This window comes from Hyperolius riggenbachi, chromosome 1 (assembly GCF_040937935.1).
Source record: "Hyperolius riggenbachi isolate aHypRig1 chromosome 1, aHypRig1.pri, whole genome shotgun sequence".
NCBI classification, from domain to species: Eukaryota; Metazoa; Chordata; class Amphibia; order Anura; family Hyperoliidae; genus Hyperolius; species Hyperolius riggenbachi.
This window is the reverse complement of record NC_090646.1, coordinates 345,377,444-345,952,238: the sequence shown is the minus strand read 5'-3', so window position 1 is coordinate 345,952,238 and position 574,795 is coordinate 345,377,444. Positions and strand designations below refer to the sequence as shown.

Below are 574,795 nucleotides of genomic sequence, written 5' to 3'. Positions count from 1 at the left end.
TTGTTTAGAGATAGTTCACAGATCTGTCAGTGACACTCCACCATTGGTGTCACTCACACTCTGGTCCTTCCCACTCTCAGCCTGACTCCTCCCCTTGGGGAGCCTCAGGCCTTTGGAAGGAGCCTGTTCTTTGGGAAGTATCTCTTACTGCCTTGCACCCTCTATACGGAGGCTCTCCTCAAAGTATTACTGTTGCACCAAACACTCATATTACTCAGGTGTCCAGAGGTTAGAGATATATCTGATTCTCGGTGATACTGCAGATCACCGGTAATCAGATCCTCTCTGTGATACACCGATCGTTACATGTAGCTTTACTTTCCTGGGGCTTCTTTCAGCTTCTAGAAGTCATTTGTGTCCCTCGCTTCATCTACAGTCATCTCCTGCTGGCAGCCTCTGAAGGATTGCCAACCCATTGGTCCCGGTGAAGCAGGTGCGTTCTGGCATAGGGCGTGCACACATGCACAGAAGTTGGTGATCCTTCAGAGACTACCAGCAGGACCCAGGAGAAGACTGGAGCTGCAGCAAGAGGCACAAGTGACTTCTCTGACTGGTTTGAAGAAGCCCCAGGTAAGTAAAGCTACATTTAATTTTTTTTTACCTTGCAACTCCTTTAAGTGGAATAAAATATATATATATTAAATGCAATCTGTAGTGAAAGCAGAGGAGACACCTACCACAGTGTCTGCTCTTTGCTAATGTCTTCGGGTTCCCGGCTAATCAGCCCATTAGTTTTGCTAGTCACCGGCGAGTAGCAGTGCCTGACTGTGCTCCACAGCTACTCAGATGCACTCTCGCTACATGCGCATGCAGCATGCCTGTGTTTGCATATTCCACATCACATCAGGCATGCACTTATTGTTCAGAGCTGTGCCCTTAGGCATGAACAGCGCTTTCACTGACTCTGCTTGTGCACTGCAGCTGACCAAAATAGTGTTAGAGCTACCTGTATAAGCTATAGCTGACATCATGGCCAGTTCGGTGACTCGAAAGCAATATCGGTAAATGGCTTCATTTTGGAAGTGATTTCAGAAAAAGAAACGCAGCATTTACTGAAGAAATGGCAACACTGGAGCGGCAATAATACAGGGTAGCGGACTTACATTTAATAAGTTGAAAACATTTATATTTCAGATATCTGCTCACTTAAGATTTCCTTTAAAGGACCACTATTGCTTAATTTCATAATGGCATTATGAGAAAAGTGGTATTTCCGTATGCATGGGTGCACTTTGTTTTTCAGAGCAGCCTTTCAGTTACAGAGCTGAATTCTCTTGTCAATTTCTTATCAGCTCATTAATTCACTAGCTAGCCAGACCAGGACATACCATGTTTAGCATAGGTAAACCAAATGTAAATTCTCTCCCTGTAACAAGAAAGAAACTGGGTGTTCTTTTCATTAGACCAATAAAGGAAAGTTACACTGGCTTTGTATTAGTAATAAGCTAATTGTCGGATTACAGAAAAGCAGGCCGGGTTACAGAATAGTACAGAGAAGTGAATCCGGTATTCAGCATTTCACTTTGGATCTTGAGGGATTCCCTTCTAAGAGAGGTAAAAGAAAATAATTTGTCAGCTGAGACACACACAGGGCCAGAGGAATGGAGGTTTTTCAAGTAGGCCTACAACAAAATGGCTACTGGAGTCTACATTAAAGCGGATCCAAGATGAAAAACTAACTATAACAAGTAACTTGTCTATATATCTTATCTAAAGTTTAGATAGTTTACACAACAAATCTAGCTGCAAACAGCTTTAATAGAATATGATTCTTTCTTCTTGTGATATAATGACAGCAGCCATGTTGTTTGTAAACATTACACAGAGGCAGGTTTATCTGCATCTTGAGCAAAAAAACCTAATCCCCCCTCCTCTTCCCCTCAGCCTCTGAAATCTCTGGCTAGTAACACCTCCTCCTCCTCCTGCCCAGACTGAGCTCCCATGAGCCCTTCCTACTGTCTGAAAGTGCCTTGGCTCTCTGAAAACCTGTGGGTGTGGCTTGTTTAGTTTATAGGGAATTACAGTATTAAAACAAAAACAAAAAAGTATTTGGCTTGAGGAATGCCCTATAAACAATAGGAAAGGACCCCAATTATGCAATGTGTAAAAGTTCATCTCGGATCCACTTTAACAGACTCTGGCGGCCATTTTGTTATAGTCCTTTATACTCCTATGGGACAGAAAGTGAAAGCAAGAGCCGTGATGGGAGGAGGAGGAAAAGCAGAGGGGAAGAGAGACCTTCAGCCACACATGGTGAGTGAGAGGGAGAGAGGCAGCATTTTAATAGCAGCCACTGACAGCAGCAGTACCAGCAACCTCAACAACAACCTCACCATGCCAGCAGCAGCCTCTCCCTGCTCCGCAGCAGCCCCATTATACCAACAGCAGCTTCTCTATGCCCAGCAGCAGTCACTCTATGCCCAGAAGCAGCCCCACCATGCCAGCAGCAGTGTCATGGTCAGACAGTTACCTGTCCAGGTAAGGTGGCTGGCACATACTGATATTGGCAGGCATCCCCATACACCTGTGTGGGTCTCTAGGAATGGAGGTTTGGAAGTTTGTGCACATGCGCATATTGGGTTGTGGGGTAAGCTTTGGCACCGCAAGGCGTTGGCATGCTGTGCGGGTGTGCGCGTGAATAGGCGTCTGTTGTACATGGTCTTGTGGGTTGCGTGTGCAATTGCACATGTGCGTAATTGAGTAGCACGTGGTGCATGGTGAGCTATGCAATTCGCGTCTAAAGGCCTATTTAAGCCTGGAGAGTGGCACTCTTCAGTCCTGCTGCAGTCTGGTTAGTGTGCGTTTCCTGTGACTTGATCTCCTATCTGCCTGTTCTGCTGTATGTTGACCCCTGACCTAGAACCCACTCTGTTACCAGTTCCTGCCTGTCTACAGAAGTTTCCAGTTATCAGCTATTGCTACCATATGCATCGGTTGCTAAGTTATTGCAGTCCTGGAGCGCTCTGGTGCCATCCAGGACACGCATTTGGCCATCAAGCAGGTTGGTTTCCAAGCACTTCTGCCCCTTGTCCATCAGTTTACCCTGTGCTTACCCCAGGGTTGCTAGGTGGTAATTCACATAAGTAGCTGTCCTCTACATGCCAGTCTCCTACATCTCAGGTACGTGGTTCTCCTTGTAACAAAATAAAACAGCACTGGAGAGTGGTACTCTCCAGGCTTAATTAGGCCTTTTGGCGCAAACCACATAGCGCATCACGCACCGCGTGTTACTTAACCCCCCTGGCAGTAATCCCGAGCTGAGCTCGGGTAAGGACGCAGGGGCTGAAAGTGGTAAGCCCGAGCTCGGCTCTGGCTAGCTAAAACCTCTGCTCCTGTGGTTTGCCTGGGTCCCACGTGCAATCAGTGCTGGCCAGCAGGACTCCAGGCTTCTCTCCCTGGCCACCGATATCCCCTTTACCTCCGCTCTTGATCTCGGCGTCCAGTCAGGATGTCAGAGCGGATGTACGTCATCGGTGCAGCGCCGAATTTTTAAAGTGGACCTGATCTCTCGCACAGGACAGAGGAAAACAGAGAATGTCACCCTGCATGTATGTAGAGATTTAAGCCTGCCAAATCCCCCATCTGGATGCAATCTCTTGCAGGGCAGAAGGTAAACATAGAGAAATGCGCCCTATATGTATGTAGAGAGTTTAGCCTGTCTAATTCCTTATCATATGTCTCTAATCACAAGTTTTCATTTGATCTCTCCCCTGTGGCACATGACTGCCATGGCAGATTTGAAAGCACAGGATGTTAACAATATAGCCATTTGGTTCCCAACTGCTTCTGAGCTAAGTGCTTCTGCTGATCTGCCCTACTGTTACTGATTTTTGCCTGGATTTTGACTACTTTTTGCCTGCCGCCTGCACTGACTTCTAGCTGGATTTTGTCTACTCTCTGCCTGCCGCCTGCACCGACCTCTGCCTGGATTTTGGCTTGCGGCGGCAACGCTTATGCAGCAACACATTACTTTTTCATGTGCAGAAACTGCCCCGGCTCCACTTGTAGAGACTTGCACAGCTGCTAACTATGTGCCAGCCGCCTTACCAGGACAGGTAACTGGCCATGACAAGCAGCCCTACCAAGCTAGCCACCCACCCACCATGCCAGCAGCAGCCCCTTTATGCCCAAAATCTGACCCTGGAGCCGCCACTGCACATGCCTGTGGTTTGCAGCCGCGTGACTGTATTTAAAGTAGACCTGAGATGAAGGGAATTGAGTTTTAGCTACTGGGGGCCTCTTCCAGCCCCCCGTAGTCTTTAGGGCCCTCGGTGTCCTCTAGGCCCCCTCCGTTGATCCACTGTAACGTCTGCGACCCAGCTAGGTCATGCACTATCCAGGCCTTGCGCCTCCTTGATCATGCATCTGTGGCCAAGTGCACAGACTTTACAAACTAAACACATGCAGAATGCGATTTGAGGAAACTTTGCCATTGTCCACGACTCAGCTAGTTGCAGACTTTATTTGGGGTAAAAAAAGAACAATGGAGTGGACAGTGAGAGACTTTAACCCATTCAGGTTCCGTCGTTTTCACGTGAGAAATGTTCACCTCCCATTCATTAGCCTATAACTTTATCACTACTTATCACAATGCACTGATCTATATCTTGTTTTTTCCGCCACCAATTAGGCTTTCTTTGGGGGGTACATTTTGCTAAGAGCCACTTTACTGTAAATGCATTTTAACAGGAAGAATAAGAAAAAAATGGAAAAATTCATTATTTCTCAGTTTTCAGCCATTATAGTTTTAAAATAATACATGCCTCCATAATTAAAACTCACGTATTGTATATGCCCATATGTCCCGGTTATTACACCATTAAAATTATGTCCCTATCACAATGTATGGCGACAATATTTTATTTGGAAATAAAGGTGCATTTTTTCCATTTTGCATCTATCACTGTTTACAAGTTTAAAATAAAAAAAATATAGAAATATTTCATCTTTACATTGATATTTAAAAAGTTTAGACCCCTAGGTAAATATTTACGTTTTTTTTTTTTTATTGTAATGGTTTTTTTTTTTTATACTAAACATTTTATTAGGGTACTTTTGGGAGGGTGGGAGGTAAACAATAGATTTATAATGTAAATGTGTGTTAATTCTGTGTTTTTTTTTTCCAGGTGTAGTATTACTTTTTGGCCACAAGATGGCGGCCATGAGTTTATTTACATGACGTCACTCTAAGCGTAGCACGCGCTTAGAGTGACGCATCAGGAAGAAGACGTCCAGAAAAAGCTCAGCTTCCGAGAGAAGCTGTCGCTTTTTCAGCGGGGGAGAGGAATCAATGATCGGGCTCCGTAGCCCGATACATTGATTCCTTGGCTACCGAATCCGCGGCCGGGAGTGCGCGTGCACGCGCACGATCGGCCGCGGGGGCGCGCGGTAGCGCGCATGGTTCCTGGACGTAGAAACTACGTCCAGGAACCAAAATAGGTTAAAGACTACAGGGGCTGGAAGAAGCACCAGGTAAGTAAAACTCCACTTTTTTCCCCCTGTCTCAGATACACTTAATTTCTCTGGGTTTATCGTTCGAGCTTGGGATAACTTTCTAATGATCTGTACATATTTGTGTCAGAACTTTTCAAAAATCATATCTGTGGGGTATTTTTTTTTAACTAATTCTCCCCAAAGACAATTGGCCTCAATTCACTAAGCTTATCTCCTGTCTTTAATAACATTTCTAGAGTTGTTACCATGGTGATAAGGCATGTAGTATTCAGGAAACATTTTACCTCAGGCAAACCTAAAGTTAACTCTTCTGTCTTTAAGTTAACTCTCCAATCCTAAAATAACTCCAGAGTTAAAGACAGGCTGTTAATTAACTGCATGTGAAAATAACTACAGAGGAGATAAATTAACTACAGAGGAGGTAACTTAAGGAATGAAGAGATAAGATAACTCTCTCACTGTGTGGAGGTAAGTTTTCTCTTGCCTTATTGGCTCCAGTATGATCTTAGTGAATTGAGGCCAATAGCTGTTTAAATATCTTGTGTTAGTTTTTGTTCTAGAATATGGCTCTGCAGTTAATATAAAGTGTCCTCTATTGCCACCTAGCAATTGTATGTGGAAATGCAGTTTTCATTTTAGTCAGAGACATCCTTCTTCATCTGAAACACATTCCTCCTTATTGTGTTTAACATGTTTTAACTAAAATGTTTATTTATGAACATTAGGCAAGATAAACACATATGACATGCATGAGCAATTGTTTGTATTAATTATTTACATAAATGAATGCAAATACATGCACTTGTACAAAAATGATCATATTTGGTGTCATCAAATAATTCAGGAAAACTTTTCAGCTATGAGCAGAGTATATTTCACGCATAAGAATAGGGCTAACTTTAGACCTGCATAAGTAGGCATTAACTGATACCATGCAGCCAGTTTTTATATATGTAACGCTGGGAGCACACAATACATTTTTTCATTCGGTCGGCAGGAATCGGGCAATTATTTCTGACATGCCTGATCTGTTTCCAATTGAGAAAAGGATTCATTTTGCGAAATTATCATCAGAAAATCAATCCCTTTATTGATCAGGAGCAGTTTGGACATGTACGTGGTACCACTTCCTGTCCAATCAACCATTGATCGGACATGAAATTGTATTGTGTGTTCCCAGCATAACAATGTGGGTCTATGAATATCAGATGCTTCCCCAGGCATATAAATGGGTTCCAAGCAGGAAGAGAGGCAAAAAATGCACAGCTCCTTCTCCATTCTGTTTGCCCACACCTATGCCCTTTAGCATTAGGTGAATGCCTCACAAGTAAGGGGTGGCATCAACTCCTGTCATTCCCAACATCACCCCCAGAAAAATAATGTGTTCAGTCCCAATGAATATGGTGCTCAGTGTCAATGAACATTGCTCACTCACTGTGTAGTTGTTCAAATAGTGGAGCATAAAGGTGGATGAAGCAGTCTTAAGCCACAGACCCAAGCATCCACACCAGTTAGGAGGCATGACCAAAAGGTGAAGGAAGAGGATTTGCTGCTCCCCCCTTCAAATCCACAATATTAAAGAACATAAGGGCAGGTGAAGAGAATGGTGGGCACATGTTTGTTGCTACTCTTCCTGCTTGTTTGTGGTTCCTATGTTAGGAGGTGGGATGGGATCTAGGATGCTTCAAAAATAATAACAATATGTACAGTAAATAAAAGGTTTATTCAGCTTTAAACATGCAGTGACAGCTCTACTGCATTTTTAGTACCTTGGACAGCAGGGGTGTAACAATAGACCCTGCAAGGGATGTCTCTGCAGGGGGCCCAGAAGCCTCTGGGGGCTTCGTGGGGGAAAAAGTTTGAGAGACTGACAAGCAACTAAGGGCATGGAGAGAAAACGCATTCTACTCTCATATCATTGTTATGTTGACTGCATGTGTCTACCACACAGATAAGGAATCATACACACTTTGGAATTTGTACACTGTCCCTGCTCCCTAGGGTTCATATCGTAAAAAACATCTGTCTCACACTGCAGCAGTTCTGATGACTTCATGCACAACATTACAAACAAAGGAGTCACAGTTGTAAAAAAAAGTTGTAGACCTTCCCTCAGAATAGATTCCTAGATTCTTATCACACACACTCTAGTGAGCTTATGGTGTGTGATTACTGGACACAGTGGAATGGGGAAGATTGATGTCTGACTGTCACTGCCTCATTGAGAGCGTGTTGTCTCACATGGAGTCCAAGATCCTGTAATAACAGTATCAATCATTGACATTCTGAATGTTTTGCCAAAGTTACAGTGAATACTATATCTTATGTTCAGCATGTCATTATTGTTCCTCCATATAGCATGTGCTCTCATGTAGTAAAATAATACGGCTGTGTGTGTATGTATGTACTGGGAACAGAGCTGCGACAAGTCCTTGTCGGCTGCAAGGGGCTGGAGGAAGCCCCGGGTAAGTAGATCTGGGGGTAGCATAGAATGCCTGACATTTCCTTTAAGTCTAATTTAAATAAGTCTAAATAAATTTGGTCCTAAGTTTTCCTGTGCAAAAAGCAAGGGGGGTGGGGGGGGGGCCCCATCCAAACTTTCGCAGGGGGGCCCAGTGATGTCTAGTTACGCCCCTGTTGGACAGCTTATGTTCTGCAGTAACTGGAGCCTAAGCACGCAGGTAGCAGCATCAAATTATAAGGGATGTGAGTATTTTACTATGGCCACTTGCACTGGTACCATACCCTGCAATTATTAATAATGCACCATAGCCATTTTAAATATTATTAAGTCAACTTCAGTGTCTCAAAGATTTCCTCCTTGATGTTCATGTGCATTTCACCAAAGTAGAATAACGTGCAAAAATTTATTAATTTCAGCAATTCAACTTAAAAGGTGAAACTGATATAGGAAATAGACTCATTGGGCCATATGCAATTCACTTTTTCACCTGAGTTTTCTCCTGGGAGATAATTTTGCATCTTCGATTTAAAATAACTTTTCAGCACTTTTCAACTAAAAAAGTACCAAAAAGTAGGTGAAAAAGTACTATCAAAATTATTTTGAGTATTTGCTTGCTTTCTGGTGGCTTCAAAGGCATTTTATTTACAAGTTTAAAAATATCACCTAGGAGAAAACTCAGGTGAAAAAACGAATTGCATATGGCCCTTTATGTGCAAAGCGAGATATTTCATGCCTTTATTTGTTATAATGTTCTAAGCTGGAAGTGTCAGACTCTAATCAGCTAATTAGTCCAAAAGGCCTGCAAAGGGTTCCTGAACATTTACATGGACTCTCAGTCTGGTTCAGTAAGAATCACACTCATGGGAAAGACAATTGTGCAGAAAACCACCATTGACACATTCCATAAGTAGGGAAAGCCTCAAAAGGTAATTGCAAAAGAAGTTGGATGTTCCCAAAGTGCACATTAATAAAAAGGTATGTGGAAGGGAAAAGTGTTGAAGAAAAAGGTGCACAAGCATCAGGGATGACCGCAGTCTGGAGAGGATTGTCAGAAAAAGTAATTATCAATAATCGGGAGAAAAAATATTATATCCTTAATGGGATTCCACTACACCAATGTGAAGCACTTCAATAAATACAAGGATATGTAACTGCAAAGTGATTTTATTGTCCAGAAACCAAGCAAGAAATGAATAAACTTTTTTCTTCAATGCAAGGTATATGCAAAAAGACACAATCAGTGAAAAAAATATTTCCATGTATATAGTGAATACACTAGAGGCAACATTGACTTGTTTTGTAGTGACCCTTCTTCAGCTCTTTATTCACTAAGCAGTTTAGACTAGTCTACAAATGGTTTTTAGCCTACTGATGGTTTGGTGTAATGTTTTAGACCTGTTTTTAGACCTGGTCTAACATTCAGTAATTACACAATTCACAAAGGCAAACAAGGAGTAACCACGCCCACTTTTTCTGACAGAGATTAGACCAGCTGATTTCTGCCAGTAAAGTAATTCTGTGAGGTATTTTAGATGGGAGGATGGAACCTTTTGAATCAATTATGCAGGAATTTAATTGTATGCAGAAGAGAGCTCATCAAAGGAGAAGGATGTCAGTCATAGCTACTCATTTATGAATTGCATCTTTTGATAATTTCCCCTGCTTTACCAACCTCATTACCAAATATTTTAGACCAGGTCTAAGAACAGGTCTAAAACATTTGGTAATAGTGAATTCCCTTTTGATGCAACTGACCAAACCATCAGTAGACTAAAAACCATCATCAGTAGACTAGTCTAAACTGCTTAGTGAATTTAGGCCATATAGTGTACATTTGAACAGCAAGTAGCTGATATTATACAGTACAATCCATCTGGACAATCATAAAGCCATGAAACGCCACCCTTAGGATGTCTGAAACAGGAGCTGCATAATAACAGGACGGGCAGGGACCAGTTGGATCCCCTCCGTTGGAGATCCCCTTCACCTGTTCAGAACATTCCAGGCAGGGCCGGGCCGAGGCAGAGGCTAAAGAGGCTCCAGCCTCAGGGCGCAGTGTAGGAGGGGGCGCACAATTCATTCAGCTGTCATTCCCAATTTTATTTGAAGCACAAAGAAATAAGAAAAGGACATACATAGCAGTGAATGCAAGCCAGAGAGATTAAGGTGTTGGGGAAGTTGGGGGCCCTGGGGCGCCTCTTAGTCTAATAGCAATTAGTGTGTGATGGGTGGGAGGGATGGAGGGGCGCACTTTGGTGTCTCAGCCTTGGGTGCTGAAGGACCTTGTCCCGGCGCTTTTTCCAGGCCACGTGAGCAGCGTGGCCACGCACTTATGCAGGCGCAGAAAATGCCGCCCTGGACTGGTCGACATCTCCAATGGAGGGGATCCCGGAACACCGGAGCGACGACTAGAGACAGTTCGGCTGCCAGGGGCTAGAGGAAGCTCCAGGTAAGTAGGCCTCTTTTTAAAATTTCCTCGGACCTTCCCTTTAAGGGAGTAGTACTGGGCTGCAGTAAAGGGTTATGATGACTAAACTTATGAGGGTGGAAATTAATTGGGTGTGCAAGCATGTGGCCTGACGACTGCAGCACCCCTGAGACTCACCACTTACTTAAAACTCCCTAACTCGGTACCACTGGATTGTCTCCTAGTTTTGTTTTTCATGATCCCACTGTCAGCCTGCCAGTGGGCTACCTAATTAGAATAGTGCTGCTGCCAGATCTGTAATGGAGATCTGCTGCAGCTCTGAGCAGGCACCCAGAAATCATACCTGTGTACAGACTCTGGGTCTTAACTCATTATAATTTTATAGATTTTTCTTAAATTAGTGAATATTAGATCCAGTATGCTTATACCATATCTGCAAATATATTATACTGTAACAGCAATCACTTTATAGAAATGTAAATCCAACAAATCACAGAATAGACCTTAGATTCACTGTTATCAACAAATCGGTATTTTATTCTGTTACTATTTGTACGTAATGCAGTTTCTTGGGGGAAAAAGTAATCAAAACCAGCTGGTTGTAATCATCAAGCAGTAAATAACATTTTAATGAAATAATTGTACCATTAAGGGCTGGTTTACTGCAAATATGCTGCAGTGAGCCTTAACACAATGCACAGTTGATGCACAGCGAAGGTGAAGGACATTTCCATGCTTCCCTGTGGCTCAGTTACACTTGTGCATTTTTGCCTAGAACTTTCTCACAATATACTGCAGCAGTTCTTTGTGCATTGTGGGCCCAATACATTTAAAAGCACATTACAACTTGCATATTTAATTATGTACATTAAAGTGACTCCGAGCTTAGACTAAAAATAAAATTTGAACTTACCCGGGGCTTTCTCCATCCCAGCCCTGGTCGGGACGTCCCACGCTGGCCTCCTGGCTCTTCTCCCGGCGGCTGTCCGCATAGCGTGTACAGGCCGGTCCCCCGGGCGACACTGGCGAGTGTCGGGCCTTCTCCTTCCTTATACGTCACGAATGACATCACACGCCGGCCGCCGCGCGTCATGACGGTGGCCGGCGTGACAGCACGGCGCATGCGCGGTTTAATCGCACATGCGCCGTGCTGTCAGCCGGCCGCCGTCATGACGCGCGGCGGCCGGCGTGTGACGTCATTCGTGACGTATAAGGAAGGAGAAGGCCCGACACTCGCCAGTGTCGCCCGGGGGACCGGCCTGTACGCGCTATGCGGACAGCCGCCGGGAGAAGAGCCAGGAGGCCGGCGTGGGACGTCCCGACCAGGTCTGGGATGGAGAAAGCCCCGGGTAAGTTCAAATTTTATTTTTTTGTCTGAGCTCGGAGTCCCTTTAAAAGCAGATACATTAAAGCAGATACATTTTCAGTGAAAACTTAGCCTAAGCATTTTAGAACGTCATGCTCTTCTTATAACTTGGTTAATCCAGGGCAGAAAGGATGAAACACGTGTATATACATCAGGAGTGATAGGATTACCACAGCGGAATCCAGAGAAAGACACCAATCCTTCAACACGGTTCTCACAAACCAGTGGTCCACCAGAGTCACCCTGCAGATATTGAACATATAAGCATAAATATATTGGCTGTAGTAACTTGCAACATGCTGTTAAAATCATCCTCCCATACTTACGGAGCAGAAACCCTTGTTTCTCGTTCCTGGACTTGCAGCACATAGCATGGTGTCAGAAATGGCTTGTCTCCAGTACACATTACAAACTGCCCGTGATATCACATTTACATCTGTCTCCATCAGAGCTGGAGGTAATCGCCCAAAATCAGACACTGTTCCCCAGCCAGCCACAGAGCAGGCAGTTCCAGGAAAGACATCTGAGTTAGGCCGAGGAAGACTAATATTTCTTACAAAGGGGTTAATGGTGGCGGAGCTGTTGAGCTGAAAAATATGAAAGGGATTTGACACATTTATGCAAAAAGATTATCCTAAAATATTTTATTTAACAGTCTGCAACCTGAATTTCACTTGATCACTAAAACTAACTGGTCTGCGCTCTTAGCCCAGTCCAAGGACTGGTTATTGAAAACTCCCAAAGAAAGAGAAGGTAGTTTAATGTGTGTGTATGAGCTGAGGGAGTGGAGGCTTTGGGAGGTGGTTGAGTACTTTCATTTTGAATTGCTGACTTGTACTTGATAATGTAACGCTATGTATCCACGTCGGTTGTTTCTGCGATATCGCGACGTGGGTACAGGCGCACGACCACATGAACGTCGCTTAGCATCGCACCACAATAACCGCCATGGCCGATCAGATCGCTAAGATCCTCGATGACTCCCGCGATCACTTGAAGTCTCGTTTGCTCCTGGCGTGTAGCCCTGCGTCACGTCGTGCACACCAGCTGGCAGGAAGAGGCTTCACTGATGATCGTCATCAAGGGGACGTCGCAGGACTTGTCAGGTGGTGAGTACGTAGCTCTAGACTCAAGTACTAATGTGTACTGTCATTACAGAGGTCGTACACTGGAATTGTTCACACATATAAGTATTGTCTGCATTTCTGCAATGCTTCTATCGGTCTAGCAGTTTTCTGCAATTAATAAAATGTGACATCTTTCAAAAATATCTGCTGACCTTTCTAGAACTAGGGAGTCCTCAGCTGTTGGTGACAGTCGCTGTAATAACAGTGCAGTAATGGTGAGATGATGTGTATTTAGTATGCAAAGAGCTAGCTGACCAGATATCTGACTCACATTTTTGAAGACAAGTGAAAATAGGGAGATTCCAGTTTTGTGTCACAGAAAAGTGTGGGCTGAAACTACTGAGCTATCCTTTTTTTTTGACACCCAGTTTGCCGATATTTTATTAACAATCATTTTTACTCCATATTTCTTTGTGGGAATATGATATAAGGACTAGAAGGATTGCTCAGCTCAAAATTAGGAATCCACAGATATCCTACACTACCAGGTTACACCAAAATGTTTGCTATTTTAATTTGTTTTTTTCAGCTTTGAGACATTTTAGAGTTGAGGAAAATGCTATTTGCTCATCCATAATTATCATAACTCAGCAACTATGAGGCTGTATGCAATTTTTGTCCTGTCAGACGTTGTGCGTTTTATCTGTTAGTCACTAACAAACTGGCTCTGTGGAGATACCTCAGGTTTATGATACTTGCAGATACTAAAGGTGCCTACACATACACAAGGACTATTGCCCTTGGGCGACAATTCAGGAGCTAAGTGTTCTACAGATGCATTGCTAGACTACAGCTGACCAAGCTATGTGTTCTGTTGCTATGAAAGGACCACAGCAGGCAGAGCAAAGAAGGGAACAATGCCCTCGCCTGAGATAATTCAAAACTCCAGATTTTTCAGTGATGTTTTGGGGCCAATTTACACACACTAGATTCACAGCAGAGTTCGCAACAATCGGCAGCTTCAGCTGCGTTTAGAGGAAAAAAGCACTTTACCAATGTTTTTTGATGTTGTAGTGTGTGTATGAAGCTTAAAATAGAACTGAAATCTGAATTTCCTCTCTGTTGTAAAATATTAATCACAGGATGATAACCTTCATGTTTATAACCTTCAAGTTTATAACTTGGTTTGGCTTTGCAGGGAGCACTGAAGGGGTTAAGCCTTAGTCTTTATTGTATGGGGAGAGTGATGTACCAGTGCTCTTGCAGTCTATCCACAACTGATGATAAAAATTATGTTAGACACTTTGATCTGGGTAAACTGAACACAGAAACACAGCAGTGGATTTTTTACAACTATATGTGGAATAAAGAAAATTTTCATTATGTGCTGTCCAAGAGTTTGGTTCCACTTTAAGCCAGGGCCTTGTACATACAGAGATATATATTTTATGTTGTGAATCAATCAATCCATCTTGCAGGCCCTTCATGTCCGAAACTTGATCCACTGGAAGGAACCATCATTAGGATGTTGTTGATCAAATTACTTTTACATTTCCAGTTCAGCATCCTATTTTTACTAACCTTTTCCCATTCCCTGCTGATAGCACAAGTTTTGTGGACTGTTGTATCTCTGCTCACCAGCAGGTGGCATTTTGCAACACCTCATGAACATTATTTTGCCTGCAGTTTCTCCTCAGTTTACGTGCTGGTGGCTCTCTTCTGGACAGTAGCACTTTCAAAATTCACCAGCAGGTGATCTTTATGCAACACATTCTGGACAATTATTCATTATGACCTAACCTGCCGTAATCAGGGCTGGACAAGGTTCTCCAGCCCTAGAAGCAAAGATCTCGAGTTGATGTTTCCCCCCCCCCTCCCCTCCACCAAATTTTGTCAGACACAATATAGGTAGTAGAAGTGCACCTAGTATTAGGAAGAAGACCCCCTGCCCAGTTTAGATAGCCAGATGTACCATCAGTATTAAGCAGGTTCCCACCACTCCAATACAGGTAGCCAGAGGAGCCCCCTAGTATTGGGTAGGTTGCCTCCCAGTATAGATAGCCAAATGTACCACTAGTATTATTCAGACCCAATAGCTAAATGTATCCTGTATTAGGTAGCCCATTCCCAGTATAAATAGCTAGAAGTGGCCCCATTATTAGTTAGCCCCCCTTTACAGTATATATAGCCAGATGTGCCCCAGTATTAGGTAATAGCCAGATGTGCCTCGGGCAGCCCCCCCCCCCCCCAATAATAGCCAGATGTGCCTCAGGTAACCACCCCTTCCCAGTAATAGTGAGATGTGCCTAGTTTAGCCCTCTTCCCAATAATAGTTAGTTGTGCCTCTGGTAGCCTCCTCTCACCCATTTATAGCCAGATGTGCCCGTGGTAGCCCTTCCCCCACCTAAAGCCAGGTGTACCACAAGTAGCTCCCACCTTCCCCAGTAATAGTCAAAAGTGCCTCCCTGGTAGCCTCCCCCTTCCCCTGTAATAGCCAGATATGCCTCTAGTAGCCCCTCCCCCAATTATTGCCAGATATACCTCTGTTAGCCCTACCACCTACAGCTAGATGTGCCTCACATAGCCTCTAGTAATAGATGTGCCTCTGTTCCCCCCCCCCCACACACACACACACTTATAGCCAGATGTGCCTCAAGTACCCCCCTCCTTCCACAGAAATAGCAGGGCTGTGGAGTCGGAGTCGTGGAGTTGGAGCAATTTTGGGTGCCTGGAGTCGGAGGCGGGAAAAAATGCACCGACTCCGACTCCTAATGAAGTTAAACTGTAATTAAAATAGAAAATATGATGTTTTATTTCTCAGATAATAGTCATCATACATAATTTATTTATACAGTAATAGCTGTGCTTAGTCCACAAAAATGAAATAAACCAATCAAAATTAGTTACTTGTGCTGCTTCAATAAAGTCAGATATATTCTGATTGTGACTGTACAGTATATATGATGTGTACACAAGAATCTCTTACATATACTAAATAACATCTATGCTGTAAGAATAAAGCCTGATGTGTAGCTGTGTCGCTAATAGAGATGGTCAATGAGATGGAAATAATTCTGTGCTGATGCTGGTTTATGCAAATGTATGCACTCTCTTTGCTCATGAAATCAAATAATTTGATGTTGTTAAAATTTGGTTTGGTGACTACGAATTAAAGGGTACCTGAGACGGATGAAAAGAAAAGTGTTATACATACCTGGAGCTTCTTCCAACCCCCTTGAGGCTAATCAGTCCCTCTCTGTCCTCCTCCGCCACCTGGATCTTCTGCTATGAGTCCCGGTAATTCAGCCAGTCAGTGCTGTCCGGCCACGTGCTGCTCCTACAGCCAGGAACATTCTGCACCTGCGCAATAGTGCTGCGCAGGTGTAGTACGCTCCCGGCGGCGGAGTGTGTGCATGCAAACTAAGCAAGACTGGCTCAAGTACCTGAACTCATAGCAGAAGATCCAGGTGGCGGAAGAGGACAGCAAGGAACTGATTAGCCTGAAGGGGGCTAGAGGAAGCCCCAGGTATGTATAAAACTTTAATTTCATCTGTCTCAGGTTTACTTTGTTACACAGTAGTACTATACTCTACATATGCACTACCCACAGAGCTGCAGGGAATCCACTGAGAATGTTGTGCACATTGAACACAGAGGTGTTGTCTATCACCCATATACCTGGTTCAGATTGTGCATGAAGAATGTGTAATAGAGAAAGAATCGCCTCATTCCCCTGCAGAGTACCTGCACATCACTCTTACATGTACCCACAGTCACATTGCCTAGGGCCTGATCCATGTTCAGAATGTGTAATAGAGGAAGAATTCCCTTATTCTCCTGCAGAGTACCTGCACATCATTCTTACATGTACCCACAGTTACATTGCCTAGGGCCTGATAGATGTTCTTTTTTCCAGTCTGTACCTTTTACAAGTACTCTTACCAAGGACTAGTTTTAGTCTATGACTAAAGGGAATAAATATGGCAGTCTCCATATCCTTCTCACTTCAGTTGTCTTTTAAAATTCCAAAGTGTTGGCAGTTAAGAGATGAATTTCATGTTACATACTTTCAATCAACAAGATTGTAATATGCAAATTAGAGGAGTCGGAGTCGAGGAGTCAGTGGAATCCTAAACTGAGGAGTCGGAGTCGGTGGATTTTTGTACCAACTCCACAGCCCTGAGAAATAGTCAGATATGCCCCCGATACAGCCCCCAGCCCCCCCACCCACTAAGTATGGAACACAGCAGCCAGTGGGCAAAGATTACAAGCAATTCACTCACACCCTGATCTGTGGGCTCCAATCACCTACACTGATATAGGAAGTACGTGAGCAGCGGCGATACATTACAGACAAAAGAGACCTGGCACTTGGACCTCTAGCGCCTAGACTGGAACCTGCAGATTAGGGTGTGAGTGAAGTCAGGCCCTCCTCCCCATGCCCTCGTAGCCCTGCGCCCAGAGGCTGGAATCTGTCCAGCTTCTGCCTCATCCAGCCCTGGCTGTAATTGCCTTTAAGGACTCCACCCACCTCAGAGCCTCAGTTCAGCTTCACTGTCCTGTTGCTGTGTTGTGTGCTCCCTGCTCTAAAAATCTCTGTTATCTGACCTCCTGGCGTTTGTTCCCTGCTTGTTCTGACTTTGATTTGCCTTGCCCTTGTCTGCTGTTCTGCCTTATATGTATATATATATATTTCAATATTTATATATTTCAATATTTTGTATAGGTAGTTAGTTAGGATTGCTGATGGGAAATAGCATGGTGTGCACCAGGCATTAAAAGTTGAATTTTAGCACACAAAACATTTTACCTTGAGAAGATTAATGTCATTCTGAAAAGTGTTTGAATTGTATTCTGGATGCTGGAATGATTCTTCAATATTCAAAATTTGAACAAAATTATCTGGATTATTCAGGTTGTGAGCACCAAGTACTACTCGTATAACACCTACAGGTCTGAAAACAAAATAAAATAAAAACATTGTAAACTATGCATTTTTTTATGAACAGTATAATTTATAGTGCAAGTGGTACTATTGGTATTGGGTAAAATCTCATGGCGACTGTATTACCTATTCCGATTAGAAAAATACATTTTAATTGTGGGACTCCACCCATTCTTTACATTTTTGAGTAGAGTTTAGAAAGCTTTTATGTGTGTACAGTGTCAAGTGATTTGGAAGAATAACTCATGTATACTGGACCTTAAAGGAATACTATCGATACCCAAGTGTTCTAAAATGACAGTGTGCAAATAATGTCTAAGTAGCTGTGTAAACATTTTCCTACTTTTCATGTTAAATATCAGAGGCAAAAACTGTAATTTATTGAGGGTAGGATTTAGCTATATTGGGACAAATCAATTGCAGAAAGGGTGTCTGCTTCAATGCACAGCCAGAGTTGCATATCAGACTACAGAAAGCAAATATCAAACATATCAAACTCTGAAAGCAAAAACAGTATGAAAAGCTGTGACAATTAGTTACATTTCCTCTGCTCTCTTCAGACACCTCAGTCAGAAACACAGGACACAGGGGCTGCAGCTGTTGGGAGCTCTCTTCTCTGTCACACACAGAGCTACACAGAGTTAACTGATCAAGTGTGAGGGGAATTTCCCCTCTCCTCATGGCTCAGTCAGCCGTCAGTTTTGGCGTCAGTAAAGTTTGAAAGTATTTTGCTAACAGTAAACAAAGAAGTTGCAACTAAAATGTATACACCAGTACTTAGCAGCACTTCCCAAACAATTCCTGTGTCAATTGAAAAAAATATTTGAATCGATAGTATTCCTTTAAGGCTTTACCATAAAAACATCAAATCAAGCAAAAAAATAAAGTTAAGAATGAAGGGCAGCATGTACACTTGAGCATGCTCTGCCCCATGTGCCCTGAAAACAGGGACCCTTCATGGCCCCAAACTAATACAGCTAATACAGATGGCTGATTGAACTGATACTGTTGGATTTACAAATTGGTGTGTTCACCACTTTGCTTATTTTAAATTATTTTGGAGTGTTTCCAAAACAGGTCAAGCATTTACATTTCATCACGATGGATGGTGTGCCAAGCCAAATCTGTTTAAACCAATTCAGATGAAATTGTGGTCTCCGTGTTGCATAACACAGTGTTCATCATTTGCAGGGTCTGTATTACTGAGGCAGTCATTTAATCTATGCATATTACCAGACTCTAGTCTGAAGTTCTGATGGGGTACAGTGGGCCAGCTTGCTGTCAGCTGTTGCCTGCCTGGTGTGTCCTGAGGGCTGAAACCTTGGAGATATGCTCATAAGTTCATCTGGTGTGATCTCCTTGGACTGCTTTCTAAGCCATTCTTTAGTGTCATGTCTAAATCAAACTATGCTGATGCCATCAGGGCCGGATTTCTGGAAAGGCCACAAAGGCCTGGAAACACATGAAAAAGGAAACTGATGCTTAAAGAAAACCTGTACTGAAAATAAAAGTCAAAATAGGCATACACAAGTCATACTTACCTTCCATGTAGTCTACTCCTCAGTGTCTTTCTCATGTCCTGCGTCCTATTTGTTCACTATGATCAAGGGAATTTTCCGTCCTCCATTTTGAAAATAGCCATTACCCATAACAGCTTTCTGGTCAGCACACAGTTAAACTGTAACATCGCCCACTTGAGCCATAGGGAAACATGGACATTGCCTGGTACATCCGTTTTCCTCTCAGCTATAACTGACAGCAACTGATATTTTACTGACAGCAACTGATATATTTCAGATCTGACAAAATATTGTCAGAACTGGAAGGGATTATTGTCAGAAGAAAATGGTGAGCTTCTGAGAGGAACTGATGGCAAGGTGACTATGTAATGTTAATTTGAAGTTACCTCATGTGTTTATTTTAAATATTTTTACTCAGTACAGGTTCTCTTTAAGGCAGCTGTTTGTGAAAGAAAGGGGCTGCTGTACCTGGATGATACACATGGAAAAGAGGGCTGGACATGGAATGGGAGGGGCCCTGCGGCACAAGAAAGAGGCGTTACAACATACTTGGCCTAGGGGCACAAAAATTAATGTAACATAGAGTACATCTTTCTGTGCTAATCATGACATAGATGAAAAAAAGGAGAATCTCCACAACGGAAACCCAAGGCAATAACAAAAATAAGACAAATGTAGTAACCCTTCTCTTTCTATCTAGATCTAAAAAAAAACCAATACAAATGTTCCACTTCCATGTATATTAGGTCACTCACATCTCTTCCATGCAGTGTGCTGCAGTAAGGACCCAGTTAGGTTGGATGAGAGAACCTCCACAGAAATGTTGCCCCCTGAATTGCAGAGACACTATGTAAGGTCTGGAATGAGCCCTGGCCTCTCGACCTCCAACAATCCTCATCCTTACTGCCCCTGTTTGAATATTTATGTGGGGAAAAATACATAAATAATTATGAAATACATTGAATGGATTCATTTTGTTATAAAAAAGAAAAAGTTTTGCAGTTCACTTAGAAGAGCAAACGGATACAAAGGCCCATTTCAATTCACCTTCTCTCCTAAGTTTTCTCCTATGTGATGTTTTTACACTTTATCAATAATATGCCTTTTAAAGGCGACGTTTGACATGATGAGATAAACGTGTATGTGCAGTGCAAAAGATATAAATAACCAGGCTGTTTTACTTTTTGTATTTTGCTGCCTGAAAGAATTAATTTTTAGGTATGGAAGTGACAGCTTCTTTCTTGTCGTGCCTTGTTGGGATTATAGTAAATATCACTGATAAGCAAATTACAGCCATAAAAGTTTTCCTGGCAGAATTCAACTTCTGAAAGTAGAGGGGGATAGAAAAGGTCAATAGTTCATGTATTTGTACTCTGGGACACTTTTAGGAGTAGGAGGACAAATACAATTGTTTATCTCAACAGATAATTTCCACCTCGGGTTCACTTTAAGCCATCAGCAAATAAAAAAGATATATTTTGACACTACTTCATCACCTAGTTTGTAGTACTTTTTTAATTGCAAAGTGCTGAAATGTTTTCTTAAAAAAAAAGATGAAAAATTATCCCCTTGGAGGAAAATGGAATTGAATAAGGCCCATTATGACCAAATCTAGGTGATATGTCATCTACAAAGCTTTAAGAATGCAAGTTACGTGGATGGGTCAGTTTTGGACATTTTGCAAATTTCAATCAAGTTCATTTATATTTTACATTAATATAAATTATGAATAAAGTGGAGCTGAAGAAGAGCTGATTTGAATTAAACATTGTGCCCAAATGAAATAACTTGCATTTAAAATGTAAAAAGCTTACTTCTACTTCCTACAAAAATTGAAAGAAAAACCCTTTTTAGCTTTTCAGGAAGATGTCTGACAGGGTGACATTATCACACCCTACTCAGCTCCACAAGCTTACAAGGGGTGTGTCTCCAACCAGTTTGTGGTAAATAGGGGATGCCATATTTATTTCCTTGTAAGCAATACCAGTTGATTGGCTATCCTGCTGACCCTCTGCCTCTAATACTTTTAGCCGTAGACCCTGAACAAGCATGCAGTAGATCAGATGTTTCTGACATTTTTGTCAGATCTGACAAGATTAGCTGCATGCTTGTTTCTGGTGTGATTCACACTACTGCAGGCAAATAGCTCAACAGGACTGCTAGGCCACTGCTATTGCTTAAAGCGGTATCGTCACCATAAAAATCAAATTTCAACAGCAACTGGTCTGAGTGTATTAAGTGATAAAGATGCTAATCCTGCATTCAAAACTTTCAAAACTTTTTCTGCTGTTATGATTTGTTGTTAACATATACCTTAGGAGCACTGGCTCTTTAGTAGTCGGTGCCAAAGAATTGCATGCTGGGGGTTCTTTTTATCTGTAATATATTCCTCCTCTTCCCTTTATTTTCCTGCCTGCTGCTTATCTGAAACCTAATCCCCTAATCACTTGTGTTTACAAGCAAGGCTGAGGTGACAAGATTGGATTGGAGGAGACAAGAAAAAAAGTAAAGGGCAGAAATGACATCACGGGTTAGCCTTTACTGTGGGCAAAAGACATGGCCCCCACCAGGATCAGAATTCTCATCATTTACTATATAACATTCACTGAAATCAAAACGTGGACTGTACAATACATGTGTTAGGTAAGTAGATCAAGTATTTATCTACTTATATATGTGTTTTTCCCCTGGAATAGTATGGCTGACCCTACTGCTTTAAAAGAAAATCAATATGGCAGCTTCCATATACCTCTCACTACAGTTCTCCTTTAAAAGAAATAGCCTGACTGGAACAGACAGGGCCCATTCACACTGAGGATTGCAAACGTAAAAGTGTATCTTTACTGTACATTTTTTGCGATTTTTAACATTTAACATTATCAATCGTGATTGCTAAAAATCGCAAATCGCCAGTGCTCATGGCAGTGAGATTACTTTACATTACACACTAGTGCTTTTAAGCGGTAGTGATCACTGGTGATTCAGCAATCCACGGTAAACACCTGCAAAACGCCCCAGTGTGAATGAGCTCTAATTCCAGTGCTATGCGCTGCAAACAGTAACATAAATCACATAGATCTCATTGACAAGGTACTCATTAAATCAATACAAAGAACAATGTAAATATAGTATCCATATCTAAAGATAAAATACAGTAATATTTAACTCAGCATTAGCTCTCCAAATGCTTTTGATTAAATATTTATAGTGGTATTTTGCTTCAAAATTATTAGGTTTTTCTAGACCCTTATAAATATAAGTTACATTTATAAAGTTCTAGAACTGACTTTTGTAAATTGCTGACAAATTTTAAATCTTTTTTTTTTTAATCAGTTTGACATTTTACCTTGTTTATAAAGCTACAAAAAGTTAATTGTTCATATGAAAACAGCCAGTTTTTTAAACACTTGACCACTGAGGGGTTTTACCCCTTGAGCACCAGAGCAATTTTCACCTTTCAGCACTCCTTCCATTCATTCGTCTATAACAGTGGTACCCAACCCATGTGCCGCGACACATACATGTGTCGCGGCAGCTTCGGGTATGTACAAATCCAGGAAGGCAGAAATGCTCAGACCCCCTGCCAGTTCAACCAAAGGGTGCAGGATCTGGGAAGCCAGGCCAATCCATAAGTATGTACAGAAGGATCCGCAACCAAGCAGAGGTGGAAACGCTGGTTTTTTATTCAAAAATTCCACATGACAGATGCAATAAAATCACAAGGTTCAACTGACGCGTGTCGGGCTTACAATCTGCCCTTAGTCATAGTTCAAAGTGAACCTGCAAGAGGAGGGCTTTATGTAGGTGGGGGGAGAAAACTCCACCCTATACCTCAACAAGCCCTCGCCTTAAAGGGAACATTACAAATGTGTGCATAATAAAAAATATATCACTAAGAAAAACAGATACATTGCATATACAAAATGTGATATATAAATATTATCTACTATAGTTAATAGCAAACATTAGAGAAAATTAAAACTAAAAAGTAATGTTAAAAAATTGCCATAGAAAAGGACACTGGAACTATAGAGACATGTATGATGGCCCAATCTGCATAGGAGGGAAAAAGAAAAGGAAAATGGAAAGGAAGGCAGAGCAGTCCCATGTATGAGAAAAAAGGGGGAGAGGGGGGTGGAAAAAGGGGGGACAAAGTTGAGAAGCAAGTTCAACAATCATAGACTAAATTCAAGTCCCAACGTGTATTGAGACCCTTTGTTGTGCGGGTATCCAAAGTGTGAATCCAATAGGCTTCTCGCCTCAAAAGTAATTTATGAGTATCCCCACCACTTTTGGGACTGATACAATACGTTCCACCCCTTGAAAGGTAAAAGAAGAGAGATCACGCCCGTGGACGCTCTCAAAGTGCTTAGAAACTGCCGATTTTTTAAAAGTTTTCCAGTTGGTGCCACAATAGTGCTCCGCACTCCGCACTCCGGGTTCTCAACGTGTCACTACTGCCACTGTCACAAGAAGGGCTCCTTTATCTCCTCCTTTGCGACTGGAAACAATCTCCCTATTAAACAGTATGTCAATTGCGACACGAGGTGCGTTATCTATGTGATTTCTTGCACCTCTTGCCGCTTACAATATGTGGGGTGTACCACTCGCAATTTGAGGGCCCGCATTGCGGAGCACTATTGTGGCACTGGAAAACTTTTAAAAAATCGGCAGTTTCTAAGCACTTTGAGAGCGTCCACGGGCGTGATCTCTCTTCTTTTACCTTTCAAGGGGTGGAACGTATTGTCAGTCCCAAAAGAGGTGGGGATACTCATAAATTACTTTTGAGGCGAGAAGCCTATTGGATTCACACTTTGGATACCCGCACAACAAAGGGTCTCAATACACGTTGGGACTTGAATTTAGTCTATGATTGTTGAACTTGCTTCTCAACTTTGTCCCCCCTTTTTCCACCCCCCTCTCCCCCTTTTTTCTCATACATGGGACTGCTCTGCCTTCCTTTCCATTTTCCTTTTCTTTTTCCCTCCTATGCAGATTGGGCCATCATACATGTCTCTATAGTTCCAGTGTCCTTTTCTATGGCAATTTTTTAACATTACTTTTTAGTTTTTATTTTCTCTAATGTTTGCTATTAACTATAGTAGATAATATTTATATATCACATTTTGTATATGCAATGTATCTGTTTTTCTTAGTGATATATTTTTTATTATGCACACATTTGTAATGTTCCCTTTAAGGCGAGGGCTTGTTGAGGTATAGGGTGGAGTTTTCTTCCCCCACCTACATAAAGCCCTCCTCTTGCAGGTTCACTTTTAACTATGACTAAGGGCAGATTGTAAGCCCGACACGTGTCAGTTGAACCTTGTGATTTTATTGCATCTGTCATGTGGAATTTTTGAAAAAAAAAAAACAGCGTTTCCACCTCTGCTTGGTTGCGGATCCTTCTGTACAAGCTTCGGGTATGTGTCGCGGCTCTCTCGGAGGGGAGCAGCACAGTGGAGGGAGAGCTGTGGGCAGCGGCGGAGAAGGGGGCCATCTCCCCCCCTTCTCTCACCTTAGGGTGCTCTGCCTCCCTCGCTCTCCCCTCCGATACTAAGTGTGGCGGCGCTTGGCAGCGGGCGGGACTTACCTTCCGTGTCGCTCCAAGCGCCAGCCGGAAGTTCTGGTTCTGCAGCCGCTGCTCTGGTCTGGATCAGACCAGAGTAGTGGCAAATCATCCCGCGCCAGCGACGAGACCAGACGGAGACACGGAAGGTAAGTTCCGCCCCTCTGCCAGCCACCGCACTTCGTTCCGGATTAGAGAGCGAGTGAGGGAGAGCATCCTGAGGTGCCGCTCTCCTTACCTCGCTCTCTCCTCCTGGGGGGGGGGGGGGGGGCACCTGGCTACGTATCCTGGGCTCATATATCCCTGGCTACAGCTACATATACTGGGCACATATACCTCTGGCTACATATGCTGGGACATATACCGGGGACATATACACCTGCCTACATATACTGGGGACATATACACCTGCCTACATATACTGGGGACATATACCCCTGCCTACATATACTGGGGACATATACTCCTGACTACATATACTGGGCACATATACACCCTGGCTACATATACTGGGCACATATACCTCTGGCTACATATACTGGGGACATATACCCCTGGCTACATATACTGGGCATATATACCTCTGGTTACATATACTGGGCACATATACCCCTCGCTACATATACTGGGCACATATACCCCTGGCTACATATACTGGGCACATATACCTCTGGCTACATATACTGGGCACATATACCCCTGGCTACATATACTGGAGACATATACCCCTGGCTACATATACTGGGCACATATACCTCTGGCTACATATACTGGGCACATATACCCCTGGCTACATATACTGGGGACATATACCCCTGGCTACATATCCTGGGCACATATACCCCTGCCTACATATACTGGGCACATATACCCCTGCCTACATATACTGGGCACATATACCTCTGGCTACATATACTGGGCACATATACACCTGCCTACATATACTGGGCACATATACCCCTGGCTACATATACTGGGCACATACTCCTGGCTACATATACTGGGCACATATATCCCTGGCTACATATACTGGGCACATATATCTCTGGCTACATATACTGGGGACAACTGGCTGTTTGTCATTATGTACATTTACTGGTGAAAAGCTGTCTCTTATTATGTGCATTTACTGGTGAAAAGCTGTCTCTTATGTGCATTTACTGTTGAAAAGCTTTCTCTTATTATGTGCATTTAATGGGGAAACGCTGTCTCTCATTACGTGCATTTACTGGTGAAAGGCTGTCTGTCATTACCTGCATTTACTGGTGAAACGCTGTCTCTTATGTGCATTTAGTGGGGAAACGCTGTCTCTCATTACATGCATTTAATCTACGTGTCACGGAGATCTGAACGTTTGGTTTGATGTGTCACGACTCCAAAAAGGTTGGGAACCACTGGTCTATAACGTTATCATTACTTATCGCAATGAAATGAACTATATCTTGTTTTTTTTTGCCACCAATTAGGCTTTCTTTAGGTGGGACATTATGCCAAGAATTATTTTATTCTAAATGTGTTTTAATGGGAAAATAGGACAAAATGTGGGAAAAAATCATTATTTTTCAGTTTTCGGCCATTATAGTTTTTAAATAATGCATGCTACTGTAATTAAAATCCAAGAAATGTATTTGCCCATTTGTCCCGGTTATTACACCGTTTAAATTATGTCCCTATCACAATGTTTGGCGCCAATATTTTATTTGGAAATAAAGGTGCATTTTTTCAGTTTTGCGTCCATCCCTAATTACAAGCCCATAGTTTATAAAGTAACAGTGTTGTACCCTCCTGACATAAATATTTAAAGAGTTCAGTCCCTAAGGTATCTATTTGGATTTTTTTTTATTGTATTTTTTTTTCTTTTTATTGCAATAAATAAATAAATTGGGGAGTGTGGGAGGTAATGAGTTAATTTATAGTGTAAAAGTATGTATTTGTATATGAAAAATGTTTTGGATGTAGTTTTACTATTTGGCCACAAGATGGCCACAGTAACTTATTGTGAATGTGTCCTGTAAGTGTCGGAAGTACGCTTACAGTACGTTCAATGAGGCTGGGAAACTTTTTTATTTCTTCACAATGATCGCGCTGCTTCTCATAGAAGCAGCCGATCATTGCTGGGGGGCTGAGATCAACGAACGGGAACGTTTTTTCCCGTTCATTGAGCGGCCGGAGGTGTGCACGAGCACGGGAGCGCACGCACGAGCAGACAGTGGTGGGAGGTGCATATATCTACGCTCCTGGTGGGCAAAGGGTGCAAAGGGTGTAAAAAGGAGCGTAGATATACGCACCGGTGGTGGGGAAGTGGTTAAGCAATTCAATTGAATATATAACGTGAGTAATGCACTTTTACAGTACTTATGCAGCATTGTCAGCTTCCAGGGAGTAAACATCCATGTCACTGACTGTCCCTCACTGGAGCTCAGTCTAATCCCTACTACAGTCATTGTCTAGTGTCCCTTATCCTAGTCTAAAGCCAGCTTTGGTACGTTTTCGGAATGTGGGAAGAAGCCAGAGTGACCTGAGACAAGCCACACAGATAGTGTCCAGGCCAGGTATTGAACCCAGGATTCTAGTGCTGTAAGGCACTATACTACCATCCTGCTCATATACCTCAATATAGGGAACTAAGATACAATTTCCATGTTTATGTTAGTAATATATTTTACTACTGTGGATTTCTCTCTAGATGATCAGTTATTATATATTCTCTGAGAATAGTTTTCTAATACATAACTTAAGATAGTCATCACAATGCGTACATTTAGTATAGGCGCCCACTAAAATGGGCATCTGGTAATACCAATAGTAGAATAAAGTAAAAAATACTGTTAGTAGGATATCGGTAATTTTACTGGTATTCTACTACTATCCCCAATTACTGAATATCGGTAATCATACAGATATACTACTATTTACAACTTTATCTCTATTCTTGCACTAACCATCCTCTGACTATGCCTCAAACTAAACCCCCTTACTAATCGGTAGTAGGTAGCGTTAGGTGTTAGGTAAGGAGGTTTAGTAACATCTATCTTACTCACCTCAGCACCAACCTTCTCACCTAGACAATAGCTCTCCAATCGCTAGCCTCTGGCTGTAGCCAACATTTAAAAATCTCAGAGCCCTCAGCTGTAGTTAGAATTTGAAAATCTCCCAAAGTAAGCCTTTGGGACCCCAGCTATAGCCAGAATTTGGAAGCCTTTGGGACCCCAGCTATAGCCAGAATTTGGAAGCCTTTGGGACCCCAGCTATAGCCAGAATTTGGAAGCCTTCGGGCACCCCAGCTATAGCCAGAATTAGGAAGCCTTTGGGACCCCAGCTATAGCCAGAATTTGGAAGCCTTTGGGACCCCAGCTATAGCCAGAATTTGGAAGCCTTCGGGCACCCCAGCTTTAGCCAGAATTTGGAAGCCTTTGGGACACCAGCTATAGCCAGAATTTGGAAGCCTTTGGGATCCCAGCTATAGCCAGAATTTGGAAGCCTTTGGGACACCAGCTATAGCCAGAATTTGGAAGCCTTTGGGACCCCAGCTATAGCCAGAATTTGGAAGCCTTTGGGACCCCAGCTATAGCCAGAATTTGGAAGCCTTTAGGACCCCAGCTATAGCCAGAATTTGGAAGCCTTTGGGACCCCAGCTATAGCCAGAATTTGGAAGCCTTTGGGACCCCAGCTATAGCCAGAATTTGGAAGCCTTTGGGACCCCAGCTATAGCCAGAATTTGGAAGCCTTTGGGACCCCAGCTATAGCCAGAATTTGGAAGCCTTTGGGACCCCAGCTATAGCCAGAATTTGGAAGCCTTTGGGACCCCAGCTATAGCCAGAATTTGGAAGCCTTTGGGACCCCAGCTATAGCCAGAACTTGGAAGCCTGTGGGCACCCCAGCTGATTTGTGGCTCTTTAGGTGCAAGTCTACAGCGATCCAGCTGTAATAGGTGTTTTAAATCTTGGGATGCAAGCCTCCATTGCTTCAGCTCAGGTCACAATCGCAAACCTTCAAAGTTCCACTACAGTGGAGTGGAACTTACTTGCCACTACCATCTGGCACCATAATCAGGGCAACCCACACTAAAATTATTCCTAGAGTGCCGCCATGTAGTTAACGGCTATGGCGGTGCTCAGGAAATAAATTAATAGGAACGATCACGACAATTCTTTCCAAGCCTTCTCTGAACCCAGAAGTTGTACTTACACATTAAAATTATCCAGTTATATAAAGAACATCATTTTGTTGCTGACAACATAGGCTGGCCTGTTCAAAACCTTTATACCAATACAAGTACTGTAGTTACAGCTTGAGCATTTAGCAAATGCTTCTGACAAAACTCAAAGCGGACCTGAACTCAGAACTTCCTCTCTGCTCTAAAAGATACGCAACAGCATAATAACCTTTAAAGTAAAAAAATGTCTTTGTTACACCTGATACAAATCCTAAAATAAATCTGCACTGTTTCTACTCCCTGCTTTCATGGAAGCAGTCATATTGTTAACATCCTGTGCTTTCAGATAAGCTTATCTGCCTAATTTGCCATGGCAGTCAGGCAACACAGAGGAGAGATTAAATTACAACTTGTGATTAGACACAAATGAAGGGGAATTAAACAGGCTAAACTCTTTAAATACATACAGGGTGCATTTCTCTATGTTTGCCTTCTGTCCTGTGCAAGTCCACTTTAAATTCCATTTGTCCTTAGGGGAGGTTCACACGTGCTTCTGTGGGAATCGTGTTTTGCTGATGCTAAACGCTGTTCAGCAACCAAGCAGAAAAGCATTTGGCATTGGTTCGTGTCATTCCATTGCTTTTTGAGCCCCATGAGGGACACAAAACTGCCAAACGCAACTGCCAGAAGCAACCTCCGCTCGAGGCTAAATGAAATGTCTAAGAAATTTTGACTAAAATGTTGGCACAATCACCGGCAGTCGCCTGTGTGAACCAAGCTTTAAGATGCCCATACATCTAGTGGTATATGGGCAGATCGACCATGAGTAGATCTCTCTCTCATTGAATGTGATCAGAGAGTAATTTGTTGCCCACCCAAACACTGCAGACTAATTCCTGATACATTTCAGCATGAAATCTTATCCGGTATTGGCCTAGAGACGCCGCCTCTGCCACCTGTTTAGCCGCCTCCTAAATTTAAAAATCTCCCCTCCCCCCCACACACGCGCCTGGTGCATGGGGGACAGTGTACATTGGTAATTGCTGTATCAACCACATCGGTGTGAGATTTTCCAGCATGCTTGATCAATACATTAGAAAAATTTGAGCTCAAAATCATTTTAATCATCGGGCATGCTTGTTACAGCACCGATTTTCATCTGATTCAATAAAATTATTTTTTAAATTGTATTTTTTTATCTGTATTCTTGTGGACAGGATATCCAGTGTTCTATTTTCTTCTGCAGATAATAAAAGATCAAACGCTACATACAATCATTTGTTTAAAGAATTTGACAAGTTTAACCACTTAAGCCTATCTGGACGAACATTCTTGTCCAGACAGGCTGCGCGCACTCCTGCCGGCTGCGCGTGCTCCCGCTGCCGGCCGTTAGCCCAGCGATCAATGAATGGGATTATAGATCCCATTAATTGATCGAAGTCCCCGACAGAAAAATCGGCAGCCTCTTTTCAGAGGCTGCGGTTTTTCTGAGTCTAAAAAAGTTTCCTGTCCTCATTCATGTTTCTGGAAACGTGATTGTATGCTTCCAGGACTTTTTGACTGTGGCCATCTTGTGGCCTAATAGTAAAGCTACGCCCACATCCATTTTTTATTAAATAAATACATTATTTTACATTTAAAATTAGCTGTTTTTCTCCCACACCAAAAATTACCCAAATAAAATTTTAAATAAAAAAAAAATTAAAAAAATGACAATTAAAAAAACAAACCATAAATAGTTACCAAAGGGTCTGAACTTTTTCAATATGCATGTCAAAGGAGTTTATTAATATAATTTTTTAAATTATGGGCTTGTAAATAGTGATGGACACAAATTGAAAAAATGCACCTTTATTTCCAAATAAAATATCGGCGCCATACATTGTGATAGGGACATAATTTAAATGGTGTAATAAGTGGGACAAATGGGCAAATAAAATACATGGGTTTTAATTACGGTAGCATGTATTAATTTCAAACTATAATGGCCAAAAACTGAGACCATTTCTTTCTTAATATTCCTGTTAAAATGGATTTAGAATAAAATAATTCTTAGCAAAATGTATCACTCAAAGAAAGCCTAATTGGTGGCAGAAAAAACAAGATATAGATCAATTCATTGTAATGAGTAGTGATAAAGTTATTGGCAAATGAATGGGAGGTGAAAGTTGCTCAGATGCAAAAAATTAACAACCCTTCGGGCTGAAGTGGTTAAAATTTCTTTTACAGTAAAACCTTAGCTTGAGAGTAACTTGGTTTAAGAACGCTTTGCTATACAAGCAAACATTTTTGTGAAATTTTGACTTGATATACAAGCAACATCTTGATATACAAGCAAAAAAAAGAAAAAAAATACACATGCGTCACATCATCACAACTGAGGCGATAGTTCCTTTGACGCTGTAGGATTGTGGTGGGATGTGGGTGTCAAAAACACCCTTTAGTGAAAAGATACAGGAGACAAAAGTGGGAGCCCAATGGTGTAGTATGTCAAAAACAATGGAACGTAATAAAAGTAAGACACTACTCACAAAGGTGGGTTGCAGGGGGGCAACCGACCACAGGAAGCAGGTGGAGACAACAAACCCGACTCCACTCGGTGTGGTCCCTAGGGACCTGGATGCGGTTGCTCTCCTTGGTAAAAGAAAGGAGACAGATATCCGCCGTGGTCGAAGCCACGTGTGGTCTGTACCTCCCCCTCAGACGGGTGAGGTAAGGGGGTATGATTGCACAATAAGGGTATAAGAGGCACCCTGGTGTAATAAAAGCATCTAAAAGCAGTTTAAAAACGGAAAATAAATTTGAGGTAGCTTACCTCAGTGACGAAAAAATCTCTGTATTTTACAAAGTAGTAGTAGTAGTAGCTACTATTAAAAACCTTTGTAAAATGCAAAGATTTTTTCGTCACTGAGGTAAGCTACCTCAAATTTATTTTCCGTTTTTAAACTGCTTTTAGATGCTTTTATTACACCAGAGCGCCTCTTATACCCTTATTGTGCTGTAGGATTGTGCTTAATTGTACTCAATCTAAGTGTATAAACTATGTAAAGTCACATTTCCATGAAATAATCAAAAGTAACTGTCATTGGATAAGTTCTTTGTTAAAGCCACACAAACAAACAAACAAACAAACAAACACACACACACGAACACACGAACACACACACACACACACACACACACACACACACACACACACACACACACACACACACACACACACACACACACACACACTAACATACACACACACACACACACACACACACACACACACACACACTAACATACACACATTAACATACACACACACAAACACACACACACAAATATTCTGTTAGTTTTTGTGAAAGTCTTGTTTACATTTTTATTTTATACTATTTTACTATAACTGTTTTGGATTGTGGAGCAAATCAACTGGGTTTCCATTAATTCTTATGGTGAGATTTGCTTTGATATAAGAGTGTTTTGGATTACATGCATGTTTCCAGAACAAAATATGCTTGCAAACCAAGGTTCCACTGTAGATAGAATCTAATGAAAGATTTAATCTTGGAAGAATTATTTTAATTACTTTGCAAATGATCAAATTTTAAACAAGTGAAAGAAAAATTGATTGTTTTGATTATTAGATATTTTAAAATCTTTACATTCCCATTGGTGTATGGAGTTTGGTGTTTACAGCTTGAACTTTTATGCCCCTTCCCCTCAACTTAACATGAGTATTTCCTGTAATGTCAGTATACAAAAAGGCACAGTTATACATAACCATTAGCTGATCCTGCACCCGAAAGAAAATCACAGATAGACATTATTAAACAGTGATTCTAAACGTATCAGGTCTGTAGTTTGTTGATTTTTGTTTTTGCAGTATCCAGGTGGGTTATTCACTGATTGAACTAATTATTTAGAATTTTCTGTTCTCTTCGAGAAAACTTGCTCTGTAAGGACTAAGGATTGATTCGTGAATCTCTGCTATGAAAAGAAGTTCCAGTTTCCCATCTGTGGTACAGTTAGTGTCTGTCAGTACAGAGATATGTGATCTATATCATGCACATGTGCTACCGTATATATTCACAGACACTCAGGAAGCAGCTGGGTTGCAGCAGCAAACATGAGAACAGTAAGCCCAAATGATTATGGTTTCACTTGGTATGAAGATGACTGTGAGAACAAAAGTGAAGCAGCAAAGCTGATCTGGATTTCTCAAAAAGGCATCTGCTATTAGCTGGGAAGAATTTGTAAGCTTTGGCTATGTCATATCAGAGCACAGCTTTACAAGCCTCGCTATGATCCAATCTGACCCAGACAAAGATTCTCAATAACCCTTATGTTGTCTACTTATCTCCTGCTTAGGAGATCCTTTGTTGATCAGACTTATAGCCTCCATACACAATACAATAAAACGTTTGATTTTCCCGTTTATTCAACCAAAATGATCGAATCGAATGAAAGTCAAAAAGAATCTTTTTTTTTTTATTTATAAAGAAAAATGAACAATTATCTATTTTTTTTTTTTTTTTTTTTATAAAAATCCGATCAGACATGTTGGAAAAATATTTATGTTCGATCCAATTCAATAAATGAAAATTATCTCATCGAAAAAAAAGATACAATTGTATGTATGGGCATCCTTAGTAAGTCTACATGCTTCATTTGCAGTCAGAATATCTCTCTTACCTAATTGTGGATGAAAAATAAGGAAGGAACACCTGGTGTCAGGTGCCATTTCACTGCACTCTGTCTACAGTACAATTTTCATCCACTGTTAAAGAAAAGAATTGAGTTACCTGAGAGGGACAGAAGACTTAATGATGCAACCAGCAGCGCTAGATGTTTCATGGCTTGATGGGAAGTGCAGAACTCTCCAGAGATAGGAGTTAGCCACTTTTAAAGGCAACTGGGCAATGATCGTTAGGGAATTTCACCAGACTGTGGTGTTGTAAGGATAGTGGGTTTGTGTGTATGCTCGGAAGTGTGTTACATGGAGGAAGTGTAATTTAACTGCATCCTGAATATTCAGTAATCTCTAAAGCCTCTAGAATATTTTAAGGTGAGATGTATGAGTATGTGACATAAAATATACTGTTTATACGTTATTACATTTTGTTGGGATTTTTGTCTGATAGAAGCTATAATTAAAAAAATGCCATAATTACATTTGCAGATTTTTTCCCCTATACATGTGCTTGTTTCTTCTTACTTTATTTTAAAAAATCACGTATAGTTTCTAGATTTTTCAAATTAAGGTCTTTTGAATGGCTGCCGTGTTTACCTGTTTGAAAATGTGTTAGTTGCCGGCACTGTAGCATAGGCCTGAAAAAAAGTGGCGTGTGCCAGTATAAAACATTTTTAATTGCATTCACTGTTTGAGAGGCCTGAAATATCAGGAATTAAAAAATAATGTATGACATTTTGAAAAATGTATTGTCATGTGTAATTTGGAAATGTAAACTTTTTCACCTCAATGACATGTTAATTACAGGCACACTGTGGCATAGACCTGAAAATAGTGACATGGTGCCAGCCTAAAACATTTTTTAAATATTTTTATTGATATTATATGACAATGCAAATGACAAATGTCAACAAAATGCTCTCATAACTGAATCAATACAGTTATACAATAGTAATTTTTACCGTAGGATATTACCCTCTTCGACATAATAATCTTAACAGAAAAAAAGGGAACACATAAAAATTACTCTACAGGGTGGATCAATTATAATGCCTGGTAAACAGGATGAGATTTTCTGGCAGATTTACTGCCAGATCGATTATTTCGAACATTTCCGAGCTGATTTCTGATCTATTTTCCCATCGATTTTACATAGAAGTGAACGGAAAATCAATCGGGAAAAAAAGATTGTAAATCAGATCGGACATGTTGGAAGTAATTGATCTGGCAATAAATCTACCAGAAAATCTAATTGTGTGTACCAGGCTTAAAGGTGCTGCCATATCTCAACGGACAATAAGGGAAGAGATACCTTGCCTATCTAAATGAAGATTATCGATTCGATTGTGAGCCCCTCTAAGGGACAGTTATGTGACAAGACAATATACTCTGTACAGCACTGTGTAATATGTTGGTGCTATATAAATACTAATTTCTAATAATATATAGCACTGACATCTTCTGCAGCACATTACAGAGTACATAGTCATGTCACTGACTGTCCTCAGAGGAGCTCACACTCGAATCCTACCATAGTCATAGTGTAATGTCCTACCATATTATTATTGTGTATTTATATAGCACTGACATCTTCTGCAGCACATTACAGAGTACATAGTCATGTCACTGACTGTCCTCAGAGGTGCTCACAATCCAATCCTACCATAGTCATAGTGTAATGTCCTACCATATTATTATTATTATGTATTTATATAGCACTGACATCTCCTGCAGCACTTTACAGAGTACATTGTCATGTCACTGACTGTCCTCAGAGGAGCTCACAATCCAATCCTACCATAGTCATAGTGTCATGTCCTGCCATATTATTATTATGTATTTATATAGCACTGACATCTCCTGCAGCACTTTACAGAGTACATAGTCATGTCACTGACTGTCCTCAGAGGAGCTCACAATCCAATCCTACCATAGTCATAGTGTAATGTCCTGCCATATTATTATTATGTATTATGTATTTATACAGCATTGACACCATCCGCAGCACTTTACAGAGTGCATAGTCATGTCGTTGACTGTCCTCCTAGGAGCTCACTATCTAATTCCTGCCATAATCATAGCCAAGTCCAGTTCTAGACTTTTTGCTGCCTGATACCTAATATACACGATACGTTTTTCCGCTCGATTTTCCACCCGATCATTTTTTCCGCTTGATTCTATGCTCGATTCTCTTATCTTCCGCTCGTTTTTCTTATCGTTTTCCATTCACTTCTATGAGAAATCGAACAGTAAAGCGATCGGGAGTAATATCGGACATGACAGAATTTATCAATCGGATGAATCTATGGTACGGAAAAAGGTAACGTGTTTACCCAGCATTAGGCCATTTGGCAAACTTGTGAGAATGAGCCCCCTCCCCCTCTCTTCCTGATCTGGAATGATCGCACAGCACCCGAAAATTTGCACAGCACGCTATACAGTGGCTGTGGTGCGAGTTTTTGTTGCATAATGTTATTATGCCAAGTAATATTTCTGCTTCATTGAATGTCCTGTCAGCAAGGGAGCATGTGCAACAACCTGAGACATGACATGCTGCAGCTAAACACAATAACACACTGGCTGTGACAAACTGCTCACCCTCAGCCATTAGGCCATCCTCCATTCTTGCTCTGTCAGGACAGCAGTGCCACCTCCTCCCTTCTGCTGTGCAAGTCATATGAAACACTGGTGCTCTCCTGCCTCCCCCCTCCTCACTCACTGTCAGACTTCTCACACAGCACAACAAGCTGCTTTTCCACAATGATGACCTCTTTACCTTTCTCGCTCTCCTCTTGCTTCTCTTCCTACTCTGACTGCATGCTGTAAGTGTAAACACACAGAACAAACATGCTGCCACTGTAATCTCAGCACCTGATACAAGTGTTTCACCTTGCTTCATGAGAGAACTGGCCCTGGTCATAGCCTAATGTCTTACCATATTATTATGTATTTAAAGTATGTAACACTGACATCATGTTTCTTTTATGGGGAAACTCTGCTTTTTTATGGAGGGGAGAGGCAGAGGGAGTGAGGGGGGCCCAGTAAGTTTGCCCAGTAGTATGGGTCCCACAAATTTCAGAAGTTAGCCCTGGCCCCACTAATCATACGGTATGACTTTAGGCATGTTATTCTGAATATTACCACAGTTTAGTGAACATACACCCTAGTCTCTAAACTTCTTCAGATTTTGAAAAACAAATGTATGGATAATTCTGTTAAAAGACAACTGTAGTTTTAAAGTTTTAAAGCATTTTTAAAATGAAAAGTTCACTGATATATTTCAAATAATTTTGAATGAGGTATTTTAATTCAAAGAAACAACTTGTGGTTGTCCTACCTGCAATTTTTCTTTAATTGTCAGGTTTTTTTATGGCTGATGAGGCAGGGCTTAGGTTGGAGGCTGCTTAACTATGTTTCCTGGGAGCAGAGATTGGTGTGGTTCCTGGGCTGGAGACTGGAGCTGTATGGCTATAGAGATGTCTAGCGGCTGAGGGTCCAGGGGTCTAGTATGGCTTCAAAAAAATGGAGGCGCAGTGGAGGTGTTCCTGTAGCAAATGGATCCTGGAGCCCAGAGCCTGTGGCTGCCACAATGACTGGTGTCTGGTGGGGTGAAGCATGATGGCACTGGCAGCGTGGAGGAGCAACAACAGCGTCACTGTGTGGTCCTGGGCCTGGAGCTCGGAACAGGAGGCTTCCCCGATGTCTGGTGGCTGGCTGGCATGGAAACTCGGCAGCATGGAGGAGTGGCAGTGCCCTATATACATCCAAGCAGAAGTGGCAGGCAGACCTGAGCTGGAGCTTGGAGCTGGAGGCTGCAGCTGTGGTGAGGTCAGTGGCAGCTGGTGGGCATGATACTCGGCTGCAGGGAGATGCTGTGTCATCCGGAGAGCAGCGGCAGGCAGGCAGATCAAGGGGGTCCAGGATGAGGGTCAGCTGACCAGCTCACATGGCTCGTCTGCTGTTTTTATATATGTACGGGTAGTAGTCTCTGCCTTCTGGAAGTTTCCATAGACTAGGAATACAAAGTAAATGTTCAAATATTCTCTGTATTGTTTGTGCAACACATATAAAGACTTGTATGTGACTTATCTGAAGAACATTGCAAAAATCAAGCACCTCATCCCCCCAGAAAATCTGCCAACCTTAGTCCATGCCTTCATCACATCCCGACTGGACTACTGTAATGCTCTCTACGCTGGCCTTCCAAAAAAGGTCTTGTACCGCCTACAGCTGATACAGAATACTGCTGCCAGACTGCTAACCAACCAACCCCGTCACTGCCACATAACGCCAGTCCTGCAGTCCCTTCACTGGCTACCTATAGAATGGAGGGTCCTATTCAAGATCGGCCTACTGACATTTAAATCCCTGAATAATCTGGGCCCTGCATACATGAAAGATATGTTGCAGCTGCGTAGCAATTCCCGCATTCTCAGATCCACAGGTTCTAATAATCTAGTCATACCCAGAGTCCACTTGGAAACTTTTGGTCCCAGAGCCTTCTGTCATGCTGCCCCTACGTTTTGGAACTCCCTACCTCAACAGATCAGGACAGCTCCATCCCTGGACGTGTTTAAATCCAGACTGAAAACCCACATGTTCAGTTTGGCATTTGCAGAATTATAACTTTTGTTGTGTAAATACTTCATCCTACTACCAATTACTGAATCTGAGAGAGCCTAAGCGCTTTCAGTCCTATGGGAGAAAAGCGCTATAGAAATGTTATTGTATTGTATTGTATTGTATTGTATCTTCACAGCAGAAGCAGGTACACATTTGCATCACATTTTTGGAAATCTGTGCAATGTACAGAGTTGACCCCAAAAATGTTTTCCTTTTATTTCTCCAAAAACGTACTGTGAAATTTGGTAGCTTGAATACTAAGCTGGCTGACTCGGAAATTTAAACCTAAATTATTGATCAGATTTCTTCATAGAAACAATTACGGTATATATATTATGACTCATTTAAATAACATTGAAAATGAAAAATACTCTCTCTGAATACCCTTGAAATGAAGAAGTCTTAGTTTGAGTCCATATATGGTGTGACTACATTCAGAAGACACTTGTGTTTAGGAGGTGTTAAGTAAAACCATGAAAAGCATGTTGCAGAAGTTACACTAGTTATCCTAAAAATAGTTTCACTGAAACCCACACAGACGTTGTGCAGTTCACAAGGAGACAGTGACTTCTGTATATATCTTAAAAGTAGAAAATTATATTACCAAGTGCCCCATGCATAAAGGTTGTGCAAGCCATCTTCACAGTCATTAATGGGATGCATCATGTATCATATGAAGTGAACAAGTACCGTATTTTTTGGACTATAAGACGCACTTTTTCTCCCCCAAAAGTGGGGAGAAAAAGTCACTGCATCTTATAGTCCGAATGTACAGCCAGGTGTCCCCCACAAGCAGGTGCAGGACATAGTAGAAGCCTTCACCTATCCAGACGTGGGCTCCGTGCATCCTGCTTTCCATGTGACGTCCAGTGTGAGATTGAGGGTGTTTCGGCTTTTATCATGGCTGCAGCCTACCCAAAATGGCGCCGCAGGACTCCAGCTCTCATCTGCATCATGAGTGGCACTCCCCAGATGCCATGTGCTTGCTCTGTATTTGCTGGCGCACCACGTCTGCTGCGGCTCTGCCTCCACCGCCGCTGTGACTGCTTCTCTGCTGGAGACCATCCGATCCTGCTGGGCTAATGAGCGGCACTTCCTGGGCTAATGAGCGGCACTTCCCGGGACGCCCTGTGCTTGCCGGTGCACCACATCTTCAGCGTCTCTGAATCCACTGCCGCTGACACTGATTCTCCGCGGTGACCGCCCGATCCTCCTGGATTAATGCGTGGCACTCCCCCGATGCCATGTGCTCAGTGGCGCACCACATCTTCCACTGCCGCTCTGACTGCTTCTCCGTCGGCGACCGACCGATCCTGCAAGACTGTTGAGCCGCACTCTCTCGGATGCCCTGTGCTCTCTAGTGCACCACATGTTCAGTGGCTCTGGATCCACTGCCGCTGACACTGCTTCTCCAACTGACCGATTTTCCTCCTGGGGTGCCTCTAACCAAGGGGTGATGTCACTCAGGCTCCTATGTGTGATCAGGGGGTGCACCACATGGCCTGCTCCTGGCTCCTGCAGTCGCCGCTGATGTGAGACCGGACCAACCCTGCCAATGCAGAGGACCTGGAGACCTGCAGCAGCCCAGGATCCTGTGTCCCTGGCAGCATGCCTTTGTAAGCATTATACATGTTTGAAGAAGCATGTATTAGTATTTAGTATAGTTTGTTGTGTCAGTGTAGCTTAGTGTAGGTTGTGGTGTCAGTGTAGCTTAGTGTAGGTTGTGGTGTCAGTGTAGCTTAGTGTAGGTTGTGGTGTCAGTGTAGCTTAGTGTAGGTTGTGGTGTCAGTGTAGCTTAGTGTAGGTTGTGGTGTCAGTGTAGGTTGTGGGGTCAGTGTAGCTTATTGTAGCTTGTGGTGTCAGTGTAGCTTAGTGTAGGTTGGGGCCGTGTAGCTTATTGTAGGCTGTGGTGTCAGTGTAGCTTAGTGTAGGTTGTGGTGTCAGTGTAGCTTAGTGTAGGTTGTGGTGTCAGTGTAGGTTGTGGGGTCAGTGTAGCTTATTGTAGCTTGTGGTGTCAGTGTAGCTTAGTGTAGGTTGGGGCCGTGTAGCTTATTGTAGGCTGTGGTGTCAGTGTAGCTTAGTGTAGGTTGTGGGGGCAGTGCAGCTTAGTGTAGTTTGTGGGGTCAGTGTAGCGTAGTGTAGGATGTGGGCACAGTTGTAGTGTAGGGGTAGCAGGTGTTAGTGTAGTGTAGCTAGTGGGACATCAGTGGTTAGTTTAGTTGGGCAGTGTAGTTTAGATGTAGTTGTTTTAGTAGTTTAGTTTTAGCCAGCTTAGGGGGGGAAAGGACCATAAGATGCCCCTGCACTATAGACGCACCAGGTTTCATTTTTTTTCCCATAGTTTTTATCCTCTGAAACTAGGTGCGTCTTATAGTCCGGAGCGTCTTCTATCCGAAAAATATGGTAATCATAAGTGTGCTGATCAATTCCCCACATAAAGGCTACAGCTATTATGCCCCCCACATTTGCAGTGCATCTGTCATTTTCCACATATACCAATTGCAGACATTGTTTCCTCATAACAAGTGCAGCCATTGTTTCCCTCATATAACAAGTGCAGCCATCATTTTCCTCATATAACAAGTGCAGCCATCATTTTCTTTATATAACAAGTGCAGCCATCATTTTCCTCAAATAGCAAGTGCAGCCATTATCTTCCTCGTATAGCAAGTGCAGCCATCATCTTCCTCATTAACTGGTTCAGCCTACAGGTGTTTTCACCTAAAGGATGGAAGCAATTTTCCCTGTCAGCGCTCCTCCCATTCATTCACCAATAACTTTATCACTACTCATTACACATAAATGATCTATATCTTGTTTTTTTGCCACAAATTAAGCTTTCTGTGGGCAATACTTGTTTTTTTCAGTAATTACTTTTTTTTTCTATGCATTTCATAGGCAACCCCCCCCCCCCCCCCCCCCAAAAAAAAAGAAAAATACACTATTTCTCCAATTCCATCCCCTATAGTTTTAAAATAAGCAATGGCACTATAAATAAAAAGCACCTTTATCTGCCCATTAGTCCCAGCTATCACAACATTTAAATTATGTTCCTAGTACAAAGTATGGCACCAATATATTATTTGGAAATAAAGTTGTATTTTTTCTGTTTAGGGTTTTTTATGTGTTCCGTCAATTGTAAGCCCTTATGTACTAAAATAACAGTAATATACCCTCATGACATACATATTTAAAAAAAGTCCCTAAGGTAACTATTTATGGATTTTGTTATTTATTTATTTTTAACATTTTCTTGGTAACTGGGGTGGGGCTTTGGAAGGGATTGATTATATTATTTTTTTTTTATTAAAAATATGTGGTGTGTGTAATTTAACTTTTCGCCACTAGATGGAAATAGAAACACTCCCTGGATTACCAGGAAGTGTTTCATTTTTTTTCTCACTTTCATTCACGCTCTTTATTATGAATTGATATGGCCCTTGATCAGGGTCATGTCCAGTCATTACACGCACTGGGATTGAGTCAGGGAAAGCTTGCTTCTCTTCCACAAATGCTGATGCGGAAAACCGCTGGAGTGCTCAGGGCCACAGCCCTGAGCATGCTCTCGCACCACCACTTAAACACTAGATGCAGATACGTATCCAGATAGGCTTGAACGGCGCCTATCTGGATGAGCTTACTCGTCCAGATAGGCTGAACCGGTTAACAAGTGCAGCCATCGTCTTCCTCGTATAACAAGTGCAGCTATCATTTTTCTCATATAACAAGTGCAGCCACTATTTTCCTCTTATAACAAGTGCAGCTATCATTTTTCTCATATAGTGTAACGTTTGCGGAATCGTTTTCGTGGTCAGCGCACGAGATGCGCACTGACACAGCGAAAACCTTCCACAAGCATATAATTGGGTGAACCCAGGCTAGGTGCAAGGCACCAGCAGAGGGCAATCCCCACCGGCAGATGGCGCTGTGGAGTGCAGACGAGTACAATCGCTGCACGGCCACAGATGCCAGATAGGGATTGTACAGATCAAGACAATGCAGGGCTGAACAGCCCATAAAGAGAAAGAGCACAGGGACAGGACGAATGTGTGTTCACCAATCTAGTCGCGACCCTGCGACGGTGAACACACATCAGCAGAAACAAAAGTAGGAACGCGATCGCGAGAAAGGCGATCGCCAGAAGTGACACAAGACAGACTAGAACAGAACACAAGAGGAGCAAAAGCACAGCAAATAATACAATGAGAATGATAAAGAAAATAACAAACGCTAACTAAACGCGAACACCGCACTCATTCGCAACAGCGAACGCGTTTATGCGCGGTCTCCGCGTGTTAAGCACAACAGAGACAAGCACGCCTAACTAACCACCGACAGACAAACATGAAACAAAGAACGTGAACGCTTGCTTAACGGTTACCTCACCGAGCCTACAGCAAGCGCCCGTATCAGACAAGACAGACGAACGAGAAACAAGAACTAGGCAGAAAGGATCCACCGCTCTTCCGCCAGAGCAAGTGTGATCCAAGCAGGAACACAGATCAGAAAGATCCACAGCCGCTAACGCTAGCGGCTAGTGCGATCTAAACTCAGGAACAAGAAAACAGATCAGAAGGATCCACAGCGCTAGCGCTAGAGGCTAGTGCGATCCAGGAAGACAGAACAGAAGGATCCACAGCACTAGCGCAAGGCGAGTGCGATCCAGGCAAGACAGATCAGAAGGGGCTACCAGTAACAACTGCTGTTCCGGTTAGCACCCAGACACACAGAACGATTTCCTGTCGACCACCGCTGGGACAGGACAGTCGCAACAAACAAACAAACAGATATGCAATCCTAACTGTACTAGGGAAACTACCTAGTGCAGTCCCATGAATTACTCTAAGCTAACTTTAACAAGAAGTAGCGTGGCTGACACTCTAGGAGTGTTTACTACAAACCCTGAAGGAATGACCAGCAAAGGACTCTGGGAAACATAGCTCTTTATACTGCCAGTCATCAAAGGAGGCAGGTAGGGGTTTTGCATAACGAATGTATGCAAATTCCTCAGCAGCAGAACAGACCAGAAACTTGCAATGGAAAGACAGGTCTCTCTTCCAGAGACCTGCAGCCCACAGACTAGAGGAATGGTCAAACAGCTGTCTGCCAGTGCATCCAGCTGAGCGGATCCTCACATAAAGTAAGTGCAGCCATCATTTTCCTCTTAAAACAAGTGCAGCCATCATTTTCCTCTTATAACAAGTGCAGCCATCATTTTCCTCATATAACAAGTGCAGCCATCATTCTCCTCATATAACAAATGCAGCCACCATTATCCTCTTATAACAAGTGCAGCCATTGTTTTCCTCATATAACAAGTGCAGCCATCGTTTTCCTCGTATAACAAGTGCAGCCAGCATTTTCTCTTATAACAAGTGCAGCCATTATTTTTCTCATATAACAAGTGCAGCCATCATTTTTCTCATATAACAAGTGCAGCCATTGTTTTCCTCATATAACAAGTGCAGCTATCATTTTTCTCATATAACAAGTGCAGCCATTGTTTTCCTCATATAACAAGTGCAACCACCATTTTCCTCTTGTAACAAGTGCAGCCAGCATTTTCTCTTATAACAAGTGCAGCCATCATTTTCTCTTACAACTAGTGCAGCCATAATTTTTCTCATATAACAAGTGCAGCCAGCATTTTCTCTTACAACTAGTGCAGCCATCATTTTCTCTTACAACTAGTGCAGCCATCATTTTTCTCATATAACAAGTGCAGCCAGCATTTTCTCTTACAACTAGTGCAGCCATCATTTTCGCTTACAACTAGTGCAGCCATCATTTTTCTCATATAACAAGTGCAGCCATTGTTTTCCTCATATAACAAGTGCAGCCAGCATTTTCTCTTATAACAAGTGCAGCCATCATTTTTCTCATATAGCGCAGCCATTGTTTTCCTCATATAACAAGTGCAGCTATCATTTTTCTCATATAACAAGTGCAGCCATCATTTTCCTCATATAACAAGTGCAGCCATCGTTTTCCTCATATAACAAGTGCAGCCATCATTTTCCTCATATAACAAGTGCAGCCATTGTTTTCCTCATATAACAAGTGCAGCTATCATTTTTCTCATATAACAAGTGCAGCCATCATTTTCCTCATATAACAAGTGCAGCCACCGTTTTCCTCATATAACAAGTGCAGCCAGCACAAAATGATGGCTGCACTTGTTATAACAAGTGCAGCCATCATTTTTCTCATATAACAAGCGCAGCCATTGTTTTCCTCATATAACAAGCACAGCTTTCATTTTTCTCATATAACAAGTGCAGCCATTGTTTTCCTCATATAACAAGTGCAGCCAGCATTTTCTCTTATAACAAGTGCAGCCAGCATTTTTCTCATATAGCGCAGCCATTGCTTTCCTCATATAACAAGCGCAGGTATCATTTTTCTCATATAACAAGTGCAGCCATCATTTTCCTCTTATAACAAGTGCAGCTATCATTTTTCTCATATAACAAATGCAACCTTCCTTTGCCCTCATACAACAAGTTCACCCATCATTTTCCTCATATAACAAGTGCGGCTATCATTTTTCTCATATAACAAGTGCAGCCATCATTTTCCTCTTATAACAAGTGCAGCCATCATTTTCCTCTTACAGTATAAGAAGTGCAGCTATCTTTTTTGTCATATAACAAATGCAGCCATCGTTTTCCTTATATAACAAGCGCATCAATAATGTTCCTCATATAACAAGCGCAGCTATAATTTTTCTCATATAACAAGTGCAGCTATCAATTTTCTCATATAACAATATGCAGCCTTCCTTTGCCCTCATAACAAGTGCAGCCATTGTTTCACTTATAGCCTAGTACCGAAAATGATGCCACTGGATTCTTGCCATACTTTCAGATGTTTGGGCGGGAAGCCCGGTTGCTCAATTGACATAGTCCTTTGGACTTCTTGTGATGTTACAACAACAGTTGCCTACAATGGATATGTGGAGCAACTCCGAAAGAGCCTGAAGACTGCTTATGAAAAAACTCAAGAGGCCACAGAAAGGTGGGGCAGCAAAATAAAACGAGGTACGACCAGAGAATCCAGAACTATGATTTTACACCAGGTTTACACCTGTGTTATTAAGAAATCTGGGGATCTCTGGGAAACACAAGCTTGCTGATTGTTGGCGCTCGCAGGTGTATAAAGGTGCCCATACACTTGCCCCATTTACCACCGGTAGACAGCAGATCACTGTGATCAAATCTGCTGTAAAATCAATGCGCAAATGCTGACCGTTCAACCGATTTCCGCCTGAAAACGATTGATCCCGTCGATATGTCCACGAGGAAAATTTTGCTCGATTACTGGCAGGTTGGGAGTGCGTCGATAGCGGCTTTTGAATGTCTGAAGACCGACGCTAGTGGCAATACATTACCTTTTCCACCGGCGCGTAATCTCGCTGTCCCCGCGGCCCCTTCTCCGCACTGGACTCCAGCTGGCTTCACTTACTTCCTGTCGGGGGAAGTTTAAAGGGACTCCGAGCTCTGAAAAAAATGGAAAGTTGTACTCACCAGGGGCTTTTTCCAGCCCAGTGCTGGTCGGGAGGTCCCACGCCGGCGTACTGGCTCCTCTCCTTCTCCCCGCTCCGGAATGGCTGGCAGGCCGCAGCCCGGGCGACACTCTCCCGAGTGTCGGGCTGCTTCTTCCGCATATGACGCGGATTACGTCACACGCCGGCCGCCTCGCGTCATCACGGCGGCCGGCGTGAAAGTACTGCGCATGCGCGCTTTGTTCGCGCATGCGCAGTACTTTCACGCCGGCCGCCGTGATGACGCGAGGCGGCCGGCGTGTGACGTAATCCGCGTCATATGCGGAAGAAGCAGCCCGACACTCGGGAGAGTGTCGCCCGGGCTGCGGCCTGCCAGCCATTCCGGAGCGGGGAGAAGGAGAGGAGCCAGGACGCCGGCGTGGAACCTCCCGACCAGCACTGGGCTGGAAAAAGCCCCTGGTGAGTACAACTTTCCATTTTTTTCAGAGCTTGGAGTCCCTTTAAACAGTAGAGCGCCCTCTCCTGTTTAAACTTCCCCCGACAGGAAGTAAAGTGAAGCTGAAGCCCAGAGCAGGGAAGAGAAAGCTGAGACCGGGGACTCGCTCCGGCTGGATCAGGTAATGTATGGAGGGGAGGGCGGCGGCAGCGGATCCACAGATTGTGAATCGGTTTCATAGTGAAATTGATTCGAAATCTGTTTGCAATGTAGGCAGCCAATAGATCCCTCTTTGATCAGATTCGATCACAGAGGGATCTATCTGCTCGTTGATCTGGTGGCATAATCGACCAGTGTATGGCTGCCTTAAAGAACAACTGTTAGCCATCATATGCCCCCCACAAAAATACATACAGTATGTAAGTAGATAAATGCTTGCTTTACTTACATATCAGATGTAATGCACTGTTCACGTTTTGGTTTCTTTTAATTTTCAATTTATATTATTTTCCTGGCAGGGGCCATCTTGTGCCCTCCAGGTTTAAGAATCCCCCCTCCGCATCCCCCTCCTCCCCGCACTGATTCGGAGCACAGCGGGGAGGATAAAGGCAGCAGGCACAGACTCACCTAATAATGTGTCCAAGTGCTGGCGTTCCCATCTGTTCTCTGCACTACCACCGGAGGCAGTGCAGAGAGTATAGAAGGGAACTGCAGCGCCTGGAACCATTATTCAGGGAGTCTGTGTGCAGCTCCTTTATCCTTCCCCAATATTCAGCACGGGGAAGAGGGAGAATTCTGTGGGCGGCGGGTGGCAGATGCAGCAGAGAGGGAGCCCGCTTGCCTCTGGAGGAGGGGGGCCGAGGACAGTGACAGTAGAAAGCCTCTGGCCCCCCTCCCTGCGCACTAATATTGCTGAAACATAGAGAGTGAAGGGGACAGCAGGCGGCCAATCACAGCGCAGAGAGGTGAGTGACAGAGGCTTCAGCCAATCAGGCTGATACAGCATAGCATGTCACTTCTCTTTTGCATCTATGTTAGTCTGCGCACCATCTTAGAACCTGGGGGCATGGGGTGAAAAGGAGCACAGTAAGATTGATTTTAAATTTTGGATTTGCCTGGTTAGCATCCTCTTGACTATTCTAACAGCCTGCACTAGAAAATTAATTTTGTATTTAATGCCTAACAGTTACTCTTTAAAGAAAAACTCCGACCAAGAATTGAACTTTATCCCAATCAGTAGCTGATACCCCCTTTTACATGACAAATCTATTCCTTTTCACAAACAGACCATCAGGGGGCGCTGTATAACTGATATTGTGGTGAAACCCTTCCCACAAGAAACTCTGAGTACGTACTCCTGGCAGTTTCCTGTCTGTGAACCTTGCTGCACTGCGGGAAATAGCTGTTTACAGCTGTTTCCAACTGCCAAAAAAGCATGCAGCAGCTACATCACCTGCCAACAGTAAAAATGTCACCATGTAATAAATGTCAGAATGTAAATCAGGGATTTAAAAGATTTTACAATGGGCAAACACTGACTAAATCATTTAAACATAATTATTGTAAAAATGAAGCACTTTTTTATTACATTATTTTCACTGGAGTTCCTCTTTAAGGTGTGTTCTCAACTGCCAGGTATTCCAGTATATTGGATCCGGCCAGAAGGACAAAGTTGGCCTGAGAAGTCATGGCACCAAAATAACCTGTTACCACTGGGGCAAGCAGTGAGAATGCCTGATCCTGTGGCAGCTGAGTACGATCAAGGCCATCAGTTGAGGAGGTCACAGTAGTTAGCCATACAAAAGAGGAGCATGGCAGTGTCACCTTAGTGTGACCACAACACTGAAGAAGATGATGAAGAGTGGGGATGGGACGCACCCCCAGTAGAAATATTTGTTTGGGGGTCCTCTTAAGAGTGGCTTAGACCTGAGTCCTGAAGATTTGAGTCTGCCACAGGCTAGGCCAGATATAGTGGAGAAAAATGCTGAGGAGAGTCAACTTACAGTCGAAGCTCCAGAGTTTGTCTCACAGAGCAGTCTAGAACAGGATGTTTCATGCAATCTAGAGGACCTGGTGACTGAAAATGATACAGATGGTACTCCTCCTTCAACCAAAGTTGGAGAAGAATCACAAACAGTAGATACTCTGGAGGATAAGAATCCAGGAAGGCAGACAACAATGGAACAAGAGGTTCAGAAAGAAGAAAGTCCATTGCAGCGAAGGGAGCCCCAACAAATTAGAGTTCCTAAACAATTAACTTATCACTCTTTGGGGATTTGCAGTGAAGAGACAGTATGTGCTTCACACAGAGAGATCAACATCCATGTTCCCAATAACTTTAGTCTTTCAGGTGGCACCCTATCTCCCTGTGGAGCCAAAATACCTAGTTCTAGTTGGTGGGTTGCCTCCTTTAGCCATGGTCAGTATATCCAGACTATTTAGGTATGTTTGTGAATTAAAGAAAAGCTGTGTCACGTTTCACACTTCGGAGGACCCAAGCTTCTCCAATGGGGGATGGGGGATGTAACATCATAAACTGCTCAGTTGTTACTGTTATGTTGTATACTGCTACCTTTGGAGGGAATAGTTTAACTGGTTTGCGTTTCACAGTTTTTACCCCTTAAAGAGGAACTCCAGTGAAAATAATGTAATAAAAAAAGTGCTTCATTTTTACAATAATTATGTATAAATGATTTAGTCAGTGTTTGCCCATTGTAAAATCTTTTAAATCCCTGATTTACATTCTGACATTTGTTACATGGTGACATTTTTACTGTTGGCAGGTGATGTAGCTGCTGCATACCTTTTTGGCAGTTGGAAACAGCTGTAAACAGCTATTTCCCACAATGCAACAAGGTTCACAGACAGGAAACTGCCAGGAGTACCACGGTCCTCAGAGTTTCTTGTGGGAGGGGTTTCACCACAATATCAGTCATAGAGCGCCCCCTGATGGTCTGTTTGTGAAAAGGAATAGGTTTGTCATGTAAAAGGGAGTATCAGCTACTGATTGGGATAAAGTTAAATTCTTGGTCGGAGTTTCTCTTTAAAGTAAGCCTGAGATGGGCAAACTAAAAAGGGGCATGCATGGCAGAAGAGCCGAATGGCGCGACTGGGCACTCTGGAGGATGGTGAGGGACGCATCAGTGCTAATGAGGCTGTAGGAAGCCCCAGGTAAGTATACATTCTTTAACCTTGCCCATCTCAGGTACACTTTAAGGTTCCTGTAACGATCGGTGTCAGCACACAGAGATAATCTGATTATTGGTGATCTGCAGTATCACCAAGAATACAGATATATACCTGATTATTGATGATCTGCAGAATAACCAATAATACAGATATAGTACTAACCTCTGGACACCTGGATATAACGTGAGTGTTTGGTGCAACAGTATTTACTTTGAGTAATCCACCTGATGAGCAGGTGGTCCTTGGCAGTATGGACAATACTGCTCTTTAGAGAAGCACGAGAACCCTCCAGCAGGCTGAGATCTTCCAAGGAGTGGAGTCTCAGGCTGAAGTAGGAAGGGCCAGAGAGTGAGTGACTCCTGAAGGTGGATGTCACTAACTGATCTGGAGACTATATCCTAAAGAGGAGAGATAGCTCTCGAGGTCGGGCAAGCCGGGTCGGCAACACACGGACAAATAAAGTACAAAGACAGAAGGCTGGTCCGGTATCCAAGACAGGCAGGGTTGGCAACAGATAATCAGATATGCGAGGTACCGAATCAGCGAGCGGAGGGATAGTCGGGAAAGCAATAGGTCATAACAGATATCAAACAATGCCTAGTCTTGGGTGTGAGGTCCGTGGTCTCTACACCCTGGAACTAGTCTGATGTATAACAGAATGATAACACAAGTTCCCTAATCTTGGGTGTGAGGTCCGTGGTCTCTACACCCTGGAACTACTCTGAAGTATAACAGAATCATAACACAAGTTCCCTAGTCTTGGGTGTGAGGTCCGTGGTCTCTACACCCTGGAACTAGTCTGAAGTATAACAGAATGATAACACAAGTTCCCTAGTCTTGGGTGTGAGGTCCGTGGTCTCTACACCCTGGAACTAGTCTGAAGTATAACACAATAATAATACAGTAGTAATGTGGCTCAGTGTGAATTCCCAGGTCCTCCTGGTTCAAACACACTGTTGGATCTGACTAAGGTCGTAGTGCTTCCACGTAGTGTTCGCAACGGCAGACAACTTGTGACTGTCCAGCCGTAACTATATATAGAGTAGTGCTCTCTGGCGCCACCCCTAAGTGATAGACCAATAGCCACTAGCTCTTAGGTCAGCTGATCAGCCTGGTCAGCTGATCCTCGCTTCGCCGTCATAAAAGTTCTGCCTCTCAGCACACGCGCACGTAGCTCTCCATCCAGGTGCACTAGAGATCCTAGCCGACCCAGACATGCGTTGCTGCGCGGAAACCGCCGCACTGGACGCGGAATCAGCCGCCTTGCCGCCAGTACACGCGGCGGCTTCTCCGCGTTTTCTCACAGTACCCCCCCCTGAGGAGTGGACTCCGGACACTTCCCACCAGGCTTTCCATGATGTGGGTCTAGAATCTTTTCGGTCTCACATTCCGATTGGTTTTTTACCATCGCAGGGAGGGAGGGAGGGGAATCCACGTGCACTGCTGGCTTCAACAGAGACACATGGACTAGTCTTACACCTCTCATACTGGCTGGGAGATCGACAGCATAGGTGACAAAATTAACTTTCCTGGTCACTGGAAATGGTCCTATGAATGTAGGACCCAGTTTGGGTGATGCTCGCTTCAGGGCCCCATGCCGAGAGGATACGTACACCATGTCCCCAGGGGAAAACTCCCACTCTACAGACTTTCTCTTACTAGTCTGATTTTTCTGAGTCTGGGGTTTCCTTGACACTGGTAAATGTTGTAAAGTACCCGGTGAGGTCTGACTAGATGTTTTACCCTCTAGAATGTCTCGCTGGCAAGGGCCCAGATTAGGCATCCAGTCCTCCACCGTCTCCGCAGGTGCCCTGACCACCTTCCGAGGTAGGCCGGTCTTAGGCTCGGAACATTTAATTAAAGCTTCGGCTTTGACCTGCACTGCCACTTCTCCGACCTGTATCTTGGTAGCACCAACCCCAACTCTCCCCAAACAATGCCGATGACAATGGGCTGACCATTTCAGTAACTGTCCTGAAGCCCAGTCAATCTGTGGGGAATGGATTTGCAACCAGGGCATACCAAGAACAATGGTGGAGGTTGCCATGGGCATCACTAGGAACTGTAATCTCTCTTCATGTAATGCCCCTAAACAACATGACAACCAGGGGGTTTGGAAGAGAGTCTGACCACTCTGCAACGGAGAGTCATCCACTGCAGTGACCAGAATCTGCTGGTCTAATGGGACCAGGGGTATGCCCAATTTTTTTACGAAATCGTAATCTATGAAGTTTGCTGCAGAACCGGAGTCCACAACTGCTTCTGCGGAACTAGTCTGACCCTCCCATGTAATAGAGCAGGGAAGGAGCAGACGATCATTGTTTAGAGGTAACGACTGCTCGCCTATGGTGTTGACCCACCCCAGATGGCAGCATTCTCCTGGCCCCTTAGCACCATATAGATCGCGTTTTCTTGGCCTTCCGTGACTCTTCTTCACCTAACTCAGCCCTGAATATCTGATTTGCATCAGCTCGTCAGAGGGTGACGAAGATCGAGAAGAGTCATCTGAGATAGACCTTACAGCATTCCTACCACGAATCTGTTTCTGGTAGCGCAAACGGCGATCTATCTGCATGGCCAAAGAAATTGCCTCATCTACAGATTTGGGCTCAGGATGTCCTATCATTACGTCATGGATTGCATCTGACAATCCTGCCAAAAAACAGTCTAATAGTGCAAATGACCCCCATCTCGCAGATACTGCCCATTTCCTGAACTCAGCAGCGTAATTTTCAACCGGACCCTTGCCCTGCCGCAATGTCTTGAGCTTCCGCTCAGCGGTAGAAGCAATGTCCGGATCATCATAAATTTTAGCCATTGCGTTAAAAAATTCCTCAACCGAGGCTAGGGCCTCATGCCCTGTCGGGAGACTATACGCCCAGGTCTGGGAATCCCCTGACAACAGAGTCTTAATAAACGTAATTCTCTGTGCCTTGGTTCCAGACGAATTAGGCCTCAACTCAACGTATGATAACACTCTATTTCTAAAATTCTGAAAGTCAGATCTATGGCCAGAAAACCTTTTAGGTACGGACATACGGATGTCCGTGACTAGAGGAGATCGCACTGAGTTTATAGCTGATTGAAGTTCCTGAATAGCCCCAAATAGCTGGCTGATCTGGGTCTGTTGGTTCAAAACTACCCCGGAAAGATTGTTTACCGCGGCGGTCAGGACTTCAACATGACTATACAGTGTGTCCATTTGGTTTTGGGTCTGCCGTTCTGTAACGATCGGTGTCAGCACACAGAGATAATCTGATTATTGGTGATCTGCAGTATCACCAAGAATACAGATATATACCTGATTATTGATGATCTGCAGAATCACCAATAATACAGATATAGTACTAACCTCTGGACACCTGGATATAACGTGAGTGTTTGGTGCAACAGTATTTACTTTGAGTAATCCACATGATGAGCAGGTGGTCCTTGGCAGTATGGACAATACTGCTCTTTAGAGAAGCACAAGAACCCTCCAGCAGCCTGAGATCTTCCAAGGGGTGGAGTCTCAGGCTGAAGTAGGAAGGGCCAGAGAGTGAGTGACTCCTGAAGGTGGATGTCACTAACTGATCTGGAGACTATCTCCTAAAGAGGAGAGATAGCTCTCGAGGTCGGGCAAGCCGGGTCGGCAACACATGGACAAATAAAGTACAAAGACAGAAGGCTGGTTCGGTATCCAAGACAGGCAGGGTTGGCAACAGATAATCAGATATGCGAGGTACTGAATCAGCGAGCGGAGGGATAGTCAGGAAAGCAATAGGTCATAACAGATATCAAACAATGCCTAGTCTTGGGTGTGAGGTCTGTGGTCTCTACACCCTGGAACTAGTCTGATGTATAACAGAATGATAACACAAGTTCCCTAATCTTGGGTGTGAGGTCCGTGGTCTCTACACCCTGGAACTAGTCTGAAGTATAACAGAATGATAACACAAGTTCCCTAGTCTTGGGTGTGAGGTCCGTGGTCTCTATACCCTGGAACTAGTCTGAAGTATAACAGAATGATAACACAAGTTCCCTAGTCTTGGGTGTGAGGTCCGTGGTCTCTACACCCTGGAACTAGTCTGAAGGCTCAGTGTGAATTCCCAGGTCCTCCTGGTTCAAACACACTGTTGGATCTGACTAAGGTCTTAGTGCTTCCACGTAGTGTTCGCAATGGCAGACAACTTGTGACTGTCCAGCCGTAACTATATATAGAGTAGCGCTCTCTGGCGCCACCCCTAAGTGATAGACCAATAGCCACTAGCTCTGAGGTCAACTGACCAGCCTAGTCAGCTGATCCCCCTTGACCGTCATAAAAGTTCTGCCTCTCAGCGTGCGCGAGTAGCTCTCCATCCAAGTGCACTAGAGATCCCAGCCGACCCAGACATGCGTTGCTGCGCAGAAACCGCCGCGCTACACGCGGAATCAGCCGCCTTGCCGTCAGTACACGCAGCAGCTTCTCCGCGTTTTCTCACAGTTCCTGACTTTTTTGAAACTTCAGCTGTGTTGCTAACAAAAAGTGACTTTTTTCATGACTTATACCATCTTAGTGATATATATCTTGTTTATATCAATACAGACTAGGCTTTTTTTAGGTAATATTTTTTTTTCTATTTTTAAACTATTTTATTTTATGGTCATTTTATGGGGAAAAATTAGGTGTAAATGCAGAAAATACACATATTTTTCATTTTTCACCCTTCCTAATTTTCACATGAGATGTCCCACAGTTAAAAAACACATAAAATGAATTATTTGGTCCTTTTTGGTTAAATGATACCCCATATGCCATATTTTGTTAATAGCTGAGCATGTGGCGGACCGCTATCCCCAGCCTTAGCATCTGTAACGATCAGATGCGTTCGCTAGGGCAACAGTTTGGGGGGGCCATAGCGCTGCAGAGATGCATCACTATCAATGGCAAAGCACTGTAGAGCATTGGGGTCCCAAACTTTTTTTTTTTTACTAACTGTATTGACTGATTGTAAAGCTAGCAGCAATCATTCACTTTTTAACACGAGTGTGCCCGCGCACATGCATGAGTGTGCACAATCACATGATATTATTGAGAATAAGCTAAAAAAGGTAAAAATTGTGATTGAGCAGCATATGCAGCTAAAATACAATATAAAAGGAAACCTCCCAGAAGGAAAAACACAGGGAGCCATTCCACCTCTACCTGTACCCACAGGCACTACAGATGATGTTTTTCCAACACTAACCATCCCATCCCCCAGGCACTTCTTCCGCCACAGAAACCTAGATATCATCCACACAATCGACCACCTATTCAGCCTACTCACAAGCCCAGTTTGGCAATCCAATCCTAACTAGCCTACTTGTATCCCTGACATCCAGACCTCCCCCTTTTTGCTACCTCCATACCCTCTCTTCCCCCACCCCACCATGCTCCGGTGTCCTTCCCACCCCATTCATTCCCCCTCCTCCTACTACACCTTCCCTTCCACCCCCACCACCCCCTACCACTTCCCCACCATCCTCATCAGACCTAGGTCTTAATCTTATGGATCTCGGTATCTACAGTCCCACACTTTCGCAGGTCCCATCGAGCACTCATCTGTCAAGTCACCCCCTAGTGCAGCCCCACACTCCACCCTACCAATCAGCACATCACCTAAGCCTTACAAATCTATAACTGGTTATTATCCCAAAATACACTCCAGTACCAAAAGCTGCAGCTCCACATCGATATTCACCAGTTCACATTCTGACTCACACTAATCCCTCAAATGGTCATCATCAAACCCCGAAAAGAGGGCAGAAGGGGTGGCCAAAAAAAAAATAGTTTTCACAGAAGTGAAATAGTACATGAAAACAGTGCAATGTCTGACAATTTCAGATCAATTTTTAATTTATCATCTCACATGTTGTCTACACATAAAGCAAGAGCTCTTAATCATGGACTCGGGTTTTTGCCCTACCAAACCCTTTAATCTGTTTGACCTTTTTGTTCAAGTTCAAATTGAGTTTAATTTGTGGTCCCAATGTTTCTTTGCAAGTTGTGTTATATATTATATCATTAGCTCATTAGCTCCCCCCTGTGTTTTAACTAAGTCCACAGTGCGCTCTCTCTCTCTGCTTATACACTATAATCACTGTGCAGTATAGCTTTGAATGTCATTCCGTTGTGAATGGCTGCATGCACCATCTTGTGGCTGAAATTAATTACTACAGCACCAATAGCAATTCACTATTATCTCTTTGTTGCCCGTCCTTAACCTTCCTGTCGGTGCATTTCTGTCTGGAATTATGAGTCAAAAGCGGTACATTTTTTTTCAAGAATTTTAGGCCTCCAATTCTTAAGTCTTAACACACCAAAATATATCAGAAGAAAGGCCTCGTAGACATTCTGCATATAAATACCTCGCTGGAAGGTCCTTCACAGTCTCCTACTCAGATCAGATCTCTTCTCCTCATGCTTTGTCTGTCGGGGTTCCCCAAGGCTCTGTCCTTGGTCCCCTCCTCTTTTCCATCTACATGCATGGTCTTGGTGATTTAATCAACTCATTCGGGTTTCAATACCACCTCTGTGCAGACGATACACAACTGTACCTCTCTGCCCCAGACCTTAACTCCCTCCCTAAACGTGTTCCTGACTGCTTGTCTGCTATATCCTCCTTCATGTCCTCTCGCTTCCTAAAACTTAATATGAGTAAAACAGAACTAATAATTTTTCCACCGTCTCTGTCCACCTCCCTGCCTGAAGTTACAATAAATGTTAATAACACTCCCATAACTTCAGTTCCCAAAGCTCGGTGCTTGGGGGTGATATTTGACTCATCTCTCTCTTTTATTCCACATGTTCACTCCATAACCAGCTCCTGCCATCTCCAACTCAAAAACATATCTCGCATCCGTCCCTTTCTCACTCAAGACACAACTAAAATGTTAATACATGCTCTCATAATTTCTCGTCTGGACTACTGCAACGTACTACTTTGTGGACTACCGTCTAACAAACTGGCCCCGCTCCAGTCGGCTCTGAACTCAGCTGCTCGTCTCATTCATCTTTCTTCTCGATCTTCCTCTGCCGACCCTCTTTGTCAATCTCTTCACTGGCTGCAAATTAACCAGAGGATTCAGTTCAAACTCCTAACCCTAACCTACAAAGCTCTCCACAATCTCTCTCCCCGGTACATATCCTCACTAATCTCCAGATACAAACCCAATCGCAATCTCAGATCGGCACATGATCTTCTGTTGTCCTCCTCTAGAATCAACTCCTCACATTCACGTTTACAAGACTTCGCACGCGCTTCACCCCTCCTCTGGAATGCCCTCCCACAACACATCCGTCACTCGCCAACCTTTGTTACCTTTAAACGCTCTCTAAAAACACACTTGTTCTGACAAGCATATGCTCTACCTTAGGCCACTTCCCTTTGTACTAAGACCAAATTGCACTCCTACTAGGTATCCTAAAACACAAAGCCTCTATATATTTGCTGCATACTACCCCTCCTCCTGTCCCCCGCCCCCCCCCCCCCCGTTCCCTTTAGATTGTAAGCTCGCAAGGGCAGGGCTCTCTCCCCCTTTTGTGTCTTGGTAACCATTATACATTTTATTCATCATGTTAATTTTATCACTGTCATTACCAATTCGATAATTTGTATTTTGTATCATTCTTTGTATTTTGTCACTAATTACAGTATGTATCTTGTATATTGGTGTACACCATTGTCTGTATTATTATGTACCCCATGTTTGTTTCTTACTTTGTACAGCGCCACGGAATATGTTGGCGCTTTATAAATAAATAATAATAATAATAAAAAAGACTAGAACACAAATTTGTTGAAATACCGTAATTAAATTTATCAATAAACTGAAAAAAATAGGAAAACTGTACAAATAAGGCAGCAGATTATTATACACTATGTACGTGTATACCTAGTACACCTCCCGTGTATGATAGGTTTTAAAGCTGGGAACTGCACAGAGTCCAACATTGCAGTCAGGGCAGTAGAGATTTGCGTAACCTAGACCCAACTGCGCTAGCCAACCCCCTCCACTCCCTCACATCCACCCTCCCAAACGTTACCTGCCCAAACCAAGCCGTGGCCAAATACAACCAGGCCCTTTCAGCAGCCCTATACATTGCTGCACCCCCCACATTCCGCCCCAGCCGTCCCATCAACCCCCAGCCCTGGCACAATGCACACACTCGCAACCTCCAAAAACAGACACGCACCTATGAGCGCAAAAGGAGGAAATCCCGCCTCAACTCCTACTTCTTGGCGTACAAGGCCAACCTGCAGCTGTTCTAACCACATTAACTGATGCTAAACAAAAATACTTTGCTGCCTTGATCGGATCCCAAGCCTCCAACCCTCGGCGCCTCTTCGCTACCTTCAACTCCCTCCTTAACCCCACCACTTCTCCCCCCACCTCCGCCCTCTCAGCCACTGATCTGCCCACCCACTTTACCGACAAAATAGCCAGCATCCGACGGGAAATCTCATGCCTCCACTCCACCACTTCTTCCTCTCCCACCAATACCTATTCCCCACCCCACCCACCACTCACTGCCTTTACGCCTATCACAGAGGACGAAGTCAGCCGTCTCCTAGCCACTTCTCCTGCCACCTCCAGCCCCCTAGACCCTGTGCCATCCAAATGCCTCCGTCCTCACTTCCCTGTTCTGGCTCCTGTCCTCACCTCTCTGTTTAACCTCTCCCTCTCCACGGGTACCTTCCCCTCTGACTTAAAACAGGCCACTGTACTTCACCTACTTAAAAAACCCACACTAGACCGCTCACTTCCATCCAGCTACCGCCCTATCTCCTTACTCCCTTTTGCATCTAAACTCCTGGAGCATCTAGTCCACCAACGCATGACCCATTACCTTGACTCCATCTCCCTGTTTGACCCCCTACAATCAGGATTTCGGCCAGGCCACTCCAACGAGACTGCCCTCACCAAGGTCGTCAATGACCTCACGCTTGCCAAGACCTAAGGAAAATACACTATCCTTCTCCTCCTAGACCTCTCATCAGCATTCGACACTGTCGATCACTCCCTGCTTCTCCAGTCCCTGCAATCTGTGGGTATCCAAGACCTTGCCCTAGCATGGTTTTCATCCTACCTCTCAAATCGCTCCTTCAAGACCTCCTTTAATGGTTCCTCCTCAGCCTCCCTCCCACTTTCAGTTGGGGTCCCCCAAGGCTCTGTTCTTGGTCCCCTGCTGTTCTCCATTTACACCGCCTCCATCGGAAAACTCCTCTCCTCTCTGGGTTTCAACTATCACCTATATGCAGATGACACCCAGATTTACCTCCATACCACTGACCTCTCCACCACCACCATGGAGAAGGTGTACTCTGGCCTCTCGGCTATTTCATCTTGGATGTCTGCCAGGTTCCTAGAATTAAACCTGGATAAGACTGAACTCCTAATCTTCCCACCACGTTCTGCTTCACCCCCCACTGACCTCTACGTCACTGTCAATGGCACAATCATTCGTCCTACCACACAAGCCCGCTGCCTGGGTGTCACCCTGGACTCAGCCCTCTCCTTCACCTCCCACATCCAAACCATAGCTAGAGCCTGCTATTTCCACTTGTGCAACATCTCCAAGATCCGGCCTTTCCTGACCCCAGACACTACCAAACTCCTAGTCCATGCCCTCATCATCTCCCGCCTGGACTACTGCAACTCCCTCTTGTCAGGCCTTCCTCAAAACCACATCGCCCCCCTAAAATCCATCATGAACGCAGCAGCCAGACTCATCTACTCCTCCCACCGCTCTGTCTCCATGACTCCACTACGCAAATCCCTTCATTGGCTTCCAATTCAATTCAGAATCAGCTTCAAGATCCTATGTTTGGCATACAAATCCATACACAAGTCCTGCCCAACCTACATCTCTGACCTAGTCAGCAGATATACACCTGGCAGTCCACTTCGCTCCTCCAACGACCTCCTCTTAACCACCCCACGCATCTCGCACTCCCATGCACGACTGCAGGACTTCACTAGAGCTGCCCCCATCCTGTGGAACTCACTGCCTGTCAGGCTCGCTCCCACCTTCAACACCTTCAAAAAAGCACTAAAAACTCACTTCTTCAATGAGGCCTACATCAACTCAACACTGCCCTAATCCTTTCTGCCAATAACTTCTTGATGCACCCCCTCCTTCGTGTCACCAACCCCTCCCTCTAGATTGTAAGCCTTTGGCAGGGCCCTCTCCCCTTGTGTATCTTACTTGATTGTGTGCACTTTACCCAGAATTCGGAACTGGTAATTTTTACCACTACCACTCCAGTTTATGATCTGGTATGTACTACTATCTGCATTGTGTTGTGTATCTTATTGCTATTACCTGTATTGTTGTATCTATGATTTGTTACCTGTATTGTTCTGTCACCCCAGTTATCATTGTCTGTAATCCTATTTATTGTACAGTGCTGCGTAATATGTTGGCGCTATATAAATCTAATAAATAATAATAATAATAATAATAATAATAATAATAGATGTGTGACTCCTTACTGACTTTTTTCCCCTTCTCATCAGTCTTAGAGTAGCAAACAACACATGTCCTGCACAGTGTTTTTTTGGGGGGAGTGGGGGGTATGTATTCTGGAAAGTGACGGCCAGTGAGTCGCTCTGGGTTCACAATGTAGGAGGCACAGCGCCCCACTCTGGCATCTACTGCAGTCTGATACTTCAAGCAGATGCACTTGCACATCTTCCATACAAAGTCTGCGTGAGTAAGTGGCCTGTCACTATGCTTCTTGAAAATGATATAAGCATTCCAAAGATTTTGCTCCAGGAGATGCCGAAATATTTTCTTGTAATATTTATTTTGTTGTTTTTGGACGGCTTGATAGAAGGTCATCGCCTGGTCGGCTCTGTCCACTACACCCATCATACAATTGTAATCCACCACGACCTGCGGTTTAACAATATTTTTTCCTCCTCTCGTTTTGGTGGGGACAGTGGAGGTGTCATGGACTGTGAAGAGGAGAGACACATCTTTTTTATCACACCAGCAGAGACAGCATCTTCATTTATGCCAAGCAGCTATGTCACCATGTTTCAGCTTCTGATTTGCAAATGCTGATGGCATCTCCTGCCTGTTAGGCCAAAAGCTACATACACACGGGGTACAACTGTCCCCTGTTGCATGCAGCCGAGAGACCAGGGAGCGACAGCTCCCTGGCGGCGACAGCTATCCACACGTCTCGCCAGAAAGGCAGAGACTCGGCGGAAGCTGTCTGTGAAGGGAGCATCCCCCGGCCGTATGCTCCATTCACTTGCGTTTGTCTCCTGTCGCTAGTCCGCATACACACGCAGTACGCATGGTTGTCTAGCGACAGTTGCGGAGACAGAAGTTGCTGGTGATTGAACTTTTCAATCACACGCCAACTTCACTATCTGGTGACAGTTCGTGGCGCGCGTCATACACACGGGGCAACTGTTGCTCAGACATGCGCGTGCCACGTGTTTGTGGCGACAGTTGTGCCCCATGTGTATGGGTCTTTATAGTGCCGTAGGCATCAGTCCTATGCTTGATCAGGATCTCAAAGAGCTCAGGGGAGCTATAGAAATTGTCCATGGTGACACAGTAGCCTTTGTCCAGTAACTTCTCAACAAGGGACAGTACTGAAGATGTCGCCACTCCAAAGTCGCTGAACCGGGGGTTGAACTTGGTTCCTTTTCTGGTGTACAACACAGTGTTCCAAAGGTACCCGGTTGCTGCCTCACACAGCATGTACAATTTTACACCAAAGTGGGCCCGCTCTTTATTGGATCCAGCTCAATCTCCCCTTGTAGGCCATCAGGCTCTCGTCCACGCTTATGTCCGTCTCTGAAGCATAAGTGGTCCGGAAGTTGTCCACCACCATCTCATAGACCTCCCAGATTTACTTTAGTTTTGGAGCAGGGTGGGTGGACTCCTCAACGATGTCATTGTTGGCAAAGTGGAGGAACTTCAATATGAGGGAAAACCGGTACTCGGACATCACCGTTCCAAAGAAAGGCTTCGCAATTATTTTGTTGGTGGTCCAATACCATTTCTACAGGGACTTCCCCACCACTCCTTGCAGAATAATCAGGCCCAAGAACAACCAGATGTCCTCTCTGGTGACTGGCTCCCATGTCGTGCTCCTTGAAAAGAGCCCTCCTGGAGCAGCCAGATGTTGAGTGGCATATCGATTAGTCTCTTCCACTATCTTGTCTGTGAAGAAGAGCTGCAGGTAGGCCAGGGGGTTGTGCTCACACTCTTTCTTCAGGCCAGGCTCCCCAAAAAGGTAAACTTGGGGCAGTGGTGAAGCCGGAGAAAGGTCGATGGGGCCCCAAACCCGGACATCACTGACCTCGGTGGTGATGGAGTCGTTGTCACTACCTGGATCCCAAGGTGCGTCACTGTCACTTGAGTCCGCCTGTGACTGCAGGTCGCTGTCCTGCAACTCCAACAGCACTTCCGCAGTGAGACGCCTTCTGGAGGATGACACCATAGAAAATGACAGACAGGCAGAGGTCGGTGCAAATGGCAGGCAGAGAGTCATCAAAGCCAGGCAGAGGTCGGTACAGGCAGTAGGCAAAGAGTAGTCAAAGTCCAGGCAAAAATCGGCAACAGGTAATCAATCAAAATCCAGGCAGAAGGTAGAGAGAATAGTCAAAGTCCAGTCAAAAATGCAACAGGTAATCAATCAAAATCCAGTTAACTCACAGATCACTAGGATTACAGGACACATCACAGCACAGCTCAGTAACAGCCAGGTAGCAAATGGCAACATTGCATTGGATACAAACTCACTTCTATCCAATCCAATCCAATGCTATTATGGGCCAATCAGTGATTCTTTTTTTTTCTTTTTACTTTGCCTCCCTCCCCATGACCCCACGCTGCACCCCAACCCCCACCCCCACCCCCCAATGTCTGTGATCCCAATTGGCCGCTGGGTGCCCAGAAGATCAGAGCGGTAATGGGGACTCTGACAGCCGGGGGGAAGAAGCCTGTGCAGCGCTGATCGCATGCGGGACCCAGGATCAATGCGCAGAGGCTCTTTTTAACCAGCCCGACCTGAGCATGGGCTTACCGCTCCTAGCACACAAAGTGGTGCACATGCTCAGGTCAGGATTACCACCAGAGGGGTTAACCTCCCTGGCGGTGCATTTCTGTGTAGATTTATGGGTCTAAAAGCGGTAGATTTTTTCAAGACTTTTAGGTCTCCAATTCTTAAGTCTTAACTCACCAAAATATATCAGAATAAAGGCCTGGGAGACACCCTGCATATAAATAAAAGACCGGAACACAAAATTGTTAAAATAATTATATTTATAAATAAACTTAAAAAATAGTGAAATTATACAAATAAGGCACCAGACTATACAATGTGTACATATACATTTAATACACCTCCAGCGTGTGGTCAATTTTGAAACAGGGAATGGCACAGAGGGCGACATCACAATCGGGGCAGTAGAAGCGCGATTCCTTTTGGACTTTATTCCCTTTGCTATCAGTCTTAGGCGACAGGCAAAGAGTAGTCAAAATCCAGGCAGAGGTTGATGCAGGAGGCAGGTAGAGAGTAGTCAAAACCCAGGCAGAGGTCAGTGCAGGCGGCAGGCAGAGAGTAGTCAAAATCCAGGCAGAGGTTGGTGCAGGTGGCAGGCAGAGAGTAGTCAATCCCCGGCAGAGGTCAGTGCAGGCGGCTGGCAGAGAATAGTCAAAATCCAGGCAGAGGTCGGTGCAGGTGGCAGGTAGTGACTAATCAACACCCAGGCAGAGATTGGTGCAAGCGGCAGGCAGAGAGTAGTCAAAACCCAGGCAGAGGTTGGTGCAGGCGGCAGAGCGTAGTCAAAATCCAGGCAAAAATCAGTAACAGTAAGGCAGAAGCACTTAGCTAAGAAGTAGTTGGGAACCAAATGGCTATATTGTTAACATCCCGTGCTTTCAAATGAGCCCAGTAGCGTAGCAATAGGGGTTGCAGAGGTAGGGACCGCACCGGGGCCCTTGGGTCAGGGGGGCTCCAAGGGGCCCTCCCTCAAGCACAATATTAGCTCTCTATTGGCCCTGTGCTGTTAATCATCACTTCTATAGATGCTTTAAATAGTAGTAATCATTAACAAACTGTTTCCCATCCCCTACTTGCACCTCTGACACTGTGGAAATCCTTGGCAGGTTTTGGTGCGCCATTTCAATTGTTATGTATATAGTGCTTGGGGGCCCCATGTAAAACTTGCACCAGGGCCCATAGCTCCTTAGCTACTCCACTGAATGAGTCTATCTGCTATCTCTGCCATGGTATTCATGTAACACAGGGGAGAGATCAAATTACAACTTGTGATTAGAGACAAATGAGGAGGAATTATACAGGCTAAACACTCAATATACTGTACATGCGGGCAGCATTTCTCTCTGTTTACCTTCTGTCCTGTGCAGCAGATTGGGGACCAGGTGGAGGGATCATACAGGCTAAATGATCTCTATAATAATAATAATAATAATAATAATAATAATAATAATTCAATATGTACATGCAGGCAGCAGCATTTCTCTCTGTTTACCTTCTGTCCTGTGCAGCAGATCAGGTCCAGAAGGGGGATCAGACAGGCTAAACTCTTGACATACATGCAGGCGGCATTTTTCTTTTCTCCTTCTGTCCTGTGCAGATCAGGGTCCTGAGGGGGAATTAGACAGACTAAACTCTCCACATATATACAGGGGACATGTCTCTATGTTTTCCTTCCGCCCTGTGCAAAAGTTCAAGTTCACTTTAAAAAATTTTGATCCCCCCTATCCCCCCATCCATGACGTCATGCCGCACGCTGCTCCGCCACAATGCCAACCTGATTCTCCGCCGGGATTCCAGAACAAGAAAGGAGGTAAAGGGGATCCCAGCGGCTGGGGAGAGAAGCCTGTAGTCCCGCTGTCCAGCGCTGATCGCACATGGAACTCAGGCAACCAATAGGAGCAGCGGTATAGACAGCCAATGCTGAGCTCGGGCTTACCGCTTTCAGCTCCTGCGACCTTGCTTGAGGTCAGCTCGGGAATTCCGCCAGGGGATTAATAGTAAAGCCCCATACATGCTAGAATCCCCAAATTGGCAGGGTATGTCAATGAGAACAGTGCATACTGACCAACTGAAAACCACAGCATTAAAACTCACTGCTCTTCCTTTTGATACATTTAAATGCACACTGTCGATATCCCAACTGTGAGCAGGGAGTCCCAATAAGCTGTACCTACGCGAGCATAGCAAAGGCTGCCTGCAAATGTATGTTATACTCACATTTTCTGTTTTGCTCCTGCAAGCAGACTCAAGATTTTGGAGATTCTGCACTATAATATATGCCTTTTATTATGAGAATAGCTAGTGTTAAACACCTGAAAAAAGCGTTTAGCTGTCGCTACTTAAGTTATACACCACTAAACTTTAAGCTTGACTGTGATCACCATATACCTGAGTTGGAACAATGCTTGTTTATATGTTGCTTTGCATTTGAGCTACAGAGAGGATACAAGTTGCTCATGTTGCCTAATCAGATGGCTGATCCTACTAACCATTTATGAGAAACATCTTGTATATCTATGCTTGATATACAGTTCTTTGCAAAAGTATTCGGCCCCCTTGAAGGTTTGCACATTTTGTCACATTACTGCCACAAACATGAATCAATTTTATTGGAATTCCACCTTAAAGACCAATACAAAGTGGTGTACACTGAGAAATGGAATGAAAATCATACATGATTCCAAACATTTTTTACAAATAAATAACTGCAAAGTGGGGTGTGTGTAATTATTCAGCCCCCTTTGGTCTGAGTGCAGTCAGTTGCCTATAGACATTGCCTGATGAGTGCTAATGACTAAATAGAGTGCACCTGTGTGTAATCTAATGTCAGTACAAATACAGCGGCTCTGTGACGGCCTCAGAGGTTGTCTAAGAGAATATTGGGAGCAACAACACCATGAAGTCCAAAGAACACACCAGACAAGTCAGTGATAAAGTTATTGAGAAATTTAAAGCAGGCTTAGGATACAAAAATATTTCCAAAGCCTTGAACATCCCCCGGAGCACTGTTCAAACGATCATTCAGAAATGGGAGTATGGCACAACTGTAAACCTACCAAGACAAGGCCATCCACCTAAACTCACAGGCCGAACAAGGAGAGCGCTGATCAGAAATGCAGTCAAGAGGCCCATGGTGACTCTGGACGAGCTGCAGAGATCTACAGCTTAGGTGGTGGAATCTGTCCATAGACTACTATTACCGTATTTCGCGCTGTATAAGACGCACCCTGGTTTAGAGGGCAAAAACCAGGGGAAAAAAAAAATATATATATATACTAAACCTGAAGTGTTCCAGGAGGCAGGAGCGTCTTGTAGGTGTTCTCCCCTAATTGGTATCCTCGTGTCCCCTTCTGTCCCCAGGTGCCCCCCCAAATGTCACCTGCTGTACTCAGGTGTTCCCCCTTCTGTCCCCAGGTCCTCCTTTCTGTCCTCCAAGATGTCCCCTTCTGTCCCAAGGTGCCCCCTTCTGTTTTCCTAGGTGCCCCCTCCTGTCCTCAAATGCCCCCTCCTGTCCTCAAATGCCCCCCTCTTGTCCTCAAATGCCCCCCTCCTGTTCTCAAATGCCCCCTCCTGTCCTCCAATGCCCCCCTCCTGTCCTCCAATGCTGTACTTCAATGCCCCCCTCCTGTCCTCCAATGCCCCCCCTCTTGTCCTCAAATGCCCTCCCTTGTCCCCATGTGCCCCCCCCTCCTGTCCCCATGTTCCCCCCTCCTGTCCTCAGGTGCCTCACCTCCTCCCCCCGATACATTTCCATGACCACGTTTCCCTCCCCCGTGTCATCCGCTTCCCACCCTCGTGTCACCGCTTCCCTCCCTCATGTCCCCGCTACTAACCCGTGTCATCGCTAAAGTCCCTGGGTGTATCTGCAGCCCATGTAATTGAGTACGTGTGTAGCTGCAGGCTCTTACCTCTCCAGCAGCGCCCGCAGGGATAGCCGACCTTTTCACCGCCGCACTTCTCGCTCTAGTGTTGGCTTGTACTGATGACGCGTCAGTACAAGCTGCGGTCACTAGAGCGAGAAGTGCGGCGGTGAAGAGGTCGGCTATCCCCGCGGGCGCTGCTGGAGAGGTAAGAGCCTGCAGCTACACACGTACTCATTTACATGGGCTGCAGATACACCCAGGGACTTTAGCGATGACACGGGTTAGTAGCGGGGACATGAGGGAGGAAAGCGGTGACACCAGGGAGGGAATCGGTGACACGTGGGAGGGAAACGTGGTCACGGAAATGTATCGGGGACACTAGTAATGGAAGTGCAGGACAGAGCAGGCAAACAGGCAGGAAATCCCCGACATGGCGGCGGATTGCAGTTCATAAGTCGGGGATTCCCTGCCTTTGCCGTATAAGACGCAGGGACTTTTTCACCCTATTTTTTGGGGAGAAAAAGTGCGTCTTATACGACGGAAAATACGGTAGTTGTGAACTGCACAAAGTTGGCCTTTATGAAAGAGTGGCAAGAAGAAAGCCATTGTTAACAGAAAAGCATAAAAAGTCTCGTTTGCAGTTTGCCACAAGCCATGTGGGGGACACAGCAAACATGTGGAAGAAGGTGCTCTGGTCAGATGAGACCAAAATAGAACTTTCTGGCCAAAATGCAAAACGCTATGTGTGGCGGAAAACTAACACTACACATCACTCTGAACACACCATCCCCACTGTCAAATATGGTGGTGGCAGCATCATAATCTGGGGGTGCTTCTCTTCAGCAGGGACAGGGAAGCTGGTTAGAGTTGATGAGAAGATGGAAAGAGCCAAATACAGGGCAATATTGGAAGAAAACCTCTTGGAGTCTGCAAAAGACTTGAGACTGGGGCGTAGGTTCACCTTCCAGCAGGACAATGACCCTAAACATAAAGCCAGGGCAACAATGGAATGGTTTAAAACAAAACATATCCATGTGTTAGAATGGCCCAGTCAAAATCCAGATCTAAATCTAATCGAGAATCTGTGGCAAGATCTAAAAACTGCTGTTCACAAACGCTGTCCATCTACGGTAATCTGACTGAGCTGAAGCTATTTTGCAAAGAAGAATGGCCAAGGATTTCAGTCTATAGATGTGCAAAGCTGGTAGAGACATACCCTAAAAGACTGGCAGCTATAATTGCAGCAAAAGGTGGTTCTACAAAGTATTGACTCAGGGGGGGGGGGGGGCTGAATAATTACGCACACCCCACTTTGCAGTTATTTATTTTTTTTAAATGTTTGGAATCATGTATGATTTTCGATCCACGTCTCACATGTACACCACTTTGTATTGGTCTTTCACATGGAATTCCAATAAAATTGATTCATGTTATTGACAGTAATATGACAAAATGTGGAAAACTTCAAGGGGGCCGAATACTTTTGCAAACCACTGTACATAGGTGAAGGTAGAGGTTCATACACTCTCCCCTCTCAGTTCACTTGTTTTGTCTCATTTTAATAAAGTACAGCACTTTGCTACAAGGACAAAAACGAATAAGATAAGGGTTAAGAGGGGTATGGCCCGATTGATCACAAACAATTATTTAGCTTACCAAAATATGTACAAAACTTTATTAATCTTACAGCAGAACATTAAAATCGTTAAAAAATAGGCATATGCTGATGTTCCCTACCCCATTCATGCCAACCCTTCCCCAGAGGACCCCCCACAAACTCACACACACACCACAACCATAAAACTGGTCCAATATCAATGGCATATATATATTGATCTTGTTGCCACAGAACTATATTGATCAATTTGTAAGCTGCGCAGCCAATTCCTATAGTAAAAGTTCAAGCTGGTTTAGTAAAGCGTAAGCAAATGCTGGTTAGTGTAAAGCAAGTAAATCCAAGATGTAGACACTGAACAGCGTTGATCACCACATCCGGTAAAGTTTCACCATTCAAACATTAATAGATTGGTTCCTCATTAGTTGAATGGAGGAACTTTGCCACAAGGATGTTCATGTGCGTATGGCATGCTCCGCTCTTCACATATTTAGGAGCTAAAAAATAAGTATACTACCCCACCTCTTGTCCCTCTCCCCCAATTCCTTTAGATTGTAAGGTTGAAAGGCAGAGCTCTCTTACACTTTTGTTTCTTGCAATTTGTAACACATTTATTCATATTAATTTTGTCATTGTTACCAATTCTGTATTTTATACTGGTTCTGTATTTTGTACCAACTCTGTATTTTGTATATTGGTGTACACCATTGTCTGTATTATTTTGTACCCCATGTTTGTTTCTTACTTTGAACAGCGGCATGGAATATGTTGGCACTTCAAAAATCAATAATAATGATAATAATATATTCATGTTATGCTCCTAAAGGCAGTGATTACAATGCTATTGAAGCTATTCACCATATAAAATTCTGTCATGGTAAAGTTCATGTTTGCATTTCTGCCTTCTGCTCTTATATGTAGGGATAGGTACTCAGATTATAACTTGGTTCATACCATATACGGTAAGTTACCTCCACGTCTCTCACTGGTTTATGTATCTCAGGATGCCTCGTAACATTTTACATCTTAGAAGCTTTGTTTGAAGTTGATGAGTGGCTTGTGCTGGAGATTCTGTGTATGTGGCAATAAGTGGGGATGTCATGCTTGATTTACAGATTGGAGGCCATAGCCTTTGTTCTGGAATGCCAAGGTTGCTTGCCAATGGAGTTCCTAGACCCTCTCCACAAAACATGTGACAGTGCCACACACACTGGCCAGACCAATTAGTGGCTCCCAATCTGCTTCAGCCCACAGACCATCCAATCTAGTGGATGGAATCAATGTGCCGGAGTAGCTGGAATTGGCCAGGAGGGAACGTGTGAAAACACCAACAACTTACAACACAATTCTGACTATTCTAAGCCTGCAGCAAGAAAGGATCAACACAACCTAATGCTTACTAAAACAATATGGCTCTCTGGGTAGCTCTCTCTCCAGAAACCAAGGTTCATGTGGTACTCAAACCAGGTAAATAGCTTTTTGGTGATTGGTTAATAAAAAGAAAAAACAATACAATTATTAATAAACACAGAAAAATTGTTATGAATGACAAATATGATAACAATAGCAACAGTATTAAAAGAAAAGGGGAACATGAAGAAATTAATAGTTAAAGGAAGTCTGAAGAAAAAAAGTGTGTGTGCGTGCGTGCGTGCGTGTGTGTGTGTGTGTGTGTGTGTTTTTAGCTTCAGATTCACTTTAAAGGGAAACTGAAGCTAGAGGTACATGAAAGTTGCCACATTTATTTATTTTTAAAAAATACTACTTGCCTGGCAGTCCTAGCTGCAGTAGTGTCCTAATCACACACCAGAAACAAGCATGCAGCTAATCTTGGGGTTAATAAATATAACAGCTTCCATATCCCTCTCACTTCAGGTGCACTTTAGGAGATTGAGGATGTCTGACTCCTTTGTTTGTTTAAAGCGGATCCGAGATGAAAACGTAGCTTGTCTATATATCTTATCTAAAGTTTAGATAGTTTACACAGCAAATCTAGCTGCAAACAGCTTTAATAGAATGTGATTATTTCTTCCTGTGTTACAATGACAGCAGCCATGTTGTTTGTAAACATTACACAGAGGCAGGCTTATCTGTATCTTGAGCAAAAAAAAACGAATCCCCCTCCTCCTCCCTCCCCCCTCTGCCTCTGAAATCTCTTGCTAGTAATACCTCCCCCTCCTCCTGCCCAGACTGAGCTCCCATAAGCCCTTGCTACTGTCTGAAATTGCTTTGGCTCTCTGAAAGCCTGTGGGCGTGGCTTGTTTAGTTTATAGGGAATTAGAGCATTAAAACAAAAACAAAAAAATATTTGGCTTGAGGAATGCCCTATAAACAATAGGAAAGGAACACCATTATGCAATGAGTAAACGTTCATCTCGGATCCACTTTAAGTTCAAGCAAAAGTTCTTTGTTTAGGAGCCCCAGTTTAAGCAAGCTATCTCCATGGGCTCCTTTGGAAGATGTCTTGTGGAAATTGGGAGACTAAACATGGCTGCCAGGCCTGTCCTTTGGAAGAATCTGCCTGGGAGGCAGGAATGATAGTCCTGCTGTGCTCTGGGCTGACCCCCCACCCCCTACATTTTGAGGAGCATAGTTGGTCATGAATGTATTATTCATCCATATTTCTGGAACCTCTTATCGCCCGGATACAATAATAGCATATTCATGACCTGTGGAAGATATACAACGTTTTGATACCAAACAACATTTTCCTAGCAAGGTAAAATGACTGCACACAATTGGAAAAGGACTCACTGATTGGTTAGGCTATGATCACATTAGTCAGACAAGCTTGTTGGGCATTTAACAGGCTCCCTTTGTCTTCTCACAACTACACAGACCAAATCTTCCTCCATAGTACTGATATTATCTCCTTCACAGCATACAGTTCACATTTAAGTGCATGAGTGTTATAAACCTAAAAAAAAATAAAAAAAATCATGGAGCTCTAATTGAGCAGTGCCGTTTTAAAATGATTAAAACGTTATTTAAAGAAACACTTACATTCTTTCACAGAGCATTCTGGCTTTTGGAATGTTAGAGCGCGTTCTACCCTGCGCAGTCTCCCAGGCTGACCGTCGCGTTGTATTGCCTGCCACTCACAACACCTCTCCTCACCTGACTTCTGTGATGTCCTGGTCAGTCTCCCTCAAGTGCTAGACTCCTACCTGGTAATTTCATCACTAGGGGTGACTAAGGGCTCCATCCCTCCCTCAGGCAGGCCCATTGTATCTGCTGTGTTTTGCCCGTGTGAAGGAGTCAGTAAATTCTTAAATAAAAAGCTAAAACTGCAAGTTAGGAACTTAATGTCATATGTGAGAGATTGAATTCCTTGATTGCCTAAATAGTTTAAAAATGCATGAAGGCTGGATATTAGCCTCTATTGATGTTGAATCACTCTACACCTCCATCCCATACTCTGTAGCGTTGGAGGCTAGCTCTTTCTCAAACTTACCCCTTACAAGAGGTACACAATAGTTATTGGGTGACCTACTGGCTTATGATGTGTATAACACGTCAAAAGGAGACATGCGGCACCTTCATACTGTCCTTTACTGCTGACCCATACACGCGTGCAACTTTCTCGGGGTTCCCATTACATGGGCCCCGTATGTAAGTTTTGTTTTTATGCTATTTTTAAGCTGTATTTACTATGAAAACTCTATATCAAGCGATTTACACTTAGAGTTGCCATTTGTTTGTTTTGTATGATGTTTACTGATATCCATTCGTGAGAGAAATCATTGCTGAATTGGTGGATCCTGGACAGACTGTTGCTTCCTGATGTCCTACCAAAGCGTTGATACAACCTTATAATGTGGGTTGTCACCAGCTGGTAAGTAGTTGGTAAGCCTCTTTCCTTTTTTGGGTATCCATGATTGCAGAGCTGTGCCGTGAACCCAATATTTATTGTGGTGGAGATCTACCTGCTTTTATTCTTTGCTGAAGACTCGTCTTTTGTTTTTGAACTCTGCGCTGATCATATATAATAAAATATATTGACTGTCCTTACTACAGTCGTTGTGTGTCTACTTGGAGGAGGTAAGTCCACCACTACCTATTCTATTTACCAAGAATTTGGTTTTTAAGCTCATTTAGCTTCCTTTTATCCTCTTGGTGCCTCTGTTCTCCTGCATAATGAATAGAAAGAAGAGTAATGTTCGAATCATTACCCATTATAGTGCCCATTGATCTCAAATTAGGGACATCCTTGATAGATGTTGGCATGTTCTTCAATTAGATGGAGGTATTAGTAAAATTGTGGGACCTAGACCACTTGACTGCCATGAGGGCTAGAAACCTAAGTGATCATTTAGTCCAGAATTTAGTTCAATCTGAGCTCCTGCAAAAAGAAGACGGCAAATGGCTGAACAGAGTTCCTATCCCTAAAGGCATGTTCTGAAGTGACAATTGTAAGGCCTGTGGATATGTGTTAAGAACTGATACCTCTCCCCCCTCCATCACTATAGGTAGCTCACTATTGGTAGCCAGGTGCCTCTACCCCCTCCCTCACTAAAGGTAGCCAGGTGCCTCTACCCCCTCCATCACTATAGGTAGCCAGGTACCTCCTCCCCTCTCACTACAGGTAGCCAAGTGTCTCTGCCCCTTCCCTCCCTGATGCTGAGATTTTTTAAAGAGGCAAGCTCAAACTTTTTCCTGGAACAAGCATGAGCTGTGCAAGAAGCTGCAGCAGGGTGGTCAGAGCAGCAGCAACACTGTGACACCTTCTGCTGCAGCATCCCATCCTCCTGCACGTCCAGCAGCAGTAGCAGAAGAAGTGAGGAAACACAGCCATACCTCCACCAGTGCTCCCTCCACAGCTCCCCCGGAAACTGTGGCTGATGACGGCAGCCTCCTCAGTGTCTCCTCAGCACCATACACAGCTTCCCATTCACTTCAGTAGCAGACCTTGATCCACATTGTTCCGAGTGTGACCAAGGCTCTGCCTCCCAGCAACAGGGGTGTCCAGAAGCTGAATGGGATGCTGGCTCATGCCATGTGCTCCCAGTTGCTTATCATGGTTTGGTCTATTGTCCTCAATTAAAATGACTATGCTGCCGAGATTCTTGTATATTAGCCAAACAGTCCCTATACTCTTACCATCTGGCTTTCTTTCAACGCTCCAGACACCGATTAACAAATTCATTTGTGGTCAAAAACAACCTTGAATTTAACGTAAAATCCTGATTTTTACCTAAAACTGAAGGTGGTTCAGTTTTCCTGGTCTTACTCATTATCATTGGTCAGACATTCTAAGTAGGCTATTTGAATGGTGCTCTTCATGTTCGAAGAAACCCTGGTTATCTTTGAAACAGTCTTTCTCTTTAACTCCTCTATTGGGTCTACCATGGTGAGCTCTGCTTAAAGACTACCACACATGCATAAATCCCACCTGATTGAAGCATCAAATAAGACTTTCCACCTTCTGAGTAGAAAATTGAACCCGTATAGGGTCTTGAGTTGTTATTTGTTAACTCCTATTACGTTTAATCTGGACTTTGCTCCAGGAGTGGAGGCAACAATTTTGAGGGACTGTTACCAGAGTCCATTCCTAGAATTCAAGACTTTCTAACTCAAAGCAGTTTGAAGTCATTAACAGAACTTCTGTTAATGAAGTAATTAACAGACGCACCTCTGTTTCCTCTGGACAATTCCCAATTTCGGAATATTTACATGTGAGGCATTACATAAACAAGTTTAAATCCCTTAGGCAACTTTGAAAATAAATTAATTGAATCTGGCCCCCATAGACCAGACAGCAGCATAGTGGCATAGTGGTTAGCTCTCTCGCATGGCAGTGCTGGGTCTCCGGTTTGAATTCCAGCCAGGGCATTATCTGCAAGGAGTTTGTATGTTCTCCCCGTGTCTGTGTGGGTTTCCTCTCACATCCCAAAAACATACAGATAAGTTATCTGGCTTCCCCCTAAATTGGCCTTAGACTATGATATATACACTTCATGATACATACATAGACATATGACTATGGTAGGGATTAGATTGTGAGCCCCTCGATGGACAGATAAGTGACAATACAATATACTTTTTACAGCGTTGCGGAAGATGTTGGTGCTATATAAATACCAAATAATATTAATAATAATGGACATAATGGGCTTGATTCACAAAGCGGTGCTAACTATTTAACACGGGTGTACTAAACAGTTAGCACGTGAAGTGCCGTTCACGGACTTTTGCGTGCGCAAAGTGCCGCGATTTGCGCGATCGCGGACTTTTGCGCGTGCATTTTGCGGCAAATTGTGCGTGCAAAAGTCTGCGATCGCGCGAATTGCGGCACTTTGCGCGCGCAAAAGTCCACGAACGGCACTTCACGTGCTAACTGTTTAGCACACCCGTGCTAAACAGTTAGCACCGCTTTGTGAATCAAGCCCATTGTCTCTTGGGTGTTTATGTATCTGGTGGGTTATGGCAGCAGCAATAAATTCCACTAATGACTAAAGTTCCAATTGCTCAGTATTTGTTTATTGGTGAAGGTTATCTGTATTGGGCTGCACAAGGAAATATTGAAAAACAAACACACAAAACAAAAAAAGACAGAGAAACTTGCTGAGGTAGGTTGCCCTCTCCAGCGCCTCATCCTTGGAGTTATTCCCCTTGAATCCATAACTTGATGCTTACTTAATGAAGGCTACATATAGCCAATTTCTACTTCTTCTTCTTTTTTTTTTTTTTTTTTTTTTTTTAATCAAAAGCAAGTTTATTGAAGTGCAATAGTCATGAACATTTGAACATTTGTCAAGTACTGGCAACTTGTCAGCAGACAGTAGCATATACACACAGGTAAAAATGGGCAAGTTATACCATGGTAGGAAAAACCATAGTCCCATAGTAGCAGAGTTGAGATTAGAGTACAATTAACCAAGCTGGATCCCGTTGGCAAAGTAATTGATAACAATGTGTATCAATATAACTGTAATTGCAATGTTTAACTAAAGGTGGCCATACACTGGTCGATTTGCCATCAGATTCGACCAACAGATAGATCCCTTCCTGATCGAATCTGAACAGAGAGGGATCGTATGGCTGCCTTTACTGCAAACAGATTGTGAATAAATTTCAGCATGAAACTGATCACAATCTGTGGTGGTGCTCCCGTTGCGCCCCCCCCCCCCCCCCGCATACATTACCTGCTCCGCCGACGCGCGTCCCCGCTGTCACCGCTGTCTTCTTCTCCACTGGGCTCCGAGTCCAGCAGGCTTCTCTTCTTTCTGTCCAGGGAAGTTTCAACGGTAGAGGCCGCTCTACTGTTTAAACTTCCTACCAGGACATGAAGAAGTGAAGCCTGCTGGACTTGGAGCCCAGTGCAGACACGGAGCAGCAGTGACCAGGGGACACATGCCGGCGGAACAGGTAATGTATTGCCGCTGTATTGCGTCGGTCGTCGGGCATTCGAACGCCACTATCGACGCACTCCTGACCCGCCGGCGATCTAGCAAAATCTTCCGCACGAACGGCTCAACGGAAATCGATGGGAATGATTGATTTCGGACGGAAATCAATCGTTTGCGTTTGCGCAACGATTTCACAGCAGATTCAATGACAGTGATCGAATCTGCTGTATATTGGCGGGAAAATCATTAGGTGTATGGGCCCCTTTAAACAATTAAGGATACATAAAGGGCACTTGCCATGTAAATTATATTTGTAGTCAAGCCTTACCTATCTTTACCTATCTTTTCATGCACCCTAGATCAAATGAAATTGCTGAAGGCGACCTCTATGAGTGTAAACCAACTTTTTATATGGCAAACTCTTGTCTAATCCTTTCCCTCCAGCACACCAAAGTTGGTGGGTTAGGCGATAGCTAATTTAGGGTGATTTCCTGCATGTCTGCAAACAGGGTCTCCCTAGTGAACATTTCAATGCAGGGACGTATGTCTTCATCAGGCAGAATACCCAACACACAGCCCACACAACCCTGGACAGCCCATCCGATCATGCAAGAAATTAACAACCTAAAGCCAAAAAGCTGCAACTTGAGGGCACTCCCATATTAAGTGGTAGAACGATGGAGAGCCATAGCCACTAGAGATGGCTCAAACCTCCGATTTTCGGAATTGCGAACCTCGAACGCGAACTTCCACAAAAGTTCGGTTCGCGCAAACTTTCGCGAACCGCCATAGACTTCAATGGGGATGCGAACTTTGAAAACTAGAAACATTTATGCTGGCCACAAAAGTAATGGAAAGGATGTTTCAAGGGGTCTAACACCCGGAGGGGGGCATAGATGAGTGGGATAGATGCCAAAAGTCCCGATGAAAAATCTGGATTTGACGCAAAGCAGCGTTTTAAGGGCAGAAATCAGATTGCATGCTAAATTGGAGGCCTGAAGTGCTTTAAAACATCTTGCATGTGTATACATCAATCATGGAGTGTAATTAGAGTACTGCTTCACACTGACACACCAAAATCACTGTGTAACGCACCGCAAACAGCTGTTTGCATTGTGACGGCCGTGCTGGACTGGTGTGCACCATGGCGAGAGTGCAGGCCGGGGCGGTTTTCAAGCACATATGGTCGCTGGGCTGAGGTAGCTCAATGACAGAACAACAGTGACTGAGTGTCCAGCTGGTCGAATTTTGTCTGTCCACAATAAAGCAACAACCTTATTATCTTGGGTGTGCCCCCCCCCCCCAAGACACTCATATAGCCGGCGGTCATTTCTTCATTTTGATACGCAAGCCCCTTCACCGCAGCAAGGTAACGATCACGAAGGGGAATTGACACATGTACATGCCTTTTGTTTTGTTGTTGTAGCTGCAGTGCAGCCAGAAAAATTAGGCAGGCATGTACACGCACCAGAAAAATTATTATAGCGGCCTTAAAAATTCAGGAATCCGTCTAGTGTCCTGGACCCTGTTGGTGGTGGCGGAGAAGGCAGTCAAGCGGCCTGCAGGTAGAGATGCTGTGTGGGGAGTGACTTAGTCATGGGGCAGGCACTCACACGGCGTGCAGGCAGAGATGCTGTGTGTGGGGACTGACTTAGTCTTCAGGCAGGCCTGACCGTGCTTTGCAGACCACGTGGTCAGATGGATCCTTGACCCAATGCTGTGTGCCAGAGATGACACCACTTGCCTTTCAACATCACGGTACAGGTTGGGTATCGCCTTATTTGAGAAATAATTGCGGCCTGGTATCTTCCACTGCGGTGTGTGGCTTTGCTTTTGCGTGCTGCTTTTCCTCAGGTGGTCATCCCATTGTTTGTGCTTTGTCATCATGTGCCTTCCTAAAGAAGTTATCCCTACGCGGGTCTTGGTCTTTCCACGGCTCAATTTTTGGTGGCAGAGAGTACAGATGGCATTGCTCTCATCTGAGGCAGACACACAAAAAATTTTCCACACCGCTAGGGCCTGGGGTGATGGCACTTTGGTGGTGGCGGCCGACTGAGTGTTAAGTAGGGTGCCAGAATCAGAGCAGTAGGAGGAAGATATGTCACGCTTCCGTGCAGAAGCTGATGAAGATGAGGTGTTCTGTGTCAAATAGTCAACTACGTCCTGACAATCTTGGGGGTTGATGGCACGCGCCTTCTGCACTGTACTTTGGTCCAGGTACGCACGAAATCACGACAGCACGAGCCCGGACAGACCTGCCGGGCGGCCTGCCTGTTTTGCCCATATTGGGGGGGGGGGATGAAGTGAAAGGTATGCACTGACTTGACTAATGCAATGTGCAGTCACACAGGTGCAGTGAACAGGTATGCAGTGAGTGACTGGTATCAATACACTGTGCAGCTGTCACACACACACACACACACACACACACACACAGGTACCGTGAACAGGTGCAGTGACAGTGCGTGCGCTCACGTAGGTAGGTGGGTTCACTGTGAACAACAGGTAGGTATATGCAGTGATGGGTATTACAAATGTGCAGCTGCCTGGGTACCGTGAACAGGTACAGTGGCTGGTGGTATTAAATATCACACTGCGTGCACGCACGTAGGTAGGTGGGTGCACTGAACAGGTAGGTATATGCAGTGATGGGTATTACAAATGTGCAGCTGCCTGGGTACTGTGAACAGGTACAGTGACTGGTGGTATTAAATATCACACTGCATGTGCTCACGTAGGTAGGTTGGTGCACTGAACAGGTAGGTATATGCAGTGATGGGTATTACAAATGTGCAGCTGCCTGGGTACCGTGAACAGGTACAGTGACTGGTGGTATTACATATCACACTGCGTGCGCTCAGGTAGGTAGGTGGGTGCACTGAACAGATAGGTATATGCAGTGATGGGTATTACAAATGTGCAGCTGCCTGGGTACCGTGAACAGGTACAGTGACTGGTGGTATTACATATCACACTGCGTGCGCTCAGGTAGGTAGGTGGGTGCACTGAACAGGTAGGTATATGCAGTGATGGGTATTACAAATGTGCAGCTGTCACACACACAGGTAGTCACTGAATGTGCTTGGCCTGGTAGTGGCACGGTAGGAAACAGTAGGAATTACCAAGGGGCCAAGGTCCAGCAGCTAAGACTGACTGACAGGGCTGTATATGCAACACAAGTGTCTGTGGGACACACACACACACACACACACAAAATAGATCACAAGAACAACATTAGCTCTCAAAAGAGCTGTTGAGGATGAGGAGTGCTTTTTAGCAAGAAGATCAGCAAGAAAGAGCAACCTAACAAGCCTAACTAAGATTTCCCTATTCCCTAATGTCTCTGCAGCAAGCTCTCCCTTCTCTAATTACTGCAGCCCCACGAGTGAGTGTAATGGCCGGCGCTCCCTGCCTTTTATATGGGGGGGGGGCTCCAGGAGGGAATGTAGTCTGATTGGCTACCCTGTGCCTGCTGACTGTGATGTATAGGGTCAAAGTTGACCCTAATGATGTAGTATAGGAGGCGGGTCGAACCGCCATAACGTGAACCACCGAAGTTCGCGTGAATAAGTTCGCGGTCGAACCGTTAGGGCCATCTCAAATAGCCACACTTCGGACATGCATCAGTCACCAAGGGATTATAATCAATGATCCTACCCTTCGTAGGATATGCCTGATGCAAGATATACAATTGCGTGGCATGATCTTTAATGTTAAGGGATACTCTTCTGACCGCTTCAAGTGCTGTCAATTTCTACTTCAAAAGCTGAGATGTGTCTCCTGAAGAAGTGAAGATTTGTTCATGAAATGCATCATGTATATAGTGCTCGGCCTTAAAAATATACAGTATCAATCAAATGTATGTCAACCCTTTGGAATTATATGTATTTCTGCACAGTGGCGTACCTAGGGCATTTGACACCCGGTGCTGGGTATTAAAAGACACCCCCCCCCCCGACCCCTAAAAAAGAAAGGAGCAAGTGTGGCATACTAAGCACCACGGTGGGTAATGCCAGGTATAGGTGCCCCCAGTATAGTTAATATAGTTGCCCCAGTATATGTAATAAAGTTGCCCCCAGTATAGTTTTGCTAGTATAGTTGCCCCCAGTATAAGTAGCTAGTATAGTTGGCCCGAGTATAGTTGCCCAAGTATAGCTAGTATAGTTGCCCCAATATAGGTAGTATAGTTGACCCAGTATAGCTAGTATCGTTGCCCCTATTATAGGTAGCATAGTTGCCCCAGTAAAAGTAGTACCGTCGCCCCAGTATAGTTGCTCCCAGTATAGATAGCACAGTTGACCCAGTATAGCTAGTATAGTTGCCCCAGAATAGTTGCCCCCAGTATAGATAGTATAGTTGCCCCCAATGTAGGTAGTATAGTTGCCCCAGTATACCTAGTATAGTTACCGCCAGTGAAGGTAGTATAGTTGCCCCAGTGTAGGTAGTATAGATGCCTGAGTACAGCTAGTATAGTTGCCCACAGTGAAGGTAGCCCCAGGAGGGGAAATCAGTGCAAGAAGGATGGGCAGCAGGGACAATGGCGGAGTAGGGGGTCAGACCCCCCCCACCTGGGTGCTTTCCTTCCATGCTCTTCCCCCAGATATGCAGGTGGCAGGCAGGCATGGCAGGCGAGAGGTAAATGACTCACCTAACTCCTGCGTTCCAGGCGCTGGAGCGCAGCATCACCGTCACATGCACAGTCTCCGCCTTCAGTGCCGATCACTGTGCTTTCTGATTAGCATAAGCACAGTAAGCTGCATTGAAGGCGGAGACCTGTGGCAAGTGACATGATGATGCACTCCAGGGCTTGGAACGTGGAAGTCAGATGAGTTATTCTCCACCCGCCGCGCCTGCCTGCCACCCGCATTATCTGAAGGTGGAGAGTACAGAAGAAGGAGACCAAGGTGAGGAAGAGGGGGTCTGGCCCTCCTTCTTGTGCTGCTTCTCCTTCTGCTCATGGCCTCTGTGGGAGGCCTTGGAAACACCCCACTCCCTGTCAGTCACCCGGTGCGCCACACCACCTGTGAACTATGGTGGTGGGGGCATCATGGTTTGGGGATGCTTTGCTGCATCAGGGCCTGGACGGATTGCTATTATCAAAGGAAAAATTAATTCCCAAGTTTATCAAGACATTTTGCAGGAGAACTTAAGGCCATCTGTCCACCAGCTGAAGCTCAGCAGAAGATGGGTGTGGCCACAGGACAACGACACAAAGCATAAAAGTAAATAAACAACAGAATGGCTTAAACAGAAGAAAATATGCCTTAAAGAGGAACTGTAACGACAAAACGGCCCCTGGGGGGTACTCACCTCGGGTGGGGGAAGCCTCAGGATCCTAATGAGGCTTCCCACGCCGTCCTGCGTCCCTCGGAGGTCTCGCTGTAGCCCTCCGTACAGCCGTGACGCAATATTTACCTTCCTGGCTCCTGCGCAGGCGCTCTGATGCCTCTCGGCGCCGAAGTAGGCGGAAATACCCGATAGCCGTCGGGTCTGCTCTACTGCGCAGGCGCAAGTTTCCGGCGCCTGCGCAGTAGAGCGGACCCGACGGAGTTCGGGTATTTCCGTCTATTTCCGTGCCGAAAGTCGCCACAGCGCCCCCGCTGGAGCCAGCAAAGGTAAATATTGAACTGACAGTCGGCACAGTCGCCGGCTGTTCGGAGGGCTGCAGCGAGACCCCCGTGGGACAGAGGACGGCGTGGGAAGCCTCATTAGGATCCGGAGGCTTCCCCCACCCGAGGTGAGTACCCCCCAGGGGAGGTTTTTGTTGTTACAGAGTCTCTTTAAGGAGTGGCCCAGTCAGAGTCCTGACCTCAAACCGACTGAGATGCTGTGGCATGACTTCAAGAAAGCAAATTCACAAGACATCCCAAGAATATTTCTGAACTGAAACAGTTATGTAAAGAGGAATGGTCAAAAATAACTCCTGAGCATTGTGCATGTCTGATCTGCAACTACAGGAAACGTTTGGTTGAAGTTATTGCTGCCAAAGGAAGTTCAACCCGTTATTAAATCCAAGGGTTCACATACTGTTTCCACCTGCACTGTAAATGTTTACATGGTGTGTTCAATGAACATGGAAACATTTAATTATTTGTGTGGTATTAGTTTAAACAGACTGTGATTGTCTATAGTTGTGACTTAGATGAAGATCAGATCACATTTTATGACCAATTCGTGCAGAAATCCATATAATTCCAAAGGGTTCACATACGGTACTTTTGATTGCTACTGTATATACATGCTACTTTGTAAGATTTTATATTCCTATGTGAAGGATGTTATCTGATCTAACATTCACCAATGAAAACTATAGCGCTCAGTATTGATAATACAGGGCAAAAATGTCAAAGTCCACATATACAGTGGGATGCGAAATTTTGGGCAACCTTGTTAATCGTCATTGGCTCTATTCCAAGGACAAGCGGTTGCGCACATCAGGTAAAACATAGCCTTTATTCCAAGACGATTAAAATTCCATATACATCACCATCATGGAGAGAGGTACAGGCAGAGAGAGAAAGCTCCTTTCTCTCTCTGCCTGTACCTCTCTCCGTGATGGTGATGTATATGGAATTTTAATTGTCTTGGAATAAAGGCTATGTTTTACCTGATGTGCGCAACCGCTTGTCCTTGGAATAGAGCTACTGTGATGATTACTGGGGAGTAGCACTCAGGTTGTACCCTTCAGCCCTGTGCATATATCCATTTCTCTTCTGTATATTGGATTACCTTGTTAATCGTCATGATTTTCCTGTATACATTGTTGGTTGTTCTGATAAAAAATGTTGTTCTGATTGTTGGTTGTTCTGATAAAAAATGTCAGTTAAATATATCATTTAGGAGACACACACAGTGATATTTGAGTGAAATGAAGTTTATTGGATTTACTGAAAGTGTGCAATAATTGGGCAGGTGCATAAATTTGTCACTGTTGTCATTTTATTTATTCCAAAACCTTTCGAACTAATTATTGGAACTCAAATTGGCTTGGTAAGCTCAGTGACCCCTGACCTACATACACAGGTGAATCCAATTATGAGAAAGAGTATTTAACCTCCGTAGCAGTATTGACGGTTATACACGTCAATACAAAACATGCTGTGAACAGTATGAATGTGTATACACATTAATACTCTCCTGCACTGTAAACTAGACCCTTGCTTGACACATTTTGGCAAGTTACAGGAAAAAAAGGGTGATGAAAATTAATTGTATCGCTTTTTGCGCAGAAATCATGGGGACATTGAACGCAAGGGAGGTTAAGGGGGTCAATTGTAAGTTTCCTTCCTCTTTAAATTTTGTCTGAAGAGTAGCAACATGGGGGTCTTAAAACAACTCTCAAATGACCTGAAGACAAAGATTGTTTACCATCATGGTTTAGGGGAAGGATACAGAAAGCTGTCTCTGAGAGATTTCAGCTGTCTGTTTCCTTAGTTGGGAACATATTGAGGAAATGGAACACCACAGGCTCAGTTCAAGTTAAGGCTCGAAGTGGCAGATAGAAGCGACGAATAGTGAGAACAGTCTGAGTCAACCCACAGACCAGCACCAAAGACCTACAACATCATCTTGCTGCAGATGAAGTAACTGTGCATCATTCAACCATTCAGCGCACTTTACACAGGGAGATGCTGTACTGTATGCGAGAGTGATGCAGCACAAACAGAGCTGCTTGAGGTATGCTAAAGCACAAAATTGAGTTATTTGGGCATAACAAGGGGCATTATGCATGGAGGAAAAAGAACAAAGCATTCCAAGAAAAAAACCTGCTACCTACAGTAAAATATAGTGGTGGTTCCATCATGCTGTGGGGCTGTGTGGCCAGTGCAGGGACTGGGAATCTTGTCAAAGTTGAGGTACACATGGATTCCACTCATTATCAGCAGATTCTGGAGACCAATGTCCAGGAATCAGTGATAAAGCTGAAGCTGCACCGGGGCTGGATCTTTCAACAAGACAACGACCCTAGACACTGCTCAAAATCCGCTTAGGCATTTATGCAGAGGAACAAGTACAACATTCTGGAATGGCCATCTCAGTCCCCAGACCTGAATATAATTGAAAATCTGTGGTGTGAGTTAAAGAGAGCTGTCCATGCTCGGAAGCCATCAAACCTGAATGAACTAGAGATGTTTTGTAAAGAGGAATGGTCCGAAATACCTTCAACCAGAATCCAGACTCTCATTGGAACCTACAGGAAGCATTTAGAGGCTGTAATTTCTGCAAAACGAGGATCTACTAAACATTGTTTTCATTTATTTTTTGTGGTGCCCACATTTATGCACCTGCCTAATTTTGTTTAAACAATTATTGCACAATTTCTGTAAATCCAATAAACCTAATTTCACTTCTCAAATATCACTGTGTGTGTCTCCTATATGATATATGAATTTTTTATTTTTTTTAACAACCAACGATTTATACAGGAAAATTATGATGATTAACAAGGTTGCCCAAACGTTCGCATACCACTGTAATTGCTTTGTGCACAATGGAAATTTGCATGTTTATTCTATGTATTGTTTTTATAATATAATAAATAAATGTCAGTTTTATGTGAAAATGAATGACTTATTCTCTCTTCTAGACCAAATGTAGATTTTCTACATGGATAATATCAACTAAAAAGTCCCAGTGTCCCCAAATTATAATATACTTACTATATGGTCCAAAAAAGACAGGGTGCTCTGCTCAGTCCATAGGGACAGTGCAGGAAACAAGGCCACCAAGTCTGGATACTGGAATATTCAGAAAGAAGTTTGCACAATGCCCGGATTTGCAACATGCAAATTAGAGGATAAGGTCAGTTCCACTCTACCGCCGCTGCTGGGACAGTGCTGGAACCTGGGGACTCAAATCCAGGATAGCAGGAAAGAAAAAAGTTCCGCACAATGTCAGTAGCAAAAAATAACTTCAAGTTTATTTAATCAGGTAAAACTGAAACATGCAAATTAGATATAGCATCATGGCCAAAAACCTATAGGGTCCAAAACATGTCAACATTTGCAAGTTGTATGTGTCTTCAATTGCTGTTTGCATTTATCCAGGCATTGTGCAGATTTCCTTACGAATATTTCATATATGGAATGTAGGGAATTTGACCTCTGGAAATAAAAAAGAAAATTATTTACATTCGGTAATCCTTAGGTCACATTTTTTTTTGTTTAACAAATGCATTCCCTATGAAAATGTTTAGTATACATGGTGTTTTTATCAAAATGCATGTCTTGGAGATCATAGTAATTTGTAAGGTTAGAATATGAAAAAATAGGTATCTTTATGCTATTTAATTTGTATCACTTCACATATGTTTTATATAACTATGCTGGCACCTTTCCAGCTATAGGAGCTGATTATTTAACAATTGCAGGAAACTCTCTGGCAGACAAGAATTTGCTGTGGTTGAATGAAATAGGAAGCTGTCTTACAGCAGTTGTTACAAAAATACAACATGAGACACTCTAAACACAAAGACATTCTCTAACTGTGTTTCCCAAAATGTCTCTCTGTTATGAGCCACCATATTACTATTTTCTGTGTCTAAGTCCAACTTGTATTACTACAAAATGTTATTGTATAAAGCACACCTACATTGGAAACACCCATTCATGACACATGGCCCAATTTACTCAGGTTGTCTAATTTAGGGAATTTCAAAGAATATGAGCTATCCATTCTGAAAGGACAGGTGATGGTTCTCATCATGCTCAACCAATCGAAAGGGAGTAGATTTGAGGATCTTTTCAGAGAAAGTAATGATGGCAGAGGACATAGGTTGGTACAACGGTTATTTGGCCCAGTAAGCTGCTACATGGTATCTTCAAAGACCAGCAGAGTCCTTTTTATGACCCATTGCGGTTGTGTTGGGTAGGAAGTGGGTATCTGTGCCAAATAATTGTGACTTATGTAGAACAATATGTGTCACTGATAAAAATGGCAGTGTAGAGGAGCTCGGATGACTCAAACTCAACCAGTACCTTGTCCAGTCACGGTGTATTGGTGTGACAGCATGTGCTCAAAGCCCCAACACTCTGCTTTGCATGCGTTGATTAGTATTAACCTCTGCCACCTCTGATTGTGTTTGTGCAGAGGACACTTAATTGTCCACTTTATTTTCTGCCTCAGGACTTAGATTTGTGAATGGGCCGATTATAATTTTTCTGTTGAATTGTTATGTATGAAAGTATACCGTAGTGTCATCACTATGGGGTGCGGTATGTGCGGACCACACCAGTTGTCACCAGCAGAGGGGGTGACACCAAGCTCCAGGCTAAAGGAGAGTGAAGTAAGGCTATGTAAATATAGACCAGGCTAGTGCCTGCTGTACTTCTCCCTCTTGCTCTTCTCCCTTCTGGCTGCTCCATGCTAAGCTAATAAAGGCGTTGAGAGGCCACCAGGGCCATGTGGTGATCACCATAACATCCCCCTATTCATAAATTTGATAAACCGACACTGCGCTATGGGTCAAATACTCAACGTTTTTGAAAATACTTTTATAGTGGTACAACGTGTGTCTATAATTTCTTGCAGCTAAATCACCACAATAATTACTGCAAGTGTATATAAACACCTGAACATATGAGCTTGATGATGCTTCAAATGAAATTAGATATAGAGGTTCTATATAAAATCACACACTTACTAAATTAGAGGAGTACTTTGACATTAATGACACTCAAGAAATCTCAAGAGGGAACCCTTTGGATGCCACATAAGGCAGTGATGGGGTGAGATAAAGGCAGTGATGGGGTGTGATAAAGGACATGGAAGAACAGATAGCAATGCAGACTGGATAGAATAGAGGAATGTAGCATAAAGAGGAACTCCAGTGAAAATAATGTAATAAAAAGTGCTTCATTTTTACAATAATTATGTATAAATGATTTAGTCAGTGTTTTCCAATTGTAAAAGCTTTCTTCTCACTGATTTACTTTCTGACATTTATCACATGGTGCCATTTTTACTGCTGGCAGATGATGTCACTGGAAGTAGCTGCTGCTTGCTTTTTTTGGCCATTGGAAACAGCTGTAAACAGCTATTTCCCACAATGCAACAAGGTTCACAGACAGGAAACTGCCAGGACCATGGTCCTCACAGTTTCCTGTGGGAGGGGTTTCTCCACAATATCAGCCATACAGAGGCCCCTGATGATCCGTTTGTGAAAAGGAAAAGATTTCTTATGGGAAAGGGGGTATCAGCTACTGATTGGGATGAAGTTTAATTCTTGGTCACGGTTTCTCTTTAAAGTGGACTACCTGGCAGGCCTTCCAGAATTTAAATGTTTATAAAGAATTTTTCTCTCCCCTATCAGTCTGAGGTATCATCCAGTTATTGTGAGCTGCCCTTCTAACTGATTGTCATATACAGTATGCATTGGTATATTATAAAATATTTTTTACCTCCTCTTTTATGATTAAATACTTAATCATTGTGGACTACTCCTCTATTAAAATATCGTTTTACCTAAGCATTGGTACATTATTTGCTGCTTTTTTCCCTTGATTATAATGTTATAGAGACTGTTTTATTTTTATGATCTGTGTCATTTTTGCATTATATGGTATGTACCCAGAAATGTTTTTTTTTCTGGGAAGATATTTAATGTGTTTAAGTCCACTATGTGGCATATGTTTGAATACTTGCTAAAAATATATTGGAAAATGAAAATAAACATTGTTATAAAAAAAACATTGTTATAAAAAAGAATGCTTGGTGAATAAACTTGTGGCAAACCTGTCTAGCGAAGCAAAAGCTTCCTTTCAAACTAAAGAAGTGGGCCTATCATACCTCTTACTTTCTGCTTGCTGTTTGGCTGGGAGTAAGTCATATTGGCTTGCAAAGGATATCATAATATAAACTGTGTTCAAAGCTCCAAAAATTCAGGAAGGGTCAGCAAATTTTTAATGTGTAAAATTTAGACTGCATTTAGCTATGCCTACATTTTACAAATAACTCTACTATTTGCACAAGAATGAATATATTTTAGGCAAATCCACTCAAAACCATTTAGACTATATTGTTCTACCAACTGTAACATGCTGCTCTATAATGCTGTTTCTCAATCACTGCATTACACAGTGGCTGCTAAGCACTTTTACCTTGTAGTAGTCCCAGGTTCAGATCCTGGGAATACTACTTTCAGCATTAAGCTTGTATGTCTTTCCATGATCAAATGTGTTTTCTTCAAAACCCATAAACAACCTCCTAGGTGAACTGGCTTCTCAACAACTGGCCCTAGACTGTGGTTAGGACAATATATTGTGAGCCCCTGCAGAACATGTAATGATGCAACTTGTACTATATAGTATGAAAGCCAGTAAACCTATAACCAGTGCAGTTTCTAGGCTAAAATGCACCCAGGGCGAGGGTGTAAAAATTGCGCCCCCCCCCCCCCCCCCGCGAGCAAGGTATGGGTGCCCGCAGTATAGGTTAGCCAGGTCTAGTTGCACTTAGTATAGGTCCCCCCAGTATAGGTAGCCAAGAATAGGTACCCCAGTATAGGTAGCCAGGCATAGGTGAGCCAGTATAGTTGCCCCCGCTATAGGTTAGCCAGGTAGGTGCCTCCAGTATAGGTAGCCAGTATAGTTGCCCCCAGTATAGGTTAGATAGGCAGGCGCCCCCGGTATAAGTTAGATAGGTAGGTGCCCCAGTACAGGTTATTTAGGTAGGTGCCTGCAATATAGGTAGCCAGTATAGTGGCCACCTGTATAGGCTAGCTAGGTAGGTGCCCCTAATACAGGTTAAATAAGTGCCCCCAGTATAGTTTAGATAGGTAGCTGCCCCCCAGTGTAGGTTAGATTAGGTAGCTGCCTCCCAGTGTAGGTTAGATAGGTAGCTGCCCCCCCAGCATAGGTTAGATTAGGTAGGTGCCCCCCCAGCGTAGGTTAGATTAGGTAGGTGCCCCCCCAGTATAGATTAGATAGGTAGTTGCCCCCCAGTGTAGGTTAGATAGGTAGCTGCCCCCCAGTGTAGGTTAGATAGGTAGCTGCCCCCCAGTGTAGGTTAGATAGGTAGCTGCCCCCCAGTGTAGGTTAGATAGGTAGCTGCCCCCCAGTGAAGGTTAGATAGGTAGCTGCCCCCCAGTGTAGGTTAGATTAGGTAGGTGCCCCCCAGTGTAGGTTAGATTAGGTAGGTGCCCCCCAGTGTAGGTTAGATTAGGTAGGTGCCCCCCAGTGTAGGTTAGATTAGGTAGGTGCCCCCCAGTGTAGGTTAGATTAGGTAGGTGCCCCCCAGTGTAGGTTAGATTAGGTAGCTTCCCCCAGCGTAGGTTAGATTAGGTAGGTGCCCCCCAGTATAGGTTAGATAGGTAGCTGCCCCCCAGTATAGGTTAGATTAGGTAGGTGCCCCCCAGCGTAGGTTAGATTAGGTAGCTGCCCCCCAGTGTAGGTTAGATAGGTAGCTGCCCTCCAGTGTAGGTTAGATAGGTAGCTGCCCCCCAGTGAAGGTTAGATAGGTAGCTGCCCCCCAGTGAAGGTTAGATAGGTAGCTGCCCCCCAGTGTAGGTTAGATTAGGTAGGTGCCCCCCAGTGTATGTTAGATTAGGTAGGTGCCCCCCAGTGTATGTTAGATTAGGTAGCTGCCCCCAGCGTAGGTTAGATTAGGTAGGTGCCCCCCAGTATAGGTTAGATAGGTAGCTGCCACCCAGTATAGGTTAGATTAGGTAGGTGCCCCCCAGCGTAGGTTAGATTAGGTAGCTGCCCCCAGCGTAGTTTAGATTAGGTAGGTGCCCCCAGGATAGGTTAGATAACTAGCTGTCCCCTATAGTGGAGGGGGGAGCCGGAGCCGCGGGGAGGACAGCCCGACCTCTCCCTCCCTCTCCTGGGCGCCCTCCGTGCTCCCCCCTCCACTACACTATACACGCGGCTTCCTGTTTAGCCGGAAGCCGCGTGTATCAGCATGTATGCAGAGAGAAGAGACAGACCAGCGGCGAGAGAGCAGCGCTTGGAGCCAGGCAGGTGAGTTGCAAACAGCGCTTCCCGGCTGCTCGCTCTGCATCTGAGGGGGGAGCACGGAGGGCGCCCGGGAGAGGGAGGGAGAGGTCGGGCTGCCCTCCCCGCGGCTCCGGCTCCCCCCTCCATTATAGTGCCCCCCTCCTAACAGCGCCCCGGGCGGCGGCACGCCCCGCACGGGGGTAGAAACGGCCCTGCCTATAACAATAACAATAATATTTGTATAGCTCTTTTCTCCCTGGGGACTCAAAGCGCTGTCCCTGGGGACTCAAAGCGCTGTCCTATCCTAACCCTAAATTCTAAGATCTGCTAAAAAATGTTTAGCTACATAAGAATGGATATCTTTCACCATGAAAAGTGCTGACATACATAGTATTAGTTGCACCAAGCACCCACATAAATTGCTTTGCATATTGCACCATAGTTAGGGTTGTAGAGACGTTAGTGAATCAGCATTTGTGTAGTTTCAGTTGCACACATGTTAAGAAACATCTAGAACGACCCGCTGCCTGATTTCCTACACATGACAAATTATACTTTAATGCAGCCATGGTAACAGAACTTTGCTTGATGGATGCAACTGCTCCAAATGTTTTATTGGTTTAACCTGTTAACGTACCAGTCTGTCCAGTTTGAGCCTCACTAACACAAACTAGATGTTTGGGTACATCCTGTCAATCAATGGTGGGATTTACACGTCAGGGATTGGTGAAGAGGAACACGTGCTCCCTGAGCCAATCAAAGTGCCTGGGAATGAATGAACATGACTTCAAACAGTAGTCATGTTCATTCATAAAAATGAAAGGTAAATGTGAGAGAACGCGGAAAAGCTGCCGCCTGTGCTGACAGCAAGGCGGCTGGTTTTGCGTCCAATGCAGCGGTTTGCACGCGGAAGCGTGCGTCTGGTAACATGGCAGAACGCGGAAAGGCCACCGCATGTATTGACAGCAAGGCGGCTGGTTCCGTGTCCAGTGCGGCGGTTTGCACGCAGCAGCGTGTGTCTGGTGTGGCTGAGTCTGTTTGTTCACACAGGCTTAGGAATACGCGCGCGCGCAGAGAGACAGAACTTTTATGGTGGGCAAGGGGGGATCAGCTGACCGGCAACTATTGGTTGATCACTTAGGGGTGGCGCCAGAGAGCACTACTCCATATATGGTTACTGCTGGCCAGTCACAAGTTGTCTGTCATTGCGAACACTACGTGGAAGCACTCAGACCTTAGTCAGATCCAACAGTGTGTTTGAACCAGGAGGACCTGGGGATTCACACTGAGCCAGATTACTTGTATTATCATTCTGTTATTCTTCAGACTAGTTCCAGGGTGTAGAGACCACGGACCTCACACCCAAGACTAGGGAACTTGTGTTATCATTCTGTTATTCTTCAGACTAGTTCCAGGGTGTAGAGACCACGGACCGCACACCCAAGACTAGGGAACTTGTGTTATCATTCTGTTATTCATCAGACTAGTTCCAGGGTGTAGAGACCACGGACCTCACACCCAAGACTAGGGAACTTGTGTTATCATTCTGTTTTTCATCAGACTAGTTCCAGGGTGTAGAGACCACGGACCTCACACCCAGACTAGGGAACTTGTATTACCATTCTGTTATACATTAGACTAGTTCCAGGGTGTAGAGACCACGGACCTCACACCCAGACTAGGCATTGTTTGATATCTGTTATGACTTATTGCTTTCCTGACTACTCCTCTGATCTCTGATTTGGTACCTTGCACATCTGATATTCCGTTGACAAACCCTGCTTGCGTTGGATACCGAATCAGCCTTCTGTTTTTGTACTTTGTCTGTCCGTGTGTTGCCGACCTGGCTTGCCCGACTTCGAGAGCAATCTCTCCCCTTAAGAGATAGTCTCCGGATCAGATAGAGACATCCACCTTCAGGTGTCACTTACTCTCTGGTCCTTCCTACCACCAGCCTGACTCCACCCCTTGGAGAGTCTCAGGCTGCTGGAAGGTTCCTGTACTCTCTAAAAGCATTATTGCCTATACTGCCAAAGTTCACCTGCTCATCAGGTGTGTTTCTCAAAGTATTACTGTTACACCAAACACTCTTATATACATAGGTGTCCAGAGGTTAGTAATATATCTGTATTATCGGTGATTCTGCAAATCATCAATAATCAGGTATATATCTGTATTCTTGGTGATACTGCAGATCACCAATAATCAGATTCTCTCTGCGTGCTGACACCGATCGTTACAGTAAAAGTAGTATTAAAATATGATCAAACACTTCCTAGTAACCCAGGATATTGTACCGCTCCATCTTGTGACCAAAAAGAAACATTAAAATAAAAATCAATTATAACATCCATTTGAAAAGATCACTATAGATATTACCCCCCCCCCCCCCCAGTTACCCAATGGAAACTGTGACCAGTTAAAGAAAAAAAAATACATTAACAGTTACCTTAGGGGCTCAGATACTTAATATGTATGTCATGAGGGTATATCACTGTGAATTTAGCAAAAAAAAGGGCTTTTAATTATTGATAGGGTACAGAGAACACAAAACAGAAGAAATACACAATTATTTCTAAATAGTATATTGTTGTCATACATTGTACTAGGAACATAGTTTAAATGTTGTAATAGCAGACATAGGCAAATAAAAGGTGTGGGTAAAATAGCCTGTGCGCTGAAGTGTTTAATTCATGAGGTCACGGGGCGGTGATTACTCATGATCCTTGTGTCATTTTACTACATAAAACAGACCAATTAGGAAATATAAGAAATTGTCTGTTGGCTGACCCATACATTTTGAATGCAGGTAAAAGCCTTATACCTAGGTACTAGAAGACTGATCTTATCCCTACTACTAAAGAATGGCTTTAGCACATAAATGTTATTATGAAGAATGAAGAGATTCATTTTATACTATTTAATTATTGTGGTAAGTGCACCAGGTGTCACCAGAAGAGAGGGGTGACACCAAGCTCCAAACTAAGAGTGAAGTAAGGCTATGTAAATATAAACCAGGCTAGTGCCTGATTTACCTCTCCCTCAGAGTCGGCCTTAGAGAACGCGGGGCCTGGGGCGAGTGTCATATGCGGGTCCTAGAGGCATAAGTAAAGGCCATGTACCGTACCACCACAGTCACGGGCTTGTCCACCTCCAAAGCAGTATGCCTTATTATTGTTTAAAAACTTGTTAAAGGCCCTAAGCCAACCAATATAGGAACAATTACAATATGTAATGTAATCAAACTGTACCTATCCCTAGCTCCCCATGAAACCTAGCACCAATCCCCAGCCAGTCTGGAAGCTCCAGCCTGAGCCCCCTCTAGCTCCAGTCCATGCTTGACTGACCTAAATGCCCCTGGGGCCCTCAGGCTGAGGCTCTTGCACGTTACCTTAATCTGACATTTGGCAAGCTTCATGTCAGTGCAGAAATTCATTACAAAAATGCAAACGGCATAGTACAGTAAAGCATGCCGAAGACGAAAACCTAAGCAATAAAAGGAGGGGGAGGGCGGTGCAAAATATAAGGTGCGTGAAACAAAATAGGAAAATCTAAGTATTTGTAAATGACAAACAGCTAGACTTCTGTAGCCCTTTCCTTCACCACCACCAAAATAAGCATGGTATGGCGGGCATGACATGCGGGGCCCTCTTCATGTGCGGGGCCTAGGGCGATCGCCCCACTTGCCACCCCCAAAGGCCGCCTCTGCTCTCCCTCCTGCACTTTTCCCTCACCACGCCACAGCAAACATGGGCAGACACCCCCCTTCCTCAGTGTGTGACTGGCATAACAATCATTCATGCTACCTCTAAACACCCACAGCAAATATATCCCATATAAATCCTTCCAACCAACAATAACAAGTGTGTCATGTGGTTCCCCTCCCCCTTCCCCTACAGCAAGCATGGCCAGAACACCACCCACCCATAGCAAAGTGTGGCCAGTGTAACAATTCATATCGCCTCTCTCTTCCTATAGCAAGTGTGTCCATTGTGGTACTGCTCCCTCACCCACCATACCAAGCATGACCGGACCCCCACCCCCTATTTCAAAGTGTGGCCACCGGGGGGGGCATAACTAGAGGGGAGTGGCCTCTACGACTGTGAGGGGGCCCAGAGCTGTAAAGTGGCCCCAACTACTACTTCACTCTTTCTGTCCAATGTTTTCATCCTTCATTGTTTTGGGGGCAACACTTGTTATGGATGTGAAGCTTACGATGTTCACACTTGTTTTAGGACCCTTACAAGATGGGGCCCCATGCTGTGAGAGTCCCCAGAGGTAGGCAAGGGAAAGGGTGTCAATATTCGGGGGCCCCATCAAAGTTTTGCTGGCAGACCCCATGATTCGTAGTTATGCCCCTGGTGGCCAGTATAGCAATCTCTAATTCCTCTCTCCCCCTATAGCAAATGCATCCAGGTAAACCCCTTCCCAACCCCATTCTCAACAAACGTCAGTAATGAGTGACATTACTACAAAAAATGATTATTGGTTTTGTTTACCCTGGTGAGGTTGGAGGTTCATGGAGTAAGAGAGGGGTGACACCATTCCTGGGTGCCATCCTGGCGCCTAGGAATCCGCTATTGCTCTACTAGCACGATTATTTGACCTGAGAAAGCGAAATGCGTTGTCTAAAGTTCACAATAAATTCTCGACCCATTTATCGGATTGAGTGTTTTTCATTACAGGTAAGACGTTTTACTCTTACCTTGTCAATTTGAAATAATAAGCTATAATAGTGTAAAACCAAAGGGCGCCTCCGTTATTGTTATTATCTAAACCTTTATAACACAAGTATTGTACATATATTCATAAGTAATAATTGTTGGATTTCGTATATGACCTAAAGAAATCAAAGAAATGTTTTATCACAATAAAGATTAGGGCTATCATTCATAAAAGCAGTGCTGTAAAAAAAAAATCTGAGCTGGAAAATACTGCATTCGGTAGTTTAGACTGTTGTGTGCTCATTCATAAAAATGTTCACAGTTGCGATACAAGTTGGGTATTTTCCCTAAACTAGGCAGGCGGTAGGCTGGCGGTATGTTTGTGTAACATGAGAAGCTGCAGAGTTGATACATTTTCTCCTCCAGAGACAGCTTACTATAGAAGAGGCAGCCCCAGCATCCCTTTACACGTGCATTTTTTAAAAACTGCCTCTCCTTACCCTGAATCTGCACTGAATCTGTCTATTAGTCTTTCTAAACAATCTACTTACTTGCCACAGCTTAGAAGAACTTAAAAAAAATGTTACACATGCAGGCTTTCTGATGTGAAATATATCAGGAACCCAAGGGGTTAAAAAAACACAGCCTTGGTATTCCGGAATGTCTTGTCTGCTCTACTCTCTCTGCAGCTGCTGCTTGGGAGGTCTGTCTCATTAGCTTAGCTGTTCTCCGCATGGTTATGGCTACTTCAAAGAGAGCGGTAATCTTCGTGCTGACACCTCTTGCTCTAATCTTTATGTATTGATTTATGGTGACATTTGTTAACAAGGCGGTAATTTATCGCTCTGCTCCAGAATGTCAGCTTTTCATGCGGAAACAGCCTTTATGAATAAACACTTTGCTAAGTGCTCTGTTTTAAGCATTTCCGCATGTGGAAATGCTTTATGAATGATAGCCCAGGTGGTTGAACAGCATGTACTGGTAGTGTGTTGGTGTTTTGTACTTCATCTAAGTGAGCCTGGACTTCTAAAATGTACAATCCCCTTCTACTGTCACAGCTCACAAGTCAGGCTGTTTCTGGCCTTTTTGGAGCCATAGACATAATACAACATTCACTTTAAGCCCTTCCTGTTGCTACTAAGACATTACACAAGCAAAAGTATGTTTCTGCTATAATAAATACAGTAAACGCACTTAAATTGCCACACTGTGGTAGTGGTCCAACATTTCTGTGTGACATTAGTCAAAAGGATATTCTGCAAGTGGAAAAGAGGGTTGTGCTGCACCATGTAATCAACATGTGCAATGCTACTACTACTGTATAATTATCATAACTACAAGAAAGAATGCAAAAAGATGCATCTCCTGTTGAATATTAATTACACACACACACACACACACACACACACACACACACACACACACACACACACACACACACACACACTCATACATACATATATATATACACACACACACACACACACACACACACACACACACACACACACACACACACACACACACACATACATACATATATATACACACACACACACACACACACACACACACATATATATGTACTGTATATACAGGGAGTGCAGAATTATTAGGCAAGTTGTATTTTGGAGGAATAATTGTGTTATTGAACAACAACCATGTTCTCAATGAACCCAAAAAACTCATTAATATCAAAGCTGAATATCTTTGAAAGTAGTTTTTAGTTTGTTTTTAGTTTTAACTATTTTAGGGGGATATCTGTGTGTGCAGGTGACTATTACTGTGCATAATTATTAGGCAACTTAACAAAAAACAAATATATACCCATTTCAATTATTTATTTTTACCAGTGAACACAATATAACATCTCAACATTCACAAATATACATTTCTGACATTCAAAAACAAAACAAAAACAAATCAGTGACCAATATAGCCACCTTTCTTTGCAAGGACACTCAAAAGCCTGCCATCCATGGATTCTGTCAGTGTTTTGATCTGTTCACCATCAACATTGCATGCAGCATCAACCACAGCCTCCCAGACACTGTTCAGAGAGGTGTACTGTTTTCCCTCCTCGTAAATCTCACATTTTATGATGGACCACAGGTTCTCAATGGGGTTCAGATCAGGTGAACAAGGAGGCCATGTCATTAGTTTTTCTTCTTTTATACCCTTTCTTGCCAGCCACGCTGTGGAGTACTTGGACGCGTGTGATGGAGCATTGTCCTGCATGAAAATCATGTTTTTCTTAAAAGATGCAGACTTCTTCCTGTACCACTGCTTGAAGAAGGTGTCTTCCAGAAACTGGCAGTAGGACTGGGAGTTGAGCTTGACTCCATCCTCAACCCGAAAAGGCCCCACAAGCTCATCTTTGATGATACCAGCCCAAACCAGTACTGCACCTCCACCTTGCTGGCGTCTGAGTCGGACTGGAGCTCTCTGCCCTTTACCAATCCAGCCACGGGCCCATCCATCTGGCCCATCAAGACTCACTCTCATTTCATCAGTCCATAAAAACCTTAGAAAAATCAGTCTTGAGATATTTCTTGGCCCAGTCTTGACGTTTCAGCTTGTGTGTCTTGTTCAGTGGTGGTCGTCTTTCAGCCTTTCTTACCTTGGCCATGTCTCCGAGTATTGCACACCTTGTGCTTTTGGCCACTCCAGTGATGTTGCAGCTCTGAAATATGGCCAAACTGGTGGCAAGTGGCATCTTGGCAGCTGCACACTTGACTTTTCTCGGTTCATGGGCAGTTATTTTGCGCCTTGGTTTTTCCACACACTTCTTGAGACCCTGTTGACTATTTTGAATGAAACGCTTGATTGTTCGATGATCACGCTTCAGAAGTTTTGCAATTTTAAGAGTGCTGCATCCCTCTGCAAGATATCTCACTATTTTTGACTTTTCTGAGCCTGTCAAGTCCTTCTTTTGACCCATTTTGCCAAAGGAAAGGAATTTGCCTAATAATTATGCACACCTGATATAGGGTGTTGATGTCATTAGACCACACCCCTTCTCATTACAGAGATGCACATCACCTAATATGCTTAATTGGTAGTAGGCTTTCGAGCCTATACAGCTTGGAGTAAGACAACATGCATAAAGAGGATAAGAGTCAATAACAAAACCATTTGAAACCAGATAAGTAGGACTCCTTCCATTTGACAATTGATACACAATTAGTGATGAACGAACATCAAGAATGAATGTTCACAAACCGTTTGAGAATTTTACTGTTAATGTCGGGAACAGAACCCTTGCGGTGAACCCCATAGACTTGGCAGGTGAACTTTTAAAACCTTTAGAGCATCTCTGCAGCCACAATTTATTTAAAAAGGTGTGCAAACTGGAAACCCGGACAGTGGCATGTAGGATGGAGATTAATGGCATAATATATAATATCGTAGGTTTTCTAAAGGCCCTTTTGTGTGAGGCATCATTTAAAGGCTTCTTGGGAAAAGCAAACCCAAAACTGGTGTGTGTTTTTATAGGACAGGGCAGCTGTACCCAACACCTCCAATCTCATGTCATTGACTGGACTCCAGCTGGCTGACACCTCACTCCAATTAGCTCTTGGAGATGTCATTAATCTAGGGGTTCACATACCTTTTCCACCTGCACTGTGAATGCTTACAGGTGTGTTGAATAAAAACATGGAAACATTTAATTATTTGTGTGGTATTAGATTAAGCAGACTTGATTGTCTGTTGTTGTGATTTAGATTAGATTAGATCACATTTTATGACCAATTTGTGCAGAAATCCATATAATTCCAAAGGGTTCACATACTTTTTCTTTTGGCTACCGGTTTTGTGTTTAACCACTTCGCATCCAGACCTTGTTTTCCCCTTATTGACCAGAGCAGTTTTGACACTTTAACGGTGTCCCTTTTTAAAGAGAACCAGAGATGAAGCACCCTCTTGTATTTTACCTTATAAATCAGTGGGAACATGACAGTAAACACCTAATCTGCCCTTTGTTTCATTGTTCTCTGTGTAATCTGACTGTTATCACCTCTGATAAGAATCCCCGACTGAGCAGTCAGGCTGCTCAGTCTAGCTTTGCTACAGAAAGATTATAGCTGAGTCTGTCTTCTGTGGTGTTATTTCAAGCCCAAGCCTGCCCCCTTGTGGCTCTGCTATAATGACTCAGCCATTATCATTCCCAGCAAAGCCAGATTTAATGGCTCAGTCTGGGATTCTTGTGACAGCTGATAACAGACACTTTTAGCAGTGAGGATGAAACAGACAGCATGGTAAGTGTTTTCTCTAATGTTCTTACTGATATACATGGTAAAATACACAAGGGTGCTTCCTCTCTGGTTCCCTTTAATCAGCAATAACTTCATCTGTACTCGAGCCACTTAAATTATCTATATATCGTTTTTTAACTAAACTAAGCTTTCATTGGGGGTATTTGGTACAAAGTAAAATGTTCCTCTCTATGCATTTTAATGGGAAAAAGTGGGCAAATTTTTAAAAAATGCATTGTTTCTCAATTTTGACCAATTCCTGTTTGGAAATAAAAAGTGCGATTGACATAAAAACTGTGCCGCCAGTTAAAGTCGCCCCAGTATAGATATCCAGATGTGTCCCCAGTATCACCGCCTCCCCCAGTATAGTCAGATGTGTCCCCAATATCAGCCCCCCTAGCATAGCCACATGTGTCCCCTGCGTTTGATAGCCCCAGAATAGATTGACAGACGCACCCCCAGGAATAGTGTTCCCGGATCAGGATTAACCCCATTATGGCCAGATGTACCCCCAGGATTAGTGCTGCCCCCCATTATAACCAAATGTGCCCCCAGTATATGATTACTGCCCCCCCAGTTGCCCAGATGCACCAAATTAGTAACCCCCCCCTCCCCTTAGTCAATTAGATGCCCCCCAACAAATATGTAACCCCCCCCTTTTAATTATGCTACCCCCACCCCCCAGGATCGATAGCCAGATGCCCCCCCCCCCATGAGGCAGCCCCCTCCGTGCAGAAATCCTAAAAAAAATCCAACAGCAAGCAGCCTCACTCACTTACCTCGTTCCTGCGACTGTCCTGAAGCCCAATCCTCTGTTCTCCGCTCCGCAGTCAGCCGCATATTGCCGGTAACCCGGGTCCCGGCTTGATGACGTCATCAAGCCGGGACCCGGGTCACCGGCAATACGCGGCTGAATGCAGAGCGGTGATCGGAGGATCAGGCTTCAGGGTCGTCGCAGGAACGAGGTAGGTGAGTGAGGCTGCTTGCTGGATGATTTTTTTTAACTATTTGTGCGCCGATGGGGACAGATAATGGATCGCTGCAGTTCACTACTGCAGCGATCATTCATGGGAGGGTGGTGGACTAATTGGCCAAAAGGGAACATGTTCCCTTCCACCAATTAGTATTGCAGCTGACAGTGCCGGAGGGTGCGCTCTGAAGCGCACCCGACCGTGCACAGCAGGGCTGCAGCCAGGTCAGTATATCTACGTCGCTGTGGCTTGGAGGATGCCACAGCTGACGTAGATATACTGTAGTGGTGGGGAAAGTGGTTAATATCCTCACTCCTTTTGTGTCCTACCTGATCATGCACATCTATTACTGTGCACCCATGCTATGCATTTGAGTGAACCCAACTTGCCTAACTCCATGCTCCCATCCAGTGACTGACTAAGCATTACCTTGTACTCATACTGTGCTGTGTGATCTGGTTTTCTTGTATTCCTGTATTGTCATATTGCTGTTTGTCACCCCTAAATATTGTCTGTAACCTAAATTAATGTCCAGCGCTGCGTAATATGTTGGCGCTTTATAAATACAACAAATAAATAAATAAATAATAAATAATAGTAAAGTCCCCATACATGCTGGAATCACCAAATTTGCAATGTATTCTAAGGAGAACAGGAGGAACAAGATAAAATAATCTTTCAAAAAAGTTTTTGAGAAAATTGATTTTAAAGTTATGATAGGAAAACTTTTTTAAAAAAAAATGAGGTTAACTAGTTAAAGGATACCCGAGATGACATGTGACATGATGAGCTAGACATAAGTATGTACAGTGCCTAGCACACAAATAACTATGCTGTGTTCCTTTTTTTCTTTCTCGGCCTGAAAGAGTTAAATATCAGGTATGTAAGTGGCTGACTTAGTCCTGACTCCTGATTAGCATACTAACAGGTGGTGATGAGAACATGCACGGTAACGTGCACCAGCATGCACGGCAGGTGATCATGGCGGGAGATGAATATCTGCCTCCCTTGGGACTTCAGATGAAGTCTGTCAGGGTGTAGGTATACTGCATGAGGTGCAGTAACTAGTTAAATGACAGATAATGTAATCATCCTATCGATAGTGGAAATTTGCATGCATCAAAAGAAAGAGCGGTGGGTTTCATGCAGGGGTTTCCAGGTCGACAGTACGCAGTGTGTAATTACCACCTGGAAACTGGCAACACTTTGACCAGGGAACACTGTACAGCTGCAATATTGCTGTATAATGATACCTGGCAAATGTATCTATCTTTTAAAACCATCAAAAGTTACATTTACCAGATAATTATGTGGTGTCCCCTCCCAAGCTTCTTTAACCTCTTGTCACCCATGTAGGCTAGGATAGCCAGATTGCGATGCATGGAGTTCTGCATCCTGGGCTATACCAGCCCACATGGTCCATGGTATGCTGGGGACAATCCATAGACAAAGGGCTCTTCCTCACCATCTGTGCCTAGGAGGAGGTGGGGGTGTACGCCCTGTGGGGGATCATGGTGACATCTGGGAGTCCTCTTTAAGAAGGTGCTCCCCATTGGTCCATGAATAATGTGAATCTGGAGGAATCTGCACGGGGAGCATTATGTGTGGTGGCGGGTGTGTGGAGATCTTCAATCACAGAATCTTCGTATCCAAAGATATTGTCGTGGGAGCAATAATTAGGTTTCCAGGTGGTCATTACACTGACCATCTGGAACAGACAGAATAAAATTCACTGCTCTTTCTTTTGATGTAAATTTATACTACTGATAGTTTGATACATTATGTGTCATTTAACCGCAATTAAAGAAACTTTTTTCCTATCATGAATTTAAAATCGATTTTCTCAAAAACTACAAAGTCTTTCTGAAAAAAAAAATCCCACTTCTTCCCACTGTTCTTCTTAACATACCCTGAAAGTTTGGTGATTCTAGCATGTATTGGGGCTTTGCTATTAACAGCTAAAGTGGCGGCCATTGACTTTAATGTAAATGCAAATGTAAACTTTTGGGAATGATCGTTCACATAAATGTGAATGACGAATTAATGAAAGTTCACCATGAACTGTCTATCAGCAAACAAGTTCCTCCATCACTATACACAAACAATCACATTGGTGGTTCTGTCAGAGCCACCTTTAGGGCTGATTCACACTATGACCGTTTTGAAGTTTTGTTTTTTTTTAATTGCTAGCAAATCTAAAATGTATACCATTTTTTTACAGCCAATGTGATTGACAAATGACTAATTTAGCAATTAAACCCGTGTACAGTAAAACATAATTTTAATGGAAACTGTGTGATCACAAAGGGAAAAACATGAAATATTAGCGAATATATCATATCATACCTTTAACATAATTAAATTAATTCATTTTTTTCAATAAAAACATTTGAAATTAAAATTGATACAAAAGTGCATGTGTAATGAAATCTTATATAACTGTTCCTTTACGAGCAATGAGTTTTTTGCCAATCGCAAATGCGGTTCCTGCACCAATTTCTAGTCGATTTCTTTTCAATGTAAGGTATAGGAAAAATTGCAAATCAAATTGCAAGTCCTCTGAACAGTGCTTTTGTGAGCATTTTTCAAGCAAATTTGCTTTAAAAGACATTCAGTTCCGGGACAGAGTGTTCTTCCTGTTAGTCTGCACACACAAAATCACAAAACAAAAATGCATATAAAATCGCTTGCAAAAAATGCGAATTGCTGTAAAAATGCCAGGAATCGCTCACAAAAGCACTTAGCACTTGCAAATTATAGTGTTAACTAGGCCTCATACTGCACCTAGATCAAAACAATCCGTGCTCAATCATATGCAGTCAGAACTGTTGTATGCATAAGTTCAACCTTACTAACAATGATCCAGGAGGGAGAATTAGGACTTCAACATGTCGGATTACCAGGCCAGAGATTTTCATAGAAGCAGTAAAAAAAGGCTCCTCCAAATGTAATAAAACTGTATGTGTTCGCGACTATTGCAGATATTTGGGCATAAAAATTAACTTAAGCATCCATTCTCAAGGCTGAAAATTTCTATTTCTGAACACTTACCTTTGTACCTAGGCTGGTAATTATTTCCTTCTAATTTTATAAATACTTTGGCCAGGATAAGCCATTACAGTTTGTTTAAAGCTATATAACAGCATTATATACTGGACCATGGCAATGATTTTTAAAATTACTATAGCAATTTTCCAATTATCTTTATGTACTTTATGAAGTTTAAATATATAAAATGTATTTTTGACCACGGAGTAACATATTTGTAATTCTAAGGTTTTTATATACCATAATTATAGTGCTTTTAACATTTTTCTTCAGCTAAAAGTAATACTGTACCTTCCACTTTATTTTTAAGTGCCCACCCCCCTTACATTTAATCTCACTGCTATTAGGGAATACAGGTACAACATTTTATTATACAATATTTAAAAATAATAATAGTGTGAGCAAATAAAGTTTTATATTAATTTAGTAGCTAAATGTGCACATGAATTAACACATTTTCTCCCCCTCAGCCTATTCCATGTTTTCATAATTTCTAGGTACTTTGGTCAACATCATGTTATATTTAATGTACAGCACTGTATCATGTTGTTGTGTTAAACATATATAAAATAAATAAATATCTTTTCATCCAGTTACTTGCATTTTCAGGACCTCTTGTGGTTCAGTTGAGATACTACCGTTTCTTTTTTTTTTTTTTTTTTTTTTTAAGATGCATAGGTTTGTTATGACTACCTAGTCAAACAGATATAACATTTTGCAACATCAAAAAAATATTGAAATCATGGGTCTTTAAATAATAGAAGACTGGCTGATGTTTTCTATGCATCTCTCTGTGTAGTGGAAACAATCTAAAAATAAAACAATGGAATCCCATGGGGCTGTACAAACAAACACTGTTTCCTGTTCTGTGGTGTGCATTTGATCTAAAAATAGAAAGAAATTGGACTGGAAGATGGAACTGCGTCATAGTTGTCTTTGCATTGTCTCTGAGCTTTCCTTCACCGTTGGACTACTGTACAGCACAATTACTTGTGATTTTCCTAATCTGCAATCAGTGTGGAGATGTAAAGATTGGTGTCAGCAAAACAGATTTTCTGATTATTGGTGATCTGCAGTATCACCATTAATACAGATGCTATACCTGATTATGTGGTGATCTGCAGAATCACCAATAATGCTAGTATAGCCAGACACAGGACAACCAATGTGAGATAGTGTTTGGTGCAACAGTAATGAGTAAGAGGAGATCTCCCGAGGAGCGGGTGACTCAGACAGTACTGCAGCCAATGATCACCTGAGGAGAAGGTGATTCAGACTGTACTGCAGCCAGTGGACACCTGAGGAGCAGGGACCACTGACTGTGCTGCAAGGATGATCACCTGAGGAGCAGGCGATTAAGACTATACTGCAGCCAGTGGACACCTGAGGAGCAGGAACCACTGACTGTGCTGCAAAGGGTGATCACCTGAGGAGCAGGCGATTAAGACTATACTGCAACTAGTGGACACCTGAGGAGCAGGTGTTACAGACAGTGCTGCAAAGGCTGATCACCTGAGAAGCAGGTGATTAAGACTATACTGCAGCTAGCAGACACATGAGGAGCAGGTGTTACAGACAGTGCTGCAGCTGAGCTTCACCTGAGGAGTAGGTGAATGCTACAGAGATCCCTCACCAGTGGCTAGGCCCACCGGTGAGGACAGGAAGGTCAGACAAGCAGAGTAGGCAACGTACGGACAGATAAAATACAAAGACAGAAGGCTGATTCAGTGTCACGTTCAGGCAGAGTCGGCAACAGGAATCAGATGGGCAGAGGTACAGAGTCAACAAGCAGGAGAATAGTCAAAGGAAGCAGAAGGTCATAACAGATAATACAATGCAATTAGTACTTTAAGCTATCAACAGAATCTGGCTAAGTGTGGATCCCCAGCTCCAGCTGGTTCTAGCACACTTTGGGATCTGACTAGGGTCTGAGCGCTAACACGTTAGCATTCGCAACAGCAGACACGGGGCAACTGATAAACTAGTACTATATATACAGAGATGCCCCACAGCGCCGCCTCCATCACTCAGCCAATCCAAAGTATCGTTGGAGTCAGCTGCCTTGGCAGATCAGTTGGCTCCCCTTCTATTCGCATAAAAGGTCCTGTCGCCTGGCGTAGCCCTCAATCTATGTGCAATAGAAGGACCAGGCAGAGCAGCAGCATGTAACTGCGCGGCAGAGGCCGCCAGCTGATACGCGGAGATAGCCGCCATGCCGCTTGCCTCTGTGGTGGTATCTCCGCTATCTATTACAGTACCCCCCCCCCCTCCTGAGGAGTGGACCCCGGACACTTCCTACCCGGCTTCTCAGGGTGTAACTCATGAAACTCTTTCTTTAAATCCTCAGCATGCATGCGACAATCCGGCACCCAAGTTTTAACATAGAAACATGGAATGATCTCACACCTTTCATGCTGGCTGGGAGATCAATCGCATATGTGACATCATTAATCTTTCTGGACACAGGGTATGGGCCTACAAATCTGGGTCCTAACTTAGGTGACGGTTGTTTCAACCCCAAATGCCGAGTAGATACCCACATCATGTCCCCTGGGGAAAACTTCCACTCTACAGACCGTCTCTTATCCACCTGTTTCTTCTGAGTCTGGAAAGCCTTTCCCAAATTCCTCTTAACTAGCACCCAAATCTCCTTCAATACCCTTTGCCAATCGTCCAGTGCCGGGAACGGAGTAGATGCCACAGGCAATGGAGAAAACTTGGGAGATTTTCCCGATACCACCTGAAAAGGGGAAAATCCTGAAGAGGCACTCTTCAGGTTATTATGCGCAAATTCCGCGAATGGCAGGAACTTTACCCAATCTGACTGTGCGTTTGCCACATAACACCTGAGGAATTGTTCAAGGGACTGGTTAACTCTTTCGGTCTGACCATTGGTCTGTGGGTGGTAGCCTGATGAAAACGAAAGGTCCATACCTAACTGATGGCAAAAGGCTCTCCAGAATTTTGACACAAACTGGACTGCCCTATCTGACACCACATTCTCCGGAATGCCATGCAACCGGAAAACGTGCTGAATGAAGAGATTAGCTAACTCCTGGGCCGAGAGGAGTCCTTTCAGAGGGACGAAATGAGCCATCTTACTGAACCTATCAACTACCACCCAAATGACCACCCAAATGACCGTCTTGCCCTCAGACCTGGGGAGTTCTCCTACAAAGTACATAGACAAATGAGTCCAGGGTTCATTTGGCACTGGTAAGGGTTGTAATGTACCTACTGGTGCCTGGCGAGAGGGCTTACTTCTAGCGCAAACTGAGCACTCTCTCACAAACTCTTTACAATCAAGTGCCAGCGAGGGCCACCATACACATCTGGCCAATAGATCCTGAGTTCGGGCAGCTCCGGGATGCCCAGCATTCTTATGGGAATGGAATACTTGTAAGAGTTGTAGGCGAAAAGGAAGTGGTACGAACATAACCCCCTCAGGCTTTCCTTCTGGAATGTCCTGTTGGTAAGACCCCAGAGTAGCCGTCCAGTCCTCCCAGGTTTCAGTAGCTGCCAGCACCACTTTTTGAGGTAGGATGGTCTCAAGGGTTGAAGGCTGAACTGTCTCTGGCTCGAAACACCTAGATAGAGTGTCTGCTTTGACGTTCTTACTACCTGGTGTATACGTTATGATAAATCTGAACCTTGAAAAGAATAGGGACCAGCGGGCCTGTCGGGGACTAAGTCTTTTGTCCCCTTCTATTTACTCCAAGTTTTTATGATCTGTATAGACTGTGAAGGTATGTTCTGCCCCTTCCAGCCAATGGCGCCATTCTTCAAAGGCTAACTTAATGGCCAAGAGCTCTCGATTGCCAATATCGTAGTTCCTCTCGGCAGGAGAGAACCTACGAGAAAAGAAGGCACATGGGTGTAGTTTGCCTTGCAGACCGGAGTGCTGAGACAGTACAGCCCCAACCCCAATTTCGACCTCAACAATGAAGGGGAAGGTGACATCCACATGTCTCAGAATGGGAGCAGAACAGAACAATTTTTTCAATGTGGCAAAGGCGGACTGTGCCTCTGCCGACCAGTAGTAAGTGTCAGCCTCCTTTCTGGTAAGATTGGTGAGGGGTGACACTACAGAGGAGAACCCCTTGATGAATTTTCTGTAGTAATTGGCAAAGCCAAGAAATCTTTGGAGTGCCTTCAACCCTACAGGTTGGGGCCACTCCAAAACAGCAGAGACTTTTTCTGGATCCATGGAGAGACCAGAAGTGGAGATAATATATCCCAAAAAAGGAACTTTAGTGACCTCGAAGAGGCACTTCTCTAGCTTTGCGTACAGCGAATTCTGTCTTAATTTTCTTAGAACAAAGTTGACGTGCTTACGATGTTCTGTTAAATTAGGAGAGAAAATCAGTATGTCGTCTAGATACACTAGCACAAATTTTCCCAGCACCTCCCTGAAAACTTCATTGATTAGCTCCTGGATGACGGCAGGGGCATTACACAACCCGAAGGGCATAACCAGATACTTGTAATGCCCGCCGGGCGTGTTGAACGCCGTCTTCTATTCGTCACGTCCCTAATGCGTACCAGGTTGTATGCCCCTCGCAGGTCTAATTTGGAGAAGATACTGGCATTGGTTACCTGAGCAAACAAATCGTCAATCAGAGGCAACGGATAGCGATTTTTTACAGTGATTTTATTTAAACCTCGATAGTCAATACAAGGTCTAAGCCCACCTTCCTTTTTCTGTACAAAAAAGAACCCAGCCCCAGCTGGTGACCGGGAAGGACGGATGAAGCCCTTGGCCAGGTTTTCTTTAATGTATTCCTGCATCGTCAGTTTCTCGGGCCCTGACAGATTATAAAGATAACCTCTAGGGGGCATACAACCAGATCTTAATTCTATGGGACAATCAAAACTCCGGTGGGGCGGGAGTTTATCTGTAGACTTTGGACAGAACACGTCAGCAAATTCTGCATACTGTACTGGCACCCCTTTGACCTGTATCTTGGTGGCGCAAACAGCAACCCTCTCCAAACAATGATGATGACAATGGGTTGACAAGCTCTGCAGCTGACCTGAAGCCCAGTCAATCTGAGGGGAGTGGAGTTGCAACCAGGGCATACCAAGAATAATAGTAGAGGTTGCCATTTGCAGGACAAAGAACTGTAATTTCTCTTTATGTAACACCCCTATATTCAGGGCCGGATTTCTGGCAAGGCCACATAGACCATGGCCTAGGGCACCAGAAATTTAGGGGCGGCTCAGTGAGGGGCAGTAAAGCTGTTCTATGCAGCCATCCCTATCTACAAGGACAGATTTACCCTTTGAACCCTCTGTCCTGTACTTGTGTCGTCCCTGCAAGACCTGTAAGCTCTATCATGCAGGTACACATCAGCCTAACTCTCATGGTGATACAATGGTTCCATCATTACCAAGATGGCAAGCATAACATAAAAGTTCTTAAAGAGACACTGAAGCGAAAAAAAATATATGATATAGTGAATTGGTTGTGTACTATGAATAATTACTAGAAGATTAGCAGCAAAGAAAATATTCTCATACTTTTATTTTTAGGTATATAGTGTTTTTTCTAACATTGCATCATTCTATAATATGTGCAGATTACACAACACTCAGCATTCAAAATGAGTCTTTCAGAGCAGTCTGTGAAGTAATGACCTCTCCTCTAGCAGAGGAAAAGTAAATAGTCCAGGAACAGTTGAGATAATAAAAGTCAGATAACAGCCCTCTCCATGACTAACTTAGTCGGAGAGCTTTATGGCTTGTTTGCATAGAGATAACAACTGGAGTTTCTCAACTCTTCCTGTACTGGAGACAATTACACTGATGTATCTGATCTTAATGTTTTATTTCTTAGCTGTGCTACACATACAAATCATAATATCATCATTTTTTTTCCGCTTCAGTGTCTCTTTAAGGAAAACATAACATAGTCTATACGCATATTACTAAAATAGTTATTGTCTGTGACATCCAATGATGGAAAGTATGTAGAATTCTCATTGGGGCACACAGATATAAAAACCAAACAGACAGTATAGTTGGCCTTGGGCGGTAAAAAGTACAAATCCGGCCCTGCCTATATTACACAATAATAAGGGGGTCTGGGAAAGAGGCTGTCTACACTGTAACGGAGAGTCATCTACCGCTGTGACCAAAATCTGCCGGTCTAAAGGGAGTAAGGGAATCCCTAATTTTTTTACAAAGTCATAGTCTATAAAATTGGCTACAGAGCCGGAGTCCACAAAGGCTTCTGTGGGTGTGGTCTGACCTTCCCAGGTAATGGAACAAGGAAGGAGCAAACGAATATTGTTTAGAGGTAAAGACTGCTCGCCTAGGGTATTACCTCTGACTACACCTAGGCGGCAGCATTTCCCGACTTCTTAGGGCAATTCTGGACAATGTGACCCTCCTCAGCACAGTATAGACAGAGTCTTTCTGACCTTCTGCGATTCTTTTCCACTTGCGTCAACCTAGAGTGTCCGATTTGCATTGGCTCGTGCGGAGGTGACGAGGGTGGAGAGGAGGCGTAGGAGGCAGATCTTACAGCATTTCTGCCACGGGTTTGTTTCTGATAGCGTAAGCAGCGATCTACCCATACTGCCAAAGAAATTGCATCGTCTATGGATTTGAGCTCAGGATGTCCTAACATCAAATCAGCAACTGCATCGGACAATCCTGACAGAAAACAGTCTAGCAATGCATATGTTCCCCATCTAGCTGACACAGCCCACTTCCTAAACTCCGCAGCATAAACCTCCACCGGATTACGACCCTGCCTGAGGGTCTTTAGTTTCCTTTCAGCAGTGGTTGCAATATCCGGATCATCATATATAATGGCCATGGCCTTAAAAAATTCCTGAACTGAGGATAACGCCTCATGCTCTGAATGAAGTCTATATGCCCATGTTTGTGAATCTCCTGACAAGAGGATCTTTATAAATGTTACCCTCTGGTGCTCTGTTCCTGACAAGTTAGGCCTCAACTCAAAATAAGATAGCACACGATTCCTAAAGTTCTGAAAGTCAGATCTATGCCCCCAAAACTTCTCGAGTACGGACATGCGAAGGTCCGTGACTGGAGGGGATCGCACTGTATCAACAGCCGTTTGAAGTACCCGTACTGTCCCAGACAGTTGTGTGATCTGAGTCTGTTGGGTATTAATAACTCCGATGAGATTATTCACCAAGGTGGTCAGGACTTCAACTTGGCTGCGCAGTGCGTCCATAATGTTTGGTCTTCTGTTCTGTAACGATTGGTGTCAGCAAAACAGATTTTCTGATTATTGGTGATCTGCAGTATCACCAATAATACAGATGCTATACCTGATTATGTGGTGATCTGCAGAATCACCAATATGCTAGTATAGCCAGACACAGGACAACCAATGTGAGATAGTGTTTGGTGCAACAGTAATGAGTAAGAGGAGATCTTCCGAGGAGTGGGTGACTCAGACAGTACTGCAGCCAATGATCACCTGAGGAGCAGGTGATTCAGACAGACTGTACTGCAGCCAGTGGACACCTGAGGAGCAGGGACCACTGACTGTGCTGCAAGGATGATCACCTGAGGAGCAAGCGATTAAGACTATACTGCAGCCAGTGGACACCTGAGGAGCAGGAACCACTGACTGTGCTGCAAAGGATGATCACCTGAGGAGCAGGCAATTAAGACTATACTGCAACTAGTGGACACCTGAGGAGCAGGTGTTACAGACAGTGCTGCAAAGGCTGATCACCTGAGGAGCAGGTGATTAAGACTATACTGCAGCTAGTGGACACCTGAGGAGCAGGTGTTACAGACAGTGCTGCAAAGGCTGATCACCTGAGGAGAAGGTGATTAAGACTATACTGCAGCTAGCTGACACCTGAGGAGCAGGTGTTACAGACAGTGCTGCAGCTGAGCTTCACCTGAGGAGTAGGTGAAAGCTACTAGAGATCCCTCACCAGTGGCTAGGCCCACCGGTGAGGACAGGAAGGTCAGACAAGCAGAGTAGGCAACGTACGGACAGATAAAATACAAAGACAGAAGGCTGATTCAGTGTCACGTTCAGGCAGAGTCAGCAACAGGAATCAGATAGGCAGAGGTACAGAATCAACAAGCAGGAGAATAGTCAAAGGAAGCAGAAGGTCATAACAGATAATACAATGCAATTAGTACTTTAAGCTATCAACAGAATCTGGCTAAGTGTGGATCCCCAGCTCCAGCTGGTTCTAGCACACTTTGGGATCTGACTAGGGTCTGAGCGCTAACACGTTAGCATTCGCAACAGCAGACACGGGGCAACTGACAGACTAGTACTATATATACAGAGATACCCCGCAGCGCCGCCCCCATCACTCAGCCAATCCAAAGTACCGTTGGAGTCAGCTGACTTGGCAGATCAGCTGACTCCCCTTCTATTCGCATAAAGGTCCTGTCGCCTGGCGCGTGCGCGTAGCCCTCAATCTATGTGCAATAGAAGGACCAGGCAGAGCAGCAGCATGTAACTGCACGGCAGAGGCCTCCGGCTGATACGCGGAGATAGCCGCCATGCCGCTTGCCTCTGTGGCGATATCTCCACTATCTATTACAAGAGAGTAAACAGGTAAAACATAATTCACCAGTAAAAGCTATGACAATCTTTAACTAATAGCTACTGATTCCTTAGGTCCCTAAATGACCAATACAAATGTGAGAATGAACTGCATGTTTTTAACACATCATTTTTTTGCAAGCTAATTATAAAGTAGCAACAAAAGAAACACATGGCTAGTGCCACATATTTTTTTTCACATGTTAGTTTTGCCCTCTAATACAGTAAATGGCCTCTTCATGTATGTTAGGTAATTACATTTAGATTGCAAGTGTGAGAATCCGCTAAGCTGCCTGCGCAGGCAGGCAGCCTTTTGACCATTGTTTAGGTTTGCTTGCTGCAGGACTCTGGAAAGGAGACCTTCTGTCAGTTGTGCAGCTTGTGTTGCTGAGGGATTTGCATACATAAGTTATGCAAATCCCTTACCTGCCTTCTTTTGATGACTGGCACTATAAAAGCATTCTGCTCCCAGAATGCTTTGCTGGACATTTCCCTTTCATGGTCTGTTCCTGATGGACCCTCCTGGAGTGCCAGCCATTCCCGTTTGTTAAAGTTATCTTAATGTAATTCGTGGGAATGCACTAGGCAGGTTCCCTAGTGCAGTTAGGATTGCATTATCTGTTTTGCCTGTTCCGTCTGTCTTGTGTTTGGATCGCACAAGCCCTAGCGTTAGCGGCTGTGGATCCTTCTGATTGAGTCTGGAGTGTAGGTTGGAACAGCGGTTGTTTCTGCCTACCTCATCTGTTCTGTCTCCTGGGATCGCGCTAGCCACTTTTCGCTAGTGCTGTGGATCCTATCTCTCGCTTGTCCCTGTTTTTGTGTGTCTGTCTTGTCTGCTACGGACGCTTGCTGGAGGCTCGGTGAGGTAACCGTTAAGCAAGCGTTCGCGTCCTCTGTTTCATGTTTGTCTGTCGATGGTTAGTTAGGCGTGCTTGTCTCTATTGTGCTTATCAGGTGGAGACCGCGCATAACCGCGTGCACTGTTGCGAATGAGTGCGGTGTTCACGGTTAGCTAGCGTTTGTTATTTTCCGTATCTCCTCATTGTATGATTTGCTGTGCCTTTGCTACCCTTGTGCGCTGTCCTGCTCTGTCTTGTGTCTCTATCGGCAATCGTCAATCTTGTGATTGCGTTCCCACTTTGTTTCCCCTGTTGTGTGTTCACTGTCGCTGGGTGGCGGCTAGTTTGGTGCACACACATACATCCTGTCCCTGTGCTCTTTCTCTTTAAGGGCTCTTCAGCCCCGTTTATCGGGTTCTGTACAATTCCCATCTGGCATCTGTGGCTGTGCAGCGGCGGTGTTCGCCTGCACTCCACAGCGCCATCTGCCGGTGGGAATTGCCCTCTGCGGGTGCATAGCACCTAGCCTGGGTTTCCCAAAATCATACGCTGGTGGAGGGTTTTCGTTGTGTCAGTGCGCGTCTTGTGCGCTGACCACGAAAACGACCCCGCCACCGTTACAGCAAGCTTGCAAGGGCAGAGCTCTCTCACACTTTGTGTTTTGGATTTTGTTACACATTTATTCATATAAATCATGTCACTGTTATTACCAATTCTGAACTTTTTACCAATTCTGTATTTTGTACCAACTCTGCATTTTGTATATTAGTGTATACCATCGTCTGTAATATTTTGTACCCGATATTTGTTTCTTACTTTGTACAGCACCCAGGCCCGGCCCTAGACTTTTTGCCGCCTGAGGCAAGCTTCAAGCAACCCCCCCCCCCCCAAGCCGTGGGTGTGGGGGGCCGCCGGAGCTGGAGGGGATAGCGGGCAGAAAGGGGGTATTGGGCCTAGCGGCGGGGAGGGGGGTCGGACCCCCCCTCCCTCGCCTGGGTCCCCTGTCCTCCGCTCCCCTCCAGCTTTAAAAAGTTGCATGGCTGGCTGGCTGGCTGCAGCTGTAAGAGGCAACGCGCGGGGATCACTCAACTCTTCCTCGTTCCAACGTGCGCTCCACTGACGTCACTTCCTGCGGCTTAACAGGAAGTGACGTCAGTGGAGCGCAGGCTAGGCTAGAACGAGGAAGAGGTGAGTGATCCCCGCCCGTTGCCTCTTACAGCTGCAGCCAGCCAGCCACGCAACTTTTTAAAGCTGGAGGGGAGCGGAGGACGGGGGAAGTGCCGCCTGAGGCAAAAGTTTAACCCCGCCTCATGGGCGGGCCGGCCCTGACAGCACCACACAATATGTTGCCACTTTATAAATCAATAATAATTATATGTTATGCAAAGAATATGGGTCCTATGTCTGTTGCCTTACAGCACCCGAGTCCTATGTTTGACTCTCAGCCAGAAGACTATTTGCAAGACTATTTCTTCTCCATTGCCACAAATGTAAAGATTCTTTAAGCATGCTTATTTCCAGTGTGGAGGGGGATACTCACGTAAACAATTAGGAAAATGCAAAACACAAGAGTCTGGGTCATGCTAAGCAGACCTGCAAAAAAATCTCTCTCTCTCTATTTTTTTTTTTTTTTTATTGTCTTCAAACAGACTGTGTTTTTCTTTTATTAGCCCCGAATCCAATTCAGTTTTTCTCCTATGTTTTCTCCTTGGATATATTGTCCCATCTTGTCAATAAAATGTTAAACCACCAACAAGCAAGAAAATACTCAGAATAATTTTGACAGTACTTTTTCCCCTACTTTTTGGTACTTTTTCAATAGTGGAATGCTGAAAAGTTATTTTAAACAGAAAATGAAAAATGAAAATGAAATGAAAAATGAAAACTTAGGAGAAAAAGTGAATTGGTTTGAGCCCACTGGCCTTTATGTACAGTGGCTTGCAAAAGTATTCGGCCCCCTTGAAGTTTTCCACGTTTTGTCACATTACTGCCACAAACATGAATACATTTTATTGGAATTCCACATGAAAGACCAATACAAAGTGGTGTACATGTGAGAAGTGGATCGAGAATCATACATCATTCCAAACATTTTTTACAAATAAATAACTGCAAAGTGGGGTGTCCGTAATTATTCAGCCCCCTGAGTCAATACTTTGTAGAACCACCTTTTGCTGCAATTACTGCTGCCAGTCTTTTAGGGTATGTTTCTACCAGCTTTGCACATCTAGAGACTGAAATCCTTGCCCATTCTTCTTTGCAAAACAGCTCCAGCTCAGTCAGATTAGCTGGACAGAGTTTGTGAACAGCAGTTTTCAGATCTTGCCACAGATTCTCGATTGGATTTAAATCTGAACTTTGACTGGGCCATTCTAACACATAGATATGTTTTGTTTCAAAGCATTCCATTGTTTCCCTGGCTTTATGTTTAAGGTCATTGTCCTGCTGGAAGGTGAACCTCAGCCCCAGTCTCAAGACTTTTGCAGACTCCAAGAGGTTTTCTTCCAAGATTGCTGTAACGATTGTGGAATTCTCTCCGTAATCAGCGCACAGGGCGTGCGCTGACACTGCGGAAATCCTCCACAAGCGTATAATTTGAGGGAACCCAGCAAAAGGTGCTACGCACCCGTAGAGGGAAATTCCTGTCGGCAGGTGGAGCTGTGGAGTGCAGAGGAACATATCCTCTGCCCTGCCACAGACGCAAGACAGGAACTCTACGAAGGGAAGAAACGCAGGGCAAGATAGCCCTGAAAGAAAGAGAGCAAAGCGACAGAGGGTATGTGTGTGCACCAATCTAGTTGCCAACCCACGACAGTGCATACACAACAGCAGATATGAAGTAGGAACGCAATCGCGAGAGAGGCGATTTCCAGAGGTGACACAAGGCTACAGCAAGGCAGAGCACGAGAGTAGCAAAGGTACAGCAAATCATACAATGAGAAGATAAGGAAAATAACAAACGCTAACTAAACGCGAACACCGCACTCATTCGCAACAGTGCACGCGTTTATGCGCGGTCTCCGCGTGTTAAGCACAACAGAGACAAGCACGCCTAACTAACCACCGACAGACAAACATAAAACAGAGGACGCGAGCGCTTGCTTAACGGTTACCTCACCGAGCCTCCAGCAAGCGTTCGTAGCAGACAAGATAGATACACGAAAACAGGAATAAGTGAGAGATAGGATCCACAGCACTAGCGCAAGAGGCTAGTGCGATCCAGGAAGACAGAACAGAAGGATCCACAGCACTAGCGCAAGGCGAGTGCGATCCAAGCTAGACAGGCAGATGAGATAGCTGGTTGCAACCGCTGCTCCAGCTATACTCCAATTCCAATCACAACGGACTGTCGCCGTTTCGAACAGATAAACCGCTCTTTGTCAAAGAGCGGTTTATCCGTTCGAAACGGCGACAGTCCGTTGTGATTGGAATTGGGCTGCAATGGAGGCGTAACCTATTCTGGAGGAAGTCCTCATGCTACTGTTTGCAGCTAAGAGCTATATCTACTCTCAAGAGCTATAGTTACATTCTGGGAGTCCAGATGTCATGGCTATTTTTTGTTCACTTTTTTTGTGAATAAATACCCTGCTTTTTAAGAATTGGCAAGTGCTGGTCATCTTCACTTTTTTGCTTTTTTTATTTACTTTTTCTCCTACGTTTTCACTAAGTGAAATTTTCACACCTTATCAATAATATGCCTTTTAAGCCACCGGCAGGGAAGAAATAACTCAGAATAATTTTGACCTTACTTTTTTCAATTGCACAATTGCAGTGAGCTGAAAGTTTTTTTAAACAAAAGATGAAAAATTATCTTCCGGAGAAAACTCAGGAGGTAAAGTGTTGTGCACATATGACCCACTTGTCACAGGAGCCCTGCTGGCTGGAACGCAAAATGCCTTCCAAACGGTTCCGGCGCACAGATCGTGCAAACTGTGGTCGCAATCAATGCGCAGAAACCGTTAGGAATTGGCCGCAGACAAACCAGAAGGGAGCCTGCGGGTTACGGAAATATACTTTACACACTATTTCAGGGTATATCTGCCACCACCACTGATATTGGCCAGTGGTCCCTACCGACTGACTGACTGATCCTGCAAATAAAATGGTTAAAACACGCTGTATTCTGTCTAGATATCAATAATAGTAGCGACTCCTCAGAGACCTGAGTTCAGTTTCTGTGTATGGCTGTATAGCAGGTGTAGCGGAACAGTAAACAACTTTGATAAAGTCTTTATTTACGTGCAATATAAATAATTAATATATACAGAAAATCGTTAAAATCAACAATTATAGAGACAAATGATAACACAGTATAAACTAAAAGGAATAAAAAATACTTAGATTTGTGGAAAGATGTCCTTTTGTGGGAAAAACGTATACAGTTCCTTTTTTGTTTCAGTTCAAAGTTCAGAGTTCAGACCAGGTGGATGCCAGCATATCCTCAAGCTGGCACAGATTGATCAAGATGGTGTTTCAAGGTGGAGGACACTTGCGTTTCAGCCTGTCAATAGTTTTATCACCCATCGCTGCGGGGAGTGGCTATGACAGGCACAAGTCCAGCCTCGGGAGGATGGAGCAGGGGCTGTCCCATCCTTACAGACCCTCAGACTGGCAGAATACTAGTTCGGCTCGTCTTGGGGTGCACGTGGGGGCAGGTAAAACCTATACCACATATTCACACTCAGCATGATTTTACGAATCCTAGGACATGAAATATGACAGGTCTATCATGAGAATTTACCCCCCGTCTCTTCAAACCCATATTGCTCTGAGAGTTTAGGGGACAGAGCTCTGGGAATTTCACAGAACCAGCACCGGGACTCATGCTACACTTTCCCCACATTTGGCGAAGCTGCCATCTCAGGAACCCCAGAAATATGACAGATCTGGGAAGTTATGGATTATGCTATGAGCCTCAGGTAATTCAGGGTGTGTGCTGGCAGCTGGCTTCCCTTTGATCCTTACCAGGGAGCAAGTTGTCAAGACCTCCCGGGGATTCGTAGCCTGCCTGGCTGAATCTAGGCCTCCTTATCAGAGTGAAACAGCTGGCATATCCTCTGAGAGGGGCCATTAGCTCTCCAGGGGGCCGGGGAACCAGCTTGTTACAGCTAAGTGCTAAACGCAATTAACTACCTTTCCCAGAACTGTCTATCTTAAAACCAAAGTTTGTCATTCTGAGCCCTGTAATAGATGTGCGATCGATTGCGGTGATCAGAAACGACTGCTGGATCTGCAATTTTTATGCGTTTTGGACGGCTGGGCGTCGCCTGGCGTCACACCTCCCCCTTCTTGAGCTCTGCTCAGGGAGGTGTCACCAGGACGCCTTCCGTAGCAGCCATTGGCGCTGTTGGGTCGAGTTCCCACTGACACAGGGACAGCCCATCAGCGTTTGGTGTCGGCTGCCTGGCTGGCGGGTCTCGAGCTGCCAGTACGGCGGGAAAACCCATTGGAGCCTGCGGCTCGGTTCACCTGGACAGGTCGCTGTCCGCTAACCTCAGGTTTGACCTGACATGGACCGTTCTGGACAGGGCGTTTGCGCCGCTGTGTCGGATGTGGTGTCTGCTAGGACTGCTGACAACGGGCAGTAAGTTGGGTAGGTCAACAGCCAGCCCACGCAGGGATTCCCTGCTAAGTGGCTGTGGACCTAAGGGAACCCCGTGGGAATCCCTGGACCCTCCCAGCTCTTGACAGACGGCACATACTTTGCAGTAGTTTGCTACATCCCTGTTCATCCTGGGCCAATAAAACTGTTTCCGAATACAGGCAAGTGTCTTGCGGACACCTGAGCGCCCTGTCAGCGGATTACCATGTGCGGATTTCAGCACATGTCCCCTGAACACACTCGGGACCACAAGCCATTTGGTATTCGCCTGCGGTTTACCTGTAGAGGGCTGTACAGACTCATTGTACAGTCTCCCACCTTCCCAGTACACCTTGAAAGCGTCCCCGTCTGCGAGGGACTCAGAGGCTTGCTGCCTGAGTGCCTCCAGGCTTGGGTCACTTTGTAGTGCTGTTGTGAGTACAGCGCTGTCAGTTTCAACCAGCTGGCCCATGACATATGAAGTCAGCGGCTGAAAGGTCCCTGTGCTGGGGTCAGTACTGAAAGAGGAGTTCGGCGCTGAGCCCACAGTGCTGGCAGCACCCTAGGTGACTGCCAGTACAGGCACATCATTGTCATTACAATAATCAACATTCTTCACATCATTGACACATGCCTTAATGACAGTGACAGGTACCGACACATTTTCATTACAGACAGTTTGTACAGTAAACTCAGGTACAGTTACATCATCATCACAACAGACAGTTTGTACATCAACCTCAGGTGCCTTTGAAGCAGGCACTATTTGTAATGATCTGCTCAGCTGCCTGTGCAGGCAGGCAGCTTTTTGACCATTGTTTAGGTTTGCATGCTGCAGGACTCTGGAAAGAAGAGCTTCTGTCAGTTTTGCAGCTTGTGCTTGCTGAGGAATTTGCATATGTTGTGATGCAAATTGCCTGGCCACATTCATTGGAGGCGTGTACTATAAGTACTATGTGTTTCCCACAATGCTTCGCTGGTCATAAGGATTTAGTCCTGTGTAACACTCCTGGAGGGGTGTCAGCCTTACTCTCTGTTTGAAGATCAGCTTAGAGTAATTCCTGGAAAACTGCACTAGGCAGGTTTCCTTAGTGCAGTTAGGATTGCTTATCTGTTTGTTTGTTCTGTTGCTATTGTCCTGTCCCAGTGGTGGTCGACAGGAAATGGTTCTGATCTCTGTTCTTGGAGTATAGCTGGTGCAGCGGTTGCTACCAGCTATCTCTTCTGATCTGTCTCACTTGGATCGCACTAGCATCTTGCGCTAGCGCTGTGGATCCTTCTGTTCTGTCTCCTTGGATCGCGCTAGCCACTTTCCGCTAGTGCTGTGGATCCTTCTGTTCTGCTACTCTGTACCTGGATCGTGCTAGCCACTTTCGCTAGTGCTGTGGATCCTATCTCTCGCTTGTCCCTGTTTTCGTGTGTCTGTCTTGTCTGCTACGAACGCTTGCTGGAGGCTCGGTGAGGTAACCGTTAAGCAAGCGCTCGCGTCCTCTGTTACATGTTTGTCTTGTCTTGGTTAGTTAGGCGTGCTTGTCTCTATTGTGCTTATCACGTGGAGACCGCGCACGAACGCGTGCACTGTTGCGAATGAGTGCGGTGTTCGCGTTCAGTTAGCGTTTGTTATTTTCCTTGTTATTCTCATTGTATTATTTGCTGTGCCTTTGCTAACCTCGTATTCTGTTATGATCTGCCTTGTGTCACGTCTGGCGATCGCACCTCTCGAGATCGCGTTCCTATTTCATATCTGCTGTTGTGTGTGCACTGTCGCGGGGTGGCGACTAGGTTGGCGCATACACATACAACCTGTCCCTTTGCTCGTTCTCATTCGCAATCGCTTCTCTTGCAATTGCGTTCTGCGCTTCGTACAATTCCTGTCTGGCATTTGTGGAGGTACAGAGGATTGGTTCCTCTGCACTCCCCAGCACCATCTGCCGACAGGAATTTCCCTCTACGGGTGCGTAGCACCTTTTGCTGGGTGCCTGCAAATATACGCTTGTGGAGGATTTCCGCTGTATCAGCGCACGCGTTGTGCGCTGATCATGGAGAAAATTCCACAATCGTTACAGTATGACCAGCCCAACCCAAAACCCCAGTGTAGACGGAAATTCCGATTTGTACGATTTTGTTGCGTTTGGGTCCTGTGTCTTTAAGAGCTTTAAAAGGCTAAACTCAGAGACCAAGGCGGAATTACTTTCTGAATGTGTGAGGTTTTGTCTGGATCCCACCTTTCAGATTACTGATCCGTCTACGTCGGCTCTTCAGTTTGCCTATGTGCTCTTAAAAGACGATTTGTTCACCTGGGCATATGATGTGCTAAAAAATAATTCTTGGAATGGTAATCTGTATCAGTTGCTTGCAGTGATATTCTCTCACTGGTTTAAACTGCCTGGCTTACCACCTGCTCTGATTGAATGTGTAGCTGCTGATAAGTCAGCTGATCTTTCCCTTCCATGCAAAACTTTTCAGTATGACAATCAGTTCAATGTGTCTGTTGCCACTTCAGGTTTTAAACAGCAGACATGCAAAGTGGCTAAAAAGAGAAAAACTAAAAAACGCAAGCATCGGAATAAAACATTCCCTATTGATGTTTATAATGATGTTGTTCCGTCTCCGGCTTTTTTGCCCCAATCCAAAGCTTATGTGGATCCTGCTATAGGTAGGATCGCACACTATATTAAAGCAGTTAAAAAATCTGTTCTTGTTCCTGAACTCCACCCCTATGGAGATTATCTGGATACTGGCCTGTTTGAACCCCCATTTGCTTCCTGGGATATTGGGGCTTTGCTGGAGGAATTCAGTAGTTTCAGCAGATTCAGTAGATTCAGCAGTTTGAATCTGTGCGATCAGATGCCTGTTTCTCGGATGTTCCTGCAGATTGTGAACGGCATGAGTCTGCCGGTTTCCTCAAGGATGTGTGGGATCCTTTGTCATTTAGAAACAGATCTTTGAGATCTTCCGTCTGTGACCCTGCTATGGGAAAAAGTTCTCGACTATGCAGGGTCAAAAGTAAAATTAATATGCCTAATAAAGTTTATCCTATTGATGTCGCTATTTCTTCTACAGATGAGTCTCTGTCTCACCCTGTTCACACCTGTAAGGGCCCGTTGCCTGATGACAGTTGCTCCAGTGTTTAGGTCCTAGATGCCTTGCAGTCTGCTCCGCAGATCGCGGAGGTTTGCGCTATGGAAGCGTCAGTTTCACAACCTAAAGCGATTTTTGATTCGCAGGTTTTGTGTTCTGATTCCTCGGATTCGACATTGTTAGCCGAATCTAAGAGTGAGACAGCGCTTCGGTTTTGCGAATATGATGCTGAACCTTCTTTGCCTTGTTCAGAGATGCTTTCTCTGAAACTTCCCTGTACCATGAATGAAAACATGTTTTCCTTTCACACTGACGTTTGTGAGCCCCTTTCTTGCTCTGTGGGAAGTGCTAATTCTGCACCCTGTACTCTGGATGAGTCAATGTGGCCTTGCTTAGAATCCCCTGCAGTGTCCCTAGAGGCTCGTCTAGGTATTGCCACTATACTCACCTCTTTTTCTGCAGTTTTGGAGTTACAAGCTAGTTTGACTGCCACACAGAATTCTGGGTACAGTGAGAATGAAGTTAGGGAGTCAGTGTGTGTTCCAGTAAATATTCCTGCACATCCGCTAATTATGATGAAGTTCAGTCTCAGGTTATGGTGGAACCATTCCTGGGACATCTGCCCTGTTCACAAAATAAAGTTCCAGTTTTGCCCTGTAACATGGATAGTTCAGAATCCTTCTTAGAAAACCTGGAAAATGATGTTCCTGAAGTCTTGTTTGATGTTCTGGAGGTCTCCGAGTTCCTCCCAAAGGGTGCAGAACTTGTGGGAGATGTCTCCTGCCCCCCAAGTCCTTCTGAGGTGTTGCCCTCTTCCGTAGGCATTGCTGCCTTGCTGGCTACCTTTTCAGCTCTGGTGGAGCTTCAGTCATGTGTAGTCAATGATGAATTTCTGTCAGATACCATTACAGTCATTGAGATCTCTAAGCCTGAGACCGAGTCTTCTTTTGAAATACCAGTACCTGTGACCTCTACTCGTGATGATTTTCTGCCCGGTCCTGGTTTTGGTCTGGTCGTGCCGGACTCTGAGGTTGGCAGTTCCCTGACACGTCCTGAGGTTTCTCTTGTGCTGGTGTACCCCAGTGTGCTCTGTGACCCAGAAAGCCCAAGTGTGCCTCGGTTACCAGCGTACTCAGATGCTTCCTCGGTGGAGACATGTTCTGATTTAGCCTGCCTGCTTGCATGCCCAGAAGTGGTCCCTGAAAGTCCTGATCTTGATGGGTGTCCTGCTAATTCTAAATCTGGAACTGTCATAGGTTCCATGGGGGTGCTTGGTAGCTTTCCATGTAAGCCTGGTGAGCGTTCTGGCTTCTTGGAATCTCTGCGGAGCTTCAAGGCGTTCTCTGAGATTCCGAGAGAAGTTTTGCTTGGTACCCTGAATACGATCAACAGCGGCTTTTGTTTTGAAAGAGACACTTCAAACAGGTTTTGTGGCAGATTTGGTATTTTCGGACGCTCCATGGAAGGTGGTGGGTATTGTCTGGAGGGTGTCGGTGGCTTCTTCTCTGGTATCCACAGTCCTGATGGATGTTACGCTGAGACTTGTAGTGCTGATGGGCATGTTTTGGTGGCTTCTGTTTCCGATGAGGTCGGTTTCGGGTGGACTGACTCTGGAATTGGACCTTGTCGGGCTGTCCCGACCTTCATGAGTCTTCGCTTGGAGTCTTTTGCTAATAGCAGTTTTGAGGGTCGTCTGGAATTCGACCCTGGAGGGGGGGGGGGGGGGGTACTGTAATGATCTGCTCAGCTGCCTGTGCAGGCAGGCAGCTTTTTGACCATTGTTTAGGTTTGCATGCTGCAGGACTCTGGAAAGAAGAGCTTCTGTCAGTTTTGCAGCTTGTGCTTGCTAAGGAATTTGCATACGTTGTCATGCAAATTGCCTGGCCACATTCATTGGAGGCGTGTACTATAAGTACTATGTGTTTCCCACAATGCTTCGCTGGTCATAAGGATTTAGTCCTGTGTAACACTCCTGGAAGGGTGTCAGCCTTACTCTCTATTTGAAGATCAGCTTAGAGTAATTCCTGGAAAACTGCACTAGGCAGGTTTCCTTAGTGCAGTTAGGATTGCTTATCTGTTTGTTTGTTCTGTTGCTATTGTCCTGTCCCAGCGGTGGTCGACAGGAAATGGTTCTGATCTCTGTTCTTGGAGTATAGCTGGTGCAGCGGTTGCTACCAGCTATCTCTTCTGATCTGTCTCACTTGGATCGCACTAGCATCTTGCGCTAGCGCTGTGGATCCTTCTGTTCTGTCTCCTTGGATCGCGCTAGCCACTTTCCGCTAGCGCTGTGGTTCCTTCTGTTATGTCTCCTTGGATCGCGCTAGCCACTTTCCGCTAGTGCTGTGGATCCTTCTGTTCTGCTACTCTGTACCTGGATCGCGCTAGCCACTTTCGCTAGTGCTGTGGATCCTATCTCTCGCTTGTCCCTGTTTTCGTGTGTCTGTCTTGTCTGCTACGAACGCTTGCTGGAGGCTCGGTGAGGTAACCGTTAAGCAAGCGCTCGCGTCCTCTGTTACATGTTTGTCTTGGTTAGTTAGGCGTGCTTGTCTCTATTGTGCTTATCACGTGGAGACCGTGCACGAACGCGTGCACTGTTGCGAATGAGTGATGGTGTTCGCGTTCAGTTAGCGTTTGTTATTTTCCTTGTTATTCTCATTGTATTATTTGCTGTGCCTTTGCTAACCTCGTATTCTGTTCTGATCTGCCTTGTGTCACGTCTGGCGATCGCACCTCTCGCGATCGTGTTCCTATTTCATATCTGCTGTTGTGTGTGCACTGTCGCGGGGTGGCGACTAGGTTGGCGCACACACATACAACCTGTCCCTTTGCTCGTTCTCATTCGCAATCGCTTCTCTTGCGATTGCGTTCTGCGCTTCGTACAATTCCTGTCTGGCATTTGTGGAGGTACAGAGGATTGGTTTCTCTGCACTCCCCAGCGCCATCTGCCGACAGGAATTTCCCTCTACGGGTGCGTAGCACCTTTTGCTGGGTGCCTTCAATTATACGCTTGTGGAGGATTTCCGCCGTATCAGCGCACGGAGAAAGTTCCACAATCTTTACACTATTGAACCTGGTACCCTTGAACTGGGCACATTCAACCCACCTCCCCCTGGTGCCCCCCAAGTGTGTAAAGTACCTGGTGCTGGGCGGAGAGTCCGTCTCCTTCCGTGAGCGACAAGGCGGTTGTGGCAGGTTCGTAGTAGGACACAAGCTTGCCCAAATCAGTCCCAAGCAACACAGGGACTGGGAGATCCTTCACAACCCCAACAACCCTTTCTTGGACCCCTACCCCCCAGTCGAGCTTCACTCTCGCTTGGGCTCAGAGCCGGATTAAGGCTAAATGGGGCCCTAAGCAAAGTAACTGATTTAGGCCCCCCCATCATGTCGTAATAGAATCAGAAGATGCAGCTGCACAGCAATATGTCGCACACACCGGGCAGCCGAGCTACTGGTTGCTATGGGCAACAGCACGCTTTCCTCTGTGGGTGCACAATGCAGGGAATAGCAGCGGCAAAATGCAGAGTGAGAGATGAATGGCTGGGACATTTGCACTCAGGGGCTGGGGCACCCCTGTGAAGAGGGCACCAGATATCACAGCAGCAGCACTTTCCCCCTGCATCTCCAGCCTGGCAATAGCAGAAAGCTCTGGACACTGCCAAACCGGAAGCCGTTCCCCAGACAGAATTACATAACCACACCCACCACCGAACAACCAATTTCCTCCCAAACTAGACAGCCACCATGCAGCCTCCATCCCAGTGAATACGATAGTCCAGCAGAGAAGGCAGCCGCAGTGGGGGAGAATGACAGCACCAGATGAATCACATTCACCTATTGCGATCCAAGCAATAGAGGTCCCGTCATCCGGAGCCCATCTGTCTCCTCTAGAGTGCTGCCGCTCTGTTACTACTACTATTACTACTTCCTACTTCATGTCTGATCTGAGAATCAGGAAGTTCAGAGCGAGCAGCTGCACTGTAGAAGAGACAGATGGGTTTCAGATGACGGGATCTCTATTGCTTGGATCATGGATAGGTGAGTGAGCGTTTGCCATCTGCTGCTATCATTCTTGCTGCAGCTGTGGTTCTCTGTGGGAAGGGAGGGTGGAGTGGGCAGCGGCAGAGCGCACAGTAGCAGGAGGGGGACCTAGGAGGAGAGCCTGGCTCTGAAGACAATCAGCAGCGCATGGCATCATTTGACAAGACAAGACAAATAATATTTATATCGCGCTTTTCTCCTGGTAGACTCAAAGCGCCAGAGCTGCAGCCACTAGGACGCGCCCTATAGGCAGTAGCAGTGTTAGAGAGACTTGCCTACGGTCTCCTACTGAATAGGTGCTGGCTTACTGAACAGGCAGAGCTGAGATTCGAACCCTGGTCTCCTGTGTCAGCGGCAGAGCCCTTAAAGGGACTCCAAGCAGTGCCTGTGGATATGCCTTTAAGCATACCCACAACTAATTCATTACATCCTCACACCTACCAGCATGATGTTTGTAATTATATCCCCCTGGGTTCCTTATATTTCATTGCATTGTGCTGAATCGAGCTGCCAACTTTGGAGAAAAGTCGTCCTGTGGCCGTGATTTCGATCGTGAAAATATCAAAAACTAAAAGGCATAGAGCAGCTGTTTATATATCATTGGAAAGAGGAGAAAACGAGCTTTAAAATGATATGCATCTTTCCATAGTTACTGCACTGCTCAGAGTCCCTTTAACCATTATACCATCCAGCCACCGCTGACTTTGGAGAAAAGTCGTCCTGTGGCCGCGATTTCGATCGCGAAAATATCGAAAACTAAAAGGCATAGAGCAGCTGTTTATATATCATTGGAAAGAGGAGAAAGAGAGCTTTAAAATGATATGAATCTTTCCATAGTTACTGCACTGCTCAGAGTCCCTTTAACCATTATACCATCCAGCCACCGCTGACTTTGGAGAAAAGTCATCCTGTGGCCGCGATTTCAATCGCGAAAATATCAAAAACTAAAAGGCATAGAGCAGCCGTTTACATATCATTGGAAAGAGGAGAAAGAGAGCTTTAAAATGATATGCATATTTCCATAGTTACTGCACTGCTCAGAGTCCCTTTAACCATTATACCATCCAGCCACCTCTGACTTTGGAGATAAGTCGTCCTGTGGCCGCGATTTCGATCGCAAAAATATCGAAAACTAAAAGGCATAGAGCAGCTGTTTATATATCATTGGAAAGAGGAGAAAGAGAGCTTTAAAATGATATGAATCTTTCCATAGCTACTGCACTGCTCAGAGTCCCTTTAACCATTATACCATCCAGCCACCGCTGACTTTGGAGAAAAGTCGTCCTGTGGCCGCGATTTCAATCGCAAAAATATCGAAAACTAAAAGGCATAGAGCAGCCGTTTAGATATCATTGGAAAGAGGAGAAAGAGAGCTTTAAAATGATATGCATATTTCCATAGTTACTGCACTGCTCAGAGTCCCTTTAACCATTATACCATCCAGCCACCTCTGACTTTGGAGAAAAGTCGTCCTGTGGCCGCGATTTCGATCGCAAAAATATCGAAAACTAAAAGGCATAGAGGAGCTGTTTATATATCATTGGAAAGAGGAGAAAGAGAGCTTTAAAATGATATGAATCTTTCCATAGCTACTGCACTGCTCAGAGTCCCTTTAACCATTATACCATCCAGCCACCGCTGACTTTGGAGAAAAGTCGTCCTGTGGCCGCAATTTCAATCGCCAAAAATATCGAAAACTAAAAGGCATAGAGCAGCCGTTTAGATATCATTGGAAAGAGGAGAAAGAGAGCTTTAAAATGATATGCATATTTCCATAGTTACTGCACTGCTCAGAGCCCCTTTAACCATTATACCACCCAGCCACCTCTGACTTTGGAGAAAAGTCGTCCTGTGGCCGCGATTTCGATCGCGAAAATATCGAAAAATAAAAAGCATAGAGGAGCTGTTTATATATCATTGGAAAGAGGAGAAAGAGAGCTTTAAAATGATATGAATCTTTCCATAGCTACTGCACTGCTCAGAGTCCCTTTAACCATTATACCATCCAGTCACCGCTGACTTTGGAGAAAAGTCGTCCTGTGGCCGCAATTTCAATCGCGAAAATATCGAAAACTAAAAGGCATAGAGCAGCCGTTTAGATATCATTGGAAAGGGGCGAAAAAGAGCTTTAAAATGATATGCATCTTTCCATAGTTACTGCACTGCTCAGAGTCCCTTTAACCATTATACCATCCAGCCACCGCTGACAGGATGGCAAGGGCTGGTTTATGTGCTAATGGGGCCCCTTTGACTCTGAATGGGGCCCCAAGCGACTGCTTTTGTTGCCTGGTCGGTAATCCGGCCCTGCTTGGGCTATGTGTAAAATGGTGCCCTCTACTCCAGTAAGGGCAAGGGATCGGCTGGAGCTGATGCTCTCCTCTGACACAAGATGCGAGTGAACTAACGTGATGTCAGCTCCGGTGTCTCGAAATCATAATTGGGCAGCATTTGCTTCAAAATACACGTAATCTGGCAGTTTCCTGCCCCCCATGTCCCCAATATGCATAATCTAGCAGTGTTTATCTCAAAATACACATAATCTGGCAGCATTTTCCTCAAAACACATATAATCATGCAATGTTTCCCCCAAAATACACATAATCTGGCAGAGGCTTCCTCAAAATACATACGGAGCTGGCCGCAGCTGCGCAGTCCGCATAGCCGCGAGTGCGGCTGCGCAGCTCTAAGGCCAACCCCCCGATCCACGCTACTGTTACGTGGATCGGGGGGTTGGCCTTAGAGCTGCGCAGCCGCACTCGCGGCTATGCGGACTGCGCAGCCGCGGCCAGCTCCGGCGGCCATCTTGGTACAGGCTGGGGAGCACGACCCGGGCCGCGCGGTCGGGGACCGTTCGGGGGGCTGTTTAGCGGCGGGGACCAGGCGGAACGGCACGGAGGGCGCGGACGGCATACTCCGTGCCTTACAAGCTGATCCAGGTAGCTAACTTTTTTTTTTTTTGTATACTTGGCCTCGTAAGTCCTTTAAAGGGGCCAAACACATGAACAGTGGCATGCTGGAGGGGGATCCATGGCAAAAGTCCCATCAATATTTACATAGTTTACACAAAGTCGTGTTTTAATCTTTAAAGGGCAGAAATCACAGTACATTCCTAAATTTGTGGAATAAAGTGCTTTTAAACATCCGGCGTGTGTACCTGTCGATCAGGTAGTGTAAGGGTTAGGCCGCCTCACACTGACAGACGAAACGCTGCGTTTAATGCACCGCAGACAACCGCAAAGAGCTTTAGTGATAAGGTCAGGTGAGAAAATCATTGTTCTTACTAGTTGACACCTCCAGGACAAAATGTTAGTCCACTTGGCGTGCTTTGTGTAGTGGTGTGTAGTGGCCGCCGTGCATGTGTGCACATTTACAGGAATGCAGACGATGGTGGTTTTCCAGCCCCTATGGTCAGGCTGAGGTAGTTCAATGACAGTTAACTGACCAAAAAAACACTTATTCTGCACTGAGGCCTTATACAGGGGGCAGTAGTGGATATTAGATGCCAGTAGTGGTTCTGCACACTCAGGTGCTTTGTTTTTTAACTAAATGTTACTTCAAGCAGGTCAGGTGACAGATAGGTTTATGCTATGTGCAACAATCAACTCAAAATATAGGCCCTGCCAGTGAGGCCTTATGCAGGGCAGTAGAAGATACTAGATGCCAGTAGTGGTGGTGAAGGATTATTGGGTTATGGTTGGTGCACTGTTAGGACCAGCAGACCTGTCTTCAACAGCTAACATGTGCACTGGACATATGGAAGTACAATATAACAATAGCAAAAAAAAGAAGAACAGCCTTTACATGGGCAATTGATTTATCAAGTCGGTGCACTACTAGGACCAGCAGACCTGTCTCCAACAGCTAACGTGTGCACTGGACACACAAGACTGCAATATAGCAATAGCAAGAAAAAGGGGTTATGTAGATGGTGAATTGGTACTGTAGCAGCAAGAAACGGCACTAGGGACACATAACACAGGCCTTATCTGCAGCACAGCTCGCTCCCTAAACTGCTTCACACAGCACACAGGCAGAGTGTAAAATGGCTGCCATGCTGGGTCAAATTTTGGCTCCATGATGATATATAGGGGGCGGGTCAAACATGCCAGGTGTGTTCGCCTGCGAACGCGAACACCAATTGTTTGCTGGGAACTGTCTGCCGGCGAACATTTCGGGCCATCTCTATTCCTCTCTGTATCCAACAGCGGCACTGCACTCCCCACATCCTCTTCTGACTTCCGATTACGTTATTACATGTGATTAGGGCTCAGAGGATAGTGTCAGCGGTGCAGCACCACCCAGTGGTGGAAGAGGGGTGATGGAATAGATGCCTGAAATAGGTAAATACTGTATAAAAATGCTCCCTGCATCACTCTGCTTGACCTCAGTAGGTAGAATCCATTCTGCCAGCTGAGGTTAAAATGAGTGCAGCATCTTCAAACAAAATATTTCGTTTGACGATGCTAACACGTTAAAGGACCACTGTCACACAAAATGTAAAATTTAAAACACATTTGTGCACATGCATATAATAAGCGCATTTCTCTAAAATGAGCTGTAAATTATTGTTCTGCTATGTTGCAGTCACTTACAAAAGTCTGACAGGTTTTGAACTAGTCCATTTCCTCACGGGGGAGTGTCAATATTTTCTTCATTATTTACAAACGTACTCCCTGGAAAGGATCTATACAAATATGTCAGTCAGCCTCCCTACCCACTTGCAGACAATTTTGGCATTTGGACAGAGCAACTGGCACTTAGTAAGTGCTTTTGAAAATAAAGAAATCCCTGAGAATCCCCTCATGAGGAGATGGACTGGTCCAAAACCTTTCAGTTCTGTCAGAATCTTACTAACTACTGTAAGTTACAGAAACATAGGAGAAAAGTAATTTATAGCTCATTTTACTACGGGGCAAATGTACATATAGTACATATGCATACATACAAATTTTTAATTTTTGCGACAGTGGTCCTTTAAAAATGAAACATTTGTAAGTAACATTTTAAATATTTAATTGACTCCCTCGTTTTTATGCAGCTGTAGAGTCAATCCAGTATGTAACATGCAATACGCTCCCTTTCTTGGAAGTTATATTGTATTTCCAAAACCCCTTTTTGCAGTTTCTTACAACAGTTGTAATTCCTTGAAGGCCATTGTCCTCCACAGCTTCAGGATTTTACACAGTAGTAGCACTGTCCCTTGTTTTAGTGTTGTTTCTCTGTGCAGTAATAATTCACTTGGTAATGGAAAAATTGCAAAAATTCTGCTTTCGTCACACAAACACTGGGTGTATTTTGTCAGATGAAGAATAAAATGAAATGAGTTTACATTTTTTACATTCCTATAAACTTATCTATATGTAGAAATGTAAAATGCTTGAGTGAGCTATTAGAGGCATTTCCATGCAATGCAAGCAGAGATGAGTATAGTGGATGTATGTAAATACAAAGCGTAAATCACACTCCACGCCTCCAGTCATGTGCTTCACACTCATGTTGTGCCGCATGTGTTATATGAGGCCTGTATCTGTATCTCTTCTACTTGTATAACTACAAGTCCAAAGCAACAACTCTGCTGCATTCCGGCCCACAGATTTTGGTCAGTGCCCTGTACTATGGTTGTTGTCTTAGCAGTGTGATCTTGGTTTTAACCACTTACCGAATTGACGACAGTATATCTACATCCCTTCAGATTTCGTATTATGTCTGGGGCCGTAGATATACATACTCCGCTACGATCGCCCACTCGCTCCCATGCCTGTTCACAATGCTGCCCGGCAACTGATTGGTGAATGGGAACATGCTTCCCAAACCCAATTAGAGTTCCGGATTGCTTGAATGACTACTACCAAAGCCAATGGCAGTGGTCTTTCATAGAAAGTTGTAAATAAAGATACACACTTTCTTTACTGCTGCTACTCCACCTCAGATTAGTTATTTTGCTCATCTGAGGTGACAGCAGCATTTGATCATTCCTGGACTGTGAATTTTCTGTGGATTTCATTAGTTAGTTTTATTTATATAAGTTGAAGTTCAAAATTTTAAGCCACTCAATTTTTTTCAGTTGTTCATAACCGATTTGTTCAGCAAGAAGAGAATTCTTATTGGTCCATGGTGGACCAATGAAAATTCTCCCTGATGCTAGGGAGAATTGGTCTATTGCATCCTATGGAGAGCCCCATGCTCCAGCCAGCCTCTGGGCTGAGTACGGAGGGACTGAGTGACGGAGATTGGTGGCAAGACACGTGAATGGTGATCATGGGCGAAGTGGGCGCTACAAACAGATGTAAAATGGACAGAGCAGATGAGCTTCCTGTGCTCGTTTTGCATCTGCTCAACCGTGAACCGGCCCTAAAATGAAGGTGCTAAAGTGGGTATTGACAAATATCAAACCGAAGTATCCTATAGTAGATCCTACATCTTATTTAAGTACCTCCATCCATCTAGGTGCAGAAAGTAAAAGGAGGTTAATACGCTGATGGCTGGTAAACTTATACAAAGGCGACCAATGGAAGCTTGTGTGTTCTTGATGTGTGCTGGATTTTCCTGCTGGGTTTTCCCACTCTGGATTCTAGACCATAGGGAATTTTGTGTCTGATATGAGTAATCTTGTGGTTTCTTCTGCATCATGGTGGCTGAAAAAAGAGGCAATTGCTGCCTACTGCTCACTCCTTGCATATGCTGGATTTTATGGTCCGAGCTCCCTTTTCAAGATCTGGCATCCATCCCAGCAGAGTGGTTACAACAGTGCAGATGTCAGTGGGGATAACTTTTGGGAACAATTTCCCTGCTCCTAGACAATTCATTAGAATGTAAACGCTCCCAAAATTCTGCATGTCCTGCAATTGTCATTTCCTTAATCGCTCTAGTGGAATCAGTCCCATCCATTTACATTGGCAGAGCGTTTAAGGAAATCGCTAGCGATTGAAAGCACCCCCTAAATGCCCCCCAAAAACGCTCTAGTGGGTTTCAGGCCTAAACATGATTACCCACACGGAAATGCCTATGGGTCTCCTTTACCTTACCCTTTTATTTTATAACACAAAATACACTTAGCTAATAAATGTATCTAATAAATAATCACACCACAAGTTAAGTGGAAAAAAAGGGTTGCAGCCTTTTATTGGGGTTTAATGGTTCTTTAAATATATTCAACAATAAATAACAATAATAACTTAAAATTAAAGTTATCCCAGACTATCATTGAGGCTAAGTTCACAGTGGGCATTGAGTTCCCTGTAAAAGCAGTAATGCAAATCTACAGGAAAGTTGTGCAGCACGTTATCCGCAAAATGGAACGCATTCAGTGAAGCATACAGCCAATGAAAAGTATACTTCACTGTCACTGTTAAAGGGAATCCAAAGTGAAAATAAACTTATGATATAATGAATTGTTTGCATAATACAGCTAAGAAATAGAAAAATAGTAGCAAAGAAAATAGTCTCATATTGTTTCCAGTACATGAAGAGTTAAAAAACTTCAGTTGTTATCTATGTCGAAGAGCTTCTCTGAGCTCTCCAACCCAACTTAGGTTGGAGACAGTCCTATTTTCTGAAGCACTTACACATCAAAGAAACAGTGAAAAACAATTTAAAATAAGGTTTTACAGCAGGGGAGTTAAAATGGCCATTAGCTCAGCTCTATTTCATAGTTTAAAATACAGAGTGTTGTTAGTAATTGAAAATATGACAGAATGATGCAATGTTATAAAAAAAAAGGCTATATATAGTGGAAGCGAGCAATTAATGTTCATGGGGCCCTCAGCGTTCCCATAGGGGAACAATGCAGATACACCGGTTCCTCAAAATGGGATCCAGCAGTGGTGGACATACGGCCGTGCAACTGTACGAAGGCCCTGTAGTATTTGGGACTTACAGGGGCCCATGCTTGCCCGTTCTTATAGATCAACAGATTAGGCACCAGGATTTATAGTTTTTTTTTTTTTTTTGGGGGGGGGGGGGGGGAGGGGGTTTGAGTTATTTACTAATCTGCAGGCATGCCTTCATGCCTTAGAGAGGCAGGTGAGGGGGGATGGTTATTGCCTACTGCTATGTACACACTGCCAATTTCTCTGGGAGATTGGAACATGATTATTTGGGTGACAGTTCATGGCTGACTTTTGTGCAGACGTATCATTAGCCTACAAGCTAGTGACATATTTATTGCTATGGCGGCATAATGAGGCGCTATGTGCTGCAAAGAATGGAGCATCTTTGTGCAGGGTAAATTAGGGAACTGTGCTCGGGGGTTGATCAAGCATCAGATGTCACTAAATATCTGGCATTCCCCCGCTACATTCTCACCCAAGGAGGAGGCATTTGATGCAGGTGCACAGAGAAGGCACCAAAGTAGACTTAGGGATGGTTGCATTGAGGCAGGGGTCACACTTGGGTCGGTGCTTTCCGCGGACAGTTTTTCCTTTTTCATGTACTGCTAGCAGCTGACTGTCAGATATGGGAATCACACACGGTGTGGTATATTATGCTACATGCAGCAAGTTTTTTTTTTCTTCCATGAAGGAAACACATAAATGTGAATTAGCCAATTGACTGACATTGACCCAGGCGTGGCTACAGTATTACAGTTTGGGACACCTCATGTGTTCTTTAATGCTGGGTACACACGTTGCGATTTCCTGCTCGATCCGCGGGATCGATTGATTATTTCCAGCATGTTCGATTTGGTTTCATTCGATACAGCTGTCGATTTTGCATGATAAGTATGCAAAATCGACGGCTGTATCGAACGAAACCGAATTTAACATGTCGCAAATAATCGAATCGATCCTGATCGATCCCGCGGATCGAGCTGGAAATCGCAACGTGTGTACCCAGCATAAGGGTGGAGATAGGGGGTTTATAATGACAGACACTGCTTGTCTGAGTGTGGATTACAGGCGGTCCCCTACGTACAGGCAGGTTACAGTACAGGGCTTTTTGTTTGTAAGTTGAGGCCTCTGTTAAACATGGTGGATTGTGGATAAATGATTCACATTTGGACAACTCTAGATTTGGACATATAGTATAAACTTTTTTTGTTGTAAAGTGCTTGTAACATGTTTTACGCTACTTACAACAGTTTATACAATACTGCCAGTCGTCCTCGGGCCTCTTCCGCATTCCTCGTCGTAACTGCAGTAAAGCGCGTCCGCATGACGCCAAACGCGTCATGCGCATGACGCCAAACGCGTCATGCGGACGCGCTTTACTGCAGTTTACGACGAGGAATGCGGAAGTGGCCCGAGGACGACTGGCAGTCGTCCGAAAACAAAACTTAGCGGCGGAGGGAGACCGGAGGGCACCGAAGGACCGGCGCGGGCACAGGACGGCTGCAGGAGGCTTGGGAAAGCCCCCAGGTAAGTGAATTTATTTTTCCACGGCAGTTAAGGTTCCCTTTAATGGGGGGTATTATTTATTTTTAAAAAAAACCTCACTGATGCTGATCAGTGACTAATGGCCCCTTTCACATTACAAACGCGGACGGGCACGCATGCGGAACGCAACGAATACGAACGCACGCCATCCGCGTTTGTATGCGTTGCGTGGCTGATCGCATCACCGAAAAGTAAATGGGACAGCCACGCGTTTTGGCAAAAAATGCGTGCAGCATGCGTTCCCGGACCGCACAGGTCCGGAACGCATGCAGTGTGAACATCACACAGAGCATTCTATGCACTGTCTGATGTTGTGCGTGTCGGCCACCTGCACGCGTTTCCAAAAAGCGGCTGAAAACGCGTGCAGTGTGAACAGGGCCTAGGTTATCTGAGATCCTTTCACGAGTCATCTCAGTAAAGGTGCGCACACACGCACTACGGAAGCCAACGACGGGTCCGTCAGACCCTCCCGCTGGGCGGACTTTCATCCGACAGTAGTGTGTGTGTACGCACTGTCGGCGGACTGATAAGACTGTTCCTGAACGATCCGTTGGCTTCCGTAGTACGTGTGTACGCACCTTAACTGTATCAGCATAGTGACTGATACAATGTTTACACACATTCTGAATGAATGAGCACTGCCATTGGCTTTGGCAGTGCTCATTCAAACTTGCAAGCACTTTGATTGGCTTTGTGAACACATGTTCACATCTGCCAATCACAGATCAGCGTGTGCCCAACACGTACGCACATGCACGTGATCGCTCACAACAGGTAAATAAACACCCCATGCGACTGTGAATTTTAAAGGGGCGTAGATAAGTGTGGCAGAGGTTGCCAAGTGGTTAAAGTCATAAAACCACTGCGCTTGCGCAGCCTTGTCTTTGCTCCCGCTGATGCTCCCGCCTCCGGAGCATCGGGGCACAGGACGTCTGCAGGGAACCATTAGAAACCCCAGGTTTCTCTCTTTTTCCCCCTACAGTACTCCTTTAAGCAAAACGTTATTTGCAAGCAGAAAACGTTTTTATGCCATTTATGAGCATAGTGACAAATACATATTTTTGTTTACTACAGGCATTGACATATGTAAATGCTTATGATCTAAACTGGTATAAACGGGAATGCAAACAACAGTAGCGACAGAGCTAAGTTCCAGTGAAGGCAGGGCAGGTGAACATCGGAGGAACATACAGCAGCACGAAGAATTGGGTGTGTGCCCGCAGGACCGCATCTGGACGGTGCAAATGACGTTTCACTTGTAGACGGTACTCGGCATGCAAGATGTATACAAGCTGCTGTAAGACGGACTTGCGACAGAGGGCGCTAAACTCATACTGATAACGAGCAATGGCAAGTGCCCTGCTGGTGCCTCCCTCCCTGCCTCCTCTCCTCACACTCATACTAGCACACAGGCAGTCTCACTCAGGGCCAGACCAGGCTCTGCCGCCTGCACATCGCACCGAGCTGTAGCTGGAGCTTGCACCATGGAGTGAGTACCTGACAACTCGTAATACTAATAAATCTCTGCCGTTCTGAAATCACTGCTTCCTTCAGCATGCTGTGTGTCCTGCATACCTCCCATATCCTATACTGCCTGTATCCTCTTCCATCACTGTGCAGCATCACCCCCGCACCCTCCAGCCACCTCTGCCCTGCGTGCCCTCTCTGCCCAGCCCACATCTCACCTCCCTATGCGCTGCTAATTCCACACCTTCATCTGTGCTGCGTGCCTAGATGTCAGCAGATGAGATTTGCATTGCTGGTGCTTGCCCCTTTTTGATGTTATTCACTTACTACTCAGTACATGGATCACACACCCTCCTCCCTATAAATTCCTGCAGTCCCTGTGTATGGTGCTGGATGAACCCATGCCTGCTTCTCTGCTGGCGATACCTAGGCCTCTCTCTGCCATCCCCCCTTATCTCTGTGCACCACCCCCACCTCTTCACACAGCCGTGCAGTTCTGAGAGATGTAGTGTTTCTGAAATTCCTAATCTTCCTGTAATCACATCTACTCCCTGCATCCCTGCTGTTGTTCAGCCACTCCTAGTGTAACAGTCCTGCTGCTGTTGACTCCCCTCTGATTGCCCTACATCGCATTTATGTCATTTGTCAACAGTTACATCCATTTGCTGGTGTTGAAATTCCTCTGCCTCTGCCCTTTTCCATGTATTCTTGCTGCACTTATAGCTTGTTCTGTTTAAGCTAATTTATTCTACTTTACATTCTGCCTTGGAAAATCAGTAATACCTAATGTTTGACAAGTAGCATGCAGAGCGTTATAATAATGTGTGAGGATATAATCACACACAAACAAAAATTATACAATAACCCACATGGTGATATAATAGCGGCAATGGTACAACACGCAGCGTAATATTACAAGACCGGTGAAAAGGAGTTGCATTTTCTGCTTGAATTACTGTATATTTAACATAGCTGCTGCTTATTGTGAAAAACATGATTAGTTTTATTGAGTATACCTCTATTGAGCTTTATTGAATTTATGTCAAAGAGAACTTTATTCAATGACTTTGACTTAAAGGATAGATGGTAATCAAGCTTTGCAGTGGTGTAACTACTGGGTGAGCAACTCTGGCTGCTGGGAGGCCTAGGACCAGAAGTGCCCCATCGGGCTTCTCTTTGCTGCCCCATGAGCCACTATGCGGAGTGCACAGGGAAGCACTGGCACCAATTTTGTACTTGCCTCTCAGGACACACAGGTCCTCTCCTGTCTAACTTGCTCTTCCTCTCCTCACATGAAACAACCTTGTCCTAATGTGCTGATAAGATGTCACAGGAGAGCCAAACCAAAATAGGGACAAAGCCGCGTGGATACCAGGAAAGCGAGAGCAACACAGATTGGAGGAGAGCTGCCAGTGCTTCTTTATGAACCCTCCATATCTCACTATTCCCACTCTCAAGCTTGCACCCCCCAAGCATACACACAGTGCCAGCAGTGGTAACCAGTGGCTCTCTTTCCTCCGTCTTTGCCTGCTCAATCTCCACTGATCTGGAGTGAGTCGAGCATAGTGGTTTCCTGCACCATCTGGTCTCCATTTTCAGGGCTCCCAATCTGGGGAGCTTAAACAGTGGGCCAATAAAAAAGAAAGTAGCAGTCAGCCAACGCCATGCAATCTGACAGCATCAGCAATCAACAGCCAGGAGCCCACTGGCTGGTATGTGCTTGGGGGGAGGGGGACAGGTCTTAGAATCGAGCAGTCGCAAAGCTGCTAATTGAATTGACTTTGCACTACCCCAAGCCATTTTGCACCTGACAAATCCCCCTCCCCCCACCGCAGCCATCAACTCCCCATGGTTCCAAGACTTGGCTGAGAGGAGTAATGCAAATACCTGTTTTGGTGCCTGCTGTGCTGCCCCACACAAATTTCCACCCATGGCATAAGCCCTCAAGGGCCCTGTTGTAGATACGGGCCTGGATTGTAGAAGTATTGAGTTATATAGCACCATCGTCAGCATCATCTTCCATAATGCTGTAGAATTAAGATTGTGCATCCAATAAACACGATTTACATAGGAAAACAATGTTAATAAAGATAATCCACAGTTATATAGCATGCCTTGTAAAATGTACATACAGATGAAATGAGGTTGACATACCATTATTAAGAAACACTATGAGAGACGGCTTACATTCTAAGGAATAGAAACAAGAGGTAATGTTTATCAGGTTCTTGAGTAAATAATGTCTAAAGCTGGCCATACACTTATAGATTTCCACCCAATGTTCTAAAACGATAAATTTATTTCGGAAAGGAATTGATTCAGATACCTACCACACACAGCACATTGATTTTAAGTGATTTCAGCAGGGAATTTATTAAAAAACGATTGAACCACAGCGTTGCATGGTTTGATGCAATGCCATGGCGCATTGATTTTTCGTCAAAGTCGTTGGAATCAAGCATTAAAAGGAATTGATTCCCATCTGATTCAATCAGAATGTTCAGATCTGCAGGGAGTCTTATGGAAAAATGGATGTGTATATGTATGGGCACCTTTAGATCAACTTATAGGCTTGTTTAAAGAGGTGGGTTTTTAGGTTCTGAAAATGTGACAGAACAGATTCTGGAAAGGAGTTCCAGAGGCAAGGAGAGGCTCATGAGAAATTCTGCATACAGGAAAGAGAAGAGGGCACTAGAGCAGATGGAAGAAGAATTTCATTAGTAGAGTGGAAGTTGCTATTGGAATGTGAAAACTAGTACAATTGTATGTGGGTTGGCCAATCTGAAGAAAGCTTTATAGGTGAGAAAAGCCTGAACCAAATCATTTTGTGTTATGGGAGACAGTAAAGGGTCTGACAGCATCTGTAGTAAGTGGAGCTGCAAATTCTGAGGAGTAAGAGGAAAGATGAATGAATAGGGCAGCAAAGTTCAGGGTGGGCTGGAATGTTGCTGTTCATGGTAAATGAAGGAGGAGGTGTTGCAATAGTCAAGTCAGCATATGATGAGGACATATACCAGCATTTTAGTTGCACCTAGTATAAGGAAGGAGCAGGCATGGAAAATGTATTTTTAGTTGGGAGACAATGAGAGCCAGTAAATGTGACAATGTGAGGTTTGAATGAAAGGGCCAGATCAGATATTACACCTAAGCAATTGGCAATAACATTAATTCAGTGAGATGCAAGTACTAGAAACTAAATTTCATGGTTCCTATTATGTGTCAATGCCATAAGCTGCTGCCAATACACTCCATCTGTCCCTTATGTCACTGCTGCTGTTGTGAAGTGTGCTACTCGAGAACAGATTCTGCAACTGCTCACCACTGATGTGACTTTGCTATTACTGGTACTGTGATTGCTGATAAGAAACTGTAACCACTGACTTACATTGTAACCACATTGTGACCACCGAAAGAGACTGGCTGCTCTGTGACGACTGACTAAGACTGTGGCTGCACTGTAACCACTGACAGATTTTGTGTTTGCACTGTGACCACTGACAGATTTTGTTGCTGCACTGTAACCACTGACAGATCATGCGACTGCACTGTAACCACTGGCAGATTCAGGCTGCACTGTGAGGTCTGACATAGGCTGTGATCCCACTGTGCCTGCTGGCAGATGCTGTGACTGCTGTGTAACTTCTGGCACAGGCTGTGACTTGACTGATTACTGACCAATCCCGTGACTGCTGTGTGACTTCTGACACTAGCTGTGACGGTACTGTGACCACTGACAGAGACTGACTACATTTTAGCCACTGACAAACTGTGGTACAAAAGAAGAAGAGGATAGACAGCATATGTGAAGCTATGAACATGCTTCTGCAACAGCTGCCATTGCCAGACGCACCTGGTGGGCAAAAGTTCATATGGTCACTTAGTGTCTGAGTCGACTAAATGAAGGAAAAGCAGGGAAAACTGTGCCTGCTCTATGATGATAGATAGAGGCTGTGAATGCACTGTAAACTCTGTACTGACAGTGGTTGCAAATTTACTATGAAAACTGTTACTACTGAGAGAGGCTGTGACTGCACTGTGACCACTCGCAGGAGCTGTGGCAACACTTTTATCATGGACAGAGGCTATGACTGCACTATAACTACTGACAGAGATTATGAATGTACTGTGACTACACTGTAAGCCTAAGAGGCAGTGACCACACTTTAACCACTGTCCGAGGTTGTGACCAGTTAGGGTCGGTCCACACTTGTCAGGTTGCAGATCGGAATGCATTTTAAATGGATCAGTTTTTCTAAAAACTGATCGTTTTTCAAAATGTTGTGCTTTTGCAGCATACATTTCCAGTCCGTTTAACCACTTCCCGACCGCCGTATTGACAATTGGCGGCCGGGAAGTGGACTAAGCAAGGACCGCCGTATTGACAAATGGCGGAGGTCCTTGTAGGGGCATGGGCGGAGCGATCGCGTCATCCGTGACGCGATCCTCCGCCGGCGCCTGGCTTCGCTCACCCGCCGCAACATCCCGCCGGCCATACGGAAGCGCCGGCGGGATGTTAACCCGACGATCGCCGCATACAAAGTGTATAATACACTTTGTAATGTTTACAAAGTGTATTATACAGGCTGCCTCCTGCCCTGGTGGTCCCAGTGTCCGAGGGACCACCAGGGCAGGCTGCAGCCACCCTAGTCTGCACCAAGCACACTGATTTCCCCCCCCCCCTGCCCCAGATCGCCCACAGCACCCATCAGACCCCCCCCCCCTGCCCACCCCCAGACCCCTGTTTGCACCCAATCACCCCCCTAATCACCCATCAATCACTCCCTGTCACTATCTGTCAACGCTATTTTTTTTATCCCCCCCCCCTGCCCCCTGCTCCCTCCTGATCACCCCCCCCACCCCTCAGATTCTCCCCAGACCCCCCCCCCCATGTACTGTATGCATCTATCCCCCCTGATCACCTGTCAATCACCCATCAATCACCCCCTGTCACTGCCACCCATCAATCAGCCCCTAACCTGCCCCTTGCGGGCGATCTGATCACCCACCCACACCAATAGATCGCCCGCAGATCCGACATCAGATCACCACCCAAGCGCAGTGTTTACATCTATTCTCTCCTCTAAACACCCACTAATCCCCCATCAATCACCCCCTATCACCACCTGTCACTGTTACCCATCAGATCAGACCCTAATCTGCCCCTTGCGGGCACCCAATCACCCGCCTACACGCTCAGATTGCCCTCAGACCCCCCCCTTATCAATTCGCCAGGGCAATATTTACATCTGTCCTTCCCTGTAATAACCCACTGATCACCTGTCAATCACCTGTCAATCGCCCATCAATCACCCCCTGTCACTGCCACCCATCAATCAGCCCCTAACCTGCCCCTTGCGGGCAAACTGATCACCCACCCACACCAATAGATCGCCCGCAGATCCGACATCAGATCACCACCCAAGCGCAGTGTTTACATCTATTCTCTCCTCTAAACACCCACTAATTACCCATCAATCACCCATCAATCACCCCCTATCACCACCTGTCACTGTTACCCATCAGATCAGACCCTAATCTGCCCCTTGCGGGCACCCAATCACCCGCCTACACGCTCAGATTGCCCTCAGACCCCCCCTTATCAATTCGCCAGGGCATTATTTACATCTGTCCTTCCCTGTAAAAACCCACTGATCACCTGTCAATCACCTGTCAATCACCCATCAATCACCCCCTGTCACTGCCACCCATCAATCACCCCCTGTCACTGCCACCCATCAATCACCCGCTGTCACTGCCACCCATCAATCAGCCCCTAACCTGCCCCTTGCGGGCAATCTGATCACCCACCCACACCAATAGATCGCCCGCAGATCCGACGTCCGATCACCTACCAAGTGCAGTGTTTACATCTGTTCTCTACCCTAAACACCCACTAATTACCCATCAATCACCCCCTGTCACTGCTACCTATCAGATTAGACCCCTATCTGCCCCTAGGGCACTCAATCACCCGCCCACACCCTCAGAATGCCCTCAGACCCCAGCCCTGATCACCTCGCCAGTGCATTGCTTGCATCTATTCCCCCCTCTAATCACACCTTGAGACACCCATCAATCACCTCCTGTCACCCCCTAGCACACCTACCCATCAGATCAGGCCCTAATTTGCCCCGTGTGGGCTCCTGATCACTCGGCCAAACCCTCAGATCCCCCTCAGACCCCCTTCCAATCACCTCCCCAGTGCATTGATTGCATCTATTTTCCCCTCTAACCACCCCCTGAGACACCCATCAATCACCTCCTGTCACCCCCCTAGCACTCCTATCCATCAGATCAGGCCCAATACAAACTGTCATCTAAAAGGCCACCCTGCTTATGACCGGTTCCACAAAATTCGCCCCCTCATAGACCACCTGTCATCAAAATTTGCAGATGCTTATACCCCTGAACAGTCATTTTGAGACATTTGGTTTCCAGACTACTCAAGGTTTTGGGCCCGTAAAATGCCAGGGCGGTATAGGAACCCCACAAGTGACCCCATTAAAAAAAAAAAGACACCCCAAGGTATTCTGTTAGGTGTATGACGAGTTCATAGATTTTATTTTTGTCAAAAGTTAGCGGAAATTGTTTTTTATTGTTTTTTTTTCACAAAGTGTCATTTTTCACTAACTTGTGACAAAAAATAAAATCTTCTATGAACTCGCCATACACCTAACGGAATACCTTGGGGTGTCTTCTTTCTAAAATGGGGTCACTTGTGGGGTTCCTATACTGCCCTGGCATTTTAGGGGCCCTAAACCGCGAGGAGTAGTCTAGAAAACAAATGCCTCAAAATGACCTGTGCCCCTTAGCGCACCTAGGCTGCAAAAAAGTGTCACACATGTGGTACCGCCGTACTCAGGAAAAGTAGTATAATGTGTTTTGGGGTGTATTTTTACACATACCCATGCTGGGTGGGAGAAATTTCTATGTAAATGGACAATTGTGTGTAAAAAAAAATCAAACAATTGTCATTTACAGAGATATTTCTCCCACTTAGCATGGGTATGTGTAAAAATACACCACAAAACACATTGTACTACGTCTCCTGAGTACGGCGGTACCACATGTGTGGCACTTTTTTACACCCTAAGTACGCTAAGGGGCCCAAAGTCCAATGAGTACCTTTAGGATTTCACAGGTCATTTTGCGACATTTGGTTTCAAGACTACTCCTCACGGTTTAGGGCCCCTAAAATGCCAGGGCAGTATAGGAACCCCACAAATGACCCCATTCTAGAAAGAAGACACCCAAAGGTATTCCGTTAGGAGTATGGTGAGTTCATAGAAGATTTTATTTTTTGTCACAAGTTAGCGGAAAATGACACTTTGTGAAAAAAAACAATTAAAATCAATTTCCGCTAACTTGTGACAAAAAAATAAAAACTTCTATGAACTCACCATACTCCTAACGGAATACCTTGGGGTGTCTTCTTTCTAAAATGGGGTCATTAGTGGGGTTCCTATACTGCCCTGGCATTTTAGGGGCCCTAAACCGTGAGGAGTAGTCTTGAAACAAAAATGACCTGTGAAATCCTAAAGGTACTCATTGGACTTTGGGCCTCTTAGCGCAGTTAGGGTGCAAAAAAGTGCCACACATGTGGTATCGCCGTACTCGGGAGAAGTAGTATAATGTGTTTTGGGGTGTATTTTTACACATACCCATGCTGGGTGGGAGAAATACCTCTGTAAATGACAATCTTTTGATTTTTTTACACACAATTGTCCATTTACAGAGTTATTTCTCCCACCCAGCATGGGTATGTGTAAAAATATACCCCAAAACACATTGTACTACTTCTCCCGAGTACGGCGATACCACATGTGTGGCACTTTTTTGCACCCTAACTGCGCTAAGAGGCCCAAAGTCCAATGAGTACCTTTAGGATTTCACAGGTCATTTTGAGAAATTTTGTTTCAAGACTACTCCTCACGGTTTAGGGCCCCTAAAATGCCAGGACAGTATAGGAACCCCACAAATGACTCCATTTTAGAAAGAAGACACCCCAAGGTATTCTGTTAGTAGTACGGTGAGTTCATAGAAGATTTTATTTTTTGTCACAAGTTAGCGGAAATTGATTTTTATTGTTTTTTTTCACAAAGTGTCATTTTCCGCTAACTTGTGACAAAAAATAAAATCTTCTATGAACTCACCGTACTACTAACGGAATACCTTGGGGTGTCTTCTTTCTAAAATGGGGTCATTTGTGGGGTTCCTATACTGTCCTGGCATTTTAGGGGCCCTAAACCGTGAGGAGTAGTCTTGAAACGAAATTTCTCAAAATGACCTGTGAAATCCTAAAGGTACTCATTGGACTTTGGGCCTCTTAGCGCAGTTAGGGTGCAAAAAAGTGCCACACATGTGGTATCGCCGTACTCAGGAGAAGTAGTATAATGTGTTTTGGGGTGTATTTGTACACATACCCATGCTGAGTGGGAGAAAGATCTCTGTAAATGGACAATTGTGTGTAAAAAAAATTAAAAAAATTGTCATTTACAGAGATATTTCTCCCACCCAGCATCGGTATGTGTAAAAATACACCCCAAAACACATTATACTACTTCTCCTGAGTACAGCAATACCACATGTGTGGCACTTTTTTTGCAGCCTAACTGCGCTAAGGGGCCCAAAGTCCAATGAGCACCTTTAGGCTTTACAGGGGTGCTTACAAATTAGCACCCCCCAAAATGCGAGGACAGTAAACACACCCCACAAATGACCCCATTTTGGAAAGTAGACACTTCAAGGTACTCAGAGAGGGGCATGGTGAGTCCGTGGCAGATTTCAAATTTTTTTTTTGTCGCAAGTTAGAAGAAATGGAAACTTTTTTTTTTTTGTCACAAAGTGTCATTTTCCGCTTACTTGTGACAAAAATTAATATCTTATATGAACTCACTATGCCTCTCAGTGAATACTTTGGGATGTCTTCTTTCCAAAATGGGGTCATTTGGGGGGTATTTATACTATCCTGGAATTCTAGCCCCTCATGAAACATGTCAGGTGGTCAGAAAAGTCATAGAGGCTTGAAAATGGGAAAATTCACTTTTTGCACCATAGTTTGTAAACGCTATAACTTTTACCCAAACCAATAAATATACACTGAATGGGGTTTTTTTTTTATCAAAAACATGTTTGTCCACATTTTTCGCGCTGCATGTATACAGAAATTTTACTTTATTTGAAAAATGTCAGCACAGAAAGTTAAAAAAATCATTTTTTTGCCAAAATTCATGTCTTTTTTGATGAATATAATAAAAAGTAAAAATCGCAGGAGCAATCAAATAGCACCAAAAGAAAGCTTTACTAGTGACAAGAAAAGGAGCCAAAATTCATTTAGGTGGTAGGTTGTATGAGCGAGCAATAAACCGTGAAAGGTGCAGTGGTCTGAATGGAAAAAAAGTGGCCGGTCCTTAAGGGGGGTAAAGCCCACGGTCCTCAAGTGGTTAAACATATGTCAAAAACGTGTCCTTCATTCCTGTGTGTTTCTATTGGATAAAGAGGTCTACAAAGATGATGCTGAGGGGAGGAGCAGGCAGTAGGCAATCTGCTTTGGCATCCGTTTTGTGTGCAAAAGTTCTCTGTGTAGAGAGAGATCTGTTTTTGTGTTGCCTTTCATTGCCTCTGCAGGTATTTGCACTCCGTGAAAATCTGCAAAATCCGGACTCTCCATTCAGTTTTTTAAAACAGAGCCCACGGATCCGTTTTTTGAAGTATGAGAAGATGGTAGCTATTTTTAACATTGGTATCCGTGGCTCCGTTTTTGTGCAGGACAAAAAAACTGAGCCACAGATACGGCTTTGAAACAACTGTGAACCGACCCTTAGGCCCAGTTAACATTGGCCCAAAAAAACGAAAGGTTCAGCGGACCATAACAGAACAGACGAGAATGGATCCAGTGTTAACCAATGGATCCATTCACATTGGTCCGTTACACGGATCGGTTTTTACATGGATCAGTTTTCCATCCGTGCCAGTTTGAAACAAGCCTAACAGTAACTATGACTGTGACCACATTGTAGCCACTAACAGAGTCATTGACACTCTAACCACTGACAGTGACTATGACTGTGACCGCATTGTAGCCACTAACAGAGTCATTGACACTCTAACCACTGACAGTGACTATGACTGTGACCGCATTGTAGCCACTAACAGAGTCATTGACACTCTAACCACTGACAGAGGTTGTGATCACTTAGGCCCGATGCACATTTGCCTAAAAACAGACGGTATAGTGGACCATAACAGAACAGAACAGAACGGATCCAATGTTAACCAATTGGTTCATTTGAACAGATCCATTTGGTCTATTCCGCCACAGGGATCACAAGTTTGGGATTGCAGTAATTTTTACAGATCAATGCGTCCAGGGCATTGATCACGCGCTAATGGAACAGAGGGTCATGGATGGAAAACTGATCCCTTTAAAAACTGATCTGTGCCGGTGTGAACCAAGGCTAATACTGATTATGACTGCACTGTGGCTTTAGTAGAGGTGAGCATGTTAGGGGCCCAGTATGTCAACACCGGCTGGCTGTGAGTTTGGAAATGATTAAAACACTTTTGCAAGTTCTAAACAGTGATGCCATATATTTGCAGATATTAGGAAAAGAATGTGTCGTAGCATTTAGAGAGCCGTCTTCAGTCAGCAAGTATTAACCACCAAACTTCTTTCAATGAAGCTGTGTTAGAGCGCTTTCTTGGGCAACACAAAGTGTGTCATTGCTTGGTGCCGTGTATGTATTATTCTGTCGCCCAGTCAGTTGGCCGCGGGGTGAACCCAATCACGGCTCACCGTCCTGACGCTGAAATTCCAGGCAGTGTTAAATACCATTCCCCCTTCGAGGCGTAGCAATTTGGATAGACATCCATAATCTCATTGGTCCTGCCCATTGTTGCCGTTAGCTTACACCTTCCGTCAAATCAGCAGCATCATTTAAAAAGTCACCCGGTATATGATTACTTCAACAGGTACAGAATGTGAAATTCAGTACGTTGGTTGTTTCACTTGTAAAATCATGTACAAGAGAGTGTTTCCACAATTTTAGTAAAAATAGAAGAAAGAACCATTTTGATTACAACAGTTTTGTGACTTGAAGTTATTCAGTCTTGGGAGATGGGAAGTTCATGTATCCCATAACCCCACAGATGATATTCTTCATCGTTATGTAGATACGGCTATTCGGAATCATTATTCTACACAACCCTTTACTATAAATGCTGAATGGAGCACTACACATTATCATAAATAACTTGCAAAGTAATTTATTTATATTTACAACTCTCATGTCATGGGAGCTCAAATTTGCTTTAGTTTTTTAGCACTTCAGTTTTCATTGCACTTGTGGTAATATCACTGTAGTATGATGTTATAAAGTGGTAGGAATCACTGCTGATTGATGCAGTTGGTTTGACGATTCATACTTGTGCCCTATTGTTTGTTAGCATTGATCTTCCCTTGGTGTGCTATCCCATGAGTAAGCATTTGGTGGAGTGAAATGTGATGGACTTGCCACTGTTTTACTGCTGAGGGCCTGTTTTTACTTGTAAACGCAAAACTCTAGCTATTAACGTTTTGCACTGGTGATTTTACCGTGATTAGAGCGGTAAAATCACTGTACACTTGCACTTTTTAAGCAGTCGCGATTAGCGCTTTTTTAGCATGTAGCACATTTATTGATCACTGCTAATTGCAAATTGCCGGCGCCATATATATCACCAAATACGTAATATTACACTAGCACTTTAAGAAGAGCTAGCGATCGATGGCAATTTGCCAATTAGCAGTAATCACCCAATGTGGCCCTGAAGCCAGAAACCCACTAGGAGTGATTTCTAATCGCTAATGATTTGAAAAAGCTCTTGCTGATGCAATACTATAGGGGATTTTTATAAAATCGCATCGGTCAAGTGGGATCACACCCATAGCATTACATTAGCAAGAGCTTTCAAATCGCAAAGCGCTCAGAAAATCAGTCCTAGTGGGTTTCTGGCCTTACTAAACTTTTAATAAAGACATTTAATGGCCCACTGGTGTGCAGACGTCTCTGCATTTGGTAATTTTATTTTGCATTATAAACACAGTCCAGCCGTGGGACAGGTAATCTTTCTTTCCAGGGAAGGTTCTAGACTTTTTGCTGCCTGAAGTAAACTTGTCCCCCATCCCTGGGACAAACCCTGCCATATACACAGTATATACATAATTTTGGGGGCGTGTGACTGGATGGTGATAAGCGAGCGTATGGGTGCTGATAGGTGTACGACTGAGTGTGGATGTGTCGGTAGGTGGGTGGCTGGGTTGAGTGCTAGCTGGGTGATGATAGTGTGCCCTGCTTTACTGATTGGTAACTGGCTGGAGCAGCGTGCACACACACTATACACACCTAGAAACACACACTATACACACCCAGACACACGCACGCACGCACACACACACACTGTGTACACACGCACTGTACTTACACAACAGCAAGCTTTCCTCAGGCATACAGGTACAGCATACACAGCAGCTTACCTCCACAACAGGGAACCAGAGCTGCAGAATGGCACATGGGCTAGCAGGGCCAACGCATAGACTCTCAGCAGGCAAGTGCTGTGAGTCAGGCAGAAGCAGCAGAATAGAGTGAGAGGCTGAAAAAGATTGTCTCAGTGTAGAGCTGATGCTGCCCCCAACAGTTTGCCTCCCTGAACCACATGATTCAGTTGGCTTCATGGTAGGGCCGACCCTGTTTCTTTCCATACACAGTGTGACTACTGACAGAAATCGTGACTGCACTATCGTTATGTAAGAGCACAGAACGTCCTGTGCTCCTCCTTCTGCTACTTGCAAACCCAGTGACTAGAGAAGGGACCAGGGGCTAAGGAAGGGTGGGGTTGATCTTGGTGCTGTTCATTTGCATGCTAAAGTGGCAGCTTGTGTATGTGATGATATTTTTGGCAGCACTTTTTTCATTTCTTTCCCATAAGGAAGCTTCCTTTAACTGAACACCAAAAGAAATTCATTCTCTCAGTGCTTAACTTTACCTCCTTCCTTGATGTAGCACCTTACTTTAAAGTTCCCTCAACATTAAACACTACTTCCAGCGTAAAATAGAGGCTGTACTGTAAGGGCCCGTTTCCACTTGTGCGGTGTGAATTAGTCACGGAAAACGCAAAAATGAATTCGCACGCGGATGCTAATTTTACCGCGAATTCCAGGCGTTTTCGCATATGTTAATGAGTATGCGAATTTAACCATGTCAGTGCCTGTGTGCTTTTACATTGATTTTATGCGAAAACTCTTGTGAATTCGCGGTAAAATTTGTGGTAAAATTCGCATACAAAAACGCATGCGAATTTCCTATTAAATACATTGTATGCGAATCGCAAGGCGGTGTGCAAATTCTCTGAGGGCTCTGCCTTGCAGATTTTTTCTGCACAGAAAAATGCTGAGAAATCCTGACAAGTGGAAACAGTCCCATCCACTTGTATTGTCTATGCGAATCTGCATGCAGGAAACGCATGCAGATTCGCTCTAGTGGAAACGAGCCCTAAGGCTCAACACACACCATACAATCTAGGTTGTTCAATCTTACCACTTTCATGTAGTATAAGAGCTTATCCAATCAATCATTTAAGATATTTTCAATCTGTTGGCCCTTATATTACATAGATTTGGTAAATCTGTACAGCCAAGATTGTATGGTGTGTGTTGAGCTTATGACTCTCTATTACTGCTGCAGGGATTGGCAGGTGGTAAGGTTAACTACTCACCTGCTCACAAAAAGTCTTCAGAACCTTTGTGACCCTTACCTGCTTGCTGCTGTCCGCCCTCAGATTGGCAGCCACTAATAAGGCCTTCATGGTGGGAGTAGACACAGTGAGTCAGGTATTCTCTGCACATGCACACCACCGCCTCCTGCCTGACTTGGGTGCCATCCTAGACCAAAATTTTAATTACAGCTATAGCGGCACAGTGGGGATTTTTCACAAAATAACTAATTCGGATGCTGTCAATAGCCGGACCCTGAATTACATGTCAGAAGGAACAAAATAGGTTATCAGTAAGGGAATATATTTGTTATGTTCCCATACTTTGCCTAGTGCAGGGTGAGGACCAGGCCAGTGGGTGAGAAATTAACCCTACCACCCACCGATCCTGGTAGGGTGTTGGGGGTGTCTGGTATCAGAGGCCACTGTGTACACGCTAGATTCTTGGCAGATGCAGATGTTATCGGTCACTTTGGCCAAGTTTCACCTACACAGCTCTAACCCTTTTCACTCCACTGTTGGGCGTGGTCCAACATCAGGAGCATTCTTCACAGCTCCTGATGTTAGGCCCAGTGCACACCAAAAACCTGTAGCAGATCTGCAAAACGCTAGAGGTTTTTGAAGCAGATTTCAGAGCGATTCTAGGCATGTTTTTGGAGCGTGTTTGTGTGGCAGAAGACAAATATTGTTACAGTAAAAGTTGTTACTGAACAGCTACTGTAACAAAAACGCCCGGAAAACCGCTCTGATCTAGCGTTTTTCAGAGCGGTTTTCAACTTTCCTATACTTTACCATTGAGGCAGAAACGCCTCAGAAATCTAAAAAATGCTGCAGTCCCCGAGTTTGCGTTTGTGGTAAAAACGAGCCACTCTGGTGTGCTCCATCCCATTCATTTTTATTAGCCAAGCAGTTTTCCTCTGCAAGCGTTTTAAAAAACGCTTCAGAACCGCTCTGGTGTGCACCAGCCCTTATACCACGTTTGACAAGGGAGAGTTGGGCTGTCTGCGCCACAGTCCACAGTCCGGCATTTTGTCAGGCGCCTTTGATCCAAGTGTTGGACTAAGTCTGACCCTTCAAACTCTTCCTTAATCACAAATTACATAGGCACATGTGTGCTGCCACTGCCTGCTCTGCTGTCTTATTCAGTCAAGCTTTTCTGATCCAAGGATCTCTTCCAGCACCATGTAATCAGGATTTATGTGGGCATTGTGGGGCAATGCTACAGCACAGGGACTAGCCCTGCTCCCTGCAATTGATGGGCAATTTCTCCAGGTACCAGTGCGAGGAGGTGGTGACCCCACTGCCTCACGCCACTCAGCCCGCAGTAGCCATACTTGTCCCATTCACACAGCGGATAATAGAAGAGCTGGGGGCATATGGATGACCTGTAAATAGGATTGGAAAGGGTTAAGCTTCTGTTGTCTTCAACATTGGTGCTTAATCCAAGCAGAGGGGCTGAAATCTTGACAGCTGATGTTTTAACTACATATTAGCCAATCACTGGTACTTAAAATTACTTTCATGACTCAAATAGACGCTGGAAGACACCTGAATAAAAAGGCATATGGTGGCTACTATAGATATTCCCTTTTAAAGAATACCAGTTGACTAGCAGTCCTGCTGATTTTTCTGTCTCACTCACACACCTTAATCAAGCTTGTGACTTATCCAGTCAGACTTCAATCAGAAAGATCTGATCTGCATGCTTGTTTAGAGTTTATGACTACAGTAAAAGTATTGGAGGCAGAGGATTAGCAGGACAGCAGGGCAATGAGCATTGTTTAAAAGGAAATAAATATGGCAACCTCTCACTTCAGGTGTGTGTACACATGCACTATCGGCGGCAACGACGGGTGACAGACCCTCCCGCTGGGCGGACGTTCAGCCAACAGTAGTGCGTGTGTACACACTGTCGGAGGACTGATAAGGCTGTTTCTGAACGATCCGCTGAGCTGGCATTAGATACATCATAGCCAAGTACTGGTACCCATATGGACGGCACAGAGATTAGTGTGCTTGGAAGGAGGCACACTGTTGCTCAGCTTTTATGTGTTACAGATTTAATTACAGCCAATGACAGCTTCATAAACACCAATCACAGCCAATCCGGGCACATCTTAATAGGTGACTAAGCTTTGGTTAATTCACTGTGTTGATGACTGCACTGATCATTAGGAGAGCATATATACATAGTACACCCAATGAGTCAGTGAGATCACAAATTGACTGAAGAGAACCTGTTTATTGTTAAGGAAATTGAAATCACATGTTAAAAACACCCAGCTAAAAGAAACTTTAATCTTAATACTAATAAAACCACATATACGAGAATAAGCGTCTTACTTTTGTGACATTTTAATGAATGGACAACAATTTTGGTTTTGCTCCTAGGCCTTGGGAGAGCATCCTGCATCTTATGCATCTGTGCTTCCTGTCACTGAATACATTTTCCTGCACTTCATCTGGCATTTTTAGTTTCAGGGATGGTCAGCTGCTTTTTATACAAGCTGTAAAAGTTACAGACAGTTGACTTCACTTTCCCACAGTGCACCTGTGAGGCAGACCTTAAAGTGGACCATAACTCTTGCACAAGACAAAAGGAAAACATACATAAATGCACCCTGTATGTATTTAGAGAGTTTAGCCTGTCTAATTCCCCCTCATCTGTGACTAAGCACAAGTTGTAATTTGATCCCTCAGCTGTGTCAGCTGACTGCCACGAGATCTAATTTGTAAACACAGGATGTTAACTCTGTCTGCTTCCATGAAAGCAGGAAGTAGACACACTACAGATTTATTGCAGGTTTTGTATCAGCTGTAACAAAGAAATGTTTTTCTTTAAAGGTTATTGCTTGTTGCTTATCGTTTAGAGCAGAGAGGAAGTTGTTAGTGTATATTATAGTATGAAAGCAATCTCTGTATGAAAACTTGGAATTTGATGCTTTAATAGGGCTGGTTCACATGGGTTATTGCTCGGCGTCCCACGGCATCTGGGTCGAATGCTTTTCTGCAAGAGAGCAGAAAAGCATTTGACAGCTTTCTGCGGTAATCATTGTTTTTCACCACAGATGGGGGACACAGAGATGCAGCGATAATTGACCCCAGAAGCTGCATGATGCTTCCAGAGTCAGCTGAAATGACGGGAAAAATCAGGATTGGATTGCGACATTTGCGCAAATGACGGGAAAAGAATAGCACAAGCGCTGCCATTCACTTAAATGGGAAGTGTTTAACTGAAGAGCGCCGCGGCGGGCAGAAAGCGACCTGCAATCGTCCATGTGAGTCGGGCCTAAATCCCTTTAAAGAAAATCTGTAATGAAAAAAACTCCCCTGGGGGGGGTACTCACCTCGGGTGGGGGAAGCCTCCGGATCCTACTGAGGCTTCCCCATCCTCCTCGGTCCCACGGCAGTGGCGAAAATCCTCCCGGAGTGACGGCGATGTAAATATTTATCTCTTGGGCTCCAGTCTTCCCACGGAGATAGGCGAAAATAGCCGATCTCCGTCGGGCTGCTCTACTGCAGTAGAGCGGACCCGACGGAGATCGGCTATTTTCACCTATCTCCGTCAGAAAAGCCGCAATAGCGCCCCCGCTGGAGCCTGGAAAGGTAAATATTGAACAGGCTGTTCGGATTTGTCGCCTGTGCGTTCCGGGGGCTGCAGCGGGACACAGGAGGACGGGGGAAGCCTCGATAGGGTCCAGAGGCTTCCCCCTACTGAGGTGAGTACCCCCCGGGGGAACTTTTTTCAGTGCAGGTTTTCTTTAAAATAGTTATTTTATCTCTATTTGTGCTATGTGTTTTTCCAAGCCAAATAGTATAGCAATATAATGTATTTTGACATAAAAATAAGTTCTAGTATGATTTTCTCTGTGTCGTACAAGCCAGTAATTGACGAGCGCAGTAATAACAGCACAGGAGATTTGGGCGCAGACAGCGCCACCATAAACCGTAATAGGAATTACGGCTATAGCAGCGCACAGTGAGTAACTTTGGCGCCGTCAGTAGACGGAGCAGAAGTTACGTTTTAAATGCTGTAATTCAGCCGCCAGCAATAACTGGCAGCCGAATTACATCATTCCCCAGTATCCACGTCGACCTGGAGGGGGAACAGTAATTAACGCTGCCAGGACTTGTGCAGGAGCAGGGTAAGCTGTATATCGGTTGTATCCTGCGCCAAGACTCCCGATGTCGATTTCATAGGTACGCAGTAATTGATCCTTATTGAATTCTGACTTGTGGGGAGGAGCTATACTAAGCATCAAGCTGGAAAACGTGAATATATTGTGTACTATGGACTAGGGGCTTCCAAAATAAATAGCACTGGATCTGGAGCACAATAAAAGTGTTTTCAGGTACCTTATTACATATGCATGAGCAGCAGCATTTGTTTAAACTAAATCTGTCAGTTCTTTGATCAAAACTGAAAAATCTCTGCACAGCATATTCACCTCATTCTATGGACTTGTTTCTTCTTCAACCCTTTTGCTATCAAACCCTCACTCTAGAATTGCACCAGTGGTGTCAAAACCAGTTTTAAAATTTTTCATAAACACACATTATGGGCTGAGGGTTTGTTAAAGACCCCTAAACTATATCTATATACAGTAGAACCCCTTAATAATAAACCAGGAAAAGCAATTTTAATATATCAGAAGTTTACTATGTCTGAATTGGTCATACATTGTATATTTATACAGACGCATTTGCTGGGACCTGAGTACTGAGTTTACTATATCTAGAGGTTTACTATAATGAAACTCTACTGTATATAAAATCAGTGTGTGTTTGTGTATGTGCTGCCATCACTTAAAAACGAAAATTTCACCCATTGAGGGTCAAAGGGGAATATTTAAATGGATGTCATTCTTACACTGTTAATGGTAGAGGCCTCAAACTTGCTGCAGTAGGTCATTGGGTGACTGGGGCTCAAATTCATTAAATGAGGTGGAGCCAAAAACAGCCGATCAGATTTCACAAACTTGGTCATTGAGTGACTGTGTCAAGGTTGGAAAAGGTGAGCGGAGCCTACAACAACCACATTTTTAAATGGGAAAATTTAAGCTGCAGTCATTCTTACACTGTTAATGGCAGGGTTCTCAAACTTGGGACAGTTGGTCATTGGGTGACTGAGATTAATATTAAAGAAAGTGGATGGAGCCTACAACAGCTGATCAAAATTCACCTCTTGGTTAGAAGGAGAAAATGTATATTACTGTACTGCCATTATTACACTGTGAATGGCAGAGGCCTCAGACCTGGTACAGTCGGTCATTGGATGACCAGGGATCTAATTTACAAAAGAGCCACAAACAGCCAATCAAATTTGTTTCATTGATTTAAATCGGAACATTTAAACTGCTTTCATTCTCATATTATTGAAGCCAAAGACCCCAAAGTCCAGAAACGTGGTCACTGAGTGACTGTGTGTCAATATTAGAAACAGTGGGCGAAGCCAACAACACCCAAATAGATACCCAGGCAACGCCAGGTTTTCAGTTAGTATTTTATGAAAGCAAGAGTGTGTAGAATTAAAATTTAGTATTACCGTATATACTCAAGTATAAGTCTAGATATGTAGGTTTGATTCACTTCATAAAAGTATAGAGGTCATGGGCAACACTGAGCACACTGAGTTATGTGTGTACTAATAGTGACATTCTCATTTGCAGTAATTTACACAGTGGTAATTGATACTTTCAGGAAAGGAAATGCCAAGAAAACACAGGTCTGAAGGTCCTGGCCACAACAAAATAACAAGGAAAGGGGCAGGGGGGGGGGGGGGGGGGGGAATACTGGTCTGCATAAAAGGGAGTGAATAATTGCAGCACTTGGTGGCCTGGAGGAGGTAGTGGCTGCACCTAAGGGACAGGAGGGTTTAAATGCTGCAATATTGTATGCAGTGCAGTCATTAACCCCTCCTGAGCCCCAAGTGCAGCCATTAACTTTGTTGGTTAGACTTATACTTGAGTCAATACAAAATTCCAGCTTAAGAAGGTTGAATATTGGAGTCAACTTATAAACGAGGTCGACATGTATTTGAGTATATACGGTATATACTTTTTTTTATTTTATTTTAATTTTATCTGCTACTAGGGAACAACACAACTTGTGACATGTACTCTTTTTAGAAACACCAGTGGTCTGATCAAACATATGCATGCATGAAAACTGTGAAAAGTTATGACCACATTATACATTGTAATAAAAAACATGCGCAGTGCACCTACAACATCAACCTGTCATTTTTTCACATGCAAAATATACATTAAGCCAATTTGATATTGAGCAGCATGTAACTGTGTTAAAGGGAACCTGAAGCAAGAGGTATACGGAGGCTTCCATATTTATTTCCTTTTAACCACTTCCCAACTGAGGGGTTTTACCCCTTCAGCATCCGAGCAATTTTCTCCTTTCAGCGCTCCTTACATTCATTCGCCTATAACTTTATCATTACTTATCGCAATGAAACGAACTATATCTTGTTTTTTTCGCCACCAATTAGGCTTTCTTTAGGTGGGACATTATGCCAAGAATAATTTTATTCTAAATGTGTTTTAATGGGAAAATAGGAAAACATATGGGAAAAAAACATTATTTTTCAGTTTTCAGCCATTATAGTTTTTAAATAATGCATGCTACTGTAATTAAAACCCATGAAATGTATTTGCCCTTTTGTCCCGGTTATAAAACCATTTAAATTATGTCCCTATCACAATGTTTGGCGCCAATATTTTATTTGGAAATAAAGGTGCATTTTTTTCAGTTTTGCGTCCATCCCTAATTACAAGCCCATAGTTTATAAAGTAACAGTGTTGTACCCTCCTGATATAAATATTTAAAAAGTTCAGTCCCTAAGGTAACTATTTATGTATTTTTTTTAATTGTAAATTTTTTTATTTTATTTTTTTTATTAGAAAAAAAAAAAATGGGGAGTGTGGGAGGTAATGAGTTAATTTTTTGTGTATAAGTAATGTATGTGTGTGTGAAAAATAGTTTAGGGTGTAGTTTACTATTTGGCCACAAGATGGCAACAGTTTAATGCGACCTCCAAGCGTCCTTCCGGAAGCTTGGAGGAAGTACAAAGAGGCTGGGATTTTTTTTTCTTTTTCACAATGATCGCGCTTAGCGAAAGCAGCAGATCATTGCGGGGGCAGAGATCAACGAGAGATCAACGAACGGGAATGTATTTTCCCGTTCATTGATCTCCGGGCGAGCGGGCAGCGGCGTGCACGATCGCGGGAGTGCGAGCGGGAGAGCGGACAGCGGCGGTAGCGGCGGGGGTACGTATATCTACGCTCCGGGCGGGGAAGTGAAGTCCAAAGGAGCGTAGATATACTGTACACGGGCGGGGAACTAGTTAAACAATACCAGTTCCCTGGCACTCCTGCTGATCTCTTTGGCTGCGGTTGTGTCTGAATCACACACCTGAAACAAGCATGTGTCTAATGCAGTCAGATTTTTGGCAGAAACATCTGATTTGCATGCATGTTCAGGGCCTGTGGCTAAAAGTATTAGATGCCTGCAATCAGCAGGACAGCCAGGCAACTAAATATGGCAGCCTCTATGTCTCTCTCAGGATACATGTACTCAGTAGTTGGCATTCTCATTTGGAAAATGTCATTTTCCACAACTGTTGCTCGGACACAAAGAAATGGGACATTTCTCCAGTAGAAAATAGGGACTAGAGAAACCCAACAGTTTCTAAGCTTTTCCTACTAAACTTTTTACTGGAGTTCCACTTTAAAGAGTACATAAGCCCGTGACAATAAATTAGATGGGTGCGTCCCATTATTTGGTGTACATCTTTGCTGCTAACTCCTGAAGAGTGCTCTGAATGTTGCTGTACACAGCAGTACTACAATTTCTGCTGAGAAATAAATGTGGAGGGGAGGGACTTGTGGTGTTTGTTATTAATTCGCACCGCTCTGCATCCACATCTCCCCTTTGTGAATCCCTGCACTGGCTCCCTATCCGTTTCAGGATAAGTTTCAAGATTCTATGCCTGGCGTATAAATCTGTGCACAAAACCTGCCCTACCTACATCTCGGAGCTTGTTCACAAGTATACACCAGGTCGCACCCTCCGTTCCTTCAACGACCTTCGCCTTACCCCAGCACGCATTTCACACTCCCATTCCCGCCTGCAGGATTTCTCAAGAGCTGGCCCCACCCTCTGGAATGCCCTTCCACCACCCATCAGACTTGCTCCCTCTTTCAACACATTCAAGCAAGCCCTCAAAACCCACCTCTTTATGATGGCCTACCCACCTCCTACCACACAGTAACTCTCTAAGGAATATTTAACAGCCCCCCCTAGTGTTTCCACCCCTCCCTTTAGATTGTAAGCCTCTGGCAGGGTCCTCCACTCCCTAGTGTAATCTACAGGATCATGTGCTCCTGTCCTATGACAGCCTGTACTTGTATTACTGGGCCTACCTAACCAGCCCATATTGCATGATCATGTATTTTGTACAATTTGTATGTATAACTTTGTTCTATGTATATAACCCTATGTCTGTCATCCTCGTATCATTGTATATATTTATTGTCCAGCGCTGCGTAATATGTTGGCGCTTTATAAATACAATAAATAATAATAATTTTAAAAAAATGGTGGACCTAGCTCAGACCCAGGGCCGGGACAAGGTTTTCCACCGCTAGAGGTGGAGATTCCAAAATGCACCACCCCAAATTGTGCCTTCCCCAGTATAGGTAGCCAGATATTAGAGACACCAGATAAAGTGGAACTCCAGTAAAACGTTTAGTAGGTAAACCTATATTAAGCAGCCCCATTCCCCAGCATAAATAGCCATATGTGCCCCTGTATTAGGTATTTCAGAGCAGAGCATGCTGGAAGAGTCACTCACCTCTCGGTGGCGCTGGTATACCCTGTTGCACTCGCAGCATCTACTCTCTGACTTCCTCCAGCGGTGTACGTAATGAGGGTATCATAGAGAGGAAACAGGGTGACGAGGGATCCTGGCGGCGCCAACAGGTAACTGTTTCAATACATTCTGCTCCAAATACTTTGCTGAGGGACATGTGTGCCTTCTGTGCTATGCACCCAGAGGCTGGTGCCTCCCAAGCCTCTACCTCAGCCCGACCATGCTTAGACCTCTTATCCTGGTTTTGTAAATAATTTATAAGTGGTTTGTTGATTTATCGTGTATGTATACTAACAACAACTCACCATTAAGTCTTAAAGTATACCTTTCACTATAACTTTATAAAACAATATGGAAAATTGAATAAAGAGATGTTCAGATTACCACTGCTGAAAACCCTGTACAAAAATCAGAGCCTGATCAGGAGATACAGCCACTGTATCTGTCAACTGTAGCTTTGTCCTTATCTGAAAAGACAGAACTTTATCTCCCTTCTGTGAGCAATGAACTAGTCAAAAAGCGGAGAAAGCATTATGGTTTGTGGTGGCTGGATTGTGTACTGGTTAAGAGCACCACCTTTGACATAGGAGAGAGACAGCAGAGTAACCAAGCAGCTTAGGGTGACCCAAACTACTAGGAATGTATAGGGGGATAAAAGGAACCAAAAAGCCCTCCTTTGACATAGGAGAGCAGGGTTCAAATATTTGCTCTTCTTATTTAATAAGCCAGTACCTTACTCAGTGAAGAGTCCCTAATGCTGGGCATACACGGCGTCGAGGGGAGGATTATCAATCGAGCCTGATGACTCGATTGATAATATCCGACGTGTCCGATCACCGCGGGAATCGATCCACTTGCATGCGGCAGGGGTCGATCCGGCGGCTAATCGGCCGCCGGATCGACCCGTGTATGCCCGGCATAACACTGCTACTGCCTATTGAGCGTGCCTCTAGTGGCTGCAGCTTAAAGCAATCCTGAGCCGAAGCTCCAGATCAAAATAAGATACTCATCTGAAGAGGGGGAAGCCTAAGGTTCCTATTGAGGCTTCCCTCAGTGGTCCGATGTCCCCCATCACTGAGTGTGGCCCCTCTTCACATTAGGCCTGCGCAGCTCCTCTTCTTGCAGCGTGGCCGCGCAGTAAACAAGCGAGCATGGCCGCGCATGTGCTGTAACACGGAGCCGGCGGCTTAGGCTTACTGCGCATGTGCGGGCGTGCCATTACTGTGCGGCCACGCTGCAAGAAGAGCTGCGCGGTCCCTATATGATTAGCAACAATGCCTTTACCTCAGTAGATCTCTCTATGCCCCTCCTGTACTGTGCTGGGACACTCCTTGCATGAGTGGATCTGTGCTACTGCAAAGGCGAACCCACTGGCACTTGCACCACTGGCACTTGCACAGTGCAGCCGACCTCGTACACAGAGGGAAGTGTAGCTACAAAGATGAAGGAGTTCCGAGGGATGTAGCTGCAGGGTTGTGAAGGTACGGGGAAGCCTCTGGAGCTACAGGCGTAAGTATATACATTTTTTTTTTTTTAAAGTTACAGGTTTACTTTAGCAAAAAACTCTCACTTCAATTTTGTATGAATGCAGTCAAATAAGCTGTTTCTTTACTAATCGTTCAGCAACTGCACTGTATTCTGATATGACTTTCACAATGTAATAGCAGATTATTTAACCACTTAAGCTCGTAGGGTTGTTTATTTTTTGCATCTGTGCAACTTTCACCTCTCATTCATTTGCCAATAACTTTATCACTACTCATTACAATGAATGGATCTATATCTTGTTTTTTCCACCACCAATTAGGCTTTCTTTGGGTGATACATTTTGCGAAGAATTAATTTATTCTAAATCCATTTTAACAGGAATATTAAGAAAGAAATGGAAAAAAATCATTATTTCTCAGTTTTTGGCCATTATAGTTTGAAATTAATATATATGCTACCGTAATTAAAACCCATGTATTTTATTTGCCCATTTGTCCCACTTATTACACCATTTAAATTATGCCCCTATCACAATGTATGGCGCCGATATTTTATTTGGAAATAAAGGTGCGTTTTTTTCAATTTGCGTCCATCACAAGCCCATAATTTAAAAAATTATATTAATATACTCCTTTGACATGCATATTTAAAAAGTTCAGACCCTTAGGTAACTATTTATTTATTTAAAAAAAAACATTATTGTAATTTTTTTTATTTTTTTTTTTATTAAAAATTTTATTTGGGTAATTTGTGGTGTGGGAGGTAAACAGCTAATTTTAAATGTAAAATAATGTATTTGTTTAATAAAAAATAGATGTGGTGTAGTTTTACTATTTTGGCCACAAGATGGCCACAGTCAAAAAATCCTGGAAGCGTGATCGTACTATTAGGAGGACGGGAAACTTTTTGTAACACAGAAAAACCGCAGCCTCTGATAAGAGGCCGTCGGCTTTTCTGCGGGGGGCTTCAATCAATAAATGGGATCTATAATCCCATTCAATGATCGCTGGGCTAATGGCTGGCGGCAAGAGTGCGCGCGGGCCCGCTGGAGTGCGCGCAGCCCAACTGGACGAGAATGTTCGTCCAGTTGGGCTTAAGTGGTTAAATAAAAAAGTTCAGATTTAATGGATCACTTACACTCACTGACCAATTTATTAGGCACACTGGTTCAATTGCTTGTTTACACATATAGTTAACCAGCTAATCACAGAGCTGCAGCTCAATGCATTTAGGCATCTAGACGTGGTGAATATAAGTTGCTGAAATTCATACAGAGCATCATATCTCACACAGGTTACTCGAACATGACAATGAAGTCACTGTACTCCAGCAGCCTCCACAGTTACCAGATCTCAGTCCAAGAGTGCACCTTTGGAATGTGGTGAAATGTTAAGGTGGCCACACGCCATTCAATTTTTTAAATATCTGTTCAATTTAAGAATTGCGATACATTTTTCTGACTTATTGTAACATTTCAAAAATATGACCAATTACCATACACATGCATAATTTTTCCCCAATTATGATAAAGATGATTGGAAACTCTGATAAAATTGCTAAGGTGTGTATATTAATAAATTGACAATCTAACACATACCATACAATCTTTTGAAAAATTGAAGAAAAATTTCCAGCATTCCAGATCGATCAAAAATTGAAAAAAATAGAAATACGATCAGATTTTTCAGTCAAATGAAAAAAAAGGCCTTTCGATCTGATCATATTTATCGAATTGCCGTAATATCGGATCATTTTATTGTATTGTGTGTGGCCACCTTTAGATTTGCATCATGGATGTGCAGCCGACAAATCTGCAGAAACTGTGTGATGCCATCATGTCAATCTGAAACCAAAATCTTTGTTAAACCTATGCCACAAAGAATTAAGGCAGTTCTGAACGCAAAAGGGGGATAGACCCGGTACTATCAAGATGTACCTAATAAAGTGGCTAGTAGGATCTCTACATGTAGCAGCTAACAGCTCTTAGAGGCAATATGTGCACCTATGAAAAATTAAGTGGGAAAACAGTAAAAAATAGTGGACAACTGAACTGCTAGAGGTTTGTTACGGAAACATTACTGCTTCTGATTTGTTACAGAAATGTTTATAATTATTATAAGGAAGGTAGCCTGGCATAAAAACATAATCAGTTATGTGATCATCATGTTCAGTGTTCTCCCAGAATTTTTTTTCCAGCCAGGTGGCATGAAAAAGTACCTGGGTGGGGACCAATGAGGGAATGCAGGGCCAGCGCAACTCTACTTACAGTATAGGAGTAGGATGAGGAGGTGAGCTGATAACAGCCGGGTGCTCACCAAAATTACCTGGGTGGAGCACCCGGCTAAAAGAGCCTGGGGAGAACACTGATGTTAATAGCTAATGCTGATCAGCATTGTGTCATGACAGACTGACACAGCACAGCTGGATGATGGCTTTACAAATACTACTTCTCATTGATAAGGATGGCGAGAGGTTTCTACTGCTTCACACTTTTCAGAAATTAGCTTTGGCACCTTGATGGTGGTGAAATCCATTCATTTCACATGAACAGTTATTCATGAAAATATGTTAACACACTTTGGGCTTGATACACTAAGCTGTGCTGTTACAGCAGCGCAGCTTAATGACTACAGGGAGTATTATAATTCCCTGCGCACGCTATGCATCCATAGCATGCGCAGTCCACTTACACTGAGCTCAGTTAGTTGAAAGAGCATTTCGTTACATTTAATGATCGTTCAACTGAACACACCCAGCTTGTCCAGTAAATTCAAAGAACGATATTGCTGCACTTTGATTGGCCCAGTAGCCTGACTGTCGAGTGACTGGACCTTGAGCTGAAGCCAAAGGTGAATTATCAAATTAGTTGGTTTTTGCTAGGTTTCATGCTTTTTTACCTATTGGTACCATGTTTATTTGCCACTAAAGGCAAGTAAGAAGAATGAGTGTTAGTATGGTATAATATACTGTGAAAGTTTTTTTTTACATGTACTTAATATTCATAGCTATTCTGAAGGCTGGGGGCATAAAATGTAATTATTTTTTTTTTATATTTGAACAAATGCACTAAAATGTTCATGCTATGCTCATGCTTTCGCTGATAATTCAGTATCAACCAAACATTACCCAGAGCATTCCATACCCAGGTGGGGGGACTCCATCTGCTGACAAGTTATTCATTTATTTTTAATAAAGTCAAATGGGAAGTGTTACAGGGTGAAAGAAGCATTTTTTTTGCACGCTATGAAAAATCCAGGACGTTTAGCTGTGTTGGAGAATTCATATGTTTATAGAAGACGGACAAGTGGTGGGCATCCCACTCAGCCTGTCAAAATATCCCAACTCCATTAGCCTCAAATGTGTTATGTACTCACTTGTCTAATGTAAACACATTGATCCTCTTAGTCAGCTTCATGCCCAGTTCCAGGAATTTCATGTAATTTTAGATTTCTATTGTGTGGCAAGCAGTTGGAAACTTTTATGGATTCTTGCTGTTCCCTCTGTCCCTACTGAAGAGCTATCTTCTCACTTTCTGTTTCCGGAACATATATGTTTTTTGTGGCTTTCTGAAAACTAGTAGTCTCAGGTATTATTGATTTATAAAGCGCCAACATATTCCATGGCGCTGTACAAAATAAGTGACAAACATGGGGTACATAATAATACAGACAATGCTGCACACCAATATGCAAAATACATAATTGGTGACAAAATACAAAAACGATACAGAATACAAGATACAGAATTGGTAATGACAGTGATAAAAGTTACATGATGAATAAAATGTATAATGATTTCCAGGACACAAAAGGGGGAGAGAGCCCTGTCCGTGCGAGCTTACAATCTAAATATTGATAAAGGTATGGAAAATTGTAATGACTGATGCATTTACTATTTGTGTAGTGGGGGAAGGGAGGTGGGAAGATGATAGCTGCATTCCTTATGGGGGGGGGGGGGGGGGGGGGGGGGTTACAATTTGTGCATTTCTCATGTAGCAGTAATGAGTGTTGCATTTCTTATGTGTTAAAGATTGCTGTATCTCTTATGTGGTCGTGATTATTTTTCCCTTCTTTGAACAGTGAGCATTGCTATACAATTTCAGAATTATTTTTTTTTCAGAATGATCCATGCAAGTAAGCAGGTATTGTGATTACACAAAAAGTGCTAGAACAGGAAGCCCTTCTCAGTATCCAGGGCTGGATTTACCAATAGGAGCTTTATGAGCATGTCTAGAGACTGCTGGGGCTAAAAAGGCAGCTAAATATGGCTAGCTCCTTCCTCATTCCAATGCTTGTTGCTGTCTCCTGCTCTCTTGCCAAGTAATTGTGCACAGTTACTTGCACCTGTGGATGCACTTGTAATGGCTTTTGTTTAGTTATGTTGCTTCCTCCTGGTTATAGGATATTTGTTTCTGTTTATCATTGGGGCAGAGGGTGTGGCATATATTGAGGGATGGAGTTTAAAGCGGAACTGAAGATAATATTAAAACAAACAGTTTCACTTACCTCGGGCTTCTGTAAGCCCCCAGCAGTTGTCCTGTAACTTGCCTGTCCTCCACGATCCTCCGTTCTCCCGCCCGCCAGCTACTTTCGGTTTTGCCAATGGGCCACTGCGCCTGCACGGCTCTGGTCACACGTATCCTTCTTCCTACTTCGTGTTCCAGTCCGCAATAGCGCTATTGCAGACGGGAACGCGGAAAAAGGATACGCTTGGCAGGGCTACACAGGCACAGTGGCCCCTCGACTTACAAGTCCAGAAACTAAACTAGCTGGCGACAGGGAACAGAGGATCGTGGATGAACGGAGCGGGACAGGACGGCTGCTGGGGGCTTGCAGAAGCCCCAGGTAAGTGAAACTGTTTGTTTTAATATTATCTTCAGTTTCACTTTAAGGCATCAGTACTTATTTGCCCGTACTCACTTGAGATGTAAGCAAAGTCCAGAAGTTGGTCAGCACATCATTCTTTTGATGTTGAAATATTTATTCTTCAGTACGTATGTCAACACAGGAATTGACAATTGTTTTGAGGCCACGCAGAGTTCCGTTCATCAGATAAGTGCAGACATACCTGCACTTATCTGATGAAAGGGATCCTATATGGCTGTCGCTGTGTAATATGTTGACGCTTTATAAATACAATAAATAAATAAATAAATAAAAAATAAATAAATAAATCTGAGCTCACAGTATATTCCACCTGCTGTCAGCACATGGTGCAGATAGGATATATCAGGGTAATATTCTGTTTTTGGGTGATTAAAAAAATGCAATTCTATTCAACTGAATATACATTAATACAAAGGTAAAAAGCGTATTTCCCTTAAAATATACCAACCCGAGTAAGAATGATAAATAATACTATCTGATAGTACACAGGCTCCCCAAACAAAGAGGTTACAGCAAGCTTTGTGGCTGTGAGGGTTGTTGAGCCAGCATCATCAAGCAGTCAGATATTAAAGGACAGAGCACAGCACAGACAGAGCTCTTTGAGAAGACTCCCTACATTAATAGTCCGTACTGCAGGTAGTTAAACTGTGTTATATTTGGCATTAGTTAATTAAGGTGCTTATGCACAGATCTAGACAAGCTCCGTTAATGAGTGCCTGCAGAAAACTAAAACAACACTTTGTTATTGCAGCTGAGCTTTAAAGTAAAGCCTACACCCCTCAGCAGATTGTGCATTAAAGTGTTAAAACTGTTCTAAAATTCATTTTTACCAAGAACTGAAACTGTTGTGGTATCAACTGTGGTGATTTCTTTGTTGTTGTTTTTTTTTGCTCTAGCTGACTTGTCTTTGAGTTGCTGGCCAGAGATAGGTAGGACCTTGCTACTTTTATCCACCTGTGCTACTTAGCAGGGCTGTGAAGTCGGTACAAAAATCATCCGACTCCGCAGTTTATGAAATCACCGACTCCAACTCCGACTCCAGGTACCCAAAATGGCTACGACTCCGACTCCTCGACTCCGACTCCTTAGTCTAATACTTACCAGTGCTGTGGATTTTGTACAAAAATCATCAGACTCCTCAGTTTATGAAATCACCAACTCCAACTCCGACTCCAGGTACCCAAAATGGCTTTGACTCCGACTCCTCGACTCCGACTCCTTAGTCTAATACTTACCAGTGCTGTGGATTTTGTACAAAAATCATCCGACTCAGACTCCCGACTCCAACTCCTCAGTTCATGAAACCTCCGACTCCAGGTACCCAAAATTCCTCTGACACCGACGACTCTGACTCCAACTCCACAGCCCTGCTACTTAGCCCTCTAAGTTATCTGCCTAGGTTTAATAGCAGTGCTACATCCATTAGAGCCCTTTCACACTTATTTGCAGTGCTGTCATTTATGACACATCAAACATTGTGGGCGACACGCATGGTAACACGAAAGTCCATTGACATTCATGTTATCGTTAACAGTTGAGAAAGCGGTGCCGCCAGTTTCTGTACACTTTATTGTACAACGTACGTGAATTCCCGTCAGGTTTGTTTGTGCTATAGCCACTGATTTGTGCTGGGACAGAGCCGTGCATGCCGTGCGCCAGTAAATCAGGTTTGTGCAAGTGATGGCAAGTGTGAAAGAGCCCCTAGTATCATGTAGACAGACCGGCCCACCAGCATTCTAAATGGTTACCTATAAGCTGAATAAGAAGATCTTGCTGCATTCATCATCTTCCTGGTTCTCCCAAGTGAAAGAAATGCAGTGTGCTGTTAAGCAGATGAGGGCTTTGTTGATGTCGGTGTCCCTGTGTACAGGTGCCACACACAAACCTGTGTATGTAGAGTGCATCAAGATTTTACTATAGCAGAAAGACAAATACTTGAAATTTGTAACATGCCTGCTCACACTTTCTTACAAACACTGATCATTTCACTGGACTTCACTTTAGGCCTACTTTAAAAAGAACTATAAAGGCCTATTTCCACTAGCCACCAATCGCAGCAGTTTTCAACATGCAATTTCGGATGCAGATTCGCAGCCTATTGAAATCAAGTGTTTAATGAACTGATGAACAGTCAGGGCAGCCAGAAAAGCAAATTGATTGTATAATAATGTGAATGTCCTATCATCATGTAACCGGTCATGCCCCATGGATGACCAGTTGTTTGATCTATAAATTAGTTACTACTTGTAAGGCCACTTTAAGTTGTCATTTTCAGATCCATTTGCATTGATAGCAAGGCATATATGTTAGATTACAGATCGAGGGTTAGAGCATTTTTTGTTGGTACTGTAATATGCATAAAATGAGTAAAGAAACGCATCATGAGGAATAGTTTGAAAGGATGACCAGATTTTTTTCCCAGTCACCCCCTCAGGTTCCCCCTTCTCAATGATTGAACACACATTCTCCCTCCAAAAGCCCCTGATACTTACCAGTAGGTTCAGCGATGATGTCCCATGGCCTTTACTTGAATGCATTTCTGGTGAAATGCTATCTTGAAAGCCAGAAGCAAAGGCACTGTGGTAAGCATCACAGAGCTTTGTGGGATGTAGTGATGTGGGGTAGTTGTGAAAGGATAAAGGCTACTGTATGGAGGGAGATGTGGTCCAGGTGTTAAAGGGCAATATCTGCACAAAAAGGTTTACAAAATGCTAAACGGATGAACTGGACAGCCTTCATAGAGGGGTTACATGATCTTCAAAATGAAGAAATCCTATTAGGTAAATGTGAGGAAGGGTTTGAGGGTTGTTAGATGGGTGACAGTGGGGGTTTCAGTTTAAATATAATCCTGGAATTGAGCTTTAATAGATTTTCACTTTACAGCTAAATTGCAGGGCGAGATAAGAGTATGGTTATTGTTCATTTGTCATTTGTGAGAATTCAGTGTCAAAACTTGTTAAATCTTGTATTCTACCAACATTTTTCCTGGCTTGAAAGCTTTGAATATTTTTCTGGTAATTTCTGTGTAAATATTGGAGGTGTTAATAATAAGTGGGTTTGTTATCATGTACCTCCTCTTCATTTGGTTGCTATGGCGAGATTTTAGCAAATGTTGTACTATCCTTATAGACAAAAGAATGATGCAAAACAAGAGAGCAGAGGAGGAACACTAAGGAAGCATAAGCATTTAATTTAACAGATTTTTAAATCTGAATTTCAGGCTCACTCATAACAGCAGTGTGTAGATTTTGCTTGATTATCACAGTAATTTCAGTATATACAGTGGGATGTGAATGTTTGGGCAACCTTGTTTGTTACAGAAGTTGTTCAGTAACAGCTTTACTGTAACAATATTTGTAATCTGCTACAGAAAAACGCTCCAAAAACGCTAGGCATGTTTAGAAAACCTCTCTAAACATGCCTAGAAGCGCTCTGAAATCTGCTTCTAAAACCTCTAATGTTTTGCGGATCTGCTAGAGGTTTTTGGTGTGCACTGGGCCTGAGACAGCAACCTATATGTAATTCACCTACTTGGTGATATTTTCACACTTCGTCATAAAATGCTTTTTAAACTACCAGCAAGCAATAAAATACTCAGAATAACTTTGGTAGTATTTTTTTCACCAACTCTTTGGTACTTTTTTAATTGTAAAATGCTGAAAAGTTATTTTAAAGAGAATGTGAAAATGATCTCCTAGGAGAAAACTCAGGACAAAAGGGGAATTGCATATGGCCCAGAATGTTACGCTTCCCACTTTGGCTTGGAGATGATCCTTACCTTTGCGCTGGAATGGGGTTATGACTCATGGGGGGGCGAGAGCTGCCATTTTATCTGCGGCCTCTGGGGGACCTCCTGACAGGTGCTGATGTAACCCGAGGATTCCGCGGACCCCAGGTTGAGAACCACTGTCCTAGGAGATCATTTTTTAATCTTCTTTTTAAAAATAATTTTTCAGCATTCTGCAATTGAAAAAGTACCAAAAAGTAGGTAAAAAAGTACCGTCAAAATTATTCTGAGTATTTTCTTGCTTGCTAGCAGCCTAAAATGTATTTTTAGGTGTGAAAATGTCACTTAGGAGAAAAAGTGAATTGAATAAGGACCTTTATCTATTGGATCCATGATTGGGAGCAGTGGCAAAATGTCAAGTGGTCGATTGCTGCGCAGCTTTGTGTTGCATGGAGCAGTAGAAGACTAGCAGTGCAGTACAGAAGTTTAATTGCTTTTTGAGCAAATTTCATTAGATAATTGAACAGATCAATTGCTTCTGAACTGATTGTTTTTTTTAGTCAAGGAAAATGAATTGTTACGTAATCACCGGTAAACCAGTTGACCGGCGAATGGCGTCCTTTACTGTCTGATCACTTCTGGGAGAATGGGTGGCAACTATTAGTTGTTCTTCGGTTGACTAGAGTTTAGCAATAAACGTCCTTCTGATACTTTTACAGTGCTACAGTTTAACTTTCCATGAAAAGCTTTTCCAGCTAAAAAAACACAAAAAACAAACACACACTTTTCTGTCCCCACATGCTGACTGTTGGTTGGAATTACTCTTCTGTGATCTCAGCCATTCATGCTGATGAGTGTTTTGCAGACATCTGTTTTACATGTAAATGTGCATGCTTCATTTCAGCTGAATGACATTCACTGCATCTTGAATGGAAGTGAGTTGGCCCAGTTCATATCTCTCACTGAAGCCTCTGGGCAAAAAGTTCAGAGCCTTATGAATGGAAAGCCATAAGGCATGTCCTACTCCGTTTCATCGATGGAGCAAGGGTTGAGTTTTTCCTATACATAACAGGTTTATGGATGCATTTAACTCACCTCGGGTAGTGGTGAACTGAGGATCAGAGCTCCTGAGCCGCCTGTGTAAAAAGGGCGCCGCCACAGACTTCAGTGTTGTTTGCCACAATTAGCAGTTATAAAGCCATGAAAAGGGCCCCAGGAATTAGTCAATATAAGGGCGCCGGTCATTTTATTATGGCTATATAAGGGCGTCAGTTATTTTATCACGGCTTTATCATGGAAATGTTTGTGGCTAAAATAGGGGGACCTCATTTTTACACTATAAACAATAGGGGGACCTCATTTTTACACTATAAACACCATGAAAATCGGAATACAACGCCAAATACCGTTTATATCGTTGACATAAAAATGTGGCTACAGCGATCATGGAAAAATGGTTATAACCTTTTAAAATAACGGTGACTATCTCGCTAAATACCGTTCATGTGAAAATGCAACTATAACGCCAAATACCAATTATAGCCTTAAAAAATTGTGGCTACAGCAATCTCACTGAATAAGGTGGTTAAGGTTAGTCACGCCCATGGGATTTGAGGTTAGGCAACAACATGGGGGGGTTAAAGGACAACTGTAGTGAGAGGTATGGAGAGGCTGCTATATTTGCTTCCTTTTAAACAATACCAGTTGCCTGGCTGTCCTGCTGATCCTCTGCCTATAATACTTTCAGCCATAGCCCCAAATTTGATCAAAGAGAGGTCTATCTGATGGTCAATCTGGTGACCATCTATCTATAAGTGTATAGCCACCTTAAGACTACATATGGTACTGTGATCAATGGTAACTCAGTCTCAGGTTCTCACTAGATCTTACCCACAGCCCCACAGGAGTATGTCCAAGTCTTAGATTAAATGTTAATGAGCTCCTACCATCGATCAGATAGATCCAATGCGGGACTGCAACTCCAGGAAGAAAGAGAGAAAAATAGTTATAATTAAAAATAAAACAATAACATGTCACAGGTCTCCTCCCTCAAACCCAATGATGTTATGCATAAAGGTATTCACACGCTCTCAATAATCTGTAGTATACTGGCCATTCTTTTATGAACCATGAAATTGTTAACCCTGTTCCTTATTTCATCAACCGGGACTAGTGGTTTCTTCCAGGCTTTAGCAATAGTCTCGTAGGTAGGGGTAGCTACCATGATAAAGTGGAAGAGTCTCGACTGATGTTTGTTGAGGCATTGAGGAGAATAGTGCAACAATGCAGTCCATGGATCTGTAGGGATGGACCATCCAAATATTGCATACAAGCCAAAGATTTTTTTTTGCTGTCAAATAGCTTTATTGAAACCACATAAGAAAACAATACATGAAAGTTAGAGCTTTATGTCAAACATAAAAAGCCAAATATCTTATTTAACTCCTATACTTACGATCGATTTATCTGTGTTTAGGAGCCATAAACAAAGGGAATCTAAAAGCTTGCTACCACTTTAGAGAAGAGTTCCCATCGAGGTGCTTATGATCCATGTCAGCCTCCTGTGAAGTTGTTTACAGCAGTGTCTCAGCTGGTGCTTATTACCAGTGTTTCTGAACACATGCTGCATAACACAGTTCTTATAATTACAAGGGTAGTTTGCCTTTCACATAATTTTATCATACATTTGTTATCATAATCAAAGGTTTATAGCACTGAGAGTGATCTTATTACAGTATTGTGTCTCAGCATCTCTTCTCCTTTACACTGAAGCTCAATAGCTTGGTAATGCTGTAGAATTACACTTTTACTTTTTAAGTTGTTCATAGAGACCACAGTTCCATAGCTGTATGCAGCAGTGAACACTACAATTCTTCAATATTTGAGCTGTTGATCTGATATTCAGTGGGGCACCGAGACAAAGGGCCTGATTCACAAAGCGGTGCAAAGTGTTTGCACGCCAGTGAAAAGCCCTTTATCACGCCTAAACTCAGTTTAGGCATGATAAGAAGAAACTCGCGCGAATTTTCCGCGCAATCGCGCGGCGCACGGTGCAGTGCGTGCGATGCGCCCATTAAACCCTATGGGCACTGCGCGCGGAGTTGCGCGATAAAGAGCACAAATCGGTGCTAAGTCAGCGGTGCAAAGCTTATCATGCCTAAAGTCTTTTAGGCGTGATAACTGAGTTATCACCGCTTTGTGAATCAGGCCCATGGTGTTAAATTATTGTTGTAAGGTACATGTCAATCATTTACCAAAACCATGCTGGTATATGCAATTTAAAAATATACAGTATATTGCAATATGGTATATATTTGCAATTTGAATCCCATATCTGTGATCTGTTCTCTGCATATTAGCAGAGAAAAAGCAGGGAGTCATGGGTGAAACCAGAAATCACTGTTGCCCCCCCCCCCCCCCAAAAAAAAAAAAATCTTCCGATGAGGCCAGCGGTGGCAGAGGCTATAGTCACACTGCTTCATGTAGTGGCAGAGACAAGGGAAGCTGGCAGAGGCCACTGAATTTCTGTGTTGTGCTGATAATGGAGATGTGCCAAATAGGAAGCCAAAGAGGTCTCAGATTCTCTCCCGGAGTAAAATAGGTTAAGAATTATAATTGCAATATTGATCATGGAATTGACATTGATTAAGTAAAGCAAACCTATCAAAAGCATTATACATGTTGCTATCTTATTATTACTCAATGTCTGGGTTTGTCTGTAGTAGGATTTTATTTGTAAATGTAAACTGTCAGCCTTTCCTCACTCACTACTCACAGCTGAGGCTATTTTCATTCAGGGACAGATAAAAATGGCACACAGCGCCGGGGGAATAGAAATGGCGCTGCATAGACTTACATTATATAATGCTATTTAGCGTTATAAGTGTTAAAAAATGGCGCATGCACGGTGCCTTACACTTATAATGCTAAATAGTGTTAAAAATGCAGGGAGGCTAGTGTTAGGCAGCAGGGGTGGGGAGGAGGAGAGGCAGCAGGACACTGGTGTTAGGCAGCGGGGTGGAGGTAGTAGGATTAGGTGGAGGGAGGATGTGTGCATATGCGTACATTACCTTGTCCCGGCTGGCGATCGCTCCTTCACTTCTTCTGTTTGTTTGCTGTAGTCCTGCATCCAGCCAATCACCATGTGGTTCATGGTGTTTGGCTGGCTGCCTCCAGCCAGTCCCCACATGGAAATTGGCTGGCTGCAGGACTCCTGCAAACTAACTAGGAAGTGAAGGAGCGATCGCCTACTACCTCCACCCCGCTGCCTAACACAAGTGTCCCGCTCTCTCTCCCCCCCAACCCCCGCTGCCTAACATTAGCCCCTCTGCATTTTTTCCACCGATAAATGGATCATAATGTATTAACATTACACCGGTAAATAACGTTTTATGATACATTTATCAGCGGAACGGTGACGCCATTTTTAACGGGACCCATTTCCATTGGCCATCTCTCACCACCTCTAGCCCCCTGGTTGGGAGTGTAAACTCACAATCCTCCCTCCTCACCTCTAATCCCAATCTGCAAAAAAAATAAAACTGTATCTCATCAAATAAGTAAATTTCTGCTTTCTATTTGTTGACTGGAAATGTTCTCTGGGTAACTGCCCAAAAATAAGTGAACTTCCACCCTGCAACACAAGGATGCTGGTTTGTAAAGATAGTAAATGGGATTCTTGCCCTGATCACTATAGCTTTGTTATGTGTCTAGATGTCCAACGTTATACATCGTTATTAAAAGACATTTAACCGAAATGAGTATTCCTGTATTGTGTGGAAGTAGACAACTTGGAAACATGACATGTAAAAGTATACTTAAACAAACATATAATGCAGTGAACATGTATTATGTCTCAATATAACACACTGTAGCCATAACTTCTATTTATGTTGTAGCTGCTTTAAATACTGTCACCAAAGGTAACATGATTCTGCAAATCAAAATAGCTTCATAGAAAGTCCTAGAGGTGGGGGGCAAGGGTCAGGAGAATTCCACAAGATTACATCTGGGCTGCACATGTCAAGATCCATAGGAGCAGTCTCATTCTGGTCATCAGTTAACACTTTAAGATCTGGAGAGATGGCAGTGGCATATGGAGGTGTCCAGGATAACAATAATGATGTGCTGAGTGTGGTCTGGGTCCACCCTATTTCATCATTTTGTTTCTGTAATGGCTGCCCAGTGTTTTGATTAATTATAAGAAAAATAATTAAAAAATGTAATTTAGCATCACTTGGTAAACTCCAAATCTTTTATAATAATAATCATAATGCCTAGGAATTATTGTAATTTCCTGCTAAATAATTTGTAAATGTTAGTATTAACTACTGTTATCTAAGACCTTAAAGGTACTGTCCACTATAGTAAAACTATCCACCAATAATAAAAAATAATCATAAGTACCTTAATTATAAAGCAATCAATAGTCTCCTCCAGTGTTAGCTCATCCATCCATCTACCATTTAAGGACTCACCCTACCACTACCACCCCAATTCCATTTCCCTCTACGGTAGAGGGGTTTTGTGGCAACTTTTATGTATTTTGGGTGATGATTGTTACTAAATTTAGCAGCAAGAACGGGAACTAAATATGCTCTCTGTAGGAAAAGGCTGAATGGTGTGATCAGCGAGGGAGAGTGATTGTTTAACTGCCTTCATGAAAAATTTCCAGGCCTCTTGCAATTTGCTGTTGCTATTTTCATAATGAACTGGTTGCTACCAATCCTTCTTTTGTCATAATGAATGCCTTAATTAGGTCAGTGATCAACTGGGACAATTGCCTTTGTTTTATATTGTCCACTCTAAACTCATTGTCGAGGGTAATAATTACTGATTTACTCTGAGTAGTTGGAGTGTGTGTCATTTGTAGGTAGCAGAAAAAGTATTACTGACTGTTGGATTTACTTTAAATGAATCAAAAGAAGCCAAGAACCTAGATAGAGTATTTGTCCTACAAATTCCCCTAAATTAGGATTTGCCCACTGTACTGTGTAGTGGTGTAATCTAATCATGGCGGATTTTTTGTATTTCGTTTATTTTTTACAAACGCACTCCTTGGAATGGATCTATGCAAATATGCTGGCTGCCCCTCCTACTTGTTTTCACACTATTTTGGCAGTTGAACTGAGCAACTGCCAATCATTAAGTGCTTTAGAGTTGTATGAGTTGACATGTATTTGAAATGTTACAATTTTCATGATAGTGGTCATTGGAATGTGTTGCTGTTTGTGGATGCTTCCACTTTTAGTAAGGTTCAATAGGGAAATTGTTCAAAAAGAGTCTCATAAAATAAAACACTGTCCTTCTTAAGTGTAGGTAACAGTGTACCTGCTATTGCACTTTTCATGTATGCTGGCAAGGTTCCTACATGTGTTGGCTATGGAGCTTAGAAGCAAAAAATGATGTCGGTCTTATAGAATACTTTGGGTAATCGATTTCCATTTGGAGCCTTCTTATTAGGGATAGAGCACATTATATTCATTATCTTTTCAGTGACAATTGGTTCTTCCATAAATTCTCTAGAAGATGAAGATACTCATGGGATTGTCAAACTCTACTAAATAATTTTCACTAGCTAGTTCAGTGATTTTAGTCTGGGTGGGATATAGCTCAAAGTAGAAATCTCTATCATACTTCTTTTTATTTTCAGGTATAGAGGCTTTATTATTCATAGCTTGATTTTGGTAATAATGGGAATTTTTGGCTGCAGGAGCCAGCTTGTTCTCCATTTGGCTTACCTGGTGAAAATATTTTGTTTTGAGGTTTTTTTTTTATAGTGTTCATTACATTGTTAATGCGAGTGATTGACATCTGTGGGATTGTCAGGGAACTGCATCTTGAGTTCTGTGATTGCTGTTAAGAGCTTCTTCTCGGTTTCTATATGTTGGCATTTATGGCCATGGATTGGGGAAATTAATTCTCCTCTGATGTATGCTTAAAGAAAACCTGAACTGAAAATGAAAAGTCAAAATAAGCATACACAAGTCATACTTACCCCCCATGTAGTCTACTCCTCAGTCTCTTTCTCCTGTCCTGCGTCCTGTTTGTTCACTGTGATCAAGGGAATTTTCCGTCCTCCATTTTGAAAATGGCCATTACCCCATAACAGCTTTCTGGTCAGCATACAGTTAAACTGTAACATCGCCCACTTGAGCCATAGGGAAACATGGACACATCAGTTCTCCTCTCAGCTATAACTGACCGCAACTGATATTTTAATGACAGCAACTGATATATTTCAGATCTGACAAAATGTTGTCAGAACTGGAAGGGATTATTGTCAGATGAAAATGGTGAGCTTCTGAGAGTAACTGATGGCAAGGTAACTATGTTATGTTCATTTGAAGTTACCTCATGTGTTTATTTTAAATATTTTTACTCAGTACAGGTTCTCTTTAAAATGAATCACAAATTATATCTGTTCTCATGGATTATCATTTAAGACTACTCATTTCTGCATCAGTTTCAAGTGGATTTAAATGCCTTAATTTTGTAGAGTATCACTGAAATTTAAAGGGGCGCTATGGCGAATTACTGTTTAAATTAATGCATCCAAAAGAAGCTGCAATAAAAAAGCTTTAGTTTAAAAAAAAAAATAAGCAGAGCTGCTTGCTCCGTCACTTTAGCTTTCAGTATCCCCTCATTTGCATCCTAAGCGTCGGACTAAACAGACCAGTACATTACTTATGGGGAACATCTGGTATGACTGTTTATTTTTTTCATAACTAACTTCCCTGTCATCTGGTTGTTTTGGTTTCTCCGCACTCACGAGCCTCAGCCTAGCCGCCCGCTACAAACAGTTGTAAAGCTGCGTTTCCTCACAGCGTAGACTGAAAGGTATGAAGGACCCCTGCACTCTGACAGGCAATAAATCAGCCACCTTATCTCGGCTGTCTCTCCGTCCCCCCTCTGTGTCAGGTGGCTGATTTATTGCCTGTCGGAGTGCAGGGGTCCTTCATAGCTTCAGTCTACGCTGTGAGGAAACGCAGCTTTACAACTGTTTGTAGCGGGCGGCTAGGCTGAGGCTCGTGAGTGCGGAGAAACCAAAACAACCAGATGACAGGAAAGTTAGATCTGAAAAAAATAAACTGTCATACCAGATGTTCCCCATAAGTAATGTACTGGCCTGTTTAGTCCGACGCTTAGGATGCAAATGAGGGGATACTGAAAGCTAAAGTGACGGAGCAAGCAGCTCTGTTTATTTTTTTTTAAACTAAAGCTTTTTTACTGATGCTGGCTTATATTTATGCTGCATTAATTTAAACAGTAATTCGCCATAGCACCCCTTTAAGTAATCCTGATATTGGGCTTTTATTTTAGACTAGGCATGGTAGATACTTCCTCTATCATGAACAAAAAGGAGAGACGTTGCCCGCAAACAAGGCTGCTCCACCATGTATTAATTTAATGTAACCTTATTCAACAATTGCCATACAACATTGCAAACAATTATAATCAATTAAAAGGCAATACCCCCATATATGTTTGTATGTTTGGAGCAGACGTGAGAAATGGCTCCTCCAGTAATTATATAATAGACTCTTTGGTACACAATGGAGAAGCACGGAACAGAAGGGGAGTACAATTTTATATTTCATATACGGTATACGCTAATAAAACCTTTTAGAAAACAAAGTAAATTTCAATAAGCAGTAAGTACACTCATGCAATAAATGCTTATTGGCAAAATAAAGTTTTTGTTTAAATAAACGTTAAAAAAAACATTGGTTTGTACGCTTGGCCAAACTCATTACTGTATTCATTTCTTAATGTATTTAATACTTAAATGTACAATATTTTGTAAAATGATGTTTTGCATTTAAAGAGGAACTCCAGTGAACATTTTACTGTTGGCAGGTGATGTAGCTGCTGCATGGTTTTTGGCAGTTGGAAACAGCTGTAAACAGCTATTTCCCACAATGCAACAAGGTTCAAAGACAGGAAACTGCCAGGAGTACCACGGTCCTCAGAGTTTCTTGTGGGAGGGGTTTCACCACAATATCAGTCATACAGCGCCCCCTTATGGTCTGTTTGTGAAAAGGAATAGATTTCTCATGTAAAAGGGGGTATCAGCTACTGATTAAGATAAAGTTCAATTTTTGGTCGGAGTTTCTCTTTAAAGATGTGCTTGTTAAATATATAAGTATATTGCAGATTACATTTCCAGCAAAGAGATAAAACGCATCAAGAGATTCTGTTGTTTTGTAAGGTACTCACTGCAATTCATGTTCGTGAAATAAACATCATCTATCACTGTTCATAAGAATACGCTGCTGATTCCATGCCAAACATATTACGCTGCAAATTTTGCCTTTACAGCAGTTCAGGCTTTAGACGTTTAGAAATCAATGAAAGCTTATTGATTTCAAGGTGGACCTTTAGCATCACTTACAGCAAGCAAATGCAAGCAACCCAAAACTGCCTACATAAGAGCAGACATCAAATCAGACTTTTATGTGATGTCATCAAGGGATACATTGGAAAGGGCATAATGTTTTGTTTGCACAGAGCTTTGTAAACCATCACCAACTGTTGCTGGTTACAAATAGTCTGGTCATGTAGCAGATTAAAAGAGATAACTTAGTGAATTGCTATAGATCAGACTGGTGGTTATTGATATGAAAATCTGATATTAGACCTGAATTCTGGATAAAGATGTTACAGTCATGGTGAAAGGTGGATGATAGCTGTGCTTCTGCAAGTACACCTGAATGACACCACCTGGTAGGGGTTACAAGGACCCTAATAGGGATAGTGAGGAGTGATGCCAAGGTGGTAAGGCTGCATAGTATGCATCTACTAGTTTGAGTTCCAGCAATCAAGCACAGGATCGTTGTAAACAAGAAGCAGCTAACTGTTGGCAATCTGACCATTTATCATTGGAATGGGTAACAGTCTTTTGTCTGCATAAACTTCACCCAGCCTCTGCGTGGCAAAACAACGATCGGCAGAAATGTTTTTCCCCTACACTACAACCCCGGATCGTGGTCACTCGGCCAAGCTAAGCATCCATGTTCACATGCACATCGGTTCATGTTTGAATCTATGCCAAACATCCAATGTATTTCCTTGGCAGTAATGTGTTTGGAGTAAAATTATTATGTTAGATGTGCGCTGAGCTTCAGATTTTCACTCAGGTAGCTTGGAAAACCTTGAACATTACTTTGTTATTCTTTGCTGCTTGTGCAGACATACTTCAGCTCTGCTTTTTACACTCGTGGGAATAAATCTCAGTATGTACTGTATGTTGTAAGCTGACATTAGTTATAGTAAGGCTCTTCCTTGGCTCTTATGTGTACAGTTTGTAGCCATATTTGTCTCCCCGGTAGAAAGAGATTACAGATAATAAAAAAGGATAAAGCTGAATTTCCACTACATCCAAATGTATACATTTTCCGTGCATGCTCCACATGCCACGTATATTCTTCAAACAGTTGAAAGTGTAGAAACACACATAAAAGCCCACAGAAATGTGCACACATTCAAAAAAAAAGTTGCATAGCAATATGTTTGTATTTTGCATGCGTAAAATCACAAAAGTCACTATATTCTGATGGAAATATAACTGTGGGCCATTAATATCAACACCATATGTAAATCTTAAAGCAGTAGAATCAGCCATACTATGCCAGGGAAAAAAACACATATATAAGTAGATAAATACTTGATCTACTTACATAACACATGTATTATACTATCCACGTTTTGATTTCAGTGAATGTTATAAAGTAAATGACGAGAATTTTGTTCCTGGTGGGGGCCATGTCTTTTGCCCACAGTTAAGGCTAACTCGTGATGTCATTTCTGCCCTTTTCTTTTTTTCTTGTCTCCTTCAATCGCTGAGTCACCTCAGCCTTGCTTGTAAACACAAGTGATTAGAGGATTAGGTTTCAGATAGGAAGCTGGCAGGGAAATAAAGGGAAGAGGAGGAATAGATTATAGATAAAAAGAACCCCCAGCATGCAATTCTTTGGCACGACTACTAAAGTGTCACTGTTCCTTAGGTATGTGATAACCCCAAATCATAACAACAGAAAAAGTTTTGAAAGTTTTGAATGCAGGATTAGCATCTTTATCACTTAATACACTCAGGCCAGTTGCTGTTGAAATTTGATTTTTATGGTGACGATACCGCTTTAAAGAGAACCTGAAATGAAAGGAATACGGAGGCCTATAATACTTTAAAGAACAACTGTTAGCCATCATATGCCCCCACAAAAATACATATGTAAGTAGATAAATGCTTGCTTTACTTACATATCAGATGTAATGCACTGTCCATGTTTCAGTTTCTTTTAATCTTCAATTTATATTATTTTCCTGGCAGGGGTCATCTTGTGCCCTCCAGGTTAAAGAATCCCCCCTTCCACTGCCCCCTCCTCCCCGCACTGATTCAGAACACAGCGGGGAGGATAAAGGCAGCAGGCACAGACTCACCTAATAATGTAGGTAAGTGCTGGCGTTCCCATCTGTTCTCTGCACTACCACTGGAGGCAGTGCAGAGCGTATAGAAGGGAACTGCAGCGCCTGGAACCATTATTCAGGGAGTCTGTGTGCAGCTCCTTTATCCTTCCCCAATATTCAGCACGGGGAAGAGGGAGAATTTTGCGGGCGGCGGGCGGCAGAAGCAGCAGAGAGGGAGCCCACTTGCCTCTGGAGGAGGGGGGCCGAGGATAGTGACAGGAGATATCCTCTGGCCCCCCTCCCTGCGCACTAACATGGCTGAGACATAGAGAGTGAAGGGGAGAGCAGGTGGCCAATCACAGCGCAGAGAGGTGAGTGACAGAGGCTTCAGCCAATCAGGCTGATACAGCATAGCATGTCACTTCTCTTTTGCGTCTATGTTAGTCTGCGTACTATCTTAGAGCCTGGGGGCATGGGGAGAGAAGGAGCACAGTAAGTTTGATTTAAAAGTTTGGATTTGCCTGGTTAGCATCCTCTTGACTATTGTAACAGCCTGCACTAGAAAATTAATTTTGTATTTAATGCCTAACAGTTACTCTTTAAATACTTTAACGTGGACCAGAACTCTTGCACAGGACAAAACAAAAACAGAGATAAATGCACCCTGTATGTATTTAGAGAGTTTAGTCTGTCTAATTCCCCCTCATCTGTGACTAATCACAAGTTGTTATTTGATCCCTCCGTTGTGTCAGCTGACTGCCACGGCAGAGAAACTAATTTGAAAGCACAGGCTGTTAACAATATGTCTGCCTCCATGAAAACATAGATACAATGCAGATTTATTTTAGGATTTGTATCAGCTGTAACAAAAAATGTTTTTACTTTAAAGAGAAACTATTAGCCATACTATGCTTGGAAAAAAAATACATATGTAAGTAGATAATTACTTGCTCTACTTACATAAGGTATGTATTGTACTGTCCACGTTTTGATTTCAGTGAATTTTATATAGTAAATAAAGAGAAATCTGTTCCTTGCAGTGGCCATATTGGTTCCCCCCAGGCCGAAGCTAATCCTGATGTAATTTCCTCCCTTACTCCCTGAATTCCCTCCTCAGCATCCCCTCCCCTCCCCGCAGCATTACAGAGTGCAGCGGGGAGGAATAAAGGCAGTGCACACAGACTCCCCTACTCATAGTTGCAGGCGATGGGGTTCCCATCTATATTTTCTGCACTACCGCCGGCGGTAGTGCAGAGTATAAATGGGAACTCCAGCGCCTGGAACCATGATGAGGTGCGTCTGTGCGCTGCCTTTATTCCTCCCCACTGCGCTCTGTAATGCTGCGGGGAGGAGAGGGGAAGCTGAGGGGGGATGTGCAGAGAGGGGGTGGACGGTGGCACACTACAGGAGGGGGCCGAGGGCAGTGACAGAGGACAGGAGCTGGCCCCCTCCCTGCGCCCTAGCAGCCTGCAACCTCCGGCATAGTGGAGGAGAACAAGGCGGGAAATCACAGAGGAACAGAGATGTTGGAGGGGAAAACAGGAGGGATAGAGGCTTCAGTCAATCAGGCTGCATTAGCAAGCACAGCAACTTCCTTTGTGCGGCGGATGTAGGAGATAAGAGCCAGGGCTCCTGGGGAATGATATTCTATTGGGGAAAAAAAAGTAAGATTGATTTTAAACTTTTGAATTGTCTGGTTAGCATCCTTTTTACTTATTTATCAGCTACAAATAGAGAATTGATTTTTGATTTTATGCCTGACAGTTGCTCTTTAAAGGTTATTATGCTGTTGCGTATCTTTTAGAGCAGCGGGAAAGTTCTGAGTTCAGGTCCGCCACTCCACCGTACTTGTGTAAAAAGGGGGGGGGGATTTGATCGAATAAAAAAAAAAAAACATTGTTTTTTTCTGTTTGTCTTTATCGAATTGCTGTAAACATAGATAATTTTATTGTATTGTGTGTTGCCTCCTTAAGGCTTTCTGCGCACCAAGAGCTATGACTGGCTCCACTGAAATGAATAGGGATTAGTTAATGGCAGTTTCTCTGTTTCAGGTATCCATGCACCAAATAAAGGAAGCCGTTGGCTCTGTAGACTATACCATTTAGGCAGGGGTCAATTCTCTGTCATTATTGAAGGAGGAATAGTACTGTTTAATCTGACAATGCTCACACAGACTACTCTTTCACTAATCCTAGGAGCAGAGCTTTTGCATCTGCAATATATACAATAAGCAGAGGTAAAGAAGAAAGCTTAAGGCTCATACACACATCAGATCATAGTCTTTGGAAAATGAAAGATCACAGACCAATGTTACCCCCTTCCATGTAGTATGAGAGCCATACTCTACACAGTCTATTCTATGGAGCTGCACTCCCCATCAGACAGAAATCTTTGCAGGATGCTGCACACAAAGATGCTGTACACATTCAAAAGATCAGTATCTGCAAAAGATCTGTTCCTGCAAAAGATCCATTCCTGCAAAATGCATTCATAGTCTATGATATCTGCAGATCCTCATACACACCTAGGGCCTGATTCACAAAGCGGTGCAAAGTTTTTGGCGGACTTTTGCGCGCGCAATTTGCCGCGATTCGCGCGCATCGCGGCAAATTGCGCGCGCAAAAGTCCGTGATCGCGCGAATCGCGGGCAAATTGCGCGCGCAAAAGTCCGCGAAAAAGTTTGCACCGCTTTGTGAATCAGCCTCCTTGTATAACTAACATTCATCTGCAGATCAGATCCACCAGGATGGATTTTCAGATCTGCAGATGATTGTCTGATCTGCAGATGAATGTCAGTTAAACAAGGTGTGTATGATGATCTGCAGATCTCATAGACTATCATTGCAATTTGCAGGAACGGATCTTTGGCAGGAACAGATCTTTTGCAGATACTGATCTTTGGTGTCTGTACAGCATCTGTGTGTGCAGCATCTTGCAAAGATTTTTTTCTGATGTGGAGTTCAGCTCCATAGAAAAGACTGTAGGTATGGCTCTCATACTACATGGAGGATGGTAAGATTGGTCTGTGATCTTTCATTTTCCAAAGACTATTTGTGTGCCAGGCGACGTTGAATATCTTGTGTGAGCGCAGGGACGATTATATTGTTCTCCCCCATTACCTCTCCTACCCTGTGTTGTTCATTTTGTGCTGCACTTCGTCCCTCTGTCTCCCTTCGTAGCAACAGAACGCGGCTTTATTCACATTTTAAACAGTATCACTATATTTTTGGAAAAGGATTTGTATATCAGACCCTGTTTAGAATGGTTCCTCAACCACAAAACATTTACAGCTCTGTCAAGGGACATATTTAGCTGTGTGGCTAGAGTGAGGTATCTTTGAAGTACTTTTTATGAGTTTTCTAAAGATAATACATTGATTGAGCTTCTAGTAATGTCAGCATAAAGCCTTCTCATCCATCATCGGTCTCTTCCACATCTCATTTTCCCATTTGATCACATACAAAAGCAGATCTATATTATTACTATCATTTACAGTACTGTAGTTATAAAGACTATGTCTAGATCTATAGACCCCATGAAAATCTTGCTTTGGGCACTATGATTTGTAGTTACAATTCTGAATCCAATTGGTGAAACCACAGAAAAGTTTGGTTTCATATAAATCTGGTGGAAATAGGGGGGGGGGGGGGGGGGGGGTGCCAGACAAACTTACTGTATAAAGAGCAGAGCAAGGCTGAAGAGAGGTGCTTTGGGTGAACTGGGAGTCAAATGAAGGAAATCGGGGAACTGAATGGCGGTCTTTGGTGTTCAGTGTTGTTTACAAGGGTAAGTCCAATATTTTGCAATATCTTAGGGATCATTTAAGATGCAGACAAACTTATAAGGGGCAGAGCACGGCTGAATGGAGATGCTTTGGGTGAACTGGGAGCTATATGAGGGAAACCAGAGGAACTGGATGGCAGGCTTTGGTGTCCGATGTTGTTTATAAGGGTGGATCCTATATTATGCGATATCATGGGGATTCTTTAGGTTGCTATAAAATATTCAACAGTTTATGGTAGAACAAGTCTTCCTTGTGATTTGATTTAGGGCAATGTAAAGTAGCTCTAGTATTCTCAATTTGGGCTGAAACGATTTTGAGATAGAGAAAGGTCCTCTTAAAACACATATTTCTTGCAGTTGACATTTAGATATACAGAAGGTTTGCTTGTATCTATGAGTAAAGAAATACTGGGCATGATATTGCTCATCTTCTGAAAACACTAGTTGTCTTGCAATAATGCCATTATAGTCCTCAGGCTATTATAATAAGCCTGGAACAAGTAAGCACATCAGAGTAGTCAGATACAATTCACAATACCTAATCCGCATACTTCACACTTTCATAGGAGTGATTGGTATAGCAGCCTAGTAACAAGATTGTCCTTCAGAAGGAAATGGGAGTCTGCATATTACTATCATGACAGGTTTAATTTGAATTCTGATGATTAGAAGTTTGAGATGAACCCAGGATTTCTTAATTGCACTTTACCTGGTGCCACCTTCATTTAGGCAGGTCTCAGACTTATTAAAATGTGTGTGTTTTGTGAATGTGCGAAAAAGCTTTTGCCAAGCATCTAATGAAAGTTTAATGAATAACACTTCTAAAATTTCCATTTTCACATGCGTGAAAAAACGTACTACTTGCAGCATAAATTTGCACATCTCATGCGAATTCCCATTGACTTTCATTAGCTGTTCTGAAAAAAACGCATGCGAAAATTCCCTTATGAAAGCAGATTTTAAAGCAAATACATGCATTTGAAAAAATCAGTTTTCTGCAATGATCACCTGCCTCAGACTCATCATAAATCACTGGTACGACTGTTCTTCTTTGTCAGTACAGTATAAGTAATAGAGATGTATTCCATTCAGTAGAAGACTATACATAGTAAAGACAGAGGTTGCAGGTGCATTATTTGTCTGACTGAAAGGAAGGCAGAGTTTCAGAGTGTGTGGCCTGCACCAACATGTGCTTAGGTGGCTGCAGTTGTAGAAATAATGGTGGCTGGTATGGGGTCTTGGAGCAAAGGCATGAGGTGGCTTTTCATTTTCTTCAACAATTTGATTTCTCATTTCTCCCCATGATCTGTATACACTGTATGTTGCAGTGTTCACTGTCTTGTATCCCCATACTTCAGCCAACAGGCCGTTAACGTAATTATTGCATAAATGTGCCTAAGTCATTGGACCCCATTAAAATGTTGGAGTCGGACTCTATGATTTCTACCTGCACCATTCAATGGGTGCAATATTGCATAATACTGGTTATTAAACAAACAATGTGGAATTTCTACAGATTCACACTTATCTGATTTACAACTGTTTTTATTATCAGTGCCAGGGATACAAAAAGCTTATTTATAAAAACATGAGTGTGTTCTACATAACATAAAACCAGGGACATGGTTCAGTTAGATCACCCAAACAGTGCCTTGTTTGTAGCATGTATATATTCAGAAATTGGAAAGGGGGTGGCATTCAGGTTTATACGTATGTGCAGTTGTTTTGGTTCTGGTATAATATTAGACTGTCCTTATTGGAATTTATGTTAGAAATATTTCCAGCAGCAAAAAACAATAGCCTGCCTTTCTAAGTTGTAGAATTTAGTGGTCACATCACTTGTTCTATTGCAGGCAATGTATGAATGGAAATGTGAATCATTACAAAATCAATGCTGCAGCAGTGCCCAAACAGCACATACTAAATATAGTCAGGAGAGAGTCATTTTATTAGTAAGCTTTTAGCGCTCTCTCATTTCCTTATCACTTAGATACAAAAGATCAAGTGGTGTCTTAAAGAAGACTCATCTGTTTCAAAAGCAGGATGTCATTTTATCACGAAGAGCTTTTCTTGCAAATGAATGGCCTGCAATGCCATCAAGAACTTAATAAACTGTAAGGGCTGGAACCCACAGGAGCGCTTTTGGCAGCGTTTTGGCAGCACTGCGATACGCTAGCAGTTTGCCAAAACGCTGGGCTAATGTTAATGGATGGGGCAACTTCCACAGGAGCGTTTGCGTTTCCCAGAAACGCAAACGCAGGACCTGCAGCATTTTGGGTGCGTTAGCGCTTCAATGTAAAGTATTGAAACGCTAGCAGAAACGCTCAGCAAAACCTAAACTGAGCGGTTTTGCTAGCGTTTTGCGGTTCAGCACACTGTAACAAAATTAAAAATAATTCACAGGACCAATCAGGATAAAAACGCAAAACGCTAGGCACCCGCTGGGGAAAAAAATACAATGTTGCAAAACACAACCCAAAACGCGCATGAATCCGCTTGCAAACCTCTCAGACAAAACGCTAGCGGTTGCGTTTTGCGTTTGCGTATTTCAGTGGGTTCCAGGCCTAAGGGTTGGCCCCCACTAGGTTTGAAAATCTCTTTGGAATTGCTCAATCGCATTGCGCAGTATTTCCAGTGCAATTGTACCACGATTCCCGGCATTTTGAGCACAGTATAGTTCCAATTTGCATTTTGTTTCTTTTTTACCTTTTTAAATAAAGTTTACAGTATTATACTTACCGGGTGTCCCGATGCCCGTCTTCCCCCCGTAGCCCCAACCCCTAGCAGAAGAGGTCGTAGGTGCTTTCCTAGCTCCAATCGGAGAAGCTCCTGTGGCCTCTTCTGCTAGGGGCGGAAGCCAGACATCAGGACACCCAGTAAGAAACTTTACTTAAACATAACACAAGCGACCCCAAAACCGCTTTTGAAAAGCGATTCAAAAGCAATTTTGCAGCACTCATATACTTTGTATTGTAGTGCAATTACTTCCAAAATGCTGCAGGACCTGCGATTGTGGTTTGCCCCAATCGCAATGGCTCCTGTGGGTCCCACTCCATACATTTTGTGGAATTGATGGCAATCCAAAAATGCTGCCCAAAGCAGTCTAGTGGGTCCCGGCCCTAACATTTTAAAGCATACTGTACAGTGCTGCCCATAATTATTAATTTCCTTGGCAAATTTTGACTTAAAGAGAATCTGTATTGTTAAAATCGCACAAAAGTAAGCATACCAGTGCGTTAGGGGACATCTCCTATTACCCTCTGTCACAATTTCGTCGCTCCCCGCCGCATTAAACGTGGTTAAAAACAGTTTTAAAAAGTTTGTTTATAAACAAACAAAATGGCCACCAAAACAGGAAGTAGGTTGATGTACAGTATGTCCACACATAGATAATACATCCATACACAAGCAGGCTGTATACAGCCTTCCTTTTTAATCTCAAGAGATCATTTGTGTGTTTCTTTCCCCCTGCAGCTATCTTCCACTGAAGTGTCAGGCTGTTTCTTCCTGGAGAGTGCAGACAGCTCTGCCTGTATGTAATTCCTCAGTATGTGAAAGCCCAGCCAGCTCAGAGGAGGATTTATCCAGCTTGTAAAAGATAATAGAGCAGAGAGAAGCTGCACTAATCTAAATAACACACAGGCAGTGTGCAGAGAGGGGCCTGGAGGGGGGAGATGCATCACAGAACCACAACACTGAAGAACTTGGCAGCCTTCCAGACACAGGCCGACAAGTCTGACAGGAGAGAGATAAGTTGATTTATTACAGAGATGGTGATAGTAGAACGTGCTGCAGTAAGCCAGAGCACATTAGAATAGATTTTGGAACTTGTAGGATGGAAGAAAACCGGATTAAATTTTTGTTACGGAGTCTCTTTAAAGTTACTTTTATTTAACCAGCAAGTAATTTTTTGACGGGCAATGACATTGGTGTCTCCCAAAAGATAACAAGACGATGTACAAGAGGCATTGTGGGGGGAAAAAAACATCTCTCAGCTTTTATTTACATTTGAGCAAAAAGTGTCCAGTCCAAAATTATTCATACCCTTCACAAACTGTCACAGTCTGTGGTAAAATCCAAAGTTCTATACCATTCCAAATAGTCCAATTACTTTGCATTACCTTTCCAAAGCATCCTAATCACCCAGATTAATTGGGAACAGCTGTTTAAATCAGCTCAACAGGTGAAAAACAGCAGCTCTCTACAGTTGGTTTGTGGATTGTCATGGGAAGGACAAAGGAGCCCAATGAGGACCCGTGGCTGTGCATTGTGTCTGCTCACAAGTCAGGGAAAGGTCATTTCTAAATGTTTTCAAGCTCCAGTGGCTACACTGCAAAGTATTATTGAAAAATACAAGATGTTCCCCACTGTAGGAAATCTCAGAGGAGGTGGTCGGAAGTCAAAAGTGAAACCTGTGCTGGACAGGAGGATTGTGAGAGAGGTGAAAAAGAATCCAAGGATCACCACCAAGGCCATCCTGGTGAATCTGGGCTCTGCTGGTGGCAATTTCGCAAGGCAGACAATCCAACGGACACTGCACACTGCTGGGTTCCACGCATGCAGACCAAGGAGGACGCCACTCCAGATAGGGCACACAATATCTCGCTTGGCTTTTGCAAATGCTCATCTGTACAAAGAAGAAGTCTTCTGGTCTTCTGTGTTATGGTCAGATTAAACAAAAATTGATTTGTTTGGTCACAATAATGTTTTCTTCATTTCCGTAAAAAAGGAGAAGCCTTCAACCCAAAGAACGCCATCCCCACTGTCAAACATGGTGGTGGGAACCTAATGCTTTGAGGGTATTTTTCAGCCAATGGACAAGGGAACCTAATCACAGTAAACGGCACCATAAAAAAAGAGCAATCCATGAGGATTCTCAACAACAACATCATGCAGTCTGCAGAGAAACTTGGCCTTGGACACCAGTGGACATTTCAGCATGACATGGACCGAAAAAAACACAGCAAAAGAAGAAGACTCCCCCAACCTAAAAAATTTGGAGCTCATTGCTGAAAATGAATGGGTAAAAATACCTGTGGAGACATGCAAAAAGCTGGTCTGCAATTATAGAAAGCTATTGATTGCTGTAATAGGCTTTTCTATTTACTATTAAGAAGGGTATGAATAATTTTGGACTGGACACTATTTGCTCAAATGTAAATAAAAGATCATTTTTTTTTTCCACAGTAATGCCTTTTGTACATTGTCTTATGTTTTGAGAGACACCTATGTCATTTCCCGTAAAAAAAATTACTTGCTGGTTGAATAAAAGTAACTTTAAGTCAAAATTGGCCAGGGGTAAGAATAATTATGGGCAGCACTGTAATTCTACATTTGTTGAGAAAATGCAATTCCATCTTTTCAATTTCATACATTGCAAAAAAATTGTCCAAACATTATTTAAGTTAGTATTCATTTGTATTAATAGGGATGTACAAATAGAACAGCCCCATGTGGTTCCTGATAAAAAGTTTTGGGTGTGTTGACCACCACCTGCTGTAATGCCCTGACTACAAAACTGTTCTAAAACGTTGAAAAAGGGCCCTTGTTTGTCAGAGTTTCTTCTAAGCAGCCATGGCTGCAAATAAGTTCATTATGAACTGTCAGTTGTGGAAATTTAGGCCTCTTTCCCACCAGAACGTTGCGTTTTAGGGGACGTTATAGGTCACATAACGTGCCCCTAACGCAACGCCTGGTGGTGTTGGAGGAAGACGCTACCTAGAGCCGCGTTATGCAGCTCTTGGTGCGCCTTTTGCGTCCGATAGTCTGCGGAGACCACGTGATCAGAACACTCCTCATCACGTGGTCCCGCCAGCCAATCAGCGGCCGCTCCAGGAAGTAAACACTGCAATTCAGTGAATATTAAGTAGCCATGTGGCTGGCTACAAGAGCGGACTCTCCCCTCCTCCTCTCCGCACACAAAAAAACCAAAACAACAAATCACTGAGCATGTGCAAAAAGTCTAACACGGCTAAAACTGCGTAGAACGCACAGCATGTAACGCAACTTGGGCAGTGTGAACAGCCCATTGATTTTTCATTGCTGTGAGTTGGGCTGCGTTACAGGCTGCTGTAACGTCAGCCTTTAACGTCCCATTGTGAAAGCAGCCTTATAGCGAAGTCAGTACATCAGTCGACTTACAGTGATGTGAAAAACTATTTGCCCAATTCCTGATTTCTTATTCTTTTGCATGTTTGTAAAACTTAATGTTTCTGCTCATCAAAAACCGTTAACTATTAGTCAAAGATAACATAATTGAACACAAAATGCAGTTTTAAATGATGGTTTTTATTATTTAATGAGAAAAAAAACTCCAAATCTACATGGCCCTGTGTGAAAAAGTGATTGCCCCCCCCCCCTTGATAAAAAATAACTTAAAGGTGGTTTATTACACCTGAGTTCAATTTCTGTAGTCCCCCCAAGGCCTGATTACTGCCACACCTGTTTCAATCAAGAAATCACTTAAATAGGAGCTATCTGACACAGAGAAGTAGACCAAAAGCACCTCAAAAGCTAGACATCATGCCAAGATCCAAAGAAATTCAGGAACAAATGAGAACAAAAGTAATTGAGATCTATCAGTCTGGTAAAGGTTATAAAGCCATTTCTAAAGCTTTGGGACTCCAGCGAACCACAGTGAAAGCCATTATCCACAAATGGCAAAAACATGGAACAGTGATGAACCTTCCCAGGAGTGGCCGGCCGACCAAAATTACCCCAAGAGCGCAGAGAAAACTCATCAGAGAGGCCACAAAAGACCCCTAAAGAACTGCAGACCTCACTTGCCTCAATTAAGGTCAGTGTTCACGACTCCACCATAAGAAAGAGCCTGGGCAAAAACGGCCCGAATGGCAGATATCCAAGGCGCAAACCACTTTTAAGCAAAAAGAACATTAAGGCTCGTCTCAATTTTGCTAAAAAAACATCTCAATGATTGCCAAGACTTTGGGGAAAATACCTTGTGGACCGACGAGACAAAAGTTGAACTTTTTGGAAGGTGCGTGTCCCGTTACATCTGGTGTAGAAGTAACACAGCATTTCAGCAAAAGAACATCATACCAACAGTAAAATATGGTGGTGGTAGTGTGATGGTCTGGGGTTGTTTTGCTGCTTCAGGACCTGGAAAGCTTGCTGTGATAGATGGAACCATGAATTCTACTGTCTACCAAAAAATCCTGAAGGAGAATGTCCGGCCATCTGTTCGTCAACTCAAGCTGAAACGATCTTGGGTGCTGCAGCAGGACAATGACCCAAAACACACCAGCAAATCCACCTCTGAATGGCTGAAGAAAAACAAAATGAAGACTTTGGAGTGGCCTAGTCAAAGTCCCGACCTGAATCCTATTGAGATGTTGTGGCATGACCTTAAAAAGGCGGTTCATGCTAGAAAACCCTCAAATAAAGCTGAATTACAACAATTCTGCAAAGATGAGTGGGCCAATATTCCTCCAGAGCGCTGTAAAAAACTCATTGCAAGTTATCGCAAACGCTTGATTGCAGTTATTGCTGCTAAGGGTGGCCCAACCAGTTATTAGGTTTAGGGGGCAATTTCTTTTTCACACAGGGTCATGTAGGTTTGGAGTTTTTTTTCTCACTAAATAATAAAAACCATCATTTAAAACTGCATTTTGTGTTCAATTATGTTATCTTTGACTAATAGTTAACGGTATTTGATGAGCAGAAACATTTAAGTGTGACAAACATGCAAAAGAATAAGAAATCAGGAAGGGGGCAAATAGTTTTTCACATCACTGTATATGGAAAAATAAGTGACATTCTATCAGATTTCTCTCTCAAATAGAAAAAGATTTGATTTCTTTGTACAACTGATCATTTTTATCGAATTGGTGTAAAATCAGATCTTTTTATTGGATGGTGTGTGGCCATCACTAACAGTCACTAACAATCAAAATGCTTTCTTACCACCCCTCTCCTTCCAGCAGAGCATGAAATACTAAATGATTCCTGGCCATGTATGAAAAACACATCTTTAATATCACATTGGCATGTACCCAGTTAGCCTTTAGATATTAGTCCTAGTATGGGGGGAGGGATGTCTCAGTTTGAGAGCAGGAACGAGTCTGCTGAGCAGCAGCAAACAAGTCTACAAGTAAATATTCTGCTCTCAGCAACCATCACAGATTTTGGGAAGCAAAAGACACAGAATTTATAATTATGTAAAGAAGAGGTTGACAATGTATGCGGCTGTTGCTTACAGTTCCCATATCGGCCATAAAACTCAGGCACCTTGGAGTGCCCAAATGAACGTTTATAACCGCTATCATGGCTTTTAACATTGGTGCAGCATTACTTTTAAAGTGGACCTGAAGAACTCAGAACATCCACTCTGCTCTAAAAGATATGCAACAGCATAATAACATTTAAACAAAAAAAAGTCTTTGTTACATCTGATACAAATCCTATATAATAAAACCCCTGTGTCTCTGCGTCCTGTCCCTGTGTGTGTGTGTCCCTGCTTCCAGTTTGCTGTCTGATAACCTCATTGCAGCTTACATAACAGCTTTTTCCAACTGCCAAGCAAGCAACATCTCCGTGTGTGTAAATACTTCGGACTGTGGTGAGAGACGCATCGATATGCGCGTTGCTGGGGTTTAGCGGCTTTGGCCTAGTGCCCGTTTTTTAATGGGCGGGCCTTTCTACTAGTCCTAAAATAAATCTGCACTGTTTCTACATCCTGATTCATGGAAGCAGACATATTGTTAACACCCTGTGCTTTCAAATGGCCTTATCTGCCATCTCTGCCATAGGCAGTCATGGGACACAGGTAGAGATCAGATTACAACTTGTGATTAGACTCAAATAAGGAGGAATTAAACAGGCTAAACTCTCTAAATACACACAGGGTGCATTTCTCTATGTATTTCTTCAGTCCTGTGCAAGAGTTCAGGTCCACTTTAACCGAGAGCTTCCAGCACCCTTTTTAACAGCTTTGTAAAACAACTTCTGTGCTTCAAAGAGGCAGACCAGTTTGTCTTGAGTAAGCCCTGGATTGGCTGGGCAAAACATGTAGGTAGTCCTGCCTACACACATGCTGGGGATTGACTGAGGCATCATGGAGTAAGCGCTCTTCCGCCAGCCCTCCATACTGCCATAAGCATCTTGTAACGAAAATTCCACGACGCCGGACGGATTGCGGAAATATGGTCGCATCCATTCCGGCAGGCGGACCTTCCAATGCGGAATGCGGAAATTTGTCCGCATCCTCAGCGCTAGACCTTCCGGGCGCACCGCGCCAAACTCACCGGCGTGCTGCTCACCAGGGCTCTGCCATCTTGCCTCTAGGGGGTGCGCGCGCACGCCAGTCATGCCTTTATACCCCTAGAAAACGTGTCAGCTGACCTGGAGGTCAGCTGACGTATTTAGCCTGCTCTGATTGGTTGCTGTTTGGGGTGGGGACTTCTCTCCCAGGCAGTATTTAACCAGTTCACCCCCAAGGGTTTTTACTCTAACGGACCAGAGCAATTTTCACTTGTCAGTGCTCCTCCCTTTTATTCCCTAATAACTTTATTACTACTTATCACAAGAAAATGATCTATACCTCGTTTTTTTCACCACCAATTAGGCTTTCTGTGGGTAGTACATTTTGCTAAGAATTTTTTTATTCTAAATGCATTTTAATGAGAAAAAAACAAAAAAATAGAAAAAAAATCATTATTCCTTAGTTTTCAGCCATTATAGTTTTAAAATTGAACATTCTCCTGTGGATAAAACAAACACATTGTATTTGCCCAGTTGTCCCGATTATTAAACCATTTAAATTATGTCCCTATCACAATGTATGGCGACAGTATATTATTTTGAAATATAGGTGTTATTTTTCTGTTCTGTTTTTTTTTGTTCTGGCCATAATTACAAGCCCCTATGTAATAAATTAAAATTAATTTTCTCCCATAAAATATAGATTAAAAAAAGCTGAGTCCCTAAGGCAAGTATTTATTTATTTATTTTGAGCTGATTTTTTTTTACAAGTGTTTTCTTTTGGAGGGGGAGTGTTGGAAGTGTAATTTTATTAATTTTATTACTCATGTCATGTGTATGTACTTGTAAATGTATGTATTTTGTACGTGTAATATACTTTTTGGCCACAAGATGGCGCTAGTGAACACTCGTTATAGAAAGTGTTCATTTTTTTTTTTTTTTTTACACTTTATTTAATTGTTACATTTCCTGTTTTTGTGAATGGACGTAGCCGCTGTTCGCGGTCACGTCCATTCACTCCAGGCACTGCGATTGGGTAGAGGACCGTTTGGTCTTCTTCCCCAATCCCTCAGCACGGGATCCCGATGGAAACGGCGGCCATAGCGGCGCGCACACGGCGGTAGCAGCGGCGGGAACGCGCGACTTATTAATACGTCATGTTGCCGTTAATAGGGTAAAGCATGACGTTTTAATACGTTAGGATGCCACTAAATGGTTAAGGAAGTGCTTTTCAATCGCACTTAGTCTGTGTTTGCGATACACTGTGTCAGCACTCAGACCTAGTCAGTTCCCGTGTGATAATCCGGCAGGACCCTGGCTCTTGTCACACCTAGCTAGTTTTGTATTTGATATTGCGTTATATACTGGTTTATCGCCAATATATACGCATATTGAACCGTATTGATTTATTGTGTATGACTCTGTGCCTGTCTTGACTATCCTTCCATTTCCTGATTCTGTACTTCGCCAGCCCGTACCGTTATCGACTATTGGCTTGGTTTCTGACTATTCTCTTGTCTCACGTGTCTGAACTGTTGCCGCCTGATCTGTTGCCGAACCTCATTTTGTCTGACTTTTCTCCCTTAAGTGGAACATCTCCCACTGTAGGGTCTCTATCAGAGGCTTGCCTCTCTGAGACCCCCGCCCCTAGCAGACCATTACTGCTAGAGGCCGAGACTCCTCCACTGTTTCCCTTGGAGGATCTCACACACGGGGTTCCCATTCAGAGGTAACCACACCTCTGAGGAATTACAGTGTGGTGAACATTTCCACAAACTAGTGAATTTACACTGTATTGTATCTTGCTACATTTGTTTCTTGTGTCTACTACCTTTTGATCAGCCCGCATTATTGGCAATTCCGCAGATTGCTATATAATCGGGCCAATCCTTGTATTATTAGTGATTTTGCGGATCACTAATAATCGAGGTTCTGAGTGTGACACTGATCTTGTTAGATCGTTACACATCTTTAGCTGGTTGTCCTCCCAGTGAAGTGTGTCAGCAAGCCCTGTGACAGATGAGCATAGGGAGTGAACCATACTCCCAGCGCTCACAATAGAAGGGATGAGGTGACCACACTGTAGAGATTACCTTTTGCTTGAGCACATGTGAGCCACAGGTGACGTGGCACATGGCAAGAGTGTGAGATTTTCCAACTTTATTGGCTCTGCACAAGCTGTGTTGCTGGATTTGAGCAGTGGTTCCACTTGACTCGTGCATGCTTGCACACTGCATTTGTGTCGAGAGCGATACTGACTGACCATGCAAAACAAAAGTGTGCCTACTTAAAACAGAGGGTACTTGCAATTATTCAGATTACAGTGAGCATATGACGTCTCCCACAATGCATCACTGCTGAATATGCAAATCATCCTTTGTTGTCCCTGATAGCTAGACACACCTCCACAACCGCTGGAATGCACTGATGTGTCAGCTTATTACGGTAATTGTACAGTGCCACAATAATCCAACATGCATACAGACTGTTTCGGATTGGTTGATCCTCATCAGTGCATCAGTCACACTCCAAGAATTTCTGGTTGACCGTGAGCTTGTTGAGTAGTCTGAACAATTACCATCATTGATGTTGGTGGATTGGATTGTGGTGTTCATCTGTGCATGTGTGAATGGCGAGCTGTATGGGGGTGCCCGCTTTAGATGCCAAGTCCCTAGTACACGGCAATATGTGTGTTTTTATAAGGTTTTTGCTTGCACTCACACTTTAGTGGTAAACACAGATATTGATGTGCTTAATAAAAGTTAAGTTTTTACTCCGAGTGAGCTTTTCATGGTTTATGTTCACGTTGGAAACTTTTATGTGAACAGTGCTCCCTGGTTTATTCTGAGTAGGGAGAAATTATACCAAAGCAGAGCAGCATTTAATTTATTGCATTGCAAATTGTCTTATGTGTGCTTTCACTACCCGTAACCCAACCCGCAATCCGATTAAAATTAATACAGGTACCCTGTCCAAACCCGATCTGTATTTCCGGTAACCCAAGGATACCGTGCGCACAGAAATGTTATCGTGGTTCATGAATCAGGGCAAATATCTCATAGTGGAGTGGAGAGAAAAGTAAATAAACAAATTAAACGTGCTTTACCAATAAAAAATCACTTTAATAACTATCATTGATTTTTAAAAGTTTAGTTTTGCTGTGTCTGAAAAATTACAAAAGTTGTTACGTTTCAATTGAAGATATAGAGCACAATATATCAGTTGTTACATGTTTAACTGGACTCTGAGCAAAGAACCACATAACACTGCTTAGCGGTAGAGGATAATTTACTAGGTGCCAACGTCCAGCATGTGATGGATGTGCTAAAGTAAGTGCTTGAGATTTCTTTGTAGCTGCGCTTTTCCTTCCTAATGCCTTATATCTTAGAGTTCAGGGGTAGTTTAGCCCTCCCACTGAGTGCATCTTATTTCCGAACCTCATTAAATATACAGGAGCCCCCTACAAAGACCAGGCTAGCACTTGAGCCACATTCCCTCCAAGCACTCAGACGAGACCATGTCCTCTTCTCTACAGCACTCAAACTATATTCCCCACTCTCTGACGCAGCATATCCTAATCACTAATGCATCTTTGCCTTGTGCACTGGTGTTGATTAACAACATCTCTGTCTGTATCTGTTTCTCTGGATATACATTTAATCTGTGTATCACTTAAATATCTATAATCTTATACAGACAGAACATGTATTAAAGTTGAAAATCTTGATTATTTATGATATATACAGTGTCCGCTTCCTGTGTTGCATCTTTCTGGTCCCCTGACACTCTCTCCTCTAGGTTTCCATGGTAATGTTGCCACGGTGCCCGCCTCCCTGCAGTGTCAGCCATTAATCCCACACATCCTATTCCTCCCTGAGGGTCTGTCTAGGACATGATTTGAGGACTTTATAAGTGACATTTAAAAAAAACAGACATGGGAAATCCAATTTAACTATGTATTGCATAAAAAGGGATACAGTTTACATAGATTAGGAGGGTTACCAAACCACAAGTGTGAAGTATAAAGAACTGCTGTTGCATAAACTGGTCATGTGCTGACAAATAACAAGAGAAAATGTGAAGAGACGTGCTACATGGTAATAGTCTCAGTAAAGATCATATGTAGTATCTGATGTACAATGTCAGACTATATCAGTTTCTTTCCTGCCACCTCTATGTCTTTAGTAATAAATGTAATGGTCCTAGGCACGGTAGGTTCTAGACCAGGCATGGGCAAACTTGGCCCTCCAGCTGTAGAGGAACTACAAGTTCCACAATGCATTGCAGGAGTCTGACAGCCACAGTCATGACTCATAAAGGCAAATGCATTGTGGGATTTGTAGTTCCTTTACAGCTGGAGGGCCAAGTTTGCCCATGCCTGGTCTAGACATTGCTTCCAGAAACACACTTGTGAGAATGAGTCCCCTCAGAACACTGATATATATATATATATATATTATTTATAATAATCATCATGTGTCTCTGCATCCCATCCCTCACTTCCTGTGTGTGTGTGTTTGTGTGTGTGTGTGTGTGTGTCCCGTGTTTTGCGCTACTGCACATGTGCAGTGAGGGACTAGAGACACTGAGGAGAGCTGAGGGAGGACTGGGTCAGAAACGGCGTGCGTGCGCGTGCATGTGCACGCCAGAGTGGTGACAGACCTTGCCCGTTTTTAAACGAGCTAAGGTCCCCAGTATATATATATATATATATATATATATATATATATATTTGTGTTTTAGGGTTAGAAAAAGTGGGCGGTTCCAACACCAGACAAATACATACCCGGGCAACGCCAGGCCATCAGCTAGCATATATATATATAAATACAGAGGGGCTGCAGCACACAACAGAAAAACTGTGACAGTGGCTCTTGGTTACGCTTTAACGCACTTAAGCTTGACAACTGGGACAAAGTGTCCCCAACCTGGTGAGTCCTACCCTCTCTCTTTCTCTCTCTCTATATATATATATATATATTTATACATATATATATATATATATATATATATATATATATATATACAGTGGCTTGCAAAAGTATTCGGCCCCTTTAATTTTTCCACATTTTGTCACATTACTGCCACAAACATGAATCAATTTTACACGTGCGAAGTGGAACGAAAATCATACATTATTCCAAACATTTTTTAGAAATCTGTAACTGCAAAGTGGGGTGTGTGTAATTATTCAGCCCCCTGAGTCAATACTTTGTAGAACCACCTTTTGCTGCAATTACAGCTGCCAGTCTTTTAGGGTATGTCTCTACCAGCTTTGCACATCTAGAGACTGAAATCCTTGCCCATTCTTCTTTGCAAAACAGTTCCAGCTCAGTCAGATTAGATGGACAGCGCTTGTGAACAGCAGTTTTCAGATCTTGCCACAGATTCTCGATTGGATTTAGATCTGGACTTTGACTGGGCCATTCTAAAACATGGATATGTTTTGTTTTAAACCATTCCATTGTTGCCCTGGCTTTATGTTTAGGGTCGTTGTCCTGCTGGAAGGTGAACCTCCGCCCCAGTCTCAAGTCTTTTGCAGACTCCAAGAGGTTTTCTTCCAAGATTGCCCTGTATTTGGCTCCATCCATCTTCCTATCAACTTTGACCATCTTCCCTGTCCCTGCTGAAGAGAAGCAACCCCAGAGCATGATGCTGCCACCACCATCTTTGACAGTCGGGATGGTGTGTTCTGAGTGATGTGCAGTGTTAGTTTTCTGCCACACATAGCGTTTTGCATTTTGGGCAAAAAGTTCCACGTTTGCTGTGTTCCCCACATGGCTTGTGGCAAACTGCAAACAGGACTTCTTATGCTTTTCTGTTAACAATGGCTTTCTTCTTGTTACGCTTCCATAAGAGCCAACTTTGTGCAGTGCACGACTAATAGTTGTCCTATGGACAGATTCCCCCACCTGAGCTGTAGATCTCTGCAGCTCGTCCAGAGTCACCATGGGCCTCTTGACTGCATTTCTGATTAGCGCTCTCCTTGTTTGGCCTGTGAGTTTAGGTGGACGGCCTTTTCTTGGTAGGTTTACAGTTGTGCCATACTCCTTCCATTTCTGAATGATCGCTTGAACAGTGCACCGTGGGATGTTCAAGGCTTTGGAAATCTTTTTGTAGCCTAAGCCTGCTTTAAATTTCTCAATAACTTTATCCCTGACCTGTCTGGTGTGTTCTTTGGACTTCATGGCGTTGTTTCTCCCAAGATTCTCTTAGACAACCTCTGAGGCCGTCACAGAGCAGCTGTATTTGTACTGACATTAGATTACACACAGATGCACTCTATTTAGTCATAGTCATTAGCACTCATCAGGCAATGTCTATGGGCAACTGACTGCACTCAGACCAAAGGGGGCTGAATAATTACACACACCCCACTTTGCAGTTATTGATTTTTAAAAAAATGTTTGGAAGCATGTATGATTTTCGTTCCACTTCTCACGTGTACACCACTTTGTATTGGTCTTTGACGTGAAAAATTCCAATAAAATTGATTCATGTTTGTGGCAGTAATGTGACAAAATGTGTAAAACTTCAAGGGGGCCGAATACTTTTGCAAGCTACTGTATATAAATATATTTTATATGCTGCTGATTGTGCTGGAAGGCAACCACTTCAGCTGCCATATCTTGGAAGGCTGGAGTGAACATGAGAACAGGGGGCAGACAGTTTGCTGTACCACACAATGAGACGTTAACAGTACAGCACAGACAGCTTATTAAGTATGGTAGTAGAGAAAGTCAGTGTATGTCTCAGGCATATATAGGCAGAGGGTACCATATTTTAATGGGCAACGAAGATGGTGCCAGTAGCATGTGTTAAAATGAGACACAGCAACAGCTGACTGAGACAGCTACCCTGATATTTTGGTATACTCTGGAAGGGAGCTAATGGAAAGAAAGGATTATTTTACTGTTTTTCCACATTTTGTTTTTCGGAACTGTACTGCACAGCATGTCCAGTTCTCTATTAGAGCAGGGAAAAAATAATTTCCTGCCATATAAAAAGGAGAGGTTGAAACTCCCATGGATTATAATCTGATTACAACTGATTTGCAATACCTTTGTGACCATCTACTGGTAAAGCTGAGGGAAAGATTGTATAGAAACTACTTCTGGAGCAAAGCCTATGAATGAACTCAAGGTAGCTAGAGAAAGGTCCCACCCTGTTGACCCTTGGAACTCCAATGCCAGTACTGAGTCATTTTAAATAGGGTGGAGAACTGCTTGTTTCTCCTATTGAGAGACTGTGGCCCTTATTCAAATCGTTTTTACTTACGTTTTCTCCAAGGAGATAATATTTCATCTTCTGTTTAACCACTTCACATCCAGACCTTTTTTCCCTCTTATGGACCAGAGCAGTTTTGACATTTTAGCTATGTCCCTATTTAATCAGCAATAAGGTTATCCCTACTTATGGCACCTAAATAAAATATATATTGTTTTTTCAAGACTAACTAGGCTTTCATTGTATGGCATTTTTTCCCTTGAACAATTTAGTTTTTTATGCATTTTAATAGAAAAAAGAGGAAAAAATAGAAAAAACACATTATTCCAGTTTAAAAATAAAAAGCTTTATTGTAGATAAAAAACACAAATTTAGTTTGGCTATTTCTACTGTTCATCACAAAACTTTAATTACGTTCCTGGTGACGATATTTGATTCTGAAATAATGCTACAGTGTTTGTGTTTAACCACTTTACCCCCGCCCGTACGAATTTCTCCGTTCCTTTTTCCATCCTTTAACCCCCAGGGACGGAGAAATCCGTACTTTCCGCGCTCCCGCCGCTGCCCGCGCTCCCGCTCGCTCTAGCGCGCATTCCCGCGGGTAAACACGCCGCTGGCCGCTCGCCCGTAGATCAATGAACGGGAAAATCCATTCCCGTTCGTTGATCTAAGCCCCGCAATGATCCGCTGCTTTTCTGCTAAGCAGCGCGATCATTGTGAAAAAAATAAACTTACCCAGCCTCCTACTACTTCCTCCAAGCGTCCGGAAGGACGCTTGGAGGTCGCATTAAACAAAAAGTTACTGGTGCCATCTTGTGGCCAAATAGTAAAACTACACCCTAAACATTTTTCACATACAAATGAATTAGTTATACACAAAAAATTAACTCATTGCCTCCCACACTCCCCATTTTTTTTTTTTTTGTAATAAAAAAAAAATTAAAAAATTTTCAATTAAAAAAAATACATAAATAGTTACCTTAGGGACTGAACTTTTTAAATATTTATGTCGGGAGGTTACAACACTGTTACTTTATAAACTATGGGCTTGTAATTAGGGATGGACGCAAAACTGAAAAAAATGCACCTTTATTTCCAAATAAAATATTGGCGCCAAACATTGTGATAGGGACATAATTTAAACAGTTTTATAACCAGGACAAAAGGGCAAATACATTTCATGGGTTTTAATTACAGTAGCATGCATTATTTAAAAACTATAATGGCTGAAAACTGAAAAATAATTAATTTTTTCCCACATTTTTCCTATTTTCCCATTAAAGCACATTTAGAATAAAATAATTCTTGGCATAATGTCCCACCTAAAGAAAGCCTAATTGGTGGCGGAAAAAACAAGATATAGTTCATTTCATTGTGATAAGTAATGATAAAGTTATAGACAAATGAATGGAAGGAGCGCTAAAAGGTGAAAATTGCTCTGGTGGTCAGGGGGTAAAACCCCTCAGTGGTGAAGTGGTTAACTATGAACTGAGAAAATTAAAAACATTTTAGTGGTAAAAATCAATATTATTGGCTCAGGTAACATATATTCCCTTTCACCAATTAGTGCTGCAGCAGATAGTGCCGGAGGTTTTGCACAGGAGCAAGCCCAATCCTGCACAGCTGTGCTTCAGCTACAAGATATATATCTACGTCCTCGTGGCTTAGATGAAGTCTAAGTGGTTAAATAACTTTTCAGCACTCTGCTATTGAAAAAGTACCCAAAAGTAGGTGAAAAGGTACTGTCAAAATTACTAAGTATCTTCTTGCTTGCTGGTGGCATGTTATCGAATAGGTGTGAAAATGTAAAGTTAATTGAATATGGGCTACTGATTGTTGTGAATGGAGAAAATTCTGTATTGAAGATAGACATTGACATTTTTGTCTGAATTAATTTAGGATTATATTATAATTATTACTATTATTATTATTACAATTTATTATACGTTTTCTGCATCCTTTGGATGTTTTGTGTCACACAATTAAAATTCTTCACAAGGAATATTAACAGCGGCTGTTTGTCTATAGCCCAATCTACACAATACGATTCTTTGTACGATTCGATTACGATTCTATATACGATCCGATTAAATCCAAGATGTCCAATCGGAATTCGATTCAATTCGATTTGCCATTGCAAAACAATGGTAAATCGAATTGAATCGAATCAAATCCCGATCGGACATGTCGAATTTAATCGGATCGTAAATAGAATCGTAATCGAATCGTACAAAGAATCGTATCATGTAGATGGGGCTTACAAGCAGGAAATCTACATATAGTAAAGAAAAACATTGTTTCCCTTATATTAACCACTTCAGGATTCGGCGTACGCTTAACTACGCCCCTGAATCCTGAAGTGGATTGCATGGACGAGCGGCCGTTCCATGTCAGTTCACGGAGCGTGTCTCCGTGAACACCCTGCGAGCCGCCGATCGCAGGGTAAATGTAAACACACGGGGAAGATCTTCCCCGGTGTTTACATATATACGGCGCTGCTGCGCAGCAGCGTCGTAGAGGAGATCAGCGATCCCCGGCCTCTGATTGGCCGGGGACCGCCGGCACCTGATAGGCTGAAGCCTGTCCTATCCGGCGCAGGACGGAATCCTGTCCTGCGCCGCTCACAGAGGGAGAGAGAGGGAGGAAAGGGGAAGGAGGCCAGGAAGTGCTGCGGAGGGGGGCTTTGAAGAGCCCCCCCCCCCCCCCGCAAGCGCAAGCAGCCGGCGGCGATCAGACCCCCCCAGCAGGACATCCCCCTAGTGGGGAAAAAAGGGGGGAAGTCTGATCGCCCTGGCTGCTAGCTGATCGGTGCTGCAGGCTGGAGAGCCCACGCAGCACCGATCAGCAAAACCACCTCCTGGCACAGAAGTAGTTAAAGCCCAAGTTCAGAGATCTTATGTGCATTTTATATAACATCATTTAACAGTCAGCATTCAATCTTACCACGTATATGTTTTTCAAATTGTGGTCAGTCTGTTGGTACTTATTTATCTTAAATGTTGGTAAAGGTGCCCATTGATGATACAATGTCATCGTGCCTGAGTAATATGAAGAACTACTAAAAGTAGCCATTCAATGTGTATTCTCTTAGCTTCCTCTTCTACTACCTAGATTTGGTAAAATTGCAGAAGCAAGATTGTTTTGTTGATAGGCACCTTTAAGGTGCATATATATGCTTAATTGCACGTAGGACTGGGACTCTTTTACTGTATTGTTTGATTGCAGGAGCAGCAAGCACACACACACACACACACACACACACACACACACACACACACACACACACACACACACACACATATATAGCCTAGAGAGCCACTCTGGTAACCCAATCCACCCCCATGCCCCCCCACACACACCCCACCTCCACCATTCCAAAACAAAACATGCTGGTTAAATTGTGAGCTGCTGTGAGGGACAGTTCAGGCCCTTTATTTCCATCACATGCATGTTTCTTTATGCAGAAATGAATTAGCACTGACGGCCCATGTTAATCTATGGGATCGTCCACATTTAGTGCATTTCAGCATTGGTTAAAGTAAATGAATAATGATATGGAGGAGTGTGGAGGAAGAGGCACAAGACATTCCATAGTGGCCTTATCTTGAGAGGAAAGAATGATGATGTGTCTGTTACGTTTACATTGTTTTTGGTTGGCCACCACAGGTGCTGTTTCCTTGGCTGGTAGGATGTTTGCCTTTTGTTGAACTGAAGCATGTGCAGTTAACTTCCTTTTCACTAAAACAAGGGAAATATCAGGTTTTTCACACAGTAGCCCATATGGAATTCACTTTTTCTCCTGAGTTTTTTCCTAGGAGATATTTTTTCATCCTCTATTTAAAATAACTTTTCAGCACTCTTCAATTAAAAAAGTACCAAAAAGTAGGTGAAAAAGTACTGTCAAAATTATTTTGAGTATTTTGTTTGAAAATCTCACCTAGGCGAAAACTCAGGTGAAAAAATGAATTGCATATGGCCTAGTGGGTTATCAAATTCACTCTTTCTCCAACATTTTCTCCTAGGAGATAATTTTTCATCTTCTTTGCAGCATTTTGCAATTGTTAAAGTACCAAAAGTAGGTGAAAAGGTACTGCCAGAATTAATCTGAGTATTTTCTTGCTTGCTGGTGGCTTAAAGGCATTTTATTGATACTGTCTGGAAATATCACTTAGAAGAAAACTTAGAAGAAAAAATGAATTGGATTGGGCCCAGTGACTTTACAACAAGCTGTAAAAATGTGTGATAATTGGGACCAATGGGAAGCTCAGCATGGCCTGTAGTAGTTAGTCTTACTGCATATATATTGGTAAATTTGCCAAAACGTTGGTCAAGCTGTTGGATGTGACCTAAATAAGAGGTGTGACAAAGGAAAGGAAGTAAACAGGAGTGGTAGGTTAGTACGGAGCTGTGTGGCAGAGGAGAGCGATGATGCTAATGGTAAGCATCCATCTGAAAATGGCGCCTGTGAATAATGGCGCACAGTGTTGCCGCTAATCCGTTTGCCGCTTATCGCTATTTAACGTTAAAGCCTTATTGTTATTTAGCGTTAAAGCCTTATTGTTATTTAGCGTTAAAGCCTTATTGTTATTTAGCGTTAACACACAGAACCCTCTCTGTACCTATCCCTAACCCCTAACCCCCCGGTAGTGCCTAACCCTAACCACCCCCCTGGTGGTGCCTAACCCTAACCACCCCCCTGGTGGTGCCTAACCCTAACCACCCCCCTGGTGGTGCCTAACCCTAAGACCCACCCCCAGTGGTGCCTACCCTAACCACCCCCCTGGTGGTGCCTAACCCTAACCACCCCCCTGGTGGTGCCTAACCCTAAGACCCCCCTGGTGGTGCCTAACCCTAACCTTGACAGTGTTACATTAAATCCATTCATCGTTTTGCAGTTAATTAACTTCTGCAGTTTGGCTTATGTAGGGCGCTATTGATAAATAACGTTAGTGTGTGGCACTATTGATAAATAACGTTAGTGTGTGCCACTATTGATAAATAACGTTAGTGTGTGCCACTATTGATAAATAACGTTAATGTGTGCCGTTTTTCTTCTTTTTTCCCTGGGCGCCATTATTATGCAGTACTAACGATAAATAGCGATAAGCGTATCTTTTTAATGCGGCGCCATTTCTATGCATAGGCACTGTGCGCCATTATTCACTGATCCCAATGGTAATGTAACAACACTACACAGACTGCGTGACACAGGAGGTTCAGGATAACTGTATGCATGGCATTGCATAAATTCTCTGGCAAGACTACACCCCTTTCACTACTTTCCTGAGATCTCCATAGCTTTCATGGCCACACGTATTTCATTAGGCAATGTCAATAGTGTGTATTTATGAGGTATAAGCTTCAAGGATATTGATGCATTCATTAGCTGCTTTGAGCAAAAGGTCAATACTGCAGACAGAAGCATTTCTGAACAGCTTTGTGACCACAGTTGCGTATCTGCTGTTGGTCTTTTTTAACTAGACACAATTTTCCATGCTGGCTAACCTATATGGTTGTGAATGGTTCCATAGTTTTGTAGATAGAATATACTGGTACAGATCACAGGCCTGATTCTGTTAATAATTTCCAATATTAAGGGCAAGCAGCACCATAATGCATGTGCAAGGTTTTGCAAATGATTAAGTGGAGAAAATCAGTGACATTTATTATCTTGCTTTGAAACATTAAAAACAAAGATAATCAAAAATCACTAGCTAAAATTACACAGGTCTGCAGATTTTTTTTCCAAGAGTTGTTTTGGTCATTCCACCTAATCTTTATGTTTTTTTTGGTGCGCTGATCTCCATTTTGTCATAGGTCAAAATATTTTCCTGACAATTTAGGTAACTATGTTAAATAAGGCAATACCTCAAAATACCTCAAAATAAATGGAAATAGACTCATACAATTCAAGTTTTATTACATTTTTTTTAATGAAAATCCTTTTTGAACTGAAATGAGCTCACCTAGACACACTAAACCCGTATATGGAGACACAAAAAGGAAACTGAGAGCCCAATAGTGTAGTATGTTAAGCAGCAAGGTATATTAAAGTAACAATATGTGAAAATACTCACAAACATGGGTCACCTCAAAAGCAACCACTGTAAAGGCAGGTGGGGAGATTAGACCTGACCCCACTCAGGTCACTCTATACACAGGAAAGGGGTAACACCACTCCACCAAGGGTGGGCTAGGCAATAAACTTGTAGATGGAACAGAGGCGCCAAAATAGGGTAAAATAGATTAAAAACTGTTTAAAAAGAGGAGGTAGTGGTGTACTTGCCTCCTCATTCAGTAGATACAAACTCTGTTGATTTCAGATCAACAATATGTTTTATTCAAATACTCCAAAAGTGCAACGCGTTTTGCAGGTACAATCCTGCTTCATCAGGCAATACCAGGAGTACAAAAAACTAGAATAGGTTTGGAAAGGAGCCAAGTGCCTTTCAAACTCATCAGCCAACCTAAAGCTTGAAATGCTTTCAGCATTTGTCTGACGATCCTTTTGTAGTGAGGATCTTTGTAATTGCCTAAACATTTCTGTACGACTTTCTTAAATACAATCTAAATCCACTGGATTCTTCAGGAAAGATTAACCTCTTCTATCATTAAAAGCACAGACTCAAGGCTGAGGCTTACACACCTGCAAATAACAACACAGGGACAGAAGAAAACTAGGGAAATGAGCAAATCATTTTTTTTCCCCTAAGGGCCCGTTTTCACTTGTGCGATGCAGAATCGGCGCGGAAACCGCAATAACAAATTCAGATGCGAATTCGTTAGCGTTTGTATGCAAATTTTACCGCAAATTCGCATACGATTTCGCATATGTTTGTATGTATGCAAATTTAACCATGTCAGTGCCTGTGTGCTTTCACATTGGTTTTATGCTAAATTGTATGCGAATTCGCGGTAAAATCTACATACCGAAACCTCATGCAAATTTCCTATTAAATACATTGTATGCGAATCGCCTAGCGGTGTGCGGCAAGCAAATTCTGATGGCTCTGGCGTGCAGATTTTTTCTGCACACAAAACCGCAAAGAAATCCTGAGAAGTGGAAACAGCGCCATGAACTTGTATTGCCTATGCGAATTCGCATGCGGGAAAAGCATGCAAATTCGCAATAGTGAAAAGGGCCCTAAAACTTGCTTAGCTTATGTTTACCATATTTTCTGCCGTATAAGACGTTTCAGAATATAAGACGCACCCAGGTTTAAAGGGAAAAAAATATAAACTAAACCTGGTGTGTCCGTATTTCAGGAGCATCTTGTACATGTCCTCCCCCAAATGGTGTCCTCCTGTGTTCCCCATGTGTCTCCCCCTGTCTCCTCCATGTGTCCTCATGTCACCCCTATGTGTCCTCATGTGTACTCCTGTATCCCCCATGTGTCCTAATGGCAATCTCATGTCTCCTCCTGTATCCCCCATGTCTCCTCCTGTATCCCTCATGTCTCCTCCATTTGTCCTCATGTCACTCCTATGTGTTCTCCTGTATCCCCCATGTGTCCTAATGGCTCCCCCATGTCTCCTCCTGTATCCCCCATGTCTCCTCCATGTGTCTTCATGTCACCCCTATGTGTTCTCCTGTATCCCCAATGTGTCCTAATGGCTCCCCCATGTGTCCTTATGGCTTCCCCATGTCTCCTCCTGTATCCCCATGTCTCCTCCATGTGTCTTCCTGTATCCCCCATGTGTCCTAATGGCTCCCCCATGTCTCCTCCTGTATCCCCCATGTCTCCTCCATGTGTCTTCATGTCACCCCTATGTGTTCTCCTGTATCGCCAATGTGTCCTAATGGCTCCCCCATGTGTCCTTATGGCTTCCCCATGTCTCCTCCTGTATCCCCCATGTCTCCTCCATGTGTCTTCCTGTATCCCCCATGTGTCCTAATAGCTCCATATGTGTCCTCATGGCTTCCCCATGTATCCTCCTGTACCTCCATGTGTCCTCATGTCACCCCTATGTGTCCTCCTGTATCCCCCATGTGTCTTAATGGCTCCCCCATGTGTCCCCATGGTTTCCCCATGTCTCCTCCTGTATCCCCCATGTGTCCTCATGTCTCCCCCATATGTCCTCATGTGTCCTCATTTCTCCCCATGCATCCTCATGTCTCCCTTATGCCTCCTCATGTCTTCCTCATGACTCCTCCTGTCTCCCCATGCCTCCTCCTGTCTCTCCATGCGTCCTCCTGTCTCCCCCATGCGTCCTCATCTCCCCATGCCTCCTCCAGTCTCCCCCATGTGTCCCCACTGTGCCTCCTTCCCACATGCCTCTCCTACCTCCCCCTTGTGTCTCCAGGGCCCCCCGTGCGAGCAGCGGCTTATATCATTTACCATGCCCTCGGAGATTGCAGACATCTATCTTCTCCGTGTGGCTTTCTCTAGTGGCTTCCTCTAGTGCCGGGCTTCTAATGAGGCATCATCATCACACAAGGGGGAGTGAGGAGAGGCATGCAGGGGGGAGCCAGGCACAGCGTGGATACAGACAGGGAATCCCCGATGTCTGCGGTTTGTATCGGCGGGCGTTCAGAAGTCAGGGATTCCCTGTCTTTGCCGTAAAAGACACAGGGACTTTTTCTCCCCATTTTTTAAGGAGAAAAAGTGCATCATATATGGCAGCAAATACAGTATATTGCTAAACATCAGATTTACAATTTGTTTTTTGTTTTTTTTTAACCTGAGGGCCCGTTTCCACTAGTGCGGTGCGAATCACCGGGATTCCACCGCTGACGAAAACGCACGCGGATGCGATTCCGCGTGCGTTTTTTGCCGCGATTTCGCGTGCGAATTCGCATAGGCAGGGTCTATGCGAATTTAACCATGTTACTGCCTGGTCCAATTTGCATTACTTTGCATGCGAATTCGCACGCGAAATCGCGGCAAAAACGCACGCGCGTTTTCCCTATTAAATACATGGGCTGCGATTCGCCTGCATTCTTTACGCAGGCGAATTCTGCAGGCCCTACTGTGCAGAAAAATCCTGCACAGAAAAACGCACGGAAAGAATGACAAGTGGAAACAGTCCCATCCACTTTCATTGCCTATGCGAATTTGCATGCAGGCCACGCATGCGAATTCGCCCTAGTGGAAACGGGCCCTAACTCAGAGAACCCCTTTAAAGTGAACCCGAGGTGGATTTGTGAAATCATATTAGGACACAGAGGCATGTTCTGTATACAGTGACCTGCCTCTGTGTCCTTGCATTGTGCCTCCAGCCCCCCTTCCCCGGGCTCTGCTGTCCCACATTAATAAAAACTCCAGGCTAGAGACACGCAGATTGTCGCTAGCCTGCTATTTACCTTAGCCTGTCAGTCACCGCCGCTCCCCTGCCTCCTGTATAGCGCGGCTCCCCGACTGTGTCCTTTCTCTCCCCACCTCCATAAGATTCCTCCAATCTGCTTACGGCTTGTGACCTGTGACCTAATGTGATTTCACAAACCCACCTCATGTTCTCTTTAAAGGGGTTTTCTAAGTTAGGTAAAATAGCACTGTAAATCTGATGGTCAGCAATATACCGTATTTGCTGCCATATAGGACGCACTTTTTCTCCCCAAAAAATGGGGATAAAAAGTCCCTGCGTCTTATACGGCAAAGGCAGGGAATCCCTGACTTCCGAACGCCCGCCGATACAAACCGCCGACATGGAGGAAGTAACGGGACCCGGTGCAGAAAACTGAGGACGGCGGCGTGGAAGCGATCCGAGTGCATGGGGCTGGCGGAAGCCCCAGGTACGTATAAAAAATTGTTTTTGCCTAAGCTCTGGTTTCCTTTAATAATTAAAAACAATAATCCCCCCTTCACAAAGTCTCAGTAACCTCTTATTCCTATTGCATGTTGGTATTGGCAAGGAAGGCGGAGTCAGAAATGAGGCACCACCTCCTGAATGATGCTAGCCCACATGGTATGAGTGCTCTAGATAGAGTCCTCTTGAGTCTTCACAAAGTCTTGTAGAGCTTTCTGATGGTCATGGCACAAGAGTGATTTGGGGCAGAAAAGGGGAGGGGGGAAGTGGCTGGATTAGGATTTGCTAACTTTCCCTTTGTGAGTTACCATGCAAGCTTTAACAGTCTCAAGAGCTGGTATTTCTCGGGGCAAAACTGTTGGGACCCGGGCTCTGCCTTCCTGGCTAGTGCCAGCCTACAAATGGGTTAAGGACTCAATAAGCCTTGAGGGGCACTTTTTGCTAATTTTGTTAAACAATGTAAATAATAACAATATCATAAACTTATAATTTATAATATAGCACTGTGCAAGATGTAAGCGCTATATAAATACTAAATAATAATAATAATATAGTTTGTGTTAGTCAAGCAATAAGTGATAAATGATGAGTATGGCAAAATAAAGTTAAAGCCAATAGTGATAGTGAAACTACCAGTACACCACGTTAATACATGTGGCAATAGGGTTAGTGCAGCAGCAATGCACCCAATCAGTGGCGTCGCTACCATGGGGCGGCCAGAAGTGCTCCGCTCCGGGTGTCAGCTCCAGGGGGGGTGTCATCAAGGCCTCCCCAGAAGCCTTGATGACACAGCAAGGGAAGCAGCGCTGAAGGAGGGGTGGCAGCGTCGGCGGGGAGGGGGGAAATACCCACCCACATCTCCCTCACCTGGGTCCCCTCCTTCGGCGCTTCCCCTCCACCGGCAACGGGCACTGACAGGGCGGCTGATAGCCGCCCTCAGTTTTCCCGAGCAGGGCTACGGGAAGATGGCCGCCGACGCCCGCACTGGAGACAAAAATAGACGGCAAGATGGCCGCCGACGCCATCTTGCCGTCTATTTTTGTCTCCAGTGCAGGCTTCGGCGGCCATCTTCCCGTAGCCCTGCACTGGTGACAAAGCGGGAGACAGCGCGGGACATTCAAGAGGAGCTGCGGAGAGAGCGGCTGCCTGGGATTCGGAAGAGAGGTTTCATCTGCAGGTAAGTGAATGTTTTTTTTTTCTTTTACAGGTGCACCGGCCCGGCCACCCACCGCTGCTGCCCACCTACCCACCACTGCTGCCCGCCTACCCACCGCTGCTGCCCACCTACCCACCACTGCTGCTAACCTACCCACCACTGCTGCCCACCTACGCACCAGGCTACCCAGCAGGCTGCCCACCTACCCACCAGGCTGCCCACCACTGCTGCCCACCTACCCACCACTGCTGCCCACCTACCCACCACTGCTGCCCACCTACGCACCACTGCTGCCCACCTACCCACCACTGCTGCCCACCTACCCACCAGGCTACCCAGCAGGCTACCCACCATGCTACCCACCACTGCTGCCCACCTACCCACTACTGCTGCCCACCTACCCACCACTGCTGCCCCCCTACCCACCAGGCTACCCAGCAGGCTACCCACCTACCCACCATGCTACCCACCTACCCACCACTGCTGCCCACCTACCCACCAGGCTACCCAGCAGGCTGCCCACCTACCCACCAGGCTACCCACCACTGCTGCCCACCTACCCACCACTGCTGCCCACCTACGCACCACTGCTGCCCACCTACCCACCACTGCTGCCTACCTACCCAGCAGGCTGCCCACCTACCCACCAGGCTACCCAGCAGGCTGCCCACCTACCCACCACTGCTTCCCACCTACCCACCACTGCTACCCAGCAGGCTGGCCACCTACCCACCACTGCTGCCAGGCTTCCCACCAGGCTACCCACCTACCCACCATGCTACCCACCACTGCTGCCCACCTACCCACCAGGCTGCCCACCTACCCACCAGGCTACCCAGCAGGCTGCCCACCTACCCACCACTGCTGCCCCCCTACCCACCACTGCTACCCAGCAGGCTGCCCACCTACCCACTAGGCAATCAGGCTGCTCACCCTTCACCACCTACCCACCAGGCTATCAGCTTGACAACACTCAAATCTGCTACCGACATTGTGTATTTTGTGGTCAGATTAACTACCGATATTGTGTATTTTGTGGTCAGATCTGCTACCGACATTGTGTATTTTGTGGTCAGATTAACTGCCGACATTGTGTATTTTGTGGTCAGTTTAACTACCGTCATTGTGTATTTTGTGGTCAGTTTAACTACCGTCATTGTGTATTTTGTGGTCAGTTTAACTACCGATATTGTGTATTTTGTGGTGAAATCTGGTGCTGACATTGTGTATGTTCTGGTCAAATGTGCCGCAAGATTGAATGATTTTTTTCTGGTCAAATCTGCCGACATGATTGAATGTATTTTCTTGTGAAATCTGCTCACATAACGTGTAATGTCTGGTGAAATTTTCTCGCATTACGTGTATTTTATGTTGAAAGCTTCTGACATTTTGTGTATTTTCTGGAGAAAAGCTGCGCAATGATGTGAATTTTCTGGAGAAAGGTTGACTAAAACTTGGGTGCATTTTTAAATTAGCTCCGCCCCATCCGGTCATAGCCACGCCCATCTTTTGCACCGCAGGTGGTGTACCGTGGGTGGGGGGTGTCTTTCAATACCTAGCACCGGGTGTCAAATGCCCTAGCTACGCCACTGCACCCAATTATACTCAATCAGGCTGAAAACCATGTGTGATGCATGCGTGTGTTAAAACATTGGTATATATGAAATATTTCAACTCCTTGTTTTGTATCACATGAAAGGAGAACTATGTCCCAATGTGATAGTTGGTCACACTATTTCAACATTTCTTTCCAAGAGACAAACAAAGCATTTAACAGAAATGTAATAGACATGTGAATGTCAGCTGGATAGTCACAGCAAGATGTGTTAATAAAAACACTGCTTCTATTTATAGTGAATCATTTAAGCATGTACACAAGGCTACCATGTTTGTTCTCTCTTTACTTATGTATTATCATTTTTCTTCTTCCTTGTACAGGGAGGTCTGTCACATCCTTCTTAAATTAGTTTGACATTCATTTTATGTTCCAGATATGATAGATAAAGGCAAACTGACATCAAACCAAATGCAAACGGTCAGATTCCTGTTTACAGTACCGGTAATCCTAAAAGTCCCCCTCCAAAACACTATTTCTTTCCAATATACTGTATTCAGTTAGACTTTTTGGCCGGTGTGCAAGTTCCTTAATAAGCTGACATCCAATGAAACACTTTAAAAGCATCTCCTGCAGAATGGATTAACAAAATGTTATGCCTGGTACACACCTTGCAATTTCCTGTCAGATCTATGGGTCGAATCGATAATTTCCGTCATGTCCAATCTGCTCCCTATTGAGAAGGGGATCGATTTTGTGCAGTAATGATCTGAAAATTGATCCTGTTCTCAATCAGGAGCAAATCAGACATGATGGAAATCAATCTGACAAGAAATTGCATGGTGGGCACCGGACATTTGTCTACAATCATTGCAGTGAGCTACAGTCAGTGCCCTGCCCCCTTAGAGTCTACTATACAACATGATACATCTGCACGTATATACTGCAATACAGCTGTAGTCTCTGCTCCCCCTCTACTGGTTTGCTGAAGGGTACCTGCTGTCACATGATGAGATACTGATGTGAACATATAATACCAATTCTACTTAGAGCATGCATGTTCCTTTGTTAATAAACCAGTGATTTACAGTATCTGTGTTGTTGGACCAGCCTGACTGCAGCAGTTTCTCTCCCAAATACTAATTAGAAGACAATAACTGTGGCTGTGAAAAACTCATGATAGAAGAAAAGTGATTAAGGGCTCTTTCACAGTGCGACTTTATGTAACGCACAATAACTTACAGCAATGAAAAATCAATGGGCTGTTCACAGTGCAGACGTTGCGTTGGTGTCTAACGCTGCACGTTAAATGAAAGTGCTTCATGCAGTGCATTATACACGATTTTAGCTGCGTTAGACTGTATGCACATGCTCAGTAATGGTTTTTTGTTGTTTTTTTTTCACGCATGCACCGCTTTCGTTCTATCACTGTGCAACGAAAACGGCGCACCAAATGCAGGGCTAAATAATGTCCAAGTTATAGTCTTTCAATACGTTGCATTAGGGGTACGTTATGCGAACTTAACGTCGCATCAAACGCAACGTCTTACTGTGTAAGAGCCCTTAAAGTTGAGTAGGTCATCATTTCTATGCGTGGTAGCTGAAAGAACAGCAGGAATGTAAGTATAATGGTAAATATGGCTCAAACTTCACCCCAAGGCTTGTAGGGCTTGTTTTTGCTCTATACATTTTAATTAACATCAGTGGGAGGGTATCAGGGAAAAAGGGCGCAGGAGCCCCTACTGAAAAAGCCCCTACATAGGCGCCTATTGTAAAAGCCGCAATTTGCAGCAAATGACGGAAATTTGAATGCACATCTGTGCACGCTATCGGGCACCTCCTGGCACCAACATTTACCCTCTTTGCTGCAAATCGCAGCTTTTACAATGTTCGCCATATGCGGCTAGGGAGGTAAATTTCGGCGCCAGATTAGCAGCAGACATACTAAAGGAGCTTGCGGAAATGCAAGCACCCGCTATGCATGCCATAATTTGCATTTCCGCATGCTGCTTTAGTAATGTGCCGCTAATCAGGCTCCTTGTGGTGCCGAAATGTACCTCCCTACCTGAATACTGCGGCTTTATGGAAGAGGGTTAATTAAGGGGGGGGGGGGGGGGAAGGTTAGGCACCACAGGTCTAAAGCCCCATCTACATGATACGATTCTTTGTGCAATTTGATTACGATTCTATTTACGATCCGATTAAATCTGACATGTCCGATTGGGATTCGATTTGATTCAATTCAATTTGCCATTGTCAGATTTAATGGGATCGTAAATAGAATCGTAATCGAATCGCACAAAGAATAGTATTATGTAGATGGGGCTTTAGGGTTAGGCTCTATGAGGGATGGGGGGTTTCTCAGGTTTAGGCAGCACCGCAGGGGGTGTGTGTCTTAGGTTTAGGCACCACCGCATGGGGTCTTAGGGTTAGGCACCGCAGGGGGGGTATTAGATTAGGGTTAGGTACCACTAGGGGAGGGTTCTGTGTGAGAGTAAGGTTAAATTTAGCCACAATTAAATATTGGTAATAATTACTGATATTTTACAATCTGAATTCAGCAGTAGGACATCGCTAATTGTAGCGATATTCTACTACCGGCAAACCCTGCGCCATTTTTTCTGAGTTTCTTTTTTCATGTATGCCAGTGGGAAATATGTTGCAGAACCCAGCTTGCCAGCTTAACCACTTCAGAACGGGCCCTATTAGAAATGCACATTGTGTTTGTGGACATTAGCTTCAGACATGACGTAGATTTTCATAGTATCTGTCCAGCTATCCCTTTGACCCGGCCACGTGTAATTTCCAATAGCGTTGTCCAGAAGTGGTTTAATTCCCCAATTTTGGAATTCCCCAATTTTGACATATTTGTTTTATTTAAAAGAGTACTGTAACCTTAAAAAAATGAGTTCAACTTACCTTGGGCTTCTACCGGCCCCCTATAGACGCCCTGTGGCCGGGCTGGTACTTTACGATTCGCCAGTCCCCGACACAGCTCATTTCCGGTTTTGTGACTTTATATGTACTGTTTCTGCTCCCTGCAACATCAGCGGGAGTGAGGACGCATGCGGCCAGAACCGTGCAGGCGCTGTTGTTTGCGACATTCAAGTTGCAAAAACCGGAAGCGAGCCACGGCAGGGACCAAAGGACCGTAGAGTACCGGCATGGGCACAGAACGTCTGCAGGGGGTATGGTGGTGGTAGAAGCCCCAGGTAAATTAGACTTTTTTTATGGTTCTAGTACTCCTTTAAATATGTTCCTTGCTTAATTATATTTGTAGCCAATAAAATTAAGTGTAGAAGTTAACATTCCAGGCAAATGTGCTGTATACATATTTTGCTGTAAATCTGTGCCTGGATTGACACATAAACTACAGTAACAGTGCAAGCAAGTCTAGTGTCAGATGAGAGAGGCTGTCAGTGGATAAATCTGAATAAGCACACCTCCACATACACCTTTCCACTATTAAACAGACATCACTCAGTCCAGCACTCCTTCTGCACCATTATTGTACTAGCAGGGTGGAGTGTCTCCTTCCTTTGTTATTATAGGATGAGCTCATACTGCACCCACCCTTTCCCCTGGGACTTCTGTGTGTGATTGGCTGCTTACTCTGAATATCAGATCCACAGTGCCTGTGTGCAAAGGAACATCTTCTAGTACGTCCTGGAAAAACAGAGTTTGTGTTCCAGCTGTGTGCTCATTGTGTAACCAAACTTACCTTTATAGAACTGGAATTTCAGCATCATTTTCATGGAATGCATAAGATATACCTTTCTGTAGGCAGCCATTTCCGTGTTTGTTGGTATATTTTGTAGTAAGAATGGCTATTGTTATTATTATATATATAGACCCTTTTCAATGTGGTTTTTGGATTGCATGCAATATGCCGATTGCAAGGACACTGGAAAGATAATCAAAATTGTTGAGCCCCTTTTCCACTACAGGTAGTCCCCGGTTAACGGACGAGATATGGACTGTAGGTTTGTTCTTAACCTGAATCTGTTCTTAAGTCGGAACAATGTGCTATCTCTGGCCCCTGTACCTCCTCTGTGCACCCCTGTGCCTCCAGTGTCCCCCTCTATATCACCTCTGCCCTCTATAACTGCTTATACAAGTTTACAAGCCATTTTTTCTTAGAATTTTTTAAAATCAATTTTCTCAAAAACTACAAGTCCAATTTGAAAAAAAAAAAATGGGGGCTTGTTCCCATGGAAACACTGAATCCATGCCATTCGTATCGGCAGGTCGTTCACAAGTCGGGCATTCGTAAGTTGTGGACTACCTTTAATGCTATTCTATTTTTTCCTAAACGCTGCATTTTTTCTGTGACTGCGTATGTGTCCCATTCAGTTGCAGAACGCAATTGTCTTTTCTGTGCACTCTGCATGTTTGCAGTGGGAAAGGGCTCTAAGGGCCTGTTCAGACTATGCGCGTTCCTAGCCGTTTTCAGGGAACGCGTACGGGTACCAAAAACGCATAGAAACGGCTCCTAATGCTTTTGAATGGGCTAGTTCACATGTATGCGTATGAGACGCATACGTTTCTTATCCGCATTGCTGCATGCAGTTCTGTGCATCACGCATAGAAACGGACGCAATGAAAGTCTATGGACGCGTATCAAAAACGCATACTATTGCATTTTTAGCGTACGTTTCCCTCTGCGGTTCCCACAATTCTTTTTTATCCCCTGGGTCACATGTGTGCGCAAAACGCAATAGAAAACGCATTAGAACGCAAGAAAAACTTTCAACTTGCGTTTCTTTGATTTTATACGAGTCCTTCATACGCTGACAGTCTGAACAGGCCCTAAATCTAGCTCTGGAATTTTCTATTGCACTAACTGTCCCTCAGAGGAGATCACAGTCCAGTTCCTACCATAGTCATAGCGGAATGTACCTACCATAGTTAAGTTAATTTCAGAGGAACCTATTGAACACTTTAGGGCTCTTTTCCACTATGAAATGCGATCGCGATTCAGATCGCGATCGCGTTTCAATTTCCACCATGCGATTGCGATTGCGATTGAGCTACTATACTCATTATAGTCCAGCTCAATCGCATACAAAACGCGGCAGGACGACGATTGCGCTTTGACCGAAATCGCATCGCAATCGGATCGCACTAATGGAAATTGCTGCTGCAGTTTCCATTAGTTTAATGTACCTTGCGATTTGCGATCAGAAGCATATCGCAGGCTAGTGGAAAAAGGCCCTTAGCCTACAGTGTTGTTTCACCTTATGCATTCGAGCAACTTTCACCTCCCATTCATTCGCCAATAACATTATCACTACTTATCACACTGAAATGATCTATATCTTGTTTTTTCCGCCAACATTTATGCTTTCTTTGGGTGGTACATTTTGCTAAGAATTATTTTATCATAAATTCATTTTAACACGAAGATTAAGAAAGAAATGGAAAAAATTCATTTTTTCTCAGTTTTTGGCCATTATAGTTTGAAATTAATACATGGTACCGTAATTAAAGCCCATTTGTCCTGGGTATTACACCGTTTAAATTATGTCCCTATCACAATGTATGGCGCCAATATTTATTTGGAAATAAAGGGGCATTTTTTCAGTTTTGCGTCCATCACTTATTACAAGCCCATAATTTAAAAAATAACAGTAATGTACCTTACTACATACATATTAGAAAAGTTTAGTCCCTTTGGTAACTATTTATGTCTTTTTTTATTGTTTTTTTTTTGTTTGTGTTTACAAAAATATTTTTGTGTAGCTATTGGGGAGTGTGGGAGGTGAGGGACTAATTTTATCAGTAAAAAATGTCATTATCTGTAAATTTTTATTTCCAGATGTGATTTTACTATTTGGCCACAAGATGCCCTCGGAGCTTACTTCTGCAGGCGTAGTTACTACGCAAGAAGAAGTAAAGTGTGCATGGGGCAGAAGGTGATTTATGAAAGATGGAGCCGTCTCGCTGACGGTGTCGGTCTTTCATACGGGGACTTAGATCAATGAATGGGAACTGTGATCGCGCGCCCGGCTCAGCGGCAGCTGCAGCGGCAGATATATCTGTCCAGATAAACTTAAGTGGTTGATTTATCACAAAATTTTGGGGATGTGACAGGAAGACATGTAGAAAGTATCGAACACCTATATGAAGGGGTTGCTGGTGCTGGATTCCTTGGCAATGTGAACAAGACAATCAGAAGGAGGGTTCCGCACACAGACTTTGAATAAGGAGCTGTTTGAGTTTATTGTCCCATCACACATGTCCAAGCATCTGAACGTACACCGACGATCGTTTCGTGGCCTATCCGGTCCCCTTTGTCAAGGCTAGAGCAGATAAACATACAAAATATCATATGCACAGAAATCAATATATAATATATAACCTGTATTAAACCATCCCATCTTTAATTAGTCAGTAATCAGAGTGTCAATCTCCATTAAAAAAAATAATTAGTGATTAAATCAATACAGTAGTGAAAGTTGCTGGACAAAAGTCACATCAATCAGGCTTACATACCAATCAGGTTGCTGAACACTGATGTCATGCCGTCCCGCGGTCCGCCAAAATCTCCACGTATCCCGGAATGCGTGTTGCCAGGGCTCGAACTGCATCATGGGAGGAGGACCAACGCAGTCCTTCACTCCCTGACTGAAGCACTGGTGTATGAATCATGCATGGCATGAAGTGTGTATCTGCTGGAAGTGATTCCCCTAGTGCTTGCAGATATTATCAGCACACCGCGTATGAAGTTATAGCACACACTTTATTGTGCCAGTATCCACAGAAAAGTCCAACAATTGTTTTGGGGGCTGCGAAGGGTCCCCCTTTATCAAGGCATGTGGTACATGGCAATCCTAATACCAAACACTTATGTATCCTACAAACCCCACCCCTACAAATGACCTCACACAACAATAATGGTGATAGATGCAGTGTTTGGTATTGGGATTGCCATGTACCACATGCCTTGATAAAGGGGACCCTGCGCAGCCCTCAAAACAATTGTTGGACTTTTCTGTGGATACTGGCACAATAAAGTGTGTACTATAACTTCACATGTGGTGTGCTGATCAAGCTCTGTTGAATCTGTGGCACTGCCTATGCCACTTTATCAAGCACCCAGCTGAAAGCGACGGTGTGCCGACTCCATTGGTGGAATTTCGTGATTCCCCTAGTAACCACTGCATACAAGAAACACCCCTCGTTAGGCCCACCATTACAGTAGTAAGATGCAATAAGCTTATGACTGTGTCACCAAGCCATCACAATTTGACCCTTAAAGTCAGATTCCTATCCCAGCCCATTTTTCTTGCTTCCAATACGTCACCTACAAGCACTTGACTGTTCACAAGCTGCCTAATACATCTCACCTGTTGACAGATGCCATTGTAAAATTATAATCAACATTTTTCACTTTAACTGTTAGTGGATTAAATATTCTGACTAATCGGTGTAGACATACACTGCCCATATAGTTTTAGCTGCAAAGACTGCATGTGTGGAAGGAAGGGCTATTGTTAGGTTACTATGATCTTAACATTTTATGTTGTGTGAATAAGTAATGGTGTAAAATTCATGGCCAGATGTTATTATATACAGGAAGCCTGAATAAAATACTTTTTATTCTGTATAAAAGCGGTGGACTAATGTGATTACAACTTGAATCACCCAAATTGTGTGCTTCCAAGTTACAATACAAAGCCAGCTTTCCACAATAACATTTTTATCGATTGCATAGTAGGTATATTAGCAGATCACAAATACAAATACAAGCATTACTTTGTGGTTACAGCTGATCTATATTTATATATCTGATCTAATTTATTTGAATTTTCTGGATGGGGATCCCCATATGTTCATTGTTGATGACATCCTTTAGATTGCAAGCTCACAAGGGCAGGGCTCTCTCCCCCTTTTGTGTCCCAGAAATCATTATACATTTTATTCATCGTGTTACTTTTATCACTGTCATTACCAATTCTGTATCTTGTATTCTGTATTTTGTATCGTTTTTGTATTTTGTCACCAACTATGTATTTTGTGTATTTGTGTACACCATTGTCTGTATTATTATGTACCCCATATCCGTTTCTTACTTTGTACTGCACCACAGAATATGTTGGCGCTTTATAAATCAATAATAATAATAATAATTGAATGTGGTCCTTTTGCTGAGAAAAAAGTATGATCATTCAGCAATCAAGCCAAATAAACACAGATGAAGATAGTGTGGTTGATTTGACTCCTGACATCCTGTAGTTGAATACATTTTGTTATAGCGTAAAAAGGCCCTAAAAGTTTTGTGTGTAGCTTTTAACTATTTTTACATTATCAGTTTTTCATTACCTGGATTGCTAAGTGTGCACTATTGTCTCCCTGTATTGATGTCAGATGCAACTTGGTCAGACAAAATAATAGTGGTCTGTGAACTGCCCAAAAATCTCTTCATATCCAATCACTGTCCACATGAAGGCGCGTTGTCCATATTCAGGGTGAAGCTGGAAGGGTGCACCAGCTAGTCTTTCACTAAACAGAAAGCTGATCTTGTCCACCTCCTCTGTGTTGCTAAGAGAGATGAACTCTTTGTGGCCAGCATTGCAATACTAAAGTTTTGTGGAGTCTCATCATCAATTCCTATCTAGTTCTTCCCTAATGCTGGAAACAAAAGATGCAACTTACGGTCCGATTCACAGGAATCAGATGATTATTTCCGACCTGTCCAATCTGTTTCGGATCAATAAAAGGATCAATTTTGTGTGGTAATCGATCCCTTTATCGATCGGAAGCAGTTTGGACAAGTACATGATACAACTTCTTGTCACATTACCTGTCGATTGGACCGAAAATTGCATTGTGTGTTCCCAGCATAAGTATAAGCATAACAGTGGTCACATATGGCTTTATTTCAGACAAGGCAGGATGATGAGAGGTACACAAAACTAGCTGGTAAGTTGATCTGGTTGATGCTGGAAAAGGAACTTCCTCTCCTGGCAATAATGCTACTGGATACATTCTGATACAAAGTGGGGTAGTGGATCAGCCCCAGGTGCGATCAGGCCACCAACTATAGTGCTCGGCTGCTCCCCAGGAAAGCCACTGGAAACACAAAAAGAAGACAAGGGGCGCTCTGAGCTGTATGTATAATTCAAGAGGGAAATGTCCCAGGACAGGTCTCACCTCGTGCAGATGTGGCTTAGCACTGCGTGCTTCGCCGCGGTCAGCCTGTGTCCCTCTATTCCGAGCCGGGGACTGAACTCTCCTGGTTCGTAGGGCGGACGTGACGTCACTCTCTGGTGCACTTCCTATGGTGGTAACTATAGGAACTAAGGCGTGCTCTCTGCTCCTGCTGTAGTTACGCAAAGAGCAGCATCTAAATGGCCACAAAGTTATACAGTAGTTGGGTCGTCATGAGATTAGTAAAAACGGCCCAACTGATTAGATACAATGTATTTTAATGACAACGCGTTTCACGGAGGATCAGCCTCCGCTTTTTCAAGTCATATACACATTTAAAAAACAGTTCATTATATACAAGACATTCATGCGGTCGCAGCCAATCGGCTCTGCATAGGGAGGGGACAAATACCATATTGACTACAATAGTAGTGTTAGAAAACGTATTATCCCTGCTAGTTGGGCAACAGGTTACAAGATTATACAATTTATATAAATTAAAGGATTTATATAATGGGCATTGTACCTTTAATTTATATAAATCCTCCGTGAAACGCGTTGTCATTTAAATACATTGTATCTAATCAGCCAATACCATCAGGTAATGCAACCGCGCATTGATATACAATGTGGCTGCATTACCTGCTAGTTAACCTTTAGTCCCCGCAACCATGGGTGAAGTTGAACATAAGAGGAATCGCTGTGCCTAATAAGCATCACTAGCTACTTGGAGTGGGTCGTCGCCTGATAAGGGTCATAATGGCATTTCGGTAGTTGTTTTTGCCGAGGGGTGCCTTGAAAAAATTTCAAAGCCACCGAGGGTGCCTTCACCCAAAAAAGTTTGGTAACCACTGCTGTAAGGAAAAGGGGCATCTTGTTACACTCTCAGTTCGATGTTGGGTGAGAACGCCCTTTAGTGAGGTGCTTACTTAATGTTACATAGTTACATAGGGTTGAAAAAAGACATACGTCCATCGAGTTCAACCAGGGAACAAAGTACTACACCAGCCTGCTCCCTTACATATCCCTGTTGATCCAGAGGAAGGCGAAAAACCCTTACAAGGCATGGTCCAATTAGCACCAAAAGGGAAAAAATTCCTTCCCGACTCCAGATGGCAATCAGATAAAATCCCTGGATCAACATCATTGGGCATTACCTAGTAATTTTAGCCATGGATGTCTTTCAACGCAAGGAAAGCATCTAAGCCCCCTTTAAATGCCGGTATAGCATTTGCCATAACGACTTCCTGTGGCAATGCATTCCACATCTTAATCACTCTTACTGTAAAGAACCCTTTCCTAAATAAATGGCTAAAACGTTTTTCCTCCATGCGCAGAGCATGTTCTCTAGTCCTTTGAGAAGGCCTAGGGACAAAAAGCTCATCCGCCAAGCTATTATATTGCCCTCTGGTGTATTTATACATGTTAATAAGATCCCCTCTAAGGCGTCTTTTCTCTAGACTAAATAAACCCAGTTTATCTAATCTTTCTTGGTAAGTGAGACCTTCCATCCCACGTATCAATTTTGTTTCTCGTCTCTGCACCTGCTCTAAAACTGCAATATCTTTCCTGTAATGTGGTGTCCAGAACTGAATTCCATATTCCAGATGTGGCCTTACTAGAGAGTTAAACAGGGGCACTATTATGCTAGCATCTCAAGTTTTTATTTCCCTTTTAATGCATCCCAAAATTTTGTTAGCTTTAGCTTCAGCGGCTTGGCATTGAGTATGATTATTTAACTTGTTGTTGATGAGTACTCCTAAGTTCTTCTCCAAGATTGATGTCCCCAACTGTATCCCATTTATTTTGTAGGGTGCTACACCATTGGTACGACCAAAATGCATGACTTTACATTTTTCAACATTGAATTTCATCTGCCATTTATGTGCCCATATAGCCATCCTATTCAGATCCTGTTGCAATATGTCCCTATCTTCCTGAGTTGATGATTCTGCACAATTTTGTATCATCTGCACAAATAGCAACATTGCTTACTACTGCATCTACTAGGTCATTAATAAATAAATTGAAGAGCACTGGACCCAGTACAGACTGGGACCCCATGCTAACAGTCACCCATTTTGAGTATGATCCATTGACCACAACTCTTTGTTTTCTGTCCATTAGCCAGTTCCCTATCCATGCACACAGACTCTTCGCCAGTCCTTGCATCCTCAACTTTTGCACCAGACTTTTGTGTGGAACAGTGTCGAAGGCCTTTGCAAAGTCCAAGTATATCACATCTACAGTATTCCCAATATCCACATTAGCCTTCACTACCTCATAAAAGCTGAGCATGTTAGTCAAACAGGACCTGTCTTTAGTAAACCCATGTTGATGCTGAGAAATAAGATTATTTTCTACTATGAAGTCATGTATAGTATCTCTTAGTAACCCCTCAAATAGTTTGCATAAAACTGATGGTAAGCTTACAGGTCTATACTTTACTGAATCTGATTTTTTGCCCTTCTAAAATAATGGGAAAACGTGTGCTGTATGCCAATCCACTGCGACTCTGCCAGTTGAAAGAGAGTCACAAAAGATAAGATAAAGGGGTTTATCTATAACTGAACTTAATTCCATTAGAACCCAAGGATGCATTCCATCCGGGCCAGGTGTCTTGTCTATTTTTAATTTATTTAGTCTTACCTTCACTTCTTCCTGCGTTAAGTATTTAATATTACAGTTGGAAGATTGAGACTGTTCTGCATCTGTAATTTGCAACAGTGATGTTTCCCTTGTGAAGACAGAAGCAAAGAAAGCATTTAATAACTCTGCCTTACCTTAGTCATCCGCAGTTGAGTTCCCACCCTCAACCTTTAGGAGTCCAATACAGTCAACCTTTCTTTTTTTAGAGTTGATGTACTTGTAAAACTTCTTTGGGTTAGATTTGATATGTCTAGCGATTTGATTTTCAGCTTCAATCTTTGCCAGCCTAATTTATTTTTTACAACTTTTATTGCACTCCTTATAATTGCTTAGTGCAGCCTCGGTCCCCTCCTGTTTTAGGACCTTCTAGGCATTCTTTTTCCCCTTCATTTTATCTCTAACCTTTCTATTCATCCATGGAGGCCTTTTTTTTATTCCGAGACATTTTGTTTCCATATGGGATAAACATACTACAATATTGATTGAGAATAAGTTTAAAAGCTTGCCATTTCCCTTCAGTGTGCTCCCCTTGTAGTACATTATCCCAGTTCACCAAACTTGGTGCCTGCCTGAGTTGATTGAACTTAGCTTTTCTAAAATTCATAGTTTTAGTGCTTCCATTGCCCCGCGGCCTATCAGTCACCAGATCAAACGTTATGTTGTGATCACTATTTCCCAAGTGTTCTTGAACCTGCACATTTGATACATTTTCTGGTCTATAAGAAATTATCAAATCCAGTAACGCATCCCCCCTAGTTGGTTCTGTTATCATTTGAGTCAAGTAATTGTCCTGTAGTGATGGCAGAAATCTGCTGCTTTTACCAGAATGGGTAGCCTCAATACCCCAGTCAATGTCTGGAAAGTTGAAGTTACCCATAACTATGACCTCATTTTTACTTGCAGCTTTTTCCGTCTGCTGTAGTAATTGCAGTTCTGCAGCTTCATGAAAATGTGGTGGCCTGTAGCATACCCCAATAAGCAATTAGCAACCTTTATTTCCACCGTGAATATTTACCCAAACAGACTTCACATCTTCACAATCTTCATCCATCTCATCGTTCAGGACAGCTGTAAAAGAATTCTTAACAAAGAGACAAACCCTCCACCTTTTTCCCCTGTTCTATCCTTCCTAAACACATTGTATCTCTCTAAATTCGCTATCCAGTCATGGCTTTCATCCATCCATGTCTCGGTTATTCCCACAATGTCATAGCCTTTGTCAATCAGAATTAACTCTAGTTTGTCCATTTTATTTGCAAGGCTCCTAGCATTGGCAAGGCTCCATGCACTTTATACTTTTACCATCACATTTTCCAATTTTGGTTACATGAAATTGGCTACTTGAAGTTTTACCAACCTCCTTACTCTTGTCTACATATTGAGACTTTACTCTCCGCCTCCCCCCAGATCCTAGCTTAAAATCTCCTCCAACAGTTTAGCCATCTTCTCCCCCAATGCAGCTGCACCCTCCCCATTAAGGTGCAGCCCATCCCTGCTGTAGAACCTGTAGCCGACTGCAAACTCTGCCCAGTTCTCTAGGGACCCAAACCCCTCCTTCCTACACCAATTTCTCAGCCACTTATTTAACTCCCTAAGCTCCCTCTGTCTCTCAGATGTAGCACATGGCACTGGCAGTATTTCAGAAAACACCACCTTGGAGGTCCTTGCTTTAAGTTTATCTCCAAGTACCTGAAAATCATTTTGAAGACCTTCCATATCCCACTAACTTTGTCATTGGTTCCAATGTGTACCATGTCAGCCGGGTCTTCCCCAGCCCCACCCAATAATCTGTCAATTCTTTCCGCTACATGCTGAACCCGAGCACCCGGGAGACAACAGACTGTACGGCATTCACGGTTTCTTCGACAGATTACCCTATCTGTGTGCCTGATAATTGAATCCCCTACCACCAGTACCTGTCTAGCCTTAGCTGCACTCCTATTCCCTTTCTCATTACACTAGTCTGCCCCTTGGTTACTAAGGGACACATCCTGCTGCAGCATTGCTACTCCAGAATCATCCTCCCCAATATTACGCAAACAAGCATACTTATTAGGGAGGGACAACTCGGGACTAGCCTCCCTGCCACTTTTTCCCCTAACCCTTCTAACTGTGACCCAACTAACGGCTACCTCTGCTTCTTGCTTCGGCTGTACTCCACCCACCTCATCTTCACCGGTTCTCTCCAGTGTCTGAATCGTGAGATCCAAGCTCTTCTCCATGTTGTGTATGTGTTGCGAGATGCTCATTTAGCTCTCTGACTTTAGCCTCTAAATGAGCAACACGCACATCCCCCGGGCAACAGTAAACACACTCAATCTGCTGATCAAGGCATGCATACATGTTACAGGATGTACACTGTACTGCATTGTCCAACATGATGACTATTGTGTGGGGAAAATTACTTAAAGTAATCTGCAGTGGTAAAAGATTAAACGGGAGAGTGAGTGAAGCGGAGGTGGAGGAGAGGGAGAGTGAGTGAAGCTGGGGTGGAGGAGAGGGAGAGTGAATGAAGCTGGGGAGTGAGTGAAGCTGGGGTGGAGGAGAGGGAGTGAAGCTGAGGAGTGAGTGAAGCTGGGGTGTAGGAGAGGGAGAGGGAGTGAAGCTGGTGAGTGAAGCTGGGGTGGAGGAGAGGGAAAGGGAGTAAAGCTGGGGTGGAGTCCTCAACTTAAAGACAACACCACAACGTGCCTAGCACATTCTAACCAATGCAAAAAAACGCAATATTGTTTGAAGGGCAATTTTTTTTAATCTATAATTTTTTTAATTTTTTTTTGTCCTTACCTGCTGCTTAAAGTACCGCCGGTACTTTTCCGTTAGCCGGGCGCATCCACTAGGTGGCGTTAATTACTATTCCCCCTCCAGGCCGACATGGATAGTAGGCAAAGATGTAATTCTGGTGGAGTTTTATCGCCACCTAGTGGTTGCACCCGGCTAACGGAAAAGTACCGTACTGCCTCTCCCTTTGTGCCTGTGTTTTAACGCCTGTTTTTAACGCCTATGCCACTTGTGTCGAAGCCACTTAGTGAGCAAGCCACTGATTGAGCAAGCTCAGGTACTGAGTCCTGAAGCTGTCCAAATACCTCCTGTTACAGCTAATTCCTCCCCCTAGCTAATTGCCTGTCTGCTAAGCAAACTGGAGGAAAAGAAAAAAATACGTTTAAAAACTTGCTGCTCTAGATATCAGATAAACCGCAAAGCACAATCCACCAGATATCACAACAGCAAAACACAATTTACAAACAACAGCAATGTATTATAATCAGTGCTCACAGTTCCCAACAGTGAAGTGAAATCAGCCCTCTACCAGAATAAGCAATAATGTGTGTTGGTTTCCTGCGGACTGTTAATTTCTGACTTCTCTATCATAGCTTAAAGAGAAACTCCAACGAAGAATTGAACTTTATCCCAATCAGTAGCTGTTACCTCCTTTTACATGAGAAATAGAATGCTTTTCACAAACAGACCATCAGGGGGCGCTGTGTGACTGATTTTGTGCTGAAACCCCTCCCACAAGAAGCTCTGAATACCGCGGTACTCTGGGCAAACTGCCACAATGTAACAATGTTCACAGACAGGAAATTGCTGTTTACAGCTGTCTCTAACAGCCAAAACAGCTAGGAGCAGCTACATTACCTGCCCACAGTAACAATGTCACCATGTAATAAATGTCAGAATGTGAATCTGGGAGAGGAAAGATTTTACAATGAGCAAACACTGACTAAATCATTTATACATAATAATTGTAAAAATGAAGCACTTTTTTATTACATTATTTTCACTGGAGTTCCTCTTTAATGTAGTTTGTACCAAGGCTCACTCTTCAGCAATTACTGACTGCATTTTTCATCTCTGTCCAGTTTTAAATGGCTCATGTGGCAATCACAGTTGTATGCCCTTCCCTTCCACATCAATGAATTTACTTTTAATGGAATGTAGATAATGGAGCCTCTTATCTCCCTTCCCCCACTTCCCTCTGTTCTCTCTTATTACCCACTCCTCCTCATCCCACTCCATTCAGCCTGACCTCTCTAGCTGTGGCTCAGATCCTAGAAACATCACATCCTAGCTTTTCATTTTTCTCACTGTTCCTTGTTTTTATTTCGAAGTCCAGCTTTAGCCCTGCCTTGATTCCTAATGTCCTACATCTTCCCTGTTGCTGCATTATCCCCAGTTTTCAAGCTATCTTGGGTCATGTCTCCTGCTGAGTCCCATGATCTTATCACATGGACGGATGGACAAGCTTTCCCTATGCAGTTACCATGTGTGCAGCATGAACAATCATCCCAAGCTGATGCATTAACCCTCTTGTAGCTGTGCTGAACTGGGGTTGTCAAATGGCAGCTAACCTAAAATAACCTTAAAGCACGGTTATTTTTATTACAAAAATTCTAGCAATGCTGAGCTGTAGAGTGACATCCCTGTTAACATGGTCTGCCAGGTGAGGTTTTGTTATGTTTCCTCTCCACCACAGAATTCTGCACTGGTTGCCATTAATAGCATTTGTGAATCTGACAGTGTTACAAAAGAGTCAGACACTTACACCCAGACCCAGAAAGATAAAGCTCTATATACTGTATATGTTATAGCTCCATACACAGCACTGTGTATGTATAGATGTACTAGGGAAAGCAAAGCACTCATTTGTTGTGGTATTTGTAGTCTGTTAAATCAATGCTTAGTGGGTGGCTGGGAAGAATGAATGATGCAGTTAAAAGATTTGTACCTTGAATTTAGTATTGAGTATATATTTAGCATCCTTGTCTGAAATAACTTCCCTTGTGTACCTTTCTCCGCACATATATATCATTGAACCTATTGAACATCATTCCTTGGGGCTTTAACACAGATTTAATTTAGGCTGTAATGCTTTACGATTCTGTCACCTTTAGTATGACTCATTTTGTGGACCAATGCGCTAGGTGGCAGCAGTTCCCAGCAGTTATGAGTGGGGCCCTTCAATACCAAAGAGAGCAATCATTATGATGATAATGGTCATCACAGGTTTTACAAGCAGTGCTGGTGGACCTGTGCTGAGGAGGCGACACAAGGGCAGGAAGTGGTGGTGGTATATGAATATATGTGTGTGCAGGCAGCAAACTGGGGAATGCTGTTCACTCCACAGGAAGACATGTAGTTCCTGACTGCATGTAAATTGTCTCACATTGGAAAAGGTTGTAAATACTTATTGAATCTTGAAGAGAACCCGAGGCGGTTCATGGGGGGGGGGGTGCAGATGGGACACAGAGACATGCTCTCTGCCTCATGACATGCCTCTGTGTGTCCCCCACCGCCCCTCTCTGCCACCCCACCACCACGCTATGGCCCCCCGAGATTGGCGACATTTGTCGCTATCTCGGAGGTAAAGATAGGGGAGAGGGATTCCCTGTTTAAAACGCCAGCCAGGGGCATTCCTGCAAGGTTTCCAGAGCTGTCATTGGGCGTCTCTCTCTCCCTGGCCGCGCCCCCTGCTGCTCCTCTGCCTCCCTGCGTGCTGTGAAGGAAAGACACAGTCTCACAGACCAGAGGTCACAAAAGTGAAAGTGGGCCAGTGCGCCCCACAGGAGCAGTAGTTTTTGCGGCCACCTGATCCGCTCAGCCCCCCAGATCAGGTAGCTTACGTTTTTTTTTTTAATCTATGAGCCTACCTCGGACTCTAAACTCATTGCTCTTGCATTAAAACTGTGAAAGAGAATCTGAAGCCATTTAAATTACCTCTTTTTATCGCCCAGTTATGTTAAGCATTAAGATCAAAGTTGAATCGCTGAATCTCCGCAGCAGAACAAGGTATTTATGCCTCCAAAATCCCTGGGCAAAATTCCACGACTTTCCAGGTCGTAGATTTTGCTGCCCGGGGGAGGCAGAGCTGTGTGCAGTAGCTCTGCCTCCAGTCCAGTCGATCTCTGCCTCTCCCCGCCCCTCTCAGTGAAAGAAGACTGAGAGGGGCGGGGAGAGGCGCAAAGTGGCAGAGATTGACTGGAGCAGAGGCAGAGCTACTGCACACACCTCTGCCTCTTCCAAGAAGCAAAATTCTGCAGTCAAATTTTGTCCCTGGGATTTCGGGGCGATAAATACCTTGTTCTGCTGCGGGAATGCGGTGAATCAGCTTTGATCTTAATGCTTAAGATAACTGGGCAATAAAAGAGGTAATTTATATGGCTTCAGACTCTCTTCAACCAAGCCATATTTGACACCCCTCAGCTCACCACCTATGTAACACACAGGAGATGATTTTTTAAGGTTGCTAATTGCAGTTCAATTTGGTAATGTTACTTTGTTACCATTCAGAGATCTTCTTTATTTACACAGGTTTGCTTGCACTAACTGCATACTCATATAAACTGTTTAGTGGTTGGAAATTTCCTGGTTATAATCAGAGACCATTACCATGTTTACTGCACTTTTTCAAATGTTCTGCCTGTCTGCAAACATCTACAAGTTGCATTGCAACATGCATCCTCCCACTGTACCACACTCCATATTCATTTCACCTGCTCTGCTTTTCTCACCTTACTCAGCTTCTCATGAACTGTTAGCTCTCCTGAAATCTCCCCCCAGCAGCTCAAAAACCTTGCAAACATTTAAATCCCATTCACATTTGCTTACTCTCTCCCTCCTACTCTTACTTTCAGCTGGTGATATATCGCCTAACCATGGGCCACAGCTTGCTGCCAGACAAACATCCCCTGCTTGCCTGCTTCACACACTTTACAGCCCTCTGTCCACAAATAACCTTAACATCCATCCTCGCCCCAACCTTATTTCCACCCATCTATCCCACCCACAAACACATACTCCCCCACCCTGCGGTCTCTGGAATGCCAGATCCGTCCGTAATAAACTTACAGCAGTCCACGACCTCTTCCTCTCCAAACCCCTCACCATCCTCGCACTCACTGAGACATGGCTCACCCCCTCTGACTCTTCCTCAGAGGCTGCCCTCTCCTATTAATATTATTATTATTTAGTATTTATATAGCGCCGACATATTACGCAGCGCTGTACAGTGTATATATATATATATATTGTCTTGTCACTAACTGTCCCTCAAAGGAGCTCACAATCTAATCCCTACCATTGACATATGTCTGTATTATGTAGTGTAAGTACTGTAGTCTAGGGCCAATTTTTTTTTAGGGGAGACAATTAATTTATCCGTATGTTTTTGGAATGTGGGAGGAAACCGGAGTGCCCGGAGGAAACCCACGCAGACACGGAGAGAACATACAAACTCTTTGCAGATAGTGCCCTGGCTGGGATTCGAACCAGGGACCCAGCGCTGCAAGGCGAGAGAGCTAACCACTACGCCACCGTGCTGCCCAGAGCTTCACCTCAGTCACACCCCCAGACCAGACAACAGGATCGGGGGAGGGGTGGGTCTGCTCCGCTCCCCATCCTGCACCTTTTGAGTCCTCACCCCACCTACCTCCCTACAATTCACATAATTCGAGGCCCACACCATCCGCCTCTACCACCCCCTCCCTGCCATCGTTGCGGTCTTATACCGCCCTCTGGGCTCCACACCACAATTTCTCGATGACCTTGCCTCCTGGCTTCCACACATCCTTTCCTCTGACCTCCCCACCATCATCCTCCAGGATTTCAATATTCTCATTGATAAACCCCATAACTCCGTTGTGACCCGGCTACTCACCATAGCCAACTCACTTGGCTTAGTACAACACACCAACACCCCCACCCCCACTGCAGGTCACACTCTCGACCTTATATTCACTAAATCCACTACCATTGCAGACCTTGACATTGCACCCTTCCTGTCAGGAACCGGCCCGCGGCACGCCTGCGTATACAGTTCCCGACTGCGGGTTTGACCAGACCAAGCGAGGAGCAGCCTTATTCGGGCTAAAACAAGGCTGGGACCCCTCAGAACACCTCTCACTGCCACCACTTCCACTCTGCTGTCGAGTCCTCAGCGCGCAATTCACGTTTTCGTATTCGGGTCAGCTTTGCGCTTAGGCCGAATACAGGAACGCCACACACCCACACACACAGTTGCAATCTTACACTGTAGTGAAGCAAAACCACTAACAGTCGTTCCGAACGATACTGTTAGCCACTCTGCTGTCGCTACTCGCACTGGCGTTTTCGTACGTTGGGTCAGCTGCGCGCTTTAGGCCAACGTATGACAAACGCCCCCACACACAATGCAATTACAATTTCATATGGTAGTTTTGCTCAAGCATACAATTAGGCATGGATTTATACACAGTTGCACTTCAATCTCTTCTAGGCTATGAGTGTTAGTTTAGTACAGCAGAAGTCAAGCTTATTAAATAATAATTTAATATTCCAGGGAAAAAAGTGGAACAATGCAGAACAGAATATATACAAAAGATTACAAAAACCAAGTAAAAAGTTACAAAGATAAAAGTTACAAAAATACGCACAAAGTGATTTGGCTTACCAAAATAAAGGGGGGAATAAACGTACCAGCGTATCGATCTGGCGTTGTTGCGGGAGTGCGCACTTCTGGTAAGGAACCAGGTTACTTCTAGCCGTGTGTGCTATCTCCAAGAACTACGATTTGTGACGGTCCCAGGCTGGGAATATATAGTCCCCTGGATGGCCTGAGGCCACTCACATGTCCATATCGAGGAATAATTCAATTTCCTACATAACGCGCGTCATATCCTTTCCTGTGATATACAACTTCAAAGCTTTACTGTCTCAGTTCTCAGATCATCAAAAAGGACTCCCCCCCCCCATGCCAGGTGACAATTGATTAACGCTTCCTCAACATTCCCGCAGGTAAAAGTCTATACATCAAAAGATTGTAGTGAGGCTTTTCTACATTGCATCAGGCTGTGCTAGGTAAATTACCAAGTTTCCTGATAGCTTATAAAGTTGGCAGATTCAATTAGTCCGATTGTCTTTTGGGACAATTTGGTGTCTACATGTCAAAGAGTTCAGAACCTATGCAGATAACCCAATTAGCAGTGACCCACTCTCAGAGGAACTACATACAGACTCAAAAGCACTTCCTATTGTCCTACAGTACACACAGCTTTCCCCAAAGCCAGAATTGCTTGTAACAGGCATACAGAATTTACATGTACATACAGGCTCCCATTAACCGTTTCCTGGAGCTAGGTGACACCTTCAAGAGCCAGACTAGCTTTTAGCAGACTTAGTAGACAGAAAAATGAAAGAAATATGTTCCTGTATTCCTAACATCATCAGCACCCCAATATATCACCACACTTCCCACCCTCAGACCATCACCTTCTCACCTTTAAAGTGGACCCAAATTAATAATACAAGATTTCAGAAATAAAATCTATTTTCTAAATATAATCATAAATAGCAGCCTTTTTTCAGCTGCATGATGATAAATATAAAATATTTTACATTTATTGGAGGAACCCCTCCCTTCCTTTCAAATTGCCGGGACAAAATCCGGCAAACTGGTGAAGTAGGTGGTGTTCGGCAATGGAGGAATTGCTAATGGCTGCCCCCAGTATAATCCTAGTTTTAAAAAGAGAAGGGTGAAAAGCATGCACTGAAATGCTCATAGGCTTGAAGGAGTGTTTATTTATCTTTGTATGTGTCAGAGTGGTGCAACTAAATATTTTTAATAAAAAAAAATGTTTGGTTTGGGTCCGCTTTAACGTCCTCACAGAAGGCACCTCCAAACTACCCACCCACCCACCTGGTTGATGGCAGCGAGACCTACACAAGCTCAACCCTAGCGTCCTTGCTGACCCCCTCCATGCCCTCTTCTCCACTCTCCCCACCCTAACCTGTCCTAAACTTGCTGCAGCTCAGTATCGCCAAACTCTCTCATCAGCCATAGAGAAAGCTGCTTCAACAATATTCCACCGCAACCGCCCCCCTAACCCCCAGCCCTGGCGCACTACCCATACTCGCTCTAGAGGGAAACACGTGCCACTGAACGGAAATGGAGGAAAACGCGACTTAACCAGGATTTCCTACAGTACAAGACTAACCTGCTGCAGTTTCACACTGCCCTTGCTCATGCGAAGCTGGAATACTTTACCAAGCTCATCGGAGCACAAGCTTCCAACCCCCAGCGTCTTTTTGCCATTTTCAAATCCCTGCTTAAACCCCCCCTCCGTTTCCTACCTCTCTGCCACAGATTTAGCCACCCACTTCACCAACAAAATTGTCTCCATTCGTCAGGAAATATTCAGTCTTCACCTCCCACCCTCTCCCAACCAGCTCCTCCTCCATCTTATCCTCCCCTCACCTACTGCAGACTTCCCATACCACTACTTCCCCCCTTGACCTCATCCCTTTTGATTTACTCCAGCCTCACTTCATGGAATTGACCCCAGTCCTCACTACCCGGTTTAACCTCTCCCTATCCACAGGCACCTTCCCCTCAGACTTCAAGCAGGCACACTACCCCTGCTCAAGAAACCCTCCCTCGACCCCTCGCTACCCTCCAACTACCGCCTTATCTCCCTCCTCCCCTTTGCCTCAAAACTCCTTGAGCGTCTGGTTCACAAATGCCTGACCCAGTACCTCAATGCCAACTCACTGCTAAACCCACTGCAATCTGGATTTAGGCCTGCCCACTCAACCGAAACTGGTCTCACCAAAGTGGTCAATGACCTTGCCTTAGCTAAAGCTGAAGGTAAATACTCCATTCTCCTCCTCCTTGACCTTTCAGCAGCTTTTTACACAGTAGATCATCCCCTACTCCTCCAGTCCCTCCAGTTCATGGGCATTCACAATCTCGCCCTGACCTGGCTTTCATCCTACCTTTCCATCCGCTCCTTCACAACCTCCTTCAATGTGTCCTCGTCCACCCCCAACCACCTCTTGGTGGGAGTCCCCCAAGGCTCGGTCCTTGGCCCCCTACTGTTCTCCCTATACACATTCTCCATTGGCAAGGTTATCTCCTCCATGGGTTTTAACTATTATCTGTATGCAGATGACACCCAGATCTACCTCCACACCCCTGACATATCCACCACTACCATGGACAAGGTCTCCTCCTGCCTATCATCTATCTCCTCCTGGATGTCCGCTAGGTTCCTGAAACTAAATCTAGACAAAACGGAATTTATGATCTTCCTACACCGGCCATCCCTGAACCTCCCAGATATGCATGTCACTGTTAACCACACTACCATTCGCCCTACCTCTCAAGCCGGCTGTCTGGACTCCGCACTCTCCTTCACTCCCCACATCCAAAACCTCGCAAAGTCCTGCAACTTCCACCTTCGTAACATCTGTAAGATTTGCCCTTTCCTGACCTCTGCCACCACCAAACTCCTCATCCATGCCCTCATAATTTCCCGCCTTGACTACTGCAATGCCCTTCTGTCTGGTCTCCCTAAGACCCGAACAGCCCCACTGCAGTCCATCATGAATGCGGCAGCCAGAATTATCCACTGCTCCCATCGCCCCACCACAGCGGCTCCCCTCCTTGAATCCCTCCACTGGCTTCCTATCCAGTCCAGAATCAAAGATTCAAGATACTGTGTCTGACCTACAAATCTGTCCACAAAACCTGTCTAACCTACATTTCTGATCTTACTCAGAGGTACACACCTAGCCGCTCACTCCGCTCTTCCAATGATTTTCGCCTGACCGCCCCCCTATCTCTGCTTTCATGAAAGCAGGAAGTAGACAAACGGCAGAATTATTGCAGGATGTATATCAGCTGTAACAAAGACATTTTAAAGGTTATTATGCTGTAGCTTATCTTTTAGAGCAGAGAGGACGTTCTGAGTTTAGGTCTGCTTTAAAGTCAAGGTCAAATTAACATGGCATCTCCACTCTGGGATAGCTCCATTGTTGAACAGCAGACCGTTAGGTTCCTTTGGGCACAGCACTCTGTGCTATGCTAAGGGAGGAACCGAGACCTGAATCTCTAAACATTGACAAAGAATGCAGTATAGACGAGTCTTGCTGCACTATGACACTGCAATTATCTATGCAGCAGGAATGGTAGAGACATGGCAACAGCTGTAGATGGAACGTCTTCCACATCCTCCTTACAGCCCAGATCTTGCATTATGTGATTATCACATCTATGGATCACTTTAAGTGGCTACGTTTGTACCAATTATGTCAGGAACCGGCCCGCGGCACGCCTGCGTATATGGTTCCCGACTGCGGGTTTGACCAGACTGAGAGGGGAAGCAGCCTTAGTCAAGCTAAAACAAGGCTGGGACCCCTCAGAACACCTCTCACTGCCACCACTAGCGGTTCGCTAGACACTTCCACTCTGCTCTCAGCGCGCACTCTGCATTTTCGTATTTGGGTCAGCTTTGCGCTTAGGCCGAATCCGAGAACGCCACGCACCCACACACACAGTACAGTTGTACAGTAACACAGCACAATCAGACACTGTCTTGTAATGCAAGTTACACTGTCGTGCAGCAAAACCACTAACAGTCGTTCCGAACGATACTGTTAGCTACTCGCACTGGCGTTTCGTACGTTGGGTCAGCTGCGCGCTTTAGGCCAACGTATGACAAACGCCCCCACACACACAATGCAATTACAATTTCATATGGTAGTGTTGCTCAAACATACAACTAGGCACGGACTTATACACAGCTACACTGCAGTCTCCTTTAGGCTATGAGTGTTAGTTTAGTACGGCAGAAATCAAGCTTATTAAATAATAATTTAATATTCCAGAAAAACATAGAACAATGCAGAACTTAATATATACAAAAGATTACAAAAAACAAAGTAAAAATAGTTACAAGATAAAAGTTACAAAGATAAAAGTTACAAAGATACACACGGATACTTGCTTAAAAATAAAAATGGGGATTAAAAACGTTACCAACTTGAAGGTCTCAACGTTGTCGGCTGGAGCATGCCGCTTGTTCGACCAGAAGTCGAGATCAACTCTAGCTATGTGCTATCTCCAAGAGCAGATACCGGTGGCTGTCCTGGGCCAGCTTAAATAGTCCGAAGTGTCCCCTGGGGCATTTAATGTCCAGCCCCCAGGAACTAATGCACTTTCCCCGTTTGTGACATCACCGAACGCTTGTCATAATCTTGAGAACAACAAATATCCTGTTGACACTTACAGATTTCAAAGCAATTCCTTTTCCAGAGATCCAACATCCACTATAGTACCCACACCCAACAAAAGACTTCCTTAGCCCAATTTCCCCAGGTTACAATGTCTATACATCAAGAGATTGTTAAGTGAGGCTTTTCAACTCCAGGTGAAAACTTGATTAAGGCTTTTTCCTGTCTCCGTTTTTAAAGTCTGCAGAGATTTCCAACCCCCTTCCAATAGATGTAATTTACAGGGTATGTTTGCGTTTCTTCACCACAAGTTGACATGTGTTAGACTTTTCCTGACTAGGCTTGCTTTGTGTATTGAGACAATGGGCCGTCTCCTGAGTTCAAAAAGCCAGGCAGATAATCCCATTAGCAGAAACTCAAAGCACTTCATATGGTCAAGACAATACCCACTTCCTTGCCCCAAGCAATCAAAGGCAACAGCTCCCTCCATGGAACACAGGCAGAAAAATGAAAGAATATGTTCCTGTTTCCTTACATCATAAGCACCCCAATATATCACCACAACGTCCAACCCCACCTGTAAATTAAAGTGAAAATAAGGTTGCCCCTGAAAAGCCTTACTGGACCCAAATCACCATCAACAGCCCCTCTTACTGCCTTCCTGGCTGGGAGAGCTATAGGGGACAGAGCTGCAGTAACAGACACACTTTAATAGCAATTTCAATAAGAATATGAAGAAGAATTGCATTTCCTTAATATAACACAAAGGAGATCAGTGGCTCCACCATGACAGAGAACCACTGGCCCAGGAAAAGGGATGTGGTCAAGATGTGTAATAGTTAATATGCATAGGTTCGCAATTTAACCCATTCGCGTTTCGTCGTTTTCACTTGAGAAATGTTCACCTTCCATTCATTAGCCTATAACTTTATCACTACTTATCACAATGAACTGATCTATATCTTGTTTTTTCCGCCACCAATTAGGCTTTCTTTGGGGGGTACATTTTGCTAAGAGCCACTTTACTGTAAATGCATTTTAACAGGAAGAATAAGAAAAAAACGGAAAAAATTTATTATTTCTCAGTTTTCAGCCATTATAGTTTTAAAATAATATATGCCTCCATAATTAAAACTCACGTATTGTATGTGCCCACATGTCCCGGTTATTACACCGTTAAAATTATGTCCATATCGCAATGTATGGCGACAATATTTTATTTGGAAATAAAGGTGCATTTTTTCCGTTTTGCATCTATCACTATTTACAAGTTTAAAATAAAAAAAAAATATAGAAATATTTCATCTTTACATTGATATTTAAAAAGTTTAGACCCTTAGGTAAATATTTACATGTTTTTTTTTTTATTGTAATGTTGTTTTTTTTATATTAAACATTTTATTTGGGTAGTTTTGGGAGGGTGGGATGTAAACAATAGGTTTATAATGTAAATGTGTGTTGATTTTTTTTTTTTTTTTACTTTTAGTTGTAGTATTACTTTTTGGCCACATGATGGCGGCCATGAGTTTGTTTACATGACGTCACTCTAAGCGTAACATACGCTTAGAGAGACGCATGGGGGAGGTAACAGCCAGAAAAGGCGCAGCTTCCGAGAGAAGCTGTCGCTTTTTCAGCGGGGGAGAGGAATCAGTAATCGGGCACCATAGCCCGATTCACTGATTGCCTGGCTAACGAACCGCGGGCCGGGAGCGCGCGTGCACACGCGCGATCGGCCGCGGCAGCGCTCGGCAGCGCGCATGGTTCCTGGACGTAGTTTCTACGTCCAGGAACTAAAATAGGTTAAGCTCAAAATACAATAATCCTAAATTTTGGTGCAGACACCATACCTCAATATATCCAAAAATAGAGACTGAGTTTGTATGTTCTCCCCGTGTCTGTGTGGATTTCCTTGGGGCATTCTGGTTTCCTCCCACATCCCAAAAACATACAGATAAGTTCATTGGCTTTCCCCTGAAAAAAAATTTGGCTCTAGACTATAACGGACACATGGAAATTGCAGGGATTAGATTGTGTAGACAGTTAAGTGACAAGACTATATATACTCTATACAGCTCTGCGGAAGATGTTGGCACTATATAAATACTAAATAATAATAATATATTATTAAAAAACATAGTCCACATGTGTTTAAAAAACTGTCATTATAAAATATATATTGTGTGCATCCTACATTGCCTGACGCACATTTTGTGGCCACATACGTCGCTTCTTTACAGGCTATACAGTAATCCATATCCATATGTAATATGTACATCTCAGTTGGTAAAAAAAACATTGTTTAATCATCCAACTATGTTTCCAGAACAGCAGCAGGAAGGAAGAACATAAATAATATGTCAAAAAGATGATGTTCTGTGATCCCCTATCCTGTGTATGTCTCCACCTTCATTCCATCTCTGGAACTAGTGCTGCATTCAGATATCCACAATATTTATCAACAAATCATTTTACTTCAGCAGTAATAATAATAATAATAATAATAATGTTAACATTTGTATAGCACTTTTCCCCTGTTGGACCTAAAGTGCTTGAGAGCTGCAGCCACTAAGGGCGCGCTCAATAGGCCACCCTGCAGTGTTAGTGAGTCTTGCCCAAATCGCTTTACTGAATAGGTAACTGGCTGCAGCCAGGATTTGAATCCCTGGTCACCTGTGTCAAAGGTGGTGTCTTTGACCAGTACACTATCTATCCGTACCATAGATTGGAATGGTTTGAGGAAAACACAATGCTGTTAGTATACCTGTATGATTGGCTTGAACTCAGCTCTTACATTTCTTTAATATACAGTTTAAAGCAGGCCATGCAAAAACAGATTTTTGCCCATTGGTCCCAAACAATCGATTCCTTTCTGATCAAAACTGATTCAGGTCATACACTGCAAATTGATCAAACCGCATTGTTCCACTGTTGACCGTCATCCAAACTTTTACATCTGATCTGATCAATATTTCTCAGTCCTCGGTTTATTGAAACCTCCAACTCCAGGTACCCAACATTTCTCCCCGCCGACTCCACAGCCCTGAATATTTCTGATGTATTTTGCACCAAAATTGATTGAAAATGTATCACAGTGATAGAATCTGCTGGGAATTGAATGGACAAATTGATGCATTTATGGCCTGCTTTTTAGTACAAATAGTCAGAGCAGCACCAACAACTACTTACTGGCTGTTTCTAAGGGCTTTAGCTAGGCCTGAAGAGTATTATAAGGTCAGAAGATTGCCTAATACTTAGTACAACATCTATACCAATTGTGACTATGCACGTTTACATTGATAGACAGATTAAGAAGATAACTGAACAATACCATTGAAAAGTTAGAAGTTAACATTGGTAATCATAAACAAATGAACAAAGTACAAAGAGGACGAATAGAGGAAGAATAAACAACTGAAATGCACAGCCAGACTAATTTATTTAGTTTGGTAGTATTGCCCAGTACTCACCATGCAATATTCCATCTGATAGATGGGTCCAAGCGATTATTTCTTACAGGTCCAATCATTTTTCTGATTGATTTTCTGATCACTTCTATACAAAATTGATCAGAAATCAGATCACACCTGCCGAAAATAATAGATTCGATCCGTCTATCTGATGAGAAAATGCATGGTGTGTACCAGACATAAGGCTCGGTTCTCACTTAAGCCAGAGCACATGCAGCCAAGCGGGAGTAGACAGTGTAGTGTTCGATACGATGGTCCACCATGGTCCGTGGCAGACACATTACCTCCATAGGATACATGGGGGAACACATCCGCCTGCACAGTATTATCGCGGACTTACCTCAACAATCCTCACAGATCTGTTGCAGACTGACAAATGTGAACAGCTCCTATATATAAGATAGGAGCCATTTACTATGAGTTTCATGATGCGCAAAAAATGTCAGTTTTCAGCTCACGTGGGAAGTTTCAGAACAAAATAATTGAGAGAGAACGCTCTGGTATATCAAATTTCAGTAGGAGATCAGTGGTTCATTGTGGCTAGCTTGAGGAGCTGTTCTGCTGGACAAGGACCAGTGCATGGCTTTGCATCCTCCCAACATGAAGCCTAAAGATGCATTCACTCACAAGTCCTGTTACCAGCAAGGATCGGGACTCTATCCTTCGGAGCACAGCTCGAGGCTGAGTGCTGTACGGATGCATTGCAAGCCTACAGGATAGCGACGTGTTCTGTTCCTGTGGATTAAGAGGGAGGGATGAATCATGGCAGACTGTTTGCGTATGCGCAGTAACATAGACCTTATCGAGCTTGGCTTTTTCCACCAGTGCCCGAGTCTTGAGGATCCAAAGGCTTCCCTCTCCTGAACTGAGTAGCCCATAGGGACACTTTATTCCCTACAGGTACACTTTAAACCTTGAACACATACTAGACATTCTTCGGGTGAAACAGTCATTCAGCAGCGCCTCAGCCAAGATTCTTTCTGTCTTGCTGTCCTGCCTCCTAACCACTATGTCCCCTGCCCCCTCCTACCTGTTTGATCCCTAAGCAATAGATGAACAATGGTGAACATGAACACGAGGGGGAATTTTCTGTTTCCCAATGGATCAGGACACATGTATGTGTTATAACTGAAAGCTCTTTCACAACGCACTGCCTGCAGTATTTTTGTGTCCATTGTGGGCCAATACATAGAAAAGTGGATGAAAACTGTTGCAACATTTCAGATGTTATGTAAATCTAGCCTAATCTGGTGGCCATGTACTAATAGATGACCACCCGGTTAGATCATCAGATAGATCCCTCTCAGATCAAATCTGGACACAGATTTTCAATAGAATTCAGCATGAAATCTAACAAACACTAGAGGCCAAACACCAGAGGCTCGGTTGCACTCTAGAGGCCTCTAGTGTTTGTCATGGGTGCAAGCTCTGCTGCCAACACTGTTGGTCGTCTCAAAATTGAACACCGCTGCCGCTGCACTCCCGACTCATTGGCAGTCCGGCAATATCCGCCCAGGGCAATCAACTGTTACGATCAGTTTCGGACAGAAGACGATAGATGGGGCATCGTTTGCGAATTCAATCAGAGCGAATCACAGCACCAATACAATTGTAAAAGCACCAATAAAAACACCAATAACAATATAGAAATATTCCACAGTCAAATATTCTTGTCTAGTATTAACATAGCATCAGAACTGACATTTTGTTCTAACCACTCTTTATGCAAATTCTGTGAAATTGAAAAGGAAAAAACAGCCATTTATCTGCTTATTTGCAGCACCTTGATATTTACATTACTTTTTTTCCTGTTATCTATGCTCCCATGAACAAACTGAACTGCTGTCTTTGAATCTCAGCAATAGGACAGTTTGTAATGTCTTCAACATTTATTACTGTTTTTCAGGATCAGAGAATCCCAAAGTCAACAAGAAAGGCTGCAAATGATAGCGGTAAGTGCACAGGATGAGTGTGTGAAATATGACAGTCTTCTCATGTCACCAGTAGATGTCACTGCTGCCACACCTGTACTGTATACTCTGCATCATGCTTGTTGGGAACTATTGGGGCCTATTAACAATAGGAATACAAATATGGCAAAGTGTTTGGGATTTAGTAGGCCCTGAATCCATGTTCTGGTCTCCTGAGTGCAGCTACTTCAGCCAAATTTACCAAAATGACATAAAAGCTCAATAATATTTAACAAAGGAAAAGTTGCTTTTTCTAGGCAGCCTTAGTGCTGTGTCATTTCTGTCTGATTTGTAAACTGATGCCCAAGGCAGCAGGCTTGGTCCCCGGTTGAATCTGTACCAGGACACTGTCTACATACAGTTTGTATGTTCTCCCTGCGTTTGTGTGGGATTTCGGTTCAGATGCAGAGGTGCAATGCTTGTTGCCCAACTTACTGTATCTTTTGCAAACTTCAGTTCAAATACACACGTGCAATGCTTGTTGCCTAATTGAGTGCTGTACAATACTTGTTGGGACCAGAGTGCAGTATGCCTTGCTCTGCCTCTGCTGATATGGGGTGGGGAGGAAGGCACACGAAGGAGTGGCTTCCAGAGATAGGGGTAAGGATTAGAATAATGGACTCAGCTGCCGATTGTGTTTTAAAGATGCAGCATGCCAGGTCATTAAGTGACCTTGCGGGACAGCTAAACACACGCTAGATTTTTTGCTAAGACAGCCTCAACCATCCCAACAGAGTGTGTACTAGGCTTTAGAGATTTTTCTGCTTTTTATGTGGTAGGAGCCAAGCTTACTTAAAGGGAAGGTTCAAGCAAAATAAAAAAATGAGTTTCACTTACCTGGGGCTTCTACCAGCCCCATGCAGCCATCCTGTGCCATCCTGTGCCCTCGTAGCCACTCACTGCTGCTCCAGTCCCCCGCTGGCTCCCCCCGCTGGCAACCAGTAATGCGAAAAAATGTATGTGTTAATGTTCCTGCACTGGCAAGAATGCATAAAAATGTACGCAATGCGGCCCGCCGACCTCCGAGGTCGGCAAGCTGCCACCCGGGGACTGGAGCAGCAGTGAGTGGCTACGAGGGCACAGGATGGCTGCATGGGGCTGGTAGAAGCCCCAGGTAAGTGAAACTCGTTTTTTTATTTTGCTTGAACCTTCCCTTTAAAGAATCAGAATCAGAATTCGTTTATTTCGCTGAGCACAGTTGCACCGTCCCCGGAATTAGGTTTGGCACGTTGATTGGCAAGAAAGAGTTGTACAAACAGACAGGAATAAAAACAACATAACAAGAGTGCAGCAGAACAATACAACAGATACAGGAGTAATATAACATTTGCAGTAGGTCAGTTGCGGGTCTAGCAGGGACAGCAGCGTGTAGCAGAAGATAATTCTAGTACGACCTAGGCAAGGCAGTAAACAGAGCTGCCGCAGCCGAAGTGGGTGTGAAGTGAAAGCTGAAAGATCAAACATAGTCATTTTTAGCTTTGCCATATTTTTGAAGCAGAAAAAGATGACTATGTTTGATCTTTCAGCTTTTACTTCAAACTCAAACCTATATATATATATATATATATATATATATATGTATATATATATATATATATATATATACACTGTATATATGTACAGTATATGTGTATATACATACATATATGTGTATATATACACACATTATTATTTAGTATTTATATAGCGCCGACATCTTCGACAGCGCTGTACAGAGTATATTGTCTTGTCAGTAACTGTCCCTCACTGTCCCTCACAATCTAATCCCTACCATAGTCATATGTCTAGTGTAGTGTATGTATCATAGTCTAGGGCCAATTTGTTTTGGGGGTAGCCAATTAACCTATCTGTATGTTTTTGGGGGTGTGGGAGGAAACCAGAGTACCCAGAGGAAACCCACGCAGACAAGGGGAGAACATACAAACTCCTTGCTGTTGTTGACTTGGCTGGGATTCGAATCGGGGACCCAGCGCTAGCAAGGCAAGAGCGCTAACCACTACGCCACCGTGCTGCACATATATATATGTGTGTGTGTGTGTGTATACAGTATATATATATATATATATATATATATATATATATATATATATATATATATATACTGTATACACACATATATATACACACCCACAAACTACTGTCTATACAAGCATCTGCCTCTCCTTGCGCGTATGTGTGTACACGCCGCTGATGAGTTGGGCACCGGTAGAGCTGAATGACGGCTCTCCCTGCTCCCGCAAAACTCCAGCGTTAAATACTATTCCCCTCCGAGTTGTCGTAACTCGAAGGGAGATATAATTCGGGGTCCGACAACCGGCAAATTACCCTTACGCTGCTATGGGGTGACTGGTTTTGGCATGCGGCAGTGAGCTCTGTGCGCCAAAACCAACTGTTCCGCGCCTTGCCCTGTTGTAACTCAAGGTGTAGCACCTCTTGCTCTCTCACCCACACCATTTGTCCATAGGACAGTACATGTTTTGCAGCACAGATACAGTGATCACTTGGAAACTGCCAACCTAAATGATCATGTACTGTATGTTCAGTTTGGTGAACAGAAATGTAAGGTTTATATCATTATCATTATAACCATAACTATACTATGATGTTAGCTTAATGGGCAAATGTCCCACTTGTGTCATTTCATTCAATTAAAAAAGAACATTTTTCATGGAATATTATATATGTGTAATTTCTTCTGCATTACTTAAAGAAAACCTGTACTAATTAAAATTATTTAAAATAAACACATGAGGTAACTTCAAATGAACATTACATAGTTACCTTGCCATCAGTTCCTCTCAGAAGCTCACCATTTTCTTCTGAGAATGATCCCTTCCAGTTCTGACAACATTTTGTCAGAACTGAAATATATCAGTTGCTGTCAGTTATATATCAGTTGCTGTCAGTTACAGCTGAGAGGAGAACTGATGTGTCCATGTTTCCCTATGGCTCAAGTGGGCGATATTACAGTTTAACTGTGTGCTGACCAGGAAGCTGTTATGGGGTAATGGCCATTTTCAAAATGAAGGACGGAGAATTCCATTGATCACAGTGGACAAACAGGACACAGGAGAGGAGAAAGAGATTGATGAATAGACTACACAGCAGGTAAGTATGACTTGTGTATGGTTATTTTGACTTTTAATTTTCAGTACAGGTTTTCTTTAAATAATATGTATTGCTATGTTTGCACTATTGTCTTATATTCATGTTCACCCTAGGAAAAAAGGCGACGTCAGGTGGAAATTGAAAACAAGAGACGCCAACTAGAAGATGACCGGAGACAACTGCAGCATCTTAAGGTAAATCTCTGATGGTATTCTGATGTATTGTGACTTCATACATAGGCCTCGATTCATAAAGCATTACCTCATGCGGTAATGCTGAAAACAGCAGACTTTACCGACCACTTAGCAAAATGTCAATTCATAAAGGCTGTTACCGCATGAAAAGCTGACATTACCGACCAGGGAGATATATTACCGACTTGGCTGCAGTTACCGACAACACATGTCAGTAAATTGTCAGCAAGGCCCATATGCAATTCACTTTTTCACCTGAGTTTTCTCCTAGGTGATAATTTTAAACTTGTCAATAAAATGCCTTTTAAGCCACCAGAAAGCAAGAACATACTGAAAATAAATTTGATAGTACTTTTTCATCTACTTTTTGGTACTTTTTAAATTGAAAAGTGCTGGAAAGTTATTTTAAATCGAAGATGAAAAATTATCTCCTAGGAGAAAACTCAGGTGAAAAAGTGAATTGCATATGGACCCAAATGTCAATTCATAAAGCCTTCAACAAGCGGTAAGCCTGGCGGTAGTTACCGACAGCTCTGACAGCTCTGATTAATGCAAAGTGCAGAGAGCCAAAGTCTGTTTGAGTCATCAGTGGAGAGAGCCAGAGAGCCCTCTGTGTGAATCATTTGAGCAGGCAGGCAAAGACTGTGTGACTCATCTGTCTGAGTCATCAGTGGGAGAGCCAGAGAGAGCCATCTGTGTGATTCATTTCTGCAGGGCAAAGAGAGAATCGAGACACTGCTCTACTCTACCGCTCAATGGGCTGCGGTAATTTACCGACCTCCAAGGGCAGCTGGGGAAATCTTTATGAATTAGCACACAGACCGGGAAAATACCGAGTGCGGTATTTTCCCGACAAGATTTTTTTATCGCACTGCTGTTTATGAATCGAGGCCGTGGGGTCACTTTGTTCATTGGGGTTAGCTTGCAGTGAAGTTCCAACCATAGCAATGATTGAAACGTGGTCTGCTTGTATCAGGTACACAATCCCTATGTGTGCCCATGATTTGTTACTTTCATATAATGTCTGGCATACTTTAAATCAGGCATACAATTGTGCTTAGCTAAGCTTTGGGTGCTTTCAAGGGGTTGTGTATAAGTAAACAGCATAAACACTGTCAGTATGGTTTTACTGCAAACAGCTGACATTGACTGGGTTGTGTGCTTTGAGATGAAGCATATTTTTATATGTTCCTCAGTCACGTCTCGTTATGCTTGCTGCAAGGAGTGTATGTTTTACTACATATTCATGAAGGGAAATGACAAGCTGCGTGAATAAGGAAAAATAAGTTATTACACAGAGAAAAGCGTATAGTGGTGTGAGCTGGAATGGGGTCAGATTATATAAACCCTGTCCATTCCTTTTCTGCTTACAGCTTACATACTTCAGAAAACTGACCTTTGTACTGGGTTTAAAAGCTAATAAAGTTATTTTCAGTTGCAGCCAGGACTCATGTTTACTCCATTTACTGCTGGTATTCTTTAAATAATGCACTGCATAGCCCCTGAAACATTTCTCATACGTATTCTCACCTTAATCTTTTTCTTGCCTTATCTGTGTGTTTTTCACTGCCTGTTTTTCAAGCAAAAAAACAAAACAAAAAACAATTGTGTAGTGACACAAATTAATTAATATTAAAGGATACCCGAAGTGACATGTGACATGATGAGATAGACATGAGTATGTATGTACACACAAATAACTATGCTGTATTCCTTTTTTTCTTACTTTGCCTGAAAGAGTTAAATATCAGGTATGTAAGTGGCTGACTCAGTCTTGACTCAGACAGGAAGTGACTACAGTGTAACCCTCACTGATAACAAAATTCCAACTATAAAACATTTTCCTAGCAGAAAATGGCTTCTGAGAGCAAGAAAGAGATAGAAAGGATCAATAGTTCATAGATTTTAGCTCTGGCATACTTCAATGAATGTGTCACTGAGCAAAAACAATAAAACAGTTAAAACTAACAAAGTAGATTTAAACATAAAATAAAACTGTGGAATATCATAAAAAGTCATTTTTAGGAGAAGGAAGATCTATACAATCGTTTCTTTCATTCGTTTATTTTCACTTCGGGTGTCCTTTAAAGAGATACTGTAACCAAGGGTTAATTTTCATCCCAATCAGTAGCTGATACCCCCTTTCCTATAAGAAAACTTTACCTTTTCTCAGATAGATCATCAGGTGGGTCCGTATGGCTGATTTTGTGGCAAAACCCCTCCCACGGTGTGATGTCAGGACTTAGTTCCTGACCGTTTCCTATTTGTGAGCCTCATTGCATTGTGGTAAATAACAACTGTTTACAACTGCCAAACAACCAGTATCGCCCACTGTGTATACATATATCGATATCTATAAAAAAAAACCTGATTCATTGTTGATCAAAGAATACGAACAAATAACATGGCGAGTTTCAATCATTTTTTAATCGCTCTTCTATTTTTTAACTTCTCACTTTGCAATGCATTGATTTTCTGTTACCCCTTTTCGCTAACGTTCCTCTTTAACCTCCTTGCCGGTCTAAAAAATCCGGCAAGGAGGCAGCGCCGCACTTTTTTTTTTTTTTTTTTTAAATCATGTAGCGAGCCAAGGGCTCGCTACATGATAGCCGCTGAGCGGCGGCATCCCCCTACCTACTCCGATCGCCTTCGGCGATCAGAGTATGCAAGAAATCCCGTTGAGAACGGGATTTCTTGCAGGGCTTCCCCGGTCGCCATGGCGACCGGGCGGGATGACGTCACCGACGTCATAGACGTCGTGACGTCAGAGGAAACCCCGATCCGCCGCTTAGCGCTGCCTGGCACTGATTTTGCCAGGCTGCGCAGGGGTCTGGGGCGGGGGGGGGGCGGCTCGGCGCGGCGGGTAGCGGCGAATCGGCGGCGAGCGGCGGCGATCGCAAGTTACAAGCAGCTAGCAAAGTGCTAGCTGCTTGTAACAAAAAAAAAATTATGCAAATCGGCCCAGCGGGGCCTGAGAAATCCTCCTGCGCAGGTTACCCCGAACTGTGTCCGGGATAACCGGCAAGGAGGTTAAAGGACTTCCGAGGCAGGAATGGTAAAAAAGAAAGTTAAATACCTGGCTACATGTTTTATCCTCAGAGGACGCCATCAGCACCCTCCGTTTCATTCGGCCGTGTTTTTTTTTTCTTATTATTTTCAGCCTCTGGTCGGATCCTGACCCGATCCCTCGGGTCATCTGCATTAGCCAAATTTAAGATGGCCGCCAGGTCTTGCCGTGCCTGCGCAGTTCTCATAGCCGCGAGTGCGGCTGCGCAGCTCTGAATCTTCCTCCAGCCCACGTCATGGCTCGCAGCAGTTTCGTGGACGTAAAGCACATGAGACCGCTGGGAGCCGTGACGGGGCAGCAAGACCCGGCGACCATGTTAAATAGAGCTAATGCAGACAACCCGAGGGATCGGGTCGGGACCCGACCAGAGGCTGAAAATAAGAAAAAAAACCACGGCGGAATAAAACAGAGGACGCTGATGGCATCCTCTGAGGATAAAACATGCAGCCAGGTATTTAACTTTTTTTTTTTTTTTTTTTTTGACCATTCTCGCCTCAGAAGTCTTTTAATTCATTTTAAAATTAATTTTGAATTTTTAGTAGTGCTGGGCAGACACAGGAGGAATGTTAATATTTAAAATTTCTCACATTCTTTGTGAATTGAGGCCAATTAGGACAGAAATTCCATATACATTCAGCATGTCAAGACCTTAGTGTAAGTAATTATCTCTTTATAATTTGGTCTTGATGCTATGTGCTTCTTTTCTCCCAATCAAGTCTAAGGCCCTCCGGGAGCGCTGGCTTCTTGATGGTGCCCCAGCTTCCACACCTGAAGAAGATGAGGCCACGAAGAAACAGATGCAAGAAGATGAACTTAAAACCCGGGAGCTTGAAGATACTATTCAGAGGTATGGGATTTTTTTTGGCTATACAGTTCTCAAGTTACTCCTAACTCAGCTATGCAACTTTGTTTTTCTGAAGCCTAACCTTAAAGTGAACCTGACACAACAGGAAATGAAAGTTTTATACATACCGGGGGCTTCCTCCAGCCTCCTTCACGCCGATCGCTCCCTCGCCAGCAACCTCCGCCTCCTGGATTTATCAGTAGAAGCTCTGTTATCTTCGCAAGTCGGGGCATACCGTGTAGGTGCAGAATGCTCCCAGCCATGTTAGTGTGACGGGAGTGCGCGCGAGTGGTACTGCACCTGTGCTAACTGGTAGAAGATAACAGAGCTTCTACTGATGGATCCAGGTGGAGGCAGATGCAGGTGGAGGAGCAATCGGTGTGGAGAGGGCTGGAGGAAGCCCCAGGTTTGTATAAAATTTTTATGTCCCATCATCTAAGGTAACTGCCTAACCCAGGCGTGGACAAAGTATGGCCCATTTATTTTTTTAATCCAGCCCGTCTATACAGGGTTAGATTCGCAGCTGCTATGGGAGAGGCGGCTCACTTGCCTTCCCCAGTCCCCCCCCCCTCCTCTTTCTCCCTCCCTATGCAGTCTTGGGTGGAGCATAAATAAACTCAGCACATTTGACTTTTGGTACCAGGGAGGCACATCTACTACCTATAGAGGGGGAGTACTGTGGGCACAACTGTTACCTATACTAGGGAGGTGGTGGACTACTGAATCCTGGATGCACATTTGGCTACCTGTACTGAGGGTGTCGGCTACTTAATGCTGGGTGCACACACAACTATTTATATGGGGGGATTACTGAGGGCAAATCTTCTACCTACGTTGGGGTGCTTTGCTACTTTTTAAAGACCAAAACCTTTTATGCTATGTTTATACTAGTTCATACAAACATGCCACCCATCTGCTCTTGGTCTGGTCCTTCTGTAAAATTTAGGAATCTGTTGTGGCCCACCAGTTAAAATTTTGCCTACCCTTGGCCTAACCAATGTAAGTAACTTCCTCCTACCCTCACCCTTAATTCTAATTATTCTAAACTTTGTTACAGATGCCTAACCCTAATGTTCTATGTGTTAATGTTCCAACCCTAGCTGATGAGACAGATCTCTCCACACTGTCCCTTAGCCCTCCTTACTAATTCCTAAACCTAACTGAGCTTTAAAAATTGTTTAAGGGAATCCTGAAAATACTATAAACCTGCAAAGATTTTTCAACCAAAGTATCAGTGGAAAACAGGTGTAACAATAAACAGGGATGTAACAATAGCCCCCGTGATGGCCGGGGACTGAGGGGGGGGGGGGGGGGGGCTTCTGTACTTAAGATGCAGAGCAGCAGCAGAACGCCATTCATTACCTGCTTCAGGCAGCTGGACAGGCTGGCTCTCTCTTCTTTGGTGTACAAGCACCTTTCAGCCTATCACCATGCAACCCCCGATGCCTGTCACTTTAAATACAGGGACAGAATCTACAAGGTGATAGGCTGAGCAGCATTTGTACACTGAAGCGATGTGAGGAGGATCTGTTGCGCTGCCAGAAGCAGGTAACGTACGGCGCCCCGCTGCTACTCTGCATTTTAAGTACTCAAGTGAGCCTCCATAATAAAGGGTAACTACATACTGTTATGAGGTTTGCTGTTGTTTCACACAGTGTGAATCTTTAACCTTTTCGGGACCGGTGCGCCGCCTACCCCCCCTTAAAGACCAGGCATTTTGCGCGGGAGGGGGGTGCGCGCGTTTGGGGGGGTCAGGCGGCCGGATCCCGTCTGTGGCTGGCTGGATTTGTGTCCCCCCATAGTGGCCTGTGCCCCCCCTTCTGCAAGCAGCCTTCACTCACCTTCCAGGCTCCAGCGATGAGCCGCACGGGACCCTCTTCTCTGGCCGGCATCTCCGTTCTGTCTGACGATCAGTTCCGGGTCGCAGCTTGATGACGTCATCAAGCTGGGACCCAGGGCTGACGTCAGACGGAGCGGAGATGCCGGCCAGAGCGGAGGGGGGCGCCGATCGTCGCGGGAACGGCAGGGAGGTGAGTGGATCCTCTTCTTTTCCCCCCTGCTGACGCAGCTGTCAAACTGATCACTATGATCGGACGGCGATCGTAGTGATCATGTGATCAGCAGCCATACACGATGGCTGCTGATCACTCGGGGGAGATGTCGGCTGTCATATGACAGCTTAATCTCCCCCTCCGGGTGCGCACGATCGCGTCGGGAGTGGAAACTGCGGGCCGGCGTAGATTCTACGCTGCATCAGGCTAGAACAGCCACAAGTGCGGCGTAGAATCTAATGCACGCGGTCCCGAAAAGGATAATATGACATTGCAAGCACACTCGTCATTGGACATAAAGCGTGTGCACGGAGCCCTTATGCCCAAGAACCCAGACCCTGCAAAGCCCAGTGTTGTGATCTGCCGGTTGCTCCAGTATACAGATGTTGTAGAGATTTTCACAAAACTAAAAGGGAAAGAGTATTTGAACTTTAACGATGCAAAATTATTCTTCTACCCGGATATATCCACATGCACTCTAGCCCAAAGGAGAGCTGATAAGAAGAGATTAGGAGGGCTGGAGGCACATATCGCTGGGGTCACCCATTTGCTGTCAGGGCGAGAGTGGCAGGCAAATCAGTGACTCTCAAACCAAAAGATGACTTACAAGATTTTTTTTTGGGAGTTGCCAGGAAGTGAACTTTCCTGGCAACCAAGAACCGAGAACTGAAACAGCTGCCCCCATTGCCACAGAGAGACGAGTGGCACAGAGCAGGAGCACGTAAGACAAAAAGTTTTTGGGCAAATACATTTTACAAAAAAAATAATAAGATATGAGTCTATAAAGTTGCAATATTATCAACAACTACATTACTAATGGCAAAAGTGAATCTAGGTTCAAATATACTAAATGCCAGCACTTTGATGTCACTGGGTGTATGATGATGGAGCACTGAGTAAAAGAGAGAAAAAAGAGAATGTAACATCATCATCGTAATTGGTCAGTTTTCTTTTACCCAGTGGTCCCCTGTGGCTTCTGTCACTGGGAGAATGGCATTGGGATTCTGGGTAAAGCAAGGCAGCTAATTACTGTGACACATTGATATACGTGCTCAACATTCTGTATCATGTTGTGTCTAGCAAGTTCTACGTGGTGGCATCTTTTGCCTATTTTCTCAGTCATTCTCTTGAAAAACTGCCCTGATTGGAAGCTTTGTTTTGCCATTCTGGACTATTACTAGGCAAAACTGATAACGATATGGCATTCCTTTCTCTCACAACCAGGGCTGGATTTACAATAGGGCACTGTACACACATGGCTACAGGCTCCTGATGATGGAAAGGTGGCTCACTCCCCTCCCCTAGTACCTCCCTTCCTCCCTCTTTCCCTATGCAGAGTTCTGATGAGAGTGTAAATGACAGGTTACTCTCTCTGCTCTCTTCATTCCACTGACAAGATCTCACTTCAGTCAGGGGTACCTCTTGCTACCTAATACTTGGGAGCATCTCTAGCTACATAGTATTAGTTAGCCAGAAGTACCCTCAGTATTAAGGGGCACCTGTTGCTATGTATGATGGGCAAGCAAAGTAAGGGAGAAGAGACAGCTGGGAGAGACAGCACACTTGCGGTGTAATTTGGTGGGGGTTTGTAGGTTCATGGAGGGAGAAATCTAAGGTGCTAGGACATCTGTGTCTATAGGCTCCTGTGAGGTAAGTCCGGGCCTGCTTACAGCCCTTTCCTCATCACTACTGTGAACCTAACATTGGCTCAAAAGAAAAAAAAATGTTTGAGCACATTTCTGAAGACGAGGAATATAATAATTTTAACATTTTAAGTGCAGTTAACCATAGCAACATTTATTAATGTCAAATGATGACAAAATAGATGTTGAACAGTTGCTGTGACATATTACACCTTACATTTTATTAATTCTGTAGTCACACGGTTCTTGTGAATCTGTCTGCTATGCTAGGCACAGTTCCTCATAGAGGTGATATGTAGAGCATTGCTGTTTTTTTCCACTTTTTATTTGTAGATTATTTAAGTGAAAGAAAGACATTTGACGTTGTATCCCACCGCTTATTAGTTATTTACCATCCAATTAATATTGTTGTCTCTCCTGTAGGTAGATATTTGCACTTACATATGTTTGATTCTTTGTCAATACGCCATTTCCTATCACTGTTTCATGGAAAAATGTAATAACCAGCATTATGATATTAATGAAATCAGCATTACAATCATAGTTTAGGTTTCAGATTATTCGCAATCTTATATAAATCTTGTTCCAGGCAGAATCAGAAAACTTACTTGCTGTGCTTGTAATCAGAACCCTTTAATCTCCTTCAGACTAGAGAGTGAAATTGAGTTACTGGAGAGTGGGCTGTCCAGCACGTCTACCAAGGAGAGCTTAGCGGATGAGCAAGGACACTCAGAGCCTGAGAACCAAGACACAGTCCGGAGCCAAAAGGTGAGCTTGTGTCTGTAACATACAGCTTGTGTCTGTTCTACTCAGAGTTACGTAACATCAATTTAGGCCGCTGCAGAAATATTACTAAAAAAAAAAGTTCACTGCAGCATATTATTGGTTCATTTGTGTTACATTTGTTCTACACCATAGATACAAACGATTTGTGATTCAAATCTTGTGACAGAAACTTGTTAACAGAATGATGCAGTATAGATAAAACTTACACATTTGTCATCAATAATTTAATTTATTTTTTTTTAAAGAGAGTTTTTCTCTAGGAGTCCATGTATTGTAGTGCAATAATGTGGACACTTAAAGTACACCTGAACTGAAAGGGATATGGAGGCTGACATATTTATTTCCTTTTAACCTCCTTGGCGTTCAGCTTTTCCTGGATTTCTGTGTAAAAAGTGTTTCAGTTAATTTTCATAACCTATTTTCTTGTAACTTACCAAAACGTGTCGAGCAAGCAAGGGTCTGTATACATTGTGTGTATAGTAAAAGCTTAAAACATAAAATCAAATCAAAACTAAATTTCAAAATAACTCCCCAAAATAAATCTCTGATCATTTACAATTCCGAGCTGCAGCTGCTAAACCTGCACTAACACAAATGTAAAGGTAGCCATAGATCATGTGGCGATGATGAGCAGATTTGACCAAGAGACTAATTTCTAATGTTGATGATGCTGTGTGACCCTGGCGTCATTAACATCATTCACTGGGGAACATGCCACTATCAGAGGTACACAAAAATGGATCAGCACGCCGATGGTGAGTATACGTCAACTCAAGTATAAAACCCCCCTAATGTGCGTGATGCAGAGTGCGCATTGGAAGCTAAGCTTCAGCTTCCAATCAGGGTAGTATAGGTAGCCATGTACAGCTGTCCCCCAGTATAGGCTAGCAAGGTGTAGGTGCTCTAGTATAAGTAAGCCAGCAATAGGAGCACTAGTTAAGGTGACCCCAGTCCCCCCCCCCGATAGCCTCCCGATCTCTGGCACTGCTACTTACCCTGCCTCTTTCCAACGATTGCAGCATCCCGCAGCACAGCTCGGTACAGCTCTATGCGCAGGATCAGTGTCATGGCATTGGTGACATTGATAACTTCATGATGCTGATCCCAAACCTCAGCATAGAGATGTACCGAAGCCGTGCTGCATGGGTTGCTGCAATCGCTGGAAAGATGCAGGGTAATTAGCAGACTCAAAATACTGTCTGAATTAAACAAATACATTTATTATTGGTACACCAAAAGATGCAACGCGTTTCGCAGGCACAGCCGGCTTCATCAGGCAATAAGATAGGGGACAAACAGTAGCTCGTCAGTAGCACGAATAGCACTCGTGCTACTGACGAGCTACTGTTTGTCCCCTATCTTATTGCCTGATGAAGCCGGCTGTGCCTGTGAAACCCGTTGCATCTTTTGGGGTACCAATAATAAATGTATTTGTTTAATTCAGACAGTATTTTGAGTCTGCTTTCCGGGGGTTAAGTCCACCACTGCCTCCCAGCAAATTTTAAAACTTTTATTACCTTTTATCCTGCTGGCGCCTGTGTTCTCTTACGATAATACTGTGTCCACCCCTGGTGGAGGGGTGACCTACCCCTACTTTTCTGATCTACAGAGAGTGACATCTTAATCCTGAGTGAGGACAGGTCTAATCTCCTCACCTGCATCTACAGTGGTTGCCTAAGAGGTAACCCATGTTTGTCAGTATATTCATCTCACACTTGCATTTATCCACGGTTTCCAATACATACTACACTATATCGGGCTCTCTGTGTTTCTTATTTAACTAATGAAAATCATGGTGGTGTAGTAGATAGCACTCTCATCCTACATGGAGTTTGCAAGTTCTCTCCATGTCTGTGTTGGTTGCCTCTAGGCACTCCACTTTCCTCCCACAGCCAAACACATACAGGTAAGTCAGTTGGCCTCCCCCTAAATTGGCCCTAGACTACGATGGACATATGACAATGGTAGAGAGTTGATTGTGAGCCCCTCTAAGGTACAGATAGTGACAAGAATATATACTCTGTAAATGCTCAGCTAGCGGAAGATGTCAGCGTGATATACATTTTTGATATAAATAATAATAGGTTAATGCAACTTTTTGTTTAAACGGTTAAAGTTAAGGTAATGTTCAGGGGAAAGGTGGTTATACAACTATAATGCACGGATCAGAGGTCTAGGGTAACCGTACCCTGGTGGTGGCCAGTGCCAAAGCCTCCGCCACATTGCTCCTCCGGCTTGGGTGTCACACCGAAATGAGCAAAGAGGCGGCACTCAACTGACTTGCAAACATGCATATATTGAAGCAAACAGAGAAACACTAAATGTTGTGGACCACTAGGTACTTTGTCAGGTGTTCAAATGAAAGGTGTGTGGGGTTTCACATAAATAAAGATTCATAGTCAGGTGAAAGCATGGAGTTACAGTGGGATGCGAAAGTGTGGGCAACCTTGTTAACTGTCATGATTTTCCTGTATAAATCGTTGGTGGTTACGATAAAAATATTTGAGAAGTGAAATGAAGTTTATTGGATTTACAGAAAGTGCGCAATAATTGTTTAAATAAAATTAAGCAGGTGCATACATTTGGGCACTGTTGTCATTGTATTGATTCCAAAACCTTTAGAACTAATTATTGGAACTCAAATTGGCTTGCTAAACTCAGTGATCCCTGGCCTACATACACAGGGGAATCCAATTATGAGAAAGAGTATTTAAGGGGGTCAATTGTAAGTTTCCCTCCTCTTTTTATTTTCTCTGAAGAGTAGCAACATGGGGGTCTCAAAACAACTCTTGAATGACCTAAAGACAAAGATTGTTTACTATCATGGTTTGGGGAAGGATACAGAAAGCTGTCTTAGAGATTTCAGCTGGCTGTTTCCACAGTTAGGAGCATATTGAGGAAATGGAAGACACAGGCTCAGTTCAAGTTAAGGCTCAAAGTGGCAGGCCAAGAAAAATCTCGGATAAACAGAAGTGAAGAATGGGGAGAACAGTCAGAGTCAACCCACAGACCAGCACCAAAGACCTACAACATCATCTTGCTGCAGATGGAGTCACTGTGCATCGTTCAACCATTCGGCACACTATACACAAGGCGATGCTGTATTCGAGAGTGATGCAGAGGAAGCCTTTTCTCCACCCACAGCACAAACAGAGCCGCTTGAGGTATGCTAAATCACCTTTGCAATAAGGTGCTTTGGACTAATGAAACTAAAATTTAGTTATTTGGGCATAACAAGGGGCGTTATGCATGGAGGAAAAAGAACACAGCATTCCAAGAAAAATGCCAGCTACCTACAGTAAAATATGGTGGTGGTTCCATCGTGCTATGGGGCTGTGTGGCCAGTGCAGGGACTGGGAATCTTGAAATGTTGAGGGACGCATGGATTCCACTCAGTATTAGCAGTTTCTGGAGACCAATGTCCAGGAATCAGTGACAAAGCTGAAGCTGTGGCGGGGCTGGATCTTTCAACAAGACAGCAACCCTAAACACTGCTCAAAATCCACTAAGGCATTCATGCAGAGGAACAACGACAACGTTCTGTAATGGCCATCTCAGTCCCCAGACCTGAATATAATTGAAAATCTGTGGTGTGAGTTAAAGAGAGCTGTCCCCATGCTCAGAAGCCATCAAACCTGAATGAACTGGAGATGTTTTGTAAAGAGGAATGGTTCAAAATACCTTCAACCAGAATCCAGACTCTTATTAGAACCTACAGGAAGCGTTTAGAGGCTGTAATTTCTGCAAAAGGAAGCTCTACTAAATATTGATTTCATTTTTTTTGTGGTGCCCAAATTTATGCACCTGTCTAATTTTATTTAAACAATTGTTGCACACTTTCTGTAAATCCAATAAACATCATTTCACGTCTCAAATATCACTTTGTATGTCTCCTATATGATATATTTAACTGACATTTTTTATCGTAACAACCAACAATTTGTACAGGAAAATCATGACCATTAACAAGGTTGCCCAAACGTTTGCATCCCACTGTAGCTGCATGCTTGTTTCAGCCCCAGAACTAAACTCACAGCCTCCTATGTGAAAGACAGATCCTTTACCTCTATCCTATGGCCTCTGCCGTGGTTACAGGGGGAAAAGTTCTAATCATTTTTAGACCAATCATTCAGCATATGTAATTCTACCTCTGAAAGGGGCATCCAGCAATAAGAGAGAATTACAACAGGTCCTCTGTGCAGCAGGGAGATTGTAGGTAGGCAGGATCAAGTGATCAGGTTAGTGTTTACAGTGAAAAACTGTAAACACGTTGTCCCCTTCCTGCTACTTCCTAACTATCTCATATGGTTGATGAAGGGATGGGGAAGCAGTTTGGATGGCTTACAGACTTCTGTTCAGTCTTTGCAAGTTGCATCTGGTATTGCCACAGGAGGCAGCTTTGCAAACTTGAAAAGCCAGGTAATAAATAAAGAATAATGTTGCAATTGTTTATGTTCAATGCAAAACACTCTTTACATTGCAAATTATGATATTTTCTATGAAATACAGTATACATGAAAATAAACACGTTTGAACTAGGTCGTCCTTGAGAAAAAGTAAATAAGTGAGTGTCTTCTTCTCAGTAAAAGTGAAGTTTTACCTTAAATAATTCATTTATTTATGCAGACCTGTACATATGCTCTAACAAATAAGAAACAAAGATGGACAGAAGAATTTGATTTGAAAAGGGACAGCTGAGATACAGTTGTGCTCATAGGTTATTATTATTTAGTATTTATATAGCGCCGACATCTTCCACAGCGCTGCACAGAGTATATTGTCTTGTCACTTAACTGTCTCTCAGAGGAGCTCACAATCTAATCCCTACTATAGTCCTATGTCCATGTATGCATCGTGGAGTGTTTGTATCGTAGTCTAGGGCCAATTTAGGGGAAAGCCAATTAACTTATCTGTATGTTTTTGGGACGTGGGAGGAAACCCACACAGACACGGGGACAACAGATCATCGCAGGATTTATGATTTCTTAACCATTTTTCATAGAATATGAATGATAGCACAAAAACTTTTCTTTCACTCATGGTTAGTGGTCGGCTGAATTATTAAGTATTGTTAAACAATTATAATTGCTATACAAACTACCCAAATGGCCCCGATCAAAATTTTACATACCCTGGAGATTTGGCTTGATCACATGCACACAACTGGACACAAATGGGTTTTAATGGTTATTAAAGGTAAACTTGTAAACTTATGAGCAGAATTGTATATGCTAGAAACACTGTAGTGTTTCGCAAAGTGCCGAAGCAAAGGTGCCGCAACGTGAAGGGTGTGTGATAGTGGGAAGTAGCCAGGACTAAACTGAGATAGTAACTTTAGTGAACATGCAGACACAGAAAGTTAGTCATGGTGCTGCACGCAGAGAACACAGAGAATAAACAGGAAACAGGAGACTTTGATAGGCTCAGAACTAAAGGCAAAGAAAATAGAACTGAAACAGGTAGATATAAGAAAAAAGGTGGGAAACAGATGCAGAAAGCAGAGGCCAAACATAGGAAAACCGGATGTGAAAGCAGAGCCCGAATGCAAAAAAAACAGAGCTGGAGTCAAAAAGATCAGAAGATCAAAATCCAGACGGCAATACAAAGTAACAGAATGCACAGGAACCGCAGAAAGGACACACAGTGAACTTTGAAGTTGAAAACTAAGCATCTTAAACTCCGTCAGAGATCATATATACTATGGCAAGTACAACCGAGGTAAAAAAGAACACAGAGGTGCACATAAAAGCAGGATTAAACTATATGCATGATGAATTAAAAAAAAAAAAAAAACAGTATTTGGCACCTTCACAATAAATGTACTGTAGCTGTAACACTTTTTCCCCTGTCCGAAGCCTGGCGCCATGATAAATACTTTTCTTTATATTTATTCTGGATGAGCAGCCAGCTCACTTCTGCATGGAAAAAAAATCGCTCTAAAATCACATCAAAATTGATCCCAAAATCACAGTCACTTAACCTACTTCTTTTTTCTCTGCATCAGAAATAGGGGGGATGCAGGTTCAAGCAGGTACACTCTCCTGACTGTGTAATAATTATTTATTATTGACAATGATTTATATACATTTTAATCAATGTAAAACTCATTTTTTATTATTAGAAAAAAAAGAGTTTAATCCGGCTTTAAATTAAAGCAAGCACTGCCTAGAGCAACTGAAGACAAGATTCTCACTGGTTGCTGTGGGTAACTGCTCCATTGCTGCTTCAGTTTTCTTTACAGTCTGTCTTTGTAAATCAGTCCAGTCAGAGACAGAAACTTGGGCTAGCAAACAGTTGGCCTGATTTAATTGACGGTGTTATGAAAGTCATTGCATGGGAGTTTTTTATTGCCCTCCATCAACTACTTTAATTGTCACTTTAGCGCTGAATGCTCTAACCCATTTTGTAAAAAGAAAACATTTGCTTACAGTCTTAAGCTGTAAATAAAATTTTGATTGAAGATCTTCCCTCTCCCCCAACCCCACCCATATGCCACGCTCCACCACAAAACTGAAAATGAATGACTTTGCAAGAGGAGGGAACATGGACCACATGGACTAGTATTGTTCTGGTGCAGAGCCCCACACAGGCCAGCACAGCCATTCTGGCAAAACCGGACTTTTGGGGAGACGAGGAAGAAAAAGAGGAAGAAAAAGAGGCTTGGAAGGGAATCCCCGTGCTGATTTTTTTCCTTAGTAAAACAAAAAAGCCCAGTTTTGGCCTGAGCAAATACCTGGAATAGAGCAGATTACAAGTTTAGTTATATGCTTTCATTTTTAACATGAATGGCTCCCACATCTCGGCTAACTCAAATAAGATCATTATGATATTGAAAGCTTGCTCTTTTAAAATTTTGAGTTATCTTTGAGTTAGCCAATACATGGTGTTCTTATCAAACATTTTGCTTGAAGTGATAATACACTACTGGTGCAGTAATCACATAAGTTTACCACCTTTTGTCAAAGCAATGCCTTTGGTCTGGTAAGCCCTGTTTAGTCTTGGCAGAAATTCTACTTGTACGATGTACCCTGTTCAAAGAGTATATCCATTTCCAGTAAAGGATTAAACATTCTGCATGGAGAAGATCCCATAATACAATCCTTAATGTACATCTCCCTTGGCTACCTGCTAATGGTTATATTTCCCCTTGGCATTTCTCAATTACCATGCACTTGAAACATTACCCTTCCTTCCTTTCACCTGTTGCCTGTATGTTGTCTGAGTCTATCGGTACTTCCAGAAATGTTAAAGAAAAGCTGTAATAAAGAAAAACTGCTTGGGGGAGGGGGGGGGGGTTGGGGGGGAGTACTTGTTGCGGGAGGTGGAAGCCTCTGCATCCTAATGAGGCTTCTCCCGTTCTCTTCACCCTCCTGGATCCAGCGCTGGCAGCCCCTGAACAATATTTACTGCAATATTTACAATACGCGCCCTTGCACAGCTGCGGTATCAGCTTTCCAAGACAAGTCCAGTCGGGTCTGCTGTACTGCTCAGACAAGTCCTGGTTGGGCTACTGCTGCTGTACAGAAGCGCAGATTGTAAAGATTGCCGTGTGCTACTGCGCCTGCACACAGCTAGTCGGGGGATTTCTCGGCGGAGCCAGCTCTGGGTCACTGAGGCTCAAGAGGACAGGGGAAGCCTTATTAGGATCCTGAGGCTTCCCCCTGCAGATCCACTTTAAGGCTATGTTCACAGTTGTGTGTTGTGTTGTTTTGGCATAACACCCACTCTGTAACATAGCTCGCCACACTGCATTGCACCACCAATGTGTTGTTCAATGTGGCCTTATGGATCTATTGCATAGCTTTTTTTTTCACTGTATATTGTGTCTGGCTAGTAGAGAGACCAAAGTGCTTAGTTTTGCCCATGTAGGTGGACTGGCACAGTACCTGGGGAAGGAATACTTACATACCTCACAATAGAAATCAGTAGAATGCTTGAGAAGATAAGTGGCCACATTCTGCAGTAATTTATATGCTATTAGATTGAGGACATCACCTTAGCCAGTGATGCCATATATAATAGACTTTCAGTGGCACGCATGACACCGAATACCATTCTCAGATAGTAAAGTGGGTTTTTTTTTACATATAGATATGTAGTATCTAGATAAAAAAAAATTACCACATGATTGCAGAGTACTATGAAACTATTTGTGCCTGGAGATAGACTGTAGTCCACCCTTCGGGTATCAAGTCAGCAGAGAACAAGCAACTGCCAAGATATGAGCATACCTTAGAATGCATACAGCATGCAGTGCTTTCAGAAATGGTTCAGTCCTTTACAGCGTTTTTTACTTTTTATGTTACAGCTTTATTTTAAACCCATTTAAGTTTACTTTGTTCTTTGATCAAGCTACCCTATAATGGCAAAAAGAAAATCAGTTTTTAATAATTATAGACACAAGCACATTGACATTGGCACTTGGACCCTGATAAAATGACCCTTGGCTCTGATAAAATATATTCTTTCTTTCTGTGGAACAGCACTTGGCAGTTACATCTAACCACCCTCAGGATAGGTTCACAGTGATCAGTTGCATAACGCACGCATAATGTGTGTGAACTGCATTGGAGACTGGACATTGACTTTAAAGTGTAAATGAGATATTTACCTAAAGAGAGCGAAGCCTCAGGATCCTATTGAGGCTTCCCTTGGTAATCTGATGTCCCCTGCCGTTGTGCACCCGCCCCCACCCCCATCGAAGATAAGCGACAATGCATTGTCCCTAATCACATCCAGCTGCACAGCTCTTCTCCCTGTATTGTGGTTGGGCGAGCCCACCCACAAGCTCTATGCTACTGTGTGGCTTTTGCACGGCCATGATACAGGGAGAAGAGCTGGGGGGCCATGCTCAGCAACGGGTGGCTAGGGACCACCGAGAAAAGCCTCAATAGGATCCCTCTCTGTAAAGAGACTCTGAAGCGACATAAAATCAATGCTTTTAACTTGTATTAATGTTAAGCACTATAGCTAGTGCTAAAGCGCTGCGTCCCCGCGGCAAAACGAGGGGTTTATACTTCCCAAATCCCCTGTGCAAACTGCGGGTAGCGCTTCCTGATTGAGGCAGAGCATAGGGCTGTAGCTCTGCCTCTCTGCGTGTCAATCCCCGCTGATCGCCGACTCTCCCCGCCACTCTCAATCTTCCTTCACTGAGAGGCGGAGATCCACGTGGTGATTGACGCGCATGGAGGCAGAGCTGCAGCTCAAAGCTCTGCCTTCATGTGCAGCAAAATCCACAACCAAGAAGTCGTGGATTTCGCAACAGGGGATTTGGAGGGTATAAACCCCTTGTTTTGCCGCAGGGATGAGGCGTTTTAGCACATTAATAAAAGTTAAAAGCATTGATTTCATCTCGCTTCAGTGTTTCTTTAAGGAAAAGTGGTATTTTGAACCCGAGCTTTGGTTCAGGATTACTTTAATACAAAGCTTGCATGCAGCGAGCTAGAATAACGCGATCAGTTATAAAGCAGTACCGTGAACAGGTCCATAGAATTGTATAGGCAGTGAGTTGACATGCACAATTATTCTGCAATGCAACTGACCACTGTGAACAGGGCCTCATGGTTAGATAATGACTTAACCTGGCACCTGTTCTTCTAGAACCTGTTAAATATGTGTAAAATTGAATCAAAAACTAGCTGCATAAGAATGTAATGTATTTTTTGTGGGCCTGTGCTATGCATTTTGTCATTTTTAATGACACACTAGATGACTTCAAGTAATTACACATACATGGTTGTTAGTCAGGCTCAGTTCTCTGATTAGTTATAAAATACAGTACATGGAATACAGTACATCTCTTTGCATCATAAGCACATTTTCCTTTCTTCTATATGAGTGCATAATAAATGTACAGGGTTTTTCTTTATGGTGGTTGGGTGTGTAATTTGTCTTTGAGGTTATGACTGTGTGTTCAATGTCTCATGACTAGTGATGGATTGTAAAATGTGCCTGGACCATATATAAATCTTATGATATGTGGCTTTATGAACTATGTCACTGTTTGGTCTTCTTGTTGCACCACTTTCCTCCATATAATATTTGAAGATAATAATGTAGGCTATATATGAAGAGAAATCAAAGAACATCTGTCTTATGGAGTGTATTTATCTGCACAGAGTTTTGGGTTCAATGCCAATATAAGAAATATGTAGAAATGAATGTTCAGCCTGCATCCTGCACTACTCCCTTCCATGCAGACAGCTGCATTCTGTCCTGGGCTGCTTGTCATGTGACTATAATAAGGCTCCCTTCAACACTGCTGGAAACAATTGCCACAGTGGTGCCAGCTGCAGCTGTTCAAGGACTGTTCAGTAGGGAGGAATACCTTGATTTTGATTTATGGGACTAGTAATGGATACAGGAATGTCTCTTATCAAAACAAATCACTTTTCCTGTGCTTCAATATGCTTATCCTGTAGGAAGATATGTATTTTTTTTATCAGTAACAGCAAATGCTATCATTCTTTCCCGTCACCATATAAGAATGAGCTATTCTTTGTTTTTAATTCCAGATCATTGTGAATGCTGCCCGGGGTAAGTCTCATTTGCTTACTTTTCTGTGTTACTTAAAAAATAGCTCAACAGTTATTATGGTATGCCTATATTGTAAACAATCACCTGAACTAGTGAAGCATTTGGACATTTGCGTCATTTCTGAACAAGCTGAATTCTTTGGATCCTCAGATCAGATTGTTTCACATTCTCCTGCAAAGAAGACAGATAGTCCAGATATGATGAGAGCGGGTAAGTAAAGTGCAGGGCACACATGCCCAGGTTTCTGGCATTATTTCTTGGCTGGGCGCTGCTTGGCTTCACAGCAATCAGGAAAAAAGAGGCATGGCTATTATCTACCTGCTAATTTAGACATTGTGCAATTAATACTTGCACAAGTTTATTTAATAAGGCAGAACCAAACATAAAGTCCAGTTACCCACAGCATCCAATCAGGTCAGTGAAGTCAACCTTCAGATTGGTTGCTGTGGGTCACTACATATTTCATTTTATTCTTTGCCTTATTATAATAAGACCAAAAACGCCTTTGCATAGCAATGATTATTCAGGAATGGTTTTCCACAAAAGGAAATTAATATCCACACTTGCTAAAATATTGTATTATGACACTTCATTGCTAACTAACATGTTATTATTAAAGTGTACCTGTCATGCTGTTGTCAAACAACTAGTATTATTGATACATCTGGAACAAAAACATACTGTTACAGCTGTAGACACCATGCTTTAATTTTCAAGTGCCGGACTTGCAAGGCTGTTTACCTGACTAGTCCATCTGCAGACTAAAGCTAGTCATATGCTACCTTTATAAGTGCTGATACATGCCGTTTGATCAAAATATCAAACTGAGCAAATATCAGCCAACAAAAAGGGTTTTAATTAGGAGTTGGGTTTTTTTGGTCAAAATTGTCATTATAACCAACCAAGGGCATCTTAAAGTAACAATAACAACACAATCAAATCGATTGATTTTCCCTTTTTTAATGAAACAATTAATTGTATGAGACAATGAAAATTAATTTTCAAATAGTGGTGCACCCACTATGCAGTAGCGCAATTTCCGCAAACCCCAGCGGCCGGGATTGTATTGGGTGCCGATATTTGCAATCATTACCTCTAATCGGTGCCTGCATGTGCCGAAATGTACCTTGTTTGCCACATATCGCGGTCACTATAAAGCTACGATTTGCGACAAAAAAAGGTAAATTTTGGCGTCTGATGGCAACCGTGAAATTTTCTTTCTTTGCCACTAATCGCAGGATTAATAATAGGCACCCATGGCAGCCCCATTTTTTTCCGAGAGGGCTCCTGCGCCTTTTTTTCTTGCTTCGGTATGGGAATACCTCTTGTAAGAAAAGAGGGTAGTCCACAGTCTAAGTAGGCTCCCCCTTTTAGGCCCGGTTCACATTGCGTTTTTGAGCCTAAAGGATCCGGTGAGTGGATCCGGTCTCCGCTTCACCGGATCCAGATGGCTCGTCCGTGGCCCTGTTCACATTAGTGAAAACTGATCTGATCAATGATTGATCGGATCCGTTTTCACTCAGCAATACATACCTTATCTTCATAGGCAGCCGGCGATAGAGGCTTCCTCTTCTTCCACTGTGACTACACAGCACGTCATGTGACTAGTCACATGACGCGGAAGAAGACGGAAGCCTCTACCGCCGGCTGCCTATGAAGATAAGGTATGTATAAAGTCTCCCCAGCCCACCCGCCCGGCTGTTGCACCCTCCCGTCGCTAGATTCGCGTCGGCCCATGCCCCCATCCCCCGTGGAACGGTCCGTTTCTTCACTAGTGTGAAGAAACGTTCCGTTTCCCATTGCCCCCAATGCTGCTGCATTTTTGTCTGGTTCCGTTCCGCTAAGCAGAACAGTCCAGAAAATTAGGGCCAGCAGCAATTTTTCGATCTGCGGACCGTAAACGTACGGAACGTATCTGTACCAACGGACGCATGTGAATGGATCCATAGGTTAACATTGGATCCATTCACATCCGTTCCATTTGGACAGTATACGTTCCGATTCCGATCCGCAAAAAAACGCTAATGTGAACCGGGCCTTACACACAAAATAGCAGATTTGTAGGCAGTCCATTGGGACCTTCTACCAACATTTATTAAAAGGTTTTCTGTTTTTTTAACATAACTGCCACAGACTTCCTTTATCTAAAAAAAAAAAAAAAACAGCTCTTGCAGAGTATTAGCTTCAAGTACCTGTTTGACAGTGTCACAGCAGTTTCCAGAGACATATTACAAAACATATTGCAAAATACAGCATATCAATTTGACTGGCAAATTTTTAAAAGTATAAGAAGTAGATTATGATTATAACTCACTTTATCTGGCTTTAAAGCTCAAATGTATTTTTATTTATGTTTGCCCGTAAGGCAATTTTTCAGGACAGGCACCCTTGCATCTCTGTATTATAATGATAAATCTATTATAAATTTCCACTGACAGTTTTCAATTCCAGTAGGGAAGTGTTGCCCTAGCAGTATGCAGTGCACAGAAGCCAGGCCTCATTTCCATCTATGCGCTTCTGTCCGCTTTTACATGTATCAATCTGTAACATTGATGTGCTGATAAAAAGCAGACAGATGCGGACAGAAACGCATTAAGTGGAAATGAGCCCAAATAGGCATGCCTGCTTGGGCAACAGTGTTTTAGTCAGCAGTTTGACTGCCACATGCACCCATGCCGCCACTTCAGTCCTGCCGTGTATGCCAGGCCAGCTGCTTGCCTCATCTACAGCCAGAGAGTGAGGAGGAGTAGAAGGTTTCTATGACATCACCAGAGTCAAGGGCAGACAGAAAGCCATCTATACCCAGAGTAAGTATGCAGGTTAGCAGGAGCAGCAGCTGGCGCAGCGTGAGCAGGCCTCATAGTGAGTCATACAGGTCTGTAAGACAGTGTTCTCCAGCCCTGTCCTCAAGGTTCACCAACAGTGCATGTTTTGTGGAAATCCACAGAGATAATCATCGCTGCTGAGACGCTACTTTCCTTACCTGTGAATGTTTGTGGTTTCCTGCAAAACGCGTACTGTTGGTGGGCCTTGAGGACAGGGTTGGGGAACTATGCTGTAAGAGACAGACTCAATGTGCACTAAGTGACGTTGCCCGCTGTTGTGGTAATATCCTGTTCTTGCCCTGAATTCCCTGGTAGTATCCTGTCCTGGCTGTGTGTATCATGTGGTGGTCTTCTGGCCCTTGCAGTTCCCAGCAGTGGAAGTTTCCTTTCCTGGTCCTTAATGTACAGTGTTGGCCTACTGTCCTGACCCTTGCAGTCTCTGTGGTGGTATCCTGTCCTTGCACTTGAAGCACCATGAGCCCACCACAGGGATTGCAAGGCCAGGACTGGAGACCACCACAGGGACTGCAAGGATCAGGGCAGGAGACCACCACAGGGATCACAAGGGTTGGTCTGTCTATAATATTAAAGGGAATCTAAACTGAGAAGGATATGGATGTTTCCTTTTAAACAATACCAGTTGCCTGGTAGTCCTGTTAATCTCTTTGCTGCAATAGTGGTTGAATCACACATCTGAAACAAGCATGCAGCTAATCCAGTCTGACTTCAGTCAGAGCACCTGACCTGCATGCTTAATCAGGGGCTGTGGCTGAAAGTATTAAGGTGCCCATACACTCGTCAGATTGGCAGCAGATAGATAAGAAATGCATCTGATGATCTATCTGATGCGTTTTTAGAACATTTTTTACCAGGATAGAATTCCAATAGATTTCAGTTTGAAATCTATTGAAATTCGATCTGATGGCATTTTTTTGCCATCAGATTTCCATTAAGGCCAATGCAAACTGATAAGCAATCTCATCAGATCGACCTAAATTTTCCACCCTGCAAGTTTGATGGAAATCCATCGAAATCGATTGAAATCGGCCGTCGATCGGTCGATTGGCCAACCGATTTGCAATCGATCGATCGATCGGGATCGATCGGTCGGCCAGAAAATCGGCTGAGTGTATGGGCTGCTTTAGAGACACAGGATCAGCAGGAGAGTCAGACAACTGGTATTATTTGAAAAGGAAAAATGCATGTCCTTCTCAGTTTCGGTTACTATTCAAGTGAACCTTAAAGAGAGACTGAAGCGAGAATAAATCTCGCTTCAGACCTCAGAGTTAGCAGGGGCATGTGTGCCCCTGCTAAAACGCCGCTATAGCGCGGCTTAACGGGGGTCCCTTCACCCCCAAATCCCCCTCCGTAATGCGGGGGAGCGCTTCCTGGTTGGGGCAGGGCTAACCGCCGCAGCCCTGCCCCACGCGCGTCTGTCAGCGCGTATCTCCGCCTCTCTCCCGCCCCTCTCAGTCTTCCTTCACTGAGAGGGGCGGGGGAGAGGCGGCGATGCGCTGCTGACAGACGCGACTGGAGGCAGGGCTGCAGCCGTTAGCCCTGCCTCCAGGAGCGAACAAATGCACGACCAAGTCGTGCTGGGGTGGGTTTGGGGGTGAAGGGACCCCCTTTGTGCAGGGCGATAGCGGCGGTTTAGCAGGGGCACACGTGCCCCTGCTAACTTTGAGCTCTGAAGCGAGATTTATTCTCGCTTCAGTGTCTTTAAGCCGAAAAAACAGAGCTTTACTCACCTGGGGCTTCCCTCAGCCCCCTGCAGCTGATCGGTGCCCTCACCGTGTCCCTCCAATCCTCCTGTCCCAGCCGTCGGCTAGTTTCGCCATCACCGTCCGTCAGGCTGGGATCGCGAGTGATTCTTCGCGTTCCCAGCCACAATATCGCCCCCTATGCTGCTATTGCGGCAAGGAAGGCTCATTTTTTTTCGGCTTAAGGTTCACTTTAAGCATGCAGGAGTTTCAGGGATTTTGCATGCTTCTGTGGAAATTATTTTGAAGTGTATAGTCTGCTAATGAAGATAACTTGTCTTTACTGTTCTCTACAATTATGTTTCCACAAGCCTAACGTTCTCAATTATATAGTCATGAAAAGAGTTGAGATCCATTGCTGTCTTTCATTAGCCACAAAGAAGCTTATAATTACTGTACATCACATATACCGACATGCACTCCCACAGTAGGGTGAGGATAGTTAACCATTTTGGATTATGGGAGTACCCATTAAAATGCATGCAAAAGTGAAGAACATAGCAGTTTCACAAAGACAGTGTCTTTGGTCAGGATCGAAGTCCGGATCTCATTATTGAACAACTGTTCCAGTTGACAGGTACTCTTTAACTGCAAATTTTTAACTTCATATCATATTTTTTTACTACTAGATGCTGGGCAATTCATTACACCTTGTTTAAAATATATGACCATTTTTCGCTACAGCTGTTTCTGCTAGACAAACTTTGGTTGGCAAGTGAATCTCATCATAAGTAGATGTAGTTGCAACGACTCTTTCTTGCAGGCTGTGCTACTACTACATCTCAAGAACAGATGGGCGCTGTAACAAACTAATATATCTGGTCATAAAATTAAGCATTGTTATTGTGAAAAATATGTTTTCTTTTAACAGCTTTGTACTGTGACTAGTTTTTTTTATCTAAATCTTATGAGACGCCACTGGCATAATGTCACCACATGTTAGCATATATTTCTGTGACAACATGATTGCCAGTTACAGCCAGTGTTGCAGTGACACCCAGCTGTGCTGATCATAGCTTGCTGATGATAGCCTCATGGGCAATTAGCATATCAGAGGGAATGGCCGCATCCCCTGCTACCCTTCTGCTTGGCTACTCACTCTGAGAACACTTTCCCTATTCCTTTCCTGCTTGCTGTCCCACAGCAGGGTGCTGGGAGGGTGTGAGGGTGCTATAAGATGTAATGTTGCTGTCCTATTTGTGTCCCAGCCATGTACTCTGTGGAGATAACAGTAGAGAAAGACAGAATCACAGGGGAGACTAAGGTCCTGTCTAGCAACACTGTGCTCCCCAAACAGCGCCCCCTGCAGGGGGTCAAGGTGTATGAAGATGAACAGAAAGGTAGGGTTCTGTGGAAATGAAAGAGCTTTTGCCTTTTTAGCTCCTACGGTAATTCTGCACAACTGTTTTTTAATATTCTCATTTCAGTTAATTCTTATTTTTCCTTTTGAAAGTTGTTCCTACTCTACTTCAAGATGCTGCGTTACTGTAGATGATTTGAGATGGAAAGTGTAGACTTTAAAATAAAGTGTTTTTTTATTTATCCCTTGAGTACTTTCCTTGTATTATTTCTTCTTTAAGTTATTCTGCTTTTTAGCGTTACATATTTTTTTGTTGTTATTTACAGGTTCCTTATTGTTTATGCCATTTTTATGTTTTTTATTATGATTATTATTATATTTATTTTAAAAAATGTTATTCTTAATGCTGCATTGCACAATAAAAAAAGAGGATGCAGATTACAAGTTTGAAGCAAATAATTACCAAAACATGAAACAGATAGTCACACATTGACAGTTCTGATTGATCCAGATACATTTCATCTTTTGGACCAAAAGCAACATATATTTCTGCTTCTCCTCAGTTGATAAACTCTCAGGGTAACATGCATCAGGACTGCAGTTGGAAGAAGTGGAAATTCTTCATAGCCTGGCATTGGGTTGAGTGATAGATCACAGGTTTTGTTCTGCACTGAGCATGTTTGCAAACTTTCCACAAAATAGAAGGTAGAATAATAGAATGCTGGGCATGGGCGAGAGGGATATTCAAGAATGTTTGCTGGCCAAAGCTGATTTTCATCCAGATTCTCAGGCTCCTTTCACACTTACTACATCCCATTGCAATTATTCTTCAATCGCACCACAGCGGTCCCGAAACGTTGCATGATACAGTGAGGCATACAGTACAATGAAAGTATGCCTCACTGACAATGTTAACACACTTGTCGAAGTGTTAACGCACTGCATGCAGTGTGTTACTGCGTCAGGACCCACCAAATCACAATTGGTGTGATATGCTTCTGCGGCGCGATGCGGCAATATTCAAAGCAACGCTGCAAGTGTGAAAGGAGCCTTAACTTTTAGTACATGTTTTTTTTACATGCTATGCAAGTCTCTTTATGCACACACACACACAGGCATACACACACACACACACACACACACATGCACTTAAGAAAATTTAGAAACTTCTGGCTTTATTGCACTCTATTGATGTGGCCCCCCAAAACCTACCAAGAACAGTTCCAGCGTCAGAGAGGTATATTTAGAGTAAGGTTTATTAAAGATTACTACTATTTAATGCACATATAGAGCTGTTCATTAAGAGCATGGCATCAATGAAAAGCTAATAAGATGGATGAAGGAGGCCCCTAGTGGGCCCCTCTGGTCCAAGGGCCCCAGTGCAGTCCCGACCTCTGCAACCCCTATTGCTACTCCACTTTTTGTCTATCCATTCCAGTCTCCCCTGCAAAATAAAATATACAGACCACAATAAATTCCTGACAAAGGTTCGGATCCCTACCAGTACTACTTCAACATTTTTGTTCTAGCTTGTGATCCTGTTGAAAAAGAGACCTAGTATTGGTGACACAACAGGAAATTAAGAAAATATGTGCTGTAGAGGGACTCACAGCAATAGCGTTAGATTGGGCACTTCCTGCCCAGAGTACCGCAAGGGGGGGAGTGTTAACTTCCCCATAGGGATACAAAAGGCTGCGTTAGCAGTGCGGCAATTTTGCTGCACCACACCACGCCAGTGTGAAAGGGCCCTCAGAGTGTCTGCAAATTTCACTTTAGATAAGTTCAGGTTTACTGTTGTGCATTGCACTTAATCTAGTCTTAATATGCTTTTTATACATATTCCATACATTTAATTTGGATATTTGCATTTTACTTTTGCCTAACATTCTCTTGTTTCCCTTCAGTTGTACATGCAGTAAGATCTGAGATGGCAGCTTCCAATGATGCAGTTCACCCGCTGAGCTCCACAGAGGTGGAGGATCTGATTAACAAAGCAGAAGAAGCAACACTTCATGAAATTTCCCTAACATCAGATGAAAAGACTCAGATCAGCAAGACATCACCCCGCAAGGAGATCCCTGGTGTGCAGGCTCGACCTCCCCAGGCATCACCGGGCCCTGAACAACCAGTAACCATGATTTTCATGGGCTATCAGAATGTAGAGGATGAGAATGAAACAAAGAAAGTTCTGGGTCTGGAAGAGGCCATCACTGCTGAGTTGGTTGTCATTGGTGATGGGGATGCCCAGGCAGCTACTGACGGAGATCTACCAGAAAAAGCACAGCATCCTCCCAATGGTGCTCCTGCAGATTCTCCCAATAAGAATGAGAAGACAGAGGCCAATGACACAGCGCCACCCAAGAGTGGAGAGCAGGACCTGAGTATGAAGAAACAGAGGTGCAAGTGTTGCAGTGTGATGTAAGCAGGAAAATGTAGGGGAGGGTTGTGCCTTTCCTCCTCTACCTCATTGACCCCTTAGAACCTGAGATGGGAGCTTCTCTGTCACCATGAAACTTAAAAGGGGAACTGACAACCCTTGGCCTTTTTCTCAGTTTCAGAAGGGGTTCTCTCTATCCATTGCAGCCTTTTAAGGAGCCCCCTCCACAATCTAAAACTTTAAATTTGTTATCCATTCCAATGTGGTATCCATTCTAACGTTGCTCCCTGTGATATCCAGGAGAACTATATTATAAATACCCCAATAATCCAAGTGACTCAATATACCCTGAGTTTCTAAGCTCAAGGTTTTCAGACTGTGAAGGAGGCTTCCTATAACGTCATAACCAGGAGTGTGAGAAGAGTGTTTGTTCTTCTTCTCAACTATACATGCTGTAATTGTATTAACAGTCCACCATTTTCTTCTGTTGTTATTTACTGCATTCATTTAGGAAGAATCTGCAGCTCTCTCTATATATTAAGAAAGCTACTGCCAGTTTAACCAGGAAATCATCCAGGAAACAGTCTTAGATGCCTCCTATCTACTCGCCTCTCTTAGATCAGCCTTTGAATGACTGTAAATTCTGATAAACAAAACCATTGATTTCAGAGTGGGCAGTTCATGAATTTTTGGAATTAGGAATTGGATGAGCTATTTTCCCTCTGGATGTGAAGAACTGATCAGAAACTAGATGATGCTACTGTGAAGATGACTCCTCTTTGTGCAGAAAACTACACTTAATTAAGAGTAACGATATGATAGCATTTTATGTTAATTTACTTTACAAGAAAGCAACAGAATTTAAGGCCCCATTCCCATTGGAAATCGCAAAACGATAGCAAAATCACTGTTTTGCAAATCAATTTACCTGCAATTTTTCACTGGACAGGAAAGCAATTTTGGAGCAATTACGTTTTGCTGTTTTTTTTTTTAAAACATTGAAACGCAATTGCTTAAAAATCGCTAACAAAATGCTGCATGCAGCGAGCTAAGTGTGAACACTGCCATATTCTTTACATTGCAGTATTGCTTTTCAAAACGCTAGTGATCACCAGTGATTGAAAGCACTGCTGAAATCGCTAGTAAAATGCTCCAGTGTGACTGAGGCCTTAGTGTGAAGACTCTTTTTGGCCTAGATATATGAACCATACAATACGTAAGATTGTAAATGCTCCCAGTATAAATAATTGTTACAAATGCAGATGCCACAATTGAGGGTGCAGATCTGCCTACAACATTCCTTGTATTTAAGGCATGTACCATGCTTAGTAATAAGTGGTTAACTGGTTCACAGCATTATTTCTATTCCCATCAACACGTAATAATGATTACATTACTGGTGCATTAGCATCCAAATGTGAGAAGCCTACTTTGTAGAGGTTTAATGCATCAGTGAGAGATTGAAAGCTTATTACTACTGTAGTCATTTGATCTTGATCTTGTCCTATAGTAAGAGTGCCTGAAATGCAGGAGGTGTGATATGTAGGTGTTATTCCACTTTATGTCCATTTATATGAAGTTGTAAGTTCTAGCGGCTGTATAGAAATCTGTATTCTGCAAGCCATTGTATAATGTGCATGGAGAGTTGCTGCAGATCCTACTGAATCCCCTCTGATTCTCACCGTCCACCCCTTTGCCTGTGACCCCTGTGTGTTAACTGTGAATCTTCCTTGCCCAGCTGACTTTGTGCGTCCCAAATGCAGGACATGAAGCTGGGTCCTGATGAGGTCATGGGCCCCAAGCTGGAATTCCCTCTTCATGCCTTGGACTGTGCTCTGCCTGCCCAAAACTGACCTCTGCCCACCCTCTTTTGCCCAAATATCAGAACGGTTCTGTGTAAAATATCTCAGTAAGTAAATAAAATGTGCCATTTAATCTCAATTGCAGTAACCTCTTATATGTGTATGATTGTAGCAAACACTTGTTGTAGATTAATTTTAAGACTAGAAAAAAAACAAACATTGTTCTGATTCATAAAGCATTACCACATTCGGTAATGCAGAATACAGCTGACTTTACCGAGCACTTAGGAAAATGTCAATTCATAAAGGCTGTTACCCCATGGAAAGCTGAAATTACCGAGCAGTGAGGTAAATTACCGATTTGTGCGGTAAATACCTCAACAACAGTAAATGTCAGCTCATAAAGACTAGAACATGCGGTAAAGCCCAGAAACATTCCCGGAAGCTCTGATGTGGCATAAACAGTGTGGAGACTGTGCGGAATCGTGACTCACAGAAGCAGAGAAAACTATGACAGGAGCAGAGAGCCAAGAGAAACATCCCCTGTCGCCTGCACGTCCCGCTGATCGGATGTTGATAGGTTGCTTCTCAGGAGGGTCGAGCTTTTCTAACACACACACCCGCCAGCGAGCAGAGAGAACAAAACAAAAGAGGTTTTCCCTGTGGCCCTTCGGCTCATTAACTCTTTAGGTTCCTGTTTGAAGATGCGGAGGAGCTAGTGGGGAAATCACCTAAGGGCTCGTTGCCGTGCTTTCAGGCACGCTTATGGAAATGCGATTGCAGGGATAACAAACAGTGCATAGACTGCGCTGTCTGCTGTTTCCATTCATGCGCTGCGATTCACTTTTGAATCATAGCGCATGGATGCCTGCATTTCGGGGCAATTGTGCCCGCGATCCCATTCATTATAATGAATGGCGATCCAATTCATTATAATGAATGGGATCGCAAAGCTCCGCCCCCCAGTAGTGATGCGCAACGCAGAGCTGCGCGGCTCTAATTTGAATGGAAACGAGCCCTAAGCAGGGCATGTTTAAAGCTTCTTGAAATTCATCTAAGCTGTTGCTGCATAGTGTACTGGTTAAGGGAACCGCCTTTGACAGGGTTCGAATTCTGGCTAGGGTCAGTACCAATTCAGTAAGGAGTTCAAGGCAAGACTCCCTAACACTGCAGGGTAAAAACGCACAAAGGGGAGAGTGCTCTAAGTGTCAGTAAAATATATAAAAACTTTGCCCTGTCAAAGGCAGCCTCTCTCAGCATTCGTCCCTTTTATGGCCAGGGACCGGCTCTCAATCTGTAACCAAGACACTGGTGCAGTATCCAGTGGAGGCTGCTGGCAAGCTGGGCTCTCGGACCTCTGGCTGGGATGATCCACAGTGTAATTGCTAGCGAGCTAGATCGTTCGGCATAGACGCATGCTCTCCTCAAGGTCAGTGCAGGAAGAGAGAGCTGCGTCCCTACGTCATTCGTGGCTGGTAGTCATATGCACAACAGCAGCGTCACGTGGTTGTCGAGCACCCCAGCGGCGACAACTAAAAACAGGGTAGACTAGAGGACTCTCAGAAATATAAGAAAAGGGGAAAATAGTTTATTTAAAATGTGACGCGTTTCTTAGACTGCAATCTCTGTTTCATTAGGCTATTAAAATACAATATGGCGACTCATCAATGAGCTGCCATATATGTTTTTACAGACTAACCAGCAAGCTCATGGTGACCCAGAACTCATTGGAGTGTGTAAGGGACTACAATGGTCCTAAAGTTTTTAGTTGTCGCCGTGGTGGTGCTTAGCAACTGCGCAATGCTGTTGTTGTGCATATGACTACTAGTCACGCATGACATAGGGACGCCGCTCTTCCTCTTCTCGCACTGACCTTGTGGAGAGCGTGCGCCTACGCCAAATGATCTAGCTCGCTATCAGTTACACTGTGGATCAACCCAGCCAGCAGTCCGAGAGCCCAGCCTGCCTGCAGCCCCCACTGGATACTGCACCAGTGTCTTGATTACAGATAGAGAGCCCAGTCCCTGGCCGTAAAAGGGACGAATGCTGAGAGAGGCTGCCTTTGACAGCCACTTTTAACCAGATGAGACCTGTTTGGGACAGGGTGAAGTTTTTATATATTTTACTGACACTTCGAGCGCTCTCTCCTCTGTGTGTTTTTATTCTGTTTAGTGGGCATAGAGAGCTGCCTAATAAGGGACTGCCAGATCACACCTACAGGGAATTTGTCCTGGTTGCCGACTCTTGCTAACAGTGCAGGGTGGCCTCTTGAGTGCGTCCCAGTGGCTGCAGCTCTTAAACGCTTTGAGTCCAACAGGAAAAAAGCGCTATACCTGTACAGCGCTGCGTAATATGTCGGCGCTATATAAATACTAAATAATAAAAACAATAATAATACAGATTATTATTTATTATTATGTTGCAATAAATAAAATGTTAAGAAAGACTAACAGACAGATTCAGAGCGAGCAGAGGCAGTATAACAAACAGGTACATTCTAAAGCAGGGGTCTCAAACTCAATTTACCTGGGGGCCGCAGGAGGCAAAGTCAGGATGAGGCTGGGCCGCATAAGGAATTTCACAATTGCCCCACCCGCCCCTCTCACTCTTCCTTCACAGAGAGGGGCAGGGAGAGGCAGCGATCCGTGCGGCGATTGACGTCAGGAGGGGCAGAGCTGATGCTGAAAGCTCTGCCACTTCCAGGAAATGCCAGCGGATTGCCCCCCGGGCGATTTGGGGGCTCTGCAGGCCTCGTTTAGCGGCGGAGATGCGTCGGATTACTTGGGAGCATTGAAGCGAACTATACGGAAGCTTTTGCCAGCGAGGGCCACAAAATATTGTATCGAGGGCCGCAAATGGCCCGCGGGCCGCGAGTTTGAGACCCCTGTAAAGGGATGTCTGGGATGCCTCTTACATTTGTATTGCCCTCGCTGCACAGAACAGCTTGTAACAATACAGAGACAGCTTCACACTGCTTTGCTGTTACTGAATAGGTTTTTGTCAATAGGCTTCAGTAAATTACCAAACTTCTACCACACCTGTGAACATTTTTATTACCAGACAAAAGTCTAAAATACTGAATGCGGTATTTTAACGACTTGATTTTTTTTTATCGCACAGTACTTTATGAATCGAGGCCATTGAGAAAAGTCAGATATAGGAACGTTCTGTAATATACATGGAATGTGCCTGATGAGGGCGGTAACATAAAAGACCAGAGCTTTATACACACGGCAATGTAAACGCAAATAAACAGACTCATACATGACACACCTACTACAAGACACTGATTTTTTTTTTCTTCTGTAGGCTCCAGAACTGAGTACAAAAGTTTTGTGCTATGATTTTTTATATGGCTTAGAAAGCAATATACACTATATACTGTATTTAAACTTTTTTCAGTGGCCTTGTTAACCACATTCACTTCTATTATGTGCACACATTTCTCAAAAGCATTTGTCTGATTAAACTTAGACTCCAAACCAAAACCAAAAAATATTAATAAAAAACTAAGAGCATCTGTGGTCAAATTAAATGTTTTGCTGATGTTTTAAGGCTTGTAACATTTCCTCACTGGTGACACAATTGCTTGTGAGGAATTGCCTGAATGTATTAGTAAATTGCAGTAAATAGCTTCATTAGTGATGAGTGTGATTTTATTCTGAGGGTAGCGGTAAGACTGGTGAAAGCTAGCAGTTGAGCAAATAAAGCTGTTAATATGGTACTAGCAAGAGTCATAAGCCCTATGGTGTATGCTACGTAAGTAATTCAGTTGTAGCATTATTTAGTGTAAAGCAGGCCATAAACTAGTTGACTTTTTATTGATATCCAGTCGATAGTTGATAATTTGATAAAATCTACTAGATATCAATGATTGCGTTGATCACACCAGATGGAACATTCGATCAGCGGACCATCACTAGCAGTGTTCGATGTCAGCCCAATCAACACTGTAGTGAAGCTTCTTTTCACTTGTCCACGGTGTAGTTGCTTTGTCTTTTCTCCCCGCTGGCTGCTTTCTCTGGTCACTTCCATGTCCCCCAGGCATCAGTGTGATGTAACTAAAACACTAGGGGCCTCTAGTGGTCACATAAGTTACGTGGCTTGTTGTCCTTAGTGTCTGTCCTCATGTCACACAGGTGCCTGGGACTCGAGAGAATGGCTACAGCAGCAGGTGAGGAGAGCAGAGACCAGGACCATGCAGCAGACAGGTGAGTTACACTGCACGGCCCGGGAGGGGGGGTGGCACTGGGAGCACCCAGCAGGCGCACACACATTTTCAAAGATTTGATGCTGAAATTGATTGAAAATCTGTGTGGAGGGATTCGAAACAGATACATCCCTCTCTGATCAGATAATGATTGAAGAGGGATCTATCTGTTGGTCATATCAACCAGTATGGCCTGCCACACGTCCAATGTAACTTGTTTTTGGGTAGGACAAGGCATTTCATTACTTTTACTGTGCGGTGTTTCCAGTTCTTGATTTTCTTACTCACAAAAGGCTACCCGTTTGCGCTGTCATTTTTTTTTCATTAAATGTTTATTGATTCTCTCAAGGGTTATATACATACATAACAGTGACATAGACAAGGTAAGTCAAATACAGACCAAAATACTTTTGCATTAGGAAACATTCAGGCTAGGTTCTTCGTTGATGTTGTGGTGCATTCTCTGTAACAGGAGGAACGCAACGGAAGTGGAAAGCAGTGCCACATGTTTTCCGTGTGTGCCATTGCATACAGGGAAGCATACAGTTAATGAAAAATATGCTTCCCCGTTACGGTTAACACGTACATTTTGCAGTAACCCACTATATGCCACATGCTGTTATACCACACCTAGCGCCCTGTGAATGTTGCATAGGTGGTGTATTGCAGTGCGTTACATTGTGGCTGTTGCACCGATCTACAACACCACTATTAGCATAGCCTAGCAGATAACATATATGAAACATATACTATGCTGGTGATATTCCTCACTCATGTGAAAACGGTGCCGGTAAAATCTAATCTGCTGCTTAGCATATCAGTATATAAACGAGGTACGAAGTGGACAAGCTAATTAACAAAAGTGCAGTTTTCAGAAATGCACTTTGACCCAGCCTAAACAATTTCATCATGCTAGTTGCTTGATTCACTAAGGGAAATAGCATGCCTTATGAAAGTTAGCATGTCTTATCAAAGTTAACACGCCTTATCTGAGTAGCATAGCAAACTTATGCTTGCTAATTGGCAACCCTGCGGGTTCGTAGCGCTCTCTATGCTACTATACCGGTTCCCTGACTCTCCTGCTGATCCCGTGTCTCTAATACTTTTGTGTCTCTAATGCTTGTTCCATATGTGTGATTCAGCCACCACTGCAGCAAAAGAGATCAGCAGGACTGCCAGGCAACTGGGATTATTTAAAAAGAAACATCCATATCCCTCTCAGTTTATGTTCCCTTTAGCAAAGTAAAACTTAGACTGTTAAGCCAGATTTTTCCTGTGTGTCTTCCCCAGACTGTCAGCCTAGGCAGGATATGCATGTCTTATTTGGAGCCACACATGTAAAAAACAGAATGCACTTATTTGTGTACCATGTAACTCTTGACAACAGTAGTGAATGTTTTTGTATTGCTTATCTAGCAATGGTAAAGGAATGTTGAATTGGGGTTATAAATGTTACTGCCAGCGCAGAACAACCTGCAGACAACAAACATAACGTGTGCAATGTAACGTAAGTGTGTGTTACTGAATATCCAATGTCCATGGGACATTGTAGGGCTATTCAGATTAACTAATACTTTAGTCAGTAGTCTACCATTATTACAGCCCTTTGGCTGTGTGTGAGTACTACCTGGTCTAAAAGGATTTGCCATATATTCCACACATCTACACTGCAAATCTGCAGTCAAGAAGATGGTATCTTCCCCACAATGTCCTGGGGAATCCATGAAAGCCTTGAGTATATTGCAATCTTCAATAGTCGTCCAAAAGGATCCGCACCATCTTCGTAAAAGATCATCTTTATTAGAAAATGCTAAAGTCACAGCATAATAACTGGTGTCAGACCTCACATGGCGTTTTGGACAATAGTCGTTTTTCAACTGCCACAAACACTACTGATGCCATTCAAATCATACTCCTTTTTAAATCCTGTGAGTGGACCTGATGGGGAACTGATTGCGTTGTCATTTAGCATAAATGCATATTCATAAACATTCCTTCCAAGATAAACCTCCAAAACCTCACTGTCCTACCACAGTCAGTTTCCATATAGCAAATTTAGTTGGGAACGTCTACAAAAGTGGCAAGTTGCATTCCTAAAAAACACTCTTTACATGTGTATGCCCAGCGAGCCAATAACAGTCATTATGCTACAACAATCGTCATGACTTACCTGCACCTCTCCGCTTCTATCTGCCCCACCTAGCCGCATGACACAAGCTACAACTATACAGCCAATCCCCGACATGTAGGCAAGGTGGCATAATGCCAACCAATCCAAATAGCGCCACCAACGTCGGCATAAGAACTATTCAGGGACCGGGCAACCAATAGGCAAACAGCCTATGACGTCCGTGTGAAGACTGCAAGGAAACCGTGGTGTTGGTAACAAGTGACATGAAGAGGATAAAGATGAGTATTACATCCCCATAACATCAAATCAGTAACCTTCATTACAAGATTAATTGTCCAATATCATAATCACTATTAAAACCTTTGGGTTCCAAAGTGTCCAATTTTTTTAATTCAAAAGTTCTCTCGTCTAAGAAGATTCCTACGCCTGTCACTTACCTGTCACTTACCCTCCGTGGTACCGTTACCCCCTCAATCCCCCAGAATCTTCAATTGTGAAACATTATGTTTAAATATACAGAAGTTCTGTGAAACTCATAAATACATATTACTGTTTCTTATATTAGATTTATGGGAGGAAAGTCTATATCTTAAACATTTTATTATCATTATTATTCAGTATTTATATAGCTCTGACATCTTCCGCAGCGCTGTACAGAGTATACTTAGGTGGGTTTACCCACATAATCCACCCCACGGGGGCACTTAATCAAGTAAACTACATATTTTGACTCATAGGTATATCTATCTACCCTTAATTTTAAACTTGGTGACCCTACTGGGGTGGGTAAATGTGTCACCCTTAAGAATATTGTTGCACAGATGACATCCCAAATAGGGATAAGTGCCATTTTTTGAAGCACTGACTTTAGTTAGGCCAGATTCAACATCATTGTGGACCAATCTGTCTCTCAGAGAGGGGGCTCTGCTAAAAGACAGAAGTAGAATGTCACTAAATTCTGGAATTCTAGGTAGACCATGTCTCAGAAGATGCCAATGTTTTTTTTTAATATTACCAACCTTCTCTGATAGGGTACTGTATGTGCTGACAAAAGGAATTCTGTCAGTCACACCCAATTATCCCATCACCAGAATTGGTCAGCACATCTACTTTTTTCTTTACTGTTCTGTTTCCAAGAATGTTAATTGAATACCTTCTAGCCAGAATTTTTACTGAAGGAAAATATCTCAAAGCTTGAAGCTGTCTGATATTATGGAAGATGATGAATATGTAAGTTCTGTGAAACTCTGAGTAATATGCTGAAAGATTATGAGAAATCTATAGAGCCCAAGAAATGGTCCAAGTTTATGAGAGATTTAGGGTACATATACCGATGGCAAAGGAGTGGAGGAAATGCACCGTTAGGAAGAATAAACCTAACAAACCATGTAAACCGAGAAAGAAACCCACAGTTGGAGCTCCAAGAGCAAATCCTGGGGATAATTCTGAACAGTCATCTTCTGATTTTTTTTTGTAACAACCGATGAGCAGTCGCTACATTCAGACAGTGCAAGCAGCGGTGAGGAGAAAAGAGATTCCAAAAACAAGGCAAACAGAAAGGAGGAACCAAAATGACACTTAAGGGCCATATCCAAATAGCAAACTCACCAGCGAAAAGCACTGGCGAGTCCTTAAATTAGTCAATGGGAGCATCGCCTAATGCAGTTACATTTACCACCCCACCCCCAGGCGTTAAAGAAATTGCCCAGCAAGTTCTTTATACCCTATCCAATTGCAAGTTTTCATGCTGCCAAGAAGACATCAGCATTAGCTAACGCACATCTTCACTGCTGCATCTGGGTGTCTCCTTTCATAAAGGGGACCCCCAGAGTTCCCCAAAGCCCCCCGCAGCTGAGGCTGGCACCACCCAAGCAATTTACCTGCAGATGTAATGATCCGCTCAGCTGGCTGCACAGGCAGCCAGCTTTTTGACCATTCCTTATGTCTGAGAGATGCAGGTCTCTGGAAAAGAGACCTGGCTTCATCTTGCAACTTTCAGAGTTGCTTTGCTGAGAGATTTGCATACATGCAAATTGCTCAGCTGTCTCGTTTGAGGGCTGGCAGTATAAAAGCCTGCTGCTGACCAGAAGGCTTCGCTGGTCATAACGGTTTGTTAAATCACTCCTGGAGTGTCAGCCTTTCCTGTTGGATTGTTGTAGCTAGCTTAGAGTAATTCTGGGGACTGCACTAGGCAGCCTCTCTAGTGCAGTTAGCCTGCTTATCTATTTTGTCTGTATTGTCTCTCTGTTGCGATTGTCCTGTCGCCAACGGTGGTTGTCAGGAAATTGTTCTGTCTGTCTGTGGGTGCTAACCAGGGCAGCGGTTGTTACTGGTAGCCCCTTCTGTTTTATCTGTCTTACTTGGATTGCACTAGCCTCTAGCGGTAGCGGCTGTGGATCCTTCTGATCACTTTCTTGGAGTATAGCTGGAGCAGCGGTTGCCACCGGCTATCTCATCTGTCTGTCTTGCTTGGATCGCACTTGCTCTGGCGGAAAGGGCAGTGGATCCTGCTAACTCTGCTTCTATACTTGGATCGCACTTGCTCTGGCGGTAAGAGCAGTGGATCCTGCTAGCTCTGTTACTTTACCTGGATCGCACTCGCTCTGGCGGAAAGAGCAGTGGATCTTTCCTATCCTACTTCCCGTCTGTCTGTCTCTCTTGTCTGATACGAACGCTTGCTGTAGGCTCGGTGAGGTAACCGTTAAGCAAGCGCTCGCGCTCTCTGTTTCGTGTTTGTGTGGCGGGGGTTAGTTAGGCGTGCTTGTCTCTGTTGTGCTTAACATGCGGAGACTGCGCTGTAACGCGTTCGGTGTTGCGAATGAGTGCGGTGTTCGCGTTTAGTTAGCGTTTGTTATTTTCCTTATCTTCTCATTGTTTGATTTGCTGTGCCTTTGCTACTCTCGTGCCCTGTCTTGCTTAAGCCTTGTGTCACCTCTGGCAATCGCCTCTCTCGCGATTGCGTTCCTACTTTGTTTCTGCTGTTGTGTGTGCACCGTCGTGGGTGGGCGACTAGATTGGTGCACATACATACATTCTGTCTCTGTGCTCATTCTCATTCGCAATCGCTTCTCTTGCGATCGCGTTCTCACTTGGTTTCCTCTGTTGTGTGTCCACCGTCGCAGGTTGGCGGCTAGATTGGTGGACATACATACATTTCTCATCTGTGCTTATTCGGTCTTGTGTTGCTGTTAGCAATCGCCATCTCTTGCGATTGCCTTCTCACCTGATCTTCATGGTTGTGTGTTCATCGTCGCAGGGTGGCGACTAGATTGGTGGACACACATACCCTCTGTCGCTTTGCTCTCTCTCTTTCAGGGCTATCTTGCCCTGCGTTTCTTCCCTTCGTACAATTCCTGTCTGGTGTCTGTGGCAGGGCAGAGGATCTGTTCCTCTGCACTCCACAGCTCCATCTGCCAACAGGAATTTCCCTCTACAGGTGCGTTGCACCTTTTGCTGGGTTCTCTCAAATTATACGCTTGTGGAGGATTTCCGCAGTGTCAGAGCACGTCCTGTGCACTGACCACAGAGAGAATTCCACAATCGTTACAGCAGAACACGCCTCGTCAGAAGTCCCATCTCTGTAATTATCTCTGATCGCCAGCATAGCATCTTTGAAACTCCCCATTGGTCTGCTGTCTTACAAATTAAACCAGCAATAGGATTTGTCGGTAATCCTCGTACGGTTGCAAGGTGATAAGTAGCTCGCATTTGCAAGCTACTCATCACCTGGAATTGGATATGGCCCTGATAGAGAGAAAATAATGTCAATAGATCTGGTGGTCAACATCTCCCAGCATGTACTTGCAGAAGCTGAACACCGTGTTCTCAACTATGGCTTAACCTTTTGCCCCACCTTCCTTCCTGATTTTTTTCAGTTAGACCTTGACCTAGCTAGATTTTTTAGAAATAAAAAATAAAATACTTTTTTTGGCACTACGAATTTTGTATGTTGTAGGCTGGATTACATATTGGACGCCTGGTTCCAAATAGCCTACATGTCAGAGATTGGCTGTAAAGTTACAGCTTGTGTCATACGGCTTGATGGGTGGATACAAGTGGAGAGGTGCAGGTAAGCATGACAATCGGATTGTCATGCTTACCTGTCAGGGATTGGCTGTAAAGTTACAGCTTGTGTCATTCGGCTTGATGGGTGGATACAAGTGGAGAGGTGCAGGTAAGCATGAGAATCGTTGTAGCACAATGAATGTTATTGGCCCACTGAGCTTACTAGTTTGAATACATTGGAGTGCTTGTCAGGAATGCTATATGGAGTTTGGCTGCACTTTTCTAGACATGTTCCTCACTAGGTCCGCAATAGGAAAAATGACTGTGGTTGGACAGTAAGGTTTTGGAGGTGTATGTTTATTACTGGAAGGAATGTTTATGAATATGCATTTATGCTAATTGACATTGGTTCCCCATCAGGTTTACTCCCAGGATTCAAAAGGGAGAATATTTTGAACAGCGTCAGTATTATGTTTGTACACTTGAAAAAGTACTGATTTCCGAAACGTCATGCTTCCGGCACCTGCTATTATGCTGTGATTTTAACATTTTCTAATAAAGATTATCTTTTACAAAAATGGTGCAGATCCTTTTGGTCGCCCCTTAAAAAGTTATTAATGGTGATAAGTGCACAGTCTTCTGCCTGTAGTTCATAGTTCATAGTTTAGATCTCTGTTTTGCATTGTGCCACTAGTTGTGCAAATTGTGCTGCTTGGTAAGATATGAGGAGACCTAGCCCATCACTTGTTTTTAATTAATACAAACATTTGGAGACCCTTGGGGTGCTGACCTCCAAATCAAATCTCACTTTTTTGAAAGCAGAGTAAATTCTCTGGAACTTTTACCTATGAAACCCCAAAGAGGTAAAGCATGCCTGGAAAGACTTTCATCTAAATGGCTGTGATGCTACCCAACCATTAAGTACTGTGAGATATGTTCACAATAGCTCTGTAAAATTAATGTGTCCAGATAGCGTACGCTAAGTTTACAGGTATTTATGCAATTTACATAGCTAGTTACACAAATTTTGTAACTCAAAATAGGCCTTCATCACTTATTTTGCCTGTATACTGGCTAGGTTACCTGAAAATTATGTATCTATAGTGAGGGAAAGAAGTATTTGATCCCCTACTGATTTTGCTCGCTTGCTCTCTGACCAAGCTACTTGGCAATAGTCTTGAAGACCAGTCCAGCCTTATACAGGTCTACAGTCTTGTCCCTGACATGCTTGGACAACTCTTTCGTCTTGATCATGGTGACTGGTTTGGAATCTGATTGATTGCTTGATTAATTCTGGGGACAAGTGTCTTTCATACAGGTCCTTAGAAGCACTCACTTGCAGAGGATGCTCTAAATCTGAGTTTGTTACCTGCATACAGTGAAGACATCTGGCAGCCAGAAATCTTGATCTTTTGATGGGGGATACAATACTTATTTCAATCATTATAAAGGACTTCCAGCTCTGACTTTAGGGCCTTGGGTTTTTGAGGGTTCTTTTGTTGTTATTTTGTCTTTCACAGCTACAATAAACCTCCCATTACAGTTATAGACTGGTCATCTCTTGGTTAGAAAGCAAATAAGCAAAATAAGCAGAAGATCAAATACTTCTTTCCCTCAAAGTACACCAGTAAAAAGGCCATTAAACAAGAAAGCTTTAAATGGGACAGCTCTGAGAGCAAATATACAGTGTTGTCCATCAAATGTCTTCATCCTATTACCACCATGCCATTATATCAGGCTGTGTACTGGATACTGTATTGGTAATTTCATCAGCTCTATGTAGCCCCCAGTCTCCCCTACTGCTCTCCTGAAATTTCCCGATGCATAGGCTCTGCTCACAAACTCGTGTTTAGTTTCTGCCTAATAAAAGCGGCTCTGTGATCAGCAACATTCCTGGGTGCACATTCCCTCTGTCAGCATCCCATGACTATTGTACTGTCACTCCTGGTCATCGCTTGCCAAAGCCCAGCTTCCTGTGTACCCATCACACTCTGAACCACCCACTGGAAATAAGCAGTAGATATGGATCAGCTGCAATGGGGTGGATGGAGGCAGGTAAGAAAAAAACAATCCTCTCTCTTAGGTTTACACCGTGGAATGTGGATGTCATCTTTATCAGAGGCAAAATGTCAACAGCACCAGTAGTGTGTGACAAGAAACTTATCTATGTGTATATGCACTGCACTTTGTTCCACGGATTATTTTCTTTGTGAAGGATAGCAAATTTTGTAGGGATGACTAAATCTGTTCTTTGGGAGCACTTAAAGTTCATGTTTTTAGAGGTTTGCATACAGGTGAAATAGAGTCATCCTAGCAAAATGTACCTACCGTAACATTAAGTGCTCTGCTTGTTTGTAAACTGATCAAAAGTATTTACTGATCACAGTGCTGCTGCTGCTGCATATGTTTAGATGGATGTCTGTTTGTCAAGAAGTGATCCTGATAAACTGACCTGGATTCAGATCATAGCAATTGTTGCAGAAAGATCAGTGAATAAGTGGTTGTGTATTTGCAGCCACATGCACTTGTCCTAGGAAAAACATTACATTCTATTAAGACTAGGAAGGTTTTTTTTGTACTTATGAATGTGCAGATGAGGAGTGTAGGCACATGTTTTCTTGCAGGAGGCCACTCAACTCTTGACCAATCAAAATAAGTTTTGTTTGGAGCTGAATGACCACAGCACAGCCTAGTTTGAGTGCTTCTCCTTCTCTTAGCATTTATTGTACAAAGTTTTAATTTCAGCGCAAGCTCAAACGTTAAAACCCATCAGAAAATGGCTAGTGCAGGTTTCGCAAGTCAGCTCTCGATTCCACAGAGGTAGCAGAAAAATATTATACTGATTATAATACTTAGACAAGCACCCAAACTCATAGTTCTAGGATTTCAGGGAAATTATGTATATGATTGCAGCATGGCCCAAATGAAAAGTTGAGCATAAAAGTAGGATGCACTTCAGTGGTGTTGAAGGAGAGAAATTGTTTAGTAAATGTTTGGGAATAGAGACACCATGGCATGTAAGAAGTTTGTTGCTATACAACCCAGACAAAATTTACCACCTAAGAAATGACACTTCAGAAAATCCAATCTAGGTTTGTTTGATCATGTGTGTTGTCATATGTCCTGCATTATGTCACAACACTGAACCAAGTAACCATCATAAACCGCATGGCATGAGGGCATCCTTTGTTTAGTACATACATGTCAAACTCCAGTCCGCGTGCCAAATCTGGCCCTCAGAGCCATTCAATTTGGCCCTCAAGTGGTTTCCACACTTTGCATTATGTTTGGCCCACTCTAGACCACCAGGGAAGCTTTATTGAAGGTGAAGCCCTAGATCACCAGGGAAGCCATATGGGGAGGCAGGGGGAAAGAACTAAACACTAGGGAACTGTATAGAGGAGTGTAGGGCCACTAGACACCAGGGAACTGTATAGTGGAGGATGGGGGTCCCTAGATACCTGGGAACTGTATAGGGGAGGGAGAACCACTAGACACCAGGGAACTTTGGGGGGGGGGGGCATTAGACACCTGGGAACTTTATAAGGGGAAGAAGGTGGTCAATAGAAATTGAGGTTGGCCCGCGACTAGGTCCCAGTGCACAATTTCTACCCACTTTGTATTTGGGGTTGACACCCCTGGTTTAGTAAATCAACTGCCTATTTTTGGCAGCTATGCATTTACTCTTGTTAACTGAATCACCCAAATTGAGTTGGTACACTTTCATAGGAAGTAAGTGACCCATTGCAGTTGTAACAGGGTCATGTAACTGAGCTCCCATGTAGTGGATAATATATGTAGACAGGACATGATAAGATAAGACTGTTGTCACTCACTGCCTTAGTAAATCAATCACATACATGTGTTCCTGCTTCCTCTGACTTTCCATCCATGTATACCTTAAATTTTTCAGCATCCTTATGTCTCAACTATATCTGATCTTTCCTGAGGGCATGAGGGTAGCCTCTGCACCAACTACTCATCTGCATGGTGCCCCTTCTTAGTTACAGTAACTAATAAAAACATTTGGAAAAGAAAATAATTATGAATAGCTCAGTGGACTATATACATACTGGGTATAATGTTAGCATTAATTTAACAGCAATGTTTAGTATTGTACGTCTTTAAAAACATGTAATCAACAAAGAAAAGCAGAAAAACACTCCACAGAAGGTTACTAAATATGTTAAGGGATTCATTCACATGGTAATTGTAAGCACACTCATTTGTTTTGCCCAAAGACTACAACCCCATTCCCAAAAACATTTGGATGCTGTGTGAAAGGGCAACAAACTATTGTAAAAGTTGTGTCATTCTAATGGCCCATACTCACGGGCAACCAAAACTGCATGTTGCTAGCACACGGGAGCGTGCGCGCGACAGTTCGGCGACAGCTCGTCACCACGTCCCTCCGCATACACACTGCGGAAGAGGGACTAGTGGCGCGACGGAAGCTGTCGCCGACGTTCCTCCTCCCCGCCGGAAACTCAGTGCGCCAGCTATGGGGTTGCTGTCGCTAGTCCGCATACACACGCGGACTAGCGACAGTTGCGGCGGCAACTGTCGCTAGGCAATTGACCGGTTCAATCGCCTGGCGACATCAGCGACGAGCGACGGTTCGGGGTGCGCGCCTGTGCAACGCCTCATACTCACGGGCGACCTGTCGCCGCAACACGCGCGCGCCGCGTGTTGCGGCAACAATTGTAGCCCGTGAGTATGGGCCATAAAAACAAAAATGCCCTGCTGAACGTCTCAAAACTAAGTTTAATTGGCAATAGGCCAGTGACATAATTGTACAGATTTTATCTACAGTGTACAATATTATAAACGATTCAAAGAAAATTTTGTACACAATAGTCAAGGATGAAAGACAATATTGGATGGCCATGATTTTCAGGTGGCACGGCATTGAAAGTGACATAATTCTATAGTGAAGCATATTGACTGGGCCCAGGAACGCTTGCAAAAATTATTTTCCATGAACACAATTACTTGCTGCGTCTATAAATATAAGTTAAAACTCTACAAAGCGAAGAAATTATATAAAAACATTAAAAACATCACCGCCTTCTTTCAGCCTAAGCTTCATTAAGATGGACTGAGGCAAAGTGGAAAACTCAACAAGAGAGTGTAAGGAGCGAGAGACAACCTCTCTTGTTCCCGCTCTGCATTCTACTGCACATGCTTGCACTGTGGAGCTTTTGATTGGCTGCTTTCCTTTGCCTAGTCCGATCACTTCTGAGTGTAGTATGTCCATCTCATCACATGCAGACTCCTAAGGGTAGCCTTAGGCTTCCTGCAACACACCTAAATGTATTCATATATGTTTCTGTCTAGATTTGTTCCCACCTCCTCCGGCAAAGAGTAAGCTTTTGCAACAGCAAGCAGCAAATCAAAATCTCTACCACGTGAGCTCTTGTATCAGCCAGCGATAATGGAGCGAACTATATCATTACTAAGACGCTCTTCTCTATTAATGTGGTTCTAGCAAAAATGTGCTTTGATCGTGTCCTTTATTTAATCAAAATTTCATATCCTCTTGGAAATCATTCATGGATGTTGCATGCTTCAGTCTAAAAAAGAGAAGGAACATCCAGTTCAAAAGGCAGCATCCACAATGGTGTGGGTGTGTATTAGTGCACATAGATATCTTACATTTCTGGGTTTTGTATCTTCAATGCTATTAATGAAACTATATACACAGCTTCTAGATCATTATGTGCTTCCATTCAGATGATGCTTTTTTTCAGGGAAGGCCTTGCTTATTTCAGAAAGCTCATGTCTTGGTGAAGAATTTTATGAGATACACCAAGTTGAAGTCCATTGTAGGAAGTATAACCATAACAGTCAAATGGTCTCCAACTCCAAAGAAGTCCTCTTTTAGCCATGATGTCTTGTGGTACCTACTTGATTGGCTCCTAGGCTTACTAATATGGGTGCATGTCATTTCGGCGCCGCTCAGTTCGGCGCGGTGAGAGCCGAATGATGGCTTTCACCACTGCCGCAAAATAACGAGGCGGCATTAAATACTATTCCCCCTCCGGGTTGTCACAACTCGGAGGGAGATGTAATTCGGGGTCTGGCAGCCGCCAGAGCCCCGAATTACCGCTACATACCCCGTGCAGCATTATATTGCTGCTATAGGGTGCCCAGTTTCGGCGCTCGGCTCTCAGAGCCACTCGCCGATATCAGCTGATCCGTACTAATATACCTTATACAAGCTGCATACTGACAGACAAATATCCTTACAAGAGATGACTACATAAAAATAGGAGTGAGTCAACTCTTGAAAAAGGTTAATAAAGCATAAAAAAATACCATAATCCATGGATGTGGTCAACATTGCAATGGTCGTGGCAGCAGCTAGAGACACTAGTCAAGATACGAATCAAGGCCTAAGGTTGGGATTAAGGTTCACAAGATAAGGTAATGTCTGATGTCAGAGCTATTAGAGTAAGGTTCATACTTAATGATGATGTCCACTACCAGAGACACAGGGCTCAACACAGTTCATTCCTAAAGCTAAATATTGTTGGTGAATTAGGCATTGAGAAGCTGTATTAAATAGTAGGTAGCCAGTCAGGGGGCATAGATGGCATTCTACAATGATCATTCACAATGTGAATGAGAGAAGGGTGTGTGCATAAAATGAAGAGAGAATTTGTCTTGCTTTAGCACATGATCATGACTTGAAAATCGGAGACTTACATATGTATCACCTGACCAAATTGATCCCATGCTTCTCCATGAGTTCTCCTACACATGAACATCACTAATGTTATACTAATTCACTGCAGAAAGCTTCAATCTCAAAGAATTTGGGACAGGCCTTGTTTAAACATGGGATTTTATTATACTTACCAACCTAAAGGCAGGTTTACTCTGTTTCATATTATTCACTATACTGTTATAAGCCTTTAAATATATTCAGAAATGTGGCTGAGAAGAACACTCACACATATTAGACCTTAACCACTTGAGGACCACAGTGGAAAAAAACCCTAAAGACCAGGCTAATTTTTGTGAAAATGTCCACTGCAGCTTTAAGGCCAAGCTACAACACAGCACACAAGTAATTCCCCCCTCCTTTTCTCCCCACCAACAGGGCTCTCTGTTGGTGGGGTCTGATCGCCCCCGGATGTTTGTTTGTTTATTTTTATTAAAGGGGAACTTCAGCCTAAACAAATATACTGTCATCAAGTTACATTAGTTATGTTAATTAGAATAGATAGGTAATATAATCTCTTACCCACCCTGTTTTAAAAGAAAAGGCAAATGTTTGTGATTCATGGGGGCTGCCATCCTTGTCATGGGGACAGCCATCTTTTTGGTTGAATGGAGGTGACAAGGAGCAGGAGACACAGTTCCAACTGTCCTGTGTCCTGATTACCCCTCCCAGCTGCACACGCTAGGCTTCAAATGTCAAATTCAAAATGTAAAAAAAAAAAATTGCACCAAAACAGCAGAACGAGAACAACAACATCAGAAATCCCATCATGCTTTGCACAGCATCAGGGGAAAAAAGCCCGGGCAGTTTTCTTCTGTGCAGCTAAAAATGAGGCTTGTAGAACAAAGTTCTGATGCTGTGAAACTGTTAAAGAAACACCAGGCCTTTCCAGTGCTGCTGAGTCGATTTTTAGTCCGGAGGTTCACTTTAAGATGTATGTTTTTTTTTAAATAAATTCTGCTTTTTTGTTATATTGTTTATATACCCCCCTCCCTCCCCCCGCTGGCCAATCCATGTAATCAGCTGTCATAGGCTTCAGCCGATCACCGCCGACAGTCAGGAGGGGACAGCCATGTCACATGGCTGTCCCCAGTACAGCGCTGCTGCTGATCGCAGCGCTGTACAATGTGTAAAGACGGCGGCTAACAGTCTCCCGAGCTGCGATTGCCACTCGGAGACTGAAGAGAGGGCGGAGCCATGCCTCCCGAGCAGGAGATGCACGTGCAGCCTGTGCGCGATCTCCTGCAAAACAGAGCCCCAGGACTTGACGCCAATTGGCGTTAGGCAGTCCTGGGGCTGCCGCCACGGCCACGCCCCTTGGCGTGGAGCGGTCTTTAAGTAGTTAAAGGTTGATTTCCTTTCAGAAATTCTAGTTGTCTAGCTAAAATTCTGAGCTTTTGGTTCTAGTGCTATCTGAATTTCTCAGACTATCACTTACCACCTAAACTTTTCAATTCAATTCTGCAAACATGCTGGCGGTGCTTCTCTCAGTAGACACACCACATCTACAAATCCCCAAAGCAACAACTCAAACCTGTGTTTCAAACTGAGTATGATTTATGCTACATGTTTTGGATGCAAACCCTTCATCAGGTGTAAAATCGCCATAAGTAAGACCATAAGACCATACCTAGGAAGTGATGTCCCCTAGGGAATGCAATAACTTTATTAGTCTACATATAAGCTATAATGGCTGAAAACTGAGAAATAAATACATCCATTTATCCATGTTACAGGGTGCCACAATATCTGTATACACTATCTACCATGTATAATACTGTATATCTGTTTCTCATTATGCACATGCATTTCATCTGGCCTTAGCTGTGTAGTCAGCTTTATGTAAAATTAGCACATCCTTTGCTTTAGTAGTTACAGTCCCATTATTTGGTTTTAGAGATCACACAGTATCTCTTTCCTTAGTGGAAAGATTGCATATAATGTTTCCCTTTCTCTGGTTTCTATATTTACTTCTCTTCCGATTAAATAAAGATCTCAAACATCAGGTTAAGAAATTCCGGAATCAGGGTGTCAGGGCTTTGGGTTTATTCAAATATGATAGTAGGAATCTTTTATCAGGCCAGCTACTTCAGAAGAAGGCTTATTAGCCGAAAGCTTACTTTTTATTTACCTCTAAGTTAGCCAATAAATGGTATCATCCTGATTCCAAACTTCTTGCTTGATCAGATTTAGAAAGAGAGAAATCTGTCTCTTGATGGAATCTGCCCATCATCGCCAGATGTATGCGCTCCTTTATTTCTGTGTACTAAAGAGGCACCAGACTTTATGTTGGCCTATATACTAGCACAATCTGCTGTAGACCTGTAGTTCCCAGGAAATTAATTTGAAGAACTCCTTTCCTGTACAGGGACATGCAGCAGTGACTTATGTGCGGCAATGAATGTGCTGCCTTTACATTGATTAGCACAGCATCTTGGCGGCAATGGATGCTGACACAGCACATCCGCTCTTACAACTGAAGGCGGGTTTGTTCCTGAACACATTATATAATGTTTAAGTCCAGTTGTATGCATCCTTCTTTGTAATCATTGTATCTGAGGCATAATCCTGGACAAAGCATGCAGCCAGTTCTTCTGATTCTGGATCCTTGTCTGGGAAAGCAGGCAAAAGATCAGCACACTAGTTACACAAGTAGTGTACACAAAACAAGACACAAAACATATCATGCTTTTCTCCTGGCAGACTCAAAGCACTGCAGGACTGTAGCCACTTAGGGCATGCTCCACAGGTGGCAGTTATCATTAGAGAGCCTTGCCCAAAGACTCCTTACTGATTTACATACCAGCGTGAGCCGTGATTCGAGCTGTGGTCAAGGCTCAAATCCTCCATCAAAGACAACACTCTTACTAGTATGCTATTCAGTGTAGAAAAGATGAGTAAGGGTGCTTTTACACTTAATCAGTTGGTACGCGTTTCGTTTTCTTCTCCATAGCAGTGCATTATGAAACATTTTTAAGTTAATTTATTATTTATTTATTTATTTATTTATTGTACTTATAAAGCGCCAACATATTACGCAGCGCTGAACATTAGTTTAGGTTACAGACAATATTTAGGGGTGACATACAGCAAAATGACAATACATGCATACAAGAAATACCAGATCATGCAGCACAGTATAAGTACAAGGTAATGCTTAGTCAGTCACTGGATGGGAGCATGGGGATTAGGCAAGTTAGGTGCACTCAGATGCATAGCATGGGTTCACATGTATACTGTATAGTGTATGTATAATGTGAACTGAGCCTAGGGAAACATGAGGATTACTTTGAAAATGAGTTGTCCTTTCAGTTATAACTGAGAGCAACTAATTAAGTGTAAATGGGGCCTGATAAGGCCCCATTTACACTTAGGCCCGGTTCACATTAGCTTTCTGAGCCAAAAGGATCCGGTGGGCGGATCCGGTCTCCGCTTCACCGGATTCGGATGGCTCAGTCCGTGCCCGGTTCACATATTGAAAACGGATCTGATCAATGATTGATCGTATCCGTTTTCACTCAGCAAATACATAGCTATTTTTCAGTAGTAGCCGGCGGTAGAGGCTTCCTCTTCTTCCGCTGTGACTACACAGCGCGTCATGTGTCACATGACGCGGAAGAAGACGGAAGCCTCTACCGCCGGCTACTACTGAAAATTAGGTATGTATAAACCTTCCCCCGCCCGGCTGCTGCACCCTCCCCTCACCCTCCCATTGCTAGATTTGCGTCATCCCATGCCCCATCCCTATAGAACGGTCCGTTCTGTTTCCCATTGCCTTAATGCTGCAGTATTTTTTGTCCGAATCCGTTCCGCTGGGCAGAACGGTCCGGAAAATTAGGGCCTGCAGCATTTTTTAGATCCATGGACCGGAAGGTACGGAATGTATTTGTACCAACGGACGCATGTGAATGGATCCATAAGCTAACATAACATAGTTACATAGTTATTACATAGTTATTTTGGTTGAAAAAAGACATACGTCCATCGAGTTATACCAGTACAAAGTACAACACCAGCCTGCTCCCTCACATATCCCTGTCGATCCAGAGGAAGGCGAAAAAACCCTTACAAGGCATGGTCCAATTAGCCCCAAAAAGGGAAAAATTCCTTCCTGACTCCAGATTGCAATCAGATGAAATCCCTGGATCAACATCATTACGCATTACCTAGTAATTGTAGCCATGGATGTCTTTCAACGCAAGGAAAGCATCTAAGCCCCCTTTAAATGCAGGTATAGAGTTTGCCATAACGACTTCCTGTGGCAATGCATTCCACATCTTAATCACTCTTACTGTAAAGAACCCTTTCCTAAATAAATGGCTAAAACGTTTTTCCTCCATGAGCAGATCATGTCCTCTAGTCCTTTGAGAAGGCCTAGGGACAAAAAGCTCATCCGCCAAGCTATTATATTGCCTTCTGATGTATTTATACATGTTAATTAAATCCCCTCTAAGGCGTCTTTTCTTTAGACTAAATAAACCCAGTGCAATATCTTTCCTGTAATGTGGTGCCCAGAACTGAATTCCATATTCCAGATGTGGCCTTACTAGAGAGTTAAACAGGGGCAATATTATTGGATCCATTCACATCCGTTCCGTTTGTACAGTATACGTTCCGGTTCCGATCTGCAAAAAAACGCTAATGTGAACCGGGCCTTAATCCGTTGGTATGCGTTTTGTTTTATTCTCCATACCATATGAAAAATCTTTCAGTTAAAATGCGTATAGTGTGAACTGAGCCATTAGGAAACATGGGCATTACTTTGAAAATCTGTTGTCTTTTCAGTTATAACTAATAGCAACTGATTTATGGCCCATTTCCATTTGAGTATGGGAGCCGAAGGGATGCGATGTGGCTACGCATCACTTCTGCTCCCATTCTTGTCACTTCCGCTTCCCCCGGTGAATGGAGGAGACGAGGGTGGATGCGTCTGTGCGAGAATCTGCGTCATGCTGCAGATTCTCTGATCTCTCCGCACCGCTGCGGATAACCAGAATGCAATGGAAACTGTTCCATTGATGTGCTTTGGTTTCAGCTCTGCCGCAGTGCAATGTGGCTATGTAGCCGCATTGCACTGCGTGTAGTGGAAACGGGCCCTAAGTGTAAATGAGGCCTAAGGCGCAAGCCTGACTAGTCAGCATTAAAAAAAAAAAATTTGCCCAAAGTTCCACTTGAAAGCATAGTGTCCTGCTAAACTTCCTAGGATTTCTATGAATGTTACATAACATAATTTATTACATAAAATAGTGAGTGCTTTACAAAGACAAGAGAAAAATTAGAGGAACAGTTGACAATGATGAGACAGAGTCATGGGCGAGAGAGAGGCAACATAAGTGATTGAGGAAGTGAAAGTGTAATTTCTAGCTGGCTGCCTGCCAAGTGTGCGAGCTATCGATACTGGGGAGTCCAAGGTCAACTGCTGCAAACTGATATAAGATGCATCTCAGTGTAACAATGGCCTGCTCCATAACTAACCTATTGTGTGTCATCTGCATTTACTCAATTAGTAAATTGCACAAATTGATTGAAAAAAAAATGAAGTATTCTTTAAGTCAGGGTTTTAGAATTATGTATTGATTTATTTGTTTACTTTTTCATTTCAAACTGAAATCCATTTATATTAATGCAACGATCAAGAAATATAGTTTTGGTTATAAGTATTGTACATACAGTATAATATTGTAAGGATCCCTCCTGTAGCGTATTCTGTCCGTTGCAGTGGAGCTGCAAATGGACAGTTCTGGCTTATCTGCTTGCATTCGGTTGTGCATTTGCAATGGGTCTCATTGTCATTTGCAATCGCTCTGCAGTTCTAGGCAGCTCAGGATGCTGTCATCATTCCACCTATTGCTTGTTGCAGCTGAGCTGTCACCAGAAAGCCCTGGATTTCCTGCATGCATGTTGTTACTTAATACTGCATGTATTTCTTATGGAGGTCCTTTGCATTCACAGCCAGGTAGCAAATGGTAATTAAGGAAGCTCAGGATTTAATTATTACCATTCAGCTGTGTGGAGATTTGCCTTCCATTTCATACCCCGCCCGTCATAGTGGTCAGTACGCTGATCTGCTGGGCACCTTGTTACTCTGTATAGTTCTGTTATTGTAGTTCTATGCAACCTTATTACTTGTGCTTTAGCTAGTTCTTGATAAATATATATGCAGACTTATATATGCAGATATATATATGCTAATATATACTGTATTTATCCGTTAGTTGAGCCGTTTGTTATTTTTCTTATTATTGTGTATTGCCTAGTTCCATGCTTGATGGACGTTCGCTGCATCCGCGGTGGATCAGTGAAGTCCATTATCCAGATAGCTTGGATTCTGCCATCACCACGTTGGTGACTGTAGTATTCCTGCTACTCTAGTTTCTGGGAACGTAACTATAGGCTGCAGTTGCTATTAGTTACGTTCTATCCTGTAGTCTTGCCTGGGTGGATGCTTGCTGGTGACTGTTGTCAGCCTGCTTGCTCTGCTTCTGTGGACGTGACTGTGAGCTGCGGTTGCTACTAGTTACGCTCCAATTTATAGTCCTGTCTTGTATCTGTCTGAATGCTTGCTATCGCTAAGGCAGCACAGTGCGAACGAAGGCAGCGCAACATCGCACTGCGCTGCCATTGTGTTTTATTTGTAGCGATATTGGAAGCCCAGAGCTGCAGTTGCTCTGGGCAGCCTGTGTAACCTCTTCCATTATCCAGCTCTTAGCCTTGTTGCGCTGGGTGGTCAGAAAGTATGACCCCCCAGCATTGCAAATATATATTAGTGTGACGATTAATGCCACTACTCAGATATCTGATTGCTGGTGATCTGCGGAATCACCAACAATGCAGACGCTATACACGATTATGTGTGATCCGCAGAATCACCAATAATGCCAGTATAGCAAGGCCAAGAACAGTGTGTGTGTGTATTAAGTGCAACCGTGACTCTAATGAATTTACAGGACCTTACCAAAGGAGTTGGTAAGGAACACTCAGGATACAAACAGAACAGATTAGACACAAGGCATCCCAGTGGGGCTGGGAAGGGTACTGACAGAGAATATGGAGGTATTATAGTTGGTCTCTGCCAGGGGTGCTAGCAAGAGACAAGAACCAATCAGACAGATAATAACAGACGTTCACCTGATAGCAGACTAGGCCCCTACCGAGAAGCAGGTTGGCACTAGCTGAAACAATAAAGGAAAGACCTCGCCAGAGCGGCTGGCGAGGTATCAATGACTCACATGCCGACCGTATACCAAAGTACAAACCCCAACAGGATGGGGACACTGAAACTGGGACTGAACCTCCCAAGGAGCAGACGGTTCGGACCGCACTGCAGCCTACGAGATACAGCAATCTTCACCAGCATGGCTGGCGTAGTTATCACTTCACCAGTGACGAGGGCCCACCGGTGAGTAGAGAGGTCAGTATCAATACAGAATCATGAGACAAGAGAATAGTCGGTAAACAGGCAGATATTCAGCAACAGGTAGGCAGATAGGCGAAAGTACAAAATCAGAAGGCAGGATCAGGGTCAGAGTAAAGCTAAGAGTCATACACAGGAGATCAATACAGAAGCAATAACCTAGTCTGGGTGTGAACTCCTTAGTGTCAACACCCGGGAACTAGTCTAAACAATTAGCAATAACAGAGTAGCAATATCCTACACTTGGGGATGAGGCCCCAACCCCCCTGGAACTGATCTAAAGTATAATACAGCTATGACACAGGAATCCTAGACTTAGGGGTCTGAGCGCTGCCACACTAGCGTTCACGACAACAGACAGCACCAGACTAAAAGCCGAAGGCTTAAGAAGCAGAGGAGACCTCACTGGCACGCCCCCAGCAGCAGCCAATCCGGGGCGCCGTGAGTCTCCTCCGCTGTTAGCTGACCAGCCGGTCAGCTGACGAGCTCTCTCGCAGAATAAAGGTCCTGTCTATGCGCGCGCTCACGCGAGACAGCGACCTTACAGGCCACAGACAGTTCCGTCCCCGGCGTCTTAGACGCCGGAGGAATGGACAGAGGCCCAGAGGCAGCCGCGGTGGTAACGTAGTCCGCCGCGGCTGCGCTCATTACAATTAGATAATTAATTCTTACATTGTTATATTAACATTAAATATAATTGTGTGTCTTGAAAGTTGATAAAGCTAATACTTTTAATGATGGATAGCTGTAAACATTAATTTCTTTCTTTCCTACATTTTACTAACTTATTATCTCCATTAGGAAAGGCACACAACGCTTGTACTGTTATCTGGTAAAGATACTCTGAGCATCACAAGTAGGCAGGACATTTCTGTTTGCAGTTACTCTACTTACCTTTGCTGTTCTGAACAATAATATGTTTTTGTAACTCTTCTATGATTAATACAATAATAATATATATTATATTAATATCATTTAGATATATTCAATTATTTTACATCCAACTTGGAATAACGTTTTACTAAAAGGACTGAAAATATGAAATGCTAAAGAGATTAATCTGCTGAACTAAACAATACAATTAATCCCAGGGAATAGCAATGGGAAAGAAGTAATCTGTGGTATAATTAATTATTAAGTGGATATTCCCTGGCATTTGAGAGACAGCCTTGATTATATAATATATGGCCTGATGGGACTTGGCGCTACCATTTCCCATGCAACCAAAGGTAATCCCAATACCAGCTGAACAGTTTTAGCAACCAAAATGCAATTATTTAACGTGTTTAAGAAAATGATTAGAATCTGAGAATCCCCTGACTGCAGTGTGGAAGCCTTTTGATAAAGGAAATAATTAAAAGTAGAAGAAACACACATGGGTCATACATTTGTTAAAAAGGAAAAGAAAAAAAAACTAAAATTCTATGCATGTCTCTGTCACATTATTACAAAAAATAATACATTATAGATGCAGATGGATTAATGTGTTTTGTTTTGGTTTTGATTAACCCTTTAATGAAAAGAAGTTTCTGATTGGTTGGGCACATTCACATGATCTACTGACAAAATCATTTAGGTGAAATTGCTCATGTTCATCAATGCAAATCTAAGTAAGTAATAAGTATGTGGGAGTATCATACTTATTACTTGGGATTTGCATTGATGAACGATAGCATAAGACTATCCAAGCACAATGGACACATCCTTTGTCAGGTAGGACTGCAAATGGCTAAGTGGTTAGCACTCTTGTCTTCTATTTGTAGTAATTATTAACTGTATCCTTCCTAACTCTAAACTGCCCTAAAGCTTAAAGAGACTCCGTAACAAAAAATTGCATCCTGTTTTTTATCATCCTACAAGTTCCAAAAGCTATTCTAATGTGTTCTGGCTTACTGCAGCACTTTGTACTATCACAGTCTCTGTAATAAATCAATGTATCTTTCCCTTGTCAGACTTGTCAGCCTGTGTCTGGAAGGCTGCCAAGTTCTTCAGTGTTGTGGTTCTGCTATGCACTCCCCCCTCAGGGGGGAAAGAAACACACAAATGATCTCTTGAGATTTAAAAGGAAGGCTGTATACAGCCTGCTTGTGTATGGATGTATTTTCTATGTGTGGACATACTGTACATCAACCTACTTCCTGTTTTGGTGGCCATTTTGTTTGTTTATAAACAGACTTTTTAAAACTGTTTTTAACCACTTTTAATGCGGCGGGGAGCGGCGAAATTGTGACAGAGGGGAATAGGAGATGTCCCCTAACGCACTGGTATGTTTACTTTTGTGCGATTTTAACAATACAGATTCTCTTTAAAGCATCACACACATGTACTAGGACTGTCGACCAGCGGGGATTGGGACTTCAACCCTCAGGCAACAGTTCACTGCCAAGCCTGTACAGATGTGTTGCTAGCCTCTAGGCTAGTAACACATTCTGTTGCTGTGGAGCAGGAAGGAGGGTCAATGGGGTGATGAATAGGATAACAATGCCCTTGGCCAAGGTCATCTGCCAGGCAGAATGCTGGTTGAGGCACCAATGGCTGTCAGGGGCCGCTGTAAACATGCTAGATTTTTGGCAGAGATGGACCCAATTAGCCACTTTGTCCAAGAACTATTTAGCATAAGTACAAGGCTTTATGCTCAGTAAACACTATAAGAATTTCTGGCAGATTTACTATCAAATCGATTATTTCCAACATCAGATTGGACCTGTTGGAAATAATCGATCTGACAGTAAATCTGACAGAAAATCTCATAGTGTGTACCTAGCATAACACTAAGCCGTTATCTCCAAACTTACAGTTAGATTTTTCTATCTGCCCAAATTAGCAATATCTACTAGAGAGTCCTGATCATTGATCCAGCATGGATTTCCACCTAATCTGACAGCTATGTAAACTTGCTTTGTACAAGGACCTAGCATTGAACCTGGGAATGGATGAGCAGTGTAATTTGAAATTTAAGACAGAATGTATTAAAGATAATAGGGAACACGGGTTTTGAGTGATTTTCCAAATCCTGCCTTCATTGGCTTCAATGCACTCTGCCTAAATCCTTAATTCCCTTTCTGATTCCTAGTCCTGGGAGCCAGCATGTCAGGGAATGAAGAGTCACATATTCATTAGGCACTGCTGCATTTCCTTGCAGTCCCTCAGGTGACCAAAGCCATGCATAAATAACAGCATCTGCTGCTTAAAATGGTGGGAGTTTATGGAAATTATTTTGTAATGTAGCAGGTAGAGATAGTCAATGAAATGCTGATAATTCTGGATACAGCTTGGAGTTGGGCCAATGAAATTCAGTTCTTCCCGAACTGGATTGGCCTAATTTCAAGATGCATACAACTTTACATCCAAATTACTTGCATCTCCCTGACAATCTCTAGTAGGAAACATTAAATGTGACACAAAGCACACATTCTGCATGTTAAATAATTTTGTCACAAAATTAGAAAGACTGTTAAGTTACACTTTAATTTAAAGGAACACTACCACAAACAATTTTAAAATGTAAACTGCATGTGTATGCATATGTGTAAAATGTACATTTGTTCCGGAGTAAAATGCACTATGAATGTATTTTTCTTATATTACTGTCACTTACAATAGATTGTAAAAGTCTCACAGATCTGACAGGTTTCGCACTAGTCAATTTCCTTAGGGGGGATTCTCAAAGTTTATTTATTTATTTATTTATTTTAAAGAACTTCCTGACAGCAGTTGTTCAGTCCAACTGCCAAAATAGTATGCAAGTGAGCATAGAAGTTGGCCTGCATTTTTGCATAGATTCTTTCCAGGGAGTGTTTTTGTAAAGAATTATGGAAATACCAAGAATCCCCCCTGGGAAGATGGACTTGCCCAAAACCTGTCAGATCTGTCACACCTTTACTACATACTGTAAGGGACAGCAACATAGTAGAAAAGTAATTTATATTGCATTTTACTCTGGGAAAAATACACTTCTTATATACATCTATTTTCAACTTTACAACTTTTCATGACAGAGGTCATTAAGAGATTTATTCTTACTTGAATATTCCTAGTCACATATAATTGAAGGAGTTACATTTCAGAAATTGAACATTTTGTGTAATCTATTTTCTTAAATCAGAAATGTACTGCTAACATTGATTTGCAGTATGAGTAACACTTATTATTATTAAGTATAGTAAGACAGAACAAAGTCCTAAAAAGTATAAAGTCAACATATGAATTGTTTTATAGCCAGCTGGAATGTGTAAATTGCGTGTGTTTTTTCACAAGGACACTTGAATGTAGTGGCAATAAGTGTGCACAAGTTCATTGCTCTCTCTCCGCCTTTTTGTTTCATTCTGAGATCTTTTCTACAGGACTAGGGCAGCTCTATACCAGCCCTCCTGTCTTCTCCTGACTATTCCCAGTGAAGTGCTTCCTGTCCTGATTCCTTTCACTCTTGGCTGGTGGTATATACAAGCACAGGATGTTTAAATACCCCTCTCCATGGCAGGTGCTGTGCAGCAGCTTGGAGAAGAGAGAGCAGGTAAGTGCATGAGACTGCTGTGAATGACTAGTAATCAGTCTAACTAAGCGAGGAAGGCAGCTGTAGCCTAATCATGTCCACCCATGTAATTGATAGAGGGCAGCCATGCTAAGCAACATATAATCTATGATCAGGGAATCTGTGCCAAGTTAAATAATATCATTAACTATGCTGTAGTATTTGCATGTATCTTATGCTTTGCACATATGTTGTTATTGATTTTACTTTTACTTTAGTTATGACAGACAGCATTACTGAGCATGAGGTAGATGGGAAGTTATCTGTGGGAAGCTTCAACTTGTAGCTGTATTCCGAGAGAACCAGAGAAATAGTGCTTAATGTTTCACTGCAGATTGTGTTCATTCTTATAATTATGCACTTGTACAGTGCTTCCATTTATGTACACTCATGAGCTCATATTCTAAAGCGGCTAGGGAAATTTAAAGGGAACCCAATTAAAGTAAAGCTGTGATTTTGGGAAATGAAAAAGTTACTTACCTTGGGAGAGGGAAACCTCTGGATCCTCCAAAGGCTTCCCACTTCCTTCTCCACACCCCTCCTGGAACTTTGTGGCCGCACTTCAGTACATGACCGAGCAAGGCCATAGTGCCCCTGTGTAGTAGCATGGACTCGATTGGGCTTTGGGGGAAAAGCCTGAGCCCAATGAGGTCCATGCTACTGCACAGGTACAGTGCAGCTCGCACCCACGCAGTAGCACGGACCATGCAGGCTTCGTTGGGAAAAGCAGAACCCGAGTGTGTCCATGCTACTGTGCAGACGCAAACCATTGACAAGGGTTGTTGGAGGTTTTTGGGAGGACACAGTGCTGGAATGGCGCAGAGGAAGAGGATGAGGGAAGCCTCTGGATTATTCAAAATTATGATTGGGTAGCCACGTTGAAGAATCGGTCTCAGGCAGATTTGATGCTGCAAATTAAGTCATGTATGAGCACCTTTAGACATCCTGTAATGAGGTGGAAACACCCTTTTTTAAATCTCATTTTTGGTTGAATGTTTAAAATCATCAGTAAAGCTTAATTGCAGATTTGCTCCCATAAACTACCTATGCTGTTGGTACAGTCAGCTGATTTATTGCAAATCTGTCAGGTCAACCTGCCAGTGTGTATTCAGCATAAATACCTGGTGGCGTTTCTTTTGATCATCTATGATTAGCACAGCGACTGAGGAATATTGATCACTGAGCTATTCTTGGGCTGGCTTTAGCTCTAAATATATTTCAAATTACAGATCACTGGCCTTATGATCCATTTCAAATGCATTCAGAGCTTTGGCCAACAATCTCATACTCAATAATTATTCTAAATATTTGATGTGTTGTTTCAAAGCAGTGAAACTCTGTAAAATCTAATGTGATGTTTTAATCTAGGAAATAAAAATAAGAATAACATAAATGATCTGAAATATGATGTGCGCATAAGTATTCCACGCCTCTATTTTATAAAGCCAATATTTGGTGGAATAAAAGCTGTCAGACTATTGGGGTTTTTGTGTAGCATGTTATACAAGTGATGTTGCCCTTTTTATAGGAGATGCAAACACATCCTCCCCAGGCAAGATGCAAACACATCCTCCCCAGGCGGGATGCAAACACATCCTCCCCAGGCAAGATGCAAACACATCCTCCCCAGGCGGGATGAAAAAACATCCTCCCCAGGCGCGATGCAAACACATCCTCCCCAGGTGCAATGCAAACACATCCTCCCCAGGGGCGATGCAAACACATCCTCCCCAGGGGCGATGCAAACACATCCTCCCCAGGGGCGATGCAAACACATCCTCCCCAGGGGCGATGCAAACACATCCTCCCCAGGCGCGATGCAAACACATCCTCCCCAGGCGGGATGCAAACACATCCTCCCCGGCGCGAAGCAAACTCATCCTCCCCAGGCGGGATGCAAACACATCCTCCCCAGGCGGGATGCAAACACATCCTCCCCAGGCGGGATGCAAACACATCCTCCCCAGGCGGGACCACATCCTCCCCAGGCGGGACCAAACACATCCTCCCCAGGCGAGACCAAACACATCCTCCCCAGGTGGGACCAAACATATCTTCCCCAGGCAGGATGCAACCCCATCCTCCCCAGGCAGGATGGAACCACATCCTCCCCGGGGGAAAGCAAACACATCCTCCCCAGGCGCGATGCAAACACATCCTCCCCATGTGCGATGTAAACACATCCTCCCCAGGCAGGACCAAACACATCCTCCCCAGATGGGACCAAACACATCTTCCCCAGATGGGACCAAACACATCCTCCCTAGATGGGAACAAACACATCCTCCCCAGGCGGGACCAAACACATCATCCCCAGACAGGACCAAACACATCCTACCCAGACGGGAACAAACACATCCTCCCCAGGCGGGACCAAACACATCCTCCCCAGGGGGAAGCAAACACATCCTCCCCAGGCGCGATGCAAACACATCCTCCCCATGTGCGATGCAAACACATCCTCCCCAGACAGGACCAAACACATCCTCCCCAGACAGGACCAAACACATCCTCCCCAGACGGGAACTAACACATCCTCCCCAGGCAGGACCAAACACATCCTCCCCAGGCGGGACCAAACACATCCTCCCCAGGCAGGATGGAACCACATCCTCCCCAGGGGGAAGCAAACACATTCTCCCCAGGCAGGATTCCACACCTCTATTTTATAAAGCCAATATTTGGTGGAATAAAAGCTGTCAGACTCTTGGGGTTCTAGTGTAGCATGTTAGCACATGTTATACAAGTGACACTGCCCTTTTTACTCCCCAGGGGGGATGCAAGCATAGTTTCCCCAGGGGGGTGAAACACATTCTCCCCAGGGGGGGTGCAAGCATATTCTACCCAGGGGGGATAAAACACATTCTCCCCGGGGGGCGGGGGGGGGGGGGGGGTACACGCATATTCTCCACAGGGGGGTGGAAAGACATCCTCTCCAGGTGAGAGCAAAGACATCCTTCCCAGGTGGGATGCACACACATTTTCCTCACTTCCTCCTCAGGATGTGATGCAGAGATCACAGATTGCACCAGCATCTTTTCAAAGCAACACACTGGATGAGAGGTAGGACTGAAAACAATAAAAAAAACAGTAAAGATTCAGTCTTCTAGAGCAAGGCTTTTCAACCTGCGGTACCACCGGTGGTACTTTGCTGTTGGCCAGGTGGTACACACCAGGTTTGCCTGCCACTTTATTGTCCGCATGCCACTTGTCCTGGTCCTGTCCTGCCTCCACAAAGTTTGGCTCCTCCTCCCTCGCTCATTGCTGTGCTTCTCTGCAGCATACTTCAGACCTCAGATCAGTGGGGAAGAGACAGCCAGGCAAATAGTGCACAGTGATGGCGCAGATACAGAAAGGGACATCACTGCTCACTTCCTGTACTTGAAGTATACACGCCGTCACCATGCACCGTTTGCCTGACTGTCACTTCTCTGTGGCTGGCTTACCGATGATCTGAGGTGTGAACTATTCCACAGGGCAGCACAGCAAGGAGTGAGCAAGGGGGGAGCCGAACTTTGTGGTGAGTCACTGCCTAGCTCTCAGCTCTCTGATGGTGGGACTAGGCTACCTATAATTATGCAGGGGGGGGGGGGGGGCGAGCACTGTAATAATAGTGCAGGAGATTTGGGTGCAGCCGGCGCCATCATAGGCCGAAATAGGAATTACGGCTATAGCGGCGCACAGTCAGTAACTTCGGCGCCATCAGAAGGAAGGAAATAAATATGGCAGCCATAGTTAAATAAATAAATATGGCAGCCTCTCACTTAATTTCTCCTTCAACTACTAACTTTTTTCACTGTAGTGGTCCTTTAAACAGTTGAAATTTGACAGTTGGAAAATGACAGTTTAAATAAGACAGTTAGAAAAGGGCAGTTGAAATTTGGCAGTTGAAAAATTGCAGTTAGAAAATTACAGTCAGAAAATGACAGTTGGAAAATGTCAGTTGAAAAATGACAGTTGTAAAATGTCAGTTGGAAAATGACAGTTGGAAAATGACAGTTGGAAAATGGCAGTTGGAAAATGGCAGTTAAAATTTGACAGTTAAAAAATGACCTTTGGAAAATGACAGTTGGAAAATGGCAGTTGGAAAATGGCAGTTAAAATTTGACAGTTAAAAAATGACAGTTAGAAAATGGCAGTTGGAAAATGACAGTTGGAAAATGACAGTTGGAAAATGGCAGTTGGAAAATGACAGTTAAAATTTGACAGTTGGAAAATGGCAGTTGGAAAATGGCAGTTGGAAAATGACAGTTAAAATTTGACAGTTGGAAAATGGCAGTTGAAAAATGACAGTTGGAAAATGGCAGTTGAAAGTTGAACTGTCATTTTTCAACTGTCATTTTTCAACTGTCATTTTTCAACTGCCATTTTCCAACTGTCATTTTTTAACTGTCATTTTCCAACTGTCATTTACCAACTGCCATTTTTCAACTGTCATTTTCCAACTGCCATTTTCTAACTGTCATTTTTCAACTGTCAAATTTAACTGCCATTTTCCAACTGTCATTTTCCAACTAGCATTTTCTAACTGCCATTTTCCAACTGTCAAATTGTAACTGCAATTTTCCAACTGTCATTTTTCAACTGCCATTTTCCAACTGCCATTTTCTAACTGTCATTTTTCAACTGTCACATTTTTAGCTGCCATTTCCAACTGTCATTTTTCAACTGCCATTTTCCAACTGTCCTTTTTCAACTGCTGTTTTCCAACTCTTATTTTCCAACTGCCATTTTCCAACTGTCAAATTTCGAATTGCCATTTTCCAACTGTTGTTTTTTAACTGCTATTTTCAACTGTTGTTTTTTAACTGTCATTTTTAAACTGCCATTTCTCAGCTGTCATTTTCCAACAGCCAAATTTCAACTTCCACTGCCATTATTTTCCAACTGTCATTTTTTAACTTCCATTTTTCAACTATCCTTTTCCAATTGTTTCCTTCTTCCTTTCCTATTTTATTTATTTCGCAAACACATGCCTTGAGATCCTCAATGTTGAATATTGATTTGCCACCTCATTTTGTGTTTTGGGGGCTAGATTTGCATCACGATTTGCACAATTTAAAACTGGCTATCTCTAACAGTGACAGGTGTCAGATATGGTGGCTGGATAGTGTAAAGGCCCATACACACGTTGGATTTCCGCAAACGACGGGTCATTTGAACGTCCCGTCGTTCCGTCGTTCGCCTGCTAAATCGGGCGTGTGTACAGATTGTCGTTCGCTTGATAAGAGTGAGCTTGAGCGATCCGCCGGGCGGAATGACGGAATGACGGAACGACGGGACGCTTAAACGACCCTTCGTTCGTGGAAATCCGACGTGTGTATGGGCCTTTATGGTTATTGGTTAAGGGCTCTGCCTCTGACGTAGGAGACCTGGGTTCAATTCTCGGCTCTGCCTGTTCAGTAAGCTACCTATTCCGTAAGGAGTTCTTTGGGCAAAACACTCTAACACTGCTACTGCCTACTGAGTGCGCTTTAGTGGCTGCCTCGCAAGCGCTTTGAGTCGGACAGGAGAAAAGCGCTATACAAAAAAAGGAATTATATGAATTATATTGGTAACTGTAGAGAGGGAGTGGAGGAAAAAGCCTATGTTGTCTTTTTATCTTCCTATCTTGCTCCCAGTCTAATGACCCATTTATTGTTTTCAACTTTCATAGTGGTTCTCTTCCGAGGCTAGCAGCACTTTTAGCCACCTTTGAAACTTGTCCACACAGTCTCTTACCTTAGTGCTTGGTACTGGTGTTCCTCCACGATGGTGACCCTCTTTTTCTTGGGCTACTTCAAATGTATTTATTTATTGTGCATTATGGTGATTTATTGTTGGAGATGTTGTTTTTCAGATTAACTTGCACTGTTTTTTTCTTGATAAAGAGGTACTTTGTTGCTTTGGAATTTGGGATTATCTTAATTACAGAATGAATTACAGATCTGTCAGTGCCAACCATTTACTTCTCTTTACGAAAATGTATGGCACGTGTTTTGCTCTGCATGGCAGTATTAATTGAAATGAGACAGCACTGTGTTGGCACAGAGATGCATGCAGCAGCTCATTGTCAGAACACAGCACAGCACATGAGAGTCTGTAACACATGACTGAAATAAGCTCAGCAATGCAGCAGTGCATCCTGACCTTCACGGTTGTTATCAAATTACCATTTTAAAGGACCACTATAGTGAAAAAGTAAGCAGTTAAAATCTTTCAGAACCAACATGTTTTGGACTAGTCAAGTTCCTCATTGGGGATACAAAGGGTTTTCTTTGTTTTTTTAAATAATTTCCTAAGTGGCAGTTGCTAAGTCTAACTGCCAAAATAGGACCAGCCAGCATCCCTACTCGCACACTATTTTGGCAGTCAGACTTAGCAATGGCCGTTCAGCAAATGCTTTTGAAAACAAAGGGAAACCCTGAGACTCCATCATGAGGAGATGGACTAGTCCAAAACTTGTTGGTTCTGTCAGCTTTTGAAGCGGACCTAAACTGAGAGCTTTCTCTCTGCTCTAAGGAGATAAGCAACAGCATCATAACTTTAAAGAAAAACATTTTTTTGTTACAACTTACAGGAATCTTACAAAAACCCTGCAGTGTTTACTTTCTGGTGTCCTAGGAACACAAAAGGGTTAACATCCTGTGCTTACATATTAGCCCAAACTATGGCATAGAGTGGCACACCTGACAACCCTAATTTACACTTGCTGTTTACTTGTTGATAAGGCCTAATTAGACAGGCTAATCTCTCTAGACCAGGGCTTTGCACCTGTGGTACGCTTGCCACCGGTGGTACTTTGCTGTTGGCCATGTGGTACACACCAGATTTGCCTGCCACTTTTTTGTCCACCTGCCACTTGTCCTGGTCCTGTCCTGCCTCCACAAAGTTTGGCTCCCCCTCCCTCGCTCCTTGCTGTGCTTCTCTGCAGCATACTTCAGACCTCAGATCAGTGTGGAGGAGACAGCCAGGCCAACGGAGCACAGTGATGGCGCAGATACAGAAAGTAACATCACTGCTCATTTGAAGTATACACGCCGTCACTGTGCACCACTTGCCTGGCTGTCTCTTCTCTGCGGCTGGCTTACCAATGATCTGAGGTGTGAACTATTCCGCAGGGTAGAGCAGCAAGGAGTGAGCAAGGGGGGAGCCGAACTTTGTGGTAAGTCACTGCCTAGCTCTCAGGTGGTGGGGCCAGGCTACCTATAATTAAGCGCGTGGGGGGGGGGGGGGACTTGTATGGCTACCTGTATTGGCAATCTACCTCTAGATTGCCAGTACTGACAATATGTAGGCTTGCAATCTAATTGTAGTTTTTTTTCCCCCCGCCAATGCCTCCTACTTTTCCTGCCCCAAATGCCTTTTTTTCTTAAAGTGTACCTTGTAAGAAAAAAGTGCCTCGGGGGTACTTACCTCAGGGAAGGGGAGGCCTTTGTATCCTAAAGAGGTTTTGTGAGAGAACGCGGAAAAGCCGCCGCATGTGCTGACAGCAAGGCGGCTAATTCCGCGTCCAGCGCGGCGGTTTGCACGCAGAGGCATGCGTCTGGTACTGGGAGTGAACGCGGAAGGGCCGCCGCATGTACTGATAGCGGGGCGGCTGGTTCAACGTCCAGTGTGACAGTTTGCACGCAGCAGCAATGCGGCTGGTTTGGCTGGGTCTGTTAGTTCACACAGATTCAGGAATACTCGCGCGCGCGCTGAGAGGCAGAACTTTTATGATGGCCAAGGGGGGATCAGCTGACCAGGCTGGTCAGCTGACCTCAGAGCTAGTGACTATTGGTCTATCACTTAGGGGTGGCGCCAGAGAGCGCTACTCTATATATATTTACAGCTGGACAGTCACAAGTTGTCTGCCGTTGCGAACACTACGTGGAAGCACTCAGACCTTAGTCAGATCCAACAGTGTGTTTGAACCAGGAGGACCTGGGAATTCACACTGAGCCAGATTACTACTGTATTATTACTGACTAGACTACAGACTAGTTCCAGGGTGTAGAGACCACGGACCTCACACCCAAGACTAGGGAACTTGTGTTATCATTCTGTTATACTTCAGACTAGTTCCAGGGTGTAGAGACCACGGACTTCACACCCAAGACTAGGGAACTTGTGTTATCATTCTGTTATACTTCAGACTAGTTCCAGGTGTAGAGACCACGGACCTCACACCCAAGACTAAGCATTGTTTGATATCTGTTATGACCAATTGCTTTCCTGACTATCCCTCCGCTCGCTGATTCGGTACCACGCATATCTGATTATCTGTTGCCAACCCTGCCTGTCTTGGATACCGAACCAGCCTTCTGTCTTTGTACTTTATTTGTCCGTGTGTTGCCGACACGGCTTGCCCGACCTCGAGAGCTATCTCCCCTCTTTAGGAGATAGTCTCCAGATCAGTTAGTGACATCCACCTTCAGGTGTCACTCACTCTCTGTCCCTTCCTACTTCAGCCTGAGACTCCACCCCTTGGAAGATCTCAGGCTGCTGGAGGGTACTCGTGCTTCTCTAAAAGAGCAGTATTGTCCATACTGCCAAGGACCACCTGCTCATCAGGTGGATTACTCAAAGTATACTGTTGCACCAAACGTTATATACAGGTGTCCAGAGGTTAGTACTATATCTGTATTATTGGTGATTCTGCAGATCATCAATAATCAGGTATATATCTGTATTCTTGGTGATACTGCAGATCACCAATAATCAGATTCTCTCTGTGTGCTGACACCGATTGTTACAGGTTTCCCCCTTCCTTCACAGTAGATGGGATCCAGTGCTGGGAGCCCCAAAGTTCTCCTCATCGGTGTGCACAGTCCGTTCAGGCTCCAGCAGAAACAGCCAAGCCAATACCAACCCATCATGGGGAGAGGGAAGGAGGTGCCCTGTACCTGTTCAGCAATCAAGCCACAGCAGAAGATTGTGGGGGCAGCATTTTGCAATTAATGTGAGCGAAATACAGAAGAGGAACAGAAGGCAATAAGACGTGTAGAATACTAGAATATGGACGTGTATTGCAAATATAAAATATTTGTTTGGGCATCTTGATTACTTTTTAACCCTTTAAAGTAAACAGGTAAGGGGTCATAAATTATCCCCTTTGCCTATCTTCCTGGTTGGGGTGGTTATCTGACCCCCCCTAATTAGGTGGAAGGCCAGATAGCACAGTATATTACCCTTTTTTGGTGGCACAGGTGGAGAAGTGCTTTTACTACCTAACATTGGGACAAGAGACTATGCATAGTAAAAAGTTTTGCCAAACCTTTGACAAGGTACCCCACTATGCTAAAATATAATCAGGTGGGTATTGATCAGGTGGCAAAGCCCCACACTTGCACAAAGGAAAAAAATATATATATATGTTTATTTGTGGGGGTGTTTTATAAACATTTTGCCTTGAATTAAAGACAAGACAAGGAACAATTATACTGTGCTTTTCTTCAGGCAAACTCAAATCATTTCAGGGCTGCAGCCACTTTGGACACTCTCCACTGGCATTAGGGAGCCTTGCCCAAAGACTCCTTACTGGTTCACATACTGGCTTGAGCTGGGATTTGAACCCTGGGTACAGTCTCAAATCCCACATCAAAGGCAACAGCCTTACCAGTACACTATCCCGCTGACCTAAACATAATAAGCATAATAAGCATAACCACAAGCTAAGATCATTGCAGATATTGCCTGGAGAATAGTTGTAGACTGAAATGACTTGTGAATTCTTAATAAGATATTGTGGACCATGCCCTGTTTATTTAGTGAATCTACAATGAAGATTCCTTTTCTGATTGGGGTTAATGCTACATACCACAAGGTTAGGAAATCAGAGCCAACATTTTGATTTTGTTACTAGAAATTCTATAAAGCTTTGCAAAACAATTGATCCCTATACTGAACACTTATTTGGAAAACAGTTTTAATATAAACAATATAAAGCATCAGTTTGTATTATAAGCATTTCAAAAACATTTTAACTAAATTCAGCATAGTTTCCTTTTCTATGGTCAGCAGGGTTGTGACTATGTCATGGCAAAAGATACACTTGTTATTACTGAGAAGAAGCAGAATTACCTTGACCTTGTGTCTGGTTACTTTGTCCAGCTGAAAAATGAAGCTTCGCATAAGCAAAGGCTTAAAGTGAAAGTAGAGTATCTTCTGCGGAGATATTTATTATGTTTGGGGCTAAAATAAATGTAAAAATGTGTATACATATTTTTTTGGTTTAATTAGAAACTTGATATATTGCAAATTAGTATTTTTTTAACTTAAGGTAAAGAAGTCTCCAACCTTACAGGAGCCAAGTCTCCAGACATTGTCACTGATAATTAAACACCACAGATCACTAAGGGCTGGGGCTGCAAGAACTCTAAAGACACATATGCACGACGCGACTTTTCACACGATTTTACCCGTGACAATGATTTTTGGGGGGGATCAGCAATCATTTCTGCAATTTCGCAGCATGGATATGTGTTTGCAACTAAACAAACAATGTTAGTGATGTGTGGCAATTACTACCATCATGGCGGTTCGGATTTTTAAGATTCCTGATGACTTCCACACGTTAATAACATTAGTGCTCTTTTTCATGCCCGTTGTGTGCCGTTGCATGAGACAGAGGTGCCATTCGTGCTACTGACGAGCTACTGTTTGTCCCCTATCTTATTGCCTGATGAAGCGGGCTGTGCCTGCGAAACGCGTTGCATCTTTTGGGGTACCAATAATAAATTTATTTGTTTAATTCAGACAGTATTTTGAGTCTGCTTTCCGGAGGTAAGTCCACCACTGCCTCCCAGCAAATTTTTAAATTTTTATTACCTTTTATCCTGCTGGCGCCTCTGTTCTCTTACGATAATACTGTGTCCACCCCTGGTGGAGGGGTGACCTACCCCTACTTTCCTGATCTACAGAGAGCGACATCTTAATCCTGAGTGAGGACAGGTCTAATCTCTTCACCTGCATCTACAGTGGTTGCCTAAGAGGTAACCAATGTTTGTGAGTATATTCATCTCACACTTACATTTATCCACGGTTTCCAATACATACTACACTATATTGGGCTCTCGGTGTCTCCTATTTATCTCTGTATCATTGCACACGTTACCGTAGTTACAGGACGCTATAGTGGGTGTCAATACGTATCTTTGTATGCGTTGCATACATGTTGAGACCCGCTATAGCGTCCTGTAACTATGGTAACGCGTGCAATGATAGGCGTGGCAGACCGCCGCCTCCAAATCGGCACAAACAAAACTAGCTGGAGGCGGGGGACCAGAGGATCCGGGAGTGACGTTGAGGGCACAGGATGGCTGCAGGGGGCTGGTAGAAGCCCCAGGTAAGTGAAATACATTTTTTTTATTGGGTTAAAGTTCTCTTTAACCTCCTTAGCGGTAACCCCGTGTGTGACACGGGGTAAGCCGCCGGAGGGTGCCGCTCAGGCCCTGCTGGGCCGATTTACATAATTTTTTTTTTGCTGGACGCAGCTAGCACTTTGCTAGCTGCGCCAGCACCCCGATCGCCGCCGCCGCGCGCCCGATCGCCGCTATCCGGTGCGGCGCGCGGCCCCCCCCCCCCCCCAGACCCCTGCGCTGCCTGGCCAATCAGTGCCAGGCAGCGCCAAGGGGTGGATCGGGTCTCCCAATGACGTCCCGACGTCGCTGACGTCGGTGACGTCATTCCGCCCCGTCGCCATGGCAACGGGGGAAGCCCTCCAGGAAATCCCGTTCTTTGAACGGGATTTCCTGATCGCCTATCGCCGGAGGAGATCGGCGGGGCTGGGGGGATGCCGCTGCGCAGCGGCTATCATGTAGCGAGCCCTCGGCTCGCTACATGATTTAAAAAAAAAAAAATTAAATAAAAACTGCTGCGCTGCCCCCTGGCGGTATTTTTCATACCGCCAAGGGGGTTAAACAGAAAATCTGGGAGTGTTATTACACTACAAACTAAACACCAACAGTATAACAAAAAGGGGTTGCTACAACCAACTTTGGCAAACTTTATTCAAAAACAACAGTGCATTTCTATAAGAAACCCCCTCAGACAGACATTTAAAATACTGTAAATTAAAAATGATAGGCATCAGGAGCGCTCTTGAAGTTACATTGGTAGCAATAAACACTACATGAAAGCACAGACACATTGCTCGGAGACAACAGATGGATGTTTTTAATGTTGGAATCCCAACAGTTCTTGAAACAGGTGCTTATGATGCTAGCAACTGCAATTCCACCTGGCTACAAAGTTGCTAGTAATTAGGACTTCTCTGCTTTGCTGTTGATTGTCATGCAGTGTATATATACAGTATATAGTCACAGACTTGGCAAAGGCAATCTTAGATGTCTGCCTCATGAAAAACATATTGTACCATCAACAGATGTAATTGGAGAACCACATAGATGAAAGTTGGGTTTGAGCCAATGCTACACACCACCTCTTTATCACCTATTAGGGGGCAATCCTTCATATCCAAGCTTAACCCTCACATTATTGACTCCCCCACTCTTTGTGTCCTTCCCACAATCTCCTAAGTCCCGTACTGTTGTCTAGTAAAAGGGGCTTTTGTATATAAAAGCACTGTGTCTTCTGAACAAAGCTTACCAAAGTTGCCCTTTGCAAGTATCTGTATAATGCTGGGTACAAGCGATGCGTTTTTTTCGGTCAATTTTCTGTCCGATCGATTTCCGATTCGATTTTCCGATTGATTTCTGATTCGATCCTGTTATCTTTTCTTATCTAATTCCATTCACTTCTATGAGAAATCGATCAGAAAAACGATGATCCAAAATAAGATCGGACATGTCAGATATGATCTATCGAACCATCTATCTAACACAAAATTGTATGGTGTGTACCTAGCATAAGACTGATGTGATGCTTCCTACAGTGAGTTCTGAAAAAAATCATTAGCCCCTCCACCAGCTGTACATCAATACTTGCAGAGTATAAACTGTGCCCAGCTATGGGCAGGCTGTCAGAGCCAGGACTCAGTAGAGATGTTTAATGAGATGTAAATAATTCCGGCTTTTATGTAAATATAATGCAAATGGTATGCAGCTTGGAAATGGGCCAATCAAATTCACTTCCTTCTGAGTTTGATTCAGTGGACTAGTATTAGGGATGCAGAGTTTGTGACCGCACAAAGGCCCCTGGATCTCAGCGGTCCCCATCCAGTGGCTACATTAGCTCTTTATTGCTGCTGCAGTGGGTACAGGCCCGGCCCTAGACTTTTTGCCGCCTGAGGCAATTTTCAAAGAAATCGCCGCCGCCGCCGCCCCCCCCCCCCCCCTCCAAGCCGTTGTTGTGGGGGGCCGCCCGAGCTGGAGGGGATAGCGGGCAGGAAGGGGGTATTGGGCCTAGCGGCGGGGAGGGGGGTCGGACCCCCCCCTCCCTCGCCTGGGTCCCCCGTCCTCCGCTCCCCTCCAGCTTTAAAAAGGTCCGTGCTGTAGCTGCAGCTATTCGTAAGAGGCAACGGGCGGGGATTACTCACCTCTTCCTCGTTCCAGGCCAGCGTGCGCTCCACTGACGTCACTTCCTGCGGCGTAGCAGGAAGTGACGTCAGTGGAGCGCACGCTGGCCTGGAATTATTACCACGCTGGCCTGGTATTATTTGCAGTTTATTGACCAGTGCTACAGGTCAGGGACTGTCAAGTTAACAGAATTGAAACTGATGAACAGGGAAGCCTGAAAATAGATTATCTGTATAGCTCCCTGCCTCAGGTACCTGTCAGGCTGGGTGCACGCATAGCAGAAACGCTAGTGTAGCGGGAAACGCTGCATTTTATGCAGCAATGTTAGTCTATGGGATGCAGAAGAAGCTGTGTTTCACTGCGTTTGTACATTATGCATGTCGCAAACACTGGTAGTGTTGCATAATATGCAGGCTGGCTGCCAAAACACACATAATGAAAGTCTATGGTAACGCATGTGCATTGCATTTTTAATGCGTTTTTTATTTTAAAACTTAAATATCTCTGATGCGTTTCCTCTTGTAAAATGCATAAAAAATGCATATGCATTTTACATTAGCAAACCACAAAAGCATTAAAACGCACGCAAAATGCATGAAAAACGCATCTGCGTTAAAAAAAAGCAAACGCAAAACGCACCAAAAAAGCAATAGAAAATCACAAACGCACCATCCTAAAACGCTACTTTTTCTCTCAATGTCATATGTGAACCCAGCCTCATATGGACAGAGCTTCCTTAAAAATCCTCCGGCCTCTTGCACACTGCAAGCAATTCCGATTCAGATTCCGCTTTTTAATCAGTTTTTACATCCGATTCAGATTCCAATTTGCAGTGTGCAGGGAGCAAACTGCAAATCTGAACCTGATTTGGAAGTAAAAACCGATTAAAAAGCGGAATCTGAATCTGAATCGCTTGCAGTGTGCAAGAGGCCGGAGTCAGGTTACAACTGAGGAATGTTGTCTGGAACATGAGGACCAAACTCAGAATCAAAAGAGGGAAACTGCAGCTGGACTGTAGGATGTGGGTTGGCATAACTGTGGCCATGGTGATAGATTGGGACCAGTTTGCAACAGTTTGGTCGACTTTTGTAATTTCATTGCATTCTCACCTACTCTCTCTAGTTATTTTAAAGTAGTTTTGTCTCTTGTGAATCAGGTTTGTATAGAGCGTATTGAGGGACGATTTTCTAGGCAGTCTTGGGTTTATTGTAATTTCCACTTCTTGGACAATGGCTATCATTCATAAAAGTATGTTCGGTAAAAAAAATCCGGGTGGGAAAATACCGCATTCGATATTTTAGACTTTTTTGTGCTAATTCATAAAAATGTTTACAGTTGCGATAGAAGTTCTGTGATTTCTCGAACTAGGCTGGCGGTAACACGAGAAGCTGTCTGAGTTGATACATTTCCTCTGTGCAGAGACAGAGCTACAAAAAGGCCCCGTTCAGACTGCAGAACGCGGACCGCAACGCATGCGGACCGCAACGCGTCCGAACGCACGCCATCCGCGTTCGTATGCGTTGCGTGGCTGATCCCATCACTAAAAAGTGAATGGGACAGCCACGCGTTTTTACAAAAAATGCGTGCAGCATGCGTTCCCGGACCGCACAGGTCCGGAACGCATGCAGTGTGAACATCAGACATTGCACTCTATGCAATGTCTGATGTCGTGCGTGTCGGCCACCTGCACGCGTTTCCAAAACGCGGCTGGAAACGCGTGCAGTGTGAACGGGGCCTAAATGAGGCAGCCCCAACTTCCCTTTAGATAGGCATTTTTTTAAACTGTCTCTGTTTGCCCTGAGGATGTGCTGAATTTGTCTATTAGTCTTTCTAAACAATCTATTTAATTGCCACAGCTTAGAAAAACTTCAAGAAATGTTACACCTGCAGGCTTTCTGATGTAAAAAACATATGAAAACAGGTACCCAAGAGGTTAAAAAAAACACAGCCTGCGGTATTCTGGAAGCCTCTTTTGTTCTGTTCTCACTGCTGCTGCCTGGGAAATCTGTCTCCATTAACTTTGCTCTTATCCGCACCCTTATCACCTCTTCGAAGCAAGCGGTATTCTCTGTCCCAATACCACCTGCTCTAATCTTTATGAGTTGAGATTTAGTGACATGTGTTGAGATCACAGCACAAGGTGGTAATTTACCTCACTGCTCAGGAATGTCAGCTTTTCATGCGGTAACAGCTTTTATGAATTGACATTTTGCTAAGTGGCCAGTAAAGTCAGCTGTTTTCAGCATTACCGCATGTGGTAATGCTTTATGAATAAAGGGCATTGAGTCAACAGGTGAGTTTTCATACACTGAGTACTGTTTTCTTAAATTAAAGCAAACCTGCGAGTTGGAGGGAGATTCAAATATAGATACGGTACTTATTTTAGTGGTGGGAAGTATCAAGCTGGTCAAGAGGCTACCCAGATTTTTTGAGCCCAGCTGCACAGGACCCTCTTCTTCTTGTGGCCGCACTTTCTGCCTAGAAACAGTGAATCCAGACTGGGCAAGCACAAGTTATCTTTGCACATGCCCAACAGAATGAAGCTGCTCATGCATGGCTTTTTTCCTGTGTGTACGACAGCTTCATTTTACTGGGCATTCATGGACCTTACTCACGCATGCCCAGTCCGCATGTGCTGCTCATTCATGGTGGTAAAGGTGGCCATACACTGGTCGATTTGCCATCAGATTCGATTAACAGATAGATCCCTCTCTGATCGAATCTGATCAGAGAGGGATCGTATGGCTGCCTTTACTGCAAACAGATTGTGAACCGATTTCAGCCTCAAACCGTTCACAATCTTTGGTGGTGGAGCTGCTGCCGCCGCCGCTCCCCCCCCCCCCCCCCCCCCCGCCATGCATTACCTGCTCCGCCGTCGCGACTCCCCAGGTCTCTGCTGTCTTCTTCTCCGCTCTGGTCTGGTCTCCGGAATGCTTCACTTCTTCCTGCCCGGCAGGAACTGTTTAAACTTCCTGCCGGGCAGGAAGAAGTGAAGCATGCCGGAGACCAGACCAGAGCGGAGAAGATAGCAGTGACAGCGGGGACTCGCGCCGGCCGGAACAGGTAATGTATACCCGCTGTATTGCGTCGGTCGTCGGGCATTCGAACGCCGCTATCGACGCACTCCCGACCCGCCGGTGATCGAGAAAAATCGAGGCGGATCGTCGGGAATTGACGGGAACGATCGATTTCAGACGGAAATCGATCGTTCTGTCAGCGCCGTATATCGGCGGGAAAATCATTAGGTGTATGGGCCCCTTAACACAGCCACAATAAACCTATTTGACAAGCTCTTGTTAAATTGGTTTAAGATGTAAGATGATCCAGGAAACCTCTGAACCATCCAGAGGCTACCCACTACATTACAGAGATAAATATCCAATGTGTGCCCTTCTATTAAAGGTCTGTGTATTACTTTATAACAAATTCTTATTTTAGATTATACTTTTGTAATACTATCTATACATTTTTCGGCAAAAAGATTATCTAGCTAACCAGAAAGATATGGAAAAAAATTTCCTGAAAATATGACAAGGGTCCCTCCTTCCGCAAAGCTGGTAAAAAGTTAAGTTGGGTACATACATTAGATATTAAGCTGCCATAGGAAAGATCTAGCAATTCCACCCTGCCACAAATTACTGAACCGAGACACAAAATACATTTGTGCTCAATGGTAGAAATCCACTTTGCAGCTGTTGTAGTTGCTGATGTTCACAGAAAAGGTGAATAGTATGAACACTTCTTCAAGGTAATGGTATACACTCCTGCTTGTTGCTCAGACTCATCTCCACACACAGTTGTACATCACTCCAGTGGGATTGTAAGCAGCATTTTTCCTTATATCCACTAAACCTTAATATTATACCTTAAAAGAAAAAAAAAACACAGGACTCCAGAATTGGACAAAATTATGGCGTGGCGTTTATTATTGGTTTAAACACTTAAAGAGACTCTGTAACAAAAATGTCAGCCTTATTTCTTCTATCCTATAAGTTCCTATACCTGTTCTAATGTGGTCTGTCTTACTGCAGCCTTTCCTAGTTGCACAGTGGCTGTATTATCTCTGTTATATAATCTAATCTTCTTTCCTCTTTCGGCTTTGTCGGCTCAGGCACTCAGGCTGGAATGTGCTGCTCTGTTTGTAATAGGATAGAAGCTATACACACCCTCTCCACGCCCCCTGCAGGCTCTGTGTGAGTCACAGACTGAGCTCCTCTCAGCCTATCACATGCTGTTAGCAGCCATGTCTTTTGTTTGTAAACACTGCCTAAAACTGGCAATTACAAGCCAGGATCACAGCAGGAAGTGGCAGAAAAAGCACAGAGGGGCCCAGGAGAACATAATGAATAGAATGGTATGCTTTTTATTGTAAGAATTTTAGAGTACAGATTCTCTTTAACAGTTAAGTATCAGAATATGTTGTGCTATTCAAGCTCAAAGAAATTACATTAAATCGAAGCATCAATACTTAAAACATAGCAATCACCACCCTTAGCTGATATTAAAAGTAGTCCACAAATTGTTGCGACGCGAACCACATAAAAAAGCCACGACGGAAAATAAAGAAATGGGGGCTGGGAGGGTGGGAGCTTGCTTATCGCTGCACTGGACCAACAGCTAAACCGCAGAAAAAACCCTCTTTATATAGTCTCAAATAGCAGCTGATTCGTCGGCACACAAACCTAACTGCTAAAACGACAGTTTTTCCCCCTGTGCCGACCAATCAGCCACAAGCACGCGCCATGCAGTTACCTCCTCGAGGAGAGCACCTGTCATTATTTAGCTGCCACAAATCCCACAAGGAGCCTTCACTAGGGCTCAGCTCCCTTAATAATCTTCGGCACACCCACAAACTTCACTTCTTCTGCAAACTGTTCCTCTGCTTGTCCTCTTTTTTTTTTTTTTTTCTTTTTCTTTTTAAGAGAAAAAAAACAAAAGTGTCTACCTTAGACATCATCTTGCGAGTCCTGAGTCTGGGTCCCTCCTCTTCAACGGGTGTGGCACCATTATGATTTCTGGACTTTGCCTAGAGTACCTAATCAGGCAAATCTTGCAGGTTCACAGTTTACAGGATGGGCACAGTACAGGAACTGAAGTGACAGGACTACAAGGTGAGATATATGGTGAGATATATGGCAGTACATATAGATGAAGACCAATAGCCAGTGAAGTGTAGAAGGCAGAGAATATATGTCGTTTGGGGACTGGATACTATAAACAGTAAGTACATTTTGAGGAATGGTGAAGAATGTTTGATGACTGTTATTTTTCAATTGCATGATAATAAAATGTGCCTACGTGTGTCTCCACTGCCATGTATTATATGGGTGTATTGATAACATGCAGAGAAAGGAATGTGTTTTCACTCTGATATTCATATTATTTCTGTCTCTTACATTTTAAGCAGGATTAGCTAAAGAGAACTTGAGGGTTTTGAATACGGATGATAAATGTATTGAATAAACTAGTAAAATAATTCTTGTTGCTAAAGCTAATACAATGCCAATACTCCTTTGTCACGTGTATTTGGCACTGTACTGTTAATGATGGACTGATATAGGTATCTGCACATATGCAGTTTCTCCAGCTGAGCATTATTGGTAATTTGGGGGCTTTTACTTTCATTAACATTTCAAGAAACCGAACAGGACATGCATGGGGTCTTCAGTACCAGAGTATATGTGGGATGGGAGTATGCTGGAATTTCTGTGATCTATAAATATATATATATATAATACACCACAACGTATGACTGTGTTTATTAGACTTCCATGTCTGTCATGTATGCAGCCAGCGTGTTTGTGTTTGTAAGATGCGCTGTGGTGACATTCCTGGAATTATCAGTTGCTGTTGTTATCAACAGCTTGCAGCAGCACAAGACTGTTCCTAATGTCACCCCACCTCCCTGCTAAACCTTGCAGTGAGAGACAGGCACAGAACCAGCATTGTGCGGCCCTACATCATAAAGGGAGCCTGTCAGGATACAAATATGGAATTGACCACTGCTGACTTCTTTTTGATGATGCAAACGCAGTGGCCGTCTTTATGGGAGTTTCATAGGATTGATCACTTCGAATAAGCATGCAGGTAAGCTGCCATGAACATATATATATATATATATATATATAATATATATATATATATATATATATATATATATATATGTAATAGGGTTGCGCTGCCTTTAAATGTAACTGTCCAGAATAATCCTCAGTGTCCTTCTGTGTAGAGTTGTATGAATCAAATCCACCACAATCCTCAAAACAGAAATTACACTCCACCAAACTCCAATCAAACCTTTCTACAATCAATAGTTTGTCCAGAACTGTTGTGTGGATATAAGTTCATCAAACCTCCATGGCAATGCAGCCAGAAAGTCCTATTAGAGAAGTCTTTTCCTATGGGATCGCTGCTTCACTTTCTCCAGAAATACAATTTATACAACACGCTGAGCTGCGCTCACCAAAGATTCCTAAAAGATATAAATATGCTGTACATAGCGTAATACTGTAGACACGTCATTTGCACCCCAGTGATTGTGAATTGGTGTGACACTCGTGTATCCACTCCCACAAGCAGATTACGCTCACCAGATAGCAGCCACCTCAGACAACAGGTGGGTCTAGCGTTTTATCACAAGTCACTCCACTGGCACTTTTTCTCTTCAAACATATAGTTTCATATCCAGATAACATTTTCTTGGCATAAAAATATAAAAACAATAGCCCCATCATAGTGTAATACAGCTAATTCTCTTCAAAGTGAATGCGCACTGGCAGCTTGGTTCCGCTCGCAGTGACGTCAGACGCGCATGGATGGTCCATGCGCATCTGACGTCACTGCGAGCGGAACCAAGCTGATACTGCAATCTGAGCGGGGGGACGGGAACCCAGGCGGACGGAGTGAGAGGGAAAGCGGGATGCCGCATCCACCCAAAAGCCAGGACAGACCCCTCTGCTAAAGATTAGCATGATGTGCAAAAAACCAAGCATACTTACGTAAGTGCGCATTCACTGCGCGGCTTCTTTGAAGATAATTAGCTGTATTACACTATGATGGGTCTATTGTTTTTATATTTTTTATGCCAAGGAAATTTTATCTGGATATTAAACTATATGTTTGAAGAGAAAAAGTGCCAGTGGAGTGACTTGTGATAAAACGCTAGACCCACCTGTTGTCTGAGGTGGCTGCTATCTGGTGAGCGTAATGTGCTTGTGGGAGTGGATACACGAGTGTCACACCAATTCACAATCACTGGGGTGCAAATGACGTGTCTACAGTATTACGCTATGTACAGCATATTTATATCTTTTAGGAATCTTTGGTGAGCGCAGCTCAGCGTGTTGTATAACATGAACTTTAATAGGGTGGAGTAAATTTACAAAGGGTTAGTGATTTAGAGAACCTAGATGTTTAAACTGCATTCCTCATCAGCGTTATATCAGACCATAGTTGCGATGCTTGCAGGTCCGGTTCTAGATACAATGGGGCCCTTGGGCAAAAGCAATGTGGGGGCCCTGTGATGCCCCCTTACAACCAAATCACCCCCCCTGAAGCGGCTTACTGGTCCAATCCCCCCCCCCCCTCTATCACAAAATATCATTAGGTATCAGTTACATGCCCCCTAAAAATGTTTTTGGGGTTTCCATTATTCACCTCCTCCTTTTCCTATACAGAGTAAAACACACAGCCAGGGCCGGGCCGAGGCAGGGGCGATAGAGGCTCCAGCCTCAGGGCGCAGTGTAGGAGGGGGCGCACAACTCACTCCGCTATCATTCCCCTATTGTGTTTGAAGCAGAGAGAAATAAGAAAAGGTGATACATAGCAATGACTGCAAGCCAGATAACTAGAGATTAAGGTGTTGGGGGCCCTGGTGCACCTCTTAGTCTAATAGCAATCAGTGTGTGACTGCTGGGGTGGGAGGGATGGTGGGGCGCACTTTGGTGTCTCAGCCTTGGGTGCTGAAGGACCTTGTCCCGGCTCTGCACACAGCATCCCCACTGTTATGGGTCACCATAGCTGGAGGGGAGAAGGGGCACCTTGGGGGCCCTGACAGGCTCTGGGGCAATTTCCCCCTTTGCCTCTATGGAAGCGCCGACCCTGGATGCTCGAAAGTTATTAAACTAGCAGGTGTACATGCCTATAATTGTTTTTAAATTAAGTCCTTACTTTCATGAATTGTTTGAATGTACGGTAAGATACCACTTTGGGCACTGCCTGAATCACATTCACTAATTTTTAGAATCCTATATTCTGATATGGCCCAGGCATGGAGTGCAAAGATTTGCTACTTAATGGCAAACAATTTAAAAACATCAAACCAGGTTTGCTGCATCACTTATGTTTTCTTGATTGCAGACACACTGAGGCCTGTGCACACCAAAAACCGCTAGCAGATCCGCAAAATGCTAGCAGATTTTGAAACGCTTTTTCTTCTTTTTCTGTAGCGTTTCAGCTAGCGTTTTGCGGTTTTGGGAAGCGTTTTTGGTGTAGTAGATTTCATGTATTGTTACAGTAAAGCTGTTACTGAACAGCTACTGTAACAAAAAACGCCTGGCAAACCGCTCTGAAGTGCCGTTTTTCAGAGCGGTTTGCGTTTTTCCTATACTTAACATTGAGGCAGAAACGCATCCGCATTTCAAAATCTGCAGCAGCCCGGAAGTATGCGTTTCTGCAAAACGCCTCCCGCTCTGGCGTGCACCAGCCCATTGAAATACATTACCCTAGCGGATCCGCACCCGCAAGCGGATCGCAAACCGCAGCAGAACCGCTCTGGTGTGCACTAGGCCTGAAAGTACATTTGAAAAGAAGGCAATAACAGCAGCTCATTTTTTTACTCTGACAAATCCTTCTGTTGTTGAAATCTGATAGTAGTCTTCAACTTTTTTTCTATGATCAAAACTTTTTGCACATGACTGCTTTAGTCAGACCTTTCCACTTTCCACTGGCCAAGTGCTTCTGCATCTCCACTGCTATTTAGTTTTATTTTCCAGGCTTCCTAGGGCCAGCATTAGGTTGGTAGCAGAGCAGGGACAAGGTCCTCTAGCACCCAAGGCTAAGACACCAAATTGCGCCCCTCCATCCCTCCCACCCCAGCTGTCACACACTGATTGCTATTAGACTAAGAGGGCCACAGGGCCCACAACCTCCCCAACACCTTAATATCTAGTTCTCTGGCCTGCAGTCACTGCTATGTATCCCCTTTTCTTATTTCTTTCTGCTTCATACACAATTAGGAATGATAGCTGAATGAATTGTGCGCCCCCTCCTACACTGCACCCTGAGGCTGGAGCCTCTCCAGCCTATGCCTCGGCCCGGCCCTGGTTGGTAGCAACTCTGTACAAAATTATTTCCACAATGGCCCTACCCCATCACCTTCACGAAACAATCCATGTCATTGTTAATAAAGAGTTGGGGTGGCCGGAAGGGGGCTAGTAATATGGTGGTCATACACACACAGCTTGCCACACAATAAATGGCCTCGATTCATAAACAGCAGTGCGATAAAAAAAATCTTGTCGGGAAAATACCGCACTCGGTATTTTCCCGGTCTGTGTGCTAATTCATAGAGATTTCCCCAGCTGCCCTTGGAGGTCGGTAAATTACCGCAGCCCATTGAGCGGTAGAGTAGAGCAGTGTTCCGATTCCCTTTTTGCCCTGCAGAAATGAATCACACACACGGCTCTCTCTGGCTCTTTCTACTGATGACTCAGACAGATGAGTCACACAGTCTTTCCCTGCCTGCTGAAATGATTCACACAGACGGCTTCTGGCTCTCTCCACAGATGAATCAAACAGACTTTCGGCTCTCTGCACTTTGCATTAATCAGAGCTGTCAGAGCAGTCGGTAACTTGTTAAGACCTCACCAGAGGTGTCGGTAACTACCGCCAGGCTTACCGCTTGTTGAAGGCTTTATGAATTGACATTTTCAGACAATTTACTGACATGTGTTGTCGGTAACTGCAGCCAAGTCGGTAATTTATCTCCCTGGTCGGTAATGTCAGCTTTTCATGCGGTAACAGCCTTTATGAATTGACATTTTGCTAAGTGGTCGGTAAAGTCTGCTGTTTTCAGCATTACCGCATGAGGTAATGCTTTATGAATCAAGGCCAATGTGCCAAACAGATCAAACCTTCTCTGATGAGAACCTGAACAGACTGGGATTGAATGCTTACACTCATTGCGCATACATTTTTCGCAGATTCCAGCATGAATACATTGAAAATCACTGTTTTATGCAGTGAGCCTTCAATCCTCCACCGCTTCTCCACCAGCTCCTGATCGATTAAGATTTTCAGTCCAGTCTGACTGATAATTTTGATAGATTTTCTGCAAAAATAGATTGAAATTACAATCGATACAGCATGTGGTGCTATAAGTTCCTAGCAGATTCGATCAGAGTGATTAAATCTGCTGGGAATTGACAGGGAAAAATCAGTGTGTGTTTGACCCACTTTAAAGGAATTCTATCAAAGTTTGCATTTATGAAAAAAACATCTTTAATCAATGTAATATAAATGTAAATAAAGTAGTCAGCATATACTTTTTGTGTGCCGTCATTTTTTTTAACATGTTTGTGTAAGACAGTGAGCTTTGAGGACACACTGACGGCGACGGGGCACTGGAATAGTCCATGTGGATAGGTGATGCCAGATGTGAAACAGAGCGCTCTGACAGAAGAACGGAACACTTCCGCCCTCCTTTGCCTCAATGGCAAACATCCATTGACTCTGCGGGACACTGATCAATGCGCATATGGAAGTGCGACCTATTGTCCGGGCATAATATGAGCAGTACGGATGGCTCCTTACTGCAGCAGCCACGTGAGTAAAAACTCCTACGGGTGAGGGAGCCAGGGAATAGCCTGCAATGCTCTGTTTCACATCTGGCATCACCTATCCACATGGACTATTCCAGTGCCCCGTCGCCGTCAGTGTGTCCTCAAAGCTCACTGTCTTACACAAACATGTTAAAAAAAATGACGGCACACAAAAAGTATATGCTGACTACTTTATTTACATTTATATTACATTGATTAAAGATGTTTTCTCATAAATGCAAACCTTGATAGAATTCCTTTAAGGTTAACACAGATTATATAAGGCGGATGCGTTCCCCCATAAAGCCTATGGGGAAGCACATCTGCCCCGGGCTCCAGCCACATTACTGCGGACCAGAAGAGCGGACATTATACTGTCCACTCCCACTGGCCGCATGTGATGCGGAAGTCAAGTGGGAATGGAGCCTAAACATACATGATCTGACAAGTAAATTAAGCAGTGGCGTAGCAATTGGGGGTACAGGGGAAGTGACCGCATCTGGGCCCTTGGTCCAGAGGTTCCCACAAGGGGCCCTCCTTCATCCATCTTATTAGTGTTTTATTGGTGCTATGCTGATAATGAACTCCTCTATATGTGCATTGCATAGTGGTAATCCTTAACCTCCTTAGCGGTATGCCCGACACAGTATCGGGCATACCGCTTGCTGGCCCCAGGAGTCCCCCAGTATAAATTTAACAGATCCCATACCTGTAAAAGCTTTAGCACTAGGCTAGCTAGTACAGGTGGCCAGCCCCACCGATCGCTGCTGATCCCCCCGCTAATATATTACCCAGCCTGGATCCAGCGATCACGCAACCTGTACTAGCTAGCCTAGTGCTAGCTAAAGCTTTTAAGCTACATACACATGGGGGACAAAAGTGGCTAGCCGCTAGCGCATAGGGGACGCGTGCGCGACAGCTCCGCCCATGCAACAGCTGTCTACATGTCTCTGCCCAAAGGCAGAGACGCGGCGGAAGCTGTCGCCGAAGGTTCCTCCCCCCGCCGGAAGCTCCATACATTGTGTATGGAGTTGCTGTCGCTAGTCCGCATACACACGGCGGACTAGCGACAGTTGCGGCGAAGTTGCGGCGACAGCTGTTGCCGGCGATTGAACAAGTCAATTGCCTGGCGACAGCTCTGAGTAGCGACAGATTGGGGCGCGCGCGTCATACACACGGGCGGCCTGTCGCCGCAACACGCACGTGCCGTACCCCGTGTGTATGATCCATTACAGACATGGAATCTGTTAAATTTATACTGGGGGACTCTAGGCAGCAAAACCTCCTGAGCGGCGTAACGCTCAGGAGGTTAACAAGCTATTTTCTTATTACACCTTTGATTACACCTTTCAGACGCTGCAGCTGTCCTTATATAGAGTGCTTGGAGGCCAGCAGTTGGCCTAAGAAAAAGCTTATCATCCAGTACATCCAGATTTGGTCAAAGTGCTGCATTCTGGAATTCAGGGAATAAGGCCCTATTTCCAATAGAGCTTATTTTGCCTGATTTCAAGTACACCAATGCAGATCCGGGATAACAGCCTATTGAAATCAATAAAAAAAAAATTGTTGTTATTAAAAGGTATTACTTTTACAAGACTTTCTTTTTTTCTACCTACATACATTGTTTTTTTTATTGAAATCGATAGGCTGCTTCTGAATTTGCACATATGAAAAAAAGCTAAAGCAATGCTTCAGAATTTTGGACAAAGCATTAAATCCCTATAGTTGTGCATGGCATGAGTACAGAGATGTGTAGTCACTCTGTATAAGTGCTGGCGTCTGTCTCGGAGATGGATGCCAAGCGCTATTGGAAACTTGGCCTAAAAGATATGGTAAATATATGGTAAATCCACCATATTTTGTTCAGTAATGTGGTTACAGCGGGAAGGATTTGGGCAGCTACATCATTCTGATATCTGTGGAACATGGCTACTTCATTATTTTATCAAGATGCACTTAGCTACTTAATCTTTTTATCTGGGGGCACATGGCTACTCGGTTCTGGCATTTGGGGGCATATGGTCTTTTAATTCTAGCTTTTCAGGTACCAGTTTCCTTATTCTGGTATCTGGGGTATACAGCTGTCTTATTACTTTAGTAGTATAATACATTGTTCTATCTGGTCTTAATACAGCTCTGGCTGGCTGTACTAGTGGGCCCACTTTTATTTCTTCCAACTTGGCCTGGATGGGGTGCCTGAACCAACATGCTTGCTATTCATCAGCATCTGGTGCAGAACATGTCCTGATCTAATCACCCCTGTCCTTGCTGATTGAACAATGGGAGAGATTAATGCTGCCACCCAAGTAAGCAGGAGAGGAGGAGTTTACTGGGCTGAGGTCTGCTACTGGGAAACTGTGTATGATTATGATGCTTAATTATGTTATTAGGGGACTATACTGCCTAATTACTTTACTTGGAGGTCACCGTGGGGCCAAACTATGTTATTTGGTGGTCACAGTGCTCTATTATGTTATTTGGGGTTGCACAGCCTAATTAACCAATTTGGAGAGGATGGTATCTAGTTATGCTTTTGGGAGTAACAGGGGTTATGATGTCAATTAGGCGAACTGCTGCCAAAGTATGTTATCTGGGATGTTGCTTAAAGGGACCCCGAGCAGTGGCCTAAAATGAAAATCTGGACTTACCTGGGACTTTCTCCAGCCCACCATAGCCCGTGAGGTCCACCAGCATCCTCTTCCTCCCTTCGGGGGTCCGACTCCGGTAATAACGCAACTTTGGCTGAAGGCGCACACCCGGCGCATCATCAAGCCGGTTGCTGTAAGTGTCCTGTGATGCGTGGTTCAGTCATTAGAGAACTTCAAACGCGCGACTTTAGACAAAATTGCCGAATTACCAGAGCCGCCAGCGGGACCACGGAAGGGAGGAAGAGGATGCCAGGGGACCTCGCGGGCTACGGTGGCTGGAGGAAGCTCCAGTTAAGTCCAGATTTTTATTTTAGGCCGCTGCTCAGGGTCCCTTTAAGTACGTTATTTGGGAGAGATAGTAAATATTTTATTTTGGAAACATGCGAATTCTGCTTATTCATGCAATTTGGGGTAAAATATTATTTATGTTATTTGAGGGACAAGCAGAAATAGTTATTTTATTTAAAGGAAATGCTACAAAAGTTTCACATGAACAATATTTGCTTCCAAGATTGTCTAGTGACTAGAACTGAATTCTCATGCACACCCATTTGTACAGCTGCTAAACAGTTGCTTTATTGGCCATTTGGCAATTGGGCATATTGACATACTGATAAATAGTGGTCATGTACATGTTGTACCAATGTTAAGAACCAAAACGCTGGAAGTTGTTTGTAAACGTTTAAGAAGTGTTATCAAGAGCTTGTGTACAAAGCTTTGGCAATCCTGACCATTGACTACTAAGATGAAGTCAATCAAAACAATCGACTGCCCAAAAAACGTGGTCACAGATTGCTTCATGTGTATTATCTCTAATGATGTTATTTGCAGAGGACTCTCAACCGAATTATTACTTGTGATGAGGGCCCTGTGCCTACGATAATATAACTGGTGTAACTGTATTATTGCTAAGTATTTTTATCACTACTATGGCCATTACACTTTGATTTTGTTTTGTCTGGTACAGGAAGTCAGAAGCCCGATCTGTTGGCATTTGAATTTCCCAGCAGTTCCATAGCATAGATCAATAGGAGTTTGTTGGTGCCCTCCGCCACAAAAATGAGTATTTAAAGAGAACCTGAACTGAAAATAAAAAGTCAAAATAACCATACACAGGTCATACTTACCTCCTGTGCAGTCCACTACTCAACCTCTTTCTCCTCTCCCGGGTCCCATTTGTCCACTGTGATCAATGTAATTCTCCATCCTCCATTTTAAAAATGGCCATTACCCCCTAACAGTTTCCTGATCAGCACACAGTTAAACTGTAATATCACCCACTTGAGCCATTGGGAAACATGGACATTACTTTGCACATTCAGTTGTAACTGACAGCTGCTGATATTTAACTGACAGCAACTGGTATATTTCAGTTCTGACAAAATATTGTCAGAACTGGAAGAGATCACTGTAAGAAGAAAATGGAGAGACTCTGAGAGGAACTGATGGCGAGGATAGTATGTAATATGTCATCTGTTTATTTTAAATAATTTTCCTCACTTCAGCTGCCCTTTAAGTTGTGAAAGCTGTCTGCTAAGATCATTGTTTCATCATTGAAAAAATATGTTTCTGTTGGCAGTCCCAGAAATAAGTCTGCCATAGCTGGAGCAGGATAGCTGTAAAGAATTTGCATCTTTCCCATGTTCCATTAAGGCCCCGTTCACACTGCATGCGTTTCCAGCCGCGTTTTGGAAACGCGTGCGGGAGGCCGACACGCACGGCATCAGACAGTGCATAGAGTGCACTGTCTGATGTTCACACTGCATGCGTTCCGGACCTGTGCGGTCTAGGAACGCATGCTGCACACATTTTTTGTAAAAACGCGCGGCTGTCCCATTCACTTTTTAGTGATGGGATCAGCCACGCAATGCACACAAACGCGGATGGCGTGCGTTCGCATGCGTTGCATTCCGCACACATGGCTAGCCGTCCGCATTTGTAATGTGAACGGAGCCTAAAGCTGCATAAAATAGCCTCTCCCCATCACTGTACACATCTCCCCCGTCTTTTAATAAATAGCAACTTGTTCATCAAATATGCATTGGTCTCCCTATGGAGTGTTTTGCAAGTTGCTTTAGTCAGAACAAACCAACAGGAATATCCCTTGTTGGCCTCAATAACAATGATGTAAACAAGGGCTGTAGCGTACGTATCGGGCAATCAATAGCAATGACAGAGTAAGAAGACTAAAAGCCCACTACATCATATATAAATCTTAGCTTTTAATGGGAATACTTAAAATGTATTGGGCAACAAAAGTGGTAGTGCAGTGCAAAACAACACACAAGTGCAGCTAGTGCTGGGTTTTAGGGAATCTGGAATTTCCATTACGGCAGTGCAACGTATAGGGATATTGCAGATCCCACCATACATATAGGTGTGATGCACTGTTAACACTATCCTCAAACCCCTATGGGTACGATAGAGAGGGTCTAATAAGAATCACTATAAATGCTCTCCTGTCAAAGCACTGTGGCAACTTAGAGCATGCTATCATACATAGGTATGGAAGTCTCCTGTCATACCAGACACCTTTATGATGAGGCGATTTACAATGGGGTCTCAATAGAACCTTTGAAGCCTGAGGTTTATGATGACTTGCTTTCTTCTAAGATGATGCATGTTTTTCTGTAGATGAACAATTGTCGTGGCAGCTTAAGCACAGACACTACCTGTTATCCAAAGTTTTATTTTGGGAAAAAGAGTGGCATTGCCACCCATTATTCTTATATACGGTAGTTTGAATTTTATTAGACCTCTCTATCATCACAAAGAGTGCTTAAACTTTCACCAACTGAGTATGCTATGTTCCTCTGCTTCCTCCACCTCAATTAAAACAACAACAACAACAAATAACATTTGTAAAGCGCTTTTCTCCCGTGGGACTCAAAGCGCATAAGCATGGCTCCGACCATCGTGGTACAGGGGAAGAATTTTATAAATCTGGAAATGCCAGGCTAAACAGGTGGCTTTTCAGTCTGGATTTGAATAGCTCCAGGGATGGTGCTGTCTTTACTGGGTGTGGTAGGGAGTTCCAAAGAGTAGGGGCAGCATGACAGAAGGCTCTGTCTCCAGATTTTTTGAGGTGCACTCTGGGAGTGACCAAGTTTATAGAACTTGCTGATCTGAGGTTGTGAGAGGTGTGGTGCAGCTTCAGCAAGTCCTTCATGTATCCAGGGCCCAGATTGTGCAGGGATTTGAATGTCAGCAGTCCAATCTTGAAAAGTATTCTCCATTCTACTGGTAGCCAGTGCAGTGAGCGAAGGATCGGTGTAATGTGACAGTGGCGAGGCTGGTTTGTTAGCAATCTGGCAGCAGCATTCTGCACTAATTGCAGGCGACGCAAGTCTTTTTTGGGGAGGCCAGCATAAAGGGCATTGCAGTAGTCCAGCCGTGATGTGATGAAGGCGTGGACTAGGGTTTGAAGATCCTCTGGGGGAATCAGATGTTTAATCTTTGCAATGTTCTTCAGATGAAAGAAGGAAGATTTAACTACAGATGAAATTTGGTTTCTGAAACTCAATTCCCCATCGATTAGTACGCCAAGGCTGCGCACAAGGTTGGAGCTGTTTATGTCTGAATTCCCAATCCTGATTGGTGTTGCTTTAGGATAGAGCTGTTTTGATGGCGAGCACTGGCTTTGGACAAACAGGACCTCAGTTTTGTCAGCATTCAGTTTCAACCAGTTATCATTCATCCATGCCTGAAGCTCAGCTAAGCAAGAGTTTATTTTTGGGGTAGGGTCTGTTCCACCAGGTTTGAAGGACAGGTATAGCTGTGTGTCATCGGCGTAGCAGTGGTACGTCAGGCCATGTCGTTGGATAAGTGTACCGAGTGGCAACATGTAGATTGCAAACAGCAGAGGGGATAGGATTGATCCTTGTGGCACTCCGAATTGTAGAGGTGCAGGTTTGGACATTATAGGTCCTAGGGATACTCTCTGTGTTCTGTCAGTCAGGAATGATCTGAACCACTGGAGGACTGATCCACTGATGCCACAGTACTCCTGCAGTCTGTTAAGCAGGATTTCATGGTCAACTGTATCAAAAGCAGCTGAGAGATCCAACAGGATTAGGATGGAGCATTCCCCTCTGTCCCTTGCCATGAGCAGATCGTTGCAGACTTGGATGAGGGCTGTTTCACAGCTGTGGTGTTTCTTAAAGCCAGATTGTAGAGGGTCCAGGATGTTGTTTACTGACAGCCTGGTTTCAAGTTGCAGATAGACAGCCTTTTCAATAACTTTACCTAAGAAGGGGAGGTTGGAGACAGGTCTGTAGCTGCTCATAGCATCTGGATCCATGGAAGGTTTTTTGAGAAGGGGCTTGATGATTCCTTCTTTTAGAGAGGTAGGAAACCTCCCTGCTTGCAGAGAGCAATTTACTATTTTGTGAAATGCTGGACCAAGCAGGTCAGGGCATTTCAGCATATGTTTAGTTGGTCCAGGGTCCAGGTCACAGGTTGTCTGGTGGAGACGACAGAGGGTGTCTGAGATCTCTTCCTCACTAATACTTTTGAAATCAGTCCAGGGTGTTAGGTTGTTTTTGCAGCTATTTCCATTAGTTGCATGAGTCTTGGGTGCTGTGGACTGAATGAGAGACCGAATAGAAGATACTTTGTCAGCAAAGTAGCAGGCAAATTTCTCACATAGCTCCTTTGAGGGAGTTATAGTGGGTTTTAGACATTCTTCTTCCAAAACTTTGAATAAAGGAGAAAAAAACACTTTTTTCAGACATGTTGCTAACCTCCCCAGCTACACTGTATTTGATTGGGTTATTGGATACATATCAAATGATTTAAATCAACATTTGTCATTACTGAACTGATCATTTTTATGCTAATCAAAGTTAATATAACATCACAGTATCTGTGTTCACCTGTCTGTCTGGGATGGTTATGATAATAACAGTAATAACAGTAATAAAGATCCAACCAGAGAAGAAAACAGTAGATCCACAAAAATGACCGCGCCACTGCAACCAATTGAAAAAGTACAAAAGGAGCTTTATTGGATATACATATGACACCATACATAAAAACAATAAAAGCAGGGAGAATTCATTCCGCAAAAATGACTCTTCTGCCTAAAATCCTTTATTTATTTCAACTCCTACCAGTTAGGGTCCCTCCGCATTTCTTAAGGCTTTTGCAAACCAAATTGGTGAATTTCATTTGGGGGGCTTCTAGGCCTAGGATTGCTAAATCTACTTTATTTGTGCATAAGAATCACGGAGGTCTGGGATTTCCAAACATTGTCAAGTATTACCAGGCTGCTCAAATCACCCCCCCTGGTAGGCCTTTACAGGGGGCCAAAAATGCCACTTTGGTCTCTCTTTGAAATTGTTGCTGCAGCTCCGCAATCAGTTCAATGCCCCATATGGCTCCCCCCTAGGTCTAGACCTCCTTCCTACTCTGGGTAAAATCTTTAAACATTTGCTCTCTGTGTGGGATTCCTTCAAGTATTCTCAAGGTTTTTTATCCCCCACTCTCCCTCTACTACCCATATTGGAAAATCCGCCTTTTACCCTGGCCTATGAAAGCCCGGCTGCTTTCCGCTGGTGGTCTTCTAAAAAATTACTCCTGGTTCAAGATTTGGTTAAAAACTCTAAGATTATTTCGTGGTCTGACCTCCAAGAACTACATCAGATTCCGAATTCCGAATATTTTAGATACCTCCAGCTGAAACATTGGATTAATTCCCTTCTAGTAAACCATCAAGATCAGGATATTAATCTCTCCTGTTTTGAAAGAGCTTGCTTACAGAACCCAGGAGGCCGAAGCCTAATCAGCATCTTTTATTCTGCCCTAAATAGCCCACCAGATAGTTTTGTTCATACATGTGTTAAGAAATAAAAACAGGATCTACTGAGCACTAGACCCATAGAGGATTGGAGGATGTCCTGGGACACAATAAATCATATATCTATTAACCACTTGAGGACTGCAGTGCTAAACCCCCCTAGTGACCAGGCCATTTTTAGCAAAATAGGCCACTGCAGTTTTATGGCTGCACAACACAGCACACAAGTGATTCCCCCTTTTCTCCCCACCAACAGAGCTCTCTGTTGGTGGGGTCTGATCGCTCCCCCATGTTTATTTATTTTTTATAATAAATATTATTGTTTGTTGTTTTTTTAAAAAAAACTGTTTCTTTAAATTTCTTCCCTCCCTCCCCACAGCCAGCCAATTATGGCGATCGGCTGTCATAGGCTTCTGCCTATGAGAGCCGATCGCTCTCTTGTCCCCCAGGGGGACAGCCGTGTCACATGGCTGTCCCCAGTGCATCGTTGCTGCTGATCGCAGCGCTGCTGCTGATCGCAGCGCTGCACCATGCAAATAGACGGCGATCACGCCGTCTAACAGTCTCCCGAGCGGCAATAGCTGCTCCGCTCCTCAAGCAGGAGATGCAAAACAGAGCCCCAGGACTTTACGCCAATCGGCGTTAGGCGGTCCTGGGGCTGCCTCCACGGTCACGCCCATTGGCGTGACGCGGTCGGCAGAAGGTTAATATTAATCTTATTGAATCCTCTTTAAAAGTTTTAATGAGATGGTACTGGGTGCCAGCTAGATTGGCTCATTTAGGGGACTCTGGCAATTGTTTTCGGTGTTGTTCTGTTAAAGGCGACCTGCTACATACTGTTTGGAGATGTCCCATGTTAACTCGTTTTTGGACTAAGGTCTATAGACTAATACAAGCAGTTTTTCATGTCTCCTTGCAGAAAGACCCTTGGTCAGTCCTACTACATTTTCGCATAGATTCCCTCTCCAAACATCAAAGGGCTCTGGTGCATTTTATTTTCGTAGCTGCAAAACAAACAATTGCCAGAGCCTGGAAGCAACAATTAGTTCCTTTTGAGGAAGTTAAAAACAGACTAACCAATTTTATGACACAGGAAAAGCTAGCAGGTATTCTTCTTGATAAGTTACTAAAAGGTTGACAAGATATGGCAACCGTGGAAAGATTTGGTCATAACAGGGAGAGGTTTGTACCTTCTGGGAGAAGACGGCTCCCTAACTCCAGGAGTGTGTGGTATCTGTTCTCTCGTCATGGTCCACTTTATTCTTCTTCTTTCCTTTGGCTTTCCTCTTTTTCCTTTTCTTCTTTCCTCTCTTCTTTCTCCTTCTCCCCCCCATCCTATTGAAGGGATGGGGATGGGTCCAAGGGATGGGAGCTTAGTGGGGTGGGATCTGGGGGGGGGGGGGCGGGCCGTGTCTCCCTATTGGTTATCCCATGGTCACGCGTTAGGCGTTTCCACACTGTTGCTGAGACTGTTCTTCATGACAACATTAGCTTTTGTGTAAATGTTATGCATTTTTCATGTTCTTATTGTCATGTGGTCCAGTTCTGGGTAAACGTTGATCCCTTACTGGTGTTGTACATTTTATAATGAAAACCTTCAATACAAATTTTGAAATAGAAAAACAATAAAAACATGTGCAAGGGTTTGTAATATATGTTACAAATATAGTCAAATCAGCATACAAAGTATTGCACATATGAACCCACCCTTCAGTAAAATCAATATAGGTAGGTAGCTGCTCAGAGAAATGTAATGCCTATAGAAATAAATATATAATAGATTTGTCTAGCCATAGCAGCCTGGTGAGCCAATAGATGTGAGCCATAAGATGAAGAGTACGTATATACTCTCGTATAAGCCGAGGTGTCCACTTTTCCCTCAGAAACCAGGAAAAAGTGATTGACTCGCGTATAAGCTCCCTCTCCAATATAGCCCCCTCAACAGTAGCCAGATGTGCCCCAAGGATGATACAGCTGTGTCTGAAGACGTCACTAGATGGCATCATAGATATGAGAAACAGTGATTGCCACACAAGAAAATTTGTCGATCATTACACATCTATTTAAAAAGGGCATCTTGAAAAAAGGGCTCCTGGTGTAGCCCATATATACCAAATTCGGCTACAAAAAGGTCACCTGGTGTAGCCCATATGCCAACTTTGGCTACAAAGGGCACATGGTGTAGCCCATATATGCCAGCTTCGGCTACAAAGGGCACATGGTGTAGCCCATATATGACAGCTTCGGCTACAAAGGGCACATGGTGTAGCCCATATATGCGAACTTCGGCTACAAAGGGCGCCTGGTGTAGCCCATATATGCCAAATTCGGCTACAAAGGACACCTGGTGTTTTAGTTTATAAAAAGGATGCTGTTATAGGCAAAATTTGTTGGGCTATAAAAGGGCTCTAGATATAGCTAAGAAAAGTGACTATTATGACCTAACTGCTCCCTACTCTCACACAGAACCCTCCCCTGATGGTGCCTAACCCTAACCCCCCAGGTGGTGCCTAACCCTAAGACTCCCAGGGTGGTGCCTAACCCTAAGACCCCCCAGGTGGTGCCTGACCCTAAGACCCCCCCCCCCAGGTGGTGCCTAACCCTAAGACCCCCCAGGTGGTGCCTAACCCTAAGACCCCCCCCCCCCTCCGCCTAAACCTAACCTCCCCTGCACCCTAGAATCAAAAATCTTGGCTATAAAACGGTGCCCTTTTGTAGCAGAATCAAAAACCTTGTAGCCTAAAATCTTGTAGCTGAATAAAAAATATGGGCTACAAAGGGGCGCCCTACTGTAGCCGAGAACCTTGTAGCCGAATAAAAATATGGGCTACAAACGGGTGCCTTTTTGTAGCCGAAAACCTTGTACCCGAATAAAAAATATGGGCTACAAAGGGGCGCCCTACTGTAGCCGAGAACCTTGTAGCCGAATAAAAATATGGGCTACAAACGGGTGCCTTTTTGTAGCCGAAAACCTTGTACCCGAATAAAAAATATGGGCTACAAAGGGGTGCCCTACTGTAGCCGAAAACCTTGTAGCCGAATAAAAATATAGGCTACAAACGGGTGCCTTTTTGTAGCCGAAAGCCTTGTACCCGAATAAAAAATATGGGCTACAAAGGGGTGCCCTACTGTAGCCGAAAACCTTGTAGACAAAAAAAAATATGGGCTACAAAAGGGTGCCCGCTTGTAGCCTATATCAAAATTCGGGAGTCCTTTTCACCACCTTGTAGCCCATATTTACAGAAATAACATTGATGTCTATGGAGGCGCCCTTTTCATACAGGCAGCTCAGGAGCCCATTTCAACGGATCCCATTATTACACTGCTGAGACATTGCTGGCATGCTCTGCTCCACAAACCAGGGGACCCAGGTAGTGTTGAGCAGCACACTCTGCACACCGTGTTGCGGGGATAGGGGGCACAGACACAGCATGGAGCCAGCTGACAAGAGCAGGATAGCTAGTGCACGATCCTTACACTCCTCTGCCAGTAACAAAAAACTTGCTCCACCATCCGTTCTGCTCTACTGATTAACATATAAGCTGAGGGGGTAACTCTTCAGCACATTTTTTTGTGCTGAAAAATTAGGCTTATACATACTGTAAGTATATAAAGTAATAGCAAAAAAAAGTGTGATAAAGAAAAAGAATGACAACAGTGAACCAAGTTAGCGTTACCTAGGACAAGTGCCACAATAAAGTATAGTGTAAATGAACCATATGCTACGCACATCGGCGTAGAGAGCGAGAGTGTAATGCACAGAGCAGCGCTATAGGTGAGAATGGCTTACCAGGCTGTGAGGTAGATAGGAAGGCTGGAGTGACCCCCGCACACAGCCATCATGATTCGCTGACTGAATACTCTACCTATATTCACATGCCCTACCTATATTGATTTTACTGGAGGGCGGTTCATATTTTGTATGCTGATTCAACTATATTTATATATTACAAACCCCTGCACAATTTTTATTGTTTCATTTAAGGTGTTCATATGTATATCCAATATCCAATGTACTTTTTCAGTTGGTTGCAGTGGTGCGGTCATTTTTGGAATTACATTTTTTCTTCTTTGGTTGCATTCGTTACTGTATTTGATCCACTCTGCACACTGCCTCTTGTTATGTGCAATCCTTTGCATGTTGGGCTTATGTATTTCTACATTTCTGGATGGTGCTAAACCAATTGTGTAATGTCATAACAGTAAAAAGTTTTGAATCAGGATGATACCATTTACCCTACTGTTGTAACCCGATGTATCCGTTAGCACCAGGCCCCGGCTGAGGGGAATCCACCAGACACTGACTCAGATTAATTTATCAAAGATTTTTTTGCGACCTAACAGTGGTCACTGGTGGCTTCAATCAACCCGTAACATTTCAATAACACAATACACCTCCCTTGCACATCACAGGTCAAAATACACAATCCTCCAGTCTTCACAGCCGGTGCACCGGTAAAAGCTGCGGAATAAAAAGGTTAAGTTACATACAAATTAGATATGAAAGTTGAGCTACAAAGGTTTTCTTGTACAACAATCAATCACTTTACAGCATGTTTACATCACAGTACCACTGTTGGGGCGTGGGCTGTGGAAGGGAATGGTCTACTGAGCAATTTCAGTTCCTAAACAGTTCTCAGTTCCTTGCAACCAAGTCCAAGCTTTATTGCTCAGAAAAACCTTGGGGGAACTCGTGACAGTTCTTAAAGAGGGTTGTAATGCTGGGGGGTCATACTTTCTGACCACCCAGCACAACAAGGCTAAGACCTGGATAATGGAAGAGGCTACACAGGCTGCCCAGAGCAACTGCAGCTCTGGGCTTCCGATATCGCTACAAATAAGATACAATGGCAGCGCAGTGCGATGTTGCGCTGCTCTTGCGGTAGCAAGCATTCAGACAGATACAAGACCGACTGGAGTGAGGTAGCCAAAAGCGACCGCGGTAATGGCCACCTCGCAAGAACAGGACTAGGATGACAGAGGCTGACAGAATGAATGCTTGATAATCTAGTCACTGCCTCAGTGACAGCAAGCAGTCACAAAGACTAGATTGAGGTAACCAATAGCAACCGCAGTAATGGCTACCTTGCACGAACAGGACTATGCTAGCTAAGCACGGGTGATCACTCTAAGCGCAACCTACTGAAACGTGCTAAAAACTGACTAGCTGAACACAGGAGATCAACAGTTCGAGTACGTATATATCAGCGGCACTGATATATCACCATAACACGAATACAAGGAAAATAACAAACGCTGACTAGAATATGTACTGTATATATTGGCGATTAACCAATATATAACATAAGCAAGGGAGACTAGCTAGATGTGGACTGGAGCAATACAGCGAACTAACTAGGGCCTAACTTGCTGTGTTCCCCAACCCTGTCCTCAAGGCCCACTAACAGTGCATGTTTTGTGGAAATCCACAGCGGTAGTTAATCAGCTCTGCTGAGATACTAATTACCTCACCTGTGATTGTGTGTGGTTTCCTGCAAAACATGGACTGTTGGTGGGCCATGAGGACAGGGTTGGGGAACTCTGAACTAGGCAATACAAACAATACAAATTCTCTGCACTAGAAGGAGTACGTATATATGTCCCCGTGGGAAATATATAATCATAGCTCCACAAGATAACTGAACTAGAAAGTAACAAGACAAGGAATATTATTCACAGTATCAAAGGACCCAGTAACAGCTTAGACAGAGCTGAAACTATGACGAGCGAGGTCTAAAAGGGGAGGCAGACTTTTATGCTGACATCAGCCAATGGATGCAAGCATGCAAATCTCCCCACAGCTGAATGGTATTCATTCAATCCTGAGCTGGCTTGATTACCATTTGCTAACTGAAAGACTATCATAACAAATGCATGCAGTACTATGCAATAACATGCATGCAGGGAATCCAGGGCTATCTGACTGCAGCTCAGCTGCAGTAAGCCATTGGTGGAATGATGACAGCATCCTGAGCTGCCCAGAACTGCAGAGCAATTGCAAATGACAATGTGACTCACTGAGAATGCACAAACGAATGCAGGCTAACAAGCCAGAACTGTCCATTTGCGGCTCCACCACAATGGACAGAACACGTCACAGGAGGTATCCTTACAATGGTACTGTATAGTTGCACAGTTCGTTGGTTAATCCCAAAAAGGATGTTCATCTTGCTCAAAGATTTCTGAGGCTCTTTACCCTTGATAATCTATCACAACCCCACTTTACACTTAACACACCTCTCTGGACAGGGCCTCCCAAAATAACAAACAAAATAAAAATATAAATTAAATAATCAAAAAGGGTTAGGAAAAGAAAAGTAAACAAAACAAAATATAAAAGTGACCAATGCACCCAGCTATACCACTCAGATCACTCTACCACAATATAACGCTCTTTTTTTGCACTTTGACTGTTAGGCTGAATGAGCTCTAATTTAGAGTTGTTGCAAAACTTGTGCTCCAAGTAAGTGGACTCTGTATCTTGGTCAAAGGTCAGTTCACTCCTCATGGTAGCACACTTTTAGTATCAAAAGATGCAATGCAACTCCTCCTTTTTCACTTATCTTCTTTAATACTGACAGGTTCTCTTTACTCTCACGGCCTTAGTTATCTCCTCCTTCTTTAGGACCGTGCACTCACGTAATATACATAAATCACACTTTGGATCACTTCTTGTATCACTCTCTTAGTAACACTTCAGAACATAGCACAGAAGAACACATGAACTTCAATTCTTGACTTGAAACAGTCTTGGCAGGCACACTGTCTCTGAATCAGGCCTAAAGCAAGCGGGTGGCTGTGTCAGCCCAGCGGGGTACTTAATGGAGGCTAAAAATGTCTCTTGTTTATATACTAATAGTTTGCCTGACTCAACCATCACCTCAATACTCAGGGAGTAACCACAATAAAAATACTATTTCAATCCAAAATCATAAATAATTGTGTTCGCTCTTGGGTGTGAAAATACAAAAATCGGTTTTTATTGAAGGAATCGTATGAAAACACAGACCAACCAATTAAAATCACTTAAAACTGGCCAGATGTCAGCGCTCACTCACATATACCATGCACTCCTCTGCACTCATACACCCCTTCTGGTACCGGTACCTCAACTGTCCTAATCTTCAGAGAGGGGGAGAAAACTGGGCGCAGGTATATATGAGAAAAGGAGAGTCTCCGGCTTGCAAGCATATGACAGAAGTGTGCAACGGCAATCAGGGATCTCACCACACTTGCTTCTCCCACGGGTAAAGTCCGGTAAATCCGTTCTCCATTCGTGGCAGGCCTGCAGTGGTCTTTGTTTTTCTTCGCCGGCTGATATCGGCGGTTGGCCGAACGCTCTACCCGATCCGCGTTGCCTTAACGGGGAGCAGACGCCAAACCGCCTCACATGCTGTCAGAGCTGCCGCTACTCAAAAGCGCTCATAGGCCACGGGATTCGCACCCGCCCATCGACACGTTGCGCCCGCCCACTTGCGAGCTTCGTCAGGATGTGCGCGTTTTCATACGATTCCTTCAATAAAAACCGATTTTTGTTCACGCCTTAGAGGAGATCTAATTAACATGTATAAATACATTAGAGGGCAATATAATAGCTTGGCGGATGAGCTTTTTGTCCCTAGGCCTTCTCAAAGGACTAGAGGACATGAGCTGCGCATGGAGGAAAAACGTTTTAGCCATTTATTTAGGAAAGGGTTCTTTACAGTAAGAGTGGTTAAGATGTGGAATGCATTGCCACAGGAAGTCGTTATGGCAAACTCTATACCTGCATTTAAAGGGGGCTTAGATGCTTTCCTTGCGTTGAAAGACATCCATGGCTACAATTACTAGGTTATGCCTAATGATGTTGATCCAGGGATTTTATCTGATTGCCATCTGGAGTCAGGAAGGAATTTTTCCCATTTGGGGCTAATTGGACCATGCCTGGTGGGTTTTTTTTCGCCTTCCTCTGGATCAACAGGGGTATGTGGGGGACGGGCTGGAGTTGTACTTGTACTGGTTGAACTCGATGGACGTATGTCTTTTTTCAGCCAAAATAACTATGTAACTATGTAACTATGTATTTTCACACCCAAGAGCGACCGCAATTATTTATGATTTTGGATTGATAATGTCTCTTGTAACAGAAAGGCTTCACACACTCAATACACTTCATATAATCAGCAGCAGATTCCTTCACTTTAGATGGCAGCAACAACTGTATCATCAACAAAATGTCTCTGTATATTTAAGGCCTTTGCATACAGAGAGTCTCTAGTAACAGCATTATGAACAGGCCTGGACTCTTCAGGTTCTGGGTTGCTATATTTCTATCTTAGCAAGCCTCCACTGAACACAGGCTACTAACTGAACACACACTGTAACTTGTAGTTGGCTCTAGGGCTAGTGTTGGGCGAACATCTAGATGTTCGGGTTCGGGCCGAACAGGCCGAACATGGCCGCGATGTTCGGGTGTTCGACCCGAACTCCGAACATAATGGAAGTCAATGGGGACCCGAACTTTTGTGGTTTGTAAAGCCTCCTTACATGCTACATACCCCAAATTTACAGGGTATGTGCACCTTGGGAGTGGGTACAAGAGGAAAAAAAATTTAGCAAAAAGAGCTTATAGTTTTTGAGAAAATCGATTTTAAAGTTTCAAAGGGAAAACTGTCTTTTAAATGCGGGAAATGTCTGTTTTCTTTGCACAGGTAACATGCTTTTTGTCGGCATGCAGTCATAAATGTAATACATATAAGAGGTTCCAGGAAAAGGGACCGGTAATGCTAACCCAGCAGCAGCACACGTGATGGAACAGGAGGAGGGTGGCGCAGGAGGAGAAGGCCACGCTTTGAGACACAACAACCCAGGCCTTGCATGAGGACAAGAAGCGTGCGGATAGCATGCTTTGTACCACCATGCAGTCATAAATGTAATAAAGATAAGTGGTTCAATAAACAGGGACCACGCGGCAACGCTAACCCAGCAGCAGCACACGTGATGGAACAGGAGGAGGCGCAGGAGGAGAAGGCCACGCTTTGTGAGACACAACAACCCAGGCCTTGCATGAGGACAAAAAGCGTGCGGATAGCATGCTTTGTACCGCCATGTAGTCATAAATGTAATAAAGATAAGAGGTTCCATAAACAGGGACCGGCAACGGTAACCCAGCAGCAGCAGCAGCAGCAGCAGCACACGTGATGGAACAGGAGGAGGCGCAGGAGGAGAAGGCCACGCTTTGTGAGACACAACAACCCAGGCCTTGCATGAGGACAAAAAGCGTGCGGATAGCATGCTTTGTACCGCCATGTAGTCATAAATGTAATAAAGATAAGAGGTTCCATAAACAGGGACCGGCAACGGTAACCCAGCAGCAGCAGCAGCAGCAGCAGCAGCACACGTGATGGAACAGGAGGAGGCGCAGGAGGAGAAGGCCACGCTTTGTGAGACACAACAACCCAGGCCTTGCATGAGGACAAAAAGCGTGTGGATATAGCAGCAATGCTTTTTGCCGCCATGCAGTCATAAATGTAATACAGATGAGAGGTTCAATAAACAGGGACCGGAAACGCTAAACCATCCCAGATGTTCATCGGTCATGTTACTTGGTTGGGGTCCAGGAGTGTTGCGTAGTCGTTTCCAATCCAGGATTGATTCATTTTAATTTGAGTCAGACGGTCTGCATTTTCTGTGGAGAGGCGGATACGCCGATCTGTGATGATGCCTCCGGCAGCACTGAAACAGCGTTCCGACATAACGCTGGCTGCCGGGCAAGCCAGCACCTCTATTGCGTACATTGCCAGTTCGTGCCAGGTGTCTAGCTTCATGCCCGGTTTCAGGTCCAGCGGTGCCAGCCACAAATCCGTCTGTTCCTTTATTCCCCTCCAAATTTCCTCCCCTGTGTGCTGCTTATCCCCAAGGCAGATCAGCTTCAGCAACGCTTGCTGACGCATGCCAACAGCTGTGCTGCACTGCTTCCACGATCCTACTGCTGCTGGTGCTGGGTTAGCATTTCCGGATGAGGTACAGCTACAGATGCGTTGGAGGAGAAGGAGTCAGAGAGGTAGGTGCTGCTGTTGTTATCCAGCTGTTTGCGGCGTGGGCAACACCCGCGCCGTAGCAGGTGAGGAATCGCTGCCAGGCTCCACAAGGTTCACCCAGTGCGCGGTAAGGGAGATGTATCGACCCTGGCCGAACGCACTCGTCCAGGTGTCAGTGGTGAGGTGAACCTTGCAGGCAACGGCATTCTTCAAGCTTCGGGTTATTTAGCTGACCACGTGCTCATGCAACTCAGGCACTGCAGAGCGCGCAAAGTGGTAGCGGCTGGGAACCACGTAACGTGGGATGGCCACTGACATCATGCCCTTGAAGCTGTTTGTCTCCACCACTCGATATGGCAGCATTTCGCAGGCCAGAAGCTTGGCTATGCTGGCTGGCTGTTACTGCCACGGCCCGGGGGTCATTTGCTGGCAATTTCCTCTTGTGCTCAAACATCTCAGAGACAGACAACTCAACCGTAGCGCTGCACACCGAAGGGCTGTTGGTTGTTGTGTTTGATGAACACTGGGAGACCTCAAGAGCACTAGTCCGGAAAGTGACAGTGTCAGCATCGTCTGATGTTTGTGAATGTTGTGAACCACGCAATGGCTGGGCTACTGCTGCTGCTGAGGCGGGTCTGGTGGTGAGTCTGGTGAACCCAAGGGAGGCAGTGTTGCTGGTGGTACCCTGTCCTGCCGCGTTTGCCCACAGAGTGGGATGTTTGGATAGAATGTGGCGGCTCATGCTGGTGGTGGAGAGGTTGTTAATACTTTTCCCCCTGCTCAGGCGGGTCTTGCACACCTTGCAAATCGCCATGGTAACATCCTCAGTGCAGTCTTCAAAGAAAGCCCAGACTTTAACTGGCTGAGGACTCGGACCTCGTGCGTGATGTGCTGGTGCTGCTTAACCCACTGCTGGACGCTTGAGAGGTCATCCAAGTAATTATCTGGTCCTGTTCTTTTGGATCTGTGAGGGTTGTTGTCCTGGACAACATGGGCAGTATTGAGTGGGTTTTCTTGGGTGCTCCCCTGTGGCCTGTACGTGAACCGTCAGGGGAAACACCTCTTCCCTTGCCCCTCCCTCTTTCACCGGATTTCTTCCTCATTTCACTTATCCTTAAAGTACACGCTGACTGGCAGCAGTACAGTGGCAGTACAGAAATGCTATACAGTGGTGGGTGAGCGGTGTACCACTATTGTCAGCAGTGACACAGAGCACAATGCTATACAGTGGCGGGTGAGCGGTGTACTACTGTTCCCAGCAGACACAGAGTGGAAGTAAACACAATGCTATATAGTGTGGCTGAGCCGTGTACACAGAGTGGCATTAAACACAATGCTATATAGTCTGCTATATAGTCACCCCGAACAGGGTGATGTTCTGCAGAACCCGAACAGTGGCAAACACTGTTCGCCCAACACTACTGGGAGGGAACGCAGATTTTAGTACCTAAACACACGATACAACATGTTTTCCGGGGTCGGACTCTGAGGCACATACAGATGGTCCCGATCATCATCCTCATCATACAACTCTTCTCCTGAGTCTGACCCACCCACCACCTCTGCCACCCCAACATCCCCAGACACAGACCCCTCATCGTCCTCAACATTAACTTGGGATGCTGGCCTGAGCCAGACCTCCTCCTCCACATCAGGCCCCATCATCTCCTCAATGGCAGCCCTCATTAATCGCTCTGGCGACGGACTGATGGACACAACGTTCTCCTCCGGGGAGGGCTGCTGCTGACCACTGGCTGCTGGGGTGGATGTTATAGCTTGCGTGGGGCGTTGGCTGTTGCTGTTGTTGGGAGTGCTGCTCACAGCGGAGGTCTCTGGGGAACTCATGTTGAGCTCATATAGTGGTTGACGGTGAGTGGAGTATTACTGATCCCAGCAATATACACACTGACTGGCAGAGTACGCAATGCTATATAGTGTGGCTGAGCGGTGTACACAGAGTGGCAGTAAACACAATGCTATATAGTCTGGCTGAGCGAGCGGTGTACTACTGTTCCCAGCAGAATCAGAGTGGCAGTAAACAATGGTATATAGTCTGGCTGAGCGGTGTACACAGAGTGTCAGTAAACAATGGTATATAGTCTGGCTGAGCGAGCGGTGTACTACTGTTCCCAGCAGAATCAGAGTGGCAGTAAACAATGGTATATAGTCTGGCTGAGCGGTGTACACAGAGTGTCAGTAAACAATGGTATATAGTCTGGCTGAGCGGTGTACACACAATGCTATATAGTCTGCTATATAGTGTCAGTAAACAATGGTATATAGTCTGGCTGAGCGAGCGGTGTACTACTGTTCCCAGCAGAATCAGAGTGGCAGTAAACAATGGTATATAGTCTGGCTGAGCGGTGTACACAGAGTGTCAGTAAACAATGGTATATAGTCTGGCTGAGCGAGCGGTGTACTACTGTTCCCAGCAGAATCAGAGTGGCAGTAAACAATGGTATATAGTCTGGCTGAGCGGTGTACACAGAGTGTCAGTAAACAATGGTATATAGTCTGGCTGAGCGGTGTACACACAATGCTATATAGTCTGCTATATAGTGTCAGTAAACAATGGTATATAGTCTGGCTGAGCGAGCGGTGTACTACTGTTCCCAGCAGAATCAGAGTGGCAGTAAACAATGGTATATAGTCTGGCTGAGCGGTGTACACAGAGTGTCAGTAAACAATGGTATATAGTCTGGCTGAGCGAGCGGTGTACTACTGTTCCCAGCAGAATCAGAGTGGCAGTAAACAATGGTATATAGTCTGGCTGAGCGGTGTACACAGAGTGTCAGTAAACAATGGTATATAGTCTGGCTGAGCGGTGTACACACAATGCTATATAGTCTGCTATATAGTGTCAGTAAACAATGGTATATAGTCTGGCTGAGCGAGCGGTGTACTACTGTTCCCAGCAGAATCAGAGTGGCAGTAAACAATGGTATATAGTCTGGCTGAGCGGTGTACACAGAGTGTCAGTAAACAATGGTATATAGTCTGGCTGAGCGAGCGGTGTACTACTGTTCCCAGCAGAATCAGAGTGGCAGTAAACAATGGTATATAGTCTGGCTGAGCGGTGTACACAGAGTGTCAGTAAACAATGGTATATAGTCTGGCTGAGCGGTGTACACAGAGTGTCAGTAAACAATGGTATATAGTCTGGCTGAGCGGTGTACACAGAGTGGCAGTAAACACAATGCTATATACTCTGGCTGAGCGAGCGGTGTACTACTGTTCCCAGCAGACACAGAACAGTAAACAGAATGCTATATAGTGTGGCTGAGCGAGCGGTGTACCACTATTCCCAGCAGACACAGAACAGTAAACAGAATGCTATATAGTGTGGCTGAGCGAGCGGTGTACCACTATTCCCAGCAGACACAGAACAGTAAACAGAATGCTATATAGTGTGGCTGAGCGAGCGGTGTACCACTATTCCCAGCAGACACAGAACAGTGAACAGAATGCTATATAGTGTGGCTGAGCGAGCGGTGTACCACTATTCCCAGCAGACACAGAACAGTGAACAGAATGCTATATAGTGTGGCTGAGCGAGCGGTGTACCACTATTCCCAGCAGACACAGAACAGTGAACAGAATGCTATATAGTGTGGATGAGCGAGCGGTGTACCACTATTCCCAGCAGACACAGAACAGTAAACAGAATGCTATATAGTGTGGCTGAGCGAGCGGTGTACCACTATTCCCAGCAGACACAGAACAGTGAACAGAATGCTATATAGTGTGGCTGAGCGAGCGGTGTACCACTATTCCCAGCAGACACAGAACAGTGAACAGAATGCTATATAGTGTGGCTGAGCGAGCGGTGTACCACTATTCCCAGCAGACACAGAGTGGCAGTAAACAGAATGCTATATAGTGTGGCTGAGCGAGGTACACAGAGTGGCAGTAAACAGAATGCTATATAGTGTGGCTGAGCAAGCGGTGTACTACTATTCCCAGCAGACACAGAGTGGCAGTAAACAGAATGCTATATAGTGTGGCTGAGCGAGGTACACAGAGTGGCAGTAAACAGAATGCTATATAGTGTGGCTGAGCAAGCGGTGTACTACTGTTCCCAGCAGTGACACAATGACAGGGGGGACCCTGGCTAGCGTGGCTGGAGCGCGAACTACCCTGCCTGCCTACCCAAAGCTAAACCCACAGACAAATGGCGGAGATATGACGTGGTTCGGGTATTTATTTACCCGAACCACGTGACAGTTCGGCCAATCAGAGCGCGTTCGGGTCCGAACCACGTGACCCGTTCGGCCAATCACAGCGCTAGCCGAACGTTCGGGGAACGTTCGGCCATGCGCTCTTAGTTCGGCCATATGGCCGAACGGTTTGGCCGAGCACCGTCAGGTGTTCGGCCGAACTCGAACATCACCCGAACAGGGTGATGTTCTGCAGAACCCGAACAGTGGCGAACACTGTTCGCCCAACACTATCTAGGGCCCATACTCATCTGGCTGCCGGATTTCCTTTCTTTCCGGGCTAGCTCGGAGTTGCTCTGTGTACTCTGTCTCTGGCCTCCTGCGACCATTACAGCGCCTCCACTCCTCTCCCATGCGCCGCTTTAGTTCCACAGGCGAACATCAAAGGCGAAACTTAGCCTTAGATGTTAAAGTTACCTCACACACATTAGCAAAACTTTTGGGACCCTTTTAGAGGGTTACACTGTCATAACAGTAATAAAGATCTGAAATATGCCGGTACCCAAAAATATGTGCAGCACTTCCGCAAAATAAATTAAACTGCAGTCAAACTTTTTAAAAGTTTCTGATAAAATGAGGACAAGTTAACCTCTATCAGCTCTCTCTTTCCTCTAGTAAAATATTTCACTCGCTTCCAATAACAGGAATTAAAAGATAAAAAGAGAGAGAGAAAGCACTTGATTTGTTGCTGTCTCAGTCTCAGAAACCCTTTCTGGTAACATAGCACAAATCCAAGCCAAAGCATGCAAATGGGGACAAGGAGGGATGTACATTTCAAACCGCTATTATAAGCCACTAACCACTGTCAGGAACATATCAGTCCTAGGTTAGCCTCATGCAGAAATAATGGGTGAGCATATGTGAGTTATCACATCTGGTCATGGCCTCAGGCATGGGGTTATAGTTTGGGCATAGTTATAGTTGGTTGGATTTTCCAGCTCAGTTCTGATCACATTAATCTGTCTGCTTGATTTATTGTGAGACCTGGCTTCCTGACTCCCCGACCTTCCTCCCTGCTGGTGATGATTACCTTCTGTTGGCAATTCCTATTTGTCTAACTACTTCCTTTGTTGCCAACTACTCTTCTGTTTACCCATCTTGTTGGCAACTCCTACTTGTCTGACTATTTCCTTATTGCTGACCTCTTCTTGATCTTGTACTGATCACCAGATCCATTGCCAACTGCAGTGTGCTCTCAGCTCTGCATCTGCTTGGCTTTTTTGCCTCTCTGTAGTCCAGGTTCTGGGGCAACTTATGCATAATCATTGACTAAACTGCATCTAACTAGCCACAGTACCTGTTAATATGTGTCAGTATTTCAAAGGATAAGTAGGCAACACTGTCTCTGAGCTGCAAAAGAAACCAACCTGTTCAAGTCACTCTGTCCCAATCTAATGGATAGTATGGCATCTATTAAAGCAGTGCTCCATAGTATTCCTGTAACTTGAAAGTTGTCAGACCTTGCCTGCATTGTATTCTTATTAATATCCCTGGAGTTGTGATGTCCTTTCCACACCTATTGAGTTGGATGGTTGTGCTCTTGCCGGGTGCTTTATAATATTCCCGATGATATTTGTTGATGGATCAGATCCGTAGTTTGAATCAGATAATTTTTCTGCTGATTTTTAAAGGCCTGAGGAAGTGCCAACTTAGGCTTGAAACAATCTAGCGTTGTATAAATAACAAGAAAAACTGCGCCAGCCAAATTAAAAAAGAAAGTCTAATTGAGTATTCGCTACCACAAGTCCAATGGTAAACTTTCAACGTTGTTGTGACAGCGCTCCTCTGGTGGTCCTAGAACAAACACATAAAATCGCACATAGTGTATTACTGGAACAACAAGTTCAAACACCCAACACGTGCACAGGTGATAACAAATGTGTGCCACTCTCTGTGAGATATAGCCCCTTCAGTATAGCAGCTCACCAGATGGACACCACCTCAGAATCCAGGTGGGTCTAGCGTATGGCCTTCAAGCGGCTAACTCTCAATCACAATCTCCACACTTGTTCAAAGGTAGAAAACGGCTCCAGATTTATTGCACATATCCACATGTAAAACAACATAAATGCACATAGTGTAATTCAATTTTAAAACAGACAGTGGCCTGCGCAATCCAGCGCACTCACTTGAGTAGATGAAATGTAGGCATCTCGGGCATCAGAGCCCACCAATAACGTTCCCCTGGTATACAGCGGCACCGGCGTCCCGACACTCCGCTCTCCTCCAAGGTAACCGTCCAAGCTTCCCGCTACCCTCGTGAGCGCTGACGTCACGAGGGTAGCGGGAAGCTTGGACGGTTACCTTGGAGGAGAGCGGAGTGCGCTGGATTGCGCAGGCCACTGTCTGTTTTAAAATTGAATTACACTATGTGCATTTATGTTGTTTTACATGTGGATATGTGCAATAAATCTGGAGCCGTTTTCTACCTTTGAACAAGTGTGGAGATTGTGATTGAGAGTTAGCCGCTTGAAGGCCATACGCTAGACCCACCTGGATTCTGAGGTGGTGTCCATCTGGTGAGCTGCTATACTGAAGGGGCTATATCTCACAGAGAGTGGCACACATTTGTTATCACCTGTGCACGTGTTGGGTGTTTGAACTTGTTGTTCCAGTAATACACTATGTGCGATTTTATGTGTTTGTTCTAGGACCACCAGAGGAGCGCTGTCACAACAACGTTGAAAATCTAGCGTTGTAGCCTAATAATACAGTAGTCAGTGCTTTAAGCCATTCCTGATTGTCCTTTTAAGGGAATATATTTATGTTTACTGAAGATTTGCTTTGTGCATCAACACTGAAAATCACTATCAGCTTGTTTTTTTGTTTTTTTTTTACATTTTTGTACATTTTTGAAGAAGATATTGTATGTCTAAGGAAATGTATCCTAATAAAGAAAGAAGTTTTCTTGCTACAAATTGTATGGTTTCTTTGACTTTTATACAATATCATAGTCATACTGATCTGGTGTAGTGGAACACCTTGAAGGGATTATTTTGCTACAATAATATAACTGCTCCCCTTTTTTAAAACATATTTGTTGCATCGCTTATGTTCTCCTGTATTCTTCAGTGTTCACAAGATAGATTTAGCACATCAAGGATTTGAGAACATGAATTATGAAGCACTACCGTTGATATTATTATTTTATTATTATTGCATATTTATATATTGCTGACATCTTAGCAGTGCTCTCATGTAGTGTATATGGTCATACCACTCTACCTCCTTCCCTGTATATATAGGAATAATTTTATTTAAAAAACATAATGCTGTCAACTCAATTCTAACAAGCATGCCAGACTCCAACCACTATGGACGTTGGGAATAGGTCTGACAGGAGAAAAATGCTGCAGTGTTAACATTTCATGCCATTTTTTATTCATTTCATTTTTTTAATGAAAAAAAATATAAGAAAAAGACACCGAGAGCCCAATATGGTGTAGTATGCTCAGGACAATAGTGAATAATGTAATGTGAGAAGGTTATACTTACAAACAAGGGTTACCGCTGAGGCAACCACTGTGAATGCAGGTGAGGAGAATAGACCTGCCCTCACTCAGGGTTAAGAAGTCGCTCTCTGTAGATAGACGAAAGGTAGGGGTGGGTCCCCCTTCCACCAGGGGTGGACACTATAATGACTTTGATGAACAGAGGCGCCAGCAGAATAAAAACAATAATTAAAAGTTTTAAAATATGCTGGGGAGGCAGTGGTGGACTTACCTCCGAAAGAAGACTAGACTACTTGTCTGACATAAATAAACACTTTATTAGTACCCCAATAGATGCAACGCGTTTCGCAGGACCAAGCCCGCTTCATCAAGCAATACAACAGGGGACAAAACAGTAGCTCTTAGGTAGCACGTATAGCGCCTCTGTGAACGCCAGAGGCGCTATACGTGCTACCTGAGAGCTACTGTTTTGTCCCCTGTTTTATTGCCTGATGAAGCGGGCTTGGTCCTGCGAAACGCGTTGCATCTATTGGGGTACTAATAAAGTGTTTATTTATGTCAGACAAGTAGTCTAGTCTGCTTTCGGAGGTAAGTCCACCACTGCCTCCCCAGCATATTTTAAAACTTTTAATTATTGTTTTTATTCTGCTGGCGCCTCTGTTCATCAAAAGTAATTCCCCAAAATATAGTCTGTGGGGTTTGTGAATTTTTGGGGAAAAGGGCTGAAGACTCTAGGCAAATTGGCCTGCATTTCAACAGCGTTGAATCTGGTAATTTATTTGTTTTTTCAAAAAATAAATATATGAAATATACTTTGTCATACTACAAACACAAGTACCTAAAATCTGTATTTATAGTAGTAGCAGCAGTGTATTGTACCTTGTTAGCCATCAGTAAAAGCAAGAAGTTTTGAATCAGGATGATACCAACTTGGTAACGTAGTGGTTAGCACTCTTGCTTTGCAGCGCAGAGTCTCCAGTTCGAACGTCAGCCAGGGCACTATCTGTACAAAGTTTGTATGTTCTCCCCGTGTCTGCCTGGGCTTCCTCTGGCACTCTGGTTTCCTTCCTCTCACATCCCAAAAACATACAGATAAGTTAATTGGCTTAACCCCAAATTGGCCCTATACTTCGATACATATACTTCACAATATAGCCCATGACTATGGCAGTGATTAGATTGTTAGCCCCTCTGAAGGGCTGTTAAGTGGCAAGACAATATACTCTGCACAGTGCTGGAGAAGATGTCAGCTCTATATAAATACTTACATAGTTACATAGTTATTTTGGTTGAAAAAAGACATACGTCCATCGAGTTCAACCAGTACAAAGTACAACTCCAGCCTGCTCCCTCACATATCCCTGTTGATCCAGAGGAAGGCGAAAAAACTCTTACAAGGCATGGTCCAATTGGCCCCAAAAGGGAAAAATTCCTTCCCTACTCCAGATGGCAATCAGATAAAATCCCTGGATCAACATCATTAGGCCTTACCTAGTAATTGTAGCCATGGATGTCATTCAACCCAAGGAAAGCATCTAAGCCCCCTTTAAATGCAGGTATAGAGTTTGCCATAACAACTTCCTGTGGCAATGCATTCCACATCTTAATCACTCTTACTGTAAAGAACCCTTTCCTAAATAAGTGGCTAAAACGTTTTTCCTCCATGCGCAGATCATGTCCTCTAGTCCTTTGAGAAGGCCTAGGGACAATAAGCTCATCCGCCAAGCTATTATATTGCCCTCTGATGTATTTATACATGTTAATTAGATCTCCTCTAAGGCGTCTTTTTTCTAGACTAAATAAACCCAGTTTATCTAACCTTTCTTGGTAAGTGGACCTTCCATCCCACGTATCAATTTTGTTGCTCGTCTCTGCACCTGCTCTAAAACTGCAATATCTTTTTTGTAATGTGGTGCCCAGAACTGAATTCCATATTCCAGATGTGGCTTTACTAGAGAGTTAAACAGGGGCAATATTATGCTAGCATCTTGAGTTTTTATTTCCCTTTAAATGCATCCCAAAATTTTGTTAGCTTTAGCTGCAGCGGCTTGGCATTGAGTACGATTATTTAACTTGTTGTCGATGAGTACTCCTAAGTCCTTCTTCAAGTTTGATGTCCCCAACTGTCTCCCATTTATTTTGTAATGTGCTAGACCATTGGTACGACCAAAATGCATGACTTTACATTTTTCAACATTGAATTTCATCTGCCATTTATGTGCCCATATAGCCATCCTATCCAGATCCTGTTGCAATATGACACTATCTTCCTGAGAGTTGATGATTCTGCACAATTTTGTATCATCTGCAAAAATAGCAACATTGCTCACTACTGCATCCACTAGGTCATTAATAAATAAATTGAAGAACACTGGACCCAGTACAGACCCCTGTGGGACCCCACTGCTAACAGTCTCCCATTTTGAGTATGATCCATTGACCACAACTCTTTGTTTTCTGTCCATTAGCCAGTTCCCTATCCAAGCACACAGACTCTTACCCAGTCCTTGCATTCTCAACTTTTGCACCAGACCTCTGTGGGGAACAGTGTCGAAGGCCTTTGCAAAGTCCAAGTATATCACATCTACAGCATTCCCAATATCCATATTAGCATTCACTACCTCATAAAAGCTGAGCATGTTAGTCAAACAGGACCTGTCTTTAGTAAACCCATGTTGATGCTGAGAAATAAGATTATTTTCTACTATGAAGTCATGTATAGTATCTCTTAGTAACCCCTCAAATAGTTTGCATACAACTGATGTTAAGCTTACAGGTCTATAATTTCCTGGATCTGATTTTTTGCCCTTCTTAAATAATGGGAAAACGTGGGCTGCACGCCAATCCACTGAGACTCTGCCAGTTGCAAGAGAGTCACAAAAGATAAGATAAAGGGGTTTATCTATAACTGAACTTAATTCCCTTAGGACCCGAGGATGCATGCCATCCGGGCCAGGTGCCTTGTCTATTTTTAATTTATTTAGTCTTGCCTTTACTTCTTCCTGCGTTAAGTATTTAATATTACAGTTTGAAGATTGAGACTCTTCTGCCTCTGTAATTTGCAACAGTGCTGTCTCCTTTGTGAAGACAGAAGCAAAGAAAGCATTTAATAACTCTGCCTTACCTTGGTCATCCACCATTGAGTTCCCACCCTCATCCTTTAGGAGTCCTATACAGTCAACCTTTCTTTTTTTAAAGTTGATGTACTTGTAAAACTTTTTTGAGTTAGATTTGATATCCCTAGCGATTTGATTTTCAGCTTCGATCTTTGCCAGCCTAATTTCTTTTTTACAATTTTTTTTTTCAACTTTAGTTTTTATTGATGAATAAAAGAAATTAACAGTTACAGCTTATTCAAGAATACAGTTTACAACAATGCACAGTCTTATCAGCTAAGCATTGGTCTAAACTTACAAAGGATGGGCCTACTAATGTGATATTATTATTAGTGGGGGAAAGAGCTTTAATAAGTCCATCTTTTATATTGTTGTTCGGACAATAGCAAGGATCAACGATGAGCTGAAACTTGGCTTATCAGTTGAGAATAGATTAACTAACACAAACAAAAAGAAAACGGGGGGTAAGTGTCCAAAGTACGTTAAGCGTTCAAAACAACATGCTAGGTCAAGGTTCTGGGGAACCCATGGGCGTATGGTTTTAGAGTGTCCACTACATGGCTTCCTCTATGGTGCTTGAGATCTATTTTCCCTAGCACTTTTTTACAATTTTTATTGCACTCCTTATAATTGCTGAGTGCAGCCTCGGTCCCCTCCTGTTTTAGGACCTTATAGGCATTCTTTTTCCTCTTCATTTTATCTCTAACCTTTCTATTCATCCATAGAGGCCTTTTTTTATTCCTAGACATTTTGTTTCCATATGGGATATACATACTACAATATTGATTGAGAATACGTTTAAAAGCTTGCCATTTCCCTTCAGTGCCCTCCCCTTGTAGTACATTATCCCAGTTCACCAAACTTAGTGCCTGCCTAATTTGATTGAACTTTGCTTTTCTAAAATTCATAGTTTTAGTGGTCCCGCTGCCCCGTGGCCTATCAGTCACCAGATCAAACGTTATCATGTTGTGATCACTATTTCCCAAATGTTCTTGAACCTGCACATTTGATACATTATCTGGTCTATTAGAAATGATCAGATCCAGTAACGCATTTCCCCTAGTTGATTCCGTTACCATTTGAGTCAAGTAATTGTCCTGTAGTGCTGCCAGAAATCTGCTGCTTTTACCAGAATGGGTAGCCTCAATACCCCAGTCAATGTCTGGAAAGTTGAAGTCGCCCATAACTATGACCTCATTTTTACTTGCAGCTTTTTCAATTTGCTGTAGTAATCGCAGTTCTGCAGCTTCATTAATATGAGGTGGTCTGTAGCATACCCCAATAAGCAATTGGCAACTTTTATTTCCACCATGAATATTTACCCAAACAGACTCCACATCTTCGCAATCTTCCTCCATCTCATCGTTGAGGACAGCTGTAAAAGAATTCTTAACAAAGAGACAAACCCCTCCACCTTTTTTCCCTGTTCTATCCCTCCTAAACACAATGTATCCTTTTAAATTAGCTATCCAGTCATGGCTTTCATCCATCCATGTCTCGGTTATTCCCACAATGTCATAGCCTTTGTCATTCAGAATGAACTCTAGTTCGTCTATTTTATTTGCAAGGCTCCGAGCATTGGTTACCATGCACTTTATATTTTTACCACCACATTTACCAATTTTGTTTACCTGAAATGGGCTACTTGAAGTTTTACCAACCTCCTATTATTACTAAATAATAATACAATTTCTTGGCTAACTTAAAAACAAAATAAGAGTAAGCTGTCAGCTATTCCACCTTCATCAGACTCCAACCCTGTCAGCATACAGGCTTTGAGTCTGATGAAGGCGGAATAGCCGAAAGCATGGTATGATGGTATCATCCTGATTCAAAACTTCTTGTCTTTATAGTAGCTTCTCATAATTCTCTGCAAAGAAATATTCAGTGGATCTGCAGTGTCAGTATAGAAAAGACATAATTTTAGGGAACCAGACCTTGACTACTATATAGATGGGTGGAGTAAAGAAGACAACCTTGTCAGTGTGGAGGTGTCCCTATTTTATTCAGTCAGCAGTTGATATAGAAAAGTGTGATGTGAATGTATGTCTGATCAGAGTTTCAAATATGTTGATAGATTAAAAAATGACATACATCTACTGCAGCTACAAGTTCATTTGTTCTGCTCTAATACCGGTATTTAACTGTGTGCAAAATAAAGTTAAATGGAGAGTAAAATATTTTACTATCAACTAATATAGTAGATACTTTGACCAACTGTGAAGAATTTATGACCAGAGAATTTATATTACTCTGTTACTGAATGACACCAATTTGTGAAAAAAACAACTTAACCCTTTGACTGCTTTAAGTGTGTATTATTTTGTAATATTGTATTTATAATATTAAATATTACAAATTAACATGCAATCCTTTTTCCCCAAAAGCTGCGATGTTGTGCCAATTGTAATTAAAATCAGAATGGTGGTGAATTAATTGATATGAGTAAGAGATGCTGAATGTAGAAAATTGTATTCATTTGAAAATAATATACGGTATGTTCCTTGAAAAAAAAAACATTTCTAAAACATTTTTTAAAAAGTTGGAATGGGAAAGGCCTAATGCTGTGGGGAAACAGCCGCAGGCAGACCTCAATGAACAGCACAATGTTGTTGAGAACTGGCACATGCACACAAGCCTTCTCACCCAAATCAGTCTTTATCAGCCACCGCAATCTAGTTTAGTGTAAGAGGCTTCTGTTTTTGCTATTGGTTTATTGGTGAGAGAATACTTTAGTGTTGTTATTAAATATGATATTGTAATATGTACAGTATGTCCTTATGTGGGCAGCAAGGTGGCATAGTGGTTAGCACTCTCGCATTGCAGCGCTGGGTCCCTGGTTCGAATCCCAGGCAGGTCAACATCTGCATGGAGTTTGTATGTTCTCCCCGTGTCTGTATGGGTTTCCTCCGGGTACTCCGGTTTCCTCCCACATCCCAAAAATATACAGATAAGTTAATTGGCTTCCCCCTAAATTGGCCCTAGACTATGATACATGTACTACACGATAGATACATAGACATACGACTATGGTAGGGACTAGATTGTGAGCCCCTCTGAGGGACAGTTAGTGACAAGACAATATATATAATCTCTGTACAGCGCTGCGTAATATGTCAGTGCTATGTAAATACTTAAATAAATAAGTAAAAATATAAAAAATTTGAACAAAAATTATAGTTATGAAACGGCCATAATGGTTGATTGATAATGTCTGGGACATGGTTAACCGGGAAAAAAAAGAGTGCACTTAAGGCCCTAAAGCATGAAGAGACTGAATCGGCATTAATAAATATAAGGAGTGTAACAACAACTATAAATGATAAAATTTGACTAGCAGACCTGAAAGCTGGCAGCTCAATTTGTTTATTAATGATCTATCAGATTTTACCATAGGAAGTAGTTATGCAAATTCTATACTTGCATTTAAAAGGGGCTAGTTGTTCCAGCTCAGGATGGTCTGAAAATTTATACGGAATTCTAATTTTCAAGATTCAGAATGGAAATCAGGATACCGCGGTATTCGGTATGTCAAAATCAGAATTCCACGGACATGCCACATAACCACAACTCAGAAATTTTAGCCCAATCACGGAAATCGGAAGGAAGGAACCAATCAAAATGCAGAATTTTTATGTGAAAATTGAATTACTGCAGAAATTATAGGCCAATCAGAAGACTTTGGACAGATTAGGCCAATCAATGGATGCAGAAGTTTACCACAGTTGCCAAATGATCAGAAATGTGAATTCCGCATAATAGCAAACATCCGCAAAAATAGTGGATTCTGCATTTTTTTTACAATTAGCTTTACTTTATTGACAAAAAAAAATAAAATTATGTGGTAATCAGAAATTCTGATTTGCAAGGAATTCTGTGGAATTGGAAAAAAAAGCACTTATTGGAAAGCAGAAATTTTGTCAGAATCGGAAATGAGCATTTCCGACCATCCCTTGTTCCAGCATCCCGGCATACCCTTCCACAGCGTGACCCAGTGTACAGTGTTTCTAGTAGTGTATTTCAGCTTTCCACTGTCTCCTGTAGTGTCCTCTTGCTTTTCAATGTCCCCCAAAGTACACTCCACCATTCCAGTGTTGCCCACAATGTAGTCTAGCTTTATAGTGTATATGTAGTGTAATTCCAGGGTCCTTTGCAGTGTATTCCAGCATTCTAGTACTAGTGTAATGTCAGACTTTCAAGTGCCCCCTCTAGTGTATTACAACTTTCCAGTGACTCCTGCAGTATATTCCAGCTGCCCTGTGCCCCCTCTACAGTATCCTTGTGATGTGTTTCAGTTTGCCAGTGTCTCCTTTAGTGCAGTCCTTGGTCAATGCTATTGTAGTTTTGTTTCAGTAACAGGGTGCCCTTCACTCCCCTTCTCCTCTCTACATAGAGTTTAGTTATGGGTAAGGAGGAATGAATGACTTGGCATTGAATAGATCAGAAATGACCCAACCTGCTGGAACGTCACCCAAATAATTAGGTTAACAGGCAATGTGTCAGTAACATGACTGAGTAGAAAAAGAACACCTCAGACAGAATACGTTTCTTAGGTGTGTGTGTGTGTGTGTGTGTGTGTGTGTGTGTGTGTGTGTGTGTGTGTGTGTGTGTGTGTGTGTGTGTGTGTGTGTGTGTGTGTGTGTGTGTGTGTGTGTGTGTGTGTGTGTGTGTGTGTGTGTGTGTGTGTGTGTGTGCGCGCGTGCGTTCGCTATTTCTCCGGATAAAAATACAAAGAATTTAAAGATTTAAATACATAATATCATTACAAGATTTAGAGAACAAGGATCAACACCAGTGGCCTGTGCTTTATTGGTCCTCTTGCAACTTGCATAAAAAGATGTGACTTTTGTGGAAATTACTGCATGTCGTCACAAACGCTTTTGAAATCCATTGTCTGTGAACACAGTTGGTTGTTGCATCCACAAATTCAAGTTTAACTCTACCAAATAATGAAGAGACTCTGCATCAGTGCACACGGCATGAGTAGCTTGCATGTCTGGGAAGGCACCATTAATGCTGCTATATACTGTATACAGGTTTTGGAACAGCTTATTCTGCCACTCCATAGTACAGTGTTGGTAACAGCACATTACCAATGTGCTGTTACCAGTATTGTACTAGGGAGTGGCAGTCACCTAGCATGCTTTGAAATGTATAGAGAAGAGCCCCTTGTTATTCGCTGGGACATATCAAGTTCACAGGCATTCATCTGAGGTTGTGGGTGTAAAATTAAGTTTGAAATAAACTTAAGTAGGATATTAACTTGCATTGGGGGATCACTTATTGCAACTTTATGTTGAGATGGTAGATCAAAGGAGAGGGTAGAAATACACAAAACTCCAGTGCCGTGTGTTTCTCCAGAAACAAAGGTGTCTAAAAAGACCAAAGGCAGGACACGCACCTCTTTGTATTTCAAAAGGGAAGTTTAAAAAAGAAGCGCAAAGGGAAGTCAATTGAAAGAATGAAGGAGAAGTGGTTGGGCTTTATGATACAGGAAATGCCTAAAGGGCCATACCCACCTCATGACCTCATTCCAATGATTTTCCTGATGACTGGCTATTTTTTGAGTGATTTACGCAATCTCGTGACGTGGGTACAGACGCACGATCGCACAAACGTCGCTTAGTGATGTGCTGCGATAACGACCCTCATGGCGAATTTCAATTGATCGTGTTACTTTGCGCGGGAGTCGTTGGGGATCTTAAAGATCCAATAAGCCATGATGATTGTTACCGCCGCACAACACTAAGTGATGTTCGCGTGATCGTGCGCCTGTACCCACGTCTTTTGTGTAAACAACTGCGCTTCTCTTAAAAAAACGCCAGTCATAGGAAAAATCTTCAGAAGAATTGCGAGGTGGGTATGGCCTTTAGCTTAAGAGTTAGATGAGCACAGGAATATTGTGCTGCCACTCCCTAGTTCAATATTGGTAACAGCACATTACTTATAGTCTAACCATTGCAGTCACCCAGCACACAAATTAACACACAACTGTAATGATCCGCTCAGCTGCCTGCGCAGGCAGGCAGCTTTTTGACCACTGTTCAGGTCTGCATTCTGCAGGTCTCTGGAAGAGAGACCTTTTGTCAGTTTTGCAGCTTGCTGCTGCTGAGGAATTCGCATACGTTTGTCATGCAAATTGCCTAGTCACATCCTTTGTAGTCTTGCTCTATATATACCATGTGATTCCACAGTACGTCGCTGGTCATAAGGGTTTGTCCTGTGAAACACTCCTGGAGTGTCAGCCTTGCTTATTGTTTGAAGATTAGCTTAGAGTAATTCCTGGGACTGCACTAGGCATCCTTGCTAGAGCAGTCAGGATTGTATTGTTTGTATTGCCTGTTCTGTCTGTCTGTCGTGCTTGGATCACACTAGCCTCTAGCAGTAGCGGCTGTGGATCCTTCTGGTCTGCAACTCTCTTGCTATACTTGGATCGCACTTGCTCTGATGGAGAGAGCAGTGGATCCTGCTAGCTCTGTTGCCTTACTTGGGTCGCACTCGCTTTGGCGGAAAGAGCAGTGGATCGTATCTCGCACTTATCCCTGTTTTTGTGTACCTGTCTTGTCTGCTACGAACGCTTGCTGGAGGCTCGGTGAGGTAACCGTTAAGCAAGCGCTCGCGTCCTCTGTTTCATGTTTGTCTGTCGGTGGTTAGTTAGGCGTACTTGTCTCTGTTGTGCTTAACACGCGGAAACCGCGTAGAAAACACGTCCGCTGTTGCAAATGAGTGCGGTGTTCGCGTTTAGTTAGCGTTTATTATTTTCCTTATCTTCTCATTGTATGATTTGCTGTGCCTTTGCTACTCTCGTGCTCTGCCTTGCTGTAGCCTTGTGTCACCTCTGGCAATCGCCTCTCTCGCGATTGCGTTCCTACTTCATATCTGCTGTTGTGTATGCACCGTCGCGGGTTGGCGACTAGATTGGTGCACACACATACAATCTGTCCCTGTGCTCATCCTCATTCGCAATCACTTCCCTTGCGATTGCGTTCTCACTTGGTTTCCTCTGTTGTGTGTCCACCGTCGCAGGTTGGCGGCTAGATTGGTGGACATACATACATTCCGCATCTGTACTTATTCAGTCTTGTGTCGCTGTTAGCAATCGCCATCTCTTGTGATTGCCTTCTCACCTGATCTTCATGGTTGTGTGTTCATCGTCGCAGGGTGGCGACTAGATTGGTGGACACACATACCCTCTGTCGCTTTGATCTCTCTCTTTCAGGGCTATCTTGCCCTGCATTTCTTCCCTTCGTTCAATTCCTGTCTGGCATCTGTGGCAGGGCAGAGGAGCTGTTCCTCTGCACTCCACAGCTCCACCTGCCGACAGGAATTTCCCTCTACAGGTGCATTGCACCTTTTGCTGGGTTCCCTCAAATTATACGCTTGTGGAGGATTTCCGCAGTGTCAGCGCACGTCATGTGCGCTGATCACGGAGAGAATTCCACAATCGTTACATTATGACCAGCCAAACCGAAATTCCCAGTGTAGAGGGAATTTCCGATTTGTACGATTTGGTCAATTATGGGTCCTGTATCTTTAAGAGGTTTAAGATACTGGACTCTGAAACCAGAGATGAGTTCATATCAGAATGTTCCAGATTCTTGGCAAATCCTGAATTTCAGGCCACCAATATTTCCACTTGGAGTGGTCAGATTGCTTACAATCTTTTCCAAGGGGATCTGTTTGTGTGGGCTGATGAGTATGCCAGACACAAGAATCTGAGACATAACCCTCGCAGGTTTCTGAGACATGTATTTTCTCGTAAGCTTAGAATTCCCCTGCCAGGCTGTTTCTATGAGTTTTTTCCTGCTGTGCAAAATGCTGATCAGATTAGGTTATGCAACATTTCTCTGTCATTACCATATGTTAATGAGTTGGTGCTTGCAGGCCAATCTGCTGATTCGGCTTGTCAGCCAAAAGATTCGTTGCCCATAGCAACCACAAATAAAGAGGTTATTTCTGTCAAGTCTGAAATGTGCAAAACCATTCAGTATGATAATCAGTTCAATGTTTCTCTTGCCACTTCAGCTTCCAAGCAGGTGCAAGAGAACTGCCTGGATACGTTTCTTGCATTTAAACAGCAGACATGCATAGTTGCTGAAAAGGGAAAAACTAAAAATCGCAAGCATCTGAATAAAACACTCCCTATTGATGTTTACAATGATGTTGCTCAGTCCCCGGGTTTTTCGCCCCAATCCAAAGCTTATGTGGATCCTATTATAGGTAGGATCGCACACTATATTAAAGCAGTTAAAAAAATCTGTTCTTGTTCCTGATCTCCACCCATATGGAGATTATCTTGATACTGGCTTGTTTGAACTTCCATTTGCCTCATGGGAAATTGGGGCCTTGATGGAGGAATTTGATTTTGATTGGAAAAGCTTTTGCGATTTTTACATTTCAAAAAGCGAAGATGTCTTGAATGATTGTCTTGATTCTATGTACCTTTTGATTGATTCCGACGAATGTGACGAGGGTGATGTGGATCTGGTGATTTATGTATGGCAGACGATTTTGGATGAGTTGCGCACACACCAATCAATTGATTCCAATAAAGAGACATTGTTGTCGGATGATTGTTTCTGCCTTTCTAGGGTAAAGCATGTGAGTCTTGACATTGTGCGATCTGAAATGAATGAGTGTACCACTGTGGTTGATTCCTGTGCGAATCCTGAAAGATTCTCTCCTGACTGTGTGCAGTTTGAATCTATGCGATCTAATGCCTGTTTCTCGGATGTTCCTGCAGATTGTGATCAGCATGAATGTGCCAGTTTTCTCAAGGATGTGTGGGACTCCTTGTCATTTAAGCCCCATCTACACGATACGATTCTTTGCGCGATTCAATTACAATTATATTTACGATCCGATTAAATCTGACATGTCCAATCGGGATATGATTCGATGTGCCATTGTTTTGCAATGGCAAATCGAATTGAATCGAATCGAATACCGATCGGACATGTCGGATTTAATCGGATCGTAAATAGAATCGTAATTTAATCACACAAAGAATCGTATCGTGTAGATGGGGCTTTAGAGACAGATCTTTAAGATCTTCCACCGGTGATCCTGCTATGGGGAAAATTCCTAAATTATGCAGCATCAAAAGTAAAATTAATATGTCTAATAAAGTTTTTCCTGATGTTGTCGCTATTTCCACTGCAAATGAGTCTTTGTCTCACCCTGTTCACTCCTGTAAGGGCCAGTTGCCTGGTGACAGTTGCTCCAGTGTTTCTGTCCTGAACGCCTTACAGTTTGCTCCGCAGATCGCGGAGGTTTGCGCTATGGAAGCGTCAGTTTCACAACCTAAAGCGATTTTTGATTCGCAAGTTTTGCGTTCTGACTCCTCGGATTTGACATTGTTAGCCGAATCTAAGAGTGAGACAGCGCTTCGGTTTTGCGAATCTGATGCTGAAGCTTCTTTGCTTTGCCCAGAGAAGCTTTCTCTAAACCTGCCCTGTACCATGAATGAAAACATGATCTCCACTCGCACTGACATTTCTAAGTCCCTTTCTTGTTCTGAGGAAAATGCTGATTCTGCACCCTGTACTCTGGATGAGTTAACCACTTGCCGACCGCGCACTCATACCACGCGTCAGCAAAGTGGCAGCTGCAGGACCAGCGACGCAGTATTGCGTCGCCAGCTGCAGGCTGAATAATCAGGAAGCAGCCGCTCGCGTGAGCGGCTGCTTCCTGTCAATTCACGGCGGGGGGCTCCGTGAATAGCCTGCGGGCCGCCGATGGCGGCTCGCAGGCTAAATGTAAACACAAGCGGAAATAATCCGCTTTGTTTACATTGTACGGCGCTGCTGCGCAGCAGCGCCGTAAGGCAGATCGGCGATCCCCGGCCAATCAGCGGCCGGGGATCGCCGCCATGTGACAGGGGACGTCCTGTCACTGGCTGCACAGGACGGATAGCGTCCTGTGCAGCCCGGAACACCAGGGGGGCCAGGTAGGAGAGGGAGGGGGGGGATTTCGCCGCGGAGGGGGGCTTTGAGGTGCCCCACCCCCGCAACACCGGCAGGCAGGAGCGATCAGACCCCCCCAGCACATCATCCCCATAGTGGGGGAAAAAGGGGGGCGATCTGATCGCTCTGGATGCACCCTGATCTGTGCTGGGGGCTGTAGAGCCCACCCAGCACAGATCACAAATAACAGCGCTGGTCCTTAAGGGGGGGTAAAGGGTGGGTCCTTAAGTGGTTAATATGGCCTTGTTTATAATCTCCTGCAGTGTCCCTAGAGGCTCGTCTAGGTATTGCTACTATACTCACCTGTTTTTCTGCAGTTTTGGAGTTGCAAGCTAGTTTGACTGCTACACAGAATTCTGGGTGCAGTGAGATTGAAGTTAGGGAGTCAGTGTGTGTTCCAGTAAACATTCCTGTACATCCCACTCATGATGATGAAATCCAGTCTCAGCTTATGGTGGAACCATTCCTGGGACATCTGCCCTGCCTGCAGGAGGTATTTAATGTTCAGCCCTGTAACATGGATAGTTCAAAACCCTTCATAGAAAACTTGGAAAATTACATTTCAGAGGTCTTAGTTGATGTTTTGGAGGTTTCCAAGTCCCTCCTAAAGGGTGCAGAACTTCTAGGAGATACCTCCTGCCTCCCAGATCCGTTTGAGGTTTTGCCCACTTCAGTGGGCATTGCTGTTGTGCTGACTACCTTTGCAGCTCTTGTGGAGCTTCACTCATGCGTAGTCAATGATGATATTATTGTCACAGAGATTTCTAGGTTTGAGTCCAAGCCTTCTTTTGAAAATCCAGTGCTTGAGACCACTGCTCGTGATGATTCTCTGCCCGGTTCTGGTTTTGGTCTTGTCGTGACGGACTCTGAGGTCGGCGGTTCCTCGATATGTCCTGAGGTTCCCCTTGGGCTAGTGTACCCCGATGTGTTCTGTGACCCAGAAAGCCCAAGTGTGTCTCGGTTGCCAGCCTGCTCAGATGCTTCCTCGGTGGAAACCTGTTCTGATGTTGCCCGCCTGCCTGTATGCCCAGAGGTGGTCCCTGAAGGCCCTGGTCTTGATGCTTGTCCTGGTAATTCTGAATCCGGAATTGTCATTGGTTCCATAGGGGTTCTTGATAGTTCTCCGTGTGAGCCTGGTGATCGTTCTGCCCTCCGGGGATCTCTGCGGAGCTTCAAAGTGTTCTGGGAGATCCTGGGAGAAATATTTCCTGGTACCTTGGATGAGATCAGCAGTGGGTGCTTTGTGGAAAGGGACACTTCGAATGGGTATTGTGGCAGGTTTGGTATTTTTGGACGGTCCCTGGAAGGTGGTGGGCATGGCTCGGTGGGTGTCGATGGCTTTTTCTCTGGCATTCACAGTCCTGATGGGTGTTACACTGAGACTTGTGGTACTGATGGGCATGTTTCAGTGGCTTCTCCTTCCGACGAGGTCGGTTTCGGGTGGGCTGACTCTGGAATTGGGCCTTGTCGGGCTGTCCCGACCTTCATGAGTCTTCAGTTAGAGTCTGTTGCAAATATCAGTTTAGAGGCTCGTCTGGAATCCGACCCTAGAGGGGGGGGGGGGTACTGTAATGATCCGCTCAGCTGCCTGCGCAGGCAGGCAGCTTTTTGACCACTGTTCAGGTCTGCATTCTGCAGGTCTCTGGAAGAGAGACCTTTTGTCAGTTTTGCAGCTTGCTGCTGCTGAGGAATTTGCATACGTTTGTCATGCAAATTGCCTAGCCACATCCTTTGTAGGCTTGCTCTATATATACCATGTGATTCCACAGTATGTCGCTGGTCATGAGGGTTTGTCCTGTGAAACACTCCTGGAGTGTCATCCTTGCTTATTGTTTGAAGATTAGCTTAGAGTAATTCCTGGGACTGCACTAGGCATCTTTGCTAGAGCAGTCAGGATTGTATTGTTTGTATTGCCTGTTCTGTCTGTCTGTCGTGCTTGGATCACACTAGCCTCTAGCAGTAGCGGCTGTGGATCCTTCTGGTCTGCAACTCTCTTGCTATACTTGGATCGCACTTGCTCTGACGGAGAGAGCAGTGGATCCTGCTAGCTCTGTTGCCTTGCTTGGGTCGCACTCGCTCTGGCATAAAGAGCAGTGGATCGTATCTCGCACTTATCCCTGTTTTTGTGTACCTGTCTTGTCTGCTACGAACGCTTGCTGGAGGCTCGGTGAGGTAACCGTTAAGCAAGCGCTCGCGTCCTCTGTTTCATGTTTGTCTGTCGGTGGTTAGTTAGGCGTACTTGTCTCTGTTGTGCTTAACACGCGGAAACCGCGTAGAAAACACGTCCGCTGTTGCGAATGAGTGCGGTGTTCGCGTTTAGTTAGCGTTTATTATTTTCCTTATCTTCTCATTGTATGATTTGCTGTGCCTTTGCTACTCTCGTGCTCTGCCTTGCTGTAGCCTTGTGTCACCTCTGGCAATCGCCTCTCTCGCGATTGCGTTCCTACTTCATATCTGCTGTTGTGTATGCACCGTCGCGGGTTGGCGACTAGATTGGTGCACACACATACAATCTGTCCCTGTGCTCATCCTCATTCGCAATCACTTCCCTTGCGATTGCGTTCTCACTTGGTTTCCTCTGTTGTGTGTCCACCGTCGCAGGTTGACGGCTAGATTGGTGGACATACATACATTCCGCATCTGTACTTATTCAGTCTTGTGCCGCTGTTAGCAATCGCCATCTCTTGCGATTGCCTTCTCACCTCATCTTCATGGTTGTGTGTTCATCGTCGCAGGGTGGCGACTAGATTGGTGGACACACATACCCTCTGTCGCTTTGATCTCTCTCTTTCAGGGCTATCTTGCCCTGCGTTTCTTCCCTTCGTACAATTCCTGTCTGGCGTCTGTGGCAGGGCAGAGGAGCTGTTCCTCTGCACTCCACAGCTCCACCTGCCGACAGGAATTTTCCTCTACAGGTGCATTGCACCTTTTGCTGGGTTCCCTCAAATTATACGCTTGTGGAGGATTTCCGCAGTGTCAGCGCACGTCCTGTGCGCTGATCATGGAGAGAATTCCACAATCGTTACAACAACGCTTTTAAATGTATGCAGAAGAGCCCCTTGTTATTCGCTGGGACAAATTAAAGGGAACCTAAACTGAGAAGGAGATGGATTTTTCCTTTTAAAATAATACCAGTTGCCTGAATCGCCTGCTGATCCTGTGTCTCTAATACTTTTAGCCACAGCCCCTGAACAAGCATGCAGATCAGGTGCTCTGACTGAAGTCAGACTGGATTAGCTGCATGCTTGTTTCAGGGTGTGATTCAGCCACTATTGCAGTCACAGAGATCAGCTGGACTGCTAGGCAACTGGTATTGTTTAACAGGAAACATCCATATCCCTCTCAGTTAAGGTTCCCTTTAAGTTCACAGGCACTCATCAGTGGCTATGGCTCAACATTTTTTTTTTATAGATTTTGAGTGGGATCTTACCTTTCAGTGCAGTGGATCGCTTATTGCAACTTTAGCAAAACACAACTAAAGTGTCTTTTTAGTCAGATTTTCATAGTACATTATTCATAGTCCACATTATTATATCTTCTTTGGTGTCATAGCAAATTGTTTACTTTAATTATGAAAATCATTATGATATTGATGCTAATAAATGTAATCTCTGCTATTTTATCTCCCTTCAGGTATCAGTGAATGGAGAAGAAACAAGTTCTAGCCCACAAGAAACCGACTTAGTTGCAGACACTCCATGGACAACAGCAGACACTAAATATCACATTACTGGCTCATCAGATACCGACCCAGATGACGGATCCCAAAAGGCTATACAGAACCCACCAAAAGTAATAGCAATTGTATCTGAGACATATACAACAAAGGAACTGGTTACAACAGACATACCTATAAATGAAGAATTAATTTCTGTTAATGAAGAAGAGAGGCTACGCACTACTGACCCAAGCACTGAAACTCCAGAATCAAGCATGGACAGAGTCACTAGAAAGCCAATCTTCTCACTGTCCTCATCCAGAAGTATTAACAGTTCTCGAGAAGATGTGACTGACTCTGTAAATAATGAAGCTAAAGTCTTAGATAAAAGAGAAGAAGTGTGGATGTTTCAACCAGACCGAAATACTAAATTGAAAGTGCTAAGGGAAGAGGAACGTTTTGAAGTACGTTCACATTGTTCAGAAACCACCCCAGGCAAGCTCTATGGTGACAGTGATGGAGAAGATGATGGGATGGCTACGGAACGATCACCAGAAAAGGTATCTGAGCTTGAGAAGGAAAGAAGAGACATTATAAAAAAGCAAGGCCAACGCAGAAGTTTGGATGTAGATAATCTTCTCAGCTTTCAGGATGGAACCGATTCCCCATTATCAAACATAGACAAGAATGATACATCATCTGAGGGGCCAACCACAACTGAAATAAACACAGAGCAGATCAATTTTGAAGCAGCAAGGCAGCAATTTGTAATGCTAGAAAAGAAGAGGAAAAGTCTCCCTATAACGCCTCGTCCTCAAGCCAGACCACTCTGGCGTTCTTCCCAGTCACTGAATGAAAATGATGGATATTCAGAGATCATAAAGCAGAAAGACGCTTTTATATTGCCACAGGAAGTGCAAACATACAGAAGTGAGCCTCCTGTACCCCAGGAAGTGAATGGTAGAGAAAGAAGCTCTAGTTTGCTACGTAAACAGTTTTTTAGGGATTTGTCTGTAGATACTGTAGATACAGAAAATCAAGAAAAGCCAAGTGAGGTCTACAAAGGGGACATTTCCCAGACTGTTCCAGAAGTGGTTCCAGAAGTAAATGACAGTATTCCAACCCCCTGTGATGAGACCCCTATAGAGAGGGAAATCCGTCTTGCACTAGAAAGGGAGGAAAATCTGAGGAGAGAGAGGGGAATTCAACATCCAGTGGAATCAAATGAGATGGTAGAGATACAGAAAAACCCAGTGCTGTTTGTTTCTCCTGAAACACAGGAGTCCAAAAAGACCAAAGACAGATCACGCACCTCTTTGTATCTCAAAAGGGAAATTGAAAAAGAAGCACAAAGGGAAGCTGATTTAAAGAATGAAGGAAAAGTCGTTGGGCTTTATGATAAAGGAAATGCCAAAGAGTTAGATGAGCGCAAGAAGTTGTTTGAGCTTCCAGATGAACTACCTGCCCAGAAAGTAGCCATCAAAACTACCTCTAAGGAATTTACTAATGAAACATTGGACAATATACATCAGGTTGACTCTAGACAGGACAGTGATCAAACTGCAGTGACAGCTGTAGATGCGCCTTTACCCTACAGTGTAAGAACTAATTGGAAGCCAACACCTTCAAATGCCTACAGGACCAGAAGGCTTAGTGCTGACAACATTCTAGATGTAAAAATGCCAGCTGAATCCACAACAGCTCAGTCCACTGTAGAGGAAGCACTGGTTCTAAGCAAAGAGAATATTCAAGTTCAGCCTTTGAAATCTCGCTTACATGCACAAGAGGATAGGATTGAAGAAGGCAAGGATGATATGTTGAAAAATGATCAAGAGTTAGCAAATCCTGTAGAGATGTACAGTGCTAAGCTGAAGCCATCCCATTCCAGTGTAATTGAGGAAGAGATTCGTCAAACATTGGAAAGAGATCGAGAGTTGCAAGAACAGAGGAGAAAAAGTGACCTTCCCCCTCTATCCATACCTCTGGACAGCCAACAAACCACACAAAGAGAAGGCTACAACCAGTATGGGAGGCCTTCAGTGACAACAGGTAACAAACTTCTGAATGGCCTGTAGTCACTTAGTCATTACAGCTTAAGTTATTGACAGTCATTTTCTGCACTGCTTAGAATGTTTCACAATTTTAAAGAGAACCTGAAGTGAAAGGAATACAGAGGCTGCCTTCATAATTGTCTATAAACATTTGCAATTGGCATGAAACCAGTGGAGTCAGACCAGAGTCACAGCATCTGATCTACACGGCATGCTCATTCTAGGCCAGTGACTTATAGTATTAGAAGCAGAGCATCAGCACAGAAGTCAGGCAACTGGCATTGTTTATTAGATGAAGATGGCAGACTCTGTATCCCCCTCACTTCACTTTGAAAGAGTGGTATTTTTGTGTAAGTAAGTCTTGGTTATGTAAATGTGTTCTACTTTCATAATTTTCCTGTAGATGTCTCAAAACCATGGTCTCCTACACCCTGGAGAAGCACTCCACCCAGCCCATCACCTTACATCACCACACCTGTACAAATGTTCAAGCCAAGGCAATACCCCAAGTTTGCATTTACTGAATCCAATGCCAGCAGCTTGAAAAGACATGAGAACTGGGTAAGTAAAACTGTAAACGTGATGCAACAGAAATGATGCACTGCTGCTGGCAGAGTTACAGTATGAAACAGCAGTGTGTGCAATTCAATGCGCATAATCGTGAAGCTGCTTCCATGTGGAACAATGACACATTTGTAATAATTCTATTGTGACTATCAACACAGGTTACATTACAGGTGAGAGTAGACTGAGGGTTATTGCAAGATGATGCCAATTATCTCTAAAACTGCAGGGTAAATCTTTGTAGAATACCAAATATTACTACACCTCTGTAGTGTAACAAATTTTAGAGAAGATCACTATAGCAGCACATTTCAGTGACACATGGTCTCAGTGACATATCTGAGAAAATCTCTGAAGAGTACCAAACTATGGTAAGTTTGGAGTAGCAGATTTCTGAATCAAAGAAGAGCACACAGCACTCTGCACTATACTTGTATAGAAGGTGCTTTGCTTATTACATATCGCCACTTACAAGTATCCCCAGTGCAATGGTCTGATTTGTGTTATTTGAAGCACCTTTAATTGTAATTCAAACAAAATAACTAAAGTGTGTGCTTTTAAATTTTTGTAATTTAAACATGTTAAATAAGGAAAACAAGAGTTTGCTTTCTTAAAACAGAAAAAAATTGTGATAATTCAGGTTGGAGTGAGCTTGAGATGTCTCCCAGTGCATCACTGCTGAATATATATGCACTGGGAGACATCTCAAGCTCACTCAAGCTCACTCCAACCTGAATTACTGTAAATTCTTTCTGTTTTAAGAAAGCAAACTCTTGTTTTCCTTAGTATTTTAGTAAGGGGGCTTTTAGGACCATTATAGCCCCTCACACACTCCAATGAGTTCTGGTTCACCATGAGCTTGCTGGTTAGTATGTACCTCATGGTAAATAAGAACACCATACATACTAATGATTCATACCGAGCACTAATACTTAAAGGGTACCCAAAGTGAATAAAAGATGCCAGTTTAACTGACCTGAGGCTTCTTCCAGCCCCCTGAAGTCTTCCTTGTCCCTTGCCATCATTCCACATCGCTCCATTCAGGAGAAGTGTCCTTCTGAAAGCTGGCCAACTCAGCTAGTCGCGGGCTACTGCGCATGCACGGCCCTGGCCACGTGTCTCCTTGATTGCGCTCTGCACGTGTGCAGTTCCAATTGTTTACAAATTTCACAAGTGCAGAACACTCACTGACAGTCGGAACACAATCAGGAGGCATGTGGCCCGAGGCCAGGCATGCAGCTGTTAGAAGGCCACTGATGCTTATCAGAGGAGCACAGAATTATACGAGAGCACAGAAGGACTGCCTTCTGTGGGCTGGAAGAAGCCCAGGTAAGTTATAGTGGCCACTTATTTCACTTCAGGTTTTCTTTAAGGCATATTGCATTAAAGACTAAATAAAGACAGGCTCACTATTTCTGTATGTATAGTATACCGGTACTCTTTCTACTTGTCACTGTAGAAAGCTTAAAGCCCAGTTAGAAGTACTGAAAAATTATCATCCTGTTAGATACTGCTGCTGTTCAGCGCTTTTAAAGCATTAGAATCACTTTATAATGAGACATAAATAAATTATTAAAGTGTAAGAGTACTTATAATTATGTACACTTAAAATGTCTTAAAATTGGCCCTAATTCATAATACAATATACAAACCGTGAATTATTTTTGCTTTTTTTTTTTAAAATACTTGCTTATCCCTAAAATGTTCTTTGAAACTGTTCCCAATCCTCATACCGTTGCAAATTGACTCTGTATAGGCTTATGCCTCTACAAAGTGCTGATAATATCTACAAACACGAAGGGCTAGGTCACACTCGGCGCTTGGAGCGCCGCTAGCCCGCAATCGCATTTGGCTTCGTATTCGCGATTCGCTGCCAAAATCGTGCGATTTGCACTTGTGGCTTCTGTTCAATAGAACGAGAATCACAGTGCGATCACCCCCAAAACGCTGCAGGCAGCGCGTTTGTGACTGATCAAAATCGCAAATACTGCAGTGTGAATGTATCCAAAGGGATACATTAGCAGCTATGAAGAATCACCCAATGTGAAGCAGCCCTAAGCACACCAGTACAGGGGGGTGACAAATAATTCTGTAATGTAAACAAAGTCAATGACAAAGGTAAAATCAGCATTGGCAGTGTAAATATATTGCATAGTTGATCATGACTGTTTTTTCAGTTATTTTAAGTGCATTTACGTATAAGTATAACAACACTTAAAGCAGTTAACATAAACATCACAGTGATTATGAAAAAGCTAGGAGTCTAATTCCAAAGGTTGGAAACTGCAGTATAACAGTAAAACCTCACCCTGTCATACTTCATTCCTAAGGACTAGCGTAGTATACATCATGCAGTATTTACTGATCATATCAGATGTACATTCATACTCAGTAACTAACTAAGCAAATGCAACACACAAATTACACTTATGTGTAATTAAATGAGGTTGCATGCATGAGAGGGGGGGGGGGGTGTCACAGCAGGATTACTGAAACATAAAGGGGCATGCATAATGAAAAGTGTGTGTGAGTGGTGAGAATAGTGAAATGTGAAGGCTGGGGGAGTGTACATGGGGAACATGTTGCCTTGTTATGTTGTTTGGGGATACAAGTTGCCTTTATATGTTATTTGGGTGGACATGCTGCCTTGTTATGTTATTCGGGGATACATGTTGCTTTGATAACTTATTTGAGGGTACGTCTTGCCGCAACATATTGTATGAAGAAATATCCTGCTTCATTATGTTACTTGGGGTACATGCTGCCATTTGATAGTGCTTTGAAGTACTTGCTGCCCCATGATTTGATGTCATTTGTTGGTACATGGCTGCTGCATGATGTTATTTGGAGGTATGTGCTGCTTCATGATGTAACTTTTTGGGGGGTTTGCTGCCTTATGATGATATTTTGGTTTACTTGCTGCCTCATGATGGTATTTAGGGGTATGTTATATCTGTGTATGTTATATATGCTCCCTTATGAAGATATTTGGGAGAAGTACACGCTGCTTCCTGGTGTTATTGGGGAGAATATGCTGCCTTATAATGGTTTTGAGGGAGTATGTACTGTCTAAAATGATGATATTTTAGGAGATACTTGCTGACCTGTGAAGTTATTTGGCGTGTACGCATTTGCCTTTAGTTGTTATCTGAGAAGGTATGTGTTTTGTGAAGTTATTTGGGGTGTACATGCGTCCTGCTACCTCATGATGCTATTTGGGGTAAGTGCCTGCCTTGTGATATTATTTGGGGGAACACTCTGCCTCATGATATTTTAGGGGCTCATGCTGTTTTTTGAGGGATACATGCTGCTTTGTAATATTATATGTAATATTATTTGCCTACTTGGGATAATCAATTAGAAGATGATAATTTGAAATTGATTCAAATTTGGTGGTAGTTTTAATGCAAATTAAAATTGGACCAATTTAGTGCAGTTGCAGGTGATTTTGTTTGGTCCAATTTGAATCTGCATACATATTGCAACCATATTTGCTATGACTAAGGCTACATACACACTTGAGATAAAAGTCTTTGGAAAAGACAAGATCACAGACCAATTTTACCCTATTCCATGTAGTATGAGAGCCATGCTCTACACAGTCTACTACTCTATTGAGTTGAACTCATCACATAAAAAGCTTTGCAAGATACTGGACACAAAGATTCTGTACACATCAAACAGATCAGTATCTGCAAAAGATCTGTTCCTGCAACAGATCCGTTCCTGCAAAATGCATTCATAGTCTATTAGCAGGGCCGGCCCGCTCATGAGGCGGGGTGAAACTTTTGCCTCAGGCGGCACATTTCTAGGGACGGCATCCACCCGTCGGTGGGTGCGGGGAGCCGGCCGCCGAGCTGGAGGGGTAGCGGGCAGGACGGGGGTATTAGGCCTAGCGGCGGGGAGGGGGGTCGGACCCCCCCCTCTCCCTCGCCTGGGTCCCCCGTCCTCCGCTCCCCTCCAGCCTTAAATAGATCAGAAGCGCTACTCGTAAGAGGCAGTGGGCGGGGAGGACTCACCTCTTCCTCGATCCAGCGTGCGCTCCACTGACGTCACTTCCTGCAACGCCGCCCACTGTATTGTAAGTGCACAGTCACACATTCCACAGTTGTTACATTTTGTTTTGCTGAAATGTATCTATGTAAGCCTCTGATGCTGCAGCAGTTCTCTCCAGGAACTCTAAAGCTGTGTGCTTAACCCTTCCAATGCTGGTCTAGTCAAAAAAAAATGCTGGTTGCATATAATATGCTGTAAATAATGTTTTAGAGCAAAGTTGAAATGCAGGGTTATATTCCGCTTTAAGTAAACACAATGTAACAAGTGGTGCATGTTACACACTCTCTGGCTGTCCTCCAGCTCCTGCACAGAGAGTGAGTGTCACATTCCACACTTGTTACATTGTGTTTACTTAAATGTATCTATTTAAACTTTGGATGCGTCTGCGTTTCTATCCACAGAACTTTAAAGCTCTGTGTGTAACCTTTCCAATGCTGGTGTAGTAAAAAAAAAAAATGCTGGTTGCATATAATATGCTGTAAATAATGTTTTAGAGCAAAGTTGAAATGCAGGGTTATATTCCGCTTTAAGCATACGTCTTTCTTTTCACAGCTCACCTTGCCACATGTATAAAGGTAGCCATACACAGGTCGATTTGCCATCAGATCGACCAACAGATAGATCCCTCTCTGATCGAATCTGATAAGAGAGGGATCGTATGGCTGCCTTTACTGCAAACAGCATGAAATCGATTCACTATCTGTGAAGCTGACGCCCCCCCACACCAGCTATACATTACCTGCTCCGCCAGTGCGAGCTCCCCAGTCTCCGCTGTCTTCCTCTCCGCGCTGGGCTCCGAGTCCGGCTGGCTTCACTGAACTTCCTGTCCCGGGAACAGTAGAGGGCGCTCTACTGTTCAAACTTCCTGCCGGGACAGGAAGTTCAGTGAAGCCTGCTGGACTTGGAGCCCAGCGTGGAGAAGAAGATAGCGGAGAGAGCGAGGACACGCGCCGGCGGAAACAGGTAATGTATTGCAGCTAGCGTCATGTTTCTCCACCCTCTGTGCCCATGGACTACAGTATGTGCAGTGTAGATTGCATGAGAATGCAAATTGCCCAATTTACTCATATCCATAGGGTAGGGGCAGGTGGCATTGCTTAAAGGAGTTATCAGGGAAAAAACTAAAAATAAGCTTTACTCACCTGGGGCTTTCTCCAGCCCCTTGCAGCCGACTGTCCCACCCTCCGCGCCGCTGTCCTGCTCTCGCCGCTCGGTATTGTTGCTATGGGATCCCATGATCTCTAGCTTCGCCACTGATGGTACCTGCCATTTGGCAGCATAAGTAGCTTTTTCCTCCTGACAGGTTGATTTAAAAGAATCATGAAATGTAAACACCTTCTGTAAAATGCACATATACCATTAAAATATCTAATTTAGTTACCAGATAGCTGTCATAATGTTAAATGATATGTATACAGGTGTGTGAAGTGTACCTGAACTGTGTATGCTCTTCTCTTCAAATAGTAGAGGAAGTGTCCCAGTCTTGTGTGTTCCCTCATGAACTCCTGGAGGAAAGGATGTTAGTGGGTGGAGAATATAAATCCAAGATGGCAGTAACATCTACCAGCTGAATCTCCATTGTATGTGAAAAGAAGTGACTCGGAATCCCTGAAAGCAGCAATTTTCAAGCAGAGAGCAAATAAATGGGGAAATAAATAGGAACGAGTGGCAACCTTTGTATGCTCAAATACTCCATCCATTTCCAGTTTAATGTAGCTATACATTGCAACCAATCCTATTCAGATGATGACACATGATTTGTATGCATATTCCAGTATGTAATGGTATGGAGTAATTGTCCAAGCACAGATTGCTGCATTACATTAGTGGTCAGATCTGAACTCTGGCCAGTCAGCTGTGTAATGAAATAAATCAGGCAAACCAATTATCATACAAAATCACCAGCCACAATGTAAATCCATAAATGATTCAAGCTTAATTTAATAAAATAATTTAATAGATGCATGCACAGTGTAAATCTTAACGCCAGATTCATATTAAAGTTCAAATTCTATAACGTGCTGTTCTTGCTTCACACTAAATGCTTAATAAAAATTAAGTAAAAAAAATAAATATATTTTTAGCACAACTACATGCTGTATTTTATTTTAGGGTGCATTTTGCAGCAATGTGTTACTAAAGTAGTATGTAGCAAATCACAAATAGGGTACACAGTTACAGTTTACGACATGCACACACACACACACAACCCTTAGGCCTCGTTCACATCAGGGCCGTTTCTGTGCGCTTTCCACAGCGCACTGCCCTGTGCGTTCAGCAAGGTATTGATTTTTCCATGTAACTAATGTAGCTGGTTCACATCTATGCGCTGCGCTGAGCAGCGTTACAGAAACGTAGTGTTGCAGGCATTTCTGTGCGCTGAGCTGGAAAGCGCACAGCAATGCAAGTGAATGGGTCCGCTTTTTTAGCGCATAGAAGCGCGTACAAGCGCATAGAAGCGCATGCGTTTTTTACCCCTAATTGGAGAAAAAAATACATTTACATACAAAAACAAAGTTTTATTGACAACTGCTGCTGCTACAGTAAGCAAAACGTGCTTTAAAGAAGCGCAGCGCAACGCACAGAAACGCGGACTAAAGCGCGCACAAGCATGCGTTTTTTACCATGCGCTTTAACACGTTTTTCAGCGCAGCAGATGTGAACGAGGCCTTACCAAGCCTCCAGGTGCCGTCTTCTACCCTTCCTGTAGCTCTTAGTGGCTCTCCAGCGCCCTCTATGTACGGCTCTCAGCATGTCAGGTGACACGTTAGGAGCCATGCACGGACGCTAGAAAGCCAAAGGGAGCTGCAGGAAGGATTGAAGACTGCGCCTGGAGGCTCGGTAAGTACTTTCTGCCCTGCAAAGCCCCCAAAGCACTGTCCCCACTATCCCTCTCAGGCATGCCCATTAGTTGAGACCTTTGGTTGCCTGAGTTCCGGATAATGGGGACATTGCTGTACACATATTGCTATGGTAAATTTGAAATAGAATCATAATATAAATTCTTAAAATTTGTTGGCTTTTAACTGGTTCCGGACTGACGTAGTATGAATCCACGTCCAGCTGGTGGTGCTGCCGCCCTGACTATAGGTAGTTTCAATGTCCTGATAAATGATGCAACCCCTTCCCCCCCCCCCCCCCCCCCAGCCACCCCGCCGTTACCGCCACTCTCAACCCACCGCAATTCGCTCGCTCGGGAGAGCTCTGTAAGTAGGTGAGGAGCCGCTTTTATTGGCTCCTCACCGCGTGATCATGGAGAGCCAATCACGTTGGCTCCCATTGATAGACAGCATCGGGAGCCAATGAAAGCGGCTCCTGTCTGGCTGTCAGCACTCTGCCGTCATAGAGACGGCAGAGAGAGAGAGGAGTCTGTGGCAATAGGGCAGCGTCGAGAGTGGCCGGTATGTGCTGCAATTCGTCAGGAAGCAGCGTTTTATTGTACCAGCAGTCTCTCGTCCGTAAGGGGTCAGAGACTGCCAGTACGGTATGGTAGTGATTAAAGAACCACTATTGTGAAAAAATTAAAATACATACATAAAATATATCTTTCTCCCAGAGAAAAAGGCACAATAAATTACTTTTTTCCTATGTTGCTGTCACTTACAGTAGGTAGTAACAAGCTTGCAGGTCTGACAGATATTTGACAAGTCCATTTCCCAATGATGGATTCTCAGTATTCTGTTATTTATACAAAGAAGTCAGGCAGCTTCCCTAGTTTGCTTGCACGTTATTTTGGCAGTTAGACTGAGCAACTGCAGTGTAGTAAATGTTTTTTTTAAATAAAGTAACAACTCTAAATCCCCCATGAGGAGATGGTTTTAGTCCATAACCTGTCAGAACTGTCATATTTTCACTACCTTCTGTAAGTGAAAGTGCCATAGGAAACAAGTTAAATTATAGTGCATTTACCTTGGGGAGAGATGTACATTAATATGAATGTACCATATATAAAATGTTAAACTAACACTATTTTTGTAATAGTTGTCCTTTACGAATCAAAATGAATATCTGGGAAAATCCCCTATGGAAAAAAACGATGTACAGTATAATGACCTCCTCTGTGGCATCTGACTTGACAGAACTACTGCTGACAGAATTCTTACCTTATTTAAATACGGCGGTAGAATGGGAGCACCGATGAGCAGAGATTGTGGCAGCCATCCTGCAGTCACACGTATCCCCTGAGCAGAACACAATCGGATGATGATACTAGGGTATGTGCCAGCAGTGTTATTGCCATGGATTAGGCAAGTAATAGTATACACACTTCTTTCCATAGGGAGTTCTCAGGTGTTGGCCAAAGAACTATTTTGAAGCTGAAATCCAGCCAAAACTGTTAAATTATTTTCACACAGCATAGAAAAGGGTCAGAATATGTATCCTTTTTAATTGCTGAGTCTGTCTTCTGCTGTAAGAGAGGAAGGACTTCCTGGATCCTGAACAGAAACAAAGTGGTATAAACCTTGTAAAGAATGACAGTGTTAAAGCAAAGAAAAAGGTGCAAGAAAAGTTAACCTATGCACGCAACCTATACTGCCATCATTAGCAAACTTACGATCTCCAATGACATTGCTACAAATAAACGGTCTCTGACAGAAATATTACACGTCTAATTTGCAGTCTAACAGTGGCACAACAATGGTTTACCCGTCAGATTGTTAGTGGAAACTCAAAATTGAGGATTTGGAGGTACATAGCAAGCCACACACAAGAGTTTTGAATGGAGCAATTGTTTATCATTGTCTGATACTAGTGTTTTCACCAGACTAATAACACTGATTACCATCCAAACAGATCCACCAGGATGGATCAGTCTACATGGATAATAATCATTGTCTATGGGTGTCTTTTCGCATTGGGACAATGACGGTCTTGTGTGTGTACAGAGCTTAAGAACCCAACAGGTTTTTACTGTTGCTCCTCACTTCCTGTCCTGGTGACCACAATGGCCCACAAAAGTGTCCAGGTAGTTAGGACGAGAAGGAAGTTCTTTCAAAGGGGCATTTTCATTAGCCCTTTGCACACTTATCCATATACAGAAGCTCTTTTCATAGAAAAAATAAACGCATACCTGTAATTTAGAAAAGCATACATTTCACAATGAAATTCTACTGCTGCTACTTGGTCCTATGTCTCCTACTGGATCTGCAACTCTACATGTCCTTTTCGAGCTTTCCCACAACTTTTTATTTGAAATCATGTTTAACCACCAAAGGCTTACCTACCGTATATTTCAGACCATAGGATGCACTTTTTCACTGCGTCTTATGGTCCGAATACAAGAATGTATTTATTTAGTGCTGACATCTTTCACAGTGCTTTTCAGATTACATAGTCATGTCACTAAAGGTGCATACGATGGAGCATGACGCGGCAGGCAGGAAAGTGGTGCCTTCAAATCGGTTGGCCTTCTGTCAGTTGAGTTGATCTGCTATGCAAATCACTTGCACAATAGACGATTGGGGGCCATGTATGTATGCCTGATTATTGGCTGAGTTGGCCTTCTGTCAGGTGAGTTGATCTGCTAGGCTAATCACTTGCACGGTAGACGGTTGGGGGCCATGTATGTATGCCTGATTATTGGCTGAGTTGGCCGTTAACAGCCACCTCAGCCAACTTTAATCAAGCGTGTGTATGGGCTTTATAGGACAACTGTAGCGAGAGGTATATGGAGGCTGCCATTTTTGCCTGATCTATTTGGCTGCAGTAGTGTCTGAATAACACACCAGAAAGAAGCATGCAGTTAATCTTGTCAGATCTGACAATAATGTCAGAAACACCTGATCTGTTGCATGCTTGCTCAGGGTCTATGGTTAAAGGTATTAGAGACAGAGGTCAAACAGGATAGCCAGGCAACTGGTATTGCTTAAAAGGAAATAAATATGGCAGCCACCACATACCTCTAACTACAGTTGTCCTTTAACCTTCCTGGCGGTAAGCCCGAGCTGAGCTCGGGCTATGCCGCGCAGGAAGATATCTCAGCCCCTGGATGGGCGATTTGGGCCATTTAAAGTGCTGTACGCGCAGCTAGCACTTTGCTAGCCGCGCGTACAGCTTGATCGCCGATCGCCCGCAGCAGCAGAAGAGGGCCCCCCCCCCCGCCAGAGCCCTGCGCTGCCCGGACCAATGGGCTGGATCGGAGGCGTCTGACGTCAGGACGTCGGCTGGCGTCCATGACGTCATTCCGATCGTCGCCATGGCGACAGGAGAAGCCAAATAGGGGAGCGCGTTATATACGCGTTCCCCTGTTTGCTATTGATGCCGGCGACGATCGCACTAGAGGCACACATGCGCCCTCTAGTGGTGTTTCATGTAGCTACCACTCTGGTAGCTTTACATGAAATAAAAAAAAATTAAAAAAAAAAGGATTTTTGCCTATTTGGCAAAAAAAATTAACCGCCAGGGAGGTTAAGGAGGCATTCACATGCACACTCAAAACTGCCATCTTGCCTAGGGCCTCATTTCATCTTAATTCATTTCTGCCAACAACTTTGTGGCAACACAAAACTGTACATATCCCTTGAAAAAAAAATACACATGTAGGAGAAAATGGGATAGCACAGCTTCATATGTGGCAGAGAATGAGAGAGGAAGCTGAACAGTCTGCACTGGGCTGACACATTGCAGAATAGAATAGAACAAGTGTACACAAACTTGGAGAATTCTGTACAACATAAGGAACAGGAAAATAAATAAATGAGTCATAAATATTCCCTATTGAGTTCTGACGTTGAGATGTGTACCACACTTTTGTTAAAGTGAACCTCCAGACTAAAAATTGACTCAGCAGCACTGAAAAGGCCTGGTGTTTCTTTAACTGTTTCACAGCATCAGAACTTTTTTTCTCTTATACAAGCCTCATTTTTAGCTGCACAGAAAAAAACTGCCCGGGCATTTTTCCCCTAATGCTGTGCAAAGCATGATGGGATTTCTGATGTTGTTGTTCTCGTTCTGCTGTTTTAGTGCATTTTTTTTTTTTTTTAGATTTTGAATTTGACATTTGAAGCCTAGCGTGTGCACCTGGGAGGGGTAATCAGGACACAGGACAGTTGGAACTGTGTCTCCTGCTCCCTGTCACCTCCTTTCAACCAAAAAGATGGCTGCTCCCATGACAAAGATGGCAGCCCCCATGAATCACAAACATTTGCCTGTTCTTTTAAAACGGGGTCGGTAAAAGATTATATTACCTATCTATTCTAATTAACATAACTAATGTAACTTAATGACAGTATGTTTGTTTAGGCTGAAGTTCCCCTTTAAGATACATGCAATGGCTTCACCTATTTGTTGATTTGACTGTCATGTGTTTTTACTGGCCTTGAGCAGGTGCATTTTCTAATCTCTGGTTATTTTGCCTCTAAAAGTTGAATTTTCATGAGGTCCATCCATGTCTGTATTTCCCCACATGAACAGGCATAAAAATTGCATTAGAACTGACAGACCATTGAAAACCAACAGGCTGTTTTCATCTACCATGCATTTTTTGTATAAATGTTTATACTGACAGCATTTTGCTTCTCTTCAGACCCTGCACGTGTCCATCCCTTGACGAACATATGGGTTACATCGCGTATGAAGGTGTCTGGAACACCATGCATGCAGGGCCGGCGCTACCATTAAGGCAAAGGAGGCAGCTGCCCCAGGGCCCCAGAGCTTGTAGGGGCCCCCAGTGGCTACAAGAGGAAAAAAAAAATTTCAAATCGGCCTTATAGTTTTTGAGAAAATCGATTTTAAAGTTTCAAAGGAAAAAAAATACACATTTAAAAACCTGCCGACTTTAATGGTTAATAGCAAATCCACCTTAAATGCTAGAAACCCTAAATTTGCAGGATATGTTAAGGAGATCATTAGGAATAAGAGGAAAAAACAATTTTTTAAAAAGACTTTATAGTTTTTGAGAAAATCGATTTTCAAGTTTCGAAGGAAAAAAGTATACTTTTAAATGCAGTAAATGTCACTTTTAGTAGCAAACCTAACGGTAGTGTAATTTTACATGCATCAAACGAAAGCGCTATAAATTTCCTGACGGTGTTTCCAGGGGATCTATACGCATCCGCAGCGCTTTGGCCAGGGATCGCTATACAGCCGCAATATGGCTGTATGAAGATCCCTGACATTTTTTCCTATTTTCCCAAATTTTTTTTTATGTTTAGAGTGTTGGAATTTTAAAAAAAAAAATTATGTGGGGTCCCCCCTCCTGAAACTTTTTAACCCCTTGTCCCCCATGCAGGCTGGGATAGCCAGAATGTGGAGCTCCGACCGATTGGGACTTCACACCCTGTTATACCAGCTGCAAAAAAGGTCCTTCAATGACGATTTTTGTTCCGGGGTATATGTTGGGGGGGCCCCCCAGGTTTATTTTGCCCTGGGGCCCCATTGTTGCTTAAGCCGGCCCTGCATGCATGAAAAAACGCACATGGACCTAGTGGAAATTCACCCTAGGATGCTGATCATCTGCTACTAATGTTATTCAGTGCAGTTGCTAAGAACTGACACACTGGAGCAGCAGTTACCGAAGTTGCTGTAAAGCAACTTACTTGTTAGCAACTGCAACGGATAACATTACTGGCAGCTTAGTAGCTGCAGCTAGTCACAGCAACTGTTTCTTGTATGACATGGCCTTCAGGCATGGTTTGCACTTGGATGCATGGAAAACATGCATGTACTTGTGCCCGCTCCATACACTTTAGTATGCAGTAAAAGGTTTTTCCACTGTAACCAATGTAAGAAATACAGCAAATGTGCAGCGTCCAACAGGCTGTCAGATTTTTCCTTGCATGCAAAAATTGTCATTAGATGTGAATGAGCCCATTGCTTTCTATAGGCTGTCAGTTCTAATGTGAATTCACATTGCAGAAAAGCACACACAATCCTGTCAAGTGTGAGCTCTGCCTTACTGTTGCCTGCTAACCAATGGAAGTTGATAATTTTTTTATAGGTAGCAGGAAGACTCTTACATGTAGACCTCAGATTTGTAAAGCACACAAGAGAGGCTTTCTAATATAGAAAAGGTAGTTGCAGACACACTGGTGCACGTCCAGTGTTTCTTTACAAATTATGAAAGGACAAGCTTTCACAAGCTCACTGACTATCTGGTGTACCTTAAACTGTGGCTGGAGCTTTAGAAACTTATTTTATGTACATAATATACATGATGTGTATATCATACTGTGAATGTGCAGGTTAAGGCTGAACAACTTCATGCTTCAGTACATTCATCTAACAGTCAAAAAAAGTAAAGCAGCTAATAGAGGTTCTTTGGGCCTGTCTGCTGCAGTGGATGGTGATCTACAGAAAGCCCTACCGACACCTAATCTTCTGCAGGTATGTATAAATGCCCACATACTGTATTAGGCTATTTTGACTTTATTCTTCTATCTCTCAGTGCATGGGGTGAAGGCCGCCTCTAAAATCAACCAACATATAATCACTTGGGATTGAAAATCTGGTAATTTTGTGATTGCGTATCTACATAAGCAGTTATTCTATGGATTTATATAATGGCCAACTGGTGTACATTCAAGGAAACCTGAGGTGCATTCATTTAAAAACAAAAAGTGTTCAGCCAACTAACTGAATACTTTGGTGTATATCTACTTTAAGCATTTAAGAACCTTGAGCAATATTTGTTTGGAACATCAGTACAGACCTGATAGTCCACTCGGAAATGCTGTCTGGAAAGTATCTAATCAGCATTTTCCAAGTTACATGATGACTACTCTGATTAGCCAGTCACAGTCACATGTGCAAGCAGAGAACAGACCTATTCTAAGCTGGCCACCAACAATCCAATATTCAAAGCTGGCCACCAACGACCCAATCTTTTTTATCCAATCTTACAATTTCTATGTAATATAAAGTAACTGCCTAAATGATTGATTCAATACATTCACTCAGTTTACCCTTATACTACATAAATTTGGTAAAATTGGATGAAACAGATTGTATCGTTAGTGGCCACCTTTAGTCTCTCGTCGTCACAGCTCTGCAGTGTGGGAATAGAACAGGCTGCTGGTAATAGTGTGATCCATGTATGGTTCTCTGTATTGCTGAGTAGATATGGCAGCCAGCCTGCACATTTTTCATTATGTTATGCATGTATTTGCATATACATGAAAGTAGCTAAATTGTCATATAGAAAACGTAATACGTCATCATTACTCAGTTACTCAATGCAAGACTGATAATTAAAGTAAACCTAGCTGCCACAACAGCGATATAATGAACGTCTAAAAATGCAAGTTACCTCATGTTTTGGCTTTAATATTTTCTGAGTCACTGATGTGGAACAAGTATGCAGATCCAGAAGGTGAGAGGAAAAAAAAAACGCCTGAACTGCATCTTTGTTGCTCACATTTGAGGAAGGGCTCCAGCTAGTACATGGTGTGTCTGTGAGCGTCTTGCTCCTAATACAAGCTTGTTGCTGAGCCCTTTGTGTCTTCCTTTGATAGTTGTAGCAAATTTGCAGTGGTGTACTTGCATGACCACTGGCACTAGCTATTCAAAGGGAGAGATTCAGCTGTCCTATTGCTATAGTTGTACAGAACATGAACTGAAATTAAAGGACACTTTGCAAGTTCACATAGACAAGTAGATTAATTCACAGGGGTGTATCGGGGTAATATAGCGCCTATGGCAAACAACAAAATTGCGTTCCCCACCAGCATCACCCCGGTAAGACCCCCTTGCCCGATAATAACAGCTTCTTTTCTCGCATTTATTCGATATTACCTGAGCTTTTTGTGTGGGATATTGCAGATGTTACTTGTGTTGTCCCCAGATACCAGAATTAAGCAGCTAGGTTACCCAAATACCAGAATGTAATATATCCCTGGATGCATACAATTAAAGAAATGAATAGTCACTCACTTCCAGATAAAAGAATTAAGTAGTCACGTGTTTCAACATACAATGATCAAATAGTTCCATACCTCCAGACTAAAGAATCAAGCAGTCACGTGCCCCCCAATATAAAATATTAAGTAGTCTGAAGCATTTAGATAAATAAGTAGTTACATCCCGAAAAAAATTGTTAAGTAGCCACCCCCTCACCTCCCCGTAATAGGTGGTGTGAGGTGTCCCCAGTAAAGGTAATGAGAGGTGTCCCTCAGCATAAATAGCTCCCTCAGTATAGGTAGTGAGAATTCCCCAGTATGGTGGTGCAGCATGAGGGATGAGGGGGTAGCCATGGCGCTGTGGCCCCCATGGCACAAGCCATGCCTGTACCCCTCTAGATACGCCACTGCCAGCAGATTAGGGTAAACATTCACATGCTGTAGTGCAACCCTGTCTGGACCAGTCCCATTTTGGCAAGACCATTACACCCATCACTGTCCGTTCACTACGGTAAGAAGTATTCAGTCAGATGTCTGCACTCACAGCATCATTATTGTACATTTATATAGTGCTGACACATTCTCGGCAGGGCTTTTAAGAGAGCATTACATCTATTATATTATTCTCAGGTCTTTCCAGCTGTCGGCCATTATAAGAAATCCATGGAGTTGCACTTCAGCAGCTTGGGCACAATCCATCACTGCAATCTCACAAATAAGTTTTGCATGATTTCTGAAAGAAAATGGTGGCCTGAATGGTTTTAATAAGCGTCCTTGTTTATCTCTTCTAGTATGCTGGCATTGGCCCAAGTGATGTTGTCAACACTCAGGTAATGATCTCCCATATTGTCTGAAGCAAATACTACAAGCATGCAAAGCTACAAGGTTATATATCGCAATCCATATCATGCTTAATTGTTTACATTATTACTCATAAGTAAAGGTGCATACACAAATCCAATTTTGATTGGCCAATCTTTAACCAATTTCACTTCCCCATGTAGTGTAAGGCTACAGGGTAACACTAAAGCAATGAAAACCTATGGGGCATAGCAGACCTACCGCAGTGTGATGTGCTGGAAGTACCCGATTTACCGCGAGAACAACAGCGTGTTACTGGCGACCACCTGCAGTGACATGCAGCAATGTGCAGCGACTGGAAGTCATGTAAGTCTATGGCGCCGTAGATATTTTAAACTGTTTGCTGCTCGCGTTAGCGTTGTGCATGTGCGGAAGCGTATTCTGACAATACACTTCCGTTCACTTCTTATTTCCGCCACAGGAAGTGAGTGCAAGAGGGCCTCAGTTCTCAGTTCTGGCATGCAGCCAGAAGTGAGATTACTGCGCATTGCTGTGGTAATCTCTGAAGGCTGTTTTTTGACGTTGCGGTGTAATGCAATCACACTGCAACAAAGCGCTGGTTTACAGTGTGGAACCTTTAGGGCCAACAGAGTGCTATGAGCAGATTGTGTACACAAGCTCTCATACTACATGAAAGTGGTAAAATTGGTCAGTCATTGGCCAATCAAAATTGGATGTGTGTACCAGGTTTTAGTATAAAATAAAGTTTATCATACAACAGTGATTTTTTCTGTATTACAAGCTAATGGAAAATATATCTAGTGCCTCAAACAGTAATGCTAAGTTCACACGTGAGATAAAGGTCTTTGGAAAATGAAAGAAAAAATGAAAGATCTAAGGCCAATTTTACCATCTCCATGTAGTATGAAGGTTTACCCATATATCTGCTCATAGTATTCAATATCTGTTTACACGGATAGTACATGGAGCCGGTAAAATTGGTCAGTGATTGGCCAATCATAATTGAAAGTGTGTACTAGGCTTTATTCTGGCTGAGAAGTCTAAGTTTTGCCCGCACAGCTGCAAAAAGATGGCACCTCCAGATAAAGACCACTTCTCCAGGGTTTCAGACACTCTTTGACTTAAAGGACACCCAAGGTGAAAATAAATTGATGAAAAAACAATTGTATCTATCCCCCTCCTCCTAAAAATGACTTTTTTTTCTAGATATCCCACAGTTTTATTATATATTTAAATCTAGTTTTTAAGTTTTTACTGTTTCATTGTTTTTTCTCAATGACACATTCATTGAAGAATGCCAGAGCTCAAATCTATGAACTATTGACCCTTTTTATCTCTTTCCTGGTCTCAGAAGCCAATTTCGGCTAGGAAAGTGTTTTATAATTGGAATTTCTTATCAGTGAGGGTCACACTGTAGTCACTTCCTGTCTGAGTCAGGACTGAGTCAGCTACTTACATACCTGATATTTAACTCTTTCAGGCAGAGAAAGGAAAAAAAGGAACACAGCCTAGTTATTTGTGTGCTTGGCACTGTACATTCACATGTCTATCTCATCATGTCACATGTCACCTCGGTTGTCCTTTAAGCTCCCTCATTTAGGGCTCGTTTCCACTATAGCGAATCCGCATGCGGGAACTGCATGCGGATTCGCATACTTAATGTTAGTGGATGGGGCTGTTTCCACGTGTGCGGCGGCGGCGGCGTTTTTCGTTGCGGGGAAAATCTGCACGACAGGGTCGTGCAGATTCGCGTGCGGCAGGAATGCGGGCGAACCGCCGCTAATGTATTCTATAGGGAAATCGCATGCGGCTTTGTCATGCGGATTTCCCCGCGATTTCGCATGAAAGCCAATGGAATTTAACACAGGCAGTGACATGGTTAAATTCGCATGGCTCCTTGCCATGCGAAATCGCATGCGAAATCGCGGGTAAATCTGCATGCGGAAACGCAGCCGCATGCGATTTCTTCAGCGGTGGAATCCAGGCGATTCCGCACCGCTACAGTGGAAACGAGCCCTTAGGCCACTTTACACTACAAGTGCACAGCAAAAACAATTGCGTTTTTCCTGTGTTCTATGTGTTTTATAGTGTGAAAGGGCTCTGAGTCTAAAACATTACATGGAAAATACAGTATTAGAAATGCTTCTTATACCAGTTCTTATATCAAATATACTCAGTTGTAATATGGTATGTTACAGTACATATGTTCACATAGCACAGAAAAAAATATTTTAAATGTCACAAGAAATAATATTGCTTACTGATATCAATATGTAACAATGAAGTAGTGCTCTAGGCGTGAACAAAAAGGGGAAAACTGATTTTAAGTGATTTTAAAGTACTCCTGAATCGAGAAAAAAAATGAATGAAGCACATGGTGGTCTAGACCACCTCCATAGCCTACAGATGCTGCAGGTTGTCCTTGGGATTCCTCCCATTCTCCGTCCCTCCCTGGTCCTATAAGTATTCATCGGGATCCTTCAGTGGAATACTTTTCCAGAAGTTAATGCAAGGGGCACTGCGCGACTGAGAACTGCACAGGCACCAGTTCCAAACCATGCATGCACAGTGACAGAAAGCAATCACCCTTAAGCGCTTTATTTCACTGAGCATGTGCATTTTGAAAGTTGTGCATGCACAGTCCAGATTCACTCTGCGCTGCTTGGAACAACTTCCAGAAGGCTTGGGAGGTAAGAGGACCGGTTACGGGAATTAGCGGTACGCCGAGGACAACAAGCAACTTCTGGAGACTCAGGAGGTGGTAATCTACCCCATTATGGGCTTCATTCCCTAAACAATGCAGAGGACTGACAGACTGATGCACTCCTATACTTATTCTAAACTCCTTTGTTTTTGGAAGCCACCTTATTTAAGATGGCTACCCCACATCAACTAGAATGGGGTGGGCACAATCACTTTCATGAACAAGGAGTCTTTGCAAGAGGGGAAGAGAGGGCAGACATCCGTCCCCCATATTTCAGGGTATTTTATTTCTTGTAATTGCATAGCCCCCCTCCCCCACACCACCACCACCACACACACATACAACATATCAGAATTTAGTTTGTGCCTGGTGACACTTCCTACAGATCCCAACCCCACCCCCACCAAAGCGCTGTGCGGAGCAGCAGAAAGTTGAAGTGTGTCTCACTTATCCTGGAGCCGCTCCTTCCTCCTTTGTGCCTTTTGTTCTGTCTCTCCTGGCATCGCCTCATTGATTCCATGAATGTCACATGGCAGCGTGTCAGGCAGTCCCCTACCTTGTTCGCGGGTTTAAATGGGCTTCATTTTTATTAGTTCCTTGGGGTTTATCACCTACTAGAATAATAATAAACATACAATCTAATCATATCATCCATTTTATTTGTTTGTTTTTGTTTCCTTTCATTTACTACTTTCAGATTGTGGAGTCCACCCGTGTGAGCCGACACAAGAGCACAATGGCCCTACGTTGGGAAGCGGGACTGTTTGCCAATGAACCAAGCGATTAGAATTTGGGGAATGAAAAAAATGCCCTGCTGTGGAGTGCCTGTTAACCTTTTCTATTAACTTCAAGTGGTACTCATTTCTCACAAAAATTCCCAGAGAATGAGTCCTCTTCTATAACTGAGGAAAGCCAAGCCCTTGACTGTACTAATATTCATGTGCATTGAGTTAAACCCTCTGAAAAACAGAGCAACATATTTTGTCTGGCTTTTATCAGACTTCCAAGGATCAAATATTTGTCTAGAGGTGGTCAATGAGGTGCAAATAATTCTAGCCGGCATGCAGATTTTATGCAAACTGAATGCTACTTGGAACTGGGTCAATCATACTGTATGCTGATTTTGATTTTGACCTGTAGATATGAGTCAGCAAATCAGATAATATGTCTAGCTAGCCTCAACAATTACAATGAATTGATTGTTTAATTTGATAAAAACATCAGATCAAACAAAAATGAAAAACGTAGGCCTCTTTGAAGGTTAATCAGAAAAGGTGGTTCTTTTAATGCAGTACCGGCGACTAAGGTTTTATCACTAGACTGTTTATGACTGTGTAAAGTCTGGAAAATGAAGTGGGTCCAATTCTAAGTTGATTACAATTTACATTATGTCTGCATATAAGCTAGAATTATTTGCATCTGACAGATCTTCCCATGTATCTGTGGTTTGTCTGCGTAAGGATGGACCTAGAAACAAATATCAACACTGCTGAGACCTCAGCCCCAACCATACTTGTGGGTAGACTCTTTTCTCAATGTTCAGTAGCCCTGCTGCCTTGTATCTAGGGATGTGTGGCTTCCACATAAATCAAGATTAAAGTGACCCTTATTAGTGAGAGGCTAACTTTTTTGTTGTAAACAATGCTAGTTGCCTGGCTGTATTGGTGCCTAAACTGTAGTACTCATATTAGATGGTTCTTGGCCTAGGTGGCCAGTCACGGCTTTTCTCTGCTGAGAAGCTAACATGTGTATAGTGCCCCCAGTCCTCCACAATGCAAGCGCTAAATCATCTCAGTCAAGCACACCCCATCCCAACAATTCTATTCCTTATCACTCCCACTTTGTCATGCGCTGCACATCATCCCTCCTCCACGTTCCATAGCAACACAACACGTCACTAGAATATACAGAATTCCGCTGTGAACCAATCACTCTAGGAATCTATCTAATTACGATCCCATTGGACGTCAGTAAATATGTTTGTAAACACCTTAAATCATCAACCTAAGACAGGCATGTGGTTAGTGTGGTCAATTTAGACAGATCTTCTGATCTGCATCCTTGTTGGTCAGTGGCTTAAAGTATTGGTGGCAGAAAATCAGGAGGACAGCCAGGAAATATGTATCGATTAAAAATAAATAAATATGGAAGCTTCCACATCCCTCTCAGTAAAGAATTACTATAATGATTCCATTCTAGAAATAAAGACTGTGTTAATGTGATGTTTAATGGAACATGGAAGCAGCTGTAATAACAGACTACCAGTAATTTATTTGTAAAACTTTGTATAAAAAAAATGCTTGATGAGCAGTTCTATGGGGGGATGCACTCCACAGTGAAAACTACAAGAGGACCACAATAGAGGCATGTGGGATCCATGAAGGGGAGGCCAACAATGTCGGGGGACATCATTATTCATGCTGGATTTTTATCTGAGATGATCATGTTGGCAATGGAAATGCATACTTTAGAGTTGAAGCAAGCTGATCTTTTCTAAAGGAACGAAGACAAAAACTGGTGTCAGACAGCAGAAGAGAAGGATGCTGTATTAAAAACAAGTAATTAAACTTCATGTCATAAAAAGAACACCTTGTGACAATGACAGGGTATTGGATTTCCGGCTGGACACGTAACAAATGATACTGTCCTAATTTTTTGACTGGCAATATTATTTAAGGAAAACACAGAAGTAGACTACCTTCACCGGACTGCTGTTTTTATTTAATGAGGTTTGCAAAGAAGCAAAAGACACTTAACTTAAAAAAACAATTGTCAATAAATATAAATATAATGTTGATAATATTACAAATGTATAATTTTCTGCTGTATAGTTACTGCCATGAACTCTGATACAGTGAGCAGTACATGTACATAAAATCCAAAGGAAATATTTTGATCATTTAAATGCCCACTTTATTATTCCTTTTGTTTGAAGAAGAGGTTACTGTGGATTGTGTCTTGAAATTAGAAGTCGTGGGCCTTCATCTTCATTCTTAGGTCCTGAATCACGAAAAGCCAGTAAAATATACCTGGTATATATGTTACCAAGATTACCGCAAGCAATGTAGTGTGCATTACGCAAATAGTGCAACTCATGTTATATACACAATACACACACTGCTTGCACAAGACCCATCAGTACCGGGAGCAACAAAACTGCATGTATGATTGGTATTATATCAATTCTAATGGTAATTATAACTTAAAGCTAAACTAAGGCCAACAAAAAAAGCTAAATGACATTTGGATAGGGTTTGCATGTATTTCCACAACTGATTTTTTATGCAATAATATGCTGGGTGTTGCTACTATGGCTACTTACTAGTGATTACTTCTCTGCAAGCAAATGTGTATCTGAGAGAGTAAACACTGCTCTCCTTTTCCTTAGACTTCCTGAGCAATAGGCAGTCCTCTAGGATTGTTTAATTGGTTAAACATTTAATTTGATAAAAACATCAGATCAAACAAAAATCTATTACACACTCAGGGATCACATCGATCATAGTGATCACGTGATCAGCAGCCATATGCGATGGTTGCTGATCACTGAGGGGAGATATCAGCTGTCAAATGACAGCTTGAGCTCCTCTCTCAGGTGGGCACAATGGCGTCGGGAGCGGAAACGGAAGGTGACGTAAATCCTACGACGCATCAGCCACAAGTGCGGCGTAGGATTTACTGCCAGCAGTCCGGAAAAGTTTAATAAGAAAAGGTGGTTCTTTTAATGCTGTACCAGAGACTGAGATTCCATCACCAGACTGTTCAGGACCCTTTAAAGTCTGAAAAATGGAGACCATTTAGCATGAATGTGGTGCCCACCTTGATGCACTGAAACTCACATCCAAGCACTGGCACCCAGCTGGTCATACTTCTGACAATTAAAGTGACACTAAAGCAAAAAAAAAGTATGATATAATGAATTCTATGTGTAGTACGGATAATTCATAGAACACTAGTAGCATTCTCTAATATTTGCAATTTGCAAACTACCCTCTGCATTTTAAACTATGAAACAGAGCAGAACTAATGACCCTTTGAACTTTTCTGCAGTAAAATCTTATCTGAACTTGTCTTTAATTGTTTCTTTGATGTATAAGTGCTTCAGAAAATAGCATTTCTCTCTGATTAAATTAGTTGGAGAATCCAGCAAAACTCTTTTGCATAGATAACAAGTTAAGTTTCTTAAAGAGACACTGAATCGAAAAAAATTATGATATAATGAATTGGTTGTGTAGTACAGCTAAGAAATAAAGCATTAGGAGCAGAGACATAAGTCTAATATTTGTTTCCAGTACAGGAAGAGTTAAGAAACTCCAGTTGTTATCTATGCAAATAGCCATTGAGCTCTGCACTTTGAAAGTCATGGACAGCTCTGAGTTCTGATTAGGTTATCTCAGCTGTATTGTGTATTTCTTTTGCAGAAAACAGTTCAGGAAAGGTCAAAAGTTCACTGCCTGTTCTGCAAAAACTTTTAGAATGCTGAATAATTTGTAAACTGCAAGTATTAGAGAATGATGCAATGTTATAAAAAAAAGCTGTATAACTGAAAATAAAAATATGAGAATATTTTTTTTGCTACCAATGTTCTAGTAATTACCCATACTACACAAACAATTCATGATATCATAATTTTTTTTCCGCTTCAGTGTCTCTTTAAAGGACAACTGTAAGGAGAGGAATATGGAAGCTGCCATATTTATTTCATTTTAAAGAGACTCTGTAACAAATTTTTCAGCCTTAGTTCTTCTATCCTATAAGTTCCTATGCCTGTTCTAATGTGCTCTGGCTTACTGCAGCCTTTCCTAATTGCACTGTCTCTGTAATAAATCTTATATCCTTTCCTCTGTCGTGTCTGTCGGGCTAAGGCTTGAATGTGTGGAATGTGCAGGGCTGCTTGTGATTGGATAGAAGCGATACACACCCTCTGCAGGCCCCCTGCACACTCTGTATGACTCACACACTCTGTTTATGTGAGCCTATTACAAGCTGGTTGTGATGATCCACTCAGCTGGCTGCACAGGCAGACAGCTGTTTAACCATTCCTCTAGTCTGTGGGCTGCAGGTCTCTGGAAGAGAGACCTGTTTTTCCATTGCAAGTTTCTGGTCTGTTCTGCTGCTGAGGAATTTGCATACATTCGTTATGCAAATCCCCTGCCTGCCTGCTTTGATGACTGGCACTATAAGAGCTTTCTGCTCCCAGAATGCTTGGCTGGTCATTCCTTCAGGGTTTGTAGTAAACACTCCTTGAGTGTCAGCCATGCTACTTCTTGTTAAAGTTATCTTAGAGAGTAATTCTTAGGACTGCACTAGGCAGTTTCCCTAGTGCAGTTAGGATTGCATATCTGTTTGTTTGTCTGTTACGATTGTCCTGTCCCAGCGGTGGTCGACAGGAAATCGTTCTGTTTGTCTGGGGTGCTAACCGGCGCTGCGTTAGTTACTGGAAGCCCCTTCTGATCTGTCTTGTCTGGATCGCAATAGCCTCTAGCGGTAGTGGCTGTGGATCCTTCTGATCTAGTTTCTGGAGTGTAAGCTGGAGCTGCGGTCGCTTCTGGCTACCTCGTCTAATCTGTCTTGCCTGGATCGCAATAGCCTCTAGCGTTAGTGGCTATGGATCCTTCTGATCTAGTTTCTGGAGTGTAAGCTGGAGCTGCGGTTGCTTCCGGCTACCTCATCTGATCTGTCTTGTGTAGATCGCACTAGCCGCTAACGTTAGCGGCTGTGGATCTTTCTGATCTGTGTTCCTGCTTGGAACACCAGTGATGCTCATCTGAGCTAGGATAGCCGAGGTACTATCCTACTCGAATAGTATTAGCTATCCGGGCTGTGCTATCCGAGCGCACTTGGATAGCAAGCAGCTATCCGGAGATATCCTAGTTATCCGAGCTCGGATAGCATCACGAGCTCGGATAGCGTCACAACAGACGTCACCTCAAGTCCTCACAAGCAAATCAGAGGGCTCCCAGCCCTCTGACTGCAGCCAATCACAGAGGGGGAGCCTGGCCAAGCCCCCCTCTATAAATAGCGGGTGCCATCTTGCCTCACTCGTCCTGCTTGCGACTTACTGACTGATAGTACTGAGAGACTGCTCCAGTGCTTTTTGTCTGTGTGCAAGTGCATTGCTATTGTTCTAAACCTAGCGTTTTTACACTCCAACACTTGATATTCAACTGTATTGCTTTGTATTGTAGATAGATTGTATTTTAGGCAGTTTAGTTTGGGTGATTACTAGGGGGACTAGGGAGGGAGAGAGACTGTCACTGGTGCTGCTGCAGGTCTGCAGCCAGCAGCTAGGCCCTATGCCTAGGCAAGGCAGCCTGCCCTGCTCTGTGCTCTAGTCTCTACCTTACCTGTGCTCTCACCTGTCCTACTCTACTCCTGTACTACTACTTCTGTGTTAGATAGATTATTGTACTATAGTATTTTGTAGTTAGCAAGGCCCAGCTTTACTGCTATACCTGTCCTGCTGTATCTGCTCTCTGTAATCTAGTCACACCTGTTGTATTATTTAGCTAGATTCTACTATTGTTTAGTTAGTAGTACTGTAGTGTACTCTAGTCTGTGTATAGGGACCGTCCGTCACCGCGTTACCTAGGGTCTTTGTGTGCGCAGTGCACAGCTGCGCTGTCCGCACCCTCTCGTTAGTTCTACAACCGTCCTATTGTTTATATTACTTCTATTGTGTATTAGCTGACTATACTGTACTGTAGTCTGTGTATAGGGACACCGTCAGTCAGCGTCAGCTAGGGTCTTTGTGTGCGCACTCTCTCGTTAGCGCTACACCGATCTCTGTTGTAGAGTACAACACCTGTCCGTCACCTCACACACCCACCACCACCAGTCCCACCCCGTTAAAGCACCCCACTTGTCCCACCCGCCTTTACAGTTTACATACATACGTTTTTTGTTTTTCATTTGTGTAATATTAAAAATATACGATGTCTGGCACTGGCAGCCGCGGTTTGGGCAGGGGCAGCAAAGGCAGCAAGGGCATCGCCAAGAGAGGAGGTCGTGGGCGTGGCAGCCGCGCCACCACCATCATGCGCAGTTCTGCGTCTGCACCACTGGCTATTCCGCCATTAGCCACTGGCCGTGGACACCTTGGCCGCCCAACAGTTGGGAGTCACACTGCAGAGACACAGCAGCAGCAGCGTGTGGCCCAGATGTTCCTCCCACCGCCAGGTCGTAGCCATCCTATTGAGGAGAAGGACGCCGACGCTGTGGTGGAACTGATGGTGGATGAGCAGGCCACCATTAGCTCTGGAACCGAGTCCTCCACCCCCGCCACCACTCCTGTTCGCAAGAGCAGCAGCAGCCGCCCAGCACTGCCTGGGGGAGAGGAGGAGGAGTGCAGTTCTCCAGCCCCAGCGGGCAACACCAGCGCCCTGTCACTCAGCAGCACCTTCATGTTATCCCCAAGCACAGCGGGGCTATGGAATGCTGTTGCGGAAGAATTGGCGGAGGAAGGAATGCTCATGGGCACTTTGGGGGATGATGCTTTGGACAGTCAGACAGTGGTGACTGTCCATCTGCCCATGCATGCAGAAGGGGAGTTTGGGGGATCCCAGCAGGACATGTTTGCAGAGGGGGAGGATGATGATGACACTGTGAAGGACAAAGACTGGTTGCCAGGTCCTGGGAGTGGGGATGTCATCAGCTCTGAGGAGGAGGAGGAGGATGCGTCTGCGGGCCTTGCTAGAAGGATCAGCATCGCAGGCATGGGCAGGATCACAAGTGGGCGTGGTATGCAGGCCACACAGCGTGCTGATCAGGAGACGAGTTCTGCCAGTGCCACCACCAGCCGCACCAAGAACCCCCCCCCCCCCCCCCCCCAACCACCACAGGGAGACCAGCGGCAGCAGCACCTTCCAGCTGAAGGGGCAACTTCACCTCCCCAATATGGAATTTTTTCACCCTTCCATATTTGGAGTGCAAGTATGCCACCTGCAACCAGTGCCGCAAGCAGCTCAGCAGAGGGATGGAGCCCTCTGCGTTTAGCACCACCTCTCTGGTCAACCATCTTGCAGGGAAACAGCATGAGGAGTTCGTGAAGTTGAAGGAAGCTGGCAGTGGCAGACCCGCCACCACTGCGAAGCCGTCGGCAGCAGGAGTGCGTCAGCAACGCACTGCTCCTCCTCCCTCTGCAACTCCTGCCGCCGACACTGAGGCCAGTCCTCAGTGACCTCCTCTGCTCCCTCCACTGCTTCCCGTGCCAGCAAAAGGCCTCGCCAGACACTTCCAGGGGGTGGTCAGGGTTCTGCCTCCCAGCAGCCGTCGCGTGCGTCAGCTGAACGGCTTGCTGGCACGGGCCATGTGCTCCCAACTCCTGCCTTATTCCCTTGTGCAGGAGGGGAGCGACATGCGTGCACTCCTGATGTGTGCAGCCCCCGATTGGTCAATCCCCAGCCGACATTATTTTGCACGCACAGCCATCCCTGCACTTCACCGCTCTGTGATGGCCAATGTCGGGAGAGGGCTGGAGCACGCGGTGGGTCAACGGGTCCACGTCACAATGGACTCGTGGAGCAGCCGGTTTGGGACAGGCCGCTATCTGTCCTTCACCGCGCATTGGGTCAGCTTGGTGGAAGGGGGTGAGGAGGGGGGAGCAGCATCGGGCACTGTCAGAGCAGCAGCACCAACAACGCAGTGGGTGGTGCCACCATGCAGGGTCAGCGGAACAGCAGCAGGTTCCTCTGATCCACTTCCATCCTCTGGCACACCAGCCCAAACCCCCGTCTCAGCAGCAGCGTGAAGCCCCGCCACTGCCAAGCGCTGCTGGAATTGGTCAGCCTGGGGAAGACCAAACTGACGGCGAACCACGTCCTGGCCAAACTCCGAGAGCAGGAGAGGAATTGGCTGATCCCCAGAGGCCTCAGAGATGCAGAGGTGGTGTCCGACAATGGGGCAAACCTGGTTGCTGCCATCAGCAGGGGAGACCTGACCCACATCCCCTGCCTGGCGCACGTCCTGAACCTGGTAGTCCAAAAGTTCCTGCAGACCTACCAGGGGATGGACCGACTCCTTGAGGCAGCAAGGAAGGTCGTGCGTCATTTCCGGCTCTCGCCTGCAGCCGTAGCGAGCCTGGAAGAGGTGCAGAAGGAGCTGCACCTGCCACAGCACCGGCTCATGATCGATGTTCCAACTCGCTGGAACTCCACCCTGACGATGTTGGAGCATCTGGTTGAACAGAGGCAGGCTGTCAGCCAGTACCTTGCATGTGCAACAGTTGCCTCCATCACTGCAACTGGGCGTGCCGCCACCAACCTCCCGTCCATCATCTCCACAGAGGACTGGGGGCACATGCAGCAGGTGTGCTCAGTCCTGGCACCCTTCCTGCAGGCCACCAACATGGTCAGCAGGGACCATGCAATGGTGTGCGAGTGGGTCCCATTGGTGTGTGTGCTGGACAGGGCCCTGTATGCACTGGTGGAAGAGGGAGCGGCAGCCTTGGACCAGCAGGAGCTGCAGGCAGCTTCACAGGCCACCTCTGAGGAGGAGGGCTCGGAGTTGGTGGTAGGTCCCTGACCTTGCTGCTGATGAGGGGGAGCAGCAGAGCGCAGCTGGACTGGTGCAGGGGTGGAGAGAGGATGAGGTGGAGGGAGCAGAGGAAGAGGAGGACAGCACTCTCGGCTCTGGGGATGCCAATGATGTGCCAACAGACGTGGCCAGACTCTTCCCAATGGCAGCGCACATGCTGAGGTGCCTGCGCAAGGACCCAAGGGTGATTCAGATGAAGAAGAGGGAGGACATCTGGATCTGCATGATGCTGGACCCACGTCTGAAGGGGAAGCTCAGCCAGTTCCTGCCTGCATGAGGAGACCGTGCGCAACAAATGAGGGATTTGCAGCTGTCCCTTGTTGAGCGCTTGGAGGAAGCCTTCCCTCAGACATCCACCCCCACTGTCCAGCCAGCACAGAGGCAGCAGCAGGTGCCTGCATCCACCAGCAGCAAGCGCACGCGCACCACAGACCTGCTGTCTCTGACTCAAGAGCTCTACATGAGTGTAGAGCTGCCAAGGACTAGAGAGGAGGTGCCTGCAGCAGCATCCTTCTCCAGTCACAGGCAGCGCTTGACCCGCATGGTGGCTGACTACATGGGGTCCTTCAGCGGGCTTGACAGCGTGGCCCCTGTTGATCCCATGGAGTATTGGGTCAAGCACCTGCCGATCTGGAGCGAGCTTGCGCAGTACGCCCTGGAAGTGCTCTCCTGACCCCCTTCCAGCGTACTGTCAGAGCGTTGCTTCAGTGCAGCCGGTGGAGTCGTCACTGAGAAGCAATCTCGTCTGTGTAACAAGTCTGTGGACAGACTGACGTTTCTCAAAATGAACCAGGCTTGGGTGGATAGGCGAATTCATGGCCCCTGTTGTCGGCGAGAGGGGGACATGAAGTGACGACTGGCACACACACATGCACCTGCTGCTGCTGCTGTTGTATTTGATCCTGCTGTCTGTGTCTCCACTGCCAGGGAAAACATTACAAGGTGCTGCTGCCCATGCGCCACTAGCTATTACGCTCAAAAATAGCTGCATTAATTTTGAAAAAAAAAAATTGTAATTATTTTAGAGGTGTCCGGGTTGAAAACTGTGCTTTCCCAATTGTGTATTGGACACAATGTGGGCTTCACGACCGCTGTCTGGAACCTCATGCTGTGTATTTACGGCCCTGGAACCACCGCTAGGACCCAGGGCCTACTATGTCTCGCTGCCTGCCCTCCTGCCTGCTGCCAAATGCCAGTCTGCCACACACACTCATCCTCCTCATGCTGCCTGCTGCTGTATTGCCTCCTGCTGTCTGTGTATTTCCACTGCCAAGGAACACATTACAAGGTGCTGCTGCCCATGCGCCACCAGCTATTTACGCTCACAAATAGCTGCATTATTTTAAAAGAAAATTTTTTTTAAATGATTTTAGAGGTGTCCGGGTTGAAAACTGTGCTGTCCCAATTGTGCATTGGACACAATGTGGGCTTCACGACCGCTGTCTGGAACCTCATGATGTTCATTTACGGCCCTGGTACCACCGCTAGGAACCAGGGCCTATTATGTCAGTCACATCACACTGCCTGACAAACATTACTCCTCCTCCTGTAGCTGCATTGAGCTTCTGCTGTCTGTGTGCTGCTACCACTGCCACGGAGAACAGAAGAAGAACTATTTTCTGCTGCCACCTGCCCACCCACTCTCCTACCAAGTACCGACCGACTATTACCACACACTACAAATAGCTGCAAGCCTGCAACTACTTCCTCCTCCTGCTGATGTCTGTGTTTTACCACCGCCAGGGTACACAGAAAAAGGCGCTGTGGCTTGCAATGTGCCACTACCTACCTATTATGCCATCAACACAAATATAACTATGGTGTTATTAAAATAAAATATTTCCACAAATGAAGTAAAAAAAAATATTACAAAAGAAAGGAAAACCAAGACACATAATATAATGATAGAGAAGAAGAGGAAGAAGAAGATGAAGAAGAAGAAGATATAGAAGAAGAAGATATAGAAGAAGAAGATATAGAAAAAGATGAAGAAGATGAAGAAGATATAGAAGAAGAAGATATAGAAGATGAAGAAGATGAAGAAGATATAGAAGAAGAAGATATAGAAGAAGAAGATATAGAAGAAGAAGATGATGAAGAAGAAGAAGATGAAGAAGATATAGAAGAAGAAGATGAAGAAGATATAGAAGAAGAAGAAGAAGATATAGAAGAAGAAGATATAGAAGAAGATGAAGAAGATATAGAAAAAGAAGATATAGAAGAAGACGAAGAAGAAGATATAGAAGAAGATGAAGAAGATGAAGAAGATATAGAAGAAGAAGATATAGAAGAAGAAGATATAGAAGAAGATGAAGAAGAAGATATAGAAGAAGAAGATATAGAAGAAGAAGATATAGAAGAAGATGAAGAAGATATAGAAGAAGAAGATACAGAAGAAGATGATGAAGAAGAAGAAGATATAGAAGAAGAAGAAGAAGATATAGAAGAAGATGAAGAAGAAGAAGAAGAAGATATAGAAGAAGAAGAAGATATAGAAGAAGAAGAAGAAGATATAGAAGAAGAAGATATAGAAGAAGAAGAAGAAGAAGAAGAAGAAGAAGATATAGAAGAAGAAGAAGATATAGAAAAGAAGAAGAAGAAGATATAGAAGAAGAAGATATAGAAGAAGAAGATGAAGATGACGTAAATGAAGACTGTTACAACAACCATTTTGGACACACCTTCTCATGCAAACACTTTTCATAAAGTTAATTTACTATTTTTGAGACCTTTTTTATAACTACTACATCACCACATAATCACTTGATGTTTTTCTTCATAAAAAAGGTGGTTTCATGCATCATTGACCTCCAATACAAGTTTTACAAGCTATTTAAGGCCAGCTCGAATATTTTACTCGAATACAGACTCGAATAGTGACGTCGGATATCCGAGGTCGAATCGGATATTCGATTACATCGGATATTGAACTTCGAGTGAATTCGGATAGTTTACTATCCGAATTCGACCAAACTCGAATAGGATAATGAGGTATCCGAGCAACACTATGGATCACACTTGCTCTGGCGGAAGAGCGGTGGATCCTTTCTGCCTAGTTCCTGTTTCTCGTTTGTCTGTCTTGTCTGATACGGGCGCTTGCTGTAGGCTCGGTGAGGTAACCGTTAGGCAAGCGTTCACGTTCTTTGTTTCGTGTTTGTCTGTCGGTGGTTAGTTAGGCGTGCTTGTCTCTGTTGTGCTTAACACGCGGAGACCGCGCTATAAACGCGTTCGCTGTTGCGAATGAGTGCGGTGTTCGCGTTTAGTTAGCGTTTGTTATTTTCTTTATCATTCTCATTGTATTATTTGCTGTGCCTTTGCTCCTCTTGTGTTCTGTTCTAGTCTGTCTTGTGTCACTTCTGGCGATCGCCTTTCTTGCGATCGTGTTCCTACTTTTGTTTCTGCTGATGTGTGTTCACCGTCAGAGGGTTGCGACTAGATTGGTGAACACACATTCGTCCTGTCCCTGTGCTCTTTCTCTTTATGGGCTGTTCAGCCCCGCATTGTCTTGATCTGTACAATCCCCATCTGGCATCTGTGGCTGTGCAGCGATTGTACTCGTCTGCACTCCACAGCGCCACCTGCCGGTGGGAATTGCCCTCTGCTGGTGCATTGCACCTAGCCTGGGTTCACCCAATTATACGCTTGTGGAAGGTTTTCGCTGTGTCAGTGCGCATCTCGTGCGCTGACCACGAAAACGATTCCGCAAAAGTTACACTGGTTAGTTTGTTTGTAAACACTGCCTAAAACTGTTAATTACAAGCCAGGATTGCAGCAGAGAGTGGCAAAAACAGCACAGAGGGGCACAGGAGAAAATAAGGAATAGAATGGTATGCTGTTTAGTGTAAGAATATTAGAGTACAGATTCTCTTTAACCCATTCGCGTTCCGTCGTTTTCACTTGAGAAATGTTCACCTCCCATTCATTAGCCTATAACTTTATCACTACTTATCACAATGAACTGATCTATATCTTGTTTTTTCCGCCACCAATTAGGCTTTCTTTGGGGGGTACATTTTGCTAAGAGCCACTTTACTGTAAATGCATTTTAACAGGAAGAATAAGAAAAAAACGGAAAAAATTGATTATTTCTCAGTTTTCAGCCATTATAGTTTTAAAATAATACATGCCTCCATAATTAAAACTCACGTATTGTATTTGCCCATATGTCCCAGTTATTACACCATTAAAATTATGTCCCTATCACAATGTATGGCGACAATATTTTATTTGGAAATAAAGGTGCACTTTTTCCGTTTTGCATCTATCACTATTTACAAGTTTAAAATAAAAAAAATATAGAAATATTTCATCTTTACATTGATATTTAAAAAGTTTAGACCCTTAGGTAAATATTTAAATGTTTTTTTTTATTTTTTTTTTGTTTTTATTTGGGTAGTTTTGGGAGGGTGGGAGGTAAACAATAGATTTATAATGTAAATGTGTGTTGATTTTCATTTTTTTTTACTTTTAGTTGTAGTATTACTTTTTGGCCACAAGATGGCGGCCATGAGTTTGTTTACATGACGTCACTCTAAGCGTAACACACGCTTAGAGCAACGCATGGGGGAGGTAACAGCCAGAAAAGGCGCAGCTTCCGAGAGAAGCTGTCGCTTTTTCAGCGGGGGAGAGGAATCAGTGATCGGGCACCATAGCCCGATTCACTGATTGCCTGGCTAACGAACCGCGGGCCGGGAGCGCGCGGTAGCGCGCATGGTTCCTGGACGTATTTTCTACATCCAGGAACCAAAATAGGTTAAGCAATACCAGTTACCTGGCTAACCTGCTGATCCTCTGCCTATAACACTTTCAGCCATAGATCCTAAACAAGCATGCAGCAGATCAAGTGTTTTTGACATTATTGTCAGATTAGCTACATGCTTGTTTCTGGTAGGATTCAGACCCTTCTGTGGCCAAATAGACCATTAGGGCTGCAAGGTAACTGGTAATGTTTGAAAGGAAAAAAATATGGCAGCCTCCATATTCTTCTCACTACAGTTGTCCTTTAACTCTTCCTGTACTGGAAACAATGTGAGACTCATATCTGTGCTACTAATGTTCTATTTCTTGGCTGTACTACACATACAAATCATTATATTATAATTCATTATATTATAAGTTTATTTTCCCTTCAGATACCCTTTAACCCTCCTGGCGGTTATTTTTTTTCTGCCAATTAGGCAGAAATCCATTTTTAAATTTTTTTGTTTTGTTTCATGTAAAGCTACCAGAGTGGTAGCTACATGAAACACCACTAGAGGGCGCATGTGTCCCTCTAATGCGATCCATCTCCGGCATCAATAGCAAACAGGGGAACGCGTATATAACGCGTTCCCCTGTTTGGCTTCTCCTGCCGCCATGGCGACGATCGGAATGACGTCATGGACGTCAGCTGACTTCAGACGCCTCCGATCCAGCCCATAGCGCTGCCTGGAACTCATTGGTCCGGGCAGCGCAGGGCTCTGGTGGGGGGGGGGCCTCTTCCGCCACTGCATGCGGGCGATCGCCGCATAGCGGCGGCGATCAAGCTGTACGTGCGGCTAGCAAAGTGCTAGCTGCGCATACAGCACTTTGAATGGGGCGAATCGCCCCACTAGGGGCTGAGATATCCCCCTGCGCGGCATAGCTCGAGCTCAGTTCGGGCTTACCGCCAGGAAGGTTAAGACAAGTGCACAGTATCAGTTATGGTATAGCTTAGGGTTAAGCACTATTTTAGGATTAAGGATAGGAGAGGATGGAGTGGTGGGGAGGTAGATTCAATTATTTGAGCTTGAAAACTATGATTTGGTATCAAATAGGACTGTATGAGCATTGTCCCTGAGGGGAGGAGGTTAGGGTTAGATGTCAGGCAAGGGTTCACAATAGGTAGGTTAGGATTACACATCAGGCACTGCTTAAAATTAGGTGGAGTTAAGACTACACATCAGGAAGAGGTTTAAATTTGGAGAGGGAGGATACAGTTGGGTGTAAGGAAAGAGAAGGGAATTGGTAAGGGATAACTGATCAGTGGGAACTATCACTAGGCTGAGAGGAGACTATTGATTACCACATTACCGATATACTATCAGTCTTAGGCCTCTTGCACACTACATGCAATTCTGATTTTTTACACTATCCGATTTTTTAATCCAAAAAATACTGCATGCTGCTATGTTTGTTAATGCGGAATACAAAATTGGATCGTATGAGAAATCGGAATCGCATGTAGTGTGCAAGAGGCCTCAGTCAGTGCTCAAATCAATCTGTGCTGGAATCAAATATTCCATTTAGCAACACTTGCTGTGGTCTGATATAGCTCAGGTGATGGTTACAGCCTATTGCCAACTAACACTAGATGATTTGCAGGACACCTTTTGACTGCTTATGATCACCCATGATTGCCAAAATGGTGATGCCTTGGACATCTGTTGTGTATGATGCATCAGACATGTTATAGACATGATTTCCATCCGGTGTCTGGAAAAATCATGCAGGTCAGGACATGGCTACACATGTCTGAACAGATCCTATGTTCAACATTGGAGTTGTCGACATGTAATTTGGTCAGTTGCCAACTGTTCTGTGCAATGGACCATTTTCCCTACTTATGTTTACTGGGCCTAAAGCTGCATACACACTAGTTTGAACTTGGCAGTGGTGGAAGTTAAGACTGCCTCGGGTGAGAATCTTGCAAGAAAACAGAGTGTGGTGTGTGCAATGGCCGCCTGACATCTGCTAGAGATCCCCAATGAGCAAAAAGTGCATTATTCCCCAAACTTCCCTGCTCATTGTCCCTCTGCTTCCCTCCATAGCAACAGAACCTAGAGGCTAGTGATGCATCTGTACAGCATCAGCACTGTACTGTTGTCCAAGGTATTGGGTACCAATCCCGGCCGCGCCAACAGAGATGTCTCAGTGTGTACAAGGCTTAACAGACCAAATAAACTCAAAACTAAAAATAGCACAGGGGTAGGGAACCTATAGCTCGGGAGCCAAATGTGGCTCTTTTGATGGCTGCATCTGGCTCGCAGACAAATCAGTACGGGTTGATTGACTGCTCAAGCAGCGCAGCTTAGTGTGGGTAAAATTTTAAGAGTAGGCACGCTACTGCTGTAGCATGCACTACTAACTTACTCACGCTCCCCCCAAAGGGCTGCTCCAATTGTCCCACCCTGAACCCTGTCGGGTCCAGTGACAGTCCATTAGGACTGTCACTTGACAGGCAGCCTATTGGGTCTAACAAAGTGCGGGGATCTTGTCCTACAAAGTAAATCAACCCCCAAGTCACCTAGCTAATTGTACAAGCTGTTAGTTGGGTATTTCTCCTGTCTGGCTCTTGGGGAAATTGCTGATGTTGCTGAAACCCAAGAGAAGCTGAAGACGTGTCGGACACTTCCGCTGCCCCGGAGGATCAAATGTATATACATCACCATGGCAACAGGGAAGTGAGCCCTCTGCTGTGCATGCGCACTGCCACATAGCCGGTAACTGCATTGCATGATTACATTATTACATGTCTGCAGTCTCTCTTTACTTCAGTCAGAGTCTGGACGGCACTGTCACAAGGAAGATTCAATCAAATACAACAAGGTGAAAGTGGAAATGAGGAAAGGTAAGAGAAAGGGCGGAAGTAAAATGAAAAGTGATCATAGGTAAGAAAAGACCAAGACCAATAGAAAGAAACAAGAAGAGTTGGTCTTACATAAAATGCACACATATACTTGTATTTAGTTTAAAACATATTGTATGGCTCTCACGGAATTATATTTTAAAATATGTGGCGTTCATGGCTCTCTCAGCCAAAAAGGTTCCTGATCCCTGTATAGCACTATACACATTAGTAGTTCCAGGACATGCTTATGAATTTTTAAGATATATAAGATTTTGCAGCCGGCTGTGGCAGGGCTGAATTCCATTTTAGGGATTCTGGCAGCCCCTGATATTTGCTGGCATGCTTATCTGCAATCCATGTTCTGCTATTCTTCTACAAATTTAAATGTTAGACAAAGATAAGTCGTGTAAACCCAGAGTGCAGTTTTAAGTGATGATCTTATGTTTAAAGGAAAATAAACTATCCAATGTGAAAAAGTAATTTCTCTATAAACCTAATAACTGCAACTTTGCATTAACCACTTGACCACTGAGGGTTTTTACCCCCTTAGGACCAGAGCAATTTTCACTTGTCAGCGCTCCTCCCATTCTTAATCACAACTAATCACTTGATCTATATCTTGTTTTTTTCACCACCAATTAGGCTTTCTTTGGGAGGTACATTACGCTAAGAATTATTTTATTCTAAACACATGTTAATTGGAATAAAAAAAAAATTGGAAAAAAATCATTATTTCATAGTTTTTGGCCATTATAGTGTTAAAATAAAACGTTCTATTGTGGATAAAACCCACACATTTTATTTGTCCAATTGTCCCGGTTATTGCAACGTTTAAAATATTTCCCCAGTACAATGTATGGTGCCAATATTTTATTTGGAAATAAAGGTGCATTTTTCAGTTTTGCATCCATCACTAATTATAAGCCCGCAAATTAAAAAAACACAGTTTTATACCCTCTTCACATACCTATTAAAAATTTAAGTCCCTAAGGCAACTATTTATGTCATTTTTTATGTAATTTATATATATATATATATATGTGGGTACTATGGGGAGTGTGGAAGGGAAATCGTGATTTTAGATGTAAATGTAGGTATTTTTATTGCATAAAATGCTTTTTTTGAAATCAGTCAATGAAGACCAGTTGGTGAATAAAATAAGGATTCTTTGTCTAAATGAGTAATTAAATAATTAGATCCATAGATTCTGTCCTTGCTTTGGTTGCCCTTTTCCTCCAGTTTTCTTTGCACCTGCCTTGATAAATGTCACTCCTCATCTAGTACAGCACCTTGTAATGGTAAAAAAAATGTTAACGTTAACATTTTTTACTTTCTTTTCACTTATGAAACCGATGTACTACGTGTATTTTGACACAATCACGATGAAAATTATCAAATTAATTGTATTGAAAGTTAAGTTATTGTGGATTATTATTCCACAATAACAATTACAAAACACACACAGCCTAAACAACAAATGAGTAGGTAAAGAAGCAGCAAATAAAACTCCTGGAGTCAACCTTCCCATGCTTTACTTACCTGGGGCTTCTTTCAGCCCCTAGAAGTCTCACTGTTCCAGCACCGAAGTTTCCCTGTTCTCAAGGCTGCCGCTGACCCCTTGATGAGATTGTGACCCATGGCTGGGTTGTTAGCTTCTGTGCATGCATGGGTGCGTCGCGTGGCTGACAGCACTCTGAACTTTTGTAGTTCATGTCTTTGTGAACTGTGCAAGCACAGAGCGCTCTCAGCCACGTGAGTGCAATCATGATGGTGCGTGATGCACATGCATAGAAGCCAGTGACCCAGCCATGGGTTGCCATCTTACGGAGGGGACAGCGGCAGCCTGCAGAAGAAGGGAACTTTGACCCTGGAGCAGTTAGACTTCAAGGAGCAGTGGTATAACAATGGGGGGTGCAGAGGTTGTGACCACACCGGGGCCCCTGAACCAGAGGGGCGTATTAAGGGTCCTCCTTCATCCATCTTATTAGATTTTAATTGGTGCTATACTGGTAATAAACCCCTCTATATGTGCATTAAACAGTCGTAATCCTTAACTAACAATTTTTTGATTACACCACTCTGACACTGAAACTGTCTTTGGTAGTATTTGGGGCTCTATATCAATACTGTGCCTAGGGCCCCATTTAAGACTCGCATCTGGGGCCCCGAGCTCCTTAGTGACGCCACTGTCAAGGGGATAGAAGAAGTCCCAGGTAAGTAAACCTGCACACTTTTCTTTGACCTAATGTATCCAAATGTACTGATCTAAAACACAGAGTAACCAAGCAGCTCAGGGTGCCCAAACCACTAGGAATGTATAGGGGGATAAAAGAGACCGAAAAGCCCTCCTACTAATAAGCAATGCTTGGTGGAATTTGCCTTCTTAAAACAGAAGGAAATTTGCAATAATTCAGCTATAAGTGAACATTTGTGGTTACCCACAATGCACCACTACTGAATATGCAAATTATCCCTTTTCGCCCTTGTAAGCAAGGCAAGCATCCAGAACCGCTGGTGTATAGCAAGCCTATAGCTTTAAATTTTACACAGCCACACCAACCCCACATGTAGACAGCCTGTTTTGGGCTTTTGGCCCTCATCAGTACATGGTTGGGATTGATCGTTTATCCCCCCTATAGGGTGGCGAAAAGGGATAATTTGCATATTCAGTAGTGGTGCATTGTGGGTAACCACAAATGTTCACTTAAGAAGGCAAATTCCACTGATCTAAAACACATTACTTTTCTTCCAATCATCAAATCCTTCCATTCTAATATCTTTGTTTTCCTTTAACACAAATAATGTTTCTTTCTTCTTGAAAGTAGCTGTACATTCATTGGTTGAAATTTCATACACGCTAACATGCACCTTTCAATCAATGAAGAAATTGATCTAATTTTTCCACCCTTCCCAATCAAAAAAAATGGCAATTCCAAACAGATTTCTCAAATAAAAAAAAAATGTTTTTTTTTTCATACAGTCGATCGTTTTTGTTGAAATGGCAGTAAATTTAATGTTTTAGTTATAACATTTGTGGCCACCTTAAGGGTGAGTACACACTATGCGCATTGCATTGCTCAATAACTCTGCATGTGAGCTCACTGTCTATACTGTCTACTAGAGACTGCATAATGCAGGGTCACAGCGCTTTGAGTCCCCAGGGAGTAAAGCGGTATATAAATATTATTGTTATTGTTGTTATTGGTATAAAATCATACAGGCAGGGGCGCTTCTAGCCTTTTTGTCACTCCAGGCAAGAAATCCTGTGGTGCCCCCCCCCCCCCACCCCCCTCCCACACATACACACACACACATACACACAATACAAAATTAAAAAAAATCACATACATTAGAGAACACTTCGCACATGATATAAGCCATCAAAAAAGGATAACTATGAAATGGGGCCCTGGGCAAGATAACTGTAACGAATGGGGAATGATCTCCGTAGTCAGCGCACAAGATGTGCGCTGACACTGTGGAAATCCTCCACAAGCATTTAAATAGCAGAATCCAGCTTTGGTGCAATGCACCTGTAGAGAGGAATTCCCACCGGCAGATGGACCTGTGGCGTGCAGAGGAATAAACCCTCTGCACTGCCACAGATGCCAGATAGAAACTGTACGAGGTGAAGCAATACAGGGCAAGATAGCCCCTCGAGAGAGAGAGAGTGAGCACAGAGACAGAATGTATGTATGTCCACCAATCTAGTCGCCACCTGGCGACGATGAACACACAACAGTAAAGACCAAGTGGGAACGCAATCGCAAGAATGGCGATTGCTAATAGCGACACAAGACTGAGTAAAGACAGAGCATATGAAGAACAAAGACAGAACCAATATCAAACTGTAATCCAACACAAAAGATCAGACAGGACTAACTACACGCGGTCACCACACGTTAAGCGCAATAGCGACAAAGCGCGTGCACAGCACGGTCACAGCACGTTAAGCGCAACAGCAACAAAGCGTACCAACCCTGACTAACCAATGAAACACAAAAACAAATGGAGAACTCGAACGCTTGCTAAACAGTTACCTCACCGAGACGACAGCAAGCGTTCGTTCCAGACAGGACAGACAGAAGGAGTAACCAGTAGCAACCGCAGCTCTGGCTACACTCCTAGACAGAGTACAGAAGGAACCACCGCCTCTACCGCTAGGGCGGATGCGATCCAGACAAGACAGACAGATGGAGCAACCAGTAGCAACCGCTGCTCTGGCTTACACTCCTGAGACAGAATACAGAGAGATCCACCACCTTTAACGCTAGGGCGAATGCGATCCAAACAGACAGAGCGATTCCCTGTTAGCCATCGCTGGCGACAGAACAATCGCAACAGAAAGACAGAACTAGGCAATACAGATAATAACAACCTGACTATGCTAGAAGGAATGCTAGTGCACTCCCAAGGATAACTACTCTAAGATAATATTAGTAAACAATTTGCAGGGGGCTGAGACTCAAGGTAAGTCTAGCAGGATCAAACCTTTATGACCAGCAGGGAATTCTGGGAGGAAATGTTATTTATACTGCAAGCCTTCAAAGCAAGCAAATAAGCAATTTGCATGACAAGTGGATGCAAATCCCTCAGCAGAACAGCAGCTCTGAAACTTGCAGAATGAAGACAGGTCTCCTTTCCAGGGACCTGCAGCATACAGACCTAAAAAAATGGTCAAAAAGCTGCCTGTCTGTGCAGACAGCAGAGCAGATCATTACAATAACACTTTTTGCCCTCAACTTTACAGTGTAAAGAGTAAGGAGGTTGGTAAAACTTCAAGTAGCCTATTTCATGTAAACAAAATTGGTAAATGTGGTGATAAATATAAAGTGCATGGTAACCAATGTTAGGAGCCTTGCAAATAAAATTTGCTTCTGATTGACAAAACAAGGGGGGGGGGGGGGGGTGTTTGAACGCACTCCCCCCAAAGTGGAAGGACTCACCAGATCAGCTGGCCAAGTGGGCTCGTCTGCGCAGTAGGGGTATTGGCCACCCCTCAGCCACCTCAGGCGACCTCAGCTGGGCACTTGTGTTTCCAGTACGTGTCACCTCCAAAAGAGAAGCCTCACCATAGCGTAAAAGAGTAAGGGATTGTTTCCCACGTTTATTTAAAACTTGTTAAAAGTAACAGAGTCCGACATCAGGTGTCGCATAGGGAAATTCCGGCAAGCGCACAGCTCTGTAAGCCTGCTCGCCTGTGAAGGCTGCTCCGGCTCCGGTCCCCGCAACAGACGCTGAAGTGTGAAAGAAGCGTGTATAGAGAGTCACCGCGTCCGGTGACGTCACACGCACAGCGCCGCTCCGTAGCTCCGCCCAACGCGTTTCGTTGCTATGGCAACTCATCAGGGGCTACGGAGCCAAGGAGGCGGCAAGGTTATATAGCAATTTCCGCGGTGACATGCGCACTAAAGAGCTGTGTGCTCCCCGGAAATTTTACATGCATATAAACACATATTAAAAATTCATAACTGGAGATAGGATTACTACTATTCCACATAGCCACCTTGTGGAATGAGCAATTACATGCGTCAATAAAATGACATAGAAAATACATTACATCAAGGCACTCACTAACCAGTGCCAATCACACCACTAGATGGCAATATTAATACAGCTTAGACAGAATAAATTTTAAGTAACAGCCAGCAGCCGACCAGAAACTGCGAATAAAACGTTGTTATTCTGGATATCACCTTATACAAATATGATTGACTATGTAACAGCCAGCAGCCAACCAGAAACAGCGAAAAAAACGCTGTTATTCTGGATGTTAACTTATACTAATATGATTGACTATATATAAGACCCAAAATCAGAGCATACATATCATCTAGCTATTATCAATATAACAGTTCAGGTCAATATCTATGTTTAGGCCATCAGGCTCCATACAATCCATTTTATGTATCCACTGAGTCTCCAGACGGGAGACTTCACGGGTACGATTACACCCCCTCCAATGCGTTTTGACCTTCTGAACCCCACACATTTTCAATCCATTAACACATTTATTGTGGTGGGAGGAGAAATGTCGTGAGACACTATGTTGTTGATAACCCTTTCCTATGCGATATATATGCTCCCCCCACCTTTTGTGTAAGGCCCTAGTGGTCCTCCCTATATATTGTATTCCGCACCCACATGAAAGTACATAAACTACATAAGTCGTCCGACAGGTGATAAATTCCCTTATCTTAAAGGTCCTACCGTTAGCTCTAGAGATCACCTCACTAGTCCTAGAAGTTAATCCCTCCCGGCATGCCCGGCAGTCTCTACATGGGTAGAAGCCGGCCGTCTGCCAGGCATTAGTCAGGGGGCGAGGAGGGTCGACACAACTAGGTGCCAAGAAATCTTTCAAGTTTTTAGCTCGTCTATAGGTGAAAAGAGGTTGGTCAGGGATGTGTGGACCCAATGTAGGGTCACGCCGCAGTATTCCCCTGATCACCCACCCCAGGCCTCATACCCCCCCTGATCACCCCAGCAGACCCCTGCCCAGCACCCTTGCACCCCTATAAACCCCCCCCCCCACCTGCCACTAACTAGCGACACTGTTTCTTAGTTTAGGTCCCTAACTGCCTCCTAGTCACCCCTGATCCCCCCCCCTACCTTTAGATCACCCCCAGACCCCATCCCAGACTACCCCCCTGTATACTGTATACATCTGTATACAGCTACCTTACCCTCTGATCCCCCTCTGATCCCCCTCTGATCACCTGTCTATCACCTGTCCATCACCCCTCAGCACCCCCACCCATCAGAGCAGACCCTAACTGCCCCGCGGGGGTAACCGATCACCTGCCCAGGCCCTCGATTGCCCTCATACCCCCCTTCTGATTACATCCCCTGCTCTTTGTTTACATCTGTCCTCCCCAGCAATCACTAACTGATCTTTGATCAGTAACCCCCTGTGTCTGCCTCTCATCAGATCAGGACTCAGTCTGCCCCGTGCAGGCTCCTGATCAACCCCCCACCCCCTCAAATCGCCCTCAGACCCCCCCCCTAATCACCATCCAAGTGCATTGTATTTGACTGTGCTGCGCTTGTATTCGATTGTGCTGCGCTTGTATTTGATTGTGCTGCGATTGTATTTGATTGTCCCGTGATCTGCTTCGATTGTCCCGTGATTGTTTGATTGCCTGAGACCCCACTTCCCACCACACCCAACCCCACCCTCCCCCCCCACCACACCCAACCCCACCCTCCCCCCCACCACCTCCAACCACCACTTTCCGAGTGCATCAGATTTGCTTGTGCTGTGATTGGAGTCGATTGTGCTGTAATTGTATTTGATTGTCCCGTTGTCCCGTTATCGGCTTCGATTGCCCCGTGATTGTTTGATTGCCTGAGACCCCACTTCCCGCCACACCCAATCCCACCCTCCCCCCATCACCTTCCGAGTGCATCAGATTTGATTGTGCTGTGATTGGAGTCGATTGTGCTGTAATTGTATTTGATTGTCCCGTGATCGGCTTCGATTGCCCCGTGATTGTTTGATTGCCTGAGACCCCACTTCCCGCCACACCCAATCCCACCCTCCCCCCATCACCTTCCGAGTGCATCAGATTTGATTGTGCTGTGATTGGAGTCGATTGTGCTGTAATTGTATTTGATTGTCCCGTGATTGTTTGATTGCCTCTGAGACCCCACTTCCCACCAACCCCAATACCTCTCAAATACTCCCTTTTTGCTAGGTAGGTGCTCTTTTTTTCTGGGTAGTCTCGGAGGAAAACCCCATAAATTTAGCAATCCAAAATGGCAAGAAGGGGGCTTTCCGATGACGAGGTATACAGGTACATGGACCAGTCGGATGAGTTATTTTGGGAAGAATCATCCGTTGAATCTTCCGGGTCCGAATTTGAACCTGTAGAAAGCAGTGGTTCCCTGACCGATAGTGATGACGAGGCTATGGTCCCGGCTAGAGCCAGGCGTACCAGACCCCAAGTCGTTAGACCGCAGGTGGCGCAGGATCCGCCTCAAGGGCAGCAGGGTGGTGCTAGCGCTGTTGATAGTTTTCTTGGTGAGGCAGGCACCAGCAGCGCAGCATCTCCTGGACTTAGTGCCAGTGCTTCCGTAGACCCTGGCGAAGTGGTGAGCGTCAGTATGGAAGTTGAAACTGGTACGGTGGCAAGTGCAGTAGTACCCCCGTCGCAGCCACCAAGAAGAAGACGGGCCCGTAGTACCCATAGACACCCAGAGGTGCTGGCACAACCAGATTGGCAATCCCCTGATTCCGCCGCACCCGTAGTGCCCCCTTTCACCGCCCAGTCTGGAGTCCAGGTGGCGACAGCTCATCTAGGAACGGCCCTAGAATTTTTGCAGCTGTTCATCACCCAGGTTCTCTTGGACTTAATTGTGGTTGAGACCAACCGTAAAGCCACACAATTCATCACCGAGCACCCGGAGAGCATGTATGCCCAGCCTTTCGGGTGGAAACCAGTCCAAGTTTCCGACATTAAAATCTTTTTGGCCCTTATCCTTCACTTGGGACTAATGAAACAAAATGTATTGCGGTCGTATTGGTCTACGAACCCAGTACATCATGTTCCCTTGTACCCTGCTGCCATGTCCAGGACACGATTTGAGTCCATCCTGCGCTTCATGCACTTTAACGACGACGAAACCTGTCATGAAAAGGGAGACCCTGCTTATGACCGGCTCCACAAAATTCGGCCCCTCATAGACCACCTGTCCTCAACATTTGCAGATGCTTATATCCCTGAACAGAACATCTGCGTAGACGAGTCCCTCTTACGCTTTACCGGGCGCCTTGGCATCAAACAGTACATCCCAAGCAAGCGCGCTCAGTATGGGGTGAAACTGTATAAGCTCTGTGAAAGGGCCACAGGCTATACATGTCGTTTTAGGGTCTATGAGGGAAAAGACTCAAAATTGGAGCCGGTCGGATGCCCTGACTACCTGGGGAGCAGTGGAAAGGTTGTGTGGGACTTGGTGTCACCCTTGTTCCAGAAGGGGTACCATCTTTTTGTGGACAATTATTACACAAGTGTGGCCCTCTTTCAGCACTTAAAGTTAGAAGGAATCCGATGCTGTGGCACTGCGCGGCCTAGTCGCCAGGGCTTCCCCCAACGGCTCGTTACCACCAGACTTGAACGGGGGCAGAGGGCCGCCTTGCGTACTGAAGACCTGCTCGCGGTGAAATGGAGGGACAAGAGGGACGTTTACTTTCTGTCCACCATTCACACAGACACGACAGTCCAAATTCAACGGGCAACTAAGGTCATTGAAAAGCCCCTTGTCGTCCACGAATATAATGTCAACATGGGAGGGGTGGACTTCAATGACCAGAGGTTAGCGCCCTATTTAATGACCCGGAAAACAAGACGCTGGTATAAGAAAGTGTCTTTTTATCTGATTCAATTAGCAGTTTACAACAGCTTTGTTCTCTACAGTAAGGCTGGGAGAACTGGATCTTTCCTCCAATTTCAGGAACAGATCATTCTGGACATCCTGTATCCAGGAGGTGCCAGGCCCCCCCCCCCCCAGATGCAACTAGCCAACTGCATGGTAGGCATTACGCCTATCAGATTCCGTGTGCCCCAGGTCAACGCATCCGAAGAAAACGTTGTCGTGTCTGCAGCAGGACTGGAAGAAGGAATGACACCAGTTTTTATTGTCCCCGCTGTCCTGACCAGCCTGGCCTATGCGTAGGGCCGTGTTTTGAGAGGTACCACGAGCAGGTACACTATTAGAACCTAGGGAACTCCAGACACAGGAGTAGGCACACACTCAGTGGTCTTTTGCACATTGTCGCAGGGAGAGGAGAGGTAAGCTTGAAGACCAAACGGGTAAGCATAAAAGTGGGAAGAAGGATCGGTTTCCATGCTTGATATTGCTGATCTGTCCTGGGTTGGCGATATAAGACGGCATGTTTGAATTTCCCTTGAGTGTGGACACCCCCGGTTTATATGTGATTTGGGCCTATGATGATGCTTTAATGCCACACAGAGTCATCTCTATTGGCAGGCATATTGCTGTATCCTACAGGCATAATGCTGTATACTAAATTTTCCGCTAACTTTTGACAAAAAATAAAATCTTCTATGAACTCACCATACTCCTAACGGAATACCTTGGGGTGTCTTCTTTCTAAAATGGGGTCATTTGTGGGGTTCCTATACTGCCCTGGCATTTTAGGGGCCCTAAACCGTGAGGAGTAGTCTGGAAATCAAATTCCGCAAAATGACCTGTGAAAGCCTAAAGGTGCTCATTGGACTTTGGGCCCTTTAGCGCAGTTAGGGTGCAAAAAAGTGCCACACATGTGGTATCGCCGTACTCGGGAGAAGTAGTACAATGTGTTTTGGGGTGAATTTTTACACATACCCTTGCTGGGTGGGAGAAATATCTCTGTAAATGGACAATTGTGTGTAAAAAAATCAAAAGATTGTCATTTACAGAGGTATTTCTCCCACCCAGCATGGGTATGTGTAAAAATACACCCCAAAACACATTGTACTACTTCTCCCGAGTACGGCGATACCACATGTGTGGCACTTTTTTGCACCCTAACTGCGCTAAAGGGCCCAAAGTCCAATGAGCACCTTTAGGCTTTCACAGGTCATTTTGCGGAATTTGATTTCCAGACTACTCCTCACGGTTTAGGGCCCCTAAAATGCCAGGGCAGTATAGGAACCCCACAAATGACCCCATTTTAGAAAGAAGACACCCCAAGGTATTCCGTTAGGAGTATGGTGAGTTCATAGAAGATTTTATTTTTTGTCACAAGTTAGTGGAAAATGACACTTTGTGAAAAAAAACAATAAAAATCTATTTTCCGCTAACTTTTGACAAAAAATAAAATCTTCTATGAACTCACCATACTCCTAACGGAATACCTTGGGGTGTCTTCTTTCTAAAATGGGGTCATTTGTGGGGTTCCTATACTGCCCTGGCATTTTAGGGGCCCTAAACCGTGAGGAGGAGTCTGGAAATCAAATGTCGCAAAATGACCTGTGAAATCCTAAAGGTACTCATTGGACTTTGGGCCCCTTAGCGTACTTGGGGTGTAAAAAAGTGCCACACATGTGGTACCGCCGTACTCGGGAGAAGTAGTATAATGTGTTTTGGGGTGTATTTTTACACATACCCATGCTGGGTGGGAGAAATAACTCTGTAAATGGACAATTGTGTGTAAAAAAAATTAAAAAATTGTCATTTACAGAGATATTTCTCCCACCCAGCATGGGTATGTGTAAAAATACACCCCAAAACACATTATACTACTTCTCCTGAGTACGGCAATACCACATGTGTGGCACTTTTTTGCAGCCTAACTGCGCTAAGGGGTCCAAAGTCCAATGAGCACCTTTAGGCTTTACAGGGGTGCTTACAATTTAGCACCCCCCAAAATGTCAGGACAGTAAACACACCCCACAAATGACCCCATTTTGGAAAGTAGACCCTTCAATGTATTCAGAGAGGGGCATGGTGAGTCCGTGGCAGATTTCATTTTTTTTTTGTCGCAAGTTAGAAGAAATGGAAACTTTTTTTTTTCTTTTTTTTGTCACAAAGTGTCATTTTCCGCTTACTTGTGACAAAAAATAATATCTTCTATGAACTCACTATGCCTCTCAGTGAATACTTTGGGATGTCTTCTTTCCAAAATGGGGTCATTTGGGGGGTATTTATACTATCCTGGAATTCTAGCCCCTCATGAAACATGACAGGGGGTCAGAAAAGTCATAGATGCTTGAAAATGGGAAAATTCACTTTTTGCACCATAGGTTGTAAACGCTATAACTTTTACCCAAACCAATAAATATACGCTGAATGGGTTTTTTTTAATCAAAAACATGTTTGTCCACATTTTTCGCGCTGCATGTATACAGAAATTTTACTTTATTTGAAAACTGTCAGCACAGAAAGTTAAAAAAATCATTTTTTTGCCCAAATTCATGTCTTTTTTGCTGAATATAATAAAAAGTAAAAATCGCAGGAGCAATCAAATCACACCAAAAGAAAGCTTTATTAGTGACAAGAAAAGGAGCCAAAATTCATTTAGGTGGTAGGTTGTATGAGCGAGCAATAAACCGTGAAAGCTGCAGTGGTCTGAATGGAAAAAAAGTGGCCGGTCCTTAAGGGGTAGAAAGCCCTAGGTCCTCAAGTGGTTAAAATTTATTCTGTCTAAGCTGTATTAATATTGCCATCTAGTGGTGTGATTGGCACTGGTTAGTGAGTGCCTTGATGTAATGTATTTTCTATGTCATTTTATTGACGCATGTAATTGCTCATTCCACAAGGTGGCTATGTGGAATAGTAGTAATCCTATCTCCAGTTATGAATTTTTAATATGTGTTTATATGCATGTAAAATTTCCGGGGAGCACACAGCTCTTTAGTGCGCATGTCACCGCGGAAATTGCTATATAACCTTGCCGCCTCCTTGGCTCCGTAGCCCCTGATGAGTTGCCATAGCAACGAAACGCGTTGGGCGGAGCTACGGAGCGGCGCTGTGCGTGTGACGTCACCGGACGCGGTGACTCTCTATACACGCTTCTTCCACGCTTCAGCGTCTGTTGCGGGGACCGGAGCCGGAGCAGCCTTCACAGGCGAGCAGGCTTACAGAGCTGTGCGCTTGCCGGAATTTCCCTATGCGACATCTGATGTCGGACTCTGTTACTTTTAACAAGTTTTAAATAAACGTGGGAAACAATCCCTTACTCTTTTACGCTATGGTGAGGCTTCTCTTTTGGAGGTGACACGTACTGGAAACACAAGTGCCCAGCTGAGGTCGCCTGAGGTGGCTGAGGGGTGGTCAATACCCCTACTGCGCAGACGGGCCCACTTGGCCAGCTGATCTGGTGAGTCCTTCCACTTTGGGGGGAGTGCGTTCAAACACCCCCCCCCCTTGTTTTATGGAGCTTCTACCGATGTTTGTGACTGTTTGAGAGACTGATATATGCTGAGCGCTGTACCCAACTATATCTACCATCCTATCAGCTTCCCACAGAAAGCAGGGAGCGCTCCACCTGTCATATTTGGTGTTTGCTTATATCAGCATCACGTCTGATGCCTGCATTTTTTACCTTCTATTGTATATTATTTTGTGAGCGCTAGTATATTTATATATTTCTGATTGACAAAAGCTATGACATTGTGGGAATAAGTGAGACATAGATGGATGAAAGCCATGACTGGATAGCTAATTTAGAGGGATACAATGTGTTTAGGAAGGATAGAACAGGGAAAAAGGTTTGTCTCTTTGTTAAGAATTCTTTTACAGCTGTCCTGAACGATGAGATGGAGGAAGATTTGAAGATGTGGAGACCGTTTGGGTAAATATTCATGGTGGAAATAAAGGTTGCCAATTGCTTATTGGGGTATGCTACAGACCACCTCATATTAATGAAGCTGCAGAACTGCAGTTACTACAGCAGATTGAAAAAGCTGCAAGTAAAAATGAGGTCATAGTTATGGGTGACTTCAACTTTCCAGACATACACTGGGGTATTGAGGCTACCCATTCTGGTAAAAGCAGCAGATTTTTGGCAGCACTACAGGACAATTACTTGACTCAAATGGTAACGGAATCAACTAGGGGAAATGCGTTACTGGATCTGATCATTTCTAATAGACCAGATAATGTATCAAATGTGCAGGTTCAAGAACATTTGATAAATAGTAATCACAACATGATAACGTTTGATCTGGTAACTGGTAGGCCGCAGGGCAGCGGGACCACTAAAACTATGAATTTTAGAAAAGCAAAGTTCGATCAAATCAGGCAGGCGCTAAGTCTGGTGAACTGGGATAACGCACTACAAAGGGAAGACACTGAAGGGAAATGGCAAGCTTTTAAACTTATTTTCAATCAACCATTTAGTGGCATCCTAACGTATTAAAACGTCATGCTTTACCCTATTAACGGCAACATGACGTTTTAATACGTCGCGCGTTCCCGCCGCTGCTACCGCCGTGTGTGCGCCGCTACCGCCGCTGTTTCCGTCGGGATCCCGTGCTGAGTGATTGGGGAAGAGGACCGAGGTGCCTGGAGTGAACGGACGTGACCGCGAACAGTGGCTACGTCCATTCACAAAAACAGGAAAGGAATAACAATTAAATAAAGTGTAAAAAAAAAAAAAAAAGTGAACACTTCCTATAACGAGTGTTCACTAGCGCCATCTTGTGGCCAAAAAGTATATTACACATACAAAATACATACATTTACAAGTCCATACACATGATTAATAAAATTACACTTCCCAAAAAAAAAAAACTTGTAAAAAAAAAAAAATCAGCTTAAAATAAATAAATAAATAGTTGTCTTAGGGACTCAGCTTTTTTAATCTATATTTTATGGGGAAAATAAATTTTCATTTATTACATAGGGGCTTGTAATTTTGGCCAAAACAAAAGAAAACCAGAACAGAAAAATAACACCTATATTTCAAAATAATATACTGTCGCCATACATTGTGATAGGGACATAATTTAAATGGTTTAATAATCGGGACAACTGGGCAAATAAAATGTGTTTGTTTTATCCACAGGAGAATGTTTAATTTTAAAACTATAATGGCTGAAAACTGATAAATAATGATTTTTTTGTTTTTTTTTTGTTTTTTTCTCATTAAAACGCATTTAGAATAAAAAATTCTTAGCAAAATGTACTACCCACAGAAAGCCTAATTGGTGGCGAAAAAAACGAGGTATAGATCATTTTCTTGTGATAAGTAGTAATAAAGTTATTAGGGAATAAAAGGGAGGAGCACTGACAAGTGAAAATTGCTCTGGTCCTTTAGAGTAAAAACCCTTGGGGGTGAACTGGTCGATATTGTAGTATGTATATCCCATATGGAAACAAAATGTCTAGGAATAAAAAAAGGCCTCTATGGATGAATAGAAAGGTTAGAGATAAAATGAAGAGAAAAAAGAATGCCTATAAGGTCCTAAAACAGGAGGGGACCGAGGCTGCACTAAGCAATTATAAGGAGTGCAAAAAAAATTGTAAAAGAAAAAGAAATTAGGCTGGCAAAGATCAAAGCTGAAAATCAAATCGCTAGGGATATCAAATCTAACCCAAGGAAGTTTTACAAGTACATCAACTCTATCAAAAAAAAAAAAAAGAAAGGTTGACTGTATAGGACTCCTAAAGGATGAGGGTGGGAACTCAATGGTGGATGACCAAGGTAAGGCAGAGTTATTAAATGCTTTCTTTGCTTCTGTCTTCACAAGGGAAACATCACTGTTGCAAATTACAGAGGCAGAAGAGTCTCAATCTTCCAACTATAATATTAAATACTTAACGCAGAAAGAAGTGAAGGCAAGACTAAATAAATTAATAATAGACAAGGCACCTGGCCCGGATGGCATGCATCCTGGGGTCCTAAGGGAATTAAGCTCAGTTATAGATAAACCCCTTTATCTTATCTTTTGTGACTCTCTTTCAACTGGCAGAGTCCCAGTGGATTGGCGTACAGCCCACGTTTTCCCATTATTTAAGAACGGCAAAAAATCAGATCCAGGAAATTATAGACCTGTAAGCTTAACATCAGTTGTATGCAAACTATTTGTGATGTTACTAAGAGATACTATACATGACTTCAAAGTAGAAAATAATCTTATTTCTCAGCGTCAACATGGGTTTACTAAAGACAGGTCCTGTTTGACTAACATGCTCAGCTTTTATGAGGTAGTGAACGCTAATGTGGATATTGAGAATGCTGTAGATGTGATATACTTGGACTTTGCAAAGGCCTTCAACACTGTTCCCCACAAAAGTCTGGTGCAAGAGTTGAGTATGCAAGGACTGGAGAAGAGTCTGTGTGCATGGATAGGGAACTGGCTAATGGACAGAAAACAAAGAGTTGTGGTCAATGGATCATACTCAAAGTCAGTCTCTCAGACTGTTAGCAGTGGGGTCCCACAGGGTACTGGGTCCAGTGCTCTTCAATTTATTAATGACCTAGTAGATGCAGTAGTGAGCAATGTTGCTATTTTTGCAGATGATACAAAATTGTGCAGAATCATCAACTCAGGAAGATGGGGACATATTGCAACAGGATCTGGATAGGATGGCTATATGGGCGCATAAATGGCAGATGAAATTCAATGTTGAAAAATGTAAAGTCATGCATTTTGGTCGTACCAATGGTCTAGCACCATACAAAATAAATGGGATACAGTTAGGGACATCAAACTTGGAGAAGGACTTAGGAGTACTCATCGACAACAAGTTAAATAATCGTACTCAATGCCAAGCCGCTGCAGTTAAAGTTAACAAAATTTAGGGATGCATTAAAAGGGAAATAAAAACTTCAGATGCTAGCATAATATTGCCCCTGTTTAACTCTCTAGTAAGGCCACATCTGGAATATGGAATTCAGTTCTGGGCACCACATTACAGGAAAGAGATTGCAGTTTTAGAGCAGGTGCAGAGACGAGCAACAAAATTGATACGTGGCATGGAAGGTCTCACTTACCAAGAAACGTAAGATAAACAGGGTTTATTTAGTCTAGAGAAAAGACGCCTTAGAGGGGATCTAATTAACATGTATAAATACATCAGAGGGCAATATAAAAGCTTGGCGGATGAGCTTTTTGTCCCTAGGACAAAGGACTAGAGGACATGATCTGCGCATGGAGGAAAAACGTTTTAGCCATTTATTTAGGAAAGGGTTCTTTACAGTAAGAGTGATTAAGATGTGGAATGCATTGTCACAGGTAGTTATGGCAAACTCTATACCTGTATTTAAAGGGGGCTTAGATGCTTTCCATGGCTACAATTGCTAGGTAATGCCTAATGATGTTGATCCAGGGATTTTATCTGATTGCCATCTGGAGTCGGGAAGGATTTTTTTCCCCTTTTGGGGCTAATTGGACCATGCCTTGTAAGGGTTTTTCGCCTTCCTCTGGATCAACAGGGATATGTGAGGGAGTAGGCTGGTTTTGGTGTTGTACTTTGTTCTCTGGTTGAACTCGATGGACGTATGTCTTTTTTTAACCCAAATAACTATGTAACTATGTAACTGATGGTCACCTGGCTTATTTAGTTAGTTTTGGTGGGGGCTTGCATCAACCAGGCCCCTAAACTCTCTCCAGACCCTAGGCAGCTGGCTAGGTTTGCCTTGTGGATGATCCAGCATTATATGCCATACAGCACGTGCCACTATGCACCTCCAATGAAAACAGCACGCATACTACAAGTTCCAATGTCAGTCACATTGCAAGATCAAATTATCAAGCAAGACATTCTTCATTTCAGAATAATTTTCACAAACATTATGAGATATGCAAATATGTTAACACCTGTTAGGATAGGACTGGAGTGGGTATATCATGACATTGAAGGGCTGACATGGTAATATGGTTTAATAGTTTGATTGATAACCCATTCTGGAGATAAGCACAGTGTGTTTGTAGTGTAAGTGAGACCAGAGAAGAGAAGTAAAATGGAGGGAGGAAGGGTAGTATAGGGTCAGAATTGATGACATGGATGAGCAGATATATATAAGTGGAATAGAGGCATAGTGGATAGCACTATTGCATTTTAGTGCTGAGTCCTAGATTTGAACATTGGCCAGGGCAAAATCTGCATGAAGTTTCTGTCTTCAGACACTTCACAACCTCCTACATTCTAAAAACATACTAATAAGTCAACTGGTTTACCCCAAAACAATCCTATATTTAACCACTTGATGACCCACCCTTTACCCCCCCTTAAGGACCAGCGTGGTTATTAGTGATCTGTGCTGGGTGGGCTCTACAGCCCCCAGCACAGATCAGGGTGCAGGCAGAGAGATCAGATTGCCCCCCTTTTTTCCCCCCTATGGGGATGATGTGCAGGGGGGGTCTGATCTCTGCTGCCTGCGTGTGGCTGGCGGGGGGGGGGCACCTCAAAGCCCCCCTCCGCGGCGAAATTCCCCCCTCCCTCTCCTACCTGTCCCCTACCCGGTGATCCGGGCTGCACAGGACGCTATCCGTCCTGTGCAGCCAGTGACAGGACGTCCCCTGTCACATGGCGGCGATCCCCGGCCGCTGATTGGCCGGGGATCGCCGATCTGCCTTACGGCGCTGCTGCGCAGCAGCGCCGTACAAATGTAAACAAAGCGGATTATTTCCGCTTGTGTTTACATTTAGCCTGCGAGCCGCCATTGGCGGCCCGCAGGCTATTCACGGAGCCCCCCGCCGTGATTTGACAGGAAGCAGCCGCTCGCACGAGCGGCTGCTTCCTGATTAATCAGCCTGCAGCTGGCGACGCAGTACTGCGTCACTGGTCCTGCAGCTGCCACTTTGCCGACGCACGGTATAAGCGTGTGGTCGGCAAGTGGTTAAAATATTAGACTATAACTGTGGTAGGGATTAGATTGTGAGCTCCACTGAGGACAGTCAGTGACATAACAATGTACTCTGTAATGTGCTGCAGAAGAAGTCAGTGCTATATAAATTCATAAAAATAATATGGTAGGACATTAGACTATGACTATGGTAGGATTAGACTGTAAGCCCCTCTGAGGACAGTCAGTGACATGACTATGCACTCTGTAAAGTGCTGCAGAAGGTGTCAGTGCTATATAAATACACAATAATAATATGGTAGGACATTAGACTATGGCAGGCAGTGTCGGACATACGGCCATGCAGGCCGTGCCGCCGCACGAGGGCCCCTGAAGTTCCATTTCTTCAGGGGCTCATTAAGTATTTTTTTTTATATATATATTTTTTTTATTTATTTTTTCCCTGGGGGACCCCGACTCCTATCCTCCCTCCCTCCCACCCTCACCTGGGGGTGCCCCCCTCCCGGTATGCGCGGCGGAAGAGCGGCAAATAGAGGATGTCTCCGGGGCTCCAGGCAGGCGCTAGAGGCTCAGCCGCTTGGTCTCCAATATGTCTCCATCTCTATACACTGCTCGCTACTAAACCAGGAAGTAGCGAGCAGTATACAGAGTTGGAGAAATATTGGAGACCAAGCGGCTGAGCCTCTAGCGTCTGCCTGGAGCCCTGAAGACTTCCTGTATTTGCCGCTCTCCTGCCGCGCATATCGGGATGGGGCCCCCCGAGGTGAGGAAGGAAGGGAGGGAGGGAGGATAGGAGTCGGGCCCCCCACCCGGATAGCTACTCAAAGGGCTACCGGCCTACCCACCCGGCTACCTAACCACCTACCCACCCGGCTACCTAACCACCTACCCACCCGGCTACCTACCCACCCACCAGGCTTCCTACCTACCCACCCGGCTTCCTACCTACCCACCCGGCTTCCTACCTACCTACCCACCCGACTACCTAACCACCCACCAGGCTTCCTACCTACCTACCCACCCGGCTACCTAACCACCTATCCACCCGGCTACCTACCCACCCACCCACCAGGCTTCCTACCTACCCACCCGGCTACCTACCCACCCACCAGGCTTCCTACCTAACCACCCACCCGACTACCTAACCACCCACCCGGCTACCTACCCACCCACCAGGCTACCTACCCACCCGGCTACCTACCTACCTATCTACCCACCCGGTTACCTAACCACCTACCCACCCAGCTACCTACCCACCCACCAGGCTACCTACCCACCCGGTTACCTACCTACCTACCCACCCGGCTACCTACCCACCCACCAGGCTTCCTACCTACCCACCCGGCTACCTACCCACCCACCAGGCTTCCTACCTACCTACCCACCCGACTACCTAACCACCCACCCGGCTACCTACCCACCCGGCTACCTACCTACCCACCCGGCTACCTACCTAACCACCCACCCGGCTACCTACCCACCCGGCTACCTACCTACCTACCCACCCGGCTACCTACCTAACCACCCACCCGGCTACCTACCGGGCTAGTTACCAACCCACCCACCAGGCTACCTACCCACCAGGCTACCTACCCACCCACCCACCAGGCTACCTACCCACCCACCCACCAGGCTACCTATCCACCCAACCACCCATGGGAGCTGCGCGCCGGATGGAGGCTGGGACAGGAGGTCTGCTGCTGCAGGTGAGTAAATGTTTTTGTTTTTTTATTTATATTAGCAGGTGTATGTTCTGGGCAGGTCTGCCACATGATTGCATGTATTTTCTGCGCAAATCTGCCAACATGATTGCATGTATTTTCTGGGCATATCTGCCGACATGATTGCACGTATTTTCTGGGCATATCTGCCGACTTGATTGCACGTATTTTCTGGCCATATCTGCCGACTTGATTGCACGTATTTTCTTGGCATATCTGCCGACATGATTGCACGTATTTTCTGGGCATATCTGCCGACATGATTGCACGTATTTTCTGGGCATATCTGCCGACATGATTGCACGTATTTTCTGGGCATATCTACCGACTTGATTGCACGTATTTTCTGGGCATATCTGCCGACATGATTGCACGTATTTTCTGGGCATATCTGCCGAAATGATTGCACGTATTTTCTGGGCATATCTGCTGACATGATTGCACGTATTTTCTGGGCATATCTGCCGACATGATGTGTATTTTCTTGAGAAAACCTGCACAATTATGTGAATTTTCTGGGGAAAGGGTCACCAAAACTTGGGCCCATTGTCTTTGCGTTGCACTTTTCAAGGGAACCTGAGGTGAGAATAATCTTGAGGCTGCCATATTTCTCTCCTTTTAAGCAATACCAGTTGCCTGGCTGCCGTGCTGGTCCTCTGCCTCTTATTCTTTCAACCATAGACCCTGAACAAGCATGCAGCAGGTCAGGGGTTTCTGACAATATTGTCAGAACTGAGAAGATTAGCTGCATGCTTGTTGATGGTGTAATTCAGTTTATTACTGCAGCCAAATAGATCAGCAGGGCCGCCAGGCAACTAGTATTGTTTAAAAGGAAATAAACCCTCACCCCGGGTTCGCTTTAAGTTACAGTTAGCTCCGCCCTCATCCGGTCATTGCCACGCCCATTTTTTTTGCTTCGCGCGCCGCAGGTCGTAGGGGGCCCACAATTGCAATTTTGCACAGGGGCCCACTGCTGGCTGTGTCCGCCACTGATGGCAGGATTAGATTGTGAGCTCCTCTGAGGACAGTCAGTGACATGACTATGCACTCTATAAAGTGCTGCAGAAGATATCAGTGCTATTTAAATACATAATAATAATATGGTAGGACATTAGACTATGGTAGGATTAGATTGTGAGCTCCTCAGAGGACAGTCGGTGACATAACAAAGTACTCTGTAATGTGCTGCAGAAGAAGTCAGTGCTATATAAATACATAATAATAATGATGATAATAATAATAATAATAATATGATGGGACATTAAACTATGACTATGGTAGGGAATAAATTGTGAGGTGCAGTGAGCACAGTCAGTGACATGACTATGTACTCTGTAAAGTGCTGAAGATGTTATTGCTACATAAATACATAATAATAGTTCCAAATGCTACTGGCTCCCCTGTAGTGTGCTCAGAGTAGTGTACACAGTTGTACACATTGTTGCCCAAGTAGCAGGGTTGGTCAGAGGGACAGTGGGAGAGGGAGCATGAGCAGAGGGTGAGGGCGAGTAAAGAAAGATAAGCTACATACTCAGCACAGTGACCACAGCGACCCAAGAAGATGGATCAAGCAAGGTGTCCCTCATGACAAGCGTCCAGCGATTCCTCTTTCTGCAAGTAGGTGTGCGTGACGTCACGTGACATTACAGGATGGGCACGAACGAGAAGTCAAGCGACCGCGGTACTTTATGGGGTGTCATCAGGGATCTTAAAGATCCGATCCATAGTGACGGTCATTTGTCACCACGCAACGCTAAGAGATGTTTACGTGATCGTGCACCTGTACCCATGTCACGTAAATGACCACTCGCCGCTCAAAAATAAATAAATCCATGGACGACGGTAAAATTGGTGAAAAAGTCATGAGGTGGGTACACAGCATCAGAGAGAGGGCAAACAGACAGCATTAATGGAAATACATTATTATGCCAGCCTCAATTATAAGTAGTGATGGATCTAATTGCACACATTGCTTACATGTCCACTAGCAGTGTTTGAGCTTTAGATGTTTGCCCTCCTAGTCACTCACTCACAATGAAAAACCTGCCCCCCCCCCCCCCCACACACACACACTGTGCCCGTTTCACATTTCAAACACTGTCCTTGTGAATTCAGGGAGAAGTACAGCCTGTGTGTCTTGGAGAGGGGAGAGGATCAGAGGATGAGGATCATACTGCTCATCATGGCAGTCATCTTGAAATCTAGAGTCTAGACATGCCTGATACTCTAGCAGAGCACAGGGCTGTCTGCAAAGTTTACTGTTTGTTTGTTTGTCTCCCTCTGCAGACAGCATTTAGGGGGTAGTGCAGGGGTCGAGTAAGGGCGTGGACGCGGGTGGACAACGTCCACTCACTTTTTCCTGAGCGTGGACTCCGTCCACCCTGGCATGTGTGGAGGGGAGCAGGGCAGTGGAAGGAGAGCTGTGAGCAGCGGTGGAGAAGGGGGGACATCTCCCCCCCCTTCCCTCACCTTAGGGCTCTCCATCCCTTGCTCTCCCCTCCAGAACTAATGTGGGGGCAGCCGGCAGGACTTACCGCTCCTTGTTCCGGCGCCAGATCTGCGTGCCGCTGCTCTGGTCTAGACCAGACCAGACTAGCGGCAGTGGAGTGCTCGCGCCAGAACGAGGAGAGGTAAGTCCCGCCCGCTGCCCACACATTAGTTCTGGAGGGGAGAGCGAGGGATGGAGAGCCCTAAGGTGAGGGAAGGGGGGGGGGAGATGTCCCCCATTCCCCGCTGATCCCACAGCTCTCCTTCAAATGCGTTGCTCCCCTCATGCTGGGGGGACACCGGACTACCTATACTGGGCACATATACCCCCTGACTACATATACTGGGCACATATACACCTGCCTACATATACTGGGCACATATACCCCTGCCTACATATACTGGGACATATACCCCTGCCTACATATACTGGGCACATATATTCCCTGACTACATATACTGGGCACATATACACCTGCCTACATATACTGGGCACATATACCCCTGCCTACATATACTGGGACATATACCCCTGTCTACATATACTGGGACATATACCCCTGCCTACATATACTGGGCACATATACCCCTGTCTACATATACTGGGGACATATACCCCTGGCTACATATACTAGGCACATATACCACTGGCTACATATACTGGGCACATATACCCCTGCCTACATATACTGGGCACATATACCCCTGGCTACATATACTGGGCACATATACCCCTGGCTACATATACTGGGCACATATACCCCTGGCTACATATACTGGGGACAAATACCCCTGGCTACATATACTGGGAACATATACCCCCTGGCTACATATACTGGGGACATATACCCCTGGCTACATATACTGGGACATATATCCCTGCCTACATATACTGGGCACATATACCCCTGGCTACATATACTGGGCACATATACCCCTGGCTACATATACTGGGCACATATACCCCTGGCTACATATACTAGGCACATATACCTCTGGCTACATATACTGGGGACTACTATACTCATGGCTACTTATACTGGGGACACCTATAGACCTGGCTACCTATACTGCAGGTACCTATTTTGGGGGAACTGCTGTCTGCATTTTTGTGGAACTGCTGTTATGTATTTTGGGGAACAGCTGCCAGATTATGTGTATGTTAGGGGAACGGCTGCTGCCAGATTACGCATATTTTGGGGAACTGCTGCCAGATTGTGTATGTTTGGGGGACCACTGCTGTCAGATTATATGTATTTTTGGTGTTACGAGTATTTTGTGTGATCTGCTGCCAGGTTTTGCGTATTTTGGGGAACTGCTTCCAAATGATGTGTATGTTGCGGGAACTGCTGCTGCCACATTGTCTATTTTGGGGGAACCACTGGCATATTATCGGTATTTTTGTGGAACCTCTACCAGATTATGTGTTTTTTTGGTGAAATGCTTTCAGATTATATCTATTTTGGGGGGATACATTACGGCAGAGCTCAAACTTCCCCGGCAGACCTTTTACATCACTGCTAAGGTAATGTATATTTGGCCCCACTCATGACCACGCCCACATTATGCTTATGCCCAATTTTTGGTGCGCCTCACATCGCGCGGCGCAGGGGTTTTCCAGGTGAGTCCACTCACCTCTTTTCTCAGGACTAGACCCCTGGGGTAGTGCACTGTACATTGAATAGTGAGGGACTGTCTCACATCTTTCTATGAATCCTTATCAGATACATTCATTAGAACACTTGTGAGAGCAGAAAACTTTTTATCTACATTCCCTTAGTTGTCAGTCACTCAGACTTGGGGTGGAGGGGCAGAGAACAGCTATAAACCAGACACCTTCTTCTTAGGGAGTGTCTATAAATCTGAACTCTGAATGATTGTTTATCAGAGACTTAGCAGAAGGCTATTTGTGAAGAGAGCTGAAGGCTATTTCTCTCCCGTCCCTTACAACGGTCTTTCAGGACAGGAATTTGTTTTCCCCTTGGACTAACTGTAATTTATTGCTCCTTTCCCTATCAAACCGCTCCAAGCCACCGCCTGGGTGGTCTGTAGGTTAAGGCGCCTCTGCATACAGGTATGTTCATAGCTTTGTGCTGTAACAGATTGTGTTATCCTAACTCACTATGTGCAGTGCGTTTCTGGATAACGTGTGAATATCTGCACATTGCATAAACATTGACCTGGCTTTTAAAACGCATGCAGTGTCCATTGCAGTGCACATGCATTGTAACGCATACGTACTGTAACAGAACACAGTGTGAACCCAGCCTAAAGGTGAGTGTAGATTGGTTCTGGAAGATAGGTAACCCCCCCTTTAGTTGCAATTGGCAGTATTTGTAACACCAGGGGCTTGATTCACTAAGACAAATAGCATGCCTTATCAAAGTTAGCACGCCTTATCAAAGTTAAAACGCCTTATCAGAGTAGCACAGCGAACTTAAGCCTGCTAATTGGCAATGACAAGAGCTCCAATCGTCCTGCCCTGAGCCCCTGCGGGTTCGTAGCACTCACTATGCTACTCTGATAAGGCGTGTTAACTTTGATAAAGCGTGCTAACTTTGATAAGGCATGCTATTTGTCTTAGTGAATCAAGCCCCATGTGTGCCAGCATTTAACATGCAGTGGTGTACCCAACGGCAGAAAAACAAACATGGCGTGTCCCATCTGAGCATGGTTCCATTGTAACTACATAGGGGGACCGCCTTTCCAATGCCCGTGCCAATCGCTAGCAAGTGCCCCGGCCAATGCATGAGAATAGCTGACAGGCTGCGAATAGATGATTCGGAGACTTTGGGACGGCTTCGAGGGACAAGGCAGCACAGGTAACTATAACTTTCTTTTACAGGAAGGGGGACACAGACCTGGCGCCCACTTGACCTGCCTTGACATCTGGCTGCTATACAACTGTAAGTGCCTTTCTCTTCACTAATAAAGAACCCTAACTGCAGTGCTGGCCTTGCCTCCTCTCTCCATATATATTCTTTTACAGGAAGCCTAGAAGATTTTACTTTTAGGCTGGAGATCCGCTTTAACAAGTGTGCCTTCTTGCCAATGTATTACGCTGCTAAAATTGAAAATGTTTACTTTTAATAAAGTCAAGCTCTTTGTTCAGATGACAGAAATGAGATAATGACTGATCTCATGTTAATGTGAAGTGTATGATGAAGCTTATGCTCATGACAAAAAAAGGTACTTCAAACCTCAGCCTCCCTGAAAGGCTGCCAAGAGCATCATGAAAGGGAGCAGAGAACAGATGGCCCAGAAGTATCTGGATAAACTTGCTGTGTAAAACACAAAACCACCACTAGAGGGCTGTGAAAGCTCGCTAATGTGGCTTGAGTCCATATGAGTGAACAACATGCACACTTCCTCTGTCTTTCCTCTCTCCAATTATATACTCCAAAATGGATGTCTGAAGCCTGGAGGCCAAATGTGTCCTAACTGTAAAAAGAAGAAAATGTGTTGATCCTGGTTTCAAAATGTGCATCTGCTATTATCCTGTCTGCAGGCCGACAGTCTAGTAGTGATTAACAGTGTGAATAACATGCTGGTATTTTAAATAAAAGCTAAAGTTATTAATGCAAGTCTTTGACATTATTAACACTATTACATTTAGACCACACATAAGTATTAGTACACTAAAGCTTTTAAGAAGTCCAGATGTGGTAGACTGGTAAATGAGTGTGAACAGCAGCATAAACTACCTCCACTGAAGTACACTCTGGTCATATGTATGTACTCACCTTGCGCCATGAAGACCGGACGGCGAGAACAAATGTACGCTGGTATAGGCGCCCCCAGTATAGCTAGCCTGGTATAGGTGACTCCAGTATAGGTAGCCTGGTATAGGTTCCCCAGTATAGCTAGCCAGTATAGGTGTCCCCATTATAGCTAGCCTGGTATAGGTGCTCCCGGTATAAGTAGCCAGGTATAGGTGCTTCCAGTATAGCTCGTCAGGTATAGGTAGCCTGGTATAAGTGCCCCTAGTATAGCTAGCCTGCTATAGGTGTGCCTTGTATAGCTAGCCTGGTATAGGTGCTTCTGTTATAGCAAACCTGGTATAAGTGCCCCTGGTATAGCTAGCCTGGTATTGGTGCCCCGGTATAGCTAGCCTGGTATAGGTGCCGCCTGTATAGGTAGACTGGTGTAGGTGCTCCCAGTATAGGTAGCCTGGTATAAGTGCCCCCAGTATAGCTAGCCTGGTATAGGTGTGCCTTGTATAGCTAGCCTGGTATAGGTGCTTCTGTTATAGCAAACCTGGTATAAGTGCCCCTGGTATAGCTAGCCTGGTATAGGTGCCGCCTGTATAGGTAGACTGGTGTAGGTGCTCCCAGTATAGGTAGCCTGGTATAGGTTCCCCAGTATAGCTAGCCAGTATAGGTGTCCCCATTATAGCTAGCCTGGTATAGGTGCTCCCGGTATAATTAGCCAGGTATAGGTGCTCCCAGTATAGCTCGTCAGGTATAGGTAGCCTGGTATAAGTGCCCCCAGTATAGCTAGCCTGGTATAGGTGTGCCTTGTATAGCTAGCCTGGTATAGGTGCTTCTGTTATAGCAAACCTGGTATAAGTGCCCCTGGTATAGCTAGCCTGGTATTGGTGCCCCGGTATAGCTAGCCTGGTATAGGTGCCGCCTGTATAGGTAGACTGGTGTAGGTGCTCCCAGTATAGGTAGCCTGGTATAGATGCCCCCAGTATAGGTAGCCTGGTGGCACCTGAAAGTAAACAAATATATACTCTCATGTTTCTCAAGCAAACTGAGGACACAACATCCGGGCCTGAGGCCTTCCTGTGGTTATGCTTTCAGAAGAGGCTTAGTACATCAGCCTCCAGGACTGCTACTGGTGCTTAGGGGACTCTGTTGGACTGGGAATATAGGGGAAGGACCCTTGGTGAGACCAGCTGGACCACAGGGTGGCTGGATTGGTTCTTGAATCTACATTAGAACCTGTTGAGCTTCTCGGCTAGTTCAGTGTTCAGAGATGTTTATTGGGAAGGGGTTTGAGACTTGTAGCTGCCTTGAGGCCTTTCCAGACCTCCGAAGGTTTGTTGGACTGGAGGCTGTGACTCAGCTTGTTACAATTCCTCTTTGCAGCCCTGAATTCACGGTTTAGGATGTTCTTGGCTTCTCTGGGGTGCCAGACTTAAGTGCCTAATCTTTATTCTTCCGGAGCCAGTTTAGCTTGCTGTTAAACCAGGATTTGTTGTTGGGAAATACTTTGAAAGTCTTTGTAGGGCTGCATGACTCCTTTTATAGGAGTTGATATTCTCCGTATGTCCTTGAGGCAAGGTGCCTCCAGGGCTGACCAGTTGATGCAGTCAAACCAGGCCTGTAGTTGCAGCTTCTTTATGGTTAATGAATATCGTAATTGCATCTAGGCACATTGTGTTGTATTTAATCAAGGCAATTTGCATTTTGTTTCCAGTTAATCTAATTATCTCTTTCTATACATTATCTCTTTTCCTAAGCATACCTTTTGCATACACCTGAAAACCTTGTTCACACTCTTTAGGACATAAGGTATTTATCTTGAAATACCTGCTAATTCCCTTGAGATGACACTTCATTAACTTGACCTACAGTATGTCTAGTGATAGTCTGGCAGTTTATGCTAAAGCATCCTCGTTTGGCTTACAAAAAGCTCATTCTTTACACAGAGTCCACTTGTTCTATGAACACTTGAATGAATAAGACAAGTCAAGTAGAGAATGTGAATTGGACTCAATACGATGATCTTGCAGACAGCTGGATCATCTGGAAACAGATGTATTACACATTGATCCTAAATGTTTACAGTTCAAAGCTTAGCTGTGAAAAATGGTACAATAACTAGTCTGCATATTACCACTGTGAGCAATAAGAATACACTAAAACATTGAGGGCCCATTCATACTTGTCCATATGTTTTTGTCATAAAACTCTACAATCCATTTCTAGTAAAAATGTAATTTCTATGTTGCCTGGCCATGTTTGTGTGTTTGCAAAAAAGTGTATTAAAACACACACACAATAAAAAACAATAAAGCATGCATCTGAAAACAGATGCTGTGTTAGGGTTGGTTCTCACTCAGAACGCGAATCGTAATCGCAAACTGTAATCATAATTTTGCTTTGCGAAATTACAGCAATTTGCTGCGATTTGGGTTTGTGATTCTCATTCAATAGAATGAGAATCACATCGCAAGCACCCCCAAAACGCCGTATGCATCAATTGTTATGTATAGAGCTCTTGAGGGGCTCAGTGTAAATTTTGCACTGGGGCCCAGAGCTTCTCAGCTATGCTACTGTACTTAGGCCTGGAACACACAAGGTGATAATCATTTTCTATATGATAAGATGATCAAATCAAATGATTGCATAGTCCAAGAATCAAAAGTGAATTCTTCTGTGGAGTGATTGGAAATAACCAATAAAAATCAGCTATAAGCAACTGGACATTCATGTGTTGTGCTGTATGTGCTGTACATGATCACAGGAATGAAAGCCTTGTACACAGGCTAAAGGGTTCTTCTTGGTCAAGGCAATCTAGCATGTGTACAGTGGCCCTGATGTGTGGACAACAGATCCATAGTGCCGGACCATCTCGGCTAAGCAAACAAGTGCATTGTACTCATACTTACCTCACCCACTGGAAGCTGCTTGCTCATGAGCTATTCCATGGTCCCTGCTTCCCCTCCACATAGAAACTGTATACGGTCACTCTGCTATACCCCAGTTATGTGATTTATTGTGTTGCCCTAAGGTTTGAGCCGAATCCTTAAAGAGACTCAGGGCTCAGTAAAAGTAAAAAAAATATACATACCTGGGGCTTCCTCCAGCCCCATCCACTCAGATCGCTCTTTACGTATCTCTCTAGCAGCTGCGTAGAGGGTGCACTTCTCCTGCGTCAGACTGGCTCCGACTGACGGAAGTGCGGGGACCTGGTACCGGAGCTGAAGACATCGGAGGGTGGCGGTTGGGAGCGATCTGAGCGGATGGGGCTGGAGGAAGCCCCAGGTATGTATAATTTTTTTTACTTTTACTGAGCTCTGGTACAGTTTAAGAGAGACACTGATGATTGTGTGTGTGTGGGTGTGTGTGTGTTTTCAAGTCTAGGTGATGCTTGGTAACCACAATATATTGTTTGTATACAGGGCCTGTTCAAGCCACAATGGGGCCCTAGGACAAAATTTAACCTGGAGCTCCCCCTGGTCCCCCCCCCCCCCACACACACACACACACACACCTTGCAGCATAATCACTCCCCAGGCTCCTGAGTTGGCTGTGAGTCCCCTTCCCCCTCAACTTTCCTGTGCTCCCCAGGGAATGCTGCTCCAGTCCATGCACTCTCATCTTCATCCTCGCTGGGGCGACAGTGACACGCTTGGTGCATTTTATTGTGTAATGACATGTGGTGGTTCTCGGAGAAGAGGTGGGCGGTGTGGATGAAGACTGGGAGCACGGACAGCGCAGTACGCTGGGAGAGGTGAGTTGCTATGCTGACAAAACTTTGCAGGGGCCCGGTGAGCACACGTCATAGGGAGACCTGTGGAGGCCCTGGGGCATATGCCTGCTGTGGCTCTATGGTATGCTTGCATAGCAGTCACACTTGCATTTGCATGTGAATTTGATAGTGTGCATTCTGACTTTCAGCTAATTCAGCTAAAACAATGGGCTGATATTGGCTCAGTTTGCAAAAGTAAAGTAAGGAAGTGAGAGCATTGATGCAGAGAACAGAGTATTCATGAAAGCGTGTACAAAAACATATTTATCTTAGCAATAAAAAGTATTAACTACTGTATGTCACTCTACGCCTCATTGCACCACAAGCTAAAGAAATTATGAAATTTAGCGTAAGAGTAGAGATAGGTTGGGGTGAGCTAAAACTCAGTGTAAAACTTACAGCAGGTTTTGTGGCTATTGCTATGCGTAAAAAGAGCATAAGGTTGGGCTAATTTTAGGTCCATGTTTGGCTAACAGCAATCTTCACTTTTGAAATGAACATTTTAATCTTACTAACATTATAGAAGGGAAATACTGTGCAAAAGAAATAAGAATTCTCCATAAATACAAGCAAGGATGAAAATAACCAACACAAGCTCAGTACAGTATCTGTTGCCATTCCATGCAAGTGAATGTTTATGTAGACAACTCACACACCTAGGGCTTGATTCACAAAAGGGCGCAAAGTGTTAGCACCCTAGTGAAAAGCACCTTAGCGCATGCAAAGTAGCTTTGCGTGCACTAATAGTCATGCAAAACTACATCACGCATAAAACGTTGCACGTTGGACCAGTACACGCGAAACGTCACACGCAGTGCGCAGAAAACATCGCATATGGTGCTCCTGAAAGTCGCACCAGTGCACCCGACGGTGCAACCTTTTGGGCACACTGTGCAACGTTTTAAGGGAACCATATGCAACGTTTTTGGCACACCGCGCTATGCGCGATTGGTAATAACTTTGTGCGCGCAAAGTACCTAGCACCCTAGTGCATGCACAACGTCTTTAGGCATGCAAACTAGGTTAGCACCAGTTAGTGAATCACGCCCCAGAGTATAACTTGTAATGCTGCATTTTTTAGGAAATGTACTGTATATATACATTTATTATACAATATATATATATATATATATATATATATATATATATATATATATATATATATATATATATTTTACTGTGGTATGTATTTCCAGAAAATAGAAATCTCTCCATAGAAAGTTGAAAATGTGCACTAGATGTGTGTAGCAAGAGCACAATTGGTATTACACATGTAGTATACAGATTGTAATACATAATTTTTACAGGGCCTATTTATATAGGACTGTGATATAATCCATGTCCTCTACTTTGATATTTATTACTCCTTTATTGACAAAAGAAGAATATGAACAAAAAGAAGAGGGAAGCAAATATCCTACCTAATAAAAGCTAAGTGTCGCTGCGTCCAGCAGTTTTGTCTGTGTCCCAGGATTTTTGTTACTGCGCATGTGCGCAGTAACGGACAGCTGGGACCAGGGAGCTGGAAGGGTTAGCGAGGTGGGCGGATGTGGGCGAGCGAGGTGGGTGGGTGCGAGCGCGCGCCCGGCGTGTGGCGGTTGCGTGCGCAGACCTAGAGCCCATATTTAAACCGGCTGGGTCTACTAGTACATCAATAATAGTTACATTGAGACAATTGGGTCACTTGCCGTAAGAATGTGATTAAGCATCTTTTGGGGACTGGGATCATAGTCCTCCCAAAGGTTTATCCAGAAGGATTATCCATGGGTCTAAAAGGATGTTTTTTAATCACCTTATTTATGAGATTTTGAACTGACTTCCAGTATATCTGGGCCTGCGGACAAAACCAAAAAAATATGCTCAGTCCTCTACTTTTTACGTCACCACTTTTAGAATGTTTTTCCCCAGTCAAAGTTCACCAGGTTTTAAAATGAGCACTGTGGGTAGAAAATGGAGGTGCAGGAGATGTTGCAGAAACCCCAGCAAGGTAGGTTTGTGACAGCCAGTTGACATATTCATGTTTAATAGTGATGATGCATGATCATGGCCAACACTGCAACAACTGAACTGAGAGGAATATGGTGGCTACTATATTTGTTTCCTTTTAAACAATACCAGAAACAATACCAGTTGCCTGGCTGTTCTGCTGACCTCTCTGGCTGCACTAGTGTCTGAATCACTCATCTGAGAAAAGTGTGTGGCTAGTCCAGTCAGACTTCAGTCAGAAACATGTAATCTGCATGCTTGTTCCTGGTTTATGGCTAGAGGTGGCCATACATTAGGCGACTTGGCAGCCGATCGACCATCTGATTATTATAATCGACTCGGATAAAAAATTGTGCCGCCAAGTGCACGATGCGACTAATTTCGGGCCGAATTGGTCACATTAATCAGTCGGACATGCTGCAAGATGTCGGGCCAACGTGGTCGGTCGGGTGCATTGAACGATATCAGGATGAGCGATGAGCAACAAACCTCCCGGTGCTGTTCCCCTAATGTATAAATGTTTATGTATTTGTATGTGCATTTATAGATTACCTGTCCTCTGTCAAGGTCACGGTGCCCGTCCCTCTTCCAAATCCGCTCCCTCTCTCTTACACTTCCCATACACACTGCCGGCGCATATAGGGTGTCACAAATGCGCAACACTGGCCGGCGTATACAGGGAAGAGTGGTGGATTTGGAAGACGGATGGACACCGTGACACAGGACAGGTAATGTATAAATGCACATACATATGCATACACATTCATACATTATGGGAACAGTGGCGAGGCAACAAATGCAGCAGACGCAGTGGGCTTGGACGATTACCAAGAGATTTCATGTTGAAAGTGATCTGAAATCAGCCTGTGGTGTATGGGCAACCAACAAATCTCTCCCTATTCAGATCAGAGAGAGTTTTGTCTCTTGGTCGAATCTGCCCATCATCACTAGATGTAAGGGCTGGTGCACACCAGAGTGGTTCTGGAGCATTTTTTAAAACGCTTGCAGGGGAAAACCGCTTGGCTAATGAAAGTGAATGGTAGGGTGCACAGCAGAGAGGTTCGTTTTTTTCACAAACGCAAACTCGGGGGCTGAAGCATTTTTTAGACTTCCGTGGCATTTCTGCCTCAATGTAAAAGTATAGGAAAGTGGAAAACCGCTCTGAAAAATGCTAGATCAGAGCGGTTTTCCAGGCGTTGTTACAGAAGCTGTTCAGTAACAGCTTTTACTGTAACAATATTTGTAATCTGCTACACAAAAATGCTACAAAAAACGCTAGGCATATGTAGAAAACATGCCTAGAATCGCTCTGAATTCTGCTTCAAAAACCTTTAGCGTTTTGCAGATCTGCTAGAGGTTTTTGGTGTGCACTGGGCCTAAGAGTATTAAGGTGCGTACACACATCAGATAAAAGTCAGATAAAAGTCTTTGGAAAATGAAAGATCACAGACCAATTTTACCCCCTTTCATGTAGTATGAGAGCCATACTCTACACAGTCTATTCTATGGAGCTGAACCCCCCATCAGATAAAAAATCTTTGCAAGATGCTGCACACACAGATGCTGTACAGACACAAAAGATCAGTATCTGCAAAAGATCTGTTCCTGCAAAAGATCCATTCCTGCAAAATGCATTCATAGTCTATGATATCTGCAGATCCCATACACACCTTGTTTAATGGACATTCATCTGCAGATCAGCCAATTATCTGCCGATCTGAAGATCCAACCTGGTGGATCTGATCTACAGATAATTGTCCGTTAAACAAGGTGTGTATGAGGTCTGCAGATATCATAGACTATGAATGCATTTTGCAGGAATGGATCTTTTGCAGAAACAGATCTTTTGCAGATACTGATCTGTTGCATGTGTACAGCGGTCTTTGTGTGCAGCATCTTTATTTTATCTGATGGGGAGTTCAGCTCCATAGAATAGACTGTGTAGAGTATGGCTCTCATTACATGAAAGGGGGTAAAATTGGTCTGTGATCTTTCATTTTCCAAAGACTTTTATCTGAAGTGTGTACCCACCTTTAGAAACAGAAGTTCAGCAGGAAAGCCAATCAATCTGCATTGTTTAGGAGGAAATAGGTCAGCCTTCATATCCCTCAAAGCTCAGGTGTCCTTTAAGAAAATGTACAGGAAGCAACTGCTCATTGTTTCTGAGCTTTAAAGGCCCGTACACATGCCTATTGGCTAAGGCGGTTGTTATCAACAGCCTTAGCCAGTAAAGCGTGGGTACAGCTGCCACCTACCCCCCAACCCGCATAATCTGCGCCACTCCCCCGCCCGCCAGGCACACACTGCTCTGGCTCCCCCCCCCCCCCCCCATACACACACAGCAACAGAACGTGTTGTCAGCTACATATCTGACATGCGTCAGTAAAGGCTGGCCTGCAATGCCGCCCTAGGGAATCGACTTCCGATCCCGGAGGGGCAACATGTGTACGCACCTTAACAGACTTGTATATAGCTTGCTGCAACTCAGCCTCTTTAGACGCAATGTTTTTTAGATACCTATGTTGTATTCTAATGGATTGTTAGCCTCTGTGGGGAAATAGCTGTACACACTACCTCTAATAAAAGAGCTGTGCAGTAAGATTCAATTAAGTAGGAAATTGAAATCCAATTTTCAACCTTTAAAAGTTGAAATTGAAAAAAAGGTTGTTTTTTTCACAAAAAAGGGTTTTTATTGTTTTCCATAAGAAAATTAACAACCAATAACATGTCAGTAATAAAACATATTACAGGAAAAATAACATGGGGAGGTAGGTTTTTTTTTTTTTCCAATAGCATTTCAAAATAGGCCAGGTGCTAAGAAATCTTCTTACATTGTCAGCAGTGCTGGTCTGTATCTTTTCATCTTAAAAGTGGACAGTCATCAAAAGCCTAGTTTCTCAGGTTGAAATGAGATCCATTTGCAATTCTTCACAAATGATAACAAGCCAATGGTTAGAATGTAAACATGCAGTTTCAGGCAAGCCATGTATGCACAATCAAAGCCCAGCAGATACTGTATAATTGTGGACTAAGAAGTAATTATACACTCACAACTTTTTTTTGGAATCTCAAAACCATTCTCCAGGATTTCCTGATATTTTGGCATTCCCATAATCCACCAAAAGGAGTGTCAATTTAGCCCCATCTATTGTAGGAACGGTTGTATTTATCGTAAACAATTTACATAGCACTGAAAGGCAAAGTTTTGTTCTTACCTGTAATTTGTCTTTCCTTTATGTCCTGGAAGCAGCACACCTCAAAGGGAACGTAAGATGGGAGGAATAGAGATCTTAATTCCCTTACAAGCAATGCCAGTGCCTGGCTGGGGAGAAATGGTTGGATCACATAACATAACCCGCCCCTTGGTCATGTGGACACATGCATTTTTGGCTCTTATCAAAAAAATCTGATGACTGACACGGCTGCATACCTACCTAACACATCCCGGTGTGAGAATCTGCTCAGCTGCCTGTGCAGACAGGCAGCTTTTTGACCACTGTTCAGGTCTGCATTCTGCAGGTCTCTTTAAGAGAGACTTTTTGTCAGTATTGCAGCTTGCTGCTGCTGGGGAATTTGCATACATTCGTTATGCAAATCCCCTACCTGCCTCCTGTGATGACTGGCAGTATAAAGGTTGGGATTACCCACAGTCCTTTGCTGGTCATTCCTTCAGGGTTTGTAGTAAACACTCCTAGAGAGTGTCAGCCATGCTACTTCTTGTTGAAGTTATCTTAGAGTAATTCTGGGGACTGCACTAGGCAGTTTCTTTAGTGCCGTTAGGATTGCTTATCTGTTTGTTCGTCTGTTGCGACTGTCCTGTCCCAGTGGTGGTCGATAGGAAGTCGTTCTGTGTGTCTGGGTGCTAACCGGAACAGCAGTTGTTGCTGGTAGCCCCTTCTGATCTGTTTCCCTGGATCGTGCTAGCCTCTTTTCGCTAGTACTGTGGATCCTTCTGTTCTGCCTCCCTGGATCGACCTAGCATCCTGCGCTAGTGCTGTGGATCCTTCTGTCCTGCTACTCTGTACCTGGATCGCACTCGCCTTGTGCTAGTGCTGTGGATCCTTCTGTTCTGTCTTCCTGGATCGCGCTAGTCACTTTCGCTAGTGCTGTGGATCCTTCTGTTCTGTCTGTCTGAATCGCACTTGCCCTAGCGTTAGTGGCAGTGGATTCCTCTGGTCTGGATCTTGGAGCTAACCTCGGCTGCGGTCGCTGCTGGTTACTCCTTCTGTTTGTCGTGTGCTTGGATCACACTGCTCTGACAGCAAGAGCAGTGGATCTTTCTGATACCTGGTTCGCACTGGCTCTGACGGTAAGAGCAGTGGTTCCTGTTTGATCGATTCTCGTTGTTGGTCTGTTTGCGTGCGCTTGCTGGTGCCTGCAGTAAGGCAACCGTGTAGCAAGCGCGTTTGTGTGGTGTCTGTCTTGTCTTGGTTAGTTAGGCGTGCTTGTCTCTATTGTGCTTATCACGTGGAGACCGCGCACGAACGCGTGCACTGTTGCGAATGAGTGCGGTGTTCGCGTTCAGCTAGCGTTTATTATTTTCCTTATCTTTCTCTTTGTATGATTTACTGTGCCTTTGCTACCCTGGTGCTCTGTCCTGCTCAGTCTTGTGTCGCTATTGGCAATCGCCATTCTTGCGATTGCGTTTCCTACTTCGTTTCCGCCGTTGTGTGTTCGCCGTTGCTGGGTGGCGACTAGTTTGGTGGGCACACATTGGTTCTGTCCCTTTGCTCTGTTCCCTGTGGGCTATCCAGCCCTGCCTGATTGTACCTTGTCCTGGATCTGTACAATTCCCATTGGGCATCTGTGGCTGTGCAGCGGCTGTGTTCGCCTGCACTCCACAGCGCCATCTGCCTGGTGGGAATTTCCCTCTGCGGGTGCATAGCACCTAGCCTGGGTGTCCTCAATTATACGCTTGTGGAGGAAATCCGCCGCGTCAGCGCACGTCTGGTGCGCTGACCACGGAGACGATTCCACAATCGTTACACCTGGGTCTTAGGAATAATGGTCCAAGGAGGTTCTTCATCCTCCTTCTGTATTTCCTTTGCCTTTCAGGTAGAAGGAGCAGTCTCTCATGTACCTTGCCATGGATGGAGGACAAATGAAAGACTACTAAAGAATACTAAATAAGGTAAAATAACTTAAAGGCACAACTTGATGGCTGCTGTTCCATTGACTCTAGCATAACACACAAAACACTTTGCAGGACGTGGAATTACTCTGGTATAGAACTTTATATGAAATGAATTCTTCACCAAACCATAAGCTCTCCAAAAATGTACTCAACTTCAATCCTTTAGCATCCCTTCCTGAAGTACACTCAAAATGTGTTATCAAGGTCAGAGTCTCCTTTCATCACAGCAGTTAAATACAATTATCTCACAAGCCATAGAAGATATTTCTTCCTAAAACACAAAGTCTTGATGACTCAAGGAGAGTAGCTCTACACCTTAAACCCCTTGTTCCAGCTGTTAGCCAATAGAAAATCAGGGCCTCCCACCTGGAATGCAAACTGTACCATGGAAGGACCTGATTTAGAATTTAACCACTTGCCGACCGCACACTCATAACGTGCGTCGGCAAAGTGGCAGCTGCAGGACCAGCGACGCAGTACTGCGTCGCCAGCTGCAGCCTAATTAATCAGGAAGCAGCCGCTCGTACGAGCGGCTGCTTCCTGTCAAATCACGGCGGGGGGCTCCGTGAATAGCCTGCGGGCCGCCGATGGCGGCTCGCAGGCTAGATGTAAACACAAGCGGAAATAATCCGCTTTGTTTACATTTGTACGGCGCTGCTGCGCAGCAGCGCCGTAAGGCAGATCGGCGATCCCCGGCAAATCAGCGGCCGGGGATCGCCGCCATGTGACAGGGGACGTCCTGTCACTGGCTGCACAGGACGGATAGCCGTCCTGTGCAGCCCCGATCACCGGGGGAGGCAGCAGGTAGGAGAGGGAGGGGGGAATTTCGCCGCGGAGGGGGGCTTTGAGGTGCCCCCCCCCCGCCACCCACAGCAGGCAGGAGAGATCAGACCCCCCCAGCACATCATCCCCATAGGGGGGAAAAAGGGGGGGCAATCTGATCTCCCTGCCTGCACCCTGATCTGTGCTGGGGGCTGCAGAGCCCACCCAGCACAGATCAATCAAACCAGCGCTGGTCCTTAAGGGGGGGTAAAGGGTGGGTCCTCAAGTGGTTAAGGAATCCTGGAGAGGGGAAAGAAAGCTATCTCTAGGAAATCGAGAATCCACAGCAGGGCAACTGTAATTACATATACTTGTTCAAACTGGATTTTCTGAGGCACTCATTCCTGGAGGCCTCCCAGAACAGAGACAGAATGGAGCTCACTAACCTAGTGGGGTACCTACCACAAGACTGAAGGTTCTCACAACCCTGGGTGTAGCCATGGCTAGGGGTGCCGGTGTTGTGCTCAGCCACCGTGTTCTTCCACCTGGGACCTTTTTTCATAGTTCTGGCAACATTTGGGAAAATAGCAGCAGGCAGTGCATGGGACTATATAAACTTCCTGCACTAGATATAGCACCCCCTCCCCCTTTCTGTCCCATGGGCAATATGTTTATTTGCTCTCCATACACAACATGCAGTGAATTAATCTGCAGAGGAGCAGGGTGAGTGAAGAGAACGGAATGCTGTGCTGCGGCTAGGAAATTAGCAGGGAGAGGTGGCAGGATGTGTTTAGTGCTTCAGAATTTGCCTGTCATTAGTAGCCATGAGCACTGGCTGCTGTAATACCAGAGTGCCCTGGACTATTGGTTATTTATCCTGATCAGAGTAATAAATCAATAATGCAGGGCAGTCTGTTGTTGCAGAAGCCAGTGATACAGGTGCTGACAGCCGACTTTTGTAGTGAGCAGAAAAGCAAGCTCCAGGCAATTTAGATTAGCTTGATTGCAGGTAATCATATTTATTTCCCCAACTCCCCCTCCCACCCTGTTGTCTTCCCCCATGACCTTTTCCTCTTTCAGATTTCAGTGGCTTCTTTTAACAGCATGTCCCTGCCAAACAGCACTGGGTATGTCTGCAGTCCTAATGAGAGTCCTTCCTGCCATTTCTCCTCTCCCACCAGGAGGCTCTCTGTCTTGTGCCATTACCTTTTTATCCCCCTTCCCTCCTCCTATGTATCCCCCTCTTTCATATGTCCCCCTTTTCTGACTGTCCTCAGAGGGGCTCACAATCTAACCGTACCATAGTCATAGTCTAATGCCCTAACATATGATTATTGTGCATTTATATAGCCCTGACATCTTTTGCAGGCTGTGTAGAGTAGAGTTTCGTAACAGTTAGCTCCGTCCACATCCTGATAACTAATTTTCCTCAAAAATCCCCCCCCTCCCCCCCCCCCCATTTGCAGCAACATGCTTGGCGTCCCAACCCGTCAACCCTACCATCAAAACATTTTTATTTATTTTTTTCTCCTGGCGGCTAGCTCAAGCATAGCTCTGGATTACTGCCAGGGAGGTTAAAGGATACCCGAGGTGACATGATGAGATAGACATGTGTATGCCTAGCACACAAATAACTATGATGTGTTCCTTTTTTTATTTCTCTGCCTGAAAGAGTTAAACATCAGGTATGTAAGTGGCAGTTCCTGTCAGGACTGGAGCAGACTACAGTGTGACCCTCACTGATAGGAAACTACAACTATAAAACACTTTCCTAGCAGTAGGGCCGGCTTTGTACTCTTTACCGCCAAAGGCCCCTGTCAGCAGCCACCCCCTTCAGTATAGGTAGCCAGATGACCCTTCCTTCTAGCATAGCAAGATGACCCTCTCCCCTCACCTCCAGTATAGGTAACTACAGTGGGTTGCAAAAGTATTTGGCCCCCTTGAAGTTTTCCACATTTTGTCACATTACTGCCACAAACATGAATCAATTTTATTGGAATTCCACGTGAAAGTCCAACACAAAGTGGTGTACACATGAGAAGTGTAACGAAATCATAAATGATTCTAAACATTTTTTACAAATAAATAACTGCAAAGTGGTGTGTGCATAATTATTCGGCCCCCTTTGATCTGAGTGCAGTCAGTTGCCTATAGACATTGCCTGATGAGTGCTAATGACTAAATAGAGTGCATCTGTGTGTAATCTAATGTCAGTACAAATACAGCTGCTCTTCGAGGGCCTCAGGGGTTGTCTAAGAGAATATTGGGAGCAACAACACCGTGAAGTCCAAATAACACACAAGACAGGTCAGGGATCAAGTTATTGAGAAATTTAAAGCAGGCTTAGGCTACAAAAAAATTTCCAAAGCCTTGAACATCCCACGGAGAACTGTTCAAGCGATCATTCAGAAATGGAAGGAGTATGGCACAACTGTAAACCTAACAAGACAAGGCCATCCACCTAAACTCACAGGCCGAACGAGGAGATCGCTGATCAGAAATGCAGTCAAGAGGCCCATGGTGACTCTGGACGAGCTGCAGAGATGTACAGCTCAGGTGGGAGACTCTGTCCATAGGACAACTATTAATCATGCACTGTACAAAGTTGGCCTTTATGGAAGAGTGGCAAGAAGAAAAGCATTGTTAACAGAAAGCATAAAAAGTCCCGTTTGCAGTTTGCTACAAGCCATGTGGGGGACACAGCAACCATGTGGAAGAAGGTGCTCTGGTCAGATGAGACCAAAATGGAACTTTTTGGCCAAATTGCAAAACGCTATGTGTGGCAGAAAACTAACACTGCACATCACTCTGAACACACCATCCACACTGTCAAATATGGTGGTGGCAGCATCATGCTCGGGGGGTGCGTCTCTTCAGCAGGGACAGGGAAGCTGGTCAGAGTTGATGGGAAGATGGATGGGGCCAAATACAGGGCAAACTTGGAAGAAAACCTCTTGGAGACTGCAAAAGACTTGAGACTGGGGCGGAGGTTCACCTTCCAGCAGGACAATGACCCTAAACATAAAGCCAGGGCAACATGGAATGGTTTAAAACAAAACATATCTATGTGTTAGAATGGCCCAGTCAAAGTCTAGATCTAAATCCAATCGAGAATCTGTGGCAAGATCTGAAAACTCCTGTTCACAAACGCTGTCCATCTAATCTGACTGAGCTGGAGCTGTTTTGCAAAGAAGAATGGGCAAGGATTTCAGTCTCTAGATGTGCAAAGCTGATAGAGACATACCCTAAAAGACTGGCAGCTGTAATTGCAGCAAAAGGTGGTTCTACAAAGTATTGACTAAGGGGGCCGAATAATTACGCACACCCCACTTTGCAGTTATTTATTTGTAAAAAATGTTTGGAATGTATGATTTTCGTTCCACTTCTCGTGTGTACACCACTTTGTATTGGTCTTTCACGTGGAATTCCAATAAAATTGATTCCTGTTTGTGGCAGTAATATGACAAAATGTGGAAAACTTCAAGGGGGCCGAATACTTTTGCAACCCACTGTAGATAACACTTTTCCCCTCCTCCAGTTTGGATAGCCTGATGACTCCTCCCCTCCTTTCCTCTAGTATAAGAAGCCAGGTGACCCTTCACCCCTCCCCCAGTATAGCCTGCTGCCCAGTGGTGTAGCTAAGGAGCTGTGGGCCCCGATGCAAGTTTTACATTGGGGCCCCCCAAGCACTATATACATAACAAATAATACGGTACATCAAAACTTACCAATGGCAACTATGGTGTCAGAGGTGCAAGAAGTAAATGGGGAGCAGTTTGTTAATGATTACCAATATTCAAACTATCTATAGAAGTGATTATTATGAGCACAGGACCAATAGAGAGCTAATACTGCAGTTGAGGGAGGTCCCTACGGGGCCCCAATGCAATCGCAACCTCTGCACCCCCTATTGCTACGCCCCTGCTGCTGAGAGAAGGAAAGAGATAAAAATGGCTTCTGAGAGAAGGAAAGAGATAAAAAAGGTTCATAGATTATAGCTCTGGCATACTTCAATGAATGTGTCATTGAGCAAAAAACAATAAAACAGTAAAAACTTAAAAAGTAGATTTAAATACAAATAAAACTGTGGAATATCTTAAAAGTCATTTTTAGGAGAAGGAGGATAGATACATTTCATTCGTTTATTTTCGCCTCGGGTGTCCTTTAATTCTCTGACCATAAGTTTTGGCAGAAATAAAAACCATTGTCAGCTACTTAATCGACTGCTGTTTGGTGTGTTTGTATATACACTATCTCAATTTGGATTCACTAAGTGATTTAAAGGGAAAATGTAGCGGGAGGTATATGGAGGCTGCCATTTTAATTTCCTTTTAAACAATACCAGTTGCCTGGCAGCCCTGCTGATTTATTTGGCTGCGGTTGTGTCTGAATGGCACCAGAAACAAGCATGCAGCTAATCTTATCATATCTGACAATAATGTCAGAAACACCTGACCTGCTGTATACTTGTTCAGGGTCCGTAATAAAAGTATTACCGTAGAGGCAGAGGATCAGCAGGACAGCCAGGCAACTGGTATTGCTTAAAGCAGACCTGAACTCAGAACTTCCTCTCTGCTCTAAAAGATACGCAACAGCATATTAACCTTTAAAGAAAATATTGCTTTGTTACAGCTGGTACAAACATATTGTTAACATCCTGTGTTTACCAATTAGATCTCTGCAATGGCAGGCGGCTGACACAGCTAAGGCCTAGTTCCCACTATATGAGCTGCCGTACGCATTTGAGCCACACATATAGTGTGTGACGCACAAGAACGGTAGAAGTGCACGGACAGCACTTCTACTGTTTACATTTTATTTGCTGCGCAGCAGCGCGATGGGCAGCACATATGCAATGCTGCAGCCATCCATCTGCGCTAATTGATGTGAACAAGGCCTAAGGGATCAAATTACAACTTGTGCTTAGTCACAGATGAGGGGGAATTAGACAGGTTAAAGTCTCTAAATACATACAAGTTGCATGTTTCTGTGTTTCCTTCTGCCCTGTGCAAGAGTTCAGGTCCACTGTAAAAGAAAATAAATATGGCAGCCTCCCCATACCTCTAGCTACAGTTGTTCTTTAAGTTTTTTCCTTGTTTTACATGACTGGTATAATAGCTACTATAAAGCCAGCACACAGCAGGCATTCAGTCATACTGCTATTACAGACAGTGCTTTTGTTATGTCTCTTTCATGGTGCCAGCTCTAAAAGAACAAGGGGTGCTATCTGATCACTCCAATTTAGGAATGATCAGAAAAGCAGCCTCACCCCTGCTAATGTGTATTGGAGTCTCCTGGGGTTAAAAACTATAGTGAATGCACCACACAGGGGTTGTAATATTCTATTTAGAAGTCTTTAGGGTCCTTCTCTGGTCCTTCATCAGCAAGCTCGATTGCAGTATCATGGCTCCTGTCTTGTTGATAACAGTTTCCCTCCAGGAAGTCTTTCAGTTGCTTGAAAGGTGTCTGCGCAGGGACGTGGGTCCTCCAGCAGTTTCCTCCTCTAGTTATAGACACAGTCAGGCTATGTGGCAGAGCAACGCAACTGAGACTGTGGATAGAGGAGACACACAATAAGCAGTGCTTTGTCATAAAGCACAATCTGGCATGTTAGCCAAATAATAACAATAATCCAAACATTTGTATAGCGCTTTTCTCCTGTTGGACTCAAAGTGCTCAAGAGCTGCGGCCACTGGGACACGCTCAAGAGGCCACCCTGCAGTGTTAGGAAGTCTTGCCCTGAACTCCTTACTGAATAGGTACTGAATACGGAACAGATTCTAGCCAGAATTCAAACCCTGGTCTCTCATGTCAAAGGCACAGACCTTAACCAGTACTCTATCCAGCCACTGGTAAAAGCTCTTGTTACTATAGTGAATGAGGCCTGAATACAGGTTTCAGTAATGTGCAATGACCAGTGGTAATTTATGTTCTAGTTATTGAAGGCTGACTGATGTTCAAGCACACAATTTCTTCAAAATATAATTGATTTGTTCAAATAACTGCTTAAAGGGATACTTTTAAGCCAGGAATAAAAAAAATCAGTTTTACTTTCCTGGGGCTTCTACCAGCTCCCTGCAGTCGTCCCGTGCCCTCACAGTCACTCACAGAGCCTCCGGTCCCCCGCCGCCAGCAAGTTTTGTTTTCACTGACAGGCCTGGCCATGCGTATTTTTCTTCGTGTTTCCGTCCGCAATACCATCCTGCACCTGGGCAGGATGCTATTGAGGACAGGAACACGAAGAAGGATACATGTGGCCAGGGCTGCGCAGGGGCAGAAAGCCCGCCGACTCCCGGTCAGGGCCTGTCAGCGAAAACGAAACTAGCTGGCGGCTCCGTGAGTGACTGCAAGGGCACAAGATAGTTGCAGAGGGCTGGTAGAAGCCTCAGGCAAATAAAACTGATTTTTTATTCCTGACTTAAGTGTTCCTTTATACTTGTTTTTGTTATCTCATTTTTTAAATTGCCAATAAGCAAGCAAAGTACATGACAACTACGGGTCACAAAACGGGTGGTGGAAGAAAATCTGCACTGTACACCTGTAACCTGTAGGTGACAAAAGTTTTCAAACGTTGCCTGGCTACTATTGTAAAATACTGTGCACGGAAAGGCTACTGAGTTTTTTTTTAGCCTGTACGTGCCTAAATCTAGACAAAAAGGTCACCTGGGTAATATTTTCTAGGGATGAGTGAGAATGAAAATGGGTATGGGAGGGGGCCTAAAGTGGGCACTGGGGAAAGATTGTTCTAGCACAAGGCTAGGAAATTTCTAATGCTGGCCCTGACTAAGTGATGTTTTACAGTGACTGCACTGTCCCAGCATATTTGTTGCACGCAGATTCCAAGTCTTTCTCAATGTAATGATAATGGGTACACTGTGCGCTGAAAATGCATGCAGCAGTGCACTTTGTGCTGCAATAGATGCAATGCCATTACATGTATCAGCAACACAACTTGCGCTGCCACAGCACATTCACTATAAACCTAATGTTATATATTATTGCATTAGAAGCAGTTTTGTTCCCTACAATAGTCAGTTACATATTTTTAGTGTTTGTATTCAGCAAATAAATTCTTGAGGTCTACTGTCTTCATGTAAAATCAGGAGCCACCTTAACGTGCTCCACCTTCAGGCAGCTTCATCTATCACAACTTCTTAGTGTAGGCTGCATTTCTGGGTGGCATATAGAGTTCTACAATGACAGCTCAGTAAGCGTACAACTGCAATTAATCATAATCACACCCTGCTGTGGAAGCTCATGGATTAATTGTACAAACATTATAAAAGTAGACAGGTGACGCCAAGATTCTCAAGTCTTTACCTTGTGCTGTCTCCAGAAATACCTGTACTTTGTAGTTTTATGAATATGCAGCATCATGTTAGCTCTACTAAGAGCCAAATGAATATTGGAATTCAGTTAACATTTTCAGTTTTGTATGGATCTATGCGTGATATAGAACTATCTAGTGTGGTGTGTCTGTAATAAAGAAAAAACAAGGAAGTACTTCAAGTGTGACTCAGTGTTTAGTAGATCCTAACTATGTATTAACTCTTCACACAGTCATGCATACACATGGCTCCAGTGGTGGAACTAAAGAGCCATGGGCCCCAATGCAAATTTTATGCTAGGCCTTCTATTTGTTATAATTAATAATAATTCCAGTATTTGAATAGTGCTTTTCTCCTGTCTGACTCAAAGTGCTAGAGTGCACTCAGTAGGCAGTAGCAGTGTTTAGCATCATTCACAGCACATATAGAGGTGATCATAACTACTACCGCAGCATAAAGAGGGCCTAATGTGGGCCTTTGAGGTCCAGGGACTCTGGTGAGGTCACATCCTCTGCATCCCCATTGCTACACTACTGCAAGGCTCCCTGGAAAAAATATTTTATTGAATTGCTTTATTTTAATAAATTCATGTATTTTTTGTTATCCTATGGAATGAGCTGCTGTGTCTCTCTGAGTGTGTGAAATAATAAAGGAATTTGTTGTTTGGAATTTGGCCATGTTCTTTTATCACTACATTCCAGTTCAGTCTATTCAATGCCGCTGTGAATGGAGAAGGGCTAAGGGAGGGGCTGAAGAGAGCCTACATTTTTGCATGTACCGGTAGTCTTTTTGTACAAGACTTGTGGTCAGGTTGTCAGGTCTACATTTCGTATTCTCCTTTACCTATTACACCAAAGTTCCTTTTAGTAAACATTAGTAACTAACTTAACTTTGTTAAGAGTATAAATAGAGTGAGATGAGCTTATCTTAGTTTACCCTAAAAAAAAATTCCAACCTCTATGTGTGACTCCTGCGTTATATCCAGCTCCAAGTGTCATTGGATTGGGTTCTGAATAGGAAATGTGTCCTTCACAAGTCTGCAAGCTGCAGAACTGTCTCTGGTCAACTGGCCAACTCACCTATCTGAATGGTATTGGAGGTAACAGCAGAAGTAGATTGTACTATATAGCTGCAAGGATAGTCTATGTATCTACTCTAGAATTATGCTGGGAATACACCATCAAATATTTTGGCAGATAGATGGTTCAAAAGATCATTTCCGACAGGCCCGATCTTATTTTCGATTGTTTTTCTGATCGATTTCTCATAGAAGTGAATGAAATTGATAAGAAAAAGATCGGAAAACTGATCGGACAGTAATTCTGCTGAAAAATGTAATTGTGTATTCCCAGCATTACACAATGGCCCATATGCAATTAACTTTTTCACTTGAGTTTTCTCATGGGTGATATTTTCAAACTTGTCAATAAAAAGCCTTTCAAACCACCAGAAAGCAAGAAAACACTAAAAATAATTTTGACAGTACTTTTTCACCTACTTTTTGGTACTTTTTTAATTGCAAAATGCTGAAAGTTATTTTGAATAGAAAATAAAAACGATCTCCTTGAAGAAAACTCAGGAGAAAAAGGTAATTGTATATGGGCCCATATTTTCAATAAGCGTAAATACCATTATCAGCAATATTTTAAAAGCATTTTTTTTTACATATTATCTTTTTATTAAAGTTTTTCCAGAACAGAACAGTAATCTTAACAGAAAAGTCAAATTACAGAAGGTATATAAAAAAAAAATGTACGTTTCTGTACCGTGTATCGACCAGCTGATGCGGCCAGTTGATAATATTCAGCTGGCCCGATCAAGCCGCTCGACCCGCGCCTGCTCGATCCCCGCCGGCGGACAATGGCAGGGAATCGAGCGCTGATAAGGACCGCCGGCGGGGACGAGCGGAAATCGATCCACGCGGACGAGCGGGGACGCGGCTAGAGTCGATCCGGTGGCTAATCGGCCGTTGGATCGACCCGTCTATGCCCAGCATTATGCTGGGAATACACCATACAATTTTCTGTTAGATTTACCTGCCAGATAGATAAAGTTCAACATGTTGGAAATGTATCTATCTTACCATCTATCTGCCGAGCAATTAGGCATTGTTCTACTCAGCAGGAGATATTTAGAAGACAAGGCACCAGAGATAATGACCATTTTCTACAGAAAATAATCTAATTATGCATTCTAACAGAAAATGTAACAGAAATATCTAACAGAAGAATCTAACAGAAAATTGTATGGTGTATTCCCAGCATTAGAAGGCCCAAATATTATCAAGAACAATCATATTTCAATCAAGTAACCAGAAACAAACCTCAGAAAATGCATACAGGTCTGCATATCCATTCAGTCTAAGATGATCACGTAATTGGCCCATAGTCTTGTTCAATTTTCCATATGGCCCATAGCCGCCAGACCCCATCAAATAGGTCTACCCTGTCATTCAGTCTAGCTGTCATTTCCTCCAACCGCTTCACATCAAGAATGTTCTCAAGTAATATGTCTCTTGTTGGAGGAGATTGGGAGCGCCACAGTGCTGCAATAGTTCTTTTAGCAGCATTAAGAATAATGGCCACGAGCTTATTAATTTTACGTGATAAATTAGGGAGTGGATATCCCAGGAGCAAAGTAAGTGGTTTACATTCTACCACAGTTCCCAAAATGTAACTTAATAAGTGGCCGACAGACTTCCAAAAAGGTACGATACGCAGGCATTCCCAAATAATATGCAACAAGATACCAGTAGCGATCTGGCATTTCCAACAACAAGGTGGTACCTTAGGATCCCAATTATTGATAATCACTGGGGTCCAATACCACAGAAACATAAGCTTATAATGATTTTCCTTATAGGCAGTACATAAAGGGAGCATAGAGGATATCTTCCATAACTTCTGCCACATGGGTAGAGTAATATCGATGGACAAATACTGTGACCAATAGGGTGGTCTGACTGAGGATGGGGTATGGAGGATTTGATAGATCATAGAGATCAGACCGGGTTGGGTATGGCCTCGTGCACATAATATTTCAAAGGGCATAGGTTTCTCAAAAAGTGTGGCTCCATTAAGGGAATGCACATAATGTCTAATCTGTTGATAATTGTATACTAAACAGGGGGGGGCAAATTAAATTTAACTTTAGCATGTTTTACTGACAACAATTTTCTTGTTGTAGGGTCAAGATGACGCAGCTGGAAGACAACCTCCTTGACCCATGTATCCACATAAAAAGAGGTGGCACTGTTAAAGTGGACCCAAATTAAAAATACAAGATTTCAGAAATAAAATCTATTTTCTAACTTATAATAATAAATAGCAGCCTTTTTTTCAGCTGCATGATGACAAATATAAAATATTTTACATTTATTTGAGGAACCCCTCCCTTACTTTCATATTGACGGGACAGAATCCGGCAGACTGGTGGAGGAGATAAAAAAAACAAAACACAAGCTGCTACTGATGATGTCGCAGGGGAGATAATCTCAGCTTGTGTGAGATTTCACATAGGCGACGCCCCTGTGAGGGAGGGTAGCTGTAGACAAATAGAGATGGCTCGAACCTCTGATTTTCGGTTCGCGAACCTCAAACGCGAACTTCCGCAAAAGTTTGGTTCACGCGAACTTTCGCGAACCTCAATAGACTTCAATGGGGAGGCGAACTTTGAAAACTAGAAACAATTATTCTGGCCAGAAAAGTGATGGAAAAGATGTTTCAAGGGTTCTAACATCTGAGTTTTTGCATGGATGAGTGGGATACACGCCAAAAGTCCTGGGGAAAAATCTGGATTTGACACACAGCGGTGTTTTAAGGGCTGAAATCACATTGCAATGCTAAATTGCAAGCATAAAGTGCTTTAACCTCTTGAGGACCGCAGTGCTAAACCCCCCTAGTGACCAGGCCATTTTTAGTAAAATGGCCACTGCAGCTTTGAGGCCAGGCTGCAGTGCCGCACAACACAGCACACAAGTGATTCCCCCCCCCCCTTTTCTCCCCACCAACAGAGCTCTGTTGGTGGGGTCTGATCGCTCCCCCATGTTTATACAAATATTTTTATCATTGTTTTTTTAATAAAAAAATGTGTTTCTTTAAATATTTTCCCTCCCTCCCCACAGCCGGCCAATCATGGCGATCGGCTGTCATAGGCTTCTGCCTATGAGAGCCGATCGCTCTCCGGTGTCCCAGGGGGACAGTCGTGTCACACGGCTGTCCCCAGTACAGCGCTGCTGCAGATCGCATCGCTGTACAAGGTAATTAGACGGCGGTTTCGCTGTCTAACAGTCTCCTGAGCGGTGATGGCCGCTGGAAGACTGAAGGAGGGGCGGAGTTCCGCCCCCAAACAGGAGATGCGCGAGCAGCCTGTGCGCGATCTCCTGCACTGCGAGCCCCAAGGACTTTACACCGATCTGCGTTAGGTGGTCCTGGGGCTGCCACCGCGGCCACGCCCATCGGCGTGACGCGGTCGGCAAGCAGTTAAAACATCTTGCATGTGTATACATTAATCAGGTAGTGTAATTAGTGTTCTGCTTCACACTGCCACACCAAACTCACTGTGTAACGCACTGCAAACAGCTGTTCGTGTAGTGACAGGCTTGCTGGACTGGTGTGCACCTCTGCGAGAGTGCAGGTGATGGTGGCTTTCCAGCCCATATGGTCGCCGGGCTAAGGTAGCTGAATGACAGAACAGTGACTGTCCAGCTGATTGAATTTGGTCTAACCACAATGAAGCAATGACCTTATTATCGTGGGTGTCAACCCCCCCCCGAGACACTCATATAGCTGATGGTCATTGCTCCATTGTGATACGCAAGCCCCTTCACCGCGGCAAGGTAACGATCACAAAGGGGAATTGGCACATGTACATGCCTTTTGTTGTGTTGTTGCAGCTGCAGTGCAGCCAGAAAAATTAGGCAGGCATGTACACGCACCAGAAAAATTATTATAGTGGCCGCTGCTAGCAGCGGCCTTAAAAATTCAGGAATCCGCCTGGTGTCCTGGACCCTGCTGGTGGTGGTGGAGAAGGCAGTCAAGTGGCCTGCAGGCAGAGATGCTGTGTGGGGAGCAACTTAGTCTTGGGGCAGGCAGTCATACGGCATGCAGGCAGAGATGCTGTGTGTGGGGGACTGACTTAGTCTTCGGGCGGGCAGTAGCCCTCCGGGATCCATGCCTCATTCATTTTGATAAAGGTGAGGTACTGAACACTTTTGTGACTTAGGCAACTTCCCTTCTCAGTGGCAATGCCTCCAGCTGTGCTGAATGTCCTTTCTGACAGGACTCTTGAGGCAGGGCAAGAAAGAAGTTGGATGGCAAATTGGGACAGCTCTGGCCACAGGTCAAGCCTACGCACTTAAGGCCAGGTAGTCGGCTACCTGACGGTCGAGGCGTTGGTGGAGGGTGGATCCAGAAGGGCTAAGGCGAGGCGTTGGCCTAAAGAATGTCTGCATGTCCGACATCACCATGAGATCGATGGAGCTTCCTGTCCTTGCCTGCGGGGACATGGGAGAAGGATTACTGGCAGTGGTACCTTTATTCCGTTGTGCTGTGACATCACCCTTAAATGCATTGTAAAGCATAGTTGCCAGCTTGTTCTGCAAGTGCTGCATCCTTTCTGCCTTCTGGTGATTTGGAAACATCTCCGCCACTTTGTGCCTATACCGAGGGTCTAGTAGCATGGCCACGCAGTACAGCTGTAACGATTGGTGTCAGCAAGAGGCACAAATATCTGATTAAGTGGTGATATACAGAATCACCACTAATGCAGATATGTTAGAGTGAAATAGTAAGTATCTTCCTGATGGTAAATCAGCGGAAGGCTCACTAACACGGTAAGTGCCTGAAATGATCTACTCAGACCAGTGTCACACCCCGAACCTTGATTATTGGGGATCCGCAGTATCGCCAATAATACAAGGATAGACCCGATTATATAGCAATCTGCGGAATTGCTAATAATGCGGGTAGATGTAAAGCAGTGGACACACGAACAACATGAAAATATACAAAGCAGTAAATATTCACAAAGTTGTGGAAATATCCACCACACGGCAATTCCTCAGAGGTGTGGTTACCTCTGAATGGGAACCCCGTGTGTGAGATCCCCCAAAGTGGCAGTGGAGGAATCTCAGCCTCTGGCAGTAACGGTCTGCTAGGGCCGGCGTCTCAGGGAGGCAAGCCTCAGATAATAACCCAACAGTAGGAGACGTTCCACTGAAGGGAGCAAGGTCAGACAGAAAGAGGTTCGGCAACAGTACAGGCGGCAACAGTACAGAGACGTGAGACGAGAGAATAGTCAGGAACCAAGCCAATAGTCGTTAACGGTACGGGCTGGCAGAGTACAGAATCAGGAAGCAGAAGAGAAGTCAAGACAGGCACAGAATCATACACAGAGAATCAATAACAATAATAATAATCTCCTAGTCTAGGTGTGAAGTCCTTGGTTTCAACACCTGGGATCTAGTCTAAGGTCTGAGTGCTGACACAGGGTATCGCAAACACAGACAAAGTGTGACTGAAAAGCACTTCCTTATATACTGCCTGGGAGAGAAGTCTCCACCCCAGGCAGCAACCAATCAGAGCAGGCTAAAATGTCAGCTGACCTCCAGGTCAGCTGACACGCTTTCTAAGAGTATAAAGGCGTGTCTGGTGTGCGGCCGCACCCCCTAGAGGCAAGATGGCAGAACCCTGGTGAACAGCATGTTGGTGAGTTTGGAGCAGAGTGCTCGGACGGGTGTGCGCAGCGGATGCGGACGAATTTCCGCATCCCGCGTTGGAAGGTCCGCTTGCCGGACTGGATGCGACCATATTTCCGCAATCCATCCGGCGTTGCAGATTTTTCGTTACAGTACCCCTCCCTCTAGGCGTGGACTCCGGACACGTCCCACCTGGCCTGTCAGGATGGAGCTCATGGAACCGTCTCCTAAGTTTATCAGCATGTAAATCACCTGCTTTGACCCAGGATCTTTCCTCTAGACCGTACCCTCTCCAATGCACCAAATACTGCACTGAACCCTGAACTCGTCTGGAGTCCAAGATCTCCTCAACCTCCCATTCAGGCTCACCATCAACCATGACAGGGTGAGGAGGGGGGGAATCCACCTGAACAGCTGGTTTCAGGAGTGACACATGAAAGGCTTTCCCCACCTTTAGAGACTGCGGTAACCTGACTCTGTAAGTAACACGATTAACCCTTTCGGAAATTGGATATGGTCCAATATACCTGGGCCCCAGTTTCGCGGATGGCTGCCTCAGAGCTATATGACGAGTTGATATCCAAACTCTGTCTCCTGGTTTAAACTCCCACTCCGCAGACCGTCTCTTATCTGCCTGCCTCTTCTGTATGATGAAAGCCTTTTTTAAATTTTCTCCGACATTAGCCCAAATCCTCTTGAAAGATTCCTGCCACTCCTCCAGGACAGGGAATGGAGAGGTCGACACTGGCAAAGGAGAAAATTTGGGAGATTTCCCATTGACAATTTGAAAAGGCGCATAACCAGAGGACTCATTCCTGAGATTGTTATGTGCGAACTCAGCAAATGGTAGAAACTCCGCCCACTGGTGTTGGGCGTCCGCCACATAACATCTCAGGAACTGTTCCAAAGATTGATTGGTCCTCTCTGTCTGGCCGTTGGTCTGTGGATGGTAACCTGATGAAAAGGACAACGACATACCCATCCCCTTACAGAAGGCCCGCCAGAACCTAGAGACAAACTGGACCCCTCTGTCTGAGACAACATTCTCTGGAATGCCGTGTAATTTAAAGATATTTTGAATAAAAAGATCTGCTAATTTTTGAGCAGTAGGGAAACCACTCAAAGGCACAAAGTGGGCCATCTTACTGAATCTGTCTGTGACCACCCATATGACAGTCTTTCCATTGGAATCTGGAAGTTCTCCCACGAAGTCCATGGAAATATGTGTCCATGGCTCCTGAGGGGAGGGCAGAGACTGCAAAGTTCCAACTGGAGCCAGTCGGGAGGGTTTGCTCCTGGCACAGACGGTACAGGTCTTAACAAATTCCTTGCAATCTTGTTGTAGAGATGGCCACCAGACAGATCTACACAACAATTCTTGGGTTCGGGTAATGCCAGGGTGTCCAGCATTCTTGTGTCCATGAAACAACTGCAGCACTTTGGGACGTAAAGTACAAGGGACATAAAGAACCCCTCTTGGTTTCCCTTCTGGCACTTCTAATTGAAAAGGACTTAAGAGGCTAGGAAGGTCTTCAACTATCTCAGTGGCTGCCAGGATGATCTCTTTCGACAGAATACTTTCTGAGGAAGGAGATGGAGCAGTTTCAGGTTCAAAACAACGAGAAAGGGCGTCCGCTTTAACGTTCTTACTCCCTGGTGTGAATGTAATTATAAAATTAAAACGGCAGAAAAAGAGAGCCCATCTAGCCTGTCTGGGGGTGAGTCTTTTAGCTTTTTCAATGTACTGTAAATTTTTATGATCCGTGTACACAGTAATTACATGCTCCGCCCCCTCTAACCAGTGGCGCCACTCCTCAAAAGCAAGCTTGATGGCTAATAATTCCCTGTTTCCAACATCATAATTTCTCTGGGCAGGAGAGAATTTTCTGGAAAAAAAAGCACAGGGATGAAGCTTGCCCTGAAGTCCTGAACGTTGAGACAATACTGCTCCTACTCCAACCTCCGAGGCATCCACCTCCACTATAAATGGGTAAGCAACATCTACATGACGTAATATGGGAGCAGAACAGAATGCCTCTTTCAGAGAGGAAAATGCCCCAACTGCTTCTTCTGACCAATGAGTGGCATCAGCCCCTTTTTTTGTCAAATTAGTAAGCGGAGACACCACCGAAGAGAACCCCTTGATAAATTTTCTATAATAATTTGCGAATCCCAAGAATCTCTGTAGTGCTTTAAGCCCAGATGGTTGTGGCCAATCCCTTACAGCAGAGACCTTTTTGGGATCCATGGACAACCCTGATGTAGAGATAATGTAACCAAGAAAGGCAATCTCCTTTACCTCAAAAACACATTTCTCTAATTTCGCAAACAATTGATTCTCCCTGAGTCTTTGTAACACATACTTCACATGTTGGCGGTGTTCCGTGATATTTTTAGAAAATATTAAGATATCATCTAAGTAGACGATTACAAAGCGACCCAGTACCTCCCTAAAAATCTCGTTGACGAACTCCTGAAAAACTGCAGGAGCGTTACACAACCCAAAGGGCATCACCAAGTATTCGTAATGCCCCTTGGGAGTGTTGAATGCCGTCTTCCATTCATCTTCCTCCCTGATACGGATCAAATTGTAGGCCCCCCTTAGATCCAACTTAGTGAAAACAGAAGCCCCGGGAACCTGTGTAAATAAATCGTCGATTAGCGGTAGTGGATACCGATTCTTAATCGTGATCTTATTTAGACCCCTGTAGTCAATACAGGGGCGCAAACCACCATCTTTTTTCTGAACGAAAAAGAATCCCGCTCCTGCAGGAGATCTTGAAGGGCGGATGAAACCCTTCTGCAAATTCTCCTGAATGTACTCGTCCATGGCCAATTTTTCCGGGGACGAGAGGTTGTATAGGTGGCCCCTGGGTGGCATGGTTCCTGGTTTCAAATCTATTGGGCAATCAAAAGGTCTATGGGGGGGTAATTGATCTGCTGCCCTAGGACAAAAGACATCAGCATATTCCTGATATTGTGGAGGTACTCCTTCCACTTGAATCTTAGTAGAACACAAAACTACATTCTGTAAACAATGTTGTGTACAATAAGGCGACCAAGTAGTCAACTGCCCATTCCCCCAATCAAACTGAGGAGAATGTAATCGTAACCAGGGCAACCCTAGTATCACCGTAGAGGTAGACATCTTTAAAACGAAAAACTGTATGACCTCCCTGTGCAGAGCTCCCACTTGCAGCGAGAGGGGAGGTGTCTGACACAGTGGGGACTTTCCTTGCAAAGGAGTGTCATCAATCGCTGTAACATATAAATGTCTTCCTACCGGAAGTACAGGGATATTTAAACTTAAAGCAAAGCTTAAATCTAAAAAGTTAGCTGTTGACCCAGAATCTACAAATGCTGAGGTAGGAAAGTTCTTCCCTTCCCAATTTAGGGAACAGGGCAATAAAATTTTTTCTTGTTTTGGAGGTAAAACAATTCCGCTTAGGGTGGTACCCCCTACCACACCTAAGCCGAGGAGTTTCCCGACTTCCTACCACAGTTTTGTGCAATGTGGCCCTTTTCCCCGCAGTACATGCAAAGACCCTCTCTGCGTCTTCTTGACCTTTCCGCCTCCGTGAGGCGCCCGTGGCCTAACTGCATCGGCTCCTCAGTCTCAACTGCTGCCGAGCTACTGGCCCCAGAAGTCCTAGAGTACATGGGGTACCTGCCCTTCTTGTTGTACCTCAGACGCCTATCTATTTTAATAGACAGCGTAATAGCCTCATCTAGATCTTTGGGTTCCGGATGACTAACCATCACGTCAGTTACTGCTTCTGACAACCCATCTAGGTATCTATCCAAGAGTGCATATCGCTCCCATCTAGAGGACACAGCCCACTTCCTAAACTCTGACGCATACTCCTCAGCAGTACTGCGTCCTTGTCTAAGGTTTTTGAGCTTACGTTCGGCCGTGGCGGCACTATCTGGATCATCGTAGATGACCGCCATGGCCTTAAAAAACTCCTGGACAGAAGACAGAGCAGGATGCTCATCAGGTAAGCCATAAGCCCACGTCTGGGAATCTGCATGCAATAGAGTCTTGATAAGAGTGACCTTCTGAGCCTCGGTTCCCGAGGACACAGGTTTCATCTCAAAGTAAGACAGCACTCTGTGACGGAAATTCTGGAAATCTGACCTTGTGCCTGAAAATTTCTCAGGAATGTTCATTTTAGGCTCGCTAAGAGCCGGGGGAGGTAGAACGTTAAGTGGTGATTGCAACCTTTGGACAGTCTCATTTAACTGAGTAATCTGAGCCTGCTGTGCAGTTACAGTAATCTTCAGCTGTTCTAACTCTGCCCTTACAGTCTGAAGCTGGTTTATCACCCCCTCCATCTTACTTCTTTATGGTCTGTGTTTCTGTAACGATTGGTGTCAGCAAGAGGCACAAATATCTGATTAAGTGGTGATATACAGAATCACCACTAATGCAGATATGTTAGAGTGAAATAGTAAGTATCTTCCTGATGGTAAATCAGCGGAAGGCTCACTAACACGGTAAGTGCCTGAAATGATCTACTCAGACCAGTGTCACACCCCGAACCTTGATTATTGGGGATCCGCAGTATCGCCAATAATACAAGGATAGACCCGATTATATAGCAATCTGCGGAATTGCTAATAATGCGGGTAGATGTAAAGCAGTGGACACACGAACAACATGAAAATATACAAAGCAGTAAATATTCACAAAGTTGTGGAAATATCCACCACACGGCAATTCCTCAGAGGTGTGGTTACCTCTGAATGGGAACCCCGTGTGTGAGATCCCCCAAAGTGGCAGTGGAGGAATCTCAGCCTCTGGCAGTAACGGTCTGCTAGGGCCGGCGTCTCAGGGAGGCAAGCCTCAGATAATAACCCAACAGTAGGAGACGTTCCACTGAAGGGAGCAAGGTCAGACAGAAAGAGGTTCGGCAACAGTACAGGCGGCAACAGTACAGAGACGTGAGACGAGAGAATAGTCAGGAACCAAGCCAATAGTCGTTAACGGTACGGGCTGGCAGAGTACAGAATCAGGAAGCAGAAGAGAAGTCAAGACAGGCACAGAATCATACACAGAGAATCAATAACAATAATAATAATCTCCTAGTCTAGGTGTGAAGTCCTTGGTTTCAACACCTGGGATCTAGTCTAAGGTCTGAGTGCTGACACAGGGTATCGCAAACACAGACAAAGTGTGACTGAAAAGCACTTCCTTATATACTGCCTGGGAGAGAAGTCTCCACCCCAGGCAGCAACCAATCAGAGCAGGCTAAAATGTCAGCTGACCTCCAGGTCAGCTGACACGCTTTCTAAGAGTATAAAGGCGTGTCTGGTGTGCGGCCGCACCCCCTAGAGGCAAGATGGCAGAACCCTGGTGAACAGCATGTTGGTGAGTTTGGAGCAGAGTGCTCGGACGGGTGTGCGCAGCGGATGCGGACGAATTTCCGCATCCCGCGTTGGAAGGTCCGCTTGCCGGACTGGATGCGACCATATTTCCGCAATCCATCCGGCGTTGCAGATTTTTCGTTACAACAGCTCATTCCCCTTGAGTTTTTTTATATGGGGGTCCCTCAACTGGCTGGACAGCATGAAAGACGCCATCTGCACAAATCTGGATCCAGACGTACTATCCATCTCCTCTTGCTCTTCCTCAGTGACGTCATGTAAGTTCTCCTCCCCCCAGCCACGAACAATACCACGGGAACGTTGAACAGCACAAGCCTGCTGCGGTTGTTCTTCTGCCACCTCCTCCAAAAAAACAAAAACCCTTCCTCATCATCTGAGCCGGACTCCTCTTCCCCACACGACTCTTCCTCCTCCTCCCCCCTCTGTGCTGCCGCAGGTGTTGAGGAAACATCTTGTTCTGATGAGAATTGATCCCACAACTCTTCCTCCTGTTCCTGGTCCTGTTCACGCTCGTCCACAGCTTCATCCACCACTCTACGCATGGCACGCTCCAGGAAGAAAGCATATGGGATTAAGTCGCTGATTGTGCCTTCACTGTGACCCACCATGTTTGTCACCTCCTCAAACGGCCGCATGAGCCTCAAGGAGGAGGAGGATGAAGACAGCGAAGAGGATGTAGCAGGAGGAGAGGAGGTGGCAGGAGGCCTGCCTGCAAGGCGTGGAGGTGTCACAAGTTGGTCAGCTGCACAGCCACTTACTCCCTGCTTGCCAGCGGTCACCAGGTTGACCCAATGGGCTGTGTAAGTAATGTCCCTGCCCTGACCGTGCTTGGCAGACCAGGCATCCGTGGTCAGATGGACCCTTGACCCAACGCTGTGTGCCAGAGATGACACCACTTGCCTCTCAACTTCATGATACAGTATGGGTATCGCCTTGTTAGAGAAATAATTGCAGCCTGGTATCTTCCACTGCGGTGTACCAATGGCCACAAATTTACGGAAGGCCTCAGAGTCCACCAGCTGGTATGGTAACAGCTGGCGAGCTAACAGTTCCGCCAAGCCAGCTGTCAGACGCCGGGCAAGGGGGTGACTGGCAGAAATTGGTTTCTTCCGGCTCAAAGATTTCCCTCACGGACACCTGACTGCTGCTGTGGGCAGAGGAGCAGGAACCGCTCAAGGTGAGAGGCGGAGTGGAGGAGAGTGGCTGTGATTGTGAAGGTGCAAAGGAGAAAGAGGCTGAAGATGAAGCACCTGAAGGAGGAAGAGGAGAAGGAGGGTGGCTTTTCTTTTGTGTGCTACTTGTCCTCTTGTGCTCCTCCCATTGCAGTTTGTGCCTTTTCTTTATGTGCCTTCGTAAGGCAGTTGACCCTACGCAGCTGTTGGCCTTTCCACGGCTCAATTTTTGGGGCAGAGAGAACAGATGGCACTGCTCTGATCTAAGGCAGACACACTAAAAAATTTCCAAACCGCTGAGCCCCCCTGGGGTGATGACACTATGGTGGCATCAACAGCTGACGTTGAAGGGCATGTTGGTTGGCTGTACATAGGTGGCGATACTGTAAAGATTGTGGAACTTTCTCCGTGATCAGCGCACAACGCGTGCGCTGATACGGCGGAAATCCTCCACAAGCGTATAATTGCAGGAACCCAGCAAAAGGTGCTACGCACCCGTAGAGGGAAATTCCTGTCGGCAGATGGCGTTGTGGAGTGCAGAGGAACCAATCCTCTATACCTCCACAAATGCCAGACAGGAATTGTACGAAGCGCAGAACGCAATCGCAAGAGAAGCGATTGCGAATGAGATTGAGCAAAGGGACAGGTTGTATGTGTGTGCACCAAACTAGTCGTCACCCGCGACGGTGCACACACCACAGCAGATAAGAAGTAGGAACGCGATCGCGAGAGGTGCGATCGTCAGACGTGACACAAGGCTACAGCAAGGCGGAGCACGAGAGTAGCAAAGGCACAGCAAAACATACAATGAGGAGATACGGAAAATAACAAACGCTAACTGAACGCGAACACCGCACTCATTCGCAACAGTGCACGTGTTCATGCGCGGTCTCCACGTGATAAGCACAATAGAGACAAGTACGCCTAACTAACCATCGACAGACAAACATGAAACAGAGGTCGCGAGCGCTAGCTTAACGGTTACCTCACCGAGCCTCCAGCAAGCGTTCGTAGCAGACAAGACAGACACACGAAAACAGGGACAAGCGAGAGATAGGATCCACAGCACTAGCGAAAGTGGCTAGCGTGATCCAGGAAGACAGAACAGAAGGATCCACAGTACTAGCGCAGGATGCTAGTGCGATCCAGGTACAGAGTAGCAGAACAGAAGGATCCACAGCACTAGCGCTAGGCGAGTGCGATCCAGGCAGACAGAGTAGCAGAACAGAAGGATCCACAGCACTAGCGCAGGATGCTAGTGCGATCCAGGAAGGCAGAACAGAAGGATCCACAGCACTAGCGGAAAGTGGCTAGCGCGATCCAAGGAGACAGAACAGAAGGGATAGCTGGTAGCAACCGCTGCACCAGCTATACTCCAAGAACAGAGATCAGAACAATTTCCTGTCGACCACCGCTGGGACAGGACAATCGCAACAGAACAAACAAAACAGATAAGCAATCCTAACTGCACTAGGGGAACCTGCCTAGCGCAGTTTCAGAAATTACTCTAAGCTGATCTTCAAACAGAGAGTAAGGCTGACACTCCTCCAGGAGTGTTTCACAGGAAGGAATCCTTATGACCATCCCAGCATTGTGGGAAACACATACTACTTATAGCACACGCCTCCAATGAATGTGGCCAGGCAATTTGCATGACAACGTATGCAAATTCCTCAGCAAACACAAGCTGCAAAACTGACAGAAGCTCTCCTTTCCAGAGTCCTGCAGCATGCAAACCTAAACAATGGTCAAAAATCTGCCTGCCTGCACAGGCAGCTGAGCAGATCATTACAGATACATGGCGCCAGACGCTGCCACCAGCTGTTTCTGATGACGAGCTCCCCCTGCTTCTTTCAGGAACTCGTTTCCTCCTACTCCTCTCTGACTCCCCCTCTGAACTGTCCACTTGGTCATCTTGTCTCTTAGGAACCCACGTGGCATCCGTATCATCATAATCATCATAATTATCCTCCCCAGCTTAGCTTGCCTCGGACACCTCATAAACTGCACCAACAGCAGGTACTTCATCATCCTCCTCACACCTTACGTCCATAGTGTCGCCTAACTCAGACATATGAGGTGGTGTAACTTGCTTAGCGCTTTTATCTTGTTGTAACAAAAGTGGCTGTGAATGTGTTAATTCCCCACCAAATAACTCCTGCGAAGTGTCAAATGCAGTGGATGTGGTGCTTGTAGTAGCGCTGGTGGCTGCGGAAGATGAGGTGTTCAGTATTAAATAGTCAACCACGTCCTGACAATCTTAGGAGTTGATGGGACGTGCCATCTTCTGAGCACTGTACTTTGGTCCAGGGCCGCACGAAATCACATTAGCACGACCTCGAACAGACCTGCTGGGTGGCTTTCCTCTGGGTCTGCCTCTGCCTCTGCCGGTTTTGTCCAAAATGGGGGGGATGAAGTGAAAGGTATGCACTGACTTGACTACTACAATGTGCAGTCACACAGGTGCAGTGAAAGGTATGCAATGACTGGTATTACAATACAATGTGCAGCTGTCACACAGGTGCAGTTAACAGGTATGCACAGAGTGGTACATTACACAGCATGCGGTCACACAGGTACTGTGAACAATTATGCAATGACTGGTATTACAAATTTGCAGCTGTCACACACACAGGCACCGTGAACAGGTGCAGTGACACTGCGTGCGGTCACGTAGGTAGGTGGGTGCACTGAACAACAACAACAGGTGGGTATGTAGTGACTGGTATTACAAATGTGCACCTGTCTCACACACACACACACACACACACACACACACACACACACACACACAGGTACAGTGAACAGGTGCAGTGACACTGCGTGCGCTCACGCAGGTAGGTGGGCGCATTGAACAACAGGTAGGTATATGCAGTGATGGGTATTACAAATGTGCAGCTGTCACACACACACACACACACACACACACACACACACACACACACACACACACACACAGGTACCCTGAACAGGTACAGTGACTGGGAGGATAGGGGTATATCTAAACTGGGGAATCTTTTTGACCTAAAAACTGGGAAGTGGTTAACATTTCAAGAATTAATAGCAAAATACTCCATTACAAGAAATAGCTTCCTCCAGTATTTACAGATACAATCTTTGGTGCGATCTCATGTTAAGAATTTAAATTCTGTGGCCTTGCCAGACGCATTTGATAGCCTGATAGCTCCAGGGAGACCGGCACAATCGTTGGCTGTAATTAATATAGGCCTATCCAGACTTAAAGAAGATAGCATAGCAAATTTAGCATTCCAGACCTGGAGGAAAGATATATTGGAGGAAAATATTGGACAAAACATTATACAGGGACTCTGTGAGTATAGATCTGTGATCAAAAATGAGCAACACAGAACATCACATCTACTATTTTTGCATAGAGCGAAATACGCATTTAATATTAAATATAAAAATCCTCCAAGCTACTATACCCCGCAATGCCCCAAATGTAAGCACCCGCAGGCCAATTTATTCCACTGTTTTTGGGGATGTTATACTATAGATCATTTTTGGGATGTGGTCATTAGGTATGCCAATGCCATATGTCACAAACAAGTGGAAAAAGAACTGAAGCTATGCCTATTCCATTATTACGACAAACAGCATGAGGACTCAGCAAAAAAGCTTTCCGCTTTATTTCATATAATACTGGCCTCAGCCAAACGTACTATATTCCAAAATTGGATCTCACCAAACATCCCAACCTTGTCGCTACTTAAACAAGAACTCGCATCCTTATTTCTGATGGAAAAACTCCACACATTGCAATCCCTGGAAAAGAGGACTAAATCCTTTTTCAAAATCTGGAGAAACTATATACTGGATACCTTTACCCAGGAAGAAATCAATACATTGATGGGGAATTTTACCTATACAACTTGGTACTGTCTGGAAGACATAAGCGAGACTCTGGGAGCCCTTAAACACAAGCCACATTCTACCTAAGATTAAGACACCTTGGAGATGACTTGTGCAAACACGAGATGAAGGGATGCTGTATGACCTTGATCTATAAAAGAGAGATCTGTTTATGCAACATACTATAAAGCAAATTGTTTTGGTGGGCTTCGTTTTCATATTCTTTACTGGCATTGAGCACGGGGGAGGGAAGAAGGGGGGGAGGGAAGAAAGGAGGGAGGGAAGGTAGGGGAAGGGAAAGAAGGTAGAGAAGGAAAAGTTATTGACATGAATATTTGTTGCACAAACATGTACATTTGTTGTTGTACTACCTTCTCTTTCCTTAAAATTTCAATAAAAATATATTAAAAAAAAAAAAACAGGTACAGTGACTGGTGGTATTAAATATCACACTGTGTGTGCTCACGTAGGTAGGTGGGTGCACTGAACAGCAGGTCGGTATATGCAGTGATGGGTATTACAAATGTGCAGCTGTCACACACACACACAGGTACCGTGAACAGGTACAGTGACTGGTGGTATTAAATATTACACTGCGTGTGCTCACGTAGGTAGGTGGGTGCACTGAACAACAGGTAGGTATATGCAGTGGTGGGTATTACAAATGTGCAGCTGTCTCACACACACACACACACACACACACACACACACACACACACACACACACACACACACACGTACCATGAACAGGTGCAGTGACACTGCGTCCGCTCATGTAGGTAGGTGGGTGCACTGAACAACAGGTAGGTATGGTTCACTGAACAACAGGTAGGTATATGCAGTGATGGGTATTACAAATGTGCAGCTGTCACACACACACACAGGTACCGTGAACAGGTACAGTGACTGGTGGTATTAAGTATCACACTGTGTGCGCTCACGTAGGTAGGTGGGTGTACTATACAACAGGTAGGTATATGCAGTGATGGGTATTACAAATGTGCAGTTGTCACACACACACAGGTACTGTGGACAGGTACAGTGACACTGCGTGCGCTCACATAGGTAGGTGGGTGCACTGAACAACAGATAGGTATATACAAGTGTCTGTGGGACACACACACACACACACACACACACACACACACACACACACACACACACTAATAGATCACAAGAACAACATTAGCTCTCAAAAGAGCTGTTGAGGATGAGGAGTGCTTTTTGGCAATAAGTATCAGCAAAAAAGCACAAACAAGAAAGAGCAACCTAACAAGCCTAACTATAGCCTAACTAAGCTTTCCCCAATGTCTCTGCAGCACCTCTCCCTCCTCTAATTACTGCAGCCACACGAGGGAGTGAGATGGCTGACGCTGCCTGCTTTTTATAAGGGGGGTGGGGCTCCAGGAGGGAGTGTAGCCTGATTGGCTACCCTGTGCCTGCTGACTGTGATGTATAGGGTCAAAGTTGACCCTAATGATGTAGTATAGGGGGCGGGTCGAACCGCCATAAAGTTCGCGTTCGTTCGTGAACCACCGAAGTTCACGCGAATAAGTTCGCGGGCGAACTGTTCGGGCCATCTCTCATGACAAACACACCCATGATATAAAACCTCCTACTAAGTTCAGAAGTAATGGCTGCCACCTGTATAACCCTAGTTATGAAAAGAGAAGAGTGAAAAGCATGCACTGAAATGCTCATAGGCTTGAAGGAGTGTTTATTTATCTTTGTATCAGAATGGTGCAACTAAATATTTTGAATTAAAAAAATGTTTGGTTTGGGTCCGCTTTAATTAGATCTGGATCAAACAACACATTCATCAGAGGTTTTAGAGACTAAAGGGAACTTACGCTTACAGTATGACCATATATGTTTAGTGAATTGAATGGTCCGTAACAGGAGAGTATTAGATGGATTGTGATGAAGGGGCCAAGGAAGGGAGCAGGGGTGGGATGGGGCTAACCATTGTTTTTCAATCTCCATCCATTTGGAATATGCAGGAAGATGGGTCCATGAAGCAACATGTCTTAACTACCTTCCGACCGGCTAACGCCAATGGGCGTGGCCGCGGCGGCAGCCCAGGACCGCCTAACGCCAAATGGCATCAAGTCCTGGGGCTCTGTTTTGCAGGAGATCGCGCGCAGGCTGCGCACGCATCTCTTGTTCGGGGCCGGGGCTCTGCCCCCTCTTACCACTCGAGAGACTGTTAGACGGCGAAACCGCCATCTTCACACATAGTACAGCGCTGCGATCAGCAGCAGCGCTGTACTGGGGACAGTTGTGTGACACGGCTGTCCCCCTGGGGGATAAGAGAGTGATCGGCTCTCATAGGCTGAAGCCTATGACAGCCGATTGCGTGATTGAATGGCTGCAGGGAGGGAGGGAGGGAGGGAGGGGAATAAGAAAAAAGAAAAAATAAGTACATTTTGTTTAAAAAAAGACACAAATAAATATTTAAAAAAAAAAAAAAAAAAAAGCAAACAAACACCTGGGGTGCGATTAGAGCCCACCAACAGAGAGCTCTGTTGGTGGGGGGTGGAAAGAGGGGGGGTATCACTCATGTGCTGTGTTGTGCGGCCCGGCAGCTTGGCCTTAAAGCTGCAGTCGCCATTTTAGTTAAAATGTGCCTGGTCTTTAGGGGGGTTTACCACTGGGGTCCTCAAATGGTTAATTAAAAGCATGTTAAGAATAGATTGTTTGAATATACTGTTTATACAGTATCTAGCCATTAAATTGGTTAAAAAAATTGAATCTAAAGAAAATCTTTTGAAACCATGGCATTCCTATCATATCATGACCAAAATTTTCAGTGCATATTAATGCAAAATGCCCCCCAGGAACTTCCAACTGCCGCCTACGACAATTTAAATGCAGCGGAATGGCAGTGGTTGTGACACAACATGTGTTAAGCATTTAGACGCAGCGGCATTATCATGCGGCATAAAACCGTCTCGTGTCGTGCCTCAGCACGGCAACTGTGAGGAGGGCGCCTGTACAACATACTTGTCAAGGACTAGCAAACGCCCGGCAGGTGGATAAGAGCAGCTGACAGGCGGTGAATACTTAAACTGGGAAGTGGCCTGCCTAATACTGGGGCACACCTGGCGACCTATACTAGGGAGGTGGCTGCCTAATAATGGGGGCAAACCTGGATACCTATACTAGGGAGGGGAGGCTACCTAATACTGTGGGCACACCTAGCTGCCTAAACTGGGGAGGGACCTACCTAATACTGGGGGAACATCTGGTTACTTAAACTGGGGAGAGGGCTATCCAATACTGGGGGCACACCTCACTACCTAAACTGGGAAGCCAGCTGCCTAATATTGGGGGCACGCCTGAGTACCTAAACTATGGATGGGGCTGCCTAATACTGGGGCAAACCTAGCTACTAAAATTGGGAAGGGGGCTGCCTAATACTGGGGGCACATCTTGCTACGCATACTGAGGGATGGACCAACTGATGATGTGGGCATGTTCGGTCGCTTGCCCACGCATGCGCAGAAGTGCCGAGCCCCTGATGGGTCAACGATCCTTACAGGCGGCCAGCGGGACACCAGGAAAGACCGGAGCTGTGTCAAGGGACCTAAATGACTTTTAGGGGCTGGAAGAAGCCCCAGTTAAGTAAAGATAGATTTAGCTTTTCGCCTTCAAAGTGAACCTCCAGACTAAAAATCGACTCAGCAGCACTGAAAAGGCCTGGTGTTTCTTTAACAGTTTCACAGCATCAGAACTTTGTTTCTCTTATACAAGCCTCATTTTTAGCTGCACAGAAGAAAACTGCCCGGGCAGTTTTCCCCTTATGCTGTGCAAAGCATGATGGGATTTCTGATGTTGTTGTTCTCGTTCTGCTGTTTTGGTGCAATTTTCTTTTTTTTTGTACATTTTGAATTTGACATTTGAAGCCTAGTGCGTGCAGCTGGGAGGGGTTATCAGGACACCGGACAGTTGGAACTGTCTCTCATGCTCCCTGTCACCTCCTTTCAACCAAAAAGATGGCTGCCCCCATGACAAAGATGGCAGCCCCCATGAATCACAAACCTTTGCCTGTTCTTTTAAAACAGTGTGGGTAAAAGATTATATTACCTATCTATTCTAATTAACATAACTAATGTAACTTAATGACAGTAAGATTGTTTAGGCTGAAGTTCCCCTTTAAGCTCATTCCCATTTTTCACTTATTTTTAGAACTGTAAAACCATTGGTACTAAATAAATATTATAAAAAAGTTTCTCAAAGATGAATGATTCAGGGGAACTCAACATCTGTTTTTAAGTATGTTGAAGAGCACAAGCGCAGGGAAGTACTTCCTGCCGAACACACACGGTCATAAATGTAAAACCCTACAGATTAAAAAATAAAACAGACAAGTCCTTATTTATCAATTATAATATCTTTACTAACATTAACCTTTAAGTAATTTTTTTTCAATCTAGCTTCACTTTAACAACAACAAACGGTTTCAGCTTGTTCCCCTCCCTAATAAGGAGACCAGTATGTAATGCAGTAACCTGACACACCATTCAGCAGCCTATCTCAGGCGATGCAGGACAGAAATTCAATCCTGAGAACAAAAGAAGTTTGCTGGCTTCTGTTTCATGAAGCTATAACCTGTAACCTGACAGGTGAGAGGATACTGAGAGCTCAGCAATAATAAATGACTGCTCCATTTAGCTGCTGTCTGTAGTGCACACCTGCTGCCTGTCAGCCGCTTGCCTGATGTCTGACAATGGGGACTTGGACCGTGATGGAAGGAATTTTATAAATGGAAAATACAAGCTGCATCACCACCGCATGCCCATTCTTGAAGCAGCTCTCACAGTCAGAGAATAACAGGGTATAAAGTATAAAATTCAGCTATATGTAGGGAAAGTGGCATTCCCCCATGTATAGCAATAATATCAGGAAATGTTGTGACTTTTGTTTTTACAGTATGTAGCAGTTTACATCTTAAAGGATACCCGAACTGATATGTGACATGATGAGATGTGTATGTACAGTGCCTAGCACACAAATAACTATGCTGTGTTCATTCTTTTCTTTCTCTGTCTGAAAGAGTTACATATCAGGTATGTAAGAGGCTGACTCAGTCCTGACTCAGACAGGAAGTGACTACAGTGTGACCCTTACTGATAAGAAATTACAACTATAAAACACTTTTTTTTTTTTAGCAGAAAATGGCTTCTGAGAGCAAGAAAGAGGTAAAAGGGGGAATTTCTTATCAGTGAAGGTCACACTGTAGTCACTTCCTGTCTGAGTCAGGACTGAGTCAGCCACTTACATACCTGATATTTAACTCTTTCTTTCAGGCAGAGAAAGAAAAAAAGGAACACAGCATAGTTATTTGTGTGCTAGGCACTGTACATACACGTCTATCTCATCATGTTACATGTCAGTTCAGGTATCCTTTAAAGAAAAACCAGAGCTAAGCTAAAATAAAAGTTTTATACGTACCTGGGGCTTCCTCCAGCCCCATGCGCACAGATCGCTCCCACGCCGCCGTCCTCAGTCTTCTGCAGCGTCGGTACCGGGTCCAGTAACTTCAGCTAGTCGCGGCCAGTCTGCGCAAAAGAAGTGTGCCCTCTACATATCTCTCTGGAGGCTGCCAGCCTCCTTTGCATGTCACATGCATGAGAGCTTTTTTTTCTGTTAATGGATGATTGCTAATATTGCTGGATCATTGAGTACTGCAGCTTTAGTAGATCAGGCACCTCCTGTTGTATGATGCAAGTCAGCCACTCCTGGTATCCAGAAACCATGTGAAATTTAGCCTTGACTATAGGTCGCATGACAGAACTCAGGATTGAGAAGCTCTACTCACTGATTTATGAGGTCTATTTGCAGTATGTTGTTTTAAGCCCCAGTTCAGGCATTGTTTTTAAATACATTATTTTTCATTAATAATTTGATTAAAAACAATGTAGAAGAAAGTTTTTGTAATATAACAAAATAAAAATACATTTTGCACCAGTTCATCTACACCTCAGAGACCAACATATGCCTGCTTACACACAGTCAGCCTGACACACTTTCAGGCCTTGTTCACATCTAAAATCGGCAGTGATTTTCGTTTTTTTGCGCGTTTTTCCCCCCTCCCTCCTGCATGCTACGATTTTGTGCAAGGCACTTGTAAGCGCTTTTGAAGAGCAATTCCATTTTTTCACTTCCTGATGTCAGTCAGGAAGTGAACTCTTTGACCCGGAAAAGAATAAATACAATGTAATTATTCTTAAAAACGCAAACGCAATTGCTGCACAAAGCGATTTTGTGAGCGTTTTGCGTCTTTCCTATACCTTCCATTGAGGCAAAATCGCCTCAAAAATGGTACAGGCACCTCTTTGCTGAGGAGATTAGAAACAAACCGCTCAGATGTGAACTCTTTCATAGGAAATCCTTGCACAATAGTTTTTAGGGCGATTTTGAAAATTGCCTGCGCTTGAAAGAAGGCCGGAAACGCCCTAGATGTGAACGAGCCCTCAGTGCTTGCAGAGGGGAAGCTAATTGGTCCGTCAGCTGCAGACACGCTTCTCTAATGTCTTCCACCCCGTCATGACATGTGGAGCAAGCTGGTCATTTTCTAAGTATTTATGAATATCGGTACAGCTGGTCTTTTTTTTTTTTATCTTGCAAAAACTGAAACTTTTCATGCATTTAAATTACGACACCGTTCCATTAAATGTATATGTTACGGCCAGAACCCAAAGTTTGGCCACTTCGCGTTCTGGCTGGCCACTTCGGGTTCTGGCCGGCCAATGTGCGAAGTGGCCGCTGCGCGGCGGCCAATGTTAGAAATTACATTTATTCCTGAAAGATTAATGTTCTTTTCCTGCGGGCAAATGTAACAAAACTTAGTGAATTAAATGGAATTAAGCCGGCGGCAGTGTAACGGATCAAGCCGCCGGCTTCAGCTCGCTCTCCTCCCCCCTGCCTCTCTCCTATACTGGGCAGCCGGCGGGGACATGCGTGTCCCCCAGAGTCGTTCGTCGCGGCAGGCAATCCTGCCGTTCGTTCCTGCAGAGCGGGTTCTGGCAGAAGCGATGTCTGCAGCCTCCCCGCTCTGCTTCCCTGCAGCCACGAACGACTCTCGGGGACACATGTGTCCCCGCCGGCTGCCCATACGAGAGAGAGAGAGAGAGGTGGGGGGAGGAGAGGAGGCAGAGCAGAAGCCGGCGGCTTGATCTGTTACATTGCCGCCGGCTTAATTCCATTCAATTCACTAAGTTTTGTTACATTTGCCCGCAGGAAAAGAACATTAATCTTTCAGGAATACATGTCATTTCTAACATTGGCCGCCGAGCAGCGGCCGCTTCGCACATTAGCCGGCCAGAACCCGAAGTGGCCAGCCAGATTGCGAAGTGGCCAAACTTCGGGTTCTGGCCGTAACACATATAAAAATCGTCCTTGATCTTTAATGATAAAATCAATGCATTATGACTTCTGTCTTTAGAAAATGTATAAGATCCAGGCTGAGAGTTGGGTCTTTCGTTTAGCTCATTTCATACAGGTATCCTAGTGTGTGAAACAAACAGCGAAATTCCAGCGTTCCATCTGTGATTGCTCCCAGTCTGTTGCACATCTGCAAATGGAACACTCCCACACAAAGTCCAGCAATCACCCTGGAGGCCCAGGGACCTTTGTCTGCCTGTCTGCCATTTATCTCCGTTTACAGTGGTTGCTCTGATAAATATTTTAAACCAGGAAGATATATTTCATTTTACTTAGATATTCCTTGCGGGATATCTGGATTCCCACGCTTTCAGCAAGCATAACTGTTATTTTATTCTTCAGCAGTAATATTAGTTCAACTGTATTTTGTGTGTCATATCCCTGGAGAAAGCTCTAAAATCTGCAAACAAATATCGTGCAAGTAAATATTCAGTGGTCTGCAATATTTACTGCTAATCCCGGTGGTCTCATCACTGTTTAAACTACTTGTAAATTAAACATTTCTGGGTCACATGAAGTCTGGCTGCAGTGGGGGAGGGGAATGTTTCTTTGAGAAATCTGTTTGTATAACTCCTATAAACTGAAAAGTCTGAAAAATGCCTGGTGGAAGGCTCCACCTCCTGAAACGCAGTACAATATATTGAGCAATACTTGGTATGATTCAGCTGTCTCCCTGCCAGGCAAATCATTTGTGTAACAAAATGTCACATCCTATTGCTTCTTCTATTTCAAAGCTATTCAAACTTCATTCTCACATGTATCACAACAATGCACGCCTCAGTCTTATGATCATGCAATCATGTCAACGTATTCATGCTGAAAACATACGCTAAAATGGCATAGAATGATCAGTTCAGGCAGGGAACACACTTGCAGGGCCGTTTTCCCCTGCGTTTCCCAGGTTTCCGTCGGGTTTTGCGGTCGCGTCTAACGCGTGCGTTTTTCCGCGTGCGTTTCTGCGTTTCTGCGTTTGCATGGCATGTAGTGTCATGCAATGTGCGGAAAAAAGCAGAAAACTGTGCGGCTACAAAACGCGGAGAAAAACGCGAACGCAAACGCGCACAAACGCATGCGGCGCAGCGTTTCCCGAGCTAGGCTATTAATTTCAATAGCCTCTAAAATCGTGCGCGTTTTGCCGTTCGCGGCAAAACGCGCAGAAACGCATGTAGTGTGTTCCCTGCCTCAATAAAATGATCACACCTTTTCAGAGCTAAAGGCTAAAATTAAAGTCTGTTGATGTATTGCAATCTTTCTCATTCAATTCAATTAAATTTTCATATGGGAAACTCCCCAAATTTAGATTTTCATTTTTGTTTCAATTAAATCACTTAGGAAACCTGTAAGGAGGAAAAAAAAAAAGAGTTCAACTTACCCGGGGACAAAACAATCCTCCAATCACCTGCCGTAACTCACTTTCGTTAACGCCGACTTATACACCTGGGCGGCCTTGGTTACACATGTCCTCACTCCCGCTCACATCGCCAGGAACGTCCTGTGCAGACACAGTACAAGAAAACCTTGCCAACTAAGAAAACAAAATCGTTTTAGGCACAGGATGTTGGGGGAGGAGGGGTTGCAGTAGAACCCCTAGATAAGTTAAACTTTTTTTTTCTCCTTACAGGTTTCCTTTAAATTATTTTCAATTGGACCACATAAAATGATAGCACAGTATTACAATCTATCTTTGTGTTGCCATATACTGTAGTCCTGCTGTTACAACTGATCATTCAAAGCCTCGGAGGATCTATCTCTCTGTCCACAAATGTAGATCCCTGCACTATAACGAATCCTGTTTTCCTAATGCATTTTCTACAGTATGTTTCTGGATAACGCATGTGAGAACAAGCACGTTACCATAGCAATTCTATATGGTATGACAAATAACCATGCAGTATAAGCTTTGCCTTAGGAACATATAATAGGGCAGGCATTACACAGCACATATAGGAGTTGATTCACCGAACGGATTTTATTCATTATCTCTCCTTACTCATTAACTCATGATTAATCTATGATTGTTATTTATATAGTTACATCATCTTCCATATCGCAGAACAGAATACGAAACCGACAATAGTGGGGAGCACAGATACATGAGTAGATTAACACACTGCACAATCAGGATAACAGAAATACAAATACACACACTAGTTGAGGTGTGGTTTGAGACATCAACAATACTGGTAGATGTTTATTTCATAAAATACAGCAGAAATAGGAAACATAATTTATCCCTCCTTATCTGACTAAAACCTTTACTGCCAAGGTGTAATTTTTAAGCTGCATACATTTGCATAAAAATGTGTATCATGCATCAACAAGACACACTCATAGGTTAACACATATCCCTTTGTACTTCAAAAATCATGCATGCAACAACCTGCAACATAGAGAGTAATACATCTACCGTATATATATGCACTGATAAGCTCTCCCGCGGATATGCCGGCCCCTTCCCACTCTTGGCCATAAGCAATGACCTGCTGATTGGCCATCCCCCAATGTGCCGCTGTAGCAGAGGGTGCATTTTGCATTCTCTAGTATCCCATGCAGCTTCTGAGCTAGTACCTAGAGCTCCAGGCTCAATGCCATGTGACTGCAGTGAGCCTGGAGCTCCTGTGGCCAGTTCAGAAGCTGTAGTGGACATCGGAGGATACAAGCCGGAGCAAGGACATGTAGCTATACATGCTGAAGCACGCTATAACACGCACTGTGCATACAGGGGTCCCTGCACATGTTACTCGCTATGCATCACCCGCAGATAGGCCAACTTCCAATTAAGTCAGCCTATCTGTGGTGTAATATGGTACTAATAAAAAATTAGAATTAAATATGTTAGTTTAAAAAAATAAATAGTACTTTGTGTTAAGACAGTTCACTACAAGTTGGCTGTCCCATATACCTTCACCTTTCCACACTTGTACCTACTCCATTCCACACCATGCCCAGCACAGCAAGCAGGTATTTCATACATCAACGGGCATGATATTAAATGTTATACCTTTCAGATAGGGAACATATACAACATGCATCTAAACCTAATTTCAGGGATTTCAGGGAGCAATGACATCACAAACTCACGTTATTTATAAAATATGGGCAGTAATGGCATAGGGATAAGAATGCAATAGATCCCTTAGCCAGACCACATTGTCTTTAAATAGAGACTCACACACAAATGGAGGATTACCCAAAGACTTTATACCGTATAAGTTGGGCGAGGGGAGGTGCCCAATCACACGTACAAAATTCATGAGCACAACAACCTTCAACACAGGCAGTAATAAAAACACTAAGGCCTACGACCCACTTGAGTGCTTTTGGCAGCGCTTTTGGATTGCTGACAATCACAAAGGATTCCGAAAAACACTGTGACAGTGAAAGTTTATAGAGGGAAATCCACTAGAGTGATTGCAATTAGGCCAAATCACAATCGCTCTGCATGTAGCATTTTTGCAGCATTTTTCGCTCTAACATACCTCCCAACTTTTTGAGAGGAGGAGGGACACTTAAAGAGTAACTGTCAGGCTGCAGAAGCTAATTTAAACCTCTATTCTCCTGTGTTAAACAGTTTAGAAGGAAGCCCAAAAGCAATTAGTGAAGATAAAAATCTCAGTTACCTTTGATGTGTGCTTATCAGCAAGTCTGTTATTCTTAAGAAGACGCAAGCCGCATATCATACTGCAAAGCATTCTGGGGCTCTCCCCTCGGCTGCTAATGAGACGTTACAGCAGCTTGTAATCGCGTAGCACTGATAAATCTCCGGCAGAGTACACTGCAGGAGTCAGCTATTGTTCCTAGCCACATGGCTCATTAATATTCACTGCACACTGTGTTGTTCAAGTACAAGCTTATCTGTGATCAGGAAGCAGGCAGGACATGACGACACATTTGACAGAAAAACATGGAGCCTGCCATGAGCTGTCAGGAGCATCTATCTCTGCATATACTATATACAAATTCTGTGAAATCCAAACGTGGACAGTGAAATGCATATGTAATGTAAGTACAGCCAATCTTTAGCTACTGATATATGTGTTTATTTTCTCTGAGACCTTATACCTAACAGCTCCTCTTTAAGCCATGCCCCTGCCACATGCCCCCGACACATCCCTAGTCACGTATACCATAAACCTTTCATAAGAAAAATACAGAGTATGTTGTTTTTTAATTCAAACCACACTGGTCCTTTCTATTCTGGTTAATTTTTCTTCATATTAACATGTGAACATAAGAAATATTTCAGTTTAAAGGATGGGAATAAGGTTTAGAGTCAATTAAACACATTTTTCAGTAGACAAATACATATATTTACATGGATCTGTACATCAGTCCTGAAAGAGGGACACATTTGGAAGAAAGAGGGACTGGGTTCCCAAAGAGGGACTGTCCCTCCAAAAGAGGGACACTTGAAAGCTATGCTCTAGTACAAAGCATAGGATTGCTGCAAAATCACTTTTAATCCTGAGGTGGGATTTAATGATGTTAGTGGGGCACAGAGGCTGGTTGTGCACACTATCACCAGCCTCCGTTGCCCTATGGTGTGCCCCCAGGACCCCCTTGCGCTCTGCTATCCCCAGCGCCGTGCTAGCGAGGCTGTTTACATGTGACTGTCTGTCAGTGCCGCTCCCCCGCCTCCTCTGTATCGGTGCTACCCGCCCGCGTCCCTTTCCTCCAATCAGCGGGAGGGAAGGGAAGCGGGCGGGTAGCGCCGATACCGAGGAGGCAGGAGAGCTGCGCTGACAGACAGTCACCTGTAAACAGCCTGCTGGCGACACGCTGTGTGTCGCTAGCACGGTGCTGGGGATAGCAGTGCGCAGGGGGGTCCTGGGGGCACACCATAGGGCAACAGAGGCTGGTGATAGTGTGCACAACCAGCCTCTGTGCCCCACTAACATCATTACGTCCCACCCCGGGTTCTCTTTAAATCACTATACAGTATAAAAGTGATTTTGTAGCAATTTTACTACATGGACCAAAACAAAAAAAAAATTATTATTGGTAGAAATAAAATAAAAATCACGACAAAAACAGCCAGGAATATATCGCCTTCCAAAATGCTTGCAAAAAAGCTGAGGCCTTGTTCTCTGGTTGAACTCGATGGACGTATTTCTTTTTTCAACCCAAATAACTATGTAACTATCTTGTTAAAATGAAAGGCTTAGAAAAAATTGCAGTATTTTGCATCAGGTAAGAGAAACCGAGAGCCCAATATAGTGTAGTATGTTCAGTATAAAATTAGAAAAAATAACTAGTGAGAAGAGTGTACTCACAAACGTGGGTTACCACAAAGGCAACCACTGTATAGGCAGGTGAGGAGATTAGACCTGTCCTCACTCGGGGGGCAGAGCAAGATGGCCGCCTGAGCGGACGCACAAGAGAGAGCTGCTGCATTATTTTTTCCAGCCGACTTATACCAGCGGGGAATACAAATTCGCTTTGCACCTTAAACAGGACCCCCATCCCTTCTGCACCCCCTGCTATGTCTAGGAGGGGGAAAAAAACAGATATTCATCCCAGAGACGACACGCTGAAATCTTCCCGCCGGGACTCCAGCGCCACCTTGCCTATCAAGAAGACCAAGTGCAAAGCCACACAGACCATCATGGCTGACTGCGCAACAAACACCGAAGTCAGCATCGGTGCTCCCGAGCTGATGGAGGCCATCCGAACGTGTCAAGCCACACTTACCGGCAAGATGGATCACTTGGAGGCAAAATTCGCCTTAATCCAGGAAGACATGGCCATAATGCGCCAGCGCGTCTCTAACACGGAGACCAGGATCAGTGACTTGGAGGACACCTCGGCAGCACGCACCATCTCTATTAGAGAACTACAGGCAGAGGTAAAAACACTGAAGTCCAGAGCTGAAGACTCTGAGAACCGGAATAGAAGGAGTAACGTGAGGCTCCTGGGACTGCCAGAAGGTGTGGAGGGCAAAGACCCGGCTAGCTTCATTGAAGGCCTACTAAGAGACGTCATGCCTGAAGCCCCGTTTACCCGGTACATGGCTGCTGAACGAGCACAACGCATGCCTGCTACACCGAACCCACCGGGAGCGGCACCCCGTATGTTCATCTTCAAAATGCTACATTTCCGAGACCGGGACGTAATACTACAGGAATCCCGCAAGCTGGGCCCTATCACATTTCAAAACGCACAGCTCCAGTTCTTTCCGGACTTCTCAGTAGAAACCCAGAAGCAACGCAGAGCCTTCCAGGCGGTCAAGAAGCGCTTACGCGACCAGCAAATCCAATATTCTATGCTCTTTCCCGCCAGGCTAAAGGTAATCCACGGCGATTCCACCCGCTTCTTCTCTCTTCCAGAAGACACCATGACCTGGCTTGACAAGCTGCCGAGAGAAGCATCCTAGGACACTGTGAGTAAACTCCTCTCCCCCCCACACACACAGGCGACCTGTTAATTCACCCATTTTGCCTGACCCCGAAAGCCGACTATCGACACTGCGCCTCCCAACCTATGTGCCTCATGTTTTACACTCAGCGTTGGTTTATACATATACGCCTGGGGATGGCAGTTCACCCTAACATGCCCGTGGCTTCTCCTCACACTTTACGGACTTTGGCTGCCCTCTGAGGATGGGGCGACGCAGGCCTTGACTATATATCAAATGTGATATACTGCTAATATCCGTTAGAACATTCTCTTTTACCTATGCCCGCCATAGAACATGCGTCTTAGTCACTATCTAAGCAGCAACGGGGCTGCATATTCACCACGCAAGATGCCTTTTACTGCAACAGCCTCACTTATACTTTATGTACAAGAAACCGTTAAACTGTCATGCAGATCCTGTATGTTGTGTATAGTATAGCGGGCAGATGAGGTTCACATCCCTATGCACGATATGATAAGAGCCAACAATACCATGAATAGGAACAGGACCAGACTACAGACAGTTAAAATAGCACGTCAGATTCACCTCGCTCTCCTTTACAACCTGCAAGGATAGTAGGCTCATATACCTCCTCAACACTTTTTCTGTCTATAGACTCCTTTGGGTTAATATAGGGGACAGCGAGGTTGAGTTGACGAATGGCCGGCTAAGAGGCAGGATTGAAGATATGTGTGGGGGGGAGGGGGTCGATATGGTTTGAGGGGGGGGGGCCCTGATACTATTCCAGCTGCCCAGCATAGTTAACAAATGCACAGCTCTGGAGGTAAGGAATTGCCCAAACACTCTTGATCGATTCTGACAAGGGGGGAGGGGGCAACACCATCTTCTATTATTGGCTCTCTGTGCAGGCGTAGCTTAGCATAGAGGGTGGTTTAGTTGGGGGTCCAGGCTACCTTAGTTGTAAAAGGATTAGCAGGGAGGGTTAGGGAACGTTTAGGGTAACAACCCTGATAGAACGCTATCTCAGGGTTTGGTACGGTTTGGATATTATGTTTTAAATGTGTTTATTGTGGCTTTCCTGGATGGTTTGTATGCTCAACCTTTGCACCCCTTCTTGCTAATAATCATGTTTGCTTACCTGAAAATAGGCATGGTACTCACACAGTATGATGACTAAGGTTATACTATGGAATGTGAGGGGCCTTAACTCGCCAGTTAAAAGATCATTGGTTTTCAATTACTTGCGAAGTTACAACCCCCACATTTGTATACTTGTTGAAACTCATCTCCATGGCAGCAAAATTATGTCCCTTAAAAAGCCCTGGGTAGGCCACTATTACAATGCCGCTTACTCTTCTTATTCCTGGGGGGTATCCATACTTGTACGCAAAACCTTACCATTCCAGCTTCTACACACCTTCTCTGACAATTTGGGTAGATATGTCATCCTGCACGCCAGGATTCACGGAGAGGAGCTAGTTATTGTAGGACTATATAACCCTCCCCTGGCGGGTCTTGACATGCTTAGTGACATTATGTCATACATCTCCAAATTCCCAACTCCAAATATTTTGCTGTGTGGAGACTTTAACATGGTTATCTCACCTGCTAGGGACCGTCTGACACCCAACCCCAGAGACTCGTCTCATCTGAGGGATTGGGCTAAGTCCCTCAATCTACTAGATATGTGGAACCAATGTAATCCAGACCAGGCCGGATTCACCTGTCATTCCTCATCCTATCACTCGCTATCCAGGATAGACCTCATACTTGCGACTCCCACTCTGGCCAGACAGGTGAACCGGATTGCCCTGCTTCCTAGGGGAATCTCGGATCACACTCTGTTAGAATTCACGATTGCTCCCCTAAAAGCCCCTGCTCGCCCCTTATGGAAGCTTTCAGCTAGTTGGATTACCCACGACTTCGTACAAATGGGAATGAAACCCCATCTCGAAGAATACTGGGGTAACAATGACAGATCTGCAGATCCTTCAGTGGTATGGGATGCCTACAAAGCAGTGACAAGAGGGCATTACATTAAAACTATCAATGAAGCCAGAATTCAAGATAGGATCTACCTATCAAAAGCCGAACAAGCAGCAGATTCTGCAGAAGCAGACTACATCTCACAGAAAAATAATACCTCCTACACACAGTGGCAGAGTGCCCTAGCACATCTGGCAGATAAGCAGAAACAAGCCTCCTCTAAAATAGAATCTGCCCGTCACCTTCGCATTTATGAACAGGGAGATAAAACCGGGAAGCTATTAGCCTACCTAATTGGGGAAGAAAAGCCGTTTTTTCATATAGGAGCCATAAAAAACAGCCAAGGAACCATTCTGACAGATGCCTCTAGCATCAATAAAGAATTCCTAAAATATTACCAATCCCTTTATACATCCCAAACCATATATCAGTCAGAACAACTCCATGACTTCCTGGGTACTTTTCACCTCCCTAAAATCTCAGCTGATGATCGAAATTTTCTGGAAGCAGACATCACAGAGGGAGAGATCTTCAGTGTTATCAAAGATCTACCCAATGCAAAGTCACCAGGAACCGATGGCCTCCCTCCTGAATTTTATAAGCAACATAAAAAACTAATAGTGCCCCGCCTTAAAAGAATATTCAAACATGCCCTTAATAATCACACCCTTCCACAATCCATGAGAGAAGCCCTGATCACAGTCCTACCTAAAAAAGGAAAAGATCCCCTCCTATGCCCATCATACAGGCCGATTTACCTGCTCAACCAGTATTACAAAATCTTAGCCAAAATCTTATCCATCAGAATTAATACAATTGTGGCGGGGCTAATACATCTAGACCAGTCAGGTTTTATCCCCGGGAAGGGCACCGACATAAACCTCAGAAGGCTTATGACAAACTTATCTCTTTTACATAAAAACAGCAACACACGGGTCATCGTATCATTGGATGCCGAAAAGGCCTTCGATGCGGTGGAGTGGACATTTCTATGGGAAACCCTTCTGAAGTTTGGCTTTGGCACCAAATTTGTTAATTGGCTGAGGGTCCTATACACCGCACCGGAGGCCAGAGTACGCACTGGTCTGGATGTGTCCGCCCCCTTCCACCTCCAACGGGGCACCAGACAAGGTTGCCCCCTGTCCCCCACCTTATTTGCGCTGGCAGTAGAGCCCTTAGCAACACTGCTTTGCTCAAATGACCAAATCAAAGGTCTGTGCTTTGGGGAAAAAACAGAAAAGTTATCGCTCTATGTGGATGACATCTTACTTTACTTAGCTGACTCTGGCCCCTCCCTGGTTGCAGCACTTAACACCATACAAGAATTTGGAAAATTCTCAGGCTTTAAGGTAAACTGGGGGAAATCGTTGATACTCCCACTTGATAACCAGATCCCAACATCTCCCAACCCTACGCCACTACAATGGGTATCCGAATTTACCTACCTAGGTATTAAAGTCACCAGAGACCCTAAAGATTATCACAAATTAAATCTAGACCCAATTCTCTCCAAGCTTAAATCCAAATGCAAAGCATGGCACTCTCTTCCACTGACGCTGGTGGGAAGACTGAATGCCATAAAAATGAACATGCTACCCAAATTCCTTTATTTTTTCCGCAATACACCTATCGTCATCCCATCTAAATACTTCAAGGAAATAAACAAAGCTATCACCTCGTTTCTATGGCATCCTAAACCCCCGCGGATAGCCCTTTCCTCCCTACAACTAGACCAAACCCAAGGTGGCCTCGGGCTACCAGACTTTGAAAGATATTATTGGGCATCCTCCCTGGTATCCGCCAGGTGGTGGTTTGAACAATCCCCACAAAATCCAGCTACAGCATTAGAAGCTGAAATAATGGGATCCTTTACGGCCCTCTCCAGCCTCCCATTCAGAGGCAGCAAAAAAATCCCAAGAGCTACTTCTAACATGCTAGCAACAGTGCAAATATGGGAAAAAGTTAATAAACTCTCCAATCATCCAGGCCAGATTTCCCCCTACACACCCCTCTGGAACAATCCTTCTATTGCCGAATTCCTCACAGTTCCTGATCCTAAGATCTGGGCCGATCACGGGGTCTACAAACTTATCGACATAGCAGAAAATAATACGCTCAAACCTTTTACAGCTCTCAAACGAACATTCTGTCTTCCTAATCATATGTTTTTTCGTTATATGCAATTGAAACATGCATTCCATGCCCAATTCCTTGCGCATGACAGAACCCTACTGATACAATCCCATACCACTGAAGGGGAACTAGCAAAAAAAGGTCTGGAACACCTAGTCTCAGTACTTTATAAAACATTTCCATACAGGGGCCAGCAGGGGATTAACAAACTATATCAAAAATGGCTAGAGAACATCCCTACACTAACTACGGAGATCTGGAACTCTGTCCTGGATCTCTTTATTACAGTCAGCATATCTGCACGGGACAAACTCATCGCCTTCAAGTTTCTGTATAGGAGCTATTTCTCCCCAGCTCGTCTACAGAAATTTAATCCAGAATCATCAGGGGCTTGCAACAGGTGCGGACAGACGAATGCAGACTTCTATCACGTAGTCTGGCAGTGTCAACACATACAAGTGTTTTGGTCCCAAATACACACAGAGCTCCAGAATATTTTTAAGGTCTCCCTGGGCTTCACTCCGGAATCCTTACTATTGAGCTACTTGCCAGACGATGCGCTTTCCCCGCATGGGTTGCTGGCATTTCGTGTGCTGACCTCCTATGCGAGGAAGATGATTATTCTGAACTGGAATAAACCCATACCCCCCCGGAAGAGGGATTGTATATCGCTAGTGCATAAAGAGGTAGTGATACTGAAGCGGATATACCACAAGCGCAAATGCCGGAAAAAATTCTCAAAGGTCTGGTCATGCTGGACCTCCTTTTACAAACTGCATATAGATGACTAAGGTATGACAACATACAAAACTACTGCCTTATTTAAAAGACTAGCAGGCGGGGGAGCATACAATTGTCCAGGAAGATACTGGATACACTATGATTGCCACAAGATAGGTTGTTATTGTTAGCAATGTTTTATATTGCAATGTTTTGTATGTTTATGAAAGACTAAAAATTAATAAAAATATTCTTTCAAAAAAAGACCTGTCCTAACTCAGGATTAACCACTTGAGGACCCACCCTTTACCCCCCCTTAAGGACCAGCGCTGTTTTAGGTGATCTGTGCTGGGTGGGCTGTGCAGCCCCCAGCACAGATCAGGGTGCAGGCAGAGCGACCAGATCGCCCCCCTTTTTTCCCCACTAGGGGGATGATGTGCTGAGGGGTTCTGATCGCTCCTGCCTGATGGGTGTTGCGGGGGGGGGGGGGCACCTCAAAGCCCCCTTCCGCGGCGACATTCTCCCCCTCCCTCTCCTATCTGTCTCCTCTGGGGATCGGGGCTGCACAGGACGCTATCCGTCCTGTGCAGCCAGTGACAGGCTGTCCCCTGTCACATGGCGGCGATCCCCGGCCGCTGATTGGCCGGGGATCGCCGATCTGCCTTACGGCACTGCTGCGCAGCAGCGCCGTACAATGTAAACAAAGCGGATTATCTCCGCTTGTGTTTACATTGAGCCTACTCCTGCTACTGCTGAAATTCTGTTTGTCCCCACGTTTATTGCCTGATGAAGTGGGCGTGGCCTGCGAAACGCGTTGCACTTTTGGGGTACTATATAATAAATGTAATTACTATTATACAGTCTTTCATGTCTGCTTTATGGAGGTAAGTCCACCGCTTCCTCCAAGCAAATTTTAAAGGTTTTGTCCACTTTTACCCTGCTGGTGCCTCTGTTCTCCGTTTGCAGTATTTTGCTTCAAGTCAGACTTCTCTTCACCTCACACCCTTATTCTTCCAACTCTAAGGCCCCATTCACATCATGCGCATTTCCATGCGCATTTGGAAGGGCGTATGATGTGTCACACGCAAGAACGGTAGAAGGGCATAGACAGCCCTTCTGCAGTTCACATCAAAGATGCTGCACAGCAGTACGATGCGCTATGATGCGCTTGCGTACTGCTGCATGCATTCTACCCACAAGTGCAGAGCTGACCCATTCACTGTCAATGGATGGGAATGGGATCAGCAGCGTAGCGGGTAGCGGCGCAGATGGCGTGCGATCGAACGCATTGCGTTCTGATCGCACAGCCATCTGCACTGCAGAGATGTGAACGAGGCCTGAATACAGAAAACTCAGTGGATAGCTTTTTTTTTGCTGTCAATCCAATCTAGAACGGTTTCTGAAGTCAGATGAGAATTAACCACTTGAGGACCACAGTCTTTTCGCCCCTTAAGGACCAGAGCCTTTTTTTTCCATTCAGACCACTGCAGCTTTCACGGTTTATTGCTCGGTCATACAACCTACCACCTAAATGAATTTTACCTCCTTTTCTTGTCACTAATACAGCTTTCTTTTAGTGCTATTTGATTGCTGCTGCGAGTTTTAGTTTTTATTATATTCATCAAAAAAGACATGAATTTTGTAAAAAAAATGACTTTTTTAACTTTCTGTGCTGACATTTTTCAAATAAAGTAAAATTTCCTATACATTTGAGCGCGAAAGTTATTCTGCTACATGTCTTTGATAAAAAAAAAAAAACATTCAGTGTATATTTATTGGATTGGGTAAAAGTTAAAGCGTTTACAAACTATGGTGCCAAAAGTGAATTTTCCTATTTTCAAGCATCTCTGACTATTCTGACCCCCTGTCATGTTTCATGAGGTGCTAAAATTCCAGGATAGTATAAATACCCCCCAAATGACCCCATTTTGGAAAGAAGACATCCCAAAGTATTCAGTGAGAGGCATGGTGAGTTCATAGAAGATTTTATTTTTTCTCACAAGTTAGCGGAAAATGACACTTTGTGACAAAAAAAAAAGTTTCCATTTCTTCTAACTTGCGACAAAAAAAAAATGAAATCTGCCACGGACTCACTATGCTCCTCTCTGAATACCTTGAAGTGTCTACTTTCCAAAATGGGGTCATTTGTGGGGTGTGTTCACTGTCCTGGCATTTTGGGGGGTGCCTAATTGTAAGCACCCCTGTAAAGCCTAAAGATGCTCATTGGACTTTGGGCCCCTTAGCGCAGTTAGGCTGCAAAAAAGTGCCACACATGTGGTATTGCCGTACTCAGGAGAAGTAGTATAATGTGTTTTGGGGTGTATTTTTACACATACCCATGCTGGGTGGGAGAAATATCTCCGTAAATGACAGTTTAGGGCCCCAAAAATGCCAGGGCAGTATAGGAACCCCACAAATGACCCCATTTTAGAAAGAAGACACCCCAAGGTATTCCGTTAGGAGTATGGTGAGTTCATAGAAGATTTTTTTTTGTCACAAGTTAGTGGAAATTGATTTTAATTGTGTTTTTTCACAAAGTGTCATTTTCCGCTAACTTGTGACAAAAAATAAAATCTTCTATGAACTCACCATACTCCTAACGGAATACCTTGGGGTGTCTTCTTTCTAAAATGGGGTCATTTGTGGGGTTCCTATGCTGCCCTGGCATTTTAGGGGCCCTAAACCGTGAGGAGTAGTCTTGAAACCAAATGTCGCAAAATGACCTGTGAAATCCTAAAGGTACTCATTGGACTTTGGGCCCCTTAGCGCACTTAAGGTGCAAAAAAATGCCACACATGTGGTACCGCAGTACACAGGAGAAGTAGTATAATGTGTTTTGTGGTGTATTTTTACACATACCCATGCTGAGTGGGAGAAATATCTCTGTAAATGACAATTGTTTGATTTTTATTTACACACAATTGTCTATTTACAGAGAGATTTCTCCCACCCAGCATGGGTATGTATAAAAATACACCCCAAAACACATTATACTACTTCTTCTGAGTACGGCGATACCACATGTGTGACACTTTTTGCAACCTAGGTGCGCTAAGGGGCCTAACGTCCTATTCACAGGTCATTTTGAGGCATTTGGATTTTAGACTACTCCTCACGGTTTAGGGCCCCTAAAATGCCAGGGCAGTATAGGAACCCTACAAGTGACCCCATTTTAGAAAGAAGACACCCCAAGGTATTCTGTTAGGAGTATGGTGAGTTTATAGAAGATTTTTTTTTTTGTCACAAGTTAGCGGAAAATGAGACTTTGTGAAAAAAAAATACAAATCAATTTCCGCTAACTTGTGACAAAAAATAAAATCTTCTATGAACTCATCATACACCTAACAGAATACCTTGGGGTGTCTTCTTTCTAAAATGGGGTCACTTGTGGGGTTCCTATACTGCCCTGGTATTTTAGGGGCCCTAAACCGTGAAGAGTAGTCTTGAAACCAAATGCCGCAAAATGACCCTTGAAATCCTAAAGGTACTCATTGGACTTTGGGCCCCTTAGCGCAGTTAGGGTGCAAAAAAGTGTCACACATGTGGTATCGCCGTACTCAGGAGAAGTAGTATAATGTGTTTTGTGGTGTATTTTTACATATAACCATGCTGGGTGGGAGAAATATCTCTGTAAATGACACATTTTTGATTTTTTTTTAAACACAATTGTCCATTTACAGAGAGATTTCTCCCACCCAGCATGGGGATGTGTAAAAATACACCACAAAACACATTATACTACTTCTCCTGAGTACGGCGATACCACATGTGTGACACTTTTTTGCAGCCTAGGTGCGCTAAGGGGCCCAACGTCCTATTCACAGGTCATTTTGAGGCATTTGTTTTCTAGACTACTCCTCCCGCTTTAGGGCCCCTAAAATGCCAGGGCAGTATAGGAACCCCACGAGTGACCCCATTTTAGAAAGAAGTCAATCAGCAAAAAGCAAAGCAAAGGTGGAATGGTCTCACCTAGTAGCAGTGTGGCCAGCACAGCGTGCTCAGCCGCGATAGGCAGTTGTCCCTCTATGCCAGCCGGGGACCAAGCTCTCCGTAGCGGCGGGGCGGAAGTCCGTGACGTCACCTTCCCAGTAGTCCTAGCGGTAGTTGCTATGGGGACCTAGACGCTTCCTCTATCACACGCACAGAAGCGTGGTGAGCGGCGTCTGGTCCTCCGTAGGGGCTGGGAGGCAAAGTAGGGGGGATTTTTGTGCAAAAAGGCACAGATGCAGGGATAAAGTAAAATAATTTAATGCACAAGCATAGACAACGCGTTTCACGGGGAAACAGTCCCCGCTTTCTCAAGTCAAAGCTTACAAACAGTAGGGGAAACAGCCCCTTATATATCAGCCAATCAGCTCTTTCTATGAGGTATCTACGGAATACCAGTGGATCCAAGAAAGCCCAACCACCGTATAGTATGGAATAAAAGGGAAATGAGTAAAGATACAGATTCAAGGAAAAAAAGAGCACCCAGTGTGCAACAAGAACCCATACCCAGACAGAAGATCTAATAATTGCAATAGTCATCCCTAATAATACCTCTCTAAATCATCATTAGCAGCAAATAGCAATATATACAAAATGTCATATATAAATATATAGATGCATATAAAAGTCATGTAAAAATCATGTAAAAATTAAAACAATTATCATTTTCAAACCCACACATATATCTCATATTAGCAGCACAACTTGTCTCATCTATATTCCAAATCCATCACTTGGGTGTATATAGGGGTCAGGGGATGTTGCACCCACGGAGCACGGCACGCACATGCCCACGCTCCCGTAGGCGCTCATGGGTCGAACTACCCAGAAATTTCAAACTCGCTTGAATAAGCACAGGTCTAATGTAAGTAAGGGGGAACCCAAACATGGGGTGTCCAATCACTGCAATTTAGTACATAACAGGGACTTTAATGTATTGAGGGCCACTATTATAGAGCAGGTGCACCATCCTAATAAACACGAGAAATATCGGATTCTTTGCAGACGGGAATCCTTTTGGATCCTAAAACTGGGAACCTTAGAGCCGGGAGGGTTGAACAAATGTCTAGAGGAGATGAGCCATTTGCAATGTGTAATGTAGTGCCAGATGGGCCGTGGGGGGGGTGGGGGAGGGGGAACACGTGGGTGGGCCCTTTTGGTGGACGGGTGTGGTGATGAGCGCCTACGGGAGCGTGGGCATGTGCGTGCCGTGCTCCGTGGGTGCAACATCCCCTGACCCCTATATACACCCAAGTGATGGATTTGGAATATAGATGAGACAAGTTGTGCTGCTAATATGAGATATATGTGTGGGTTTGAAAATGATAATTGTTTTAATTTTTACATGATTTTTACATGACTTTTATATGCATCTATATATTTATATATGACATTTTGTATATATTGCTATTTGCTGCTAATGATGATTTAGAGAGGTATTATTAGGGATGACTATTGCAATTATTAGATCTTCTGTCTGGGTATGGGTTCTTGTTGCACACTGGGTGCTCTTTTTTTCCTTGAATCTGTATCTTTACTCATTTCCCTTTTATTCCATACTATACGGTGGTTGGGCTTTCTTGGATCCACTGGTATTCCGTAGATACCTCATAGAAAGAGCTGATTGGCTGATATATAAGGGGCTGTTTCCCCTACTGTTTGTAAGCTTTGACTTGAGAAAGCGGGGACTGTTTCCCCGTGAAACGCGTTGTCTATGCTTGTGCATTAAATTATTTTACTTTATCCCTGCATCTGTGCCTTTTTGCACAAAAATCCCCCCTACTTTGCCTCCCAGCCCCTACGGAGGACCAGACGCCGCTCACCACGCTTCTGTGCGTGTGATAGAGGAAGCGTCTAGGTCCCCATAGCAACTACCGCTAGGACTACTGGGAAGGTGACGTCACGGACTTCCGCCCCGCCGCTACGGAGAGCTTGGTCCCCGGCTGGCATAGAGGGACAACTGCCTATCGCGGCTGAGCACGCTGTGCTGGCCACACTGCTACTAGGTGAGACCATTCCACCTTTGCTTTGCTTTTTGCTGATTGACTTCTCAGAGCGCTCCCTTCTTTGTCTTTTTTCAATTGTTTAGTGGTCATGGGAGCAGCCGAGCAACATTATTCGGGTGGCCAGATCGCGCCTTGAGGGGCTCACTACCCCTAACTCTCTCTCCCATTTTAGAAAGAAGACACCCCAAGGTAATCCGTTAGGTGTATGGTGAGTTCAAAGAAGATTTTATTTTTTGTCACAAGTTAGTGAAAAATGACACTTTGTGAAAAAAACAATAAAAATCAATTTCCGCTGTTGACAAAAAATAAAATCTTCTATGAACTCGTCATACACCTAACGGAATACCTTGGGGTGTCTTCTTTCTAAAATGGGGTCATTTGTGGGGTTCCTATGCTGCCCTGGCATTTTAGGGGCCCTAAACCGTGAGGAGTAGTCTTGAAACCAAATGTCGCAAAATGACCTGTGAAATCCTAAAGGTACTCATTGGACTTTGGGCCCCTTAGCGCACTTAAGGTGCAAAAAAATGCCACACATGTGGTACCGCCGTACTCAGGAGAAGTAGTATAATGTGTTTTGTGGTGTATTTTTACACATACCCATGCTGAGTGGGAGAAATATCTCTGTAAATGACAATTGTTTGATTTTTATTTACACACAATTGTCTATTTACAGAGAGATTTCTCCCACCCAGCATGGGTATGTATAAAAATACACCCCAAAACACATTATACTACTTCTTCTGAGTACGGCGATACCACATGTGTGACACTTTTTGCAACCTAGGTGCGCTAAGGGGCCTAACGTCCTATTCACAGGTCATTTTGAGGCATTTGGATTTTAGACTACTCGTCACGGTTTAGGGCCCCTAAAATGCCAGGGCAGTATAGGAACCCTACAAGTGACCCCATTTTAGAAAGAAGACACCCCAAGGTATTCTGTTAGGAGTATGGTGAGTTTATAGAAGATTTTTTTTTTTTTGTCACAAGTTAGCGGAAAATGAGACTTTGTGAAAAAAAAATACAAATCAATTTCCGCTAACTTGTGACAAAAAATAAAATCTTCTATGAACTCATCATACACCTAACAGAATACCTTGGGGTGTCTTCTTTCTAAAATGGGGTCACTTGTGGGGTTCCTATACTGCCCTGGCATTTTAGGGGCCCTAAACCGTGAAGAGTAGTCTTGAAACCAAATGCCGCAAAATGACCCTTGAAATCCTAAAGGTACTCATTGGACTTTGGGCCCCTTAGCGCAGTTAGGGTGCAAAAAAGTGTCACACATGTGGTATCGCCGTACTCAGGAGAAGTAGTATAATGTGTTTTGTGGTGTATTTTTACATATAACCATGCTGGGTGGGAGAAATATCTCTGTAAATGACACATTTTTGATTTTTTTTAAACACAATTGTCCATTTACAGAGAGATTTCTCCCACCCAGCATGGGGATGTGTAAAAATACACCACAAAACACATTATACTACTTCTCCTGAGTACGGCGATACCACATGTGTGACACTTTTTTGCAGCCTAGGTGCGCTAAGGGGCCCAACGTCCTATTCACAGGTCATTTTGAGGCATTTGTTTTCTAGACTACTCCTCCCGCTTTAGGGCCCCTAAAATGCCAGGGCAGTATAGGAACCCCACGAGTGACCTCATTTTAGAAAGAAGACACCCCAAGGTAATCCGTTAGGTGTATGGTGAGTTCAAAGAAGATTTTATTTTTTGTCACAAGTTAGTGAAAAATGACACTTTGTGAAAAAAACAATAAAAATCAATTTCCGCTGTTGACAAAAAATAAAATCTTCTATGAACTCGTCATACACCTAACAGAATACCTTGGGGTGTCTTTTTTCTAAAATGGGGTCACTTGTGGGGTTCCTATACTGCCCTGGCATTTTAGGGGCCCTAAACCGTGAGTAGTCGGGAAACCAAATTTCTCAAAATGACTGTTCAGGGGTATAAGCATCTGCAAATTTTGATGACAGGTGGTCTATGAGGGGGCAAATTTTGTGGAACCGGTCATAAGCAGGGTGGCCTCTTAGATGACAGGTTGTATTGGGCCTGATCTGATGGATAGGAGTGCTAGGGGGGTGACAGGAGGTGATTGATGTGTGTCTCAGGGGGTGGTTAGAGGGGAAATTAGATACAATCAATGCACTGGGGAGGTGATCGGAAGGGGGTCTGAGGGTTTGGCCGAGTGATCAAGAGCCCACACGGGGCAAATTAGGGCCTGATCTGATGGGTAGGTGTGCTAGGGGGTGACAGGTGGTGACAGGAGGTGATTGATGGGTGTCTCAAGGTGTGATTAGAGGGGGGAAATAGATGCAAGCAATGCCCTGGCGAGGTGATCAGGGCTGGGGTCTAAGGACGTTCTGAGGGTGTGGGCGGGTGATTGGGTGCCCTAGGGGCAGATTAGGGTCTAATCTGATGGGTATCAGTGACAGGGGGTGATTGATGGGTAATTAGTGGGTGTTTAGGGTAGAGAACAGATGTAAACACTGCACTTGGGAGGTGATCTGACATCGGATCTGCAGGCGATCTATTGGTGTGGGTGGGTGATCAGATTGCCCGCAAGGGGCAGGTTAGGGGCTGATTGATGGGTGGCAGTGACAGGGGGTGATTGAAGGGTGGCAGTGACAGGGGGTGATTGATGGGTGATTGATAGGTGATTGACAGGTGATCAGTGGGTTATTACAGGGAAGAACAGATGTAAATATTGCACTGGCGAATTGATAAGGGGGGGTCTGAGGGCAATCTGAGCGTGTGGGGCGAGTGATTGGGTGCCCGCAAGGGGCAGATTATGGTCTATTCTGATGGGTAACAGTGACAGGTGGTGATAGCGGGTGATTGATGGGTAATTAGTGGGTGTTTAGAGGAGAGAACAGATGTAAACACTGCACTTGAGAGGTGATCTGACATCGGATCTGCGGGCGATCTATTGGTGTGGGTGGGTGATCAGATTGCCCGCAAGGGGCAGGTTAGGGGCTGATTGATGGGTGGCAGTGACAGGGGGTGATTGATGGGTGGCAGTGACAGGGGGTGATTGATGGGTGATTGATAGGTGATTGACAGGTGATTGACAGGTGATCAGTGGGTTATTACAGGGAAGAACAAATGTAAATATTGCACTGGCGAATTGATAAGGGGGGGTCTGAGGGCAATCTGAGCACGTAGGCGGGTGATTGGGTGCCCGCAAGGGGCAGATTAGGGTCTGATCTGATGGGTAACAGTGACAGGTGGTGATAGGGGGTGATTGATGGGTGATTGATGGGTAATTAGTGGGTGTTTAGAGGAGAGAACAGATGTAAACACTGCACTTGGAAGGTGATCTGATGTCGGATCTGCGGGCGATCTATTGGTGTGGGTGGGTGATCAGATTGCCCGCAAGGGGCAGGTTAGGGGCTGATTGATGGGTGGCAGTGACAGGGGGTGATTGATGGGTGATTGATAGGTGATTGACAGATGATTGACAGGTGATCAGTGGGTTATTACAGGGAAGAACAGATGTAAATATTGCACTGGCGAATTGATAAGGGGGGGTCTGAGGGCAATCTGAGCGTGTAGGCGGGTGATTGGGTGCCCGCAAGGGGCAGATTAGGGTCTGATCTGATGGGTAACAGTGACAGGTGGTGATAGGGGGTGATTGATGGGTGATTGATGGGTAATTAGTGGGTGTTTAGAGGAGAGAACAGATGTAAACAATGCACTTGGGAGGTGATCTGATGTCGGATCTGCGGGCGATCTATTGGTGTGGGTGGGTGATCAGATTGCCCGCGAGGGGCAGGTTAGGGGCTGATTGATGGGTGGCAGTGACAGGGGGTGATTGATGGGTGATTGATGGGTGATTGACAGGTGATTGGCAGGTGATCAGGGGGGATAGATGCATACAGTACAAGGGGGGGGGGGGGTCTGGGGAGCATCTGAGGGGTGGGGGGTGATCAGGAGGGAGCAGGGGGCAGTTTAGGGTTAAAAAAAAATAGCGTTTTTAGATAGTGACAGGGAGTGATTGATGGGTGATTAGGGGGGTGATTGGGTGCAAACAGGGGTCTGAGGGGTGGGCAGGGGGGGTCTGAGGGGTGCTGTGGGCGATCAGAGGGAAGGGGGGGCAGGATCAGTGTGCTTGGTGCAGACTAGGGTGGCTGCAGCCTGCCTCGGACACTGGGACCACCAGTGCAGGAGGCAGCCAGTATAATAGGCTTTGTATACATTACAAAGCCTATTATACACTATCCGTGCGGCGATCCGGGTGCTAGTAACCCGCCGGCGCTTCCGAACGGCCGGCGGGTTACAGCATGGGGGGGCGGAGCCAGTCGCCGGCGGCTGATCGCGTCACGAATGACGCGATCGCCGCATAACCATGCCCGCCGCCGCCACCGCCGATGGGCGTATTGCGGTCGTTTGGGCCCAGCCCTTGCCGCCGCCCATCGGCTTAAGGCGGTCGACAAGTGGTTAAAGGTGCCATTTAAAAGTGTGATACAGTAGAGTTTCGGTGATCCAGCACCGATGGGATCGGCTGATGCCAGATACAAGTGCTTTCTAGTTGCTTGAGACTCAATGTTTAAAAATAGGTCTAGCTAATACAGTACTTTCCCACTCTATATACTGTACATAGCATGAACTCCGTATTAAAGGACCACTATTTTGAACAAAGTAGGCAGTTAAAATCTGATAGAACAGACAGGTTTGGGCCAGTCCATCCCCTCCTGGGGGCTTCTCAGGGTTTTCTTTGTTTTCAACAGCATTTCCTGAACAGCAGTTGCAAAGTCTAAATGACAAAATAGTGTGAAAGTGAGTAGGGAGGCTGGCATGTATCTTACTATTTTGGAAGTTAAATTGCTGTTTAGGAAATGCTGTTGAAAACAAAAAAAAAACCCGAGAAACCCCCATGAGGAGATGGAATGACCTAAAACCTTTCGGTTCTATCAGATTTTAACTGCCTACTTTTTTCACAATAGTAGTCCTCTAAATGTTAAAATACAGTAAGGGCTTGTTCACACTATCTGCATTTGCTGATTTTTTTTAAGCCCTGGAAAGCCCTTGTGTAATGGGCATTTGGCTCAATAGCAGGTATAAGGAAATCATGAAGTGCTTGAAAGTGTTGTATTGCGAATTCCCGAGCGCTTTGATGAATAAATACATTATACTTATTAATTTCCAGGGTAAAGAGTTCACTTCCTGACTGATGTCAGGAAGTGAAAAATCAATCGCTCTGCAAAAGCGCTTAGAAAAGTGCTTTTCTAAGCCGAAATCTCTCTGAAAGAGCTTGTGAAAGCGTTTCAAAATCACCCCATAAATCTATAATTTATAATGTGAACAATTAATTGAAAGCATATTTACCTTGGGAGAGCCGTGGAACCCAGTCTGTAAAGAAAATATGTAATACAAAAAAACCCTCTGGGGGATACTTACCTCGGGAGGTTGGATCCTAACGAGGCTTCCCCTGTCCTCCGGTGTCCCCGCAATCCAGCGGTGCAGCCCCCTGAACCGCGTCGAGGTAAATATTTACCTACCACGATCCTGTGCAGGCGCACTAGTGGCTCTCCATTCGGGTAAAAGCGGAAATAGCCAAACCCGATTGGATCCGCTCTACTGTGCAGGCGCGAGTACGCTAGTGCGCCTGCAAAGGAACGCGGAGAGATAAATATATTACAGCTTGTCAAGCTTGTCGGGGGAGGATTCGGGGGAGCCAGCTCTAGATTCCCTGCAGCTACAGGGGACAGGGAAGCCTCATTGGGACCCTGAGGCTTCCCCTTCCCAAGGTAAGTATCCCCCAAAGCAGCTTTTTTTAAGTACAGTCTCTTTAAGCACAGCAGAGCCCACAAACAGCCTAATGCTGGGAATATACAATTAGATTTTTCAGCAGATTTACTGTCTGATTGATTTTCCGATCATTTTTCTAATCGATTTCCATTCACTTCTATGAGAAATCAATCAGAAAAACGATCGAAAATAAGATCAGACCTGTCAGAAATTATCTATAAACCATCTATCTGCTAAAAAATCTCATGGTGCATTCCCAGCATAAGAAGTTGTCCTTCGCCATTGTGAGTACTGCCAGCGATTTGTGCTGGTTGGTTGGCACTGCTGGTTAGTTAATCAGGACTTTACTGTCATTTGTAAGTTTGCAGTGTCTTTTTTGGGGTATATTCCCAATTAAGTTTGAACATATTAACATGTCTTTAGACTGTACTTAAGATTTGGGGAAGTTCCTTTCTGTTATGTAGTCAGTGCAGGGGAGGGATTGAGTGTGAATTTTCCCCAAGGGCTTACTGGCTTTTAGATACGCCCTTGTTCCCTTGTTAATGCATGCTGGCTGCCCACAACAAAAACCTGACAAAAGTTCTCATTTTACAAAGCTGTTTTATTTGTTTGTATGTCCATCCCTGTTGAAGTGATTTATTTACTCACTCTGAGGGGACAGACTTGCTGTCTGTGTTCCAACAAGAGAACTCCAAAAGGTCTCTATTCCTTTCCACACTATCCAAAATGGAAATGTTTTTTTCAGCACTGTGGTGATAGAATCAAAACTAGATTTGCTGTATTCATGTATAAAACCTATATTTTAGTGATTTATGGTCCACATGCATGCCAATGATGATTAAATTACCAAAAAAGCAGGATTCAATACAAAAAAGTAAAAATGCCACAGAACAATAAAAGCCAAGAAGCAAATAAATCCAATTATTATTATATATTTCTATAGCACCAACATCTTCTCTAGCGCTGTACATAGTACAATAAATGTAACTAGAAAATAAATTAAACACTACACTTCCAGTGTCATGGCAAAGGTATCTAACACTTATTTTATTCTACACTTACTTACCGTACTTATACAGTCTAGCAAATTCCTGAGGGTGTTGAATGAGGGATGTCAATGTCTTTTAAGGTGATATTTTATTCTAAAATGACACCTGTAGTGAGAAGGATATGGAGGCTGCCATATTTATTTTCTTTTTAACAATGCATATTGGTCTGTCTGTCCTGCTGATCTTCATACTTTCAGCCATAATCTCTGAACAAGCATTCAGCAGATCAGGTAACTCAGGTGTGTGAGTCAGACACTACTGATGCCAAAAAGATCAGCAGGATGCAAGGCTACTGGTATTGTTTAAAAGAAACTAAATATGGCAGCCATATTGATTTCCTTATAAAGGACACCAGAACTGAGAGGGATATGGATGCTGACATATTTATATCCTTTTAAACAATGCAGAGTGCCTGCCTGTCATGCTGAGTCTCTGACTCAAATACTTTTAGCCAAAGACCCTGAACAAGCATGCAGATCACATGTTTTTTGAATGAAGCCTGTCTAGATTTGGGAAAGGCTTGTTTTAGGTGTGTGATTCCAACATTACTGATGCATGAAAGATCAGCAGGATGTCAGGCAACTGGTATTGTTTAAAAGGAAATAAATATGGCTACTTCCATATACCTCTCACATTGTTACAGCTTTCATGAATGATGCAGGGATGCAGATATCTGTTTTCCAGAGGTAAAAGATTACAGCCCCATGGCCCAGGCTGACTTATTTGGTGCCACAGGCAAGACAAACTGTGTGTCACCCCCACATACACACGACCACTGATTGGTTCCCTGCCCTAATAAAGTTCTGTCCCTGTCCAGTGCCCTTGGTCTGTGATAGTGTTTAGTTACCTTTGTGCTATTCTGCTGGGTGTGATTATTGGATTGGCTTATTAGATTGCCTTGTGAACAACCTTTTAGCCCGACCTTCTATTGATTTCTGCCTGGACTGACACCTGCTTGTGAACTCTGCCCTGCCATTGTCTTGCCTATGAATACCTTGTACCTCTGATCTCCTGTCCTGCTATGACCCTGACCTGTTTTGGACTGTCTCCTGCTTAATGTTTGGTACAGTACTGCTATGTGAGATTACGGTTGTTGACTTAGACTGCCTGACTACTCTAATATCCGTGCCCTACCTTGTGGGGTTATGACGGTTCTTCTGCCTTTCCAGCCTCAGTTACTATATTTGCACATTTAAGGCCTGGGTGTGACCAAGTGCTAGGATGACACTAGTCATCCCTCAGCTGAGCAGAAATGTACCACATAGGGTGAAGACTGTGGAAGAGATTGGGACATAGGGACTGAAGGAAGACAAGTGATCTGATAGGCCTTATAAGATCATTCCATTTTGTTCCCATTTCCCGCTTCTTGTTTAAAACAAGTACGTTTGTAATTTATCCTGTTTTGTAGATACAATTTAGTCATGAGATCAGCAATCTCCTTGTCATTAGTTATAAGCCCCAGTTGATGTAATGTCTGTATCAAGGTAAGCATACAATACGTGTCAGTGCTTCCAGCCTACTCTCTATTCAGATATCCCAAAAGATTCCATTAATGGTTTGCCTACCCTAGAAGAAGAAACAGCATTTTTAGATTGCATCTTTTAATCTTGTTGACCTCACATTTCCAGTACAGCTGGTAATGTGGCAGCCAGTATGTGTTCATAAGGGCGTAGCTAGAAACCACCACTAAGCCCCAGGGGAAAAGGGCATTCAACTACTCCCTTGAACTGACTAATTAAAAGAAGCAAAGTTCCGCATACTGACATCTAGACTAAAGACATGTTAATGTGAACTGACATAACTGGGCATATACCAGAAAAAAAACTCTCTGTATGCCACCTATCTATAATGGTGTCCATTTTTTGGCAACAAAATTGCCATAAACCGATACATAGGAAGAGATTAGGTGAAAGATATGTAAATGACCCTCGCATGGGAAACATGATAGACTTACATAATTACTGTATACATAAATTCTAGTAATTGCAAATTTCAACTATGCATAATTTTGTGTAATTTTCATATTTATGATTATGAGCATAATGGCAAAATTGTAATTGTGAAAAAGCATGCTAAATGTTTGCACAATTATAGGTAAATTTTTAATATCCGTAATTCTGAGTATTTTCGTAATTACGATGTATTTCATAAAAGCTAATTCGTAATTAAGCACAATTTTTAGTAATTACAACCAATTTTCACATAATAACGTGAAATTACAAAATCATGAATAAACAACAAATGTATGCCCAAATTATGAGTTAACTTGAATTTCACATATTAATTCCATTTGTGAAATTTCAGCTCATCACTAATAAATTGCAGCTTTGGGATCTTATTGAGTCTTGTAGAACATTCCTTCTCTTCAGGCAGGAGTCACATTTGATAGAATCGCACACAGTCTCCGCACATGCCGAATAACACCAGAAGGGACAGCCCATGTTAACCAATCGGCTGGGTTACACAGGGTGTGGTTTCCGTATGCGAGATAAAACTTGCTGCTTGCACTACTTTTCCACACACCGTGTACTTTTCCACACACAGTCAGCTGCTGAATGTATTCACTTCAGAGCTAAATGTACGTTTTATTCAAAATCTTGTAATACAGTAGTACGAGATCCGTGGTAGCCAAGTTTTATGGAAATTATCCAGAGGATATGAAGGTGATTTTTCCATAGAAAGGTGCAGTTCTTTCCAACTTTTTGCAATGTGATGCTTTGCAGCAATGTGCTGGATTGGTCTGTGGGTAGGAAAAATACAGTTATGCAATTTCCAGTATTACTAATAGCAATACATCAGGAGTAATTGTAAAGTTAATTTCAGTTACTTTACCGATTATCCAGATCTTTTTATTATTATCTGTTTGGACAACCATGTAGGTTTCAATTAACCAATCTCTCCAAACTGCCTAAAGCAAAGACGGCTTAAAGGGAAGGTTCAGGGAGGGTGGGTTAAAAATAAAAATCAAATTCCACTTACCTGGGGCTTCCTCCAGCCCGTGGCAGGCAGGAGGTGCCCTCGCCGCCGCTCCGCAGGCTCCCGGTGGTCTCCGGTGGCGCGCCCGACCTGGCCAGGCCGGCTGCCAGGTCGGGCTCTTCTGTGCTCCAAGGCCCGGAACTTCTGCGTCCCACGCCGGCGCTCTGACGTCATCGGACGTCCTCCGTGCTCTACTGCGCATGCGCAGTAGTTCTGCGCATGCGCAGTAGAGCCCGGAGGACGTCCGATGACGTCAGAGCGCCGGCGTGGGACGCAGAAGTTCCGGGCCTTGGAGCGCAGAAGAGCCCGACCTGGCAGCCGGCCTGGCCAGGTCAGGCGCGCCACCGGAGACCACCGGGAGCCTGCGGAGCGGCGGCGAGGGCACCTCCTGCCTGCCACGGGCTGGAGGAAGCCCCAGGTAAGTGGAATTTGATTTTTATTTTTAACCCACCCTCCCTGAACCTTCCCTTTAAGGTGTGGTGAAATGTATGGACTCTCTCGGGATTTAAATAAACTCAGTGCATAAGTTTGATCGAGGTCTCTATGACCGTGTAGTAAGAGCTATTTTTGTTTAATGATGTTCCTGCAAACCATGTAGTGTTGGTGGGCCTTGAGGATAGGGTTGGGGAACTCTGCTGTAGAGGGAGAATTCATGCTCATGTATGAGACTGAAATCACCCCTCTTCCAAAATTGTCATTTAGGCATAAAAGCTCAAAAGTTGTGTGTTTGACGTAAACCTGAGGTGGCAGAATAAATGTTAGATACGTACCTAAGAAAAGAGAAGCCTCTTGATACTCCAGAGGGTTCCAGTGTCCTTTTCAACCCCACTGACGCTGAATGGGATCCTCTTTTTGTCAAAGGCCATGCTCCCCTTCATGCACACGCACGGCTTTGTCTGCGCAGTAACACGAAGCCCTTCATAGGCAAACGCAGGAAGGGGAGGGGGGGGATTTCACCTGCCCAGAATCACCACTCAGACCAGGGCCGGTGCAGTGTCTGGGGACAGGCACAAGTTGAGATACCAGAATATCTGCAGGTATCCTGCAGCTCACAGCATTGCCCCCTTTCTTTCCCTGCTACAGTACAGTTGACTGCATGTAGCAGCAGCGTGTGTACATAGCATGGAGCAGCAGCATGTGTACAGAGCATAGAGCAGCTATGGGGAACTTAATTTAACAGAGTCAGGTATGAGCACAGCCCGGTGCCCTGCTGTGTGAATGCTTCACCTTCCCCTTCATTAACAATGTCGGCTGTCCTCATTATTATCTGTATCAAAACTGCTCCTGATCAATTCCGTTGTCGATCGGTAGCAGATCTGACATTTAGGAAATACCCAGCATGATGTCCTACCATATTATTATACTGTATTGTGCGTGGCTGAAGTAGACCTTTCAGGAATCTCCCCCCCCCCCCCCCTTGAAAATCCTGGGTTTTCCCCTGCCCCTGTGGATGAGCAGCTTGGGCTTACTGGGCAGGCATGGCTGTACTTGCGCAGGCAACACTACTGCCATACTTGTACACAGTGGGGAGCATGTCCACGAGAACATACAGTGGGTTGCAAAAGTATTCGGCCCCCTTGAAGTTTTCCACATTTTGTCACATTACTGCCACAAACATGCATCAATTTTATTGGAATTCCATGTGAAAGACAAGGTGATGTACAAGTGAGAAGTGGATCGAAAATCATACATCATTCCAAACATTTTTTACAAATAAATAACTGCAAAGTGGGGTGTGCATAATTATTCAGCCCCCCCTGAGTCAATACTTTGTAGAACCACCTTTTGCCGCAATTACAGCTGCCAGTCTTTTAGGGTATGTCTCTACCAGCTTTGCACATCTAGAGACTGAAATCCTTGCCCATTCTTCTTTGCAAAACAGCTCCAGCTCAGTCAGATTAGGTGGACAGCGTTTGTGAACAGAAGTTTTCAGATCTTGCCACAGATTCTCGATTGGATTTAGATCTGGACTTTGACTGGGCCATTCTAACACATAGATATGTTTTGTTTTAAACCATTCCATTGTTGCACTGGCGTTATGTTTAGGGTCATTGTCCTGCTGGAAGGTGAACCTCCGCCCCAGTCTCAAGTCTTTTGCAGTCTCCAAGAGTTTTTCTTCCAAGTTTGCCCGGTATTTGGCTCCATCCATCTTCCCATCAACTCTGACCAGCTTCCCTGTCCCTGCTGAAGAGATGCACCCCAGAGCATGATGCTGCCACCACCATATTTGACAGTGGGGATGATGTGTTCAGAGTGATGTGCAGTGTTAGTTTTCTGCCACACATAGCGTTTTGCATTTTGGCCAAAAAGTTCAATTTTGGTCTCATCCAACCAGAGCACCTTCTTCCACATGTTTGCTGTGTCCCCCACATGGCTTGTGGCAAACTGCAAACGGGACTTCTTATGCTTTCTGTTAACAATGCCTTTCTTCTTGCCACTCTTCCATAAAGGCCAACTTTGTACAGTGCATGACTAATAGTTGTCCTATGGACAGAGTCTCCCACCTGAGCTGTAGCTCTCTGCAGCTCGTCCAGAGTCACCATGGGCCTCTTGACTGCATTTATGATCAGCACTCTCTTCGTTCGGCCTGTGAGTTTAGGTGGATGGCCTTGTCTTGGTAGGTTTACAGTTGTGCCATACGCCTTCCATTTCTGAATGATCGCTTGAACAGTGCTCCGTGGGATGTTCAAGGCTTTGGAAATCTTTTTGTAGCCTAAGCCTGCTTTAAATTTCTCAACAACTTTATCCCTGACCTGTCTTGTGTGTTCTTTGGACTTCACGGTTGTTATCTTCGGTGGTTATCTTCAGACGCTGTTGACCTTTCCACTGAAGGAAGAGGCGTTACCTAGAAGTGGATCTAAGCGACCACGGGTCTTCGCCCACACCCCCTTGAGGGGAGTGCAGGATTTCGCTGCCTAGTGCCCAGCCAGGTCACAACTGGGATAACCTCAGCAAGTGGTCAGGAGAACAGCGACGCTAATATGTGAGATGAACAGATGTAGTCAGACAGTAGCCAGAGGTCCGGGGCAGGAGAGAGCAGCGTAGTCGGGTCACAGGACAGAGGTCGGGGCAGGCGGCGATCTGGCAAAACAAAGTACAATCCAAGAGTCGGGGCAGGCAGCAATCAGGAGAGGTCGGGGTCACAAGCCAAGGGTCAAATCCAGGAGTCAATTCAGCAAACTAATAAACAGAGTTTCCACGGGGCTTACGCCAAGCTGTCAGAACGAGCAGCACTGGAGTAATGGCCAGTGCTGTCTTTATACAGGCTTTTGGCACCGAAATTAACGCCCTGCGCATGCGCACTGTGCGCGTAATGCCATGCAACAGCTTGCGCACATGCGAACACCATGCAACGCCGCGCGCCGCCAACCAGGAAGTCCAAACACAATAGCCAAGGACCCCCTGTGCGTGCGCACCCCGGAAAGGACACGAGACCGACGCCGGGACCTGAGATGGTGAGTGTGACATTGCCCCCCCCTAAGGGCAACCTCCGGGGTGCCCTCAAGGGCTGGTTTTTCAGGGAACCTCTGGTGAAACTGTCTGACCAGTCTTGGGGCATGAACATTAACAACAGGTTCCCAGGTATTTTCCTCCATGCCGAATCCCTTCGATTTCACCAAGTACTGGACAGAATTCCTAACCCTCCTGCTGTCCAAGATCTTCTCCACCTCAAATTTTTCGGTTCCATCCACCAAGATTGGTGGAGGAGGAGCAACAGAACGGTTCGGGAAGTTACTGGGTATAACTTTCTTCAAACACGATACATGGAACACCGGGTGGATTCGCAGGGAATTAGGAAGGGAAAGCTTGAAGGCCACTTGATTAATCTGGGTCAACACTGGAAAAGGACCAATGAATTTAGGGCCCAACTTTTTGGAAGGACAACGCAATTTCAGGTTTGTAGTGGACAACCAGACGAGATCTCCAGGAAGTAACTCAGGACCCTCTCTTCTTAGTCTATCAGCGGCCCTTTTTCCTTTCTCCACAGCTTGTTTCAGGACCTTCTGAATCGTGCTGAAATTGTCTTTGAGTGCTGCCACCCTCTCCTGGACTCCAGAAACTGTTGACGCAAAGTTAATACCAGGAAGGAAGGAAGGGTGGAAACCATAATTCACGAAGAAAGGGGACTGATTAGTAGCAGAATGGATGGAATTATTGTATGCAAACTCGGCTGTGGCTAACAGAGGGAACCAGTCATCCTGTGAAGCCGAGATGAAGCATCTTAGATACTGTTCGAGGGTCTGGTTGGTCCTCTCAGTTTGTCCATTGGATTGAGGGTGATAACCCGAGGACAGTGATGAGTGTATTCCTAGGCATTTACAAAGTTCTTGCCAGAATCTGGACGTGAATTGGACTCCTCGGTCAGAGACCACATCCAAAGGTAAGCCGTGCAGACGAACAATCTCCCTGAGAAAGAGGTCAGCCGTCTCAGCGGCTGAAGGTATTCCTTTGCAGGGAAGGAAATGAGCCATTTTAGAGAAGCGATCCACTACAACCAGGATGGTGGTAAAACCCTGGGAAGACGGTAACTCGACAACAAAGTCCATGGCGATATTTTCCCAAGGTTTCTCGGGTACCTCCGGAAGCTGAATCCCAGGAAATCTTCCGGCCCGGACGGAGTGTCGTCTGTCTGCCTGCGAACCTGCGCCGACCAGCTAGCCCCTGTGCTCACCTCCTTGTTTAAGCAGTCATTATCTGATGGTACAGTCCCCTCCTGTTTCAAGAGGTCCATAATTGTACCAGTCCCAAAAAAACCAGGCAGTTCCGAGCACAATAACTTCCGCCCAGTGGCCCTAACCTCTAACATCATGAAGCTCCTCGAGCGGCTGGTCCTTGCCCACCTGAAGAGGTCGACGCCCTTTTAGACCCGCTCCAATTTGCATATAGGGCAAACAGATCCGTGGAGGATGCCATCAATGTCAGCGTGGCACACATCACTGAGCACTTAGACAGGCCGGCCTCCTATGCCAGGATCCTGTTCCTAGACTTTAGCTCAGCGTTCAACACGATCTGCCCTGACATCCTGATCACCAATCTGACACAGCTCGGAGTTGATCCCACTCTCCGAGCATGGATCAAGGACTTCCTGACAAATAGAACACAACAGGTGAAGCTCGGCAACTATTACTCCAGCATTCGAACCACCAATACTGGGGCTCCACAAGGCTGTGTTCTGCCACCTCTACTGTTCTCCCTTTATACCAACGACTGTATCTCATCCGCTGACTCTGTGAAGGTCATCAAATTTGCGGATGACACCACCATTATTGGCCTAATTGGAAGCAACGGAGAGCATGAATACCGGAGCGAGGTTGAGAGAATATGCAATTGGTGCAGGGAGAACAACCTAGTTCTCAACACAGCAAAGACTGTTGAACTAGTTGTAGACTTCAGGAGGAACCCCCCCCCCTCGCCTGTCCTCATTGGAGGAACAGAAGTTTCTATGGTGTCATCGGTTCGGTTCCTCGGCACGACTCTCACCAATAATCTGAAATGGGGGAAGAACACCACTAAAATTCAAAAGAAATCCCAACAGAGGCTGTTCTTCCTGCGCCAACTGAAGAGATTTGGCATGCCACGGGAGCTGCTGGCCAGCTTCTATACCGCCACCATAGAATCCATCCTCTGCTCCTCAGTCATTGTTTGGTATGCGGGTGCAACGGCCAGTGATAAACATAAACTGCAGAGGGTCATAGCTGATGCAGAGAGAATCATCGGGTCTCCTCTTCCACCTCTTGATCTCCTCCACTCCGCTAGATTGAGTAAGAGGGCCACCATGATCTCCCGTGACCCCTCTCACCCTGGCAGCCACTACTTCAGGCTCCTCCCGTTGGGCCGCCGCTTCAGGACTATACCATCCAAAACCACCAGGCGGAAGAACACCTTCTTTCCCCAGGCCGTTCGGTCACTGAACTCTGACTTTCCCCGGTCCGGCCTGCACTCATAATTGCCGGGTCGACAGCTGGTCCCCGTCGCTGCCTCCTCTGTATATCTGATTACTGCATTTCAAATTGTATGTGTTGTTGTATCTGTCTATGCCATGTGTACCACAAATAATTCCGATTATGGCTCTTGCTGTACTTGGCGAAAAAAAACTGATAAAACTGATTCTGGTATAGGCAAAGGGTTCAGGAGACCCCATGGTCTTGCACGCGGAGTCTTTGAACGGGCACACACTTCACATGAAGCCACAAACTGTCTACAGTCCTTGGAGATGCCAGGCCACCAGAAATCCATTTGGACCAGATCAAGAGTCCTGTCTTCACCGAAGTGACCCGCAAGCTTACCGTCATGGCAAGCTTAGAGAACTGGGAGACGAGATTCAGAGGGAACAGACAACTTGCCTTGGAAAAAGTGTAGCCCCTCTTTAGCCGTTAAATCAGGGAGCAGATCTTGCGGTATCTGAGATTGCTTGATGGAATTCAGAAGGTCAGACTGAAGGATGAGGAAGTGCTGAGGAGAGAGTATCTTCTCTACTTCTGGACCAGGAACGGTTTCTGAATGGAACATCCGGGACAAGGCGTCAGGCTTGGTATTCTTGGAACCTGGCCGATAGGTTAAATGAAACTTAAACCGGGAGAAGAAGAGGGACCACCTAGCCTGGAGTGGCCTGAGTCTTTTTGCTGAGCGAAGGTACTCAAGGTTCTTGTGGTCCGTGAGAATGAGTATTGGATGCTCCGCCCCTTCCAGGAGATAACACCACTCTTCTAGTGCGGCCTTAATAGCCAACAGTTCCCTGTCTGCCACATCGTAGTTTCTCTCCGCGGAATTCAATTTTCTGGAGAAAAAGGCCACTGGATGGAGGATGGAACTCGGGCCAAAGCGTTGAGAGAGGATAGCCCTAATAGCAATCTCGGATGCATCAACCTCCAAGGTGAAAGCCCTAGAGGGATCCGCATGCTTGAGGATGGGAGCGGAGGTGAAACTAGTCTTGAGTTGCTCGAAAGCCCCTTGAGCCTGTGGTGTCCATCTGAATGGAGTACAAGTACTTGTTAGCTGAGTAATGGGAGCCACGATCGACGAGAAATTCTTTATGAACTTTCTATAGAAGTTGTCAAACCCGATAAATCTCTGGACTGCCTTCCGGTCAGTCAGTACTGGCCACTCCTGAATGGCAGAGACCTTCTGAGAGTCCATCTCCACCCCAGCAGGAGAGATCTTTAAGCCTAGGAACTGAATGTTCTCCTTGTTGAACTCACACTTCTCTGGTTTGGCATACAGCCTGTGAGTGCGAAGGCAAGCAAGAACCTTCTTAACATGCCCCTGATGTTCCTCCTCCGAGGTTGAGAAAATAAGAATATCATCAAGGTAGACCACTAGGAAGTCATCAATGAAATCCCTGAAGATGTCGTTTACAAAGTGCTGAAAAGTGGCAGGAGCGTTGCAGAGGCCGAAAGGCATCACTAGATACTCGTAGTGGCCAAACCGGGAACGAAAGGCAGTCTTCCATTCATCCCCTTCCCGGATCCGGATCAGATTATACGCCCCTCGCAGATCCAACTTGGAGAAGATACAGGCAGAACGGAGTCTGCGAAACAGGTCAGGCATGAGAGGAAGGGGATAGCGATTCTTCACCGTAATCTTGTTAAGTTCACGATAGTCTATACAAGGACGAAGTGACCCGTCCTTCTTCTCAATAAAAAATATTCATACGGCCGATGAGGTGGAAGAGAATCTGCCCTGGTCTTATCGAAGACATCTAAGAAGTCATGATACATGGCAGGGACTATGTCCTTCTTAGGAGAGTTCAAGCAGAACAGGACCCCAGCACGAGGAAAACAGCAGCGTGCACACTACTCAGAGCGGAAGGATACTTCCCCAGTAGCCCAATTAATAGTAGGGTCATGGGTCCGTAACCAGGGCATTCCCAGGATTACATGAAACAACGGTGATGGGAGTAAATCAAAGGACAGATACTCCTGATGCTCTCCTTGAATGGTTACTAATAAGGGTAAAGTCTCAGAGATGATGGGGCCAGATCCAAGACTTGATCCATCGGCCAGCTGAATAGTAAGAGGATGGCGTCTGGTCCGTGTAGGGAGCTGGAGTTGTTGAGCCACTGATACATCCAAAAAACAGGAACAAGCTCCAGAGTCAATGATGGCTCTAATTTCGATGATCCTTCCTCTGCGGCCCTGCAAAGAAAGGATGAGAGGGATGTGAGAAGATGCAGGCGGCAGATCCTGGTCTATTGAAATGCACTGTAGACAGAGGCTCACCCGAAGGGCGGACAGGGCAGTTCAGCCGAAAGTGGCCAGGTGCTCCACAGTAGAGACACAGGTTAGATGACCTTCTCCGTTGTCTTTCCTCAGAGGAGATAGCAGGCCAAGCCAGTCCCAACTGCATCGGTTCAGGTTCTTCGGGTACAGGAGTGGGGTCAAAGACCGGACCAGAAGGAGAAGGCCAAGTGGGAAGGCCTCCTAAGGGACGAGAGCTTCCTGACCTCTCCGCTCGTCTCTCCCTCAGACGCCTGTCGATCTGAATAGCCAGGCGGATAAGTTCCTTCAGGGTGTCAGGAACTCCCACCCTGTCCAGTTCGTCCTTGATGGCGTCTGACAATCCTTGACGGAAACGGAACTTCAGAGCCGAGTCATTCCATGACACATCAGCTTCCCAGTGCCTGAACTCTGTGACGTAGTCTTCTACTGTCTATTGTCGGGAAGGAATTTTTCCCTTTAGGGGCTAATTGGACCATGCCTTGTAAGGGTTTTTTCGCCTTCCTCTGGATCAACAGGGATATGTGAGGGAGCAGGCTGGTGTTGTACTTTATACTGGTTGAACTCGATGGACGTATGTCTTTTTTCAACCAAAATAACTATGTAACTATGTAACTGGCCGTTTCCTTTGCCACAAGGTCTCAAGAGCCAACTCAGCAGAAGAAGCTCTTCCCGGGTCATCATACAACTCAGTCATGGCAGTAAAGAAGGAGTCCAGGTCGCTCAAGGCAGGGTGGCGCTGTTCGACCATTTGGAGAGCCCAGGCCTGTGGTTATCCTTGAAGCAGCGAGATGACAGTCCCCACTTTAATCTCCTCATTAGAATAGGTCCTTGGGAGTAAGGAGAAATGAAGTCGACAGGCACTTTGGAACCAGCGAAACTTCGTGCGGTCGCCAGAAAACCGCTCAGGAAGAGGCAATCTTGGTTCGGGTGCAGGGCCCACAGCACCCTGTGCCGCGGCAGGTTCGGGATTGACAGGAGGAGCAGGGGCAGGAGCAGCAGCTAGCACCGCGGATCCGGCAGGCGGAGCAGCAGGGGGCCGCAGCTGGTCCCGGATCTCCATATAGCCTTTCTGGACCTCGTCCACAGACAGTCGTAACTGCGTAACAAGTTCATATAGGATCTCCACAGGTGAACGAGTCTCACTAGCGTCCATAATGGCTGCTCATTACTGTTATCTTCGGTGGTTATCTTCAGACGCTGTTGACCTTTCCACTGAAGGAAGAGGCGTTACCCAAAAGTGGATCTAAGCGACCACGGGTCTTCGCCCACACCCCCTTGAGGGGAGTGCAGGATTTCGCTGCCTAGTGCCCAGCCAGGTCACAACTGGGATAACCTCAGCAAGTGGTCAGGAGAACAGCGACGCTAATATGTGAGATGAACAGACGTAGTCAGACAGTAGCCAGAGGTCCGGGGCAGGAGAGAGCAGCGTAGTCGGGTCACAGGCCAGAGGTCGGGGCAGGCGGCGATCAGGCAAAACAAAGTACAATCCAAGAGTCGGGGCAGGCAGCAATCAGGAGAGGTCGGGGTCACAAGCCAAGGGTCAAATCCAGGAGGCAATTCAGCAAACTAATAAACAGAGTTTCCACGGGGCTTACGCCAAGCTGACAGAACGAGCAGCACTGGAGTAATGGCCAGTGCTGTCTTTATACAGGATTTTGGCGCCGAAATCAACGCCCTGCGCATGCGCACTGCACGCGCTCGCGCAGTGCCACGCACGCGCAGTGCCGTGCACAGGCGCGCGCAAGTGTCCGCGCGTGCAAAACCTTGCGCAGGCTTGCGCGCATGCGCACACCGCGCATCGCCGCGCGCCGCCAACCAGGAAGTCCAAACACAATAGCCAAGGACCCCCTGTGCGTGCGCACCTCGGAAAGGACACGAGACCGACGCCAGGACCTGAGATGGTGAGTGTGACAACGGTGTTGTTGCTCCCAATATTCTCTTAGACAACCTCTGAGGCCCTCACAGAGCAGCTGTATTTGTACTGACATTAGATTACACACAGGCGCACTCTATTTAGTCATTAGCACTTATCAGGCAATGTCTATAGGCAACTGACTGCACTCAGATCAAAGGGGGCCAAATAATTATGCACACCCCACTATGCAATTATTGATTTGTAAAAAATGTTTGGAATCCTGTATGATTTTCGTTCCACCTCTCACGTGTACACCACTTTGTGTTGGTCTTTCATGTGGAATTCCAATAAAATTGATTCATGTTTGTGGCAGTAATGTGACAAATTGTGGAAAACTTCAAGGGGGCCGAATACTTTTGCAACCCACTGTATCTGACAAGCTCTTGTCGAATACGTTTAAAGAGTCCGCACATGAGGGTGATGAGGACATGGGAAAGGCTCTGGACTATCCAGAGGATTTTCTTCGCCTAGATAAGTACTGCATCTAACTTTTTTTCCTCACCTGTGCAATAGCATGGAGGACTTGTGGAAGAGCGATTTGAGCTTACTGCCACCTCGAGTTCACTAACAGCCTTTTTTTTCTTTATGGTAACCTGCTTAAGATTGTGGAACACTTATAGTGATCTAAGCTTCTTATTATTCCTTGGTAGGTTATATTTCTACTTAAATTGAGGGAATGTGTCTCTAAATTATGTACCTTTGACAGAAATTGCAAGATGTCAGAGTTAACCACCTTTCTCGTCCATAATTTATGTGTGCATTTTCCTATGAAGTATGTTCAAGCTCTTTGTGATTTCATGAAACCTTCAATGCCTCACAGCCAAGGGCAAAGTTGTGAAATCACTTACTCATACACATGAATGTGATCACATACTGCTTATTAGTTAAAGTGTACAAAATTTATCCCAGATGTATCGTGCTCTTTCCTCCCACACTATAAAATGCAAATTGAGTACTTGAGATTTAAAAAAAATCTGTTTTGCTATCCCAAAATCACAACAGCAAGACACTAGTGGAGTTAAGAAAATGTCAGTTTGTGAGAGTGGTCCTTTTTTTCTATTTCTTTTCTTTTGCTCCCCCCCCCCCCCTTTTCAATCATTCAATCATTAACCATCTGCACTTGGACACACACCAGCTGGAACTCTTGTAATAATAAAAAAAAACTTGAATGCAAGTTGTATTCAGTTGCACTAAATAGAGATATTTGCTTCCAAAAGCATTTCAGAGTAGACCATTTCACCAGAGTTGAGGTTCCCTTAAAGTCAAAAGAGTCCCTACTCTACCCACACCAGTCAGAAAGCAAGCAAACACTTCATGCTCATGAACCTGAGATTCATGCAGAGGCCTGTCTGGTTCTACCATTCTAGGGAACATATGCAAGCAGGGGTGTAACTAGACTTAATAGGGCCCCCCTGCAAAAATGATAGCATGGAACCCCTTTTGTCCCAAAACCTCACGGGATTGGGAGCCGGCAAATGGCAGCAGAAAGTATTCTGCTGTGAAGCAGCCTTTGGAAGCAGGAAAAAATTACACACGCTCCTGCACACGGTTTTCGTGAGTGAATGGGGAGGTTTCTTGCTAATTGGCTGCACTTGCAGTTGGGGAGAGGGAGTTGAAGGTGCCCCAAAACCTCTGGGTCCCCCCTGCGATGGCATGGGTTGCATGGGTGATTGCTAAGCCCATGTATGCAAGCACATAAAACAGTCTAAAAACTGCACTACTCATACCATTATATGAATGGGCTGCACTTTTTTTTTTCTGGAAACAGCACGTGATGAGAACATGGATTGCTAGTGCTAAGTCGCTCTTATGAACCTTTTGAAATATGACAATAGCAGCAACTAGGGATGAGTGAATTTGCCCAAATCCAAGCTACAAAGTTTTTTCACACATTTTTTGAAAGTCCATGACACAGACTTTAGCAGTTAATTGCGGGCAGTTAAAAACTCACCTCCGATCGCTGCAGGCACAGCCTCCATCTTCTTCCATCTTCTTCCGACTTCCTCCCTCGGCGTCCGTCGCCTTGGTTACAGCGCCCCCTGAGATGACATGACCGATGTCATCACAGGGGGCACTGTTACCAATGTGAGCTAAGCCAGGGGAGGAAGTCAGAAGAAGCTGGAGGCTGTGCCTGCAGCTATCGGAGGTGCATTTTTAACTGCCCGCTCCCACCCGCCGCTCCACCCAGCACCCCGCCTCCTTACCGGGGCACCTCACGCTCTAACCTATGCTGGGGGAAGCTACCTATCTAACCTACGTTGGGGGCAGCTACGTTATCTAACCTATGCTGGGGGAAGCTACCTATCTAACCTATACTGGGGAAGCTACCTATTTAACCTATGCTGGGGGAAGCTACCTATCTAACCTATACTGGGGGAAGCTACCTATCTAACCTACACTGGGGGAAGCTACCTATCTAACCTATACTGGGGGAAGCTACCTATCTAATCTATACTAGGGGAAGCTACCTATTTAACCTATAATGGGGGAAGCTACCTATCTAATCTACACGGCGGGAAGCTACCTATCTAATCTATACTAGGGGAAGCTACTTATCTAATCTATACTGGGGGAATTACCTATTTAACCTATGCTGGGGGAAGCTACCTATCTAATCTATACTGGGGGAAGCTACCTATTTAACCTATGCTGGGGGAAGCTACCTATCTAATCTATACTGGCAGAAGCTACCTACCTAACCTATGCTGGGGGAAGCTACCTATCCAATCTATACTGGGGGAAGCTACCTATCTAACTTACGCTGGGGGAAGCTACCTATCTAACTTACGCTGGGGGAAGCTACCTATCTAATCTATACTGGGGAAAGCTACCTATCTAACCTATGCTGGGGGAAGCTACCTATCTAATCTATACTGGGGGAAGCTACCTAACTAACTTACGCTGGGGGAAGCTACCTATCTAATCTATGCTGGGGGAAGCTACGTATTTAATCTACACTGGGGGCATTTACCTATCTAATCTATACTGGGGGCACCTACCTATCTAACCTATACTGGAGGCACCTACCTATCTAACCTATACTGGAGGAACCTACCTATCTAACCTTTACTGGGGGAACATACCTATCTAACCTATACTGGAGGCACCTACCTATCTACAGCCAAGCAAAGCCCCAGGGCCCCAGCTCAGCAAAGCAGAGCCCTCAGCAAAGCAAACCCCCTAGCCTAGCAGAACCTCCTGGTCTCAGCCCAGTAAAGCATACAGCCAAGCAAAGCCTAGTAAAGCCCTCAGCCCAGCAAAGCCCCCCAAAATGCCCCAGAAAATTGTCCAGCCAGCAAAGCCCCCAGCAAGTCACCTAGCAAAGCCAGGCTGGCTCAACATCACCACCAGCCAAGCTGGCACAGCATCACCGTCAGCCAGGCCGGCACAGCATCACCACCAGCCAGGCCAGCACAGCATAACCACCAGCCAGGCAGCCCAGCATAACCGCCTGCCGAGTACAGCACACAGGCCAGCCAGCCGAAGACAAGACAGAAGCCAGGTGAGGGGCTTATATATGTGAAATACTGCCTATTGAATATATTTAAGTTACGCCACTGCTATGTTCATGTATATTTGGCCTCACCTATGACCATGCCCACTTTATGCAGCATGATCACGCTACGCACGCCGCACAATCATTCCCTCTTGGTGCCCAGGGGTGCCCCGGATTTCCCAGGAACCTAGAAATGCCCCTTCCTGGCAGTTCTGCTGATCCTCTGCAGAACCTTTACCCCATCAGTATGGATCCATCAGAGCATCCATACTGATGGATGCTCATTTGATAAAATGCACAGAAACAGGAAACACAAGGGAGATGTCCCTGCACTTGCGAGTTTACAATCTTTCTAGAGGGTAGTGGGGTGAAGACACTGGGGGAGTAGATGAAGGGGTTAGCAGATGAGGCAGTGAGATTTAAATTATAGTTATAGCAGATGATAGGCTTGTTTGAACTGGTGTGTCTTGAGGGTATGTTTAAACATTTCCAGGCTTGTAGCAAGATGGAAAGGCTATGGAAGAGAGTTCCAAAGCAGAGGTGGCACTCATGAGAAGTCCTGGATGCGAGAGTGAGAGGAGGTGACCAAGACAAGAGGGTCTCTTGGGAGCGACAAAGGTTCCAGGAGGAATGATATCTGGAGATTTTAAAAATGTATGGAGGATAGCAGGGCCGTGAAGTCAGTACAAAAATCATCCAACTCCTCAGTTTATGAAACCACTGACTCTGACTCTAGGTACCAGTGCTGTGGATTTGGTACAAAAATCATCCGATTCCGATTCCTCAGTTTATTGAAACCACCGACTCCAGCTAACCAAAATTGCTCTGACTCCTCGACTCCGAGTCCACAACCCTTAGGATAGCCTAAGTAGAGCTTTGAATGATAGGGTTAGGAGTCTGAACTGGATCCTTTGTGTGTTTGGCAGTCAATGGAGGGATTGGCAAATAGGGGCGGCATCAGAGGAGCGAGAGAAGAGGTGGATGAGATGAGCAGCAGAGTTATGATAGGTAATATTTTATAAGGAGAGTTAGCATCAGGGACATACAGTAATTATAGCTCCCATGACCCCCGCAATAGCAGGGAGGCCTGCTTCTCTCCTCCCCATCCTATCACTCCTATGCTGTCCTGTTACTACAGAAAAGTGCAGTGAAAGACTTTTCAGGTTTTCACATTTTACAAACAACCCGCTGATATAAACGGACTGAAAATGTGAAATTTGATTCTGTGTTAACAAGTGAAAAAAGGCCTTTTCGTTTTTGAGAAAATGTATGTTAAAAAAAAATCAAATATGTTTATAAACCCCTTAAAATTATTATTATTATTGATTTCTAAAGCACCAACATATTCCGTGGTGCTGTACAAAGTAAGAAACAAACATGGGGTTCAAAATAATACAGTACAGACAACGTTATACGCCAATATACAAAATACAGAATTGGTACAAAATACAGACTTGGTAATTATAGTGACAAAAGTAACATAAATAAAATGTGTAACGAATACCAAGAAACAAAGGGCGAGAGAGCCCTGCCCTTGTGAGCTTACAATCTAAAGGAATAGCGAGGTAACAAGAGGTACAGAGGGCACAGGGCAACAGAGGTGACACAGTGTGAGTGGGGAACAGGTGGCACAGAGGGAAACACTGAAGGCATGGGGGAGGCACAATTACTACCTAATACTGACACCTGGGGGGCCATTGACTACCGAATACAGTTTTCTGGGGGTGGGGGAGGGGCTCACATTGACTTCTAGTTATGCTTCTGGTTAGCCTATAGTTGAAATAATAATGAAAGCTTTTGTTATTATTAGGATCATCTTTTTCATTACAAAGCAGAGCCTGTTGGCAGCAGTTTGTTTTCTTCTCTTTTTACTAGAAATGTCCGGAGGAGGGGACAGAACTTTCCCAGTGTCTGCACTCTCCTTGCACACGTGATTGCTCTGATTGGTTAATCACAGGACAACAGCAGCTTCCAGCGGACGATAATAAGTGGTGAAAAGTCTTCACTTTCTATAATAGTCAGATACAAGCTCCACAGCAGGGGTAGGAGACTAGAGGACCCTGTAAGGATTCAGGGCATATGCCCTAAATCAAATAGCCAAATGACACCACTGCTCACCACGTACGTTCTGACTGTGGCATTGCAGTAGGGGATGCAGAGGTTGTGACTGACTGCACTGGGGCCCCTGAACTAGAGGGGCCCACTAAGGGCCCTCCATCATACATTTTATTAGCTTTTCATTTATGTTATGCTGGTAATAAACACCTCTGTATGTATTGCATAGGGGTAATCCTTAACAGTTTCCTTACTCTCATTACACCTCTCTGACATTGCAACTTTCTTTAGTAAAGCTCGCACCAGAGCCCCAAGCTCCTTAGTTATGCCACTGATTCCTATATAGTCTCCCATAATGTAGTTGCAAAGTTTGATTTGCTTTATTCCAGGAGAAACTTCACCTTTGAAAATTCTGACCAAAGTGTGACAGAATTCCAGCAGACTCTTTTACTAGCTCACACTCTATTGTAAAGCGTGTCAGGTCATCCTAGCCGCAATCTATGTGCCAGTAATCCTGTTCATTATCTGACTGCTCTCAGTGTTTACGACAGCTCATATTATTCATGCATAATGTATGCCCCTTGGATCCAGGTGCACATGCCTGATGGAGAACCCTGGTCTTTAACCACTAGTGGACCGCAGTGTAAAACCCCCCTAGTGACCAGGCCATTTTTCATTAAATAGGTCACTGCAGCTTTAAGGCCTCGCTGCAGGGCCGTACAACTCAGCCCACAAATGACCCCCCCCCCCCTTTTCTCCCCACCAACAGAGCTTTCTGTTGGTGGGGTCTGATCGCTCCCCCAATATTTATATATTTTTTTACAAATATTTGTTATTATTTTTATAATAAATTTGCTTATTTATTTTTATTTTTTAATTCCCGCCCTCCCTCCCCCCGCCAGCCAATCACTGTGATCGGATGTCTTAGGCTTCAGCCTATGACAGCCGATCACGCCTGAGCCTCTGGAGAACACAGCCGTGTGACACTGCAACGCTGTACAGGGTAATTAGACAGCGATCGCCGCTGGGAGACTGAACTGAGCAGAGCTCCGCCATCCAAGCAGGGTTGCGCGATCTCCTGCAAACCACGCCCCAAGCACCTTACGCCGATCGGCGTTAGGTGGTCCTGGGGCTGCCGCCGTGTCCACGTCCATCAGCGTGACGCGGTTGGCAAGTAGTTAAATCACGCCTTTTCAGTTAGTTTCTTTAACCACTTTGTCCTCCTTGACGTATAAAAACGTCAAGGAGGACATGCACGCTCCCGCAGCCGATCGCGCGCGTGCACGTGCACTCCCGGCCGCGGATTCGTTAGCCCAGGAATCAATGTATCGGGCTATGGTGCCCGATCACTGATTCCTCTCCCCCGCTGAAAAAGCGACAGCTTCTCTCGGAAGCTACGCTTTTTCTGAAGCTATGTCCCTCTTAGCGTACATTGTACGCTTAGAGTGACGTCATGTAAAAAAACTCAAGATTGCCATCTTGTGGCCAAAAAGTAAAACTACAAGTAAAAGTAAAAAAACATTACAATACACAAATATTTCCCCAAATAAAACACTATTTATATCCCACCCTCCCAAAAATGCCCACATAAAATGTTTAATAAAAAAAAACAAAAAACATTACTATAAAAAAAACCAACACATAAATATTTACCTAAGGGTCTAAACTTTTTAAATATCTATGTAAAGATGAAATATTTCTCTCTATTTTTTTTTATAAGCTTGTAAATAGTGATGGATGCAAAACGGAAAAAATGCTCTTTTATTTCCAAATAAAATATTGTCGCGATACATTGTGATAGGGACATAATTTAAACGGTGAAATAACCGTGACAAATGGGCAAATACAATACGTGGGTTTTAATTATGGTGGCATGTATTATTTTAAAACTATAATGGCCGAAACTGACAAATAATGAATTTTTTCATTTTTTTTTCTTATTCTTACTGTTAAAATGCATTTACAGTAAGGTAGCTCTTAGCAAAATGTACCCCCCAAAGAAAGCCTAATTGGTGGCGGTAAAAACAAGATATAGATCAGTTCATTGTGATAAGTAGTGATAAAGTTATAGGCTAATGAATGGGAGGTGAACATTGCTCGGATGCATAAAGTGAAAACGACTGAGAGCTTAAGTGGTTAAAGAGACACTAAGGCTTCTTGCGCACCAAGACGTTGCGTTAGGTGATACGTTAAGGTCGCATAACGTGCACCTAATGCAACGTATGGTGGTGCGGGAGAGGACGGTAGAGTGAGCCGCGTTAGGCGGCTCTATCCGTATAAGGTCTCCCAGAGTGGCGCTGATTGGCCGGCGGGACCACGTGATGCGGAGCGAGACACTCCGCATCACGTGGTCCCGCCGGCCAATCAGCGGCCGCCAGTGCAGTGAATATTAAGTAGCCATGTGCGCGGCTACTGTAGCTGCATCTCCCCGCCTCCTCTCCGCCCCCCACTGAGCATGTGCAAACAGTCTAACGCGGCTATAGCCGCTCTAACGCCGTAGCATTCTGCACTTTCGGCAGAACGTGCAGCGTTACATGTAACGCAACGTGGGCTGTGTGAACAGCCCACTTGTGTTACATTGCTCTGCGTTAGGGGAGCGTTACAGGCGCACTAACGTGCGCCTGTAACGTCTTAGTGTGTAAGCAGCCTGAAGCAAAAAAAAATTATGATATAATGAATTGGTTGTGTAGTACGGATAATTACTAGAACATTAGTAGCAAAGAAAGTATTCTGATATTTTTATTTTCAGTTGTATAGTGTTTTTTAAAAAAATTGCATCATTCTCTAATATTTGCAGTTTAGACATTACTCAGCATTCTAACGCTTCAGAAGACATAGCTCTCTGGGACTTTGAAAGTCGTGGCGCTCAATGGCTCTTTTGCATAGATAACAAGTGGAGTTTCTTAACTCTTCCTGTACTGGAAACAATATTAGACTTATGTCTATGCTCCTAATGTTTTATTTCTTAGCTGTACTACTTTTTCGCTTCAGTGTCTCTTTAATAAATGTATCAATGTCACTTAAAATTGCTGTTAGATATTAAACATTTGATTCTCCATGGATGAACGTTTATTGTTGACTTTCCTAATGTTGACTTTTTGCTACAGCTTTACATTATAGTACTGTAGAAAAAAGTAAGTTTTGGCAGATTCAGCAATAACTGTTCATTCAATTCCCCTTGAAAATCAATAGGTGAATTTTGATTGGCTTTTTGTAGGCTCCACCCACTTTTCTGAATATTAATCCCAGTCACCCAGTGACCAACTGTGCAAAGTTTGAGAACCCTACCATTAACAGTGTAAGAATGGCTGCAGTTTACATTTTCACAGTGAAATTTCTATTTGTCTCTGCCCACTTTTTGGTTATAGGGATAAAAGTACCCTTTATGTTATTCCAGGTAATGTACTATGTGTGTGCCAAATTTCATTCACCTCTGTTCAGCCATAGGTAGAGGGTGGGTTTGTAAATTACAGATATTCTACTATCGTATTAGCCAGTGCCCAATAGTTGGATATTGGTATATAGTGCTGATATTCTACTAACGTCTTCAACCGCCACCCTTTTTTCAGTGTACGCAAGTCTGTTACCATTTGCAATGACTGTAAAGGATAAGCTTCTACTACCATTTGTGGATTGGGTGGCACCGTATATCATGCACCATGTTCAGCTCCTGCAATGCTGTCCAAGGCAAAAATGTTCTACACAGTCTGTCCAGCACTGCTGATTAGAGATGTCGCGAACTTTCGATTTTCGGTTCGCAAACTTCCTTGGAAGGTTCGGTTTGTGCAAAAGTTCGCGAACCGGAATAGACTTCAATGGGGAGGCGAACTTGGAAAACTAGAAACACTTACTGTATGCTGGCCACAAAAGTGATGAAAAAGATGTTTCAAGGGGTCTAACACCTGGACCCCCAGGTGGCAGAGTGGGATACATGCCAAAACTCCTGGGGAAAAATCTGGATTTGACGCAAAGCAGCATTTTAAGGGCAGAAATCACATTGAATGCTAAATTGCACCCTAAAGTGCTTTCAAACATCTTGCATGTGTATACATCAATCAGGGAGTGTAATTAGTGTACTGCTTCACACTGACACACCAAACTCACTGTGTAATGCACGGCAAACAGCTGTTTGTGTTGTGACGACAGTGGTGGACTACTGCGCAGTGCGCACCATGGCGAGATTGCTCTACCTCACTCAGTGATGTCTGGTTAGGTAATGTCTGTCTGCCTTATCAACTTTCGATGGTTCTTTCTCTACCATTGTTAAAGCTTACATCTATTTTTTTTACATTACATTTTATTACTTGCTGTTCAGTACCTGCAACGAGAATCTATTATGGAGGGCAAGTCTGCCATTGTGACCAAGGGTAATGGCCGGGGAATCGTTGCTGGTGTGATTCCGGTCCGGAGTTGTAGCCTAACAAACGGCTACCACCACACATCCAGGCAAGGAGGGCAGCAGGCATGCCCGCCCCGAGGTAGTGACCAAAAATAACAATACAGACTTTTGAGGCCCTAATGTAATGAATTAACTTTAAATCCTTTAACGGGAATCAGTTATGGAGGGCAAGTCTGATGGTGCCTTCACTGCGATTCACCAGGTTGGTCTTCGGCGAGAATCTGTTATGGAGGTCAAGTCTGCCATTGTGAGCACTGACCAAGGGTAATGGCCTGGGAATCGTTGCTGGTGGGATTCCGGTCTGGAGTTGTAGCCTAACAAATTGCTACCACCACACATCCAGGCAAGGAGAGCAGCAGGCATGCCCGCCCCGAGGTAGTGACCAAAAATAGCAATACAGGACTCAGGAGGACTTTTGAGGCCCTAATGTAATGAATCAACTTTAAATCCTTTAACGGGAATCAGTTATGGAGGGCAAGTCTGATGGTGCCTTCACTGCGATTCACCAGGTTGGTCTCCGGCGAGAATTTGTTATGGAGGTCAAGTCTGCCATTGTGACCACAAGATTCACTGAACACAAAGGTAGTTAGATGCAGTGAGGTGAGTTCACTCAACATTAAGGTAGTAAGATGCAGTGAGGTGGGTTCACTGAACACAAAGGTAGCTATATGCAGTGAGGTGGGTTCACTGAACACAAAGTTAGTTAGATGCAGTGTGTTGAGTTCACTGAACACAATAGGTAGTTAGATGCAGTGAGGTGGGTTCACTCAACACAAAGGTAGTTAGATGCAGTGAGGTGGGTTTACTCAAAACAACAGCTAAGTATATGTAGTGAGGTGGGTCCACTGAACACTAAAGGTAGTTAGATGCAGTGAGGTGGGTTTACTCAACACAACAGTTAGGTATATGCAGTGAGGTGGGTTCACTGAACACAAAAGGTAGGTAGAGGCAGTGAGGTGGGTTCACTGAACACAACAGCTAGGTAGATGCAGTGAGGTGGGTTCACTCAACACAATAGGTAGTTAGATGCAGTGAGGTGGGTTCACTCAACACAACAGCTAGGTAGATGCAGTGAGGTGGGTTCACTCAACACAATAGGTAGTTAGATGCAGTGAGATGGGTTCGCTCAACACAACAGCTAGGTAGATGCAGTGAGGTGGGTTCACTCAATACAATAGGTTGTTAGATGCAGTGAGGTGGGTTTACTCAACACTAAAGGTAGTTAGATGCAGTCAGGTGGATTCACTCAACACAACAGCTAGGTATATGCAGTGAGGTGGGTTCACTGAACACTAAAGGTAGTTAGATGCAGTGAGGTGTGTTCACTGAACACTAAAGGTAGTTAGATGTAGTGAGGTGGGTTCACCCAACACACCAGCTAGCTATATGCAGTGAGGTGGGTTCACCGAACACTAAAGGTAGTTAGATGCAGTGAGGTGGGTTCACTGAACACTAAAGATAGTTAGATGTAGTGAGGTGGGTTCACTCAACACAACAGCTAGCTATATGCAGTGAGGTGGGTTCACTGATTACTAAAGGTAGTTAGATGCAGTGAGGTGGGTTCACTAAACACAATAGGTAGTTAGATGCAGTGAGGTGGGTTCGCTCAACACAACAGCTAGGTAGATGCAGTGAGGTGGGTTCACTCAACACAATAGGTAGTTAGATGCAGTGAGGTGGGTTCACTGAACACTAAAGGTAGTTAGATGCCGTTAGGGTGGATTCACTCAACACAACAGCTAGGTATATGCAGTGAGGTGGGTTCACTGAACACTAAAGGTAGTTAGATGCAGTAAGGTGGGTTCACTGAACACTAAAGGTAGTTAGATGTAGTGAGGTGGGTTCACTCAACACAACAGCTAGCTATATGCAGTGAGGTGGGTTCACTGAACACTAAAGGTAGTTAGATGCAGTGAGGTGGGTTCACTAAACACAATAGGTAGTTAGATGCAGTGAGGTGGGTTCACTCAACACAACAGCTAGGTAGATGCAGTGAGGTGGGTTCACTCAACACAGTAGGTAGTTAGATGCAGTGAGGTGGGTTCACTCAACACAACAGCTAGGTAGATGCAGTGAGGTGGGTTCACTCAACACAATAGGTAGTTAGATGCAGTGAGGTGGGTTCACTGAACACTAAAGGTAGTTAGATGCAGTGAGGTTAGTATTTAGCTTTAGGCCACTTTCACACAGGAGGTTGAACTCTGCCCTTGTTTGGCAGGTCAGCATTACATCTGCCCTGATTTATCTTATTTATGCAGGGGAAGGTGTAAATCTAATCTAATCAAGTGTGACTCTAAACTGTTTGAAGTACAGTGTCCTATACCATCATCAAATCTTAGTAAAAAAGCCAGGTGATTATCAGCGGTGGGCAAAAACTGCTATGATGCCTAGGGCCCCATTTTACCTTTATCCTTTTCTGCCAATGAATAGAGATGGCCCAATTGGTTCGCATGCGAACGGTTCCAGGCGAACTTCCAGTGCTTTTGCGGAAATTCGATTCGCCCCCATAGTGCGCCATTAGGGTCAACTTTGACGCTCTACATCACAGTCAGCAGGCACATTGTAGCCAATTAGGCTACACTCTCTCCTGGAGCCCCATCCCCCCTTATAAAAGGCAGGCAGCCCCGGGCTTTACACTCACTCGTGTGCCTACATTACTTAGTTAAGGGACAGCTGGCAGACTCTCATAGGGAAAGATTAGTTAGGCTGTTGTAGGCTTGTTAGCTTGCTCCTGGCTGATTGTTATTGCTAAAATAGCACCCCTCAACAGCTCTTTTGAGAGCTAATGTTCTCCTGATGTGTTTTTTTGTGTGTGTGTGTGTGTGTGTGTGTTGCCCACTGACACTGCATTATACAGCCCTATCTGTTGCAGCTGGACCTTGGTAATTGTTATTACTGTACCAGCCAGGCCCTGCCTAACTATCTATACTGGGACACCTACCTATGCCTACCTAACTACTGGGGCACCTACTTACCTATACGGGGACACCTACCTATGCTTACCTACCTACCTATACTAGGGCACCTACCTATGCCTACCTACCTATACTGGGTCTCCTACCTATGCCTAGCTAACTACTGGGGCACCTACCTATGCCTAGCTAACTACTGGGGCACCTACCTATGCCAACCTACCTATACTGGGACTCCTATCTATGCCTACCTACCTATACTGGGACTCCTACCTATGCCTAGCTAACTACTGGGTCACCTACCTATGCCTATCTACCTATTCTGAGGCACCTACCTATGCCTACCTTCCTATACTGGGACTCCTACCTAGGCCTAGCTAACTGCTGGGGCTCCTACCTATGCCTATCTACCTACACTGGGGCACCTACCTATGCCTACCTACATACAAGAACATAATAAAGTTGTTGCTTCAATGTGGACAGACCAAATTTGATCAGCTGGACAGTCTCTGTTGTTCTATTATTGAGCTAACACAGCCCGGCGACCATATGGGCTTGAACACCACCACGGCCTGCACTCTCGCCATGGTGCGCACCAGTCCAGCATGGCCATCACTACACAAACAGCTGTTTGCGGTGCGTTACACAGTGAGTTTGGTGTGTCAGTGTGAAGCAGTACTCTAATTACACTCCCTTATCGATGTATACACATGCAAGATGTTTGAAAGCAGTTTAGTCCTGCAATTTAGTATTCAATGTGATTTCTGCCCTTAAAACGCTGCTTTGCGTCACATCCAGATTTTTCCCCGGGGACTTTTGGCGTCTATCCCACTCCGCCATGCCCCCCTCCAGGTGTTAGACCCCTTGAAACATCTTTTCCATCACTTTTGTGGCCAGCATATTTTTTTCTAGTTTTCCAAGTTCGCCTCCCCATTGAAGTCTATCGAGGTTCGCGAAAGTTCGCGCGAACCGAACTTTTGCGGAAGTTCGCGAACCTAAAATCGGAGGTTCGGGCCATCTCTACCAATGAATAATAAGCATATTGAAACAGCTATATTTACACAACACACCTACAACCCACAGAATATAAAATTAGCTAGTGGCTCTGGATTTATTTATGGCCTCAAACAGGTAAAGAGGAGAGATATGCCTGACTCTAAGTCATCCTCCCCCATCTGATGCATTATGGTCGTTGCATTTTTTTTTTCACCTTTAGGTAAAATGCTTATCCAGTTATTGCTTTACATTTTAAGAAAGCACACCTGTAGTACAGTAATGATGTTAGGAGATAGGCAGAGGGTGGGTTAGTGTGAGAAGATGGTTAGGTAAAGTGATAGTAGGATATTAGTTACTGGTAAATTACAGATATTATACTATCATATTAGCCCGTGCCCAATAGGTGGATATTGGTATATAGTGCTGATATTCGACTAACGTCTTCAACCGCCACCCTTTTTTCAGTGTACGCAAGTCTGTTACCATTTGCAATGACTGTAAAGGATAAGCTTCTACTAACATTTGTGGATTGGGTGGCGCCGTATATAATGCACCATGTTCAGCTCCTGCAATGCTGTCCAAAGCAAAAATGTTCCACTCAGTCTGTCCAGCACTCAGTGGTGTAGCTAAGGAGCTATGGGCCCCGGTGCGAGTTTTACATGGAGTCACCCCAAGCACTCTATACATAACAATTGATACAGCGCACCAAACCTTGCCAAGGACAACACAGTGTCAAAGGTGCAAGAAGGGGATGGGAAACAGCTTGTTAATGATTATTATCATTCAAAGCATTAATAGAGATGACCATTACAAGCACAGGACCAATAGAGAGCTAATACTGCAGTTGAGGGAGGGTCCTACGAGGCTCCTCTGGCCCAAGTGAAGTTGAGACCTCTGCAACCCCTATTGCTACACCCCTGCCAGCACTGCTGATATCCCAATCCTAGTTTTCATTCCACGGAGGAAAACCACACAAGGTTGCCATTCTTTTCTTAACTTTCCAATGAGGATGAACGCAGTGCTTCTGAGACAAATGGTGACCAATTGACTACTTGATCCTCCAGTTGTCCTGGATAGATGAAAACCTAAACATCAGTTCCTCTGTTGAATAAACAGGATATCAACAAGAAATGTTTTTTTAAGCCTAGTTTCTTGTGTCCTTTTATTGCCATACCTCAGTCACTAAGTGTCTATAAAAGATACAAAATTATCATCCAGGCATCTGCTTGTGTGTCAGATGAAGATATACTTAGCTATGATGCTTGTATTGCAGCTGCATTTGTGTAAGTTAATGCAATACAGCTTCTTCAATCAGCTGAAGAAGTGCATTGTGCCCTATCTGAAGGCTCTCATTCACTGTAATAAACAACGCTCATCCAATATTGTTTCTCTATTCTCTGGTCTACTTGGTGTGAAGCCTTCCACGCACTACCACTAATGTCTGGATCAGCAGCTACCTTCAGAGGTGCTACCTCTACTTTATGACGTATAGGATGAATTTAATTACTAATAATGACATGCCTGGAGGGACATTAGTGAAATTGGTGGTGATGCTACAAGGAACTAGCTATGGAATACAAAATATATCCTCCAGGCATTTTTCAATTTCCTTCTTGCGCAAGCCAGGCTAAGTGCTGCCACTTCACAGTTGAAGGAAATAATCCCATGACTCAAGAACTGCTGTTGTGTTCCAACAGCCAAATCTGTTACTAGTGGTGATCCGTAACACCCCCCACCCCCTGAAAAACAGAAACACTTACCTGCATCAGTGTTTTACTTCAGCTAACATCTGGAAATATGCCTGAAGAAGTGAACTAGATCCCAGAAAGCTTGCATCAGCATAGTGGCGTAGTGATCAGCGCTCTCACCTTGCAGCACTGGATTCCCGGTGCGAATCCCAGCCTGGGCAACATCTGCAAGGAGTTTCTATGTTCCCCCCGTGTTTGCGTGGGTTTCCTCCGGGCACTCCAGTTTCCTCCCACATCCCAAAAACATACAGATAAGTTAATTGGCTTCTCCCTACATTGGCTCTAGGCTATGATACATGCACTACATGATGCATACATAGACATATGACTATGGTAGGGACTAGATTGTGAGCCCCTTTTTGGGGACAGTTAAGTGACAAGACAATATACTGTACAGCGCTGCGTAAGATGTCGGCGCTATACAAATAATAATAATTATTTAACTTTATCAGTTAGCCATTAAAAGGTATTACTTTTACAAAACGTTGTTTTTTTCAACCTACATAATGGTGGTGGATCAGCAAATTCTCCTAACATACAGATTTTCAACCAAGCACCCAACAAGCAAAAAAGTACAAAAAATAGCGTGAGAAAAGTCATATTTAAGATCATCTGTAACAAATAATTGTAACTGTTTTTTTGCTTTTGCTTTGAAAGCTCTTTGAAAGGATTAATGAAAATAACACAATTGTTAACTTGAAGGAGGAGACTAAATATATGGTAATGAAAACATAACTTTTATTAAACTTCTAAAATCTGTCTAACTCTGATGGTAGCTATAGAATTTAAAAAAAATACAATCAAGGAGTAGGGGAGCAGATACGTCCTATTGATCCGCATCAATTTGTATTGATTCTTCTCTAGGATCAGCCCCTCACTTACTTGCTGAAATATTACAAACACATCAAACCCGCCACCAACCCAAAGAATGAATACGGACAGATCATTTATACGTTTTGTGAATGAATTACCCTTATTCAATTCACTTTTTCTCTTAAGTTTTTTCCTAGGAGATAATTTTGCATCTTCTGTTTAAAATAACTTTTCAGCACTCTGCAACTGAAAAAGCACCAAAAATTAGGTGAAAAGTACTGTCAAAATGATTACGAGTATTTTCTTGCTTGCTAGTGGCTTAAAAGGCATTTTTGTATAAGAGGTCCAATCCAATTTACTTTTTCTCCTAGGTGATATTTTCACATCTTATCAATAAAATACATTTTAAGTCATCAGCAAGCAAGAAAATACTCAGAATAATTGTAAAGTACTTGTTCACTTACTTGTTTTTTCTTTTTCAATTGCAAAGTGCTGAAAAGTAATTTCAACAGAAGATGAAAAAATATCTCCTAGTAGAAAACTTAAAATGAACCCAAATTAAAAATACAAGATTTCAGAAATAAAATCTATTTTCTAAATTATAATAATAAATAGCAGCCTTTTTTCAGCTGCATGATGACAAATATAAAATATTTTACATTTATTGGAGGAACCCCTCCCTTCCTTTCATATTGCCGGGACAGAATCCATCAAACTGGTGGAGTAGATGGTGTCCAGCAATGGAGGAATTGTTAATGGCTGCCACCTGTATAATCCTAGTTATGAAAAGAGAAGGGTGTAAAGCATGCACTGAAATGCGCATAGGCTTGAAGGAGTGTTTATTTATCTTTGTATGTGTCAGAGTGGTGCAACTAAATATTTTTAATTAAAAAAAATGTTTAGTTTGGGTCCGCTTTAAGAGAAAAAGTGAATTGAATATGAGCCAATGGCCCATATGCAATTAACTTTTTCTCCTGAGTTTTCTTTTACACCTTGTCAATAAAATATCTTAAAACCAACCAGCAAGCAAGAACACACTCAAAATAATTTTTAGAGTACCTATTCACCTAGTTTTTGATACTTTACTACTTTAGTAACTTTTTCTCCTGTGTTATCCCCTAGGAGATAATTTTCATCTTCTCTTTTAAATAACCTTTCAGCATTTTACAATTAAAAAAGTACCCCAAAGATGGTGAAAAAATACTGTTAAAATTATTTTGAGTATTTTCTTGCTTGTTGGTGGTTTAACTACTTGAAGACCGCTCCACGCCAATCGGCATGGACACGGCGGCAGCCCCATGACCGCATAACACTGATCGGCGTGCAGTCCTGGGGGCGGGGTGTGCAGGGGATCACGCGCGCCAATGTGCGTGCATCCCTGCTTGAATGACGGAGTTCCGTTTTGCCTTTAGCCTCCTGTTAGAGACTAGACTGTTAGACGGTGAAACCGCCATCTTTTATGACTGTACAGCGCTGCGATTTAAGGCAGTGTTGTACTGGGGACAGGCATGTGACACGGCGTATGAAACCTATGACAGCCAATCCCTGTCATTGGATGGCTGGGGGGAGAGGGGGAAGTTCAGGAAAAAAGAAATAAATAGGGTGTAACGATCGGTGTCAACACACAGAGAGAATCTGATTATTGGTGATCTGCAGTATCACCAAGAATACAGATATATACCTGATTATTGATGATCTACAGAATCACCAATAATACAAGTATGACTAACCTCTGGACACCTAAAACAGTGATAACAATAATGACAATGTCAAAACACAAGATCGTGGAAATGTCCACCACACAGCGATTCCTCAGAGGTGTGGTTACCTCTGAATGGGAAACCCGTATGTGAGATCCTCTAAAAGGCTGGAAGCGGAGTCTCAGCCTCTAGCAGTAACAATCTGCTAGGGCAAGCGTCTCCAAGAGGCAAGCCTCAGAGATAGCCCACCAGTGGGAGACGTTCCACTGGAGGGAGAAAGGTCAGACAAGCAGAGGTTCGGCAACAGAGAGGCGGCAGCAGTACAACAACGGAAGGCTGATTCAGAGTCGGTAAACAGGCAGGGTCAGTAACTTTGAATCAGATAGGCAGAGGTACAAGATCGATAAGAGAAAAGAGTAGTCAGGGATAGCCAGAGTCAAGACACAGGTAAATATACAATACAATCCAAAACTGAGGTGTGACGTCCTTGGTATCAACACCTAGGAACTGAACTAAGGTCTGAGCGTTAACACCTAAGTATTCACGACAGCAGACGAGGAGCAACTGACACATAGCTCCTTATATGCTGGGAGCGCTTCTGCAGCGCCGCCCAGCCAATCCGACAGCTAGCTGGAGTCAGCTGACCGTCGAGTCAGCTGACTCTCCGTCTAGCTGCATAAAGGTCCTGCCGCCGGGCACGCGCACGCGTAATGCGTGCCCTGTTTGCGGCCGAAGGACCTGTGTAGGATAGCGAGGAGGGGACCGCTGCCGGCTGATACGTGGAGACGGCGTCCATGCCGCTCTCCGCCGCGGCGGTATCCCCGTCGCCTGTTACATAGGGACATTTATTTAAAAAATATTAACATAAATATTTATTTAAAAAAAAACATTGGGGAAGCGATCAGACCCCACCAACAGAGAGCTCTGTTGGTGAGTAGAAAAGGGGGGAGGGGGGGTGGAACCACTTTGTTTGCCGAGTTGCGGCCCTGCAGCAAGGCCTTAAAGCTGCAGTGGCCAATTTAAAGAAAAATGGCATGGTCTTTAGGGGGCTTTAACATTGCGGTCCTCAAGTGGTTAAAAAGCATTTCATGACAAGGTGTGAAAATATCACTTAGGAGAAAAATCTGGAGAAAAAACAAATTGCATATGTGCCGAAATCTGTATGCCTGCAACACAACTGTGTTGTTATGTGAAGTATGTGTTATTTATTTTTCTCAATGTAGAATTAATTTAAAATATAGTGAGGGCTTCTTTAGCTGAGACAGCTGAAGGAAGTGGACACAGGGAGCTGCCGTCGTCACCGTATTAGTGGAGAAAAGTTAGTGAGAAAAGTTCTGACTTTGACTGCTTGAGTAAATAAAATAAGTGTGAAAGACGTGGTTGACAACCTTCACTCCTTTGACACTGTCTGTAACAGCTACAGCATCTATGGCAATGCATTGTGACTATGTCTATGCAGAATGTTAGCAAACGCGCCAATGGGTTTCTCCACAGGGAGATTGTAACACAAGTGTGAGATGTCAGCATTTGTGTTGTCCCTGGGTTTATCTCCAGGGGCTGGAAGTGGATGCCATTTGAGCCTGGTAGTAGTATTATATGGTGGTGCCAATCCCTGAATTATCCTGCTTAGCTATTCCGATGCATACTGCTACAATTACTGTTAAGTAAGGATGAGCAGAAAGCTGTTTGAAATGTCCACTAATCCAGGAAATGGAGTCTATAATAGAGAATAAAAGCTCCTCACTTCTGATCAACTAGCTGGCAGCTGTGTTAGTATATCAGCAGCCAGCTACCTGATAATCCCTACTGTTGGGCATGGGATCTGGTGGCACATATTTTAAGGGAGGGAGGGAGGGAGATTTCTTTTCAACAACTTTATTCCTGCTTTACTTTAACTGTAAACTTAAAGAGGAGCTTCAGCCTAAACAAACGTACTGTTATTAAGTTACAATTAGTTATGTTAATTAAAATAGATAGGTAATATAATCTCTTACCCACCCTGTTTTAAAAGAACAGGCAAATGTTTGTGATTTCATGGGGGCAGCCATCTTTTTTGGTTGAAAGGAGGTGACAGGGAACATGAGACACAGTTTCAACTGTCCTGTGTCCTGATCACCCCTCCCAGTTGCTAGGCAATGAGAACAACAACATCAGTGTTAGGATTCCTCCTGTGACGTGTTCTGTCCATTGCAGGTGGAGCCGCAAATGGACAGTTCTGGTTTGCCAGTCTGTATTAGGTTGTGCATTCGCAGTGAGTCACTTTATCATTTGCAATTGCTCTGCAGTTCTGGACAGCTCAGAATACTGCCATTATTCCACTAATGGTTCAGATAGCCCTGGATTTCCTGCATGCATGTTCTTGCATAGCACTGCATGCATTGGTGTTCAGGCCAGCACAGGATTGAATGATTACCATTCAGCTGTGTGGAGATTTGCATCTCTGCTCTCATTGGATGACCTCAGTATAAAGGTTTGCTTCCTGCAAGTGTGCTCCGCCCATCATAGTTTCAGCTCTGTCTAAGCTGTTACTGGGTCCCTTGATATTGTAAAATATATTCCTTGTCTTAGTTATGTTATCCTGTGGAGCTACATTATATATTTCCCACGGGGACATATATACGTACTACTTCTAGTATAGAAATTTGTATTGCCTAGCCTTGTTCGCGGTATTGCTACTGATCCTAGCCAGTGTTCCTTGCTTATGTTATATATCGGTTCATCGCCGATATATACATATGTTAGTCAGTCGTTTGTAGTTTCATTATACAATACAATACAATAACATTTCTATAGCGCTTTTCTCCCATAGGACTCAAAGCGCTTAGGCTCTCTCAGATTCAGTAATTGGTAGTAGGATGAAGTATTCACACAACAAAAGTTATATTTCTGCAAATGCCAAATTGAACAGGTGGGTTTTCAGTCTGGATTTAAACACGTCCAGGGATGGAGCTGTCCTGATCTGTTGAGGTAAGGAGTTCCAAAACGTAGGGGCAGCATGACAGAAGGCTCTGGGACCAAAAGATTCCAAGTGGACTCTGGGTATGACTAGATTATTAGAACCTGTGGATCTAAGAATGCGGGGATTGCTACGTAGCTGCAACATATCTTTCATGTATCCAGGGCCTAGATTATTCAGGGATTTAAATGTCAGTAGGCCGATCTTGAATAGGACCCTCCATTCTATAGGTAGCCAGTGAAGGGAGTGCAGGACTGGCGTTATGTGGCAGTGACGGGGTTGGTTGGTTAGCAGTCTGGCAGCAGTATTCTGTATCAGCTGTAGGCGGTGCAAAACCTTTTTTGGAAGGCCAGACTAGAGAGCATTACAGTAGTCCAGTCGGGATGTGATGAAGGCATGGACTAAGGTTGGCAGATCTTCTGGGGGGATGAGGTGCTTGATTTTTGCAATGTTCTTCAGGTAAAAATAGGATGATTTCACCACAGCAGAGATTTGGGTTCTGAAGTTTAACTCTCCATCAATTAGAACTCCCAGGCTACGCACATGATCCGTGCCTCCTATTCCCAGTGGTGAAGACGGCAAGTTAAGTTGTTTTGTTATCATGTTCTGCCCTCCAATCAGAAGGACTTCAGTTTTGTCTGCATTTAGTTTCAGCCAGTTGTCATTCATCCATTGCTGTAGTTCACGTAAGCAGGCGTTTATAGTTAGAGTTGGGTCTGTCACACCAGGCTTGAAGGAAGCTGTAAATTGTAATGCTATGGGAAACCATATCTATTGTATATTTGTCTATGTATTACATTTGCCTGCCTTTTGATTCTGCTATTTCCTGACTATTCTGTCCTGTCCTTGCAAGGTAGCCATTGCTGTGGTTGCTATTGGCTACCTTACTCTTGTCTTTGTGAATGCTTGCTGTCACTAAGATAGTGACTAGATTAGCAAGCATTCATTCTGTCAGCCTCTGTCCTCCTAGTCCTGTCCTTGCAGGGAGCCATTGCTGTGGTTGCTATTGGCTACCTCATTCCAGTCTGTCTTCTATCTGTCTGAATGTTTGCTATCGCAAGAACAGCGCAACATCGCACTGTGCTGCCATTGCGTCTTATCAGAAGCTCAGAGCTGCAGTTGCTCTGGGCAGCCAGTGTAGCATCTTCCATAATTCAGCTCTCAGCCTTGTTGTGCTGGCTGGTCAGAAAGTATGAACCCCCAGCGTTACAATCAGAAATCCCATCATGCTTTGCACAGCATCAGGGGAAAAATGCCCGGGTAGATTTCTCCCTTTTTTCTTACTATGTTAGCTATGTAAAAGATGCAAGATCATTACTGGATACTATGCTGTGTTTCCTATCCCCTAAATAAAATATCACGTTTTGAACCCATTAGCAGCTTCAATCGAGTTATCTCGTTTGAGATAAGAAAGCAAAATCAGTATCACAAGTGCCTTTTTTCATGGATTATGTATAATCACAGGGTGGATTCTCATTTTTTATAAAGGGTGACAGTGAGCGAAATGTAGGTCATGCGCTCCTTATTTTTTCAATTTTGTCGTTTGAAATAAGTGCACTGCTTTTGACCTCAGTTGGCAGAACCGGTTGTGCTGTAAATTCTTGGAATGCTTTGATCTCTCTCTACTAGCAGAAATGTAACAAATAAGAAATAAAAAATGCTAAAATAAATTGACCTGGAGCACTTACAATCCTCTAAACTGATTGGCTACTAAAGGGTTAACTGTAACTAATTTTGGCAGTTCACACAATGAAAACATCTTCTACATATATGTTTGTGAGAAATGTTGCCTTAAGGCGGAACTAGAGAATTGAAACTTAACTAGGGCTTCTGCCAGCCCCCTGCAGCCAACCTGTGCCCGCGAAGTTACCATACAATCCTCCGTTCCCACGCCGTGGCTTACTTTCACTTCATGCAGTGGAAGCCAATGTCCACTGCGCCTGCGCAGCCCTGGCAACGCGTATCTTTGTACGCGTTCCTGCACAGGCGCAGTACTAGAAAATCTCTACTGTATCTGCGCAGTATGCTCCTGGCGATGGGAGCATAAACGAGGACGCGCGTGGCCAGTGCGGCGCAGGTGTAGAGCACTCCAACTGCGTGAAGTGAAAGTGAGCCCCAGCATGAGAGCTGAGGATAGTATGGTAACTTCGTGGGCACAGGTTGTCTGCAGGGGGCTGACAGATGCCCCAATTCTTCAGTTCCGCATTAATCTGTTTCGGACCAGACAGCTCCGTCCGCTTTAAGACCAGAGCTGCCTACGCCCGTTTAAGCAATGTAATTGCAATGATTGCCTTACAGCAATCACGGGGTCAGGACCCATATGCTGAAGCTCTGCTGCCAGCGTGACAGCAGAGTGAGCGGTTACTGTGGTGCGAACAGCACTGGGAACGACGAGAGCAAGCGAACCGCGCAATGGTGGTGAGTGAAGTCTACGCTTTGGCAGGAATAACAGCATGCAAACAGGGCGCAGATTTCAATCACCCCTGTCTGGAAGAGGTTAATGTACAATTCACCTTTTGATTAAGGAAACGATACAGTGTTAAGGAAGAAAAAACAATCCTCTCAGGCATATCTATGCATCAGAAGGGTATTTTACAGACATTGTTTCAGATTTCTGAAATCTAAGCTTAATCTCTGAGAGCTAAAGTCAAGGCTTAGCTGATGTACAGTTTAATGTACATATTAATGTATCAGCTAACTAACTAATGGGTTTCATATTGAATCCAATGCATTGTACACGGACATTCGATTTATCCACTGATTTTTCGTTAATTCACTATAAAAAGTGATCATTAATCTAATATATGCATAATGTAATGACTAAATTAAAGTGTGCATCTGTCTAGATCTTTTTGCCAAAATGAAATGTTTTCTCATTGTGTTTCTCAGTTGAGCAAAATATATGTAAAGTATTTTTCATGTTGAATGAATAATAGCTGAGCGGTTTATTTGTATGAATAAATCTTCAATCCAAGGCAGAGAATTCAAAGTATTGTGCAGGGTTTGGAAACAAAATACCTCGTCAGACAGAGGCCAAAGGAAGGGGGAGCAAGCCAAAGAGGAAACTAAGAGGAGGAGCAAACCCATGGATATAGTCTCCACTGGGTGCAGATGTAATGTCACTTGCATATATTCTCATACAGATTTTTAGCTCATATTCCCTACTTCACATAACTTAAGATGAGGTTTCTGTGCCTCACCAGAACTTAATCACAACCAGGCCAAGAGCAACTGAGGGTAGTGATTAACTCCCCCTGAGCCAGAAAGGCATGCAGAGGAGGTTACAGAGGCACACAGCAGCAGAGTAAATTATAACATCCTGTTAGTCATCCAGAAGAAAAAGGATCATACTACACTGTAATTAAAATAAGGCATTTTAGGATAAAAGTTAAATAACTAACAATTAGTTTTACATGGGTTTCTACAAATGCAAGTTCTGTTGCAGCACTCTGCATGAAAATAAGTTTGCTGACAAGAATTTTAAACTCGGAAATGGAATTCCAGCACCAAAATTATTAATTTTTAAGAATGGGGAAATGTAATTTCTGTTGCACCACTAAAGGTTACAATAGGCCTGCTTCACAAAGCTTTTTCACCCGTTTTCTGTCTTCACCTTATTATCTATGTTACCTTTTTAATCTCCCAAAGAGCAAAAATATAATATAATTAAGGTAAGAAAAGTAATGTTGAAATGAAGTTAATCAGGAACAACTTACTTGTAAGTGATTACTTTGCTTGTAAATGTGCTGAACGGTTATTTTTCGCAATTAGGTGATAAATAAGTACTTTATGAGAAGTTTCGTGAATAGAACCCATATCTCTTAAGCCTCATACTCACCGCAACGACACAGGAAGATGGATCCAGCAACGGCTCCCTCGTGACTAGCATCCAGCAATTCATCTTTCTGCCGGTGGGATACTTTGTGTGGTGCCGTCGGGGATCTTAAAGATCCAATCTGCCTTTACGGTCTTTTATTGCCACGCAATGCTAAGCAACATTCATGTAATGGTGCACATGTACCCACATTGTGATGTCGCATAATTTACCACTCATTGCTTAAAAAAAAATCGCCTGTTGGGGGCGGAGCGTAACATGGCCACGTGAGGACACGTTTCTTCAGAGCTCCCGGCCATATACAGTACCTCTATTAGCTATTATATACCCCACAGGACCTCCACTTTTTCACCCCCTGGGGTACGGCAAGCCATGAGCAATGGAAATCAAGAAATAGGGGGTCTAAAAAGGCATCTAAAGAGACACTAAAGCAGTTCTTTACTCCTCGCTCCACCCGGAGTACGTCTTCCAACATGGCCGACACACAGGCTCCTGGCCCTTCTCCGACGAGCTCCTCGGGCTCACCGAGCAAGACCAGAGCACTGGAGGATATCCGGGCATATCTCAGAGGCATGCCAACCAAGGCTGATATGCAGTCCCAGACCGAAAGGATTGTGAACTCCACGAAGGAAGAGATCGCAGCCCTGCGTGCGGACATTACCTCGATGGATCTGAAGGTCTCAGGCCTGGGATCAGAGGTTGCCACACTCCGCACTGAAATTGCACAGCTTAAAAACATCAAGACCGGCAGGACTTACTAAATAGCACCATGCGCTCCCAGATCGAAGACCTGCAAATTTGCAGTCGCCGGAACAATATCCGGATACGGGGCTTACTGAAGACTTGCAACCCACTCTCCAAGCGATCTTTAACGGCCTCCTGAACAGGCACCTGTGGAAACCACCATTCAATTTGACCGGGCTCACCGAGCTCTCCCTCCTCTTCCGCGAGGCTCTGAACCGCCCCGTGATGTTATTTGCCGAGTGCACAGATTCGCTATCAAGGATGCAGTAATGGCGGCAGCACGTGAAGCAGGACCAGTAGACTTCGATGGAGCAACACTGACCCTCTACCAGGACCTTGCCCCTTCAACACTGCGACAGAGATGGGCCCTCAAGCTTCTACTCACTGCATTGCAGCAAGCCGGAGCCACCTATACCTGGGGATTCCCTTTTTAGTTGCAAGTGAGCAGTAAAGTGTTGTACCGTGTTAGCCATGAGTAAAAGCAAGAAGTTTTGAATCAGGATGATACCATTTATTGGCTAACTTAGAGATGGATAAACAGTGAGCTTTCGACTTATAAAAAGCCTTCGTCGGACTGGTTCCTGACCAAAACTGAAAAACACAGCTTATATACACTGACATACAGAGGAGAAACATTTCTCCTCTGTATGTCAGTGTATATAAGCTGTGTTTTTCAGTTTTGGTCAGGAACCAGTCCGACGAAGGCTTTTTATAAGTCGAAAGCTCACTGTTTATCCATCTCTAAGTTAGCCAATAAATGGTATCATCCTGATTCAAAACTTCTTGTAGTTGCAAGTGAGAAAGGGCTCCAAGTCTGCTACTCTGCGTCACCCCAGGGATCTCCCAGAGTTTTTCTCCTCTATGGGTCTTGCTACAGTAAGCTTCCCGGACTGGGACCCAGACTCTGTTTAGGTTGCCCGTCCACGCCGAAATCGTCAACCACAATCCTCAAACGATTCGGCCTCATGAGTACACCAGAGAACACTATTTTGTTTTTGCCCTCCTTGGATTTTGTTTCCCTGCTCCCGCGCCATTTTCCCCTCCTTTTTCCCTTATGTCAGCTATGATTGAACATGACTTATTGACCGCTCACCTTACCCTGGTGACTTTAGCCATTATATGCCCCTTTGATGACTCTTTCTTTGGAAGGCTCTGCACCCCCTGGTCTCTTGATAAGTCCATCTTCCCACCGATACCCCAGTTTAATATGCTCACAGCCTATCATCCTGATTTCCTCCTGTGAAGATGTATGCAACGCATATGTTGTAATGATATGCTAACATGCTGATTTCTCCCTTAAGATGGACTGTATGCTATGCAGCTTAGATACTTTGCTATGATAACACATATACATCGCCCTTCTGCTTTAATATGCCATTGAATTCCCCTATTGCATTTACTATGTAAATAACCCTGTGTTCCATAATGGATACCTATATATTTATGCATATTGAGTATGATAGATGCCGATTAGGAAATGTGTTATTGCTAAAACTTGGGGTTAGAAATAATGGAGATTAGGGGGAGGGTGGACTGTATATACCAAACTTGATATTGCTCAGTTTACTCGGGTGACATGGTCATGCTACCCATATACATCAGACTAACATTTCATTTGATGGTTGTCCATGGGAGGATATGGCCATGTCCGTATAGGTCCACTAATGTCTCTACCGAGAAAGTAGGAGGCAAATTTAATCAGGTGACGTTGGGGGGGGGGGGGGGGAGCAGGCAATGGGACGCGGAGAATGGTGAATTTTTCTCTCTCTGGTACGCATTCCACTTTCTTAGAGATGCTCTCTCTTTAACGTTTGTCATTTACATGCACTAAACTCACATAAGGTTCAATGTTACTACAAAACCCTTGGGGTCCTTTCTGTAAATGACTCTGCAGGAGTTTGTGGGGTTCTTTTTTTTTCTTTCAATTTATTGTATAGTGACTGGGAGCTCTGGGACTCTCCACTGTGGTGGTTCACTCCTTCTCCCACTTATCCATGGCCAAACTACATAGTCTCCTCTCTTCCTGTTGGAAAGAGAGGACTGGGCTAATATGGATCCTATGGCTGCTAGATATATCTTTCTGGCAGTCTTGCTCAGGGGAGAATGTACTCTTCCCTGTGCTCAACTTACCTGTCTCTTTCTATTTCTTTTTCTTCTTCCTCTTTTTCTGGTTCGTCGGGGTGCACGGGGACAAGGGATCTCTAATTTGCGGACTCTTTTTGACTGATAATGGCATTACTTAAAGTGCAGTCATTGAACAGATCAGAGGCCTAAACATACCCGAAAAAAGATCAGCTCTGTTTTCTGAGCTACATCGTAAGGGCATACAAATAGCTCTCTTGCAAGAAACTCACCTAAAAGGCTCCAATCACCCTAAATTGAGCAATAAGCATTACCCACAATCATACTTCAGCAACTCCCCTATAACAAAGGCAAAAGGTGTTGCTATCCTACTTTCTATCCTATCCTACTTTCTGGCTCAATTTGCATATCCCAAATCCAGCAATTGTCAGACCCAGAGGGTAGGTTTCTTCTGATTAAAGGCCTGTTAAACAGCCAAATGGTAACAATTGGCACATTCTATCCTCCTAATATTAAACAACATATATTCTTGAACATTTTTTAAGCGAGCTTGATGCGTTTGCTGAAGGTGGATTGATTGTTGGAGGGGACCTGAATGTAGCACTAGACCATGCCATAGATACCACCTCAGGTTGTCCTGCCCTTTCATATAAAATCTCTAAGTGTAAACATGCCCTCCGCTCCCGACAGTTAGTAGATGCTTGACGCATACTTCATCCCTCAGGTAAAGATTTCACTTACTTCTCCAACCCTCATAAAGTATACTCCCACATAGATTAATTTTTTGTCTACCAAAACCTTCTTTCATCGGTCACAGATACCCGTATAGACACGGGCACTATCTCTGATCACGCCCCTGTGTTAATCACATTGGATGTTCTGGAACGCTCTAAAAAATGCTTCTCGTGGCGTCTAAATGCTTCTTTACTGAAAAATGAGGCTGTTAAAATAGAAAGAGCAATAGAACTATATCTTGCCAATAATGTGACAGAGGGTGTGTCTCCTATGTCTATATGGGCCGCACATAAGTGTGTAATACGAGGAGTACTTGTACAGGAAGGGAGTAGATTAAAATGGGAAAGGACAGCCGCTATAGAAAAATCCTTGTCAGAAATACACAGATTAGAAATAATACACAAAAATTCCCTGACTGTAGAGGACCTACAGACACTAACTATGGAACGGGAGAAGTTGAGGGCTCTTTTGTTCTCCAGAGCCAGATACGTGGCCACACGGTGTAAAAGATATTACTTTGAACATGGCGACAAGTGTGGCCGCCTTCTGGTACGAGCCCTTAGCGTGCAACAAAAATCGAACTATATTCCTAACATCACCGACTCTAGGTCAGTTAAACACCACAGATCCAGCTCGATTGCCAAAGTATTTCGTCAGTTCTATGACACCCTATACAATCTAGCACCTACTGCCCAATCCACTTCCAAAATAAGAGACCCAGACTACCTTACTTCTTTGGGAATGCCCACCTTATCAGAAACAGACGTAGAGGGGCTGGGAAACCCGATTGCATATGATGAACTCAAACTGGCTATTACACAAACACCTACGGGAAAGGCACCCGGGCCTGACGGCTTTACGTTAGACTATTATAGGAAATACCTGAGTTTGCTCCATCCTCCTCTTCTGAGGGCATATAATTCTCTCTCAGACCCCGAGAATACCTCTATGTTCCCCAATGATATGCTTTTATCCCATTTCACTGTAATTCATAAACCAGGAAAAGATGCTGCAGCGTGCTCCAGCTACCACCCAATATCTTTACTCAACCTGGATTTGAAATCATATACAAAAATATTGGCCAACAGACTGTCTCCCTTGATGGCCCAATTAGTAAATCCTGATCAGGTTGGTCTTATACCTACAAGGGAAGCAAGAGATAACACTATGAGGACGTTGGCGGCAATACATTGGGCACGATCAAAGGCTTCACCCATGTTACTCCTATCTACTGACGCAGAGAAGGCCTTTGATCGTGTAAACTGGGAGTTTATCCGTAGCACTCTGCAGCATATTGGCCTTCCTCCTAACTTGGTCTCCCATGTTATGGCCCTTTACACTTCCCCATCTGCCCATATTAAGATCAATGGGGAACTATCTGCCCCTTTTAAAATAACTAACGGCACCCGGCAGGGTTGCCCCCTCTCCCCTTTTATATTCGCTCTAACGCTAGAACCATTATCATGTAAAATCAGATTGAATCCAGACATTCAGGGGATTCAGCTACCCTCTTCCTCACACAAGATAGCCGCATATGCAGATGACCTGCTGTTTTACCTCACTGGACCCCATATCTCGATCCCTAACCTGATGAAGGAATTCTCGATTTATGGTAGTTTAGCAAATCTAAAAATTAATTATGATAAGTCGGAAGCACTTAGCGTAGATTTAGATTCATCCGTACAAGCATCCCTCGCAGCAAACTTCCCATTTAAGTGGGTCCCTAAAGCTATAACATATCTAGGCACCAAGATCCCTAGTAATCTCTCAGAGGTTTTTAAATTAAACTATCTCCTGGTTTTATCTAATATTAGAGCAGACCTTCGGAGGTGGGATGTAGCAAAATTCTCGTGGTTTGGGTGCATCAACATAATCAAAATGAATATACTTCCCAGGTTCCTCTACATCTTTCAGGCCCTTCCGATATCAGTCCCTAACACATACTTCAAAGAGCTCAGAATAGGCCTTCAGAGTTTCATATGGAAAGCCAACCCCCCCCCCCCTTCCCGCCTAAAATATGCCCTTACCACCCTGCCTAAACAACAAGGTGGCCTTGCAGTACCCAACTTCCAATTATACTATGCAGCTGCTGTTCTCGTAAGAATAGTGGATTGGCATCTTCATGCTCACCTCAAAAGATGGGTTCAGATGGAACATGATCTCACTTACCCATCACTGACACATTTGCCCTGGTCTAATAGTCATCCCTCCACTTTCAAATTAACATATCCCATAGTCGATAATACTATCAAACTGTTTTATAAACATAACAAGCTGACCTCCTTGGCACCATCGCCATCACCAATGATACAGCTGCTTGACAACCCCGAGTTTCCCCTGGGGACCCACCAAAGATCCTATAAGGGCTGGAGAGGTCCTCGACCCCTCCGTGCACTCAACCTGGTAGAGAACAATCAATGGCTAGACTTAACATCTATTCAGTTAAGACTGGGCCTCACATCTCTTGACCCCTGGGCCCTATTACAGTTCCAGCATTTTTTATTAACTAAGGGGTCTAAACATGATCTCTCTAGGGATACCACTTTTTTCGAAAAACTATGCATTGGCGAGGGCTACATTACAAGATGCCTCTCTCAGATTTACTCCCTCCTCATTTCTGACCTGGATCTTTCTTCCTCAATGCGAACCAGATGGGAGACAGATCTGGGCAAGACCTTTTCTGATAATCAATGGCAGAAGATTGTTCTATTCGCACAAAAATCCTCAACCTCGGTTCACATTCAGGAATCAGGTAACAAAATGCTAACCCAGTGGTACCTCACTCCGGTTAAGCTCCACAGAATATTTTCCAATTCTAACCCTTTATGTTGGCGCTGCTTTCAACAGAGAGGAACGTTTCTACATATCTTTTGGAGCTGTCCGGACTTGGCCCCATTCTGGTCTACAGTCAAGTCAATAATAGCCCATGTAACGGGAGTTGATCCTTCAGATGACTCTGCATATTATCTCTTGCATAACACACCCAGAAGCATAGGTAAGTGTGAGAAAACGCGGAAGCACCGCCGCAGGCACTTCTGGCAAGGCGGCAGATTCCGCGTCCAGCGTGACCACTGAGGTATATGGTCACTCGTCTTTGTGTCTGCCTGAACGCGGAGGAACCGCCGCATGCGCTGGCGGCATGGCGGCGGATTCCGCGTGCAGCGCGGCGGGCATTTCGCAGCAGGGTTCTGGTGTGGCTGGGAGATGTAGTCCACATAGGTTTAGGTGGACGCGCGCTGAGAGGAAGAGCCTTATACCAGTCAGTGGGGGATCAGCTGACCAGGCTGGTCAGCTGACGCCAGAAACGGTTTCCATTGGTCCAACACTTGGGGGAGGCGCTGGAGAGCGCTGAACTATATATACTGGTGGCTGGGCATTTGCTGGTTGTCTGCCGTTGCGATCACTACGTGGTAGCACTCAGACCTTGTCTGTATCTGTGTTATTAGACCAGTTTCCAAAGGTGTTGATGGCCAAGGATCTCACAACTTAGTATAGGAATTCTGTTACCATCTGTATTGTTATCTAGACCAGTTTCCAAGGTGTTGACGGCCAAGGAACTCACACCTTAGTCTAGGAATTCTGTACCATCTGTATTATTTGTATTATCTAGTCTAAGTTCCTGGAGTGTGAGAATCTTGAAGCTCACACTCAAGTCTAGGCATTGTTGATTATCTGTTATGACTTTCTGCATTCCTGACCATTCTCCTGATCTCTGATTTTGTACCTTTGTCTTCTGATTCCCTGTTGCCAAAACTCGTCTAGTGCCTGGATTCTGAATCTGTCTATTGTCTTTGTACCTTATCTGTCTGTGTGTTAACAACCTGGCTTGTCCGACCTCGAGAACTATCTCCCCTGTTAGGAGATAGTTCACAGATCTGTCAGTGACACTTATCCTTTGGTGTCACTCACGTTCTGTCCTTCCCATTCTCTGTCTGACTCCTCCCCTTGGAGAGTCCAGACTACGGAAGGAACCAATTGCTGAGCAGTCTCCCTATCTGCTCTTGCACCTATCTTCAGGTGTGGTCCTCAAAGTATTACTGTTGCACCTAACACCCATATATCTCAGGTGTCCAGAGGTTAGAAGATATATCTGATTATCGGTGATACTGCAGATCATCAATAATCGGGTATATTCTGCATTCTCGGTGATACTGCAGATCACCGGTAATCAGACCCTCTCTGTGTTACACCGATCGTTACAGTAAGTACAAGAAATCCCTATCGAAACATATGATCAATGCAGCAAGGATTATGATAGCTCGCCACTGGAAATCAACCCAACCACCCACGATCCCGGAGTGGCTGAGAGAGATACAGACCATAGGCCGAATGGAAAGCCTAGCCTTATCTTTATATAACAAGCAGGAACAATATAGTCGTACTTGGGCACCGTGGTCTGATTATGAAGTATCTGATACTCTCAAAAACTGGATGGGTTCATGAACGCTAATATAAAGAACCTTTCCCTCTGACGTTGGCGATCTGTACCAGTCGTTAAGGGAATGGCCCTTCGGGACCTTCCCATAATAGCCCAGATCCTTATTTTCCCTGGGCATCCCCGGCGAACCTCTCGATTTCTTTTACCTTTTTTTCCTTCTATTCCTCCTTCTCATTTCCTATGTCTTCTCACACTTTTCTTTCTTGCTTTATATCTTCTCTATTATTTCTCTCTCTGCTCTTGTGATGTAAGAGTTTATTAGGTAACACCACCTAAATTGAGATATCTCAGAGACGCGCCAAAAATCTATTAATAGATCTCTGGTTCATTCTTTTTTCTAAGAATGAGCTGTTGGGGGGGCCCCTAGGTGTATGATCCCTCTGGGCCCTGGGGTTTCCCCCCCCCCCTTAGCTTAATTGATAATTCATTAATATATAACGAGATCTTCATTCACCGTACATGGAGGCAGACATGTGCGTAGTTTTCGCCCTATAATGCTTTATGTATGTCTTATCAAGTTACGGGATGTCTCTTTCAAAGTTTCTCTGTATTATAGTGGTTAATTGTATGTTCCTACCATGTCATCTGTCTTTATAGGTTGACACTGGTAGTCAACCATAACACAAGCCTTTAGATATCAAGACATGGATTGAAGGATAGTATGTTACTCTTGTTTTGTTTGTTTTTCTATTATGTTGTATTTTGAAAAATCTTCTTGAAAATAAAGAATCTTTAAAAAAAAAAAAAAAATCGCCTGTCATCAGGAAGATCGTCTGTAAAATCGCAACGTGGGTACATAGCTTTATACTGCTGTGTCCACAATGGGTAGATTTCCTTCCTGCAGTGTTAATCTTTCTAGCTGGAAATAAACAGCAATACAGATGCAGAGCCTAGTGAGATCAGTCAGGATAGGAGAATCACTATTAGTTCACCAGTGACTTTTAGCAAAGGGGAAAAGTAAAGAAAGACAGAGAAGCATTCCATGTAGGATGTTGTTGGTGGTTGGGGTGTATACACTTTGGGGAAAGAACACACTGCTATCCACTCGCATCCAGACCTTTTCTGAACTTGATCTGTAATGCTTTACAGATTCCTTTCTCTTTTACAACGCCCAACTTTAACCTTTTCCTGATGCCCAATCCTAACCTCTGCCCCACATATAAACCCCTTTCTGACATCTCTAACCTCTTCCCTAATGTTTAGTCCCTCTTGATGCCTACTCTTATCTGAGATAAAAAAAAACAAAGACTTACTTAGCTAAGAAGAGGGAAACCTTTGGATCCCATAGAGTCTTCCCAGTCTTCTCTCCATCCTCTCATTCAAGTACTGCTTCCCATTCAGTATTTGCACCCAGCTGTGCCTTTAGGGCTCCACGGAAGGCTTTGGAAGCACTCGTGTCCCCAAGTGTCACGGACGGTTGCGGGGCCGCAGGCGCGTCCTGTAACCGCCCGTGAAGAAAAAGCGATCGCACTCGATTCCCTGCATCGATTGCGCTTCAAATCGATACAATCTGGGTTGAGTGTGTAGGGGGAGCTGAAGTCCTTTTCTTAGCAGAGAGAGCACCATCCTAAAGGCTGGATGGCTCTTTTGATATGCTAATGAGCCTGGGCCCAGAGAGTCCCTGGCTTCAAGCTGTGCGGATGGCCCATCCATCAGGTATAAGGTGACACCTAGCTGATCTCATGTAGATGTTAATTAACCAAGGGGTGATCAGGATGCCTAGGTGCAGCCAGGCAGGCTACAAATCTCCGGGAGGTCTTGACACCTTGCTCACTGGTAAAGATCAAAGGGAAGTCAGCTGTTAGCAGCTAGAACACATCCTGAATAAACCTGAGTCTCATAGCATAATCCATAACTTCCCAGATCTGTCATATTTCTGGGGTTCCTGAGATGGCAGCTTCGCCAAACGTGGGGGAAGTGTAGCATGAGCCCCGGTGCTGGTTCTGAGGAAGTTTCAGAACATTCTGAGGTAAGGACTGCCAGTTAGGCAGTTTGAAAATGCCCTGATGATACCACAGGGGTCCCACCCCTCATGTCTGGTATCAGGGCGCTGGGTAAATCGAGACAGACCTGAAAATGTTAATAAATCTGCCCTGACCTGTACGGTTCTGTGAGATAGAGCCCATATATGGGTAGATATGATTTCTAGCCCCCAGGACAAGGGGAGGGCTCATCTCATCTTCTAAGGGGGTGTATGGCTCCCCGCCCTCACTCCCTCCTACTGAAGCAGGGGCATAAGAATGGCAGAGGACCCAAACTCAGTGTCCTCCACACTGAAACATCTTGAACTCCTCAGATGCCAGCTTGAGGATATGCTGGCATCCACCTGGTCTGAACTCTGAACTCAAATTGAAACCCAGAACTCTGTTTTCCCACAAAAAGGACATCTTTCCAGGAACTAAGTATTTTTCTCCCTTCTTTTATTTTTTATACTGGCTATTACTGTCTTAATAATTGTGATTTTAATAATTGTCTGTATATATTAATTATTTATATTGCGTGAATAAACGACTTTCTCCAAGTCATTCACTGTCCACTACCCTGCTTATCAGCACACGCAGAACTGATCCCGGGTCTCTGAAGATACGCTACTGTTTGTTTGTTGTTGGCTAGACAGAATACCGTGTGTTTAACCGTTTTATTCGCAGGACTAGTCAGTCAGTTAGTGGGCTCCACGGTCCCATGGTAACCGCGGTGGTGGCAGTTTACTCTGAACCAGTAGGTGACGTTGTAATTACCCGTGTCTCACAGGCTCCCTTCTGAGTTGTCTGCGGCTAATTCTTAACGGTTCCTGCGCATTGACTGCGACAAGAGTTCGCACGATCTGTGCGCTGGCACCGTTTAGAAGGCTAAGTGCGGTCAGCCACTAGGGCTCCTGTGACAGTGTTAGGCAGCGGTTGGGACCTGTGTTGTGCTGAAAGTATCTACGATAGCGCTAGCGCTATCGAGAAACGAACTAATTCGTTGGTGTAGCTGGAAGGCAATATATTTTTTATATATACAGAGAGACTGTGTAGCCAGTACCCCTCCCCAAAAGTTTTATTTTATTTGGCATGGAAATGTCCGGGAACTACAAGAAAATGTGCCTGGCGGACCTGCAAAATCTTTGCCAAGAGAGAGGCATTGATGTCGGCCGCAAGACACAACGGGACCTGGTAACGGAATTGTTTCAATGGGATACCCAGCAACTGCGGGAGCCGGGGGTGTCCGCTGAAGTGGATACCAGCCCATCTGACCCAAGTCAAGGGGAACCAGAGACTGAAGATTCTGCGCATACGGAGGTTGAGCATCCTGCGGGCCCTGCTGCAACAGTTACGCAGGAGAATGTCAGTGTGGACCCCAATCCCAGAGTTTCTGAAAGTACTCGCCTGGAACCGGCCAGTACTGGACTGTCCGTTTGTACTGATCCGCTAATGCAGCAGGCATTACAAAAGCTGATGGACACTGACCTGGACAAGTACCTGCAGTACATGCGTGAGGAGCGCCAAATGCGGGAGGAACGGGAGCGGCAAGCCGCAGAACGCCACGCAGAGAGGGATGCCGCTGAGTGAGAACGGGAGCGCCAATCTGCAGAGGCGCGGGAGAGACGACAGCATGAGCTCAACATGGCAAAGGTTCAACAGGCCAGCCGGAGTTCACCGCCCAGCCTCCCTGCTGAAGGAGCTGCACCACCCGTAAGTGCAAAATTTAAATTTGCTAATATTGAAAAAGACACAGACATTGACTTGTTTTTGCGGTCTTTTGAAAAAGCATGCCGTCAGTATCGTCTGTCCCAAGACCAGTGGGCCAGACATCTGACACCTTTGCTGCGCTACAAAGCGCTTGATGCCTTCGCAGAATTGCCTGCGGAGAAGGATAATGATTATGCTGCTATAAAAGACGCTATCATTACTAAGTACCAGCTGACGCCAGAAGCCTATCGGAAAAAGTTCAGGGCCTGGCAGAAAAAGTCTTCTGATTCGTACCGAGATGTGGCCAGCAGCTTGCTCACCACACTACGCCAGTGGACTCTAGGCCTCACCAAAGGGTCTTGTGGCGTCCTGGAGGACTTGATAGTCCTCGAACAATTTCTGAACATTTGCCCTGCTGATGTACGACAGTTTGTGTTAGAACGCAGGCCGGCTTCAGCCACTGTCGCTGCAGACCTTGCTGAGACTTTTGCAACTACCCGGGTGGCTGATACCCGCAGAACTGTCCCATGCAGCTGGAGAGGAGGTCAGCCCAATACCTCGGCAGACCCTCCTGCCCCTGTGAGCCGTCCGCCACAGAGGCCACCCAGCGCAGCTGCTGCACCCAGGCCTGCAGCGCCTGGAGAGGTCACCTGTCACGACTGCCGCCAGCCCGGACACATGAAATTCGACTGTCCGGAGCGGAGACAGACACCACCAGCACCTGGATCATCTGCATCACCTGCACCTCACCCACAGCAGAGGCAGCCCGCCAGCGAACCACAGCCTGGATCATCAGATTTTGTCCTGTTTGCCCGCGGAAAGGAAATCCACGACCGAACCGACCAGCAGCAACTTGTTAGAGTGAACGGCAAAGTTGTCACCGGATTTCGAGACACCGGAGCTGACATCACGTTAGTTCACTCACACCTTGTGCCAAAGGAGAGCATCAGCTCCAGCCGATCCCTTGCCCTTACTGGAGTAGAGGGCACCCTTTTTCACATAGCCCACGCGACAGTGAAGCTGGATTGGGGATTAGGGATCCATGAAAGGGTTGTTGGGGTTATGAAGGATCTCCCAGTCCCTGTGTTGCTGGGGACTGATTTGGGCAAGCTTGTGTCCTACTATGAACCTGCCACGACCGCCTTGTCGCTCACGGAAGGAGACGGACTCTCCACCCACCACCAGGTACTTTATACACTTGGGGGAGCACCAGGGGGAGGCGGGTTGAATGTGCCCAGTTCAAGGGTACCAGGTTCAATAGTGCCTGCTTCAAAGGCACCTGAGTTTGATGTACAGACTGTCTGTTGTGATGATGCTGTACCTGTACCTGAGTTTACTGTACAACCTGTCTGTAATGAAAAAATGTCTATACCTGTCAATGTCATTACTGCATGCAATGATGACTTGAGTAATGTCCGTCTGTGCCATTCTGACAGTGTACCTGTGCTAGCAGTACCGCGCCGCTGCACTGCTCAGAACCCGAGCTCAGAACAGGTGGAGGGGGTTCCGGCCTCCTCCCCCTCCTCTGACCGCAGGGATGAGACCTTTCAGCTGCTGGCCTCGTGTGACATGAGCCAATTGGCTGAAACTGACAGCGCCGTATTCTCAGCCGCACTACAAAGTGACCCAAGCCTGGAGGTGCTCAGGCAGCAAGCCGCTGAGCCCCTCGCAGACGGGGCCGCTTTCAAGGTGTACTGGGAAGGTGGGAGACTGTACAGTGAGTCTGTACAGCCCCCTACAGGTAGATCCCACGCGAATACCAAATGGCTTGTGGTCCCGAGTGCGTTCAGGGGACATGTGCTGAAATCCGCACATGGTAATCCTCTGACAGGGCACTCGGGTGTCCGCAAGACACTTGCCGGTATTCGGAACCAGTTTTATTGGCCCCGAATGAACAGGGATGTAGCAAACTACTGCAGGGCATGTGCCGTCTGTCAGGAGCTGGGAAGGTCCAGGGATTCCCGCGGGGTTCCCTTAGGTCCACAGCCACTTAGCAGGGGAACCCCACGTGGGCTGGCTGTTGACCTAACCAACTCACTGCCCGTTGTCAGCAGTCCCGGCAGACACCACGTCCGACTGCAGTGGCGCAAACGCCCTGTCCAGAACGGTCCATGTCGGGTCAACCCTGAGGGTAGCAGACCGCGCCCGGTCCAGGGGAACCGAGCCACAGGCTCCAATAGGTTTTCCCGCCGCACCGGCAACCCGAGGCCCGTCAGCCAGGTTGGCCGACACGCAGCGGGCAGCCGACCCCAGAACGCCAACGGGGAACTAGATCAGATCTCGCAGGTTAGCGGCAACGACCCACATCTTGCTGATGAATGTCTATCTGCCTTCTCCCCAGGGAGGGCTGTCACGGACGGTTGCGGGGCCGCAGGCGCGTCCTGTAACCGCCCGTGAAGAAAAAGCGATCACACTCGATTCCCTGCATCGATTGCGCTTCAAATCGATACAATCTGGGTTGAGTGTGTAGGGGGAGCTGAAGTCCTTTTCTTAGCAGAGAGAGCACCATCCTAAAGGCTGGATGGCTCTTTTGATATGCTAATGAGCCTGGGCCCAGAGAGTCCCTGGCTTCAAGCTGTGCGGATGGCCCATCCATCAGGTATAAGGTGACACCTAGCTGATCTCATGTAGATGTTAATTAACCAAGGGGTGATCAGGATGCCTAGGTGCAGCCAGGCAGGCTACAAATCTCCGGGAGGTCTTGACACCTTGCTCACTGGTAAAGATCAAAGGGAAGTCAGCTGTTAGCAGCTAGAACACATCCTGAATAAACCTGAGTCTCATAGCATAATCCATAACTTCCCAGATCTGTCATATTTCTGGGGTTCCTGAGATGGCAGCTTCGCCAAACGTGGGGGAAGTGTAGCATGAGCCCCGGTGCTGGTTCTGAGGAAGTTTCAGAACATTCTGAGGTAAGGACTGCCAGTTAGGCAGTTTGAAAATGCCCTGATGATACCACAGGGGTCCCACCCCTCATGTCTGGTATCAGGGCGCTGGGTAAATCGAGACAGACCTGAAAATGTTAATAAATCTGCCCTGACCTGTACGGTTCTGTGAGATAGAGCCCATATATGGGTAGATATGATTTCTAGCCCCCAGGACAAGGGGAGGGCTCATCTCATCTTCTAAGGGGGTGTATGGCTCCCCGCCCTCACTCCCTCCTACTGAAGCAGGGGCATAAGAATGGCAGAGGACCCAAACTCAGTGTCCTCCACACTGAAACATCTTGAACTCCTCAGATGCCAGCTTGAGGATATGCTGGCATCCACCTGGTCTGAACTCTGAACTCAAATTGAAACCCAGAACTCTGTTTTCCCACAAAAAGGACATCTTTCCAGGAACTAAGTATTTTTCTCCCTTCTTTTATTTTTTATACTGGCTATTACTGTCTTAATAATTGTGATTTTAATAATTGTCTGTATATATTAATTATTTATATTGCGTGAATAAACGACTTTCTCCAAGTCATTCACTGTCCGCTACCCTGCTTATCAGCACACGCAGAACTGATCCCGGGTCTCTAAAGATACGCTACTGTTTGTTTGTTGTTGGCTAGACAGAATACCGTGTGTTTAACCGTTTTATTCGCAGGACTAGTCAGTCAGTTAGTGGGCTCCACGGTCCCATGGTAACCGCGGTGGTGGCAGTTTACTCTGAACCAGTAGATGACGTTGTAATTACCCGTGTCTCACAGGCTCCCTTCTGAGTTGTCTGCGGCTAATTCTTAACGGTTCCTGCGCATTGACTGCGACCAGAGTTCACACGATCTGTGCGCTGGCACCGTTTAGAAGGCTAAGTGCGGTCAGCCACTAGGGCTCCGCGTGAGCCCAGATTTGCATGTCTGCAGTACAGATTGATTCATCTTAAGAAGTACACAGAGTACTTCCAAAGCCTGCAGAGGAGTCCCAAAGGCGTATTCTGACATTCTAGTTGGATAACTTCAATAAGGAACAAGGGGATGGAGCGGGGATCAGTAAAGCTCTATGGGATCCAGAGCATTCACTCTTTTTAGGCAAGTACTATTTTTTTTTACACTTTCTGGACAAGCATGCTAGGCATCATCACGCCGGCCGTAATGCGTCATCATGCCGGCCAGCATGAAAATCCTGCGCATCTGCGGTTTTCTACCTCTCAATTGTGCATGCACAGGACTGTCACACTGGCCAGCGTGATGATGTGTAGCGTGCTCATCCGGGAATTGTACTGCCGACCTTCAGCCAAAATTTGCCAGTAATGGAGCTACCAGCGGGACTGGGAGAGGAGCTAGGAGGACACCGGGAGACCTCATAGCTTACTGTGGGCTGGAGGAAACCCCCGGTAAGTCCCAATTTCCTTTTTATTGACAGTTCAAGGTCCCTTTAAGCATTGTCTTCTGCCTGATACTGCCTGATACTTACTGCGTGCGTAGTCTCTGAAAGCTTTTTCGTCAGTACTTTGTCTTAAAATATTGTTTTTTTGTACTTTATCTTCCTTCGCTATCATAAGTCATTTGAGTTTATTTTCACAATTAGAGAGCAAGTCCAAGATAAATAAATTTAAAAAAAGGCAGAAGTCAATGGGGAAGGAAGCAAGGGTCATAATGCTTTGAAAATGTTTGTAAGGTAACTGTAACGATTGGTGTCAGCACGCAGAGAGAATCTGATTATTGGTGATCTGCAGTATCACCAAGAATACAGATATATACCTGATTATGGATGATCTGCAGAATCACCAATAATACAGATATAGTACTAACCTCTGGACACCTATATGTAATCGTGAGTGTTTGGTGTAACAGTATGACTTTGAGTAACGCACCTGCTGAGCAGGTGATTTTAGGCAGTATGGGCAATACTGCTCTTAGAGAGTACAGAAACCTCCCAGCAGCCTGAGACTCTCCAAGGGGTGGAGTCAGGCTGAAGGTAGGAAGGACCAGAGAGTGAGTGACACCTGAAGGTGGATGTCACTGACAGATCTGGAGACTATCTCTTTTTTTTTACATATTCTTTATTTTATCAATAATTTATAAAAAATTTCAATACAATCAAGTTACAAACACCTAAATATGTTAGCTCCATACGTCCGACTTCCCCTCCCACCTGTGGTTAAACCCCCGATCTCAATCAACATTCCCCCCCACCTTCCCCACCGCCCACCACCCCCCACGCCTACCACCCCCCACGCCTGGCCCTTCTCCACTGTATCCTCTCTTTTTATGAGGGGCCAAACTCTACCATATACCACTACTACGACCAAGCTCTCTCGGGGAAGGGGGGGGGGAGATTGCGTGGCAGAAGAAAAGGGGGGGGGGGATAGTACCATCCGGAGCACCCTATCAGGAGAGAGAATCAAAGCATGGAGCAATCACCAGAGGAAGTGAATACAAGCAAAAAAGAGAGAATCTAGAAGAAAAAGAGAAGAAAGATTAAGATTCCTGTCTCCCTGACCCAGTTCTTAAAGGTTGGTGCCCCTCTCCTTTAAAAATCAATTAAACCAACTCATTGTTCCCCGTCGATGTCCAGATGACCATTCATTTCTTCCATCCCTCTTACCCTGAGCCCCTGATACTCTGCCGAGCTCTTAAATTCTATCCATCTATCCCAAGCCCCCTCCTCTCTCCCATAGATTATACTGGAGAGCTCCTCCATTTTCTGTGTCTGGTTTATCTCATTCAGCCATTCCTGCAGGGTTGGGACTAATCTGTGATCTCCATTTTCTACATATTACAATCCTTGCAACATTTATCATGTGCATTCCTAAAGAACCTGTGTATTTTTTTTACCTCCGCTATTGAGGTGCAGAAGATAGACGCCTGCATCCTCCGAAACTGGGATCCCGGCCAACTTAGATATATAGTACCTCACCCCCTTCCAGAAGGGATATAGTTTTCTACAGCTCCATAGTATATGAAAAAGTTCCCCCTTTCCTCCCCACATCTCCAGCAAAGGGGATCAGCACCACAGATCTTATTAAGTTTCGCAGGGCTATAATACCAGCGTGTCATTATCTTATAGCCTGATTCCTGCAACCTTGTTGATACTGATGCACCACATGACATTTTAATTACCCTGTTCCATTGAGCTATAGTCAGTTCTTTACCCAAGTCTCTCTCCCAGCTATCCTTATAAATCCGTGTCCCATCCACTCCCTCCCCCAGATACGAATATATTCTTGCCAACGTACCCTTTGTTTGTCCCTTTTCTACACAGAGTTTCTCAAATTGTGTCAAATCCCTCGATAGTTGCTCCCTAGTACCCAGGGTCATGAGAAAATGTCTAAACTGGTTCAGACTCCACGAGTCTACCTTTTCCACATGCAGCGACTGTGCCACCTCCTCCTCCTTTTTCCACAGTTTATTTGCGATTAGTGTTCTAATCTGCAATCTTCCCCCCCCCCCCCTCTCCATTGCTTGTAATTCCTGCTTTGTGTTCCCGGTCCAAATTTTTGGTTCCCTAGAATCGACATTAGCGGGGAGGGGCCCGGTGATAACTTTTTATTTAATCTTTTAAATATTTTAAGTGTATATTCAATCAACGCCCCTGCCGGTAAAATACATCTAGGCAAGTATGGCAGCCATGGAGTGGCGTCAATTGATTCCTCAATGAACTCTTGTTCCAGAGAGACCCACTGCTTGGTATCCCTATTCTTACTCCAATCGATTATCCTAGTGAGAACTGCAGCTTTGAAATACTTATGTGGGTCCGGCACTGCCAGTCCCCCTTTACTTTTCGGTTGCATTAGGAGAGTTTGTTTTATTCTTGCTTTTTTGGCCCGCCAGACAAAGCTCATAAAAGTTCTACTTACCTCGTCTAGATAACCCCTGGGGGGAGGGACAGGAAGAGTCTGGAAGAGATATAGCAACCTTGGCATGATATTCATCTTCAGAGTATTAATCCTCCCAAACCATGACAACTGGAGCTTACTCCACCTATCTAAATCTCTCTTGAGAGTATTCCATAATGGGATATAATTCAACTTCATCAATTCCAATACACTTGGTGCCAATCTGATACCCAGATATTTTAGGGAATTTTCAGCCCACTTGAACGGGAAATTTTTCTTTATCCCCATTAACTCTTCCTTTTTTGCACCAAGTACCAGGGCCTCGCATTTATGGCAGTTTATTTTTAGGTTAGAGATTGATCCATATTCATCAAAGGTCTTAAGAAAGTTAGGTAGAGTCAGTCTAGGTTTTGATATAAAAAATAATAGGTCGTCCGCATAAGCGGCGACCTTGTGCTCTATCTGCCCTATTTTCACCCCCGAGACGTCTACGTTCTTTCTAACAGTTCTTAGGAATGGCTCCAATGTAAGGGCAAATATCAGGGGGGAGAGGGGGCAACGTTGGCGGGTGCCGTTCTTTATTTCAATGGGGGAGAAAAGTGTCCCATTCACTTTGATCTTAGCCGACAAATCTCTATACATTGCCATAACCCAGGAACGCATATTTTCGCCCAAGCCTATGTGTCTTAACACTACCTCAATGAATCCCCACCTTACCCTGTCAAACGCTTTTTCCGCGTCTGTTGATAGCAGCACCACAGGGTCGGGTGAGGATCCAGCCCACTGAATTACAGTGGTGTGAAAAACTATTTGCCCCCTTCCTGATTTCTTATTCTTTTGCATGTTTGTCACACTTAAATGTTTCTGCTCATCAAAAACCGTTAACTATTAGTCAAAGATAACCTAATTGAACACAAAATGCAGTTTTCAATGATAGTTTTTATTATTTAGTGAGAAAAAAAAACTCCAAATCTACATGGCCCTGTGTGAAAAAGTGATTGCCCCCCCCTTGTTAAAAAATAACTTAAAGGTGGTTTATTACACCTGAGTTCAATTTCTGTAGTCACCCCCAGGCCTGATTACTGCCACACATGTTTCAATCAAGAAATCACTTAAATAGAAGCTATCTGACACAGAGAAGTAGACCAAAAGCACCTCAAAAGCCAGACATCATGACAAGATCCAAAGAAATTCAGGAACAAATGAGAACAAAAGTACTGTAATTGAAATCTATCAGTCTGGTAAAGGTTATAAAGCCATTTCTAAAGCTTTGGGACTCCAGTAAACCACAGTGAGAGCCATTATCCACAAATGGCAAACACATGGAACAGTGATGAACCTTCCCAGGAGTGGCCGGTCGACCAAAATTACCCCAAGAGCGCAGAGAAAACTCATCCGAGAGGCCACAAAAGACCCCAGGACAACATCTAAAGAACTGCAGGCCTCAATTGCCTCAATTAAGGTCAGTGTTCACGACTCCACCATAAGAAAGAGACTGGGCAAAAACGGCCTGCATGGAAGATATCCAAGGCGCAAACCACTTTTAAGCAAAAAGAACATTAGGGCTCGTCTCAATTTTGCTAAAAAACATCTCAATGATTGCCAAGACTTTTGGGAAAATACCTTGTGGACCGACGAGACAAAAGTTGAACTTTTTGGAAGGTGCATGTCCCGTTACATCTGGCATAGAAGTAACACAGCATTTCAGCAGAAGAACATCATACCAACAGTAAAATATGGTGGTGGTAGTGTGATGGTCTGGAGTTGTTTTTCTGCTTCAGGACCTGGAAGGCATGCTGTGATAGATGGAACCATGAATTCTACTGTCTGCCAAAAAATCCTGAAGGAGAATGTCCGGCCATCTGTTTGTCAACTCAAGCTGAAGCGATCTTGGGTGCTGCAGCAGGACAATGACCCAAAACACACCAGCAAATTCACCTCTGAATGGCTGAAGAAAAACAAAATGAAGACTTTGGAGAGGCCCAGTCAAAGTCCTGACCTGAATCCTATTGAGATGTTGTGGCATGACCTTAAAAAGGCGGTTCATGCTAGAAAACCCTCAAATAAAGCTGAATTACAACAATTCTGCAAAGATGAGTGGGCCAAAATTCCTCCAGAGCACTGTAAAAGACTCCTTGCAAGTTATCACAAATGCTTGATTGCAGTTATTGCTGCTAAGGGTGGCCCAACCAGTTATTAGGTTCAGGGGGCAATTTCTTTTTCACACAGGGCCATGTAGGTTTTGAGGTTTTTTTCTCACTAAATAATAAAAAACATCATTTAAAACTGCATTTTGTGTTCAATTATGTTATCTTTGACTAATAGTTAACGGTTTTTGATGAGCAGAAACATTTAAGTGTGACAAACATGCAAAAGAATAAGAAATCAGGAAGGGGGCAAATAGTTTTTCACACCACTGTATATCCACCGATCGAATTGTATTATCCCGGGCCTCTCTCCCCTGTATAAACCCCACTTGGTCAAAATGCACCAGGTCCTTAATACACCCTGCCATTCTGTTTGCCAGAACTTTTGCAAACACCTTTAAATCTATATTAAGTAAGGATATAGGCCTATATCCTGTACAGGAGGCGGGATCCTTCCCCTCCTTCAATATTACGGAGATGTGTGAAACCAAGGAATCCCGTCCAAATCGCCCATGACCCCCATTTTCTCCGCTTAAGGCATTTAAAGCCCTCAACCAAAAAGGGGCAAGAATGTCGTCATACTTTCTATAATATTCCAGCGAGAAACCATCAGGTCCCGGCGCTTTCCCCCCTGACATTTGCCCCACCGCCTCAGAGAGTTCCTCCAATGTTATCCTTTCCTCCATACTACTTATATCCAGGGGGTCCAATCTACCCATGCCCGAGGCTGCCACATACTCCTCCATTCTCCCCCTGTTCCCCCTGGGGTCCTCTTCTATGTTATATAACCTCTCATAGAAAGTACCAAACATACGAGTGAGGGACTCGTTTCTATGGTGCTTCTGACCCTGTGAGTCACACAAAAACGGGACATAGTTAGGTCTCTGTTGCTGCTTTAATGTTCTAGTCTTCCCCCCCTTATTTCCAAACTGGTAAAAGTTCCTTTTACATCTGGAGATCGCATACTTCGCCTTTGAGAATAAAATATTCTTAAAGAGAATCTGTATTGTTAAAATCGCACAAAAGTAAACATACCAGTGCTTTAGGGGACATCTCCTATTACCCTCTGTCACAATTTCGCCGCATTAAAAGTGGTTAAAAACAGTTTTAAAAAGTTTGTTTATAAACAAACAAAATGGCCACCAAAACAGGAAGTAGATTGATGTACAGTATGTCCACACATAGAAAATACATCCATACACAAGCAGGCTGTATACAGCCATCCTTTTGAATCTCAAGAGATCATTTGTGTGTTTCTTTCCCCCTGCAGCTATCTTCCACTGAAGTATCGGGCTATTTCTTCCTGCAGAGTGCAGACAGCTGTGCCTGTATGTAATTCCTCAGTATGTGAAAGCCCAGCCAGCTCAAAGGAGGATTTATCCAGCTTGTAAAAGATAATAGAACAGAGAGAAGCTGCACTAATCTAAATATCACACAGGCAGTGTGCAGAGAGGGGCCTGGATGGGGGAGTTCATAGCAGAACCACAACACTGAAGAACTTGGCAGCCTTCCAGACACAGGCCTGACAAGTCTGACAAGAGAGAGATAAGTTGATTTATTACAGAGACTGTGACAGTAGAAAGTGCTGCAGTCAGCCAAAACACATTAGAATAGCTTTTGGAACTTGTAGGATGATAAAAAACAGGATGCAATTTTTGTTACGGAGTCTCTTTAAGCCTCTCTTTTATCGAGGCTAGTTCTTCTAATTTATCTCCGGCCAGCGAGCTCTCATGTAAGGACTCCAATCTTTCAATATCTGCCAGACAAGTCCTGATCTCTCTTTCCCGTTCTTTTTTTTGTCTATTACCCTCCCTTATCAGGGCCTCCCTTATAACCACTTTATGCGCCTCCCACAGTACCATGGGAGAGATTCCATCCCCAGAGTTCTCTTCAAAGTAAAACTTTATTTCTCTCGCTATTTTTTCTGCTATCTCCTCATTTTTTAGAAGGGAATCATTCAATCTCCAATTCCAAGGGCCATCCCTCTCCCTCCCATACCCAATTTGCAATTTAATAGGAGAGTGATCAGAGATCATTGAGGGGTCTATCATAGTATTAATTTCTTCCGAGAGTAAGTTATGCGAAATCAAAAAATAATCTATTCGAGAATAGGAATTGTGGGGATAAGAATAAAAGGTGTAATCCCTAGTGGTCAGGTGCTGAACGCGCCATACATCAACTAATTGTCGTTTAGTCAAGGCTCGTCTAGCTTTATGAATGGCTCCCGGGGAAAGAGAAGATCTCCCCGTGGAGGAATACAATGAGGGATCCAATGCAAAGTTTAGATCTCCTGCGACCACCACTGTCCCCTCAGAGAATTCATCCAATTTGTCTAGGAACTGTTCCAGAAATCCAACTTGTCCCGAGTTTGGTGCATATAACACTCCCAAGGTCATTTTACGTGAATTAAAGAGTCCTTTAACCATCAGGTATCTCCCTTGCTGATCCCTGCATACTTCCATTTCCTCTATCCTTACACTACCCGCAATCATTATTGCTACCCCGCTACTTTTAGCGTCTGGGTTATTACTATGTATTGCTACAGGAAATCTCCTATTCGTGATCTTGGGGTGCTGATCCCCTCTAAGACGTGTTTCCTGCACAAACGCAATCTGAGTTTGTGATTTGTATAACTGCTGTAGGAGTATTGATCTTTTTTCGGGGATATTTAGGCCATGGACATTAAGGGAAAACATATTAAGTTGCAACATCTAAGATCCCACTTATCCTATCCTTTTGGCACCACAACTCATCTTGTACCCATGTCCCCCCATCAGGGCACCAGGGGGCAGATAGAGAGGCAAGGAAACAGAAAGAGAAAGAGAGGACAGAAAAAAAAGAATCAAGAAACAGAATTAAAATAGGCTGTATCAACAGCCTCCAAGGTTGTAGTGGACGTCGTCCACTCGTCCCCTCTCGGGGAACCTCGAGAACTATTCTCATACGGGAAAGTTCTCTACTCCCCTTTTCATGGGCTTCTTGCCCCTCTGGAGGTTGAGTCATCATCTCGGAATCCTGGGCTTCCCCCCCCCCCCCCACCTTCCTATTTCCCTCCTATCCCCTGCCTTCTCCATTACTCCAATTTCTCTTCACATGTTTTTAAGATATATACAGGTCCAGGGAAAAGGGCCTCGCGTCTCCCCTTAGCGCCCCAAACATAATCTACCACCCTTTCTAATCTCTCATATCCAAGTCCTATCTTCCCCCTGTTCAAGGGGGCACATAACAAAAGGGATCAGGAGAGAGAGGGGAAGAAAGAAGAAAAAGAAAAAAAAATTTTGCAAACTCCACTATACTCTACATCAATCACCCCTTATATCCAGACCTCATGCAAAGATCCCCCCAACAACTAAACGTCTTTGAAGGTGCAGTCTGGGTGGGGGCCCCCTCAGCCTCCCCCCAGGGCGCACCCCCCTCCTCCAGTGACACTTCAGTCCCAAACATTTCTCTATATTTCACACTAAATATACTTTCAGTACAGTATGCTATATTCTTATATTACAATCTGATCAACACCAACATCTAAAACAAAAGAAAAAACAGGGCACCGAGAGCCCAATAGTGCAATATAGTTTTAACAGAGAAAATCTGTCTAGCTAGTTCGTGCAGAATTATACTCACAAAAAAGGGTCACCAGCAGGCAACCACTTGAAAGGCAGGTGGGGAGAATTGGTACCCGACCCCACTCGGGTATAAAAGTCGCTCTCTGTAGACAGGAGAAAAAAGGGGGCGTACCCCTCCACCAAGGGTGGATAAGTAATATGTATCAAACGCAGATAGAACAGAGGCGCCAAAAAGAGTAAAAACACTATTATTTAAAAACAGTAAAAAGAGGGAAGGTAAGGTGGACTTACCTCCCTCTAGCAGTGGACAACAAAACTCTGAAGTAGAGTAGAATGCATTTATTAAACAGTGTAACTCCTAAAGATGCAACGCGTTTCGCGGGCCACAGCACCGCTTCCTCAGGCTATGCAGGAGTTCAAAAAAGCTGTATTCAATCCAAGTATTGAATGAGCGCCTCTGTCTGTAGACAGAGGCGCTCATTCAATACCCGCTTCCTCAGGCTATGCAGGAGTTCAAAAAAGCTGTATTCAATCCAAGTATTGAATGAGCGCCTCTGTCTGTAGACAGAGGCGCTCATTCAATACTTGGATTGGATACAGCTTTTTTGAACTCCTGCATAGCCTGAGGAAGCGGTGCTGTGGCCCGCGAAACGCGTTGCATCTTTAGGAGTTACACTGTTTAATAAATGCATTCTACTCTACCTAGAGTTTTGTTGTCCACTGCTAGAGGGAGGTAAGTCCACCTTACCTTCCCTCTTTTTACTGTTTTTAAATAATAGTGTTTTTACTCTTTTTGGCGCCTCTGTTCTATCTGCGTTTGATACATAAACACCAACATCTAGTACTCCTAACCTCAACCTCTTAATAAACTCTTTAAATGAATCCTTTTTACTATTCAGACATGAAAAGTGGGAAGGGAAAAAAAAAATCAGCGAGTCAACCCTCTTCACCCCCCCCCCCCCTCCCCCATTATCCCAAAATCTGTGTAAATATCATCCCACAACCTCCTATAAATCTTTAAGGGTGCAGTCTGGAGGGAAGCCCCCACGGCGTCCCCCCAGAACGCCTCCCTCCCCTCTCATGACACACATCTCCCCAATATTCCCTTTTATCCAACCTCGTGCAAGATTGCCCCAACCACCCCTATACGTCTTTGGAGGTGCGGTCTGGGTGGGTCCCCCACAGCCTCCTCCCAGAGCGCACCTCCCTCCTCCAGTGACACTTCAATCCCACACCTTTCTCTATACAGAATATACTTTTAATACAATATACTGTATTCTTGTATTACAATCTGATCAATCATAACATCTATTACTGCCTAACCTCAACCTTTTAGTGAACTCTTTAAGTGAATCCCTTTTTACCAAAGCAAGAAAGAGAATAGCAAATCAACACTCCTCGCCCCCCACCAATCCCCCCCCCCCCATTATCTAGAAAATCTGTGTAAAGATTATCCCACAACCTCCTCTAAATTTTTAAGGGTGCAGTCTGGAGGGAGGCCCCGACGGCGTCCCCCCATAGCGCCTCCCTCCCCTCTCATGACACTTAACTCCCCGATAATTTTTCCCCTTCCTCTTTCTCTCCCCACTCCCCCCCCCTCACCCCTTCTCCCCCCCCCCCCCCCCCCCCCAATTCTATACGTGCTATATTCTTATATTACATTTTTAAAGGGAAAAGAAAAAAAAAACAATAAACTATACATGTAAACCTCTCAATACATATCGGCCCCCTCTCTCCTGGCCATAGCTCTTATTCCCTGTATAGTTTCTGAGGCCAGATATGAGTCTTTCCAGTAGCCCCCCTTCTTCTTATGAAAGAGCATAAAGTAATGGGGGCGTATAGGATAGTTCAATAATATCTGGGGCTAGTCTCTAACCAAAAGCAATGTCACTAAAGTTTTTCAGCCGAAATTCCGCGTCTTACCCAGCATGATGCCCTCTGGATCCCAGTCTGGTACTGCTACCGCCGGTATATTCAATACCCGAATTAAATCGGGGAGTTCCTCCGGATTTCTTAAAACAAATACTACTGCACCTTTTTTAATGTTTAGGGAGAATGGATGTCCCCACCTATATCCAGCACCTTCCTTTTGCAAAACTTGTAGCAGAGGCTTCAGGGCTCTTCTTTGCTGGAGTGTTGACGCCGCCAGGTCCTGGAACAGCTGAATCGGTTTTCACCCTAAGGATATTTCAGGGTTCTTCCATGCTGCTGCCATGATGGCCTCCTTTTCTGCGTAGTAATGTAGGCGACAAATCACATCTCTGGTTCTTTCTGCCGCTTTTGGCATTGTCTCAAGGCTCGATGGATCCTATCGATTATTATCGATTGCTCTACCGGTCTTTGCAGTATCCTATTAAAAATTCCCTGCGCCGTTATTTGCAGGCTCTCTGCATTTACTGACTCCTGGATCCCCTTAATCCTGATGTTCTGCCGCCGCGAGCGATTCTGTATATCCTCCATCTGTGCACACAGGATTCTATTGAGCTTCACTTGATTGCTTTTATATTGCTGCAACTCCGCTATAGCAGTTTTGAGCTCCCGTGATTACCCCTCACGTAATTCCATTTTAGCTTTAACAGCAGCCAACTCTTCCCTTACACCTGCTACTTCAGCATGAGTGGCTGCAAGGATCTGCTCCATCTGCTCACTGATGTCCTGCTTCGTTGGTAGGATCTTAAGGTAGGCCCAAACCTCCTCCAGACTTGCGGTTTTTTTACTTGACTGACTCTGTGGGGAACCACTGTGTTCGACTGTCCGTTCACGTGGACTGCTTGCTCCAGCTGGAGTAAAGAAATCGATCGTCCCTCTCTGCGGGGTTTTATGGGCATTAGTCCCCTGGTTACTTGCTGGGCCGGCACCAGATTCTGTGCCTTTTTTCTTGGTACCCCCCGCCATACTTTATAAGCTGACTTTGCGTGCCAGGTCCAATATATCACTAGGCCAGCGTGGCGACTGCTAACCTCCTCCTTCCTCCTCCTCCTCACCTGTCAGACTTGACTCCACGCGGCCTTTCTTCCGCAAGTCCGCACACCAGGCTCTTCGTTTGGTGAATCCCTTTAAGCCTCTTAAGGGCACCGCAAACGTCCTCACAGGAGCCCCGGAGTAACACCCGGCAAAGGAGCCGACTCAGCCGTTCCGACCACGCGCCCTGGCGCCTCTCTCTGCTGTGACCCGGGGGCGTTTCTTTGGGTCTCCACTGGCCTCCAGGATCCCACACGCTGGTAAGGCCACTCCACCCTTCCCCCAGCCTCTGACCAAATAACCGGGATCAGCGTCTCTCCGTCTCAGCTGCGGGGACGCCAGACGCCATGCTCCTCAGATTCAGCTCGGATTGTGGGAGGGCCCGGAACTCACGTCATCACGTCATGACGCTCCCCCTCCCAAAAAAAAAAAAAATCAAAAAAAAAATCTGGAGACTATCTCTTAAGGGGAGAGATAGCTCTCGAGGTCGGGCAAGCCGGGTCGGCAACACACGGACAGATAAAGTATAAAGACAGAAGGCTGATTCGGTATCCAAGTCAGGCAGGGTTTGGCAACGTGATATCAGATATGCGTGGTACCGAATCAGAAAGCAGAGGGATAGTCAGGAAGGCAACAGGTCATAACAAATATCAAACAATGCCTAGTCTTGGGTGTGAGGTCCGTGGTCTCTACACCCTGGAACTGATCTGATGTATAACAGAATGATACACAAGTTCCCTAGTCTTGGGTGTGAGGTCCGTGGTCTCTACACCCTGGAACTAGTCTGATGTATAACAGAATGATAACACAAGTTCCCTAGTCTTGGGTGTGAGGTCCGTGGTCTCTACACCCTGGAACTAGTCTGATGTATAACAGAATGATAACACAAGTTCCCTAGTCTTTGCTTGTGAGGGTCCGTGGTCTCTACACCCTGGAACTAGTCTGAAGTGTAACAGAATAATAACACAAGTAATCTGGCTCAGTGTGAATTCTCAGGTCCTCCTGGTTCAAACACACTGTTGGATCTGACTAAGGTCTGAGTGCTTCCACGTAGTGATCGCAACGGCAGACAACCTGAGAGTGGCCGGCAGTAAGCATATATAGTGCATTGCTCTCTGGCGCCACCCTGAAGTGATCAACCAATGGCTACCAGCTCTGAGGTCAGCTGACCGGCCTGGTCAGCTGATCCCTCCTGGGCCATCATAAAAGTTCTGCCTATCAGCGTATTCCTAAACCTGTGTGAACTAACAGGCTCAGCCACACCAGTTGCACGCTGCTGCGTGCAAACCGCCGTGCTGGACGCGGAACCAGCCACCTTACTGTCGTTATATGCGGTGGCTTTTCCGCGTTCTGCCATGTCACTAGATGCACACTTCCGCGTGCAGACCGCCGCGTTGGACGTGGAATCAGCCGCCTTACTGTCAAAAAACGCAGCGGCTTTTCCGCGTTTTCTCACAGTACCCCCCCCCCCCCCTGAGGAGTGGACTCCGGACATCGCCTACCCGGCTTCCCAGGATGCAAGTTATGGAATTCCTTTTTCAACTCCTCTGCGTGCATACGACAGTCTGGCACCCAAGTTCTTTCCTCTATGCCATACCCCTTCCAGTGAACCAAATATTGCACGGAGTTCTGCACAAGCCGTGAGTCCAGAATCTCCTCAATTTCATACTCAGGTTGGTCATCAATCAACACAGGGGGGGGGGGGGGGGGGACCGGAATCCACGCGCACTGCCGGCTTGAGCAAGGACACATGAAATGATCTAACACCTCGCATGCTGGTAGGGAGATCAATGGCATAAGTAGCATTATTGATTTTCCTGGTTACTGGAAAAGGACCCACAAATCTAGGACCTAACTTAGTTTACAGTTGCTTTAGAGCCAAATGTCGAGTGGACACCCAGACCAAGTCTCCTGGAAAAAATTCCCATTCAATGGACCGTCTCTTGTCAGCCTGTTTTTTCTGGTTCTGAAAAGCCCTCCCCAGATTTCTTTCAACCATTCCCCAAATCTGTTTTAAAGACTTCTGCCAGCTCTCCAGTGCTGGAAACGGGGTAGAAGCCACTGGCAATGGGGTGAACTTAGGTAACCTTCCCGTCACCACCTGAAATGGGGAAAATCCTGAGGAGGAACTCTTCAGATTGTTGTGTGCAAATTCTGCAAACGGCAAAAATCTGACCCAGTCGGTTTGTGCATCTGCAACATAACACCTCAGAAATTGTTCCAGAGACTGGTTCGTTCTTTCGGTCTGGCCATTGGTCTGTGGGTGGTAGCCTGATGAGAAAGAAAGCTTCATGTCTAACTGATGGCAGAATGCTCTCCAAAACTTGGAAACAAATTGGACTCCCCGATCTGACACTATATTTTCCGGAATGCCATGCAGCCGGAAAACATGCTGGATGAAGAGATCGGCCAATTCCTGGGCCGAGGGGAGTCCTTTCAGGTGGACAAAATGGGCCATCTTACTGAATCGATCGACTACCACCCAAATGACCGTCATGCCCTCAGACCTGGGGAGCTCGCCCACAAAATCCATGGACAAATGGGTCCATGGTTCACTCGGCACTGGCAGAGGCTGCAATGTTCCAACAGGTGCCTGACGGGAGGGTTTGCTTCTAGCACACACTGTACATTCCCTCACATACTCCTTGCAGTCAGTTGCCAATGACGGCCACCAAGCACATCTAGCAATGAGATCTTGAGTTCTGGTGGCCCCAGGATGCCCAGCATTCTTGTGGGAATGGAACAGCTGCAATATTTGTAAGCGGAAAGGCAATGGTACAAACATGACCCACTCAGGTTTCCCCTCTGGTACATCTTGTTGGAACGCACCCAGCGTGACTGACCACTCTTTCCAGGTCTCAGTGGCTGCCAGAACCATCGTTTGAGGAACAATGGTTTCTGGGTCTGCGGGCTGTGCTGTCTCGGGCTCAAAACATCTGGACAAGGCATCAGCCTTGATGTTCTTACTACCAGGGGTATACGTGATTACAAATCTGAATCTTGAGAAAAATAATGACCACCGAGCCTGTCGGGGGCTAAGTCTCTTAGCGCCTTCAATGTACTCCAAATTCTTGTGGTCAGTGTAAACCGTAATGGTATGTTCTGCCCCTTCTAGCCAATGTCGCCATTCCTCAAAGGCCAATTTGATGGCTAGAAGTTCCCTGTTGCCTATATTGTAGTTTTTCTCTGCGGGTGAAAATCTACGGGAGAAATAGGCACAAGGATGCAGTTTTCCCTGCAAACAGGAACGCTGAGACAGCACAGCCCCTACCCCTACCTCTGAGGCATCTACCACCACGATAAAGGGGATTGAGATGTCAACATGTCTCAGCATGGGTGCAGAGCAGAACAGTTTCTTCAGGGTGGAGAAAGCAGCATGGGCCTCAGGGGACCAGTGGTAAGTGTCTGCCCCTTTTTTGGTGAGACTGGTGAGAGGTGAAATCACCGTAGAGTACCCCTTTATGAACCTCCTATAGTAGTTGGCGAACCCCAGGAATCTCTGGAGAGCTTTCAGCCCCACAGGTTGGGGCCACTCCAAGACAGCTGAAACTTTCCCAGGGTCCATAGAGAGGCCAGAGGTCGAAATTATGTACCCCAGAAAGGCGACAGAGGTCACTTCGAAAATGCACTTCTCCAATTTAGCATACAGCATATTTTGTCTTAATTTTCGCAACACAAACTTAACATGCTTTCTGTGTTCTGAGAGGTTGGACGAGAAAATTAGTATGTCGTCTAAATACACCAAGACGAATTTGCCCAATACCTCTCTGAACACCTCATTAATCAACTCTTGGAAGACGGCCGGGGCGTTACACAACCCAAAGGGCATCACTAGGTACTCGTAATGCCCATTGGGCGTGTTAAAGGCCGTCTTCCATTCATCACCGTCCTTGATACGCACAAGATTGTATGCACCCCTTAAATCCAGTTTCGAGAAAATCTTAGCACTGGTGACCTGGGTAAACAAATCGTCTATCAAGGGCAGGGGATAACGATTCTTTACTGTAATTTTATTTAAGCCCGGATAATCAATGCATGGACGGAGGCCTCCATCCTTCTTTTTCACAAAAAAGAACCCGGCCCCTGCTGGAGACCGAGAAGGACGAATAAAACCCTTAGTTAGATTTTCTCGGATGTATTCTTGCATGGCTAATTTCTCTGGCCCAGACAGATTATAGAGATGACCTCTAGGGGGCATACAACCAGACCTGAGATCAATAGGGCAATCAAAAGGACGGTGGGGAGGAAGTTTGTCGGCTGACTTAGGACAAAACACGTCCGCAAATTCTGAATACTGATCTGGCAATCCCTCCATGTGAATCTTGGTTTCACCCAAGGTTACCTTCTCTAGACAATGATGATAAACATGGGTAGACCAGCTTGTTAGCTGACCTGTAGCCCAATTGATCTGAGGTGAGTGAAGTTGTAACCATGGCATACCAAGAATGATCGTGGAGGTTGTCATTCGCAACACCAGAAACTGCAAATTCTCTCTATGTAACACCCCTACCGTAACCCTTAACTCAGGGGTTTGAGAAAGAGGGTGGTTACTCTGCAGGGGGGAGTCATCCACTGCAGTGACCAGAATCGGTTGCTTCAATGGGGAAATTGGAATTCCCAATTTCTTAGCAAATACATAATCCATAAAGTTGGCTGCTGAGCCAGAGTCAATGAAGGCTTCAGTGGTTTCTGTCTTATTCCTCCAAGATATAGTACAAGGGAGGAGCAAACGTTTATCATCTAGAGGTAACGACTGCGCGCCTAGGGTATTACCTCCGACTACACCTAGGCGGCAGCGTTTCCCAACTTCTTGGGACAATTCTGCACCTTATGACCCCCCTCTGCACAGTATAGACAGAGCTGCTCTGTTTCTCTGCGCTTTCGTTCCACCCGGGAGAATCTCGATCGACCAATCTGCATTGGTTCTGGTGGAGGTGAAGCGGGTGGAGATGAAACAGAAGGAGGCGCAGTGTAGGACACATATCTCACATTGTTCCTACCCCGAGTCTGTCTTTGGTAACGTAAGCGACGGTCAATCCTGATGGCCGATGAAATGGCCTCATCGATAGACTTTGGCTCAGGATGACCCAACATAAGATCAGAAACTGCGTCTGACAAGCCTGACAAAAAGCAGTCTAGAAGAGCGAATGAGTCCCATCTAGCTGACACTCCCCATTTCCTGAACTCTGCAGCATAGTTCTCTACCGGACCCTTGCCCTGCCGAAGTGTCTTAAGCTTCCGCTCAGCAGTAGAGGCAATGTCCGGAACATCATAAATTATAGCCATAGCTTTAAAGAATTCTTCCACCAAAGTTAGGGCCGAATGTCCTGTCGGAAGATTATATGCCCAAGTCTGGGAATCCCCTGACAACAAGGTCTTAATAAAGGTTACTCTCTGTGCCATGGTTCCTGACGAATTAGGCCTTAACTCAAAGTATGACAACACTCTATTTCTAAAATTCCGGAAGTCAGATCTGTGACCAGAAAACCTTTCAGGTACAGGCATACGTATGTCTGTGCTAGGAGGAGATCGCACTGTATCTACAGACGTCTGATAGACTTGTACAGTTCCAGACAAAGCGCTGATTTGGGTTGATTCTGGTGTCCAGCACTCGGGTGTAATTCTCCACCGTAGTGGTGAGTGCATCAAGACGGCTGCTAAGTGCGTCCATTTGGGTTTGGTCTGCCGTTCTGTAGCGATCGGTGTCAGCGCGCAGAGAGAATCTGATTATTGGTGATCTGCAGTATCACCAAGAATACAGATATATACCTGATTATGGATGATCTGCAGAATCACCAATAATACAGATTTAGTACTAACCTCTGGACCCCTATATGTAATCGTGAGTGTTTGGTGTAACAGTATGACTTTGAGTAACGCACCTGCTGAGCAGGTGATTTTAGGCAGTATGGGCAATACTGCTCTTAGAGAGTACAGAAACCTCCCAGCAGCCTGAGACTCTCCAAGGGGTGGAGTCAGGCTGAAGGTAGGAAAGACCAGAGAGTGAGTGACACCTGAAGGTGGATGTCACTGACAGATCTGGAGACTATCTCTTAAGGGGAGAGATAGCTCTCGAGGTCGGGCAAGCCGGGTCGGCAACACACGGACAGATAAAGTATAAAGACAGAAGGCTGATTCGGTATCCAAGTCAGGCAGGGTTTGGCAACGTGATATCAGATATGCGTGGTACCGAATCAGAAAGCAGAGGGATAGTCAGGAAAGCAACAGGTCATAACAAATATCAAACAATGCCTAGTCTTGGGTGTGAGGTCCGTGGTCTCTACACCCTGGAACAAGTCTGATGTATAACAGAATGATAACACAAGTTCCCTAGTCTTGGGTGTGAGGTCCGTGGTCTCTACACCCTGGAACTAGTCTGATGTATAACAGAATGATAACACAAGTTCCCTAGTCTTGGGTGTGAGGTCCGTGGTCTCTACACCCTGGAACTAGTCTGAAGTATAACAGAATGATAACACAAGTTCCCTAGTCTTGGGTGTGAGGTCCGTGGTCTCTACACCCTGGAACTAGTCTGAAGTATAACATAATAATAACAAAAGTAATCTGGCTCAGTGTGAATTCCCAGGTCCTCCTGGTTCAAACACACTGTTGGATCTGACGAAGGTCTGAGTGCTTCCACGTAGTGATCGCAACGGCAGACAACCTGAGAGTGGCCAGCAGTAAGCATATATAGTGCATTGCTCTCTGGCGCCACCCTGAAGTGATCAACCAATGGCTACCAGCTCTAAGGTCAGCTGACCGGCCTGGTCAGCTGATCCCTCCTGGGCCATCCAACGCGGATTCCTATTTCTAAACCTGTGTGAACTAACAGGCTCAGCCACACCAGCTGCACGCTGCTGCGTGCAAACCGCCGCGCTGGACGCGGAACCAGCCGCCTTACTGTCGTTACATGCGGCGGCTTTTCCGCGTTCTGCCATGTCACTAGATGCACGCTTCCACGTGGAGACCGCCGCGTTGGACGCGGAATCAGCCGCCTTGCTGTCAGTACACGCGGCGGCTTTTCCGCGTTTTCTCACAGTAACGTAACAGAAAATCATACTTTTACGGCTTTTTATCACAAATATGGCAGCCTCCAAGGGCATATGTGTGGTACAACAAAGGGTAGCCTGGCATGTGGCTTGTGGTCCTGATCTCTGCTCTGGAGCATACAAAAGCACCCTGGTTGTCAAGCATGAATGCCAAGAATGACCAAGACTGGCATGAAGAAAAAAAC

General features: G+C 44.3%; 3 protein-coding genes and 1 long non-coding RNA gene across 12 annotated transcripts; 2 read left to right on the top strand and 2 right to left on the bottom strand.

The window, feature by feature from the left end:
- Positions 1-11,726: 11,726 nt before the first annotated feature.
- Positions 11,727-39,517, bottom strand: PRSS57 (serine protease 57). Of its 5 annotated transcripts, XM_068271239.1 has the most exons (6): positions 39,093-39,517; positions 36,985-37,659; positions 20,000-20,153; positions 17,590-17,734; positions 12,039-12,299; positions 11,727-11,955 (listed from the first exon to the last, which is right to left on the bottom strand). In XM_068271239.1, the coding sequence occupies exons 3-6, from the start codon at positions 20,140-20,142 to the stop codon at positions 11,803-11,805; spliced, it is 702 nt and encodes a 233-aa protein (XP_068127340.1). In that variant the 5' UTR covers positions 20,143-20,153; positions 36,985-37,659; positions 39,093-39,517; the 3' UTR covers positions 11,727-11,802. The 5 variants fall into 5 exon arrangements, with proteins under 5 accessions (XP_068127340.1, XP_068127338.1, XP_068127341.1 ...); XM_068271237.1 differs by lacking the exon at positions 36,985-37,659; XM_068271240.1 differs by lacking the exon at positions 39,093-39,517 and having other exon boundaries at positions 36,985-38,045.
- A 95,483-nt stretch (positions 39,518-135,000) lies between these two features.
- PALM (paralemmin) lies at positions 135,001-274,543 on the top strand. 3 transcript variants are annotated; one of them, XM_068234051.1, is made up of 9 exons: positions 135,001-135,083; positions 242,048-242,093; positions 245,333-245,413; positions 249,197-249,327; positions 253,666-253,786; positions 264,319-264,340; positions 264,491-264,550; positions 270,134-270,265; positions 272,130-274,543. In XM_068234051.1, exons 1-9 carry the CDS (start codon positions 135,079-135,081, stop codon positions 272,645-272,647), a joined length of 1,116 nt encoding a protein of 371 aa, XP_068090152.1. In that variant the 5' UTR covers positions 135,001-135,078; the 3' UTR covers positions 272,648-274,543. The 3 variants fall into 3 exon arrangements, with proteins under 3 accessions (XP_068090152.1, XP_068090153.1, XP_068090154.1); XM_068234052.1 differs by lacking the exon at positions 270,134-270,265; XM_068234053.1 differs by lacking the exons at positions 264,491-264,550; positions 270,134-270,265.
- LOC137512405 (uncharacterized) lies at positions 271,468-443,940 on the bottom strand. Its single transcript, XR_011020518.1, has 4 exons — positions 443,855-443,940; positions 381,328-381,660; positions 378,367-378,520; positions 271,468-271,669 (listed from the first exon to the last, which is right to left on the bottom strand). It is a non-coding gene; the product is annotated as an uncharacterized lncRNA (long non-coding RNA).
- Positions 286,652-394,490, top strand: MISP (mitotic spindle positioning). Of its 3 annotated transcripts, XM_068234048.1 has the most exons (6): positions 286,653-286,805; positions 303,235-303,404; positions 370,529-372,602; positions 373,008-373,165; positions 388,851-388,889; positions 392,283-394,490. In XM_068234048.1, the coding sequence occupies exons 2-6, from the start codon at positions 303,345-303,347 to the stop codon at positions 392,370-392,372; spliced, it is 2,421 nt and encodes an 806-aa protein (XP_068090149.1). In that variant the 5' UTR covers positions 286,653-286,805; positions 303,235-303,344; the 3' UTR covers positions 392,373-394,490. The 3 variants fall into 3 exon arrangements, with proteins under 3 accessions (XP_068090150.1, XP_068090149.1, XP_068090151.1); XM_068234049.1 differs by lacking the exon at positions 303,235-303,404 and having other exon boundaries at positions 286,652-286,805; XM_068234050.1 differs by lacking the exons at positions 388,851-388,889; positions 392,283-394,490 and adding an exon at positions 378,689-379,274.
- Positions 443,941-574,795: the final 130,855 nt, after the last annotated feature.

Excerpts from the sequence above, each read along its gene's own strand:
- PRSS57 (XM_068271236.1), bottom strand. The coding sequence starts at position 33,811 with ATGAAACATCTAGCGCTGCTGGTTGCATCATTAAGTCTTCTGTCCCTC. Across the intron at positions 20,154-33,759 it reads AAGTCTTCTGTCCCTCTCAG|GGGCAGTAAGGATGAGGATT; the intron begins GTAACTCAATTC and ends ATATTCAAACAG. Across the intron at positions 11,956-12,038 it reads GAAACAAGGGTTTCTGCTCC|GGTGACTCTGGTGGACCACT; the intron begins GTAAGTATGGGA and ends CAATATCTGCAG.
- PALM (XM_068234051.1), top strand. Across the intron at positions 249,328-253,665 it reads CTTGAAGATACTATTCAGAG|ACTAGAGAGTGAAATTGAGT; the intron begins GTATGGGATTTT and ends AATCTCCTTCAG. Across the intron at positions 264,551-270,133 it reads TCCAGATATGATGAGAGCGG|CCATGTACTCTGTGGAGATA; the intron begins GTAAGTAAAGTG and ends TTTGTGTCCCAG.
- MISP (XM_068234048.1), top strand. The coding sequence starts at position 303,345 with ATGTTTAAATACCCCTCTCCATGGCAGGTGCTGTGCAGCAGCTTGGAG. Across the intron at positions 303,405-370,528 it reads GCTTGGAGAAGAGAGAGCAG|GTATCAGTGAATGGAGAAGA; the intron begins GTAAGTGCATGA and ends ATCTCCCTTCAG. Across the intron at positions 388,890-392,282 it reads GTGATGTTGTCAACACTCAG|ATTGTGGAGTCCACCCGTGT; the intron begins GTAATGATCTCC and ends TACTACTTTCAG.